Genomic DNA, 576,716 nt, shown 5'->3' with positions numbered 1-576,716 from the left:
AGTACGAGAGAACAGGACACTTTCAATACGCGTAGGTATTGTTTGCCGTAGCTGCAGAATTGGCTAGACGGCTAGAGTGTCCACTTTAATTTTTTATTTACGGACGTGGACAAATTATTAGCAAAACTGACGATTTTTATGGTACAATTATATAAAATTTGACTTTCCAATTTTGACTGCAGTTGACATTTTTACATATTTCTGAGTACTACAATCATAAAAACGTCAACAATAGTCCAAATTTTAAAGTCACATTTTGTAAAAATGTCACAAAAATCGTACATTTTGCTAATAATAATTTGTCCACGTCTGTATTATTTATTTATTCATTTATTCACTTATTTATTTATTTAATTTAATTTAATTTAATTTTATTTTATTTTACGTAACTGTTTTTCTTTGTGTTCCGTTTTCTACAATAATAATAATAATAATAATAATAATAATAATAATAATAATAATAATAATAATAATAATAATAATAATCAGAGATCGAAGCTTTGGCAGAATGCCATTTTAAATGTATTAAATCTATCTTCATTTTGAAAGTAAATCTGTACAAATTATACCTTTGTGATTGAAACGTCACAGTTTTATGTTCCCCTTTTCTGCCCTTCTTAATATAAATGCCTAATTTACAAAATAAATGCTTTTTTTGCCTTTATTTATTTATTTATCTATTATTTATTAATTTATTATTAAGTAAGAATTGCCTACGGGTACATTTTAATTTATTTCTATAACCGCTACAATGAAAGTAACTTCACTGAATGTATATTATTGTCTTTCAGTCAGTTCATATTCTCTGTGCAACAGTGAGTGCTGCCGTGCAAAAATGTACAACAGTAAGCGTTTTAATTATCGCTTGTGTTTATTTGACAAGGCAACAATGAGTGCGGGTCTAACGTTATTTTTAACGGTTATTTTTCTTTCAGTTTTCATTGTGACGTTGTTGTAGCGAGCTAAATATTTCATATCGCAACATATCAGTACAACCAAACACAAAAATGCACTTTCCAAGGCTACTGGGAAGAATATTTCTTTGCTTCCAACAGTAATTGCAACATCGAGTCGAAAATCTCAATTTGCATTCGACTTATGTGAAGCTTTTCCTGCTGCCGAAATCCTTTTGTGGAAAGTGCAAGGTTGTGGGTCTAGTGCAAGATTTTTGTAATTGTCTTTTATTGCGTATTTTAGCTATTTATAATGCCTTTTTGCCTGCCTATTTTAGCTATTTATGATGTATTTTTGCCTCCCTATTTTAATGATTCATAATGCCTAAACTTCCGTATCTGATAATAATATATTTATTTTTATTTACTATTATTTATTGTGCTGTACAACAGCCAGGTCCACACTTGTGGAGTAACGGTTAGCGCGTCTGGCCGCGAAACCAGGTGGCCCGGGTTCGATTCCCGATCGGAAAAGTTACCTGGTTGAGGTTTTTTCCAGAGTTTTCCCTCAACACAATATGAGCAAATGCTGGATAACTTTCGGTGCTGGACCCCGGACCCATTTCACCGGCATTATCACCTGCATCTCAGACGCTAAATAACCTAAGATGTTGATAAAGCGTCGTAAAATAATCTAAAATAAAAGGAAAACAACAGCCAGAGGCCAATAGCAGTTCAGCACAAAACATAATTACAATATTAAAAAATTGATAATGACAAAATAATAAAAAAGTGAACAAGAATAATTATTACACATAAAGACAATTACAGTACAATTAATGACAATAATGACGATGAATGGACAGAATAATGGATGACTTTAAAATACATAATTAAGAATACTATGAGAATAATAGTGATGATACAATGAAATTAAGAAAGAATACATAAAATGATAAATCATTTCCAAGAGCAAACTAAGTCTATACATTGAAAGGATCGAATTCGTAGCCATGCATGTTGGCATTTTTAATGCATCTGGCGACTGGTGAAAGAAATTTCGAATTTCTATTACAGAAAAGTTTGTGGTCTCTCATATCTTTCGTTGGAATGCGTAAGGTAATATTATTTAAGGAGGAGTCACAGAATATATCACCTTTGAGGACCTCACAGAAGAACAGATAATCTAGCTCATGGCGTCTAGCATATAGGTGTAGACAATAATCACATTTTCTCTCGTAACTATATCCGGAATTAATGGGCAGAAATCTGAATGAACATAAAGATATAACATTTGAGGAGAAAAATTCGCTCCGGCACCGGGGATCGAACCCGGGTCTTTGGTTCTGCGTACCAAGCGCTCTGACAACTGAGCTACGCCGAATTCAATCCACAGCACCGATTCGAACTTTCCTCCTTCGATGTTTCCCTTTGTGGCCTGACTCCAAGTTAGGCATATATGTTGACGTATATGTCCAATGTCAACTGCCATTATACTAGGAGCGCACTCAGCTGAGTGACTTGTTGGCCGGGAATCCGCAGTTATTAATGCACTGCTAGCTATGAGAATATTACAGATATATTAATTTGTCCTACAGAATTTATCTGTAATATTGACACTTAATATTGCTGTGGATTTAATTCGGCGTAGCTCAGTGGTCAGAGCGCTTGGTACGTAGAACCAAGGACCCGGGTTCGATCCCCGGCGCCGGAGAGAATTTTTCTCCTCAAATATTAAGTGTCAATATTACAGATAGATTCTGGGGGACAAATTAATATATCTATAGTATAAAGATATAAATTTTCTTTGTATGTTTTCTAATTTAGCCGAATCTGTAGTTGTAATCGAGTTTCAAGCTACAGATGCATATTCGAGTTTCGATCGCACCAATGTATAGTAGAGCATGAAAGAGAATCAGGCGTGGAAAAAGAATAAGTTACTGACAATAATAATAATAATAATAATAATAATAATAATAATAATAACTCCTTGTGGGACAAGTAAATGTGGCGAAGTGCAAGGTAACAATACCAAAAACGAAAATTTGAAACAAGCACAATGCAGTTGGTGAAGTGTTTTGGGTTTTTCTAAAAATGACGTCTGCATGTCTAGTGCCGTTTTTTATCTCAGTGCCTCAGTTGTTATCATTATCATTATTGTAACATTATTAATAATTCTATTGGATCTCTGAAATTTTCTTCGCTATCATTATTTCTTGCTTTCAGCAAACACAATGCGAAAATGCATGGAGAAAACAAACAGGAAAGCATTGCCGTATAAAACGGATAAGCGGGCAAGACTCACAAAAGCTCTATACAGTACAGCCCTAATTGACGCCGTAGATCCACTCATCCACCTATCAGGTTACTGACAATACTAGTTGATATGAAACAGAGCGAAGCAAATTTCGAAAGTAATTATATGTTCAGTGTTACGTTAATTATTTGATCAGTAACGCTTGCTTGCCATGCTCTTGGGGGTGCGGATTAGAGCGTTCCATTGGGGGTTAATGATCGCGTTATGGCATTATGTTCCCGGCCTTTTACATATCCGCACAATGCACGGCTGCCTCACTATTGTTTAACGAGTTTTAATCGTACAGAATCCTGGAGACATCGATTCGACTCCTACCGAGATTGGCATGCTTTTAAAATCAATTCTCCACTCGTCCCTCATAATTAATACTGTAGATTAGATGAAAGCATGTTCAAAGACAGGCCTGCAGAACTGTAGCTCCTGAGAGCACTGCTATACTCCCCTTTCTTACCCCACCCACCTTTTCTATCAGCGCGGTCATGACGTTCTAGTTACGCTCGGCTGCATTAACATTCATTCGCGGCAGCACGTATACAATACGCTATCATGAATTACAAATGAACAGATAATAAAATCCTTAGGAACATACCTTTAGAAAGTAAGAGAAAAATGAATGAGGGAAATAAATAAATTAAAAGACATGTAAAATAAATTTTAAAATGTATGTGTGCTAAATGTAAGAAAGTCTACCTATGTGTATCGTCCTATTACTAATAAAGCCGATTAAATCCACTTTTTGTGTAAGATAAGTTAAGTATAGTCCCTGACATATCTTTCGTGCTCTGTATTCTATTAAAATGAAATAAGTCCAAAATGCTAAGTAAATAAGTAAGAAAGTAAGTAAATAAGTAAATAAACAAGTAAATAAATAAGTAAGTAAAAAAGTAAATAAATACGTACGTAAATAAATAAATGTATAAATAAATAAGTAATTAAGCAAATAAGTAGGCCTAAATAAGTAAATAAGTAGGCTTAAATAAGTAAATAAGTAAGTAAATAAGAAAATAAGTAAATAAGTAAACAAACAAACAAACAAATAATACGCGTACTGCAGTTTAAAGAGAACTGGAACATGGCAAAATCTAAACCCATGAAGGAATACTACTTCCAAAGGAAATAGTAATATGATTATTTTGTTGTTGAAGACGAAAGAATTGCTTGTTTACTGTGTCCCATTCAATTTATTTCCACTCGTCATTTCAATTAAACTACATTTCAACAAAGTCCATATTAAGAATTATGGAATGCACATACTTTTGGGTAAGTTCATTATTACGAACTGTATATTGATTATTTATTTATATACTGTAAAATAATTAAGGACGTTACTCGTTGTGTTCATTTTGAATTGAAATTAATAGTGACTTTCAAGGTTCATTTCTTAAATGCTATATGTTTCCGTAGGTGATGATAGGAGGAAAGCTTTCGAAAATCTAAAACAGGTTAGGTGCAAAGAAATCTCAAAGAAACTACCGACAGGAAATCTAGTATAATTGTAAAACTTGAAACGAGATAACGCATTATAAAAACAATGAATTTATTACAATCCTTTTTGAAAATGACATGCCTCCACTGATGGACCTTGTCGACAAGAGAAGGTAAATAACTCTACGCGGAAGTCGATCATCCCCAATAGAAGTGGACGTCATATTTCCCCTTCTTACGAGTTCTGCAGGCCTGTTCAAAAATAACTTAGCTGTGGGCACTTGAACCCTCTCTTATGTCGACCTAATTCCTAGCTTTCCGCAAGCTTTAAGGAGCTTCCAGATTTTCACAGTGATTGGATTGTGATACAGATTTTGGACCTTCAGTTCTTCAGAAACACTGACAGTGAGAGAAACGAAAAGCAAGTCATTAAGACAACTTAGCCCTACTGTTCGCGTCCCAGCTCTGTGACTGTAGAGAGAATGTGGACGAAATAATAGCATAGCTTTAAAAAGTGAGGTTTAATATTGTAGCTACTATTACAAACGTTTAATGAGACACTATGGTGAAATAATGCTAAGAAATTAAGAAAATCTACCTCTTTAGTGCTTTAAGATCATAATTATATTTGAGACCGTTTTAAGGGTATATGTACGTGAACGACCACAGATATTATCAGAAAATGCAGGCTGTAAATTTCTAAAATTTTACAAGAAAATGAACTCACAATTGGACAGAAATTACAAGGTACCAAAACAAGACTTATTGGAACTTAAATATATGATATAAGTGTAAAAAAAGGTTACTAATAATATTTTTCAAACCAGTTTTATGAAAGTATTAAAAAAAAACAAAAAAATTCTGCTGTTACATCATTTGGTAACCATAACATTCTTATGATCTCTCTGACATTTTAAATATTTTTCCTGCATGTAATAAACACTTACTTTTGAAAAGTAGACTATTCTCAGACATGTAGAGTTGTTTATTTTAATACAATTAATTTTTTACTTGTCCTATATAAGATATATTAAAATTTACATAATGTTTTGTGACCTAATTTTTTTATTTTCAAAGAAATGGGCATTATTGTAGTCTACCTTTTGCATAAATGTATCTTAAATCAGTGTACAAAATTTCAGCATTCTATCTCTAATGGTTGTGGAGTTATGAAATAATATGTGTGAAAATTTTGAAATCTTGGAAAATTTAATTTAAAGTAAAAAGTGAATTCTAAAAAATATTATTATTAATCTTTTTTTATACTTTTATCAGATATTTAAGTTCTAATAAGTCTTGTTGTGGTACATTGTAATTTTTGTCCAATTGTGAGTTCATTTCCTTATCAAATTTTAGAAATTTAGAGCCTGCATTTTTTATAACATTTGTGGTCGTTCACGTACATATTACCCATGATCTAGACATATAATCAAAGTGGCCAAACATACGGTGTGTGAGTGAAATGAGAGACTTTTTTTAATGCTGCTTTCTCGGCTTTATAAAATTGTAAGCAGTTTATTGAACAAAAAAGTTCCTTGCACAACAATTATTATCAGATTAGTCCGCACTTCTAACAGAGGTCAATTAAATGTTGATAAATTACATTTAATTAGCATTTGTATGAAATATTAAGTTCCTTCAGGGCACAGTCATATTGCACTTACATTAAAAAAAACATTTCATTAGCATTTGTATGAAATATTAAGTTCCTTCAGGGCACAGTCATATTGCACTTACATTAAAAAAAACATTTCATTAGCATTTGTATGAAATATTAAGTTCCATCAGGGCATATTCATATTTCACTTATATTACAATATGCTGTAATGGTAAATGTATGAAATTAATATATATATATATATATATATATATATATATATATATATATATATATATATATATATATTGTGACTCTCTATTTAGACTGAGCTCAAAAAGTCAATTATTTTTATTTTCATCACTATTTTCAAGTTTTTGAACAAATAAATATTAACTAAAAATGTTGAAAACTTTGACGCAAGAATCCTTTTTTGGGACGTCAATATAAAATATATTTTAAAAATATAATTTCAAAACTATTAGCCCTAATGACACCAGATTTTGTACAGAAGAGAGTATTTTAGGCTACTTTATGTAGTTTAAATTTCACAGATTTTGATGAAAATTGTGAAAGTTTTAAAAATATATAAGTGCCCTCTTAACTTGCTACAAAGACTTCGTTTCATGTGAAGTAAAGCTGTTGTCATTAGTTTTGAGTTAAATCCATTGATGGTTTTGAGTTATGAGTTTCATGTAAAAACAAAAAATGTACTTCTTGATGGTATAAAGAACATAATAATAAGCACATTTAAATGCCATGGACCTGGCCCGGGATCGAACCCGCAACCTCTGGCATAGAAGGTCAGCGCTATACCAACTGCCCCAACCAGGCCGACTATATTTCTTAATATCGTCTATCATTAGATATCTTCTTGTGCCCCGAACTCTTCTTCCGTTCACCATTCCTTCTAGTGGATCCTTCAGTAGGCAGTTTCTTCTCAGCCAGTGACCTAACTAATTACTTTTTCTCTTTATGATCAGTTTCAGCTTCATTTTTTCTTCACCCACTCTTTCCAACACAGCTTCGTTCTTATTCTGTCTGTCCATTTCACACGCTCCAGTCATCTCCATATCAACATTTCAAATGCTTCTATTCGCTTCTTTTCACTTCGTCGAAATATCCATGTTCCTGCCCCATACAATGTCACACTGCACATAAAGCTTTTCACTAGTCTCTTCCTTAGTTCTTTATTGCAGAAGTCCGCAGAAGATGATCCTTTTTCTATTAAAAGCTTCCTTTGCCATTGCTACCCTTCTTCTGACTTCCTGGCTGCAGCTCATGTTACTGCTTGAAGTGCATCCCAAATATTTGAAGCTGTCCACTTGCTCTACTGCCTTATGTAGAATTCGCAAATTTACTTTCTTTACTTTTCTTCCGACAACCATGGTCTTGGTCCTGTTTGCATTCATCTTCATCTCATACTGCTCACAGCTATCACTTAGCTCCAGTAGCATATTCCTTAGTATCGTCTCTTCTTCTGCTAACAACGCCATATCATCGGAAATTTGTATGCGTTTTATTCTTCTTCCTCCTACTATCACTCCTCCATGTTATGAAACAGATCTTGACCAAATCCTCCAAGTAGATGTTGAGCAGGGTAGATGATAAAGGACATCCTTGTAGTACTCCTCCGCTATTTCACTTCCTTCAGACATTTCTTCTCCTATCCTGACTTTGACTCGTTTTTTCATATGAAGGTTACTGAACAGCCTTCTGTCTTTCCAATCCACAACTATTTTTTTCACGATGTCCATCAATTTTTCCCAATTCACTCTGTCAAACGCCTTTTCTAACTTCACAAATACTAAATACACTTCTTTATTCTTCTCTAGATATCTTTCGCCGATTGTTTGTAGTAGTCCAATTGCATCACTTGTACATTTTTCCTTGCTAAAGCCAAACTGTTATTCTTCCAACTATTCTTCCATTTTAGAATATAAACGTCGATTCAGTATTCGCAGGAGAATCTTCGCCGAGTGCGATATGAGACTGATAGTCCTGAACCTCTTACATTTCTTAGCATTATTGATTAGCATAATAATAATAATAATAATAATAATAATAATAATTATTATTATTATTATTATTATTATTATTATTTTATATTTCCCATCTTACCGTCTTACCCGCTGAACACAGCTTTTCCGAACGCGCTACTCCGTCGGACATGTTGTTAGCCCAATCGCGGGAAATAATAGGATGATAGATGAGATATGATAATATAGGGATAATAAGGGTTGGAAAGGAGTCTGATGGTGGTCTGGTGGAATTGGAATCGATACTATCTAAACGTTCGCCAGGAGGGACTTCGAACACCACGAAAAACACACATCATGCTTCCGGAATCGAATCTTGAACCTCCCAAACGAAAGGTGGGAATGATAACCATTACACTGCCGTGCTTGGTAATAATAACTATTATTATCTATACTAATAATAAATCTTTAGCCGAAATTTTTCTGGTAATTTTCGATTTTCCAAAAATAATTGGTCCTAACATATATAATTAACCACCCTGAAACCGAAAATCGCTTTTTTGAAATTTTTGTTTGTATGTCTGTCTGTCTGTATGTTTGTTATGTTTTCACGCGATAATGGCTGAACGGATTTCGATGAAAATTAAAATATAAATTAAGTTTATTGTAACTTAGCTTTTAGGCTATATGGCATTCAAAATACATTATTTAAAACGGGGGTTATAAGGGGGCCTGAATTAAATAAATCGAAATATCTCGCTTATTATTGATTTTTGTGAAAAATGTTACATAACAAAAAGTTTCTTTAAAAATAATTTGCGATAAGTTTTATTCCTGCAAAAATTTTGATAGGACTGATATTTAATGAGATAAATGAGTTTTAAAATTAAAATAACTGTCATATAAGGCCGTGTAATGAATTAAAAAACAAATGACTTCGTCCATAAGGGGCCTTGGACAGCAACAATCGAAAGCTATGAAAGATAGCCTACAGAGAATGTTTCTGTGTTTGTATGAAGTAATATCGGAAGCTAAATTAACCGATTTGTATAATTAATTATTATTTCACCATTGGAAAGTGTAGTTTCTCTAGATGGACATAATGCTGTAATGTTATTACAGTAACTTCTGATATGATATAATATAATATAATATAATATAATATAATATGTAATATATAATATAATTTAAGTTATTTGAAGGGTTCAGAACCATAGTGGGCCAAGCGCCATTTACTGAATACGTAGAAAACAAGGGTTAAAATTAAGTTATTACCATAATTTCAATGGAAACCTATAACAAGTAAAATAAAATATACACATTAAATCTAAATGATGTCAATCTTCATTAAACTATGGTTGCATGTAATAAAAATTAAGAAACATGTTAAAGGAATTGTCATTGCACCAAATGTGTGTCTCTGGACCAAAATGATCGCATTTTAATTATTTGGATGCAATTTAAATTACGTAACATATGAAACGATTTATCCTTCTATCAAACACGAATGTTCCCTGGATCAAATGTCCTATTTTAATTATGTAATTACTTTATATTTATTTCTAACGGGTGCAGCGGAGCGCACGGGTACAGCTAGTTATTATTATTATTATTATTATTATTATTATTATTATTATTATTATTATTATTAAGCCACCTGCGTTGCTCAGTCGGTTAAGGCGCTTGCCTGCCGATCTGAAGTTGCACTCGGGCGCGGGTTCGATGCCCGCATGGGCTGATTAGGGTAAGGTTGCGTATATCGCACCACTTTAGCATTTATAATTTTTATTGAACAATACAGTTTTTATTTTCTGCATTCCTTTACAGAAATACATTCCCAGAACATTTTCCTTTCATGTAAAAAAGAATCCTTGAATTTGATTTAACATTTTTGAAGTAGAATGACATTTTCGAAACACTTGTCAGTGGTGCCATTTAGGCAACTAGTTTCCTAAATAGCAGCTGCTGTTTCTTAAATCGCACCTCTTTAACTGCAGGGAACAGGATGAAGGAAAGCTTTTAATATTGAACATATTGAATAGTATTTAATATGAATAATGTAATAAATGCAAATCACAAGTTTATTGAAATTAATGAAAGAGAGTAACGCATCTTCAAATGAAATTGAGAAAATAGAGCATAAATTACCTAACATTTAAACTTCATGAATGCGTTTTTTATTGTTACACATTTGCGATGTGCTTCACCAGGCAATCCACACTGTAAACTACGTCACCTTTTCTCCACTATTATCTCGAAGCCACCTAAGAACTGCTTCATGATACAGCTGTCTGAAATAGTTTGAAGATAGAAACATCTAAAGGCTGGGCTTCTGAGTATTACGACGAGAAAGCTGAAATAGGAGCACATTATTTTCCCGAGATAATCTAGCTTCTAAATTTCTGGAATGGTTCGTATAGGTGGACATACAGAAGCAGCACTTTTTTCTATGGCAGGTTTGAGTGGCAAATAAAATGTTTCAGCTATTCGACAAATAGTTCACTGTTGATGTAACCTGAATCAAAGCAAACAAATAACGATCCTGAAAGAACACCAGCTGATAATGTAGGATGCACTGTTTGACGTTTAAAAATTTTCATAGTGACACAAAATATCTGGTGCGCTTGTACAACACACACTTGTTATATTAACGCCCTTTTCACCACTTGATATTGCACCCACCTGATGCATTCCTCGTTCAGTTAACATTTTTTGGCCTTCTTTTGTACGGCTAGAATTGTTACAGTTGCTCATATCGCACCGGTGCGAATTAGGCACCCACAAAGTGGTGCGAATTAAGAAACTACGTCATAAGTTATTATTTCTTTCATTCTAGCCTATAATTACCACATGTTCGAAAATCGTACTAAGTTAAATGTTCTTTAATATTTCTTTTAACCAATAACATCTTAAGATTATGGATTCCTTTGCATACAAATCTGTTATTTAGTTACAAAATGTTAGCTAAATATACATCCACCTAAGCGATTATATTAGATACATTATCACCACGCTGGTGACACAAAGAAGTGGTATAAATCAAGTGGAAGTTCATATGGTAGATTGTAACAATGCCACTAGATGCTACACTACTACAATAACTTGTTTTAAACTAGCAGTGGTGCCATTTAGGAAGCGGTGCGATTTATGCTACTCTACCATACCTGGTCTGGGTGTTGCGAGGTTTTCCCCAACCGTAAGGTGAATGCCAGGTAATCTATGGCGAATCCTTTCCCTCATCTCGCCAAATACCATCTCGCTATCACAAATATCATCGACACTAAATAACCTTGTAGTTGATACAGCGTCGTTAAATAACCAATTAAAATAATAATAATAATAATAATAATAATAATAATAATAATAATAATAATTATTATTATTATTATTATTATTATTATTATTATTATTATTATTATTATTATGTCAGTTAAAAGTCGTTCCTGGAAAGAAACATATCGGTAAAATGAGTATAAAAGAGAACAGGAATTTTGTGTTTTAATAAAGGAGGGAAATGCGTAGCGTAGATTTTTGTCTTCTTATAGTTGACAACTTCTTGAACACTGTCTGTCGTCTTTATTGTACATTAACACAAACAACGGAAGTTTTTATATGATACCCTTTGAGTACTTTTCAAAACTTAGAACTGCTTTTATATGAAACGAACAGAGGAATGGCAGGCATTTCATAAAATATATCAAATCTCTTGAGAGAAATAGTTTACTCAAGTCATTTTCTCAGCAGAATTGTTATTACATTTGCGAGTCGACTTTCATTATGATTACCTTCTTTGAAGCTACAAAGGCATACCTTGTGTCTTGTTTAATGAAAGAGTGTTGTTATTGTTTCACAGTGTTACCTTTACAGAGGAATGAAGACTTCATTTATTGCTCCTTAGCCGAATGTTTTACTTTCCTTACAGGGGTAACCAAACTGTGAACTTAATGAAATCAGATCTCGTCCTCAAGCAATAACGTTTCAGGCTATAAGTCCAACAGATCGTATTCCTTCCCTCGTAGGAAAACTGACTATCATAGTGATTAGTTATTTATCACTTCTCACTTCAATTGTCGAAACTTATTCGGAATATGTATGACAAGACTTTCTTGTGTTTTTTATTTTTTATTTTAGTACTTTTTTACGACGCTTTATCAACATCTTAGGTTATTTAGCGTCTGAAAGAGATGAAGGTGATATTGACGGTGAAATGAGTCCGGGGTCCAGCACCGAAAGTTACCCGCATTTGCTCATTTATTGTGTTAAATTCCAACGTACCTTGTTTACATGTTTCGACCTATTTATGAATCATCTTCAGAACTGGTCGTTGTTGGTCTTGGCGCCTCTTGTTTTGTTTCCTGGAGGGTGTGTTCGTGTGGTATAGTGTAGTGTCAAAGAGTGTGTATGTTCTGAAATTGAGTTGTGTGTTAAGAATTTCGTTGGGGTGTGTTTTCGTATGTCTGTATATTTCGTATTGTTCTAGTGTGTTTAGTTTCTAGACATCACAATAACAAAAGTAGACAACAAACACACATTCAAAGTATACGGAAAACCAACAACAAGAACACACATACACAACACATCCAACCACCCAACAGAACACAAACAAGCTGCATTCCGAACAATGGTACACAGACTACTCAACATACCAATGAACCAACAGGATTACAACGAAGAGCTAAACACAATCAAATACATAGCACAAGAAAACGGATACAACCCTAACATAATAGACAACATAATACGTAAGACAAAACATAATCACAAAAAAAAAACATAAGAATACAACACAAACACAAGAACACAAAAATACATCACGCTAACATACGAAAACAAAAACACAAAATAGAAACCTCATTCAAAAAATTAAATTATAACATCGCATACAGAACAAATAACACTTAACAAAAACATCTCAACACACAAACAACACAAAAAACAAATACAACCACACAGGCGTATACAAACTCAAATGTAACACCTGCAACAATTTCTACATAGGACAGACAGGCAGAACATTTCAAACACGTTACAAAGAAGACATCACAGCCATAACAAAATTACAAAACACCTCCACATATGCAGAACACATCACAAATGCTAACCACACCTACAGAGACATCAACACAGACGTGGAAATACTACACATCCAACCAAAAAGCCAGAAAGTAAACACACTAGAACAATACGAAATATACAGACACACGAAAACACACCCCATTGAAATTCTCAACACACAACTCAATTTCAGAAAACACACACACTCTTTGACACTACACTATACCACACGAACACACCCTCACAGGAAAATTAACAAGAGGCACCAAGACCAACAACAACCAGTTCTGAGGATGACCCATAAATAGGTCGAAACATGTAAACAAGGAACGTTAGAATTTAACACAAGAAAGCCTTATCATACATATTCCGAAGTGATACAGTGTTAAAAGTTGTGTAATCAAGATGCGAAACTTATTATTGCTAGACGCCATGAACTAGATTATTTGTTCTTATACAGTGCGTTTCTAAATTAGATCGACTAACTTTTGGATCGGTAAATAATCTGTTTTCTTCTCTTGTGTCTCAATTTATGACTTACGCGAACAGTAGTGAGTGCGGTTCAGTGTTACTGTGTATTCCGGTGAAATGTAAACTGAAATAGATGCGAGCAATAGTGATGATATATTCATTGTTAAGAGTAGGCCTAAGCCTATCCTTTTTCCAGAAAAAAATGATTGTTAAAGGAGGGAAGTTTTAAATAGAGACATGTTAACATGTACCCTTTTTGATCTAAAGAAACAGAATTTAATAAAACGATAATCATTTTTTGTGTTATAATATATTGTATTGTATTACTAATTATTATTATATAAACGTTAAGGCACACAATTATATTTGTAAACAAGTTGACACATCAGTAACACACTGTTCAATTGGTAATCACTCACTGTCCTACAACTTACTCCCAGAATATTGGAATAATGGGCCATTTTTTAATAATGAATCTCGATACGCGTGAAATACATTTCATTCTATTTAACGACACTGTATCAACTACTGGGTTATTTAGCGTCGATGGAATTGGTGATTGCGAGTCGGTATTTGGAGAGATGATGCCGAGGATCCGCCGTAGATTACCTGACATTCCCCTGTGATTGGAGGAAACCCCAGAAAAAACCCGACCAAGTAATCAGCCCAAGCGGTAATCGAACCCACGCTCGAGCGCAACTCCGGATCAGCAGGCAAACGCTCTACCGCCTGAGCTACGCCGGTGGCTGAAACATTTTGCTAGAAAAAGGAGAAAAGTCATTTGACAAGTACCATTTTACAACTTAACGCTAGAATTTTACAATGTTCCACGAAAGTGACAACTTCCATTTTTACATTAAACTGCGAAGAGTTATTCATAATATGGGAGCACTGTTAACTCAGATACCCCAAAATTGATGACATGTCTCGTTTTTTAACTCAGCGCCTCAATTATAAATACCTACTTACTGCAAATAGCCTACAAATCCAGCAACTTTTGAGATCTGTAATTGGAACAGAAGGGTCATTACAAGGAGAACAAAAACAAACAATAGCCCGAATTTAACATTAGTGAAAAAAAACTATTTACATAATAGATATTGATGTTCAGAATACACATAATATTCGTACAGCATTGGTTGAATGTCTTTATATATAGAAAAAAGAGAATAAAGATATAGAAGTGCTTATCGGGCAGGGCATGAAGTGTCCCTAAGCACTTCAGTCCAAACCCGTAGGTTCTTTTGTAAACCTCTGAGGAAATGATTTACATTGCAATTGTGCTGCCCGTCTAAGCCGGCTCCACCATCCGTCAAATCACGCATCTCTCTCCAACCATCAAATCCATATAAGTAGCTACAATACCTCTGTTGGTTGTTCTTCCGTACCTCACTGATCTACATGAGTCGTCATGTCGTCATTTCTCTTTCAGGGGAATACTCTCGTCATTCCACCATCATTGTTTATAATTTCCCTTTCATTATCATTTCCATCTCGAAAAATAGCACACCACTTATGTTTGCATAGATACTCGCTCACAACACCATATCACACTCTCCATTCCTAAACACAGAACATCCTTCTACTCTTCATCTTTCACCGTCTCTGCAGCTCATCTCTGGAACTCTCTACCACAACATGTCTGGGACTGTTGGACATTGTCTAGTTTAAAAAATAAACTAAAATTGCACTTCTTCAATTCAGATTCCTTTCAATTATAAGCCCTTTTCTCTGCGATAGTTTTGTAAATATATATATATATATATATATATATATATATATATATATATATATATATATATTTCTTTTCCTTCCTTTTCCCTTTTTTTGTTCTCTTAATCACCAGATCAATTCATCATCATACCCTTTTTATTGTGAATTTTATTTAATTTTCGTATTTCTTTTCTTTTTTATTATATTGTATTACATTCCATTTTGTTATATTCTTCCTTACGTTTTCCATATTAACTATTTGTACAAAATGAGTTGTTTTTACTATATTCCAATGTATTTTACTTTCTTTTCCTATTATGGTATTATTTGCATGTTGCTTAGTGTCGATTTTGTTATGCTGTTATTTTTTTTTTTTTTGTAATATGTTAGTATTCTGTTCCTTAACTTTTTGTTAAATTTTCACTGCTTGTATACTATGTGACCTGGTAGAGTGTAAGAGAAGGCCCTATGGCCTTAACTCTGCCAGTATAAATAAATATATTATTATTATTATTAAAATTTCTGTATATTTATAATAATAAAATTGTTTACAATGGTTTACAATGTCCGCGTCAGGCAAGCAAGAACCTGGAGAACTCTTGTGTCTATTACGCAGATCTATGAGTCATCTATAATCCACCATCGCTGTCATTTACCAATTTTGTGACAAACTGTGAACAACATGGCGGACTATGAATTCAAGCAAACATAAGTGTTGTCCAATTTTTCGAGATGGAAATGATAATGAAAGGGGAATTATGAAGAATGTTGGTGGAATGACGAGAGAAAAACGGGAGAACAGCGGGAAAACCTTCGCAACATTAGCTTTGTTCACCAGAAATATATCTCCGCCATCGTCGAGATTTGAACTCGGGTCCGTACCCTGTCAACTGATATACCAATGTAGATTGGAGAAGATAGAACGTTGATGAATTAAGAATAGGCTATTAAAATATCTGGGATCAACAAGAAGTGATGTATCTATAGCAGGCATGCCAAAACCCTGCACATTGTGCAGTAGTCTCTGTGCGATGTGCACTTTCTATTCCCCTACCTGGAGGGAGTGAATCGCATTGGAGGGGAACGCGACAGGGCTATACAGAGCTGCAACTGCATATCAGCTTTTCTTTCAGTAACGAAGTTTCAGTACGGGTACTGATTTGGCTGTGTCTCTGAATGAGTTGTGATAAATAAAGTGAGGAGTTCACAGATAACGAAGAAGAGAAATTACGAATCATATCACATAATTGTTATAATGTTTTCCTCAGTCAATAATAATTATTTTAAAATGAAAGGCTTTCATCAGCCCATGGCGAGGTAATAGTCTTGTGACAGTTTAGATCAGTTTAGTAAAGTTCTCAGAATATATTGCCAGCGCTTATTTCTTAATAAGTACTTTCACGGCAAAACGAACTTGACAACGGCGTTGTTTTGGAGTCTGTACTAACACAGCCATCAAAGATTAGACGACTTACGACTTTCATTTCATAAGCTGGTAAGTGATGAGAATATAGTGAGGAATACATACGAGGCTCTTGAGGTTGTAAGGAGCGAAGGAAGCAACTATTTGCAAGGCGGAAAAATTTTCTGGAAAAATATATAATGGCAAATTTTCCATCTCACATCACTATATTAATTTAATGGTACTTACATTACAGTCTTTAAACCTGACATAAAGAGAATATCGCCGCTTCACAGCTTGTGAATTACACTTTTAATTTCTTTCAGTAACGTTCCCAACTTGTCGATACTTGTTCTCAACGTTTTCCAAATAAACTGTATGTAAATTTAAATTCTAAGCTTAATTTATATCATTTATTAATATTAATGTTAATTTGGTTTGACGTACAGCAAGGAAATTATTTCAGTGTAAAAACTCCACAATGTCATACTGCATGTAATTAATTGGGAGTATAATATTTTCTTCAACATTTGTGTACCAATGGTCCCAATAAATAATAATGCTCGACGAACAATAAAAGAGTAGGGTCTATTACTTTAAAATAATTAGTACCTACTACGTAAAATGAAATAGGCCTACTTGTCGTTTTTTGTTGTTTCGAAATTACTGCAATATTTTTTTTCTTCAAATACTATATAAAAACCATATTAATAAATTATGCTTTACAAACCACTACTTTGTGAAGTATAACTGAGTAAGCCTAAAGTTTCTTGTGTTACAATTGTCAAATATAGACACTGATAATAACTGTGTTTTTTTTCCTTCTGCTAAGTGTATCTATAATGTCCAAATGCCTATTGAATCCAACCCTAGAAGAGCAGAATAGATTATTGTACACCCCTCCAGCTAAGAAAGGGTAAGAGCAACGCTCGAATGATGCAGTCTGCACAAAACTGCACATTAGTCTGATTTCTGGCACGCCTGATCTATAAAGACCGTACTTTGTCCCAGGACGGTAGAGAGTTAAATATTACTGAAATTTTTACTATAGCCGAAGATGTGCGTGCATCCAGCAAACGAAACACTTCTGTATGCTTACGCGACTCTTGTTTGGTCAAGTTGGGCAGAACAAAACATAGATTACTTCAACAATTACACAAATATTTATATTATTTACACCATGTACACTAGAAGACGCTATTTTTACTATTTACACTAACAAGGGAACATTCTCTACCTATGAACTGCGATTTCAATAAAAATTCTCACGATTGCTAAGTTTGAGTCAGTAAATAATCTGGTACTAGTCATTCACCTAGCTCTTCCCTCATTAAATAAATATAACGTATTTAATTACAAGTCTTATACGCCGCTCTTACACGCAACTAATACTGCCGCTGTACTGTCTGCTCACCTGCCTAGCAAAAGAGCGCTACTCGAAAACCTATTACTTGCCACAAACAGTATCGAAATAATTACTACGATTTTAAGAAACGTTGTTTGTTATATACATACACACATCAATATAATAGTATAATAGTATAATTTTATTATCTACACATACCTGAATCATTATCCTCTGTGATAATGTGCCTCTGTTACGAAATGGTCAGGGCAGAGGGTCCGTTTGCTGTACAAACATGTCACAACAGCTGGTTCCTCACATCCAGGTATTTTACAAACACTATTTCCAGTACGCAGAATTGTTCGGAGAACATTTTTGAAATCGTTTATGTCTTTTTTTGTCACATATCCAATGAATTTTGAATCGACTAGATTCTTTAGAATGTCTATGACATTAACTGGATTAATAGATCTCATTTTTAGAAACAAAAATTGTTAAATAAAAACAAATACCTTCAAATACGAATTAGATCTGCGTACAAACATAATAATTCTTACAGACGCTTCCAAACTAAATTTAATGTCTTAACACTTTTATTATTCTTCAAAACTTACATACTATACACCCACTTCATTTCAAAATACCACTTCCACATGATTCATCAGAAGACACTAACATACAACTCACAGTACCACAACTGCAACCCCTTCTCAAATACACAAGGTTACACAAGGTCACATACCGGTTTGTACTGTACGAACGAATTCATAGCATGCTGCGTTGCGTGTAAGAGCGGTGTATAAGACGTGTAATTAAACACCTTATATTTCTTTAATGAGTGAAGAGCTAGGCGAGTGACTATTACCAGATTATTTACCGACTCAAACTTAGCACTTGTGAGAATTTTTATTGAAATCGCAGTTCATAGGTAGAGAATGTTCCATTGTAAGATAAAGAATGTAGACCTACAGTGATCAAACATTATTCTGACTATTATGTACAGTGTTTTGTGTATTGTAATGCAAAGTATCTAATTTCATAAAACTATAGCCTACTTCTTTGTAAACAATGTATAATGGGACTTCAAACAGACTAGTTTCAAAAGCCGATTGTCAAAAATACTGCTTTTCGTCTATAGAATATGATCTTTCTTCAAATATAACTTTTGTAGAATAATATGATTTTTATTTTTCATATATATATTTATTGTCTGTCATTATGAAATATGATTTCTTCGATACAAATTATCTTATTTAACACTACATTGTAATTGTTTAACTCTTGGAATTACATATAAGTAAACATTGTATATTTTGCTATTATTATTATTATTATTATTATTATTATTATTATTATTATTATTATTATTATTATTATTATTATTATTAAGTACTTCGATTAATTAAAATGTGTCTCAGTGAAACGTACAGCAGAGTCCGTATATTGTATAATATGTTTCGTGATGGGAATATTGTACGAAATGGAAATATAAAAATTGGAAATTTATCCCTTGAAGAGGTGGAAAAATTCAAATACCTGGGAGCAACAGTAACAAATATAAATGATAATCTGGAGGAAATTAAACACAGAATAAATATGGGAAATGCCTGTTATTATTCGGTTGAGAAGCTTTTATCATCCAGTCTGCTGTCAAAAAATCTGAAAGTTTTCATTTATAAAACAGTTATATTACCGGTTGTTCTTTATGGTTGTGAAACTTGGACTCTCACTTTGAGAGAGGAACATAGGTTAAGAGTGTTTGAGAATAAGGTGCTTAGAAAAATATTTGAGGCTAAGGGGGATGAAGTTACAGGAGAATGGAGAAAATTACACAACACAGAACTGCACGCATTGTATTCCTCATCTGACATAATTAGGAACATTAAATCCAGACGTTTGAGACGGGCAGGGCATGTAGCACGTATGGGCGAATCCAGAAATGCATATAGAGTGTTAGTTGGGGGGCCGGAGGGAAAAAGATCTTTGGGGAGACCGAGACGTAGATGGGAAGATAATATTAAAATGGATTTGAGGGAAGTGGGATATGATGATAGAGACTGGATTAATCTTGCTCAGGATAGGGACCAATGGCGGGCTTATGTGAGGGCGGCAATGAACCTCAGGGTTCCTTAGAAGCCAGTAAGTAAGTAAGTAAGTAAGTAAGTAAGTAAGTAAGTAAGTAAGTAAGTAAGAAAGTAAGTAAGTATTATTAAGACATGGTCACTAACATCTAAACAGACGAAAGCGATACGATTTTGTCAAAGGAAGATGATACGCAAAATTCTAGGAGTATCCTTAAGCCACAGAATCACCAATGAAGACTGCTTCAAAGGGCATCAACCACAGGCATCGCGCATCTAGCTTTCAAAGGTAAGAAGTGGAGCTGGGGAGGCCACGTCGCAAGAATGAAGGACGACCGATGAACCTACAAGTCCACCATCTGGGACCCCAGAGCAGGCAAGAGGCTTCGAGGCAGACCAAGAGGAATATGAGCAGATATCTTCAAAGAACACGGAGGTCGACAATGGCCCAGGTCAGCAAGAGGAAGAGGAGAATGGAAAAATCTAGGGAACAGCCTGAACAGTGTCCACGATTAAATGTCCCAGAAAATACAAAGTGCAAAACAGACACAGTTCCAATAGTTAGCCACACCAACGCGGAACAGCTCGCCGCGTTAGATAGATAAGATCTATACCTTTAACATAAGGCCATTGCCCTACAGGGACATAAAAGACTTTTTATCTTTATTATTATCATCATAATCATCATTATCATCAAACAAGTGAAGAATATAAGCCCAGTGGCCTTTATACTCAAAACCTTCACACCAAAAAGCACTGTTATTTACGTAGTGTGGTGCCTCTACGTGTTATGTATGATTCGGAACTTCCCCTTTTCTACAGACGAGAGGAATTCGAACACAGGACAAAGTCGAGTTTAGTTGTTTAAAGAAAAAACATATTGCCACTGATCTGAGCGCGAAAAGAACTCCCCACCGACAGAGAGAGAAAAAAACTAGATTTAGTGGGAAAACCACCGTGTTGGCAACACTGCTCCGAACTCTTATCGCGTTCACCATTCCTTTCAGTACATCCTTCAGTAGGCAGTTTCTTCTCAGCCAATGACTCAACCAATTCCGTTTCCTCTTTCTGATCAGTTTCAGTAACATTCTTTCTTCACCCACCCTTTCCAACACAACTTCATTTTCTATTCTGTCTGTCCATTTCACACCCTCCATTCTTCTCCATATCCACATTTCAAATGCTTCTACTCTCTTCTCTGGACTTCGTCGTAATGTTCATGTTTCTGCCCCATATAATGCCACACTCCATACAAAGCACTTCACTAGTCTCTTCCTTAGTTCTTTTTCCAGAGGCCCGCAGAAGATGCTCCTTTTTCTATTAAAAGCTTCCTTTTACATTGCTATCCTCCTTTTTACTTCTTGGCAGTAACTCATGTTATTGCTTATAGTATACTCCAAGTATTTGAAGCTGTCCACTTGGTCTACTGCCTCATATAGAATTCCCAAGTTTATCTTCTGTATTTTTCTTCCTATGACTATGCTCTTCGTCTTATTTGCATTTATCTTCATACCATACTGCTCACAGCTGTCATTTAGCTCTCCAGTAACATAGCTTCTTCTTCTTCTTCTTCTTCTTCTTCTTATTATTATTATTATTATTATTATTACTATTATTATTATTATTATTATTATTATTATTATTATTATTATTATTATTATTATGGCAGCTAAACAAGGAAAACGCTTAACATCACGCACCCTAATGAACTGAACCAAAAATATGTTGGCATAGAATGGAGGAGCTATTCACTGAAACATAGGAGTAAACATTAATCCTTCTCAGTCATCTGAGATTCAAAGTCAGATGTATATGAAGGGTTCAGAGCCATAGTGGGCCAAGCGCCATTTATTAAAATCGGAGAAATCTAGGGTTAAAGTTAAGTGAATACCATAGTTTAATGAAGACTGACATATCATTTAGTTTGAATGTGTATACTTTATATTACTTGCTATATGTTTACATTGAATTATGGTAATAACTTCATGTTAACCCTTATTTTCTACGGTTTTAATAAATGGCGCTTAGCCCACTATGATTCTGAACCCTTCATATAATGTGCATAGTATGTTCTGTACGTATCAACGTATGTATGTGTATGCGTGCGTGTGTGTACGCCTAAGAACTTGTTAAAGTTACAATTGTGTCATTTCCTGTGAATATCTACCATAAAGCATTATAATTTGAGTAATTAATGATATTTGTCGTACTTTAGAAACATTTAAGTGCGATTTGTTCACATTACAAATGAATGCTGTTTACGATGTCCGCCACTCCGTGATTTGGGCGCGGTTAAAGGGGCTAACGAACCCTGGAGCATGGTGGCCTGGTTGGGGTGGTGATGTGTCAACGGCGTGAGGGCTGAGGCCTCCCCTGTATAATAAAAGGGGATTAACATCTTGAAAACTCACGGCTTTCACAAAGCACTGAATTAATAATCACAAACGGTATTGTGAGCAGCATCGTACAATTGGTGATGAGATTGATCCCCCGGGAACAAGATTAGCAATTTATTAACTATGCAGTTCCGCCCTAACACACTCACATACACTACATATTGCTAGAATGTCACGGACGTCCTCTATCATCAAGTGCGCAACGTCACGGTGACCACATGACCAAAGAATCTTCTTATTCTCCTTGTTTCTGATTCTTAAAAATGTACACTAGATTACACTGGACAACAGTGATTTTGTTAAATGTACAATTTCTGCTGTTTCTTATGTAATGTCATCTGCTGATTCCAAAAATGAAGTCAGAATTTTTCTACCACTCACCATTTTTTTTGTAATTATAGGAAAATTGATGTATTTTTATTTGCTCTATACAGTCATTAACATGCTAATGGAAAGAACATGTTTCAAATATTTCATTTTATTGCCTTAACAATATTATTGACCTATAATTTTAGATCACTGTTGCCTGTGAAGTCAGAATTCATCAAAATGAATTTTATTCCTTATAAGACTGTGAGAGTTAGTATTAATTCTCATTTGAGTTGGAAATGACATTCATGAAACAAGTTTCATAACTCGAGTTTTCTTTGCCCTAATTTTAAGTGTGGTAAAAGTGACTTATAAAGTGAAACATTCCTCGAAATACTGTGTAAATCACAAACAATTTTTGTTACGTTTGTGGTTAATTAACTTTGAAAGCACACAGGTGAATTTTACTACACTAGTTAAAAGAGCTTACGAGTTTTCTTTTGATTGCAAAATAGATGAGGACATGAACTGGGCCATTGAAATCTGTTGTGCTGTATGTAATTCTATTAGCGTAATTGGTTGACTGAAAGGATCCCGTCATATGCCTTTTCCAGTTCCAATGAAATGCCGGGAACCTAAGGATCATTCAACGGACTGTTATTTTCTACCAACCACAGATCAGAAGATTACAGAGAACTTGGCAGCGAGCTGATTCAGAACTGTAACGTGATAGGGTGTCATGTATATCTCAAAATAACTTCTTGGATTCTCATCTACTTTTCCTTTCCTCAAAACTTTCGGGTGGTGAGCAACGAACATATGGAGCGTTTTCATCAGGATTTTTCTGAAATGGAAAGGCGCTACCAGGAAATATTCTGTCAAACTACTGTTGGACACTCAAAAGAGATGTTTCTCAAGTGAAGTATAGCTTAAAATCTATTTCACACACATTTTAGGTAAATAAATATGATTTAGGTAAAATGTTACAAGATGTCAATACTAGAAAATTCTGAAGTACATTTCATATAATTACTGAAAAGCCCTGGGTGATAGAAAAATTTTGAAAACAGATCTGAAATCAGCACGAAAAATGCCATAAGAATCACCAATTCTTTATCTTTTAACAAAGCATATGTTTAATTTTGTTGACCAGTGTTATTTTCTTCACTCTTGTTCAGCAGTCAGTTCGTGCCATCAGACATCAGCGCCAGTTCAAGAGATTTCTATGGTTCCTTCCATGTCTTTGAATGCCATTACATTTGTATCCTAATTAAATGATATGGTGTAATACGAATATAAATATTGGAGATTTATCCTTCGAAGAGGTGGAAAAATTCAAATATTTTGGAGCAACAGTAACAAATATAAATGGCACTCGGGAGGAAATTAAACACAGAATAAATATGGGAAATGTCTGTTATTATTCGGTTGAGAAGCTTTTGTCATCTAGTCTTCCGTCAAAAAATCTGAAAGTTAGAATTTATAAAACAGTTATATTACCGGTTGTTCTGTATGGTTGTGAAACTTGGACTCTCACTTTCAGAGAGGAACATAGGTTAAGGGTGTTTGAGAATAAGGTTCTTAGGAAAATATTTGGGACTAAGAGGGATGAAGTTACAGGGGAATGGAGAAAGTTACACAACGCAGAACTGCACGCATTGTATTCTTCACCTGACATAATTAGGAACATTAAATCCAGACATTTGAGATGGGCAGGGCATGTAGCACGTACGGAACGAATCCAGAAATGTATATAGAGTGTTAGTTGGTAAACTGAGGGGGGAAAAATACCTTTGGGGAGGCCGAGATGTAGATGGAAGGATAATATTAAAAAGGATTTGAGAGAAGTGGGATAGGGATCTTGCACAGGAAGGGACCGATGGCGGGCTTATGTGAGGGCGGCAATGAACTTGCAGGTTCCTTAAAAACCATTTGTAAGTAAGATGTAATACGAATAGCTTCCATGTGCTTTCTGTACATGTGGCGAAGAAGAAGGAAAATTATGAAAATATGGTGGAAAGAAAATTTTCCTGATTTACTGAGAACTCCATTTCGATTCGTCCGTGTGTCCCATGTGGTACTCCGATATCTACGGTATGTAGACGTTCGAGTAACAGTTGTTATTTTCAAGTTCCGACTATGGTTCTATATTTTCTTTTTCAACCACGTAAATATTTTGAGCATAGTGAGAATGACTTTCCACTCTCAATGTTACTTACTGTTCTGAGTGTCCTGTCTTGAATCTTTCTCTTCAGTCCAATGGTGGATAATTGCATTATTCACCCAACTATCCCACACCAGGAGTAACGCTTCGTAACTAGATTTTTGCTGTCGTATCTTTGCCCTCGTGCATTATAGGACGCGATCTACATAGCATCGCATGATAGTTAATGGAACAATGATCGTATGTTAGAATACCGATAGCAGACACGAAAGTATCCACCGAAAACGTATCGTCTTAGTCCACTAAAAATTTCACTTGGATATGATGGACATACATGTTTGATGTGAATGTTTGGGGACGCGTTCGAATCCGGACATAGACTGTACGTATGTACTAGAGATGAACAACGATCGAGAAAACGAGACTAACAGAGCCCGCAAAGCCGAAAACCCTCACGACAATGTTGTATTACGTCGCGTCCTTGACGTAAAGACTGATTGTGAGTCTTCCGAGACTCGATATTGATCATCATATTGGGCAGCTAAATTTGTTAAAGGTAAAAGAGAAGATGGAAACGATACGATAAAAGAACTTAAATGGGAAACTTTGGAAAACAGACGTAGTAAAACTAGAATAACATCATTGTATAGAGCACATCTAGGTCAGAAAGCATGGGTAGACATAACGGCTCGGTTAGAAAAGCCAACGTACTATGGTAGGAACGATCATGATTTTAAAATCAAATGTAGGAAACAGAAAACGGATGTAGGTAAATTCTCATTTTTAAATAGAACTGTAAATGATTGGAATGACCTACCTGCAGCGGTCTTTGAGGGCTGTCCTTCCTTAAGGAGATTCAAGAATAACTTAAAAAGTTGTGTATAAAGTGCAAATTAAAATTAAGGTGACATTCAACATTTAATTTTTTAAGGTGACATGTATTTATCTAGCCTGACGAGTTTACTTCCTTGGTTTGAATTGTAAATTATTTAAAAATAGCGTGTAAGAGGGCCTTAGACTAGAAATGTTTAGTTTAAATATAATTCTGTTTATAAGTATGCATAAGGATGTAATTATTTGACTTATTTGAACTGTTGTATCAGTGAAGCGAGGTGAGTCAGTGAAGTTATGGTTTTACAGTCCAGTGAACAGTTCCGATCAGTGATAATTTATAGCGTCAATGAAATGTGTTCTATAGTGTCAGTGAAATGTGTGCTAAAGTGTCAGTGAAATGCATCATAGGCCACTACAGGGAATTAGATGAGAGTAAAGTGAAAGACTATTGAAACTTATGTAGGACCTATACATAATTATGTAGGTTGTATTGTGAAATTAGGTATTTTATTTATGTTTTATTATTATTGTGTTAAATTGTGTTGTGTATTCTTATTGTATTGTGTATAAAATTGTATATGTGTTGTAAAATTGTATTGTGTATTGTAAATTTTATTGTGTATTGCTTATCATTTTATTGTGTATTGTTAATATTGTATATACCACTGCCACCGGGTGCTTGCCCACTTGCAGTGTAAATAAATACGTACATACATACATCTCTCGAAGTCCCGAAGTCAGCATTTGTTTATAGGTACTTGACTGAACTTTTATCTACTTTGGCAACTGTTATATATGTATAAACAATCAAGTAGCCTATTTGAAACATCTTTACCTTTCAGTGTGTAATAATCCGTTCCCCAGTCTTTATTTAATTGCTAGGCCCTTATTAAAAGACTAAGAATTTTCTTTGCATATGGTTAAGATTAAGTGTGCAATCTCAAGTAAAAAGATATTAATGTCATGTTTTATGTTTCTTAGAAATGCAAATTTATTTCAGAATTTTTAAAATTTATTTAACAATAGGTAATATCATATAATAGAACTAGAACATTTTGATAACTAAGATACTGTTCTGTTTTGTCTTTTTGTCTCATTTAAAAATTTATGTTATTTATTTCAATGATGTAGTCTATGTTATTCAAAGTTACGAAATCTTTCCACGCCGACCAAATGCTATTTCGAGAATGACGAGCGAGACTCGAAGTGCATCGAGAATGACGAGCCAAGACTCGAAAGACAAATGCAACGATACAGTGAGCGAGAGCGGCAGTTAGTTTTGTTCATTCCTCGTGTGTGTGTGTGTGTGTGTGTGCGTGCGTGGGTGTGTGTGCGTGTGCGCGTCTGCGTGTGCGTGCGCGTGTGTATGTATGTATGTATTTTTTATTACTTTATTTAACAGCATGTCCCATTACATTTGTTGTAATATTACATCCTTGAATCTTTCTTAAAAACAATATTATTTTGAATGAATACAATGAGCTATATAATACAATATTTTAAACAAGAAGGCACGTAAGAGCATTAATTATATTAAAACATTATTCCTTATGGATTACTAAAATTTGTACTTTCATCAAACAATGTAACTTAAGATTAATTCAATGTGTCACACAATCATATTTGCAGAACACGAAGACACGTAAGTGCATTAATTATACTACGTCTAAAACATTATTCCTTGTGGATTATCAAAATTTATCCTTTTATCAAAACAATATTACTAAGATTAATACAATATTATGTTACATAGTCAAAATTTCAAAATACGAAGACACGCAAGTGCATTAACTGTACTACGTCTATAACATTATTCCTTATGGATTATCAAATTTATCCTTTCATGAAAACAATATTACTTAATATTAATGCAATATGTTACACAATCAAATTTTTAAACACGAAGACACGTAAGTGCATTAATTATACTACGTATAACACATGATTCCTTATGGATTATCACAAGGAATCACGTGGTATGTATGTATGTATGTATGTATGTATGTATGTATGTATGTATGTATGTATGTATGTATGTATGTATGTATGTATGTATGTGTATGTGTGTGTAATATACGTATGTAGTCTATGCATGCACAGTGTTAGTGTGCATGTGTTTATCTATTTATTCATCAACCAACGAAGCTTTCGAATGTATGTTAAAATGAGTTCAATTTCTATGGAATCACAACGGCATTCTTCTCGCACTATGTTGCTTGGCGGATAGCAGAGCAGAGCGTTGCAGCTTTCAGAGCGATCTTCTACCCACGTGCACAGCACCAACTGGATCCTTTCCTGAGCTTGTCACTTGGATGAGCGCAAAGAGTAAAACACCCACCCATCGTGTTGTATCAAACGGGGGAAACAGTTTGTGTACGACCAGAAAACCTTTGTGGTCTCTGTTTATGTATAAAGAGCCCACAAAGTTGTAAAAGAACAGGCGTACACTCTTTTCCTACAAAACGAATCGCATAGATGTATTTCACACTTCACATTTCCACTCGTAGGCATACAAGCAAATTACAGTTTTGTTACAGAATCTGCAGGGATTGCCTTAAACCAGACCCATTCACAGAGAAACTGGTGCTTGACCGTTCCATCACCTTTTAGACGAACTTAATACCTACATTAAAACATTGTTATTCTGAATTAGTTAACAATATCACTGTATCAATCATTGGCGAACGTGCGATGTTTTTAGTTTTATTGAAAATGTTAAATAGGTAAAAAACTATTAGCATACATCACTTAATATGATTAATGAAATTTAGAAAATTTATTTCCTAGGGTATACATGGTCTGTAAAAAACACACTTTTTTAATGATAGTCTACTTTTTTCAACTCTTCTTTCAGTTCTGTGTATTTGTACCTAATTGTTTTTTTTTTCTGATTATGTCACAGTTATGTTAACATATTGCCCCTCTGGTTTATTTTTCGTAACATTTTGTCAGTTAACCAATACAGTTCGAAATTTAGGAATAAATGACATACACAAACCCTTAGGCCTACTTCTACAGCATGTCCGAAGTGAGCTAAATTTACTGCCTAAGTCTGTCATGAAATTGTCTAATACCTGTTACACATTAACTGGACTCATCAGACGAATACCATTTCTGAATATTTTCTTTTCAGTTGAATTTATTGCGGCACACTCCGAGTTTCAAGTAATCCCACAGATAATATTATAAAGGATTGAAATCTGGCGATCTAGGTGGCCATTCAATGCGTCTTCTTCCAATCCATCTTCGAGGAAACGTTGCATTTAGGAAGTTACTCACGCTTCTTCCAAAGTGTACAGGAAACCATCTTCTTGATACCAGATTTCTTCTTAGACAATCCATCCTCACCAGGAAACAAATTTTCGCAAACTGGAATAATACTCTTTTCCAACAAGTGTACGAACATATCATAATTTAAGCTTCCTTCAAATGAAATACGGTAAAATTATGTTATTATAAACCAAAACTGTCACAACATTTCTGTGGATATTGTGTATTATGTTGCGCCATTCAATATGGATTGTTCGGAAACCAACATCTGGCAGTTATGACTATTCATTGCACAATCTATTCCATTAATTCTGTTGCTTTTTTATGTTTGCTTACAGCCAGTACTTCATCCCCCTTCCAATGGAAAGGCAAGTTGTATACAACAAAGCATTCCTATGAGCAGTGGCGTGTTGCTGCGCCTCTGAAATGTTGGCATACATTGCAAATCAGTTTTAATTGTGTAGCTACAGTACTACTCTAACAAGAACACCACTGAAAACCGGAATACAAAATACAAGTGACTCAATCCGCACGTGCAGGAGATAAAAGATACAGTTTCCGTTGTGAGTAAGACTGAGAAACGAGACGACATTAAAGGAATCCAGTGTACTATTAATACAGAAAGTGCCCTCACCTGAAAATATGATTTGCCTTAGCTCCGGGTTTTGGTTTGTCATTTCCATTAGATTTTCACAAAATTCACTTCTTCGACGAAAATCATTAGTAGGCCAATTCCTGTAAACATTGTATTTTATATGAATGCTATTTCAAATTACAAATAAATGTTTGGCTGACACTGTAATTCTTTGCTAGTTGCCTTGTTAGTGTGTGTATGGATCTTCTTGGAGTCCACACCTGTGGAGTAACGGTCAGCGCGTCTGGCTGCGAAACCAGGTGGCCCGGGTTCGAATCCCGGTCGGTGCAAGTTACCTGGTTGAGGTTTTTTCCGGGGTTTTCCCTCAACCCAATACGAGCAAATGCTGGGTAACTTTCGGTGCTGGACCCCGCATTCATTTCACCGGTATTATCACTTTCATATCATACAGACGCTAAATAACCCAATAAAATAAAATAAAATAAAAATCTTCTTGGACAGTTAATAACATATTAAGGTCATTTTCTGCATTTGCACCAAATTTTTACCTTCCGGATTTGTTTTATTCTTCAATCTTCCCGTTTCGTTGAACTTCTTTATAATTTTTGACGTTGTGGATTGCATTATGTTTGTGTTTGGATTCGCCTGATTAAACAAATCATACACATATTGCTGAATGCTCTTCATAGCATCAGAACCAAACATCATTGAGACTTTTAGTCATTCCTTAACAGTAATTTTGCTATGATAATATGCAATGTTCTACACTAGAATGACTAGTTTGTAAGGTAAATGATGAAACCCATTAAATGCATTTTTAGACTATATTGGTAACTGTGATAAGGATTAGGCTTCTGGGTATTCCACCGAGTCTTGGAACTTGACATTTCCGACGATTTGGAGCTACATGCAGGTTCCATCATCAAGGCAAATACAAGGGTCGTTCCAAAAGTAAATTTACAATGTAACTTTCTCAATATTATATAATAGCTTATACATAACACATTATACACTTGGTTTTTCACTTAACATTTTATTTTTCCACATAGTCTCCATGAAGATTGAGGCATTTGTCTGTGAGCCTATGTCTCGTCACCAGTGACAATGTGTTCAAGAAAGTTTTGTCTGTGCCAATGTCCTATTGTTGCAAGAATGATTGGGCCCAAGTCATTCTCTGAATTTTGTAGTCTTCAGAAAGGTTTCGCGGGACACATCGTGCACACACTGTGAAATACCAAAAGCTTAATAATGCACCTGTTTCACGTGAATTAAGAGTAGGAAATTGAGGGGTGTAAAGTGAGAGGAAGAGTTTGAGAGTGAATAGAAGTAAGATACTGCAAATAAATCAAATAGAGTCATTGATAGTGAGTGACAGCATGATATTAAGTCGAATCAGATTAGATGATTGAAAGTAGGTGAGATAAAGAGATTTAGAATGTTTCACAAAAAGCAGATTGAGCGTAAGTGGGATTAAAATTGAGCAGCAACAAGAGAGTGAGTGTGAGTTGGATTAAAAGTGAGTCAGATTGAGAGATGCAAAGTGAGGGAAAGTAAGATAACAATGAAACTAATCAAATTGAGACATTGAATGTGGGTAACAGCATGAGTTTGAGATTGAATCAGATTAATCAATTGACTGTGTCACATAGAAAGATTGAGTGTAAGTGGGATTAAAATTGAGCCACATTAAGAGTGTGAGTGTGAGTTGGATTAAGAGTGAGTCGGGTTAAGAGATTTGAAGTGAGGGAAAGTAAGATAATGAAAGTAAATGAAATTGAGATAATGAAAGTGGGTAACAGCATAAGATTGAGATTCAATCAGATTAAGAGATGAGAGTGAGTCAGATAGAGAGATTTAGAGCGTGTAAGACAATAAGATGCCCACTGTTGTGGCTGAGGGGTTAGCGAGTCTAACTCCGAACTCATCGGGTTCGATTCCCGGTCGGGACGAGTTGCCTGGGTGAATATCAGGTAACTTTATCAGGCGATTGGAACCCCACTTCCATTCCTCCCCTATCATCCTTTCATTCATCATCCTGCTACTTCTTCTGGTTTTCAGATCGCTCTACAGGGATCCCTCCGAAGCTGCTGGCTCTCTCGACCGGCCTCCGTGGATTGTATTCACGTGATGATGGATAGCTTCTGTACTGGGACTCGGGGCAGACCTTCTCGGGGAGGACTTCCGCCTCGGACCGTTAAGGAAGCCTTGGGGAGGGGGGTTGCCGAAGCAGGAGTGGTATATGGACTCTGTTGGCTGTAGGGACCGGTCGTTAAGGGGGTCAAGTGTTTAGGTCGGTGCGCATAGAGGATCGGTGGGCACGAAACTCATCCCATGTAGGGGGGTGTACAATAGACCTCAAGGTCGTAGTGCGTGGGATGTTCCCTCCCTCCTAACAAGAAAGAAAAACTACAGTAAGATTAAGACACTAAGTATGAGTTAGATTTAAGCGATGTACAGTGCCATATTAAGACTTAGAGTAAGTCGGATTAAGAGATTAGAATTGAGTTGTATTACTATTTCCGCCTCGGACCGTTAAGGAAGCTTTGGGGGAGTTGCCGAAGCAGGAGTGGTATATGGACTCTGTTGGCTGTAGGGACCAGTCGTTAAGGGGGTCAAGTGTTTAGGTCGGTGCGCGTAGAGGATCGGTGGGCACGCAACTCAACCCATATAGGGGGTGTACAATAGTCCTCAAGGTCTTAGTGAGTGGGATGTTCCCTCCCTCCCTCCTAACAAGAAAAAATACAATAAGATTAAGACACTAAGTATGAGTTAGATTTAAGCGATATAGAGTACCATGAAGTCGGATTAAGAGATTAGAATTGAGTTGTATTACTGGATTGGGATTGAGACTGATTGAGGGATTGGAAGTGAGTCAGATTAAAGGAAGGGTAAGTCAGATTAAGGAATTGAAAGTGATTCGGACTTAGAAACTGAGAGTAAGATTAGGAGTTTGAGAATTAGTAAGAGTTGGAATTTGAGAATGAGTAAAGATTTAGAGCAGTTCAGATCAAAATACTGAAGATGTCAGGATGATATTGTAAACTTTTATTCCAACTCAACAATGAAATTTTATTCTTCCAACAATAACTCTTCACCTTATATAATTTAATTTCATTCCCGTCAACAATGGGATTTGCTCTCCATACAGTAACACAGCGTTCGTTATTGCACTCCATGAACGACAATGACAATTTACTTGGACTATTACGAACAACAATGAACTGTTAATCTTAACTAATATTCACAAAGCACTATTTACAACACAGAACTGTCAGTTCTCAGTTCACAGCTCGTTTGTCATGGCTAGTTCTTCTAGCTCAGTCACACGCGTTCACAGAATCTCGAACCCCAGACCTTTAGAGACGATCCGCTGCACTTCGAACTCAGGTCTCCCAACTGCGGTCCACTGCACTCGAACTCCGGGCTTCAGGCTCCACAGTTACGGACACAACTCAAGTCGCGCTCTGGTCTCGAAGCTGCTACACAAGACTGTCTGGCTTGCTCTCCACTAACTTTAACAACACTGGCTTACTGACGGGCTGAATAAACTGCTCAAGTTCACTCGCGTTTCTTCTTTTATAACTAAACCATAGTTACGAGAAATTTCTACGGGTGTCCAGAGCTAGCTCTCTCGAATTATCTGGATATCTCCACTTTGACGGATTTCTGGACGATTCGGGAGGGTCCGTCCCCCCTTCACTCCGCACTTAGCAATTTGCTTCCATCCTCACTCGGCAGGTAGCAGATGCGCGCGCAACCTCCCCTCGCCGCGTTGCTGTAATACACCCCCTCTGCCCTCTCAGCATGCAGATGCTCCCTGTACCAGCGTTTCGTCTGCCGCGCGCCCTGTCGGACACGTGTTCGAACCCCGGTGCAGCTGTCACAATATGTTGAAAGTGAGAGAAAAAACAAGTTGATGTTGAGCAAGAAACACGGACCAATGAAAGTGGGAGTACAAGAATAAAATCGAGAGAAAATTCGAGCAACTTTCTTTTAATTTGATACGTAGCATACGTTGAACTGAATGAATACCCAAATTGTTAATAAATACAGGAGGATGAATTGTTAACAACCATTTATTGACTAAGATTTCTGGGTGCAAACGTTCTAACAACACTTTTCGCAAGTTTACATTTTTGAGTTTTCGTCTAGGTAGACTTCTATGTCATGCGTTTCGGCAAGTCAACCGAATTAATATTTTAGGAGAAAAATTCGCTCCGGCGCCGGGGATCGAACCCGGATTCTTGGTTCTACGTACCAAGCGCTCTGACCACTGAGCTACGCCGAATTCAATCCACAGCACCGATTCGAACTTTCCTCCTTCAATGTTTCCCTTTGTAGCCTGACTCCAAGTTAGGCATATATGTTGACGTATATGTCCAATGTCAACTGCCATTATACTAGGAGCGCACTCAGCTGAGTGACTTGTTGGCCGGGAATCCGCAGTTATTATGCACTGCTAGCTGAGAGAATATTATAGATATATTAATTTGTCATACAGAATATCATCTGTAATATTGACAATTAATATTTGTGGCTGTGGCTGTGGCGCTGTGGATTGAATTCGGCGTAGCTCAGTGGTCAGAGCACTTGGTACGTAGAACCAAGGAACCGGGTTCGATCCCCGGCGTCGGATCGAATTTTTCTCCTCAAATATTAATTGTCAATATTACAGATATTATTCTGTATGACAAATTAATAAATCTATAATAAAGTCAACCGAACGTTACGAGTACAATGATAATAAGCAAACATTACCGTCATAAGCGGGACTCGAACCCACACCAGCATCTAAGTTGCGTCTTAGACGTCTTCCATTATAATTGGGAGCTGTTATACTTTTGCTTGTTAAGTGGGTTTATAGTTGAGTTGTAGAGAGCCTGCCAATTACCCTGTGCCGCTGTGGCTAAATATTTGGGCAACAGGAGAGAAGCAGAAGTGACAGTTGATCGCTGGCTCTGTTATTCCGAGACACTCGACAGCTGCTGCTATTGTAGAGAAAAACAACTACGTCACGCCCGACATGTTTCATCACTCGCATGCAACTGGACGCGACTGTTCAGTCAGTTAGCGAGAACAATTACGAATAATGTTAATATCAGAGCGTGATATCGCCTATAAGCAAACATGTCAGGTTCGGAAACTAGTGGTAATCGTAGATCTACTGCACCTCCTGTGTTTATGCCCGTCTGGGAAGTGTAGGGCCATAATTGGTATGATTGTGATTGATATGATTATAATTGGTATGCTTGTGATTGATATGATTATAATTGGTATGCTTGTAATTGATATGATTATAATTGGTATGCTTGTAATTGATATGATTATAATTGGTATGCTTGTAATTGATATGATTATAATTGGTATGCTTGTAATTGATATGATTATAATTGGTATGATTGTGATTGATATGATTATAATTGGTATGCTTGTAATTGATATGATTATAATTGGTATGCTTGTAATTGATATGATCATAATTGGTATGCTTGTAATTGATATGATCATAATTGGTATGCTTGTAATTGATATGATTATAATTGTTATGATTGTAATTAATGTTAAGAGTAACATTGTTGACATTGTAAGACTCACACTCGTGCATACCTGATCGATAATTACTAGACAGTGGATGCGGGATGACTTAAGAAAAAGGAAGTTGTTTCGTATCGGAGTATATGGCACGTGCCGCGTCGTTCGTCTTTTGTGTACCTGGCGAGTACAGCAGCGTACATAACGAAGGAACCTCGGTCCACATTGTGTGCAGTTGTGTTTTCCTGCTCAAGTATTTAGTACGAGTTGAATACTGTAGTGCTGATTCATTCATAATGTCGAAGTCAAAACGTTAAATTCGCTCAGAGATACGAGATGCAATTAAGAAGTATGATAGTGACATTTTATGTATTAACGAATACAATATCGTGTGTAATGTATGTAAAATTGAAATAAAAGCCAGAACAACTCAGGCTATAAAGAAACATTGCAACAGTATATCGCACAGGAAATGCGTTGAAATGAAATCTGAGGAACCATCATCATTATCATCATCATCATCATCATCATCATCATCATCATCATCATCATTTAGTTTTGCGAGTCTAAACGAAACGTCATGCGCAACATGATGCTCAGTGCAAATATTCCTCTAAAGAAATTGAGTGATCCCCATTTTAGAGATTTTCTTCAGAAATTCTCTCGATACAAAAACTGTTTAAGCGATAGGCGAAGACGATTCAGCTTCGACAACTTACGAGAATATATCGTCGTTTACTGCAACGCTAGTAATTCCATCAATGATGACGAGGTATGTGCTACAGTACTGCAGTTTTCTTTTCCATCTAACTGTACGGAGATACAGTAGCATGTTGACGTCTGTCTACGTTTAAAACCTGTTGATCCAATGGTCTGAATGAAACAAAATGTAACATATAGTAAATGTGCACCTACATTCAACGATAAGTCATCCCGCATCCACTGTCTAATAATTACTAATTGAGTCATGTATGTACTGGGATTAATGACTAAGGGCTTATCTTTCAAAGTCCAGAATCAGGTCATTGCACTGGTTAAAGCGTGGGGACGCCAAGCCGAATAGAGGCGATCACGCGGACTTCAAAGATCACCGTAGCGTCACTATGGGCAGGTCATAAAAAGGCGCGGTGATCATTGGAGCAACTCATTCATTTACTTCGGAATATGTCTTGGTCGTGTTAAATTTTATCGTACCCTGTTAACATGTTTCGGCCTGCTATTGGCCTTCTTCGAAACTGGTTCTTGCTGGTCTTGGCTCCTTTTGTTTTGTTTCCTGTGGGGGTGTGTTTGTGTAGTGTAATGTGGAGTCACATCCCACAGGAAACAAAACAAAAGGCGCCAAGACCAGCAAAAACCAGTTCTGAAGACGGCCAATAGCAAGCCGAAACATGTTAACCAGGTACGAAAAAATTTAACACGAGCAAGACATATAATACATATTCCGAAGTGAATAGTGTTAAAAGTTTGCGTAATCAAGATGTATAATTCATTTTATTATTATTATTATTATTATTATTATTATTATTATTATTATTATTATTATTATTATTATTACAGTAGCTCTGCAGTAAGCAGAAACGCGGAGGAGGGCGACGAGTGGCCCACGTGGCTACGAGTAATCATCATCATCATAATCATCATCCTCATTTCATCACTTGTACTACGCCTTGTATTTCAAGATTGATTACTAAACTTAAGTACTGACAGTTCTTGGTTGTTTAAACGGCTTACACTAGGTCTTCTACTAACCCACCTACTAGAGACCTGCAAAACCGCGCACACAACCGGTTTAGATTCGACCGGTCGGAGCTCAACCGGCTACGATGAACATCGGGCCGAATAACTCGGTTGTCGAGCGATTACGCCTGATGTATTGCAGAGTAGACAGAACATCAGGCGCATTTACATGAAAATAACGTTTTTCGAGTACACAACCGGAGTAACAAGAAATTTACGTTGTCTTATCGAAAAAAAGTGTTTGCAAGTATTCTTACAGTTCATTCGACACTATAACACATATATTTTCTTTATTATTCTGAACTTGCAGTAACTTTATAAGTATCATTTATATTTTAAACTTTTAGAGTTTTACTAATTAAAGTTGCTTATAGATATGTTAAACAATGTTATAGTTTTTCACAGAACAAGACGTGCACAAGCCATGTATATTTTTCTTACCAATAAACGCTATATAGCTGGCGTTTTTCTATACAGTGTTAAACAGTATACGTCATAAATTCATCATTTGATTACGTCGTAACTCTTTCTCGTCACATATTGACTGAATCTTGTTCGATTTGTATAACCCAATGATCGATATTACATAAGTTCATGTAAGATCGCGATTTATTTAGAACACAAATCTCACACAGAAAGAAATGGTAAGGAGGAAGAAAATAACACCAGGTACATTTCATCAAGAAATAACTCTTTAACATTCTCTCAGTAGGCTATACAAAGAGAGTAATAATATTGAAGGATATTTATTTTGTTTAATTACAAAAATATGTTTGCTTCAAATAGGAATATAAATAATTTGACACTTTAATACATTTATTTTTGTATTTCGAACTTGCAGTAATTTGAATAGTAACAAATAAATGAACAATGGACACAGTGACATCGAAGGAAATAGACGTAATGTATAATGTGAAATATCATAATGTAAACATATTCAAAAATATAATTACAATTCATTATAAAACTTAATAGGAAATAAGTACATAAGTCCATTATGACGTTTGTACTTTAAACTAAAAAAAAATGTACAGGCCTACCTCTAAAACAATAGTTGCATGCTTTTAATTATTCTAATCAGTTGCAATATTATTTATTAAGAAATAAATTTAAAAAGATAAACAGTAATGTTATTTTCAACAATACGATTACTTTGGCTCCCAATGGTTGCTGTTCTGTACAAAATAAGTATAATTTACACATTTCTAAACTACAAATAACAAAAGAATAGCAAGGTTTAGAAACAAATCATTCTGTATAGAAAAGATCTACTTCAGAGAAAACAAGTGTCATTCAAAGAACTATTTTATTACACACGTGCTAATATCAACTATTTGATGTTCACAGTTATTATTAGGGCCTATTATCATAGACTACATGATCAGAGTGGACTTCTTGTGTTTATGTATTAATAAATCTCTTTTACTAGTCTAAAGTTACGCTCGGTGGAAACACTTATTCATGGAATGACCAATATTCGTTTCACAAGTGTTGCTAGAGAGGCTAGAGTTGTTTGGTGATCTTTCCATCAATTTAGTATATAGAAAATGAAATGAGCATAATGTATAATGTGAGACATAATAAGTAAATAAATCCAAAATAGAATTACAATTAATCACAAAATATAAAATTAAATAATTATTAACTCTAAATGCATTCCTCCAAAACAGTAGCTATTCATATACAGGGTAGAAGTGAAATAACCCTGCAGATTGTACGGGGCGATAAGGTTCACTTAAATGAATGGAAAACCTATATTACGTTTAATTCTCTAGTCATAGTAAACATACTAAAAGCATTGGTTGTAGTAGGTTTCAGAAGATATAAAGTTATTTTTGTTTTAGTTTTACTATTGATCGAGTATATTGTTTTTTAAGTATGCCATTATTGTAATATTATAATTGAGTTTTCTAGTGTAAGCAAAAATTACAACCTTGGTAATTTGTGGATACCGAAAGTTATTTTTCTGCAATTTACGCTTTACAACGTCTGTAGTTTCACGCTGCATGCTGTTTTTTCCTCTTGATGTTCCGCAGCTATAATATCTGGATGGTTCACTGTGATCTTCATTTTATACGCCAGAGCCGTCCACCCACAGAGAGATCGGATCAACTCGAGTACACGTTAAACCGAATACTCAGGCAGTACGCAAGCAGATGTACTTCGCATACTGCCTATAAAGCCAGGCGTTCAGTAGCGCTCTGCAAGTTTGTTCGGCTTTCAACCGGTTTTGCAGGACTCTACCACATACAACGCACTCCAATAGAAGTTAGTCCAACAAACTTCATCACAGAAAAAATGTACTGTGATGAAACAGCTAAATGTCTAGTTTGTGGAAAGGTTCTCCATAGCATTAAAAAGTCCAACTTACAAAGACATTATTCGCATCACGCTAATGAATATGACAAGTTTGAAGGAGAGGAGCGTGTGGCCATAGTAAACATTTTGAAGGAGTGTCAGTCTACAGAAACCGATCAAAACCCTGACAAACCTGACAAAGTATATATTATATTTTATAAACTCACCTTCCTGGATCTTTCGGAAGAAGGATAACTCTGAACTCTTTTTCTTACAATATTTATAGTACCACAAACATCTCCTTGTTCCATATTATTATTCAAATTATTGTATTTTAGCCATTTACAGTTATTACAACCGATAACGAACATTTCACAGTTTACACAACTTTTCACAACAAAGCGAAATACGGCACAGTCAATGCCTTTTCGATCTAGACCAAGCCGTAATGTATGTTCGGGTTTTCTATTTCAGTGAAATATTATATTATAACTTTATTGCTTATCATTGTTAAGCTTTATTTAGTGTAATGTGTCCATAAGTTCCGTTTACTTCTTGTTGCATAATATGTTGCAGAAATAATTACAAAACTGTGTTATTTTAATGTGAAGAGAATTTTACGTTTTAACATAATCTATTCGCATCAACAAGTTTAGAATGGAAGCTATTTTGAGGTTCAATAAAAACGAATTTATATTGTGATTTTAATTTAGCACATCTACCTTCCTTAATTGTAGACACAAAATTTACCATACCACTCCTATGAAATTAGTGTACGTACGATTGTGTTACTTCGTCTCTTAGATAGTAGATAAATACAATAATTCAGTGCTCAATTGTAGTATTAAAATACAGACAAATAGAATGTGGCGGGTGTCATACATAACATTGTTTAATTATAATGTGTAATTGTGAATATAGGAATACAAGTTAAATATAGTACACAAACCTATAATTTCCATATGACACAACATACGTATGTAGTGGCAGGGCATTGGAGACCACTAAAATTAGTCAGAAAGGGGCAACTGGTACAGTAAACATAACCTATAATTTAACATATCTAAGTATCCGTGCGGTGCAACTGAAAATTATTGAATCGTGCATAAATGAATGTACAAGAATTTCGCAATATTTAATCGAAATAAAGGCAGGCATTACACATACGAACAACGTAATTTTCATACCAAAAATTATATTACGTCTTAACTCGCAAGTTAATTATGTCTGAAGTGTCTCATAATCATTGTTTTAAATTTTATTAATGGAATTACACTACATTTTAGAGAAACATATGTTACTGTTTATGCATTCCAATTAATTTATATGGTTGAAATGCCACCCTTCGTGATCGGGTTAAGCGAGTCACATGGTCTGCCTTACGGCCTGTATTAGATCACGATGGCTGTTGCACAGTCTATTTTCCTAGTATTCACAGCGCTCCAAGAGGCTAGCAACTATCGCGAGAATTGCAAAAAATCATCCCAAGCTTCGTGACTGTATATAATAGACTGTGATGTATTTTTGAAATATTCGCGACTCCATATTCGATGGAGGTTGATCGTGCTTCAATTGAATTGCAGTTGGAACTCTTGGCTCGACAATGTGAACGGGAATTGAAGGAGAAATTTGCAACCAAATAGAGTAAACGCTAGAGCAAGTGGACAGCTTCAAATATTTGAGGTATACTATAAGCAGTAATAAGAGCTGCTGCCAGGAAGTAAAAAAGGAGGATAGCAATGGCGAAGGAAGCTCTTAATAGGAAAAGAACATTTTCTGCGAAACTGTGGAAAAATAATTAAGGAAGAAACTAGTGAAGTGCTTTGTGTGGAGTGTGGCATTATATGGGGCAGAAACATGGACATTACGATGAAGTGAAGAAAAACGACTAGAAGTATTTGGAATGTGGATATGGAGAAGAATGGAACGTGTGAAGTGGACAGAGAGAAAATGGAATTGGCTGAGAAGAAACTGCTTCCTGAATGATGCACTGGAAGGAATGGGAACAGGAGGAGAGTTCGGGACAAAAGATGATATCAGATGATAGACGACATTAAGATATATGGATCATATGCGGAGACAAAGGGGAAGGCAGAAAATAGGCGTGACAGACTTGCCCTTGTGCAGAAAACTATTAATGAATGAATGCATACATGTTTGGAACAGATTTTCCTCCACTAGTTCGATTTCAGCAGTTGGTCCAGTAACATGTGACAGACTCGAATAGCTTCTGAAGTTTAAAAGAACCATTAAACAAGAACTACTGTACGCTCAAGTTCCCCTAGCCCATGTGTCCTTTGCATGTTGATCTTTGAAATCTGCGAGCATTTGTTGTGATAGTTTAACGAGCACCCTTCAAGTCACTCCGCTCTGCATTCCGCCCTAATTGCACACGCCATGATGTATCATTGTCTTGCTTGGGTCGAGGGAGTCGAGAGCGATAAGGCCCAAAATAGTGCGTAAAAACATCAGTAATTGGAAAACAAGCTAGTGATGACAAACAACTGGCAGGTACCTGGGTGGCACAAGGGTTGGGACTAATTTGTCGCTTTAGTCGTCGGATAATGTAACATCCTGTTCAGCTGTTTTACAGATCGTGGGGACCCGCGGCAAAATGCCAGACAACTCCCCCGAGTTTCGTTTATGTCTCTTTTGCGAACGCACACGATAATGGCTTTTATAGAATGCGAATAGTAAGAGAAATAAGCTTACATTTCTTACCAAAATTGAGAGCGTAAATACTTTATATATTCCATATACGTGTGACCCTATTACTCTGAAGAGCTTTCCATACTAAATCCTCATTTGTTTTTCTGACCGTAATATACAGTTGCTAATAGTAAGGGTCAATGTAGAGCATCCACCGGCCACTGAACGAATATTGTACACTTTTGTCACTGCCAATGTGGTGCTATAAACTAATTTTAAACACTTTTATTACAACCACAACACATTTAAAATCTTACTGTACCATATAGACTATAGAGAATTATTACTACATTAACATATTTAGTATATCACGAAACATGTAAAATGTAGTTATTATGAAAGTCGTCATTGCTCCTCCTTCAAATTGAAGAGTCCACTGCAAGAATGATGGATGTCACTTTCTTGTCGAAAATGAACCAAGACTGTCAATGCATAGCTTAAGACATATAGAATGTACATTCAGAGTTATATCGCATTAACATTGATAGGCATTGTCCAGTAATGATCGGAAAATCACATTTAAGCTTTGAGCGCTAAGCATTTCAAACTTTCAACACTTCTCCTGCAAAATGTATTCCAAATGACATCCATCATTCTTGTAGTGGACTCTTCAAATAGTAGTATTAGCACAGTCTAGTATATACAGTCACGAAGTTTGAGTTGTAAGGGTGCTAGGAACAATAGACTGTGCCGATACTATTTCGCATTGTCTGTAATGAGGCGATATAAGCGATCCTAATGGTTAGCAACTATCTAAGGATGCATATTTACTACGTATTGAGCTTCGTGACTGTATATACAGGGACATCATTTTATTTTTACTAACATTTTGAATATTAAACTGGTTATACCTTTGAATTAACGGTTGACAACCGGAAACACGTTTGCTACCCCCTTCCACGACTGGAGTTCGATGATACTGGCGTAAAATACAAACAAATCACTTTACTAGGTATAGGAGGGAAGAAAGGTAGTTCATCCATTTACGTAATCTAGGCCGAACTTAAAGAGGACAGTTTGAAAAATATAATTAGGAAAACAGGATTTCGAAAAGACGGATAGATGCAAAAAATGATTAAGAATATTGCAGCCTATAGGAATCGTGGCTGATGTGTGAATTAGCAGTTCCCAGAATTATTAGACTTTTGGGTGCCCTGGAACGTGACATTTCCAACGTTTCGGAACTACATACAGGTTCTATAATCAGGACAGATAGGAAAGATCAAAGGGGTCACCTACTATGTTGGGCTCGTTATGTCTGGCTGCTCCAGACGCCTGAGCATAGTTCATATTATTTCGTTATGTTTTATATAAGAAAACTAATTGCTGGAGTCGAAAGAGAGACTGAAATGACACGAAAAAATAATATAAATATAATTATGTAAAAAAACTATAATAGTACATTATGCAACGAGCCTATAATAGTAGTAATTAAGACGCGAGTATGTTTATGAAACTCGCTTGCGCTCGTTTCATAATTTTCATACGAGCGATCCTCGACTATATTTCTAACTTGAAATTATTCATAAGTATTCATATTATTCTTATCTGACTGGGGAGCGGAAGTGACCTTGTGCAATATATCGTAAATTGTGAGATGTACGCAGATGCGAAAGTATTGATTTTTTTTTTCCGAGTAACAAATGTCATTGACCTTGATATAATCTAGAGAGTAAAATGAACATTAATCTTGATATAACCTGGAAATTGATTTAGACATTGAAAAACGAGATGACAAATTGAATTTATTTGAATATTATTTACAATTAACGCTAATTATTATAGTAACAGAACATAATCTTCTGCGACAGTATTGGATTTCCAGCCTCCGTGACGTTTCGCTAGTTGTCTTTCGATTGCATATCCGAGAATAATCGATACTTGCGCTTTCATATTGCTTTCTGATTGGTGGAACACCTGAACTTTAATGAATAGGTGTACTTTAATGAGGTCCATTAAAGGGCTGCTACCAGGTGTATAATTACTATATTTCGGCATGGTCGAGCATAAATAATATTTATATTCTGGATAGATAAAACTAATAACACCATTATAAGCACATAGAAGAAAAATCCAATCAATAGACCTTTCATTGAAATAACTCGCTTGGGTAATAATTTCCTTGGATACTTAAAAAACGTCTCTCTTTTGTGAAATACACGCAAACATTTTTCTTTAATTTATTATTTTGTCCTTTGATACGTATTTCTTATTATATGTTTAGTGTAACCTCGATGCAATCAGTGGCCACTAGTGCCGTGTCTAGCCAATGTGACGTATGATCACAGTCTACTATATACAGTCACGAAGGTTAAGTTTTGAGGGTGCTAGAAATAATAGACGGTGACGGTACTATTTTGCATTGTCTCTTAATGAGGCGATATTAGCGATCCTAGTGGTGAGCAACTATCTAATGTTTGCATATTTACTACGTATTGAGCTTCGCGACTGTATATACTAGACTGTGGTATGATGTTGATAACTTATGTATCGTGAGGTGATTCAGCAGTATTAACGTTTAGAAATTGTGAACAAGCTAAGTGCTTATGAAATAGTAAAATGTATCGAGTTGTTACATATGAATAATTGTTTGGAATATACAGGGTGTTTCTGGCCTGGTGTTACTAACTTTCAGCGATGATGGGGAAGGGGACATGTATCAATTTGAGATAAGCAACCCTGGTCCGGAAATGACCGAGTCGAAAGTTATAAGCAAAAATAGTTATATGGAAATGGAATTGTAATTTGGCACCACGTGCCCTCCTTCCCTTAACCTTTGGAACAGTCGTTGCAAAGATGGTATGGGCCGGATGTCTTCTATGTGGGTACTGAGCCCGATACAATCTGTGAGCTTGTCTCTGTTCCCATTGGCTCATCCGCATTCGAAAATCAGGTCTGCATATTCCGCTCTCGTGTACTCCTCCATTTCACTAAGACTGATCGACTGGACACTGCAACTTGTACACATAAGACACTGCTGTCTACAGACGTGCATATCAGGGACGACCATATCCGTTACATATTACGCTATCTACATTGCTTTAGTGTAGTTTCCTGTCCCTACCCCTCAGACAGCGCACTGAATGGAATACTGTAAGTAGACAAAGTAAACAACGTCAGATGAATACAGTATGTGTAAGATGTACAGATAAATATACATAAATAAGGTGTACAGAGAAATAAAATTATTTCATTTCCACACAACTATTTTTGCTTGTAACTTTCGACTCAGTCATTTCTGGACCAGGGTTCCTTGTCTCAAATTGATACATGTGCCCTTCCCCATCATCCCTGAAAGTTTGTAACACTACCCCGGAAACATCTTGTAGGCCTATAGGCTATCAAATTTTTCCCATGTATTTTAAGAACATTCACAGCAGTTCCCACTCTATTTACAAACCAAATATTAAACGGTTATTTCAAGTGGATGAACAGACGGTGGATTGCTTTTACGCAAATAGGTACTGCTAATCCGCAAAATTCCATACTTTCTTTTCCGGAAAACGACGGATTGCAAATGCGCAAAATATTTCAAGCCCCTAAATGAATAGATCCTTTGCATATAAATCAGTAGTTCTTCCAGTAATGGAATATGGTGCTGCATGTTGGGATCCTTACAGATTAGAACATATTAAAACACTGGAAAAGATTCAAAAACGGGCTCTCAAGTGTTGTCGTAATAATTCACCATTAAAATGGGACACACTCACGGACCGGAGAACGCGAATTCGATTATGCGCAATGTTCAAAACATACAGAGGTGAGCCTGCCTGGAGAGAAATAAAAAATAGGTTGCAGCCGTCAAATTACTCTTCAAGGAACGACACTCATATAAATTGAGGGAAAGAAGACAGAGGACGGACACTGGAAAGTTTTCTTTTCTCAATCGTACTATCAGGGACTGGAATGCTTTACCTGCAGACTTACTAAAAGCTTTACCAATAACCAAAAATGTATTTAAAAATAGGCTTAAGGACTTTACTAATAGACGGTAGTATATTATACACACTACTTAAAGGGTGTAATTGATATCTTGTTATTTGAAGTGTTCTATCAGTGAGGGAGTGTGTTGTGTCAGTGAAGTGTGTAGTGTCAGTGAAGTGTGTAGTGTCAGTGAAGTCTATTGTGTAAGTGAAGTGTGTTGGTGTCAGTGAAGTGGCTGTGTAATGTATTTGAACAGTGAAATGTCTAGAAGTGTTAGTGAAATCAGGTAGAATCAGTGCAGTGAGTGAGTTGACAGCGAAATAAGTGTAGTGCCGAAAGTTACTTGTGCAGATATGAACCTGTCGCGCTCGTGGGTCTTGGTTCGAGCTTGGGGTTGAGATGCAGATTGGATTTGCTTTGAATGTTGTTTTGAGTGACCGTGATTCATTTAATTTGGGATGCTCCTTGTTATTATTATTATTATTATTATTATTATTATTATTATTATTATTTTATTATTATTACTATTATTATTATTATTATTATTATTAATTATTGTTTTTTATTAGTTGTGTTGATTGTCATTGTTGAGTGTAATTGGTTGCCACTGCCACCGGGTGTGTGTCCGTTTGCGGTGTGGATACATACACATACACATACACATACACATACATAATTAATACATGTACAACAACTTACCTTTAAAGCACACTGTCCAGTGATTGTCCCGACATGCAGTTTGTCTACAGTACGATGGGCTGGAACCGAAATGCAATTCTTTTTTAACGCAGGTAGGCCTACTCCAGTAATGATAATTCATCACTTTGATATTTCCTCCACAGTTCAATTGCAACACGATGATTATCTTGGTCACGTCTGTTTGTTTTTCTGTTATAACGCACTGTGTTGAAAGAAAGATACGTTTCACTCTGCAGTTGCTTTAACACTTCCGTAGAATTATCAATAGAGGATGAGGTTCGTAAAATTGTTGTTTCAAATGACGATGGAACGATTCCGCCCCATTTGTTGTTCTGATTTCATCTGTTTCTACACTGGCTCACAATTTAGGAGAGAATGTAGCATCTTCACTTACAAAGTTTTCAAGTACATAATCTAGGAATCTCGTTAACTGATTGTGATTAGGGGCAATGCTATGCAACTCAACAAACGCATCCCCTACTCTGCATGGGCTATTCCATATGAAATCGATCAGTAAAAAACCTCGCATTTTTTATACTCTAATATTTTCCCTGTTTATACAAGATACTGAGGAGAGTGCATTTGCAAAAATATACTAACGAAAGTCAAATGGTTTTCGTATTGTTGAGCGACAAATTTAGCGTATTTTAGAAAAACAAGCCTCTTTCAGCGCTCAGAACTCTGGAACCATTTACTGCAGAACATTGAACGAGAGCTCACTTTGAAGCTGACATTTGGTAGGTTATGATAAGAAGTAATCCTTATTTTTATTGTATACAGAGAGACAGATAATCTGATTTTACTTAGTTTTAGGCTTTTTGCCCATATGTAAAAATGTAAAAAAATATTGAGAAAAAACCTTACATTATTAAGAAGGATTCGGCATTGTTTGCTTAGTGTCACGGAAATAAGTTTCGGGGGTATTAAATAAATTATTTTCTTACGTCTAGACTTGAAAGGCGCAACACAGCACGGACTGGCCGAGAGATGAAGATAAGCGAGCGCTGGGCGTCATTTTGCTCCTGTGTTTATGAAAACCTGTGATAAAGCTAGCCCAGCTATGCGCTACTAGACGAAACATCACATGTTTATGTCTCCTGGCCTTGTTTGCCTAGGCTAGCTCCCGCCTCACAGTCAGCTGGTTAGTTCACGCGCGTACTATTTAGCCTATTTTCTTTATTTGATTTTTCAATACTTTCTTATTAACGTTGCACCAGTAAAAAATACGTGTTTATTTGTACTTTCAATGCGGAATCTAACCATATATTTTAAAAATACTTTTTCGTGGGCAAAGGTGTCTTAATTAAGAAAAAACTAAATTTCTCCATTACCATAAAAAGTAAGAAAAACTGTTTACATGCCAATATAAACTTTAACTTTTCAGCATCAAAATAAACCATGATGTTGATCATTGGGTGGAAGGGTTTCGGAGCCACAACAGTTTAAAGTTGCTAATTTTATGAAAATACGATAAATTTAAATATTTTTAATTTAAACACTATGAAGTTCTGATGCCTCAAACTTTGCACAAAGCATTGTATCATAGTTGTTTACGGACAGAAAAAGTTTCATTGTATTTAAAAATTGCAAGGTCCATTTTCTCTATATTTCGTTCGATTTGAGATGGAATAGCCCGCATGGAGGTACATATTTTAAACTAAACATATACTTCAGGAACTTTCCTACTTCGGAATTAAGATTGGTATATTCAGAGCGAAGTCTCGGATCGAGTATCTTCCTATACCACGTCTGGCCTAAAAGAAAACTGCAGCATTTAATGGTTATATTAGGAAACACTTTTTTGACTGCACTATGAGCAGCAACTTCAAAATCTAAAATTATGGTTTCAGGGTTAAAATCATCACTACACAAATCACGAATACGTTTCTACATGCATTCGTAAGCTAATAGCAGCTTTCGATAACAGTAAACAGAAAGCGACTTGGACGTACCCCTATATAGTATATGTATGTATTGTATAAACCTGATGAAAATGTTTTGGTGAAACGTAGAATGTTCCATGCGCTAGTATATTATTACGCGCATTACTACACAGAAACTGCAGATTTTGTTCACAAGTAAAAATTACTGCCTTATTTTTGATGTCTACAAAAACAGAACCTTTCGCCTAGATTTGTTAAAATATTTAAACTGTTACCGGTAGCTGTTCTAATGCCTCATTTATATTGCGAGGGTGAGTGGGCATCTGTTTCCTCCGAGCTCTGTGCAATGCAAATCGAAGTTTGATTGTCTCCATTCTCTGAATATTGTAAGTATTGACCTCGATAATTCTGTTCGTATTATTTTACTGGGTTTTAAAGTAATTTCTTCACACGCTTTTATTTTACAATTGCCCGCAAAATATGTGATTCAATAATCCTAGCGCTTTTATTTTCATCGTCATCCAAGTCTCTTATATATACTATTTCACTAACTTCTGCATTAGTCTGTAAAATTGCGGAACATTTCTTTTCCGTGCATCTCCACGAAATATTTCCCGTACTCTATTTACGCTGTTTTCCATATTTGAAATTGTCCTTAACAATGCCACGATTTGTGACCGTTCTTGTAAACGACATTTCACTTCAAATTCACTTCCTTCCAACAGCAACACTTTCTTTCAACTGTGGTTATGGAGACATCGAACCCCCGCCCCTGTTCAGCGCCATCTACACCGAACATCGAACACACATTCATCAGCGCCATCTTCACAAGTACAGAATAAGTTACAATAAATTTGGTATTATCACAGTCTACTATATACAGTCACGAAGCTTGAGTTGTTGAGGGTGCTAGAAACAATAGACTGTGCCGGTACTATTTCGCATTGTCTGTAATGAGGCGATATTAGCGATCCTAGTGCTGAGCAACTATCTATGGATGCATATTTACTACGTATTGAGCTTCGTGACTGTATATACTAGACTGTGGTATTCCGTTATCAGATGAATTGTGCGGAATTGTAAATGTTTTTGCGATATCGAAACAAAATTTTTGACTATAATTTTTGGTATTTTGCGGATTAGCTATCCACCCTGAATAGAGACAACACTGGACAGATTTCCTGGCATGGCTATCGAGACTAAGGAGATAATTATTATTACTCCAACCATAGATGCTAAAATTGCATTCGTCTTGAAAGATAGCATTCCCTCTTTCGTTTTTAGATGGCCTTGTTAACCAAACCATTACGCCGAAAATACGGAGGAGATTTTCTTTCTGTGCTTAACCCTCATTTCTTTTCGCTACAAGTTATGAAACTACTGGAACAGTGAACCACTGGATTATACTGAAAGTTCTTTCTTTGAAATAACTAGCTTGGATAATAATTTCCTTGGATATTTAGAAAACGTCTCTCTTTTGTGAAATACACGCAAACATTTTTCTTTAATTTATTATTTTGTCCTTTGATACGTATTTCTTATTTCTTTCAGTCTAGAGTGCAGCAACTTCCAATTTTCAATATCAAACTGTAATATTCAAAATCACAATACAACGACACAGAGCGCAGACTGTCGCTCTCTTTCAATTTCTCTGCCTGTTTATAAACATGCCAACGTCGCGTTTCAAAGGGTTTACAGCAATTCAAACATTTTGTTTGCGTACAGACTGCAACAAAATGTAATCAGTTGCACTCAAAATAGGAAAAGCTCTACCATACCAATGACACAAAGTATTTCAATTTTATTTAAAAAAAAAATAGAATCACATTAATTTGCGGCGCACTAAAATGTACACTGACGAGTAAACTATGCAGACAAACATTCCTTAAATTTAAAAAAGTTCCGGCTATTCGAGCGTTACTTATTGCTAGCAAACCTTGAAGAAACCAAATAAAAGAATTTAAGTGACACAAACATGGTGTCAGAGAGCAGTAACAGGCTGCAGACGACTGGCACCAAGTGAAATAAAGACACATGTAGGGCTTGAAATGAAGCGATATGAATAGTCATACCGATACTAATCTTCTCTTCCAATTTCAGGCTATAATTTTTATTCAGAAAAGTGAATACCGCTATATTTATAAATAGGGACCGGAGTTTTATGTAATTACATATTATATTCCATTCAACCTAACTGAATATAAATAACAAATCTTTGCGAATCTTGTAATTGCCATTGACATATTAAAATTTGATACTACATATTGTTACATATTTACCCCACATTACATATTATGGCTTGGTATTACATAAATCTACATATTTAGGGGTTTTATTCATTTTTACTTCTCTAAAAGAAAAAAAAATTCTGCTGGGGAAGTTTACAATTTGAAATACAAAGATTTAAAAAGCCTTTTTACCTACCCAAGAAAGGATATATTTCGGGACGAAACATAAACGTCCTTAGTTCCAGAAAGTAATAGAGGCACTCACCCCATACCGCCCACTGTAAATATGAGTGAACAAAAGGCAACCTTTCTCATACAGCTACCTTGTATTGTAAAAATCACTCAGAAAGTAGCGTTGCCTTCATGCGGTGCAGTGGGACGAGGATGACATGATTTGTCTCGAACTATAATTGTTCTGCACACGTCTTAACAAGCCGTTCCCATGCAATTTGCAACCTTACCCACCCTCTTCCTAATCCTTCCAGGGAAAACCCGTGTCAAGTCTGGCATGAGCCACAATAAAGTAGCCGACTTTTGAAAAGAAGCTGAAGTAAAGGAACAAACTGGAAAGATGTTGAAAGATTAAAATAAATAGTTTTTCAGGTTATTGCTTGACCTCTTTAATTTAATCAATTCTTATTAATTATTCTGTAGGACCAAAAAACAATAATCTTTACGTAGATTCTTTACTTTAAATTTAGTAGATCTCTACGGAAATGGGATTTTCTGAGCAATTAGAAAGTATTATTCTCGGCTGGAATAATCCTACCCTTCTGAATGACTATTTGTAAATGCCTATAGCCTAGTTTGAGTTTTTAGTAAGTATTTTGTTTACTACAGGAAGCAGTTAAAATGCATGTGTCCCACATCTCCTCTCATTTTCTCCTAGTCCAGTAAAGCGAAACAGTGCTTGCAGTTCTGTTGTGTCATTCACTTCACTCATTTCTCTAGTTTTAGTACTTACAGTATAAAGTGCAAGTGAGTTTATCTACTGATTTTAACTAACTACAAAAATAAAATCATGGATTGCGATGGACGAAACTTTCACTACAGATGGAAAAATAGTAATGTGTCAAGTGTGCGGTAAAAAAGTCGGGTGCTCTATGAAATCACAACTGGAGAGTATTACCTATCCTGTACCTGTCAGATATTGATATTAAATATTTTCATGATTTTACATATTTTGGTACATATTCAGCTTATTTTTCTTACATAAATATGTACATATTTCACACCTTGATATTACATAAAAATCCGGCCCCTCTTTATAAATACTGCATTACTAAAATTAAAACCTATACAGTAATGTGAGTCAAAATAAGACAATGAATCACAATTGAAGAGGGGGGAAATGAGAGAGAAACAATTGAACTATACGCGATCACCCGTCTTTTGCAAAGTAATTGGGGCTATAAGGAAGAATCTATTTGAGTTCCTAGCATACACGTATTGAGTGGGCCTCATGGCCAAGAAACCCTCCACGTACACCACCTAAAAACGCCTCATTACGGCGACTCAGACTGAGAATTCTCCACATTTCTTCATAGCTTAACATCATACTGAGCTGTATTAATCAACATTTTCTGAACAATCTAAAACGATTGACTACATATTTTAAACACATCATATGTGATTAACATTGTATCACAATTATGATCGATGAAGACTTAACCTATACGTCAAATTAACATGATGTATGTCACTTCAATATTTTATGTCAAGCACACAAGGTTATTATAGTGTTAATGTATTTTAAACATTCATCTAGTTTTAAATAATGTTTGTTAAATTACAACTGAAGATTTCGCTATACAGGTCAAGAATATTCCACGGTCTTCCAACATCATACTGAACAGTTTTAGTCATAAACCATTGAACAATTTTTAAACGAATTCAATTGAGTTTATGTTTCAAACACATTGCATGTGCTTTAATGTTCGTATCGCAAAATGATCTATTGAAGATTTAATCTATACGTCATTTAATGTATGTTACCCACCAATTTATGTCAAGCAAACATGGTTATAAGTGTTCAAATGTATTTAAAACTCACCTAGTTTTTAAATACTGTATGCTAAAAATATCACCTAAAGATGACCTCTATGCAGGTCGAAAATATTCGTGATAACTTTTACCAATTGTACTTTTCAATGTAACAGAATTTTCTGTCATTGATAACTGATAAGTGATTGACTGAATAAAATCTTGATTTTAATATAATCTCATAAAACTTATCTGACATTCAACATGATCTTTAAACTTATTCAGTAGGTAATTACTAGTAGGGCCTACTACTGATCTGTTTGCTTGGAAAAAGGTTTAACAGGCCTATATGTAAAGGAGTAAACTGACCAAAAAATGCCGAAAAATGTAAAAATCACCTATTAGTTCAAAAACGTCAAAAAATGCAACAAATACAATACCAGAAGTTATATTTTTACGTTGATATTAACATAGAAAGGATTTCTAAATCAATAGGCATAGTCATAATGTGAAAAATAAGAAGATGACTTTTCATCAACATCCGCCCCCTACTTATCAATGTTAAAACAATAACAAATAATTACATCATATAAAATTTGCTATTCCGTTGGACGCATTCGTGTCGGCGGAATTTAGATACCATGCAGATACCAAAGATTATAATATACTACATAATTGAAGAGGAAGGGTTGATATCAACTGAAACTCTAACTAATCAACAAGATAGACGACTTGTGTAATAAAATTTGCTAATGTTACGTATAATTTGTGCTATGTTGCAAACGTTTTCGCCAATCAATTGGCATCTTCAGGCATTAACAAAATATCTCAATATACATTACAGAAATGTTCTGAATTAAAAACATATAAATTAGACAAACATGAAAAAAATTATAAATCAACAATAGTTGTGGCAATTATTATATTACACACGATTAAAGTCATCCAGGAAATGAAATACTCAACCCTTACTGGATGACTTTAGCGAGTGAGCTTCGCAAAGAAATAGTTTCCGTGGTTCCATTCCCGACTTAGGCGAAGATTGTGTGTTTGTCCCATTTCTTGTTACTTGTCTTGAGACATCTCCACGGTAACCCTGCATTATCAGGGAAGCCCGTATTGTGGAAAAATATAATGTTGGACATCCGCATTAGATTGCAAATCGGTAAAAAGAGGAAGTTAAATAATAAGACAAAGAAATTTAAAAATATGTTAACAAGAGTTGCAATAACCAGGTAACCAATAGAAGGGTTGGAATGAAATTTCGAGGGGAGGGCACTACGATCCAGCACTGCGACCTTACAAGATCTATTGCGCTAGCCCTCAAGTCAGGCGCATTCCCAAACCCACACCGGCTGACTACACTAAGATTCGCTATGTAGCCTACTCAGGTTTCGAGCAGGCAACCCCACTCGTCAGTAGAACACGCCTCTCCGTGCGTCGCCAGTCGGCGTTCGAGGAATTCTGTGGAATGATGACGGATTGAAGACATATGTTCACAGAATAATGTAGATGCCTAACATGAGGAAACAGGAGAACCCCGAGAAAACCCCAATTGCGATCTTGTCAGCCACAAGTGTGACTATGGATTTTTCTTTATTCTGCATGAAATAGAATGATTACTATTGCTTTTTAAATGCATGAGTAATGGTTTAATATTTAATGGATATCTGTGTGAATATTTACACCCACCAGTATTAAGCCTGGGTAGGCTACATTGGAAAAGACGCTATCAGTTTGAAAGCAGATAAATGTAATTTGTCTTTCGGAAATAAAATAGGGTCCAGTGGATTTGTAGTCATAAACGTTACCATAGGTAAAAAATTGGTTTCACAAACATAGTTATCAAGTTTTAATATGTGACACAGTGAGGAAAGTCGTGGACTTCAAATTGAGGTGGTCAGCGCAACAGTGGTCTAAGTCAGTTTTTAAAGAAATGTATAAAAATCAAGTTAAAGTTATACAGAGTGTTTCAAAAATACGGGGCATAATTTCAGGTATGTATTTCCCACATGTAGACAATCAAAATAGTTCATTACAACATGTGTTCGGAAATGATTTATTTCCAAGTTATGGCCTTCACAACATTGAAATTCACCGGAACGTTTTTCTTTCCGCAGGTCGTTGCCGTCAAAGGAGACATTAAGAGGGCACTCTGACAGTTCATTCCGAGGCGAAGGTTACATTCAATGTTGTGTAGGCGTTAGACTGTGCGACATGTATTCAAATCAAGAGCTGGCAGAGATACACTTCATGTACGGTAAGGCGGACGGCAATGCCGCGCTGGCTCGTCGTTTGTACCAGGAGAGGTACCCACAGCGACAATGTCCAGATCGGAAGACATTTGTACGTCTCCATTACCGTCTGTGCGAGTATGGAAAATTTAACTCTCTTGGTTTGGGAAGGGGACGACCAAGATCTACAACTCCAGAAGTACAGGAGGAGATTCTGGAGGCTGTGAACATGACTCCTTCTATCAGCACACGAAGGGTAGAGTTGCAAGTCAATGTTTCTCATACGACTGTCTGGAGACTGTTGAAAGAGTATAAATTGTATCCTTATCATTTGCAACGTGTACAGGCCTTGTCACCAGCAGATTACCCTGCACGAGTTAGGTTCTGTCAGTGGTTCTTGCAGCAGTGTGGTGTAAATCCGAACTTTCCTGCCTTAGTATTATTTACAGATGAAGCACAGTTCACACGAGATGGCATAACAAATTTCCACAATCAGCATGTATGGGCGTATGAAAACCCACGTGCAACTGTTCCATCTCATCACCAGGTGCGGTTCTCCCTAACATGTGGGCCGGTATCATTGGTGATCGATTAGTTGGACCCCATGTACTTGTAAACAGACTTACAGGGCAGGTGTACACAAACTTCCTGAAAAACACCATACCTCATGTTTTAGAAGACACTCACTCCACTGATCAATCGTCAACACATTCACTTCTTGCATGATGGCGCTCCTGCACACTTCAGTCGTACGGCTGGCTCGCCGGTACTTGGATCGAAGGTTTCCTGATCGATGGATAGGTAGAGATGGCCCAATTGCTTAGCCTCCACGCTCACCCCACAAGTAGAAATCGAGATTTCTACTTGTGGGGCCATTTAAAATCATTGGTTTATTCGTCTCCGGTGCCTGATTTGGAATCCCTTCGGAATCGAATTGTGGTATGTTCTGAGGACATACGCAATACTCGTGGAGTTTGGGATCGTGTTCGCAGGTCAATGAGACATCGATGTGAGGTCTGTATTCAAGCAGGAGGTGGACATTTTGAACATCTTCTGTAATGACAACGACCTGCGGAAAGAAAAATGTTCCAGTGAATTTCAATGTTGTGAAGGCCATAACTCGGAAATGAAGCATTTCCGGACACATGTTGTAATGAAGTATTTTGATTGTCTACATGTGGGAAATACATACCTGAAATTATGCCCCGTATTTTTTAAACTTCCTGTATAATTGGGGTTTTTCCTAGGATTCGAAAAATCAAATTTCGTTGGTAGTGGTGTGTTGTGTGATGCTTAGTCAACGTAACTATTATGTTATATAATCTTTTATTAAGAAGTTTTAGATAGCCTATATTATAGAGTTTATTATGATCCTACAACACTTTTTCTCGGTTAGACCACTGTTACACTGAAATTTGTTCGCGTGTAAGAAAGGACAAGAAATTTGTTGGAATAAATGTTGGGATTTTTACATGTAATGAAACACTGTTTAATGGCTTTTCACATGTAATGAAACACTGTTTAATTCTAACAGTTTCGTGTAAGTTTTACAACGCTTTTCACAATAATTTTCAATGATTGAGGGGCCCAGTGCCAGAGAGATTAATCCCAAATGTAATGCATAGTTTTTATGGCTTTTGGACAGCTCATGCTATATTTTTATCTGCTTTAAAAACTAAAAAAAAGGGGGTATCCCACCTGTCATCTACAGCCAATGAAGTTACAGAAATTCATTCTTCTAGGGTGAAATTATTTTTCTCAGATTTTGTCATTTGTGGGATAGTCCCTTATTATTATTATTATTATTATTATTATTATTATTATCCTATACATAATCAGGTAAGTCAAAGAGGCCTTGTTCATCCTCCACATTTTCTATTTGAGCTTCCCCAGTCCTACTTTCAGAAATCACACTTATACTATAATGGATGACGAACAGCAGAGCATATTTCGAAATGTCACAAATATCCTTAGCTTTATTTGGATTTATTGGCCTTGGTTTGCAATATTTTATGTTTTTTTTAAATGGGTTATTTTACGACGCTATATCAACGTCTAGGTTATTTAGCGTCTGAATGAAATGAAGGTGATAATGCGGTGAAATGAGTCCGGGGTCCAGCACCGTATTGGGTTGAGGGAAAACCCCGGAAAAAACCTCAACCAGGTAACTTGTCCCGACCGGGATTCGAACCCGGGCCACCTGGTTTCGCGGCCAGACGCGCGACCGTTACTCCACAGGTGTGGACAATATTTTTATGTCAAGTTCATATGTTGTAGATCAAGAGTGTGTTTACCTTTTCTCTTTATTCCTTTAACAATATTTACATATTCATGTGGCTTGATACTGACTTCTCATTGACTGTTTGGGGTTGGACCAAGGCTGTACTCAAACACAAAGGATATTCTTTTAGGGGAAAGATTACATGCTTCGTAACAAGCTATATGATGATGAATTGGTCTTTTCCATTTCGTAGGAAGATACGTTAGTTTACGTTAAAATCAACAGATTGCGTCAATATTTAATTTTTCGCATTGGGGAGGGTTAGACTACTGTTGCGCTGACCCCCTCAATTGTACACACAGAACCAATTTCCTTGCGAGTTATTAAACAATTAAGAATGCTTTGTTTATGTCTTTACGCTTCTATATGTTTTACACTGTTAATATAATTAGTTACAGTTGAGAAACAGAGTAATACAGTACAAATAAACAGATAAGAATATCAAACGACAACGTGTACTATAAAGTCATAATTTACAGACGTTCTCTGAACTTAACTAATGTGTACAAGAACCCACATTTAATCACTGTTGGAATATATTGTTCACACAATGGATGCATGGAATTGCGCAGTTTTACAAGTGACACTATAACATAACAATTTTCAACACTTCCTGACATGGTGCTACTCAACTAAGCTTAGAAGCTTTCTTCTGTAAACTTTGGAACTAAACATTCACTGGTTCTTAAGTACGCTTACTTGTCCTCAGGTACCTATATTTATAATGAACACTTTCTACCTTGGTCCATTTAAATGTCCCATTCTCTTCTGCAGAACTAAAGCATCATCTTATTTGGTTCTTAAGTACTTATGCTCTGTTATAACTACAATGAACAATTTCTACCCTGGTTCATTTACTAAATTCTCTTTGCTCTTCTGTCCGAATAATAATAATAATAATAATAATAATAATAATAATAATAATAATAATAATAATAATGATAATAGGCATAATAATAATACTTACTTACTTACTGGCTTTTAAGGAATCCGGAGGTTCACTGCCGCCCTCACATAAGCCCGCCATTGGTCCCTATCCTGAGCAAGATTAATCCAGTTTCTATCATCATATCCCACTTCCCTCAAATCCATTTTAATATTATTTTCCCATCTACGTTTCGGTCTCCCCAAAGGTCTTTTGCCCTCCGACCTCCCAACTAACATTCTATATGCATTTCTGGATTCGCCCATATGTGCTACATGCCCTGCCCATCTCAAACGTCTGGATTTAATGTTCCTAATTATGTCAGGTGAAGAATACAATGCGTGCAGTTCTGTGTTGTGTAACTTTCTCCATTCTCTTAGCCCCAAAATAATAGTAATGATAATAATAATAATTTATTTATTTATTTACTTATATTTAATGTGCTGTACAACAGCCAGAGGCCAATTACAGTTCAGCACAAACAATATAACAAAAACATTAGCAATAATTTACAATAAAAGTACAAAGAAATAATTAAATTAATGGCAATTAATTAAAATGATAATTACAAGTGAAATAATGGAAACATAAATGAAGAATGGCATCATATAAAATAGTATTACAAAGATATACAAGAATATAATATAACGACAATAATGACAATGAATGGACGGGATAAAATGGATGACTAAACTACATAGCATAATGAGATAAAAGTAATTGTAATTGAAAATGAAAGGATAGAATCAAGTAAATTAATAAATAACAAAATGATATAAAAGTTAGCGAGAATAATATTAAAATACATATTTAAACAAAAGATATAAATGAAAACTGATATAAAACTTCAAAATATATACTAGGGCCTACACATTAAATGGATCCAAGGTTGATCCATGCAAATTCGCATATTTTATACATCTGCAGACCGGAGAGAGAGATTTAGAATTTCTATTGTAAAACATTTTATGATATCTTAAACCCTTAGCAGGAATACGAAGACTGATATTGCTTAGGAAAGATTCACAATCAATATCATCCTTAAGAACTTTACAAAAAAATAAGTAATCAAGATCTTGACGTCTGGCAAATAAACTACAGAAATTAAAATATTTACAGTTAATCTCATATTTATAATCATCAGAATTATATAAAAATCTATAAGAACAAAGGGAAATAAATTTTCCTTGAATATTCTCAAGCTTAGCCGAGTCAGTGGAAGTAATAGAGTTCCATACTACAGATGCATATTCAAGCTTGCATCTGACCAATGTATAGTATAAAATTAACAAACACATAGGAGTAGAATAAGTTATAGATCTAATTAGACTAAGCATTCTTAATGAATGGGTATAAATATATTGCACATGATCATGGAAATATAATTTAGAATCAAGTAAGACACCAAGATCTCTAATAGTATCTTTCCTAGTAATTATGACATTATTAAGAGTATAATTAAATTTTTGGGAGGTTGTTTTACGTGTGAAAGAAATAGCAAAAGTTTTGGATTAATTAATTTTCATTCAACAGTCCAAAGTGCAATTGAATTGATATCATTTTGAAGAATTTGACAATCAGCCAAACTACTAATTTTGAGAAAGATTTTGAGATCATCGGCAAATAAAAGAAAGCTAGAACTTATTCTTTTACTTATGTCATTTATAAATAATAAAAATAAGAGAGGCCCCAAAGTAGACCCTTGAGGGACTCCACATAAACTATTAAATGGATCCGAGAGAGAATTACCTAGTCTAACACAAGATTTTCTATCTGTTAAATAGTTTTCAAACCAATTCACGTAGTTCGTGGAGAGACCAAAATTACTTAATTTGTTTAATAAAATTTTGTGAGGAACAACATCAAATGCTTTGCTAAAATCAAAATAAATTGAGTCAATTTGACCTTGAGTTTCGACAACAGGCATAATGAGATTGAGATAGGAAACCAAATTAGTAGTAGTAGATTTCCCTTTAGTAAAACCGTGTTGGGCTGAATTGATCTTATTTTTGACATAAAATGAAATGTGTTTGTGTATAATTTTTTTAAAAATTTTAGAAAAATTGTTCAGGATAGAAATAGGTCTATAATTAGTAACATTGTTTTTATTACCATTTTTATAGACAGGAATAATAGATGCTTCTTTCCATAGTGAAGGATAAATTCCTGTTTTTAAACTAAGATTGAATAAATAAGTTAAAACAGGTATGAGAATATCAGAGCAATCCTTAATTATAAAATTAGGAATGTTGTCAGTAACTTTAGATTTATTAGGCTTCATCTTTTTAATGGCTTTAGTTACATCAGCAATTGTTATTTTAGGTAGGGGCAAACAGTCAGTAATATTAGAAACGTAAGTAATGAAATTAGAGTTATAATTTTGTTGAACAGATTTAAATTGACTAGCAAATGCATTAACAATTTCAATTTGATCCGTGATGTGAACCCCATCTATTAATAATTTTGTAGGATAATTATTAGTTTTACGAAAAGACGCAACGTATTTCCAAAATTTATTTGGTTCATTCTTTAAATTATCATCAATCGATTGTAACCATTTAAATTTTTCCAATTTAATCATAGCTTTGACTTGTTTTCTAAGATTAGAAAAAATTAGATAATGATGATCGGTTTTGTATTTTTTAAATTTCCGATGCGCTTTGTTTTTTTGCTTAATGAGTTGACGTAAATTGTTTGAAAACCATTTAGGATAGTGTGACTTTTTAACAAATGTGACTGGGACGGACAGATATATAGCATTATTTATAACTTGAGACAATGAATTAGTGGCAGCATTTACATCAGTGATCTGATAAATACTGTTCCAATCATAATTTTTCAGAATAGAATAGAGATTCAGGTAATCACCTTGAGAATAATTTAAGCAGGAACTATTATTGCAATTATTATGATAATATGCAGGTAACGATAAATTTAGTTCAAGATCGATTGATATAGACGGGTGATAATTATCCTCAGGAACTAGAGAGTGGTCAGTGAGTTTAACTGATTTATTATAGATATTAGTGAAAACCAAATCAAGTAAATTTTTGCAAGAAACAGTTAAGTTGATTTGAATTAAACCAAGAAGGCAAGACGAGGAATATAAATCCATTGATTTAATTTTAGAGTAATAGTGAATGTCATTAAGATTAAATCCAGTAGACCAGTCCATACCAGGAGCGTTGAAGTCCCCAAGAAAGACGATTCTAAAATTATGGGTGTCAAGGTTTTTCTCAATGAAACTGAGATAAGATTTTAAATGATTATGATCTGTATCAGGTGAGAAGTAATGATTTCCGATTAACAGGTTATAACCATCAGCCATTTTAATTTCAACCCAAACACATTCATTAATAATTTCTAAATCATATCGGCGATATGTAAAAGGCAAATGGTTATTAATCGCTATTAAGACTCCACCACGCCTTGTTTTATTAGTGTCTAAAAACATTCTGTCTGCACGAAACACAGTATAATTGTTTGGAAATAAATTTGTATTTAGAACTGAATCAGATAACCATGTTTCAGTGAGACAGATAATGTCATCATTATTACTCACTATATTCTCGAAAAATTCATTAGTCTTGGTATTCAAACCTCTGACATTTTCATAAAATATTTCAAGATGATTACTTGAATTGCACATTGTAAGATGGTTAAGTCAACTGAGAGGCATTCACCCTAGATTCAACTGGAACACTAGTAGTTGCAGGAGCAAAATGCTGCTCAAGTTTTAATTTTCCAAAGAAGGGTGCAATGAGACACCCAGCTGGCCAGACATTGGTGTTGTTTATTAAGTCAAAATCTCTCTCGTCAACAGATATATGGAAAGAGGAATACGTCTGATATTTAGTTTTTAATTTTGTAACAAGTGACCTTACATTCAGTTGACTCTTTAGTGAATCCTCAATGTTGGACTTATTAACATTAGAACTAAATCTTGAAACGAATAAAGATTTAGTTTTTATTCTCTCGGGAGCCATTTCTAGTTTACTGTTGACCAAAGTTCCAACTCTGTGTTCACGATTTTTATTCCTCTTACGTGTTACAATTTGGAAATCATCAGAATTCTTATTACCAGATGAAACATTGGCCTGAATACCGTTACAATTAATATCTTGCTGAGTCGCCGTACTATTGTGTGGCAACAACCTACTAGACGCTGACCCAGCGGAATTCACAGTGTTTACGTTCTCAGATAACACTTTACTATATGATTTCTTAATGCCAGATTGACTAGACTGCTGTCCCACTTTGGGTTCGTATTGAATTGATTCAGAAGGGACATTTCTCTTATTAGTGAGTAAGTTAGAATTTGTCTTCACCAAAATTTCGGCCATCTGAATTTTCAGAGCCGCATTTTCATTCTTCAGTTCTATCATCTCCTTTTGGAGACTCTCTACGTATTCCAATATGTCACTCCTTGTATCCAGAATGTTCACACTATTTAATCGAACAGTCTCAACCTGAACGGAGAGTGAATCAACTGAAGGCAGGCTCGGCAGGTTGAGCTCCCTTGAAGGTGAAATAACTATTTTTGTAGGCGAAACAGGCTTTCTAGAACTTACCGGAGTATCGTCACCTCGGGAAGTTTTCAATGCACTTACGCAGCACTCGCATTTGTAGGAAGAGATGCCTCCATCCATGAACAAGTTGTACTCCGTCTTACCCAGATTGATGCACTCCAGATGAAATCTTGATCCACAAGATCCCGCACATTTCAAAAATTTCTGCCTACCGAGGAAGGCATCGCGACAAACCGGGCAAAGATCTTTGCTCGCCGGCATACTGAATACTGAATACCGTGTAATACAAGTAGGCCAGATGTCGTAACTGAATCACTGTTAAGCGCAGCTACGAGCAAACACGTCTACCTCGCATGACGGCTAGACTACTACTACTACTACTACTACTACTACTACTACTACTACTACTACTACTACTACTATTACTACTACTACTACTACTACTACTACTACTACTACTACTACTACTACTACTAATAATAATAATAATAATAATCATCATCATCATCATGGGTCCTAAAATTAATTTTGTACGAAACAAGGGCTTTGAAATTGGTACTGTAATAAGATATCTTTTACTGTGAGCTCTTTGCTTGTTTCTTAACGGGTATATAGTATCGTATCGAAATTTCAGTAAAAAATAGGGGATAAGAAAGTGCGAATCCCTAAGACAGAGGGCAGAAGAATGCGTTACAATGAATGAAAATCACATTGACCATCTCCTATGATGTTGATGAAGAAGTAGGCCTACTCATAACTGGAAAAATATTAATTTTAGGACCCGTGTTTATTAAAATTTATTTTCTTGTTTTTGTAAATAAGTAACTACCGCTTCTAAAAGTATTGAATTTCTTTTAAGTTCCTGTACATTGAGATCAGCTTCTGTGGAACCCTGAAACGCTGGACTCAAATTGAGAATGGCGCACATACCCCAACCACTCTCTACGCCAGAACTACACACACACAGCTATTACACCCTTATCATATACAGGGACATCATTTTATTTTTACTTCAATTTTTATTGTACCCGAGTTTTTGAATGTACTTCACTCCTACTCCTTCTACTAATGAAGTTCCAACTGTCCTCCACACAGAACCAAGGCCGCATATAGTAAACAGTACTGAGTTAGTGAGTATAGTACGTTCCAGAAATGTGTTCGCGTTTTCCAGTGACGAAAGAGCTTTCAATATTGAATCATATTTTCACACAGGTACTCTCGTCCGTTTGCCTACGTCGCATCCCGATTTCCCCCACTTAATTCTGCTCGCCCCTCTATAAAGGCTAGTTGCTGGGCTGTCTTAGCTCTTTTCTGAAAACATTCATTTCTGTTAGGAATTAGACGTCTACGTAATAGTATACAACTGTTTAAAATAAATTAAATAAGTTAAATACTTAACTGTTACGTGATTTCCCCCCTTTCTACGATCCTGCGACATAACCACTTGGACGGACAGTAGAAAGCATGTCTGAGTAATTTTATCTGTGCGGGTCGGGCAGAAGTAAAAATTGAATTTGCAGTACTTAAGGTAGCCTACTCTTTTATAAAGTAGGTACAGAATTATTTCAACATGAGTTACAAGTACGAAGGAGTTACTAGTACGAAGGACGAAACTGGTAATTGGAATTAGATACAATAGTCTATAGTGCGATAATATGCACAAAAAAACTGAAGCATGTATCGAAATGAACGATCACCATCTTCAAAAATGTGTTTAAATATCTATATTATGATTATTTTTCAATTTAACTTCATTCTCTAGTGTATGCTAATGTGCTGTAGACAGTATAATATACACTGCATAATGAATACGTCCACATGGAAAGCTCAGTTCGTGAGTAAAAACACTTATTGTTAATACTATCCTTTATTTTGATTAAACAAAAACCTAATGAAAATTTTCAAACTCAAAATTGCGATACTTTCTAGTTTACGTAAATGAATGAACTATTTCTTCTCCCTCCTATACCTAGTAAAGTGATTTGTTTGTATTTTAGGCCAGTATCATCGAACTCCAGTCGTGGAAGGGGGTAGCAAACGGTGTTTCCGGTTCTCAACCGTTAATCCAAAGGTACAGCCAGGTTGATATTAAAAATGTTAGTAAAAATAAAATGATGTCCCTGTACTATGGCTGCAAGCAATGGGGTCAAATGATTTTGAACCCGAGTCAAGTACTGTCAATGGTTCATCCAACGCCGTGCTGCAGTACCGAACTTCCCTCAGTAATCTCCATACAGTATTCTTGGGAGCATGCACTTCATGGGCAAGTTGCGGTGCTTATTGATGGTGCTTCTGCCACACGATCCAACGCTATCTCCTCAAACTCTGGGATGCGAACAGTTCCTTGCTTAACACTCTGGTCAGCTCTCTGTGGCTTGGACGACCCAGTCTCTCTAAGTTTCTCTTCACGGCGAGAAATGTCTTTCAATTCGGATGACGCCTATAGAAAAACTGTCTTTCAGCTTTCCGGGCACTACATCCTGCTGCACCATACATTTTGTAAATGCATGGCTGCAAGTTCCTGTGACGAGTTCCATCTTCAGCAACAAGGCGTATATTGTAAACAGAAATCATTGTCATCGTGGAAACAGAGGCGATTGTCTACAGTCAAATAATTGTTTTGGAACCTAGCTCCATCTAACCTCAATGCAGCAGATAGTTGTTTGCTATGAAAACGAAAACAGTTTACAAAAACTTTCCTCACACGTATTACTTGTTCAAGATCTTGTGGAGCCTGAAATATGCATTTTCGACCTTGGTTCCCACCTCAAAATACTCAGTTTACAGTCCTCTACCATCTCTTCCTGAATTGAAATTAATAAGTATATAATACTATTTATCTTATGTCTACTACGCAATAAAAATATATAAATTTAAATTTACGATTTTTCAATTTTTATAAAATCCAAACATAACTTTTTAAAATTAATACTAGAACTATTAGAATTGACAAAATTAGAATATTTAAATATAAATTTGTTATATATTCTTGGGCCTAAATTACTACTATGATTAAATGCTGTAGCAGTGTTGCATTTTTGTTCAAGCAATCTTAAGGAATTTATATCTTTTATTTCATAACTATGAGATTACAATTCAAAATTATTTCGATTTTTGTGTATGAATTTTATTAATATAATATAATAAATTTGTCTTATTTTAAGAACATTAAAATCTAAAAACAATTTTTGAGATGGAAAATCAATAGGTTAATGAAGACATATTTTAATTATTTATATTGAATTTTCTTACACAAAAAATAACTTCAGCTTAAATTTAAATCAGAAACAGCCGATCATTTCAAACAGAGGAAGCCATCTCGAGGAATGGGCTGGTATCTTTTTGAAATTCTGTCACATATAAGAACTCGGATAGGCCTATGTTTGTGATCAGACATTAAAGTAAAGCGATATCTCACATACGTACAGTACATTAGTGTCTTGCATTTCAAGCTCTATGTTCGGTTCAAGTTTGTCGTGAGTGACAAGAACCGAAGTATGCTTTGAAGAAGCGAGTCTGTCACAGCTCGCTCGGACTTGCCCCTTGTATGATCTATGCCCTTGAAGCTCGCTGGCTTCTCCTAACCTCCCTTCTCATCTCATCATGTTTTTAGCCGATTAAAGATCTTAGAACAATTCTTCTGAAATTTTATTTAGACGTAAACACAGGTAATTTTATTATAAAATATGATTAAACATCGACAGAATTATACTACATATAGATACATCACATTATGTTTTAAAATACATAACAGTTGTTCCTATACCAATTACCGACAGAAAATAGCTATAATTACATTCTTAACATAATATTCAAATTAATCACAGTTACTCGGGCACAATATTTGTGTGACTATACGAATGATTAAAATCTTAGGGTGCTATTCATAGACATTTCGCTAGCCCGGGCTAAGAGCGTGCTAAACAGGATTCATCTCATATCATATCGCTGACACTGGTTTATGAATACGAAAAACGTTAGTTCGCTGATCATCCACCGAAAGCCCGCGCTAAGAATGTCTATGAATACGGCCCCTAGCGACGTGCATTACAAGCGCTATGTTCGGTTCAAGTTAGTCGAGTATGAGGAAATTCGACATTCATCGATGTTCGCTCTGAAAAAGAAGGCCTGTTGTGTTTGTTCCACCTTGTTATAAAAATATTCGCTGTATTCCACTCCCACTCCTTCATATTTTAGCATAGATCTTGCTATTAGTTTTTCATATTAAATACAGCGTAAGACGAAGTTTGTAATGTCTTGGTTGTCTTTGTCATGTTCGAACATTGCAGGACACTATTTTAAACCGCTTAAGGATTTGAGCACATCTTGCGATTAGTGCTGCTTATGATTAGGTTTTCTCCGGAGCGGTTGTTTGCGGGCTTTCAATCGGAGACCTCCGGTTACCTCCGACTGATGCAGCGCAGGTTGTATATGTGCTGTGGCGCAGACGTACACTTTCCGCTAAGCATTTCTTTAATCGGATCAAGTAGTGATTCGAGTCCGCTGACGTCCGCGTATCTTTTAAAATAAGTTCTAATTTGTTGTTGTTTATTCTCTCTTTTATGTTAATCTCTCTCTCTTTCTTCGGCTCTTTTTTGTGTTGCTTAAAGTGCTACGTTAGCTGACAGATTTTTTTCTAGTTTTGAAATTCATAGTATATGTGGAAAGCCGTATTAGTGTTATGTCATTGATCAAATTAATAACATTCAATCTAACTGAAAAACTAACGCAGAAGTAAAGCTTTTCAGTAGCTAATGTAAACATTTAGGGCCGTATTCATAGACATTTTTAGCGCGGGTTTCCGGTGGATGATCAGCGTTTTTCGTATCCATAAACCAGTGTTAGCGATAGGACATGAATTCTGTACAAATATCCAGTGGATAGCCGGGGCTAGCTTAGTACACTTGTAGCGCGTGCTGCGAAATGTCTATGAATAGCACCCTAATACTTTAATTCTCCTAGAAACTCTCGTTTAATCGCAAACAGGGTTTGTCAATTATTATTCTAATCGGTTTAGTTAACGTAAAATATATTAAGGGAGTTTCAGAATGAAACAAAAGAAACGTGGGTTATCAATGGGATAAAGTTTACTGTCCAACATAATTTATTCAGATTCTTCACCGGACAGGATTGTGATTATTGTGTTAAAATGTGTCAGCATTTGAAATGCCTCTTCTAAAACGCGCCACTCTTGCTCTGTAATAAAAATATAAGTGAATACCAATTTAAGGATAATTGTAATTATATTATTACCACATGTTTCTTTAATTTCATTCAGAAATATTTTAATCTAAACAGTAATGTATAACTCAAGTTATCTAAACAGCAAAATATAACTCAAGTCGTCTTATAAATATTTCATATGTTTTTATTGCCTCGAAAGTTATGTTTTAGAGAAATTTCAAGACTTTTCATAGACTGGGAGCCTTTAGGAACAATAGCAGTATAACAATTTAAAAAGAAATCGTATCAAATTTTTTGCGTAATTGTTTTCATCAAGTTCGCGATTGTGCGATCGCTTCAAATGGTCTAACAAATTCGAAGTTCCACCACCCTTAGAGTAAATTCTCCCAAAAAGTTTACAGTGTGCGACTTTATTATTACTTTCAACTAAATTAAAGAATTTCCATGCGACGGATATCCGATTTGGTGCCATTTTATTCCACTCACAACTACCGTCACTCCGTACGTGCCGGTCGTCCTTGAGCTAACTGTCGCTTCGCTCCGAACCCCCGCATCCCTCCTTTGTTCCCTGTTCCACCTACGATAGTACCGGAGATCACCGGTGGAGAGCTTTATTCGTAATCTCCGATTCCTCCGCGGTAGTAGTTACTCCGATGAGCACCACTGCTTGCGATTAGTTTTTCGTATGGAATAAGACGAATTTTGCAATGTCTTGGTGTCCTCTTTCATGTTTGAACATCGCACAATACTAGTCGGTACTTTGAACATAGGCGTTTTTTTAATTATATTTTGTTTCATTTATTCATACGTATATTTTTGTGAATATTTATTCAATTAATAACAAGAAATGTTACCTATACTCATTACTATGCGTAAATTCGCAGGATATGTGCCTGATATTCTTATGCAGAAGAGGAACTAAGGAGAACGGCACCGAACATACGTAAGGAAAGAGGAAGACTGAACAAACACAAAGGGAGCTTCGCTTCTACAGAGACTCGGGAAACATGAACCAAACATAAGGCCTCTTGCCGGTTTTCAATGGACTCGGTTATTTTAGTTTACATGCTTCACTTCCACGTGCTGTTGGGACGCCTATGGAGTAGGGCGAAGTTTGTAGTATCTTGACATCCCCTCACATGTTCGAACATTGCATGACAATGTGTACATACATACATACATACATACATACATACATACATACATACATACATACATACATACATAGGCCTATATATATACTCGTATACATAGGCCTACATACATATACAAATCCATACGTATACATACGCACACACGTACATACGTACATACATACACACATCCACACACATACACACGTACACGCGTACACGCGTACGTACATACGCACATACTGTATGCCGTCCACACCTGTGGAGTTGCGACTAGCGCGTCTGGCCGCGAAACCAGGTGGACCGGGTTCGATTCCCGGTCGGGAGAAGATACTTCAAGGTTTTTTTCCGGTATTTTCCCTCAACCCAATATGAGCAAATACTGAATAACTATCGGTGCTGGACCCCGGACTCATTTCACCGGCATTATCACCTTCATCTTATTCAGACGCTAAATAATCTAAGATGTTGATAAAGCGTCGTAAAATACCCTCCTGAAAACATACATACATACATAAATACATACATACATACATACATACATACATACATACATACATACATACATACATACATACATACATACATACATACATACATACATACATACATACATACATACATACAGTCTACATCTGTGGAATAACGGTGAGCGCGTCTAGCCGGAAAACCAGGTAGGGGCAAGTTACCTGATTGAGGTTTTTTTCCGGAGTTGTCCCTCAACCCAATATGAGCAAATGATGGGTAACTTTCGGTGTTGGACCCCGGACTCATTTCACCGGCATTATCACCTTCATCTCATTCAGACGCTAAATAACCTAAGCTGTTGATAAAGCGTCGTAAAATAATCTACTAAAATAAAAAAATACATAGGCCTACATACATACATACAGTCGACCTGGTTGGCGAGTTGGTATAGCGCTGGCCTTCTATGCCCAAGGTTGCGGGTTCGATCCCGGGCCAGGTCGATGGCATTTAAGTGTGCTTAAATGCGACAGGCTCATGTCAGTAGATTTACTGGCATGTAAAAGAACTCCTGTGGAACAAAATTCCGGCACATCCGGCGGCGCTGATATAACCTCAGCAGTTGCGAGCGTCGTTAAATAAAACATAACCTTTAACTTTTTTACATACATACATAGGCCTAAAGATGGATAAATGAATGGAAGGAGATAGACAGACATAAGAAAAAGGCAAATAAATACCAAAACAGAAACATACATAAGTGAAAACTGTCGACCACCCTGAATCAGACAAAAAATTCAGGGACAGGAGGGAAATGTGGAGTCAGCTTTGTTGGTGTCAAAAACGCTTAAAACGCATATTTGTGTAGACATATGAAAGTGTATTATATTGATTTAAGACAAGTCATTAAGTATCTCAGCATAATGGAGATGTTGCTGTAGACTCATATCGTTAGAATCTCTCTTGAACGCACTGATTTTACAAGATTTTTGTATCTACTGAATGCGTGCGTAAGTTAAAACATCTTCGACATAACACATGAAACACTACAGATGTATAGGGCCACTTTCGCCTAAGTATTCGGCGATGGAAGGCGCCGTTATTTTCATTATTAGTGAGCAACTGTTTGAATAACTTTTTGGCGGGTGTGTCCTCCTCGCCATGTTTACACGCTTCCTTCTCGCTCGGTTTCCACGGGCACAACAATAATATAATACCCGTATCACAATCATTTCTCCGCTCGAGTAAGTTGGCATTCGGGTATTGTAGCGTCACACCGCTAACTTCAATCACAGGGAATGTCAACGTTGATGCAGCAGCAGCACCATGGCAACGCCACAGCTCGTATCTGGGAAGCGCGGGGCCCTACATCAAGTAGCCTCCCCTCAAATAAGCATTCTTCATGCCAGCCTTCGAACACACGCTGTAGCGTCAAAGAAGTGGACTATTGATACGAAAATTAATTCACATTCCGATCAAAATGTCCGTTTGATATCCAATTGTGCAGAATAATAATTAGAAGTTGTCGACACTATCATCATTTTCATCGGTATTGACATCGTTTTTGTAGTCATTGCCATCGTTGTCGCGTCATTGTTGACTTCAATATTGCCAGTGTTGTCGTCATAGTTGTTCTCGTTACTTACGTCGCCTTTCTTTTTAATTATTTGATATTCTCCGTATCATCGTCCTAGTTGTCATCGTTGATGTTCTCATTACCTTCGTCGTCTTTATCATTATTGGTACTTTCTACATCCTGTCTCTGTTGTTATCATCGTTGTTCTCATTACCTTCGTCGTCTTTATAATTATTGATAGTTTCTGCATCCTTGTCTTTGTTGTCATTGTCGTTGTTCTCATCGGCTTCGTCGTCTTTATAATTTATTAATATATTCCACATCCTCGTCTCTGTTATCATCGCCGTTGTTCTCATTACCTTTGTCGTCTTTATAATTATTGATACATTCTGAATCTTCGTCTCCGTTGTCATCGTCGTTATTCTCATTACCTTTGTTGTCTTAATAATTATTGATACTTTCTGCATCCTCGTCTCTGTTGTTCTCATTACCTTCGCCGTCTTTATAATTATTGATATTTTCTATATCCTTGTCTTTGTTGTCATCGTCGTTCTTCTCATTTCCTTTCTTCATCTTTATAATTATTGATACTTTCTGCATCCTCGTCTCTGTTGTTCTCATTACCTTCGCCGTCTTTATAATTATTGATATTTTCTATATCCTTGTCTTTGTTGTCATCGTCGTTCTTCTCATTTCCTTTCTTCATCTTTATAATTATTGATACTTTCTGCATCCTCGTCTCTGTTGTTCTCATTGCCTTCGTCGCCTTTATAATTAGTGATACTTTCTCCATCCTCGTCTCTGTTATCATAATCGTTGTTCTCATTACTTTCTGCATCATTGTCTTTGCTGTCATCATCGTTGTTCTCATTACCTTCGTCGTCTTTATAATTACTGATACTTTCTGCATTCTCGTCTCTGTTGTTTTCATTGTCTTCGTCGTCTTTATACTTATTGATATATTCTGCATCTTCGTCTCTGTTGTTACCATCGTTGTTCTCATTATCTTCGTCGTCTTTATAATTATTGATGTTTTCTGCATCTTTGTCTGTGTTGTCATCGTCGTTGGTCTCATTACCTTCGTCGTCTTTATAATTATTGATACTTCCTGCATCCTCGTCTCTGTTGTTCTCATTGCCTTCGTCGTCTTTATAATTATTGATACATTCTGCATCCTCATCTCTGTTGTCATCATCGTTGTTCTCATTACCTTCGTCATCTTTATAATTATTGATACATTCTGCATCCTCATCTCCGTTGTCATCGTTGTTCTCATTACTTTCTGCATCCTCGTCTTTGTTGTCATCATCATTGTTCTCAGTACCTTCGTCGTCTTTATAATTATTGATACCTTCTGCATCCTCGTCTTTGTTATCATCGTTGTTGCCATTACCTTCCTCGTCTTTATAATTATTGATACTTTCTGCATCCTCGTCTTTGTTGTCATCATCGTTGCTCTCATTATCTTCCTCGTCTTTATAATTATTGATACTTTCTGCATTCTCATCTCTGTTGTTTTCATTGTCTTCGTCGTCTTTACAATTATTGATATATTCTGCATCCTCGTCTCTGTTGTTATCATCGTTATTCTCATTACCTTCGTCGTCTTTATAATTATTGATATTTTCTGCATCCTTGTATGTGTTGTCATAGTCGTTGGTCTCATACCTTCGTCGTCTTTATAATTATTGATACTTTCTGCATCCTCGTCTCTGTTGTTCTGATTACCTTCTTCGACTTTATAATTACTGATACTTTCTGCATCCTCGTCTCTGTTGTTCTCATTACCTTCGTCGTCTTTATAATTATTGCTATTTTCTATATCCTTGTCTTTGTTGTCATCGTCGTTCTTCTCATTTCCTTTCTTCGTCTTTACAATTATTGATACTTTCTGCATCCTCGTCTCTGTTGTTCTCATTGCCTTCGTCGCCTTTATAATTAGTGATACTTTCTCCATCCTCGTCTCTGTTATCATAATCGTTGTTCTCATTACTTTCTGCATCATTGTCTTTGCTGTCATCATCGTTGTTCTCATTACCTTCGTCGTCTTTATAATTACTGACACTTTCTGCATTCTCGTCTCTGTTGTTTTCATTGTCTTCGTCGTCTTTATACTTATTGATATATTCTGCATCTTCGTCTCTGTTGTTACCATCGTTGTTCTCATTATCTTCGTCGTCTTTATAATTATTGATGTTTTCTGCATCTTTGTCTGTGTTGTCATCGTCGTTGGTCTCATTACCTTCGTCGTCTTTATAATTATTGATACTTCCTGCATCCTCGTCTCTGTTGTTCTCATTGCCTTCGTCGTCTTTATAATTATTGATACATTCTGCATCCTCATCTCTGTTGTCATCATCGTTGTTCTCATTACTTTCTGCATCCTCGTCTTTGTTATCATCATCGTTGTTCTCATTACCTTCGTCATCTTTATAATTATTGATACATTCTGCATCCTCATCTCTGTTGTCATCGTTGTTCTCATTACTTTCTGCATCCTCGTCTTTGTTGCCATCATCGTTGTTCTCAGTACCTTCGTCGTCTTTATAATTATTGATACTTTCTGCATCCTCGTCTTTGTTGTCATCATCGTTGTTGCCATTACCTTCCTCGTCTTTATAATTATTGATACTTTCTGCATCCTCGTCTTTGTTGTCATCATCGTTGTTCTCATTACCTTCCTCGTCTTTATAATTATTGATACTTTCTGCATTCTCGTCTCTGTTGTTTTCATTGTCTTCGTCGTCTTTATAATTATTGATATATTCTGCATCCTCGTCTCTGTTGTTATCATCGTTGTTCTCATTACCTTCGTCGTCTTTATAATTATTGATATTTTCTGCATCCTCGTCTCTGTTGCTCTGATTGCCTTCGTCGTCTTTATAATTATTGATACTTTCTGCATCCTCATCTCTGTTGTAATCATCGTTGTTCTCATTACTTTCTGCATCCTCGTCTTTGTTGTCATCACCGTTGTTCTCATTGCCTTCGTCGTCTTTATAATAAATTTAAACATAATTAAAAACCTTTGAGTACGATGCTTACCGGTAAAATCATTTATATAGGATATGGGATAGGAGTCTTTTTGGGTTTTGTTCTCATAATAGTTTATAGCAGACAAGTTGCAAATGCAAGTACAAAATGTAAAGAGCTCACGAATGAAAGGAAAGACATTTTATTCCAAGACCTGTAGGAATTCCCATATGAACAACAAGGTACGTATCTTATGAGCTGTATAGAAAATATTGCCGTTGCACATGGTAGACATGGGCAGTAGAAAGATCAAGCTGATCAGTAAGCGAAAATCAGCAATGCATTATACTGTTCCCACGGGAAATGCACTTGAGCAGATGTGTTCCAAACCATTTAAAGACTTTGTCAGTCTCTCAAACCGAAAACTTTCGACGCTGAATATGGTCATTCGACACATAGCACAAAATAGAATACACAGATGCAGACAGGAATCTTGTGAAGGGACACATACAGTATATTAATTTCTCAGTAGGAGATATTTAAGTTTTGACTTAAATTTTCTGCGTATGTACTGTGTAACACATTCGAAGTTAAATATTCAGAGGCAAAAGTAGAGTAAGTATAGATTTTACCAGTAAGTGTTTCGAAAATGTCTTCCAAAGCTACATTTTTGATTGCCTATAAGAATACAACTGAGTTTCTAACAAAAAAAAATCCAGAAGGTCCTTGGATTGTTACATAAAACCATGAAAGGAGCACAACTTTTTTGAATTAATGTACGAGCATGTTCTATTTTAAGAGATCTAATGCTCTAATGCCCCACGATCACCCACAGAAATATGTTTTATTCAAGACAGTTATCAAATGATCACTTATACACATTAGCGACAATGGTAAAAGTTTTAAGTGAATGTAGCACGAGTGTGGTGCAGGTTGTGGCGGCAATGAAGTTGCTTTCTGTTTTTATAAAAGTCTTGAAATATGGATTCACAGTAAAAGAAAAACTTGAAGTGTGGTGCGATAACTAAGTGGCCGAAGATAAAATAATGATACTGATGGCTGCTATCCACCTCGTTGCACAAGGGTATTTTAATACTATAGAATCTATGGTATAGTATAGATATTAAATACCTCGTTACAGGCAACAGCTCTATGGCGTGTGATAGGGATTTCGGCGTAATCGGAAAAAGGAAAAGGAAGTGTAATGTTTCATGAAGAAATTCAGGAAATGATCAAATAAGCTAGATTTAAAAATTTCTTCACATTCTTTAACTTGCAACGAGAGGATTATTTTTTATATGATTGAAGAATATTTAAGTTAAGTTATATCAACACGTCTTAGCTTCAGCTTACTAAACTATCTTCAATAAAAGTGAGTAATGACTATTGCTATGACTAAGTGACTATTCTGGCAAAGAAAAGCGCCAGTGAAATTGAAGAATTAGAGATTCCTTCACACAAATTTCTCTTGCACTAACATTACACCTCATATCGAAATTATGCGCGAAGGGACGGAAAATAAGTATATTAATAGATGAATCTGCCATACTAAGCAAAAAAAAAAAAAAAAAAAAAAAAAAAAAGAGGAATTAGTTGTGTGTTTTAAAATTTTCTATGTAGGACACTGACAGGAGTCAAACTATCTTTTTAGATCTGATTGAACTCGAGAATGGAACAGCTTCCAGTATTACTACTTCTCTTCTTGAAAAACTTTTTTTTTTTAAATGAGTGACGAATATCTCTTATATGTTATATGTGACGGTGTTTCAACAATATAGACAGAAAGAGTGGTGTAGGGGTGGAAGTTCAATTATTTCCCTCTATCATAACCTAAAAGTAGGAAGAAGAAGAAGAAGAAGAAGAAGAAGAAGAAGAAGAATAAAGTGCATAAGATTTGCTGATGATATGGCGTTGTTGGCAGAAGAGGAGACGACACTAAGGGATATGCTACTGGAGCTAAATGACAGCTGTGAGCAGTACGGGATGAAGATAAATACAAACAAGACGAAGATCATGGCTGTCGGAAGAAAAATAAAGAAGGTGAACTTGCGAATTCTAAATGAGGCAGTACACCAAATGAACAGCGTCATATATTCGGAATGTAATATAAGCAGTAACATGGCCTGTAGCCAAGAAATCAAAAGGTGGATAGCAATGGTCAAGGAATCTTTCAATAGAAAAAGGAACATCTTTTACGGACCTCTGGAAAAAGAACTAAGGAAGAGACTAGTGAAGTGCTTTGTGTGGAGTGTGGCATTGTATGGGGCAGAAACATGGGCATTACGATGAAACGAAGAGAAATGAATAGAAGCATTTGAAATGTGGATATGGAGAAGAATGAAGCGTGTGAAGTTGACAGACAGAATAAGACATGAAGCTGTGTTGGAAAGAGTGGGTGAAAAAAACATGATGCTGAAACTAATCAGAAAGAGAAAAAGGAATTGGTTGGGTTACTGGCAAATGACTTGGAAAATTAAACACAATTAGTGGAAAGATAACTTTTTGTTTTTATTATGTAAATTAATTTATCTGCAAGATAATAAACTTTCATTCAAAATCCATATATGGATAAATAAATATACAGATAATAAATAAATAAATAAATAAATAAATAAATAAATAAATAAATAAATAAATAAATAAATAAAATAGTAAATAAGTAAATAGACAGACAGACAGAGAGATGGATGGATGGATGGATGGATGGATGGAAAGACAGATAGACAGACAGACAGACAGACAGACAGACAGACAGAGAGAGATAGATAGATAGATAGATAGATGGATGGATGGATGGATGGATGGATGGATGGATGGATGGATGGATGGATGGATGGATGGATGGATGGATGGATGGATGGATGGATGGATGGATGGATGGATGGATGGATGGATGGATGGATGGATGGATGGATGGATGGATGGATGGATGGATGGATGGATGGATGGATGGATGGATGGATGGATGGATGGATGGATGGATGGATGGATGGATGGATGGATGGATGGATGGATGGATGGATAGATAGATAGATAGATAGATAGATAGATAGATAGATAGATAGATAGATAGATAGATAGATAGATAGATAGATAGATAGATAGATAGATAGATAGATAGATAGATAGATAGATAGATAGATAGATAGATAAATGAGTAAATGGCTATAATAGCTAAGCCTTCTTTGTGAACTTATGATTCAGGGTTAACCTATAAGTAACCCTTTTATATTTTGCCGGATATATCTTATTAAAAAAGCAAGGAATGCCATCTTATTGATATTACATATGTGCATAAAAATTATGTACCATCACTCCGTAAGCAACGATAATATATTTTTTTAAATAACAGTACAGTATGTAAAGAAATCCATTTATAAAAAATATGTCATTTTTTTACTTTGCATAAAGTGATTATGTTTATTTTTTAGGTCTTCATGTTGCCTATTGTTTGCAATGTATTAGGTTCCGGTACTTTTTACAACTGATAACATTCCCTTTATTAATTGAAGAATGAATTCAATGTAATTGGTTACCTTTGAGCATTATATTTCGCCAGATTACTTATGTCCTGTGATCTAGAAATACCGGTAATATAATTTTCGTTTCTCTAAAACTTAACAACAGGTCTATACTGATTATCACATATTTATTTCACTTAAGAATTTGATTATAATAAGAACTTGCGTAATCAAGATGCATGTATTTTATGATTTGTGATCTAAGAGTATTGTATGTTAATATAATTTTATATTCTCTGAAACCTTCCAATTTGCTGATTATCGTAAAATTGTACATTCTATAATGCGTATTGTGTAGGCCTATTTATGGATGTATGAGCATGTTTTCTATAAATTGCTACGTACGTATTTTCTTCTCTTTAATGCTCTGATGCATATCAATGAAACTTTGAATATGTTTATTTCGTCATAATTTTACGTTAAACGTCGAAAATGGCCATAATATGTCAATTTTATATCATCACAGTGTTAAATTGCGTGATTTACGTACTGCTGTTATGCGTCTGCTCTCCAACAACATGGCGGCAAGCGCAGCGTTCAATTTGCCCCGGTTTCCTCGTTCTGCGCAGCGGAGACTGTAGGGGCTTGGATCTGACAGAAGAAAATTTGAAGATGTTACTAGTTGTGCAGATGTGCACAATGCCAATAGAAAATAAAGCAAAATACTGTATGTACAGCGCGAAAGAAATTGATGATAGTTCATATTTTTAAGTAGTTATTTGGTTATTTAACAACACTGTATCAACTAATATACTACTAAGTTATTTATTTTTAATTATGGTTTATTTAACGACGCTCGCAACTGCAGAGGTTATATCAGCGTCGCCGGTGTACCGAAGTTCTTTTACATGCCAGTAAATCTACTGACATGAGCCTGTCGCATTTAAGCACACTTAAATGACATCGACGTGGGCCGGAATCGAACGCGCAACTTCGAGCAAAGTAGGCCAGCGCTATACCGACTACGCTACTGAGGCCGACACTAAGTTATTTAGCTTCAATGAGATTGGTGACTCATATGGTGGTTTGCAAGATGGGGCCGAGTATTCGTAACGGTTTTGCCGAAATTTCTCTTACAAGTGGGGAAACCTCGGAAAAACCAAGTAGGCCTAATCAGCCCAAGCCAGAAGCGAGACCGAACAGAGCTCCGGACTAGCAGGAAAACGGGCTACTACCTGAGCTGGGTCAGAAATGTTCATATAAAATTTCTACCTAGGTACTAGGAGACATGGCAGCGCACAAATTCTAATCACTAAATTGTTCATCATTATGCCTGGGTTAAATCCCAAATCTCTTCGCAGTGCATATGAAGAGAAGGCATATGTCACTTTTGATAGTGATTCCTCCGTCGAATGGGGACGTTAAAACTGGCAGCCCCCTTGGTGTTATTCGACTACGTTCCGGCACCGGGTTTCCCCTTCTCCCTTCATCATCATTCTCACCCATTCCCTACACTACACTTACACGAATACTTACAAATACACTTATCATAGTAGACAACATAACTCTTCACAGATACACATCATTGTCTTCACCTGTAGAGTAGCGGTTAGCTCGTCTAGCCGCGAAACCAGATGGCCCGGGTTCGAATCCCGGTTGGGGCAAGTTACCTGGTTGAGATTTTTTTCTGGGGGTTTCCCTCAATCCAACATGAGCAAATGCTGGGTAACTATCGATGCTGGACCCCGGACTCATTTCACCGACTTTATCACCTTCATTTAATTCAGACGATAAAAATAACCTGAGATGTTGAAACAGCGTCGTAAAATAACCTACTAAAAATACACATCATGCATAACGTAGCCCGCCGAAGTGATGTGCAACTTGAAAATGGTCACAGTCTTGTTATCTATCCGCAGTATGCGGAACCCGAATCACGCAAGTGAAGTGTGTAGGCATTAGATAAATACACACATAATTAGTAAGTACTACAGGTACTATTACTACTGCAACTACTAATATTACTTTGACTAACTGTACTACTAATACTATTACTCAGGGGAGGATTTATCACTAGACTCTAAAATCAAGGTTAGCCTAAACGTCCACATTTTATAAACTTCCTGGTATGATTATACTACTATTACTACTACTACTATTACTACTACTACTACTACTACTACTACTACTACTACTACTACTACTAATAATAATAATAATAATAATAATAATAATAATAATAATAATAATAATAATAATAATAATCTATACTAATAATAAATCTGTAGCCAAAATTTTTCTGGTAATTTTCGATTTTCCAAAAATAATTGGTGTTAACATGTATAATTAACCATCCTGAAACCGAAAATCGCTTTTTTGAAATTTTTGTTTGTATGTCTGTCTGTCTGTCTGTCTGGATGTTTGTTACCTTTTCACGCGATAATGGCTGAACCGATTTGTATGAAAATTGGAATATAAATTAAGTTCGTTGTAACTTAGATTTTAGGCTGTATTGCATTCAAAATACTTTATTTAAAAGGGGGGTTATAAGGGGGCATGAATTAAACAAATCGAAATATCTCGCTTATTATTGATTATCATGAAAAATATTACATAACAAAAGTTTCTTTAAAAATAATTTCCGATAAGTTTTATTCCTTAAAAAATTTTGATAGGACTGATATTTCATGAGATAAATGAGTTTTAAAATTACAATAACAACGCCATCTAAGGCGCTGTACTGAAATAAAAACAAATAACTTCGTCTATAAGGGGCTTTGGATAACAACAATCGAAAGCTATTAAACATAGCCTAAGAGAATTTTTCTGTGTTTGTATGAAGTAATATCGGAAGCTAATTAATTGTTTAATTATTATTTCACCATTGGAAAGTGTAGTTTCTCTAGATGGACATAATTCTGTAATGTTATTACAGTAACTTCTGAAACATATAGCAAGTAATATAAAGTATACACATTAAAACTAAATGATATGTCAATTTTCATTAAACTATGGTTGCATGTAATAACAATTTTATTAAGAAACATGTTAAAGGAATTGTCATTGCACCAAATGATTGCTCTCTGGACCAAAATGGCCGCATTTTAATTATTTAAATAAAATTTAAATTAAGTAACATATTAAACGATTTATCCTTCTATCAAACACGAATGTTCCCTGGATCAAAAGTCCTATTTAATTAGGTAATTACTTTATATTTATATCTAACAGGTGCAGCGGAGCGCACGGGTACGGCTAGTAATAATAATAAATTCATAATCATCATCATGATAATAAAATCAAGTATTCCAATTGATCTAAAAGATGTAGAAAGCACCGGTGTATTGTTTAGAAGAGATATAAATTGGACTTTTTCTTTTGCTCATAATAAAGGAAGTTACGATGTTTGAAAGATTGGCTTTAATTCGTTCTTCACGTAAGCAAAAATGGGGTAAGAATGGTCTCTTAGTCACTGAAATCATTATAGACAGCTAAATCTACTTCGCTGACCCTTTTCACAAAATGTTTTGTTCACCTGAAGGCAAAGTTACAGCCTGTCTACGAAATGTCGTGACTTTTGTTCTCATTACCAGCACCCCTTATTTAACAGTGCAAGCTTTTTACCCATTTCTTTCTAATTCTTGTAGAGAATTTAAACAACATTATTCGCGGCAGGAAAACTTCCTGACACACGTTCAAATTTTGAAACACGTTAACAATCACGCAGCAAGGGCCAGAGAGACTAATTCTTTAGTTTATTGTTATGATTGTGTTCTGAAAAAGGATTTGGGTTTCTGGAGATATATTCGATTTTCAGGATTGGCCAGTTGTTTGGTATAACCAGGCATAATGCGTCCAACAGAGCAGGGGACTTTTCAAGAATTGAATGATATGATTTTGAAAACGGAAAATCTAGAGGGTTGTTTCCGATCTCTGATAACGAATTTGAATGACATCATGTGCGTCAGGAATCACATCGACAGTTGAATTGCGGCGAGAGGTGACAGACCAGTAGTGAGTGATTTCATAATCAGAGTGCACGGTGTATCACAGTAGCAATGCCCAAGAAAATCGATTCTTTTTGCGACGGGTACATAACAACCCTTTCCGATGCCAAGTACAGTTACGTGAAAATCATAGGAGCCTGCAAAAAACGTGTTTTCGTTATTTCCAAGGAAGGCATTTTGTGTGTACCTAATAAGACTGGCAAAGCTCGGATAGGATTAATTCCAGAGTGGAAAAAAGCAAGCAAATCCACCCCCCGTCACAAGTCGCCGCACCTCACGAGATGATACAAATTAATTCCAATCGAGTTTCACCTATCTTATTATTTTTTTTGTTATTTTACGACGCTTTGTCAACATCTTAGGTTATTTAGCGTCTGAATAAGATGAAGGTGATAATGCCGGTGAAATGAGTCCGGGGTCCAGCACCGAAAGTTACCCACCATTTGCTCATATTGGGTTGAGGGAAAATCCCGGAAAAAAACCTCAACCAGATAACTTGCCCCGACCGGGAATCGAACCCGGGCCACCTGGTTTCGCGGCCAGACGCGCTATCCATTACTCCACAGGTGTGGACCCAATCGTATTAAGTACACAGAAGATGCCTTTCTTGGAAATAACGAAACCTCGTTTATTGCAGGTTGCTTTTATTTTCATTTAATTGTACTTGGCATTGGAAAGGGTTGTAATGTACCCCTTCCAAAAAGGCTCGATTTTCTTCGGAATTTCTACTGTGAGTCGCCGCGCACTCTGACTATGAGATCTTTCACTACTGGTCTGTCACCTCGCGCCACAGTTGAGCTGTCGTGTGACTCCTGACGCACATGATGCCATTCAAATTCGTTATGAGTAGGGACCGGATTTTTATGTAATTACATATTATATTCCTTTCAACCTAACCGTATATAAATAACAAATCTTTGCGAATCTTGTAATTACCATATATTAAAATTTGATACTACATATTTTTACATATTTACCCCCACATTACATATTATGGCTTGGTATTACATAAAACTACATATTTAGGGGTTTCATTCATTTTTACTTCTCTAAAAGGAAAAAAAAAAAACTTCTGCTGAGGAAGTTTACAATTTGAAATACACAGATTTAAAGTCTTTTTACCTACCCAAGAAAGGATATATTTCGGGACGAAACATAACATTCTTAGTTCCAGGAAGTAATAGAGACACTCACCCCATACCACCCACGGTAAATATGAGTGAACAAAAGGCAACCTTTCTCATACAAGTACCTTGTAATGTAAAAATCGCTCAGAAATTAGCGTTGCTTTCATGCAGTGGAGTGGGACGAGGGCGACATGATTTGTCTCGAACTATAGTTGTTCTGCACACATCTTAATAAGCAGTTCCTATGCAATTTGCAACCTTGCCTACCCTCTTCCCAATCCTTCCAGGGGACATCCGTGTCAAGTCTAGCATGAGCCGCAATAAAGTAGCCGACTTTTGATAAGAAGCTGGAAGTAAAGGAACAAACTGGAAAGATGTTGAAAGATTAAAATAAATAGCTTTTCAGGTTATTGCTTGACCTCTTTACTTTGAATTTACTAGACCTATACGGAAATGGGATTTTCTGAGTAATTAGAAAGTATGGTTCTCGGCTGGAATAATCCTACCCTTCTGAAAGAGACAGGAATGTCACTTTTCAAACAACAGTTTGTAAATGCCTATAGTTTGAGGTTTTAGTAGGTACTTTGTTTCTTACAGGGAGCAGCTAAAATGTATATGTCCCACATCTCCTCTTATTTTTTTCCTAATCCAGTAAAGCGAAATATTGCTTGCAGTAGGCCTACTGTTGTGTCATTCATTTCACCCAGTTCTCTAATTTTAGTACTTACAGTAGGTATAAAGTGCAAGTGAGTTTATCTACTGCTTTTAACTAACTAAATGCCCTTTGTATCTTCAACCCTAACGACAAAAATAAAATCATGGATTGCGATGGACGAAGTTTTCACTTCAGATGGAAAAATAGTAATGTGTCAAATGTGCGGTAAAAAAGTCGGGTGCTCTATGAAATCACAACTGAGAGTATTACCTATCCTATACCTGCCAGATATTGATATTAAATATTTTCATGATTTTACATATTTTGGTACATATTCAGCTTATTTTTCTTACATAAATATGTACATATTTCACACCTTGATATTACATAAAAATCTGGTCCCTAGTTATGAGAGATCGGAAACAATCCTGTAAATGGCTCCGAAGATATTAAATCTCAGTACACGGTTGAAAAACTAGAATAATTATTTCCCATTAATGAAACTATGAGCATTGGTTGTTAGTTGTTATATAATACAAACAAAAGAGGTATTTAATTCTGTAATATTTATATTAATATCTTATAAAATTATGCTATAAGAGTACATTTTACATACTTCTATGATACAGGCGGAGGCGTGAGAATTTTTGAGAGTATGGGAACGAGAAGACGGTAATTTTGGAAACATTTGTTTATGACAGTTAAGTGAAACATAAAAGGAATTATCAGAGAATCCACAAAATTCTTGTTTCAGATTATTGGGTTTATTCCTCCTGGTATATATTTTTTCAAGTACTCTAGGCTACATGCTAGTTACATTTGTTACTTCTGTGGTCTCTAAAATAAAATAACAGTCATTGTAGAGTTCTTATAGATGTCGTAAATTATAACCAAACACAGATATCGTTGACTGTTTAATTGCCCTAGTATTATTCCAAATTACACGTCAGGCATAAAGAAAAATATAGCTCTCCTTAAAATGCAACTTTTTGACTGTTTGGTTTTACTTTCTGACAAAATAACCTCATCGAAAGTATTAAGATAATCTTGGGCTTCACAACTGACTGTTTTGAATGTTGTCCAGATACTTCCTTCTTTCGCAACAGTCACTGAAGTGTTAAAGACTGTATTTGTTTCGAAAAATACAGTAACTTATTCTACTCTGTTCCAAGAACGCAGTAATCTTTCCGCTGACACTGACGATAGATATTATTAACCTTTCAGTCTTTCAAGCTGAAATACGGATTACACCAAAAGCTGCAATGACAAGAGCTGAACGCCTAATATTACCGTGGGCAAATGCGGCTTCGTGTCTCACGCGAGAGAAAGCTTCTAATTACTTGATTGCTATCTTCTGCATATATGCAACATTGTAGCATTTTAAACAAGAAAAGTATCCATGCTACAAATTCAGTGGAACTGTGTTCAATTCCCGCTATGAAGTTAGAAACTTGTCGCCTTTCCATAATGAGTACATACGAGTTCCTGTGCTTGCGCATTTGATGTCCCATTACACGAAGTACATGGACGAAGTGTTGTGATGCTGCAAAAAAACTGATTTTTAGACTTTCATGGAAATACACGTTTTCAGCATCACTTGTGCCCTAAAAATGTTTTGGCCATACCGCTACCTGTTTGAGTGTACAGCGATTTCTATTGAAACATTTGACGAATTTTGATCATATTCAGTGATTTGGAGTAAATTTACCCGGGAATGGTGCACATAAATACAATAACAGTAGCACAAATTTAATTCAGCTTTGTTTGAAATAAAAAAAAACGCATAATAGCTATTTATTCCAAATCAATTCATGGATTTTATTTACAGATTTTGCAGTATTGGTATAAGCTAACAAGTGAAATTGTATTGTTTTGATGAAAGAAAACTACACTTCCCAATAATAATAATAATAATAATAATAATAATAATAATAATAATAATAATAATAATAATAATAATAATAGCAATAACAATAATAATAATAATAATTATAATAATAATCTTTCTTTCTTTCCTAACCCGTTTTTACCTCCGCTTTCTCTGACTTACACACCACTCAGTGAAGGGAAGGAAGATATAATAATACTTACTTACTTACTTACTGGCTTTCAAGGAACCCGGAGGTTCATCGCCGCCCTCACATAAGCCCGCGATATGTCCCTATCCTGAGCAAGATTAATCCAGTCTCTATCATCGTATCCCACCTCCCTCAAATCCATTTTAATATTATCTTCCCATCTACGTCTCGGCCTCCCCAAAGGTGTTTTTCCTCCGGCCTCCCAACTAACACTCTATATGCATCAACTGCTTGTCTATGCGGATGACGTGAATATGTTAGGAGAAAATCCACAAACGATTAGGGGAAACACGGAAATTTTACTTGAAGCAAGTAAAGAGATGGGTTTGGAAGTAAATCCCGAAAAGACAATTATGGTGATGTCTCGTGACGAGAATATTTTACGAAATGGAAATATAAAAATTGAAAATTTATCCTTTGAAGAGATGGAAAAATTCAAATACCTGGGAGCAACAATAACAAATATGTCACTCAGAAGGAAATTAAACACAGAAGAAATATGGGAAATGCCTGTTATTATTCGGTTGAGAAGCTTTTATCATCCAGTCTGCTGTCAAAAAATCTGAAAGTTAGAATTTATAAAACAGTTATATTACCAGTTGTTCTTTATGGTTATGAAACTTGGATTCTCACTTTGAGAGAGGAACATAGGTTGAGGGTGTTTGAGAATAAGATGCTTAGGAAAATATTTGGGGCTAAGAGGGCTAAGAGGGATGAAGTTACAGGAGAATGGAGGAAATTACACAACACAGATATAATAATAATAATAATAATAATAATAATAATAATATTAATAATAATATAAAATAATAATAGTAATAATAATATAAAATAATAATAATAGTAATAATAATAATTCTGACCATTGAGACTGGGACTTATCTGCTCTTTTACAATAATCAGAAATTGAAACAATGAAAGAACTTCTACCAATGGTCACACTTAGACCCAGTTTCATCAAGCTTCGTTTAAAATAACGCTAACATCATGTTAACTAAGGTGTTGTTAAAAATTAAACATCCTCTTAGTATAATCGTGTTTCACCAACCTTTTGAAGTACTTTGGTTAAGTAACATTATGTTAAGAGCAATTTAACAGGAATCAAAGTAGCAGTGATTGTATAAAAGTTTACTAAATGTGCCTGTAGTTGTGGTGTAGTCATTCGTTTTAGCGGAAAAGTGTATTTTTACATTATGGAAGTACTATAAACTAATGTAATTATAATGGAAATCGAGAAAAAGAAACCTGTAAGGAGTAGTGATTTCATCTTATTTGAGAAATATAATTAGGCCTATTTTAGAAGATCTAGCAACTAATTAGAGCGTATAAAAATGCAATTTGAATACACACGTAGTTTGATGGAACTTCCATAAGGGAAAAAGAACAAGCATGGGTTTCTTTAACACAAGATTTCAATCGCCATTTAGATGTGAAAACGCGATGAAACAAATCAAAGCTATGAAAGTATTAAGCGAAATTCTAAGAAGGATCATGCAGAAGATACAGTAGAACGTCTGAAAACTGCCGGTGGTAGACACCTAACATATTTTCACACGACATTAGTCATAATTACTGTAAACTGTTAAATCAGTGACGTACAGAAATATCGTTTAGAAAATCTGCAGTTATATCTGAGTAGGCTATTAATACAAAATAATCACATAAATACTTACATTAATAAGCACATATCTTCTCTTTATTGCGGATGCAGTGTTAATATTATTATATATCATATTAGTATTCATGAACATATCTCTAAATAATTAAAACATGCTGAAATAATGATTGCAGCTAATTGTTTTCATTTCAAATATATCTCGATATAATAATGCAGCTTGTAACGTATGTTCTCTGGCAGCCATGATTCATGCTGTAACAGGACGTTAAGGATTTAACTGCGGAAGTATGTTACGTAAATTTTACAGTGAGTTTAGCATGATGTTAGAGGTAACAACAGTTGATGAAACATCTCTTCCGTTAAGTTTAATGTTGAACTGCCTTAACGACATGTAAAATATTTAACAATGGCGGGCTTATGTGAGGGTGGCAATGAACCTCCGGGTTCCTTAAAAGCCAGTAAGTAAGTAAGTAAGTAAATAGTGAAACTTGACCTTAATGTCTGTCATAAAATGAAAACAATTCCTGAATTAATATTATAGAATTTAATTATTTGAGAAACGTGTATCCATGCCGTATAGACGACTAGCTATTCGTAATCAATTACAAATGAAAGAATAGGAATATTAATAACTACCGGTATATTAGGCTATTGTATTTCGCAGACTAGGTATAGGTCTCGCAACCACGGATTACCGACGGAAGGAATGCGAATCAAACACTGCGATAAGGAAGAGCGGGCGAGAGGAAAGGTCACGAGATAACTTGAATGATATTCAAGAGTATAGTCGAAAGAGAAATGACATCGATAGAATCAGTTTTGCGTTGTTATAGTTACATTACGACTTTAGTTTGTTCCATTGCATGTGAATACGTGTCTTGTATCGCACGGTATTATTATTATTTCATTTCGTAAACATATGTTGCGCGTTTAATTAGCTTCGAATTTTTCTCTTGCTACGTTATTTCCACAGCGATGTCCTCATTTGTTCATCTTCTTGGAAGAGACAGTACTTCCATCGGCTCGCACCTCTCCACCCTCGGCGTGCCTACATACACAGGTCAAAACAGACAGCAACGCCACCATTGGTTTTCGGTAATCGTTTCTTGCGCGAGCTATACTAACCTTTTATTGATATCGCTGTACCGGGAGCAACCAACATATGGAAGAAAATTTCCGACGAAAGTTATAAACCATTCCTGACTTTGAAAATAATGAATACTTAAAGAGAGAGAGAGAGAGAAAGAGAGAGACAGACAGAGAGAGAAAATAAACACAAATAGAAAGGAATGAAGAAGGCGCTGACGATACTAGAGAAGAAAAAACGATAGGTTGAAATAAAAAAAATAAAAAAATAGAGTAAATAAGAATAATGAGTATGAAAGAAAGAAAGAAAGAAAAAGATAAAGAAAGAAAAAAGATGGAAGAAAGAAAGGAGGGATGAAAGAAAGGAAGGAAGAAAGAAAGAAAAAAGGAAAAAAGAAGCAAACAAAGAACGAAAGGAAGAAGAAAACGAAGAAAGGGAGAGAAAGAAAAGAGAAAGAAAGGAAGACAGAAAGGATGAAAGGAAAGAAGGAAGAAAGGAAGGAATAAAGAAAGGAAGTAAAGTAGGAAGGAAGGAAAACAAAAAGAAAGGCAGAAAGAAAAAGGAAGGAAGAAATGAAGGAAGGAAAAAGAAGAAAGGTAGAAAGGAAGAAAGAAAGACATGAAGGAAGGAAGGCAGAAAGGAAGTAAGAAAGGAAGAAATAAAGGAAGTAAGGAAGGAAGAAAGGCAGAATATTAGTAAGGAAGGAAGGCAGAAAGGAAGTAAGAAAAAAGAAATAAAGAAAAAAGAAAGGAAGAAAGGAAGGAAGGCAGAAAGGAAGAAAGAAAGAAGAAATGAAAAAAGGAATAGATAGAAAGGAAGGCAGAAAGGAAGTAAGGAAGGAAGAAAGACAGATAGATAGATAGATAGATAGATAGATAGATAGATAGATAGATAGATAGATAGATAGATAGATAGATAGATAGATAGATAGATAGATAGATACATAGATAGATAGATAGATAGATAGATAGATAGATAGATAGATAGAAATAAAGGACTGCAGAAAGGGAGAAAGGAAGAAAAGGAAGGAAGGAAGGCGAAAAGACAGTAAGGAAGGAAGAAAGTAAGGAAGAAAAAAAGAAAGAAAGGAAGAAAGGAAGGAAGGAGAAAAGACAGTAAGGAAGAAAGAAAGTAAGGAAGAAAGAAAGAAAGGAAGAAAGGAAGAAAGAAAGAAAGAAAGAAAGAAAGGACTACAGAACGGAAGAAAAGGAAAGAAGGCGAAAAGAAAGTAAGGAAGAAAGAAAGAAAGGAAGAAAGGACTGCAGAAAGGAAGAAAGGAAGAAAAGGAAGGAAGGCGGAAAGACAGTAAGGAAGAAAGAAAGTAAGCAAGAAAGAAAGAAAGAAAGGACTGCATAAAGGAAAAAAAGGAAGGAAAGGAAGGCGAAAAGAAATTAAGGAAGAAAGAAAGGAAGAAAGGAAGAAAGAAAGAAAGAAAGAAAGGACTGCAGAAAGGAAGAAAGAAAGAAAGTAAGAAAGGCGAAAGGAAAGTAAGGTAGAAAGAAAGTAAGGAAGAAAGAAAGGAAGGAAGAAAAAGAAAGAACTACAGAAAGGAAGAAAGGAAGAAAAGGAAGGAAAGCGAAAAGAAAGTAAGGAAGGCAGAAAAGAAGTCAGGAAGGAAGGAAGAGAGGGAGAAAGAAAGGAAGGAAGGAAAGGAATAAAGAAAAAAGGAAGAAAAGCGAATGAAAAAGAGACGGAAAGAGAGAAGGAAATAAAGAAAAAGAAAGAAAGAAAGAACGAAAGAAAGAAAGAAAGAAGAAAAATAAATAAAGAAAGAGTTGTTCCATAACTGTTTTAAGCAGAATATATATATTAAGCTTGTGTACTAAAATCTCTAGAAGAACCACATGTAAATTCATATCTATATAGGCCTAACTAGTTTGTAACAAAATAATTATTTAGAAACATTTGACGTTGCTGATAAAGTCCTTAAAAATATAAAAACCTGCTTTTACTTCTATATAATTTGTATATACTACGTAAAGTCTGGCTGGGCGGAAGAGAAGGCCTACTGGCCTTAGCTCTACCAGATTAAATAAATAAATTATTAATAAATTATTAAAGAGGTGCTTATCGGGAGGAACATGGCGCATCCTTATGCACTACAGTCTTAAAAAGCTTTTTGTGTACGCGTCATAGAATGAGTTCCGTGATGACTGTACTAGACGGCTAAGCGGGCCCCACCATGTGTTACACTACACATTCAGTCGCCTTGTGGTTGCAATTGAAGAAAAACGACCGGGAAGACTGCATCAAGTGAAACTGCAATACGATAATGTACGCCAGACTGAAGGAGCTAAAGAGGAGCTTGGTAGAAAGGTGATTTTATGTCCCCCATATTTTCTCAATCTTGCGTCCTCAGATTTCCACCTCTTCCATTCTGTATCCAACAATCTTCAAGGGAACTCCTTTGATAACGAAGATGCTTTACAAACTTGACTTGACGATTTCTTTTACTCCAAACCAGTATATTTTTTCAGACGCGGAATCGAAAAAAAAAACAGCATTGGTAAAAAGTCATAGATAATGTAGGGGAATATATTACTGATTAATTCTGTATTCTATTCCTCTCAAATAAAAACTTTCGTCACAGCGAAGAACAACTACTAAATTCTGCCTCAATCCAACATTTCATTTCATGTTACTTTGAACTGTATAATTATTTCTTGCCGGTCATGAAGAAGATTATGGACTTGGAAGGCGTCTCTTGTGGCCTATTTGAGACATTGAGCATATAATGAAAAGTAACTGTGACTAGTATGTATCTCCAGTGGCATCTGAAACTTTATTAATGAAAAATCAATAAACTATACAACGTTTACTCGTTACAATTATGATCAAATATTATAAATTCGTGTTATTTGAAAGTTATCTAATTTTTAGGCGTTAGGGTGCGATAATTTCAACCTAACAAGGTACAGCAGTGGCAAAAAAAAAAAAAAACCGGACCGATCCTTGTAGCTGATTTCAGGACCTTGTTCACTCCAGAGCACGATAGACTGGTAACTAAGATTTTCATGGTTCGAATCCTGCCTGGGAAGGAAACGTTTTTTGTTCCTTATTCAAATTTATTCCCAATACTTTTCGATTGCAGCGATATTTTACTACTAAATTAACTTATTATTCCCAGAATATGAATTTGACCAGCAATAGAAAAGTATTGGCAATAAATATGAATAGGGAACAAAAAAAAGTTTCCTTCCCAGGCAGGATTCGAACCACGAAGGTCTTAGTTACCAGTCTATCGTGCTCTGGAGTGAACAAGGCTCTCAAATCAGCTACAAGGGTCGGTCCGGCTTTTTTTGCCACTACTGTACACAAATGCGGTGGAACTTACTAGACTTGAGTTAGCAAAGCTTTGAGTCTCCACCTAAAACATTAGAAGAAATTACAAATCATACATGGGTATAGTGGCATGATAATAATGATAATGTTGAAGGCAAACGGAAGAATCCTGAGAAAAACCCTTCAGTACCGTATGCTCTTTGTTAAGCAGAAATTCCAGCTTGACTGAGACGTAGACCTATCTTTTTATTTCAAAAAACCTTCTTTACGAAAATGTTTAAGTCATGACTGTTACGTCTACCTTGCTACTATAGAAAGGGGGAAACTTAGCCAAACGGCATCGTTTCTGTTGGGTGGCGCTCTTGTAAAGGCAGTCGCTAGTGCAATGCAAGTTTATGATACAATTTTTTTTTTTTTTTTTTTTTTTTTTCGGTATACCCGCTGACAGAAAAATTGGAGCGCAGGGGTATAGCGAAGTTTTGTTACTATACATATTGATGTCTGTAGGCCGTCTTCCATATTTGAAGTATCAAACTATCAAAGAATATCATATATTACGGTTAAATAAACATAAAACATATTTTATTTAAAACTTTCAGCCATTTGTTATTCATTTTCTGTAAGTTTCTTTACATTAAAAGTAGCTTTTTAATGAGAACAAATGTCGAAACGTAAGTGTGCATGGATGTTTCATTTAAAAGTCTAGATATTGAAGGCTTAGCAGTGATACATTGTATCTTCAAAAATGGTAATTTAGTTTAACTACATTATTATTATGTTCACAAAATTGGAAAGGTAACTAATATTTTGTCCTCGAGTACAAGATCTGGCAAAGCAGAAGCAAATACAAAAAGTTTGTCCATTTTGAGAAAAAATAATTTTTAAAACAACATTTTTATTCCCATGAAAATTTACGGATACGCGGTATCGCTTCTTAACAATCGATACGTAGAAATTATGTTCGTCTGTGTGGTAGTATAACCGAGTTTCAGGCGTCAGTGTCAATTTCAGTGATTCTTGTTTCGTAGGAAGGTCACTAGAGATCAGTGGTGGCTGATTGACTGAGGCAAGTGAGGCCGGGCCTCAGTCACTTGGCTTAACTGAAATAAAAGTTTTTATATAATGTATTAGTTATTTGAATGAAGTATATATCGTTGTAGAAGCATTTGAAAACTTTGTGATGTATATAGACCTGTTTTGCAGTAAAATTTGTTCCTGAGGCCAGGATCCCTCGTGCAGGGTTTGGCTTGTGATGTATATAGACCTGTTTTGCAGGAAAATTTGTTCCTGAGGCCAGGATCGATCGTGCCGGGTCTGGCTTCTGCATTTGGTGTGCTTTCGCGGGCTTTGAGGTTACGCTTAAAACGTTGTAGCTGAGGCACAATTCGTCTGGCCTCGTGGCCTGGTCAGGTTTCACTCCTCCCATCCATGGGCCGGCCTCAAGGGTAGAGTGGAGTGGGAATGGTGACTTGTCTTTCTAAATAGGACATAAATAACAAAAATTCCATCTCTTTGGGAGGCAGAGACCCACACTATTCTCTCCCCTTATGTCTTAGTTTATCACTTAAGCGAGGGTGTTGTACTATTGTACTTCGTAGTACAGTAGTGAATCTGGGCCAATGTTGTTATGTATTTCGGGAAAATATAAACAGAAACAAATGCGAGAAATAATGCTGGTGGAGTTAATTCATTGTTAGAGTGTCCTTATTCGAGAAGAAATAATATTGAAAGAAAGGAAGTTTTAAATAAAGAGAGAGCCTACCGAGATGCCTACGACATCGCTGACAATTTTTCTGACAGATAATCTTAAAACCCGAGTTTCTATTGCATCCTGGTACGGGCAACAAATATGGTTCAGTGGTAATGTGGTGCAAAATAAACTTTTCTGTTGGCCTTGTTTGTTGCTGTCAAAGGAAAAAAAATAAGAAGAAAAAAAAAGAAAGGGGAATTTCAACACATAATATGGGTTTCTTCTACGGATAGATGAGACGGCCTCCATATATGGATGGTAGCTGCGAATATATTGAATAAGCAGTCGTGGACAGCCGATAAGGGGTGATCCTCCAGCTTGGGGATTGGGCGAAGGGCTAACAACCCATCACCGTAAAAAACAGCTTGTTACGAATCCCTACAATAAGCCTCGGTATAGGACTGATTCTCTGGCACGACCACAGCAAAGGAATAAGGTTTTGAGATTTGGCACTTGGAACGTAACTAGTCTTTATAGAACAGGAGGGGTAACATTAGTAGCAAAAGAACTAGCTAGATATAGAATAGACTTCGTGGGAGTACAAGAGGTTAGGTTAGATGGGAATGGCATATCACAAATAGGAGATTACTTGTTGTATTATGGGGAAGGAAACAATAATCACCAATTAGGAACAGGATTCTTTGTTCATAAAAGAATAAAATCAGCAGTAAAAAAGGTCGAATTTATCAGTGACAGGTTATCATATTTAGTACTTAAGGGTAGATGGTGCGACATCATAGTTATAAATGCTCACGCCCCTACAGAAGAGAAAGACGACCATATAAAGGATAGCTTCTATTAAGAATTGGAACATACTTTTGATCAGTTCCCTATATATCACATGAAAATTTTATTGGGGATTTCAACGCTAAAGTAGGACGGGAGGATATTTTTAGACCAACTATTGGAAAAGAGAGCCTACACGCAATTAGTAGTGACAATGGAGTTAGATTAGTCAACTTTGCCACATCGAAAAATTTAATTGTCAAAAGTACAACATTCCCCCATAAGGATATACATAAATATACTTGGACTTCTCCAGATGGATTGACACACAACCAAATAGATCACATCTTGATAGATAAACGGAGACATTCTAGTATAGTAGATATTCGAACTTTCAGGGGTGCAGACTGTAATTCTGACCATTATTTGGTGATTGGAGAATTAAGAGAAAGATTATCAGTAGCCAAGCGAGTAGAGCAACAAGTTAATATTACTAAATTCAATATTTTGAAATTAAAGGACGAGGAAGCTAAGCAAAATTATCAGGTCGAAATTTCAAATAGGTTTGCCACTTTAGAAAGTTCCGACGAAGTTGAAAAAGAATTAGATGTTAATAGCGTGTGGGAAAATATCAGAGATAGTATAAAAATTGCAGCTGAGCAGAGCATAGGTTATTATGAAACTAAGAAAAAGAAACCGTGGTTTGATGAAGATTGTTGCATGATAGTAGAAAGAAGGAAACAGGCAAAATTGAACTTCTTACAGGATCCAGTTGAGGAGAAGAGAGATAATTATTTCAATGAAAGACGGGAAGCAAGTCGTACACTTAGGAATAAAAAGAGAGGTTACTTGAAGGAAAAACTGAATGAAGTAGAAACAAATTATAAGAATAAAAACATTCGTGATTTATATAAGGGTATAAAGGAATTTAAGAACGGATATCAGCCAAGGGTAAACGTGATCAAGGATGAGAATGGTGACTTGCTTGCAGACTCTCCATCAATCCTAAACAGATGGAAAAACTATTTTGCGCAACTAATAAATGTACATAGGCCAAATAGAAATGATCGGGACGAAATTTAAATACAAACTGCTGAACCATTTATACCCGAACCCACGCTTTCAGAAGTCGAAATTGCGATAGAAAATCTGAAAATGTACAAGTCTCCAGGTATCGACCAAAATCCAGCAGAATTAATACAAGAGGGTGGAAGTGCATTATATAGCGAAATTTATAAACTTGTACTTGCTAACTGGGAAAAGGAAATTGTACCAGAACAATGGAAGGAGTCCATAATTGCACCTATTTTTAAAAAGGGGGACAAAACCAACTGTGGTAACTTTCGAGGAATATCACTTTTGTTGACGTCGTACAAAATTTTGTCCAATATTCTTTTGAGAAGATTAACTCCGTACGTAGATGAAATTATTGGGGATCATCAGTGCGGTTTTCGGCGTAATAGATCGACTATTGATCAGATTTTTTGTATTCGACAGATATTGGAGAAAAAAATGGGAGTATAAGGGTACAGTACATCAGTTATTCATAGATTTCAAAAAGGCATATGACTCGGTTAAGTGGGAAGTATTATATGATATTCTTATTGAATTTGGTATTCCCAAGAAACTAGTTCGATTAATTAAAATGTGTCTCAGTGAAACATACAGCAGAGTCCGTATAGGTCAGTTTCTATCTGATGCTTTTCCAATTCACTGTGGGCTAAAGCAGGGAGATGCACTATCACCTTTACTTTTTAACTTCGCGCTAGAATATGCCATTAGGAAAGTTCAGGATAACAGGCAGGGTTTGGAATTGAACGGGTTACATCAGCTTCTTGTCTATGCGGATGACGTGAATATGTTAGGAGAAAATACACAAACGATTAGGGAAAACGGAAATTTTACTTGAAGCAAGTAAAGCGGTCGGTTTGGAAGTAAATCCCGAAAAGACAAAGTATATGATTATGTTTCGTGACGAGAATATTGTACGAAATGGAAATATAAAAATTGGAGATTTATCCTTCGAAGAGGTGGAAAAATTCAAATATCTTGGAGCAACAGTAACAAATATAAATGACACTCGGGAGGAAATTAAACGCAGAATAAATATAGGAAATGCGTGTTATTATTCGGTTGAGAAGCTCTTATCGTCCAGTCTGCTGTCCAAAAATCTGAAAGTTAGAATTTATAAAACAGTTATATTACCGGTTCTTCTATATGGTTGTGAAACTTGGACTCTCACTCTGAGAGAGGAACATAGGTTAAGGGTGTTTGAGAATAAGGTGCTTAGGAAAATATTTGGGGCTAAGCGGGATGAAGTTACAGGAGAATGGAGAAAGTTACACAACACAGAACTGCACGCATTGTATTCTTCACCTCACATAATTAGGAACTTAAAATCCAGACGTTTGAGATGGGCAGGGCGTGTAGTACGTATGGGCGAATCCAGAAATGCATATAGAGTGTTAGTTGGGAGACCGGAGGGAAAAAGACCTGTAGGGAGGCCGAGACGTAGATGGGAGGATAATATTAAAATGGATTTGAGGGAGGTGGGGTATGATGATAGAGACTGGATTAATCTTGCACAGGATAGGGACCGCTGGCGGGCTTATGTGAGGGCGGTAATGAACCTTCGGGTTCCTTAAAAGCCATTTGTAAGTAAGTAAGTAATATGGGTTTCTTCATCACACTGAAGCAATCACTGAAACTCACCGCATAACAGCTTATTTGGTGAGTGAAATTATTATTTTTCATTAATAGTAATAATAATAGACTAATAATAATACAGTAGTAATGATATTAATAATATAATAACAATAATAATTAATATCATAAATAAACAATTTCCTATCGGAGGCACTTAAACTAGTTGCATCTGGCCTCACCGAGAATTTCGATCACCGGCCGCTACTGCTAGAGAGATCTCTTGTAGTTGGTCTCTTGAGAAAACCGATATGTTACAATAGACTTACTTTCCAATTACTAGTGTACAAGTGGCAAAGGTAACAGTGACTTATAAATAAATTATGAAATTGTGAAAGAGATATAGGACTACATTGCTAATCCTGCCTGTATTGTTACAATACTTGCATTTATCAGAACTTGAACTCAGGTCCCTAGCATAGAAATTTTGTCTAGCTATTCGATTGAAGCTGTGCCCTGCATTATTTTACACAGAAATTAATGTATGATGAAAATTTCAAATTAAAGTGGAAAATAAAGATTATGTTCATTTTAAACTTTGTCAGTTTGGGATTTTTGAAATAAAATTTCCTTCAAAGTCACCTCTAATTAGACAGTTTTATGTAATGCAATTAATGTCAGAAAGATTACATTTACCATACACGTGATCTGTGTCATTAACCTCAACTTCTGCTATGCTGGGCATCCTGAATGGATGTAATTAGTGTGGGTGGCTAAAGCCTTCCCTTTGACGAGAACGTTTGCAATTATACGATTCAATTTCAAATGAATACATTTTTATACATTACTTCCTAAAAGATGTACTTACGTTTATTCGCTCAAGTCTTCCATATAAATCTGGCAAATTAAGACAATTAATTTTTTCATTACATTGTAATGTGCACGGTATATTCTGCGTACAACATTGTTCCTTTGAAGAGTTTTGTCGAGTCTCAGATCTCTTTACATTCTACCATCATTCCCCTTCTCTCTCTTAATCTGTTTTAAGCTCAAGTAGCTGGTCAGATATGAAGCCAAATGGTTTTATGTAGGATATGTTATAATGTTAACTCGTATGAGTGGACGAATAATTCGCTGTTCGTAACAAGGCGATGATGAAGATCGAAAAAGAAATGGACGTATCTGGGAAAACTTACCCGAATTCGTTTTACAACAAAGGTTATTCGTGATCGCTGCGATTTGAATCTGGGTTATTTCTCATTACATCAATTATTGTAGAGAAAACAATGTGATACTGAAAAAATACGTTTTCGGATCTTCAAAGTAACACGATTCAAAACCAAAAATCAAGATTTTCAAAATATTATATTTCAGAGAAATTTCAGATGAAAAATTTGGATACAACTCAAAAGGAGAGTAACAATTAAAAGACTTCGACAGTCATTTGGTTAAACTTTATTTGGCCAAAATAATTAGGGCCGTTCGAGACATCTCGACACGCCAAGGAAAAATATTAATTTTGGGACCAATTTATACAAATTTTATTATAATATTTTACCCTAATATGTATGGACACGTTTTCCGTACATTTCACATATCTGGTGCCAATGTGATCATTTTATACCCTGTAATAAAGAAATACAAATTGATGCTGAAATGTCGACTTCTCTCATAATGCGGGAGATTTCGACATAGTATGACAAACATAGAAAACACTTTAATAGCTAAGATTTACAACAAAAATTTTGCTCCTGAAATATAAATAGGTTACACCGGTCAACAGTCATTTTGCGCCAGACTTAAAACTAAAAAATTCTTACTAATTACGACCTACTGAATTAAAAAATAACAAGCGAAAGGTTCCATCAGTTCGGGTTTTCGAGATGCACAATATAATTCATTTTCTATGCACTTTATTTAAAAATCACCATATTTCATGTGTAACTATTTAGTTTTACAAATATGACGATCCATTATGTGAAAGCAATATTAGTATAAGTAGGCTACCATGAAGAGAGAAGAATCCAAAAAGGATAGCTGCCCTTGAAAATGGGGTACCGAGCGGTAACAGCACCTAAATTAATTGTAGATCAACAATATTTTATTTTAAATTGAAATTTTATTTTTATTTTATATTAATTTAATTTATTTTTGGGGGGCAGCTACCTCGACATGAATAATTTATTTTTCATATATAGATGGTTATTTACAATTAACAAGGAATGTCTTAAAACATTAATGGCTATATCGTGAAGTTCCAAAAGATCGATATGGAAACGATGAAAGAAATTGATACAAAATCTTGATATAGTGCCCCTTGAACCAAAGAGCAAGCCAATTACTTCCCAGCGACAAACGGGTAAGCGGTATTTCTCTTCCAGATAAGGAAAGCAGGGTTCATAATGTCTTTTCTTTTCCAGATCTACTTCTTGTGGTTGTAATTCAGCACCCTCAAATCCGATAGTGGGATCGATTATGAAGCTAATCTTTTGATTGTTATCAATTGCTATGATGTCGGCACGTTTGGTGGAGCCAGTGGATGAAATACAATGTACTTCTTCATAAATGTCAAACTTTCCAGACTTCTTGAGACATTCAGCAATTCGGCTTCTAACCCAGTGATGACGATTGTTCCGCAACAGTTCCCCTTTTCTGCAGACACTAAGAACATGAGGAAGGGTTTCGTACTCGTTGCAATGGCGGCAACGGGATTCTTGTCTCCTACCAGGGACACTACGTACTGCGATGACATTGCAATTCATTTTTATAGCGTTAGTCCATTGAGAGATGGAAAGGCCTTTCTTGGTTGATATCCAGGAATTTGATTTTGACCATTCTGAAAAATGTAGCACTTGTAGAAACAAATTATTTTATTGCTCTTTTAAGAGAATATTTGAAGGGGGTGAAACAGGTTCGCGGTATGAATTCGCTTGAGTTTACCTGATTTTACTTGAGATGTGTATTTCTTTTACTGTGAGCTTTAATGACATTACTGTAGTTTATATTTTGCAATAGACCACCCTGTCAAAACCACTTCTAGAAGCGGAAATTGCCCATTTCGGTTCCATTTGGAAGGGGAGAAACAGGTTCGCCATATGAAATCGCTTCAGTTTACCAGAATATTTCCATTGTGTTAGTATTCTGTGTAAGACATGTATTTCTTTAAAATGTGCTTTAATGATATTATTCAAAGTACGAATGGTTTATATGTGCAGACTTTAAGGTTGTAGCATTGCTGCTTTCTGTGCGATTGGAACTGTCGCGCTCGACATAATCATTATAAAATAAAAGTATGGCCAACACAACAATCACTACAGCCAGGGAAGAAAAATATTATACATCAACTCCTTTTACCTCAGAGTAAATAAATTTTACCTCCTTTCCATATTAAGTTAAGGTTAATGAAGAATTTTATTAAAGGGATGAATAATTAAACTGAAGCATTTAAACATATCCAGGAAAAATAAAAGAGGGAGTTTTCAATGGACCACAAATTAGAGAAATAATAAAGGACAATCATTTCGAATCTTTGTTGGAAGAAAAAAAGAGAGCCGACTCGATTGCATTGAAGAAGCCTGTATTAAATTTTCTGGGTAACCGTAGAAGTGAGAACTATGAAGAATTAGTGCAAAACTTATGCCTACTGTTTGCGTATGAAACTATGGATTGTAACATGTCCCTGAAAATTCACTTCTTTCACTCCCATCTTGACTTTTTCCCCGAGAATTGTGGCAATTTCAGTGATGAGCATGGTGAGTGCTTTCGTCAAGAAATTTCAACTATGGAAAAAAGATACCAAGGATAGTGGAGTACCAAGATGCTAGCAGACTATTTTTTGAGTTTAGAACGTGATGTATCTGATGTCCAGTATAAAAAATGAAGAAAGAGAAAGCTGTAATCTTCTGAATAGTGAGTATTTAACCTTATTGCCATTATATAAAGCAGTATTTTGAATAGATATAAATTCGAAAATTTCTCAAAAACCACAACCAACAACTGCTTTTTATACTCATATTCGTATTCAGGAGGTTCAAATTATATATAAAATATGTATCATATGCCCAGCGCAAAAAAAAAAGTTAAAATTGTTTACGCAGTGTTATTTTATAGGCCTAATACTCTTACTCGAGTTGGTCACATGTAAATTTTTCATCGGTGCCATTTTCCACACATGCCTCGTAAAACCATTATTTTTGGCATTCTTCAACATATTGAGCACAAAGTTCTCTGACATTGTCATGTAATAATACTCACTACAAGCCACCAGCATAGCTCTGTCGGCTAAGACGCTTGCCTGCCGATCTGGAGTTGCACTCTGGCTCGCGTTCTATTCCCGCTTAGGCTAATTATCTAGTTGGATTTTTTTCGACCTCATCTCGCCAAATACCATCTCGCTGTCACCAATACCATCAACGCTAAATAATATAGTAGTTGATACAACGTTGTTATTTAACGCACTAACTAAATAAAATACTCACTACACGCAGCACAATAGGATTTTTTTTTGGATTGTCCAGATTGTTTGATGAACTAGCTCCCTCCCCCTACACGAAGAGTATTAGCTGGCTTCCTTCTATTGGAAATACCACAGTCTAGTATATACAGTCACGAAGCTTCAGTTATGAGGGTGCTAGGAACAATAGACTGTACCGGTACTATTTCGCATTGTCTGTTATGAGGCGATAGTAGCGATCCTAGTGGTTAGCAACTATCTATGGATGCATACTTACTACGTATTGTGCTTCGTGACTGTATATACTAGACTGTGGGAAATACTAACTTCTTTTTGTTGTTTAGTCTCCATCAGCTGTTTCCTATAGTTTTTATTTTATTTACTTGATTATTTAACGACGCCGTATCAACTACGAGGTTATTTAGCGTCGATGGAATTGATGATAGCGAGATGAGGCCGAGGATTCGCCATAGAGTCTCTGAGATTTGCCTTATGTTTGGGGAAAACCTCGGAAAACCCAACCTGGTAATCAGCCCAAGCGGGAATCGAACCCGCGCCCGAGCATAACTCCGGATCGACAGGCAAGCGCCTTAGTCGACTGAGCTACAGTTCTCAGACGTTATGAGGCCTGTGTCTGAGTTTTGCAGTTTTCTTACTCTTTTGCCACCAAATGGAAGAATTAGCAAGGAAGTATTAGTAGGTGAGGAATTAGGCAAGCATGAATGTCCTTGTGCATATGGTGTCTGTGGTGTTCTTGAGGTAGTGGCAATGTCTTCTTCAACGTGAATTTTACTTAAATTTTCGGATAGAACCATATCGTACTCAAACATGTTATGCTGCAGTACGTCAGGATGTCAATTCTCTTACGTCGTTAATTGTTAATCAATGTAGACCTAACCTTTAGTATCAAGGCGAAGGATATGCCGAACTAATTGATCTTCCATATTTCAACCGAGAGTTGTGCCTTTTCTATTTGTGCGATATCAATTAAAATTAAAATATAAAGTTTAATTAAGATTGGTTCAAAGAAAGATTAGTAGTAGTTTCATACATGCAGGCAGATACACAGACAGATCGACAAAGTGATAATCTATGAAGGATTGCGAACTCTCGTAAGACTAAACACACAAGAAGTTTGATAGAGACAGCCCTCCAGATCATCTAAGAAGGATCGCAAGCGAAATCAGGGAGAACTCGACACAGGTCGAGATTTCCTCAAAACAGGTTGTCGAAATCTCCTCGAGTTACATCTTCATTCACAAGATGACAACACACATGAAATAAAGATAAATTGTTTTAGGGTAATCACTTTGTCGCCTTTAATAACCTGTAAAAATATAAACAATAATTTCTGCATCTATAAATATCACGCACATCCAGTCACGGTACAATAAACTAAAGATTATTTATATTATATTTCATGACTGAAAAGAAAAGTGTAACTTACATTTATCGTGTTTGTTGCCTTCTGTGAATGTAAAACACAAGTTGAAGCCACGAGATTTACTTAACACAGAGATTACAAACACAGTCAACATAGATCTTATGTAGTTCCGACTTTTTCACTAGGAACAATTCTCGCAAAGAGCTACTTTTCTTAAAAGTGTCGATATCTCACAAAAGTTGAGGTCTCCCATAACGACCCTATACTAAATAATTAAATAATTAGACATTACGATTATAATTACATAATAAATAATAAAATGACATGAACATCTATTGAGAAAAGAACCACAGTGACTCAACTTCAAATATATAACACAGTAAAATGTGCAGTACATTGAGCCGTGTATACCGGCTCAGTCAGCAAGGTCATCCACCTCCATCAACGCCATCTTTTCAACCGGCATTCCTGCCATATCCTTACGGTATAGCAGCATAGATTTATGGGTAAACGAGGAGAGGAGGAAATAGTCTTCATGGATAGCTGAATTGTCACACTCACTTGGAAGTTCTCTAGCATGGGAGACAGATACTTTCAAGTTCGATACCAAGCAAAACAGATATTCGGAAGTGAGTACTCAGTTGGTCATTAAGAATTTTTTAGATTGGGACAGAAATACGAGATACCGTAGCTTGACATTCGTCTAGCGGTAATGTATAGACATTTTGTATGATAAGAATACTCCTCTCGTTTCAATTAATTACTATTGTTATCTTATTGCATATATTTTATTGTATTTATTTCTATTTTCATTTAATCAGTTTTATATATTCAGCCTTGCTTTATTTCTGCTCATTTCCACTGCACAAATCCACAACACTGGTCAACAGCCAAAATGTATTGAAGATGAAATTAGTAATTTCTTACTAATCTTTGGGTGCTAGAAACGAAAATGACCTTCATTTTGTTGGATTAGTTCTGATTTCGATTTTGCATAGCGTTTTTCCTAGAATTTCACGATTTTTCTCGAGATAATATTTATTTACATTTTATATATTATATAGGCCTATGTATGTCGATAAACACATAGTGTAATGACACAGTAAGAAATATATAAATATACAGTGTACACATTTATATCGCTCTAGAATATGCCATTAGCAAAGTTAAGGATAACACAGAGGGTTTAGAATTGAAAATCCACAAACGATTAGGAAAAACGCGGAAATGTTACTTGAAGCAAGTAAAACTATAGGTTTGGAAGTAAATCTCGAAAAGACAAAGTATATGATTATGTCTCGTGACCAGAATATTGTACGAAATGGAAATATAAGAATTGCAGATTTATCCTTCGAAGAGATGGAGAAATTAAGGTATTTTGGAGCAACAGTAACAAATATAAATGACACTCGGGAGGAAATTAAACGCAGAATAAATATGGGAAATGCCTTATATTATTCGGTTGAGAAGCTTTTGTCATTTAGTCTCCTATCAAGAAATCTGAAGGTTAGAATTTATAAAACAGTTATATTACCGGTTGTTCTGTATGGTTTTGAAACTTGGACTCTCACTTTGAGAGAGGAACAGAGATTAAGGATGTTTGAGAATAAGGTTCTTAGGAAAATATTTGGGGCTGAGAGGGATGAAGTTACAGGAGAATGGAGAAAGTTACACAACGCAGAACTGCACGGTTTGCATTCTTCACCAGACATAATTAGGAACATTAAATCCAGACGTTTGAGATGGGCAGGGCATGTAGCACGTATGGGCGAATCCAGAAATGCATATAGAGTGATAGTTGGGAGGCCAGAGGGAAAAATACCTTTGGGGAGGCCGAGGCGTAGATGGGAGTATAATATTTAAATGGATTTCAGGGAGATGGGATATGATGATAGAGACTGAATTAATCTTGCACAGGATAGGGATCAATGGCGGGCTTATGTGAGGGCGGCAATGAACCTCTGGGTTCCTTTGTAAGTAAGTAAACATTTATAAATCAGTTATCACACAATTACAAAATTAAATGATGAACATGGGGAACGTTTGCACAAATATATCACTACTCTAGAAAGAAGATATCAGGGTAAATGGAGCACTATGATGATTGCTGATTATTGCTATCCAGTAATAAGGGATGCCCCAGAAGTAAAATACAGAAAAAAGGCTAAAAAAACACCTCTGTAAGGCATGTACTTAATATGACATAATATTTAAAATTTCTAGAATTTTGGTTTTTATTTAATAACTTTTTTCTGAATATCTTTTGAACTGGACCCGATAGAAAAAATCCAATGACATTTTCGGAATGAGCACATCAATTTCCATAAGAATCAGCTCCCTTCACCTCGGAGGTATGAAAAAAAAAAACATTTACTTGTTATTTGGTGGCGAATGAGAAAATCATTTATAATATATTATAAAGTTCAAAATACACCCCCACCCCTACCATCGACAACTGCACATCGCAGAGTCAAGATCACCAGTGGTTCAAGAGACACTGAAGACGACGACACATAGCGTCGAAACGGGCCGTCTGTCGAAGGTAAATACCTTTTTTAAAAATTTTAACACTTTTAACGTATGACAAAGTAAATTTTATGTTTTTAACAAAGTGTTAACGAGAACTTTAATCAATGTTCAAAATATCTTGAAAACAAGAACGAACTAAGCATTTTCATTATCATTTTCGAATTTAGAAGGTCAAATTACTTACTTTACTTCCGATACATGCAACTTATTAAAATTTGTTGATCAGTGTAATCACCTTTTACATGTAACTCGGTAGACGTAGCCTACTCAATATGCTGTGTGAGGCGTTTCACATGTGGTTTTTAGAGAGTGGTTTTGTATATGTATGCTGTGAACGTCTCAACATAACATTAATTGTGCATAAGACATTCTAAACAGGAACACAAGAAAAGAAACACAACTTTGACTTTACTAGCTGTCAAGTAAATAACGGTTTTATCATTATACGAGGAATAGAAAACTTCCGAATACTAAATTTTATTTTAATTTTTTAAATCAACAGAAATGAGCGCTATTGGAAGATCTAAACTAAAATGGACAGAATCTCAAGTCGGATTAGAGCAAACAAACACCTGGACCAAGTGAAAGAGAAGAATAAAAGAGAACTTAAAATTGAGTTTCGTCATTATTAGGACAGAAATAATATTTATCTGAATATTTACCAGGAATGTTTACTGTTGACGATTAAATACAAGATCAGACCAGACAAAGAATATGTCGAAATAAAGTCCATTACTCTTGAAGGACAAAAATAATTATGGAACTTAGAGCAAAATGTAACCTACTTAGACAAATTGTTTTTTAATGTTATACATGCATGACGACTGTTTCGAATCCTTGATTTATTACCCGTAGAATCAAATAAAAATATTCCAATGTAATCTTCATCTTACGATGTTTGGGTGACGTATATACGTCCGTTGATGTGACATATTAATGAATTAAATACTATTATAGTCACAATCATGCCATGGTATGAAAGAAAAATTTTTCACAACCTCGAGCGGGAATCGAACCTGCGACTTCCTGGTCTCCGATCAGGCGCTCTACTACTGAGCTATCGAAACTTCGATAGCTCAGTGGTAGAGCGCCTGACCGGAGACCAGGAAGTCGCAGGTTCGATTCCCGCTCGAGGTTGTTAAATTATTCTTTCATACCATGGCATGATTGTGACTATAATAGTATTTAATTCATCAAAAATATTCCTTTCGTAAGTGATATTCCAGTATCATTCTTAGTGTATGGGTTCAGTCACGTTTTCTGAGTGTGTATGAATTATCATGTAGAGTATAAAATGATATGAACATACCAGAGGATTCACACTACTTATTGTTTTCTTCAAACAGCCTTTCCATTTTTCAAGTTCTTTGTTTACCTAGCACCTGTGAGATAAGGGAATAAATATATACAAGGGCAATAAAAGAAATGCAGGCGTAATAATTAAATAATAGTGAACGAATACGAAACCAGTAATTGATCATACAGAGACCTCGCAGCAGTAGCAGCAGCAGCAGCAGTAGTAGTACAGGGACATCATTTTATTTTTACTAACATTTTTAATATTAACCTGCCTATACCTTTAGAGAACCGGAAACACCGCTTGCTCCCCCCTCCAAGACTGGAGTTCGATGATACTGGCGTAAAACACAAATCACTCTACTAGGTATAGGATGGAAGAAAAGTAGTTCATCCATTTACGTAAACTAGGAAATATCGCGATTTTGACTTTGATAATTTTCATTAGGTTTTTCTTTAATCAAAGTACAGTACTGTATTAAGAATAAGTGTTTTTACTCACGAAGTGAGTTATCCATGCGAACGTATTCATTATGCAGTGTATACTGTCTACAGCACATTAGAGTACAATATAGAGAAAGAAGTTAAATTGAAAAATAATCATAATATGAATATTTAAGCACAATTTTGAAAATGGTGGCCGTTCATTTCGATACAGGCTTCAGTTCTTTTGTGCATATTATCGCACTATAGACTATTGCATCTAATTCCAATTGCCAGTTTCGTCCTTCGTACTAGTAACTCATGTTGAAATAATTCTGTACCTACTCTACGTACTGTGAATTCAATCTTCACTTCTGCCCGACCCGAAAATATAAAATTACTCAGACATGCTATCTACTGTCCGTCCAAGTGGTTATGCCGCAGGATTGTAGAAAGGGAGGAAATCACGTGACAGTTAATTACTTAACGAGGCCCTTCTATTTAAGTTAAATTAAACAGCTGTATAATATTACGTAAACGTCCAATTCCTAAGAGAAATTAACGTTTTCAGAAAAGAGCTAAGACAGCCCAACTTTTACAGAGGGGCGAGCAGAAGCAGGTCGGGGAAATCGGGATGCGACGTAGGCTAATGGACGACAGTACCTGTGCGAAAATGATTCAATATTGAAAGCTCTTTCGTCACTGGAAAACGCGAACATATTTCTGGAACGTACTATGCCCAGTAACTCAGTATTACTTACTATCTGCGGTCTTGGTTCTGTGTGGAGTTGGAACTTCCTTAGTAGAAGGGGTGGGAGTGAAGTACATTAAAAAACTCAGGTACAATAAAAAATAAAACGATGTCCCAGTAGTAGTAGTGGTAGTGGTGGTGGTGGTGGTAGTGGTGGTGGTAGTAGTAGTAGTACAATTGCAACAGTAATGTTAATAGCAATAGTAGCAAAATAATAATAATAATAATAATAATAATAATAATAATAATAATAATAATAATAATGTTGTTGTTTAGTCAACTGTCCGAAGACAGGTCTGACCTCACAGGTGATACGAAGAAGGCACCACATATGAGGCAACTAGACCAGGAGATAATGGGGTAGGATGGCCAGTTCCTTTCCCCTTCCATTGCATACATCGCCGACTAGCTAAATATTACAATAGTCAGTCTTCAGTTACATACAAACAATTGAAGGGTTCAGAGCCATAGTGGACCAAGCGCCATTTATTAAAAACGGAGAAAGCAAGGGTTAAAGTTAAGTGAATACCATAGTTTAATGAAGATTGACATATCATTTAGTTTGAATGTGTATACTTTATATTACTTGCTATATGTTTCCATTGAATTATGGTAACAACTTCATTTTAACCCTTGTTTTCTACGGTTTTAGAAGTGGCGTGGGCCCACTATGGTTCTGAACCCTTGAATTGTTCTTCCTTTGACACATATCGTCAGGTACGATGAACTGCCTGATAACAGATGTACAGCTGTCAAAAGAAAAAGTGACCGCTCTCCTGGAACAAAGTTCCCTTCGGGTATCTTCGCTATAATTCGGAGACAGGCGATGTTACATGTTGTTGGACCACGTTGCCTGATATCTACAGTTATAATTGAAGTATTCATTCCGTGATTCGATAGGGTAATGGTAGCGTTCAGGCCTCTTATTCATGAGGTCCTGCGTTCGACTACAACCTCGTGCTTTTTATGTTCTTTTTTGTTATGTTTTTGAGAGAGACAAACTATACATAATGGCTCCTTTCTCTTTTACGATTATTTTAGTAATTAACATCAGGTTCATTAATATATTATGCCATGACTTTATCATTATGATATTGTGGCTGCAAATGAAAAGAAAAAAGATTTTATTCTCAATAAAAATATCTTTCGTGGCATAAACATAACAAATTTACTGGCGTCGGCCTTAAAACATTCAAACAATTAAGCGTTCAAAAAACAAAACAAAAAGCCACAATTCAATATTTAGTCTATCTTCCTCTTATCTCGATCATCTTGCAGTCGAGTGGGCATGGAATCGACTAGTCTTTGCAAATAGCGACTGTTCTTAGACACGATATTCCAGGCATTCTGAACATACCCACATACATAAGTGTTCTGTCCATGGGCAGGTCTTTCATTGCAAACCCAGCAATCTCCAATCTTTCCTTGCACACTTGCATTTCCCTATTTCGACTATGCGGACATTTTACTGACAGACCTCTCCAGCGACAACAAAATGAAACTTCAACGTGCTCATAATTTGTGTGTACGTTTTGTAAGCAATGTTCGTAAATATGATCATATTACCCCATCCCTGGAAGCAATAGGTTGGCTTAAACTAGATAAGAAAAGAAATTTACATTCACTTCTCTTTCTCTTCGAAATCTTGAACTCTTCTATTCCTTCGTACCTGTCGTCTCGCTTCACTTACCTTTCTTCCCACCATAATCTGAACACACGCTCTCGTCATGAAACAATACTAACAATACCATCCCATCGCACCTCCTCATACTCATCTTCTTTCACAATAGCCCTGCCAAGACTCTGGAATTCGCTACCTGCTAGCATCAGGGACTGTCGAAATAAAATTGAATTCAAACGAAAACTTACTAGGCACTTGGTCAGTAATTGATTACTTGTAAATAGTTTCTTTAATCTATCACAAAATATTTCAATATTCAGTAATTTCATCACTATACAATTTTGTTATTCTAGATTTAATTTGTAATTCAGTAAATATAAAATATTCTTTGTTTCTCTATGATAAATTATCTAGCTTTAATTATTCAGGTAATCTTTTCGTACTTTGATTTTATTGTAATTGTAAATTTAATACTAATTGTAATATTATTTGTAATTGTAATTGTAAATTTAATACTAATTGTAATTTTATTGTTGATATTGTAGTTGGAATCTCCTGGTAGAGGGGCAGAGAAGGCCTGACGGCCTTATCTCTACCAGGTTAAATAAATAAATACTACTACTAAATACTACTAAATGTCTTCTATTATTCTTTTCAACCACAGACCCAACCAATTCCTTTTTCTCTTTCTAATCAGTTTCAGCATTATTCTTTCTTCACTCACTTTTTCAAACACAATTTTATTTCTTATTCTGTCTGTCCACTTGACACGCACCGTTCTTCACCACATCCACATTTCAAATGCTTCAATTCGTTTCGCTTCATTTCGTCGTAATGTCCATGTTCCTTCCCCATACAATGCCACACTCCACACAAAGCACTTCACTAGTCTCTTCCTTAGTTATTTTTCCAGAGGTCCGCAGAATATCCTTCTTCTTCTATTAAGAGCTTCCTTTGTTTATGTTTGCAGTTTTTCTTGGGAAGGATAGGCCTAAATGCGGTAACATCTCGTTGCTTTCCGCACACCACTATCTCTTTCGCATCTTATTAAATTCCAGGCGACCCAAGCATGGAGATGAGGAGAGTGGATTTGACTAATTGGGCCCTCCGGACTTCACCGAAAGTCACGGCAAGGGTTAAATATTAATTCTATCAGGATGTTTGACCCGATCAGAGACCGGGAAATCTCAATCAGCCTTTGCCCCCCGCATCCTGGACTAGCTTCTACAAATCATCAGAAAATCTTAGAGTGTGATTGGGCCAATTTTTCCGAAAATGTTTCCACACTTTTGCCCTCGTAGCTCAGCGGACGAACGTCGAAATTTAGATGTCAACGTCTCAGGTTCAATTCCTCGTTACTCCTTTTCATTTTATTGTGGTTCAAGATAGTATAATGTAATAATACAAAAATAAAAACTAATACCAATATTATGCAACTGGATTTTTCGAAACCTAATATTAAATTTATGTTATTTATATCGCTAAAGAACGATTACAATATAAATAACTAGAATATTATTTATACAGTATCACTAAAGAACGATAACAGAATATAAATAATAAATATCGGTTTGTTTAATTAATATAAGATATTATATAATACTTATTTAATTATCTAAATAAAATAACCTAATTTACAAAGAAGGATGGTTATTTGTGTTATAATAATTATTTACATAAAATACAGATTATTTATATTGCGAAAGAACAATAACAATATAAATAACTTGAATATTATTTTATAATGCTAATGAAGGAAAACAGAATATAAATGATAACTTGAATATTATCTATATCGCTAAAGAACGATAACAATATAAAAAACGTGAATATTATTCATATCGGAATTTTACAGATTTATTACAGATATATTTAAGAAATTGTAGAAGAATAGTAATTAGTAACAGTGTCCTATTTATTCTTCTTGGAGCCAAATTTGTAACTTTTAAAAGTGTGGTTACTATGTTGAAGTGTATGTGTTTTAACGGATGCTTGATTTGTTATGTATATGAGTCAGTTATGGGATGCTTGATGTCGTCGCAATGTCGTAATTATAGTTTTATTGTGTTTGCATGACTATTGTGTATTAATTTATGATGTATGGTACGGAAGGCTGCGTATTTGTGTTATAGAAGTGTTACGTATGTGTGTTGTTAATGTTTTTGTATGTTTCAAATTGATACCTGATATTTATTTTGCAATCGCAATGCCTAATTTACGGTTTGTTTATGTTTTGTTTACATCGCGTATGCTAATTTAATTTTCTTTTCTATTTTTCTTTATGCTTATCTTTTTTGTGTATGAAACTATAGCCCTAACATACATATGTAAAATAGGGCTAACCACCATTGGAGATACAATAATAAAAATTGTTATTCATATCGTTATAAAACGATAACAGAATACAAATGATGACTTGAATTTTATTCATATCTCTAAAGAACGATAACAAAATATAAATAACGTGATATCCATAAAGAACGATAACTGAAAACAAATGACAATTTGAATAGCATTTACATCGCTAAAGAACGATTAAAAAATAAAATGAAAACTTGAAGAAGGCCCGAACCCAAAACCTTTGAATCACTAAACAAGCACTCTACCGCTGGCCTACGAGGCGCAGACATGGAACACTTTCATAGTTTGGGAACTGCTTGTACAAGCACATGCATCGTGTAACATCGCCGCGACCCGAAGTGGACTTTGAAAATATTCGCTGTTCACGAGTGCGGCCACTTTTTTTTTTGACAGCTGTACGTATCAGTCAGAATCTCAATCAGAGGATTAATAATAATAATAATAATAATAATAATAATAATAATAATAATAATAATAATAAATCAAAAGCTTTCAAGATAAGCAGCATATCCCTAAAATACTATAAATTCCTTCATTTCTTGAAAACAACAAAGCAATCAATTATGGATAATGTTTTGTTATTTAAGAAGAAAACATCTCTCATAGAGGTAGCTGTTATTCCCACTGCTAACTTAGAATTATAGAATTACTAGTGGCTTGTGCAGCAAATGCTGCAAACTAAGTTCATTAGACGTTCAAATAAACATTTTTCAGATTTATTTTCAATGAAGAATACCAGACATTCTGAAAGTTATTTGCTTCCATAATAATGAAAGATACTCTCTCTCTATTTTACTTTATTTTATTTTAAATCCACCACCAACAGAAGCAGGCTTCCAATTACAGATGGCTTACATAGATATATACACAAAATACATAATAAGAGAAAAAAACAACAACAAAACAAACAACACAAACGAAAGAAAGGAAGCACATAATACTGAGCCAATACTGAAGAGAACCACGCATATAAATAGGCTATCTACACCACACCGCCATTAAATATATGAAAAAGACCCAACCCCACTTGATTAATAACTGTAAAAATATTTTATTTTTAATAATATTATTATCTTACGTAAGTTTTATAACTTTCAGTAACATATACTATATAGCCGCCGCTCAGTAAAATATAGAAATCAAAATCCAATTTAAGTTATTCTATACATCTACTTATATAACCCCAAAAGTTTCACTTTCATATCATCAATATAGCATTAATATGTATGATTAATGAAAAATAGTCACATAATGGCATTAACTGCATAATATTTCATTTCTAATGGTACTAATGTCATCAAACCACTTCAAGTTTTGTAGTTTTTAACATCCAATACACAGCAGTACCCAGAAAATTACACAGAACAGAATCGAACCTGTAAATTATTTTTAGTAAGTTAAGTTTTTAATAACCAATTTAATTTGAGCTCTAAATATGTCAGGATTTTTGCAGATCATGGCCTTCGTGTAATATTGTTTACTGTAGTGTGTGTTTTGTTTTATTCTGAAATGCAATTAGGTAGTTCTCAAAACTGACGACAGATGGATTTTGGAAAATAGGAAAATAATGTTGAAAAAAATACATTTCACTGAAAACTACTATTTTTCTGAAAAACTTTGAGTTCCAAGCTTCAAAATGAGGGGTCATTTATTAAATCCGTTCAGCAGTTTTCCCGTAATTTCCATTACCAGTTCAAATTATATATATAGATTGTAGTGTAGTTAAAATTATTTTAATAGCAACAATAATACAAAAATCACCTGACAAATAATTCCCAACTATAAGCACCTTACTTGAAATTAAAACGCAGAAATACTGCAGACAAGTCGTAGACGTGCATCCCTATGCACAGCAACCTAAAAATCTTTTTGCGCAACCGTAATGGAATGAGTTGCGTACCGAGTGTGCTACAAAACTAAGTCGGCTCCGCCACAGCCGCAATAAGCAGTCATACCCATCTTTCTAATCCGTATACAGTAGAACCTCTATTATCCGTGGTAATGAAGGGGGTGGAGTGAACGGTTAATTGAAAAAAATCGGATAATCCGAACCCATATAAGGTTTTCATAAATTAAGTGCATAATACACCTTCATAATTCCTTCCGTGGTCTTCTGTTTTATCACGCTAGATAGCAGATCAGAAGTTCAATAATTTAAATGTGGTTTTCAACGACAAACCGCTTATGACGTCTATCTGTGGAAAGATAGGAATAGTACAGATCTCATGTTGTAGATTTACATAATTTATACACTTTATATTTGTTTTTCATTAAATCGTGGACAGTTGTAATTCCTATTTCGTATTCTGATGCGAGATGAACTACAGTTTCTCTTTTCTCCGGGGGCGGTAAACTGCACACACGTTTGAGGTATATGACCTAAAAGAAGGTAATTTACACACATGTAATCTGCACACACCGATTTTGGATATGTAATCTGCATACGCAAACAACCCAGGTAATAAAAATAGAATATAAATTGCACACAGAGCTACAATGGCATATACTTACTTTCAACATACTCACTATTACAATAGTAAAGTATTAACCAATAATTTATATTAGTAGGTGGTAGTTTGCCCGCTTAGTGAATTCCACTGGGGATATATGCCCCTCATTAAAATCTTTTATATTTCTCTCTCTTCTTTCCTCCTTAAGGAGCACTTATTTTTAATTTTTGTAGCAGTAGATATTCCCTGAATGTTCACATATGTGTCTATTTGAAATTCAAGTAACCTATTTGTAAAAGTATAAATATCTGGATGAGCAGAGTAAAATGTGTTGTATCTAATATGAAAATACGCACAGGCATTAATTGAGCCGTTTAGAGCAGAAGTGGTGTAAGTCAAAAATGGGTAATGAGGGTTAAAGTAAACATTCTGTAAAATAAAGCGCAAAGTAGCAATTAATATTCAATTTATTTAAACTATTAGTAGTCAGTGGATAGCACGAAGGACATATTAATTGCTACTTTGCGCTGTATTTTACAGAATTTTTACTTTAAACCTCATTACCCAATTTTGACTTACACCACTTCTGCTCTAAACGGCTCAATTAGTTATACGCTGCAAGCTTGCTGTTTTAGCTGCCCAGATTGAATGAGGAGAGGTAGCGTCATCGTGTACATAGCTGTCTACTAAATAGTCACAAAAGTTATCTAGCCTTTCATCTTGTGGCTTAATGACCACTAAATCAGATACAAAACAGTCGGAAATCTCATGTGGGTTTAAAAATGATAGACTGAAGACAAGTTTTAACCATCTACCTATTTGAGAATCACGTTTATATTTCTTTATGAAAGCATATTTTTTTTAATCTGACGGAGCCAAACTTGACTTAGATGGAATCTACATGCAATGACATTGGCATGACTCCATACAACGTTTATTGCAGCATGGATATTAGGGTAAACCATACAGTTATTGGCCACCTTACAGTTATTGGCCACTTGAACTTTGATCTGTTATTATAAGACAGGATGTGCAAATAATTAATTAATATTTTGCCAGATGGTAGCAGCATGTTTTCTCATTTGGTAGTTACTTTAATTTTCAACAACAGATAGCACTGTGTGATGAAAAAGGTATTTCTGCAAAACATACGTTCCCAGGCTTTGGTTTCTTGTGAAATTCTTAAGAACTGTGTTGTGGTTGAGTCGTAATAATTGCTGTTTCTTGTAACTGGTATTCATTATTATTCCAATTATGAGGTAAGTACATCTCTATTTTGACTTTACACTTATAAGACGTAATAAAATACAATCCCTAAATTTTGAAAATTTACTGGCTAATAACTGTTTAATTATAACGCATTTTTCAGTTATTAGCCACCCCGGCCAATAACTGTAATTTTAAAATAATTTAAAAAATCAATTATTTTCCTTCATTTAACTTATTACATGCCAATATTTCACTAGTATTTTTATTTTGAGTCCATTAAATGTGTACATAATTATTATCCACGTGGCCAATAACTGTCTTAATGGGTGGCCAATAACTATTCTTATTTATTTTATACCCTGGTTAGGTTATTTTTAAGATTCCAAAATGGGCTGACTGTAAGTCAAAGGCGATGAAGGTAACATTGGAAGAATTGGAAACACACAGGACTTCAGTTAGAGTCGTTGCTAAAAAGCACGGTGTTCCTAAGGCAATCCTAAAAATCAAAATAAAGAATGCTAAAACGAAAAGTTGATTTGAATCTTATAGCTTAGGAGGAAATTGATAATGAGTGTTCTGAAAATGTCATTTCCTATCGAACACTGGATGCAGACAAGTCTACAAGGTTGTTTCCGATCTCTGATAACGAATTTGAATGACATCATGTGCGTCAAGAGTCACAAGACAGCTGAATTGTGGCGCGAGGAGACAAACCAGTTGTGAGTGATCTCATAGTCAGAGTGCACGGCGACTCTCAACAGAAATTCCCAAGAAAATCGAGCCTTTTTGGGAGGGGTACATAACAACCCTTTCCGATGCCAAGTACAGTTAAGTGAAAATAAAAGAAGCTTGCAATAAATGAGGTTTCGTTATTTCCAAGAAAGGCATCTTCTGTACATTTAATAAGATTGGTAAAGCTCGAATGGAATTAATTTGTATCATCTTGTGGGATGTGACGACTTGTGATGGGGGGTGGATTTGCTTGCTTTTCCCACTCTGGAATTAACCTCATCCGAGCTTTGTCAGTCTTATTAAGTATACACATAAAATGTCTTTCTTGGAAATAATGAAACCACGTTTTTTGCAGGCTCCTATGATTTTCACGTAACTGTACTTGATAACGGAAAGTGTTGTTATGTACAACTCCCAGAAAGGTTACATTTTCTTGGGCGTTGCTACTGTGATACACGGTGCGCTCTGATTATGAAATCACTCACTACTGCTCTGTCACCTCTCGCTGCAATTTAGCTGTCGGTGTGATTCTTGACTCACATGACGTCATTCAAATTCGTTATCAGAGATCGGAAACAACCCTGTACTCAACAAGAAGTTTTGGCTGGCAATATTGACAATTACACCTATTATAAAATGCAAGAGATGAACCCCGGAATGTGACTCTCCATGACAACTTTTTGTTTTGCATTTTTTTGTTGGCTATTTAACAACGCTGTATCAACTACTAGGTTATTCAGTGTCGATGTGATTGGTGATAGCGAGATGGTATTTGACGAGATGAAGCCCAGGATTCGCCATAATTTACCTCACAATTTCCTTACAGTTGGGGAAAACCTCGGAAAAACTCAATCAAATGATCATCTCAAGCGGGAATGAACCCACGCCAGGGCACAAGTCTGGATCGGCAGGCAAGTGCCTTAGCCGACTGAACTACGCCAATGGCCGACTCCCCATGACAATACAGTACATCAAAAAGTGTGAATGTAGGTTGCAGTAGTCAACATTCTGGTTGTGGTAACATATGTAAGTGAGAGCCACCGGCGTAGCTCGGTCAATTAAGGCGCTTGCCTGCCAATCTGCATTTGCGTTCGGGCGCGGGTTCGATTCCTGGTTGGGTTTTTTCCGAGGTTTTCCCCAACCGTAAGGGAAATGTCAGGTAATCTATGGCGAATCCTCGGCCTCATCTCGCCAAATATCGCCTCGCTATCACCAATCCCATCGACGCTAAATAACCTCGTAGTTGATAGAGGTCGTTAAATAACCAAGTAAAAAGAACATAAGTGAGAAAATATCTTCCATGCTCAAAAGAGTCCAGAATACATCAATCGGCAAGTTTCTGGTGTGGCCAGAGACACCTAAAAGAGAATGCAAACATGATATAGAAAGATTGTCGTTTTTGATATCACAAACTACCAGGATATGTACAGAAAGAAGCGCGAACGGAAAGTTGTCCAAGAAAAGAAAAAAGAAAGAGAAAACGTAAAGTTGCAAAAGAAAAGAGAAAACGAACACTCTTCAGAGAATTGCAAAATGAATCAAGTCCAATTTGTGACATTTGCAAGAAGCTTTCAGTGAAATTTGATGTGAAGATTGTAAAAAAGTATTTTATGTAAGTTATATTTCACGTAAACACAGACAACACATTCCTGAAAAAGATTGTGATAATATCTCCCTATGTCACTCATTTTTATAAAGGAGAAGATTCACATAACAGTATGAACCTTAAGGGTAGTTTGGAGGATGATGATTACCTTGAAGAACTTGATAAACTAGCAACATATAAATAAGGATCTATACAGTAAAGAGACATGTGGATTTATATTTTACATAAAACTGATATTAGCGCAGTGCAATCCATGTGTTAATAACTAATAGAAATAATAGCAACAGTTTAAAATAATATTTGCAGCCAAAACAAAAATAAATGTCTGTTAGAGTTGATAGTTGTGAAGTGACCAATAACTATGCAGTCAGTGGCCAATAACTGTCAAGAAGTGGCCAATAACTATAATTTCAAACATATTAATTTTATTTGGTCACTAGTATCACACAGTATTACTGATTCCATTTTTGTAACAGTGATTTGAATAAAGAAATAATTGACAATTACAGATGCACAAACAGTTCCTTCTTACGATATAATGCATTGAAATCATCGACTTTCAAACATAAAATTTTCCTTAAGTGGCCAATAACTGTATGGTTTACCCTACTTATAAACTGTGTTCAAGGGCCAATGCTTTAGGTTGAACTGCTGCGTAACTAGGCCTATCCGTCCAAATCAGTCTAACTCATACAGTAGGCCTATCTCTCTAATTCCATTACAAGCTGCGTAAGTCAACTGTGCTTGTCACCCATAACATTGATTGGCATTGGGTTCGATTTGTATGTAATTTATTAAAAACATAATCCGAGTTATGTTGTGTGCAATTTACATACGATCCCTACCACCTAGGTTTTGTTGTGTGTGCAGATTACATACCACAAGTGTATAGCAAAGGTATGGAAAAAAATATACCTGAAAAGTGTGTGTAGTTTACCTCGCCCCTTTTCTCAAACCACTCGATTACTTGCATTTTTTTTTCATAGCACAACACGTTTTCTTTTGACACCTGTGGAAGACATTTTACATAAAAGTTAGACAGTACGACCCCTCGACGAGTAAACCATACCATAAGGTTAAAAAAAAACACTCTGTAGAAAAGAATTCGTACTAATATAATGTACAGTACTTCATATTTTTTCTTCAGTAAAAAAAAAAAGAAAAAAAAAATCGGATAATCCACCAATCGGTTAGTAGAATGACGGAAAATCGGCGTTCTACTGGACTTTACCTCTGATGTTGATTTACCATTCCACATACATTAATACATCTTATAATATGCATTAGTCGTCATATCCCTTTCAGGCATGTCTCTTATACAGATCTATAAGTAGTTTTGAACTAACCACGACTGTCATCTACCAATCTTTGGACAAGATGCGAGGAACATCTACTGCGGCGGACGGAACGAAAATGATTAGGGAACGGATTTCTACTTCCGTACCTATTTTGTTTGCTACGTCCTAAACGGATGTTATTCAAATATCTCTACGTTTCGTGTATACAGAATTCCCCTATTAAAATTCTATAGGACCTAAAACGCCTAAATCAGGCACGCAGAACTCGTAAGAAGGGGAAATATGACGTCCGCCTCACTCCACTTCTATTGGGGATAATCGACTTCCGCGTAGAGTTGTTTACATTCTCTGTCCGTGCAAAGGTCCATCAGTGGCGGCATGTAATTTTCAAAAAGGACTGTAATAAATTCATTGTTTTTATAATGCGTTATCTCGTTTCAAGGTTTACAATTATGCTAGATTTCCTGTCGGTAGTTTCTTTGAGATTTCTTTGCACCTAACCTGCTTTAGATTTTCGAAAACTTTCCTCCTATCATCACCTACGAAAACATAAATTTACAGCAATTAACTAATGAACCTTGAAAATCACTATTAATTTCAATTCAAAATGAACACAACGAGCGACGTCCTTAATTTAACAGTATATAAATAAATAATCAATATACAGTTCGTAATAATGAACTTAACCGAAAGTTTGTGCATTCCATAATTCTTAATATGGACTTTGTTGAAATGTAGTGTAATATTGAAATGACGAGTGGAAATAAATTGGATGGGACACAGTAAACAAGCAATTCTTTCGTCTTCAACAACAAAATAATCATATTACTATTTCCTTTGGAAGTAGTATCCCTTCACCGGTTTAGATTTTGCCATGTTCCAGTTCTCTTTAAACTGCAGTACGCGTATTATTTGTTTGTTTGTTTGTTTACTTATTTTTTTATTTACTTACTTATTTGGGTCTACTTATTTACTTAATTACTTATTTGTTTATATATTTATTTACTTATTTATTTACCTATGTATTTACTTACTTCTTTACTTATTTATTTATTTATTTATTTACGTATTTACCTATTTATTTATTTATTTACTTATTTACTTACTTAATTTCTTACTTTCTTACTTACTTCTTTACTTACGTATTTACTTATTTATTTATATATATTTATTTATATATTTATTTGGCTGGAGTGCGTTACAATGTTGAATGACAGCATTGACATCCGGTCATATAGCTATCACTTACTTATCAACGTACAATTTATTTGTCGTCCTATTATTGGTAAAACCAGTTAAGACCAGTAATACAACTTTTGTAAAAACAGGAATTAAAACTTTATTAATGCACGAAAAATCATAATAAATTCTTCAAATAAAGTAATTGGTTTGTTGCCTGCAAGCAACAGTTCGGACTTATTTCATTTTAGTAGAATACAGAGCAAGGAAAGACATGTCAGGGACTGTACTTAACTTATTTTACACAAAAAGTGGATTTAATCGCCTTTACTAGTAATAGGACGATACACATAGTTAGATTTTCTTACATTATTAGCATACATACATTTTAAAATTTATTTTACATGTCTTTTAAATTATTTATTTCCCTCAAGGATTTTATTATCTGTTCATTTGTAATTCATGATAGCGTATTGTATACCTGCCGCCGCGAATGAATGTTAATGCAGCCGAGCGTAACTAGAACGTCATGACCGCGCTGGTAGAAAAGGTGGGTGGGGTAAGAAAGGGGAGTACAGCAGTGCTCTCAGGAGCTACAGTTCTGCAGGCCTGGTATATACTAATCATTTTCGACAAAAAATCCTGAAGCTCAGGTAATATGCAATGTTGTTCCATTATGTCATAACCTCAAAAATGCCAACATTAATAATAGCAAATATTATTAACCTCTAACATACGATATCAAAACTCTTTGGCAAATAGAATCATAGTCTATTAAGTAATTGCGATAGTTCCAAAATATACAATTGAACACCTAGACATCAAGCTAGCACAGAAAAGGTTACTGTAGAAACTGAAATCAATGAGACTGATTAATGGTATAAGGTCTATCCTGAAGAAAGTATATCGGAAAACATACAGTATTATTGTTTGAAATGATCTGCCCGTCTGTCCTATGGAGAAGTTGTTGCAGGCGTTGCATTTGAGTTTCTATGTGCCTGTGTGGTTGTATTTGTTTGTTTGTGTTGTTTGTGTGTTGAGGTGTTTTTGTAGAATATTATTTGTTCTGTATGCGATGTTGTAATTTACAAACTCAAATGCAACACCTGCAACAACTTCTACATGGGCAGAACATTTCAAACACGTTACATAGATCACATCACAGCCATAACAAAATTACAAAACACTTCCACATATGCAGAACACATCACAAATGCTAATCACACCCGCAGAGACATCAACACAGACATGGAAATTCTACACATCCAGCCAAGAAGCCAGAAACTATAAACACGATAGAACAATACGAAATATACAGACACACAAAAACGCATCCAAATGATATTCTCAACACAGAACTCAATTTCAGACCACACACATTCTTTGACGCCACATTACACTACACAAACACACCCTCACAGTAAACACAAACAAAAGGCGCCAAGACCAACAACAACCAGTTCTGAAGATGGTCAACAGCAGGCTGAAACATGTTAACGAGGTAATGTAACACTTAACACAAGAAAGTCAAATAATACGCTTTCCGAAGTGATATACTGTTAAAAGTAGTATAATCAAGATGTAAAAAGCATATTATTAATATTTTTATTGGAATGGTCGTGTAGTGAATATTGTGTGAGCTTTCAATGAATATTATGATGATTGTGGTGGTGGTGACGCATTAATAATAATAACATTAATAGAAAGTCAGAAATGGAATAGAGAAAAAAGTTACTCTGGCTGAAAAAAGACTGACAAAGGTAACAAACGAATGATAGTGCGTTTTCGCTCTCAGCTATTCAGGTGTAAAGCTTGCAATCGTATCTGCTTTGAAATCTAATTGAGTAGTTGTGAACTGAAACGAAATATAATTGGCCCTATTTGTTGTAGCACACCATCACATGTTATGCTTGGAGTGATCGCAGAGGATGGATTGGATACCTTCCGTCTCAACGACTTCTGCTACTGCTTTGGTTGCTGATGGTGCGGGGAAACCAGGAGGAAAAGGAATGTTGGCAATTTTGATGTTGGAAAACACGACAAGGAGACAGAGAGAGGAGGAGAATAAGGTAAGAGAAAGAGAAGGAAATAACACAAGAGAGTGGAAAACGAATTTGGCTTGGTAACAACGGTGAAAAGCCGCGCGTACACCGCCACGTCGGTAGTGGAATTATTTGAAATCGAGCTAGGGAAAGCGTCCTGCGCCGCCACGGAACAAAGAAACGACACAATTGCCTCCACTCTGTATTTAGACATGGATCGCTTTCAACACAAAAGTTGGGTTACAAAGAAACGTAATCGCTGTTCATTGACGCGTTTTGATTAAGTAATGTGAAAAAAGAGGAGCGGGGGCTACATATCTCCCCTGTTCTAAACACATCCACACGCCACCCACATTTCACTGCATATTGGAAGATCAAAAGAAAACGAAGCAACTTGCTATTTTGATAATATTGCGCAACGACTTTAATATAAATAAAACCATCACAAGAGAAATAACTACTATAAATAAATAAAGAACTCAAGTTTAAGTTGCGATAGTCAAGTGTTCTCTTTACGATATATGTAGTTAAATACAGTATTACAATTCAAATTGCATTGCAGTATGTGTATCCACGTTCTCATCTCCGTATTAATGTAACTATCTACATCAGCCGTGGCGAAAATGCGACTCGGGAGCACATTGTGGCTCGCAATGATAGCTGTGCATTTCTCTTAATTCCTGCCTTCCCTAATCCCCACCCTCTCACTCACTGAAATCAAACTCCGTTCCATTTGCTTATTTGTCTCTGACCTGCGAGTGGCGTATCGTCCAATGTCTACAAAAACGAAAGTTTCAAGGAGGATGAGAGGACGCATTTTTTTGCTGCCAATATGATGAGAATATTAAATGTATGAGTTGTTCACAAGTATTACGAGGAAACGGTTGTATAACATAAAACAGCATTATACCGGGACATCATTTTATTTTTACTTCAATTTTTATTGTACCTGAGTTTTTGAATGTACTTCACTCCCACCCCCTCTACTAGTGAACTTCCAACTATTCTCCTCACAGAACCAAGCGTATACAGTCAAAGTTGCCTTAAGGTCGTAGTAAACACAACCAGTATTGAGTTAGTGAGTATAGTACGTTCCAGAAATATGTTCGCGTTTTCCAGTGACGAAAGATCTTTCAATATTGAATCATATTTTCGCACAGGCACTGTCGTCCGTTTGCCTACGTCGCATCCCGATTTCCCCCACTGTTTAAAATACTTACAACTTACTTACTTACAAATGGCTTTTAAGGAACCCGAAGGTTCATTGCCGCCCTCACATAAGCCCGCCATCGGTCCCTATGGGCAGGGCATGTAGCACGTATGGGCGAATCCAGAAATGCGTATAGAGTGTTAGTTGGGAGACCGGAGGGAAAAAGACCTTTAGGGAGGCCGAGACGTAGATGGGAGGATAATGTTAAAATGGATTTGAGGGAGGTGGGATATGATGATAGAGACTGGATTAATCTTGCACGGGATAGGGACCGATGGCGGGCTTATTTGAGGGCGGCAATGAACCTTCGGGTTCCTTAAAAGCCATTTGTAAGTAAGTAAGAAGCTTCGTTCTTTCGCTTGCTCTGTTGAAGCCATGTTCGCTGCAACTTATGTTTATGAAAAATTATTTTCAACAATGAAAATAGTAAAAACCAAATTTAGATCACGACTGACAGACAAATACCTTCGTGATCAACTACGACTGGCAGTAAGGGACATAATTCCTGATTTTGAAACTCTGTCGCAGAGACATTCTGAAGACAGTTAATTTTAGGTTGTGATAATGTGTCCTATGTTTTCTTGTTCATTTCTTTCTTCGTTACAGGTACTAAACATTAGTTTGTAACCTTATACTGTATAAAATTATTTAAGTGCTTGCCATAAGGAAAATGAAATCCGTTAATAAGTCAGACAGTTGCTTCACTTCCCCTTCGGGTGTCCGCCTCCCTCCATAGGTGCTATGCACGTTGCAGCTTACACAGTGGCTCGGCGCACGATGATATTTTCGCCACGGCTGATCTACATAGAATGGAATGAAATTTTCGGGAGAGGGGCACTATGGTCCAGCACTGCCACATTTTACGATCGAATACGAAAACCCTCAACATAGGCGCATTCCCAAACCCACAAATTGTATCATCATAAATATGGAACTAAAAGATCCGATTTTCTACGACTAGAAGAACCAAAGTGTTTCATAAGCACAGCTCTTAGCCATGGTACCTACTATTCCAAGGTTATATAACAAAATAATTGAAAAATACCCAAATTTGGCAAATTTTAGTATCAGAAATTTAAAAAATAGCGTTAGGAATTTAATTTTTAAAGAATATGTATTGATTTAATATGTATATGTATTTGTATGAGTTAAATTGTTAAAATTGAAATTGTATTTTTTTAAAGTTAATTTATTCCTATAAGTTTTTTTCCTTGACCCGCTTTGTGTCAAATAATTACCTTTGTTTGTGTTAAGTCCCTGAGCACGAGATTTTACTTCTTCAGGGAAGAATTGAGCCGTTCAGAGCAGAAGTGGTGTAAGTCAAAAATGGGTATGTGAGGGTTGAAGAAAACATTCTGTAAAATACAAAGCAGCAATTAGTATTCAGTTTATTTCAACTATTAGTAGTCAGTGGACAGCAAGACGGCCATATTAATTGCTACTTTGCGCTGTATTTTACAGAATTTTTACTTTAAACCTCATTACCCAATTTTGACTTACACCACTTTTGCTCTGAACGGCTCAATTAAGACTGTATCTTTGTACATGTTATTTTACTAACAATAAACAATAAAAACCGGATAACTACACTAAGTTCGCTGCTTACCCAGGTTTCGAGCAGGCAACCTCCCTCGTCCCTAGGCCAGCCCCCTCCGTGCGTTGCCAGCCGGCGATCGGAGAATGCTATGGAATGACGACGAAATGAAGAAATGTTGGCGGAATGACGTAGATGCCTAATATGGAGAAACAGGAGAACTCCGAGAAAACCCCCAACTACGACCTTGCGGCCTGACAGGGACTCGAACATGGACTGCCTGCGAGGCAGACTGGAGGTCTGATCACTCAGCCACAGCAGTGGACCACTATCTACATGACTCCAAATTCAATCGTGTCTATGGCTCAACTGCTAACGCTCGTGTTCCATCTAGGCCAGTCTTGCGATGGGGACTAATAATTGCGAGAGAGAGCTATTTTATGCCCGCTGCGCGCGCGCGGAGCTCTTTTACCTGTAAACATTGCTAAAGGATGTACAGATCTTAGAATACAGCGCATCATGATGGAACAGAAGCGCTTAAAGCTTTCAAGGAAGAGTGGAAGATACAATATTTTTGCTTCGAACATGGTGATGAAGTCCAGTGTTTGTTGTGTAAAAAAATATCACTTGCAAAAAAAAAAAAGCAACATAAAACGGCATTATAAGACGCAACATGAAAAAAATATAGGTATTATTCAGGAGAAGAGAGAAATAAATTCATTTCGGAATTGACATCGAAGGTAAATTAATTTACATTTGGTTCAGTAGATAGTATCCAGATTCCTTTTATTTCTTTATTTTAAATGTATTGAGATGTTTTATTTGTTGCTTGTTTCTAGATATTTACTTTTATTAGACTACGTGTTTCTTTAATTTATAAATAATATTTTATCTTTGATTGCACTTTAACTTATACTATTACTAAGCTCAAAATGCTAATTCACTTTTATTCCAATAACTATTTTCAGGATTTTTAGCAAATATGAACTAAAATTTTGAAAACTTTGATGCAAGGAGCTTTTTTAGTAACGTCAATATAAAATATACTTAAAAATATAATTTCAAAACTATTAGACCTAATTGCACAAAATTTTGTACAGATGATATTGTTATAGATCTGTTGATATAGTTTAAATTTCACAAATTTTGGCCGAAATTGTGGAAGTTTTGAAAGTCATACATATCCCCTTAAATGACTGACCCCAAAAATTACGATGGCTCTCAATATCTTAATTCAATCAATTTTTTTTTTTTTCGTGTTACGTGCATCTCACAAATCACTCTAAGAAAACTCATTACATAATCACGACTGGAGAGTAAGGACTACATTTTCACAATCACACAATCAATATACTCTATTTCAATCAATATTGCCATTATTATTTTTTCAACAAATACTCAAAAGTACTTAAAGATCACACACGTCGAGCAGGTAGACCCTATTAGTTTCTTCTAACCAATGAAGTGAAGTATTTACATAATAAATAATTGCTTTTAACAATAAAATGGTTTACATAAATTAACTTTTCCTATTTCTCTTTTTGTTCCTAAAAAACCCTTCCCTTTGCGATTTGTTTATATTTGTACATGTATATCAATTAATTGAGTAATTAGCCCTATTACATAGCCAGAAATTTAGTAACGCAAGTTATTGTAATAATTGCTGCCTTTATTCGCTGCATGTGGATGTACATCCCTGTTGTCTACGTTACAGTGGATGCGCTATGCGCCCGTGATCAAGGTCGAGCTCTTCTACCATGATTGGGAGCTAATATCGTCTCATCCCTGATCTAGGCGGTCCGTGTTCGATCCTCGACCAGGTCGTGATGGAATTTGTGGTGGACAACAGACATTGCAGAGGCTTTTTTCATTTACCATCTGCAATAGTAAAAATACAAATAGGATGGGGTGAAGTCTCGAGGGTAGTACGGGTTCTTAATGCTGCTATACGATGGGCTAGGACAGTGATGTCAACGAGAGCTCAAGCGTGCCTCATAGCCCGTATGCGCTGTGGGGAGCACGTACGGCACGCAGGTACAAGTCACTGGTGAACCCAAGGGTTGTACATTACACATTGGGGAAGAAGTCGTTCAGTAAGTTTTAGGCTGACTGGACTCCTGACTTTTTATAAGTGAAAGAGACGAAAATGTTCTATGTCTGATAGGCTATATGGAAAGCATTTAGTTACGAAGAGGAGCAATGTGAAAAGCTTGAAATTATTAACTGATGTAGCCTACATAATAATGTATTGAAATTTTGTTGTTTTATTGACATTAAATAGTAATAAATATATGTTTAGATGCACTGTAGAGGTTCTTCCTCGCTTCATTGCATTTAAATTTTACAGAATAAAGTACAAAGGTATGGATGCTAATAGCGTAGACTCGTTATGAATTGTCAAAAAATTGTGAAGATATGTCATCCATAAATTTTCAGTTTGACAATGGTCCTTACCATTGTGATGTTCCTTGGTTAAGCCGAGGAAAAGTTCTCTCCAGGTTCTTTGAAATGCGTGAACAGAGTCAAGTTGGAAGTTCGCTTTCCCGGGTAATATATCCAGGGTACGAATATTTACGGCGCAAATTATTTCTATATTTGGCAGTAAACACGTATGTGAGCAATTTTCCTATCTTATGAACCTCACGAAACCAAGACTAACACCAAGATTATCAGAAGATAATAAGCGTGCTATGCTACGTCATGCTGTAGGAAACATAATTTCGCCGGATATAAGGTTGGTGCCGGGAAAAACAAGAAAAAACACTTCTGTATTAGACGAGAAGTCAGGAATTTAAATTTGTTTGTAGAAATGTGCTGTTCATATAATAAGTACATTATTAAGTGTGCAACAGTTACATAGCAATTAATTAGGTAGGCCTCATTATCTAAAGCGTCTAAGATAAAAAATATATTATGTTTATTATTTGTTGCAATTCTATTATTTCATTTTCATCATATCTTACCTTCTTCAAACCCATTTTAATATTATCCTCCCATCTACGTCTCGGCAACACTATATCACTAAGGAATATAATTGATGGTGATCACTTTCACGAGTTAATAGTGAACTAAGTTTATAAATACCTAGTTGACTAGTTTCAGCTTAGTAGGAGCCATCTTCAAAACTAGTGACGTGCTTGCATCTTCCGGTTTCTTCAGTTGCTTTCTGTGTGTGTATTTGTATTATGTAGTGTGGAGTCAAATCATAGGTTAAGGGTGTTTGAGAATAAAGTGCTTAGGAAAATATTTGGGGCTAAGACGGATGAAGTTACAGGAGAATGGAGAAAGTTACACAACACAGAACTACACGCATTGTATTCTTCACCTGACATAATTAGGAACATTAAATCCAGACGTTTGAGATGAGCAGGGCATGTAGCACGTATGGGCGAATCCAGAAATGCATATAGAGTGTTAGTTGAGAGGCAGGAGGGAAAAAGACCTTTAGGGAGGCAGAGACGTAGATGGGAAGATAATATTAAAATGGATTTGAGGGAGGTGGGATATGATAGAGAATGGATTAATCTTGCTCAGGATAGGGACCAATGGCGGGCTTATGTGAGGGCGGCAATGAACCTCCGGGTTCCTTAAAAGCCATTAAGTAAGTAAGTAAATAAGTAAGTGTGGAGTCAAATAGTGTGTGTGTTCTGAAATTCAGTTGTGGATTGAGGATTTGTTGTGTGTGTGTGTGTTTTTGTGTGACTGTATATTTGGTACTGTTCTAGTATGTTTAGTTTCTGGTTTTTCGGTTGGATATGTAGAATTTCCATGTCTGTGTCTATGTTGCTGTAGCAGTGGTTGGCGTTTGTGATGTGTTCTGCGTATGTGAATGTGTTGTATGATTTGGTTATTTGAAATTATTGAGTGTTTTATTCGATTATTTACCCGAAAATGTATTAACTGTTAAATTATCGAGTTTTTGTAGAATTGGCGGTAGCAAGATAACATTTGGCAAGATAAGACCGAGAATCCTCATGAGATTACCTGATATTCGTCTTACTGTTGGAGAATCAGTTTAAGTGGGATGCGAACCCATATCCGAGAGCAGCTTCTGAACATTATGTCGTGCTCTCTAACATCTGAGTTACTCTGTTAGTTATTTAGTATGTGATCGATGTAATTTTGAAATACCGGTACATGAAAATAAATTGCGACTGCTAGCCGAACGACTAAAAAGTCGAATTTGTATACCGAAGACCTGTGTTTAGATGATGGCGAGGTTTACTCGTATAGCAGACAAGGTTAGATTTGGACAGGATTCCTCGGTGTTTTCCATGTTTCTTTGTCAGATTCTTACCAATTTTCCACTATAATATTATTATATCAGTTACACGAAGTGTGCACTTTATCAATACCGGTAAGTACATAACATGGCAACAGGATATGGATTTTTCTTGGATGTCAACCAGAAAATTAAGAAAAGACAAAGCTCAAAACACCAAGAGACTTTATACCAGTCATGTCAACTGATGCCCATAGGCTCAAGCGCGCTTTAGAGCCCAGGAGAGCCTGAGCGCTTTACAGCGGAAAGGAAAGAGACAGACGAAAGAGGTGGTATATGCCGCTTGGTCGAGCTGTAATATATACAGGGATGGCCAACACTGTTTCAATGGATAAAGGGAAGAGAACTTATTAAAACTGTATCCATGTTAATTTTTAGATTTGTCTCAGAAGTATAGTGGATTATAAGAATGTAGGTTTCAATTTTAATGCTCATTTTTCACGAGTTTTCTTTTTATTCAAATGCAGTATTTTCTCAACTTTTTACAGACAGGTGAAATTTTCAGATATGTTTATTTAGCAGCCTTACAGGTACTGAAACAATGTTTTCGTAAATGTAATATATCGTAAATATGTATTACTGAAGATACGTATTGAAATTTTTGAAAATATTCGCATGGAAAATGTTTGTAAGAAAATGAATGACGAAAGGAACTACTGTTACATCATGAACAAAGATATGTGACCATACGTTGTAAAAACGTCAGCTCTATTGCTTCAGCAGATTTCCAGAAAATAATTTAAAATTCTGATGATAGGAAGTTGAGCATAATGCGATAAGAGTTTTGTTATGTAATATTAGTTACAGTTGAAACACATACCTAGGTAACTTTGCTTTGTACTGTAATATTGTTTTGATTAGTTTATTGATTACTTTTATAAGGCTAAAGATACCATCAATATCAATTCCAACTTACCAAGTCATATTTAATCTCTTTCTTTGGGATATCACTTTCTTTATGAATGATGTTTCATTCACTTAATATAGTATAGTTTTACTACTATGCAATTTATGTGAATATTCCTTCTTAACTCTTTATTATGTTATTAACTGCAATATTAAGAAACTGATGTTAGTACTTTGTTTTACAGACAATATAGACAATATCAAACAGCAAATAGCCATATAAAATAACGACATAAAATTTCACGTTCTGTTTGAAGTTTGTACATCACTGTTTTCTTAATCCAACAGCCTCCTTATTCATATACATAATTCTTGCTCCTTCCATATCTAGTGCTTGATGCCCGCGCACGACGTCAAGGTCAGAAAAAAAAAGTGCTTGCTTTGACATCACTGCTTTATACGAATAACCATCCTTGTAATAGAAGGGAGAAGACACAAAGTAGTATGGGAAACTAAAAAGAACGCCGAATCATAAGATTCTAAAGAAAATGTTACATTGTCAAATGGAAGACAACAGAAGAAAGGAAAGGTAAATGGATCACCAAGTGTAGAGGATTAAACGAACTAAATTACCTTGATCTGAAATACGAAAAGTCTACTGTTAGAGAATTGTGAACAAGTAGCCTAAATTAGTTTCGGGTGAAAGGAAACTAATGCACTGTAGAATTTTATAAAATACATAATATAATTATCACTGAGATATAAGAAAATATCGGACATTTTCTGCTACCGATGTAGCGTATCTCATTGGACATACGTAGTAATTAAGCCTTTATATTTTATTATAGTCTACATTTTGTATCTCATGAGACACAGTAATAATTAAGGACTTCATTTTTATTTGGATCGCATGGGACATAGTAGTTAAGGGCTTTATATTTCATTATACATTTTGGATATTATGGAACATAGTAATTAAGAGATTGGACATAGTAATTATGGGCTTCATATGTTATTAATACATTTTGGATCATGGGACATAGTAATTAAGGGTTTCATATTTTATTAAACATTTTGGATCTCATGGCACATAGTAATTAAGGGCTTCATATGTTATTATACATTTTGGAACTCATGGGACATAGTAATTAAGGGCTTCATATGTTATTATACATTTTGGAACTCATGGCACATAGTAATTAAGGGCTTCATATGTTATTATACATTTTGGAACTCATGGGACATAGTAATTAAGGGCTTCATATGTTATTATACATTTTGGAACTCATGGCACATAGTAATTAAGGGCTTCATATGTTATTATACATTTTGGAACTCATGGGACATAGTAATTAAGGGCTTCATATGTTATTATACATTTTGGAACTCATGGCACATAGTAATTAAGGGCTTCATATGTTATTATACATTTTGGAACTCATGGGACATAGTAATTAAGGGCTTCATATGTTATTATACATTTTGGAACTCATGGCACATAGTAATTAAGGGCTTCATATGTTATTATACATTTTGGAACTCATGGCACATAGTAATTAAGGGCTTCATATGTTATTATACATTTTGGAACTCATGGGACATAGTAATTAAGGGCTTCATATGTTATTATACATTTTGGAACTCATGGGACATAGTAATTAAGGGCTTCATATGTTATTATACATTTTGGAACTCATGGCACATAGTAATTAAGGGCTTCATATGTTATTATACATTTTGGATCTCATGGCACATAGTAATTAAGGGCTTCATATGTTATTATACATTTTGGAACTCATGGGACATAGTAATTAAGAGTTTCATATTTTATTATACATTTTGGATCTCATAGGACATTTAAAGGCTTCATAATTTATTATACATTTTGGATCTCATGGTACATAGTATTTAAGGGTTTCATATTTTATTATACACTAGCTGTACCCGTGCGCTCCGCTGCACCTATTAGAAATAAATATAAAGTAATTACATAATTAAAATAGAACTTTGGGTCCAGGGAACATTCGTGTTTGAAGAATAAATCGTTTAATATGCTAATTAATTTAAATTCTATTTAAATAATTAAAATGCTCTCATTTTGGCCCAGAGAGCACTCATTTGGTGCAAAGATAATTCGTTTAACATTTTTCTAAATTAGTCTTGAATGCATCCTTTAATAAATCACTCCAAATTAATAGAGTTGATTGTGTACGAAGATCATTTTTATGTTAACCTTACTGTGCATCTTTTTTTTTTTTGTTAAGTTTATTTTATTCACGCCTTAACATCTGTGGTCATGTCGCGTGTTTAGAATGTGTGTGTATATTAGCAGGCCGTTTTTACTCTTGTTGAGTACATGTTTCTATTGTGTGTTGTAGATGGCTTGTGTTCATGTAACTGATTATAGACTTTGATTAATGTTCTTGGTATTGGTAATTGAGGCGGTGATGAATAATGGCATGTATATTTCCAAACCGGCATTTGGCTATACAATCTACTGTATATAACTTAATTATATTTCTTTCTTTCGAAAATGTAAGAATTCATGATCTCCTATGCACTACTGCCATAGAATGAATAAATTTGTTTTTTTTTTCCTACTAAAAAATTTAATATTTTGGACATAGAATTTACGGAACAACGACACTATAATCTGAGGCGGCAGTGGAAATGTGTTGTATTGTTATTTTAAAACTCTTGTATATCCTTAAATATGAGTCCTATAAAAATTTTGCCTGGGATAAAACTTATCGAAAATAATTTTTAAAGAAACTTTTGTTATGTAACATTTTTCACAAAAATCAATAATAAGCGAGATATTTCGGTTTATTTAATTCAGGCCCCTTTATAACCTCCCTTTTAAATAAAGTATTTTGAATGTCATATAGCCTAAAATCTAAGTTACAACGAACTTAATTTATGTTCCAATTTTCATCGAAATCCATTCAGCCATTATCGCGTGAAAAGGTAACAAGCATCCAGACAGACAGACAAACAAAAATTTCAAAAAAGCGATTTTCGGTTTCAGGATGATTAATTATACATGTTAACACCAATTATTTTTGGAAAATCGAAAATTACCAGAAAAATTTCGCTTACAGATTTATTATTAGTATAGATTTTGGATCTCATGGGACATAGTAATTAAGGCCTTTGTATTTTATTGTATATTTAGGATCTCATGAGACATTTAAAGGCTTCATAATTTATTATACATTTTGGATCTCATGGGATATAGTAATTAAGGGCTTCGTATTTTATTATATATTTAGGATCTCATGGGACATTTAAGGGCTTCGTAATTTATTTTACATTTTGAATCGCATGGGACATAGTAATTAAGGGATTCATATTTTATTTTACATTTTACATTGAAAATATTTGGGAAAATAAAAAATAAATCAAAATTAAATTCTGAGAAGGAATAATTTTAAGTGAATCTATCTGTGATAGAGAAGAAGGAAAGAAGATAAATTTGAATTCTATCTTATGCCTTTGGCATCCATGCAGGGGATGAATTTTGTTTTCTGGAAGTTGGATGTCTGTTCACAAAGCTCGAATGTAATTTTTATTGAGATCTAACTAAATAGTCGTTCCTTTTGCGGAGCTCGTATACAAACAACGGTAGCTGTTTTTTATCAGAAACTCCAGTCTCTACCTCAATAAAGCTTTGTGGACCAGAGAACAATATAGCATGTAACTATTGAAAATTGGAAATCCCCTCCCACACTCGATCATAAGCATGTCCATAAACATACGAGTCTATATAAGCCTCTTCTCTCTCAGTCAAAATCTATCTGTAATGTTAATAAACTGGCCCCGCCGGCTCTCCTTTGAGTTGTGTACACAGGGCTTCACAAAAGATGCAATAACCCTGTTCATAATAATGGCAGCAGCGAACAGCCCGTCCGTCCCATCCCTCCAAGGCAAACAATTGTTTTAACTCTAAGGGGATTCGAATTGTCTGTCTGCCAGCAACTGCGCAATTCCATTTAGCACGCTCAAATACAAATTATAATTTTGTTGCTTATGCAATAGCCTTTAATAGTAGCTTCGTAAATGCCATCATGTAGCTAATTTTTCATAATTTCTCTTCTAGGGGCGATGACAAAAAAAGGGGGAACCTAAGCAACTGAACTCGATCCTCGTCGTTGAATGGAGTAATACCACAGTTTAGTATATATACAGTTGCGAAGCTTGGGATGATTTTTTGCATTTCTTGCAATAGTTGCTAGCCGCTTGGAACGCTGAGAGTACTAGGAACAACGGGCAATATCAAGCTCCGCAACAAAAATTTAAACCAAGCTCCGTAATAAAAAAGAAAATTGTTAACCTTGTATCAAAGTGCGCAACTATCTCCCCTTATCAGTTACCCCCACTCTTTAACATCAATACTAAGCAAATTCCTTTCACACTTTAGAGTAAACAAATTATTAATGTCAATATTGTGTACTCTGTTCTAGACTTAGGACTGGTAGGATATGCCTTTATGTCGAGCAATGCTGGCGGTTTAAAAATTGATTCTTAAAATGTGTATGGAATGATTCACACGTATTTGTGTTGCTGTCGCTATCTAAAGATTCTGATGTCCATAATGAGGGAGGAAATGCTGAATTTGTAGGGCTGAACAGATTTATCTCCTGATTAATTATTCTGAAGGTCTGTCGAACAAGTCTTCTTCACTGGCCTGGCTTTGCGTTTCTCGGCATTTGTAATCATCTGACGGTGTACAGTTACATCTCTTTCATGGTTGTGGTTTCCTTCTGCATTTAACAGAATGTCACCTTCAATATTTGTCACTATTTTGGCATTACACATTTTCATTATGCCAGCTGTGGAGGAGTGACTGTGCCATAACTTTGCGCGGAGTAATCAGTACTGCGCGCGCATACGGAAAATAGTATCCGAGCTATCACAGTAGGGCAGGGGAAAATGGTGGGGGTAGTTGTTTTGACCGCGAAGCATATTTGCGGAGTTTGAATTTATATATTTGCGGAGCTTGATAACACCGGGAACAATAGACTGTGTCACTGCCATCGTGATCTAATACAGGCCATAAGGCAAAGCATGTCACTCGCTTAACCCGATCATGAAGGGTGGCTTTTCAATCATATAAATTAGTTGGAATTCATAAAGAGTAACATATATTTCTCTAACATGTAGTGTAATTGCATTAATAAATTTAAAACAATGATTAGGAGACACTTTAGACATAATTCACTTGCAAGTTAAGGTGAAATATTATTTTTGGTGTGAAAATTACGTTGTTCGTAGGTGTAATACCTCCCTTTATTTGAATTAAATATTGGGAAATTCTTGTACATTCATTTATGCACGATCCAATAATTTTCAGTTGCACCGCACGGATATTTAGATATGTTGAAATTATAGGTTATGTTTACTGTACCAATACTTCAATATTCGCATTTATACATTGTAATTAAGCATAAAGTTACGTGTGATAACTTATAAATGCAATTTGTCTCTATTTCAGTTGTAATTATTCGTTTCTTACGGTACTCCAACCTGAAGTATGATTAATGTACTATGTTAGTAGGCTAAACTAGCGTAGAGGTAGTTCCTTTGTACTCATATTCCTTGCATATACGGATCTGTGACAGGTTAGGTTTGGTTAGTTTTGGCTTTTATTATGCCTTGCTTATACGATCACCTGCACCTCCACAAAAAATCTCTTATAAATTCAACGATTTTCACTTCAGAAATCGCAGGAACTACCTCAGAGCTAGTTCCACCGCTTTACGAGTGCTGCCTTATTAACCTTCGGACACTTGATTAAAGAACAGCTGCACTGCACTATATTGAAATACGGTAACCTCACAGCTCTATTACTAGAGCAACTAGATTTACAAAGTCTCCAATGCCCTGCCATTACATATGTAGGCCTATATTATGTCATATGGAAATTATAGGTTATTATTTATATTCTTATATTCGCAATTATACATTATAATTAAGCATAATGTCATGTATGATACGCCGCACATTCAATTGGTCTGTATTTAATACTACAATTGAGTACGTACTGAATTATTGTATTTATCTACTTCCTAAGAGACGAAGTAGCACAATCGTACGTACACTAATTTCATATGAGTGGTATGGTAAATTTTCTATCTACAATTAAGGAAGGTCGATGTGCTAAATTAAAATCACAACATAAATTCTTTTTTATTAAACCTCAAAATAGCTTCCATTCTAAACTTAAAATGATGATGCGAATAGATTATGTTAACATGTAAAATTCTCTTCACATGAAAATAACACAGTTTTGTAATTATTTCTGCAACAAATTATGCAATAAGAAATAAACGGAATTTATGGACACATTACACTAAATAAAAATTAGCAATGATACGCAATAAAGTTATAATATAATATTTCACTGAGCTCCATACACTGAAATAGAAAACCCGAACATACATTATGTCTGCTCGGGAAAGGGTCTGTGCTAAGGCGATAGTAGCAATCCTGGTGGTTAGCAACTATCTATGTTTGCATATTTATTAAGTATTGAGCTTCGCAACTGTATATATTAAACTGTGGTAATACATAGACTTGTAGTGGACAAGATCGGAGAATTAGTGCTTTCCAAGGGCGTTCACCGTTCCCGTCCACATTAGGCCTATAAATTTAATTCCACTAACAATAAGCCTATTTCTCCTACTCTCTCCATTCTTGTCAAAAAGAAATATGAGCCTACGAGCTTCGGTGATGACGATTGGAGATGACAGTACAGTATTCTCGATTGTACGGCTCACAGCAAGCATTCTGATGGGGGCAGACAAAAAAGTTATTTTTTTTTTCTTTCACCATGTTAATAATGTCAAAAGAAGTGCTTATACAAATCTTGGTCACTGATTCTCAATTTCGAGGGCCGTAAAAAATAAATTCGTCAGGGGCCGTTAACAGAAAGAAAACACTATTTCATTGGAAAAATTTATTGGAACAGACACAGCAATTGTTGAGCTATTTTTCAACATATTTCTCACCGGAATTGAGACATTTGTCATATGGGATCGCCAGAGAGGTCCAAACGCCTGTCAAACGCTGGTTCCGATTCCAGGCGGCTGATTTCTACCACGCAAGGATGTAGAAATTGATCCCATGGTATGACAAATGTCTCAGTTCCAGTGGGGGATAAGTTGACAAATAGCGCAACAATTGCTGTATCTATTTCAATAAATCTTTCCATGCAATTTTGCTTTTTTCTGTAAAAAACCCCGGGGAAAATCACTTTCTGAACAGCCTCGTAATTGCGATCGAGTGGCCAAAATTTGTATAAGCATTTCTTTTGTCATTATTAACATGGTGGAAGAAAAAAAAAAGCAACTTTTTTGTCTGCCACCATCAGAATGTTTGCCTATGAGCTAGTGAGGGCTAGCGGTAGACGTTGGACGATGCTGTACGACGGTTGCTTTGTGGCGTCCCTCGCTACAATCCAAAGAATGATTCTTCCGGTCGGAATCATCTAGGCAGTCTTCTGCTCCTGTTTGCAGGACGATTTGTTAGATGATGACAGAGACGCCTGAGTCAAATCTGCGGTATCTACGGGACAGAAAAAGCATCCTTAGGGTCACTGAGTAATCTCATCTTTACCACCTGGGAGTTATACGCTTATGCTTATAAGGCCATGCGAAAGGACTTCCCCAGCCTCAGCAATACAAAATTGAATACCTGCCTGGAAGAACGCTTTATGTAGCAATTTGTCAACTTTTCAGGAAACACATACAACAACGGTCCACTATTGACAAATATATTATTTTTATTTTTTCTTTACTTTTTATTAATTAATTAATTTATTTTATCTGGTAGAGATAGGGACCACTGGCGGGCTTATGTGAGGGCGGCAATGAACCTTCGGGTTCCTTAAAAGCCATTTGTAAGTAAGTAAGAGATAAGGTCAACAGGCCTTTCCTTTTCCTCTACCAGAGGATTACAACTACAATATCAAAAATACAATTAAAATTAAAATTACAATCAATATTAAATTTACAGTTACAAATAAAATCAAAGTACCAAAATATTACCTGATTAACAAAAGACACGACAATTCATTGTAAAATTTAAGAACAAAGAAAGTATTATTTCCTGAAGTACAAATTAAACGTAGAATAAATTATCTAGGTACCGTATGAAATTATTGGAGACTGAAGAGGAACGGTTTGTTTCTGTTTGTTCAAACTGGCGAACGTGCCAAATGCTTAATATGGGGATACTCTGTTATAGTAATATATATATATATATATATATATATAATTAGTAGGTTACTTTACGACGCTTTATCAACATCTTAGGTTATTTAGCGTCTGAATGAGATGAAGGTGATAATGCCGGTGAAATGAGTCCGGGGTCCAGCACCGAAAGTTACCCAGCATTTGCTCATATTGGGTTGAGGGAAAACCCCGGGAAAAACCTCAACCAAGTAACTTGCCTCAACCGGGAATCGAACCCGGGCCAACTGGTTTCGCGGCCAGACGCGCTAACCGTTACGCCACAGATGTGGATTATATATATATATATATACATATACCTATATACACATATACACACATAATGTTGAGCCAGACTACAACACAAGGCATGCTCAAACACATAAAAGTACTGTTTCAGATGAGCGTATGCAACTAATAGAAAATTTAAAGCAAACCGTCTTGAATGAAGAAAGCTGTTTTAGGAAAGTAAATTATTGTTTCAGACATTTCCCTGCTTACTGCAAAATACAAAACAAACCACATAAGGAAATACATAAATCATAAACTTCGTTGTGCAGATAACGTAAATACAGTATATTGCAAAAACAACTCTCTAATTTGAAAAGACAAATTGAAATTAAGTAATTAAATATTATTGTCAAAACATAAAAGAAAATGTATAAAGCAAAACATTTTGTATTTTAGGTAATGTAAGTATATTATAAATACAACTCTCTCATTTTAAAAGACACAATATTGAAATAAAGTTATAAAATATCCTATCAATCCCAATAGTATGATGTTTCTCAAAATCCACACCTGTGGAGTAACGGTTAGTGCGTCTGGCCGCGAAACCAAGTGGCCCGGGTTAGCTTCCCGGTCGGGACAAGTTACCTCGTTGAGGTTTTCTCCGTGGTTTTCCCTTAACCCAATATGAGCAAATGCTGGGTAAGTTTCGGTGCTGGACCCCGGACTCATTTCACCGGCATTATCACCTCCATCTCATTCAGACGCTAAATAACTTAAGATGTTGATAAAGCGTCGTAAAATAACCTACTAAAATAATAATAATCATTCTTTATTTATACTGGCAGAGTTAAGGCTATAGGGCCTTCTCTTACAGTCTACCAGGTCACAAATTATACAAGTAGTGAAAATTTAACAAAAAGTTGAAGAACAGAATACTAACATATTTAAAATAATAATAATAAAATGATTCTTAATCTTTTTTGAGTCACGGATCCCTTCGAAAATCTAGTGAAAGCTATGGGCCCACCCTAGAAAAATATAAAAAAGTAAGAAATAATTATACATTTCTGCTTTTACGTTGAAACAATTCAGGGAATGTACAGTTGTAAAAAAAAAAAAAAGTGGCCGCACTCGTGAACAGTGAATATTTTCAAAGTCCACTTCGGGTCGCGGCGATGTTACACGATGCATGTGCTTGTACAAGCAGTTCCGGAACTATGAAAGTGTTCCATATCTGCGCCTCGTAGACCAGCGGTAGAGTGCTGTTTAATGATTCAAAGGTTGTGGGTTCGCGCCTTCTTCAAGTTTTCATTTTACTTTTTAATCGTTCTTTAGCGATGTAAATGATATTCAAATTATAATTTATATCCAGTTATCGTTCTTTACGGATATCACGTTATTTATATTTTGTTATCGTTCTTTAGAGATATGAATAAAATTCAAGTTATCATTTGTATTCTGTTATCGTTTTATAACGATATGAATAATAATTATTATTACTGTATCTCCAATGGAGGTTAGCCCTACTTTACATATGTATGTTAGGGCTATAGTTTCATACACAAAAAAAAATAAGCATAAAGAGAAATGGAAAAGAAAATTAAATTAGCTTACGCGATGTAAACAAAACATAAACAATCCGTAAATTAGGCATTGCGATTGCAAAACAAATATCAGTTATCAATTTGAAACATACAAAAACATTAATAACACACATAGCCTACGTAACACTTCTATAACACAAATATGCAGCTTTCCGTACCATACATCATAAATTAATACACAATAGTCACACAAACACACTCAAACTATAATTACGACATTGCGACGACATCAAGCATCCCATAACTGACTCACATACATAACAAATCAAGAATCCGTTGCAACACATACACTTCAACATAGTAACCACACTTTTAAAAGTTACAAATTTGGCTCCAAGAAGAATAAATAGGACACTGTTACTAATTACTATTCTTCTACAATTTCTTAAATACATCTGTAATAAATCTGTGAAATTCCGATATGAATAATATTCACGTTTTTTATATTGTTATCGTTCTTTAGCGATATAAATAATATTCAAGTTATCATTTATATTCTGTTTTCCTTTATTAGCATTATAAAATAATATTCAAGTTATTTATATTGTTATTGTTCTTTCGCAATATAAATAATCTGTATTTTATGTAAGTAATTATTATAACACAAATAACCATCTTTCTTTGTAAAATAGGTTATTTTATTTAGATAATTAAATACGTATTATATAATATCTTATATTAATTAAACAAACCGATATTTATCATTTATATTCTGTTATCGTTCTTTAGTGATACTGTATAAATAATATTCAAGTTATTTATATTGTAATCATTCTTTAGCGATATAAATAACATAAATTTAATATAACGTTTGGAAAAATCCAGTTGCATAATACTGGTATTAGTTTTTCTTTTTGTATTATTACATTATACTATCTTCAACCACAATAAAATGAAAAGGAGTAACGAGGAATTGAACCTGAAACTTTGACATGTAAATTACGACGTTCGTCCGCTGAGCTACAAGGGCAAAAGTGTGGAAACATTTTCGGAAAAATTGGCCCAATCACACTCTAAGATTTTCTGATGATTCGTAGAAGCTAGTCCAGGATGCGGGGGGCAAAGGCTAATTGAGATTTCCCTGTCTCTGATCGGGTCAAACATCCTGATAGAATTAATATTTAACCCTTGCCGTGACTTTAGGTGAAGTCCGGAGGGCCCAACTAGCCAAATCCACTCTCCTCATCTGCACGCTTGGGTCGCCTGGAATTTAATAAGATGTGAAAGAGATAGTGGTGTGCGGAAAGCAACGAGATGTTACCGCATTTAGACCTATCCTTCCCAAGAAAAACTGCAAACATGAACAAAGGAAGCTTTTAATAGAAGAAGAAGAAGGATCTTCTGCGGACCTCTGGAAAAATAACTAAGGAAGAGACTAGTGAAGTGCTTTGTGTGGAGTGTGGCATTGTATGGGGAAGGAACATGGACATTACGACGAAATGAAGAGAAACGAATTGAAGCATTTGAAATGTGGATGTGGAGAAGAACGGTGCGTGTCAAGTGGACAGACAGAATAAGAAATAAAATTGTGTTTGAAAAAGTGAATGAAGAAAGAATGATGCTGAAACTGATTAGAAAGAGAAAAAGGAATTTGTTGGGTCTCTGGTTGAAAAAAATAATAGACGACATTAGGATATGTGGATCATATGCGGAGACTAAGAGGAAGACAGAAAATAGGAAAGATTGGAGATTGCTGGGTTTCCAATGAAAGACCTGCCCATGGACAGAACACTTATGTAGCTATGTATGTTCAGAATGCCTGGAATATCGTGTCTAAGAACAGTCGCTATTTGCAAAGACTAGTCAATTCCATGCCCACTCGACTGCAAGATGATCGAGATAAGAGGAAGATAGATTAAATATTGAATTGTAGCTTTTTGTTTGTTTTTTGAACGCTTAATTGTTTGAATGTTTTAAGGCCGACGCCAGTAAATTTGTATTGTTTATGCCACGAAAAATATTTTTATTGAGAATAAAATATTTTTTCTTTCCATTTGCAGCCACAATATCATAGTGATAAAGTCATGGCATAATATATTAATGAACCTGATGTTAATTACTAAAATAATCGTAAAAGAGAAAGGAGCCATTATGTATAGTTTGTCTCTCTCAAAAACAGAACAAAAAAGAACATAAAAAGCACGAGGTTGTAGTCGAACGCAGGACCTCAGGAATAAGAGGCTGGAACGCTACCATTACGCTATCGAATAACACACAGTATATTTCAATTATAACTGTAGATATCAGGCAACGTGGTCCAACAACATGTAACATCGCCTGTCTCCGAATTGTAGCGAAGATACCCGAAGGGAACTTTGTTTCAGGAGAGCGGCCACTTTTTCTTTTGACAACTGTACATGTTAATTTTATACGTGACTTTCACGGACCCCCTGAAGTATATCCAAGTACCTCCAAGGAGTCCATGGACTCCAGGCTAAGAACTCCTACACTAAGGGCCGTATTCATAGACATTCTTAGTGCGGGCTTCCAGTAGATGATCAGCGAACTAACGTTTTTCGTATTCATAAACCAGTGTTAGTGATATGTTATGATATGATATGATGTGATATATGATATGATATGATATGATATGATATGATATGATATGATATGATATGATATGATATATGATATGATATGATATGATATGAATCCCGTACAAGTAACCAATCGATAGCCGGGGTTAGTTTAGCATGCTCGTAGCGCGGGCTAGTGAAATGTCTATGAATAGCACCCTAGGAGATTAGCGACTGTGTCGCCGCCACTGAACTCCTCGCTTGCCCAGTATATGTCCATCTCGCCCAGGGCTCACCCGATTCCTGCCCACCGTGGGCACGTCTGCTATAGCAGGAATGAGTACCAGGGACATTTCCTCGGGAGTAAAGGCGGCTGACATGTAGAATTTACTCAGTTTATTAATGTTGATTATTACCTGCACAGAGAGCCTTAACTTCCCGCCACCCTGTTGGCCCCATGGCCTGTGATGGGGATGAAAAAAGTGACCTTATACTTCATTGCAAATTCTTCTATTACTTACTGCAAATAGAAATTCAAACAAGATTGGAATAAAGGAGCGAAAATCAGGCTCCTAAAGTCGTTGAAGGAATTAAGGCTGGTTCACAATAAACTGGAAACGAGAACGGAAAAATTGTTAAAATGTATATATTTAAATGCGAGCATTCACAATTAACGAGAAGCTTGCCGGAGCCCGAGAACGGGAACGTGAGGTTGCCCAAGTGTCAACTTTGCCGTCCCCGTTGCCGATCACAGCCTACTACATTCATTCTGTTGCCATGATAAAGCTATTTGATCGCCGTATATTTAGTAGCAAGGAGATCATGACAATTTCTTCATGCATGGTTTCCAACTAACTCGAAAATTCAGTAGAATCACTTTCAATATATGCTACGTGTGTATGTGATCAGATTACCACGTGAATTTAATTCTTAAATATTCTGTGCCATAAATTCTGAAGTTGATTAATCTGTGTTTATGTTGGCCGATTTGTTCTCATGAGAGAACGTCATTGGTAGATTATACACATATAACATCAGATTGCGTAATATCGACTTTACGTCATACATATCGATATGCATAGCCGTTTGTTCTTGATTTATTGTGAATCAAAAATCTTCACTTTCACGTCCTCTGTTTCCAATTCTCGTTCCCGGTTTATTGTGAACCAGCCTTTACAAGAATCTGAAAAGATGACATTAGACAACATTTAAGTGTTTACAATATAATTTAAAAATAATAAATATAAACAAAAATGACTAGACTATGTAAAATATATGAAAGACGAAAAACTTTCAGAGATTCATTTCAATATAAACGAAGGGAATATACGAATCAACATAACGAGAAAACGGACTAAAACCCAAGGTATTAAAAAGACGAAAAGGAAAATGATGGTGGTGATGAGAAATTCAGTTTACCATATAATTTTTAAATTTCTAAGAAGCATGAATTACGACCCCGACAGAACGCTTAATGGATAAAAAGAACCAAATCAAGCTACGAAACAGGCTTACCGCTGGAATCTTCAGTGATAATGAATGCTAGAAAGGATTGAGAAATTTCTATGATATGGCTAGATTATCCTTGAGAAGTGAAGTATTCAGCACTATCTTTCCTGATTATGGATGACGGTAATTACATACATATTTGTTAAAGTTCTACAGTCCTTGTGGGAACATGACACACTGGCAAAGAAATTCTCTTAACCTAACATAAGATATACCCAATGCAGACCTCTTTGGGGGTGGGACCACAAAATCAGGACCAACCCTAAGTCAGCACAAAACAAACTATGCACACGCAGTCCGTGTACGTATGAAATAGACTTACGAAGTTCGTACCAAAACATTGTTTTCAGATTGAGTGCAGCCAGATCTATAGATCTATTGCACTAGCATGCTATACTCTGTTCATATAAACAACTCACAGTAAATCCGCAACTATGGGTGGATGACTTAGTCGCTACATTACAATAATCTGCACAATAAAGGAGTTTCATTAGGCCAACGTACTGACATAAATCAGATCTTCATCTACCCTCTGTTAGTCTAAGCTGTTTTAAAAAAGGAGTTCGCTATTCATGTATAACAGTCTTCAATGCACTGCCTAATTATCTTAAAGATTTGAAGAACAACGAGAAAAGGTTCAGAAAAGAATTAACCAAATTTCTACATACTCATACCTTCTACACAATTGATGAATTGTTTATGCTTGTGAATTGAATTATTCTACTTAAATGACATGTACAATTTTATATAGCTCAACTAAAATATGTTTTTATATTGACTTAATCTGTTTACTATGTATTGTATTTTTTGTTTAGCATAACTGATGAATTGTATGTACTGTAAATTGAATAGTATACTGTATAGGTCAACTGATGAATTGTTTAAGCTTATAAATTGAATTAATCTACTTCATATGAATTGTATAGCTTAACGAAAATAAGTTTGTAAATTGAACTAATTTGATTGTATATGTTTGTATAGTTTGGCTGATGAATTGTATATGTTCTTAAATGATTACTAGTCAGTGTAGCTCTACTGATGAATTGTATACAGACCTACTGTAAATTGAATGGTAATATGTATAGCTCAACTGATGAATTGTTTATGATTATAAATTGAATTAATCTACTTGATATTAATTGCACAAATTTGTATAGCTTAATGAAAGTATGCTACTTTGTATTGTATATATTTGTATAGATTTGGCCGATGAATTGTATATGCTTTAAATTGAATAGTAATCTATATAGCTCTACTGATAAATTGTTTGTGTTTGTAATTTGAAGTAGTTTGCATGATATGTATTATCAATTTCTGTATATCACAACTGGTTGAATTGTTTATGCCTTAAATTTAATTAAATTGTTTTGTATTATAATATAGTTCAACTTATGAATGATCGTTTGCGTTTGTAAATTTAATAATCTGATTGGCTATGTATTGTATACTTTTAGTAGAGCCATCGATGTTGGTCAGTCGACAGACTCGCTGGGCTGCTGATCCGGAGCTGCGTTCGGGCTTGGGTTGGACCCCCCTTTGGACTTTGGTTTCTTCGGAGGTTTTCCCCAGCCGTGGGACTGAAGCCGGATGGTCTATGGCGAGTCCTTGACATCAACCCCTTTGATTTGATTACCCCCTTTGATTTGATTACCTGGTTGGGTTTTTCCGAGGTTTCCCCCACCGAAAAGGCAAATGCCGGGTAATATTTTGGCGAATCCTCGGACCTCATCTCATCTCACTACATCTCGCCAAAATGTAAAAAAATGTAAAAAAATGTAAAAAAATTGTACAAAATTGTAAAAATTGTAGAAAATTACTAAATTGTAAAACTATAAAAATTTGTAAAAATTGTAATTGTAATATTGTAAAATGTTGACATGTTCCACATCTTAAAGCTTCATTGCTCATGTAAGATCTATGGAATAAAATAAATGAATGAATGAATGAAATGACGTTTGCATTGGGTTGTGCAGTTTAATGAGCGGCTTTTAACGTGACAGAGGTTAAATCCTCAAATCACAAGAAGTTAAATGCAATACTTAAAGAATTTGTTGATTATTATAGCAGCAAATGGAGAAACATTTTATTGAAAATTATGTAATGTGGAAATCTATATAACGAATAGTAACGAATTCAGGGACACTGTCCTATGGGGGGGGGAACATGTGGAGCACCTCTCTTTACTTAGGAAATAAGCAATGGAGAGAAACAGAACCTAAGAACATATACAGGATGTATCTATATATGTGTCCATAACTGTGGGGGCGTATTCCTGACACCAAAACATAAAAGGTTCATATGAACAGGGTCCGCAAACCCTTCGCTAGGGAGTTATGAAAGGAATTTCCTGTAGTGACCCCTGATTATGTAATTCACCTCAAACTCCATGTTTCCCATTTTCTTCATTACAGTTGATCATGATATTTGTTTTGTTTTGTCTGATTGCCTTTTGTTCTGTTTTGTGTTATTCACAGTAACATTCATCACATCACAAGATGTATTCAGTGAGAGAAATGACGGATATGCACTACATTTATGACCTAGTAGATGGGAATACGGTAGCAGCACGTCATTTGATCAAATCCCTAACACCTCAGGACATTTGCACAGAGTACGGCAAAGCATGGAACGCAGGCTCAGGGCATGCATCGAAGCAGGAAGACACTTTGAGCAATTTTTGTAAATGTGTGTTGTGAAATGTATCACATGTACGATTATCAATAAATCCACAACTCCATAACCAAGGGTTTGCGGACCCATGTTCATATTAACTTTTTGTTATGGTTTGGTGTCAGGAATACGCCCCCACATTTATGGACATATATATAGATACATCCTGTCTATAATTCTTTTCTCGATAAATGTACGTTAGTATGCTGCAATATCCCTTCAAACAATTGAACTGCCTGTAGCAATCATTCTGCTGCAGTCCAGATTTGTGAAAATGACTGAAGCCGTGGGATATGTGGAAGAATAATATTGTTCAAGCAGCCTATATATAGGTTACCAATCCGCATAAGACCCAATAGTCATTAAAGGAAATATGAAAAGTGCCCTTCGAAAGAATGATGGGATTTAATCTTGGGTGGGCAACTCGTGCTCTCAAAGTGTCAACACAATCTCAGTGCAGGTAGAACGGACTCTGCACTAGCTGTACTGTCCGTGTGCGGTTCTTTCAAGACACAAGTTCGATCGCGTCTGCAGTAAGTGACGGCTCGTTTTAAGTGCAAAGCAATATAATTCCCAGATCATTTCCCATTAGTTACGAGTAAAAAGAGATTTTTTTATTAAGAAGAGAGGTAAAGCTTCTATTCTATTACACTTTCTTACGCCTGACATTTTATGTTACATATAAACAGTGAAGGTTTTAGTAACGAAATACTGTCTGCATTTGCTTTAGAACAGTTAAAGGTAAAAATGAGATATCAACAAGGTGAGACTGATATCAAATATCATTAGCACGTTGTGTGTGCGAGTTACAGAATTGCACGACATATAATCGACTAGCTAAGAACATTTATGGATAAATTTGAAATATGGTAGTATCATGTAGAACATAGACAACTTCACTTTCTTTGACTATAAACTATCTTGAAAAGGGATAAGAAAATCTTCTTATCAAATATAAGACCCTACTTCAAGACCTACAGCAGAATTCACTGCTAAGTTTGGAGAAACAGTGACAATTGACAAGGAATATAAATTTTTCTGAAATCTTTTTGGCTTACGCCGATAGAAAATCCTGAAAATTTATAGCTTGAATTAATAAATCTACAGAACAGCACGCCACTCAGATTCCAGCAAAATCAGGAATCGAACTGTTCGTAATCTTGCTTAAGTCAGAATTTCCAAATATACTCTTTGCTTCCATATATACTATATGTGCTTGAGGCAGAGTTTAATACAAGAAAGAAGAGTAAAAGCTCTCAAAGTAAAAAAAGAGCTCAGAAATAAGCTTATTTCAACTGCCGTGACATGTAAAAAATACTTCCTTGAATTTGTTATTGTTTGCGAATACAGACTATTACAGTTCTGAGAACAGAGGAATACTCTTTAATATATAAAGAAAGACTTCTAAATTCTAGCGTTCTACGTTTCAAATAAGACATAATAAGAAATATTAACAATAGTATAATAATAAATAAGTGTTGCAGCTATATTTGTTGTATCTTGAAAAGGTTGTATTGAGTTTGTGTTATACAGCTAGAAAATAATTTTGTTATGTGTTCACGTATAGTCTGTCTAAAGTTACTGTAATTATTGTACCATGCGTCATTCTGAAATTCAAATCATGGAATAGATATCACGACCACCTGCATGAGCCGCCAGAGCGCACCGCGGCAGTGAACTGCTTTTGCAGCGAAACTACAAACAACTTGTAACTGCTGCGGCTGGCTCCGTCTGCCTTTCTCTCTTTCAAGGTTGTTTAGCACTTTGGGAGCACGAGTTGCCCATCCATGGGTTTAATATAATGTGCTACATACGAGATATACAGTGACGTCAAAAACGTTTTCCTTACATTTTTATTGTACCTTGTTTTTTGACTATACCATGCAGGGACGTGCCTATAAACCGAGGTAACCGTCGGAACGATCTCGCTGTGCTGTGTGCAGTCTGAAGGGGCACAACATTCAGTTGCTGTGTGTCTGTTGCCGACGTAACATAGAGTGGTATAGTGTGTTTCGAAAACATGGTTGCTTTTTGTGTGAAACAGAGAGCTTTTCTTATTGAAGCATACTTCAAGGATGGAGGTGGAAACTGGAAGTATAATATTGAAGACTGTGAAGAACAGTTTGTTTCTCGTTTTCCTGATTATGTAATCACTGAAAACTTCCACAGAAATCTTAATAATTTGGTTAGTAAATTTAGAGAAGCCGGATGCACAGAACGGAAAAGGTATGTTGGAAAAGCTACAAAACTAACAGAAGATTTAGTTGCAAATTAAAAGAAAAAATGCAGAAGAGTCCTCGTAAGTCCTTAAAGAGGTTGGCTGTAGATTTCATATCCACATGTCGGTTTCAGGCACATAGGTTTTTCAGCTTTTCCAGACTTGTGTTTTTGGATTTTGCTAACATAAAATAAAATGTGTTTTTTTTTATTTCTTAATGACTCACTTATTACTACATTTTTATTCCAATATCAGCGACATACCTTTTGCTCATCCTATACTTTCATCAGATGCACGGCCGCATGCTCTATCTGTACAGACTGTACAGTAGTTCCCATGAATCGTGTGTAGCGCAAGCAGGTGGACAGTGATAAGGAGTGACACTGCATACATAGGTACAATAAGGACATAGTTAAAAATGCAAGAAAAAAGTTTTTGATGTCACTGTACTATTAGATTCACAAAGCTATTGTTCATTTGGTGATATAGTAAGAAATACTGTATTATTTTTCAGACTTGCTTCAGTCACGTCTTGTGAAGCAGAATGAATATGTTCCGCATAGTTTTCCTTTTGTTAAATGAAAATATACATTATTAAGTACTGTAAAAAGTCTAGAGACATATAACTATGTATTTGATTGGTTGTTTTTATACGTATGCGAGAATTACTTTAGACTGAAAATTACAAAGGTTATAACTGACAGTGTCTTTATATATTATTTGCTTGTTTTGTTTCTTGTTCTATGACCATAGACCATTGGCACAAAGACAAGCGGTCACCATACGACTGTACATGTTTGTTGTGCTGGTTTGTTGGCGTTTAGAGCTGCATTACTACTCTTAATTGGATGGAGATATAGTTCCAGCTAACACAACTTAATAGTTTCGGTACCAACTTCCTAGCTGTAGTACGAAGATGTATTTCCACATCACAGTACAGAACGCCTGGTGAAGAAGCGCGTACGCTATCACTGATCCACAACGGCGGACAACGCAAATCATATTTGGATATCTTAATTAACGCATAAAACTGAGCAATATTAAAATCACAACACAATGCATGAACTATTGCCACTAGACCAACAGTGTTTTTAGTGTTTATTTTTTACTCTTATTGAATTATCCTATTTTAAAAGTGAAGTTATGAGGGTAAGTCACTTAGTAATTGGGTATCATTCAATTTCGTTCAGTAGGCTTCCCGTTTCTTTCAACCGTTTATGTCAATGATAAATGTTAATTTCATGTAGCAGATCCTTATTAAACATATGACGATATTCACGTCGGACTAAAATAATCGATCCAAATTTTGTAAGCCACAAGACGTGTTTCAAAATTATAGCACGACTTTCATGTGATTAATACTAAGTAAGTTAAGCATCACTGAGAAATGATCATGGTACACGTCATTTTGATAGTTAAAATTTCAAAGTTTCAAGTAAAAAGTTTTGTAAAATTTATTATTTCTGTTGCCATAGCCGATCACTGTTGAAAAATAGAAACTCCACACCATAAATCATTTCGCATTCTCCAGCTTCCGAAAACAAAGTGAAAAGTTATTTCGTAGATACTTTCCTAATGAGCATCTACCACATCATTCGATTGGAAGCTACCGTCGCTGATCTGGCCCACGCCATTGGCCTCCCAGGTCACCAAACTCGACACTATGGTGACTTTCATTTTTGGGAGTACGTGAAGTTGAACCCAGTTAGTTACAGAAGCATCATAAAAAATGCGTAATAAATTATATCAGTTACACCCTCAGCTATAGTTCCAGAAGCAGCAGTTCAAATTCGTTACAGACTAAATCAGATACCTACATCAGGTCTGGGCACTAATACCTCAATCGAGTCACTTCAAACTACCCCTTAACTCCCCATTCCAACTTTCCTGGTTGAGACAGTGATATTTCTTTCGGTCGGATGCCCGTCGACCTTTAAGGTGTCCAGCTATTCGTCATGGAAATCGAGCACGTGCCAACAACATCAAAATTGGACAGTGGATCAATGAGGACAGGTCCTCTTTACAGATGAATCACGCTTCGGTTTGCACTCAGAAGAGTGCTCATATGGAGGCCACCAGGTGATGCAGAAAGGCTTAGGAACGTACAGGAGATCCACAAATTTCAAGAAGATTCTATCATGGTCTGGGGAGGAATAATGACCAATAGAAAGACGGACCTTGTTCTTGTAAGAGGAACACTGCGAGCAAATGTTTATATTCTATACATTTTGCAACCTTTGGTGCTTCCGATCGCTGAAGAGTATGGGCCTGAATTCCTCTACATGCATGATAATGCCAGACACATGTTGCCGGAGTGGTGTGTCAGTGGTTTCAAACACACAATAGTCAAGTGCTACAGTGGCCTGTGCAATCTCCTGATCTAAACCCCATAGAGACCTTTGGGATAACCTGCAAAGAAACGTTTCGGAGGATCTAGACAACATCCAGTGTCTGGATCAGCTGTACCTCGGCTTAGACATCACTGGGAGATCATTACTCAAGATGAGATTTTCCATCTTATTTCGTCAATGCCAATCGCTTTAAACATTTTAAATGACGACGTTCTTCCAACATTAAAACTATTCTCAACTGTTTGTGACGATTTTACACGGTTTTTAGTTACATATGTCCGCTGTTAAAACACACTAATTTAATTCTTTCCAATGTAACTATACAAAATAACAACGTTGGTTACTATAGTAACCTGGTAGAATGACAAATGACTAGTACTTTAATATTCACTTCCGTTCAATTTTGTAACTTGGACAATTTTCTCAATATTTCTAATTTTTTAGTTCTCCTTAGACAATTTTGATGTGTGTAATATGAACAAACTATAGAAAAAAAAACAATGACATAACGATATCACTTCATCTTGACTTGAGTATTAACAAATCGGCTGATTACTGAAGAATCAACTTCCTCGACTTGTCAGAGAATAAATGCTAAGTAATTAACTCAATAGTGGTTTATGAAATTAAAACTTACCTGCCTGACACAAAAAGCGTAAATTACGAACAATAATGATAGGCAAATTACCAATAATGATAAATAAAAGGAGAGGACTGTAGGAAGTTAGCATATCAGAAAAATTTGAACGTCCATACTGCACGGTATAACGACATTTGTAAATAATACGCTGTAAACACAAAAGGCACAAATCTGTCCCCAAGGAAAGGGAATGCATTTCACTCCCCAGCCAAGAATCGAACCTCAGTAATATGAACTTGTAACAAATTTCACCCTAAACATGTCTTTGCTGAAATTAATAATAAAATTAATACTCTGGTATGCTGGATGATTTTAGTGCCTCGAATGCCAAGGGTTGACGTAACAGAATCCACCCTCACTCAGTATCTCTACTTTGCCGAGACACCACGCAGCTTCAGGAGAGGCTGCAAACTATTGACATAAGTATTTTATGTCGGGGATAAACATTCCATTGACAAAGGCGATTATGTGTACAATGAAGTCTAGTCATACTGTGCAAGTGATGATGTGGACTCCAGCAGCTGGAGAGTCATTCAAGAAGAATAAGGGCTGGCAGCGCGAGCTCAAGACACTCGGTTCATTTATTGTCTGCTGACTTCTTCTAAATCTTTCATTTTATTGTTTCCACAATTGTAAGTATGTGAACATACAATGGCGCCTGAATAATAACCCGAGAGCTGGGGCATGACAAGAGGGACTCTTTATTCTTCGAGAATGAGTGTGGAAAGCGCGAGAACTTTGTAATCCAAACGGTATACATAGTCAGCTCACGTCTTTTCTGCGTCAAGAAAAGAGGTCATATTCATTTGAATGTCGATAGAGCTGTAACAAATGGCTCATCATAAAATTTAATACTATTTTACTTTAAAATAGGTTGAGGAAATATACGTAACACATCACTAATGTAGTAGTAGTAGTAGTAGTAGAATAACATTTCTCTCAACAGAGGCCTCTTTAAAACTGACAATTTAAAATTCCCCGAAAGTTAAATAAAAGAATACTAACCATCTCAGTAACACGAGTATTCAGACACGAAATATTATTTATTTCATAATTCCACACATGGTGATTGTCACCGTTTTACCGAAGTTCATAATAACTAGAAAGCGAAAAAAAAGTCATTCGGATGTGAAGGTAACTACAACGCGAGTAGTTTGTCTCGTCAGAGGGTTGTTGTTTACATAAGCACAGTAGGCATACTAGAGGCGCGTGCAGGTAACTGTTTTCGAATCGATGATTCACAAGGTGCCTGATATTTTGTGTACTTTTATATAACCTCTAAAGTGAGGATTGTCCAACGTTTTGAATGGAATATTGCACTTATCATCATTCGACACAAATCCTGGCAAAAGTCATATTTCATATTTGAGGCGGAATTTGAACTTAACCCTTATTTTATTCTAACATAGAGCAATATTTTTCATGTATTTCTCTGTATTACAGTGATGTTCTATCGATTGTTTCGTTATCTTTTTTAATGCACACATACATAACCGACATTTAATTGTTTCACCAGTATCACTACTAAAAATGTCGACTCCATATTCTTGTGTTAAAGAATACACCCTATGTTTTTTAACATGTCTTCGGCATTATGATCACTGCACTGAACACAAATGAAGAATATGTTTACGTATCTCAATGTTCTCTGTTCACGTATGGACGAGGACTGACTGAGAACGCAGAGTGGCAGTTGTTTTCGGTGTTCGCGTGATGCTCTCTGCGGACGGTACCGTGTTGTAGCTACCTACTTGGGAAGCGTGCACACCTTATGCCATAGCCAATGCGTACAATACTTGTAAACAGTAAACATGACTTTTGACCTTTTTTCCGCTGTCTAATAATAACAGTAGTTCAGCAAATTCCTCTAGATCATAGACCAATAGAGAAACTGCTACAGCCTACACGGCATACGCTATAGTTATGCACTGGAGCACAACACAAGAAACATGAGCATCTACTGGGTGAAAGGGAAAGAAAAGTTTAGTTCTATAGTTGGGAATAGGAAAGGTGAAGTGCAATAAATAGTTGAAATTTCCCTTGAGTGATAGGTCTATATGTGCAAGTTTCAGGCTTTGGTGAGTAACAAAAGCTATTACACGTCAGAATATTTACTTGGATAAATTACCGAAGAGATATATTGACGATGATCAACCAACGAGCTATTATATTAATGTGCATTAGTATTGCGATTGCTGACAATACGTTGAAATGCAGCAGTTTTAATACTTACTTACTTACAAATGGCTTTTAAGGAACCCGAAGGTTCATTGCCGCCCTCACATAAGCCCGCCAGCGGTCCCTATCCTGTGCAAGATTAATCCAGTCTCTATCATCATACCCCACCTCCCTCAGATCCATTTTAATATTATCCTCCCATCTACGTCTCGGCCTCCCTAAAGGTCTTTTTCCCTCCGGTCTCCCAACTAACACTCTATATGCATTTCTGGATTCGCCCATACGTGCTACATGCCCTGCCCATCTCAAACGTCTGGATTTTAAGTTCCTAATTATGTGAGGTGAAGAATACAATGCGTGCAGTTCTGTGTTGTGTAACTTTCTCCATTCTCCTGTAACTTCATCCCGCTTAGCCCCAAATATTTTCCTAAGCACCTTATTCTCAAACACCCTGAACCTATGTTCCTCTCTCAGAGTGAGAGTCCAAGTTTCACAACCATACAGAAGAACCGGTAATATAACTGTTTTATAAATTCTAACTTTCAGATTTTTCGACAGCAGACTGGATGATAAGAGCTTCTCAACCGAATAATAACACGCATTTCCCATATTTATTCTGCGTTTAATTTCCTCCCGAGTGTCATTTATATTTGTTACTGTTGCTCCAAGATATTTGAATTTTTCCACCTCTTCGAAGGATAAATCTCCAATTTTTATATTTCCATTTCGTACAATATTCTGGTCACGAGACATAATCATATACTTTGTCTTTTCGGGATTTACTTCCAAACCGATCGCTCTACTTGCTTCAAGTAAAATTTCCGTGTTTTCCCTAATCGTTTGTGTATTTTCTCCTAACATATTCACGTCATCCGCATAGACAAGAAGCTGATGTAACCCGTTCAATTCCAAACCCTGCCTGTTATCCTGAACTTTCCTAATGGCATATTCTAGAGCGAAGTTAAAAAGTAAAGGTGATAGTGCATCTCCTTGCTTTAGCCCGCAGTGAATTGGAAAAGCATCAGATAGAAACTGACCTATACGGACTCTGCTGTACGTTTCACTGAGACACATTTTAATTAATCGAACTAGTTTCTTGGGAATACCAAATTCAATAAGAATATCATATAATACTTCCCTCTTAACCGAGTCATAAGCCTTTTTGAAATCTATGAATAACTGATGTACTGTACCCTTATACTCCCATTTTTTCTCCATTATCTGTCGAATACAAAAAATCTGATCAATAGTCGATCTATTACGCCGAAAACCGCACTGATGATCCCCAATAATTTCATCTACGTACGGAGTTAATCTTCTCAAAAGAATATTGGACAAAATTTTGTACGACGTCAACAAAAGTGATATTCCTCGAAAGTTACCACAGTTGGTTTTGTCCCCCTTTTTAAAAATAGGTACAATTATGGACTCCTTCCATTGTTTTGGTACAATTTCCTTTTCCCAAATAGCAAGTACAAGTTTATAAATTTCACTATATAATGCACTCCCACCCTCTTGTATTAATTCTGCTGGAATTTGATCGATACCTGGAGACTTGTACTTTTTCAGATTTTCTATCGCAATTTCGACTTCTGTAAGCGTGGGTTCGGGTATAAATGGCTCAGCAGTTTGTATTTCAATTTCGTCCCGATCATTTCTATTTGGCCTATGTACATTTAGTAGTTGCGCAAAATAGTTTTTCCATCTGTTTAGGATTGATGGAGAGTCTGCAAGCAAGTCACCATTCTCATCCTTGATAACGTTTACCCTTGGCTGATATCCGTTCTTAAATTCCTTTATACCCTTATATAAATCTCGAATGTTTTTATTCTTACTATTTGTTTCTACCTCATTCAGTTTTTCCTTCAAGTAACCTCTCTTTTTATTCCTAAGTGTACGACTTGCTTCCCGTCTTTCATTGAAATAATTATCTCTTTTCTCCTCAACTGGATCCTGTAAGAATTTCAATTTTGCCTGTTTCCTTCTTTCTACTACCATGCAACAATCTTCATCAAACCACGGTTTCTTTTTCTTAGTTTCATAATAACCTATGCTCTGCTCAGCTGCAATTTTGATACTATCTCTGATATTTTCCCACACGCTATTAACATCTAATTCTTTCTCAACTTCGTCGGAACTTTCTAAAGTGGCAAACCTATTCGAAATTTCGACCTGATAATTTTGCTTAGCTTCCTCGTCCTTTAATTTCAAAATATTGAATTTAGTAATATTAACTTGTTGCTCTACTCGCTTGGCTACTGATAATCTTTCTCTTAATTCTCCAATCACCAAATAATGGTCAGAATTACAGTCTGCACCCCTGAAAGTTCGAATATCTACTATACTAGTATGTCTCCGTTTATCTATCAAGATGTGATCTATTTGGTTGTGTGTCAATCCATCTGGAGAAGTCCAAGTATATTTATGTATATCCTTATGGGGGAATGTTGTACTTTTGACAATTAAATTTTTCGATGTGGCAAAGTTGACTAATCTAACTCCATTGTCACTACTAATTGCGTGTAGGCTCTCTTTTCCAATAGTTGGTCTAAAAATATCCTCCCGTCCTACTTTAGCATTGAAATCCCCCAATAAAATTTTAATGTGATATCTAGGGAACTGATCAAAAGTATGTTCCAATTCCTCATAGAAGCTATTCTTTATATGGTCGTCTTTCTCTTCTGTAGGGGCGTGAGCATTTATAACTATGATGTCGCACCATCTACCCTTAAGTACTAAATATGATAACCTGTCACTGATAAATTCGACCTTTTTTACTGCTGATTTTATTTTTTTATGAACAAAGAATCCTGTTCCTAATTGGTGATTATTGTTTCCTTCCCCATAATACAACAAGTAATCTCCTATTTGTGATATGCCATTCCCATCTAACCTAACCTCTTGTACTCCTACGAAGTCTATTCTATATCTAGCTAGTTCTTTTGCTACTAATGTTACCCCTCCTGTTCTATAAAGACTAAGTTTTAATGCCACTAATAATTGTACAATGAAGCTATGACTTATAGCCTACAGAATGAGTCAGCCAGGGCTAGACCGGCGTCAGTGGAAAGTCGTATGCGTAGTAACTGCTGCGCCATTGCAGTGATCAACCCTCTTGCTCGCGTACGTTTCGTGTTTAGTTAGGTAAATACGTTCACACAGTGAGGGTGGAGCTGTATACCGTACATTTAGAGTGCAGTAGTGTGTCCATTATGAAATATATAGCTTTGAACAACGAGTTTATTTACAACTTTGTGAAATACAAATCTTGGAGAACAGTTGTAACAAACTAACGTCAGTCATTCTCTGATTCGCCAGAGCCTTCTAAAGCAATGATTTACAATTTAGTGAAGAAATTTCGTACAACTGGATCAATATTGGATCAGAGACGAATATGTGTGAAGCGTGTTCTCACTGAGGAGATGTTAGATGAAATTGGCCACTGACTATAGAGAGGAGTCCTACATCATCCCGCCGTGTAGCTCAGCAGGTAGAGGGTGCCACAGTCTTCAGTGATAAGAGGTACGAAACAATTAAAATTAAAACCTTACAAAATTCGTGTAGTTCAGCGGTTAACGGAAAACGATTATCAGAGCAGACGTAGGTTTTGCATGTGATGTATGATGAACTACTTGACCTCACCTTAATTTTTTATAGTGACGAAGCACGATTCCACCTCAGTGGTTACGTGAACACTCAAAACAATCGTTACTGGGACAGTGAAAATTCACACCGTTTTCACGAACCGCTACATGACATAAAAATAGGGGTATGACGTGCAATGAGTGGACGAAGATCGATTGCGTCCATTTTCTTTGAGAAAACAGTCAACGCACAAAGATAGTCTATACACAGCTCATACTGCGTCCATTTTTTAATGAGCTGAGTGAGGACGAAAAGTTGTTCAGTTATTTAATGGAGGATAATGCCACAGTTCACACTCCTTATGTATCAATGACTTCCATTCAGGAAGTGTTTGATGACAGAGTGGTAAGTCATGGATTATGGCCAGCTCGATAGCAAGATTTAAATCCCTGTGATTTTTATTTATGGTGCCCATTGAAAATTGAAGGTTACGCGAATAACCCACATTCACTTGAGGAACTCGAACAAAATATTCGGCACGAAATTCGAACCATTTCGTAGAACGAACTGCGGCGAGTTTCTGGATATGTCTTTAGGAGATGTGCGGCCTGCAAGGTATCACAAGGACGTTATTTCGTACATGAACCGCGAATTCCTGGTCAGGACGAGTTGTCTGGGTGATGTTTTATTCGGGGGTTTTCCCTCACTCCTATGGCGAGGTAACTTTATCAGGCGATTGGAACCCCATTCATCTTCGCCACTTCCTTTCCTCCTCCATCATGCTTCTTCATCGTTCCGTTTCTGGTTTTTCAGAACACTCTACCGGCGGCCTCCCGAAGCTGCTGACTCTCTCGACCGGCACCCGTGGAATGTAGTACAACGATGTTGGATGGCTTCTGCAATGGCACCCGAGGCGGACCTACTCGGGGGAGGAGTTTCGCCTCGGACCGACAGGGGGCCTTGGGGGAATTTTGACGAAGCAGGAATGGTATATGATTCTGTCGCTGTAGGGACCGGTTGTTTAAGGGAGTCATGTGGTTAGGGCGGTGCGCGTAGGGGATCTGTGATATGCAACTCGTTCCATATCAAGAGTTAGCGCAATAGATCTCAATAGGTCGCAGTGCTGGCCCCCCCCCTCAGTTAAATTCCATTCTATTCCAATCTTATTCTCAGACAAGTCTATTTCTGTGACCTATCTTTTATAATTATTTTAATAAATTATGTAGCTACGTTTTCTTGTATTATAATTTATGTACAATTACGAATGATATTGTTCTGATATTCTAATAATGCATTATTATTATTATTATTATTATTATTATTATTATTATTATTATTATTATTATTATTATTAAATTGTTACAACGTATCTTCGTAAAATAGTATTTTCCTGTGTAACTGTTTTAGGCCTAAGAGAATTAGTACGCTTCTACACCAGAGAGGCGATAATAGAACATATTCTACCAACATTTACGTTTGTCCTTCAGGTGAACGTTTAATTTTTTTCCTGTATTGCAAAAGTCCCATGTAATTGACAAGATATGTGTACGAAGAAAAAGCACTACCTTGCTAGCTGCTTTGTAAACACTACATTATTCTGTGCGTACTTAACTTCAGAGTAAATGTGCTTCATCTTCGAAGTCCAGTAATAATCATTCACACAGTGCAGCATTTCACCAGACACTGCTACAAAATGATTGTTTCTTTAATGTTCCAAGACTGATAAAAATTTTCACTGTGTCAGATTGTTTAATTGTAGTCATTCATGAGTCTTGGAAGATGCAAGGTTCCCTTATCACTGAGGACCGTCTCATCATAAGTCCGATGGTTACAACTGCAAGAGAAATCACATCGCTTCACTTTGTCCGGGGGTTTCATTTCCTGTGACGTATTCTCCATATGGACGAAGATGAAGGCACTTCAGAAAAACATCTCAAACGTTTTTGGTACCTTAAGTGCCGACTAGCATGTTGCACACAATTTTGCGGAATGCGTACAAACGACTGTATTCATTTTAGCGCCTCTTCTCTTAAGGTAGTCGATAACATAACCATAAATAACAAAACATTCATGAACACCAATTGACGTCTTACCTGAAAAAAACTTTCGACATTATAACCATACATAACAAGCACCAATTGATGTCTTACCTGGAGAAGACTTCCGACATTTATATCGAAACTCTAGCTGCACTGTGGTAACTGAGTTTTGTCTTATGAAAATCTAAGCAGCAGATGTTCTGTCATTTTGACGTACCAACGAGAACATCTCTACGTAGCGACAAAACTTTGCAATCCACTGCTAACTTTCATGAAATCTTTTATTTCAAAATAGCTAGGTACCTAAACCCACTACGATTAATAAAACATGATGACTGGATGGAGAAATGAATTGACGGGCAAATGCATTTTTATTTATAGGCCCACATATTATGTAATTGAAAAAAAATTACCAAGTCTATTTCGAATAAAGGGCTTAGAATAATATAAATGTTTTATTATCAATTATAATAGCTTGCAAGGGCAAAGAAAATACATTTTAAGCACCTATGTTCGAGAAACCTACGATTTTAGCTGTAGCGTCTCCTTTTCTACGGTTTTTAGAGGTGTTTTTGTAACTTGTAATATTAATTACTTACAAATGGGTTTTAGAGAACCCAGAGGTTCACTGTCGCGCTCACATAAGCCCGCCATAGTCCCTATCCTGAGCAAGATTAATCCAGCCCCTACCTCCCTCAAATCCATTTTAATATTATCCTCCCATCTATGTCTCAGCCTCCCCAAAGGTATTTTTCCCTCCGGCCTCCCAACTAACACTCTATATGCATTTCTGGATTTGCCCATACATGCTACATGCTCTGCCCATCTCAAACGTCTGGACTTAATGTTCCTAATTATATCAGGTGATGAATACAATGCGTGCAGTTCTGCGATGTGTAACTTTCTCCATTCTCCTGCAATTTGTAATATAAAGAATTTTAAACTCTCAATCTAAAAAAAAAAATATTATCCATGGTTTTTATTGCTCTGAAGTTTTACAAATGATAGTTATTGGTAGAATACGTATTACTGCAGTATCGATTGCTTTTATATCAAGCATTAATGTTGTTTTTTCAGAAAAATAAAATGTAACTTATAGCCTATTAATATTTAATATTTGAAGACAAAAATTCTCTTCGGCGCCGGGGATCGAACCCGGGTCCTTGGTTCTACGTACCAAGCGCTCTGACCACTGAGCTACGCCGAATCCAATCCACAACACAGGACCGAACTCTCCTCTTTCAATGTTTCCCTTTGTGGCCTGTTTAACTTATAGCCTATTTTCTTTTTAGAACACTACTCTGCAAATTAATTAAATTTCATTGTTTATAACATTGATTATTACTAGACATCGGAAATTAAGGCACTAAAAATGGTATTTTAGGCGCCTCGAAAGGCTCTAAAAACAACAAAAATAGGGCAATAAAAGGCATTGAAATTATATTGAATCACCCGTAATTCATAAAGTAAACATCCACAAGACCATAAGTAACTTAACAAAGTACACTGGAAAAGTATTTTCTCTGTTCTATAGACTTGTTTCACTTGTACTTATTCATCCACAACTTTACGTCCATAATTTGAGTTACAATAAACAACAAGCAACTCTTCAAGATTAATGCACAAACTTGTCACTTTATTGGACAAAATCAGTGTGACGATGATTAATGTAACAATAATGAGACGTCGGTAGAGCCGCGAAGTCCTACCAGCAAGGACTGTCTTTGTCCACCACAAATTATAGTAGGACTCAACGGGATTCGAAACCGGGTTATCAGCGTGGAAATCCAACGCTTCATGTATTCGACTAATAACTGATGTTTGTTGTTTAGTCAACCGTACGGAGACAGGTTTGAACCTCACAAGTGACACTAATAAGGCATCACTAATGAGGCAACTAAGCCAGGAATTAATGGGGTAGATCAGTGCTGGAGTCAGGTAGCGGTGAGTAGTCATGTAAAAAAAGGCAAAAAAGTATATATAAAAGAAGAAAAGGGCAAAAAATAGTACATATTAAAGCAAAAAGGCGTAAACGGCAAAAAAAGGCAAGATCAAACTTCATCAGAATGCTTCATTTCTCATGATTCGTGCACATTTATTAAAAGCCTTTAGCCTAAATATGAACATTCAAATAAAATAGGCATTGTCCTAAACCTCCGATGTCTAGTTATTACAAAATTATCCGTTGTTTAACTATGAGAAAAACTGTAATAGGTTTTTATTAGTTGTAATTCGGTTCAAAGAATGAATTTCATTATCTTCTTCATCGTAATCAAGTCTGCTGTACATACTACATATAATTAAGTAACTGATTTCAACGTTTTCCTGCTTGTAACAATTGTATTACTCTTAGGACTTTTTTTGTCAATCTAATTATACAACATTTCGAAAATGGTAATGATAAGAGAAAACGATTTTTTTACATATTCAGAAACGACACACAACATTTAGGTTGTGTATGTACTTTTAAAAGTATTCAAATAATGAATAATGAAGTAAATTTGACTTAAAAATATATATTTTCACATCTCAAGGAAGCGGTACGAATCAAGCCACAATGTTCCGAATATGTTCAGAATCACAGCAATCCGGATTGGGGCCCAAGACTCACTTTATTCTGTCAAGGTAAGGAAGTTGGAATCTCGAAATTCTCGTTTTTATTACAGCATCATAGCGTGCACACGGAATATTTTCCCTCTGGAGTGGAAAAAAAATTATACTCAAGTTAAATGTATGTACATGTAAGTTTCTTATTCCATTTAAGTTCTACATATCGATATATAATATAATTTTAAGAAAAAATGACATTGCTCAAAAGATTTAGTTCATATTGTGCTTTCTTTCTGCAGCTGCTTCATCGATTATCTGCAATGATCTGCACATTGGAGAAACAAATCCTCTAGCTCCTGTTTCTTCAGCCCTCGACCTGAAGCCAGAAGGAAATATTAAAAAACACGTATGTGGAAAAATCATTGGTTGGTTGGTTTTCAAAGTCTGCAGACAGTGACAAATACATTTTCCTGGGGTCTGTCAATCTGACAGTGTCAAATTGCATTTCTGAAATGGGAAAACCTATTTGAAGAGAAACCATTAGTTGCGATAGCATGGTGGCCCAGTAAAATGACTAAAAACAAGAGCGCGATCTTTTAATTTGGCTCAGAGATCTTTTTATCAGTGAGGCGTTTATTTCGTTTACTTCCCATCCGAAAGAATTTTGAGTTGAGGTCTTCTATGTTACACCACCAGAAAAATGAAATAAATTCAGAGAAAAGGAATGCGATAAGCATTGATAAGGAATTTTATCGTTTTCAAGTTGATACATACGAACCTGATCTACTGGAGAGTAAGGTACCCGTTCGACTAACGAGGATGACTGAACATATCAACGGTATAGATATAAATATATAATCAAATTATTCCTAGTAAGGGAGAAGCGCGTTAGTGCCGCGGTTGAGGCGTTGCGCAGGTTATGTTCCTGATGGAGTGATAATGAATTTCTTAGCATTATATCCAATACTTAAAAGCTTCATTCCCCTCAAAACCAAACTTGTACGAGCCATACATGTCCTACGCGTCAGAAATTTGGGCTCAAACCCATCCCCGCCACATCAAGAAACTCGATGCCATCCAAAGAGCTGTGTGCAGAACCATCACAGGTGCTGATTTTTACATTACTAACGCACAACTGTACAGTGACCTGGAAATCATTTTATTCAGTGACTACGTGCAGCACTTACGTAAAAATTATCTTCAGAAACTACAAAAACACCCTAATTCACTTATTACACATAACATTCGGTGAACAATCAAGTAATGTTAACTTTTCTGCAAAAATCATTGCCTCTGAAAGTTTATCTACATATCCAGCTTACCAGTCTCCGTTTCTGATGGAGAAGATGGTCACACTTCATTTACGTACTCATGTTATACTAAGCAATATTCTTGTTAAGGCAAGGGTCCACGTGACCTGGAACTTGTAATGACATGTGTCTTTACTGACGCCACCAAATAAATAAAAATGGATTGTTTTCACCAACGAGTTAGAGATTATAGAGTGGCCATGTTGTCCTGTACAGCGCTCTTTGCGGTGCCACCGCGAAACACGGCAGATATGAAATAAGCGCCTACCGTTGTAAAAATTCGTCTGCTTACAACGTTGTGCATACAGAGGTAAGAGCTACGAAAAAAAAAAAAAACAAAAACAAAAAAAAAAAACAAAAAAAAAAAACAAAAAAAAAAAGCATGCCTGTTGTGTGTGCTGCATATAACTGCAATATCAAAAGGAAAAAGACAATTGATATATCATATTTCAGGTAAGTTTTATGAAGTTAAGTCCATAGTTTTGTTAATTAGCAGAATTTTTTCATGCGTAAATGTGTAAGAAAGCCCGGCATACATACCGTGTGTACTACAGTATTTTTGTTTTCTTGCAGATTCTCTTTAAAACAAAGAGAACTGGTGAAACAGTGGGTAATAAATAATATGAAATGAGACAAATTGTGTCCCTCCGAGCATAGCTTTTTGTGTTCACGACACTTCTTGTGTCCTTCCTTACTGCTTATAGAAGAAGACGATGTGCTATAGCTTATAAAAAGGTAGGCCTATTTCGAAGACAAACGATAAACCAAATAAATGGTTCACTAGTAATGGACTTAAACTAATACGGATAAAACCACTACAATTCCGTTTCAAACTCAGTGAAAAACTAATAACAATAAAATATTAAAATATTGTATTCAGACACTGGCATCCTTTATTTCTGCTCCTTGTGTCCGCACTGCTTATAGAAGAAGACGATGAGCTGTAGCTTATAAAATGTAGGCCTATTTCGAAGACAAACGATAAACCAAATAAATGGTTCACTAGTAATGGACTTAAACTAAATACGGATAAAACCACTATAATTTCGTTTCAAACTCAGTTAAAAACTAATAGCAATAAAATATTAAAATTATGTTTCGACACTCGCATCCAAAATTCCGCAAAACTCTCGGGTAGGCCGTATTGTTGTTAGTATTTTGACTGGAAGGGCATGAAAGAACATAATTAAGCACCCACGTGCAATAATGGGGTAAGTCTGAATGTATTTCGTAACTACTGTTTATACTGCGTGTTCAGTTCAAAGTGTGTCATGGCTGGCTGTATACCGTCATGTGGCTAGTCGTTAAGCCTAGAGAATTCATCTTCCTACACTTCCACAGAGGCGTATTACTTACGTGCCAGAGACGTTGCCTAGCAAGTACGGCGTTCATTCTGAAGGGTACTTGCCGATCCGTACGGTAACGCCTGTATTTGCAGGAATGTGAACTGTTTGGAAACAGGTACTGAGGAGAATTTTTTCTTACTGTCGAGATATGTGGAGAGGATTAAGACGATTACTTACGTACAGTATTTGTTGACACTAACTTCGACGGTCAACATGGACACGGAGCATTTGATTTGTACTGTGGAATGTTGCCGTACGCAACCGATGATAACAAATACCCTGCGTACGACTTGCCCGAGCAGAACACAGTTCGAAAGAGGTTATGGTAGCACACAGACTTTACAGACCGCCATCTGTTGCTACGACGTTCAAGTTATACCGTACACGTTCTCAAGTTCAGATTGAACGCCTTGATTAATAGGCAACTTCTCTGACGTAAAAGCTGAAACTCGCTTCAAATCGCTGACTCACAACAGTGACACACTTTGAAATGAACACCCAGTATTGTGTATACCACTGCCACCGGGTACTTGCCCACTTGCAGTGTAAATAAATACCTACACATTATTGCACGTGAGTGCTCAATTATACACTAATAATAATAATAATAATAATAATAATAATAATAATAATAATAATAATAATAATAATAATAATCTGTGGTGCCACAGCCCTTGAAGGGCCCAGACAGACCAGCCGGCTGTTGGCCTCACGCTCACATTTCGATAATTATACACTACTGTAATAAAAAAAAAAGAACTGAAAGTGCGTTTGGTCATGTTTTACAAGCTTGGAGGTAAAGATTGTTTACTACAGTTAGGGTCTACTTTCATTCTATATCTTATGGTATAACAAATAGTTTTGCAACGTGTAGAGGCTGGGAAAACGACTTAATGAAATCATCCCAATCATACTCGTTCATTTCAGGTCGCATTTTAAAAAAACCTAGGAATATTAACATTTTCTTCAGTATATTTGCTGGAACTCTTGTCATGCGTACATGACAATTTTGCTCAGGTTATTTTTTAAGCTTTCCTTCTAGGAATAGCTGAAGTGTTTTAAATTTAGCGTACATAAGTTCTTTATTTTAGATTACGTTAGGGTACTAGCACTATTTGACGAAACACTAGGTTTTTCCACTTCAGTTTAACTGATTTATGCAAACAAAATTTTGACAGCTTCACGATTCCAACCTTGCTTATCGCCACGCCCACTTTGTTTTGGGCGCTTAAGCTAATGGCGGACGGTCGTTCAATTTTCTTCAAATATATCGGCGCGATGGACACTCTATAATCTCTTTCTAACTCGTTGGTTTTCACTGATTTAATTTTTCCAGCCGCACTATGAAGCTGGAGTATACTCAAGTCTATAACGGAAATGAGTACTCAGGGTATTTCCTTGGGGTAAAGGCGAGAACTTCAGCACTCTATTTGTCAGGCAGTATAAAACTAATTGCGTGAAGTGGAGAGAGCTGGAAATCTTCAATCATTATTACTCTCGTTAAGAGGATGGTAGACCATGTTGGTTACTTACAAAGTTGAATTTTGACAAAGGGCAGGAATACTGGAAAAATTTTGTGTAAGATTTCTCGTTCAATAACATGAATCTCTAAGCGCTGTAAAACCACAGCATGCGACATTCAGATTCATTTTCCTCCTAAAGATAAGTATTTTACTGCCTTATGTGCCACGAAAGACACTCTAACAGTCTATTGGAAGTAAATGATCTACAGGGTTGTTTCCGATCTCTGATAACGAATTTGAATGACATCATGTGCATGAGGAGTCACACAACAGCTGAACTGTGGCGCGAGGTGAGTGATCTCATAGTCAGAGTGCACGACGACTCACAGCAGAATGGAATTAATTTGTATCATCTCGTGGGGTGCGGCGACTTGTGACTGGGAGCAGCTTTGCTTGCTTTTTCCACTCTGGAATTAATCTCATCCGAGGTTTGCCAGTCTTATTAGGTACATGCAAGATGCCTTTCTTGGAAATAACGAAACCACGTTTTCTTGCAGGCTCCTATGATTTTCACGTAACTGTAATTGGCATCGGAAAGCGTTGTTATGTATATCTCCCAAAAAGGCTCGATTTTCTTGGGCATTGCTACTGTGATACACCGTGCACTCTGATTATGAAATCACTCACTACAAGTCTGTCACCTCTGGCCACAATTCATCTGTCGGTGTGATTCTTGACGCACATGACGTCATTCAAATTCGTTATCAGAGATCGGAAACAACCCTGTACTAAAGAACAGTTCAGGAAATCTCACCATTAGTGAGCTGCCACAAAGAACAAAGAGTACATAATTAAAAGTTCAATGAACTATTCATTTTGTTGAGAAAAATGAAACTCCTACAAATACAGAGCTGAAAATACATACTGTGTACATCTTGCTATTTCTTTAAAGTAAGATCTTTCAGAATAGTGTTATTTTTCCAGAATAATATTCATAAATTAATTACACACGGAAGCGCTCGAAGACAAAATCAACCTGATTCTATCGTTGTGGGCTAGCTTAAGAAAAGATGAATCACGCACTATAGAACAAAAGCGTTGTTTCAAATGCTGTACATTCTTCGTAAACCAACATGCCAATGAATCTTCCAGCAGAAAAGAAAGAAGTTGATATCCAAGTTACTTAACAAACTAATTTGATTTTTCAAGGTGGTCACTGTCTTTTGCAATATTACTATTACCAGAATTGATATAGTAAATCAATGGATTAGGCCTATGTTTGAGAAATAAATGTTGTTACCAATGAAAATGAATCTGCAGTTAGGCGCTTCTCCAATATCTGCAGCAATGGATTCAGTATCATACATGTCGTACACTGCTTGCACCAAGAGCGGACGTGGCTCGTTGCTCACAGACACCACGCCCTGGAAAAAAACAAAGCAAAAAACTCAGTAACTGTTGTCCTTGTCCGGAATCTGTAGACCTAGAAGACGAAACAAATCCTCTGCGCAAGTGCAAGTGGCGAGTGGAGGTGACTGGGCCAATGAATGCTCTGACGGGAAAGGTACTGCTTAAAGCAGCCATCATCAGCACAGTGCACTCTCGGGCTAGCGTCTCTTACCCGCGGATAAGACATTGCACTAGCGTGCATCCGTGGCTGCTGGCGGGTATGCTGTCTCCCTCTTCCTGCTGCACGACGAGATGGGGCATATTACGACGCACTGCTTACCCGTTACCCATTTCAGCGAGTGCTGACGACCACTGGCTTAAAGAGAGCGAGCGATGATGTTACCTTCTGGCATGAGCATTTTACTCCTTAGCGATCGCGCGCCAATGCTGTCCGCAACACACTCTCGCACTGCTAGGCTCCGCCCATTTGCTTCTCTCCATCTCCATCCAAATGTGGCGACTAGTTCTACAGATTCCAGAAACGGACTTTAGGGGAAGAGGACACAATTTGTGTACTTAGTAGGGTGGGATTAAAGAGATTAAACAGAATGCAAATGGAATGGGAAAAAGAAATATACAAAGAAATAAAGGAGAATAAAACAATGACAACACCATACAAGAAATAAGAAAAATGAAATAAAGAGATATAATATAAAATCTGAATAGAAAAATATTCGAAAATAAAACACATTAATAAGTCAGAGACTGCATAAATTAACTTTTTTGGTATCAGGTGAAATGTTGCATAGGTATTAATATAGTTCATTGAATTCGAAATTACATATATTTTTATATACATCTAGATTACACAATTTTTAACACTATATCACTTTGGAAAACGTATTATGTGTCTTTCTCGTGTTAAATTTTACATTACCTCGTTAACATGTTTCAGCTTGTTATCGGCCATCTTTAGAATTAGTTGTTGTTGGTCTTGGTGCCTTTTGTTTGTATTTCCTGTGGGGGTGTGTTTGTGTAGTGAAATGTGGAGTTAAAGAGTGTGTGTGTTTTGAAATTGAGTTGTGTGTTGAGAATTTCATTTGGATGTTTTTTTTTCCTCAAATGAAATTCTCAGCGTGAAATTGCTGACTGCCATAAGTATAATTATGAAAAAAGTGGTGAACCGAAAGGAAACAGCTGTTATGATGCACATATCTTGAAACTACATGAAATAAACTTCCAAGTGACATATAACAAGAAACTATAAGATGAAATTTTTTTCACTGCAAAGTGATTCCTTACTGTGGAATGACACATTCATTCATTCATTCATTTAGTGTTCTTCCCAAGGACAGGTCTTTCATTGCAAACTCAGCTTTCTTCAATCTTTCCTATTTTCTGCCTTCCTCTTTGTCTCCTCATGTGATCCATATATCTTAATTGAACATATTGATACACACATTATATGCAGGGAATTTTTTGAAGAATTAAACCAGTTCATATTATAATGTGTGTATATACACCGTGTCCGGCCTATAGGTTTAACAGCTTAAGAGAGTATATATTTTAAAGTAAGCCATACTTAATGAAGAAACTGATATTGTGTGATAGCGAGTCATGTCATTTACGATACATTTCAAGTAATTTCAACATGTGCACCCACAGTGGTCCGGCAGATGTCCAACCTATACTCCACCTCCATCCAGGTATTCAGTAATATTTGTGATGTGACGTTGGCGATGGCTTCATAAATCTTTCTTCACAATAGATCTAAGTTCTCCACGTGAGTGCTGTACATTTGGTCCTTCACGAAACCCCATAGGAAAAAATCCAGTGGGGTCATATTTGGGGAACGTGGAGGCCAAGCGAGTGGTTCAGCCCCTCTTCCAATCCATCAACCGGGGAACTCCCTATCCAAAAATTCTCGCACCTGGACCGTAAAGTGGGGACGGGTCCTGTCTTGCTGGAAAATGGTTCCAAGAGGTAATTGAGGCACAGCGTAATTTTCCAACATATCCAAATAATTTGTTCCTGTCACTGTTTTCTCAGCGAAGAAAGACGGGCTTATTATTCTATTTTTCATTAGTGCACACCACATATTTAATTTTGGTGAGTCTCTTTCGACCTCACGAACCTCACGAGAATTTTCACTACCCCAGATACGACAATTATGTCTGTTAACTTTCCTACACGTGGAAAATTGCTTCATCAGAGAAGCACACTTTATCCAGGAAAGCACCGTCCTCTTCAATTTCATTCAAAACATATGCTGCAAACGTTTGTCGTTTAAATTTGTCATCAGGATAGATTCGTTGATGTAACTGCATCTTGTAGGACCGTAGAGGTAATCTTTTGTGGACTGCATCATGAACCGTGGACCGTGGAATGCCGAGCTCATCACTGGCGTGTCGAATTGACTTCTTCGGACTTCTTACGAAGGCCGTACGAATCCTTTCCACATTTTCCGCAGACACATTCCATTTGCTATGCTTCCTACCATTAGACAAAAGACTACCAGTTTCTCGTAACTGTCTGTCCCATTTCACAATGCTCACGATGGAGCAACGCCCAAGGTTAAATTCACAGCGAAAATTTCGTTGTACATGTTTCACAGATTTCGTTTCAGTCAGTTCAAGAACACAGCAAACTTTTTGTTGTGTTGTTCACATCGCCATCTTTGCACATTCTAATCATGTGATCATTGTTGTCATTGTTGCAAGCACAAATTTCATAAAATTGCAAGAGATCTACTAATCATAGGCCTAATAGACTATATGATAGAATTTTTTTATCGGAATCTGATACAACGAAAGTTTGTAATGTTAAACCTATAAGCCGGACATGTTGTATAAATATTCATGGTAAATAAAATATGTATTATTTGATTAATATTCCGACGTCTTCTTTCGCTCGATCACTTTTCGTTTATCTTCATTCAAATTTCTTCTTCTTTAGAGTTACAGAGGATCTCACATTACAAGTCGCAATATTACATAACTTATATGTCACATTAAAAGGAAGTTCAAGTTAAACTTTAATCTCTCACCAGTAGGATTATTTCTGACCACCATAACTGTTTGCCATTATTGCAATACTGTTTCTTGAGATTAATTAAGCCTGCAATTTTATATTACTTTATTGCTTTAATTGATCACTGTAAATGATTACAATACTGTTTCTTGAGATTAATTAAGCCTGCAATTTTATATTACTTTATTGCTTTAATTGATCGCTGTAAACGATTCGCAAATAGAGTCCGTATTAGTAATGGATCAATACTCAACTTTCCCTACCTTTCACTAGAGGTGTTACTGCATAATGCAGCGGTGGCGAAAATGTAATCGTGCGCTGAGCCACTGTGTAACCTGACCTGCAACGTGCATAGCACCTATGGAGGGAGGCGGACACCGGAAGGGGAAGTGAAGCAACTGTCTGACTTACTAACGGATTTTAATTTTCCTTACGTCGAGCACTTAAATATAATTTTATACAGTACGAAGAAAGAAATGAACAATAAATGAACAATATCACAATCTAAAATTAACTGTATTCAGAATGTCTCTGCGACAAAGTTTCAAAATCAGGAATTATGTCACTTACTGCCAGTCGTAGTTGATCACGAAGTTATTTGTCTGTCAGTCGTGACCTAAATTTGGTTTTTACTATTTTAATTGTTGAAAATAATTTTTCACAAACGTAAGTTGTAGCGAACATGGCTTCAACAGAGCATGCGAAAGAACGAAGCTTCGGATATTTATTTTTTGGCAAAGATTTGAAAGTTCAACATTTGTCAAGTCCTTACATCTAGCTTTCATTTGACATCACATAGTAAATCAGTGAGTTCAAATTGAAGAGCTAACGGCATTATTCGTACATCTGCTGAAAAAGGGTCGACGAGATGATGATGATGATGATGATGATGATGATGATGATAACAACAATAATAACACTTAACCATTTAATGTTTCATCAGTAACGTGTAGTATAATGCCGTTTTATGTTATACAACCGTTTTCCTCGTAATACTCGTGAACAAATCATACATTTAATATTCTCATCATATTGACAGCAAAAAAATGTGTCCTCACATCCTACTTGGAACTTTCGTACATGGTTTCGAGAGAGACATATGCCACTCGCAGGTCAGAGACAAATACAAATAGAACGGAGTTTGACTCCAGTGAGTGAGAGGGTGGGAGTTGGCGGAGGTTAGAAGCAAGCGAAATGCACAGCTATCACTGCGAGCCACAATGTATCGCTGAGTCACGTTCTCGCCACGGCTGGCATAATGTGACGAAAGCGAAGCTAATTGATGCTTTATATATTTGAAAATAAATTTTAAAGTTGTGTATTGGAGCCTAATGAATCAATTGTGGTCTGGCATTATTTTGATATATAGGGTGATTCAGATCACCCGTAACAGTCATTAACTTCGGAAACTAGTCTATTAAAATTTTTTAGACAAAAATATTTATAACTAAATCATAGGCCTATGTGACCTTTCACTTGAGCATGATTTCATCAATCAGCCTTAACAGGAAGTGGCGTATTACTTTAAAATTCCAAATGGGAGTCATGGTCAAATATGGCACCATTTGATAGAGCTCTTCAAAACAAACAACTTTCATAAGAAACGTTTCTATTATTTCCTACTCGTTCAATGAGAAAAGTATGTAAAGACAATGGATGATTCGGACCACCCTTAAGTCATTTGTTTCGGAAATTAGCGCATTAAAATTTTCGAGACAAAAATATTTATACTGAAGCACATGTGAACTTACACTTGAGCTTGATTTTATCAATCAGCCTTAACAGGAAGTAGGGTCAGTGGCGTAGCACTTTAAAATTTCAAATGGGAGTCGGGGTCAAATAGGGTAGGTACCATTTCATAGAGCTCTTCAATACAAACAACTTTCATAGGAAACGTTTTTATCAATTCCTACTCTTTCATTGAGAAAACGTACGAAAAGATGTAATTTATTATTATTATTATTATTATTATTATTATTATTATTATTACTATTATTATTACTATTATTATCATCATCATCATCATCATCATCATCATCATCATCAATAATTGTCTTACTTTTTATACTTTGTATGTCTCATTTATTTTGACCTACGGCTCACATTTTATTATGCTTTTTCCTTCCTTTCTGTATGTTATATATTATGTCTGATTTCTACTTACTTGTTATTCAGTTTTGTGTGTAAAATTGTACTGTACTTTGCAAATTTGTAAGTGTTTTTTCTAACGCAGTTTTACTCCTGGTTGAGTGTTAGAGAAGGCGTACGGCCTTAACTCTTCCAGGTTAAATAAACCACTATTATTATTATTATTATTATTATATTATTATTATTATTATTATTATTATTAATACTGAGAAATGTTACGAGAAGAAAATGTAAACTAGATAAGAAAGAGGCGCATCCAGAAAGTAAGTTTCCCGATTTTTTCCCCTTGAAAGTAAACGTAATTAGCCGTGTCAATTGCGCATGCGTAACAGATCTATGACGTATCAATCATATGCCAGCCGGACAGGTCCCGCCTGATGCCAGTAGCGTGGCAGCAGTGGTCCGAAATGGAAGCTCTTATTCCTTCTCCCGCCGCCTGCGAGTTTCGGTCGGTGATAAAGTTCTTTAATGCACAAAGCATTGCGCCAATTGAAATTCATCGGCAGCTCTGTCAGGTCTATGGGCCGAACATCATGAGTAAGCAGATGGTGCGTCGCTGGTGTAGGCAGTTTTCCGAAGGTCGTCAAAGTGTCCATGATGAAGAGTGCAGTGGGCGACCGTCCCTCATCAATGATGATCGTGTTGAGCTGGTGCGGTAGTGCATCATAGAGAACCGTCGCTTCATGATTACGGAGCTGAGCAGCCATTTTCCGCAGATATCGCGATCCTTGTTGCATGAGATTGTCACTAAGTACCTGCAGTTCAAAAAAGTGTGTGCCAGGTGGGTGGCGAAAAACCTGACACCCGAACACAAAATGCAACGTTTAGGAGCAGCACTGACATTTCTGCAACGGTATCACGATGACGGCGACGAGTTCCTCGACAGGATCGTCACGGGCGATGAGACTTAAGATTTCGTACTTCACCCCGGAAACCAAGCAGCAGTCAATGCATTGGCGGCATAATGGATCTCCGGTCAGGACGAAATTCAAACAGACGCTGTCGGTACGGAAAGTGATGTGCACAGTGTTCTGGGACAGGAAGGGCATTCTGCTAATTGACTTCCTTCCACAAGGTGAAACAGTGAACGCTGACCGTTACTGTGAAACACTGCGAAAATTGCGACGTGCCATTTAAAACAAGAGGCGTGGAATGCTTACTGCAGGTGTTGTGCTCCTCCATGACAATGCTCGTCCACATACGGCTCGGCGCACAGCAGCTGTTTTGACGGAATTGGGCTGGGCGTTGTTTGATCACCCACCCTACAGTCCTGATCTTGCTCCCAGCGCTTTTCACGTTTTCTTGCACCTCAAGAAATTCCTGTCCTCCGGTGAGCGTTTTGGCAACGACGAAGAGCTGAAGACGTCTGTCACACGCTGGTTCCATTCACAGGCGGCAGAGTTCTACGACAGAGGGATACAAAAGTTGATCCCACGATACTACAAGTGTCTCAATTCTGATGGTGGCTATGTTGAAAAATAGCTGAGACATTGCTGTACTTGTTGCCAATAAATGTTTTCCTGAAAGTGTGTGTTCTTTTTTTTTTAAAAATAGGGAAACTTTACTTTCTGGATGCGCCTCGTACATTCAATGTTGACATAATACACACGCATAATTACCTGGCTGAGTGTAAACCTGGTGCCCAGCAGCACTGTCGAGGGGTGAATACAAGTAAACTATCCTTCCCCTTTGCTCGCTCAGCAGTGTCTCCTTTAGTCACCTCAATACAGTATCTACAGTACGTACTGCCAGGTCTACATGTACACTGCACTTAGCCAGGTAATAAACTCAGGTGACCTTGCCCAACAATGTATAATAAGGAAGTGTTTTGTTTTCTCTGTACCTACGTATGTACATTTTCTAGTTTTGCAATTACTTTTGTGAATAATAAAATAAGTACCTAAAAGTTAAGATTGTTTACAAATACCTCCTACATAATACAAACAGATGCGGTCCTGTGGCATGGCAGCACCATCTCCTGACTTGAATCCTTTGAATTTCTATCTTTGGGGACGGTTAAAAAACAATGTCTATCAAGATCGTCTAACAAGAAGAGATGTCACGAAACAGCGAATCCGAGAGACTTTCCAGTCACTTGACCACGCCGAAGTGTTAGGAGTCACTAATAATGTTAGAAGAAGAGTACGGATGTGTGCTAATCAGAACGGCAGACATTTTGAACATTTGTAAAAATCAATGTCATTGTCCAGTCTTTCAGTAATATGTCAACATTAATTGTCTTTTTTTTACATTTTCGTATTGTAACATTTTAAAATATTAATGGCATTGTCTTTTCGTACGTTTTCTCATTGAAAGAATAGGAATGTTTACTATGAAAATTGTTTGTTTTCAAGAGCTCTATCAAATGGTGCCCTATCTTCCTTCCATAAGGACTTGTTTTTGTCGTGTGTTATGTTATTATCTTAGGCCTTGATCTTTGGGTGCATAGGTGCGCGTAAGGGGTAGACCTATCTATTACTTCCCTTTTAGGGGATGGCACGGACTGGGACTATGCTCGCACGATGGCCGCTTGGCTAGGCCCATTGTACTAGTCGGGCTGGAATGGTGTGCATGTCCCAAGGCCCCCCAGCGCGCAGTGGAGCGCAGATCCCACTGCGCGCCGCCCCCATACTCCTCTACAGCCTGCGTGATCCATTTACCATTCCGAGTAGGCATCATCACGGTCCCTCAACCCCGGTCCCACGAGTTACCATGAGCCCAGTGGAGAGCCCACGGTGCGTAGCGCTACCACCAACGAATGACCACATATCCACGGGGTCCAAGTCCGGCGGCAGCTAGCAGCCGACTCTACATCAGAGCTAGCCCGAAACCTAGGAAAGAAACGGAGATGATGGAAGAAGGGAGTGAAATTATGATGGCGAAATGAGTCCGAGGTCTAATGGGAAGTTATCCAGCAATTTTGCTTCGATTGGTTGAGGGCAAACCTCGGAAAAAAGGTCAACTAGGTAACTTGCCCCAAACAGGATTTGAACCCGGGCCTGTTCGTTTCATGATCAGTTGTGCTAACCATTACTCCACAGCAGTGGAGCTACTCATAACTAGAGACCGGATTTTTATGTAATATCAAGGTTTGAAATATGTACATATTTATGTAAGAAAAATAAGCTGAATATGTACCAAAATATGTAAAATCATGAAAATATTTAACATCAATATCTGGCAGGTATAGGATAGATAAGACTCTCCAGTTGGGATTTCATAGAGCACCCGACTTTTTTACCGCACACTTGACACATTATTATTTTTCCATCTGTAGTGAAAGCTTCGTCCATCGCAATAATGTAAGTACTAAAACTAGAGAAGTGAGTGAAATGAATGACATAACAGAACTGCAAGCACTGTTTCGCTTTTCTGGATTAGGAGAAAATAGGCGATGTGGGACACATGCATTTTAGCTGCTCCCTGTAAGAAACAAAGTACCTATCTACTAAAACCTCAAACTATAGGCATTTACAAACTGTTGTTTGAAAAGTGACATTCCAGTCTCATTCAGAAGGATAGGACTATTCCAGCCGAGAACCATACTTTCTAATTGCTCGGAAAATCCCATTTCCGTATAGGTCTACTAAATTTAAAGTAAAGAGGTCAAGCAACAACTCGAAAAGCTATTTATTTTAATCCTTCAACATTTTCCCAGTTTGTTCCTTTACTCCAGCTTCTTTTCGGAAGTCGGCTACTTTATTGCGGCTCATGTCAGACTTGACACGGGTTTTCCCTGGAAGGATTAGGAAGAGGGTGGGTAAGGTTGCAAATTGCATGGGAACGGCTTGTTAAGACGTGTGCAGAACAATTATAGTTTGAGACAAATCATGTCTTCCTCGTCCCACTCCACCGCATGAAGGCAACGCTACTTTTTGAGTGATTTTTACAATACAAGGTAGTTGTATGAGAAAGATTGTCTTTTGTTCACTCATATTTACAGTGGGTGTTATGGGGTGAGTGCCTCTATTAATTTCTGGAACTAAGGACGTTATGGTTCGTCCCGAAATATATCCTTTCTGGGGTAGGTAAAAAGGTTTTATAAATATGTGTATTTCAAACTGTAAACTTCCCCAGCAGTAGTTTTTTTTTCTTTCTAGTAAAGTAAAAATGAATAAAACCCCTAAATATGTAGATTTATGTAATACTAAGCCATAATATGTAATGTGGGGTAAATATGTAAAAATATGTAGTATCAAATTTTAATATATTAATGGTAATTACAAGATTCGGAAAGATTTGTTATTTACATACGGTTAGGTTGAAAGGAATATAATATGTAATTACATAAAAATCCGGTCCCTACTCATAACAGTTGCGGGATTAAATGCCCCTTAGCGGTGAGAAAGTAAATTTGCGTAGGGGTCTATTGTATAAAATACATTCTAAAATTACATTGTTTTCCTATTGCAATTTTATTATTATCTACAGTTTAAGAGGAATTTTAAATGAAAAATTAAATTGCATTGCTTTGCGTGTAGCGTACTGCTTTCTCCGTCTACTGTACATCTCGGACTGCGCCTTCGAGATGCAGGGTCCATTCCGAATCGCAGTCACATATGCTTGAAGACGACGACGTCTAGTTTCTCGCCAGCTTAACTGTACGCTTATCACCTCGTTTCACACCCCTCAACAGGCATTGTGGAGTGAACGCGGGTGTCTGGAATGTTTTAATACTCACAGTCAAATGAGAGGGTTGTTGTTCAGGGGGATGACACGCGCACGGTTGCACCAAATATTAATATAGTGAGGGGAACATTTCCACATCACGTCCTCCAGCGTAGACCAACAACACAATCAACCAGCAGCCAGCCGAGCGAATGAATAAATAGACAAGACTCTTGTGATAATAAAAAACGCGACGAACAGCGTCCACTTACGCTGTAATGGCTTCCCTTACAGATGACCACAGCATGTCTTCATGTCCTTGTTGGTCTAGTTTAGTATTTGTTATGGGAAATAGTTCGGGATGGCTGCCACTGCGCTTTAATTCTAGGCACTGCACTCTAATGTTTTTACTGCCGATGCATTGCAGTGTCAGATAAGTTACTTTCGACGATATCTAATATGCAAAGGATATTTTCCTTTGATTTCATTCGGATTTTTCCTGACAATTTCTTATGGCATTTATTGAAATAACTCCAATATACCGGTGCGTTTACTAATTGTTTTCTGTTGGAATTATACGAGTAAAAAATACAGAACAATATTTTTGCTGTTCCGTTGTCTTTTCTCAAAAATATATAACACTATCTTTTCTATAAATTGGGTCATACGAATTCTGTTCATTAGTTTTCCTTCTTAATCTCTTAGAAAATATTTATATTTTATATTTTTCGCTTAATTCTTGTGCCAACTTTCGTAGCAATTATATGTTTTACTTATTACTAGACTTCGTTGAATTGCCACACGCAGCATGCAATCAGGTTGCCGATGTACGGTAGTATAGAGGAGGTGAGCGACCGTCCGGTCTCGTAGTATAAACAGTTCATGTTAAGAGTTGTCACCGGTCCAAATAGATAGAGCAGCTACAGCTAATGTATACCTATGTAAGCACTTGTTTTTGCATTACTGTGGTTGGAATAGTCAAAGCTTAACATTTGTTCAGTGCAGACAAGAATTCAATCAAACTTGCTACAATGAGAGTGTTGCTGTTCCAAACAATTGCCCCTGAATACCCTTACCCCCGCAGCCAGTCTTGACCCGTTGGGGAACGTGGTTGGATGCTGTTAATTATTATGCAGAACATTACGGCAAAATAATGGAGGTGATTGATGCATTGGATAGCACAGACAGTTCCGCTGTTGCAGCTGTAAAATCACTGCCTTCTGAACAGCTATTGGAAGATGTTCTGTTCATTGATTCTAATTTTAAAATCGTGTCCAAAAGCATCACTCTGTTAGAATCGTCTAAACTACAACTCTCAGAAGCCCTTAATATAGTGGATATAGAATCACAAACCGTTACCCAAAATAACAATTCACTAATTTCAGAAAACGTGAAGTGTATGTTGAGGAACATTATTGCTAAAAATTCTGCCTACTAACAACTTCGTATTATAAATGATGTACCATCAAGACACGACAAGACATCTGAAGTTGGTGTACTAAAAAGTAGTGACTTTCCGTTCTTCAAATATGTACGTATTACATCGTGTGATGTTGAACGTACATTTTCCGAAAATAAAAACTGTTTAAGTGACCATCTGAGGAGGTTGACTTTGCAGTCGCTCAAAATGTACGTAACTCTTCACTGCAATGCACATATTCAAAGAATATGTACCTTACATTAATTTTTAAGAGTTAATATATCTCACTATGAAATAGTGTATTTACATGTTTAGATATTTCCTACTTCAATGATCATTCATTATATTTCTTGAATGCAGGATACAGGTTTTATTGTAACCGCAGTATACTGCTCAGTATTTACATTAGAGGCATACTCCATCCGTTGCACGCTCCCTTCTCATACAGTCTATACCGCGTGCGCAGTAAACCTTGCGATTCTCGTGGCAATTCCACGAAGTCTACTTATTACAAATGATTTGTTTGTCTCTTGTCTTCCGAAGAAAGTGAAACTGTAAAAAAATAAGCAGACTAATAATTTTTGTTATTCTTTCGTCTTTTCCTTAAAATTTATTGTATCGATTCGCCTCAAAACACACTTAAAGTAATTGTCTCTGGCATGATACTTGCAGTGGAATAATCTGAGGATGAAGGTTCTTTTCTTCAGTTTATCCTATTACATCCAGTTCTAAAAAAAAATCACTAACATTTTTCATTTCATCTTACCTTTCCTCTCATTTCCTAGCAGTACATTTAATAAAAGAATATGACAGAATGTGGTAAGAGTTTACGTCATATCAGGTGGTAATTGTGAGCATAGAGTGTTCACCAAGAAACCAGTATCGCTCATTTGTTTTACTGTTACAGATCGAACGCGACTGCCGAGGAAATGGTGTGTACTGCCCGTGTCTCACTTCCTGAGCCGAGAGCTCCCTAGTGCTTATAGCCACGCCTCTTAGGTCTGCTCGGACTGTCACTGTAGTTGCAGTGTGCGGCACGGTAGCATATTACATGTGCTGAAAACATTATCTTATGCCATTCCAGGGATCTTAACTGTTTATAATACTAGATACTCTAATCGTGATTACCACTATCGCTGTTATCTCTAATGGCGATTTCCGAAAATGTATGTCCATACTAGGTCACTCTTCGTTCAGTCTGGACAACTGCTGAAGTACCATAACAGAGCGGTTCTCAAAGTATATTGTCAGGCTCCGTGAGTCTTATATGGTTTTAAATTTTAATTTATACTTAAAAATATATAAAAATTACGAAAATGTGAATCAATAATAACATGAAACATCATCGATAATAATAATAATAATAATAATAATAATAATAATATGCATATTATTAGCGTAACATTATTATTACGATTGTTATTATTATTATTATTATTATTATTATTATTATTATTATTATTATTATTATTAAAGATCTAAAACGGAAAATAATACTTATCAATTTCATCACTGGATTCTCTGCGTATGTGTCCATTAAAACAAAACACCGAAACAGACAAAATGCAGACGTATAAATGAGACTACATCTTTCCGCCATAAAACCAGATTGCAGGCTTAAAAACCAAACACATTCGTCCTACTGAACAGAATAAAATTGAGATACTAGCTTTCACTTGTCTGTTAATTATTACTAATAAAGTACCTATTACAAGGATTCCGCGGTTACACTTAAGGTTAAAAGGGCTTTTGCGGTGGAAAAAGTTTGAGAAAAGAGTTTACGGATGAGTACACATAACAACCGAGATCGTGATTAGGTCGATAATATCTAGTAGAGACTGTAATCTACCACTGATATTAGTGTTTAGAATTGATGAAAAGGACAATTTATTTTGTGAGGGAAAAGCCTATCTATTCGCTTGTCGATGGTTGATTTTGCTCCATAGCTAACGAAAGGAATACTGAAAAGACCGACGTGTTGAACGCAGGGTAGTACTTGTACGACCTCCCACTTTCTCTCTCTGCGTCTCGCCCCGCAAAGAATCAGTTCAGGAAGAGAGACACAGGCAGTACATTTCCCCTCGATCGAGAGTGGGAAAGTTCTGTGTTGCGTAGTAGGGCTTTGCACATATAACACAGGATGAAGGGACGTCAAAGTTAGAAAATTAGTATACAACTGACTTCTATTCGGTGCAGTTCAGTTTAGTTCGCGCAATGAATTACACATTAGAATAGCTAATCCTCATCTATAGCTACTAATAATAAATCTGTAGCCAAAATTTTTCTGGTAATATTCGATTTTCCAAAAATAATTGGTGTTAACATGTATAATTAACCATCTTGAAGCCGAAAATCGCTTTTTTGACATTTTTGTTTGTATGTCTGTCTGTCTATCTGTCTGTCTGTCTGTCTGGATGTTTGTTACCTTTTCGCGCGATAATGGCTGAACCGATTTATATGAAAATTGGAATATAAATTAAGTTCGTTGTAACTTAGATTTCAGGCTATATGACCTTAATCCTGCAAGATTAAATAAATAAATAAATACTACTACTACTACTACTACTACTATTACTACTAATAATAACAATAATAATAATAATAATAATTTTCAGCCCTTTCGTATCAATCAAACAAGATCCAAGTTCACTATAACGTACCTCAACACACTCTAATGCACTTTTTGACTCCTCGCACAAACCTTAATACCTACACTTGTAAATAGGGGAGAAGTGGGTACAGTAAGACAGGGAGAACAGTGAGACATTTTTTATTAGATGGTAAATTTTGATGTTGAGATGTTGGTAACAGTGGAGTTGTATGTTGCATGAGTAAAGTAACAGTATTTTCAAACTCGATTTGATCCTAGTTATAAAGGTGAGTGATGAAAATATAATTCGTAATTTTTCACTCTAGAAGTAAAATTTTGGCTTGTGTTTAATGAAAGTTATATTAGATATACAAATGAGATATAAATATGAATGTTTTGTTACCTAATACTATGGTATTTGAGATTATGTTTGCAAAGTTTCGTCTTTCTTGTTTTAATTTTGAAGTGATGGCGTCATTTTTAAATGAACTATGCGTAAAGGGAACAGTGAGACATGCCATTGAAGGGTACAATGAGACGTCTCACTGTCCCCATGTAGCAATGATTTGGAAAAACCAAACTGCAATTATATTACATTTACCAGCAACTAACATTAAAAATGAACAGACTAGTAACCAATTTAGGAACTGTAGCTTAAAATAATTGGAACTATAAAAATTGGAGATTTATCTTTCGAAGAGGTGGAAAAATTCAAATATCTTGGAGCAACAGTAACAAATATAAATGACACTCAGGAGGAAATTAAACGCAGAATAAATATGGGAAATGCGAGTTATTATTCCGTTGAGAAGCTTTTGTCATCTAGTCTTCTGTCAAAAAATCTGAAAGTTAGAATTTATAAAACAGTTATATTACCGGTTGTTCTGTATGGTTGTGGAACTTGGACTCTCACTTTGAGAGAGGAACAAAGATTAAGGGTGTTTGAGATAAGGTTCTTAGGAAAATATTTGGGGCTAAGAGGGATGAAGTTACAGGAGAATGGAGAAAGTTACACAATGCAGAACTGCACGCATTGTATTCTTCACCTGACATAATTAGGAACATAAAATCCAGACGTTTGAGATGGGCAGGACATGTAGCACGTATGGGCGAATCCAGAAATGCATATAGAGTGTTAGGTGGGAGGCCGGAGGAAAAAAGACCTTTGGGGAGGCCGAGACGTAGGTAGGAAGATAATATTAAAATGGATTTGAGGGAGGTGGGATATGATGATAGAGACTGGATTAATCTTGCTCAGGATAGGGACCAATGGCGGGCTTATGTGAGGGCGGCAATGAACCTCCTGATTCCTTAAAACCAGTAAGTAAGTAAGTAAGCTTAAAATAATGGATACATTACATTTTAATGGTTTCATAAATAAAAAATTATTCACAAAATTTAAGAAAATGTTAAAAATTAATAAAGAATTACATTAAGTTCTTATAATTATAAGCTTTGTTGTCACCAAAAATTCATTTCATTTTTTCGCAAAAGTTTAAAATATCATGGTAAATTCACTTTTCCAAATGTTCCAGTTGTTTCAATGGTTTCGAAGTCAGACATCAAAATGATTCTAAATCATTTCAATGTCCGTCAATAGACACTGTGGTGTCTCACTGTACTCTCCTGAATGGGAACAGTGAGACATTTGCATTTTTTGACAAACACGTGTTGTTCTATAATGTCAGTGAAATGTGTTACAGAGTGTCAGTGAAATGTGTGCTAAAGTGTCAGTGAAATGCGTCATAGTGCCACTACAGGGAATGAGATGAGAGTAAAGTGAAAGACTATTGAAAATTATGTAGGACCTATACATAATCATGTAGGTTGTGTTGTAAAATTAGGTGTTTTATTTTATGTTTTATTATTATTGTGTTAAATTGTATTGTGTATTCTTATTGTATTGTGTATAAAATTGTATATGTGTTGTAAATTTTATTATGTATTGTAAATTTTATTGTGTATTGCTTATCATTTTAACTGTGTATTGTTAATATTGTATATACCACTGCCACCGGGTGCTTGCCCACTTGCAGTGTAAATAAATACATACATACATACATATTATGTCCTTCATCTATTAACATTTTTGTTTATGTATTATTATACCCCATGTTTTAATGTCTATTTCTATTGCACTTGATTTTAAAAATACTTGAATTATCACTTGCATACATATGTCTTAATATTTTGTGTCTCACTGTACCCACTGCTCCCCTACTTCCTCACATTTCTTTCCTTAGCATGTATATAAAATCAAAAGCACCATAACACTTCATAACATACTTTAGTCTATTTCTTTCGTGATGCGACATTGATATCTCTACTACGCACATGTGATTATCACAGTTCCTCCCTCATTATTAGCCTTTTTAAACTTAATACCGGTCTCATATTTTTGTAAATGACCACCGTATTTATACATTTTAGCCTTTACTATATTACCATTTAACTGTTTAATATTAAACAGTCTCCACACTAAATTTATTTAGTCCTTACTTTTCTATAAAACAACACATTATAGCACTGATTTAATCCTTTCATTATAACAAATTCGGTTAATTTATTGAAATCCTCACCAGTCTAAAGATATTATTTACGCCCTAAATACCAGCTCCAAGGTTATAAATTTTCCGATGTTTTCCTTTCCTCCAGCGTTATCAGATTTCCATTAAGTGACGATATCATAAATGTCTCCTTCTCTTTCCCTCGATTCATGATTTCTTCTGTGTACGACCCCCGACATATCATCTGACTTTGTGAGTAATTCAGTTGTTCCATTTTCCGCCAGTTCATTATTTTCCTCTTCTCTCAGTATGTCTGCCCATATACTGCTGAAGCGTCGTAAGTTCTCTGCATTCTCTCCTGTCGTCTCTTTATAATTGCTTACTCTCGTCTCTTGTTGTCTGTTACACATTCCTTTACTTGGTTTTCTTGTCCAAAACTCGGAAATTTTCTTCTACTAAAATCTTGCTCAATTCTAATTTTTGTTCACAATTATTTCTTTTGCTCGCATGCTTATGAATTTTACTAGAATTGGACGATTTCTGCCTTTTCTCAGTTTACATGCTTTTCTATGTAGCCTTCATTAACATCTAAAATGAATATAGCTCCGAACGCATGTTGCAAATTGAATCGTACGTTTCCGCGCCATATTCACGTCAATCTTTTTTGGGCCCAAATTATCATGTACTGTGGTTAAGTTATAAATATATAATTTTATACTTCATTTGATTAGTTTTCTGAAGTAACACATACAATATAAGGTTAACTGCGAAAAGAAAAGTTTAAGAGATTTATTAGCATTTACACAAATCGCAATTTTGTCTCCTGAAATGAACGATTTTCCCATTTGAAATGTGTATGTATTTATTCACACTGCAAATGGGTAAATACCCGGTAGCAGTGGTAAGTAATTACACTCAATAATGATAATTAATAATAAACATAATTAATATTAATAATAATAATAATAATAATAATAATAACAACAACAACAACAACAACAACAAGGAGCATCCTAAATTTAATGAAGCACTATCACTTAAATAACATTTAAAATAAATCTAATTGTATCTTAACCCTAAGTTCGAACTAAAACCCACGAGTATGATAAGTTCATACATGCATAAGTACGTTTCAGCACTACACTCATTTCACTGCCAACTCACTCACTGCTCTGGAACTACGATACATTTCACTGATACTATCCAGATTTCACTAACACTTCAAAAACATTTCAGTGTTCAAATACTTTGTACTACCACTATAAACTATAAAACTTCATTGACACAAACACACTTTACTTACACAACACACTTCATTGACAAAACACACTTCACACTTCACTGACACAACACACTTCTTCACTGATGCAATACTTCAAATAACAAAACATCAATTACACCCTTTACATAGTGTGTAGGCCTATAATATACTACCGTGTATTAGTAAAGTCCTTAAGCCTAGTTTTATATACATTTTTGGTTATTGGTAAAGCCTTTAGTATGTCTGCAGGTAAAGCATATAGAAACATATAAGGACTAAAATCACCGTTAATGACAACATATTAGAACAAATAAATATTTATATATTTTTAAACTATTGCATTTTCAACTTACATTTTAGTAACCCGAAAATTAAACTTCAGAAATTTCTCCGCCTATTAAAAACAATGAAACTCTTTTTTAACAGAATCAGGATCAAAGGTCAAAGAGTAGGAACTGCTGAAATGTGTCGTCTAATATCCTTGGTAGACTACTTGTTGAAGAATAATAAGAGAGGCACTGGCATGAAGAAAACATTTGTATAATATCGTGTTTTACAGAAATAATAAACAGATATAGAAAAGTATGGCATTAGCGCATGATCAGAAATTCTGGAGACAGAATTCCAAAGAAATAACGTAGCTATAGAATAACTCTTCTCGGGTTCTCAGCCAGGTGAGTTGGAGATTAGCTTCCAAGCTTTCGACGGCTAGCTCTGCCATCTTCTTCAGGGACGAAGTTATTCTACATCAAACGCCGGGAAAGCCTCAAGTCATACAACGTAGCTATAGATTGAGAGAGTGAAGAAATGTTATCCCTGCTATGGAGAGGTGGAGAGATCAGCTGTAGTATCGAAACTGTGATCTGCCCGACATTGCTTCATCTATAAAAATATCGGAAAACGTATTGGGAAATAGGGCCTACTGGAAAATTGAGGATTTAACGAACAAATTGAAAATAGGATGGCCAATTAATCACAATTACAATTCAAGAGGTGAATTTCAAAGTGTCCTAAATCCTTTTTTATATTTTAACTTGTTTTATTCACGTTCTAATTTATCCTTGTCAAGCCTATATAGGCCTATAATTGCGTAAGTTTATTTAATAGACTCTCTTAAGTCTTGACTTAATGTCCGCATATTTTTTTTCCAAACGGATCTATGGGCGTCAAATTTATTTGATCAGTTTTTGTCAATTTTCTCATAATTTGTCATTTGGACTTAGGCCAGTTTGGAATACATGTCTTCAATTTTACACACAGAATAAATAGAGAATAGACTTAGATCTAAGATCTCAATACATATATCCGTGGCAAAACACAACGAAAATATTCAAATATTGATTATATTACAGTACGCCTATGTAACAAATAAATCCTTGCCAAATAACTACAGTACACACTGAATTCGGCAGACATAGGTAGCGATGATTCCATATTGTAAGACAAATTTAGACTAATTCATAATAGACAAATTTCAAGATAGAAAAGAAAGAAAAACACAAACTGAAACTTTAGAAAATAGCAGCTCTAGACTATTGCATAAGAAAACGTAAATGGACAAAAAACAAACAAATAAATTTTACAACGAAAATGAAGATGTATGTGAATTACGGGAAAATTTGCAAAATAATATTTTACAAGAATATAAGTTAACTTAATCTGAAATATAAATAGTTTTAAGGACGAATATTGGCAAGAATTTTACAAAGGTATAGAAAAAGATTTTTACAAAATTCGGAAGCGAACATGGAGAATGATTAAAAACGGAAAAGAGAAACAAATGAGTTCATTACAGTCAAAAGGATAAGAACAGACTAATGGATCGAATACGATATTTTACAAAATACACTAATCTTTCAAAGAACACAAATACAGATAAACCAAGACGAATATAATCCGTAAATCAGAGAATACGTTGAAATAGTCGAACAAAAAAATTTGACAGAATCATTAATGTAAAGAAAAATGCGAAATGTGCAGGTCCAAACCAGTTAACGAATGAGCTGCTGAAGTATGATGGTAAGTATATTACAAAGAGTCAACAAAACTTATTAGCCCAAACAATTTTACGCTCCACAAACTACTTCAAAAATGGAGAAGTAGCATATTGATACAAGTGCTCAAGAAAATCATAGTGGACAAAATAATAAAGAAGGCCGAACCAAACTATGGTTATAAAATAACTGAGAAAGATAAATATTTTAGTTACACTACGCACCTAACGAACCAATTTCATGCAAGTTAGAAAGTGGAAAACTAATATTATAGAGCAGATATTAAAATTAATTGCTTACGTACAAACATTGCCATACAAGAAATGATCATAGACGAAACAATCCTCCAGAAGTAAACGCAAACAGAATATTTGGATACTTGAATGACGGTACTAATTCCTTGGGAAACATGTCAAGTGTCCAATATATAACACTTTTCTAAGGCTGTTACTAAGTTATGCCGCAGCAACTAGAAATTATATTAAAAACAAGGAGTTAGTGAAAACGGCAGGAATGTAAATACTGTTCAAAATCTTTGACAAAAATAAAAGACAAGATACGATCAGAAATGGTAACATAAGACATCAATGTCATATGCAACCTGTCAATGTATTGATATTGGAACGTAGGCGGTAAAGGAATAAACGTGCATACAGAATAGGGCAAGGTAGAGTAATAAGGATTAACAGGAATAAATCACTGGTAGGAAAAGAGATATTGAAAGACTTGTCAAACGATGGAAAGATCCTTCTGTTCGATTCGATCACCATAAAGGTGAATCTGAGGAAGTAAACACTGAAAAACACATTTAGGACTATGAACCAACATTACCAGATTATAAAAATAAATAAAACTAACTGAAATGGAGGTCTTTGGATTGATAGTAGACGTACATGGCACTATACCACATCATTTTGTGGAAGCATGGGAACGTGGATAAGCGCAATTATACTGATCCACAAAAAAGCACAAAAGACGATTTAAACAACTATAGATCTATAACTCTTATGGCAAGTCTAAATTATGTAAACTGTTCCTGAAAATAATTACAAACACACTACCAATAACCCTAGATGAAAATCAACCACTTGAACTGCCCCCAAACTGTGAATCAGGTTATGGGAGAAGGACAAGAATGCGATCTTATTATACAGAGTGACTCACGAGGATTTACCGTCCTTTACGGAGCTTATTTCTGAAGACATTTTGAGCAAAAAAATCATATAAACATAGTTCCTATTCTCAATATTTTCAGAGTTACACTAATTTAAAGATGTTTGTAAAATACGTTTTTGCTTTAGTTTGAAGGTAAAATAATAATACAATAGAGAATGAACCATTCAGAAGTATCATTTCTTTAATTGGCAAGTATTATGAAGCTAAAAATGTGCTGTGAACTTCTTAGTTACTTCGTACAGACAACTTTTTCTATTTTTAATTAGAAAATTACATTATTCTTACGCATTTATCACAAAAATTATTACAAATCACACCACTTCCACGGACTTAATTATTTGCAGTTCAATTTTGCATCCTAATTTACAATCTTGGAGAGTTTACAACACATTTTTAAAAAATGTCGCCGTCCGCTTGAGTACACTTAGCCGCACGCTTGTGAACGGCACTCGTCGTTCTACGTAACTGCATACGGCTATCTTTGATTTCCGTAGCGCTCGCGGTGGCTGCTGACTGCACGCTGACCAAGATCACGCGTTCACAGCAATGCGTTCCAATAACGAAACGTAACTGTGTAAATATTGAGAATATAACCCATGTTTATATGGAATTTTTTTGCTCAGAATGTCTTTGGAAATAAGCTCCGTAAAGGACGGTAAATCCTCGTGAATCACTCTGTATATACTGCTTTCGTGGACTACAGCAAGGCTTCGACTCAGTGGAAAATGTGCAAATATTGCAGGCACTGAAGAACCAAAGCATCGAAAATAAATAGACCTATATTAAAATCCTCGGCAAAATATGCGAGCAAAGCTGATCCGATATTAGAACAGACACAGAAGGCGACAAATTCAGACTAGAAATAAGAATCAAGCAAGGGGATCCAATCTTGCCAAAATTATTCACTATACTTCTCGAAGATATACTCCGTAAACTGGATTGGAACAAAAAACTTGGAATTACATAAAAGGAAGAAAATTAACCACTTCCCTGATTAACCCGAGTTAACTCGGGTTGCTAACTTGTGTCAAAATTTATTAACCCGAGTTAACTCGTTTGAGTCCCATTTTCGCTGCTAAGGATTATAACCCAAAATATATACATTTCCATTCTTTCATTAACCTTTTCCTCACTGGATGGCTACAGAAGTTAGTGATATTGCTATATCTGCTGGTGTTTTTTGTACTTCTTCCTTGCGAGTGGAATTCTATGCTCATATAGCAATCACACACAAGTAGTGTGCTAGTTAGTTTTGGCTGTTTATGTTTGTGTTTAGTGTTTTTTGTGCTGTTTTGTGTAAAGATGGATCAAGTTAGTGATTCCGAAACTTTTGATCAGGAATATATTCCTGGTAGAAGATTAGGAAATGAAACATCGGTATCAGAAGACGAAGTTATAGACCAACAAACAAATTCAGATCAGTTATGTCGCGTCTTTTCGACAGTGATTTGAATAGAAGACATCTGGCACCATTTCTTCTGCACTTCCGAGGTCCCCAATCCCTGAAATTTTAACATTGTTTCTGATAACGATAATTCTCAATTTTTTAAATTATTCTTTAATAAGGCAAAGTCAGGAGAGATGCCGCGGCAGTAGAGACGCCGCAGTACTAATATTTCACATAATTGGGGTCAGATGGCACCACCATCTTGTCAGGATGTTTAGTTTCGTGGACAAACACTTTGCCAGAGCAGTTAAGGTCAGTCTGACGGAGAGAAAGCAAGTAGGAGTGAGTCAAGTTTTCTTTTGTGTTCTGGAGAGGGATTATATTTGTATTCAAGGTAAGTTTAAGTTGTATATTAATAAAACAAAGAACTGTAAGGTTCAAGCGTACTTGTTAAATTGATATTTAGGACATTAGGATTGTGCTAGCTTGTATCAAAGACACAGATTAACGCAACCTAATCATTTAAGCCCATGTGGCATCTTACCCTCCTTGTTAGGAGAGATGCCGCATATGGACAAAGGAGAGATGCCACATGCTTATTTAATACTTCACAGTATTGTAGATTATTATCAGACTTCACAGACATAGATTAGTAATTATATTTAACATTAAATACGAGATGAGATTATCATGCAGCCTTACGCAGTCTGTTCACTGTTCCAGAACGGTAGAATAATTAATAATAATGATAATAATTGGTAAGATTTATAAAGTCAAAAATTGCAACAATGTAAATTGTGATGCATAGAAATTTTCACTCAATATTTTCATTGCAGATTAATATTCGCTTTAAACAATGCCGAATATATATGTTAGAAAATCGACTAGAGCCGAGTGGACTGCCGAAACGTTACAGAAAGCTGCTTCCAGAGTACAAGCAGGAGAAATAGGAAAACGCGAAGCGGAAAGGCTCTATGGAATTCCGGCAAGAACGTTGTCCCGCAGGATAGCACTGGGAAATTTTACCAAAAAGGGCTTAGGACCAGAAGGTGTGCTAGGAGCTGAAAATGAAAAGAGGCTTGTTTCCCATATTAAGAATTTAGCAGCAGCGGGTTTTGCCCCTGACCGTCAAGCTGTTCGAGTGCTTGCGTTTAAATTCGCTGAGAAACTGGGCACAAAGCACAGTTTTTCTAGTGAATCACAAATGGCAGGTAACGCTTGGTTCAATGCCTTTTTGAGAAGAAACCCTGAGCTCTCAGTAAGACAAGCACAAGGTCTTTCTGTTAACAGAGCTCAAGGAATGAACCGCGTTGATGCCGATGCATTTTTCCGATTGCTGAGAAATGTGTTGGAGGAACATAATCTAATGGATAAGCCAGGGCACATTTTTAATGTGGATGAAACTGGGTTCCCTCTCAACAACAAGCCTCGAAAGGTCGTGGCTGCCAAAGGAGCGAAAAGTGTGCATTCTGTCACTTCGAAGGAAAAGGGGGAAAACATAACTCTCATTGGATGTTGCAATGCAGAAGGAGTTTTTCTTCCACCCGTCCTAATAATGAAAGGGGTTAATAAGCGACTGGAGTTTGTTGATGGGCTACCGTCGGGATCCGATGTATACATGAACCCCAAATCATCTTACATCAGTTGTGATCTATTCATGAAGTGGTTCAAAGAACAGTTCGTTCCTCGGAAGCCGTCTGGAAAAACACTCCTTATCCTGGATGGACATTCATCTCACGTGAATGCACTGGAGCTTCTAGAGTATGCAGCCGAGAAGGATGTCATCATACTGTGCTTGCCGAGCCACACTACGCAAGCCCTGCAGCCTCTAGATCGATCCTTCTTTGGACCACTTAAGGGATTCTATTACAAGGAAGCTACAAAATGGGTGCAGGAGAAGAAAGAGAGGACCATCACCAGGTACCAAGCTGGAAATCTCATTGGGAAAGCCTGGAAGAAAGCTGCCTGCGTTGGAACTGCAGTTTCAGGGTTCAGTTCTACAGGGATATTTCCTCTTGATCCCGATGCTGTTCCAGACCACTTCTTTTCAATCTCCGATGCTGCCCGCTTGTCTACAACATCAACACCTCCAAGTGAAATTTCAGGAAGCCCTTCCCAATCAGAAAATAGCGCACAGAACTCGACCAAAAACATTGTTGCAACATTTTCAGAAGAATCCATTCCCAGTACTTCAAGGACTCCCTCCAGAATCGTTGCAAACCCACAACCGTCCACAGTGATGCCATCAACTTCTAAAACTATCCCAAAATCCCAAGAATCCCCTTCCAAATTCCTCCATGAAGTCAGCCCTATTCCTGTTATTCCCAATTCGGCGAAAAGATTCAAACAATCTGCCGAAATTCTCAACTCAGCTACCAGAATAGGAAACTTGAGGGACAAAAAGCAACTGAAAAGACAACCACGTGTGTCAAAGCGCCGTATTTTTCCTGATGTCAAACAAAAACAGGAAAACGGTAAGAAATTATCTCCATACAGTGCTGGAACAGGTGATAACAATGAACATGACATTAATAACTGTGTTGAATGTTGGGAAAATTACTTCCGTACTACATCAAAAAGTGACTGGATACAGTGTAAAGAGTGTCTGAAGTGGTTGCATGAAACGTGCACACTCTACGGAGAACTCTGTGTTACATGTGGAAGGGAGAACATGAGAAGAAAAAATGCTGCAAAGCAAAAATAAAAGTGCGGCATCTCTACTCCAGAGTGCGGCAACTCTCCTACACCTTGTCTGAATTCAGAATGTGCACTAGGTTTCCTATTTATTCTGGGAATTCAAGAAAAAGAACAGTAAAACTATCAAATCACATTTTCTTTACTCTTAAGATGTTGTAGTAATTTTTGGATAAATAAATAAGTCTGAAAATACGATTTTCTATTTTTTTTGCAGTCTTTTAAAATATGCGGCATCTCTCCCTGCTTTGCCTTAATGACCTCATCAACATTATATTCGAGGAGACGATTCGGCATGCTAATAAGTGTTCACAGAATGCTGAAAATAATTCATGGCTGCCTACTACAGACTCTGAAATACGTGTACTTTTGGGCATAATGATACTGCAGAACATTATTCACAAACCTGAAGAACAGATGAACTGGTACAAATATTCAATGACTACTACACCATTCTTCCCAAAACGCTCTCATATAGGAGTGCAGATACTACTGTCCGGAATGCATTGTGCCACTGTGCGTAATACCCTGCTTTCGAGTCTATCACACGATAAGCAACATTTAACGCCTTGATAACAGCACTGGTATTGTACCTCATAAATTAATCCATAAAAAAAAACATAAGTTGGTAAATAGTTCAGGAGAAAATCATAGTGGGACAATTACCAGAGCTGGAATCAAGGTGCACGAGATAACTCGGGATAATAATTCAGGTATGAATGTATGTCTATTTCATAGTGATTTATGGTATGTAAGAAAATTAGTGATGTACAGTGATTCTGCAATATTAAATGACCTCTTTAGAGAAAATAAAAAAATATGACACTTTTTTTCACAAAACTGGTAAATATATAGTAAGGGAAGAGGTTAATAAACATAAGATTTTCTGAGGATATCGTGTTTGTGTGCAAAAACGGCTAAGGAGTTAAGAAGATGTTAAATGACCTCTGCATTCTTAGTAAAGAAGTCGCTGTCACTATGAATTCTAACAAAACTAAATTTAACTAACTAACGGACCTTAATCCCTATTTTTGTCAACAACATAGCTATCGAATACACTCAATAATATTTTATATACACTAGCCAACTCATAACCATGCAAGAAATTTCAGACGAAGAGATCAAGAAGAGAATAAAATTGGAATGGAACAAATTCTGGTCCCTTAAATATATTCTTGTCAACAAATTTTTAAGCCGTCGCCTAAAAATTGATGTATGGGAAAGCTGCCATATGGAAGCGAAACTTGGTTGCTGACAAATACCCAGACGATGATATTAAGAATAAAGGCTGGTTCACAATAAACCGGGAACGGAATCGAGAACGCAAATATTGTTAAAATAAATGCGTTTAAAAATGAGCATTCACAATAGCTAATTGTGAATGCTCGCATTTAAATATATTTATTTTAACAATATTCCCGTTCTCGTTTTCGTTGTTGTTTCCGTTCCCGGTTTATTGTGAACCAGCCTTTAGCCAACGTAAGATGAGAAGGAAAATACTGCAAGTCTCCTGGAGGAATAGAATCAGCAAGTAAGAAGTAATGACCCAGACAGGCATGAAGAATATAGCGGCCAAAGTTCTACAACTGAAGTGGACATGGGGCGGTCAAGTGCTGAGACTCAACCAGTCAAGATGGGCCTGTGCATCAACTGTATGGGATCCGAGAATAGGGAAGAGAGGCCAGGACAGACGAAGGCGGCGTTGTTCAGACCTGCTCAGAGAAACAGTAGAAACAGTATGGTCCACAACAGCAACACACCAAAAAGACTGGAGACGTCTAGAAAGAAGAGCGCTTGAAATGAAAACAATACAAATACAAAGGACCGAGTAAACGGCTTAATAGAGCACTCAATTACGAGTCCCTCAATACTTGGATTTGCTTTGTGCTTCATATGGTAAAGCATGTTCATAGTTGATCTACGAGTATGTATAACGTTTATAAAGGTTGACGATAGAATGTAGTGTGAAATTCGAATGCGAAAATGTAGACAAAGAAATTAACTAGAAGCAGGAAGAGCAGACAAAAACTCTCAATTGGACTGGCTCAACAATTGTAATTGGCGTTACAGGAGGCCCTTGCCCTTAAGGGATTTCATGGGCTGTTCTTGTCTTCTTACCTATGGAAACGTCTCAGACAACCGACACCAAAATTAAGAAAACTGTTATCATCGTAATTAGGGGTTCTTGCACATATTAAAAAATCATTTGTATCTAGTACAACAGTTTATATGGGAAAATTGAATTTTATTTGGATTACAATTTGTTATTACTTTTGTTGTATTTTTTTTAAATATTATTTTATAATAAATTTAAATTGTTAGTCTTTTATTACCATTAATGTTGTATATTGTTCTACCTTGTCATTTTGGCAAACTGTAAATTCAGGAGACTGTTTTGTAATAGGCCTAAACCAACTACTGTCAGAAATGTTGTATTTAAAATTAAAGCATATTTCTAGATTATTATCAACCGAAATGGGCTTTTGGCGTCGAGCAGCGGCTTAACCAGGAAAGATAAAATTATTAGAAATAACGTGATTTCTGAAATATCTCACTGATTTTAACATTCGGGGACCAAAATTTATCGATGTCCATTTGTTCACTTTGTTTTAATTTATATATTTATGTAGAAAATTGTTGTATTTTGTGTTGTTTGGCAACCGGAAGAATGTATCAAATATTTTTAAACCGAAAATAGAAATTTAATAGTTAATTTATACAATAAAGAGGTAACAATCAGCAAGTGTCCAAAATTAGTTAGCGCAATCGGGTATGAGTATAATTGTTGGTCATAAAAATGCATACAACAAATATTTAATAGATTAATGAATATTTTTACACCAAAGATAGATATTTGGACTTTTAAATAGAAAATAGAATGGCTTCTTAGTAATAATATCGGTATTAAAGCAACAAAGTTAAGCAATGATTCTTAATTTACATTTTCTTTGTAATGACAATGGTGACGAAAATACCAACACTAAACTATGGATCAGAATAATGGAATCTAACAGCACAGCAAAAGAAAAAAATAGAGTTTGCCACACTGAAACTTTTGAGACGCATAGCGGACTACAATCTTGTGACAAAAAATGAAATGAAGATATTCGGGAAAAGTTTGAAACCCAAAACTACACTGAAACGGCAGATGAGAACAAATTGCAAATCTGTGGAAATAAGCGATCCTACGAGGAGGTGATGTGATCAGTTTTGAATTATATTAAAACTCAATGGAGATGTAGTAGAACTGATTAATTCGTGATATTTATGAATAATAATAATAATAATAATAATAATAATAATAATAATAATAATAATAATAACTGTTGATAGTGATTCATCCGTCGGATGGGGACGTTAAGCCTGGCGGCCCCCTTGGTGCTATTCGACAGGAGTAGGCTACGTGCCGGCACCGGGTTTCCCCTTCTCCCTTCCTCATCTTCATCATCATCACTCATCCCAGACACTTACACTTACACTCACCCTAGTACACGACATAAATCTCCACAGATACACATCATGTACAGTATGGCCCGCTGAAGTGATGTAAAACTAGAAAATGGATCACAATCCTGCCATCTATCCGCAATATGCGGAAGCCAAATCATGTAAAGTGATGTGGATAGACATTGGATGGATACATAATAATAATAATAATAATAATAATAATAATAATAATAATAATAATAATAATAAAGCTGCGGATTTATGCCTACATGCCTATTTCAATCCTTAACCTGAAAGCGGAAGATTTTAGGTTACATATACATTTTAAGATATTGTGAGTATTATATGCGAATTCTATAGTGCCTATAATTGTCTATTTCACTAGTAAATGCCTATCTATATATATAATTTGAACTGGTAATGGAAATTACGGGAAAACGGCTGAACGGATTTTAATAAATGGCCCCTCATTTTGAAGCTTGGAACCCAAAAGTTTTTCGGAAAAGTAGTAGTTTTCAGTGAAATGTCAATTTTCCTACATAATTTTCCTATTTTCCAAAATCCATCTGTTGTCAGTTTTGAGAACTAATTTTATCGAATCACGGCCGACTTGATTGAATTTCATAACAAAAAACACACTACAATAAACAATAGGCTTTTACACGAAGGCCATGACCTGCAGGATTGCCGACATATTTAGAGCTCAATTCAATTTGTTATTAAAAACTGATTCTGCAGTGTATCATAATTTTCTGAGTACAGCTGTGTATTGGATATTCAAATCTACGAAACTTGAGGTGGTTTGGTGACATTATTATCATTAAAAATTAAATATTATTATAGTTAATATCATGATGCATCTATTTTTCATTAATTGTACATAATACTGATGCTATATTGATGACATGAAAGTGAAACGTTTTGAGGTTATGTAAGTAAATATAGAGATTATCTTAATTTAGGTCATCATTTTTATAATTTACTGAGTGGCTGCTATATAAACTACAAAACTTAAGTAAGATAATAATATTGTTATTAAAAATCAAATATTTTTATACTTATTAGCCCAGTGGGGTTGGGTCTTTTTCATATACTTAATGGCGGTGTAGTGTAGATATTGATGTGTATTATTGTCTTCAGTATTGGCTCGACAGAGCGCAAAAATTACAGTTCCTAAGGAAAGATAAAAAGGAATTACTTACTGATAAAATAAGAGGCCTAGAAAATTTTGTAGTCTCCAGATCATTTCAGCAAAATCTCTTCGTAGGAGAAAATGATTTGACGCTCTACATTTCAAGTTCTACATGCAGCAGCTATACGAAAATACTATTGTCCGAAAGCTTATGAAATCTGACATTTTTTAACTTTTCCCTACAATCCACAATGATCTGAAATAGCTACTGCTATCGTCCTGACATTGATACTTGCGTTTTCGCGTTGAAACTCAAAAACTGAAGTTGGATAGGTTCAAGAAAATGTATTTGGCCTAAAAAAAGCCATTCAGAGAGAGTATGTTTCATTATTATGGAAGCAAATAACTATCAAAAAGACAAGTATTCTTCATTGATAATAAATATGAAAAATGTTTATTTGAACGTCTAATGAACTTAGTTTGCAGCAGCATTTGCTGCACAAGCCACTAGTTTCCTTATAAATGCCTAAAAGTTGCCTAAATATCCGTAATTATTATATATTATACTTGAATTTACTAACTATTCTATCGACATTTTTTGAATCTGTAATTTGTTTCTTTTTATATAGCAGAAGGAAGTGATATAGAACTATCGATAATTCTGTGTGTTACGTTTTACTGCCACCAAAGCGCGGAGAAATCGAATAATTTAAAATCAACCAATAAGAAAAAAAAATGTATTTCGAAATCCGCATGAATCATTGTGGTAGTTGACTGGGTAGTTGTTTTAAACTGTATATCTTTTTTGTGAGTTTGTGAATTGAGTATGAAGTTGAGTTTTCTACTGTAATACGTGAAGTATACCGTGGAGATATGCCAAAGCAAAAGTCATCAGAAGCACTGAATGGAAAATACATCGACATTACTGCGTTCCCACTGGTTTGGTCCCCAGCTGAGATTGGATCCCTGAAGTATTGCCTCATCACTTCATGTGAAGTGGGAGTTTCTCCCAATTTACGAGTAAGAGCATTCTTACAGACAATAGACATCAGTTCTCATTACAACATTAGGAGGAATATTTGATTATTCACTGCCATAATGGCATTCCTATAGAAAGTAGTGTATAATGCTACGCTATGGTCGTGTTAGCCATTGAGAATTAAAAATTTGTTAGTGCCTTTTTAAGTGTCTATTTTAGAATTTTGAATGCCTATTTTGCCTGCCTATTTCAACTGTTTTTAGTGCCTAAAAATCCGCTGCTTCATAATATAATAATAATAATAATAATAATAATAATAATAATAATAATAATAATAATAATCGTAAAGAATATGAAATAATGCAATATTTCCAATTGTTTATAACGATAAAGGAATGTGACAAGTTCTATTTTAGTCAAACGTATGAAAATACGATTATATTTTATAAACTTATAAATTAATACCGTCTCCTGGTAGCAATAAAATCATTACTTGAAAACGTTCTTTAACGTCAGAAGCTATTCAGAATCTCTGCCATTGTAAGGTAGTTATAGAACAAGGTGGTTTTTAACGACGTTGTATCAACTACTGGGTTATTTAGCGTCGATGGAAAAAGTCGATAGCAAGATGGTATTTGGCGAGGTGAGGTCGAGAATTCGGCATGAATTACCTAATATTCGCCTTGCAATTAGGGAAAACCTCGGAGGAAAAAAAACCAACCACGCAAGCGGGAATGGAACCCACGTCCGAGCGCAAATACAGTTCAGAGGCAACACGCTACCGCTTGAGCTACGTCGATGGTTCGGAACGATAGTGGAATGAGATGTTAAGAAGAGAAGAATCGAAATAACTGATGACAACCTGCTTCACAAACGATCTATCAGGATCTTTCACAGTTTTCTGAATGACACGACATTCATGGTGGGTGACGATCCAGACATTCCGAGATTATTGTAACGGAAGAATGGCTGTCCTCTGTACATATTGAAGTGCTCGACTGGGGACTTTTCCCCACTAAGACAATATTGATGCGTCTCACCATGTATAATGCGTCCGTCTTTTTTATTTTAGAGCCACAATACCAGGAAAGCGTCAACTGATGAGGAGATCGCACAGATAGAAGACCACCGAGTCACTATGCTGTCTAATCACATAACACCCGTCGGGGAATTAATCACTATATTCCAGATTTACGATGCGGAACATAACTTTCCCTGAATAAGAATATTTCAGGAAAGTAAATTATTAGCCAGCGGAACTGAGTTCATTTCTGGGCAACTTTATGGAGATTTAGAACCTTTCCAGAGGCACTGACTTTACATGCCCTGTACTGCAAACGTTCCCTTTTTCTGAGCAGTGATCTTGTTACGTTCAAGTTAAGTACATAGCAAGTCGGATCCCGGCCACTTAGTCACTCATAACGAGTGCACCTCTGCACATGTGTGGACAATGTGCCACTGTCATACATCTATGACGCAGTGCATGAGGGTAGGCCACTAGAGGGAACACAAGAGGTAGAACTTAAACTGAGAGGATTCGATCCGACATCGGGATGGGAATCCGGTGTGGCTTAGTGGATAGAGCGTCAGCACGTAGAGCTGAAAACCCGGGTTCAAATCCCGGTGCCGGAGAGAAATTTTTCTCCGTTGCACTCATCCTTCATCATATGATGACGCAGAATTTCTGCACGGAAATATCATATGTACTTCGGTACATCGTAATAATACATAGCAAGAAGTCACGTTACTTGCAAGTGTCCGTAAATCCCGTCATTAAACAAGGGGATTGGTTCGCAGAAAAAAAATAATGATACAATAGAGGCTGTTGTTGCCACATAATAAAAAAAATGGATAGGTTGTGTTGTGGTTTAAGCATGAATAAGTCTAGGTCAGACCAACGGCGTTTGTATCGATGCGCACAAATTTAGTTACATTCCTTTGACTCCTGGACTCCACGGTGCTTCTGGCTAAACTTCTTGTACTCCTACGGTCACAACTTTCGTTACCTTCTTGGTTGCGCTGCATCAGTCTTGCGCTCCGCCACATAGGTCAGTTTTTGTCGTTTTCTGATGGATCTCTGTAGCTCGGCCGGTGTCACTCAGACATTTAGAGATTCCAGAGACTCTTCTCTATTCGATTATTGTCGTCACTTGTAATTCTGATAATATTTTCGTTTAATATAATCCAACATTTTTAAGAAGTGAGTCAATTTTTTTTTTATTTTCGTTCAAACCTGAGACAAAACAAGTTACAATTAAATGAAGTAGGTCTACACTGTTTCGGATAGATCTGGACTAGACGAATCCGATGATACGATACCGGATTGGTCGAAGTACGGCCACCCACTGACGAGATATGGGCCCCTGGAACTCGCAGAACGTTGCGCTGCAAGATCATTTTAGCGCAGACGCGCAGTGATCCACAGTGGAGGCGAAGAGTGGGGAGCGATGCATAACAAATTTTAGTTTTTAGCTACATAACCCCGACACTACCTTTCGTTTCGGTTAAGCGGTTTAGCGACAGTGAACTAAACAAATAACTAATAAAATCGTGACATCAGGTTTCACAACATGGCATCCAGTACAAAAGTGATTTTAAAGGCGTATTCATATCGAAATAAACTTCAGATTAACTCACCAAGTTTTAGCGGTGCTTTCCTGCACTCCGTACTCTGGACATGGACAGACCACTGTCCTGAGAAAGATGTCATAAACGAAGCAAATTATATTTGTAGCTTTAATATGAAGAACCTTACGTTTGATACGAATTACTGTCCATGGCGAAATTTAACAATAATATAAAGTAACAAAGTAGTAATAATCTACTATAAAACAAAATAAAGTAAAATACAGCAGACTACATTTTGCTCTGTATCTCATCAACTTTTAAAGCTATCCATTTGAAACTTTTAAGACAGATTAAGGAGACTTTGGTGAATATAAACTGTAAATTTTGATATTAGTGAAGATATAATAATTTTAATAAATATTTTAGAAAAAATCGTGTAAAAAAACGAAGAACACTGAGACATAAGTGTGTATTTCTCTCATAAACTAGAGGAAGGATTTGAATGATTTTTTTTACATCAATCAAACTCCTGTATCTCCTCATGAGGAGCATAGGGCATTCATAAAGTGCCTCCATCGGACCCTATTTGTAGCCAACTTCTTCACTTCGCTCCATGTTTTCCCCTCCCTAGCAATTTCCTCCAAAACTGTTCTCTTCCATGTATTTTTTGACCTTCCTCTTGTTTTACTACCCTGGGGGTTCCAATCCAAAGCCATTCTTTCTCCTGCTCCATCTTCTTTCCTGATTGTGTGCCCTATCCAATTCCACTTTCGTCTTTTGATTTCTATTGTGATTTCTTTCTGATTTGTTATCTTCCATAGTTCTGAGTTTGTGATTATATCTGGCTATCTAATTTTTAAAATTCTTCGTAAACATCTATTAACAAATGTTTGCAGTTTATTCTGCATATTTTTTTTTACATAACCTACCTTTAATTTTGGTAACTAGATTCATTTTCCTACGTTAGTCTGGGAATGAGATATGATTTCTTTTTGTAAATTTCAACAATTACATTAATTTCCAGCCTCTACTGGATATAGTAGACGGAGATGCGTTTTGATCCTCTTTAACATTGAGACACTAACTCCGCTGTTGCCGATGTGGTAGAAATTACCAAAAGGATTCTCAGTAGTTCCGCGATAAATTGAATAGACTATAGTTAATGTTTCCTCATGGAGTCCTTTCTTTTATTCTAAATCAATAAAGACGTTTATAAATTCCACGAGTTTACAACACATTTTCTTCCCAGTTACCCAATATTTTAGGAGAGTAAAAACTATACTTTTTACCCCCTCGCCTCCCAGTTGTTGCGCCACTGTATGGGACCATGACAATTCATACGCTTATACACGCGTTAGAGCTATCGACTCTAACTACAAGAAAAACAGGAGAATTGAAGTAGCAGAGATATAATTTCTGTTACACACTGCTCGACCATCAGATGCAAAGAGAGAGAGAGAGAGAGAGAGAGAGAGAGAGTGAGAGAGAGAGAGAAGAATCGAAAAAGGATAGCTGTCCTTGAAAAAGGGGTACCGAGCGATGACAGCACCTAAATTAATTGTAGATCAACAATATTCTATTTTTAATTGTTATTTTATTTGATTTTTATATATTTTGGGGGGCAGCTATCCTCGACAGGAATAATTTATTTTTCATATATAGAACTGTACAAATGGTTATTTCCAATTAACAAGGAATGTCTTAAAACATTAATGGCTATATCTTGAAGTTCCAAAAGATCAATATGAAAACAATGAAAGAAACTGATACAAAATCTTGATATAGTGTCCCTTGCACCAAAGAGCAACTTCCCAGCGACAAACGGGTATGTGGTATTTCTCTTCCAGATAAGTAAAGCAGGGTTACAATGTCTTTCCTTTTCCAGATCTACTTCTTGTGGTTGTAATTCGGCACCCTCAAATCTGATAGTAGGATCGATTATGAAGCCAATCTTTTGATTGTTATCAATTGCTATGATGTCGGCACGTTTGGTGGAGCCAGTGGATGAAATACAATGTACTTCTTCATAAACGTCAAACTTTCCAGACTTCTTGAGACATTCAGCAATTTGGCTTCTAATCCAGTGATGACGATTGTTCCGCAACAATTCCGCTTTTCTGCAGAAACCAAGAACATGAGAAAGGGTTTCGTACTCGTTGCAGTGGCGGGAACGGGATTCTTGGCTCCTACCAGGGACACTACGTACTGCGATGACATTGCAATTCAGTTTTATAGCGTTAGTCCATTGAGAGGTGGAAAGGCCTTTCTTGGTTGAAATCCAGGAATTTGATTTTGACCATTCTGAAAAATGCGAAATACCTTCAAGATGTTCGCCAACAACTTAATACGCAGAACAAAAATGGTAGGCCTACCCAACCTCCCCTGTACATAACTGGACTCATCCAGCTTGCATCTGCACGGCCGACTATTATCTCATCAGCGTATAACGTCATCATTTCCTTTCATACAAATTACAATTGAAAATTGCCATCTATCGCCTGATGTACTCGTAAAACGAAAGCTTTGGTGATGCATCTATAATAAACTTCAAGATCACATTAGTTACCCCAGTTTTTAAGTCGAATATAGAGTCTTCACGAAAAAAAAAATCCAGCACGTTTAGGGGCTATTCATGTCTCCAATATAATTAATGTATTGGAAATACAATATTTGTAGATTAACTGTTTCCAGAGTTTTAGTTGCACATGTTTACTTTGTTTCGTACTTCACTCATGCCACTATTAAATTGTTTTCTGTTTTAAGAAATGTAGTTCACGGGTGCATTTTAGTTAGTGGGTTTGAAGACCATTACAATGCATATTTTTGAAGGTCATTTGAAGCCGTTGAAGATCAATGATAAACAATACTTTTATCAAAGAACAGATCAAACATTTCGGTAATTGACTTACATCATATTACGTATTGAAAATGATGACTCTCATCATTGATATATTCTGTAAAGCGATTCTGTGTGGACAATACTGCACATCGAATTTCATCTGAACTTAACACAGAGGAAGCTCGTGTTTTACGGCCTTTCAAGTCTTTGAGGCTCGTTAGTACTTCTTGGTACACTTGTTTTAATTTTCTCCACATATGGAAGGCTACTAGTGTTAGGTCTGGTGAACGTGCAGGCTATTTTATGTATCCAATATTAATATGTCCATGGTTTGTAAATGAAACTTCCTCCATAAACAAAACCTTACTAAGGAAAATCATAGCCATATAGCTGCTGATGAAGTGAAATATGGGAAGGGTGGAATTTGTTGAAATGTAATATTCGCACAACACTTCGTTGACTGATCCCACTCTCACATTGAATCTTCTCGTGCTGACATGCGTATTATGTGCAACAGCTGCTAGAAAGTTCAATAGCATTTTCCCCAACGGTTGCTGTCTTGCGTCATTGGCGTCTTGTATTATCCACGTTTCCAGTGTCTTGAAATGTTTTTTATTGTGTTGGCAAAGATAGATCGCGAGGATGAGGCACGATCAGGATATCTTTCAAAATACCATAATACTGATGCTCTAATAACGTGGCGACATTCGCCATAAGTGAAAACCAAATCAACTTTTTTGGTTTTTAATACTCATATAACTCATTGTGAACGTCTGATTAGCTTTAGGAAGAAGTCGTCTGATCGCTACTACAGCATACCACAGACTAATGGTCTTCAAGGAAACAGATGCACAAACGAAACAGACGAGCTGAATGTTCGTTTACATTCGATTTGTAGGCCTACGATTCAAACTATACACTAGTGCATGGATGGGCAACTCGTGCTCACAAAGTGCTAAAAAAAACCTTGAAAGAGAGAAAGACAGACGGAGCCAGCCGCAGTAGTTACAAGTTGTTTGTGGTTTCGCTGCAAAAGCCACGGTACGCTCTGGCGGCTCATGCAGGTGGTCGTGATATCTATTCCATGATTTGAATTTCAGAACGACGCATTGTAATAATAATTATAGTAATTTTAGACAGACTGTACCTTAACACACACAACAAAATTACATTATTTCCTAGCTCTGTAAAATTAGTTTAGTACTGGAAACACAAACTGAATAAAACCTTTTCAAGATACAACAAATATAGCTGCAACACTTATTTATTATTACACTATTTGTTAATATTTCTTATTATATGTCTTATATCAAATATAGAACGCGAGAATTTGCAAGTCTTTATACATTAAAGAGTATTCCTCTGTTCTCAGAAAGGTAATAGTCTGTATTAGCAAACAATCACAAATTCAATGAAGTAATTTTTTACATGTCGTGGAAAATGATATAAACTTACTTCTAAGCTCTTTCTGTACATTGAGAGCTTTTACATTTCTTTTTTGTATTAAACTCTGCCTCAAGTACATACAGTATATATATGGAAGCAAAGAGTAGGCCTATATTTGGACATTCGACTTAGGCAACATTATGAACAGTTCCATTCCTGATTTTGCTGGAATCTGAGTGGCGTGCTGTTCTGTATATTTATCAATTCTAGCTATAAACTTTCAGGATTTTCTATCGGCTGTATGTCAAAAGGATTTCAGAAAAATCTCGATTCCTTGTCAATTGTCACTGTTTCTCCAAACTTACCAGTGAATCCTGTTGAAGGTCTTGAAGTAGGGTCTCATATTTGATAGGATTATTTTCTTATCACTCTTCAAGATAGTTTATAGTCAAAGAAAGTGAAGTAGTCTATGTTCTACATGATGCTGCCACAATTCAAATTTATCCATAAATGTTCTTAGCTAGTTGATCATATGTCGTGCAATTCTGTAACCCGCACGCACAACGTGCTAACGATATTTGATATAAGTCTTACCTTGTTGATATCCCATTTTTATCTTTAGCTGTTCTAAAGCAGATCTAGACAATATTTATTTATTAAAACCTTCACTGTGTTTATTTGTAACATAAAATGTCATGCGTAAAAAAGTGTAATAGAACATAATACAAGCTTTACCTTCCTTCTTAATAAAAAATCTTTCTCTTTCGACTCTAGCTTTAACTCCCTTCTTAATAAAAAAAAATCTTTCTCTTTCGACTCATCACTAAAGAGAAATGATGTGGGGATTATACTGTTTTTCACTTAAAACGGTCGCCACTTACTGCATACGCGAGCGAACTTGCATCTTGCAAGAACCGCGTACAGACACTACAGCTAGTAAAGAGACCTGCACTGAGATTTGTGTTGACACTTTGAGAGTACGAGTTGCCCACCCATGCACTAGTGCAACGAAGTAGTTAATCCGTTTCTTTGAAGTGAACTACTTTTCATAGTCATTGACCTTCATCTATCTTAAATGACCGTCGAAACTCAGACGTTGTATGCGCCTTCAAAGGAACTTTTAAAATGTAAATAGTAAAACATACCAATCCATTTAAAATAACGAAATTGACTTCCATATCTCGTCTACACCTTCACTCAATGAAAAAACTGTCAATATCACATTATGTTCCCCTACAAGCCAAGCAACTTTTGTCTGAAGAGTTTTTTTCTATCACTAAAATGGCCGTGTTATTCAGGTGCCTCACTCGTATTATTGACACGTTAGTGAGATATTAAATAGAGTGTTAAAAACAATAACTATATTCTTCTGAAAATGATAAAGAAGTGCATTCAAAATAATTTTCCATTCGTGTCTGAATAATCCCTGTAGTTGAAAAGTAAAGCAAGATAATTATTACAATTACATATTTACGGTTTATGAAAAAAATTTTAGGTGCAATGAGGCGGTACATAGGCCTAGATAATAACTTAACTGCAATGATCATCTTGTAGTTCTGAATAACTTCTTCTGGAAAGAATATTAAATATAGAGCCACATTACAACTATATGAACGTCTCTGGATAATTCAAAACTTAAAATGCGTATTAACGCAAGGAATTACAATTATCGCCTTCCCGTCCCCGAAAAGATGCCTAGGAATGGTACATAGTTTCGATTACCAAGTGCATATAAATTGTCTTGAAGGGTCCTGCATTTCGTTTCCTGTTATTTGCATCAAGAACTATTTCATAACTTACAATAGCTTGATTTAGGTATGATAATTATGTTCCCCAGATTCTTAACATGTTGAGAACATTTACTATTCCGAACCATTAAAAGGATATGAATAAATGACACTTTCTCAATGGACGTGAACAGAGTGAACAGGAAGTATGGAATATTGGCAATAACTTCTCAAATTTTAATTTAAAAAAAAAAAAAAAAGTTTTGTGCAAAAGCTGTTAGAGATAAATAATACAATACGATACCTGTGTTCGAAAAAAAGTTGTTCAGGCATACAGGGTGTAACAATAAACTTTATTTTTTAAAGGCACTCTATATTAAAATTTACATATTTCGAATCTCCAATAAATTTTACATATTATGTAGAAATTTTACCTGTTCACCCGTTTCATGGCTTTTAACTATTTATTGAACTTATTTCGTGGAGTAACTCTTCCCGAGAAGAGTTACTCTACATCAAACGCCGGGAAAGGCTCAAGTCATACATTATATAGTGGACTTTAAACTTGAGGCAAGTAAGTAGGCCTATGTAAAATCATGTTGAGTAGGCCATAAAATTAAACAAAACACTATCATTAACCAAACGTGACAACAGATGCTCAAAATGAGAACCATTCACGGTCAAACGATGCCCTAAGTCTATCACGAATACAATTCATTGAAGATATGAGATGGAACAGATCAGTCATGTAACTGTGAGAAAGACAATGGACTGTTTTCGTGACAGACTAGGGCATTGTTTGGCTGTGCATGGTTCTCATTTTGAGCATTTTGTTACGTCTGGTTAGTGATAGTGTTTTGTTTAGTTTTATGGCCTACTCAACATGATTTTACATACTTATTTGTCTTCCAATGTGTGTCTTGCTCCTACATCTCGGTATCTTCCAGAGATAGGCAAAATCTCTCTCAGGCTTGCCCATGACTATTTACGTCCGTGAGCGGGCTTACGCTTCGTATCGTTCGCCCGCCTGCAACCTTCCCTCACAAGCAGGCAGGCAATGTGGTTGCACGTGACTCCCAAACAGTCCTAAGAGTGACCTGAAAAGACTGCTGGATTCCGCCGACCTGCGCCGGACTGAGCTGCTTTCAGATGCATGATAAATAAGAACCAAGTCATTCAAACCTGACAAGAAGCCTACAGATATAGACAAACTACTGAAAACTTAATTTGTTGTCCTCTGAAACGTACCGTTAATAAAAAAGAAAACTATTTCTCGTCAACATAATATCCATTAAATGCCAACAGTTATTATAAATCACTTGCATTTTCCTTTTCATAGTAGTAATATAAATTTAATGCAAACCATTAAAACTTTCAGCTTCATAAATAAAAAGAGATCTGTCCCTCAGAAGTTAAATAGCAAATCAATATTCTGAAGAACGAAAACTTTTATAGATTTTATAGTATTGATGAGGCTTTTAATTGTTGATAAGGAAAAAGTTAAAATGAAATATTTTTCTATAATACTTGTCGACATTCATAATAATTGTTACCAATATCTTTTCAACATATTCCCTTCCCTTCCCTTCCCTTCCCTTCCCTTCCCTTCCCTTCCCTTCCCTTCCCTTCCCTTCCCTTCCCTTCCCTTCCCTTCCCTTCCCTTCTCTTCCCTTCCCTTCCCTTCCCTTCCCTTCCCTTCCCTTCCCTTCCCTTCCCTTCAATTCTCAACTAGTCACAAGTTACGAAATGTTACTATTTTGTTGAGTCAGATACACTTTGCAGGAATATGAAATGTATAATATTCTCTTATTATTTTATGAATTCTGTAGCGCAATAAATCGTAAAACTGTGTTTCTTTAATCAAGAATTATCTGCCGTTATTTCTTGAGTCACATACACTTCGTAGAAAAATTAAATTTATAATATTTATCTTATTATTTTATGAAATTCTGGAGCGCAATAAATCGTAAAACTATGTTTCTTTAATCAAGAATTATCTGCCGTTATTTCTTGAGTCAGTTACACTTTGCATAAAAATGAAATGTATAATATTTATCTTATTATTTTATGAAATTCTGTAGTGCAATAAATTGTGAAACTATATTTCTTTAATCAATAATTTTCTGCCGTATTGGACCATAAAATAAAGATTTTTTGAAGTGACTAAATAGCCAACGAACTTAGATTTCAAACTAGTACGTTTCTTCTTAACCAGAGCAGACTGGCTTCCGTGAATGCAAGTCACTCTACCTTATAATACGAGCAAACAGGCAGGCTTTCTTGGGTCCCGCCTGGACTGAACCTATTAAACCCGGGCTGAATGGGTTCAGTCTTAAAAGTTAACTTGCTTTGTAGCGTCACCGGAACCCAAGCCTGACGGTAACCAGTTAGTCCCTATTTACACTTGCTATTTGTCGCGCAACATCAAGCGCTTTCTGTCGGCTATATGTAGTATCACCGTTTACACTTGGCAGATTTTTCGTCCACAAGTCTACGCAAGTTGTTGCGCTCTCTGTCGGCTAAATGTAGTATCACCGTTCACTCTTGGCAGATTTCTCGTCTGCTACTCGAGGCTAGTTGTTGAGCTCGAGCAACGTGTGAATGATGTGGTGAGCCTTTTAAATGAACAGAATGGATTTTAACAATAAAAAGTAGCTGTTTTAGCTTCTGCAGCTTCAAGTGTTTTGTTAGCTTGCACTAATGAGAAGCAAAAAAAAAAAAAAGAGAGAGAGAGAGAGACTGGGAAAGGAGATGAAGGTCCAGAAGGCAGGAGAAAGGGTTATTCCATGTTCTCAGTAAAGATTTCAAAGTGGAACAAAATTGTCCAATAGATATTCATTATATTAAAATGAATTGCAAGTTTAATTTTTTTTCTTGCATATTGACTTCTGATGTTCTTTATTTTTGTTTTAATGTCGGAGGGAATAGTATTGGGACGAACAGACTCCAAATTTTTACAAATAAACTCCAGTGCATTTTCCCTCCGAATCCTATTGTGATAGTCCTTATTTCTGATGTCATAAAAGTATGGAAATTCCTCGTAAAGCTTGATTAATTTCATTACTTGATTTTTGTTCCACTCTGACATGATGCTACAAAGCGCGCGGAAAGAAACAGCTGATTAAAAGTTGTCTGCTACTGCTTTTCCGAACCATGTTCGGGTCCAGTCGCCTCAATTCGGCTGGCCCACCTAGGAAATGTCGCACAGAAATAGAAACAGCTTCTACTCAGCAGATGTCGAAAGGAAAGGAACGAAATCCGTACTGCGCATGCGCCCGCGCTGTAAGTCGAACGGCAAATAGCAAGTGTAAATAAGGACTTACGGGCGTGAGTCTTGTCTGATGATTTGCCGATCTCTAGTACCTTCCTGGAGTGCAACACAGAACTGCTAGATAGAGTCATATCTGAGTAATATCGATGGTGTTGAACAGAAATCTCGTATGAAAAAAAAAAAAAAAAAAAAAAAAAAAAAAAAAAAAATCTCTTGATCCCTAACAAAAAATCCTTCCCGATTCTTCCGAAAACACATCTTCTATCAAGACATGGATACAAACTTTACAAGAAGCCAGATATTTGTTCGTTATCAAGACATTCAAATGGTTTTCGTTCTCCTGTAAAAATTGAATATTTTGACATACGGAGTTACCATCGATATGATGTGCCCAAGAGTCTCAGCAACTGATCGAGCAACAAACACAGCTGCACGATCTGGTAAATTGACTCGATCTAAAGTGGAAACTACTGGGGGGGGGGGGGGGGGGTTAAAATATCTTTAGGTGTCTTGATAGCTGCTGTAGATGTTGATTCCGCTTCGCTTTCACTTTCTGTAGACGGTGACGATATAGGGATAAGTTAATTGAGTATCAATGCATTTATACAATCTTTGTTCATACCCAAATTTTTTCGCACTGCTTTGTTTTTCCACGCGTTGTCTTTATCTGTTTTTTTGTGCAACAAGTTTCAAGTGCACTTCGCCCATACTTCTAAGGAACACACGGTCATATTCACTACAATCCACATATACTTTGTGGTTATATCGGACAACTGTTTAAGTCATCTTTTAATTTTTCTTCATTGTCCCTATTAGATTTTCTGTCTTTGATTCGGTGCTTTTTCAGAAGTATACATATTCTTTGTACAGCTTCAACAGTTTTCTTACACACGAATCTATAGTACGTTGAGTAAGAATTCTAGCATGATTCTACACGCCACTATTTTCTCACATGCTAAAATACAAGACAATAAATTGCAATGGTTTTACTTCTTCCAAATGGTGAAATTGAGAAGTGCATCCAATCTACGTGGCAGCCTTGCTGTAGATAAATGTTCTGTTGGTTTTCCCAACACAGAATGAGTAGATGCAGATCTCAATGTAGAATATGTTTTACTTGTAATTACTAAATAACTCTATGTTTGCTATTGTGCATTATAGAGATGTGATAAAACTATCAAAAGTAAGTCGCATGCGCCATGTACCGTGTATTCTTTGAAATAGCGGTGCTAACCGTGTTATATGGTGCCAAATAGCAAGAAATAAATGCAATATGATTCAACTAGAGCCACCCACAAATAGCACCTTACGAGTAATTTTAAAATAAATGCAGTCGCTGGAGGCGACCTTAAATAATAATAATAATAATAATAATAATAATAATAATAATAATAATAATAATAATAATAATAATAATGATACGTTTTGATAAAAAAATTATAAGTATCAAATATGTGTAGGTTTATTACAGTCAAATTACTTATCAATAGTACACACGTTGAACCATTACAATATTACATGAAATGGTATATAAAAGTTTTTGACAAACGTTTTCGCCATAACCATGGCATCTTCAGGTCATATTAAAAAAGAACACAATAACACATGATGAACACTTTAAAATATGCAGGTTAAAACAATCGTTAAAAGTTTAAACCTGGTGTGGTAGGCAGTTAGAACATATGACATTACACTTTTAACGAATATTTTTAAGTGTTCATCATGCGTCATTGTGTTCTTTTTTAATATGATCTGAAGACGCCATGGTTATGGCGAAAACGTTTGTCAAAAACTTTTATATACCATTTCATGTAATATTGTAATGGTTCAACGTGTGTACTATTGATAAGTAATTTGACTGTAACAAACCTACACATATTTGATACTTATATTATACTTATCGGACCCAACCTGCCTTTAAAAAAAATATAGTTTGTTTTAGATATAATAAAATTAAACCTTCTGGAGATAGGTTACATATTTCCAATTTTTATTTTCACACATACATATGGTGTGTTTCTATTTTATATATATATATATATAAATTGGGGTGAATAGTAATGTAAGATGACGATGTTACTAGAGATGGATGAGTAGATTGTAGCTGAGAACGTTTGTATATAAGAGTAAGGTAGACAGTATTGCATAGTATCCGGGAATGGGATTGAGAGAAGATAAAAAAAGGTGAAGAGTTGAAAATAACTGTACATCTGAAAGTATGGAGGAAGAAGTAGACAGAAATTTGGTTTAACTTTATGTAATGGGGAGTTATGGGGAGATATAGATGATAGGAGAAATATATTAGGATATGTGATTGAATGTATCAAGGGTAATGGTGGACCGTATGCAGAAATGTGAGGGAAACCACTACCTGAAAGCCGTATGATGATAATAAATATGAAATATATATTTAAGACATTACTACAAAAACAGCCCTAGTCATTTTAATTAAACTGAGTTAAGGACACATTTGCTACTATTTCAAATGTTTTCATATCAGGTGCAATAGCCACAAGGATAAAGACCAGTTGTACAGAAACAGATGACATGTGTTGTTCTATTTATTTTTATTGTTCTCCTGAAAAATATCAATTTTGACAAGGGTTGTTTTTGTAATAATGATATATATATATATATATATATATATATATATATATATATATAGCAGTTTAGCAGTTCCCGTACGCTGGATCCCGGCAAGCGATAGCAAAAGAGCCGTATGACCCCAGACTAATAATATGCACTCGCACGGAGAAAATGTACACGAAAAAACATGCAGCTATAAAAGTAGTGGACGTGGTTGTTGGATGCGGTTTTCTCGCCGAATAATGCATGTGATAACAGCTGGGGGACTGATGGTTTATTGCGGGTGAATATTTATTTTGATATCTTAGCCTTAGCGGAATCTGTTTTCGACTAGCATGCAGACCTGGCTTTCGTTTTTCGTAACGCACAGCATACGTGTATTCAGGTTGCAATTAATGGCTTATCGTGTAACTACTGCACAGCGTGTTTTCGTGTGTTGCACGTTCATTAAGAACGAATATGCAGAAAGAGTTAGGAGGAGTGAACAATTTACAGTAATGCAAGTTCCAGCGAGTTCTGGGATTCAGCGTTTCTCAAACTATGGTCCGCGGACCACCAGTGGTCCCCGACGTCTGTCCTTGTGGTCCTTCAAAAAGGACAGAAGAAAAAATAAAATTCAAACGAATTGCATATCACACTATAGCTGAAAATCTCAGAGTTTGGAAATGACACATGACAACCTCCTTTAACTTTTTCTTCCGTTCTGACATCTTATGAAATTTATTACCCTACCTCTCTACGGACTTCCAACTCTACTCTCAGAAACAAAAGAGGGATTTAAAGCACTATGAACGTGGTGTTTCTCGCCATCTTTTCCTTGCATATCAGCTGATGAAAAGTGGCTAAGTACAATGACATATCTTCCAGATGTATTCTCAAAACTAAACGAAGTAAATCTCTCTCTACAATGTATTCTTTGACTGTTCTCAATGCGCATGAGAAAATAGTGTTTGAGAGGAAACTTAGTTTGTAGGTCAGTTCCGTAAAACAGAGGATTTTTTCACTATTTCCAACCCTAGAGTCTTTTTTGGTTGAAAATGATTTCGTTATTGGAAAAGAATTATGCAATGACATATGTTCGCATCTCGAAACTCTGAGGTCACAATTTGAAACCTATTTTCCAAGTAAATAAGACGAATTTTTATGGGTTCGTGATCCCTTTCATTGCGATATTGAAAATAAACTTTCATTAATTGAAAGAGAACAGTTAATTGAACTCTCGAATGACACCGGACTTAAAATGAAATTCCAAGTGGGAAGGTATGGTTAATTTCTGGACCTCATCACAAGTGAAAAGAGAATATAGTGAACTGTACAATGGTGCTTTACAGATTATAATTCAGTTTGCTTTTACGTATCTGTGTGAGAAAGGGATTTCATCACTAACTCTAATAAAAACAAAGTACCGAAATCGACTCGATGTATGTGACTATCTCCGACTTAAGCTTACCAGCATGCATCCAAATATAGAACAACTGTGCAAGAATCGGCAGCCTTATCCATATCATGAATATGAGTGCCAACATTTATTTTGTTTAGTTAATAAGTTAAAGATTATCGAAACTCTAATAGCCTTGATTTATTTAAAAAACGAAAATGAATTTTTTATATTAACATTAACTTAATTAGTTAATACTAGGCCTAATATAAAATTTATTTTAATTACTGAATTCTGTTTTAAAATATAAATAGGCTATACTAGTATTAAAATATGATACAAAAATAATCAATTTGCTTTCGAAGGGAACAAGAGTAAGTTGGTCCGCGGAACTGTTCTGACTTAAAAAAGTGGTCCCCACTTCAAAACAGTTCGAGAAACACTGAGCTAGTGAATAGATTCAAAACAACTAACTGGTTTAGTACCTGCGATCCCTCGATTTGACGGCTTCTGACTTTTATTTCTGAGGCACATTAAAAGGCATGTTGTACAGAGCGAACCCTAACACAATAAATGAGTTGAAAGATTCAACTAGCAGAGAAACTGTAAGAATTCCAGAGAATGAACTACAGAGGATGGATAAAAACACACTACAAATGTACAACACTTGTCCTTCACGCTAATTGAGAAGATTTCGAGCACCTGCTGTAATATGGTAACTCAGATTATTTTTGATTCCATTTATTAATAATAGCTGTTCTTTTGTCTATTTGTGCGCATTATACTATAGTCGGGATTTTTCTCGCCGTGCGAATGTATTGTAGCTATAGGCTCGGTTCTTGTCCTATCGCTTGCAGGGAGCCAGAGGGCGGGAACTATGTGAACAATTACAAGAATCACACTGTACATATTTTGTATCTTGGGGAATATCCATTCCTCAAGTCTTTTCGCATTTGTTTATTTTACGACGCTTTGTCAATTGGTGTAGTTATCTAGCGTCTGAGTGAGAAGATGGTGACAATGCCAGCGAAATGAGTCCAAGGTCCAGAAAAGTTATACAGAATTTGCTATTATTGAGTTGAAAGAAAAACCCAAAAAAACCTCAACCAGGTAACTTGTTATAACCAGGATTCGAACCCGGATCCGCTGTTTCGCAGTCCGATATGCAGATCTCGCATCTCGCAGCTATAGAAAACACTCACTATCTCTCATGTAGTCCGGATTTGTGCGAGGCGGGCCTCGCACCTCGCACGTCCAATGCGTCGGTTCAGAAAAAGCAAGGCTTCTCTGCTCCTCCTCAATGCCGGAAATTGTACGTGAGATTAATTACTTCGACAAGCTTAGAGAGTGATGAGTTATCCAACTGTCACGATTCGCACTGCAGCAGCAAAAGACATCCCAGTGTTTAAATGTTAATTGAATATACTGGGTGAATAGTTAGAGAATTAGCAACGCGGCAATATAGCTCTCGGCCGAACGGCCCGCAGACTCCGCGTATGTAGTCAGATTGATATTCGTGATACGTCGCACAGTATCGGTAATTCGACATCACACATTTGTCGCATTTCCTTTTAGGAAGTGACGCATCACTTCCGATGAAAAAGTGGAGGCTATATTTACCCGAGTGCCTATTTTTTTTTTGTATTTTTTTTTTTTTTATTTATTCCAGGGTATATGAAGATTATTATTGTGCTCTTTATATTTTTGAGTACTTCCTTCAAGTAAAATTTATTATAGCCTAAATGAAAGCTTATTTTTTTTCATCCACGTAAGTCACACATTTAATTAATTTGATGTTACATCCTTTTTTCCGGTTGTCTTCATTTATCAACAAGTATAATAAAATAAATATGTCAGCATTTTTAGATACCTAGTCAGTGAGATGGACTCTCACTTTGAGAGAGGAACAAAGGTTAAGGGTGTTTGAGAATAAGGTGCTTAGGAGAGGGATGAAGTTACAGGAGAATGGAGGAAGTTACACAACACAGAACTGCACGCATTGTATTCTTCACCTGACATAATTAGGAACATTAGGAGAGAGTCGGGTAGTATCGGACATCGGGTAATATCGGACAGTGAGTTTCTTTCATCTACCGCACGATGATAGTACCTGATTGACATGGTTACGTTTCTGTGATGTCGCATAGAGAAACGTAACCATGTCATTCAGGTACTACCATATGGTAGTAGATGAGAGAAACGCACTGTCCGATACTACCCGATGTCCGATACTATCCGACTCTCCCCTAAATCCAGACGTTTGAGATGGGCAGGGCATGTAGCATGTATGAGCGAATCCAGAAATGCATACAGAGTATTAGTTGTGAGACCGGAGGGAAAAAGACCTTTGGGGAGGCCGAGGCGTAGATGGGAGGACAATATTAAAATGGATTTGAGGGAGGTGGGATATGATAATAGAGACTGGATTAATCTTGCTCAGGATAGGGACCAATGGTGGGCTTATGTGAGGGCGGCAATGAACCTCCGGGTTCCTTAAAAGCAAGTAAGTAAGTAAATAAGTAAGTAATTCAGTGAGATGCGTACCCCTTGAGACAACCATATGTACCCCTGAGGGGTACACGTATCATAGATTGAATATCACCGGTATAATGGATTTGAAGGTTAGAGAGGAATGCGTGGTGTGGCGGATGGTGAGGCCGGTTTAGCCAGGCATCACAACTCGTTTTATCATACGTGCAGAAAAAGTCTTTTTGGACTGAAGTCCTTAGGAATGCTCACCCGATAACCACCTCTACACCTCCGAACATTATAAAGTCGTTATATTTTGGTTTCATCGCGTGAGACGAGTCGAAAACTGACCCTAGGATTAGGCAGTGCGTGGCTAGCGTCTGTGCTGCTGGCTGGCAAAATTTATTAAACCAAGCAGCATGCTGATGGGATGCACAGTCAGGCAGCATTCCAGCCCCTGTCTATTTTCACGCGGAGAGATCTCTAACCCCCTCTCCCGTTGTTTGATGAAAATTGTACACATTCACGCCATTCCTGACCGGATCATGCAGCGAATGTTAAGACCTTTTAGAGAAAGACTTCCAAACGATGACGGTCGTCGCATTATTATACCAGTCCAGTGGGTGGCGCGGCGGGTTAAAGATTATGATTTCCTCTCACCCCTACTTTAACAGTACAGTACAGACTCAACTTTAAAGGCTTTATTTGCCCCCACTGGCTACCAATAGTTTCATAACACGCAAACTTCAAAGCAAGAATCTATCGACGTACTGTTACTTATAACTACAAAAATTTTGAGACTAGAAATACACTAGGGCAGCGTTTCTCAAACTTTTTTGAAGTGGGGACCACTTTTTTAAGTCAGAACAGTTCCGCGGACCACCTTACTCTTGTTCCCTCCGAAAGTAAATTTATCATTTTTGTAGCATATTTTAATACTTACTTACTTACTTACAAATGGCTTTTAAGGAACCCGAAGGTTCATTGCCGCCCTCACATAAGCCCGCCATCGGTCCCTATCCTGTGCAAGATTAAGCCAGTCTCTATCATCATACCCAACCTCCCTCAAATCCATTTTAATATTATCCTCCCATCTACGTCTCGGCCTCCCTAAAGGTCTTTTTCCCTCCGGTCTCCCAACTAACACTCTATATGCATTTCTGGATTCGCCCATACGTGCTACATGCCCTGCCCATCTCAAACGTCTGGATTTCAAGTTCCTAATTATGTCAGGTGAAGAATACAATGCGTGCAGTTCTGTGTTGTGTAACTTTCTCCATTCTCCTGTAACTTCATCCCGCTTAGCCCCAAATATTTTCCTAAGCACCTTATTCTCAAAAACCCTTAACCTATGTTCCTCTCTCAGAGTGAGAGTCCAAGTTTCACAGCCATATAGAAGAACCGGTAATATAACTGTTTTATAAATTCTAACTTTCAGATTTTTGGACAGCAGACTGGATGATAAGAGCTTCTCAACCGAATAATAACACGCATTTCCCATATTTATTCTGCGTTTAATTTCCTCCCGAGTGTCATTTATATTTGTTACTGTTGCTCCAAGATATTTGAATTTTTCCACCTCTTCGAAGGATAAATCTCCAATATTTATATTTCCATTTCGTACAATATTCCCGTCACGAGACATAATCATATACTTTGTCTTTTCGGGATTTACTTCCAAACCGATCGCTTTACTTGCTTCAAGTAAAATTTCCGTGTTTTCCCTAACCGTTTGTGTATTTTCTCCTAACATATTCACGTCATCTGCATAGACAAGAAGCTGATGTAGCCCGTTCAATTCCAAACCCTGCCTGTTATCCTGAACTTTCCTAATGGCATATTCTAAAGCGAAGTTAAAAAGTAAAGGTGATAGTGCATCTCCCTGCTTTAGCCCGCAGTGAATTGGAAAAGCATCATATAGAAACTGACCTATACGAACTCTGCTGTATGTTTCACTGAGACACATTTTAATTAATCGAACTAGTTTCTTGGGAATACCAAATTCAATAAGAATATCATATAATACTTCCCTCTTAACCGAGTCATAAGCCTTTTTGAAATCTATGAATAACTGATGTACTGTACCCTTATACTCCCATTTTTTCTCCATTATCTGCCGAATACAAAAAATCTGATCAATAGTCGATCTATTACGCCGAAAACCGCACTGATGATCCCCAATAATTTCATCTACGTACGGAGTTAATCTCCTCAAAAGAATATTGGACAAAATTTTGTACGACGTCAACAAAAGTGATATTCCTCGAAAGTTACCACAGTTGGTTTTGTCCCCCTTTTTAAAAATAGGTACAATTATGGACTCCTTCCATTGTTCTGGTACAATTTCCTTTTCCCAAATAGCAAGTACAAGTTTATAAATTTCGCTATATAATGCACTTCCACCCTCTTGTATTAATTCTGCTGGAATTTGATCGATACCTGGAGACTTGTACTTTTTCAGATTTTCTATCGCAATTTCGACTTCTGAAAGCGTGGGTTCGGGTATAAATGGCTCAGCAGTTTGTATTTCAATTTCGTCCCGATCATTTCTATTTGGCCTATGTACATTTAGTAGTTGCGCAAAATAGTTTTTCCATCTGTTTAGGATTGATGGAGAGTCTGCAAGCAAGTCACCATTCTCATCCTTGATCACGTTTACCCTTGGCTGATATCCGTTCTTAAATTCCTTTATACCCTTATATAAATCTCGAATGTTTTTATTCTTACTATTTGTTTCTACCTCATTCAGTTTTTCCTTCAAGTAACCTCTCTTTTTATTCCTAAGTGTACGACTTGCTTCCCGTCTTTCATTGAAATAATTATCTCTCTTCTCCTCAACTGGATCCTGTAAGAATTTCAATTTTGCCTGTTTCCTTCTTTCTACTACCATGCAACAATCTTCATCAAACCACGGTTTCTTTTTCTTAGTTTCATAATAACCTATGCTCTGCTCAGCTGCAATTTTGATACTATCTCTGATATTTTCCCACACGCTATTAACATCTAATTCTTTCTCAACTTCGTCGGAACTTTCTAAAGTGGCATTTTAATACTAGTATACTTATATTTTAAAATAGAATTAATTAATTAAAATTAATTTAATTCAATAAATTTTATATTAGTATTAGCTAATTAAGTTAATGTTAATAGAAGAAAATTTATTTTCGTTTTTTTTTAATAATTCAAGGCTATTAGAGTTTGGATAATCTTTAACTTATTAACTAAAAAAAAAGTTGGTACATTAGTGAGATGAATGAGCCTGTCGATTCTTACACGTTGTTCTAGACTATATTTGAATGACTAGATATTTCTTTAATGGCACTAGAATCATTGATATTAATATCTTCACACACAGCTTCTGAAATATTAGCAGAGCCTAAATGAAGCGTATCATCACGTTCCTTTCTTTTCAAAGCTCCGGATCGAAGCCAGTTTTTCATTATGTATAATGGGCACTATTTAACAGAGACATAGACAACTACTAGCGTGTACCACATAAGAAAGATTTAAAGTCATAAATACATGAAAAGGTTCGGTACTTTGGTCCTCTGTAATGAATTCGGGTGGTCCCTGGCTGGGTTACAGGTGCAGCACCAGAAGTGCAGAGAAAAGATGGCAAGAAACATCACGTTCATAGTGCTTTAAATCCCACTTTTGTTGCTGAGAGTAGAGTGGGAAGTCAATAGACGGGTAGGGTAATAAATTTAATAAAATGTAAGTACTGGGAGAAAAAGTGAAAGCGATTGCCATGTGTAATTTCCAATCTCTGAGATTTTCAGCTATAATGTAATACGCAATTCGTTTGAATTTTATTTTTTCTTCTGTCTTTTTTGAAGGACCACAAAGGCAGACCTCGAGGACCACAGGTGGTCCGCGGACCATAGTTTGAGAAACGCTGCACTCGGGTACCTTGTTAATATATTATTTTCTTTCAATATTAAGTACCGTTAAATCTCCAATTAGTGCATGATTTATACACGATAAATAGTATGCAATCTACTTGCAAAACCTAATCATTCACTGTGCATCAATTAATCGTCTTCAATAATCCATGTTTGAATGTTAGGGCCTATTGATACATATCGGTACATCTAAAAGTATTGCTGAAGCAGTGTATTTCATACTCGTCTAACACTTTTACTTATTACATTTTCTTCTGCCCGAATTTCCGCTGTATTTATTATTATCAGTTTTAAATTTTAATCGCATAGCGTGTATTTGACTCTTAGACATTCATACATTCAAGCCACTCCGGCTAGAAGTGACGCGACGGAACTGTAGTTCTTTTTACGCCGCTGTAGCGCTGTCGTCAGTGCACCAAGAGAGGTGAACTACATTGTACCAAATACCTATTATTATTATTATTATTATTATTATTATTACTATTATTATTGGTCGTAGGGGAGACGGGAATACTCAACGAAAACGTACCACCAAATACCGTATTTGTCCTTCATAAATTTCACTTGCATCTGCCGGAATTCGAACCCAGTAACGAGAGTCGAATGCCAATTCTCTATTATTATTATCATCACCATCATCATAATCATAATCACCTTATTCTTCTTAATACTGTAATGCATATTTTTCATAACTAGAGACGAGAATTTCATGCACTATAAAATCCCAAAATATGCTTGCATTCATGCACTATCAAACTAAGAAACATGCACGAACAAGCGAAAAATACATTAAAATATGCACTTTCATTTTTTCTTTTCAAAATTTCTTATTTCAATTTTTTTTTCTAAATTGGTTTCTGTGACGTTCCTGCGCTTGATTGTCAATATATTTTTGTAGGCAGAGATTGACCTCTCTACATCGCAAGAAGTTATGGGTGCAAACTTGAGTGAACATTTTCCTTTTATTTACCGGTAGTTTTCTTTTCTTTTCCTTCTTCAATCCTGATTCCTGAAGCTAAAATAAAGGATATAAAAATCGAAAAACTGAGGTGTTCACTCTAAACCATTAAAACATACATTTAAATTGAATATAAAATTGCTTAAATATGCATTATGCATGTTTTTATCCCCAAAAAGGCCAAAACATGCAAATATGCACGGAAAAATGCACATATTTGGAACCGGAAAGTAATTAAATGGATAAGTACTAAGTTTGAGTTATGTCCTATGTTCCTATAAAAACATGTATTTGCATGGAATTCTCGTCTTTATTCATAACATTTTTTTATTAATTGGTGGAGAGAGTTGTAATAGTATTTTATGAAGTAGGCCTATACTTTTATTTATTTCCGTTCACTCTATCGAACACTCCTCAAAAACAATGAAAGAAACATACAGTGTGAGACTCACTTCACCGAAACTGGCCGGAGGAGAACATCACAGGGGAAGCCGGGAGTGGGGATGTAGTTGAACTGATAAGAGGTGTTGACAGGCTAAAGGTCTGACCATTCAGCTACTGCTGGGGTTAATACAGTGATTCGTTAATTTTTTTATGAAGCTTGTAGTAGACGTTATCAATTCGAAAGCTGGTGAATAGATGCGTGGTTTCAAGTAGCTTTGGAGTGAGTATTGACGCATTCCTTTTGCATTCTTCACAGGGACGAAGGTGAGTCAGTATAATATAGTACTTTTTAAAACAACATATTTTTTTTGTGTGAATTTAAATGTTTGGAGATTGAAATTTCCTCATGCGGTATAGGTCTACTTAAAAATGACTTTGGAATCCAACTGAATAAGACCGAGTTTCTGGATGTACGACAGATTACTCTGAATAAGAAAAGAAGAGTTTTTGAAAATAAATGGCATAAGATAACTTTATTGAAGAGTTCGAGACAGACATCAGTTCTGCTGGACAGACCAAGATAGTAGATTATGGAAATCGGACAACGATCTATAAATATAATCATAATCATTATAATTGCATCATCATCATCATCTTCTTCTTCTTCTTCTTCTTCTTCTTCTTCTTCTTCTTCTTCTTCTTCTTCTTCTAGCCTTATCAGCCTGTTGCACCAGAAAGGGAATCGCTCCATCTCTTTTCAGGTCTTCCAGGGCTTTTTCTCCCTCTTGGCACTCCACCTCTTACTCTTCTTACTGTACTAGTCGATTCAGTGACATGCGTTCAACATGCTTAATCCAGTCATCCCTTCTTCTAGCAGTCCACTCCTAAATAGGCTGAATATTGCAGATATCTTTAATTTCTGTATTTCGTACTCTATCTAATTTGGTTTTACCTGTTATATTTCTTAAAACTTTCATTTCTGTTACATTCAACTTTTGTTGTTTTTGTTGTGTCTGATCTAGTTTCCACAGCATAAGTCATGATTGGCCTCACCACTGTTTTATATATTCTGATTTTCGTTTCTCTTCTTAAATATTTATTTTTCCATATGTAACTATTAAGATATCCTGAAACAGCCGCTGCCTTATTAACTTGATCCCTCACGTCTTCCTTTAAACATCCATCACTTGTTATCTTTGCTCCTAGATAGTTAAAACTCATAACCTGCTCCAGTACATGTTGATTTAATTGTAGTTTACATCTTAACGGATATTTATTTACTGTTAAAACCTTTGATTTTGATGCATTTATACTCACTCCATATTTGTCACAAGCCAGTGAAAAACACCTACAATCATAATTGAATAATATCTGCTCATTTATATCTTTTCTATGAATACATTCTTACCCTTTCTTTTTCACGGCGTTTCACTTATCTTCATCTCATAGGATATCGCGTATTTTGCTTAAAAATTTTAAGAACCCGACATATGAGTTCCTTGCAATGATTACTGGGAAAAATACATTTACAGTGAATTCTCCTAAATTCAACTGAACAGAATTGAAAGTTCAGTTCAATAAGGGTAGTGGGTGTGGCAGGTGAAATGAATACAAATTCTTATTGGTTAGCCATCAACGAATACAGTACTGTACTTGCATTTCCTGCCTGCTCCGAGATTTGTGTATGCGCTTCTAGTACCACAGTGGGTTTCGACATTTCCGTCTCAAAAACGGCACAATTCTCAAATAGAGAAAGAAGAGTTCATTAATTTAAAATCGGTGATTAAATATGGATGTCCTAATCAATAACATATTCTGTTTTCCTTTAACAAAAGCATCACTACAAGACACAGAACTACTTCCCATTCAAATGGCAAACCCATTTCTTAGTGCCCGTATAGGGGCGTGCCTAATTCTCATACGTAAGCAGTCGAACTATAGGATGTCGAACTTGTTTTCTGTCGAACTTAAGAGCTTCCATTGTACATTGCCTCTGAAGTACAACCAATGGTAGCTGCGAGAGAAGGGCTCAAGAGCACCACTCTCTCTTTAAGACACTTCTTGTATGAAGTGTCAATTCAAATAAGTATAATAAGTACATGGTTCTCACTATGCTTGGTCATTCTGAATTTCAACTGTATTACTCGATATTTTGATTATTCATAACCCAGACCCAACATAACTAAACTTCACGAGGCATCAGATGGCCGGCCTACCGCGGAAGGTGAGAAATTACATATGAAACGATTGGTAGAAGCCGTTCCACCATAGTTGAAGCATGGGCTAGTCATCTTGCGCAGATTATGTGGGCATGCGGAGTAGACGCATTTTCATCCACAGCGCACTCAAGGTCGTACTTCAACCATCGTGGAACGGCTTCTAAAGAAGAGAGTCGTGGTCATTGTAACTGGTAATATCCCAGCATTTTTCTGAAAGGACTTGGGAACCCACGAAAAACTCGAGTATAGCCGGCTCCTGGGATCGAAACCAGGACCTCCCGAATGTAAGGTGGATGTGTTAACCGTTATACCATCATGAGATTTAAAACCGTCTTCGCACACCACAAATTTCACATCGATCCACCGAGATTTGAATCTGGGTCTACGGCATGCAAAGACGCTTGTGTAGCAGTGCATCTTATGTGTGTGTGTGAGAAAGAGAGGAAGAAAGATAATTGAATTGTTTTAATTCCAGTACATGATCTCATATAATTAAATTAGATTGGCCATTCCCATGTTATGAAATGACAACATAAAAATAGAACAACCAAAAAAAGTCTTTACTGTCGAAAAGGCATTTTTTGGTAACGACCGCTAGAATGGAAGTATAGTTGCAAGCTATTACTCCATGCAATTCCATAATAATTATAAGTAGATATCGGAAGTTAAGGCACTAAAAATGGTATTCTAGGCGCCTCGAAAGGCTCTAAAAACAACAAAATTAGGGCGATAAAAGGCATTTAAATTATACTGAATCACTCATAATTCATAAAGTAAACATCCATAAGACCATAAGTAACTTAACAAAGTACACTGGAAAAGTATTTTCTCTGTTTCCCTTGTACTTATTCATCCACAACTTTACGTGCATAATTTGAGTTACAATAAACAACAAACAACTTTTCAAGATTAACGACACTAACTTCTGTCATGTTTATTGAACAAAATCAGTTTATATGCTGAAAATGATCTCTTAAGGCTATACTAATGTGACTGGAGAATACTTAAACAGTGTCATCTTGGCTACATAATAATCGTTCTATTAGTAGTGAAAACAAGAAATTCTGCTACCCACTGACGATATAAAGAACCTTTCGATGTTTTCAATTTTGGCATTTTTTATTATACAACAGTACTCTCACAAAGACAATCCTAGACTGACTGTGTACTTCGTGTTCTCAACACAGTGCTGGAGTAAGAAGGACAAGGTCGATTCCGGAGTAAGCAAAACAACAATGTTGCATTGCAACAGGGTGTCCCATATCCATGGCTACTATAAGAAGTGCAATTTCCTTAGTTTCGAATGCAAAAATAAATGCAGTATTGTTGAGTGAGTAGTCATATAAAGAAAAAGGCAAAAAAGTACATATAAAAGAAAAAAGGGCAAAAAAGTATAAATTAAAGCAAAAAAAAAAAAAAGAAAAGAAAAGAAAAAAAAAAAAGAAAGGCAACATCAAACTTCACCAGAATGCTTCATTTCTCATGATTCGTGCACATTTACTAAAAGTCTTTAAATTTGAACATTCAAATAAAACAGGCATTTTCCTAAACATCCGATGTCTAGACTTATAACGTAACTTCTTTTACAGAAACTAGATGGCAGCATAGTTAAATTGATAAAAATTTGTGTCTTGAAAGTCCAATAGGCTGATCAATCTGTTATATGTGATCATGGTTCCAGTGTATCAAATTGATAAGAATCGCTCACTGATTATTTAATTGTTACGTATGTCGTCTATTACAGATTTGTGGATACATTACGGAAGTATACAATTTTTCGCATTTGTGTACTTCATTTTATGATCATGAATGGATAAGCTTATATGGCCTTAGAACACAAAGCCTACAAAAGATATCAAACTAGGCTGATCAGACATCCCCGATTTCCGAGGACAGTTCCCGGTTTTGAGTTGATGTCCCTGGGGAGCAAATGTTCCCCTTTCGTCCTCGGAATTTAATTTTGTCCCCAGAAGCTTTGATTTTGTTTCAATAAAATTTTACACATAAATATTTAAGTATCATGGTGGAACTGCTGCGATTCATGCACATTTCTGAATGATTCTCAGTATCAGACAGAAGAACCAGCGAGCACAGTGTGAGATATTCTGTACTCTTTGAGAAGAACATAGCATCTGTATCTTTGGTCATCTTAGCATTCGCGTTACGTGGAAGCGTTAGAACTGCCGCAGCGTCCATTTGTAAGTAGTTCAAAAATGAGAAATTGTGTGACAAACCAGCAGGTGAAAAGCGGTAGAGTATTTTTCAACATTTCAAGAAAAAAATTAATTCAGTTTGAAAATCTTCTCAAAATAGTGTCATTATTCATGTGTCTTCCAGTCAATAATTCATCAGTTGAAAAACTTTTCTCCACAGCGAACTCAATCTGGACTGATAAAAAGTCAGAAAAAAAAAAGTTGAAACAGTTAAAGCTTTGTTAAGTCTACAAGTGAAAAAAAAAAAAAAAAACTTTCATTCCTCATTTGAAGAACTTAGTGTGAAGCTGTATAGGAATGAACTGATCCTTAAAAAGATACATTCTTCAGACAAGTCAGTGCTGCTCATCGGAGTGACTACAACCGCGGAGGAATCGGAGATTACGAATAAAGCTCTCCACCGGTGATCTCCGATACTATCGTAGGAGGAACAGGGAACAAAGGAGGGATGCGGGGGTTCGGAGCGAAGCGACAGTTAGCTCAAGGACGACCGGCGCGTACGGACTGACGGTAGTTGTGAGTGGAATAAAATGGCACCAAATCGGATATCCGTCGCATGGAAATTCTTTAATTTAGTTGAAGGTAATAATAAAGTAGGACACTGTAAACTTTGTGGGAGAATTTACTCTAAGGGTGGTGGAACTTCGAATTTGTCAGACCATTTGAAGCGATCGCACAATCGCGAACTTGATGAAAACAATTACGCAAAACATTTGATACGATTTCTTTTTAAATTGTTTTAGTGCTATTGTTCCAAAGGCTCACAGTCTATGAAAAAGTCTTGAAATTTCTCTAAAACGTAACTTTCGAGGCAATAAAAAACAAATGAAATATTTACAAGACGACTTGAGTTATATTTTACTGTTTAGACAACTTGAGTTATATTTTACTGTTTGGATTAAAATATATCTGAATGAAACTAAAGAAACATCTGGTAATAATATAATTACAATTACCCTTAAGTTGATATCCACTTATATTTTTATTATAGAGCAAGAGTGGCGCGTTTTAGAAGAGGCAGTTCAAATACTGACACCCTTTAACACAATAATCACAATCCTGTCCGGTGAAGAATCTGAATAAATTATGTTGGACAGTAAACTTTATCCCATTGATAGCCCACGTTTCTTTTGTTTCATTCTGAAGCGCCCTTAATATATTTTACGTTAACTAAACCGATTAGAATAATAATTGACAAACCCTGTTTGCGATTAAGCTTTACTTCTGCGTTAGTTTTGCACTTAGATTGAATGTTATTAATTTGATCAATGACATAAAACTAATACGGCTTTCCACATATACTATGAATTTCAAAACTAGAAAAAAAATCTGTCAGCTAACGTAGCACTTTAAGCAACACAAAAAAAAAGAGCCGAAGAAAGAGAGAGAGAGATTAACATAAAAGAGAGATTAAACAACAACAAATTAGAACTTATTTTAAAAGATACGCGGACGTCAGCGGACTCGAATCACTACCTGATCCGATTAAAGGAATGCTCATCGGAAAGTGTATGTCTGCGCCACAGCACTTATACAACCTGCGCGGCATCAACCGGAGGTCTCCGATTGAAAGCGCGAAAACAACCGCTCCGGAGAAAACCTAATCATAAGCAGCACTAAGACAAGTACTTGTAAAATGTGCGTGTTAGAATTCAGTGTGTGCAATGGGCCTATCATGTGGAAGATTTCCATGCAGGCTTCAGTACTGAAATTGAATTCTTAGTAACTATAATTATCTATATACAGGAGTTACGTGTGTTTATGCATATAATTCAACCCTTTAAGATACTCTGTAAATTTAATGTGCAAAGTTCTATCATTGTATCTACTGTTACATGTATTTTCTTTAACATTTCAATGGAGAGTGACTAGGTAAGCATTTGTGGTTTTTCTTGACATTGCCGATGTACCCTGTTGGACAGCCTATAATCAGACGAACGGGAATAGTATAGACATATCAATAAGATGTAATCGTCGTCGGTGGTTTAGTGTTATTCTTTTCCAATGGATCAGAGGGTCACGGGTTCAAGGGATCTTTAAGAACCATAACGAATTTTAGCATGGCTTCCTTTAGAAGGAAAGTAAAGTTGAAAAATCCGAATCGTTGATTTGCCATGAAAGGATTACTTTCATGGGGGCTCTCGGGAAAATTTACCGCCCATTTCTCGAAATTCTAAACCTTAAATTAATCCATCCATCCGACTGTCCGTCCCTCCATTCATCCATTCATTTTAATAATATTGCAGCTAGCTTCACCTACAAACCAATACGTATAAGAGATTTGAAAAGATCCAGGAACAGATTGAGGATCAAATGTAAATCTAATAAATTCTGGACCGAGCGAATTGCTCGGGCGGTAACGTTTGAGACTCGCATTCGGAAGGTCCCGGGTTCAAACTCGTGGTCAACCTATCTGACTGGAGTTTTTTCATGGTGTCCCTCAGTCACAAAGACAAATCCGGATTGAAAATTTACATACCATGATTCATCACCGCCTCAATCACAAATATAAACATTAATCAAAATCTAAAATCAGTTACTTGAACCCAAGTCATCTATAACACACAATAGAAACAGAAACTCAACATTAATGAAAAAGGCCTACTGATATACCCAGAGAGCCTACACACGCGGTGTGACCACAGATGTTAAAGAGTGTATAAAGAAACTTAACATAATAATAATAATAATAATAATAATAATAATAATAATAATAAATTCCAGAGAACCTTAAAATTAATGTACTGTTGATCAGTGATGAACTCAAAATGTGGCCCGAGGGGGGGGGGCATACCTTTAAGTACTGACAAATTTAATATAACTTAGTCTATATATTCTTTATCAGCAATGAATAAACCTGTAACCTTTAAATTTTATAGAATCAATATATGCTGTTTCTGCAATTGTATACTATTTTCAGATTTAGCATAACTATTACTTTACGGGTAATTAGCAATTCAAATTGACAGTTGCATTTCGTGCATTGCAATTTTGTTTCCCTGATAATTTCTACAATTATCAGTATATCTGAGTGATTCTTTTTTTCTGTTTGTTTTTTTAATGTCATATGAATAACATGACGTAGAATCTTTGAAATATCTTCGGTATAAATATTTTCTATATTAATTTGTATTTGTAAGTCAAACTTTTCTAAATTTTATTAGGTCAAAAATATTTTTTTAAAGATAAACTGTAAGTGTTAAACTAATAGTTCTACATAGGTTGGTTCATAAGTATGAAATACGATTAGGCCTACACTCAAAAGTGCACTGAAATATCTTAAAAACTGTTTCAGTTACCAGTGAAATCTCTTGAATAAACAAAAATTACGGATGCAAATTTTTATTTTAATAACGCGTAACGTTAGCATGCCTGACCGTGAATGAGCAGGCCCCGAGATAAAATCCTGGTGGGGACAAGTTACCTGGTTGAAGTTTTTTATGGGGTTTTTCCTCAACCCATTAAGAGCAAGGGCTGGGTAACTTTCGGCGCTGGACTCATTTCGCTGGCCTTATCACCTTCATCTCACTCAGACGCTAGATAAACACAGCAGTTGATAAAGCGTGGTAAAATAACCAATTAAAAATAACCCGTAATGGTAGTAGTTTCACTAAATCTGAAAATAGTATAGCCTACAATTACAAAAGTAGTGTATATTGAGCATATAAAATTTGAAGATTAAAGAATTATATATTGTTGAGAAAAAGAATACTGAATTTCACCAATTTTTCAGTACTTAAAAGTGCATGTCCCCCCATGAAGTGGCTGTACCTACGAATTTTATATTCTACGGATATTTCACTTTATTGTAGCGAACAGAGCTATGGGATTCAGAATTACAAACCAGGTAATAATATAAGATAAGCATAAACGGTATTAGCGTATTAACAGAGTTGAATATCAAAACTTACAACTACAACTGAATACACGCAAGAAACCTAGGATCACCCAGAACGAAATGAGGTGGAATAGATTTATATACTGCACACGATGGTGAAATGAAGCAATAATGATAAGTTGCGCGGGAGTGCAGAGAGAAAACCTGCCTCATAGCCCTCTTTATATACCGGGTCATCACTTTGTTTTTACTAACATTTTTAATATTAACCTGGCTATACTTTTGGATTAACGGTTGAGAACCGCAAACAGTATGTTACCCCTTTCCACGACCGGAGTTTGATGATACTAGTGTAAAATACAAACAAATCACTTTACTAGGTATAGAAGGGAAGAAAAGTAGTGCATCTATTTACGTAAAATAGGAACTATTACGATTTTCAGTTTGATCATTTTCGTTGATTTTTATTTACTCAAAATACGGTACAGTATTAACAATAAGTGTTTTTGCTCATAATGAAAACGTCCGTTTGGACGTAGTCATTATGCAATGTACAATATACTGTCTACAGCACATTAGCATACAATATGGAGAGTGCATTTAAACTGAAAAATAATCAAAGTCTGAATGTTTAAACAAATTGTTGAAAATGATGGTCTTTCATTTCTATACGGGTTTCAGTTCTTTTGTGTACATATTATCGAAATTTTTAAGCATATCTTCTGAAATTGAATGTATTGTTTTTGGAATATAATTCTTTAATTCTTCTATTGTTGTAGGTTATTTAACAAACACAAATGTTTTACAGTAACCCCAAAAGAAATAATGCAAAGCATCAGTCGACATGGGGCATAATCCTGTGCGTCTTGAAATAATAATTCTGTAGCTACTCTATAACAGAGTACCTTACTTACGTATTGTAATCACTTCACTTCTGTTCGATTCGCAAAGATAAATTTACTCAAATTGCTGTTACTGTCCGTCCAAGTAGTTATGTCGCAGGGTCGTAGAAAGGGGGAAATCACGTGACAGTTACTTAACGAGACCTTTTTATTTAAATTATTTTAAACAGTTTATAATATTACGTAGACGTACAATTCCTGACAGCAAATGTTTTCAGAGCTAAGACAGCCCAGCTACTACTTTTTACGGAGGGACCAGTAGAAACTATGTTGGAAACAGGGAAGTGACGTAACCAAACGGATACAGTACCTGTGCGAAAATATGATTAAATAATGAATGCACTTTATTCACAGGATAATACGATATATTTCTGGAACATACTATACTCACTCACTCAGTACTGTATACTGCAGCCGTGGCGAAAATGCGATCGTGCGCCGAGCCAATGTGTAACATGCAACGTGCACAGCACCTATGGAGGGAGGCGGACACCCGAAGGGGAAGTGAAGCAAATGTCTGACTTATTAACGGATTTTCATTTTCCTTACGTCTAGCACTTCAATAAAATTTTATACAGTACAAGGCTACAAACTAATGTTTAGAACGTGTAACGAAGAAAGAACTGAATAAGAAAACATTGGATACAGTATCACAACCTATTAACTGTCTTCAGAATGTCTCTGCGACGGAGTTTCAAAATCAGGAATTATGTCACTTACTGCCAGTCGTAGTTGATCATGAAGGTATTTGTCTGTCAGTCGTAATCTAAATTTGGTTTTTACTATTTTAATTGTTGAAAATAATTTTTCACAAACGTAAGTTGTAGCGAACATGGCTTCAACAGAGCAAGCGAAAGAACGAAGCTTCTGATATTTATTTTTTGGCAAAGATTTGAAAGGTTGAACATTTGTCAAGTCCTTATATCTAGCTTTCATTTAACATCACATTGTAAATCTGCGAGTTTAAATTGAAGATCTAACCGCATTATTCGTACATCTGCTGAAAAAGGATCGACGTACAGAGATGATGATGATTATGATGATGATAATAATAATAATTATAATAATAATAATAATAATAATAATAATAATAATAATAATAATAATAATAATAATAATAACAACAACCCTTAACCTTCTAATGTTTCATCAGTAACATGTAGTAACTTATAATGCCGTTTTATGTTATACAACCGTTTTCCTCGTAATACTTGTGAACAAATCATACATTTAATATTCTCATCATATTGTCAGCAAAAAATGCGTCCTCCCATCCTACTTGAAACTTTCGTTTTTGTAGAGGTATATGTTTTGAGACAGACACTGCGATGATACGCCACTCGAGGGTCAGAGACAAATACAAATGGAACGGAGTTTGACTCCAGTGAGTGAGAGGGTGGGGGGTTGTGGGAGGTAGGAAGCAAGGAATATGCACAATTATCATTGCGAGCCACAATGTACTCGTGAGTTACATTTCCCAGTAGCGGTCGGTGATCGAAATCCTCGGTGAGGCCAGATGCAACTAGTTAAGTGCCTTCGATAGGAAATGTTTATTTATGATATTAATTATTATTGTTATTATATTATTAATATCATTATTACTGTATTATTAGTCTATTATTATTATTATTATTATTATTATTATTATTATTATTATTATTACTATTAATGAAAAATAATAATTTCACTCACCAAATAAGCTGTTATGCGGTGAGTTTCAGTAATTGCTTCAGTGTGATGAAGCAACCCATATTATGTGTTGAAATTCCCATTTCTTTCTTTTCTTTTTATTTTTTTTCCTTTGAAAGCAACAAACAAGACCAACAGAAAAGTTTATTTTGCACCACATTACCACTTAACCATTTATGTTGCCCGTACCAGGATGCAATAGAAACTCGCGTTTTAAGATTATGTCAGAAAAATTGTCAGCGATGTCGTAGGTATCTCGGTAGGCTCTCTCTTTATTTAAAACTTCCTTTCTTTCAATATTATTTCTTCTCGAATAAGGACACTTTAACAATGAATTAACTACACCAGCATTATTTCTCGCATTTGTTTCTGTTTATATTTTCCCGAAATACATAACAACATTGGCCCAGATTCACTACTGTATTACGAAGTACAGTAGTACAACACCCTTGCTTAAGTCATAAACTAAGACATAAGGGGAGAGAATAGTGTGGGTCTCTGCCTGCCAAAGAGATGGAATTTTTGTTATTTATGGCCTATTTAGGAAGACAAGTCACCATTGCTATTCCCACCCCACTCTACCCTTGAGGCCGGCCCATAGTTGGGAGGAGTGAAACCTGATCAGGCCACAAGGCCAGATGAATTGTGCCTCAGCTACAACGTTTTAAGCGCAAGCTCAAAGCCAGCGAAAATACAGGAAATTCAGAAGCCAGACCCGGCACGATCGATCCTGGCCTCAGGAACAAATTTTCCTGCAAAACAGGTCTATATACATCACAAGCCAACCCGGCACGAGCGATCCTCGCCTCAGAAGCAAATTTTACTGCAAAACAGGTCTATATACATCACAAAGCTTTGAAATGCTTCTACAGCGATATATGCTTCATTCAAATAACTAATACATTATATAAAAACACAAAATTTGATTTCAGTTAAGCCAAGTGACTGAGGCCCGGCCTCACTTGCCTCAGTCAATCAGCCGCCACTGACATTTTCGCCACGGCTGGACTATACTGTGACCGTAAGGCGACTTTGACTGCATATGCGGCCTTGGGTGGAAGTTCACTAGTAGAAGGGGTGGGAGTGAAGTACATTAAAAAACTCAAGTACAATAAAAATTGAAGTAAAAATAAAATGATGTCCCTGTACATAAGTGCCACATGTAGGCCCTACTCGACAGGAACCCAAGTTCCTAGCGTGGAAAACGGATGTTCTAGCTGTTCTGCCAAAGATTTCAGATGTGAGCAAATGAAAGGTTTTTTTCGCAACCGAAATCAGACAACTTGCGCTTCGAATTCTTTTCCATTGAGGCGCGGGGAAGTCTCTTGAGCGTGCGATCTTACTTCCAACCCATTAAGCGATATCACACAGATTAATGAGGGGCAGGTGACACAAGCAGTTGACTCATCTCCCAACGTTTAGTAAGAACATTGGAACTTGGCCTATAATACGATCTTTGTTATTGCCTTGCAGGAAGAGACGACACAACATGGGTCTCGGCGTGCCTTCGCGAATCGTGCCGCGGGTTTTATGAGGACGACGCCAAGCCTTGTGACGGTGATTATTACGAAGGGATGAAAGAGAAAGAGGGAAAGACCTTTTGTTGTTCGGCCTTGCGGTCATAGCCAAGGCTTGTATATACCAAGGATTGACCAGAGCCAGATAACTCCCCGTATTATTGGACCCGCGTTTTGCTATGTCATTTCACAGCAGGAATGTCCAGCCTACATCGTGTGTATTATTGAAAGGCGTTGTTTTCACGTGAGATGTGTGCGGAATTGTGAAAAGGGACGAACATGGGTAATCGAAAGAGGGGGTGATTTAATTTCATTACGCGAATTCCGCTCAGAGAATATTTTGTTTTCTGCTTCTCAGAACAAAATATTAAATATTAAATTCATTAAAAAGTATGTACGAATCCTAAAATATTGAGGTACGATCTTCAGCGCTGGTTTAAGGGAAACTATCTACAGATGCTGAAGTAGACTTAATTACGACTGTTCAAAGAGCGTTTTTAACGCTTCCAGGTATGGTAAAACCAATCTTTCCGGTGTCCGTTATCCTGGCGATGTGTGACAAGATACACCGTTACTGTTAATGAAGGGGCTAGACGCAGCCATGGCGAAAATGTGACTCGCGAGACATTGTATGTATGTATTTATTCACACTGCAATGGGTATATACCCGGAGGCAGTGGTAACTAATTACACTCAATAATGACAATAATAAACTTATTAATTAAAAATACAATTAATAATAATACTAATAATTAATACTAACAATAATTAATAATAATAATAATAATAATAACAATAATAATAACAACAACAAAAACAACAACAACAGGGAATATAGTAAATTAAATGAAACGATCACTTAAAATAACATTTGAAATAAATCTAATTTGTATCTTAAAACTAAGATCGAACTAAAACCCACGAGTATGATAGGTTCATATCTGCACAAGTACCTTTCAAATTACACTCATTTCGCTGTCAACTCACTCACTGCAATGGAACTATGACACATTTCACTGATTCTATCCTGATTTCACTAACACTTCAAACACATTTCACTGTTCAAATACTTTGCACTGCCACTATAAACTATAAAGCTTCAGTGACAGGAACACGTTTCACTTACACAGCACACTTCACTGACACGACATACTTCTTCACTGATACAACACACTTCACTGACACAACATAATTCTTCACTGATACAACACTTCAATAACAACATATCATTTACACCCTTTAAATACTGTGTATAATTACCGTCTATTAGTAAGGTCCTTAAGCCTATGTGTCCCATTTTAATGGTGAATTTTTCCGACAACACTCAAGAGCCCGTTTTTGAATCTTTTCCAGTGTCTTAATATGTTTTCTGTTGTGGCTCGCAATGATAACTTATGCATTTCTCTTACTTCTAACCTCTCCCAACCTCCACCCTCTCCCTCACTGGAGTAAAATTTCGTTCCATTTGATGTGTCTCTGACCTGCGAGTGGCATATGTCTCTCTCGAAACCATGTACCTCTACAAAATCGAAAGTTTGAAGTAGCATGGGAGGACGCATTTTTTGCTGTCAATATGATGAGAATATTAAATGTGTGATTTGTTCACGAGTATTACGAGGGAAACGGTTGTATAACATAAAACAGCATTATACTACATGTTACTGATGAAACATTAAAAGTTTGTGTTATTATTATTATTATTATTATTATTATTATTATTATTATTATTATTATCATCATCATCATCATCATCTCTGTACGTCGATCCTTTTTCAGCAGATGTACGAATAATGCGGTTAGCTCTTCAATTCGAACTCACTGATTTACTACGTGATGTCAAATGAAAGCTAGATGTAAGGACTTGACAAATGTTGAACTTTCAAATCTTTGCCAAAAAATAAATATCCAAAGCTTCGTTCTTTCGGTTGCTCTGTTGAAGCCATGTTCGCTACAACTTACATTTGTGAAAAATTATTTTCAACAATGGAAATAGTAAAAACCTAATTTAGATTACGACTGACAGACAAATACCTTCGTGACACCTTCGACTGGCAGTAAGTGACATAATTCCTGATATTGAAATTTTGTCGCAGAGACATTCTGAAGACAGTTAATTTTAGGTTGTGATATTGATCATTTATTGTTCATTTCTTTCTTCGTTACACGTACTAAACATTAGTTTGTAGCCTTATAATAATAATAATAATAATAATAATAATAATAATAATAATAATAATAATAATAATAATAATAATAATAATAATCCGTGGTGCTACATCCCGTGAAGGGCCTAGACCGACCAGCCGGCTGCTGGCCTCACGCCCACATGCCGAAGCAGAGATGGACGATCATCCAACCAGAATGGAGGTATCGTGTGGTTAGCACGATGATCCCCCCAGCCGTTATAGCTGGTATTCGCAACCGTATTTCGCTACCTATCGTAGTTCCCCAAGTGCATCACGATGCTGGGTGGGCACCGGTCCCATACACTGGCCGAAATTTCATGAGAAAATTTCTTTCCCCACGAGGACTCGAACCAGCGCGCATTCCGTAACGCGAGTCCTAGGCAGGATGTCTTAGACCGCGACGCTACGGCGCGGGACTTGTAGCCTTATACTGTATAAAATTAGGCTATATTTAAGTGTTTGACGTAAGCAAAATGAAAATCCGTTAATGTCAGACAGTTGCTTCACTTCCCTTCGGGTGTCCCCCTCCCTCCATAGGTGCTATGCAGTTTGCAGGTTACACTGTGGTTCGGCGCATGATTACATTTTCGCCACGGCTGGGCCAGAGCATCGGTTTTCCACGCCGGAAGCGTGGGTTCAAACACATGCAATTTCAATGGAATTTGTGGTAGGTAAAGACAAACGAGCATGTTTTAGCATGTTTTAAGTTTCTCATGTCAGAATTTCTTAATTTGTTCAATAACCATTATAATATAGGCTATTATTATAATATATCTAAATTTAAAAGAAGGGATCCTCTAAGAAGCAAACTTATATTAAACAATAGAACAATAGAGCAGGTTAATTAATATACTACCTGCGCCGCATTCTGTCTCATAATGAGGCAAAAGATATTCACTTACTTACTTACAAATAGCTTTTAAGGAACCCGCAGGTTCACTGCCGCCCTCACATGAACCCGCCATCGTTCCCTATCCTGTGCAAGATTAATCCAGTCTCTATCATATCCCACCTTCCTCAAAGCCATTTTAATATTATCCCCCATTTACGTCTCGGCCTCCCCAAAGGTCTTTTTCCCTCCGGCCTCCCAGCTAACACTATATGGATTTCTGGATATGCCCATACGTGCTACATGCCCTGCCCATCTCAAACGTCTGGATTTAATGGTCCTAATTATGTCAGGTGAAGAATACAATGCGTGCAGTTCTGCGTTGTGTAACTTTCTCCATTCTCCTGTAACTTCATCCCTCTTAGCCCCAAATATATTTTTAAGACACTTATTCTCAAACCCCCTTAATCTCTGTTCCTTTCTCAAAGTGAGAGTCCAAATTGCACAACCATACAGAACAACCGGTAATATAACTGTTTTATAAATTCTAATTTTCAGATTTTTTGACAGCAGACTGGATGACAAAAGTTTCTCACCCGAATAATAACAGGCATTTCCCATATTTATTATGCGTTTAATTTCCTCCCGAGTGTCATTTATATTTGTTACTGTTCCTCCAAGATATTTGAATTTTTCCACCTCTGCGAAGGATAAATCTCCAGTTTTTATATTTCCATTTCGTAGAATATTCTGGTCACGAGACATAATCATGTACTTCGTCTTTTCGAGGTTTACTTCCAAACCTATCGCTTTACTTGCTTCAAGTAAAATTTCCGTGTTTTCCCTAATCGTTTGTGGCAAAATATATAGGAAATAAATTACATAAATTCCAATCCACTAGTATGTGCAATAAGGAGAACTTTAGTAAAGAGAGTAATTAAGACCAGACACAATAGGCTAATACAATTTTATAAAACCTTGGCTATTCCAACACTGACACATGGATCAGAAACCTGGACTCTCAAATCTAAAAAGCTACAGAGAACAGACACTGTATAAATGAAATTATTACAACCTTTGGCAGGAAAGAGCCTACTAGATCTTAAACTCAGTGAAGACATAAGAAAAGAACTTAATATCCAAAATGTAACTGAAACAATCAGAGATTAGGCCTACAGAGAAAAATAGAACATTTACTACCTATGGAAGAACATGGACAACCTACACGACTATATACATAATTACAGAGTAAAACAAAAAAAAGAATTGGAAGACCAAGGAAACGTTGGAAGGACCAATTCTGAAACATGTGGAGTCGGAAAAGGCCTTAAGGCCTAAACCGAATAGTTTATGATGATAGCGATTATTATAATCATATAGTGCAGCCTAACGTGTATTCATTTCCCATGGTAAACTGAGTAATGTACAATCTTAGAAAAAAGTTTTGTCACATAGATACTTGTGTTAAGTCCCAGAAAGAAGGCAGTGCGCATGATCAGAGGACGAGCGATCTGGTTCACAAGAGAACGACTAGTTGAGGTAATAAAATTAGTTTTGTTTCGTTGTATGTCTGATCATGCGCACTGCCTTCTTTCTGGGACTTACAAAGTATCTGTGAGACAAAACTTTTTTTCTAAGACTGTAGGATACTGTCTGAGCACCAATTCTAGCACGGCACCGTTTGAGGAAGTGGGGAGCGGTGGGACGTGACTAGTCAGAAAACCGTTTTCGACGCCGCGATTTTAGAGCTGACATTCAGACAGCAGATAACAGCAAAATTAACTACAATTTCCACTCTTTGCTCTTACTGAGGGATGCTTAAATCAATGACGAAAATCAAACTATTCGCAGTTTGAGAAAACATAACTATTAGATGGAGGGGCAACTATGAGACAGAATTCGTCATTTCACTATTAGGATGATAATCTCTTCTTGAGCCAATGATTGCGGATTCAAACTCGGCTGGGGTCAATGGATTTTTCAGGACACAAAAATCCGGAGCGCAAGAGCTCCGGAAAGGACTTTAAGCCCTGTGTCCAGTGTCAGAGTTTTCCGGCAAGTTAAAGACCTCCAAGCCTAAACTAGAGCCTCTAGACTAAATCTCTCCTATCTCGCTTCCTAGTAATACCACAGTCTAGTATATACAGTCGCGAAGCTCAATACGTAGTAAATATGCAAACATTAGATAGTTGCTCACCACTAGGATCGCTAATATCGCCTCATTACAGGCAATGCAAAATAGAACCGTCACAGTCTATTGTTTCTAGCATCCTCAAAACTCAAGCTTCGTGACTGTATATAGTAGACTGTGGTAATACCTTGGATGCAGAGGCTTACTAGGTGACGATGGATCGATGAACTTAGCACTTATTCTCTGTCCCCTATCAGCAAATAAGTATAATTAAATTCCTTGTAGGTATTGTAACCTTCGCTAGAGGGAGCACCTACGTTTCGACTCCGAAATATGGGTTAAATAAATAAATAAATAAATAAATGAACAAACGAACGAACAAAGAAAAAAAGAAACAAACATAAATAAATAAATAAATAAATAAATTAATTAATTAATCGCAGGATGACAGGCGCAGATGACTTTCAGTGCTGAATTTTGACAGGCACGAGAAAAGGTAGAAGCGTAACACACTCTTATTCCGGAATAGGCTTCATTTTTTTTTATTTACTGTCTGCATGCTCCATTACTGTGGAGTAATAGTACATGCATTGGTTTATTTTAAACTAAGGCTTCATTTAGATGTCGTAAACGTGTGACATTGGATCCCCAGATTTATATCCCTCTCGAATAAAGCCATATCCTATTATGAAATTACATTATCACGAAATTATGAAATAAGATACATTACAATACTACCTGCACCACTAAGATTAACCTACCACAAAATTATCTTTATCACGAGATTCACAGGGAACACAGAATCTTAAAATTCTGTTGAAGAAGCAAAGAGTAGGATGAAGTTTCTACACAATGAAGTTTATTGAAAACGCAGCCTGATACAATCTTGAGTTGTTTTCGATTAACGGATGTGGCAAATAAAAAATGATTTCTTGCATGGTTGCAACTTGTTGAGTCTGTCATAATCTTACAAATGTGTGACACCAGCTTCTTTGTACACCTGTCTATTGCTATCTATTGTTTTTTTAACTAGTTATTTAACGACGCTGTATCAACTACAAGGCTATTTAGCGTCGATGAGATTAGTGATAGCGAGATGGTATTTGGCGAGATGAGGCCGAGGATTCGCTATAGATTACCTGGCATTCACCTTACGGTTGGGGAAAACCTCGGAAAAACCCAACCAGGTAATCAGCCCAAGCGGGGATCGAACCCGCGCCCGAGCGGAACTTCAGAGAGGCAGGCAAGCGCCTTAACCGACTGGTATCTGTTGTATATTGAGCGTCTGGTGTTCAATAAACCCCAACTACAATTTAAAAGCTTAGGTTAATACTGATGTAATTACTAGAGACCATACTTTGTCCCAGGAGGCTGCAAAATTAAGTGTTACTTGAGTTTTTAAGTGGACGATGCACGTGCATTCAGCAAGCGAAGTACTTGACTGACTACTCACACGACTGTTTCGTAAAGTGAAGTAGAATAAAATATGGACCACCTTAACAATTGCACTAATATTTTAAAATTTACATTATTTACACTATGTACACTAGAATACGTTATTTTTACTATTTACGCTATAATAAAGAATGTAGACCTACATTGACCAAACATTATTATTTAATAGTGTGATTCACCACATTCACACATGTATCCTTTCTGGAGAGAGAATTTTGAAGCATTGATAGTAACTTTTGATTTCCTATGTCAGCTAACAAATTGTGTGAGGATGAACGCTGGTACGAAGTATTTTGAGGGTAAACGATGGGGCACTGTCGGAAAAAATAAGTCTTTTGTGATCTTCCCATTTACACTACCGATCAACAAGTTGTTCCACTGAAGTGCCATTTCCTTTTTAAGTTCCTTCTTGATATAGGAAACAGGAAGACTGGTGTGACTACTTTCCTTGTGTGACTGCGCTGTGGACTTCGCAATTTTGTTGGTCCTTTCATTCCCTGCGGTTCCCACATGACCTGACCCAGGATAGGCAGATGTGGTTTCCCGATTGAGTTCCTTATGGCATTGGTTATAGGGTGAGCGTTATACTTATCGCCAATAGCGTTAGCGTTAATGGTGGCCAGGGAGTCACTGAAAATACATCCACTAGGCCTACAGTAATATTTTTGACACCATGATACTGCTTTTTCAAGAGCAAACAGTTCAACCTAGAATATGGCAAATATACGCGCCAATCTACAGGGTGGAAGGTAACCTTTTACAATCCTTCTGCGATATGATATCTCCAATTTTAACAAACAAGAAAGTCTAATAATATTTTGTTCCCAGATGGGGGGGTTTTCGAAAAAAAAAATGGTATTTTGTAACTTGAAATTATGATTAAGTTTTTCTTCATGAAAATTGCTCTAAATTGGATTTTTATCTCATGTAGGAAGATATAGTAAGCTATGTATGGCCATGTTACAGTAATATTTGTATGGAAAAGAACACAAATTTCGAATAAATCTCGTTAATAGTCGCGTACACATTGCATGGGAACAGGGCTGTAACACGCTGGCAACACTGTTTCTTACGTACGCAAAGCATGTGGTCGAGCTAGGTGTACGGAGCGGACAATACGCTTACATTCACTTCGTCATTAGTTGCAGGCTACGTGCAGTTCGAAGCAGTTGAAACACAACGAGATGCCACAGTTTTCTAATCGTGAGTATCTGGACATGTTATTAATTTATGGCGAAACTGCCATTGCAGCTGCTCGCGTATGCCGTGACAGATAACTGGATCAGGAATGTGAAAGTTGTAGACACGCAACTGGTGGACACTTTGAACAATACCTTTAAAATACACTGTAGTGAATGGTGTACAAAACTTAACAGTGTACCTCACATTAATGTGCATCATTTTCATTTAGTTTCAAAGTTGTTTATTTCTTCCAAACATTGTATTGTAATTGAGTTGGAGTGACATCAACTGTTTCATCCTCAATAATGCTGTATTTAAAGGATTGATTTTGTTTTATGCCTAATTTTTCATTCTACTGTATTATTGATGAAATTGCCTTAAAGTGTAACGGAAACTACGTGTTTGTGCATATTAAATTTAGTGCTGAAACGATACAATAACGAACGTCTCATCATTGATAACGAACAATATAGTTCATGTAATTAACATGTTACGATTACATAAATTTTGATTTGACTGCATTCTCAACTGTTTTTGTTTACAAAACGGTATATGTGCACATCCTCTCAAAACTTCTGCCAAGTAGATGATTGGAGCGGGATTCAGTATGCTGGGATGCAATGATCTCGCGAAGTAAACACTGCTACTATCTACAACGTTGCAACATTGCAACATTCGTTTTCTCGAAATATTACAAAAACTATTGGTCGTATAAAAAAAAAACATTATTTGACAAAACGTTCCCAAATGATATGATCTGTTATGTGTGTGGAGGATTGTAAAAGGCTACCTTCCACCCTGTATATTCCTTGTATGACACCTCGGAGTTGTTAGTGTACACCACGAAAGAACACCAAATCCAGTGTTTGGTTTACACCGTCAACTATATGTGAGTCGTCAGTATAATATGGTAATCGTGATATTCGCTACAGTGAGTTTATAAGTTTCGCCTTTGTTATTGCTGTTAGAAACAGAGGTTCTATTCCAGCAATTATAAGAGCTGCTTCCGTGGAGATGGCGCAATATCCTCTTATTATTCTTATAATGAAAAAGCTTCTTTGAATTTGGCATAGCTCCTTTTGGGTCCAGCGTCTGTGAAGGACATCTTGGAATGCCGATGCGCAGTACAGTAGCCAGGGCCAGCGTTTCTGGCGCGTGTCCTTGAGTAAAAAGCCAGTCAGTGAGCACTTGTTGCCAGTGCAGCTGAGAACGGTATCACTCAACACGTCACGTCAGCAATGTGCGCATTGCGTCAAAGGTAAGGCACTCGCACTTCGCGTTTCTGGGATGTGTCCTTGAGTGCACTGTCCAGTCAATGGTATCTGTGCCACTTCGACTGAGAGTGGCACAGATGTGACGTCAGCAATCTGACAATCACAGTTATCAGCTTTCTCGCTCACATTTTGTGGCAAAGATAAGATACTTGCTCTCAACGTTCCCATTACTTATTTCACACGCCAGAAACGGTGGCACTGTATCAGTGGTTCTATTGCACCGAGGTAGATCATCCTCAGGATCTCAGCATTAATACCCCAAGTTAGTCTCGTGGCAATTGATAATCCCTCATGGAGCTAATTGACTTTGGTTTGAAGATAAATCAAGTAGTCTCTGAATATTATTATTAGGGCTAGGATTTTGATGACCTATAAATCATGAAAAAATGTCCTACAAGAAATGCATTTATGACCTAAAAATCTTTCAAAAATGCCCTTAAAAATGCCCTAAAAATTGATTACATAATTGGCTTAGCAGGAAAAGAGGTTTTGTACTACTTAATATTTAGACTAGTAATAAATTAAATTCTAGTACCAACATTTAAGTTTATTTAATTTTACATAATTTTTTCTAAGTGGTACACTTTAATTAATTATTTTACCTAATGTAGTTTTCATATAGCTCACCACAAGGCCACTCTTATCAGGAATTAGCAGGTATAGAGGAGTCTTTGTTGAAGGGGTGGATGGAGTGTACTACGTTAAAATGGCAATATTTGTGTAGAAAAACGATTGAAATGTTATACAAAATAATGGGTATTAGCCACCGGGATAGCTTTGTCGGTTAAGGCGCTTGCCTGCTGATCCGGAGTTACGCTCGGTCGCGGGTTCGATTCCCGCTTGGGCTGATTATCTGGTTGGGTTTTTCCGAGGTTTTTCTTAACTGTAAGACAAATGTCAGGTAATCTATGGCGAATCCCCGGCCTCATCTCGCCAAATATAATATCACTATCACCAATTCCATCGATGCTAAATAACCTCGTAGTTGATAAGCGTCGTTAAATAACCAAGTAAAAAAATAATGAGTCTTAATGGACAAAATATGTAGACAAAATGTCAAAGGAAATAAACATTGTTTTATATTAATAATGGGAATTTATGGCCAAAATTAAATGAAAATGCCTAAAAAATGTCCACATAAAACAAAAGATGCTCTTATGAGTTGAAACAGGCAAAAAAAATGGAAAAAAATGCCCTAACAAATATGTCTTAAAACACTCAGTTTATCACATAACATATAAATACTAAAGCAGCTATGTTTCTGGCTTACTAGAAAAAAGATGCAATTTCATCAAAATCCTAGCCTTAATTATTATCTTGTTCAATATCACTCCGCCATTATTTACTCTTTGATTCAGTGTCGGTTATTTTCTTTTTTTTATTTTAGTAGGTTATTTTACGTCGCTTTATCAACATCTTAGGTTATTTAGCGTCTGAATGAGATGAAGGTGATAATGCCGGTGAAATGAGTCCGGGTCCAGCACCGAAAGTTACCCAGCATTTGCTCATATTGGGTTGAGAGAAAACCCTAGAAACAACCTCAACCAGGTAACTTGCCCCGACCGGGAATCGAACCCGGGACACCTGGTTTCGCGGCCAGACGCGCTAACCGTTACTCCACAGGTGACGTTATTTTCTTTCGAGTTACTATGATTGAAGAGTTAATTTCACTACATTATTTTGAAAGTAATCGCTTTGATTCCATATTTTATGAAAATTTACTAGTGTATGTGTTATAATTTGAGTTACCAGGCCTAATATGCATAACATCCTAGACAGTCCTTGAAAAAGAGGTAAGATAATTTTAAAAAAGTTTGCGACTTTTTAAGGGTATATGTACGTGAACGACCAAAAATATTATCAGAAAATGCAGGCTCTAAATTTCTAAAATTTTATAAGGAAATGAACTCACAATTGGACAAAAATTACAAGGTACCACAACAAGACTTGTTAGAATTTAAATAGCCTATATGATAAAAGTATAAATAAAGAAGGGTACTAATAATATTTATAGAATATTTTTTTAAATTTAAATTAAATTTTCCACAATTTGAAAATTTTCACACTTTATTTCATAACTCCGCAACCATTAGGGATAGAATTATGAAATTTTGTATACTGATTTGACATGCATTTATGCAAAAGACAGACTACAATAATGCCCATTTCTTTGAACATAGAAAAATTAGGTCACAAAACATTATGTAAATTTTAATATATTTTATATAGAACAAATAAGAAATAATTGTATTAAAATAAACAACTCTACATGTCTGAGAGTAGTCTACTTTTCAGAAATAAGTGTTTATTACATGGAGGAAAAATATTAAAGATGTCGGAGAGGCCATGGTTACCAAATGATGTAACTGCAGAATTTGTTTGTTTGTTTGTTTGTTTTGTTTTGTTTTTTTTTTTTTTTTTTTGTTTTCATACTTTGATAAAATTGATTTGAAAAATATTATTAGTAACCTTTTTAATACTTTTATAAGATATTTTGTTCTAGTAAGTCTTGTTGTGGTACCTTGTAATTTTTGTCCAATTGTGAGTACATTTTCTTATAAAATTTTAGAAATTTAGAGTCTGCATTTTCTGATAATATTTGTGGGCGTTCACGTACATATGGGCTATTCCATCTCAAATCGACCGAAATATAGAGAAAATCGACCTTGCAATTTTTAAATATAATGAAACTTTTTCTGTCCGTTGACAACTGTGATATAATGCTTTGTGCAAAGTTTGAGGCATCAGAACGTCATAGTGTTTAAATTTAAAATATTAAAATTTGTCGTATTTTCATAAAATTAGCAATTTGAAACTGTTGTGGCTCCGAAACCCTTTCACCCAATGATCAAAATCATGGTTTATTTTGATGCTGAGAAATTAAAGTTTATATTGATTTGTAAACAGTTTTTCTTACTTTTTATGGAAATGGAGAAATTTAGATTTTCTTCATTAAGACGCCTTTGACCACGAAAAAATATTTTTAAAATATATGGTTAGATTCCGCATTGAAAGTACAAATAAACACATATTTTTTACTGGTGCACCGTTGATAAGAAAGTGTTGAGAATATCAAATAAAGAAAATAAATAGTACGCGTGTGAACTAACCAGCTGACTTTGAGGTGGGAGCTAGCCGAGACATGCAAGGCCAGGAGACAAACACGTGACGTTTCGTCTAGTAGCGCATAGCTGGGCTAGCTTTATCACAGGTTTTCATAAACACAGGAGTAAAACGACGCCCAACGCTCGCTTATCTTCATCTCTCGGCCAGTGAGTCGGTACTGCGCCGTTCAAGTCCAGGCGTGTGAAAATAATTTATTTAATACCCTCGAAACTTATTGCCGTGACATTAAGCAAACAATGCCGAATCCCTCTTAATAATGCAAGGTTCTTTCTCAATATATATATATATATATATATATATATATATATATATATATATTTTTACATTTTTACAAATGGTCAAAAAGCCTAAAAGTAAGTAAAATCAGATTATCTGTCTCTCTGTATACAATAAAAATAAGGATTACTTCTTAACATAACCTACCAAATGTCAGCTTCAAAATGAGCTCTTGTTCAATGTTCTGCAGTAAATGGTTCCAGAGTTCTGAGTGCTGAAAGAGGCTTGTTTTTCTAAAATACGCTAAATTTGTCGCTCAATAGTACGAAAACCGTTTGACTTTCGATAGTATATTTTTGAAAATGCACTGTCCTCAACACCTTGTATAAATAGGGAAAAAATTACGGTATAAAAAATGCGAGGTTTTTTACTGATCGATTTCATATAGAACAGCCCATATACTCTTAAGACAACCTGCTTAGGAAGGAACAAAATATTAGATGTTTCTGATCTTCTCATTTACACTTGTAAAGGAAAGAAACAATAATTTACTTCCACTCCGTGTGACTTGCAAACCAATATTTCACACGTGTATTAATCTTACGAGTGCTGCGGCTGCAATGTCATGATCAAAGTAAATCGATGTAAAATATCAGGCACTCAAATAATGATTTTAAGTACTGTACAACATTGACCGACGGTTGTTTACAAAACGAGGCGTAACAGGCCATTCATTGTACAGACATTGAGTCTATTAAACATTTATTTACCACTCCCGACGTTTAGAGCTTATACAACAACACTAAATTACGTCAACATAATGGACATGTTTTCACCTCAAATCTCGTAGGATGAACTATGAATGGGGAGTCTACTATACTCTGTATTCATGGGATCCCTTTTTTTTTTATATACACGCCTATTTCTATTGTTAGAGACGGAATATGGACAGCTGCGAATTGAGTATATATATTAAACCATATAAGCACACACGCACGCCTCTGAAGGGAGCTGGGAAAAGAGGGGCGACGGGATGAGGATTTGTTACCCAGAATGGTGGATCGTTGGCAAATAGGAGATCAAGTCGTGTTGACAAACAGTCGTCTATTAAGAATCCCAGGCCATGAAGCGACAATGTGCGTTTCTTGGAGCTAAACCCTAACCTAACACAATAAAACGGTTCAAAGGACGGCGCTTTTCGCGTGTGTCAGGGTAAAAATAATATACACCAGTCTTGAGACAGTGAATGTAACTTTAGATGTGGATCATCATCATCATCATCATCATCATCATCATCATCATCATTATGTCCCACTTTTACGCATATTATCTACCAACATTATTTATTTATTTGTTATTGAATATAACAGGCAAAGCCCAATTACAATGTTCAAGACTGACAAAGTAATTTATAAAACATAAAGACGGAAAAAGAATCATAAGTTACTCTTATTAAAAACTGAAACAAAATAGAAAAAAGAGAAAGGAAAAAAAAAAAAAAAAGAAAGAAAAGAGGGAAATTGAAATTATGTGTGAAAGTAGCTTCAAATTAACTAACAACAATATTTTGTAAAATATGATAACAAATAATTCTGTATTTAGAGAAATTCATATTGAAAATATCAACATTCGGATGAGGATGTAATTTATTGCATAATTGTAACATTTGGAAAACTTTTTTTGTGGGATTCAGTATTTGCCCTTGGCATGAAAAATAAATTTTGAAATTTTGTATTAAGCTTAGGTGCATATAATGTTATATAATAAAATAAACCAATACAGTCCAACTTATTGTTATAGTCTCGTCGCTCTTATTTCCGGCAGCCAATCACGTTCCAGGTCGGCTACATTTAAACGTGTGCGTCTTGTGATTCGCTGATGATGACGTTATGCATTTTCTAAGGATCGATAAATACTTAATATAATCGCCCGCCATTTTTGTTCTTTCGTTGGCGTTCGCAGAAAGCACACTTGGACGTTATTTGCCGCTCAATTATTTGTTCAATTACAGTGCGTTTGATTTATTATCATAGGAGCTACGACATGATAATTTTTAACGGTGCGACAAATAGATTCTTCGTCTGGTATCTCGGCAACGAAAGAACAAAAATGGCGAACGATACTACCTACCTAGATTTTATAGAGCCTTCACTTCCTAAGACGTAAGCAAAGAGGAGTAGTCACGCCGGGAATAACAGCGTCGCGACTATAATAATTTCATAAAGGAAGTTTAAAGATTGACAATTTCGTCTAATTTGCAAACTAGGAAAATGGAAATGTTGAAGCATTGTAGCATAACTCTCGTAAGTACGATAATTATTATAAACTCTATAATATAACCATTTTAGAAATTTATTTTGAGTTTTGACCACACTATCTCATTCTAGTGCCGAGGACATGAAAACACGCTCTACCGCATGGAGTGCAAGGGAATATTTTACCCAATTCGCAAGTAGCGGGATTTTAGAATTACTACATTAGATTTCAGATTAAATATAGGGTAAATGAAGGCTGATGGTCTCAAGTACGTCAGTTTTTTTTTGTTTTGTTTTTTACATAGTCCTCAATGACTAACACTTGTTCTAGTTTGTTTCTTGAAAAAATTCTGGAACCTATAGTCCCGTCGCTCTTATTTCCGGTAGCCAATCACGTTGCAGGTCGGTACATTTAAACGTACGCGTCTTGTGATTCGCTGATGATGACGTTATGCATTTCCTAAGGCTGGATAAATACTTAATATAATCGCCCGCCATTTTGGCTATTTCGTTGGCGTTCGCAGAAAGCACACGAGGACGTTATTTGCCGCTCAATTATTTGCTGAATTACAGTGCGTTTGATTTATTATCATAGGAGCTACGACATGATCATGTTTAACGGTGTGGCAAATAGAGTCCTCGCCTGGTAGCTCGGCAACGATGGAACAAAAATGGCGAACGATGTATACCTACCTAGATTTAACAGCCCCAGTATTCTGTGTGCATTCAAACCACACCAGACACCGATCTTTTCATCACGTAGTGAAACTTCATGCACAAGCCGAGTGTTTTTTGCGCTCCAGTGCCGGATGTTTTGTGAAATGTCGTTGCTCTGTCATTCGAAATATGCTTCGTCCGAAAATATTATTAATCCAGGATCCAATCTCCTATCAGTAACACTCTCTAAGCATCCAGTTAGCTAGCGTGATCGCGCGGTAGTAAATTGTGGACTACTGTAATTTTATAGGGTGCTATTCATAGACATTTCGCTAGCCCGCGCTACGAGCGTGCTAAACTAGCCCCGGCTATCGACTGGTTACTTATACAGGATTCATATCATATCATATCATATCATATCATATCATATCGCTAACACTGGTTTATGAATACGAAAAAGTTAGTTCGCTGATCATCCACCAGAAGCCCGCGCTAAGAATGTCTATGAGTATGGCCCTTAGGCTTTTAATTTAAGCTGTTTAGTGGCAATTATTGCTCTGGATTTTGAAAAGCAGTTTCCTGAGCAAGTCGACAGCAAGAATTTTTTTTAGGAGGAGTATGTTTCAGTCGTTTGCTCATTTCATCAATTTTTTTCTTACGTAAGAACTCTGCGTGTGGTAACAAGGTTTTTGTCGTTAAGAGATCCTGTTTCTCGTAACTTTTTAACAAGTTGACGAACAGTTTTCCTATCTGTAACATGATTGCCAGGATATTTTCTGCGAACCCCCTTGCCACTGTTCTGCACGCATCGTACAAAAACTCTTTGTCTAGACTATGTACCTAATCTGTATCGTGGCACAAAATGATAATTTTAACACACAACTAACCAACACGCCGAGTAACAAATTCTAAACTAAACTCACAATGATACAAAAAATTAACGCAGAACTGGGCAACACGTTAACTCACTAAAAAAACTTCTGAACCATACAGACTATCGTGACTAAGCACCTCTTGGTGTCTATTTCACTCCGTGATTACACCTGAACTCTCACAATAAGGAGCTGCGCTCTGAGGGCCCTGAACGCTACTAACCGCTCTGTAGGCCTATTATTATTATTATTATTATTATTATTATTATTATTATTATTATTATTATTATCATTATTATTATTATAGCAATAATTTAACTATTCTCAAACTTCATAAGGTGATGGCTTTACCTGCTCCATTACACGAAAAAAAAATTTAGAATATTTGCGTACGATGAGAAAGGAAGTGAAGCTGCCGAAATAAGATAAGAACTACAAATACACAGCAACAACCAACAAGAGATTATAAAATAATTGGTGACATACTTACAGTAACAACAATATTAGGTGTATTCCCAGACGTTTTGTTAGAGCCAAGAACAGACAGCAAGAATAGACATGAAGGTTTAAATCATACCGTAATGTAGAATATTATTATTATTATTATTATTATTATTATTATTATTATTATTATTATTATTATTATTATTATTATTATTGCTATACATCTTTTGTCATAGGATAGTTTTTTTTTTCCTTTTCTATATGAAACATTTTTTAATTGTGCTCTTGAGTATGCCATTAGGAAAGTCCAGGATAACAGAGAGGGTCTGGAATTTAACGGGTTACATCAGCTGCTTGTCTATGCGGATGACGTGAATATGTTAGGAGAAAATCCACAAACGATTAAGTAAAATACGGACATTTTACTTGAAGCAACTAAAGAAATAGGCTAGGAAGTAAATCCCGAAAAGACAAAGTATATGATTATGTCTCGTGACGAGAATATTGTACGAAATGGAAATATAAAAATTGGAAATTTATCCTTTGAAGAGGTGGAAATATCAAATACCTGGGAGCAACAGTAACAAATATAAATGATACTCGGGAGGAAATTAAACACAGAATAAATATGGGAAATGGCTGTTATTAATCGGTTGCGAAGCTTTTATCATCCAGTCTGTTGTGAAAAAATCTGAAAGTTAGAATTTATAAAACAGTTATATTACCGGTTGTTCTATATGGTTGTGAAACTTGGACTCTCACTTTGAGAGAGGAACATAGGTTAAGGGTTTTTGAAAATACGGTTCTTAGGAAAATATTTGGGGCAAAAAAAAAGGGATGAAGTTACAGGAGAATGGAGAAAGTTACATAACACAGAACTGCACGCATTGTATTCTTCACCTGACATAATTAGGAACATTAAATCCAGACATTTGAGATGGGCAGGGCATGTAGCACGTATGGGCGAATGCAGAAATGCATATAGAGCGTTAGTTGGGAGGCTGGAGGGAAAAAGACCTTTGGGGAGGCCGAGACGTAGATGGGAAGATAATATTAAAATGGATGTGAGGGAGGTGGGATATGATGATAGAGACTGGATTAATCTTGCTCAGATAGGGATCAATGGCGGGCTTATGTGAGGGCGGCAATGAACCTCTGGGTTCCTTAAAAGCCAGTAAGTAAGTAAGTAAGTAAGTAAGTAGGTATGTAAGTATTTCAAACATTGCTGCACTACATTTCAGACGAAAGCCCTTCCCTTATTAAGTATAGGCCTAATGTAGGCTACACAGTTTTTCATGTAGTGAATTTCTAAGAATTGTTTTGATGTTTTTAAAGACATTTGCAGTACTTTAGACACTATGTCTGTCATGCTTAAGGTTACTAGGGTCAGAAATAAATTTATTTTTACATTCGCTGAATTTCCATAATCTAATACATTCGTGTTTTTTTTGCACGATGTCTTTATTTGAACGCAGTGGTAGCTTACATTTATTAAAAAGAATATTTTACCGTTCTTGTTTTTGTTACATCTTGTTCACACAGGCCTAATAAAACTTCCTGTCTGTGTGAACTCCTTAATTCCACAGAATTATAACAGTTTTATATTTACTTATGCTACAACCACGGTCTAGTATATACAGTCACGAAGCTTGAGTTGTGAGGGTGCTAGGAACAACACACTGTGGAGGTATTATTTCGCATTGTTTGTAATGAGGCGATAGTAGCGATCCTAGTGGTTAGCAACTATCTATGGATGCATATTTACTACGTATTGAGCTTCGTGACTATATATACTAGACTGTGCTACAACTACTACTGTAACACAAGATACTAATCAATAGGACTAGGATTTTGATGAAATTGCATCTTTTTTCTAGTAAGCCAGAAACATTGCTGCTTTAGTATTTATATGTTACATGATGAACTGAGTGTTTTAAGACACATTTGTAAGGGTATTTTTTTTGGATTCTTTGCCTGTTTGAACTCATAAGAGCATCTTTTGTTTTATATGGACATTTTTTAGGCATTTTCATTTAATTTTGGGCATAGATCCCCATTATTAATATAAAATAAAGTTTATTTCCTTTGACATTTTGTCTACATAATTTGTCCATTAATACCCATTATTTATTTACTTGGTTATTTCACAACGCTGATCAACTACGAGGTTATTTAGCATCGATGGAATTGGTGACAGCAATATGATATTTGGCGAGATGAGGCCGAGGATTCGCCATAGATTACCTGACATTTGTCTTACGGTTGGGAAAAACCTGGGAAAAAAAGCCAACCAGATAATCAGTCCCAGCGGGAATCGAACTCGCGCCCGAGCGCAATTCCGGATCGGCAGGCAAGCGCCTTAACCGACCAAGCTATGCTGGTGGCTAGTACCCATTATTTTGTATAATATTTTAATCGTTTTTCTACACAAATATTGCCATGTTAACGTAGTATACTCTAAACACTCCTTCAATATAGACTCCTCTATACCTGCTAATTCCGGATAAGAGTGGCGTTGTGGTGGACTACGTGGAAACTACATCAGATAAAATAATTAATGAAAGTGTACCACTTAGATTAAATAATGTAAAATTAAATAATGTTAAATGTTGGTACTAGAATTTAATTTAATTACTAGTCTAAATATGAAGTAGTACAAAACTTCTTATCCTACTAAGCCAATTATGTGAGAAGAATTTTTAGGGCATTTTAATGGCATTTTTTTTAGATTTTTAGGTCATAAAATCATTGTTTTTAGGACATTTTTTCAATGATTTATAGATCATAAAAATCCTAGCCCTAGTTCCTTTCCGGAAAACAGCCATATGTGTACAAACATAAAAAAGGAAGCGATTTTCTTTCGCATTCTTAAAGGAAGAATGGTACTTCCTGTTGAAATGATTTTCGAGTTTTTGTGAACATCTGTGTGATCTGCTTAAATTGCTTGATTAGATCCGAGAGAAAAATGTTAGAAGAAACATTTGAATAGCAGAAACGAGGGCGAGGTCTGCTCAGCTAGCGTAGGCCACATACAAAACACAGATGCTTCACTGGCTACTTGCAGGCAGATTTAGTGTCGCCGATGTCATGCAACTAGCTTTATTGAGCAAACTCTTCTATTATGAAGGCTGATCTGGGCTCGGCTTAGGGCCAGGAGCTTATAAACCGTATACAGTGGAAGTTTCACAGTCGGTAAACTGTCTATTAAGATCTGAATGGGGAGGAAGTTTGTTGCAACCGAACAATATCCCAAGTCCGTTTAGTTTAAACTGAGGGGAACAAAAACCAGATTTCTAGGGGCAGCTTTTATCCTTAAAGGTGATGTATATTCATTCCCTCTTGGCCTTATGTCCACAATTATCATTGGTACATTCGTGTATTATATACACGAGATTCTTTGTGGTGCAGAATGGCACACATGCTTTTCAATTGGTTAAATACGTGTAGTATAAACGTTTGTACAATATGCAAATTTATTAATGTTTAGCTCTGGGCCGATAGAGGACTTCTGTTGTTATCAAATGTATGCACTGCAGTACGAATACCTGTGGAAATTCCGGACCATGAAAGCGTGCACACATTTTGTTCAGAACAAAAGTGATTCACATTCATTTCATTTGTTTGAATATTTACTCATGAAACGATCACTTTATTGAGGTATAGATTTACAATTACGGTATACCGATAGTTTCAATTGCGCCTATAACCACGTGTCTGCCTACTAGATTCTAGACTCCACTCAGATTATGACGTTAATTACTTAGTATAAATAAAATGGAAAAGTTATAAGTATATTTAAAAATAATTATTTCGCACAGAAATCAACTAATTCACTAGAGATCTGAGTCATAATTTTGTAAATCCCATAATAATTATATCAAAAATAACTTTTATGGAACGTAATGTCTTAAATTCGACAAACTCAATTTAAAATTACAGTCAACTCTGGATATAGTGAACTCGGTTATAGTGAACATTCGGCTATAGTGAACCTAAATCGTTGGTCCCGACCTGCATACATTAAAAAATACATTAATATTTCCGTTTATAGTAAACCCTCGCTTCGGTTATAGTGAATCTTGTATCATGACAAATTCTTATTTGAAGTCAGACCTTCTTGTATAAAATTGAAAGAATGTGTTGAGAACAAACATTCTAAGTTTCTTAGGCTGATATTCATAGTCGACACTTAAGATTAAAGTGTCCTTTGGAAGATGCAAAGTATCACTTTTCCGTTGCACAGTCGACACTTTGGTGCAAAGGAACACTTTGGATGAAAGTGTACTTCCGACCACACTTTGAGCCGAAAGTGTCACTTTGTAGAAAAATGGCGGACATCTTGGAAGTTGTCGAATTATTTATTAGAATGTGCGAAAGAGGTAGCATAATTAGTGGACAATATACGAAAGCGCTACATTAGAGATAGGCCTAAAGACAATCTCATGGAATTTTATAATGATACAGAATTTAAAAAAGCGGTTCCGATTTGATAAAGAAACTGTTATTGCGATTGCTTATCTTTTCGATGACCGGTTGACAAAAACGAATAATAGAGGTTTGCCATTGCCTCCAATAATACAGTTATTGACTGCATTAAAATTCTATGCTACAGATATGTACCATACATTAATATCTATAATATTATAGCTCAGGTATTTCTGTAGTAACATTCGTATATTTATAACCTCAATTCGATGAAGTGATATGTAGGTAGATATGCCTATATAACCTATTTTTTATTACTGAAACTAATTTTTTAACTTAAATAATATTAAACTAACTTCAATCTAATGTAGGCATAACTATCTTAAATTAGCATTGAGAGACCTCACGTGCGTGCCTTCTAAGCAGATTCCATAATTATAATGGGTTTAAAATGATTTTGATTTTTGTTGACTACCTGTATTTTGAGATAAGATTTATCTTGATGTTGTTATAATCATTACTGTTTTGATAATATATATTTTCACGCCGGTAAACAATACATCAGATATGGTTGTTCTGCTGAGATACTGTCTCTAGTTCATGTGCAGTCATAACCTCACTATGAAAAGAGATCTCATACTATTAGGCCTATTTTGTTTTGCATTGTAGAAAAATTTGGCATTCTAAATATTCCTGAAGAGCAGGCAATAATGGAAACGAGAGAGAGAAAATGATAATAATAGTAATAGCAGTAGTAATGTGTTTATTTCATTCTTTTTTTACTTCACGAAAAAGACAAAAATTAAAATAAAGGAAATAAAACGATATATCAATGAAGCAGATACATATAAAACCTAACCTAACGATATAAATTTAATTATATATATAGCCTATATACAAAACTTAACTTACTCAGTCCAACTTAACCTAACTAGGCCTATATAAGCTAATAGAAGATATGTACAAAATCTAATCGGACTATATAAATCAGTGGAACGGATACATACAAAACCTAACTTAGCAACATAAATAAATGAAAAAGACCTAATCTAACTATATAAATTAATGGAGCAGCTATGTACTGTACAAAACCTAACCTAATTTCACCAGCAGTATCACTACCTATTTAATAAAATATTATATATCTGAACTGACTGAAATAATCTAAACTATCGGTAACAAAAACTACGAAACTGAAATAAAACAACTTTAAATATATATATTTTCTTTCTCGCGCGATCAATTAGGCTCCCAATTCAAATCACAAGCATTGTAACTTGTAGGTTACACATTAATTTGTTATTGTTTGTTCACTTGTTTTGAAAGGCATTGTGGGACTTCTGTTACCAACCAAATTGTAACTCTACACTTTGCTGGCGTAAAGTGACTTCAATCGTGTATGAATATCACTAATATGAAAGAGCCACTTTCGTCAAAAGTGTCACTTTGCAAAGTGGTGATATGAAGTGTCGACTATGAATACCAGCCTTACTCCTTTAGTCAAAGGACAAATGCAGAATTAGTGATTCCTAGACAATGAGCTGTACTGTAAATCCAGGCAACGTGTGACAACCTTGCCTCACTCCACCGTCGAAGAGTTGACATTCTGTTCTCAGGCACACTACTCTACTGTTATTTCTAATCCTCCACCGTCAACGGGTTGCCTTTTGTTCTCAGAAACATTTCCATTATGGCAGCATCGAAACAACGGAAAATGAAATTGCCTTCTTTTATTAAAAGGGGACGGTCAGTATATCCAGAGCATGAATGAAGGCAAGATTTCGATCAACCCTCTCCCAGCTTTCATTAAGTGACCCGGGAAATTCCAAGGCTGAGTACGCAGTCACATCATAACAGCGTTTGTCATTTCTACCTGATCTAGTGTACCAAGAGTGAATATAGCCTACTGTATAAAACTGTCGAAGCGTAAAGTGTTTTCTTTCGAAGATAAGGCGAATATTATAAGTGACATTGAACGTGGTCTTTCGCAAGCGGACGTGGGTCGACAGCATAGTTTAAGTAAAGCAACTGTGAGTAACAGTATACAGTGTAATCCATTCCACAAAAATAAAATCACTTATTTTATTTTCTTGTTCACAATTTTATTAATTTGTGTCATTTAAGGTTAGGGGAGAGACATTCGGATATAGTGAACCTCGGATATAGTGAACGAAATATGCAAATCCGCAGAGGTTCACTATAACCAGAGTTGACTGTATATTTATAAAGAACATGCAGTTATTCTAACGCTAATATCCAGCCAAAGAATTCTCTGGTGCATTGTATTCACTCCTTGCAGTCATTTTCGATTGTCTGATCTAATGGTTGCCATGCCTTGTGATCAAACCAGGCCGAAAACAGTGGAGTTTAAGGATGATGAACTCCAGGTTATAGATTTACGACATGTAAAAATACTCTGCCAAATTACAGGTCAAATTTACAGTTAATTCTCATCTATGTCAACATTTTGAGCCAGTCACTCTTCACCTATAACAGGCGTTCTCAACCTGGTGCTCGCGAGCACCATAGTGGTCTTTTAATGACATTTGGTGCGAGTAAAAATGTGCTCGCGACCACGAACGCTCCTGAAGTCATTATTTTCAATTCAAACTTTGTTGTACGAGCTGGAACAAATAATGATCCCATTCATTCATTATAATATTTTGGAGACCTGATAGACCTTCTCTATTTCATGCTGTATAACCCTTTCAATTCAGTGTGGACTTAATCAGAAAAATCAAGATTATTCCAGAGAATAATATGGCTGCTCATGAGGAACTTGAATTGAAAGATCTCCAGTCCTTCTTAGCGCTGAAATTTGTTTTAAAAAGAGAAATTCATAGCCTTTGGGGAGCAGAAGATACATTAAGTTCAAAATACTGCGAAATGTTTCAAATGTCTACGTTCGGGACGATCTAGCTATGCGAAAATATTTCCCACTTATGAAATAACTTACCTCAAGAACAAAGGATCACAATTAACTGTTAACATCTGCAGGACTGCTTACATGTACAGCTCATGCATTTTGTCATGATACTCGCGATGCGCAGTAGGGGAGCAACGTTTGTGTGGTGGGGGTAGGAGTAGAAGGGAGGGTCGGGTATGTGTCTACCGAGTTCAAGGCAAAGACTAACCCATTCCCCTATAATTCGCAAGTAGACTCATCCGATCTCATGCGCAGCTCTGTAGGAAGAGTGGGGAAGTGTCTTGACAAATTGCACGAGTGGGTTCTCCTTAGACATCATTAAATTTCTGAGTAACATTTAAGTTCAAGGATATCATTATCCTTGTGAGTATTTTAAAAATGTATTTATTTACTTATTTTATTTATTTATTTATTTACCTTAATTGTCTATTCATATATTAAACCTATTCAATTTCATGATGCTCGCTCATTTGGTATTACAAGTGGGCGGTGCTCATAATCTTAAAAAGGTTGAGAACCCCTGATCTATAATAACCATTAAGTTTACTACATTATCTAATCCTGAGATATACACATCGATAACTAAACGTCTACAGCATTGGCTTTCTACGTTGAAGACCCGAGTACAAATCGTACATACTTCAAGTAGAATTTTTGGTAAGCAAAGACAATGTTTAGGACACGTTTTAGCGTCGTATTCCCATTTATACTACCAGAATAATTGCACTATTCTTCCATTAATCGCCATTATCCTGAGGTACAGAAGATTTACCAACCACGGTGTACCGAAGGCAATGTCTATGATGGCAGAGACATCCACTATTTCGTCATAACTCCTACAGGAGGACGCCAGAATCAATTATTAAAATAAAAAACAAGGGAAAAAGATTTCCATATTCAGTAGATAAACCGCCATGGTAGCTCAGTGTTAACGCGCTGGGCTCGTAAGCCAGGAGGTCCGCGTTCAAATCCCGGTCGACCTAGCTTGTTGTACAAGCCCATGGTCCTGGCAAAACACGGGTTTTCTCCAGGTACTCTGGTCGTTTGAGACAGTTCTCCATCTTTATCATCACCATTCATTAAGAGCGCAATGTAGCCTAAATCCTCCACCTGTGGTGGACTCTGCATGATCTTCACTATTTTGTTAATTAGTACTCAAACCAATAGACTTATAACAACAGGCCTAATGCAGTGGTCGTCAGCACTCGCTGAAATGGGTAGAGTGCATGGAGGGTAAGGAACTCTGTTCCGTCGTGCACAAGGGTTAGAGAGACAGCATACCCGCCAGCAGCGACGATTGCACGCTAGGGCTGTGTCTTGTCCGCGGGTAAGGGACGCTAGCCCGAGAGTGCAGTGTTTTGATGACCGCTGGCCTAATGAAAACAACTGAATATTAATATATAATCTTAATATAAAACAATAAAATGCATAAAAAAGGATAAAGTAACAGAAGAAACGTATATGAAAACAATTCACGGTAGGTTCTTGAATGAGAGGGATAATTGTCCTGTTTCGGCTTCAAATTGCTGCTTTCATCTTTTCTTCGGTCTTCCCAAGTTTCTTCTTTCTCGTGGTGAATAGTTGTAAGCTGCTTTTGGTAGTCATCCTTGTTAAATATTATTTTCAATTTGTTCTGTATTCCACTATTGTTGTATTTAATTCCTTTACTTTTAGTTGCTGTCTTATTTCAATGTTGTGTATTTTGTCTGTTCTTTGATATCCTGCTATTGGTCTGAGGAATTTCATTTCAGCAGCTTGTATTCTAGCAGAGTGCTGTGCTCTCATTGTCCATGTTTCGGATCCGTAAGTTATAGTAGGAACTGCCATCGTCTTGTATAGTTTCGTTACAGAGTCTTTTCTGGCTTTGTTTTTCAAAGTTCATTTTAGTGTTCCTGTTATATAATTAAACTTATTTAGTTTATTATTTATATCTGTTTCCGTTGTGTATGATATTTCGAAACCTAGAAAGTTATATTTTGTCACTTGTTCTATTGGCTTGTTCTCTAATATTGTCTTTGTCCGAACGAGGTGAGAGCCCTTGAAAGTCAAAATTTAATAAACATTTTGGCTAGAACCCTATCATGTAGGGACAGGATTATTTTAAGTGCCGAAAACATATCCCCGTTTTATGTCTTACTTATCTTGCTATAGACTTTATAGTCTTAGGCCCGGTAAGATCTTCTGGTCTATATGCGCTTACGGCACTACATGATCACACAATGTAATTTTCTATGTTGTAAACTTATGCAGAACGGAATTACTGTACAATTAGTGCAAACATTATACTGATTGTCTATTCATGTGCAAATTGTTGATGAATATTTAATTTCACGATGGAATAATAGTTCAGTATATAAATTGCTGTTTAGCTTGTCAATTTATTTTGAAATTTGCCTGAAATGCTCTACCATTGTCTGTGGAACCTTCTCCCTTTATGTACAATCGAGTTGGACGTTGATGAAATCGTCCACTGCATAATTGCCAATGGGATCAATTTAGAAATAGTTTGGGTCGGTTAAAACTCAATTTGGTGACCAGTGCAGCAAGCTTTGGTTAGTATAAGCTACACGTAATGGGATACTAATCAGCATTAATTGATACGTTTGGCTACACGTTACATACACAAAGTGTACAGAGGCTGTGCCAATGAGCTATGGGTATGTGCGAGCGCCACAAACCTCTAATTTCTGGGATAATTTACAAATTATTTTTTTAAAGAAAAACTTCGATTCGTTTCCCATGTTGATTGTAGTTGTTACCTCAAACGCTTCACCCTTCTGCGGAAAACGTGTTTATTTAATGGTTTCGTTGTACCACATCAATGGCAGGGATACTGGAACCTGCTAAACCCAAGTCGTCATCAATTCTACTTGTTTGTAAACGTGTTGGTATTTTAAAACTAGCGTGTAATAGGAAGGATTTATACCCTAATTAGTTTACGACTCCTATTTACAGCTTTTATAGTCATGATGGATCGTTATTTAACACTTTTAATTGCTGTTGTTTTACCTAAATGAAATATTTTCTTACATTTACTTAGCTTAAACTCCATAATAGTGGTATGATGGCATAACAATTCTATCTGGTCTAAGTTAGAGAGACCTAAGAATTTTGTGAGAGAAATATTGACTGAAGTAGATAGTCGACTTTCTCCGCATGGAGATACGGGTTCAAATTTTCATGAGTTCAAGTGGAATTTGAAGTGGACAAAGGTTTCTAACCGACTTTCGCGGGATCCTGTCATTTCTTGTGCTAGCAGTAGACCACTTCTTTAATAATAATAATAATAATAATAATAATAATAATAATAATAATAATAATAATAATAATAATAATTACAGTTGTCGATCGACTAAAAATTTCGATAGATTTTAAATAGTGTTTGTAAGTTTCAACAACAAAATATCATACATCTCAACACACAAACAACACAAACAAACAAATACAACCACACAGGCGTATTCAAACTCAAATGTAACATCTTCACTGCAACAACTTCTACATAGGACAGGCAGGCAGATCATTTCAAACACGTTACAAAGAACACATCACAGCCATAACAAAATTACAAAACACTTCCACATATGCAGAACACATCACAAATGCTAACCACATCTACAGGGACATCAACACAGACATGGAAATTCTACACATCCAACTAAAATGCCAGAAACTAAACACACTAGAACAATACGAAATATACAGACACAGACTATACAATTCAGTATTGAAAAATAATCCAGACCTAAGCAATCTACACATTCTTCAGTTTAAAAATAAAGTGAAAATGTTTGTATGATATTTGATAAATTTTATTATTATTTTAAGTATTACTAGCATTATATGTTACTAATATTTATTGTATTTATATGATGCATGTAACCTATAAGATAAAACATTGTAATAAATATAAATAGATCATTTTCTTAATTAATAACAGTGCATATCTCTAATAAATGATTTCTTAGCATCGCCACAGATACACTTGATTGTACTTGTCGCTATCTCTGTCACTAGAGAGTTATTGAAATTTATATTTTCCCCGCCATTCATAAAATATTTTGATATGATACCTCTTGCACAAAAGGGGAGATCTATAACTGAAACTTGATTAATATATTTCAGTATTAGTTGTATTTATCCTGGTAATAATGAACAGTTTGGCTCGTAGACATTTTGTTTTTCAGCATTAACTTCCCATGATTGTATGAGAAGATTCGAACAGAACGGCAGTTACGTAGACCTTCGGCTCCCCCCTACTACCAATAATGCACAACACAATGTCAATACGGCGGTTGCTGTCGTCTGCGATACAACGAGCTTTTCTGTTGATTTTCGAGCTCGTCATTTTTTTTTCTGATTATTATATGCTTATTTAAGTTGTGTTAACTCTCGCTGAGTGATTTTATATTTTATTTTATCCGTCTTAGTATTTATTTTATTATTGTAAATATTTTTGTTTTATTACTAATATCATTATTATTATTACTTATTATTATTATTATTATTATTATTATTATTATTATTATTATTATTAATGAATTAATTTGTATTACTATCTTTGTTTCATCTCCGTCGCGGATATTCTATTATTATTATTATTATTATTATTATTATTATTATTATTATTATTATTATTATTATTATTATTATTATTTCTAACATCAACATTTTTATTGATCTCTGTAAAATTTATGTAGACTACTGGACTGTACCCGAGCACGAGCATATGCTCATTTCGGGTATATATTCATATGTATCATTTCAAATGTAAATTGTGAATAAATTTGAATTTGAATTTGACAAAAACACATCCAAATGAAATTCTCAACACAAAACTCAATTTCAGAACACACACACTCTTTGACTCCACATTACACTACACAAGCAATCCCCACAGGAAACAAAACAAAAGGAGCCAAGACCAGCAACAACCAGTTCTGAAGATGGCCAATAGCAGGCCGAACCATGTTAACAAGGTAACATAAAATTTGACACGTGAAAGGCTCTAATACGTTTTCCGAAGGCAAAATATCTGTTTAAAATAACCCGTAATTCCACACTTTTTTAAATATTTTCAATTTTATGTGTCAGTTATCGCAAATATTTATTAAGAAACAATTAACACTAATGATTTATATAAGAATCTGAAAAAAAAAAAAAAAAAAAACAAGTTTCCAGTTTACATTTACAGTCACCAGTTCTGGTTCTATTGTAACTGAACGATTTTCCCCGTTTCTTACAAAACACTGTTGTGTTTGACGCAATAAAGTTTTTGCTCGACCATATTATAATACGCTCATTAACCTACATGTGACGTAACTGTACCTTAATAACATTCATTAACGTACTGCTACTCATTATGTTATTTCAACTATCGATTTCCAACTAAGCATATGCGATATTGATTAATATCGTACGCGCAATAACCCGCGATCCAAAATGGCAGGCACAATCAACAACATGTATTTAAAGTAAAATAAATTCTGTTCACGTTAATTTTAATATTCTAATACACTGAGATCATTTCCTGTGTTTTAATGTGTGTTGCTTTGAGATCAGTCGAAGCCCTGCAAAAAATCAATAAATACGGCGTACAAGCAAAATTGCTCCGTGCCTGCCATCTGTTGCACTACTCGGGAACACGCTGAAAAGACACTCAGGTAAGATATTTGTAAAAACTCAAAACTTAGACATTTAATTATGATCGAACAAAATCAGTCGCTTACGTTCGTTTTATAAACATACTCGCGTCTTAATTACTATCATTATAGGCTCGTTGCATAATATACTAATATATATTAAGCATTAGGCTAATACAATGAATGCAAGAAACGATTATAACGAAGTGGCCTCTTAATTCTGTCAATATTTGATACCAATTCTATGTAAGATCGATTCTTTTGTTTTTATAATACCAAGCAGTATAATTCACAATTGAGGTCTTTACCAATTGCCTATAATTTCACAAGAGACAACAATAAGAATACTCCCCTTATGTGTTAATCGTATTTTTACCCTTCCCCTTCTTTCTCTTCCTGTGTGTGTGTGCGTGCGTGTGTGTGAGACATCTCTAGATCTATTGAGGCCATATTCACAAGTAGGCCTACAATTTCTATAGTCGCTTTAATTGCGAGGTAATATCGCGACAATGTCCATTTGTTTTATTTTAAGGATAATGAAAACTAAGAAAACAAAGGTTTGTACACAAACAAGGCATATTACAAGAAAATAAATTCCAGTAGATGAAATACATTATGGGAATGACTGAGAACAGGCTTTCGAAAAGGATCTTTAATTACAAAGGAAGTCAATAATGTCGGGAAGGCAGCTGAAGAGATAGTACCAGAAAAGGTTAGTTAGTCTAAACTTGACGTACCTGCACAAGGAGAGATTGAAAACAATGTCACTGTATTATAATCGCGACGCTGTTATTCCCGGCGTGACTCCTCCTCTTTGCTTACACCTTAGGAAGTGAAAGCTCTATAAAGTTTACGTACATAGTATCGTTCGCCATTTTTGTTCTTTCGTTGCCGAGCTAACAGACGAGGACACCGTTGAACATTATTATGTCGTACCGTTGAATATTATTATGTCGTAGCTCCTATGATAATAAATCAAACGCACTGTAATTGAGCAAATAATTTAGCGCCAAATAACGTCCTCGTGTGCTTTTTGCGAACGCCGACGAAAGAGCCAAAATGGCGGGCGATTATATTAAATATTTAGCGAGCCTTAGGAAATGCATAACGTCGTCAGGAGCGAATCACAAGACGCATGCGTTTAAATGTAGCCGACCCGCAACATGATTGGCTGCAGGAAATAAGAGCGACGGGACTATAGTCTGCATTTGAAGCAAGTGCGGAAAGCCAATGCTGTAACATTTTGGCTAAATATATTCTGTTAGCGACAGACAAGGATGCGCTATTTCAGTCATTCTTTTACATTAATGATATCATTAAAATGGAAAGCATTTGTTAGATATGGCATAAAATTAAATTAGGAAACAAATTTTAACGTTTTAACACATGCTGACGACGGAGTAATAATACAGAGAAAGACGATCTGATAATTTCTTTGTGTCATCAAAATAAAATAAGCGTGAATAACGATTTTTAAAATATCAAGAGACAAAATTAAAATAATAGCTTCCTGGGAAAATCAATAGTACGGTCAAAAATTCGGCGGTAGCCTGCGTTGCGGAGGCTGGCGTAAGTTTGAAAGTAGAATACATCTTGGGGTTAGGGGTTGACAAATAAAACAGCGATTACATTCAGTGACTACGTTGCCAAAGTTACACAGTCAACATGATTTTGTCGAATACAAGTTTGTAGTATGAAAAGTATGATACAAAGAGCATATAAGCATATGTTAGATCCGTACAAGTGTTTCCTAGACCCTAGAGTAAGTACTGTCCAAATTTCACTAGAGGATCCCTGCGAGGGGAGTATGGTCCTTGCGGGGTAAGAGGAGAGAGTAAGCCAGTAACGCAGCGTTCTTGAAGGAGCAGGTGGAGGGGAGTGGTGTCATTGGCCGGCTGGTACAAACAAGGCTCAGTCATTGGCCGGCCGGTTCCATGTCGGGGTTAGGATATAAGAGTGGGGGAATAACTCGAATTCCTTGCTCGGATCTTCTCGTGAAATGCGGACTGTATACGGTCGCCTTTGAACGCAGCCAAGTTTAAATGTTGGCTGAGATGTTCGAGATCATTGTTGTTGATGATGTCCAAGTTGAAATCGCCATTGAGATGGAGTGAATAAAGAAACTATAGTTACCAAGCAATATAATAATTGTTGCCCAGCTGTAGACACCACACTTGTGTGGCTCCGATACGCAGTTCGTGAGTTACGGGCGCCTAAAAGTTCATACACTGACGCAATTCGGGATAATACTACATTCCTCTCCCAGCGCGCTCCGCACTTAGTTTGCTGTTATCCTCTTTATAATTTTAGATATTTGACTTTCAAATGAGATATCACTTGTTACTGTCCGTTAATTAGATGCTGAGTTATAGCCGTTGTAAATTATCACTAATTTCGTAGCATCCAAACTCCAGAGTGGGATCCCATATGGGACAGATTTCAAATATGTATTATACGTTAAAATACAGGGTTGTTTCCGATCTCTGATAACAAATTTGAATGACATCATTTGCGTCAGGAGCCACACGACAGCTGAACTGTGGCGCGAGGTGACAGACCAGTAGTGAGTGATCTCATAGTCAGAGTGCACGGTGACTCACAGCAGAAATTCCCAATCATTGTTTTTATGAAACTTCAGTTTAGTTCTCCTTCTTGTTTTATTTTTCAACCTTCGATAGATGATACCATTCATCATTTGGATTTTTATATTTTCTTACGTGTATCTTCTTCTGCATTATTATTTGTTTTTAATTCGCAACCTAGATAATACACGTTTCTTATATTTTCAATAGGTAGTCTACCTATATCATCAAGTAATACAGAGGGTTGTTTCCGATCTCTGATAACGAATTTGAATGACGTCATGTGCGTCAGAAATCACACCGACAGCTGAATTGCGGCGAGAGGTGACAGACCAGTAGTGAGTGATTTCATAATCAGAGTGCACGGTGTATCACAGTAGCAATGCTCAAGAAAATCGAGTCTTTTTGGGAGGGGTACATTGCGACCCTTTCTAATGCCAAGTACAGTTAAATAAAAATAAAAGAAGCCTGCAATAAATGAGGTTTCGTTATTGCCAAGAAAGGCATCTTCTGTGTACTCAATAAGATTGGTAAAGCTCGAATTGAATTAATTTGTATCATCTCGTGGGATGCGGCGACTTGTGACGGGGGGTGGATTTACTTGCTTTTTCCACTCTGGAATTAATCCCATCCGAGCTTTGCCAGTCTTATTTGGTACACACAGATGTCTTTCTTGGAAATAACGAAAACCACGTTTTTTGCAGGCTATGATTTTCACGTAACTGTGCTTGGCATCGGAAAGAGTTGTTATGTGCCTCCCAAAAAGGCTCGATTTTCTTGGGCATTGCTACTGCGATACACCGTGCACTCTGATTATGAAATCACTCACCACTGGTCTGTCACCTCTCGCAGCAATTGAGCTGTCAGTGTGATTCCTGACGCACATGACGTCATTCAAATTCGTTATCAGAGATCGGAAAGAACCCTCTTTATTACTTGATGATATAGGTAGACTACCTATTGAAAAGATAAGAAACTTGTACTATCTAGGTTGCGAATTAAAAACAGATAATGATGCAGAAGAAGATACAAGTAAGAAAATATAAAAATCCAAATGATGAGTGCTATCATCCATCGAAGCTTGAAAAATAATACAAGAAGGAGAACTAGACTGAAGTTTTGTAAAACAATGATTGTATCCGCTCTACTCTATGGTTTCGAAACATGGGGATAACACAAGAAATCAAAATACAATAGGTAAGCTTGATATAGGAATGAGATTTATGAGAAGCACAAAAGGATGTACAAGATTAAGTTTATAAAAATGAAGATATAGGAGAGAATTAAACATCTACACCATAAATTATAAAATAAATAACTACTGTGACAATGGGTTACAAGTATACACAGAATGACACATCACACTGCACAAAACAGCATATAACACAGACCTTTTGGAACGAGAGGTATGGGAGACTAAATACTGTAAAAGATGGAGGGGGCAAGAATGATTTAGTAACTATGAAGTAGGAACATACAATATGCTTAATTGGAGGAGAGAAGATTAAGATATTCATAAGTGGAGAAGGAAAAGAAGATATGCTGCCTTTTCCTCTTAAATGAAAGTCTCTTCAGTGATACAGTGAATCCCAGAGTGAGGTAATTGGCTTATGGAACTAAACTCATGTAATTATTTCAAGCAGTATCATGACTGCATAGTACTTCAATTTATTTCATCTGCACTATTAATTAATAATAAAATTCATTAACTGAAAACAAATTAATTTGGTATAACAAGGTTATCGTACCTTTAGTCTGATTATGGAAAGAGATGTCCCACTGGAATCCATGGCGTCGCTCTCCCACAGGAGTTTTTGAAGAAACAGCTCGAGACCGGCACGTGTTATTGCTCGAGGAACTTCGATGGTGACAGTTATCACAGCCTAAAGAAACATAGTAATTTACGTATTATAAAATAATATACAGTATTAAAAAGTCATGATGATCTCAGACTGCTCAAATCATTTTCATATTGTTGTAACTATAAGAAAACAGTAAAATAAAAACGTACGAACGTATTTGCTTTCGTAAAGTTTTGGGGTTTGCTCGTTACTTTTTCTTACTTTACTGCAACACTTTATTAATTTTATAGACATTTAAAAGTTGTTGAATTTTACGGGTATTCATACATTCCTTTATTGTTTGCAATATGGTCTACATATTCCTGTTGCAGCAAAGAAACTGTTCGTAATACGTTTGACAACCGTACAACAAGAAATATTCCCAATTCTGGCCAGCACGTACATCAGATCTCAACCTGAAATATTTTTTTCCTTTAATTTTGGGTATTTTAAATAGCATAGTTTGAAAGTCATTCTACCACTATAAAAGATCTAAAAGATTCAACTTCATTACAAAATGCAGATATCTGATCAGTTATACTAGAAATTTCTGACCATACAACATGGAACGAGTTAAATAAATTTTAACAATATTTTCTTTAAGTCCGTCATAAACTTATCTTATATAATGATGTGATGTTTTTATTTCATTCTACTTGATGAACGTTTTCGGTTTTGTAAACCATCTTCAGATCACTATTACCTCTAACTATTATACTGATGTGCAATGGGTTACGTTAACCATATTGTATTAAAATATAAAATATAAAATGTGAGATAAAACGTTGATGAATGTACATATTTAAAATGATAACATATTAAATTAAATTAGTCTAAGATGAAAGTTTTGCAGCGTATACAGTCCTTTCAGATATGAAACAGTTATTTTCTTATGACCTTTTACATAATAACTATCATGAAACTGCATTTACAAATAGTTATTGCATAATTGTGAATCGTTGAAATTCGTTGGAATACATATGCAGCATCATGCTTGGATTTACGCAGCGCCCAGGAGCGGTCTTGTGGTCTGAAACTACGCGAGTTAAATAAATCCCAATGCTTTATGAATAAAGAAATGTGTTTTCTTCGTATTTCGTTTACATTTACGACTAGAGCAGCCAAAGTGATTCGAAAAAGCCTGCCCGTTAAGACATTCTAGCTTTCACAATATTGCTTAGAACTGTCAGAATCGAACACTAGTGTTTTTGATGACAATTTCTCAGCTATGTCGAATATCAAAGGAATAAGTAGTCTAGTGGAAAGGTAGGCTAGCTTTTATCAGAATGAGAAAAATGTACTCCTCTTATATTTCCTTAAAATTATAAAATTTTCTGTTAATCTCATCGAAAGCATCCGGACACATCTCCTTACAAAAGGACACAGCATCATAGTTTGGAACTGTTTTTCATTGTTCGGGCTGTGCCCCATAGTGCCGGCGGTGGACAAACTTAATGCTGCATCCTATAATGGCATTCTAGACAATTCTGTACAAAGGTAAAGGTGAGTTCTTGGTTTCGACATGAAAAGATGGTATGGTCCGGGAAAGAGCCGATGCTCAATTTGACAGAACTCTGAGTGCACTCCAGAACCGTGCTGGAAGTTATGATACGACAAAATTCTCTCCACCACTAGGCCGCGAACCTGATACCTTTCACCCTGCAGTCCGTTCTACCAACTAAACTACTACGGCTTCAGAGAATTCTGTGCTTCCAACACATGCCAATGCCCCAATACACAGAGAGAGAGAGAGGTCCATATAGACATTGTTCCTTGAGTTGGACATTGAAGATCTGGACTTACCTGCACAGAGCTCTCTCTGATCTCAAGCTCATCGAAAACCTCTGGGATACTATAAAACGCCTATTGCTTGCAGGTAAAATCGCCTGATATAGCTTCCGAACTGTCATGGAAGAATTGTCACAGGCACCTACCAAAATGTATTGGGAAACTTTGACAATAAAGGGTAACACAACTTGATGTCAATGCCTATCGTACTGCACCATGAATGTGCATGAGCAAGTGTTCGCAAGTTTTTAATGTGAATACGTCTTTGTTCAAGGTAAAATTAATGCGAAAAAGTCACAAAAGCGTAAACTATTTCACATGTAAACGTGGGAGCATATCTGGATATGTAAAATAAATATCAGTGTTAATTATGTATATTTATTTGCAAAAGAAGTCCTCAATCATATCCTTAATAACAAAAAAAAATCAAGTACAAAAAATTTTAACAATAAAAGCGAATCCCTAACGATCAAAAGTAGCAATAAAATACAAAATATTAAGACAAACCGTCTGCTACTTTTTATCATGCACTGTACATAGATATACTGATACCCTAGATCACATAATATATAGATTGCTCATTCCTATGTTAAAATCGGTTGCACTTTAAAGAGAACAACCGCCAGGATCGCCACCCGTCCGCCGTAAACGAACACGAGATGGCAGTACAGTCGCTAATGCAATTCAAAGGGAGTTATGACGTAACTCCTTATGTAATAACTAGATGGCAGCATAGTAAACCTAACAAAAGATGTTACCGTCAAAGCCTATAACGCCGAGCAATCTGGGTATTTATGATCTAGGCTTATACTCACCATTGCTTCTTGCATAATAGGACAGGGTTCGATTGCAGTCAATTCCTGAAAGATTTATTGTGGACAAAGAGACTGTTTCTTTTTCCGACCACTTGCGTTTCCGTTGTTACCCATTCTACTATTGTATCTTTATAGTGTTAACATATTTCTATAGACAAGTCAACGTCCTCAGTAATCCGACAGCTTTAAAAAAAATGTGTCAGACATTCGATCCCCGCATTTGTCGGAAAAGCACTGTGAAGGTATTCTAGGGCGATTTCCGTCCTTTCCGTTGCAACTATTATTCCACTATTACCTGAAAAGTGTGATCGTGCTCAGTAACCAGTGGTTTCCATCGGATCCGAAGTTCACGGGTTCAAACATTTTAAAAGGAGATAAAATTGTTAGCATGTCTGTCTTCGGAAAGGGAGAGACAGCACAGTCATGTATCGTAGTTACGGCAGGTAAAAGAATCCTGATCCTGGTCAATGGTTCATGGTGTTACAAAGTTCCCTGCTTTGCGAAGAGACGCCTTTCATGTCCCCATAATCTACAGGGTTATGGTATACCTAAAACGATATCCACCATCATCACCATCAAACATATTTACAATAATTTAGAAAAATATCACAAATCCAATATTACTGAGGATGACAGCTTCATAACAAAGGATTAGAGAGTTCGGTACATGTGTCCGGGAACAACTGAATATAGAGTAAGTCAAAATAAAATAAATAACTTACACGTAGTTACGTGGTAGAATGGTATCCATGTTGTTTTCATTGTACAACAATGAAGAAAATTATATTTAAATAGTTTCAAATAGTATTAAAAACTAATTAGTTAATAATAATTATCTGAATCCATATTTATAAACGTACAGTTGTTAAATATAATTTAGATTGACTGAAATTGTGATTAAAAACAATCTTAAACATTAAAAATTGCTAAGAATTTTAGCCAATTCTGTGTGAAATCCTTCACAGAAAGAGCCCACCATATTCATAAATCAAATATACACCTTTTCTTCTTTTATGGGCTGTAATGTTTTAGGACTAAAAGAGTTCCTAACAAAGTATAGTTTTATTCTGTTCTTAAAGAAAAATAAATAGCATATTACAAACAACTCTGATAAAAGTCGCGTCTGTAGCATAATGACTGGTGGATTTCATACAAGGTTTCTTTATGTTTATATTTTATGTATCTGCCATTAAAATGTTTTAGCTTACCTTGTCCAAGTGTTTGAAATCTCTATGAGCTTCAACATCAGCTTTCAGTTCCTCCAACCTGAGAGAAAAATTAAAATTATAACATATTTATTTTATCATCATTAACTGAAAATGCAACATTACGAGCTTTAATTTGAAGAAAAAATGAAGAAGTACACGGCATAGCCAGTGAGGGTAGTAATCAAAGAATCGACATAATTGGATTTAAACTTCCTTCTCTTGAAGGTTACATCATAGAACTTACTGTGAGAATCTCATGAACATCAGCCAGAAGAAGTACACGAGGAAAAAGGGAATATATATGAACCTTCCATCAATTTTTATAAAGACAAATACCATCTGGAATCCATCATCATTACGGGACTAATTATAGGAGCCTGTGGGACCATACCCCGCTTCCTAGTCGATTTCTGTAAATCTATTGGTCTGCATAAAGATATTTTAAGAGATCTAACAATTGCAACACTCAAAGGATCAATAGTTATTTTCAGGCATCATACATATGGACCATGACTTTAATGCACATCTTCTTGACGTTACTTAGTATATTATTATGTGTTTCAATCTATTTGAGTTTTGTTATTCTTCACTGTAACAACAAAAATATGTTTCATTATATTTATTGTATCATGGTACTCTTTGTCAATGGCAACTTGTAGTGGTTACAGGAAGAAATAAATATTCACAAATATCCACAGAAACAAGAATTAGGCCTACTACAATTCTCCAAAATTCGCCAATATCCACAGAAACAAGAATTACTGTAACTCTGTAAAATTACCATTATCCATAGAAATAAGAATTACAGCAAATCTGTAAAATTCAACATTATCTATAGAAATAAGAACTACTGTAATTCTCTAAAATTCACAATTAGAAGCAAGAACTACTGCAACTCTCTAAAATTCAACATCATCTGAACAAGTACTGCAATTATTTAAAATCCACCATTATCCTTAGAAACAAGAACTGTTGCAATTCTCTAAATTCATCATTATCCATAAAATAAAAACAAGGACTACTGCATCGATGTATCTGAAGTTCGCCTGTTCAATTCAGGATGAGAGATTTTTAAGGAGTGAACAATATCTGCATTATGGTTTCTTTCGACAGGGAAGTAAAGCCTATCACAAAAATAATAATATCACAAAAATAAAGACCATCTGTCCTTTAAATATTAGAGAAGACGAACGAAGTCGAGTCTTTTCTTTTTTCGATATTCTGTTACGCACTTAACACATGTGTATTGTGTACTATTTTTGCACGATCATTAGCCTACGTATATAGAACTGTAAATACTGTACACATTTTACGATACTTTTTATATTGAAAAAGCACTTAGTCAATGTACCCTTATAAATTCAAGGAAGGATTAGTTTGATAAAAAAATTAGTAAAAGTTAGTATTGTTTTGTTTCTGTATCTTGGGACCAATCTAGAAAAATTGATGAAAAACATGGTAAATATGAGTATCAATGGTGCTGAACAGCAACTTGGTATGTCAAAATATACAATTTTACAGGAGAGAGAAAAAACATTTTAAAAGATTGATAATGAACAAATATCTGACATAATAGGATATTTAAATATTTTCTTGCAAAGTTTTTTATCCATGTTTGGACATTAGATGTGTTTGCAGGAGATTAGGAAAAATTTTTAGAGTGCCCTAGATTTGCTTGATGTTACAAACGATGTCGAATGACTGAAATGTCATTTTGTTAATTTTTTTTACATACGAGGTTCCTGTTTGAAATCATCGATATGTTATTGAGGGCAGGATTATACGCATTACATCACATTATAATAATTGTTTTAAAATATGAATTTATTGATTTGACGGCACTGATATGGTTTTATATTGTGTTTAGGAGTTCGTTGAACATATTCTTATCAAATCGTAGAAAATTACTAAATGACCAAGAATCTTCCAATGCCTTCTCTCTGAACAAAGGTTTTCGATTCACTTAGGTTTTTTTTTTCTACGTAGACTCTACTTTCTCATCCATACGTCTTTCTTTTTGCTATGTGTTCTCTCCTCCAGAGCTATCAGTTCTTCGACAACGTTTGCAACAGCAAGCAAATCCAGGGCACTTTAAACAGGCTACTAGGTATCATCGTCCGCCATCTTCATGATGTTCTTTCAATAATTTATTGTAATATTTTAAGTATATGTATTGTAATATTTTAAGGGATTAGGTACAGCTTACAGCAGTAAAATTTTGGAAATATTCAACATTTTCTTCCTCCATTACTGTAGCTTGTACAATAATGAAAATTAGTATGTGTAAAACACTGTCCTTCTGCTATGAAGAAAATATATTTTTACAATTAAAAAAAGAATATATTTACTTTTTTTTTTTTTTTTTTTTTTTTTTCAAAATTCAGTTAACTGTGCAGTGATGAAGCGTTTCCCACATAACTAAAAAACTATCCAACATTCTGTGATGAAATTTTTTGAGCGCATTTATGCCTTTCATATCTAAATATGATACAAGATCACTTCTATACCTTTGATAGATTGTCTGATAAAAATAAATTCGTTTATTAGGTCAAATATCAGTATTTTCTTCTAACACAAAATAACAAAAATATTATTTATTAAGGAATGTAGTTGAAAGAGCATGATATTGTAAACATGAGTTTCAGCAATAAAATAAAAGAGAGAGAACATGAAAAAGTTAAGAAGTTTATGAGTTATGAGAGAAACGCTTCATCACTGCACAGTAAACTGCCACCATTTTTAATTTTGAAAACAAAAAAAAAAAAAATAATTTTTTTTTAAAACCGTAAAAATATTTTTTTTGATGTAGCAGAAGACAGTGTTTTATACATATTACCAATTTTCATTATTGTACAAGATACAGTAATGGAGAAAAAAAAAATGTTAAATATTTCCAAAAAAATTACTGCTGTAAGCTGTACCTAATCCCTTAAATACATTTATTGTAATATTTTAATTACATTCATTTTAATATGTTAATTAAATTTCAAAACTCACCATAAACTCACAAAACTTAGGCAATGGAAACAGTTTGTACACGGATTCGAAATCTGCGCGAAAAAGCCCCCGTTTCTTTCTTTTTAACAGACAAAAGGTTGATTTCTCCGTCAAGCGAAAAAGCTTAAATCATCAATAATAATCATCGTCATCATCATTCAAAACATGTATTAGACCAATAATAATAATAATAATAATAATAATAATAATAATAATAATAATAATAATAATGTGGGGCGACAGCCTATGAAGGGCTAAGGCTGACCAGCCACCTGCAGGTCTCACGTCCAGTGCCTCGGCAGAAGTGAACGAGTACGAGGAGAATGTGTGCTCAACACGATGGTCACCTCAACCATTATAGACGACTTCAGAAAACAGTATTTCGTTACTCACAATAGCTCCTAAATGGATCACGATGTTGGGTGGGCACCGGTTCTATACACTAGGCCTAGTTGAAATTTTATGAGAATTTCTTCACCTTTTAGGACGTCAACTGTACCACTAATCACTTATCTGTGGCACGCTAAGTATACCTCTTCATAGAACAACTTGTTATTCATCATCTTTTACAGTATCCACCTCTCGACAATGGAATTCCTTGTCACTAAGTATTAGGAACTGCAAGACAATAAATATAAAAAAACAGCTTTAAAGGATAACCTTCTTAGCAATTCACTTCATTCATACTGACTTAAACTATCACTGACTAGATTGTTACTTCTTCCTTTATACATACATCATGCTGATAGCGCTGTAACTTATTTTCAAAATTGTCTCATAATAATCTCTTTCTATTATCTAACATTATTTGAAATATATTAACATTCTACGTATTTTAGTTTAATTCTGCTACACAGTTTCTATTTCATTGTTTAATTAATAATTCATAGTATTTTGCTGTTTAATTAATAAATAACTCTTATCTAAATCAAACTGTTGAATTTTTTGTAGCTTGTAAGTTCATACATATGTATGTATACTTTTTACTGGTTGAGTGGAAGAGAAGGCCTTACGGCCTTCACTCTGCCAGCTAAAATAAATCATTATTATTATTATTATTATTATTACAGTGAAACTTTCCAATAACGGACACCATCGGGAGAAAATTAAATATCCGTTATTGAGAAGTGTCCGCTATTTAGAAAATCGTTAGCATGTACTGCATACAGTACATTAAAATTTCTCAGTACATATTCAACACTATATTTTACAGTACAGTAGACAGTGAGATTGTTTACAGTATTCATCCAGAGATAAATCCCAGATAAAGGCATTTGTTTGTTCTAGCACGACAGAACCATTCATATGTTAAATTGTCAATAGCAAGCCCCTCAGCTTTAGGAAAATCTCTTTTTGTGTCCTCATTTGCATTCTCAGTGTATGATTTTAAAATAACATCCTTGTTTTTCAAAATTTCACTAACCTGAGTTTTTCCCACATTAAATTTTGTGGCCAGCTCACGAACACTTAATTTCTCCTTCTCACTATGCTTTACAATATCCACTTTCTCTTTTGATGACAAACGTTTAGTTTTTGTGACATTTTTAATGCGACTGTACTTCCGAACACTCAACTTGACAAACTAAGAAAGTACGGACTGCTCACGTACAATATCACAACTAACAACTGTGCTGCTTACCTTCAATAAAGTATAAGAACGTTCAAATACACGATAATGATTGTTGCAAAGAGTTCCGTTTAATTTACAACCTTCTTTTTCTTTTTTTTTTTTTCTTTCACGCTGTCCGTTATTTGGAAGTTTTAATTGTTGTTGGAGATACATTTCAGTGTCCGCGTCAGTTATTGAAGATGTCCGCTATTTGGAAAAAATTTTATCATAAGGGCCAATGTTATTTTGCAGGGGAATTTTAAAATGTCCGCTATTGAGAGGAGTCCGCTATTGGGAAATGTCCGTTAAGGGAAGTTTCACTGTATTATTATTATTATTATTATTATTATTATTATTATTATTATTATTATTATTATCCATGAATGATGCCTTAGCACTTAGCCCTGTATTAATCTACCTGATGAGAATGAAAAAAGCCCCAAAAGTTGAAGACATCAGTCAGTTTACCTACGTGATGCTGAAAAAGAAGGAAAATAGAATTAAAAATGCATTGTATGCATTGCATATGCATACAATATGTAAATTGATAGCTCATAGCCTTCTTGAATATATGGAAATGATGACGCATAAGTATTTTAATTAATATGAGGCGTGATGCTTGAACAATGAAAGAGGATTCTTGTGGAGGACTCATAAATTAAGTGTAATAGTAACTCTAGGTTGACAAATAACCATGAGGACTTGAATACTGGCGTAAGGCATTATACTAAACAACAAAGCACAACCCCTCCCCAGTAGACATGGATTTATTCATGAGGTATCCAGAGCGATTTAAAGGGGTTTGATGAGACTATATCCACAAAGCACAACCACACATTGATCAAGAGGCCGTGAAAACCTCGAGCCTATAGGAGCCCATCATGTGTTGAGGTTGAATGCAATAGGTAATAAGGATACCCGATGACAATCCCACCATCTGTCCAAATGTACGCAATGGTGACACATTGAGTGTCCACCAACGCGAGAGGGTGGCTTGACACATCGGGCACTTCATGCATTTTCATTGTAAACCCACATGTGGCTTCAATATAATTTTTTCTTCAGTTCATGCAAATACATATTGCAAAAGTACCTTATGCTTCGCATCTTCGATATTTGCGTCGTCTAATGGGCTGCCGGTTGCCGACTTAAAAAATTTCGAAAGAACTCGCTGTGAATACAGTGACAGCATTTCTGGCAGAATCGTTCCTTTACGTCAAGTGGGATTTTTGTTACAAAAAGACTGGAGGCAACTGATTAAACATTTTAGTCTGGCCCTTAAGTAAATGAAACCAATTAAAACAATAAATGCTTATTTTTAAAGCACTGTTGGGTTTTTGAAGATAAATAATGTTCATGTACGCGCGCTACGTGACGGACCATGGCCAGTCAGACATAAACCTTTAACAAGTGATAATATCTTATAGACTCAGTCTATTAACATGATTTTTTTCAACATAAAGTATAATGTATTTAGGCGATTTCATACACTGCAACTACCCACTTATCTTTTCAAGAAAAAAAAAATATCGTTGATTGGTTTTCTACTTCAAAAACATATTTTTCCCACACAACAATAGTATAAAACAAACCTCAATTAAGAAGTCTTACATTTGTTATATTGCGGCGACTCAAACATCTTAGAAATCTGCGAACAATACTCTTCAACATGCTTTTTTTTCCTTATTAGAATCTATTACTTTTTGAGTTGTTATTAAGAATAAAAACGCGAAAAAATTCTATTTCATTGAAAGTCTACGTGAGTAACGCCTTCTCCCGTTATTGGCTGACAATTAAGAAGGAGAGGAATAGTGTATTATGTCACTCTTTAAGATTGACTCATGCGCAGACCAACGGAGTTTTGTAAGTTGTTTCCCTATAGTAACTTCAAACTATAGGCCTACATACATAGAATATTATGTAATGTACAAAATTAAACCTAACTGTAAAATTGTGCAATACCATTAAATATTCATTTAATGTAACTGTACTATGGGGTGGTAAGGTATAAAGTAGGAATAAAGAATGGGACAAGCCCACTCACACTTGAGAGGAGGTAGAGGAGAAGGTGGTAATATGGGCTACCTCGTTTTTTACTATACTGTATATGTTGGTTACCTAGCGAAAAAGCTCTAAAGGTACATCTCGTGTCCATTAGTCTGCGTGCATAAAGAGACAAACCAATTGCCTTTGTGGTGTGGATGTGGTGTGTTCTTCGTGTTTTTCATCAATTTCAAAGCTTTTGCAGGTATGTAGTTTCAATTTTATTGAAAGAAATATATTTGTGTTTAGAAATCACGCTTGATGTGTTCCACTGATTAAGAATAGCTCTATCACATAGCATAAGAGTAATATTTATTTTGGACAACAATTGCCATACATAATTTTAGAAACCTTCATGAGTTGATATGGGCTACCGCTATGTGTCAAATATGGGATAGGTAGTCCATATTACCAGCACGTTAACATGTCCCGTATTTTCACTATCGTGATTTGCGTTATTTGTTACAGAATATTCTCATCGATGTTACACAGGTTTCCTACTTATGTTTCTTTGGTTTTTTCAATTTTATTTTCAAATTTTTGTGGTAGCCCATATTTAGACTCTACTACCTATAGAGGACTAGTTCGTCTTTCTTTCAAAAAGTAATTATATGCAAATATCTATTGCAACTATTGACATGTAAGATTGGAAAAATTGTGTATGAATAATATTACTCTGTATGTCAATAAAGATTTCCAAGCAATATGCCACACTATTTTCCATTATTATGAGGAAAACAAAATGGTAGCCCATATTTCCACCTTCTCCTCCGTAGCCTACACCTTCAAGGATCAAATATGAAATTTTTGAATTTTTGTTTTTTCAAAAAATGCAAAATACTTTTCCATTTCTTGTGCTAAAACAATTCCCAGATATATCTAATAGTGTACGAAATATACCTTCAAGTTTCGCACACGTCACTTCACTGTCCCTTTAAATTTACCATTTGTTTCTCGTTTTCCAAAACATTGGAATATAAATTTGTTTATCTTGAGAACTCAAAACATTTCTGAGATATTTTAATGAAATTATGCACACCCGTGTGTTTTTCACATCTTAACATAAATTATAATCTTAGCTCCAGAATTTCTTATTCATGCCTTTTTTTTTAAAGATAATATGGGTCAAGAAAATGTGAAAATAATGCATTCTACAAAAATTGAACAACAATATTTTTGAAAAAGATAAATTAAAGTTTTAAATTTATGTTGTTCATGCAATTATTACAGAAACGTATTTATTATTTTATAATCTTCCTCAGATCTCTGATTGAGGTTCTGTCTGATATCTACATCAATTATCAGGCAGTACATCTCACTTGACGATATGTGTCAGAGGAGGAACAATTTGTATACATATGAAGTCTGATTAGTGTAACATATAGCTAGTCGTCAATGTCTACAATAAAGGGGGAAAGGAACTGGCCACCCTTCCCCATTATCTCCTGGTCTAGTTGCCTCATAAGTGGTGCATTATTAGTACTTGTGAGGTTGAATCCTGTCTTCGGACAGTTGACTAAACAAACAACAAAAACAACAATCTTCCTCAATTTGGTGAGGTTGCAAAGACAAAGAAAATACCAGGAAATGCATAATGGTTGCACAATTTTAATCAAATATTTAATATAATGCAGCCAGCATTTTGGGAACCTTTCCAGAATCCAATTTTCTGGGTGAAATTTTCTTTATTTGAATATCTGATATGATAATTCTCATTAGTTAATGTAAAGGCGCTCAAAATTTCAGAAGATCTTATATATTATAGTCTCTTATAAATGGCTGTTTAACAACATAGTTTTAAAACTAACCTAATTCTCATAATCCAATATGTTGCTCTGTTCATTACCTTATTTCAAATTCTTAAATTGTTTTCTGTAGTGATAAATAAGAAAGTAACTGTTATATGAAATTTGCTCTTCATAAGACAAGTGATGATTTTATTAATATGTTCTGAATTTAAAAAAAAATTACTGTTAATTAAAAACAGTTCTATAACAATATTAAAAATGGAGAATAAAGCAGAAGAAATGCATTGCAATTTGTCGTCGTCGTCTTCCTAACAAGTATTAGGCCGAGTGGCCTGTTACGGTCTCAAACTAGAATTTTCAGTCCATCTCTTCTTCGGACGACCTAGAGATCTTTTGCCATGCGGATGGTAATGAAACAGTGCTTTTGGAATTCTCCATCGATCCATTCTTTCGAGATGACACTTCCACTGAAGTTGATATTTGCTGATGCACTGCATAATGGGTTCTATTTGAAGTTCTTGCATTATGTCCTCATTTTTTTTATGATCCCAGCGAGTATATCCAGCTGTTGCTCTCCTCATGAACCTCATCTCATTTGCTGTTAGTCTACTGACATCTTTATTCTTCACAGTCCACGCTTCACTACCATAGCTTAATACTGGCTATGCTAAGGTTTTATACAAGCCTATTCTTGTGTTTTTGTACTAGTGAAGGTTTCATGATTTTATTAATGATCCCCAATGTTTTATTATATTAACATATTTTTTCAGCAATATCTACTTCATCATAAGGTGATAGTGTATAGCCAAGGTAAGTGAAAGTGCAATTTGTAAATGTCAAATTTCATTTCACCAGAACTGACTGAGATATTAATGTTTTAAGTACCTATACTTAATTTATAAAATTAGAAAGGTGTACCTGCCTTCTTAAGCGACTGACACTGGTCCAATGTGCTACTTCCAAATTCGACGTAGAGAGAAACGGCCGACAAGTTATGCTTGGAACACACTTTACGGACAGAATTCTTTTACGTGACGTAAATGTGACACAGGACTGCCAGTTTTATTACCTATCAGTTGATATTAAGCATTTTATCATCCTTCAAAATTCAACGCCCTCGACTGGATTTGACTGAGAGACCGCCAAGGACGTGTAAACCTATACATTGACTGTACATTGATGGAGGTTGCAGGTGAATTCTCTCTCTTGATAGCTCAAATGTAACTACCCAAGCTAAATTAAACTAAAATAGACTATAAGCCTACTTACTTACTGGCTTTTAAGGAAACCGGAGGTTCATTGCCGCCCTCACAAGCCCGCCATTGGTCCCTATCCTGAGCAAGATGAATCAAGTCTCTATCATCATATATCAGCTCCCTCAAATCCATTTTAATATTATCTTCCCATCTACGTCCCGTAGACTTACTGGCATGTAAAAGAACTCCTGCGGGACAAAATTCCGGCACATCCGGCGACGCTGATATAACCTCTGCAGTTGCGAGCATCGTTAAATAAAACATAATATATTTTTTTTCTACGTGTCGGTCTCCCCAAAGGTCTTTTTCCCTCCGGCCTCCCAACTAACACTCTATATGCATTTCTGGATTCGCCCATACGTGCTACATGCCCTGCCCATCTCAAACGTCTGGATTTAATGTTCCTAATTATGTCAGCTGAAGAATACAATGCGTGCAGTTCTGTGTTGTGTAACTTTCTCCATTCTCCTGTAACTTCATCCCTCTTAGCTCCAAATATTTTCCTAAGCACCTTATTCTCAAACACCCTTAACCTATGTTCCTCTCTCAAAGTGAGAGTCAAAGTTTCACAACCATAAAGAACAACCGGTAATATAACTGTATGATAAATTCTAACTTTGAGATTTTTTGACAACAGACTGGATGATAAAATCTTCTCAACCGAATAATAACAGGAATTTACCATATTTATTCTGTGTTTAATTTCCTCCCGAATATCATTTATATTTGTTACTGTTGCTCCCAGGTATTTGAATTTTTCCACCTCTTCAAAAGATAAATTTCCAATTTTTATATTTACATTTCGTACTATATTCTCGTCACGAGACATAATCATATACTTTGTCTTTTCGGGATTTACTTCCAAACCTATTTCTTTACTTGCTTCAAGTAAAATTCCCGTACTTTCCCTAATCGTTTGTGGATTTTCTCCTAACATATTCACGTCATCCGCATAGACAAGCAGCTGATGTAACCTGTTCATTTCCAAACCCTCTCTATTATCCTGGACTTTCCTAATGGCATACTCTAGAGCAAAGTTAAAAAGTAAAGGTGATAGTGCATCTCCTTGCTTTAGCCCACAGTGAATTGGAAACGCATCTTACAGAAACTGACCTATACGGACTCTGCTGTACGTTTCACTGAGACACATTTTAATTAATCGAAATAATTTCTTGGGAATACCAAATTCAATAGGAATATCATATAAAACTCCTCTCTCAACCGAGTCATATGCCTTTTTGAAATCCATGAAACTATAAGCCTACACTTGAATAAAAATAAAACTCTTTTTACAAACAAGTAGGGTACAAAGGAAATGGTAAGAATATCGCCGTACAGAAAATATGAATATTCTCTCAGTGAGTACAATTCACCTCATACGTATTTTCTGCTGTTGGGAGTCCGCTGATTGACAACTGTGTTTTAAATAATCTACATACCAAATATTTGTGGGGCGATCCGTGTTCTGAAATATACTCCAAGACTCACTGCCACTAAACTGCAGACGTGGGAGTTGGAACTCCGTATCAAATCCCGTCATTTATATACAAATCAAATTTCCTTTCTGCAAGCTCGGCATTAAACAGACGTCAGGGTGACAAATTAGATGGAATATATTTACTTCCGCCAACTCGAGAAGAGGCATTTGAACGGAAAAATGAAAGACGAGACAGTTCTTATTAGGTTATTAGAATGCTATCTGTGGGGATAAGAATATAAGACGTCTAACGTTAGAATTCCGGAAAAATTGAGATGGAAGGAAATGGCAAAAGAAAAGAAAACGAGACTCGAGTTTTCAAGTATAGCTCGAAGAAAGCAAAGTTGGATGGATTCTGAGTATGATTCACTGTTAACCGAAAATTACCGTAGGCTGTGGGCTTTCTACACCGGAGATCCGGATTCAAACCTTAGAGAATGAAATTTTCCCGCGGACTCGTGTTTGGTCCCTGACGTTGATTGGAATGCTAGGCAAGATCCGAGGATAAGGAGTTTTCCTGTTCTTCCATTCGTCTAATCTTTACCAATTTAATTTCATGAACACTCTGTACAAGTTCTCTACAACAGACTCACGATCATGGACCGGTGCATGTAATATGAGCAAGAAACTTACCGGACTTATCTGTGGGAGTAAAAAACGAAACAAGACCTCTGCGGAAGTGTAAGTGGGAGGACTAGGACCAATGACTGCTCTGGGGGGAGGCATTGCTTGAACGACGCGAGCAATCGCTTGCATGAAGGGATTATTTATCTGAACTCTACTCTACCTTCTACAACGAGCATCTTACCCCTTAGCGGACTCGAGCCGATGCTGCACGCAATACACTCCGGCACAGATAGATTTGCCTCCATATGCGCGAAATAACTCCGCAGATTCCTGGGACGGTTCATAATTGGAAAGATTTGCTGGCATACGGAGATGGTCTATAAAACCTAATGACAGGGATCTGCCTGAGTCATAGACATGATATCTCCGAGCTTCAAATTCACCCATCGTATTCACTGATCTTATCCTTTCTTCCTCAAAGGTTGTACATTGGCGTTCAAAGATATCTGACTTACAATTTGTGACCATGTAGGCCTAAGGGAATTTTATTACTACGGGATAAATCAGGACCAAAGACTATAACGAATGGACAAACCTTGGAATAGTTAAACTAGTTCTCAATTATTATAATAGCCTATACTCATCTATCATCTGAAATTGATAGGTATTCATCTCCAAATCAAATGAAAGAAATAGAATAGATCCTTAAAATAACACTTTTCTGCTTAACTGAAATATTTAAATAGACCCACATAAAATAATATACTTGAAATATTAACGTATAACTGCGTTATTTATTTATTCATAACATAGGCCCAAATTACATTTTCTCCTGCATTCTCTTATGATTACAAAACTTTTCTTACGTCAAAATTTCTGTCAGTTCGACATTTTCATTCCCTTTTAAATGTTCTTATCATTATTATTATTCAAAATTCACAATGGAGATGTAGAGTAAGTAGGCCTAGATATGAATTATTCTCATAGTTGAATTCAGTGATTTTCTGCTATACCTATTTAGTATTTTCTACAATCAGCAAAGTAATATGAAATTCTTCTTTCTATAATGCGATTATATTTACATACTATTGATGACACTGATTATTATCTTAGCCCAGGAGTCGTCATCTCAATGCACTATGGTGCAGGTGCAGTTTGCTCTCTAGCTCAGTTCTATTCCTTAGACATCAATTGTGCAGCAGGAGTTGGGGGGAAGGATTCAGGTGATGGCAGTGGGATCCGTGCACTTGCTTAACCCTTTTAATCAGTCTGTAATAATTATAATGAAAATAAACACAGAAGAAGCATGTACTTAATTTATTTTAAGAGGAACTGTGTAATAAGTAAATCACTTTTCAGTTTAAGACAAGAAACAAGTTGTATTTTCCGTTATGTATTGTAACGGTTTTGAAAGTAAATGGGTTTTTTCTCTCATATTAAAGTAATATTGAGAACTTACAGACCTATAATGCATTTTCATTGTTACAAAATGTATTAAACAAATCGAATCCATTAGCAATATGTAAATCATGTCATCCTGTTTCTTTGTTCAAGTGTCGTCAATAAAATAAAATGAATTATCCATTTTTTATCTGACACTATATATCACAAAATCAATCATTTGTTATTATGTATAACATATGAAACATATTATCGTTTCTGTTACAAGACTGAAGTAGGCCTAAATTATTTTATTACAATGTAAATAACAAATGATAAAATTATTTTCGCTGATCATTAGCATTGGTTTTCCTGCATTTTTTAATTCGTCTTTCCCTCATTAACTATTCAATGTTAGGTGTCAATGCTCGAGTAGAACACATTCGAAGAAGACATTGTAAATTATGGTCAGAAAGTTGGCTTCTGTGATAGGATGCGTTGGCTTGGCTCGACACACTGCACATTACTACCTCCTCAGCCAGCGTCTCGGCGCTCCGAACTAATATGCAGGCCAGTTGACGATAGCTGTCTTAGCCACTTATTTGTAGAAATAATAACTAACGAAGCCACACTTACATGAACTGAGAATCAATCACTATCGATTAGTAGAGATCAGGTATCTTTGAACGCCAGTGTGCGGACAAAATATCAATTTATCGTACTACGCTTCGATCCGCCACTTTATAAGTAAAACGTGCAACATTTAGTGGATATTTGGTTATTTTACGACGCTTAATGGGTTGAGAGAAAACCCCGGAAAGAAACCTCAACCAGGTAACTTGTCCCAACCAGAATTTGAACCCGGGTCCGCTCGTTTCACGGTCAGGCAGGCAGTTTACTCCACAGCGGTGGACCAAAGACGGTGTTCTGCAGATATTCTAGAGATATTACCATTTTGCACACCACCATGTCGCTATTCATCCAGAATCCTACCCAGAAACTATTGCATCTTCCTGTCTCAGTGAGATCATAATAAATTATGACTAATAAAATGCCATCTTCATTAAACACATTGTACAGGCGTACAACTTGTTCATCTTTATAATAATTTTCATTGTTTTGCAGATCTGGTTCGGGACCTCGCAGAGTGAAGGGCGATGTGGGGTGTTATGGAGGAATAGGAGAACCCCGAGAGAAACATCTCAGCGTCTTCTGAGCTCGCCACAAATTCCACCATGACCCGGATCGCCATGATGGAAGTCAGAGCGCCTAATCACTCGGCGACGAGTGATGTGATTAATGGGACACCGTTATTCTAGTGACCAAAGTGTCGGCTTTTCATGTCGGAAATCCAGATTCAAGTCCCGTTTAATCTAGGCGGAATTTGCAGTAGAAGTCGATAGTGCTGGGACGCGTTTTCTTATGCATATTTCCAAGAAAATTGACACGCAGTTACTTAATAAGAACAAATCTATTCCATACAGAAGAGAAGTCTGTATACTGATGGGCAGATAGGATAATTGAATCGTTGATTGAAAAAACACCCTAAGTCACAAAATACACATTTCGTGAAAACTTGAAAAAACATTATATCAAGTTAATGCATTGCTTTACCCAGTTATAAACTTAAATAGTTATAGAATGTCTTGTTCCTGAAAATATCCCAACAGTTGAGATTCAAAATTACATTACAAATGTGTTAAAAAAATTAATTTATGGCTTGGACTTAGGTTGTTTTTGTGAACATTTCAAAGTAATTGGTATGTGATGTGTCAATTGGCTTCAGACACTTTAAATTTTAAACAAACTTTAATTACACCGTTGAAAACAAGTTGGTGAACATTTTCATTGCACTAACTATACTTTGTATATTCTAATATTTTGCACGTTTATGTTATTTACTTTTCTAGCAACTGAACATCGTTGTTGTATAGTCAACTGTCCGAAGATAGGTTTGAACCTCATAAGTGATAGCAATAACGCATCACTCATGAGGTAATTGTGCCAGGAGATACCGGGTTAGAGTGAACATTGGCACATCAGTATTTTTCTGTTCTAAATCCTTAAAATATACATAATACAGCATTGACGTTATGCTTATTATAAATATGTCCCACCATATTCTGTCTTTTAAACAGAGTTTTTTCTATATTCTGAATATGTTTTTATTTATTTTTGGAATACACACCAATGAGCTCCTCCATTGTGAACAGACATACATCTATGCAGCATAAAATTCATTGAAGAGCTTTTCTCCAGTTGAGCTAACAAAACAACTGGAATCCTGCACTTTAGGTGTTTTTACACTCAAAGTAATATTGATGCTTTGTGCTTCACAGTACTTAATTATCATTTCGGTTATTTTTCTGCCTAGACTGATGCATCTATGTGCGATGTAGCCACTATAATGTTCAACTCATTTTCAATCAAAATGTGACTTAGGGTGTTTTTGCAATCAGTGATTCAATTGAAAATCATTCCTCTAGTGTCAGGGATGCTGAAAAGTAAACCTTTAAAATCTTTGTGTGGAGCGTAGCACTGTATGAGGCAGAAACATGGACATTACGACGAATTGAAGAGAAGCGACTAGAAGCATTTGAAATGTGGATATGGAGAAGAATGGAGCGTGTGAAATGGACAGACAGAATAAGAAATGAAGCTGTATTGGAAATAGTGGGTGAAGAAATAATAATACCGAAACTGACAGGAAGAGATACGGGAATTGATTGGGTCACTGGCTGAGAAGAAACTGTCTACTGAATGGTACACTGGAAGGAATAGTGAACGGGAGAAGAGTTAGGAGCAGAAGAAGATATCAGATGATAGACACATTAAGATATATGGATCATATGCGGAGACTAAGAGGAAGGCAGAAAATAAAAAAGACTGGAGAATGTTGGGCTTGCAGTGAAATACCTCCCCTTGGGCAGAACACTGAATAAATGAATATAATGAATATGTATATATATATATATATATATATATATATATATATATATATACACATACAGAGACATCACTTTATTTTTACTAACATTTTTAACATTAACCTAGGTATACTCGGAAACACTGTTACCCCCCCCCCCCCTTCCATTACAAGAGTTTGGAGTTGCTAGTGCAATATGTAAACAAATCATTTTACTAGCTATAGGAGGAGAGAAAAGTAGTGTATCCATTTATGTTACAGGGAAATATAATATTACGATTTTCAGTTTGGTCATTACTTTACAGTATTTTATCAAAAAACAGTAGAATAGTAACAATTTTTTTTTCACAAACTCAAGTCTTCAGGCGGTTATATACATTATGTAATGTCTACTTTATTCAGCATATTACTAACCTAATTTATTCCTGAGAATTTTGTGAGCACTTCCGTAAGAAACCCCAATTTCTACAGCTAACTTCTTGACCGACTTATTACGACCTCGCTGCATCCTTCCTCTAGCATCTTCTGTCACCTTTGTTGGCCATCTTACACTTTTCTTCCTTTCTGTACACTCTGTTGCTCTAAATTTATCTACCAGATTAATGATATTTCTATGAAAATACTCGTAATGATATAATCAGGAAATTGTGAAAAAAAAAAAAAACTGTCGTTCAAATTCGGTTATATTGTAGCTGTAGTTTCCATCATCTTCCTTCATACCTACAAACAGTAAAACAAAACTCTTTTTTAAATAATGCTGTTAAGTACCGTACCATATTATAGGGTACCGTACTTTCGGTAAATCTAATCTTCACTTGTCCACACAGATAAATTCAGATGCTACACACCATACTTGTGTGAAAATGAACTTCAATAATATAAGCTTTTTCTTCTATAGAAAATGCAACATATTTCTGAAACACACTGTACTCTGTACTGTTTATTTCACTGCTAGCAACAACGGCCGTAAGTTTGTGTGACTGACGTTAGCAAGGACATTAGTGAAAGGGATGGGAGTCTAGTACATTCAGAAACGCAGGTACAATAAAAATTGAAGTAAAAATAAAATAATGTCCCTGTACATATACACACAGTGTTCCTCCACAGATGAGGAAAATGCATGATGGAAATTAAGTATAAAAGGTAGAGCTTTCATGACATCGACACTATGAGATGGCGTTATGAGTATTGTTCTCCAACCAGAAGATTAACCGTGAAAGGAATGTGCTTATTATTGCGTCATCTATTGGAGCGAAGTAGATAGATACTATTACCGTTATAACGTCAGTTTAAAACACATGCGCTCTCCTGCATATGTTATTTCCTGTATGGAAGGATTAAAAGACCAGGAGATTAACAGTTGATCTAATTTTGTAACTAAGGTAGTATAAGTATGTGTGTATCAGTGTTATCGTTTGTGGTTTGAGAGTTAGCCAATGGAGATGCGTGTACCCACGTGTGTGACCTTATGACATCTTATGACATCAACATTCATTCACAGCATTACCCCGCTGCGTCTCATTCCCCTGAGACTTTCTCCTGGTTGGAGTACAATACTATACCCTACTCCGTCAGACAGACATATAGGAATCCAACAAACAGACAGACAGACAGACAGACAGAGAGATTGACTGAGTGATAGGGAGGCAGGCGGGAAGCAAAGTTGAACTTTGGAATAGGCGAGCAAAGTCAGGAAATTTTTCGTAAGGGCTCTCTAATTCGGGAACGTAACTCCTTTCTGTGTCGCGGTTCTGCATTCATTTCTCTTAAAAAAGCCTTTACCAATACTTCTTAGCAACATCATCATCACTATCATCATCATAATGGTCGTCTCCATAGATTACGTTAATTCGACTGTTAAACTCCTGACAACAAATAGACATTCCGTCTACTTTGTAAAGCGCCCAATGTTATTCGTAGTTCAGCCCTTCCATAAATTACTATTTCTGAAAGTTGTATTGGTTCTATTCTTGTTATGTGCTTTCTCCATTTAGATCTTTACCTTTACCTTTATGAAGCACTTATATACCAGTATATATTTTGGATTTTAAAGTTTTCTTATTTCATTATTAAATTTGTTATCTAACAATAAATGGACTGGAATAACTGTCATATTTACGCTACTTTCAATACTAGGGCCTATTTGAAGATATTATGTTCATCTACTTTACTCAGCCTAACGACAAATGCTGGAATTATAATTTGCTGTTAAAATTCCAAAACTGTATTTTTTTATCCTTTTTGTGTAGGCTAGAATCCGACTTATTGTGCTACAGATTAATTATTTTCTTCATATTTATTTACTTTTTTAATTTTATGTATTTATTTTATTTATTTATTTATTTATTTATTTATTTATCTATTTATTTATTTATTTATTTAATACTTTACACTTGAGCTACATTAGGTATTGCAGCCCGAAAGAGCAGAAGCTCGTGAATATTAATTTCCTACCCCTCGCTTCAGATTCTAAAAAAAATCAAATTGGATCACTCAATAATTATTTTGCTCCGGTCAATTTTATCGATCTTGATCAAATTCAAACCTGTACATCTCGCACTTAATGACAGGATAAGTAGGAATGAGCCCCAACTTCATTTCAACTCAGTAATTCCACAAGGGTCTGCACTTTGGGGAAACCGTATACAGTATACGAGTATATCCATTATCCGCCACAAGCTGGTAGAATATCTAATGCAATCAGATTCTTAACGTCGTAACATCATAGTCGCCCCATGATGTTTTGTATCAAAGCGAGACTAATAAACCGCACATGCACTGTTATGGGGTGTCCAAAAGTGATTACAACTCCAGTCAGGATTGTTTTAATGAGGAGAATATGATTATATACTCGAGACAGACAAATGTCATAGTTTAATACAAGCATGTCAATTGATGCCCACAGGAGCAAGCGCGCGCTTTAGAGCCCAGGAGAGCCTGAGGCTTTACAACGGAAAGGAAAGAGACAGACGAAAGAGGTGGTATATGCCGCTTGGTCGAGCTATATACAGAGATGGCCAGCTCTGATTCATTAGATAAGGGGAAGAGAACTTATTAAAACTGTATCCATTTTAATTTTTAGATTTGCCTGAAGTATAAGTACATTATAAGAATGTAAGTTTTAATTTTAATGCTCATTTTTCACAAGTTTGAATTTTTAGCCAAAAGAAATATTTTCTCAACTTTTCGTATAGAAAAGTGAAATTTTCAGGTATAGGCCTATTTATTTAGTAGCCTTACAGAATGTTTTCGTAAATCTAATATACCGTATATACGTATTAGTGAAGATAGTGTATTGAAAATTTTGAAAATATTCGCATGGAAATTGTTTGTAAGGAAATGAATTAACAAAGCAACTACTGTTACATCATAAGCAAAAGATACGTGCCCATGTATTGTAAAAATGTCATCTCTATAGCTTCAGCACAATTCGAGAAAATAATTTAATATTCTGATGATAGGAAGTTGCTCACAAATATCACCTTAAACGCATAATGCGATAAGAGTTTTGTTATGTAATATTAGTTATACTTAAAACAAATACAGTACCTAGGTAACTTTGCTTTGTACTGTAATATAGTTTTGATTAGTTTATTGATTACTTTTGTAAGGCTAAAGATACCATCAATATAAATTCCAACTTATCATGTCATACTCAATCTCTTTCTTTGGAATATCACTTTCTTTATGAATGATGTGTTTCATCCACTTAATACAATATAATATTATACTACTATGGAATTTAAGTGAATATTCCTTCTTAACTCTCTAATATGTTATTAAGATTTAAAACACAAGTGCAATATTAAGAAATCAGTGTTAGTACTTTTGTTTTGTTTAGAGACAATATACATAATATTAAACAGAAAGAAGCCATATAAAAATAACGAAATAAAATTTCACGTTCCGTTTGAAGTTTGTGCACCACTGTTTTCTTAATCGAACAGGTTGCTTATTCATATACACAACCCTTCCTCTTTCCATACTTAGCGCTTGCTGCCCGCGCATGACCTCGTCAGAAAAATGCGCTTGTTTTGACATCACTGGCTTAATATAACATGGGCTTAACATAGGAATTTAATAAATGTACCTAGCGTACCACTACATATCTTACTGGCCAAAACCGCAATACAGATATTCAGGATTTAATTTAATGTGCAAAACTACGACATATCGATATTCATGCATAATAAATTTTCATGAAAGTAGTTGCAGTAAAGAAGAAGAAAAAAGAATTCGTTGAAATAATGCCTTAAAACAAATTTGTTTTACAGAAATGAACATTCTCATAAAATATTAAATCTAGGTACAACTATAGGTCTATACAAGATGAAGGGCGTTAATTTAACACAAAATACTTATATTCAAACTTATATGATTAGGAAGTTACTTATGCAAGATGAATTTTTTATTCAGAAAATGCTGAAAAGCAATGCAAAAGTACTTACTTACAAGTGGCTTTTATGGAATCCGCAGGTTCATTGCCGCCCTCACATAAGCCCGCCATCGGTCCCTATCCTGAACAAGATTAATCCAGTCTCTATCATCATATCACACCTCCCTCAAATCCATTTTTATATTATCCTCTCATCTAGGTCTCGGCCTCCCCAAAGGTATTTTTCCCTCCAACTAACACTCTATATGTATTTCTGCATTCGCAACATACGTGCTACATGCCCTGCCCATCTCAAACTTCTGGGTTTAATGTTCCTAATTATATCAAGTGAAGAATACAAAGCGTGCAGCTCTGTGTTGTGTAACTTTCTCCATTCTCCTGTAACTTAATCCCTCTTAGCCCCAAATATTTTCCTAAGAACCTTATTCTTTAAACACCCTTAATCTTCGTTCCTCTCTCAAAGTGAGAGTCCAAGTTTCACAACAATAAAGAACAACCGGTAATATAACTGTTTTATAAATTCTAACTTTCAGATTTTTTGATAGTAGACTAGATGACAAAAGCTTCTCAACCGAATAATAACACGGATTTCCCATATTTATTCTGCGGTTTTCCTCCCGAGTGTCATTTATATTTGTTACTGCTGCTCCAAGATATTTGAATTTTGGTTACGTTATCCTACAGAAAGAAATTACCATTATCACCTATGCAACGGATACTCATAGCCGTCCACACCTGTGGAGTAACGGTCAGCGCGTCTGGCCGCGAAACCAGGTGGCCCGGGTTCGAATCCCGGTCGGGACAAGTTACCTGGTTGAGGTTTTTTCCGGGGTTTTCCCTCCCAGCAAATGCTGGGTAACTTTCGGTGCTGGACCCCTGACTCATTTCACCGGCATTATCACCTTCATTTCATTCAGACGCTAAATAACCTAGATGTTGACACAGCGTCGTAAAATAACCCAATAAAATAAAAATACTCATAGCCCTAAGATTTTATGCTGGGATTTCGAAAGCAACTGCAAGTCGTGTAGTTCATAAAGTTTCTGCTGCTACTGCCGCAATGAGACCACACTACATTATTTTTCTACAGGAGAAGAACGTCGAAATGTAATGAGGGACTTTTATGAATATAGCCCACTTTCCAGGAGTCTTGGGAGCAACTGACTGCACGCATGTAGAAATCCAGTGATATGGTAACCCAGCTTTTTCCACAATGCAGTTTTCTAGAGAGACGGATAATTCCAGTAAGGAAAAGGAGATACCTGTAGACAAAATTTATTATCCCTAAGACAGCATGACAGGAAGTATAGTGTGGCATGGCTTACATACAAGTACAAGTCCACCAAACCACACAAAGCACGTCAGAAAAGTATAATATGAATTCAATGGCTACATAGATGCGAAGCAGTAGGTAAATTTTGTCTTAAGACATCAGTCAGGGATCAAGTTTCTGTATATGCCGCAAATATGAAACGCCTTAAAGCCTGCAGTCCTAGACTAAGCTAGAACCCACGAACTTGAATCCTGTATCAAATCAGCGAGGTGACTGAACGCAATCAAAGTATGATATTGGTAGAGAACGCCGCCAGGAGAAATGTTGTGACTTTACAAAGGACAGTGGAATGAAAAAAAAAAATGTTTACTTTACTTTAATCCAATGGTGGGTATTACGATTCTCATTCTTTCACCCCAATCGTCTCCCTCGACGAGAGTATGCCAAACATTAAAGATTATAGCTCGCGCAAGGAATGATTACTGAAAACCAATGGTGGCGTTGCTGTATGTTTTGACGTGTGTATGTAGGCACGCCGAGGGAGGAGAGGTGCGAGCCGATGGAAGTATCGTCTATTCCAAGAAGATGAACAAATGAGGACATCGCTGTGGAAATAAAGAACGTAGTAAGAGAAAAATTCAAGCTAATTAAACACGCAACATATGTTTACGAATGAAATAATAATACCGTGCGATACAAGACACGTATTCACATGAAATGGAACAAACTAAAGTCGTAATGTAACTATCACAACGCAAGACTGATTATATCGATGTCATTTCTCTTCCGACTGCACTCTTGAATATCATTCAAATTATCTCATGACCTTTCTTGTCGCCCGCTCTTCCTTATCGCATTGTTTCATTCGCATTCCTTCCGTCGGTATTCCCTGCTTGCGAGACCTATATTGGTAGAAAACGCCGCCAGAAGAAATGATGTGACTTTACAAGGACAGTGAACTGGAAAAAAAAAAAAAAAAAAATGTTTACTTTACTTTAATCCAATGGTGGGTGTTACGATTCTCATTCTTTCGCCCCAATCGTCTCCCTCGAGGAGAGCATGCCAAACATTAAATATTACTTAATCATTTATTAAATTTTGTTTTATTTATACTGGTAGAGTTAAGACCATAGGGCCTTCTCTTACACTCTACCAGGTCACAAAGTATACAAGCAGTGAAAATTTAACAAAAAGTCCACCAAAGCACACAGAGCACGACAGAAAAGTATCATCCTTGATGATAAACAAAAAGCTATGGGATTTCAGTAGCAGAAACTGCCATATTCAGCGAAAGTGTGTCTCCAAACAACGTAGCCTATTTGTCCATTACAAATTCCACTTACACATCTGCTCTGTGGTATTTGAACTGGGATCATCGGCGTTGAAAATCAACGTTTTAAGTCTAACGGAGAACCCTATATGAGAGTCGGTAATTTGATAAATTTTGTTAGTAATTTAGAACGTTGAGTATTATACATATGAAAAAGTATGTGTCGTTTAATAACGCCGTACATTTTATTTGTATTGCCATTTTGTGCAGTAGCTAACATTTTGGGACACCCGTATACGATTCGAGAAGTCATAACGATACAGAGGGAGGTGGTGTGTGTGATAGGGGGATTAGGCTATAAACAGAGTTGAATGATGGGTAGTGATGAGAGAAAATAGATCCATGGAGAGGGCAAGAATCCACCCAGGAGATTCACTGGATCCCATCCCTCGCCTCGTTACCCCCATTGTCCGATAAGTAGGAGGGTTGCTCGGAACATTTACAGAAGAGAAGAAGGGGCGGGTATATTTGGGGGCTAATATAATGGCCCCCTCAACTTGTGTTATTAACACGCTGACTATACCCACAGTTCAGCAAGAGGGAAGGATGGACCGGAACAAAAGAACAGTAGCTTACTGTAAAGACACTCGTATAATTTGTTAACTGGAGCGATCATGACCAGCAGTGGACCCAGAAACAGAGAGAGGAAATCTTTTTATCTCAGGAGAGAAACTCTTAGATCACAGGGGCTGTATCTAGTACACTAAACATAATAACAACCCACTTGAGCATAGGTAGGTGTCAACTGAAAATAAAGGGAAACATTCAAGTACGACTATGAATTAAACCAGCATAATGTTTATACGAACTCGTATGGAAATTTTAATAAAATATGACAAAAAATTCATCTCTTATTCGTCAATGTACAGACCATTCGGTTAAATGAACACAAACGAAGTTCGATTCTCAGTAGGAAAGAGGAGATCTAACTCTCTTACAAAAGGAGGCATTGTGTCCCTTGCCATGTGTTTGGCCTCTGCTGTCTTATACTATGGCTTTGCGTCATGCTGATAATACCACCACCTTATTCTATTTGTAAATGTTAAGTGTTGATTGAAGTTGGTCGGTTCATGTTGCCCACATAATTAGAGAATTCTCATATTTGCGAATCTTCAACATTGGTTCAAATTTACCCAATGAACGGAGAATCCTCCTATTTGTGAATATTTAGTGTTTGTTCATGTTGACTATATTGCCAAAGAATCCACATACCTCTGGATGTTCAACATTGACCAAATAACCAGAGAATCCTCATAATTATGAATGTTAAATTTTACTCAATGAACGGAGAATCCTCCTATTTGCGAATATTTAGTGTCTGTTCATGTTGACTATATAGCCAAAGAATCCACATACTTGTGGATGTTCAACATTGACCAAATAACCAGAGAATCCTCATACTTATGAACGTTCAATTTTATTCAATGAACGGAGAATCGTATTTGCGAATATTTAGTGTCTGTTCATATTGACTATATAGCCAAAGAATCCACATACTTGTGGATGTTCAACATTGACCAAATAACCAGAGAATTTTTCATACTTGTGAATATTCAATTTTATTCAATGAACGTAAAATCCTCCTATTTGTGAATATTTAGTGTTTGTTCATGTTGACTATATAGCCAAAGAATGCACAGTACTTGTGGATGTTTAACATTGACCAAATAACCAGAAAATCCTCATACTTGTGAATGTTCAAGTTTACTCAATGAACGGAAAATTCTCCTATTTGTGAATATTTAACGTTTGTTCATCTTGACTATACTGTGTAGCCAAAGAATCCACATACTTGTGGATGTTCAACATTGACCAAATAACCAGAGAATCCTCATACTTGTGAATGTCCACGTTTACTCAAATGGGGATGTTCAACATTGACCAAATAACCAGAGAATCTCATACCTGTGAATGTTCAAGTTTACTCAATGAACGGAAAATTCTATTTGTGAATATTTAGTGTCTGTTCATGTTGACTATATAAGCAAAGAATCCACATACTTGTGGATGTTCAACATTAGTCCAAGTTGACCAAATAACCAAAGAATCCTCATACTTGTGAATGTTCAAGTTTACCCAATGAACAGAAAATTCTCCTATTTTTTATATTTAGTGTTTGTTCATGTTGACTATATAGCCAAAGAATCCCTATACTTGTGAATGTTCAAGTTCATCCAATGAACGGAGACACCGTCTATTTGTGAATATTTAGTATCTGTTCATGTTGATTATATAAACCCAGATCACATATAGATGGCTCATCCCTATGTTAAAATCGGTAGCACTTTGAAGAGAACAACCGCCAGGATCGTCATCCGTAAACGAACACGAGACGGCAGTACAGTCGCTAATGCAATGCAAATGGCTCTCATGACGTGACTCCTTATGTAACAACTAGATGGCAGCATAGTAAACCTGACAAAAGTTGTTACCGTCGAAGCCTATAATGCCGAGAAATCTGGGTATGCATGATATAGGATATAACCAAAGAATCCCCACACTTGTGGATGTTCAACATTGGTTCAAGTTGGCCAAATAACCAGAGAATCCTCATACTTGTGAATATTTAGTGTCGATTCACGATGACCACATAATCATAGAATCCCCATACTTGTAAATGTTCAACATTGGTACAAGTTGACCGAATGAACAGAAAATCTTCCTTCTGGTGGAAATATAGTGTCGGCTTATGTTGAATACATAACCGGAGAATTCAATATTGATTAAAGTTAACTCGATGAACAAAGAATCCTCCTACTTGTGAATAATCAGTATCGATCCATGATGAATACATATATATATATATTATTCAGAGAATCCCCATAGTTCTGAATGTTGAACACTGGTCCAAATTGACTGGAGGAAGAGGGAATCCACCGACTTGTGAATGTTTAGCGTCGGTTCATGATGATTACATAACGAAAGATTTCCCTTCTTACTTCTGTATAATTAACATTAGTTAAATTGATTGGATGACCGGGTAATTCTCCAACTTGTGAAAGGTTAGTGTTGGGTCATGCTGACCATATGACTAAAGAATCTTTATACTTGTGAACGTTCAAATTTGATTAAGTTGTCGGAATGATCAGAGAAACTACCTACTTACGAACATTTATTAGTGTGACCGCTTCAGTGGCTCAGTGCTTAAACGCTGGACTTATAAGTCAGGTAGTCCGGGTTCAATTCCGGCTCAACCTAAATTTACAACTTGTGTTGGCCATGGCCACGCTCCATGTAACACAGGAGTTTTCTCCAGGCACTCCTGTTCTCCTATGACATCGCAACAATTCATCATCATTCATTACGAGTGTAATTTGGAGCCATCTAGCGACTGTGGTGCACTCTGAATAGTCTCTGACGAACTATGTGGTCTACACTTTTCGGCACTAACAACATCTACGAATGAGGCGAATAAGAACAAGTTAAAGGTCTTGCAATTGGAGAAAAAAAATATTTAGTGTTCGCTTATAATCCTCACTCGAATGATAAACATAATGATCATTATTACTACTGGTATTAATTAATCGCTGTGTACGCAACAGCAAAAACACTCAGTTTAACGTTGCATGAAAGCCATAGTCGTGGATTCTGTCTGTTTTCTGTGTGATGGCCTGATTTTATGTGGAGGCCTAACGTCGTGCTTATCATGAGTTCCAGGTACGTTGTAAAAAGCTGAATGTATTAACTTGAGACAACATAATATAATAAAGTTATGGGAAAAGTTCGATAAGTAATTTTCTTCCTCCTGTTCTTCTGATGCTGATGCTAGACTATGCATTACTAAGAATAATAATTTTCATATGGGCGCATCGTTAGAAGGACGGTTAGAGCAAGGGATTTCCACACTGATAGCCGGTGTTCGGTTTCCGGCTGGTGCAACTGGAATTTATCGTGGATAAGGACGGCGCTTGGTGGCAGGTCTCTTCGGGGTACTCCCGTTTCCCCCACCGCCACTGCACCATTACTCCTGTAATATGCTAATGATCATCATATGGCAGTGATGTCAATAAATGCCCATAGGAGCAAGCCCGCGCTTTAGAGCCCAGGAGAGCCTGAGCGCTTCACAGCGGAAAGGAAAGAGACAGACGAAAGAGGTATTATATGTCGCTTGGTCGAGCTATATACAGGGATGGCCAGCACTGATTCAATAGATAAAGGGAAGAGAACTTATTAAAACTGTATCCATATTAATTTTTAGATTTGTCTGAGAAGTATAGGCCTAAGTGCATTATAAGAATGTAAGTTTTAATTTTAATGTTCATTTTTCACAAGTTTGCTTTTTTATTCAAAAGGAATATTTTCTCAACTTCTTTTTACAGAAAAGTGAAATTTTCAGATATGTTTATTCAGTAGCCTTACAGGCACTAAAACAATGTTTTCGTAAATCTAATATATCGTATGTACGTATTACTGAAGGTAGTGTATTAAAATGTTTGAAAATATTCGCATGGAAAATGTTTGTAAGGAAATGAATTAACAAAGCAACTACTGTTACATCACAAACAAAAGATATGTGCCTATGTGTTGGTAAAACGTCAGCTCTATAGCTTCAGCAGATTTCGAGAAAATTTAATATCCTGATAACAGAAAGTTGGGCACCATTATCACCTAAAAGCATAAAGCGATAAGAGTTTTATTATGTAATATTAGTTACAGTTAAATCATATACCTAGACAACTTTGCTTTGTAGCCTACTATAATATTGTTTTGATTACTTTTATAAGGCTAAAGATACCATCAATATCAATTTCAACTTATCATGTCATATTCAGTGTCTTTCTTTGGGATAACACTTTCTTTATGAATGATGTGTTTAATTCACTTAGTACAGTATAGTTGTAGTTATTATGGAATTTGTGTGAATATTTCTTCTTTACTCTTTATTATGTTATTAACGTTTAAAACACAACTGTAATATTAGGCTAAGAAATAGGTGTTAGTACTTTTGTTTTACAGACAATATAGAAACAAACAGAAAGAAGCCATATAAAAATTACGACATAAAATTTCAAGTTCCGTTTGAAGTTTGTGCACCACTGTTTTCTTAATCCAACAGGCTGCTTATTCCTCCTAGCATACCTAGCGCTTAATGCCCGCGGACGACGTCAAGGTTAGAAAAATGCGCTTGCTTTGACATAACTGTCATATGACGTAGTAGGCTTACGTGCTTTGAAAACTGAGTATGTACCGCAGAATTTTGAAGATATTTTTCTATGAAACTTTACTTTGTTAAGAAAGGTTCACTATTCTGCAATGATAGAATTGATGGTAGTTAATCGGCAGAAAAATTGTATAAAGCTCGCAAAACATAACGTGAAGTTCAATATAGAACCTTATAGGTTTGTTAAAAATAATGAAGAGTGAATAACTCAACATTTTCTGGAAAACAGTTTTGAACCAAGAGTTGGTTCCTAACCAATGATGAAAAATGATTTCATTTTTCATTACATCGAAGATCCAGGATTTTATAGCGAAGTAGGAGAAGACATTGGAGTTCATCAGATAATTATTTTCTTGACTTTTTCAAAATTATTGGCTGCTGCAATAAGGAAAGCCAGGTTGTAGATTAGATATGCTTCTTCTGTTGAGTTAGAAATTGAGAAAAGCATGGGGCAGAAGAAGTATTACTTCCTTTCAACCATAGGTGCTACAGATTGCACTCGTTTCTACCATAAAACCCGTTCTAAATGGTGACGAATAATATGTGAATAGAAAAGGTTTGCAGAACATCAACCTACAAGCAACATATAATGCCAGAGAACAATTTACATATTTTGGCGCTTAATGACTGACTCACTTATCTAGAACAATTCACAATTCAGATATATTTAAGATAATGCAATGGAATGGCGATAATACCCTGTTGCTTGGAGATTACGGTTATAGCGTAGCTCCATGGATGATGATCCCCTTCAAAGATAATACCACTCCTGAATAGCAGTCATAAAATCTATTCCATTAATGCCGTCACGTTTTGAAGTTTGTTTACAGCCAGTATTTCATCCCCTACTTCACTGCTAATGCTAATAAGTTGTATAGAACAGACACACAGATAGTCATTTCTACTAGCAGTGGCATATGAAATGTTTGCATACATCGCAAACTAGTCCTAATTGTGTAGTTGCTACTCCAGCATGAACACCACCGGAAACCGGAATAAAAATACAGGCGAGTCAACCCGCACGTGCACAGTAGGAATGGAGGCAGAAGACTTAGCGAAACTCCGGATCTCATTGGCAGGAAAGCGCCTTAGCCAACTAAGCTACGTCGGTGGTTTATTATTATTATTATTATTATTATTATTATTATTATTATTATTATTATTATTATTATTATGAGTATTATAATCGCTATTATTGCACGTTTTATTCTATGATGTCAATTATTTACAGGATTATCTACAAATCCGAAATGATTATCTGTAAAATTCATAATTCTATTTTCAGGAGTAAATTTAACATATTTCCTGAACAGTTCCTTGGATTGACTGATAGATACTGTATCAACAAGAGTCGGTGAAATTTATTGTCAGAGAGGATGCGCCATGAGATTACTTGACATTCATCTTAGGAAAAACTTGGGGAAAACCCAACCAGGTAATCTGCCACAGTGGGATTCGAATCCATATCCCACTGCAGCTTCGGATCACGAGTTCCACCTACTTCAGAGCTACGCCGATAGTCTATAACGCTTGTCCAATGTAGTGTATATTATTCCTGGGAAAGTTGGCTGTAGAGCTGGGGACGGAGCGTGTAGAACTGTTGAGTTACTCGGTTCTATCGGGTTATGTGCTTGGCAGCGGAGCACCGAAGTTACTCGGTTAACCGTAGCCGTTACCGGTCAGTTCAAACATTCAAACAGAGTTCGCGTGTTTTACTTAATTCTAGCAGACACCAACGTAGGTAGACCTACTGTTGTATTTAAATATTTTCTGCTGCAGGACATATTATTTCCTTCTAGTATTGAAGAGGAGTTTATCCTATTATATGACCTGTCAAGTGGACTTAATGAACATTGACAGTCTGAACATATTACTATACATAATAATAATAATAATAATAATAATAATAATAATAATAATAATAATAATATATCATCATATTAGAGTGTTTGATTAATATTAAAATATGTTAAAAAAGAAGTGCATTATATTTTTCTTCTATTTGTGTTTATTGGATTTGTGTTACCTCATCAGTCATAATTTTATTTGTATTTAATTCTACGAATTATGTCACCTAGTTACTTTAATTCATCAATAATATTACTCTTCACCAAAGAGGACATGGTTGTATTAAAGGCTAGTAATGTTATAAAATAAATAAACATTATGTTCTTCAGTTTAAGATTCCACGTTTTATTGATTATTTTATCCACCTTCCATAATAGTAAATAATTGTGTGTGTTGTTTTTAAGTGTTTTAGGCAGCGCTTCATGGAGCCCGTTTCTATCTTCTTTTTTAATTAGCTGCAGCGTTTAACGTTTATATCACATGTTAATTTATTAACTGTTAGTATTGTAAATTATTTTATCAATTTTATTTCGTCTGTCATATATAAGAACACTGAAAGTTAAATAGGCCTCTCATACAAAATCATCATCATCATCATCCTTCACGAATTAGGCCTCTGTAGACCTGTTTCGGCCCCATCTAGCAGTCTTCTTAACGGTCTTCCTGGTCGACGATGTCCTCTAGGTTTATATTGCATCATAATTTTTGGGATTCTTGAATTTTCCATTCTTCTTACATGATCTAGCCAATTGAATTTGTCTCATACAAAATAACTCCGCAAATAGTTGTAATCACGCAAATGAATTTTGCAACCGCCATTTTGCAATGAAGAGAAGCACTTTTTTCTCGTCAATTGGCAAAGCGAAAGCGCTTTACTACAACGCTTTTAAAACACGTTTGGTTTCACTTTCAAAGTACGTTCTAAAATCGACTCAATCTATCTAAATTTTAAATCTGCCGCCACAAATTTGTACTCGGTACTGTACTCGGTTCAACCGAGTAATGACGCCACAGTAACTGCTCCGAACCGCTCCGTCTCCAGCCCTAGTTGGCTGGTTACTTATTGAGGGCCGGGCCAATAACGCCCACAGTAGCCCACTATGCGCTCTATATAGGCTATACGATGATCGTTCCAAGTTGACAGATGGCCTGGGTGGCACTTGTGAATCCAATGCTGACGGCCGGACCATCGTGACCAACCCCAGACACAGCCAGATCCCAAAAAGCCTTAGATTCCCCATCAACAACTACTGCCGCACTACCTACAAGACCTCAACCCAGCCTCAACTACCTACAGAAAAATCATCAAAAGCATTTCCTTTGTTCAACACAAATCTCATCACGACCAGGTCGGGGACCGAACTGGGACGTCTGAATGGAAAAACCAGCACGCTAGTACTGAGCCTCAGACGCGGCTCCTGTGACAGAAAACGATGTTCACACAGACGTCATAGACTTCAGGATATAGGACACAAAGAAATAACGGTAAGCTATACAAAATATAAGACTTTCCGTCAGTCTTCATAATTTCTTCTCAAAATATGTTTGCACTTAAGGAATACAAAATTCCTACAACTGCTTATTTCTTAATGCACGTCAAACGTCTTAGAACAACACTTCAGTACAAAAATATTTGAAATAAGGTTGTAACGTAACTGTAACTCTGAAAAATGGCGTTTGACAGAAACAAGTATAACAAATAAATTGATTGCAGATCTGGCTTTCAATGTGAAGCAGACTTGACCCAGGTTAGCTCAGTCGGTACAGCGTTGGTGCGCTAAGCTAATGGTTCCGGAATCGATAGTGAAATAAATTGATTAGGCCTACCTGTTATTCTGTTGCTCAGTCCCAATGTAGGCTTGTTGGTCCAAAATTTGATCCAGATTTACCCTGAAAAAAGAATCGATGCAAATGTCTTAGTTCCTAAACATTTATATACTGATGATATGCAAAGTAAAAAAAAAATCTTAGTTCAAAATAAATTAAAACAAATAAAGAATATAAAAACGAAAGGAAAAGAAGATAAATATAATCTACAGCCATACATTTTTCTTTAATATCTATCATGGTTATTACATTTTTATACTTCATTTAGCACCGAAATCTGTTGGTAATGGAGAAGATATATGATTCCAAGGAGACACTGCTCATAAAATTGTCTGCAATCATTACGATAATCTTAATTTTAATAATTCTTCCTTTTTCACAGCACATATGTGCGTCAGATACGTATGCAACATCCGACGATATTATCACATATCACCGTCCTTCGCAAGTCTTTCGTGGCTCCGACTTAACCCTGCGCTGGTGACCTGAAAAAATTACATCAGTAGTGACGTGGGGTTTGAGATACCCCATTTCATTTTTTGGCTTTTTACTGAATATGACATGGAACATACTGAAGGAAGTATTGCAAGCAGCTAGACGAATCCCCACGTAACAAACCAGAGTATCTAGTAGCAAACAAAAAACAAAGCAAGGTGGGGTGTGTCAAACCCCACGTCACCAACGCAGGGTTAAAGAATGTAGAATTTTACACCCTTCGTCTTTACTCTTTCGAATTCTGCACACTTCAACATCAAATTACCTTTCGTCTCGTTTCTCTTAGCTATACTCTAATCACGACGTAAATACCAGATCACTTATCTGTGGCGCGTTAAGTATACCTCTTCATAGAACATCTCGTTATTCATAATCTTTTACAGTATCCACCTCGCGACAATGGAATTCCCTGTCACAAAGTATTAGGGGCTGCAAGACAATAAACGCTTTTAAAAACAGCTTAAAAGATAACCTTCTTAGCATTTCACTCCAATCATACTGACTTAAACTATCACTGTCTACATTGTTACTCCTTCCTTTAGACATGCATCCTGATAGTGCTGTATTTTCAAAATTATCTCATAATAATCTCTTTCTATTATATAAAATTATTTGAAATATATTAACATTCTATGTATTTTAGCTTAATTCTGCTACATAGTTTGTATTTCAGTGTTTAATTAATAGTTCATAGTATTTTATTGTTTAATTCGTAAGTAACCCTTGTATACATATAGCTCGTATCTAAATCTAATTGTTGAATTCTTTGTAAGTTCATACATATGTATGTATACTTTTTGCTGGTTGAGTGGAAGAGAAAGCCTTACGGCCTTAACTCTGCCAGCTAAAATAAATCATTATTATTATTATTATTATTATTATTATTATTATTATTATTATTACATGAATACGTCAGAATACGTAAACTGCCCATAACAGATATGTAGATCTAACTTTCATCGTAGGAAACACGGGTAAACGCTACTTGTCTTGTGAAAATAGCACTACTTCAAATACTTTTTCAGTGTACTTCATCTATTGACTTCATTTCTCTGTCCTGGCCAATAGATAACGCTGATATCATATTAAAACAACAGTCCCAAAAGATTGTCAATAAATTAATCATGATATTTTATAGGTGAACTGCTTCCATAATCAAATGCACAATTAAACACTTTCTTCTGTCAAAGTTACAAAGCGCTAATAAGTTGTTTATATTAAAACACAATGAGTCGAAGAAAAAAAAATGAAATTATGAAGAAATGAATTTAAATAATACAGCTTAGTTACTTCTGTAACTAGAGAGATTTTCTTATACATCTGCTGTCAAAATTAAGCTGCACTAACAGGACAAAAAAATATTGTTGCACTACCACTCATGTGATTTTATAAGTGGAATTCAATTGTTTGAAGTTAAGGCTTTCACATTAAATGTTCAGAAGTAGATTTTAGTGTTGTCTATTCCTGGTAAAAATTATATTTTATTGCTTGTAAGCTGCCTTTAAATAATACTTTGTTATTGTTATTAAATCCAAGCGGTATTTCGTACACGAGCATTATTTCTATTGTTCACCGACTTATACACAAGCACACGAATAAACAGATGTAAACACACAGTACTGGAGCGTTTGAGAAGACTGCTGAACTGCATTGCGAACTGTTGACTCGCAACTTGCTCTCCCTACCAAGAGAAGATAGTATGATCGATGTACACTAACATGTATTCAAAGTAAACAAATGCAGGACTCAAGTCATCACTACCAACTACCAGATATAACTATGAGACCTGTCTACTATCTTATTTCGTCCCCTTAAACATGTTTCCAGGTTTCTATTACCTCATAAACGATCAATAGAATTTTTATAATGCTACAAATTTGCAGCAATTCTGATATCAATAAAACGCCGCATCGGTTCTTTAGGACAGGCATGTCAAAAACCTGCACATTGTGCAGTCGCGCACATTGTGCACTGGTCTCTGTGCAATATGCAGTTCCTATTCCCCTACCTGGAGGAAGCGAATCGGCTTGGAGGGGAAAGCGACAGGGCTGTACAGTACCTATAGTAGCAGATCAACTTTTGTTTCAGTAACACAGATCATTGAGCTGTGATTGTGAATGCGTTATGGAAAATAAAGTGAAGAGTCCACGATATAACGAAGAAGAGAAATCACGAATCATATAACATAACTGTTATGATGTTTTCCTCAGCCAACAGTAATTATTTTAAAATCAAAGGCTTTCATCATATAATGTGGACCTAATAGTGATGTTAGAATTTAAATCTATATTAGTAAAGTTCTCAAAATATGATATTCGCCAGCTCTTATTTCTTAATCAGTACTCTCACGGCAAGACAAACATGACAATGATGTTGTTTTGTAGTCTTTACTAACACAGCCATCAATGGTTAGACGACTTACAACTTTTATTTGATAAGCTGATAAGTGATGAGACTATAGTGAGGAATAAATGTGAGGATCTTGAGGTTGTAAGGGAAGGAAGAAAGCAACTATTTGTAAGAAGGAAAAATTTTCTGGAAAAATAATACATAATGGCGAATTTTCCATTTCACATTACTATATTATCTTAATATACTTACGTTAATAAATCTTTAAACCTGACATAAAGAAAATGTCCTCGCTTCACAGCTTGTGAAGTACTCTTTTATCTCAGTTCAGTAACGCTCCCAACTTGCTAATACACTTGCTCTCAACGTTTTCCAAATAAACTATATATACCTTTAAATTCAAGCTTAATTTATCCAATTTATTAATAACAATGTGAATTTATATTAATATACAGCAAGGAAATGATTCCAGTGTAAAAGCCTCACAATGTCCTACTGCATGTAATTATTGGGAGTAAAATATTTTCTTTAACATTTGTGCACCAATGGACCCATAATGCTTGAGGAACAATGAAAGGGTATTACTTTGAAATAATCAGTACCTACTACGTAAAATGAAATATTGTGTTCGTTTTTTGTTGTTTCGAAATTACTGCAATATTTATATTTTCTTCAAATACTGTATACAAATCATGTAAATGAATGATTCTTTACAAACGACTGGATTGTGAATTGTAACTGAGTAGTAAGTCTAGTGTTTCTTGTGTTACAATCTTATTGTCAAATATAGACACTGGCAATAATTGATTTTTCCTTCTGCTAAGTATGTTTATAATGTCCACGTGTCAATTTAATTGAACACTAGAAGCGCAGAATAGATTCTTGTACACCCCTCCCGCTAGGAACTGGTAAGAGCAACACGTGAATGACGCAATCTGCACAGACCGGCGTTCCGCGCACATATACTGCACTTTCAGTGTCTGATTTCTAACATGCCTGCTTTAGGAGTTCATTATTTATTTTCAACTTATGAAATGATATCAAATAAAACGGAAGAAAGGTGTTACTAACCAAAGTGTTTATGCAGCATAATTATTAAGTGAATTTTACAGAACGAAATCTAAAACTTCAGAACAAATTTCTTAATGGTAGCAGGATTTACAAACACATTTAAAACAAAGTAATATCAGTCGTTGAAGAGGTACAAAGTGATGTTGCGTGTCACATAGTTTTCAATAAAACTGAACCAGCCACCAACTCATCTTACATGGCGCTTATAGCTGTTGAAGGACCTTGGGAAGACGTTCGCATGTGGAACACTGACACATTGTAGACGAACAAATTACATGTCTCTCGTGATGTGTGCCAGAATGACGAAGGGATATTACTTAAGAAAAGCCGTTTCTGTATGTGCGTTGGTAGCAATTTAACTTAGCATGTTCACAAGGAAAAATATAAATGGTTTAGGTTTATTTTTTTTATTTTAGTGGGTTATTTTACGACGCTTTATTAACCTCTTAGGTTATTTAGCGTCTGAATGAGATGAAAGTGATAATGCCGGTGAAATGAGTCCGGGGTCCAGCACCGAAAGTTACCCAGCATTTGCTCATATTGGGTTGAGGGAAAACCCCGGAAAAAACCTCAACCAGGTAACTTGCCCCGACCGGCAATCGAACCCGGGCCACCTGGTTTCGCGGCCAGACGCGCAAGCCGATACTCCTCAGGTGTGGACTAAATGGTTTACGAAAGCTCAATAATAATAATAATAATAATAATAATAATAATAATAATAATAATAATAGGCTAATAATAATAATAATAATAATAATAATAATAATAATAATAATAATAAAGGGATAGTGACACATTTCTTATAGCCTTTCCTACCGAAATCCACCCTCACCTGATCGTGGTATACCAGGCTGGTGGTATACCCTCCTCTAAATAAAGAGGTTCTGGGAACAGAGACGCGGCGTTATAGCCGTTACATTTAGTTTGGAGAAAATTCCAAACTCAAACAGAGTCCACAACCTCTAAGTTTGCAAGCCTACCACTGGATACCCAACTGGAGATTTAAAACAACTTGAGATGTTCAAGGACGAGGGGAAAAAGAAGAATTTGATAATATTTAGGAAGAAAATAAAGTTTTAAAGCAAAAAGAAATTAGACACACATAAGGGTTCAATCACAAGTAATCATACGGGTCAACGAAAGGACATCAAGTAAAATATACTATTAATTATAAATTTTAGTCAAGCAGAATAAATTATTGAAATAAAAATAAAAATAGAGGATATTTAAGACTATTATAATTATATACACCAAATGAAGGCAAGGTGGAAATGAAAGAAGAATCTTATGAAAAATCTGTAAAATATTTACGATAAAATTAATAAGAATGATTATATCATAAAATGGGCGATCTAAACGCACGAGTTGGAGAATAATAATACATTTTAAACATAACTGGCACAAGAGGAGAATATGTCTTCAATCATAATTAGTATACTTCTGCACATACAATATACGCATAGTGAATTAATTCTTCAAACATAAGACTACATAAATTCACTTGGTCAACGATAGGGAACAATAATATGTTATTGATTACTGTATTGCAAATGAGATAAGAGCGAAAATAATACAAGATATTAGAGTGTATAGAGGTAAAGGATTAGGTAATGATTATTTTCTGTTATATACTGAAATAGATGTTCCACAAAGATGGCTAAACCATAGACATGGCAAACAAGAATAAAAAAAATGAAGAAAAAAAAAATAGACTATTAAATGACTATAGCATAAAATGACTGTATCAAGGAAGAATGAAGTTTTACTTAAAACCGAATAGGCCTACATAGGAAGTTTTGAAGCACCTAATAGTGACAAAATAAAGAACATACCAACATTCCAAGAAATATGCATGTTTTATTGTTGTCAGACCTGAAATAGTACCACGATACCGTGATACAAGTATCATGAAATCCAGATATTGAAACCGATCCAAAGGCAAATCTTATAATGTAGGCCTATGGCCCGCTTTACAGAAAATTAGCTGATTTTTTTTTTTTTTGTAAAAATGTAATCACGCCATTTTACAAGTGACAGATTCTATTATAAGAATGAGCGTAATATTCACTGGCATTACGAATAAAATGTACTGGATTGACTATGAGGATTAGGAAGAGTGTTTCAATAGTAACTGTGGTGCAATGAGGTGCGGGGAAAACGAAAAACGTCAGTGTCAAAAAATTCATACTAACAGTAAGAAAATAAAGATTGATGTATACTCACCTACACAGTGTAGTTTCTAGGAGTTCTGCAACACCATTTATACATCTGAAACAAAAATTCAAATAAAATTACAGCCGGATAACAACGTAAAGTTTGAAAATACATGTAGTTGCGATTAATTAGCAATGTCGACAATAATATGACATGTGGAACAAAAAACAGAGCGGACTTTGATTCTTATTAATTAATACCAAGCCTCCTCCTATAAGACCAACGCGTCGAAAATATGTAGATCAATTTCATTGGTTCTAAGTTGCACCAGAAAGATAACAGTGATTACTAGAGAGAAATGGAATACTAATAGGTTGAAGTGGAGTATGCCGCCAAAACCTGCTCTAAACATGTCTTTCTGTAACTTTCCTCTTCTTTCCAAATGTTCTGCTAATTGTAGGTACATATTTACCCACGTTATTTACCTATATTTCGATCATTGTAGTCCACATCTGTGGAGTAACGGTCAGCGCGTCTGGCCGAGAAACCAGGTGGCCCGGGTTCGATTTCCGGTCGGGGCAAGTTACCTGGTTGAGGTTTTTTCCGGGGTTTTCCCTCAGCCCAATATGAGCAAATGCTGGGTAACTTTCGGTGTTGGACCCCGGACTCATTTCACCGGGATTATCACCTTCATCTCATTCAGACGTTAAATAACCTAAGATGTTGATAAAGCGTCGTAAAATAACCTACTAAAAAATCGATCATTGTAATGATTTACATGACATTTCGAATAATGGAAATTTGATATTTGCTTGTGTTTTAGAATATTGTTTTAATTTTTGCTGGGACCTTCCTATGAATTGTATTATTTCTGAAATACTGTAATACCTTTAAGATGATTGATAATATTTTATTCTTCTCTATTATATTTATATTATTAGGTGCAGTTTACATTTTGGTGGAGATGGATTACATTTATATTTATTATTGGATTATTATTTGAAATTTTGTTATGAAATTGGATTTAATTGTAATTTTTTTATTTGTGGGCAATCTCATAATTTATTGTATGCTGCTTTTGCAGCGTTTCTTTCCTACCGGATATTAACACTTTTAGATATCCCACAAAATATTTAACATTTTAATGGTTTGGACTCTCGGCATGTCGATTCAGCAAGAAGATAGTAATCTGTTATCACTGAAACATAGAATTATTCGTTATTTTCATATTAAGAATTAAATTTTAACAGAAACGAATATTTCAGTTCATTATTTAGTCCTGATCTTTACAATTCGTCTAAGCACAGTAACACGAAATGTTTTCTAAAGTAACATGGAGACTCCAGTACCGCATACTCTCATGACAGATAGGATATCAATGAATTACTCCTCCGACAAAGAGGTAATAGAGACGAACTTGAGTTACCGGAGCAACTACACAATCGAGAGATTAATAACGGATGGCGTGTCTGAAGGTGCTAAGGGGATTCAATATTTTGCAGGCCGGAAGTGACCACGCGCATCGACAGGCAGCAAAGGCGGAGCAAATTTCACGCCTGTGCCAGTCGGTAGCTATATGGCAAATTCCAAGTGGTATTAGCAATATGTGTCCCACATTAGACGCACCGTCGCCCTCAATGACACCTTTGGTCTTCCTGCAGCCTTTTGTTACCTCGAACATATTGAAGTGTACAGTCACATGAACCAATAAGGACTCGATCATTTGGAAAATACCCCGGAAATAACAATGGCAGGAATTTTGCATCCCTTTTTTTTACGAACGGCGTCTTTATTTGCAGCAGTTCAACATGTGGCAATGTAAGGACAATTTCACATGAAAAAGAGTGGTATGTGTATTGTGAAGATGAAAACAAGCAGTCGAGGTCTGGACTCAAATATTGAGTTTTTAACGCCACTGCCCCCGCTAACGCCTACGCCGCCGTCTCCACCACCAGCAGTAGCAGCAGCAACAGTGCAAGAATGATAAATTGGTCTGTTACGCTTCCAGGCATTTTTCACGGTGTCATAATCTTCTTAATCCTTTTGGTTGGCATGTTTGGGCTATTTTCCAGTAGTGGAGTGTTTTGTATTTGTAACAAGTGACTACATTTCTTAATGATACGCTGTCGATTCTAAGACAATACAATTCTTGTATTATTATGTCTTCTTTTCGTGTCCAATAATTTGTAACGTGGTACATTTCAGCCATTTAAATTTTTGTTAATTACTTCTTCTTTGAAATCCAACTTAATAATAATAATAATAATAATAATAATAATAATAATAATAATAATAATAATCATCATCATCATCATCATCATCTTCACTTCATGGTTTAGGCTTAGTGCCTGTTCCGTCTTCATATTTTATTCAGTTCCACCTCTTCCTAGGACGTCCGACATCTCTTTTGCCTTTAGGTTGGTACTGTTGTATCAGAGCTGGAATTCTTTCATTATCCATTCGAGACAGGTGTTCTTTCCACTTTTCTTTATAATCTTCAACTTTTTCGTTTATGTTGTATATATTTAATTCTTTACGGATATCCTCATTTCCTATCAGATCCCTTCCTGTGCATCCCTTTACTCTGCGAAGAAACCTCATCTCTGCAGCCTGTAATTTACTTTTATCTCGTTCTTTAATTATTCATGATTCGCTTCCATATGTCAACACGGGTACTGCCATAGTTTTATAGAACTTTAGTTTTGTTTCTTTCCTAGTTTTATTTTTTAGTGTTCTATTTATTGTTCCGCATATCCACTGGAATTTGCTTATTTTGTTGTCAATATCTCTATCTACATCATAAGTTATATTACAACCTAAATAATCAAAATGAGATACTTGTTCTATGGGCTTATTATCAACTATTATTTTTTTACGAATTGGAAATTTACCACTGTGGGCCATTACTTTAGTTTTATGAGTTGATATGCTCAAATTATAGTTTTCTTTTCCTAGTAGGTGTAGTTTGTGAATGGCATATTGCAATTCGTCTTCACTGTCTTGTATTAATGTTACATCATCGGCAAACATTAGAACATTTAAAAATGTATCTTTACTAATCTTTACACCTGGATTCACCTCCATTTTCCATTCTTTAATTAAGTCATCTAGATATATGTCGAAGAGACTAGGGTGATAGGCTACAACCTTGTCTGAGTCATTGATTTATTCTTAATTCTCTTGTTTTCGATGTTCCTGTGTTTATTATTATCTTTGTATCTGTGTAGAGGCATTTTATTATTTCTATCAAATGTGGAGGGTAACCTTTATTGTAATAATAATAATAATAATAATAATAATAATAATAATAATAATAATAATAATAATAATAATAATAATAATTTATTTTAGCTGGCAGAGTTAAGGCCGTAAGGCTTTCTCTCCACTCAACCAGTAAAAAGTATACATACATATGTATGAACTTACAAGCTACAAAGAATTCAACAATTTGATTTAGATAAGAGTTATATGTATATAAGAGTTACTTAGAGAGAGAGAAATAAATCGTCCGGCCTTAATTAAGGATGACCACGAGGATCCGGAAATTAATAGCAAATAAAATATAATTAATTAAATATGACTATTGTTATAAAAATAAAATGTAATAATTAAGCACCACTGATTATTTATCAATTATAAAATAAGATCTTAGAAGATGACTTTAAAATTATACTTATAAATAAAAGATTTTATTTAAAATTAGCATATCCTTAATTAAGGCCTTCTGAGTGGTATAAATGAAATTGTATAATCTGCAGGGAATCTTTAAGAATTTGCGAGATGATTTTTTGAATTTCAAAAGATGATATTGATAATTGTTTTAAAAAAATTATATGTAAATTTTGGTAAAGAACTCCGAGCACCAAAACATAAACCTGTCACTAACCAATTGAAGAGAGGGATCTTATACTTGGCACTAAGGTATGGAATACAAGGTTCATTAATGGCCCTCTTTTCATGATCAACCTGATGAGCTTGGTTTAGATCTCTCTCCATGCGTAATACAGCAAAATACAGTGTTACTATAAATGATCTTTCCGATTACAAACTTGAATAATTATCGTTAGGAGACACTTAGAAACATGATATTGGTATCAATGGAAAGAGACACTCAAATATTTTTTATGTTGGTGAACCTGTCGCATATTTATGAACTATTAATTAAACAATGAAATACAAACTGTGTAGCACAATTAAGCTAAAATACATAGAATTTTAATATATTTCAAATAATGTTAGATAATAGAAAGAGATTATTATGAAGCCGTTTTGAAAATACAGCGCTATTTTCGCAGCCATAACGTAAAGGTTGATTAATCGTCGCATTATAAATTTTAATAGTGCTTCTATGCATGCATAAATTAACTTTAGTGTGAGTTTTGGTATCCTGAATGTATTTAAACAAAAACAGCTTTATGAACTGTAGAAGAGAGTTTACAAAATAAAAAAAATTAACCAGCTCAATTGCAGTATGGGCTAATAAATATAATGTACCCAATTTTTGACAAAAGTGGAACGGATAGGGTAAAAGTTGGTAATACTGTGATATAGGTACTGTTGTGATAGTTCGTTTTGAAAATTTATTACAATTTTACTGAGCGAGAGGAACACCGGTGTTTTGTGTCAACGTATTAAGGGAATGTTCGTGGACAAGTTTCTGCACAAAACCGATCCTTCTCTAGCTCAGTAACATTCTAATAAATTCTCAAAAAGAACTATCACAATATTACTCATATCATATTATCAATCTTTACCCTATTTGCATAGATACGATTATGTGGTTTTCACCAGATAATATCACATGTTCTGGAAGTAATGTCATTTGGGTTTAGAAAGTTTTTCGTAGTTATATGACGTTTCCGCTTTAAGCCTAGTTTTCTCAGATGAAGCAACATATCAGTTAAGCGGAAAAGTGAATATCCAAAACGTTCGTATCTGAGGCACAAAAAACCACAAATCATAAAACACGAACGGAATTCACTAAGGGTTCAAATTTTCTTTGTTGTTTCTCAACAAAAGACGTAAGGACCGTTTTTCTCCACAGACGACAGGAAATGGGCTCCCAAATCTTGACATGTTATAAAACTGGTTATTCCCACAGCTTGACGATGATTCCGATGGCTTAATTTTCCATTAACAAGGTGTCTCATCCCATTTTCATAGAGAAGCCCGTAAATTTCTTAATGGAGTTTTTCCGCATCACTGACTTGTACTAAACCGCAGGTCACCTCGATCTCCGGACCTAACACCGTGCGGTATCTTTATGTAGGGCCAAGTGAAATACAGAATCTACATGACATCCCTACCAGTAAATCTCCAAGGAATGGTGAACAGAATCCAAGCAGTATGGGAGGAATAACAGAGAGTGTTGAACGAATTTGATGTCTGCAATGTGACCGGAAGTGCATACATGCAAGTTCTGCGAGACGAAATTTTGACCTCTACAACAATGCAACTCTTACCTATGCAAATTTCCTTGTTATTAATGGCTGTAGTAAGTAAGCTATATTCCTTTTCCTCCTACTAGTAGGCCTACTATTTTTTTTCCAGGAAATGCTACCATCTTAGTTTTCTTTAAGATTATGATTATATTAAATATTTTTCTAGTTTAATTTTAAAAACAGCCTCTTATCATTCAATTTCGGATAAAGAAATATCAGTTGAAAAGTTATGCTTAGATACTGGCACAGAAGATTTCCAGCAAAGATTGGCAACAAATGAAATATTTTATAATCAATAAAAATGCTAGTAATTATTAAAAATGTATGTAGGCTATATAAAACACTAATCATTAATTTAAATCCAATATTAATAATATAGGAACTATAATCCTCCCCCCAAATAATAATAATAATACAGAAAATGAAATACTAAATTCATGAAAAGTGTGAGTATTGTCGTTAATGTATTTATAAAAATCCAACACATCTCATTTTCTACCAAAATTTAATGTACAGGCTTAGCAGGCGGAGAGGTGTCCCTTGCCAGCAGCGGCTTGGTTGCAAAATGTTGCGTAATTTAAAAACGTCGCTATAGGTAGGCAAACAGAGTATTTGTCTCAATAATATTTTTAATTACTTATAAATTACTTGCTATTTAGGAAAAGGAAATTGTACCAGAACAATGGAAGGAGTCCATAATTGTACCTATTTTTAAGAAGGAGGACAAGACTAACTGTACTAACTGTTGTAACTTTCGAGGAATAGGGTAAATTAGGGTCTGTAGGACAGTAGGGCATGTTGGACACTCTGTACTTTAACGTGTTACCTCGCCACTTGTGGGCGCCACATTCTGCTAGAAGTCAATGAGGGAAGTAGCCACGAGTGGGGCTACTTCCGTCATTGACTTTTAGCAGAATGTGGTGCCCACAAGTGACGAGGTAACACGTTAAAGTACAGAGTGTCCAACAGACCCTAGTTTACCCTATCACTTTTGTTGATGTACAAATTTTTGTCCAACACTCTTTTGAGAAGATTAACTCCGTAAGTAGATGAAATTATTGGGGACCATCAGTGTGGTTTTAGGCGTAATAGATCAACTTTTGATCAATTTTTTTATATTCGACAGATATTGGAGCAAAATGGGAGTATAAGGCTACAGTACATCAGTTATTCATATATTTCAAAAAGGCATATGACTCGGTTAAGAGAGAAGTTTTATATAACATTCTTACTTTAATTTGGTATTCCCAAGAAACTAGTTCGATTAATTAAAATGTGTCTCAATTAAACTTACAGCAGAGTCCGTATACACCAGCTTCTGTCTGATGCTTTTCCAATTCACTGCGGGCTAAAGCAAGGAGATGCACTGTCACTATTACTTTTTAACTTTGCTCTAGAGCATGCCATTAGGAAAGTCCAGGATAACAGACAGAGTTTGGAATTGAACGGATTACATCAGCTGCTTGTCTATGCGGATGACGTGAATATGTTAGGAGAAAATCCACAAACGGTTAGGGAAATCACGTAAAATTTACTTGAAGCAAGTAAGGCGATAGGTTTCGAAGTAAACCCCGAAAAGAGGAAGTGTATGATTAACTTATGTCTCGTGACCAGAATATTCTACGCAATGTAAATGTAAAAATTGGAGATTTATCCTTCAAAGAGGTGGAAAAATTCAAATACCTTGGAGCAACAATAACAAATGTAAATGACACTTGGGAGGAAATTAAACGCAGAATAAATACGGAAAATACGTGCTATTATTCGGTTGAGAAGCTTTTGTCATCTAGTTGATTTTTGATAAAATTTACAGTAGTTCCTATTGTGGTTAAGAACACAAGGATCATTATTGTTCCTATTCATTAAATATAGACTCAGTTTTGTAATGCCTGAGATTTAATTCCTTGACTTACTTACTTACTTGCAAATGGTTTTTAAGGAACCCGCAGGTTCATTGCCGCCCTCACATAAGCCCGCCATCGGTCCCTATCCTGAGCAAGATTAATCCAGTCTCTATCATCATATCCCGCCTCCCTCAAATCCATTTTAATATTATCCTCCCATCTACGTCTCGACCTCCCCAAAGGTCTTTTTCCCTCCGATCTCCCAACTAACACTCTATAGGCCTACGCATTTCTGGATTCGCCCATACGTTCTACATGTTCTGCCCGTCTCAAACATCTGGATTTAATGTTCCTAATTATGTCAGGTGAAGAATAAAATGCGTGCAGTTCTGCGTTGTGTAACTTTCTCTATTCTCCTGTAACGTCATCCCTCTTAGCCCCAAATATTTCCTAAGAAACTTATTCTCAAACACCCTTAATTTCTGTTCCTCTGTCAAAGTGAGAGTTCAAGTTTCGCAACCATACAGAACAACCTGTGTGGTTTTAGGCGTAATTGATCGACTGTTCATAAGATATTTTTTATTCTAAAGATATTAGAGAAAGAATGGGAGCATAAGAGTACAGTACATAAGTTATTCATTGATTTCAAAAAGGCATATGACTCGGTTAAGAGAGAAGTTTTATATAATATCCTTATTGAATTTGATATTCCCAAGAAATTGGTTCGATTAATTAAAATGTTCGTACAGCAGAGTCCGTATAGGTCAATTCCTGTATGACGCTTTTCGAATTCACTGCGAGCTAAAGCAAGGAGATGCACTATCACCTTTACTTTTTAACTTTGTTATAGAATATGCCATTAGGAAACTCCAGAATAACAGAGAGGGTTTGGAATTGAACGGGTTATATAGTTTCTTGTTTATGCGGATGATGTGAATATGTAAGGAGAAAATCCACTAACAATTAGGAGAAACGCGCAAATTTTACTTGAATGAAGTAGGGAGATAGGTTTGGAAGTAGCTAAATCCCAAAAAGACAAAGTATAATCATGTCTCGTAACCAGAACATAGTACGAAATGGAAATATAAAAATTGAAAATGTATCCTTTGAAAGGACAGAAGAATTGAAATACCTTGGAGCAACAATAACAAATATAATTACTTTTTCAATACTGTAATAAGTCCAAAATAAGAATTTTTTTTTTCTGAAGCATTGTATTAAGTGGTTATTTCTGCCTTCTGGCCCGAGTCTAAACACTGAAAATTCTATATGGATTCTGAGCAAAAGTAATTGGGAACCACTTTTTAATCCGCCTATTTGTTGGTAGATTTATGTAGGCCTTCTTCGTGGATCTTTAAGTTGCTATTGTGGTATGGTCTTAACAACCATTCTTTTTACTAACAAGGAGAGGACACGTTTTGTATATCACCGAATTAAATCAGATTTTGTGACATGAAAGTACAAGACACACTGTTTAAAGTCATACTGGTATGGGTGGCCAGTGACCCCTCGTTTTGGAAATACTGGCTATTGTTTATGACATACATCCGTTAGGTGCCTAATAGGGAAGCATTAGATTGTGTAACGGCGTAGCTCATGTGGTTGGATGCTGAGTTGTCATCCAGGCAACCCGAGTTCGAATCGTAATGCCTTCTCATTTTTTAAAGCTTGATATTCATATTATTATTATTATTATTATTATTATTATTATTATTAATTATTATTATTATTAGGCCTATTATTATTATTATTATTATTATTATTATTATTATTATTTTAATTCACTTTCAGTTGTCAGTTCCTATATTCAAAGCCATGTTGAAATATGCGTGGTATGCATCAAAATTGATAAACGAACGAGAAGTGTTTGTGAATGTGAAGGATATCTGTTTCGCAGCAGAAGTGCGGAAAAATGTGTGTAACTGTGGACAACCTTCTTTCATTTGTTGTGCATGGTGTAGGAAATAAGTATGTTTTGTGTGTTTTTATGACATCATAATGAATCGGGTACAAAATGAAATAGAATAACTGCTACAGAAATAGAACAAACACTAGTGACACATCTTACCTTCCTACGTGAGCAGTATTTCATTGTTTATCCTTTACAATAAAATGTTAATTAGTAATTTGTTTAAAACATGATGAAGCATTCAATACATTGAGAAATATGATATAGGTATGTAGATAGATAACTGTGATCACAATATTAACCATTATTAAAAGAAAAAAATATGGGACCAGTTAAGATTCGAACTCAGGTTGCCTTGATAACAACTCAGCATCCAACCATATGGGCTACGCTGTTACACAGTCTAATGCTTCCCTATTGAGCACCTAACGGAAGTATGTCACAAACAATAGCCAATATTTTCAAAACGACGGGTCATTGGTCACCCATACCAGGTATGACTTTAAACAGTAAGTTTTGTACTTTCATCTCACATAATCTTATTTCATTCGGTGATATACAGAGCGTGTCCTCTCCTTGTAAGTTAGATCAATTTGTCCCAGGTTGTATTATAAATTAATACAGGCTCAGTATTTTTGCATTAGATTTTATATCTTAATGTCATGATGTGTAAAATAAAATTAATGTTTACATCAAATTGTTCTTAATCAATGTCCATTCACTGTTTCATGATTAAATCCATAATAATAAACTACGGTAGTACATACATGTAATGATAATATAACGCGAATGGTTATAATTATGAGCTGTCTCATTTATAGAGAGGAGAATAGTAACAATACAATACAATGAATGTTTTAATGCAAAAGACGCGAATATTAAAAAGCCTGTGCATCATTACTTTGAGTTTCTATTGTCCATACTGATCGATTGGAACCGACAAGAGAATATTAAATTTTCTTGACTCGTAAATCCTGTTTGTTTGTATATAGTGTATGGAGGATGTGACGCTCTTGTGTAACATCACGTCCGGTTCACTTGATTTCAGTAGATATGAAATATATTTTTCAGCTTTTCACTTATAGTTCTCATCTTTTGCTGGCCTTTTGTGTCCGTCTACCTGTGATGGGGATTCCAAAGCGATAAACTGTTACGCGTATTATTCACGATTGCGAGAACACCAATACATAACACGTATAGTCATGTTGTAATATTAGATCAAGTGCCGTCGTCTGGAACTCATAACATATCTCCAGCTCTCCGGTTCTCGGTTGCAAATGAACTGATGTTGTGTTCTTTTGTTACAAACACAGTGAACGATGTAGCTGAGGAAAGTTGTCTGGGTAGTCAGTGGCTCGAAGACGGAAGGCACCAAGCCATACTATTGCTTTCATGTTTTCAAATCACAGAGAGCTCAACATCATATTCGGAGAACACAGTTCCGTTTCATTGAGGAGTTCTCTCGCCTCCTTCGTCTCTCTTTTCTTTCTCTTCAGTTCTAGTTATATTCTTTGTGCTCAAACGTTTTCAATTACCCATTTATTTTTTAGTAAGAATTTAGCAAAAAATTACCGAAAATAAGATTTTTTGAAAAAAAAAAAAATAACAAACGATGTTTTAGACCAGCGTTTCTCAAACTTTTTTTAAGTGGGAACCACTTTTTTAAGTCAGAACAGTTCCGTGGACCACATTACTCTTGCTCCCTCCGAAAGTAAATTTATAATTTTTGTAGCATATTTTAATATCAGTATACTTATATGTTAAATTAAAATTAATTAATTAAAATTAATTTAATTCAATTAATTTTATATTAGTATTAGCTAATTAAGTTAATGTTAATAGAAGAAAATTCATTTTCGTTTTTTTTTAATAATTCAAGGCTATTAGAGTTTGGATAACATTTAACTTATTAACTAAAAAAAAAAAAATTAAAAAAAATAAATGTTGGTACTCACATTAATGAGATGAATGAGCCTGTCGATTCTTGCACAGTTGTTCTAGGCCTATATTTGAATGACTAGATATTTCTTTAATGGCACTAGAATCATTGATATTAATATCTTCACACACAGCTTCTGAACTATTAGCAGTGCCTAAATGAAACGTATCATCACGTTCCTTTCTTTTCAAAGATCCGGATCGAAGTTTTTCAGTATGTATAATGGGCACTATTTAACAGAGACATAGGCAACTATTAGCGTGTACCACATAAGAAAGATTTAAAGTCATAAATACATGAAAAGGTTCGGTACTTTGGTCTTCCGTAATGAATTCGGGTGGTCCCTGGCTAGGTTACAGGTGCAGCACCAGAAGTGCAGGGAAAAGCTGGCGAGAAACACCACGTTCATAGTCTTTTAAATCCCTCTTTTGTTGCTGAGAGTATAGTGGGAAGTCAATAGTGCATTTCTGGATTCATAAAATGCCAGTACTGGGAGAAAAAGTGAAAGCGATTGCCATGTGTAATTTCCAATCTCTGAGATTTTCAGCTATAATGTAATACGCAATTCGTTTGACTTTTAGTTTTCTTTTGTATTATTTAAAGGACCACTAGGGTACACTTCCAGGACCACAGGTGGTCCGCGGACCATAGTTTGCGTAAAGCTGTTTTAGACGATATCACGTAAGAAATTAAAATTGAAGCAAGTAAAAAGACAGCATAAAGCATTCAGGGATCCAAAAACATGTTTTATGATAGCGTAAATTCAGAAAATAATTCTTATAATAAAAACTAAAAGGCAGAATCAAATAAGGAAGATCGTGAAAACATTAGAAAAATTAAAGAAGAAATTAAATAAGTAACAAAATCTATGCAATGAAATAAAAAACACGAAATAAAATAAATTTAAATGTATGTTATCATCAATTTGTTATGGTCTCAATTACTGTTATTCTAATTATTATATTACTTTATTATTAGTATTATTTATTATTATTATTATTATTATTATTATTATTATTATTATTATTATTATTATTATTATTATTATCATCATTTGTGGGTCCCTATCCCCACGGCATGGAGCGTACTCATGTTTCGGATCGAGGAGACGGTCTCCAGATATGGAGGATAGCTGTGAATATATTGAATAAGCAGTCGCGGACAGCAGATGAGGGGTGGTCCTCCAGCTTGGGGGTTGGGCGAAGGGCTAATAACCCATCACCGTAAAAAACAGCTTGTTACGAAACCTTCAAATAAGCCTCGGAATGGGACTGGACGTGAATATGTTAGGAGAAAATCCACAAACGATTAGGGAAAACACGGGAATTTTACTTGAAGCAAGTAGAGAGATAGGTTTGGAAGTAAATCCCGAAAAGACAAAGTATATGATTATGTCTCGTGACGAGAATATTGTACAAAATACTTACTTACTTACTGGCTTTTAAGGAACGCGGAGGTTCATTGCCGCCCTCACATAAGCCCGCCATTGATCCCTATCCTGAGCAAGATTAATCCAGTCTCTACCATCATATCCCACCTCCCTCAAATCCATTTTAATATTATCTTCCCATCTACGTCTCGGCCTCCCCAAAGGTTTTTTCCCGCCGGCCTCCCAACTAACACTCTATATGCATTTCTGGATTCGCCCATACGTGCTACATGCCCAGCCCATCTCAAACGTCTGGATTTAATGTTCCTAATTATGTCAGGTGAAGAATACAATGCGTGCAGCTCTGCGTTCTGTAACTTTCTCCATTCTCCTGTAACTTCATCCCTCTTAGCCCCAAATATTTTCCTAAGAACCTTATTCTCAAACACCCTTAATCTCTGTTTCTCTCTCAAAGTGAGAGTCCAAGTTTCACAACCATAAAGAACAACCGGTAATATAACTGTTTTATAAATTCTTAACTTTCAGATTTTTTGACAGCAGACTAGATGACAAAAGCTTCTCAACCGAATAATATCACGCATTTCCCATATTTATTCTGCGTTTAATTTCCTCCCGAGTGTCATTTATATTTGTTACTGTTGCTCCAAGATATTTGAAATATTCCACCTCTTCGAAGGAAAAATCTCCAATTTTTATAGTTCCATTTCGTACAATATTCTGGTCACGAGACATAATCATATACTTAGTCTTTTCGGGATTTACTTCCAACCCTATCGCTTTACTTGCTACAAGTAAGATTTCCGTGTTTTCCCTAATCGTTTGTGGATTTTCTGCTAACATATTCACGTCATCCGCATAGACAAGAAGTTGATGTAACCCGTTCAATTCCAAACCCTCTGTGTTATCCTGAACTTTCCTAATGGCATATTCTAGAGCAAAGTTAAAAAGTAGAGGTGACAATGCATCTCCCTGCTTTAGCCCGCAGTGAATTGGAAAAGCATCAGACAGAAACTGGCCTATACGGACTCTGCTGTAAGTTTCACTAAGACACATTTTAATCAATCAAACTAGTTTCTTGGGAATACCAAATTCAACAAGAATATTATATAAAACTTCTCTCTTAACCGAGTCATACGCCTTTTTGAAATCTATAAATAACTGATGTACTGTACCCTTATACTCCCATTTTTCTCCAATATCTGTCGAATACAAAAAATCTGATCAATAGTTGATCTATTACGCCTAAAACCACACTGATGATCCCCAATAATTTCATCTACATATGGAGTTAATCTTCTCAAAAGGATGATTCAACAAAATTTTATATGACGTCAACAAAAGTGATATTCCTCGAAAGTTACTACAGTTAGTCTTGTCCCTCTTCTTAAAAATAGGTACGATTATGGACTCCTTCCATTGCTCTGGTACAATTTCCTTTCCCCAAATTGCAAGTACAAGTTTATAAATTTCGCTAGATAATGCGCTTCCATTCTCTTGTATTAATTCTGCTAGAATTTGATCAATATCTGGAGACTTGTACTTTTTCAGATTTTCTATTGCAATTTCGACTTCAGAAAGTGTGGGTTCCGGTATAAATGGCTCAGCAGTTTGTATTTGAATTTCGTCCCGATCATTTCTATTTGGACTATGTATATTTAGTGGTTGCCCAAAATAGTTTTTCCATCTGTTCAGGATTGAATGAGAGTCTGCAAGCAAGTCACCATTCTCATCCTTAATCACGTTTACCCTTGCCTGATATCCGTTTTTAAATTCCTTTATACCCTTATATAAATCTCGAATGTTTTTATTCTTACTATTTGTTTCTACCTCATTCAGTTTTTCCTTCAAATAATCTATCTTTTTATTCCTAAGTGTACGACTTGCTTCCATTCTTTCACTGAAATAATCATCTCTATTCTCCTCAATTGGATCCTGTAAGAATTTCAATTTTGCCTGTTTCCTTCTATCTACTACAATGGAACAATCTTCATCAAACCATGGTTTTTTTGTTAGTTTCACGATAACCTATGCTCTGCTCAGCTGCAATTTTGATATTATCTCGGATATTGTCCCACATGCTATTAACATCTAACTCTTCCTCAGCTTCGTCGGAAGTTGCTAAAGCAGCAAACCTATTGGAAATTTCAACCTGATAACGTTGCTTAGTTTCGTCGTCCTTTAATTTCAGAATATTGAATCTACTAATATTAGCTTGTTGCTCTACTCGCTTGGCTACTGATAGTCTTTCTCTTAATTCTCCAATTACCAAATAATGGTCAGAATTACAGTCTGCCCCCCTGAAAGTTCGAATGTCTATTATACTAGTATGCCTTCGTTTATCTATCAAGATGTGATCTATCTGGTTGTGTGTCATTCCGTCTGGAGAAGTCCAAGTATATTTATGCATATCCTTATGGGGAAATGTTGTACTCTTGGCAATTAAATTTTTTGATGTGGCAAAGTTGACTAACCTAACTCCACTGTCATTACTACTTATCTGTAGGCTCTCTTTTCCAATTGTTGGTTTAAAAATATCCTCCTGTCCTACTTTAACGAAATCCCCCAATAAAACTTTCATGTGATATCTAGGTAAATGTTCAAAAGTGTGTTCCAATTCCTCATAGAAGCTATCCTTTATATGGTCGTCTTTCTCTTCTGTAGGGGCGTGAGGATTTATAGCTACGATATCGTACAATCTACCCTTAAGTACTAAATACGATAACCTGTCACTGACAAATTCGACCTTCTTTACTGCTGATTTTATTCTTTTATGTACAAAGAATCCTGTTCCTAATTGGTGATTAGAAATATAAACATTTGAAATTTATCCTTTGAAGAGGAGGAAAAATTCAAATATCTGGGAGCAGCAGTAACAAATATAAATGACACTCGGGACGAAATTAAACGCAGAATAAATATGGGAAATGCCTGTTATTATTCGATTGAGAAGCTTTTGTCATCTAGTCTGCTGTCAAAAAATCTCAAAGTTAGCATTTATGAAACAGTTATATTACGGGTCTTCTATATGGTTGTGAAACTTGGACTCTCACTTTGAGAGAGGAACAGAGATTAAGGGTCTTTGAGAATAAGGTGCTTAGGAAAATATATGGGGCTAAGAGTGATGGAGTTACAGGAGAATGGAGAAAGTTACACAACGTAGAACTGCACGCAGTGTATTCTTCACCTGACATTATTAGGAACATTAAATCCAGATGTTTGACATGGGCAGGGCATGTAGCACGTATGGGCGAATCCAGAAATGCATATAGTGTGTTAGGTGGGGGGGCCTGAGGGAAAAAGGCCTTTGGGAAGGCCGAGACGTAGATGGGAGGATAATATTAAAATGGATTTGAGGGAGGTGGGTTATGATGATAGAGACTGGATTAATCTTGCACAGGCTAGGGACCGATGGCGGGCTTATGTGAGGGCGACAATGAACATTCGGGTTCCTTAAAAGCCATCTGTTAGTAAGTAAGTAAGCAGAATTTAGCAAAAAATTACCGAAAATAAGATTTAAAAAATAATAAACGATGTTTTAGACGATATCACGTGAGAAATTAAAATTAAAGCACGTAAAAAGATAGCATAATGTACTCAGGGATGCAAAAACATGTTTTATGATAGCATAAATTCAGAAAATGATTCTTATAATACAAACTAAAAGGCAGAATCAAACAAGGAAGATCGTGAAAACATTAGGAAAATTAAAGGAGAAATTAAATAAATATCAAAATCTATGCAATGAAATAAAAAACACGAAATAAAATAAATTTAAATGTACGTTATCATCAATTTGTTATGGTCTCAATTACTGTTATTCTTATTATTATATTATATTATTATTATTATTATATTATTATTATTATTACTATTATTATTATTATTATTATTATTATTATTATTATTATTATTATTTGGCTTAGGATCCGAGACACTTTAGCAACAAATAAACGCACAACTTGACTATAGAGTTCCTTGAACATTAGACAGACATACTGTGAATGTAAACAACGACATTGATGTGCTGCGTTATATTTTACTGTTAATAGTACAATCTAGTGACGGTGGAAAATGAAGTAAGATACATATCTCACAAGTTTTCATGTCCCCCGGCGACATTGAAGGCGTTAGCGTTACAATAAACAACCATGTACAGTAGTGGCAAAAAAACCAGATCGACCCTTGTAGCTGATTTCAGAGCCTTGTTCATTCCAAAGCACGATAGACTGGTAACTAAGCCTTTCCTGATTCGAATCTTGCCTTGGAAGGAAACTTTCTTTTTTTGTTCCTTATTCAAATTTATTCCCAATACTTTTCGATTGCAGCGATATTTCACTACTTAATTAACTTATTATTCCAGGAATATGAATTTTAACAGCAATCGAAAATGTTAAATTGTTAGTGAAGTTTCCATGCTAACCAACGTGAATTACTTGCATAAACAAAATGTTGAATTGTTAGTCAAGTTTGCATGCTATACAACGTGAATTACTTGCATAAACAAAATGTTACATCGTTAGTCAAGTTTCCATGATATCTAACGTGAATTACTTGTATTAACAAAATGTTAAATTGTTAGTCAAGTTTAAATGCTATCCAACGTGAATTACTTGCATAAACAAAATGTTAAATTGTTAGTCAAGTTCCCATGCTATACAACGTGAATTACTTCCACAAAGAAAATGTTAAATTGTTAGTCAAGTTTACATAATATCCAACGTGAATTACTTGCATAAACAAAATGTTAAATTGTTAGTCAAGTTTCCATGCTATCCAAAGTGAATTACTTCCATAAACAAATGTTAAATTGTTAGTCAAGTTTCCATGCTATCCAACGTGAATTACTTCCATAAACACAATGTTAAATTGTTAGTCAAGTTTCCATGCTATCCAACGTGAATTACGTGCATAAACAAAATGTTAAATTGTTAGTCAAGTTTCCATGCTATCCAACGTGAATTACTTCCATAAACACAATGTTAAATTCTTAGTCACGTTTCCATGGTATCCAAGGTGAATTACGTGCATAAACATAATGTTAAATTGTTACTCAAGTTTCCATGATATTCAGCGTGAATTACCTGCATTAACAAAATGTTAAATTGTTAGTCAAGATTCCATGCTATTCAACGTGAATTACTTGCATAAACAAAATGTTAAATTGTTAATCAAGTTTCCATGATATCCAACGTGAATTACTTGCATTAACAAAATGTTAAATTGTTAGTCAAGTTTAAATGCTATCCAACGTGAATTACTTGCATAAACAAAATGTTAAATTGTTAGTCAAGTTCCCATGCTATACAACGTGAATTACTTCCACAAAGAAAATGTTAAATTGTTAGTCAAGTTTCCATGCTATCCAACGTGAATTACGTGCATAAACAAAATGTTAAATTGTTAGTCAAGTTTCCATGCTATCCAACGTGAATTACTTCCATAAACACAATGTTAAATTCTTAGTCACGTTTCCATGGTATCCAAGGTGAATTACGTGCATAAACATAATGTTAAATTGTTACTCAAGTTTCCATGATATCCAGCGTGAATTACCTGCATTAACAAAATGTTAAATTGTTAGTCAAGATTCCATGCTATTCAACGTGAATTACTTGCATAAACAAAATGTTAAATTGTTAATCAAGTTTCCATGATATCCAACGTGAATTACTTGCATTAACAAAATGTTAAATTGTTAGTCAAGTTTAAATGCTATCCAACGTGAATTACTTGCATAAACAAAATGTTAAATTGTTAGTCAAGTTCCCATGCTATACAACGTGAATTACTTCCACAAAGAAAATGTTAAATTGTTAGTCAAGTTTCCATGCTATCCAACGTGAATTATTTGCATAAACAAATTTTAAATTGTTAGTCAAGTTTCCACGCTATCCAACGTGAATTACTTCCATAAACAAAATGTTAAATTGTTAGTCAAGTTTCCCTGCTATCCAACGTGAATTACTTCCATAAACACAATGTTAAATTGTTAGTCAAGTTTCCATGCTATCCAACGTGAATTATTGCATAAACAAAATGTTAAATTGTTAGTCAAGTTTCCATGCTATCCAACGTGAATTACTTGCATAAACAAAATGGTAAATTGTTAGTCACGTTTCCATGCTATCAAACGTGAATTACTTCTATAACAAAATGTTAAATTATTAGTCAAGTTTCCATGCTATCCAACGTAAATTACTTCCATAAACAAAATGTTAAATTGTTAAGTCAAGTTCCCATGCTATCCAATGTGAATTACTTGCATAAACAAAATGTTAAATTGTTAGTCAAGTTCCCATGCTATCCAACGTGAATTACTTCTATAAACAAAATGTTAAATTGTTAGTCAAGTTTCCATGCTATCCAACGTGAATTACTTGCATAAACAAAATGTTAAATTGTTAAGTCAAGTTCCCATGCTATCCAACGTGAATTACTTGCATTAACAAAATGTTGAATTGTTAGTCAAGTTTGCATGCTATACAACGTGAATTACTTGCACAAACAAAATGTTAAATTGTTAGTCAAGTTTCCATGCTATCGAACGTGAATTACTTCCACAAACACAATGTTAAATTGTTAGTCAAGTTTCCATGCTATCCAACGTGAATTACTTGCATAAACAAAATGTTAAATTGTTAGTCAAGTTTCCATGCTAACCAATGTGAATTACTTGCATAAACAAAATGTTAAATTGTTAGTCAAGTTCCCATGTTATCCAACGTGAATTACTTCTATAAACAAAATGTTAAATTGTTAAGTCAAGTTCCCATGCTATCCAACGTGAATTACTTGCATTAACAAAATGTTGAATTGTTAGTCAAGTTTGCGTGCTATAGAACGTCAATTACTTCCACAAACAAAATGTTAAATTGTTAGTCAAGTTTAGATGCTATCAAACGTGAATTACTTGCACAAACAAAATGTTAAATTGTTAGTCATGTTCACATGCTATCCAACGTGAATTATTTGCATAAAGAAAATGTTAAATTGTTACTCAAGTTCCCATGCTATACAACGTGAATTACGTGCATAAACAAAATGTTAAATTGTTAGTGAAGTTTCCATGCTATCCAGCGTGAATTACGTTCATAAACAAAATGTTAAATTGTAAGTCAAGTATCAATGCTATCCAACGTGAATTACTTGCATAAACAAAATGTTAAATTGTAAGTCAAGTTTCCATGCTATCCAACGTGAATTATTTGCATAAACAAAATGTTAAATTGTTAGTCAAGTTCCCATGCTATCCAACGTGAATTACTTCCATAAACAAAATGTTAAATTGTTAGTCAAGTTCCCATGGTATACAACGTGAATTACTTGCATAAACAAAATGTTAAATTGTTAGTCAAGTTTCCATGTTATCCAGCGTGAATTACTTGCATTAACAAAATGTTAAATTGTTAGTCAAGTTTCCATGTTATCCAACGTGAATTACTTGCATAAACAAAATGTTAAATTGTTATTCAAGTTCCCATAGTATACAACGTGAATTACTTGCATTAACAAAATGTTAAATTGTTATTCAAGTTCCCATGCCATACAACATGAATTACTTCCACAAAGAAAATGTTAAATTGTTAGTCAAGTTTACTTAATATCCACCGTGAATTACTTGCATAAACAAAATGTTAAATTGTTAGTCAAGTTTCCATGCTATCCAACGTGAATTACTTCCATAAACACAATGTTAAATTGTTAGTCAAGTTTCCATGCTATCCAACGTGAATTACGTGCATAAACAAAATGTTAAATTGTTAGTCAAGTTTCCATGCTATCCAACGTGAATTACTTCCATAAACACAATGTTAAATTCTTAGTCAGGTTTCCATGGTATCCAAGGTGAATTACGTGCATAAACATAATGTTAAATTGTTACTCAAGTTTCCATGATATCCAGCGTGAATTACCTGCATTAACAAAATGTTAAATTGTTAGTCAAGATTCCATGCTATCCAACGTGAATTACTTGCATAAACAAAATGTTAAATTGTTAGTCAAGTTTCCATGATATCCAACGTGAATTACTTGCATTAACAAAATGTTAAATTGTTAGTCAAGTTTAAATGCTATCCAACGTGAATTACTTGCATAAACAAAATGTTAAATTGTTATTGAAGTACCCATGCTATACAACGTGAATTACTTCCACAAAGAAAATGTTAAATTGTTAGTCAAGTTTCCATGCAATCCAACGTGAATTATTTGCATAAACAAAATGTTAAATTGTTAGTCAAGTTTCCAAGCTATCCAACGTGAATTACTTCCATAAACAAAATGTTAAATTGTTAGTCAAGTTTCCCTGCTATCCAACGTGAATTACTTCCATAAACACAATGTTAAATTGTTAGTCAAGTTTCCATGCTATCCAACGTGAATTACTTCCATAAACAAAATGTTAAATTGTTAAGTCAAGTTCCCATGCTAACCAATGTGAATTACTTGCATAAACAAAATGTTAAATTGTTAGTCAAGTTCCCATGTTATCCAACGTGAATTACTTCTATAAACAAAATGTTAAATTGTTAAGTCAAGTTCCCATGCTATCCAACGTGAATTACTTGCATTAACAAAATGTTGAATTGTTAGTCAAGTTTGCGTGCTATAGAACGTCAATTACTTCCACAAACAAAATGTTAAATTGTTAGTCAAGTTTAGATGCTATCAAACGTGAATTACTTGCACAAACAAAATGTTAAATTGTTAGTCAAGTTTCCATGCTATCCAACGTGAATTACTTCCACAAACACAATGTTAAATTGATAGTGAAGTTTCCATGCTATCCAACGTGAATTACTTGCATAAACAAAATGTTAAATTGTTAGTCAAGTTTCCATGCTATCCAACGTGAATTACTTGCATAAACAAAATGTTAAATTGTCAGTCAAGTTTCCATGTTATTCAACGTGAATTACTTGCATAAACAAATTGTTAAATTGTTAGTCAAGATCCCATGCTATCCAACGTGAATTACTTCCAAAAACAAAATGTTAAATTGTTAGTCACGTTCCCATGCTATCCAACGTGAATTATTTGCATAAACAAAATGTTGAATTGTTAGTCAAGTTCTCATGCTATACAACGTGAATTACGTGCATAAACAAAATGTTAAATTGTTAGTGAAGTTTCCATGCTATCCAGCGTGAATTACGTGCATAAACAAAACGTTAAATTGTAAGTCAAGTTTCCATGCTATCCAACGTGAATTACTTGCATGAACAAAATGTTAAATTGTAAGTCAAATTTCCATGCTATCCAACGTGAATTATTTGCATAAACAAAATGTTAAATTGTTAGTCAAGTTCCCATGCTATCCAACGTGAATTACTTACATAAACAAAATGTTAAATTGTTAGTCAAGTTTCCATGTTATCCAGCGTGAAATACTTGCATTAACAAAATGTTAAATTGTTAGTCAAGTTTCCACGTTATCCAACGTGAATTACTTGCATACACAAAATGTTAAATTGTTATTCAAGTTCCCATGGTATACAACGTGAATTACTTGCATTAACAAAATTTTAAATTGTTAGTCAAGTTCCCATGCTATACAACATGAATTACTTCCACAAAGAAAATGTTAAATTGTTAGTCAAGTTTACATAATATCCAACGTGAATTACTTGCATAAACAAAATGTTACATTGTTAGTCAAGTTTCCATGCTATCTAACGTGAATTACTTGCATAAACAAAATGTTAAATTGTTAATCAAGTATCCATGCTATCCAACGTGAATTACTTCCATAAACACAATGTTAAATTGTTAGTCAAGTTTCCATGCTATCCAACGTGAATTACGTGCATAAACAAAATGTTAAATTGTTAGTCAAGTTTCCATGCTATCCAACGTGAATTACTTCCATAAACACAATGTTAAATTCTTAGTCAGGTTTCCATGGTATCCAAGGTGAATTACGTGCATAAACATAATGTTAAATTGTTACTCAAGTTTCCATGATATCCAGCGTGAATTACCTGCATTAACAAAATGTTAAATTGTTAGTCAAGATTCCATGCTATCCAACGTGAATTACTTGCATAAACAAAATGTTAAATTGTTAGTCAAGTTTCCATGATATCCAACGTGAATTACTTGCATTAACAAAATGTTAAATTGTTAGTCAAGTTTAAATGCTATCCAACGTGAATTACTTGCATAAACAAAATGTTAAATTGTTATTGAAGTACCCATGCTATACAACGTGAATTACTTCCACAAAGAAAATGTTAAATTGTTAGTCAAGTTTCCATGCAATCCAACGTGAATTATTTGCATAAACAAAATGTTAAATTGTTAGTCAAGTTTCCAAGCTATCCAACGTGAATTACTTCCATAAACAAAATGTTAAATTGTTAGTCAAGTTTCCCTGCTATCCAACGTGAATTACTTCCATAAACACAATGTTAAATTGTTAGTCAAGTTTCCATGCTATCCAACGTGAATTACTTCCATAAACAAAATGTTAAATTGTTAAGTCAAGTTCCCATGCTAACCAATGTGAATTACTTGCATAAACAAAATGTTAAATTGTTAGTCAAGTTCCCATGTTATCCAACGTGAATTACTTCTATAAACAAAATGTTAAATTGTTAAGTCAAGTTCCCATGCTATCCAACGTGAATTACTTGCATTAACAAAATGTTGAATTGTTAGTCAAGTTTGCGTGCTATAGAACGTCAATTACTTCCACAAACAAAATGTTAAATTGTTAGTCAAGTTTAGATGCTATCAAACGTGAATTACTTGCACAAACAAAATGTTAAATTGTTAGTCAAGTTTCCATGCTATCCAACGTGAATTACTTCCACAAACACAATGTTAAATTGATAGTGAAGTTTCCATGCTATCCAACGTGAATTACTTGCATAAACAAAATGTTAAATTGTTAGTCAAGTTTCCATGCTATCCAACGTGAATTACTTGCATAAACAAAATGTTAAATTGTCAGTCAAGTTTCCATGTTATTCAACGTGAATTACTTGCATAAACAAATTGTTAAATTGTTAGTCAAGATCCCATGCTATCCAACGTGAATTACTTCCAAAAACAAAATGTTAAATTGTTAGTCACGTTCCCATGCTATCCAACGTGAATTATTTGCATAAACAAAATGTTGAATTGTTAGTCAAGTTCTCATGCTATACAACGTGAATTACGTGCATAAACAAAATGTTAAATTGTTAGTGAAGTTTCCATGCTATCCAGCGTGAATTACGTGCATAAACAAAACGTTAAATTGTAAGTCAAGTTTCCATGCTATCCAACGTGAATTACTTGCATGAACAAAATGTTAAATTGTAAGTCAAATTTCCATGCTATCCAACGTGAATTATTTGCATAAACAAAATGTTAAATTGTTAGTCAAGTTCCCATGCTATCCAACGTGAATTACTTACATAAACAAAATGTTAAATTGTTAGTCAAGTTTCCATGTTATCCAGCGTGAAATACTTGCATTAACAAAATGTTAAATTGTTAGTCAAGTTTCCACGTTATCCAACGTGAATTACTTGCATACACAAAATGTTAAATTGTTATTCAAGTTCCCATGGTATACAACGTGAATTACTTGCATTAACAAAATTTTAAATTGTTAGTCAAGTTCCCATGCTATACAACATGAATTACTTCCACAAAGAAAATGTTAAATTGTTAGTCAAGTTTACATAATATCCAACGTGAATTACTTGCATAAACAAAATGTTACATTGTTAGTCAAGTTTCCATGCTATCTAACGTGAATTACTTGCATAAACAAAATGTTAAATTGTTAATCAAGTATCCATGCTATCCAACGTGAATTACTTCCATAAACACAATGTTAAATTGTTAGTCAAGTTTCCATGCTATCCAACGTGAATTACGTGCATAAACAAAATGTTAAATTGTTAGTCAAGTTTCCATGCTATCCAACGTGAATTACTTCCATAAACACAATGTTAAATTCTTAGTCAAGTTTCCATGGTACCCAAGGTGAATTACTTGCATAAACATAATGTTAAAATGTTACTCAAGTTTCCATGATATCCAGCGTGAATTACCTGCATTAACAAAATGTTAAATTGTTAGTCAAGATTCCATGCTATCCAACGTGAATTACTGGCATAAACAAAATGTTAAATTGTTAGTCAAGTTTCCATGATATCCAACGTGAATTACTTGCATTAACAAAATGTTAAATTGTTAGTCAAGTTTAAATGCTATCCAACGTGAATTACTTGCATAAACAAAATGTTAAATTGTTAGTCAAGTTCCCATGCTATACAACGTGAATTACTTCCACAAAGAAAATGTTAAATTGTTAGTCAAGTTTCCATGCTATCCAACGTGAATTATTTGCAGAAAACAAATTTTAAATTGTTAGTCAAGTTTCCGTGCTATCCAACGTGAATTACTTCCATAAACAAAATGTTAAATTGTTAGTCAAGTTTCCCTGCTATCCAACGTGAATTACTTCCATAAACACCATGTTAAATTGTTAGTCAAGTTTCCATGCTATCCAACGTGAATTATTTGCATAAACAAAATGTTAAATTGTTAGTCAAGTTTCCATGCTATCCAACGTGAATTACGTGCATAAACAAAATGTTAAATTGTTAGTCAAGTTTCCATGCTATCCAACGTGAATTACTTCCATAAACACAATGTTAAATTCTTAGTCACGTTTCCATGGTATCCAAGGTGAATTACGTGCATAAACATAATGTTAAATTGTTACTCAAGTTTCCATGATATTCAGCGTGAATTACCTGCATTAACAAAATGTTAAATTGTTAGTCAAGATTCCATGCTATTCAACGTGAATTACTTGCATAAACAAAATGTTAAATTGTTAATCAAGTTTCCATGATATCCAACGTGAATTACTTGCATTAACAAAATGTTAAATTGTTAGTCAAGTTTAAATGCTATCCAACGTGAATTACTTGCATAAACAAAATGTTAAATTGTTAGTCAAGTTCCCATGCTATACAACGTGAATTACTTCCACAAAGAAAATGTTAAATTGTTAGTCAAGTTTCCATGCTATCCAACGTGAATTACGTGCATAAACAAAATGTTAAATTGTTAGTCAAGTTTCCATGCTATCCAACGTGAATTACTTCCATAAACACAATGTTAAATTCTTAGTCACGTTTCCATGGTATCCAAGGTGAATTACGTGCATAAACATAATGTTAAATTGTTACTCAAGTTTCCATGATATCCAGCGTGAATTACCTGCATTAACAAAATGTTAAATTGTTAGTCAAGATTCCATGCTATTCAACGTGAATTACTTGCATAAACAAAATGTTAAATTGTTAATCAAGTTTCCATGATATCCAACGTGAATTACTTGCATTAACAAAATGTTAAATTGTTAGTCAAGTTTAAATGCTATCCAACGTGAATTACTTGCATAAACAAAATGTTAAATTGTTAGTCAAGTTCCCATGCTATACAACGTGAATTACTTCCACAAAGAAAATGTTAAATTGTTAGTCAAGTTTCCATGCTATCCAACGTGAATTATTTGCATAAACAAATTTTAAATTGTTAGTCAAGTTTCCACGCTATCCAACGTGAATTACTTCCATAAACAAAATGTTAAATTGTTAGTCAAGTTTCCCTGCTATCCCACGTGAATTACTTCCATAAACACAATGTTAAATTGTTAGTCAAGTTTCCATGCTATCCAACGTGAATTATTGCATAAACAAAATGTTAAATTGTTAGTCAAGTTTCCATGCTATCCAACGTGAATTACTTGCATAAACAAAATGGTAAATTGTTAGTCACGTTTCCATGCTATCAAACGTGAATTACTTCTATAACAAAATGTTAAATTATTAGTCAAGTTTCCATGCTATCCAACGTAAATTACTTCCATAAACAAAATGTTAAATTGTTAAGTCAAGTTCCCATGCTATCCAATGTGAATTACTTGCATAAACAAAATGTTAAATTGTTAGTCAAGTTCCCATGCTATCCAACGTGAATTACTTCTATAAACAAAATGTTAAATTGTTAGTCAAGTTTCCATGCTATCCAACGTGAATTACTTGCATAAACAAAATGTTAAATTGTTAAGTCAAGTTCCCATGCTATCCAACGTGAATTACTTGCATTAACAAAATGTTGAATTGTTAGTCAAGTTTGCATGCTATACAACGTGAATTACTTGCACAAACAAAATGTTAAATTGTTAGTCAAGTTTCCATGCTATCGAACGTGAATTACTTCCACAAACACAATGTTAAATTGTTAGTCAAGTTTCCATGCTATCCAACGTGAATTACTTGCATAAACAAAATGTTAAATTGTTAGTCAAGTTTCCATGCTAACCAATGTGAATTACTTGCATAAACAAAATGTTAAATTGTTAGTCAAGTTCCCATGTTATCCAACGTGAATTACTTCTATAAACAAAATGTTAAATTGTTAAGTCAAGTTCCCATGCTATCCAACGTGAATTACTTGCATTAACAAAATGTTGAATTGTTAGTCAAGTTTGCGTGCTATAGAACGTCAATTACTTCCACAAACAAAATGTTAAATTGTTAGTCAAGTTTAGATGCTATCAAACGTGAATTACTTGCACAAACAAAATGTTAAATTGTTAGTCATGTTCACATGCTATCCAACGTGAATTATTTGCATAAAGAAAATGTTAAATTGTTACTCAAGTTCCCATGCTATACAACGTGAATTACGTGCATAAACAAAATGTTAAATTGTTAGTGAAGTTTCCATGCTATCCAGCGTGAATTACGTTCATAAACAAAATGTTAAATTGTAAGTCAAGTATCAATGCTATCCAACGTGAATTACTTGCATAAACAAAATGTTAAATTGTAAGTCAAGTTTCCATGCTATCCAACGTGAATTATTTGCATAAACAAAATGTTAAATTGTTAGTCAAGTTCCCATGCTATCCAACGTGAATTACTTCCATAAACAAAATGTTAAATTGTTAGTCAAGTTCCCATGGTATACAACGTGAATTACTTGCATAAACAAAATGTTAAATTGTTAGTCAAGTTTCCAAGTTATCCAGCGTGAATTACTTGCATTAACAAAATGTTAAATTGTTAGTCAAGTTTCCATGTTATCCAACGTGAATTACTTGCATAAACAAAATGTTAAATTGTTATTCAAGTTCCCATAGTATACAACGTGAATTACTTGCATTAACAAAATGTTAAATTGTTATTCAAGTTCCCATGCCATACAACATGAATTACTTCCACAAAGAAAATGTTAAATTGTTAGTCAAGTTTACTTAATATCCACCGTGAATTACTTGCATAAACAAAATGTTAAATTGTTAGTCAAGTTTCCATGCTATCCAACGTGAATTACTTCCATAAACACAATGTTAAATTGTTAGTCAAGTTTCCATGCTATCCAACGTGAATTACGTGCATAAACAAAATGTTAAATTGTTAGTCAAGTTTCCATGCTATCCAACGTGAATTACTTCCATAAACACAATGTTAAATTCTTAGTCAGGTTTCCATGGTATCCAAGGTGAATTACGTGCATAAACATAATGTTAAATTGTTACTCAAGTTTCCATGATATCCAGCGTGAATTACCTGCATTAACAAAATGTTAAATTGTTAGTCAAGATTCCATGCTATCCAACGTGAATTACTTGCATAAACAAAATGTTAAATTGTTAGTCAAGTTTCCATGATATCCAACGTGAATTACTTGCATTAACAAAATGTTAAATTGTTAGTCAAGTTTAAATGCTATCCAACGTGAATTACTTGCATAAACAAAATGTTAAATTGTTATTGAAGTACCCATGCTATACAACGTGAATTACTTCCACAAAGAAAATGTTAAATTGTTAGTCAAGTTTCCATGCAATCCAACGTGAATTATTTGCATAAACAAAATGTTAAATTGTTAGTCAAGTTTCCAAGCTATCCAACGTGAATTACTTCCATAAACAACATGTTAAATTGTTAGTCAAGTTTCCCTGCTATCCAACGTGAATTACTTCCATAAACACAATGTTAAATTGTTAGTCAAGTTTCCATGCTATCCAACGTGAATTACTTCCATAAACAAAATGTTAAATTGTTAAGTCAAGTTCCCATGCTAACCAATGTGAATTACTTGCATAAACAAAATGTTAAATTGTTAGTCAAGTTCCCATGTTATCCAACGTGAATTACTTCTATAAACAAAATGTTAAATTGTTAAGTCAAGTTCCCATGCTATCCAACGTGAATTACTTGCATTAACAAAATGTTGAATTGTTAGTCAAGTTTGCGTGCTATAGAACGTCAATTACTTCCACAAACAAAATTGTTAAATTGTTAGTCAAGTTTAGATGCTATCAAACGTGAATTACTTGCACAAACAAAATGTTAAATTGTTAGTCAAGTTTCCATGCTATCCAACGTGAATTACTTCCACAAACACAATGTTAAATTGTTAGTGAAGTTTCCATGCTATCCAACGTGAATTACTTGCATAAACAAAATGTTAAATTGTTAGTCAAGTTTCCATGCTATCCAACGTGAATTACTTGCATAAACAAAATGTTAAATTGTCAGTCAAGTTTCCATGTTATTCAACGTGAATTACTTGCATAAACAAATTGTTAAATTGTTAGTCAAGATCCCATGCTATCCAACGTGAATTACTTCCAAAAACAAAATGTTAAATTGTTAGTCACGTTCCCATGCTATCCAACGTGAATTATTTGCATAAACAAAATGTTGAATTGTTAGTCAAGTTCTCATGCTATACAACGTGAATTACGTGCATAAACAAAATGTTAAATTGTTAGTGAAGTTTCCATGCTATCCAGCGTGAATTACGTGCATAAACAAAACGTTAAATTGTAAGTCAAGTTTCCATGCTATCCAACGTGAATTACTTGCATGAACAAAATGTTAAATTGTAAGTCAAATTTCCATGCTATCCAACGTGAATTATTTGCATAAACAAAATGTTAAATTGTTAGTCAAGTTCCCATGCTATCCAACGTGAATTACTTACATAAACAAAATGTTAAATTGTTAGTCAAGTTTCCATGTTATCCAGCGTGAAATACTTGCATTAACAAAATGTTAAATTGTTAGTCAAGTTTCCACGTTATCCAACGTGAATTACTTGCATACACAAAATGTTAAATTGTTATTCAAGTTCCCATGGTATACAACGTGAATTACTTGCATTAACAAAATTTTAAATTGTTAGTCAAGTTCCCATGCTATACAACATGAATTACTTCCACAAAGAAAATGTTAAATTGTTAGTCAAGTTTACATAATATCCAACGTGAATTACTTGCATAAACAAAATGTTACATTGTTAGTCAAGTTTCCATGCTATCTAACGTGAATTACTTGCATAAACAAAATGTTAAATTGTTAATCAAGTATCCATGCTATCCAACGTGAATTACTTCCATAAACACAATGTTAAATTGTTAGTCAAGTTTCCATGCTATCCAACGTGAATTACGTGCATAAACAAAATGTTAAATTGTTAGTCAAGTTTCCATGCTATCCAACGTGAATTACTTCCATAAACACAATGTTAAATTCTTAGTCAAGTTTCCATGGTACCCAAGGTGAATTACTTGCATAAACATAATGTTAAAATGTTACTCAAGTTTCCATGATATCCAGCGTGAATTACCTGCATTAACAAAATGTTAAATTGTTAGTCAAGATTCCATGCTATCCAACGTGAATTACTGGCATAAACAAAATGTTAAATTGTTAGTCAAGTTTCCATGATATCCAACGTGAATTACTTGCATTAACAAAATGTTAAATTGTTAGTCAAGTTTAAATGCTATCCAACGTGAATTACTTGCATAAACAAAATGTTAAATTGTTAGTCAAGTTCCCATGCTATACAACGTGAATTACTTCCACAAAGAAAATGTTAAATTGTTAGTCAAGTTTCCATGCTATCCAACGTGAATTATTTGCATAAACAAATTTTAAATTGTTAGTCAAGTTTCCGTGCTATCCAACGTGAATTACTTCCATAAACAAAATGTTAAATTGTTAGTCAAGTTTCCCTGCTATCCAACGTGAATTACTTCCATAAACACCATGTTAAATTGTTAGTCAAGTTTCCATGCTATCCAACGTGAATTATTTGCATAAACAAAATGTTAAATTGTTAGTCAAGTTTCCATGCTATCCAACGTGAATTACGTGCATAAACAAAATGTTAAATTGTTAGTCAAGTTTCCATGCTATCCAACGTGAATTACTTCCATAAACACAATGTTAAATTCTTAGTCACGTTTCCATGGTATCCAAGGTGAATTACGTGCATAAACATAATGTTAAATTGTTACTCAAGTTTCCATGATATTCAGCGTGAATTACCTGCATTAACAAAATGTTAAATTGTTAGTCAAGATTCCATGCTATTCAACGTGAATTACTTGCATAAACAAAATGTTAAATTGTTAATCAAGTTTCCATGATATCCAACGTGAATTACTTGCATTAACAAAATGTTAAATTGTTAGTCAAGTTTAAATGCTATCCAACGTGAATTACTTGCATAAACAAAATGTTAAATTGTTAGTCAAGTTCCCATGCTATACAACGTGAATTACTTCCACAAAGAAAATGTTAAATTGTTAGTCAAGTTTCCATGCTATCCAACGTGAATTACGTGCATAAACAAAATGTTAAATTGTTAGTCAAGTTTCCATGCTATCCAACGTGAATTACTTCCATAAACACAATGTTAAATTCTTAGTCACGTTTCCATGGTATCCAAGGTGAATTACGTGCATAAACATAATGTTAAATTGTTACTCAAGTTTCCATGATATCCAGCGTGAATTACCTGCATTAACAAAATGTTAAATTGTTAGTCAAGATTCCATGCTATTCAACGTGAATTACTTGCATAAACAAAATGTTAAATTGTTAATCAAGTTTCCATGATATCCAACGTGAATTACTTGCATTAACAAAATGTTAAATTGTTAGTCAAGTTTAAATGCTATCCAACGTGAATTACTTGCATAAACAAAATGTTAAATTGTTAGTCAAGTTCCCATGCTATACAACGTGAATTACTTCCACAAAGAAAATGTTAAATTGTTAGTCAAGTTTCCATGCTATCCAACGTGAATTATTTGCATAAACAAATTTTAAATTGTTAGTCAAGTTTCCACGCTATCCAACGTGAATTACTTCCATAAACAAAATGTTAAATTGTTAGTCAAGTTTCCCTGCTATCCAACGTGAATTACTTCCATAAACACAATGTTAAATTGTTAGTCAAGTTTCCATGCTATCCAACGTGAATTATTGCATAAACAAAATGTTAAATTGTTAGTCAAGTTTCCATGCTATCCAACGTGAATTACTTGCATAAACAAAATGGTAAATTGTTAGTCACGTTTCCATGCTATCAAACGTGAATTACTTCTATAACAAAATGTTAAATTATTAGTCAAGTTTCCATGCTATCCAACGTAAATTACTTCCATAAACAAAATGTTAAATTGTTAAGTCAAGTTCCCATGCTATCCAATGTGAATTACTTGCATAAACAAAATGTTAAATTGTTAGTCAAGTTCCCATGCTATCCAACGTGAATTACTTCTATAAACAAAATGTTAAATTGTTAGTCAAGTTTCCATGCTATCCAACGTGAATTACTTGCATAAACAAAATGTTAAATTGTTAAGTCAAGTTCCCATGCTATCCAACGTGAATTACTTGCATTAACAAAATGTTGAATTGTTAGTCAAGTTTGCATGCTATACAACGTGAATTACTTGCACAAACAAAATGTTAAATTGTTAGTCAAGTTTCCATGCTATCGAACGTGAATTACTTCCACAAACACAATGTTAAATTGTTAGTCAAGTTTCCATGCTATCCAACGTGAATTACTTGCATAAACAAAATGTTAAATTGTTAGTCAAGTTTCCATGCTAACCAATGTGAATTACTTGCATAAACAAAATGTTAAATTGTTAGTCAAGTTCCCATGTTATCCAACGTGAATTACTTCTATAAACAAAATGTTAAATTGTTAAGTCAAGTTCCCATGCTATCCAACGTGAATTACTTGCATTAACAAAATGTTGAATTGTTAGTCAAGTTTGCGTGCTATAGAACGTCAATTACTTCCACAAACAAAATGTTAAATTGTTAGTCAAGTTTAGATGCTATCAAACGTGAATTACTTGCACAAACAAAATGTTAAATTGTTAGTCATGTTCACATGCTATCCAACGTGAATTATTTGCATAAAGAAAATGTTAAATTGTTACTCAAGTTCCCATGCTATACAACGTGAATTACGTGCATAAACAAAATGTTAAATTGTTAGTGAAGTTTCCATGCTATCCAGCGTGAATTACGTTCATAAACAAAATGTTAAATTGTAAGTCAAGTATCAATGCTATCCAACGTGAATTACTTGCATAAACAAAATGTTAAATTGTAAGTCAAGTTTCCATGCTATCCAACGTGAATTATTTGCATAAACAAAATGTTAAATTGTTAGTCAAGTTCCCATGCTATCCAACGTGAATTACTTCCATAAACAAAATGTTAAATTGTTAGTCAAGTTCCCATGGTATACAACGTGAATTACTTGCATAAACAAAATGTTAAATTGTTAGTCAAGTTTCCATGTTATCCAGCGTGAATTACTTGCATTAACAAAATGTTAAATTGTTAGTCAAGTTTCCATGTTATCCAACGTGAATTACTTGCATAAACAAAATGTTAAATTGTTATTCAAGTTCCCATAGTATACAACGTGAATTACTTGCATTAACAAAATGTTAAATTGTTATTCAAGTTCCCATGCCATACAACATGAATTACTTCCACAAAGAAAATGTTAAATTGTTAGTCAAGTTTACTTAATATCCACCGTGAATTACTTGCATAAACAAAATGTTAAATTGTTAGTCAAGTTTCCATGCTATCCAACGTGAATTACTTCCATAAACACAATGTTAAATTGTTAGTCAAGTTTCCATGCTATCCAACGTGAATTACGTGCATAAACAAAATGTTAAATTGTTAGTCAAGTTTCCATGCTATCCAACGTGAATTACTTCCATAAACACAATGTTAAATTCTTAGTCAGGTTTCCATGGTATCCAAGGTGAATTACGTGCATAAACATAATGTTAAATTGTTACTCAAGTTTCCATGATATCCAGCGTGAATTACCTACATTAACAAAATGTTAAATTGTTAGTCAAGATTCCATGCTATCCAACGTGAATTACTTGCATAAACAAAATGTTAAATTGTTAGTCAAGTTTCCATGATATCCAACGTGAATTACTTGCATTAACAAAATGTTAAATTGTTAGTCAAGTTTAAATGCTATCCAACGTGAATTACTTGCATAAACAAAATGTTAAATTGTTATTGAAGTACCCATGCTATACAACGTGAATTACTTCCACAAAGAAAATGTTAAATTGTTAGTCAAGTTTCCATGCAATCCAACGTGAATTATTTGCATAAACAAAATGTTAAATTGTTAGTCAAGTTTCCAAGCTATCCAACGTGAATTACTTCCATAAACAACATGTTAAATTGTTAGTCAAGTTTCCCTGCTATCCAACGTGAATTACTTCCATAAACACAATGTTAAATTGTTAGTCAAGTTTCCATGCTATCCAACGTGAATTACTTCCATAAACAAAATGTTAAATTGTTAAGTCAAGTTCCCATGCTAACCAATGTGAATTACTTGCATAAACAAAATGTTAAATTGTTAGTCAAGTTCCCATGTTATCCAACGTGAATTACTTCTATAAACAAAATGTTAAATTGTTAAGTCAAGTTCCCATGCTATCCAACGTGAATTACTTGCATTAACAAAATGTTGAATTGTTAGTCAAGTTTGCGTGCTATAGAACGTCAATTACTTCCACAAACAAAATGTTAAATTGTTAGTCAAGTTTAGATGCTATCAAACGTGAATTACTTGCACAAACAAAATGTTAAATTGTTAGTCAAGTTTCCATGCTATCCAACGTGAATTACTTCCACAAACACAATGTTAAATTGTTAGTGAAGTTTCCATGCTATCCAACGTGAATTACTTGCATAAACAAAATGTTAAATTGTTAGTCAAGTTTCCATGCTATCCAACGTGAATTACTTGCATAAACAAAATGTTAAATTGTCAGTCAAGTTTCCATGTTATTCAACGTGAATTACTTGCATAAACAAATTGTTAAATTGTTAGTCAAGATCCCATGCTATCCAACGTGAATTACTTCCAAAAACAAAATGTTAAATTGTTAGTCACGTTCCCATGCTATCCAACGTGAATTATTTGCATAAACAAAATGTTGAATTGTTAGTCAAGTTCTCATGCTATACAACGTGAATTACGTGCATAAACAAAATGTTAAATTGTTAGTGAAGTTTCCATGCTATCCAGCGTGAATTACGTGCATAAACAAAACGTTAAATTGTAAATCAAGTTTCCATGCTATCCAACGTGAATTACTTGCATGAACAAAATGTTAAATTGTAAGTCAAATTTCCATGCTATCCAACGTGAATTATTTGCATAAACAAAATGTTAAATTGTTAGTCAAGTTCCCATGCTATCCAACGGGAATTACTTACATAAACAAAATGTTAAATTGTTAGTCAAGTTTCCATGTTATCCAGCGTGAAATACTTGCATTAACAAAATGTTAAATTGTTAGTCAAGTTTCCACGTTATCCAACGTGAATTACTTGCATACACAAAATGATAAATTGTTATTCAAGTTCCCATGGTATACAACGTGAATTACTTGCATTAACAAAATTTTAAATTGTTAGTCAAGTTCCCATGCTATACAACATGAATTACTTCCACAAAGAAAATGTTAAATTGTTAGTCAAGTTTACATAATATCCAACGTGAATTACTTGCATAAACAAAATGTTACATTATTAGTCAAGTTTCCATGCTATCTAACGTGAATTACTTGCATAAACAAAATGTTAAATTGTTAATCAAGTATCCATGCTATCCAACGTGAATTACTTCCATAAACACAATGTTAAATTGTTAGTCAAGTTTCCATGCTATCCAACGTGAATTACGTGCATAAACAAAATGTTAAATTGTTAGTCAAGTTTCCATGCTATCCAACGTGAATTACTTCCATAAACACAATGTTAAATTCTTAGTCAAGTTTCCATGGTACCCAAGGTGAATTACTTGCATAAACATAATGTTAAAATGTTACTCAAGTTTCCATGATATCCAGCGTGAATTACCTGCATTAACAAAATGTTAAATTGTTAGTCAAGATTCCATGCTATCCAACGTGAATTACTGGCATAAACAAAATGTTAAATTGTTAGTCAAGTTTCCATGATATCCAACGTGAATTACTTGCATTAACAAAATGTTAAATTGTTAGTCAAGTTTAAATGCTATCCAACGTGAATTACTTGCATAAACAAAATGTTAAATTGTTAGTCAAGTTCCCATGCTATACAACGTGAATTACTTCCACAAAGAAAATGTTAAATTGTTAGTCAAGTTTCCATGCTATCCAACGTGAATTATTTGCATAAACAAATTTTAAATTGTTAGTCAAGTTTCCGTGCTATCCAACGTGAATTACTTCCATAAACAAAATGTTAAATTGTTAGTCAAGTTTCCCTGCTATCCAACGTGAATTACTTCCATAAACACCATGTTAAATTGTTAGTCAAGTTTCCATGCTATCCAACGTGAATTATTTGCATAAACAAAATGTTAAATTGTTAGTCAAGTTTCCATGCTATCCAACGTGAATTACTTGCATAAACAAAATGTTAAATTGTTAGTCACGTTTCCATGCTATCCAACGTGAATTACTTCTATAAACAAAATGTTAAATTATTAGTCAAGTTTCCATGCTATCCAACGTGAATTACTTCCATAAACAAAATGTTAAATTGTTAAGTCAAGTTCCCATGCTATCCAATGTGAATTACTTGCATAAACAAAATGTTAAATTGTTAGTCAAGTTCCCATGTTATCCAACGTGAATTACTTCTATAAACAAAATGTTAAATTGTTAAGTCAAGTTTCCATGCTATCCAACGTGAATTACTTGCATTAACAAAATGTTGAATTGTTAGTCAAGTTTGCATGCTGTACAACGTGAATTACTTGCATAAACAAAATGTTAAATTGTTAGTCAAGTTTCCATGCTATCCAACGTGAATTACTTCCACAAACACAATGTTAAATTGTTAGTCAAGTTTCCATGCTATCCAACGTGAATTACTTGCATAAACAAAATGTTAAATTGTTAGTCAAGTTCCCATGCAATCCAACGTGAATTACTTGCATAAACAAAATGTTAAATTGTTAGTCAAGTTTCCATGTTATTCAACGTGAATTACTTGCATAAACAAATTGTTAAATTGTTAGTCAAGTTCCCATGCTATCCAACGTGAATTACTTGCAAAAACAAAATGTTAAATTGTTAGTCATGTTCCCATGCTATCCAACGTGAATTATTTGCATACACAAAATGTTGAATTGTTAGTCAAGTTCCCATGCTATACAACGTGAATTACGTGCATAAACAAAATGTTAAATTGTTAGTGAAGTTTCCATGCTATCCAGCGTGAATTATGTGCATAAACAAAATGTTGAATTGTAAGTCAAGTTTCCATGCTATCCAACGTGAATTATTTGCATAAACAAAATGTTAAATTGTTAGTCAAGTTCCCATGCTATCCAACGTGAATTACTTCCATAAACAAAATGTTAAATTGTTAGTCAAGTTCCCATGGTATACAACGTGAATTACTTGCATAAACAAAATGTTAAATTGTTAGTCAAGTTTCCATGTTATCCAGCGTGAATTACTTGCATTAACAAAATGTTAAATTGTTAGTGAAGTTTCCATGCTATCCAACGTGAATTACTTGCATAAACAAAATGTTAAATTGTAAGTCAAGTTTCCATGCTATCCAACGTGGATTACTTGCATAAACAAAATGTTAAATTGTTACTCGAGTTTCTAGCTATCCAGTTCGGAAATTCATTTCGAGCTCTTCTTGTTGTCTTAATTTCTACTATCATTTCAAACGATACACCAGTGGTCGTCAGCACTCGCTGAAATGTGCAAAGCGTAAGCGGTGCCGTCGCATGTGCACCGTCGTGCAGCAGAAAGAGATAGAGAGCATACCCGTTAGCAGCTACGAGTGCACCATGGTTCACAACGCTTTCCGCGGGTAAGAGACGCTAGGTCCAGTGTGCTCTGTGCTGACGACCCCTGGTGCACACTGAACACACGATGTTTCCGTGTTATGCTTAGTTACTCCTTGCACCCTTACAATCCCAGAGTTTTCTTGTTATCAAAGGCTGTCGACGGTTTTCATCATGTGCATTTTGTCATTCTGTTACCCATTGTTCTCAGCGGCATCCTTTGGTTTTATAATTTTTTGTTGAACTGCTTATATCATCATATAATGGATAGCGTCTTTGTGCATAATGCAGACTTCAATTATTTTACTTTATCCGCTGACAGAAGAATTAGTCCAGTTCACAGAGGCCAATAACACAGAATAAAAAAAAATGAAAAAAAAAAACACTTTCGGAGGATATCTTGGTATCCAACAAGCGTTCTTGGACAACTGAAACATGCCGATTCCAAATATGCAAACCATTCGTCTCTATTACCCACAGTTCTTGAGATATACATCAACCATTATGTTTAACAACTCACAGACAGGAGATTCAGCAGAGCATTTATTGCTACATAGGATACTAGTGAACATGACTCTAGCTAAGAAAATGGTGCAAACGCGCCACATGACACATAAGAATAGTAGTAATATTTGAGTACCACCCTGTAAGTCTTGGAAGTGGCTATCTGCAGTGATCATTCTTATTTGTGGACCTATGAACACACCTTCTTTCACTTTAGAGTAACTCAACTCTGAAAATTTATTACACAGGTACCGAAAAACATCAGAGTCGTTGTCTAGTGTCTTCATGAAATTCTTCATGAGCCCAGCTGTATTGTAACGGTGACATAAGTTTGTCATGCTCAACCCAAGGCACACGAAGAATGTTTTTACTTCCTGACTGCATTCTATCTCTGATCGGCAAATTCTGTTTTATGTAATGATTCTTTCTATCTCTGATGTCTCACTCGCAGATGAAGCAGCAGTACTTGGTGTACCCTGTTTGCATTCCCATGAGAATAGTCATAACGATCACCACAGATCAGAGCCGTGCAGATTGGCCCTGAGCGCAGCACTGTCAGTCCTAATGCATAAGCAGCCCAGACCACTCAAGACCAACACTGCTTGGCGCGGCCGCTTCCTAGCCCGTTGCAGTGGGCTTCGCAGCCCAGCTTAGCCCACCGCACTCCTCAGCACTCGTCTCAGCACTGCAGTGACGTCATCCCACCAGTTGATTGCATTCTACTGTTTTCCTGCTTGCGCGCTAGTTGTGCTTTCGCTTGATGTGTGGCATGAGCACACCGGACACAGTACAAAATTAAAATATTTTCCAATGCTGTCGAACACAGATTTAAAAACTGTCCCTATGGTACTTTTTAAAATTTTCATCCGACTCTGTATTTTTTAACTTTCTTACTGCGATTTTCTCCTTCACTACTTTTTCTCTAGAGAGATTGTATTTTAGAATGTATGTTTTAACGGCCGGTGTCTATGATAAAGTTTTTCCGGCCTGCTATTACACTATCAAAATTTTTTGGCAAAGATCCTTTTATAAAAATTCCTTTGATAAAAGATCTTTTATTAAATGTGAGTGCAGCTTGTTATCTTTGATAAAATATTTCTATACCGTGAAACAAATATGGCGGCACGCAAATATAACTGGACTGTTGCTACCACAAAAATTCTGACATCGGCGTATGAAGCAAATGAAATGTAAATAAATAATTTTTATAATATAATATTAATATTATATGGGCAAATCCAGAAATGCATATAGAGTGTTAGTTGGGAGGCCGGAGGGAAAAAGATCTTTGGGGAGGCCGAGACGTAGATGGGAGGATAATATTAAAATGGATTTGAGGAAAGTGGGATATGATGGTAGAGACTGGATTAATCTTGCACAGGATAGGGACCGATGGCGAGGTTATGTAGGGCGGCAATGAACCTGCGGGTTCGTTAAAAGCAATTTGTAAGTAAATAATATTTTATAACAATTTTTATAACTTTTCAAGTCCTCACATTGTAGCTCTTTCAATAAGTTTAGATGTATACCTCTCTTATCACGTCTTGCAATCCATGGTTTACCCCTGACCGGATATTTATTCATGGTATTATAAACTTAACGCGTAAATAACAGTATAAACAAATTGTAAACTTAACGCGTAAATATTAGTATCAGCAAATCCACGGAACGCGTGTTCATTGTTGTGGAACAAGTGTTAGGAGAGATTTATTCCTAATTTTAGGTCATGTTTGATAAAATCTTCTGAAAAGATTTTATGTAGTGTAATATACCCCAAATCCTATCTTTTATCAAAGATCGTTGATGTAATATTTTATCATAATATTCTTTGTCAAAGAACTTTGATAGTGGAATAGCAGCCTCACAGAGACTGTATTTTCTTCGCGATGCACCATTATTTGGACTCATCTTGAAAAACAGAAATCAAATGTTTGAAACAGTAGCTGATCGTTGATCGAACCGTACATACAAGCACAAACCCGCGCCAACTCAATTCATAAGTAACTGATAGAAGCGGAAGCTTGGGCTCATGCTTTGATACAAACAAGTTCACCGCACTAAACCGCTCCACAAGCAGTCCGCCGCGACCGTGCGGTGGTGCAGGGTGACGGCACGGACTATAGTGGAACACAGACTTCTGAAGTGTTCAAGGTCGTACGTAGTTTCGGCCGCTTACCCACCCTCCTCACGGACTTTTCCCTTTGCAAGTTACACTGCAAAAAATAATCTCGTCAGTCTCCTTGTGCTCACCTCGTCAATTCTTTCTTGATCGTCTCAGTTCCTTTAAGGACTATAGGTTGTTTATAGTTTACTAGTGAGCGTGTCGTCATTTGTGAAAGAAGGCTTATGAAATAGTGTTGTAGTAACTCGAGATAATCAGGAGAAAGTAACTGAGAAGACGATCAGGAGTGATTAAATGATTGGGACGAAAGTGACAAGAGATGATAAAAAAAGATTTAAGGCAATGGGAAGGAAAATAATATCCGGGACTATTGGGTAGAATGGCAGACGAGACGGCGTGAAATAACAGATTGCTGAGAACATTTTAATAGGGAAATAGCTGGAAGGACAATCAGAACTGAAATAATTTGATCAGAGAAAAATTAATGAAGAAACAAGTGTAGGTGAAATGAAGGGAAGAAAAAAAAAAGATTGACGAGATTAATAATAGGCCTAGTAAACTGTTTGGAGGGACGATCAAGAGGAAAATTAGATGATGGACGAGACTATGAAACGGAAAATGAATCATGAGACGGTTAGGAGAACGGAAAGGTGGGCGTGGATCATTTTGTAGGGACTCAATCGCGTCAATACATTTCTTAAAATGTTTAAACTAACACCAAAAGCTGTTCCCATAACTCTGAGTTTTATTGTACATGGAAGAAATAGCGGATGAGTCACTGCTAGAAAGATATTAAAAATATTTGTAAACATAGAAAATGATCTCTTTTTTCTGGCTACTCAAATTTAGACTGTGAAGCATACTTGAAGCATAATAGTATTTATTAAGCACAAGTTATACAACTTTCAGACTTCTTTTTATTTGTTCTGGACTCCTGGCTTAGGATCTCGCAGAGTGACGGTGATTATGGAACATTGGTGGAATGACAATGATGAGGGGAAATGGGAGAATTCCGATAAAAAAAACCCTCGCGCCCACTTTGTTCACTATCCAGACGGGGATGGAACTCGGGTTACCACGGTGCAAGGCAGAGAGACTAATCACTCGGCCACAAGTTATTGAATGCTTGAAAAAGTGTCTACATATATAAAACAGAATAACACAGCTTAAGTTTAGACAACTCTCAGCTATACATATAACACAAAAGAGCACAGCACAAGCTTAGACAGGATACTGAATTTCGGTTTTGTCTTTGCAGTGTAGGAAGTTCAGATTTTTACAGTAGAACGGTCCCCAGCCCATTAGGGTGGCAGGAGGGTGAGTAAGTTTGTAGTAAGAAGAAGGGAAAGTGTGTGACCTTGACAACCATAAATGCTTGTGGACGACTGTAGTTTCGTGCGACACTGCTTAGCCCGTTGCAGTCAGCGGTGGGCAAGCCCGTGGACTTGGACCAATCTGCACGACTCTGCCACAGATCCGCCAATTGTACTCGCGATAGCGTAGGTTTTCAAGAAGTAGCGATATGATTTCGTACATCTCTTTCAGGTGCTTAGAATATGAAACCAGTACAGTACTGATGCATATCTGTTTATTTTTATTTTTTTAGTAGGTTATTTTACTACGCTTTATCAACAGCTTAGGTTATTTAGCGTCTGAATGAGATGAAGGTGATAATGCCGGCGAAATGAGTCCGGGGTCCAGCACCGAAAGTTATCCAGCATTTGCTCATATTGGGTTGAGGGAAAACCCCGGAAAAAACCTCAACCAGGTAACTTGCCCTGACCTGGAATCGAACCCGGGCCACCTGGTTTCGCGGCCAGACGCGCTAACCGTTACTCCACAGGTGTGGACATATCTGTTTATGTTTATAATAATATTATTTAATACCTTCAAACTTGTCTTAGATGCGTCTATGAACAGTCGCCATGCTTCATTGCTATGTTCCATCCCAAGGGTCATAAGATCTTGAACGTCCGTGCAGTAGCAAACAGTGTCACTCATTGCAAAGAACTTCACAAGTTTTGTGCCGAAGTGTGAAGTCGTTATACCCGGTGCAAGGAAATTAAATTCTTTACGACGTGAACCGAGCAGTTCAGCTTGGCCTTTTGTTAGTGCTAGGTCGCATACAAGATCGCAAAGTTCAAATAAATATCTTCTCCAGGTTGGTAGTAGTCAGAGTCTGAGTCATTGGTAGGAGATGAAAGAGAACTTTCTTCTTGCGTTTCTTAATTAACTGTGTATTTTGCTGGTGCTGTTGTATTGGACAAGTGACGGGATCATGTGGAATTGGTTTAGAAACTGAAGGAACATCTGGATATTTTACAGATTCACGAGTTTTGTAGGAGAATTCGATGAAATTTGCCAAAAAGAAATAATAGTCTGTCGTGTGGTTGCTTGACTCACGCATATCATAGGAACTCCAAATTCCAGATGGCTGTTGTTCTTCGCCTTCCTTATCCAACCGCACAAGTTGCATGCATAGATCAAACCAGATGAACTGTGGTGCCCACGACTTACCACTATCCACTTTCGAATCAAAATATAGTTCATATGTTTTTCTAAGAAAGAGCGTAAAAGTCTTCCGATGGAATTTGTCTGTTACATAGCCACACACGTATCAAAACACATTTGGTGAAGTTCTACATAATCTGCAAAAAGGACAAAAAAAAAAAAAAAAAAAAAAAAAATTCGACGAACCGTGTTCCATGTGAAAATAAAATTTCGTCGATAATTTCAAAACCTCACGTGATAGCGCAAAACGGTTTTCAGATTTTAAATCCGCATGAAAAACTACATTACAAACAGTAAACATCGTGTCAGATATCTACCGCTTGTTTATCAGTGTAATGAAAAGAGAACACAACATTTGTTGTCCTTTTGAGAACTCTCTGTAGACACTTCCAGAGGCGGCACCTTTAACTTTTACTACACACTTCTAGATTGTTCGTGATCATATTGTGATCTTAGTCTATAAATTATAAAAAAGGTGGAATGACATAATCGGCTTAAGTTCACAGCATAGTTCCGAAGTATTCAGTAAGAGATTATAATGAGTGATTATGAAGTTAGTAAAGTCCTGTATTAAAAATAAAAGTTGAAGAAGGCAACACGAAGATTTTTCCATAGCAAGTAGGTATGAAGAACTTGGTTTTATTATTATCATCACAAAACTTGAAAATAAAACCTGCGCAAAATGTACATTTTGTGGCTCGATAATTTAAAACATAGGAACACAGCGTATTCAAGCACACAGAAGAGTATGTAACTTATTAATTCACTTCCATGAAAATAATATTATTACACCATGTACAAAATCGTGTAAAAATTAGTTTTTCTATGCGACGCAAATTACGTGTGGTTTACGAAAAAAAATCGTATAATGTAATTCACGCGGTCAAACCTGCTGTTAATAGATCGAATGCGACTGCTAAAGAAGCAGTGTGTAGGTCTACATTTCTTCTGGATCGAGAGTGGGAAGATTTTGTGTTGCGTAGTATGGATAGATAACACAGGCTGAAGGGACGTCAAGATTAGAACATTAGTATACAGCTAACTGTAATTAAGTGCAGTTCAGTTTAATTCGTGAAAATGCAGTAGGGACTACTATGCATTAGAACACAGAATCTTCATTTTCATGACTCAGAGCACACTGTGTTTAGTACAATTTTGGGGTAAATTGTGTTAAGTGCAATATTACTTCTTAGAGACTGTTAGAGGACGCTATTTTTGAATTGCTTTTTGACAACAATCACTGTACCAGTTCACTCTTACATTTAGTTAATGAAATTAGTTGATAAATTGCCGTTTAATTAGGTTATAACGATTAAAAATTAAGGAAATTGTACTTACAACATGTGTACACTAAGCCATCGATTTATGATACGTAAGTTATATTACGAAGAAATAGTACAAAATGTGTCGTGCTATATTTCTACGGAAATCTGCCAGTCAACCATCTGATTTAACAATCCAGAATTTAGTAAAGAAGATGAGATAAACCGGTTTAAATAAAAAAAGAAAGCACATAAATCGCGTTCTAATTGAAGACAACCGTCCACGCCTGTGGAGTAACGGTTAGCACGTCTAGCCGCGAAACCAGTTGGCCCGGGTTCGATTCCCGGTCGGGACAAGTTAACTGGTTGAGGTTTTTTCCGGGGTTTTCCCTCAACCCAATATGAGCAAATGCTGGGTAACTTTCGGTGTTGGACCCCGGACTCATTTCACCGGCATTATCACCTTCAATCTCATTCAGACGCTAAATAACCAAAGCGTCGTAAAATAACCTACTAAAATAAAAAAAAATGAAGACAACCCAAATGACATAGACTATAGACTAGAACAGTCTCTCAAGAAATCTACAAGGAAGTTATCTCTAAAGCAGGTGTATCCAAAGACATCAACTGTGAAAAATACGAAATTATTAAAACTAGAACCTTAAATGCAACAGACCATATGAGTCATTCCATGTCAAATCGAACACCTACGAAACATGACAACTTAATATTTGCTCCATTTTTTTATATATTCTATTGATGAAATGAAATAACCCATGTGTAATTTTTTCCGTAAATTTGGATGCAACGTATTATGAAAATGGTTATACTGAAGATTCTATAAATCGTAGAAATTTTGTATTTATCATTTTAAAGTGCAATAATTGCAGTATTATATACTAATTTTTAGTGTTCAATCAAAACATAAAATGGGCCCCTTTTAGGGGGTTATATTTTTTAAATACGTTTTCACGTATCAGGGACTTCTAAAAAGGGGAAAAAATATAAATATATTCTTTGAAATGTTTTACGTAGAACTGCGTTGGTTTTAGAACTCTATTCGAATCAGAAGTCGCTCTGCAAATAATTTACTGATGGTGTGTTCGGGTCGGAAGGCTCGGATTGAGTGAGACCGCGCGCCGGAGCATGCAGCTGCGACAGCAGCAGTGAGAGTGACTAATACATTATCAGTGGTGCGGTGTTACTTTACGTAAATAAACAGATAACCTTTAGTTCTAAAAGCACGTAATGTCCCTTCAACACTTAGCAGTTTCCCTTTAATTTATCTAACAATAATTCCTAAGTCTTTCGAAGTAGGTATCGTGTTCTGTTGTGTGCATGTCAAATCAAACACCTGTATACGAAACGTGGCCATTTAGTATTTGCTTAAATCTTCTAAAATATGTTGTGCAGATCAAAATAAGAGGTCTGTAATTTTTTCTGGGATCATACTTTAAAATTTTACTATTTATACTCTTTTAATTATATGACAAATTCATCCACGACGCAGTATGAAAATGTTCATTGTTAAGATTCTATGCATCATAGACGTTGAGTGTTGGTGCCATCTGAAATGGGAAGAAATGAACTATTATATTAATTCTTTTAAGTATAAGTTGAAATACAAATGGGGTTGTTTTAGAGGGTCACTTTTTAAACATAATTTAATATTTTTTTTATAACAGCTTACTTTAAAAACGCAAAAAAATATACGTACAATCTATTATATTCTACATAGAACTACGTTGGTTTCAGATTGATTTCGAGTAAGAAATAACTTTAAAAATAATTTTTTGAAGATGTGTTCGCGGTGCGCCAGTGGTGCTACGCATACTGTATCGAGTGACAAGAATCTGACCTTGGACAAAAATATTAGAAAAACATTTCTAATATTGTTTTTAAATTTTTTACCATTAGTGAACACAAAAAACATAGCAATATTTTCTACTCAAGATACCAACAAGCAAAAGTGGTGCTAGGTACCTTACAACTTCATTCTTTTGTTCCACTGACAAAATCTCAGGCCATGATAAAGAACTATTCCCTTCAAAGTGAGAGCAAAGTGGTGGACATTAAATAGAATTAATATTGTTTGTAGTTGATTAGTTTTAAAAGTCCAGTGTTGTGTAAACTGTAGTTATTTTCACAAGTATATATTTTACAAAAACAATATTTAAATACAGTACTGTGTTATGTAAATTACGTAAAAAAGTGATATTCTGATCGTGCAACACTGTAAAGTGGTCACACGACTCTCATCCGGAGCTGCACCAGCACATCATCTTGCAACAGTACTTATGCAGCCCGCGACCTCAAGACGCGCAGCTTGGTGAGTCATTTAATTATTCTTCAACGGCTCGAAGTAGAGTTCTGATTTTTTTTAAGGGCGGTTAAAATAATTTCAAGGTATTTAAGGATTTTTTTCTGTAATTTTAAACTCGCTGCCATTAAAATATATTTTTATACATTTAAATGTTTTTTAAAACAAAGTTAACAAACTTATATTTTTATATTATTATGCGAAGAATAAAGTGTATACTGTCACCTTAAAATTGAGACAAAGAGCAAATCTCTGTGATGATTATTAGTGGAGATAATCACGTTTAACAATAATGATGCGCGACCTATTTCAGAATCTTTGATAACACATATCTACTACAATAATCGATATAGACAGCAATAATAAAACCCTTATTTATTTTTTCAATCCATAGAATGTGTAAAATTTGTTTTATCTAAATCGGAGATATGAAAGTCAATTTCAAGCTAAATTTGTGCGATTTGACGTGGAATGACTCATATACGTAGACCAGTGCTCAGTTCTATCGATGGAATGAATTCCAGCGAGTCTAGAAATCATTTCAAAAGATGTCAAATGTGCATTGAAAGATGGTCGAAAGTTCCAGCACTCATTTATAGGCAGGCCAATATAATTATGTATTACATTTGAAATGTAATGTATAAGGCAAGAGATTTAACTGACAAAATCTGATCGCTCAGCGAGCTGTTACTTGCCTGTGTCACTTTTTGAACGACGCCGTACTAACAATAAGCGAAATCTGTTCCCAGATATACACCAATTATAATGGAACAGGTATCTAAACACTTGTCTTATGAATTTTCTACTTCCTGTTTTATAATTTTTCATTAAATGATCCATCTTTTTTTTTTACTTTTTTTTTTTTTAACATCGCCCATAAGAACATCACATCGCCTGTAAGTTTCTTCTTCCTCACTTTTCTATAATAAAATGCAGATAATAAAAGGATGTTATATTTAAGTACTACGGTATTTACACGTTTGGGCTACTACGTTAAAAGTAATTTCGCCATTTGAAAAGCCTAGTCTAAAACTACTGCATATATAATGGATGTGAATGAATTAGCCTACCTGATCTCAGATTTGAGTTCGTTTAACTGAGCTGCGTCCACCAAGTCCACTTTGTTAACGATAATGATATCTGCCAGGGCCACCTGCCTGCAAAAGACATACACAGAATAACTCAAGTAGACTATAGTCTACCAATATCAAAATAATATTACAACTAAGTAAAATTACTATTTGGCATTAGAATGATGTGAAGATATGATAAGTATAGACAATCATCATAATCATTGCCCACTAAGAATATACTCCCATACTTAATGCGCATATTTCATGTTTCCATAAATAATGTAACTATTCCATGTGACTGGAAATCAGCGATAGTGGTGTCCATACATAAAGGTGGAAATGAGGTAGATGTCGGAAACTGCAGACCGATTAGCCTTACATCTGTCGCATGTAAAATCATGGAAAATTTTTAATATCGGATTATATTCGTCGTGTTCAAAATGCTAACGACTGGTTTTACAACCAGTTACGAAAAGGAGAACATTTGATTGTTTTTAATCCGCCCGGACCCCGGACAAAGGCCTAAAAAGGAGGATATGTCCGGACAAAAGAGGACGTCGGGTCACACTAGGTTGGATGATCGTCCACCTCTGTTTCGGAATGTGGACGTGAGGCCAGCAGCCGGCTGGTCGGTCTTGTCCCTTCATGGACTGTAGCGCCACGGAATTTTTCATCTGTCCGAATAGTATCTTGCGGATTATAAAAACACGAACACGTTACGAGCGTGATACAGCGGAAGAACTAATTACACAGGTCTATACACTACATATTATAAATATTCTTCTATTACAATGGAATGTAAATTATAATAATAAAAATAATAACGTGTTAGAATAACAATACGAGTATGCTTCACGACGAAAGTCTATATAAAATGTATTTTTATCTTTTAAAATTCACGGATTAAATTGTATTACACATTGTAGTTTTATACACAGAGCACATAAAGACTAGTTGCTACATACAAGCTTCTCTGCTGTCAGCTGATCATTTAGAGGAAACAATTTTCCCTCTGTTCCATCCGGTTTGAGATAAAGTCATAATTTTCTCCCCTTTGTACATCTGATAAAAAAAGTTGCCTACTATTGCAATATCTCTGGGGAAAAAAAAGTAACTCCAAATGTTTTGTAGACAACTGCATCATTTGTAATGTTCGTGTTTTTGTGATGTCTGCTTCAGGCTCGACGAAGCAAATCCGTTTATCTGCTTGATGACGATAACAGTGTTCTCCCTCCTCTGGTGTGGGTTTCTGGGCCGAGCAAATGATATGGTAACCGGGTTTCCTCTCTGCTCGGCTCGCCGCGATAGTAAATGTAATCTCGTTATACGGTAAATCACAGTCTGGGACTCTAGATAATACAATCAAGTTCTCCTGTTCCATGGTCCGATAGTACATACAGGCAGATCTTAATCCAATCAAGTTTTCCATACATAGCAGCTAGATTGAACTAGGCTGTATACAATATATCCATTACAAGAATCCCCAGTTGATTGTAGCACGATCTGCTTAAGACCCTTCCGTATCGGTATTCCACTTAGTATAGCATTACGACACGGAACGGGATGCGCATATCGCAACGGAGGGAGATCCTAACATTATTTCTCCAGCGTTTTGTAGCCGTGTTTTCTCCTATGTTCTATAGACAGTTCCATGCGCACAATTCTTGTAGATCAGGGTTGCCATATGTCCCGATTCTCATATAAAAGTCCCGAGTCCCGCTTCGATTCGAGGCGGGACGCAAAAAATCCCTCCAATTTTATCGTTACCTGGTAACTATTTCGTCCTAGGCCTAAATAATTACAAATAATTTAAATTAATTTTTTTTAACAATGTCGATTTTCATATTGAAAAAAAAACTAATATTTTTGGCAAATTTAAGGTTTATAACAGCTAATTCGGTAATAAATATGATATTTCTAAATATTTGAAAAGAGACGTTAATCACAAATGCATGGCACAAAGAATGGAAAAAAGCTTGCTGAAAATGCTGAAGTCCAGTGATAAATATGTAGGAAGCTCTGAAAATGTATACTATACGGTATGTTAAATTATTGGTTTGGAGCAGTAATATGCTAAGTCATAAAATAAATATGAATTCAGGTGTCAGTAAATTTTAAGTCATTGTTATCAATTAATAAACATTGAAATTTAAATATTTTGTCACATCTGCTGCCATTTTTTGGAATTTGTTCCTTACAATTAATAGAAAAACAGCTAGGGAAATCTATTAGACAACTAATTAAGTCATTACGTTAATGATTTGGCATAAGATATTGCCACAAGTCTGCCAGAGAAACGTGATGTAACTTACAGCCAGTTAAATATTATTTTCTACTTGGAAACATAATATATCTACAATATGTTTTTCTTTATTAAAATTTCAATTTTGAGATTCATGTTAGTTTCTTCAACTGTATTTAAAGGGATATTTTTATTACCTTTTTTTGTACAGTCATGAAAATGTCAACTCTGCCCATATTCATATCATTCTTTCTTTAAGACAAGTACTGTATATTATGTTGGAAGAATTAATGTAGATACTGTATAAAATCTGGCAAACCTGTTGTAGAGTCAATAATTTCGTGGAATAAGAATAAGCCTACTACAAAATCGACGTCTTAATTATGTACCTTATGGAATGCCTTTTTAAATGTGTTAAATCTATCTTCATTTTAAAAGTAAATCTGTACGAATTATACCTTTGTGATTGAAACGTCACAGTTTTATGTTGCCCTTTTCTGCCTTTTAATATAAATACCTAATTTACAAAATAAATGCTTTTTTGCCTTTATTTGATTAGTTATCTATTATTTATAATTTATTATTAAAATTTGCCTAATATTCTAATTTATTTCTAAAACCGCTACAATGGAAGTGACTTAACCGAATGTATATTATTGTCTTTCAGTCAGTTCATATTCTCTTTGTAACAATGAGTGCTGTCATGCAAAAATGTGTAACAGTAAGCGTTTTAATTATCGCTTGTGTTTATTTGACAAGGCAACAATGAGTGCTGGTCTAACGTTATTTTTCTTTCAGTTTTCATTGCGACGTTGTTGTATCTAGCTAAATATAACTTCCGGTCTCTGCTTATCATGCATTTCAGGTTCACGAGGCTCAAACCCGATCGACGATAAAATTCTTGGCGTGACTTTTTTTTCCAGAAGTTATGAGGCCTATGCGGCAAAGTAAAAAATATGTTCAAGAAAACATTACTTATCTTCCTCGCTCAAATATCCCTGTTTTGTAGACCTGTGAGAATGCTGCGATCTCTAATGTTTCATTTTTCTTTTTATTTTGCGTAACACAAAAATTATAAATAAAATAATCTCCCGTAATTTGGAGTAAATCGTCACTGTGTGCTTTCATTTCAAATAAAGGACCATTAATATTTTATTAAAATTAATTTTGATGTGTATAATTTCCAGAGTAATTTTGCTTTACACACGGCAAGACCGAAACCCTTGTTTCGTTCGATATCAGAAAGTTTAAGCGTGTACTTTCGTAAAAATCTCGAAATCCATTACTTGAAGCATCACAATACTTTACTTTTATTCTTCGTATAATGAAAAAGTAAATAATAATAATAATAATAATAATAATAATAATAATAATAATAATAATAATAATAATAATAATAATAACATGAGTGTGCTTCAAAAAGTAAGGTAACAAGAGCTATCATGGACAAACTTTTTTTCAAGGCAGGTATACTGATACACAGTAGTAGGGCACTGGTATGATTACTTTTCAACATAGTCACCATGTCTGTCCAACATTGTTCCAACGGCAGACCCAAGGCATAGATGCGCCATACAAGAAATCTGTGTCAAGTCCCTGAAGCCACATCATAATGGCTTGCTGAACGGTCCTATCGGTGTTGAATCGCTTACCGGTACCACCCAGGTGCTTCTTCAACGGTGCGAAGACATGGAAATCACTTGTTTTCAGGTCGGGGCTGTAGGGAGAATAGTTCATTACCTCCTACCGGAAGCGCCATTTCCGTGACATGACATTCGCACCGTACGCAAGTTGACGATGAATTTTTGCTGGTGATGTGCCCTTCAGACGCAAAAACCGGATCACACTAGGTACAGTATTTCCACGTTTGACTATATTTCCGTGCTCGCAGCCATATTACAACTGATATTACGAGGGTCCGACGTAACAAATGCGATCTAATGGCTGTGTTATAAAGCTGTGGTCCGCTGCTGAGGCCCTGGAGGAAAATTAGAACATGAGGGGGAATATGTCAAACGTGAGAGCTCTTGTTACCTTACCTTTTGAATCACCCTCAAATAACATATTGAAATTTTTTCATTTTTAATTGAAAATGTACATGACTTGGTGTTGTCTTTTATTCCAAAAATTGTGAGAACCGAGAAAAAAAATTAAGGTTAATATTCATAATCTTTTTCTGCCATAAGATAAACCGACCAATAAAATGGTACAGACATGTCTCTAAAAATTATTGTCAGAGAGTTGATTTATTATTTACACAATTTTACGTACAATAGAAAACTTATTAAACAAAAAAAATAGGGCACGTAATACACACGCGCGCGCAGGAAAGAGCATTTCTGCAGAGGAATTACAGCAAATGTCCTCACTTTCCACTTCAAAGGATAAAAAGGTTTCTTCAACTTCAAAGGGTAGAAAGAACCAGCCAAGAAGGAAGAAGCTGGAATCTGACAGTGAAAGTGAAGCTGGGGAGTCTGAAATTTCTTATGCCTCTGAGTCCTCTCTGAATATTTCTGAGGAACTAATTGAAGACGTTCCATTGAATGGCCATGACTACATCCCAAAACCAGGTGACTTCGTTAGCAGTAGAATATGAAGGCAAATTTTGGCCGGGAAGAGTCAAGTCAACCAAGAACGATGGAGCATATGTCAGTTGTATGGCACGCTATGGACTGTCTTGGAAGTGGCCAAAGAAAGAAGACTGTATCTTCTACCCAAACAAGGACATTACATTCCCAATAAGTCCTCCATCAAAAATGAGTACAAAGAGGGCTTTATATCGTGTGCAAGAACTAGAAGATAGATGGGGAAAACCATTGAAGTAAAAATATTAGTAAAAACTTTCAAACAATTGTTTTACAATATTTATGATTTCTTATCTATGGTTTTTTAAATCTTGACCAATGTTTTTTCTTTTATGTTCGACTGTGTTTGATAAGTTTCTAAATTGCATTATTTTTCAAGAAAATTTACAATTTGTTTGCATTAAACTGTGTCTTTTTTACTAAGACATGTGAGGATGTCATGTACTTCCAATAGAGTCTCTCAATTGTAGTCCAGTATTGATTTAGTATGGAATTTTCCACTTGCACCAAAGTTGTTAACATCATATACAACAATGGCCCAATGTTTAATAAAGAATATATTAACAAATTCTTACCTTACACTTTTTATGACTTATAGGCTTAAAAATAAACAACCTGCAATACCTAGACACACAAACAAAAGGCCGTTGAAAAAATCCTACTTCAATTAGATAAACTATAAGTTAAAATGTCATAAATGTGGACCATAGTTGCGTAGTTTTACGGTATGTGAAAGTATCTATGCTAAATTATTTTGCTGAAGTAATATAGCAGTAGTCGTTATGAGATTGAAGGAAAGACAAGATGGTTCTGTTTTCCGTAGAAATGTTACTTTTCTATAGGTGACAAGTACCAAATATAGTCAGAAATCCTTCCTCGTCACAAAGAATTAAAAAACCAGACAAGATAGTTTACGCATAATATGCCCCTTATCCTCCTACTGAACGGTTACTTTCAACAGTGCAGCTGAACCAACATATGAACCAACAAAAACATAGCCAATATGTTATTCAATGTTTCTGGGAAACTAGTTATTAGGACAGACTCCACCGCATCATTGTCGACATTATTAAGAACTGTGCACCGAATTTACACTTTAATATATTCCTCTCCGTAAATTATGTAACAGCAAAGTGAGAGATTATCTTTTAAAACAATAACAGTAGTAACCACGAAAAAAAAAAAGTGAATCGATGCTATGTCAAGACCAATACTGACATTCTGCAAAAGAAAGAAGAAAAATATATATATGGGTTTGGAAAAAAAGCATCCATAATGTAACTAATGTAGTGATGGGGACGATTGTAGAGGATGCAATGGGCTTAATTTTTTGATAAACTGCATGTTCTTGAAAAAGTTAAACACTCTGTAATATGAAGGCAAAAGCGAATAGAAGGTACTCAACGACCACGTGCTTATGCTGATGACATTGGGCGCCATAAATAGGAATAACAATATAATAATAATAATAATAATAATAATAATAATAATAATAATAATATTTATTTGAACGATTATAATAATGGTTTCGCACTCCCGATGAACCAAAAGCTTGTGGCCGGGAGTGGAGTTTACATCGAATAATGAAAAAGTAATATCACAAGTTTAAGCCTACACTAAAATAATTATTTAATTGTTTAATTTAAATAATCATATATATGTAAGCAAAAGTAAAGTGATGAATATCAAAATAATAATACAAAAAAGAATAATATAAGAAATACAATGAAATTATATCAAATATATGTAAGCAAAAGAAAGTGATGAATATCAAAATAATAATACAAGAAATACAATGAAATTATATCAGGTAAAACATAGAAGGTTCGGTTAACTAGAAAGGACAAATAATAAAATGAAATGAAAAATATTAAATAATGCAATTGTAAAATAAATGCAAAATATTATGCAATAATATAATGGAGTAATATTTATTATACACATAAATGATATTTTAGTTTTAATTGATTTATTGAATTTTGAAAGATTGAAAAATTCCTAACTTAGAAAAATATATATCTATATTTTTTTTCAAAAATTTCATGTAAAGAAAAAATGAAAAATAACAAAAGTGAATATATACATAATACTAATCAGAATGCCGACGTTTCCTGAAGGCGCTGAATATTCTAAGGATGGTTGACATAAAATGCTCTGCACATGTCTATCACTGAAGTAAGTTTCCAGATGTCGATCAAGTAGATGGAAGTGCGACAAAAGAATTGGTGCGACATGCTGACGCGACTGCTCTCTCTTTTGCAGCTCCTGAAACGTCTTTACCGCCTGCTTCAGTCCTTATCAGATGGGAAACGTGGATCGAAGTATGCAAATACTGCTATGAACACGTCAATGTGGTGAAGACCACAGTCGAATATTTCGACAGAAGTGAGTCCATCAGAGTAGTGCAGGAATAGTTTTCTGATTGTTAAATTTTAGGAAAACTCAATTAATATAGTTGATCAATAAAGACAGAGATTGACGTTTGCAATAAAATCTATAAGTATAACATATTTGAAAGAACAGAATTAGTTCCATTAAATACGGCAGGTGTTAATATCATATTACCTCACATTTGGCTACACTGCAGGTTGGTATGAAGGTTTTTTGTATTTTTCCTATGATATATGACGTGTAAGAAGCGGTACAGAGCAATCAAAATATCTATCAAAACTGCTTCGGAAACAAGGTATGGTGCAGTAACTGAACAGAGATAGCTATGTGGAGGCCTATACTCTCAGTTCCATAAATAAAGAAGCCTGCCCTCACACAACTTCTACATCAGTCATGTCAACTGATGCACATAGGCGCAAGCGCGCGCTTTAGAACTCAGAAGTGCCTGAGATCTTTACAACGGAAAGGAAAGAGACAGACGAAAGAGGTGGTATATACCGCTTGATCAAGCTATATACAGGGATGGCCAGCACTGACTCAATGGATAATAGGAAGAGAACTTATTAAAACTGTAGGCCTATCCATGTTAATTTTTATATTTGTCTGAGAAGTATAAGTGCATTATAAGAATGTAAGTTTTAATTTCAATGCTCATTTTTCACAAGTTTCCTTTTTTATTCAAAATGAATATTTTCTCACTTTCTTACAGAAAAGTGAAATTTTCAGATATGTTTATTTAGTAGCTTTACAGGTACTGAAACAATGTTTTCGTAAATCTAATAAAACTTATCGTAAATACGTAATATTGAAAATAATGTATTCAACATTTTGAAAATATTCGCATGGAAAATGTTTGTAAGGAAATGAATTAACAAAGCAACTACTGTTACATCATAAACAAAAGATATGTGCCCATGTGTTGTAAAAACGTCAGTTCTATAGTTTCAGCAGATTTCGATAAAATAATTTAATAGTCTGATGATAGGAAGTTGCGCACCAATATCACCTTAAAAGCATAATGCGATAATGCAAAATAGTACCGTCACAGTCTATTGTTTCTAGCACCCTCAAAACTCAAGCTTCGTGACTGTATATAGTAGACTGTGACGTTATTGAAAATACTTTTAAGTTATTATTTTTAATTGAGTGGCTCTGTGCCAGACTTGCCTAAACCACAATTACACTGAAAAAGTTAAAGAAGTCTAAACTTAGACGTCGTTTTTTTTTTAAAATACATGCTCTGAATTGGAAATTATTTCTGCTTTACCATCATCTAATATTTATCTTGTACATTTACTTTGGCACACATATAAATTATAATTTATAGTCAATCTTTGCAGAAATCAGAGACTTAAAAATTTGTGGGTTAGGCAACTCTGGCACTAAGCCACTTAATTGTACAACATCGTTTTAAAACATTTTAAAATCACAAATTCATTAACTGAACACAACATCTATAAATGTATGTTCTTATGTTATTAGCCTTAAAATAATAATAATAACAATAATAATAATAATAATAATAATAATAATAATAATAATAATAATAATAATAATACATATTATTATACTGTATGCGTTATTATTATAATCCGCCACGTTAACATGCAATTTACTTTGAAAGATTTTTGTTAAAAACAAAATGTTAAACAGACTACTTTGAAGTTACAATAAAAGGGAAATAAAAGTTGCAAAATGTCACAGGCTAAAACAAAAGTTATTTGTCTAGACAGAGCTGTCCAGGTGCGAAATTCATAAACAGTTTCACATGTATATTATATTACAAAACACAGGACAACAAAGTTTACCTCACACTTTGCAGAGAGTGTAATGAAATTAAATTTTAAAGAAGAATCCGCATGTGCTGTCAATATAGACAATGACTGTACGATGATAAAACGTGGCCCCTGGAGCTGCAATAACGTGGAAACGCAATTAGGCGCGTTGGTCCGTGTGTAGGAGAAGAGATGTTACTGCACAGAGATATTTGTGTGTATTTGTTCTGGCTGGGAGGCATGCAACAACCGCCGCTCATAACGACACACCGCCATGTTGACAGCAGCTAACTCAACAGCTTTCATCACAAGCCAGCTCGCTTAGAAGCGCCACGGGGTAATTCAGTCTCTCATCATTTAGTGTGTTTTCACACATGAAAACTTCCATAACCTAACATATAATTTACATCGTCAGGCCATGTATAGACGAAAGTGGAGATAATGCAGAGAGTTTCATAATAATGAGTTTATGTTGACTGTCAAATAGTTCAGGAATATTAACAACTCTTATCTACACTGCAACAGTACGATTCACCAGATCTTCTCCCTCCATTTCAGGCCTCGAAAATGTATCGTTCCGTTCTGATCTCAGGTGTTCTATTACATACACCACAAGCGATCTGCCAATTTTTCGTTTCAATTTTTGTTTGTATATATATATATATATATATACAGGGACATCGTTTTATTTTTACTAACATTTTTAATATTAACTTGCCTATACCTCTGAATCAACGCCGTTTGCTACCCCTTTCCACGACTGGAGTTCGATGATACTGGCGTAATATACAAACAAACCACTTTACTAGGTATAGGAGGGAAGAAAAGTAGTTCATCCATTTACGTAAACTAGGAAATATGGCGCTTTTGAGTTCGATCATTTTCATTAGGTTTTTGTTTAATCAAAATACAGTACAGTATTAACAATGAGTGTTTTTACTCACGTGGATGTATTCATTATGCAGTGTATATTATACTGTGTACAGCACATTAGCGTACAATATAGAAAATGAAATTAAATTGAAAAATAATCATAATATGGATATTTAAATACATTTTTTAAAATGGTGGCCGTTCATTTCGATACAGGCTTCAGTTCTAATGTGCTTATTATCGCACTATATAATATTGTACGTAATTCCAATTACCAGTTTTGTCCTTCGTATCAGTAACCCATGTTGAAATAATTCTATACCTACTCTATAAAAGAGTACCTTACGTACTGTAAATTCAGTCTTCACTTCTGCCCGATCCGAAAAGATAAAATTACTCAGACATACTATCTACTGTCCGTCCAAGTGGTTTTGTCGTCGGGTCGTAGAAAGGGAGGAAATCACGTGACAGTTAATTACTTAACGAGACCCTTTTATTTATTTTAAACAGTTGCATAATATTACGTAGACGTCCAATTCCTAACAGAAATCAATGTTCTCAGAAAAGAGCTAAGACAGCCCAGCCACTAGCTGGCGAATAAAAGCTGGTGGGGGAAACCAGGATACGACGTAGGCAAATGGACGACAGGAAACTCTTTCGTCACTGGAAAACGCGAACATATTTTTGTAACGTACTGTTCACTATGACTATATGCGGTCTTGAATCTGTGTGGAGGACGGTTGAACTTCATTAGTAAGAATGGGTGGGAGTGAAGTACATTAAAAAACTCAGGTACAATAAAAATTGAAGTAAAAATAAAATGATGTCCCTGTGTGTGTGTGTGTGTGTGTGTGTGTGTGTGTGTGTGTGTGTGTGTGTGTGTGTGTGTGTGTGTATTAGGGTGAAAAAACTTTGCTTGAAAAATGAAGGTGGCTAGTGCGGAAAAGTTGCTATTTGTGGCAGAAAGAACGTAGAAAAAAAGAAAATAGTAATTCGACAATATCCTGTGTCTCCGCATCAGCTCTAAAGTTTTGCGAGCTTAACGCTCTATGTCTGTTTTCAAATTTTGTTTCGTAGTGCAACTCTTCGCCTATTTTTTTTAAATTTACACTCAAAAATAACCCAGGGCTCACTACGAGGAGGTGGTTGCACTTCCAGCCCCATCCCTCTACCCACCCTTAGAAGTAGTATACTCCGGTGTCAAATGTTGATTTACGCTGCAAACTCAGACTTCGTTTCAAAGCTATGCACACTGGAGTGTAATTAGTTACCACTGCCACCGGGTAGTGTGAATACATACATACATACATACATACATACATACATACATACATACATACATACATACATACATACATACATACATACACTAAATTATGTGAAGGGTTACTACAGCTCACATACAAGCGGAGAATCTTATAAGAAGTTGTAAGTCATTGAGATTGAACAACAGGCCCTAGTTTCTTCCTTTCAAGCTCTACCGGATAATGGTCAGAATGAACGGCCTGATAGATCCCCAGAAGATACTCCTGGTCAGTAGGCTTACTAAGATCGAAGTTCCGTTCCACGTTAATTTTGTTGATCCAGGGTACTTCAATAACTTTGAAATTCGCCATGATTTTGTCTCACAATGGAGTAACTCTTCTCCGATATGTCCAGAACGTGTTTCTGGACCTGTAGTGATACCAGCAAGATGTTTCATGAGATAGCGGAGTCGAAGTTCATTTGCATGGAGAAGACAAATTATTCGTAGGATGGCCTGCCGATTTCCTTTTCGATGCACACCATCGATCCGTTCTTTCCTCATGTATTTGTAGGGGCTCCATCATAACCAAGTGCTGCTAGGGGCGATACATCTAATTTACTTGCCTTTAAAAATTGAAGCACGGCTCTTCAAATCTGATGTCCATGTCCAGAGGAAGGGGAGACATGTCGAATATACTTTGAATGTGGTTCTTCTAATAAAGTTATAATTATGCTCCTCTTCTTTTTCTCGGCGATATAATCGGTTGTCATTTTTCGCCTGTGTTAGTGCCTTGTCATTTCGACTATCAAAATATACTGTTTGAATGAACTTATTATTGGGTGTTTCTTCTTTCTGAATTTTATCTCCAATCTTCATTTCTCTCGTGATCATCTATTATAAGACCCTCATTCCTAGTAGATATTATTCTCGCGCTTGTAGCATAGCTGTCGCAATTAGAGCCACATCTCTCCTCGAGGTGCCTATCTGAAGGTTGCTGAAGATAATTTTGGTAGAGGCAAGCGATCCTGAGCACCAGAAGGCTTCGATCCGAAGTCAGAATACACACTCCTTCACTGTTGTTCCGAGTGGTGCGAAGGCGAAGACTCAGAGATTGTAACTAATGTCTGTTTTTCTCTTCCTCGGAATTCAAGTCGCACTTCTTCAGATCGATGGCGAATGGGCCTCTTCGCTTTTATCTCTTTTTATAGTGTCTTCGTCGTCACAATGTCGATATTATCAATAATCATAGTTCGTTAATTTTTCTGATCCATTAGAAAGGATATTCCTATCAATGGAACTTTCCTACTTAACTCACAGAGACTTTCCGGGTCCGGACACTTACAAGTGCATATATCAAACAATTTTGACCTTTATTAATAAAAGCCTATTCATGCGCCCTTGAGGTTAGCCCACTTCCTTAGTGCGATTTCAGAATATTCTGATGTTTACTATGATACTATTTCATCTTTTTCACTACTCTACGATTGCTGATGGTAGGAAGGCTTGCTGTTTTTCAAACCTCGATAAGTCTATCGCCAGTAACATGAGCGATGTATTTCACTGAAAGGTATTTTCCACCTAGTTCGTTTGTCTTTAACTCTCTGATCCAAAGAAAATGTGTTATCACATCTTTATAGGTTGGAAGTTGCAACTCTCTTATCGGTCCTGGTATATCGAACAAAGGACTCAGCAGTACGGCAAGTACGGAATTATTTTTTCCACTCATGACAACACGATGCATAAGAACTATTGCATGTACCACTAAACCACTGATATGATACACGATTTCACAGGAACAACAGCGATACAAACCTGGCCAGCGTAGCCTACGAAATACGACTGCTGGGCAGATTCTACCCTGACTGCCAGCATCCCTCTCTTCTCTCACTTCACAAGAAGATGCTGGTGGCAGATACTTCTCTTCTTGTAATATCTTCGCTAACTTTTAAAAGATCTGGTTAACGAGGGGTAGCTGTATACGTATGCAGACTGTCGGTATAATAATTTTTACAAATATGCGTTATAAATTCGAATCTTCAGTATTGATGCGGAGGCACAAGATATTGATTGAATTTAATTTTCTTTCTCCTGCAGTCTTTCTGCCACAAGTCGCAACTTTTCCTTTACTAGCCATCTTCATTAAATTTTTTTTTTTTTCGATACACCCTAATATATATATGAAATTAGTGAGATATGAAAATAAAATGTACACAAGAAACAGACATAATAACGAACATATTGGACAATGGTGTAATATGTTTTAGTACCAAGTATTAGTAGAAACCAGAAGTCTACATCGGACGTTTTCGCTTGAGCGCCAAGTAGTTCATAGCATAATCCGATAGGTAGCGCACATGCATGATGGGTAAAATTGTCGCGAGCGATAAATCCTCGAACGGTATAAGCCGAGCGTTAGACATTCGTTCTTGTTACAGTGATGAACTGTGTAGTAACATCATAGATGTTTATCATTTCAAAACTTTGCAATGTTTAACTAACCTCCCCATAGTACAACTACAAAACTTGCTTTAAAATGTAATATAAATGTTGTAGGTAAATGATTTTTTTTTTTTTTTTCCATACAGGAGTGATTTTGTTTTTACCGCACCTGATAGATGTTATTGGATGTAAATATAATTATTATAAACGGAGAACACAATTACGATAATGTAAGAACAATATCAAGTTTTCTAGTAATAATAATAATAATAATAATAATCTCTAATAATTATACATTACTAGGCCGACTAAAGAAGAAATCAAAGAAAAACGTATTTAATTAGCTTAGAGTGTAAATCTGCTAACAAAAAAGGAAATTTTACAGGGAAAACAAAAAACTGAATATAAATTAAGTCTGAAACTTTAGGACTAAATCCAAAGTACAGGTAGTGAAGTTTCAGAGTTAATTTATACTCAGTTTTTTGTTTACCCTGTAAAATTTCCTTTTTGTTAGTTAGCAGGTTTACACTCCAAGTCGACGATATGGATTAGAGATTGGGGTAGGGAGAAAAGATACAAGAGAAATCCATCAAATTCTACTGAGAGAACTTCAGTGTGAAGATGTGCAATCCTATGGGTATATACAGTGCCTAAATATTTAATAATGGATGGTGAAACATTTCACGTGATTCATAATGTCATATTCAAAATTTTGTGGTTTCCACAGACCAGGTGTACTTAATGTCCGCCATTTTCTTTCTTCTCAGTCACAGATTTTATCAAAGGTATGATGACCATAACTTTATCACAGAACTATGCTGAATGTGATCAAAGATGATATATTACACTGTAAAAGATTTTATCATATATATTTTATCAAACTTCTGTGACACAGAAATGTGATAGTGTAATATAGGCCTAAGACATCCTGCTTAGGACTCGCGTTACGGAATGCGCGCTGGTTCGAGTCTTCATCGGGGAAGAAATTTTCTCATGAAATTTCGGCCAGTGTATGGGACCGGTGCATCGTGATGCACTTGGGGAGCTACGATAGGTTGCGAAATCCGATTGCGAAAGCTGGGGAATCAATGTGCTAACCACACGATATCTCCATTCTGGTTGGATGATCGTCCACCTCTGCTCCAGCACGTGAACGAGAGGCCAGCAGCCGGCTGGTCGGTATGTTCAAGGGCTGTGGCGCCACGGATTATTATTATTATTATTATTATTATTATTATTATTATTATTATTATTATTATTATTATTATTATTATTATATGGTGGACAAACTTTGGAGAATGTTTCCTTCGCGTGCACCCGTTTCACCTGCTGTCATAAAATTATTTCTCAAAATTTCAGGACAAAAATAAAAATGAAAGTACTGTTTCATTATTCTTTCTCGAGACCAAATCCCTTGTATTAGTAACCACTGATGTCCGTGAAGACGATGCACAAATTCGGATCTTGAGATTATAAGTAGGCCTATATTATATAACATTATAACTATACAAGGTGAGAAGAAAAAACTCCGAATAGAAAAACGAACGGATGGATATATTCGGTGTCAAGGAATACCAAAATTTGTTTCAATCCAAATCTTGAAATCTGTTTTTTACAGCACTGTAATAAGTTTTTCTTACTAATAACACTGATAAAATAAAATACGGAATGTTCTTTTACAAATATAAGGGTGACACACTCTCGAAACTTTCAAAATTTATTTTCTATTTTACAGATTTCAAACAAATTTTCACAGTATGTTTCCATTGGCATTGTAGTGAAATAATGAATACAGTACCGTGATTAGAAATAATTGATTTCGTAGTTTTTGACTAATACATTTTCAACTATCTTTTTTAGTTGTTTGGATATCCTGTACTTTTAGTCAAATTTAATTATAAGATTATAAATAATTTAATACGTCTATGTGGTACAGAACAGTTAGAAAAATAACTCATAGCATAATTTTTCCTATATGTACTCCAATTTTGTAATTAATGCATTCAAAATTTATAATTAGAATATTTTTAATTAAAAAAATAAAAAAATACATATACCGTATTTCGGGACACAAACAAATCTATACAAAATCGATACTTGGAACTGATCTTGGGCATGGTGTCTATGTATCTGTAAACTTTCATAAAGATTGGACAATGTTTATTATAAAATATAGGATCGGAAAAAAAGCTCAAAAAAGGTACAGCAAACGGCAATTTAAAAGCAGACTACTATTTTCATTGTCCTGCCCACACAGACATACAAAAACATTTTACATTATCTTAGAAGCGAAATTAAACAAATTACTTTGGCAGGATGAAATTACACATAGTAATAGTGTTTTAAGTAAGAAAAAAATCCCGAAAATGTTCACATTTTTATCAGAGTGTCCCCTTATACCCCGAAAAGGCAAAGTATATGATTATGTTTCGTGACCAGAATATTGTACGAAATGGAAATATAAAACTGGAAATTTATCCTTTGAAGAGATGGAAAAATTCAAATATCTTGGAGCAACAGTAACAAATATAAATGACACTCGGGAGGAAATTAAACGCAGAATAAATATGGCAAATGCCTGTTATTATTCGGTTGAAAAGCTTTAATCAATCAATCTGCTCTCAAAAAAGCTGAAAATTAGAATTTATAAAACAGTTATATTACCGGTTGTTCTTTATGGTTGTGAAACTTGAACTCTCACTTTGAGAGAGGAACAGAGGTTAAGGGTGTTTGAGAATAAGGTGCTTAGAAAAATACACTATCTACCAAAAAGTAATTGGACACCCAGGATTTTACGTGCTATGTGCCATGTTTCGGCGGCTACTATGCAGTGGTATGCAGACAATAATGTTCACCGGTTGGACTGACCTGCACAGAGTCCTGATCTCAATCACATTGAGCACCTTTGGGCCGAATTGGACCGGCGATTCAGGTTTCGGGAAATGCAGCCAACTTCCATTGTCCAATTGTGTGCCATATTACAAGAGGAATGGCGACGCATTCCAGTGGACATCCTACACAAACTAGTGGAGAGCATGCCTGACAGGGTGGCTGCTGTTATAGCAACAAGAGGTGGTACCACGAGGTTCTAAAGGTGCAAAAACAGTGCCCAGTTACTTTTTGGTAGATAGTGTATTTGCTTGTTACGAATCCCTACAATAAGCCTCGGAATAGGACTGATTCTCTGGCACGACCACAGCAACGCAGAACTGCACGCATTGTATTCTTCACCTGACATAATTAGGAACATTAAATCCAGACGTTTGCGATGGGCAGGGCATGTAGCACGTATGGGCGAATCCAGAAATGCATACAGAGTGTTAGTTGGGAGACCGGAGGGAAAAAGACCTTTGGGGAGGCCGAGACGTAGATGGGAGGATAATATTAAAATGGATTTGAGGGAGGTGGGATATGATGATAGAGACTGGATTAATCTTGTACAGGATAGGGACCGATGGCGGGCTTATGAGAGGGCGGCAATGAACCTTCGGGTTCCCTAAAAGCCATTTGTAAGTAAGTAAGTAAGTAAGTGTATTTGGGGCTAAAAGGGATGAAGTTACAGGAGAATGCAGAAAGTTACACAACGTAGAACTGCACGCATTGTATTCTTCACCTGACATAATTAGGAACATTAAATCCAGACGAAGCACGTATGAGCGAATCCAGAAATGCATATAGAGTGTTAGTTGCGAGGCCGGAGGGAAAAAAGACCTTTGGGGAGGCCGAGACGTAGATGGGAGGATAATATTAAAATGGATTTGAGGGAGGTGGGATATGATTGTAGAGACTAGATTAATGTTGTTCAGGATAGGGACCGATGGCGGGCTTGTGTGAACAATGAATATCCGGGTTCCTTAAAAGCCATAAATAAATCCCCTTATTCGCTTGTGTATAATGATTAAATCGTAACTGTCAGTAGGTATTTGATTTAATTTCATTTTTCACTTTATAATATGTCTGCCAAAGACAGACATGGTTGTTCTCATGGACAGTGACTTGAATTATGGTACACAGAGCAAATACTGGTCTCGGATGAGAGTGGTGTTAAAACTGACAAGTGTCAAAGTCAGCATCTAGTCTGAGACTCAGACAGCGTGCTTGAGTGCACTCAAAATACAGAAGCAGCCAAAGAGGCGTGGAGAACGCCAAGAGAGAACAAATGAAGTTTGCAAGAATTTGACGTCAGCGCTTTTTACCCTTATGTAAGTAATAATTGTATCGGACGTATCGAGTGAGTGGCGATTAGAAACGAAGAAAAGACGATAGGTACAAGGGAACAATAGGGAGTAATGCTGGCACTGAACGAACAACGATATATATAATAAGCCAACCAAGGAGAATACAGAACTTTGTGAAGACATAAAGAACAAAAAATGTAACATTTCATCTATAAGATGGCACGAAAAATATATAGGAAAGAAGGGATATATTAAAGAGAATACAAAGAACTATAACAAAAGGATGAACTGAATTGACTAGAGGAATCGACCTTAACAACACAAGAGTTCGGTGGAGCATCTCTCTATTTTATCACCATTGCGACAAACCGATGACTCAGGCGTCGGCGCCAGCTCGCAGGATTATGGTTACGGATTGACCTAAGAATTTCTTGTAGTTGAGCTCCTGGGAATGTAACATAGAGTATAGCAAGAAAATGTGTATTATCGAATTTATAATTAGGCTATAATTTACTACGAGCCACCGGTGTAGCTCAGTCGGCTAAGGCGCTTGCCTGCCGATCCGGAGTTGCGTTCGAGCGCGGGTTCGATCCCCGCTTGGGCTGATTACATGGTTGGGTTTTTCAGAGGTTTTCCCCAACCGTAAGGCGAATGTCAGGTAATCTATAGCGAATACTCGGCCTCATCTCGTCAAATATCATCTCGCTATCACCAATCCCATCGACGAAAAATAACCTAATAGTTGATACAGTGTCTTTAAATAATCAAGTAAAAAAATACTACGGGGATTAGTACTATGTCCAGCGTCGTAGTTAGGGGAGATCCGGGCAAAACGAATAACCCGGGCAAAGAGAATAATGCCTATTTCTTTCAAACACCAACAGGTAGCGCTTTCTGCTATGTTGGGGAAGAATCCCAACCAGATTTTGCTGCTGGAAGTAACTTGTCATTCTAGCTAGTGAGAGAAGGAGTCAGCGTGCGTTTGAAGAAAATTGACTGTTTTCTTAAAATATTTCAAGGTAAGATAAACGTAAGTACAACATACAACGCTGCAGAAACTTTTTGTTATGTTACAGGCGATACGATTATTTCTAACGTGCTGTACTTACGAAGAAGATTGGTTATTGACGTTTATGTTTGTATAACCTTAAATGAAAAGCGAAATGGCGTCTGCGGGCAAAGAGAATAGGGCAAAGTGGATAACTTATCCGCTTTGCCCTGCCACCTTTATTTGACTACGTAAGTGTTAGCTGTATTTTTATATGTATTTGTCTATTGTAATAAAGCGTGTTAGATCACTTTACATAGTGGAGGCATTAAGTCACAATAATTAAATTATAAATCAGCAACACTGATCTTAATTTTTACTTGAAAAGGTCGTAATGTGTTTTTAGATGGTTTAATTTTTCAAACGGAAGACGGAACAAGCCAAATGGTCAGAAGAAGCCATGAAGAAAGCACTTGAAGAAATAAAATGTTCCAATCAGTGGTTCTCTATCTGGTCATACAACCATAATGTGTTTGTTGATGAAGATTTTGCTCCAGATCAACTTACAGATCGCCCACTTGAGACATAAATCAGCGAAACGACAGTTGGCTGAGATTTAACAAATTCTGCGGTGCCAGCTTCTTCAGCGGCTGAAGAAACAGTTAATGCTCACTCAGAATCAACCACCTCTCTGATGTCGGCATCTTCAGAGATTGAAGAAATATTCAATACATCAATTACACTCAGATTTTCAGTTCCGGTTACACCAAAACCCTCAACATCAACAGGAGAACCCAAGTCACTTCTTTTGATTTAGACCAGTGCCAAAAGTGGAAGCTCGAAAGATACGAGGTAAACGAAGAAAATGTCAGCGCTCTGAAATTTTTACATCTATACCGATTAAAAACGTTGAAAGAGATGCAAATTATAGGCAGGAGCAAAAGCAGAAGAAATCCAAGTATTCAGTGCCAGTGAAACGTCGACTTGTTAAATTTGTATTTTGTACTAATTTAACGTGCTGTAAAGGACTGTAATAACATTTCTTATCGTCTAATATGACTCATTAACATCGTTCTTATGTGTTGATTTAATTTTGTTATCAGTGAATAAAAATTAAATAGAAATGTGAAAATGGTATAGGGATATTCACTTTGCCCGGGTACCCGAGCAAAGAGAATAATTAACTGTATTTTCTTTCTCAAATCATATCACTGTCCGTAGGTACGGGAAACGAATTGCTGTTTTTTAGATATGTGGACAACATGTGTCACAACCAATGTCATGAAGTTTTTAGTTCGGGAGCACCGAAATATAGCCTCTGGCATTATTTATTCTTAACTTATCCGCTTTGCCCGGGTTTCCCCTATATGGAACAAGGCTTCATGCTTTGGTCTAGCATTGCGGAATGAGCGCTAGTTCGAATCTTCATGAAAAAATCATCGTGCTAACCATACGTTACCCTCATATTGTTAGATGATCGTTAACCTCTGCTGAGGCACGTGAACGTTAGGCCAGTAGTCGGCTGATAGGCCTGGCCCTCCATGGGGTGACTCCTAATCGACTTTTTCTTGGTTAGAACTATGTACCTATAGATTTCATGTATACTTATACCAAATGCTACGTTCTTCATAAAGTGAGTCTTTTATGGATCCAAATAGTCTCTAGTCCACACCTGTGGAGTAACGGTTAGCGCGTCTTGCCGGGAAACCATGGCGGGCCCGAGTTCGAATCCCGGTCGGGGCAAGTTGCCTGATTCAGGTTTTTTCCGGGGTTTTCCCTCAACCCAATTTGAGCAAATGCTGGGTAACTTTCGGTGCTGGACTTCGGACTCATTTCACCGGCATTATCACCTTCACTCATTCAGACGCTAAATAACCTGAGATGTTGATACAGCGTCGTAAAATAACCTACTAAAAATAGTCTCCTTAACCCTCCTGCTACCAAAGGGATTAGCCACTGATAATTTTTTAGTACTGTTTCCATTTTTGTTCATATTTATTTTTTAAATTCCTTGTATTTCTCTGTTATATGTCTACTAACATTTAAGAATAATATAAATAATTCGTCTACTTTAAGAAGTAATACGCTTTATTCATGTGGGGTGATCTCGTTATCCCCTTGGTAGTCTGTGTCATGAAAATTCCAGGATATCAAATTCAATCTGTAGGTTAATTTTCTTCATTTATAAGTCTGTCTGGTTCCAAATTATTTCCTTTCGTGTTATTTATATCATCACTCATATCGTTATTTATATCATCATGAACTTTCGTTTCCAATTTTTTTTTATTCCTGCGTGTTGTGGTTACTCTAAAAGCGATTTTGTTAGAAATAATTAATATTAGTGGACCATTTTTTCTAAATGATCCTTAAAGTATTTTTTTTTATTTTAGTGGGTTATTTTACGACGCTTTATCAACATCTTAGGTTATTTAGCGTCTGAATGAGATGAAGGTGATAATGCCGGTGAAATGAGTCCGGGGTCCAAGACCGAGAGTTACCCAGCATTTGCTCATATTGGGTTGAGGGAAAACCTCGGTAAAAACTCAACCAGGTAACTTGCTCCGACCTGGAATCGAACTCGAGCCACCTAGTTTCGCGGCCAGGCGCGCTAACTGTTACTCCACAGGTATGCACCCGTTATAGTAGGCCAATAAGTGATGTTCGAACATCTGAATTTCAACAAAGAACTAAATATTGTTTTATTGGATTTACATTTTTATTTATTAATTTATTTATTTATTTTTAGAACTTGTTATAGATTTTTTACAATTTCATTTAGTTATAAACAAATCTTTTGAAGGTGTCCTTGGTTGTATAAAGTGTATTCCAATATTTCAATTTCAACATATAACTGAAATGATTTCCAATTTATGTTCTAGTGTTGTGACATTCATAGCTTATAGTTGTGTTGTCTATTATGTTAAAACTATTTCTAAGCTTTGAGGAGTTTGTCTTGAAATAGAAGTGAGGAAAGTTTAAATTTACTGTAGGCTATACTGGTATGTTATCTCACAGTGTCACCAGTAACATACCTAAAGTTTTTTTTTTAATTTTGGTATAAGTTTTCAGCAATATGGAACGGGACTTTTGAACCTTCCTGTATTTTTAAAAATATGACGATTATTTTACATTTTTACATTTTCTGGAGGTCTACAGTCAATAATACATAAATTATTAAACATTCTAAATTCTTAACAAAGATTGGTAGGATATGATTTTGATGGGGGTAATACAATTATCCCCCCCCCCCCCTGGTTTTAGTAAGTTGTAATAAACCTAGGTAGCAGGAGAGTTAACATCCTTATCTCAAAATTATAATAATTTATTTAGGTTTTTCTGTCAAGATCCATGTTTGATGCGTAAAAGTGGACAATATAACTGAATTATAAACATGTAAATATATATTATGGGAATAATTTGATCTTGTTTTGAACGTACAACGTTAAAATATTACGTCCTATTTCTATATTTGTTATTTATTTCCTCCATAGTATCAACTTCACGTGGTTATTGTGGTTCTAAAGTAATGAAAGGTGTCATCTTCATTAAACTTGCATGGAAACAATAATAATTACAGTTCGCTATCATATCATTATACTTACTTACTGCCTTTTAAAAAACCCGGAGGTTCAATGCCGCCCTCACATAAGCCCGCCATTGGTCCCTATCCTGAGCAACATTAATCCATTCTCTATCATCATATCCCACCTCCCTCAAATCCATTTTAATATTATCTTCCCATCTACGTCTCGGCCTCTCTAAAGGTCTTTTTCCCTCCGGCCTCCCAACTAACACTCTATATGCATTTCTGGATTCGCCCATACGTGCTACATGCCCTGCCCATCTCAAACGTCTGGATTTAATGTTCCTAATTATGTCAGGTGAAGAATACAATGAGTGCAGTTCTGTGTTGTGTAGCTTTCTCCATTCTCCTGTAACTTCATCCCTCTTAGCCCCAAATATTTTCCTAAGCAACTTATTCTATGTTCCTCTCTCAAAGTGAGAGTCCAAGTTTCACAACCATAAAGAATAACCGGTATTATAACTGTTTTATAAATTCTTTCAGATATTTTGACAGCAGACTGGATGATAAAAGCTTCTCAACCTTCTCATATCATTATACACTGATATTATTTTGACATTCGATTGGAATTCTATACACAAGATACAGGGTGATTCAAAAAGTTGTGCTCACATTGACGGAGTTTACAAAGGAATTGGAGTATAACAAGTTTACAATACGAACTCATGGTCTAATCTAGGAAGTAATCCTGAGTCAGTGTAAGTCTGTAAATGTCACGAACTACATAATGGACAACATACCAATGGAGTAATAGTAATTTATGCAAAAGTAAGCAAAAATACATGAACTTAACGATTAAGTTTGTATCACACCAAAAGTTGTTGGAATTAGCGATCACCATATTCAATGCAGGCACTGCATCGTCAAAGGAAACTCTGGTGCACTCCCAAATACCTCAGGAATCACCAGAACCAATCATATGCTACCAAGTATTCTGGCTAGACGTGTTTCTGAGTCTTCGACAGGAGTCTCGTAAATAGAGCTTTTCATATAACTCCTAAAAAAGCGAGCAAGAGATACAAAATCAGGTGACCGAGCTGGCCATTCACTCGGACCTCCTCTTCCGATCCAACGTCCGAAATATGCAAGATTTAGAAAGTCTCATGATACAACAAGAGTAAAGTTGGTACTGTGCCCTGTCCCATCCACATCTGATGACGCACCATATGTGGTAAGTTTCCTAAAAACTGTGGAAAAATGTTGTTGAAAAAATTTGTAAATATCCTTATTGAAATGAGATGGCAGGAGATGAAATGCAAAGTATGTTTACATCCGCAGTGTAGTACCAGACATTGCGGACTTGTATAGAGTCAGGATCCGGCTGCTTTGGAGACCTATTAAACAACTGTTCCATTAGAACCCTCTATAAGCTTTTTCAGTTTGAATATAATCTTTTCAGGCACCCAATCATCTCATATCCAGGCTTCGGTCCTGGGCACAGAAACGCATGAAGTCCAGAACGCACGGGCATTTAGTGTTGTGTTGGTCGAGTGGAGTGAGAGATGGAGCGCGCCGTTACTTCGTGTCTCAACATGTAAACAGTCCGTCATAGTACGGCACAAAATATATTTCACCCTGTACAGATGCAGTATATACAGTACATTCCTAGTATAGACAATAAATGTCTACCATTAAAGTATTAACGTGAGTTGTAACCTTCAATCAGGTGTCCCTACGCCGAAGCCTGTTACACGTAACGCAGCCAAGCAGCAATACACACAACGGTAATGCACATTATGAACCCACCTGTGCTGTTGCAGTCACCCCACACGGGTCATGACGTCATTTATACTCCGTGGACTCTAAACCTCATACTGGTTACTCTGTGTCCCTAGGCCGAAGCCTGCTCATATCACACAGTGAAAAAGATTTTAAGATTTATTTTCATATTTAACATGTAGTTTCTTAATCGGTATTTAACGACGCTATATCAACTACGCTGTTACGTAGCATCGGTCGACTTAGTGATAGCGAAATTAATCCAAGATTCATCACGGAATTACTTGAAATTCACCTTACAATCGGAAGAAACACTCATGTAATCAACCTAAGCTGGATTCGAACACGCCCCAGCACAGCCTCTGAGCAGGAGTCCCGCTCGTTAAGCGAAATTGCGCCCGAAGCCTTAAATTTAGCTTCGCTAAGCAAAACAATGTCATCAACTGCGTTCAAAATTCACTACTGGGAAGAGGATATTTATCTAGCTCCCATAGAGACTGAGTGTGTGCCTCTTTGTCATGTGTTTGTTCTGTGTTGTTTTTATCGGTGGTCTTGAATCATGCTAGACACATGAAATCAAATGTCTAATGTTTGTTCATAATCATCATATAAGTGTGCACAAAACGTTCTTAATAAAATTATTCTAGAAGGTAGTAATAGTGGTAGTGGTGGTAACATTGATAACGTTTAAATTCAGAAGGTAGGATCATGTACCTTCTAGTTTTACGCCAGAATTAACTTAAATTTCTAACTAAACCATATAAATACATGCAGAATTGTTGACAAGTAATTTCACCATTTAATTTTATGGGGCAGTATACAATTTCACTTGGTATAGACTTCATAATCTTTTTTTCTGCTATCCAAAAATTTTCTGAACTTGGTATAGATATCATTAACTTATGAAATGAATAAAACAGCTTACTTTTGTTCTGGAAACACATCTTTGTAGCATTAATTATGTGTGAAAGTAACAGAAATAAAATTACTATCATGTTTGGGAAGAAAACGAGATGATAATAGCTGCAAAAAAAAAAACTTTAAATCTGTCCATTTTAAATTGATAGCAGACGTAGTGTTCGCTAAAAGGCTAAAGCGCCAGTTTCCACATTCAGATTCGGATTGAAATCCAAATGAGATCCTGTTTACCATGTCATGATTTTACCAATAAAAATAAAATAATTAATTCACTATCGTCCTAAATTAAATATATGAAAATATCGTACTACCATTGTGAAGTGTCCACGACGGCAGACGTAATAATTACTCAATCGACGAGAGATTAATAATAACTCGGTTCAAAGGACCAAGAAAGAAGCCATACATATAGGCTACACGCACTAGTTGACCTGGTTGTGATTTGCCGCAAAAATGCTTTGCTTACCTGACAGCTGCATTCAAGGCGCCTTTTCCGTCTTCTCCGACCGCTTTCGATTGCGATTTTGCTTGAAGTTGCTGAAATGAACGAACACCGTAAGAATGGACACATAACAAGATATGATGGTGTTTGGTCATCAATATAAAAGAAATTCAAAACACGAGAAAACTGGTAGCTACTACTAAAATGTGTTAATTAATTCGTGAACATAAACATACATAATTATACAAAGATTCTACAACGAAAGAGTCGGCCTGGTTGGCGGAGTTGGTAGCGCTGGACTTCTATGCCCGAGGTTGCGGGTTCGATCCCGGGTCAGATCGATGACATTTAAGTGTGCTTAAATGCACAGGCTCATGTCAGTAGATTTACTGGCATGTAAAAGAACTTCTGCGGGTCAAACGTTCAGGCACATCGGCTACGCTGATATAACCTCGGCAGTTGCGAGCGTCGTTAAATAAAACATAACAAAACAACGAAAGATGCAAACACAGAAGTTCTGCTAATAGGTAATATATAATAATTAGAAATTGGTACCAGTAGCCTATCATGTAAATGACACATATTTTCTTATTATACGTTTCACACAGTGCTATTTTACGTAATCTTGTGTCAAATGGACTCTATGCAACCAATATCTAACAGATAGCATTATCTTCATAGAAACTACAATTGAAGCGGTGAGATCAATAACCATTCAAATCCACTTCTGGCCATTCATTTTTTGAAAATTTGAAATAAAATTTTGAGTATTTCCACAAGTGTCACGACTTTAAAAGTTGGCACACTACTTTGTCTTGATCTCTAAAACAACCAGAAATATTACGTGCAAAAATAATAATTAGGTAAGAAATAATAAAAAAAGTTCTTTTGCATTTTTCTCGAAACTTGTGTAAATGGACTTGGTTATTGATCTCACCGCTTCAATTTTCTCCTATCATTTTAACATGACTATGCGAAAATGAACATTTTACTCCTAAGAAATAAAAAAAATGCTAGAGATTCCCTACTTGTACAATACAGTAGGCTACAGTATTTCCATTTGGAATGAGACAATGGAATCCAAATCTAACACGAATTCGACTTTAAAAGTGTTGTTTTCTAAATTATTACAATATGTTACTACTTCAACGATTCTTAAAGGGATTCTAACTTCTGCTTAATTCGGAGAAATAATGTATTTTAGGTATTATGTAAATTTTTAGACACATTAAGGCTAAAGGAAACACAGAAGAAGAGGGGAAGATTGCATTGCGCATTCGTCGACTCTAAAAAGCATTTGATTCAGTATAACGTGAAGCATTGTTGTACTAGCTATGGAAAAAAAGAAAAATAATGTTGTCGAGGATGACCATATCAGCAATATACGAGAAAGTTGAGTTTTATGTAAAGTTCGATGGTGACAGAGTTTCGGAAAATGTGACTACCCGTAGAGGGGTTAGACAAGGGTCCATACTCACCTCTTCCTTTTAATATATTGATGGATGATATACCAAAGATGATCAATAATATCGAATCTGAAGCTCCAATTTCAGACGATATCTGCATACCTGCACTCTTATATGCAGAGAATGACCAAGACAATTACTTTTAAAAATGTGGCTGGGATACATAGCAGGGATGAGACATGGACATACGCTGGACACACATTGGAAAATGTGAAACATTTAATATATTTAGGGGTTACTTTATCAATGAATGCAAGACGGACTAAGCATACTGACATAGCGAAACACAAGTGCAGGGTAAAAAGTGCCGAAGAATTGAAATTTGATCACTAAAGTGCCAGATATTGCTGCAGAAACACTGAAGAGTATACGGAGTTGTGGTAAGGTCATCTATGTTGCATGGGGCGGAAATATGGGGTTGGGAAAATACGGGAAAATAAATAAGATACAAATGGATTTCCAGCTAATTGTTGGACGTTAAAGGAGTTTGGACTTCAAAACGAAGCAATTCACACGAAAGTCAGAGAGGTAAAGTACGGGCTAAGAACTATATTTGGGGACCAATCGTTTTTGCGGGCTATTTGTTACAGAGTTCAAAAAAGAGAGAGGTGGGAAAAAGGATGGACTTATAAACTGCAGAGAGGACTGCATCATATAAAAAAGAACGAGCAAGATGAGGATAAAGTGAGAATACATGTTACACACATGAACATGCGGGAACGGAAAATTGTTAAATAACTGTACACCAACTGTCACTTGACTAGCGTGCAATGGAATTTGCAAGACAGGCAGGTCAATAAATCTTGTTAACACATTAATGGTTTATAATGAGATCCTACGCATAATTCTTCCTTTTGATTTGAAGTTTTGTAAGACCTTGTTGACTCTAAGCATAATCCTTCCTTTTCATTTGAAGTCTTGCAGTACCTTGTTGACTCTAAGCATAATTATTCATTTTCATTTGAAGTTTTGTAAGACTTTGTTAACCTTAAGCATAATTCTTCCTTTTCACTTGAAGTTTTGCAAGATCATGTTGACTCTAAGCATAATTCTTCCTTTTCATTTGAGCTTTTGTTACGCGTCGGTTAATTCCTTTAGAAGCATGAGAGGTTTGCAACTAGCTATCGATAATATTTTAAGGTACAAGAAGGATTTACAACTAGTATCCGAGAATCCTTTGATAAAGGAACTCTCTAGTTTATTATCTGTGCAGTCATCTAGCTGGAGGGGGTAAAACTGAAGTCGCAAAGAAAACATACAAATACGTATTCTCTCCGCTCGCCCACCCGCCCACCCACCCACCCATCCATCCATCCATGGCATTCTTGTTGACTATTTTTGGTTTCATGTTAGAGAGAATTCTGAATCAGCTACAAACGGAAGTCTTTCAAAATTATTTTTAAGATTAGAAAGTAGAATTATAAGTTTTCTGTGCATGTAACAGCAATTAATTTTAGTGGCTGAAATTCTGTACCACCATAATTCTGTTCTGTGTATCCTTTTCAATTAAAATGGACCATTTAGAATGCCTGGTATTTCGATTTTTTTGCGGAAATGAAAACGCGAAGAAAAAAATTGCAATCTGATTTTCCCTGTAAAATGATAAGTTACAGAGTATTTTGGATCTAAAATTTGGAATAAAGGCACACGAATTAGTCAAAATCACCTACTTGTATTTCCGGGCAACTACATTTTTTCAATGTTATTTGGTCCGTGAACTTTCGGCATACAAGCGGTGGATATCGTGAAGTGATACACTGAAAGAGTTTCTCGGTCATTACTTTCTGTACTACTCATCAAGAACGTTATCTCTTGACGGACTGATGGAATGTTGACAAGGGAAATGAGGAGAAATGCCCATCGCTGAGATTTAAACTTCTGACCCCCAAAATTAAAATCAACGATGTAGTTGTTCGGCTAATGACTCATGTGGAAGAACTCAGATGTGAGATCATATCAAGAAATTCTCATAGTTGCTTGCTCCGTGAGTCATTCGCCGTAAAATTCGATAGGAAGATATCTATATTGGAGGAGTTACCACTTGTTTTCTGTACCCCTGACAATGATTATGAATAGATAGTGGATGCGGGATGACTTAAGGAAAAGTGAAGTTGTTTCGTATCAGAGTATATGGCACGTGCCGCACCGTCCGTGTTTTGTGTACCTGGCGAGTACAGCAGCGTACAAAACGAATGAACCCCGATCTGTTCATAGTAACATTGCAACGCAATGTGTGCAGTTGTGTTATCCTGCTCAAGTATTTAGTACACGTTGAATATGTTGTGCTGATCCATTCATAATAGCAAAACAAATTCGCTCAGAGATACGAAATGCAATTAAGAAGTATGAGAGTGACATTTTATGTATTAACGAAGACAATATCGTGTGTAATGCATGTAAAACTGAAATAAAAACCAGAACAACTCAGGCTATAGAGAAACATTGCAACAGTACATCGCACAGGAAATGCGTTGAAATGAAATCTGAGGAACCATCTACATCATCATCATCATCATCATCATCATCATCATCATCATCATCATCATCATCATCATCATCATCATCATCATCACCATTTAGTTGTGCGGGTATAACGACACGTGCAACATGATGCTCAGTACAAATGAGGGGTTTGCCGGAAAAAGGGCGTATACGTCAATATGGCGAATTGAGATACATGCAATCTAAGATTTTAAAACGCACCTGAATAAAATGTTATACACTCACGCAGCCCTGTTCTGCAGGTATGTACAGTACAATGAAAACAAAATTTCGCTACTATAATTAGCGAATCATTCACTACTTTTTAAACTGTGTCCCCGAAGAAGGGCGTACAGGTCTATCCGCCTTTCTTCCGGCAAAGCCCTCAAATATTCCTATAAAGAAATTGAGTGATCCCCATTTTAGAGGTTTTCTTCAGAAATTCTCTCGATACAAAAACTGTTTAAGCGATAGGCGAAGACGATTCAGCTTCGACAACTTACGAGAATATATCGTCGTTTACTGCAACGCTGGTAATTGCATCAATGAAGACGACGACTGAACCTTGCAAGGTATGTACTACAGTACTTATTTTTCTCTTCCTTCTGACTGTACGAAGATACAGTAGCATGTTGACGTCGTCTGTTTACGTTTAAAACCTGTTCAGCCAATGGTCTGAATGAAAAAAATGTAACATATAGTAAATGTGCACTTACTTTCAACGATAACTCATCCCGCATCCACTGTCTATATGAATTTAAAATGATAGGAGAACGAGAGTATCCCACAATAGTCTTTACTTACTACCGATAATGCACTTGCCAGTACTGGAACCCAGATTCCAGGCGTGGGAATGTGACATTCTAATCTGCCGTCTAAACATGTGCAACAAGCATGAATGCAGTATGTTTTTATATTAAGGTGAGAACAGGAATCATCTAAAATATGAATATGTTGAGCGAAATTCATTCTTGCGTGACTTTAAGGTAATGAAATATCTTCCGAGTTTTAAGTATAACAAAGAAAGGAATTTCAATCTTTAACCACACTGAATACCTCTTTAATAATAATGCCATTGTCTATCGCACTTAATGATTCCATTCTTCATCTTTCTATCACAACTCATCTCTCTTTTCTGAAGTTCGTCCTCAATTCGACCAGCTATATGAGAGAGAGAGAGAGAGAGAGAGAGAGTGAGTGAGTGAGACAGAGACTGAGAAGAGACGCTTTATTCATTCGTACAATCGAGGCATAGGAGCTGAGTAGGGAATGAATGAAGAAACCTAAATTAAATACCTCTCAGCTGAGCTTAAGTCTAAGCCAGTCAGCACTTGATTCATAATATTTGGCCGCTGAAGAACAAAAGGCAGATCCTGCAGATGGCTGACTTGATGTGTCATTATCCACACGCTCCTCTTCTTTACCCCAAACCCTTACAATTACTTCCCTTTTCCCAGCAGAAAATAATCTTCTTTTTTATTTTACCACAGACCCAAAATGTCGACACGAGAAGTTTAGCACAAAAGCAAGGCTAAAGTACTACTGAAAGAAATCGATCTTCAGTTTGCAAACACTTCCGGTTGCCACAATCAAACTTGATGAACAACTGATCATCAGGGAAGGCTGTTTGGAACCATTATTATTATTATTATTATTATTATTATTATTATTATTATTATTATTATTGAATATATTATCAGCTTCAAATACAACGACTGATAGCTTATCATCGGGGAAGATTATTTATATGCTAAACAGAATACTCTTTTCTTTCTCTAGGATTGCGACAGAAGGCCTCCACAGCTATCGTCGATCCTTACAAGATATTTTGTTCAATTTTGGTGTTAACCCTTAAATTAACCATTTTTCCTATAGGATACAACAGGTTAATAAGCTATATGCTATAATTTTAATAGAATAGAAAAAAATTGGTAGGAACATTAAAATTTCACAATACTATAATATTATACAACGTATAAAAAAAAACAAAAACAAAAACATTTAGATACGGTCAATAAAATGATCAATTAATATTGGGAGGAGATCTAAATGCAAGAATTGGCCAGTCACCAGTGAAAGATATAATAGGGAATAATGGAGAACAGACATTGAATGAAAATGGCAAAAGTTTAAGAAACTTTGCTGTTTTTAATCATTTAAAAGTCACAAATTCCTTTTTCAGACATAGAGATATTCACAGATACACGTGGACTAGCAGAGGTCAGAAGAGTATAATAGATTACATCTTAGTAAATAAAAGATTATCGTCCCAAGTGCTAGATACAAGGGTTTACCGAAGCTATGATGTTTCTTCAGATCACTTTGTGCTAATGACCAAAATTAAAATTTTGAAAAAAAAATGGCTGAAGTTAAGAACTAAGAAAGAAAATGAAAGTAAGAAACAAACATTTAAGGTACATCTATTAAAAGAAGATAGTATAAGGAGATTATACTGTCAACGTTTGGATAAATACTTGGATCAGCGAGGAATTAGCCTAAACGTTAATACAGAATGGGAAGACCTTAAACAAATCATAATACAAGCTGCAACAGAAGCTCTTGGAAAAAGAAATAAGAAATTAACAAAGAGAGGACTTAGTATATGGAATGATAAAATTGCATCACTAATCAAAAATAAAAAAGAAGCATATTTAAAATATTTAAATTCGAACTCTGAAAGTGATTTAACTGAATATCGGAAACGAAGTGCTCTTGCTAAAAGAGAAACAAGAAAACTACATAGACAGAGTTGGGACAGATATATCAGCAATTTAGAATATGATGCTCGTGGAGCTCAAACATCGGCATATAAGATAATGAGACATTTGAATAAATCGGAAAAGGATACAGTAGAATTAAATAATATCGCTGAAGATGACTGGCTAAAATATTTTAAGGAGCTTTGGACCTACCCTATTGATATCAAGCCACAACAAAAAAGTAACGAATACAATGAAGTAGATAATATTACAATGGAAGAATTAAATGATATATTAAACACATTCAAAGCTAATAAAATTCCAGGCAGCGATGAAATGAATATAGAGTTAATTAAATATGCATCGCCTCGATTAAAAATGCGCTTTCTAGATGTTTTAAATATATGCTGGTCCACTTTGCAAATTCCAAGTGAATGGAAAATAGCTATAATACGGCCAATATTTAAAAAGGGCAAAAGAGACGAATGCAAAAATTATATAGGTATAAGCCTTCTAAATACAAGTTATAAAATTTTTGCTAAAATTATAACAAGACTCTAAATATCATATCGGAAGTTCTATTAAATAACGAACAACATGGATTCCGAAGAGGACGAGCATGTACAGACTGCATATTCATAGTAAAGCAAATAACTCAGAAAAGAAGAGAATTCAATCAAGAGACACACCTGCTATTTATAGACTATATAAAAGCTTTTGATCAGGTACTACGAGAAAAGCTATGGGACATTTTATTACATAAAGGATATCCACAACATCTAGTGGAAATGATAAGGCAAATGTATGAAAGGACGGTCATCAGTATAGATAAAGGAAATCTTAAAAATATTTTAAATGTCAAAAAAGAAATTGTCAATTTAGGAGTAAGACAGGGCTGCCCATTGTCGCCTACACTTTTTAATATTTATTTAGACGCAGCAATAGCCGAATGGCAAGCACAGTTGAAGTATGATTTCAAAGTAGGATCGACGATTTTAAATACTATTCTATTTGCCGATGACCAAGTAGTCTTTGCTGATAAGGAGGACAAACTGCAGCTAGCTCTTTTTCAGCTAAACAAAACAATGTCCAAGTACAATCTAAATGTCTCTCATGAAAAAACGAAGGTCATGGCCTTTAATGGGAAATATCAGATACGTTCCAAAATTATCCTCAACAATATGGTATTAGAACAGGTGCGACATTTTAATTATTTGGGGTGTGATATATCTTTCGATGAGGAGAGAGATCTCAAACAAAAGGTGCATAAATTTCAAAGTATATGTGGCACCATAAAACGAACACTAAAAAACAAAACACGAAGAGACACGGTTTTAAAATTTTATAAAACAATGGCAGTACCAGTATTGGCTTATGGAGCTGAGACTTGGGCCATGAACAGAAGTGATAAAAGAATAATAGAGACAGCTGTTGAGGGCGGCGGTGGTACGATCATCCGCTCCTCCTCTTTATCTTTCTTATATTGGCTGCTTTCGCCAGGTGGACGGCACATTGGAAGAATTGGATGTGCGCAGTGGAAGACTTTTAGAAATGAATAGTGTGAATTTGTAAAACAAATATAATTAACAATAATAAGTAACAATGTACATAAATGGAAAATGAAATAACAATAAATATGACATAGGTGAGTGAAGATAGGACAAACTAATCTGAAATGATATCCCCAGGATATGTAAATCATGTAACACAAGGCTGAGGCCAACACACTTATAAGTGATTAAACCATCAAATGTGGCCGTCTCTCGACAATCAGTGACTAACCTATTAACCATATGTTCATGAACCACTCTATATATATATATATATATATATATATATATATATATATATATATTAACTATCTGAGTATGAATCTGAACACAACACCCAGCCAGCACATTAACTTAATACATGATCCATTCGACCATAGATACCACTCAGTCTAACTAACCAAACTATAAATACACGTACACTCAATAAGAGAGAAACTCTACCCAGCATAAGGCATTACATGACTGATCACTATACATTACCCATTGCACATATTGCCCACATAAACTGTGCACATTGCACTAACACAAATCTCTGCACTTTACAAAATGAACACCCAACGGAGAGAGAGAGAGAGAGATGAAGACAGATACACGTAATAAGTAACGGACGATAATTCCAATCTCAAGGATCGTTTAAATAGCAACAAAACTCGACGCATATAATAACAAAATAGCGTCGAAGGAAACCAATAATCAAATGGAGCAGGGAAAACAATAAAACAATATGTGAGACCGTAACCGCTGCTCTATCACTCTAACCGTCTCGGAACATGAACTCACGTTTCAAATCATCTCCTTACATAATTCCCAATACAATTTACCTCAAACACACACACACATATATATATATATCACAAATATGTTACTCGATGCAAATACTAAAACTTGCCCCCAAGACGTATCACTAGCAAGCGATGTTTCAAACTACGATCCACTAAAATCCCAAACACACACGACGCAATTTAACTACTCCACTGATCTATCTCCAACACGTACAAAGCCCGAGTCACGTTATCTATATCTGCCGCGTACCAAAATGCTAAGTCTTGTTAAATGTTTCTGCCGCGTACGAGAGCTTGAATCTGAGCCAACTGTTTCCGTGTATCTCCCGCGTACGAGAGCCTAAGTCTTGTTAAGTGTATCTGCCGCGTACCGGAACCCGAGTGACGTTCTGTGTATCTCCCTTAAAACAGGTAAGCTCTCTCCCCCTCTATCCTCGTGAGACTTAATGAACCGGCCAATAGGGTTATTTGGAAAGAACAAATGAAGGAAGTGATAGCGCTATCTATACTGTGAAGTCTGAGAGCGCTCTGACGGATGAAGTGACGTACTAGGTGAACGGCCGTGGTCGTGGGCACGGCTCACAGCTGAAATGAGATTCTTAAGATATGTCGCTGGCTGTACTCTTAGAGATCACATTAGAAGTGAAGATATAAGAGCACACCTGAATATTTTTTGTTTGAATAAGAGAATAGAAGAAAATCAAGTTCAGTGGAAGGAATATATATCCCGGATGCCGGATGAAAGATTAGTAAAACAGGTTCTGCAATATCGCCCAACAGGTATGCGTGATATCGGCAGACCTAGGCGTCGTTGGGAAGACAACTTCTGAGACGAAACAGGCCAAATGGCCTATCTTGTTGATGATGATGATGATGATGATATACAAATGTGGACATTGCGATAGTTGTTTTCTTTACGGTCCGACAAGGTTTAATAAACTAGTGCGAGAAATGAAGCTTTGCCAAGTTAAGGGTTAATGGTTACTAGGTGGGATGTTATTCTTGACACAGTCGTGAGGACCAGAGTATTATAGTTTGTAGGAGAAGTTACGCACTACATTACAACTAATGAATGCGATGCCGATATGGTGTCCAATGCGGACCAAAAATCGATTTGAATATGAATCCACGTCACACAGAACATTATCAATGACTGGGGAAAAGACGACTGAAGGTGGTGTGGAATGCATTTCATCTATTATCCACTTCAACACCATTCAGGTGGTTATTTCAATGTCAGGACGCCTTGCAAAGGAATAATACATTTGCAGTAAATGGGCAGCAAAATTTTGCAAACTTGCGTATAGAATATGACTGGAGCAACAGTGGTAAGATCACAGAGCTCCTGGATGCTTAAACTACTGGAACCGCAATTAACGGAAGTGTCGCTTCTGTTGCTGGATTCGTGATCCGGTCAAACCAACGCGAGTGTGCCGACCAAAGTCTTCGGCAAGAGGGATGTAAATTTGAAGACAAAGATTACACCACCTAAAACCACTAAGTACTGGCAACCTCTTGACGTCTATTTCTTTCGCCAGTATAATTTTTGCATTACGCATGGAAGAGTACATGCATTATGATAAGAAGAATACCGTCAACCTGCATGACAGAGTTTTCAATTTTAAGTTGCGTTCTCTTATATACAATCAGTTGAGTGCACCACAGTAACAACCTATGCTCAGTTATACGTAGAAGGCATCTGGATACGTGTCACAGGACACGCCTCTTATGTTCCGTAATGTGTTGGACACAAATTTTGCTGTCTTTGGCATATGCAGTACTTCTGGGTGTGATTCCAGTGTCGCCATTATCTGCTTGTAATGCGGGATTCAACTTTGCTTGGAAGACTTTTACACTATATTACCATGACGTGGAATGAGGTATGTATATGACATTTGTAACTTTATTATGTTGTAAGCCTACATAATCTCTCTCATCATTTAGGCCTACATGTCTCCTAAATCACAAGTAAATCACAAGTGAAAGTACCCTCAATTTCCAATATTAAACGTGTTAGGCCTACTACTCCCAAGCCTTGGTTTAGTTAATGAACTCTTAAGAGAAGTACGGCCAGACAATTATGTGTCTAAAAATCATGCGAAAGCATAAGGCTGAGGATTAGGAAAACCAAATCAAAACTCACTTAAAAAGTCTTGAAAGGTTTAAAGTTAACTAGGCCCCACAGTATGGCACTAACTAAACACAGCAAAATACCAAATGTTCTTTCTTATTTTATGCTCGACCATGCCGAAATGTAGTAATTATACATCTGGTAGTAGCCCTTTAATGCATCTCATTAAATTACACCTATTCATTATAATTCAGTTGTTCAGCCAATGACAAATCACCTTTGTACCATTATAAAACCGCAAGTATCGATTATTCTCGGATATGCAATCGAAAGACAATTAGCGAAAAGTCGCGGAGGCTGGAAATCCAATACTGTCGCAGAAGGTTATGTTCTGTTACTATAATAATTAGCGTTAATTGTAAATAATATTAAAATTAATTCAATTTGTCATCTCGTTTTTCAATTCTAAATCAATTTCCAGGTTATATCAAGACTAATGTTCATCTTATTCTCTATGTTATATCAAGGTCAATGACATTCAGCCTCGGAAAAATCAATACTTTCGCGTCTGCGCACATCTCACAATTCAGGTCAGTTCGCTACTCACTTACATAACCATAACATGAATACTTTTGAATAATTTCAAGCTAGAAATATGGTCGAGCATAAAAAGTCGTATGAAACTTGCCTATAGTGGTAATTAAGACGCTCGTATGAAAATTGTGAAACTCGCTTGCGCTCGGTTTCATAAACATACTCGCGTCTTAATTACTACCATTATAGGCTCATTGCATAATGTACTATTTACTGAAACAATTTATTACAAGCACCGATTACATTTAAAATATCATATTCGGAATTTACGCATTAAAATAACCTAAAATAGCTATTACTTCCCCGGAATTAACAAGCATATTCCCTTCTGTTACAGGGAAGTGAAAGATATGTTTGTATGAATGCTCTTCTGCAAGACTTCCTTTTTTTTTATGGACAGCAGCCTAAACACAAGAATAGGATATATATATATATATATACAAAAAGTTTAATGAAGATTTGCTCGCTAGCTCAAAAGCTGTCAGAAAAACAAGCAAGTATCTTATATAAGTCTTCTTTCGTCTGCAGAAATTCGCGGTAATAAGAATTCATAGTAGGAAAAGAACAGCTTGATGCTCTCAGAGAGTCGTTGGAGTGAACAGATTGGATTGTGGCTGCTCTCTCTACTCCACAGTTGCTGACTGGGCTCGACACAAGTTATATTATAGTTTCGAAATGAGTTTTACATGTTTACTGTAGCCTCAAGGGAAACCCCTGCCCGACCTCAAGCGCACCGCCCTTGTTTGGCAATAAATGTTATTGGAAAAAGGCACCAGGATTGTGCAAAGCGTTCCCCCCAACCACATCATTCGTTCTATCTGTCTCTCTATCTCATACACACAATATACCACTTTCCTTTTCACACTTACATATAGCCACTTTCCATCCTCTTCATACACATCATTTTACCAATGAAATATCTTCTCATCCTAGTCTATATTTTAATTTTATTGTATATAATGAATCTGTTTTGTTCAGAACACCTAACAGCACTTAATGAAAACAAATAGCTAAATAAAATGAAAATTGAATATATAGACTTAAACGAAATCTGCATTGAATTAGATATGTTCCATTACTCGATGGTATTTTTCTGGTGTTTGGTATTATACAGGATAGTATTTATAGATATTCTCTGAAAGAAGATTGGGTTAATTTTTAATGATGAAGTAAGAAATAGAAATCACGACGATTAAAAAAATCTTATGTGCCTCTGATCTCAATCAAATCTAATAACGCAATACAGAGCGAGTCGTAATTACTGTCTTCCTCCGACGAGTTTAGTGCTGGGACCTGTGGTATTCTTGCCATCGGTGCGGGGGGGGGGAGGTGCAGGTAGATTCTTTTGTTGCTACAGCCAAGCCGAGCCGAGCGGAGTGGGAAGTATTAATCGTCCAAAAATATGCAGTCTTCAGTTTGTAGTAGTGTGTGAATATTTCATATACATATTGTTTACCTAGGTCTATATGGTTTTGTTATTAATATATTAAATATATTGTTCCAATTTTTGCTCAAACGTCTCCCTGATGTTAGCTCTGTTAATATTATATGAATTACTCATGTTAAATATTTCACTGTTACAAGTCATTTTTAAGGAAACATGCTGGGGAAAAGTTTTTGGTTTTATTCTATTGGAATTTTAGAATATGTGTGATTGGTATCGTGAAAAACAGATTCCTATAATGGCATGCGAAAATCATTTGATGGTAATATCTTAAAATATAAATCAAGTAGTTTTACTTCTCAAGTGAGTTCAGGAGTACAGTATATTTAAATTGATTACTTTACTGATTTAATTCAATTCTACTAATCACTAAATTTTATAGTATGATTCTTTTCATTTATATTATTGTAGTTGTATTATGATTTTTTTTATTTATTTTATTGTATTTGTATTTCTGGTGGTGTGATGGCCTTAACTTCACCAGAATAAATAAATAAAAATATATATATATATGCATATAATAAAATTTTCTACAATTCTCTATCTCGCCAAAAATAAGTTAGGAAACTAATAGGCATACTGCTCTCGTAAATTGGGCGAATGTTTTCAGTATGATTGTACACTTGTCAAAAAAAAAGTGGCCGCACTCGTGAACAGCGAAAATTTTCTAAGTCCACTTCGGGTCACGGCGATGTTACACGATGCATGTCCTTGTAGAAGCAGTTCCGGAACTATGGAATTATTTCATATCTTCGTCTCATAGACCAGTGGTAGAGTGCTCGCTTAATGATTGAAAGGTTGGAAGTTCGGGCCTTGTTCAAGTTTTCATTTTATTTTTTAATCGTTCTTTAGCGATATAAATAAAATTCAAATTATAATTTGTATTCTGCTACCGTTCTTTCGCGTTATAAATAATATTCAAGTTACAATTAATATTCTGTTATCGTTCTTTCGCGATATTAATACTCTGAATTTATATAAGAAATTATTGTAATATAAACAACCATTTTTCTTTGTAAAATAGGTAATTTTATTTAAATAATTAATTACATATAATATCTTATATTAATTAAAGAAACCGATATTTATCATTTATATTATGATATCGTTCTTTAGTGATCCTGTATAAATAATATTGAAGTTATGTATATTCTGTTGTCGTTGTTAGCGATATAAATAATATTCAATGTATCATTTATATTCTGTTATCGTTTTTAGCGACATAAATAACATAAATTTAATATTAGGTTTGGAACAATACAGTTGCATAATACTGGTGTTAGTTTTTTCTTTTTACATTATTACATTATATTATCTTCAAACACGATAAAATGAAAAAGAGTGACGAGGAATTGAACCTCAGACGTTTACATCAAAATTCCGACGTTCTTCCGACTGAACTACGAGGGCACAAGTAAAGAAACATTTGCGGAAAAATTGGCCCAATTCCCCGGTATCTGATCGGGTCAAAAATCCTGATAGAACTAATATTTAACCCTTGCGGTGAATTTCGGTGAAGTCCGGAGGGCCCAATTAGTCAAATTCACTCTCTTCACCGCCACGCTTGGACCCCCTAGAATCTATTAAGATTCGAAAGGGACAGTGGTGTGCGGAAAGCAATGGGAAGTTAACACATTTATCCTTCCCAAGAAAAACTGGAAACATTAGCAAAGGAAGCTTTTAACAGAAAAAGAAGCATCTTCTGCGATCTTTGGAAAAAGAACTAAGGAACAGACTGTGAAGTGTTTTGTGTGGCACTGTATGGGGAAAAAACATGGACATTACGATGAAATGAAGAGAAACATATAGAACCATTTGAAATGTGGATGTGGAGAAAAATGGAACGTGTGAAGTGAACAGACAGAATAAGAAATGAAGTTGTGTTGGAAAAAGTGGATGAAGAAAGTATGATGGTGAAACTGATTAGAAAGAGAAAAAGGAATTGGTTGGGTCACTGGTTGAGAAGAAACTGCCTACTGAGGGTTGCACTGGAAGGAATGGTGAACGGGAGAAGAGTTCGAGGCAGAAGAAGATATCAAATAATAGACGACATTAAGATATGTGGATCAGTTTGGTTTCCGCAATAATATTTCTACTGATGATGCTCCTATTAATGTTACTGGAAAAATTATCAATGAACTAGATATCGGAAACAAATGTTTGGGTATTTTCTTGGATCTACGGAAAGCTTTTGACACTATCAATCATAATTTACTTTTGGACAAACTACATACTATTGGAGTCAGAGGTATAGTTTTAAAATTATTCCAATCATATTTTAGTAACAGAAGGCAAATGACCAAAATTGAAGATCAATTTAGTGAATACAAATATATTGATATAGGTGTACCGCAAGGAACAATTTTGGGACCTATTTTATTTCTAATATATGTTAATGATCTGCTAAATATAAATTTAGAAACATTTAATGGATCTATATATTCATATGCGGATGATACAGTAGTTATTTTCAGTGGTTTTTCTTGGCAGGAAGCATATAGAAATGCTAATGTAGGTGCTAACATTGTTAAAAAATGGCTTAATTCCAACTTCCTTTCTTTAAATATATCTAAATCAACTTTAGTTCCTTTTTCGTTAACAGCTGCCAGTGTTCAAAATTTAAAATTTAGCGATAAATATCGACTAATAATACACAGTGAAAATTGTTTAGATCCCAAAAGTTGTAAATGTCCACCTTTGAAAGAAGCCACGTATGTAAAATATCTGGGTATCATTATTGATCAGAATTTAAAATGGCCTCATCACATTACTTATCTTTGTAAGAGGCTTCGTAAAACAATTTATAAATTCGTTAATCTTCGCTGCTACTTACCTATTAGAGTTTTACGAAATGTTTATTTGGCCATTATTCAGTCTATCATTCAATATGGTATAATTGTTTGGGGTGGAAGTACAAAAATTAATCTTAGTCCGTTAAATTTACTACAAAAACGAATAATTAAAATTTGTTTGAAGAAACGTTTCGATTATCCAACTAAATTAATTTATTCTGAATTTAATGTATTTAATACTGAACAAATTTATAAGTATACGCTGTTAAAATTTTATCATAAAAATCGTAATAAGTTTGTATTACAGACACACAATTATGACACAAGACGAAATATTAATTCAACATTAGTAGAACCTAAATGTCTCACATCTGCTGGTTTAAAGCATAGCATAAATTTTGGCCCTCGGTTGTACAATGCTTTAACTAAATTACACCCAGAACTTCTAACATGTAACCCACTAACATATAACAAGAAAATTAGAAACGTGTTAATATCTTAAATTTGATTAAATAAATTTATAGCCTATGTGTATGAATTAATCAACCTATATTATATTTGTATTCTATAATTTTGAAATATATATTAATCCTACTTTTCACGTGCGATATTATTCTTCTCTAGTGTTAATATTATAGTATATACTTAATTCCATTGCCGCTGTAATTATATTTTAGTTCCTATTTTATTTTACTTATTTATTTATATTATTATTATTATTTTTTATTTTAATATTATATCTGAACTGCGACCGAGCACGAGCGCTGCTCATTCGGTCTCAAATTTTGTTAATACTACTGTATCTTCTTTTTATATTGCTTGTATTATTTTATTTGTATTTATCTTTGTTTGTTTTTGTAATTATATTTCTTTATTCTGTATGTGCGGAGACTAAGAGGAAGGCAGAAAATAGGAAAGATAGGAGAATGCTGGGCTTGCAGTGAAAGACCTGCCCATGGGCAGAACGCTTATGTATGTCCAGGATGGTTGGATTGTCGTGGCTGAGAATAGTAGTTATTTGAAAAGACTCTAGTCGATTCCATGCTCACTCGACTGCAAGAATGCTGGGTAACTTTCGTTGCTGGACCCCGGACTAATTTCACCAGCATTATTACCTTCATCTCATTCAGACGCTAAATAACCAAGATGTTGATGAAGCGTCGTAAAAATAATCGAATGCAAGATGTGATCGAGATGTGGGAAAGATAGCTTAAATATATTGAATTGTAGCTTTTTGTTTTGTTTTTTGAACGATTAATAGTTTGTATGTTCTAAGGCAGACGCCAGTAAGTTTCTTTTGTTTATGCCACGAAATATATTTTTTGAATAAAATATTTTTTTATTTTCATTTGCAGCCATAATGTCATAATAAGTAATGATAAAGGCATGGCATAATACATTCATGAACCTGATGTTAATTACTGAAATAATTATAAAAGGGAAAGGAGCAATTATGTATATTTTGTATCTCTCTCTTAAAAACAAAACAAAAAAATAACATAAAGAGCACGATGTTGTATTCGCACGCAGGACCTCACGAATAACAGGCCAGAACGCTACCATTACGCTATCAAGTAACACAAATAATACTTTAATTATAACTGTAGATATCAGGCAACGTGATATAACAACATGTAACATCGCCTGGGTCCGAACTGTAGCGAAGATACCCGAAGGGAACTTTGCTTCTGGAGAGCGGCCACTTTTTCTTTTGACAACTGTACTTCCTTCCAGACTGCCGCTGTCATTGTCCCCTCCCACTCCAGTACCGCGCTAGACTAGTCGGAACCGCATTCCTCTCAGCACTAAACTCCTCAGAGGATGACAGTATGTAATGTAAAGTAGTGCGGAGTATTCTATACTAAAAATGAAACATATTTTTTCATATAAACTTATGGTTGTGCCCACTTCATTACGGAGATGATTGGAACAGTTAGAAAAAGACAACATCTACTTTTCTGAGAGTGTTGTTTAATGATGTGGTTATTTACATTGCAAGTTCACAGAAGATGCTCGAAATGTCTACCATTCACTTCACAACACAATTTCCGCCCTCCTCCGCCATGAATGTTTTGCTCTTTGAACAATGCCACGAATTCTGCAGCCACAATTGCATTCAACAGATACTCTCTCGTGGCGTGTCGTTAAAAGTAAACTAGTCCCTTCATGTGACCCCACAACTAGAAGTCACAGGAACTGAGTCTAAACGATCTCGTCGGCCATGCAACAGGTCCATCGCGTTCCATTCCATCTGCCTGGATACCGTTCATTTAAATAACGTTTCAGTGCACGATGGTAATGCGCATATGCTTCATCTTGAAGTAGCCAAGTGTTCAACAATGTTGATAGTGATATTATTTGTTGTGGTAGTTCAGTCTGCAGAAAGCGCAAAGACGCAGTACCTGTTGACTGATTGTAGCGTCTCTCTCTCCAATAACAATAATGTACTTACTATGTAATGTAGAGTGTCGTCTGAACCATTGCTGCATGAATAGCTACGTAATGACAACTCGCGCGTCCCACAGTGATGCCATATCTCACGGCTATATGATTATATGACAAAATCTATTTATACTGGAATACAGAATACTCTACAATACTTTATACTACACAATTACGACTCTTTCTGTATGGGGTTATTCTAAGGTTAAGAAAAATTATTAATTTATTTTCACCGAAAACTTCCGTTTCAATTGTTTCACTATTGTTGCTATGGCAAACGAAATAAATACGCCATTCATGATATTTTTGTCTTCTTTCTTTTTTTCTTTCATATTTATTTATTTACTTCTTAACATATTTATATTTACTGACTTATTTGTTTATTTATTTACTTATTGACTTATTTATTTATCTATATATTTACTTATTGACTTATTTATTTATCTATATATTTACTTATTGACTTATTTACTTACTTATTTCTTTACCTATTTATTATTCATTTATTTACTGACTTTTGACTTATTTATTCATCTACTAGCTGAAAGCACCCGGCGTTGCCCGGGTTTTCCTTTCTGCTTCTATTTTTAATTAAACTGGTTATTAAATTTTCGGAAATCTCGGAAACCTAACTATACACAACCAAAACGAATTGTCTTTACTAAGCTTTCCTCGCCCATAAAGATGAATCTTTACTTAACATCACTTACATGAATTAATGAACTCCTTAGCCAAATGCCTGCCAGGGTTAACTCAATTTAAAGCAGTTGTAAATCAAGCACCGAAAAGAAAACATATTATGTGCCTGACGTTAAACTGTTGTTTTAAATTTATTTATTTACTTGTTATTATTTATTTATTTGTTTTACTTATTTATTTGTTTGTTTGTTTGTTCTGGTGTAGTTAAGGCCATTAGGCCTTCTCTTCCACAGCGCCAGAAATACAAATAAAGTAATAGAAAAATCAAACTATAAACAAAGTAAAACCCAACGAAAATATAATTCCTTCTCCTCTTTCTGATCAGTTTCAGCATCGAATCAATATACACTATATATATATATATATATATATATATATATAATTTAATTTATATTGGAAGATCTTTTTACCTCTTGACCGCTGTACACCCACTTACATCATACCCAGTTCTTTTTTTTTAATATAACTTGAAACTATATCTCATAAATTCAGAACATACTATATTTTTTCTAATTTTATACACAGAATACAGGTATAATATAAACTCGCAATAAGTCATTTTTTAACATACTAATATTCTGAGAAACGTATAGGCCTACCGATATTTTAGAAATTAAGAGATTTTTATTTCCACAACGCTTAACATACTAAATTTGCAACGTGAACAACAATATTTTGAGAATTAATACGTTATTTTCAGTGGGCTTATGTACATTCACATATTACATTAGCAACATGACAAAAGTATCATTGAATTGCTTATTGATATGTGTAAAATATTTTTTTTTTTCACTTCTTTGTATAAAATATAGTTGAGGATGTGAAAAACACGCAGTTTTTAAGTTAACGTCTGCAACTTTGAGCGACTGTCCTTGAGCTTCATTTTAATATGGCCATTACAAATGCTAGTGGCATTGAAATTGCAGTTGCTTAAAATTGAATGAGTATCCTAGCAATACGTGGAATAAAAACATCTCCTTTTATTTTTGCAGTTAATATTGCCAATTCTATTACTTTTCGTAACAGTTTTTCACACCAATTCTTATTCGTGCATAATTTTGGTGGGTCAATATTTCGCAATAGTAATATTGGTTATTCATTATTAAGTAAATTATGTGGTAGCAATCCTTGTAGTTTCAAAGAATTCTAGAATTCAATTGTATAAAACAGTTTGCTCACTATCTACAAAACTGCATCGAGGAATTCATAATACGGTCCTGGACTGCGTAAAGATACTTATTGCATGAATTATCTGGTTTTAGCCTTCGCGATCTGTAACAACAATGCAATTTAATTTCGTGTTAAAATTTCCAAGGCCTCGTGAAAGTCGATGTTGAATACAACAGGCAATAATAAAAGAACAATTGACTGTAGAAGATTTTGTATTTTAATATTATACATGAAGATTTGATCTATTTATTTTTATATTTTATAATTTTAATTAATTTAACTTCCATTTGCACAATTTTAATGTAGCCTATGTTCTTCTCCTGGTTATGAAGGTTAAATGTGCAAACTTTGGCACATATTGGTCAAAGTATATAGATTTGTATGGAGAACATATACACATACATACATATATACATACATACCCACATTCAATTGTATGTATTACGATTTACCTATTGACTTGCTTATTTATTCACTTACTTATTTGTTTACCTATTTATTATTTATTTATTTACTGACTTATTAACTTATTTATTTACTATTTATTTAACTTATTTATTAATTTACTTATTTCAGTATTTATTTCTTTATGCACATATTTATTTATTGACTTATTTATATATTTAGTCCACACCTGTGGAGTAACGGTCAGCGCGTCTGGCTGCGAAACCAGGTGGCCCGGGTTCGATTCCCGGTCGAGGCAAGTTACCTGGTTGAGGTTTTTCCGGGGTTTTCCCTCAACCCAATACGAGCAAATGCTGGGTAACTTTCGGTGCTGGACCCCGGACTCATTTCACCGGCATTATCACCTTCATATCATTCAGACGCTAAATAACCTAGATGTTGATGCAGCGTCGTAAAATAACCCAATAATAATAATAATAATAATAATAATAATAATAATAATAATAATAATAATAATAATAATAATAATAATAATAATTTATCTATTTACCTATTGACTTGTTTTTTTTATTCACTTATTTCTTTACCTATATATTATTTATTTTTTATTTATTATTTATTTCTTTACCTACCTATTTACTTATTGACTTATTTATTTATTCATTTATTTACTCATTTATTTATTTTAGCAAACCCATACTTACTTACTTACTTGCTTACTGGCTGGCTTTTAAGGAACCCGGAGGTTCATTGCCGCCCTCACATAAGCCCGCCATAGGTCCCTATTCTGAGCAAGACCAATCCAGTCTCTATCATCATATCCCACCTCCCTCAAATCCATTTTAATATTATCCTCCCATCTACGTCTCGGCCTCCCTAAAGGTCTTTTTCCCTCCGGCCTCCCAACTAACACTCTATATACATTTCTGGATTCGCCTATATGTGCTACATGCCCTACCCATCTCAAACGTCTGGATTTAATGTTCCTAATTATGTCTGGTGAAGAATAAAATGCGTGCAGTTCTGTGTTGTGTAAGTTTCTCCATTCTCCTGTAACTTCATCCCTCTTAGCCTCAAATATTTTCCTAAGCACCTTATTCTCAAACACCCTTAACCTATGTTCCTCTCTCAAAGTGAGAGTCCAAGTTTCACAACCATAAAGAAGAACCGGTAATATAACTGTTTTATAAATTCTAACTTTCAGATTTTTTGACAGCAGACTGGATGATAAAAGCTTCTCAACCGAATAATAACAGACATTTCCCATTATTTATTCTGTGTTTAATTTCCTCCCGAGTATCATTTATATTAGTTACTGTTGCTCCCAGGTATTTGAATTTTTCCACCTCTTCAAAGGATAAATTTACAATTTATTTTAGCAAACCCATACTAGAAAATAATAGTTTTGTCTCTACAAATGCTAGCTGAACTTATTCACAGCTACTATGAAAGTAATAAAGATTGTTCCAGAGTACTAAGGATATTGAAAGAGCTCTAAACGGACTGAAGTATGGATCCTGCAATTTGTCCTCATTGTGAAAACTAGTAAAAAATTTGAAGATATCCCGCAACATTTTTTTCAGAATGCTGTTCATACCCTAAAAGAGAAGGTACTAACGATAGAGGTGAAAAATGGCGATTCAAATTGGTTTAGGCTTACACCCAAATAAACACCATTCTTTATCCGGCGCTACACATGCGGTATCCGCCAAGTAACGAATATTTGTCTGTAGACGAACTATTTTTGTCAAATAAAACTTGAGAATGTTTGTTCTTCAGACAAGGACACTGAACAATTCACGCCCAAGTTCTCTTGAATACGTTTGCAAGCATTGTGTACTTCGTTTCTGTTCTCATGTAAATCATGAGATGGATTCCACCATCAAAACAGATTCAAATGGAAAAGTAGGCAAAACCATATATTTATTTATTTAAATACAAAAAAAAATTCAAACACTGATGAAAATAATAAAAATTAAATTAAAGACCTACAGAGGGTCAACAGGGTCAAAAGAACATTATAGAGCTCTCATCGAGCTAATACAAGAAAAAAAGAAAGAAAACAAAGATGATGATGATAACAATAATAATAATAATAATAATAATAATAATAATAATAAATACCTTACATATTAACTGTCAATTTTACAACAGCATAGTTACAATACTTACTATAATGCCACGGGTTAAGCGGAAGTTGCGCAATCTGACAGGTGTTCAACAAGCAATTCCATGAACTAGAATGTGATTCTTTAATTTAAATTTGAATTTTGATATTGTCCGACAGTCTCTGACATGGTCAGGGAGAGAATTCCAGAGGCGTGGAATCGATATGCTGAAAGATGATGAGTAGAAGGATGTTCTGTGCAGAGGAATAGAGACAAGGTAGGCCTACACGTTCCGGTTTCGAGGTAATGAAAGGTAAAGAAAACGATATGCTAGGTAAGAGGGTGTGGAGGTGTGGATGATTTTATTTAGTAATAAGAGGGAGTTGAAGAATCTTCCTTCTTTAAGTGGATTCCAAGACAATTCTAGTGACGTGTTACATGATCGAATTTTCTAATGTTACAAACGAAACGAACGCTGATATTGTGAACACGCTGTAGTCTATGGGCAAGATCAGTATTTAGATTCGTGAATAAAGAATCGCAATAATCGAAGTGGGGCATCACTAAATTTTGGATTAGGTTCTTTATAAAGCTGAGAGGTAAAACGTTGGTTAAGTGTTTGAGGGACTGAATTATAGAAAAAGTTTTCTCACATATGTAGGTCACTTGACTTTGAAAATTTGAATTTTAATCTAAATATACTCCTAACTTTTTTACTGTTTTACTATATGTAATTGTGGTATTATTTATTTTTGTATTTGATACAGTGGCTAGATCTATTTTGTTTAATACTCGTTGGTGGCCCAATATTATGGCTTGTGATTTGTCTGAATTTAGTCTCAGTTCAAATTTTTGCGCCCACTGAGCTAAAGATGCTAGATCTTCATTAATTTTGATCACAAGTAATTATTACCTATTACAACATTCAAATGTTTGGACGAACGTGTGAATCATGGTTCTGCACGTGACTAGGACGAATGTTCGCTTACTTTAAGACCGACTCTGAGCGGGAAACGTTTTATGCTCAGAGAAAATTCGGCAAATACGGAATATTTACAACAAACTACCCATCTACACTACTCTGTATTCCTCAAATGGTGAATATGCGTCTTCGGGATTTGGCGAAACCAGGATATGTAGCGCCGGCTTTTCATGAATCTGTATTATCTTTATATAAATTTACTTATTTATTAAAAACTGTCCTGGCTTCTGAATAATCCAAAATAATAAAAAAGGAAGAAAGAGGTATCCTACTCGCTGGAGAGTTACAAATGGCTAAATCTAATAAAATTAGATGATAAATTTTATACGCAACTTTTACTAATTTCACAATTATTCTGTTCCTTTATCACACTGTGAATAGCCTAGTACAGGGACATCTATTTTTACTTCAATTTTTATTGTACCTGAGTTTTTTAATGTACTTCACTCCCACCCCTTCTACTAGTGAACTTCCATCCAAGGCCGCATATGCAGTCAAAGTCGTCCGGTCACAGTATACAGTATTGAGTATAGTATGTTCTAGAAATATGGTCGTATTTTCCAGTGAATAAAGTGCATTCATTATTGGTCATATTTTCGAACAGGTACTGTATCCGTTTGGTTACATCGCTTCCCTGTTTCCACTTGAGAAAGTTTCAGTGTAATATATTTTACTCTGTGGTAGAACTAACTTCATATAGGCTATCAAGAAATTAGATAGGTTTAGCCTACCCTACTTGTGATAATGTTTCCCAGTCACAGCTCAGAGTAGGCCTACACCTTTTCACAAGAAGAACCGGAATTCAATTACCGCAAGATTCTGTAAGACCCTATTGGTAGCCAAAATGGATGTGAGGCATGCTTTCCTTCATGTACCTCAGCTTCAATTACAAGTTTGTACCACTGTCCTCTAGTCTCAGACGTATCCAAGCAGACTGCTTTACGCCAGAGGAACAAACATTCGATTCCACACGATTGTACAGGATTTGTAGTGTAAAAAATAGTCCATAAAACACTTTTCTTGGAGCACTTCTGTTCCTCTCCCATTTCCATATCAAAATTTCGATTTTTGTAAGATGTTACGATAAGATATTGAGTACGTAGTAAAAACAGTTCGGATTTTAAATTTCTCAAAGCTTTTCGGTTTTACCTGCTATTTTATATCCCTGTCTAATGATCTCACACATAATTAGATCAGTTCGATGACGTTTCTCGTTAAACGGACCGGGTTTTGATCCTGTCACATTTATACGTATACTGTATTTCAATGTATTAGAAATAACATTTAGACTTCTGAACACTATCTACAAGGAAGAAACAGTTTCTATATTAAATTTATACAGGTGAAACTATTTGTGAATGTAAATTTTAAATACTGAGGAGACAAAAGAGCTATTACCACGTCCTCGATTCAGAAACGAAAGCAGTGATTATAATCTACTCTGTCACCTACTGGACTGTATATTTTTATTAGAATATTAAAACACAATTCAAGTTAAACATCTACCTATATATATATATATATATATATATAATTTGAACTGGTAATGGAAATTACGGGAAAATGGTTAAACGGATTTTCATGAATGACTCCTCATTTTGAAGCTTGGAACCCAAATATTTTCAGAAAAATAATAGTTTTCAGTGAAATGTCAATTTTCCTACATAATTTTCCTATTTTCTAAAATCCATCTGTCGTCAGTTTTGAGAACTAACGACTTTTCAGAATAAAACAAAACACACACACTACAATAAGCAATATTACACAAGGCCGTGACCTGCAGGATTGCTGGCATATTTAGAGCAAATCAGAGCAAATTCTGTGACATCATAATGGCAACAATAGTCGATCTTCATTTGTGTAATTTTTATAACGTCTCTAGAATTGGTTATTAAAAACTTTCAAGACTTACTAAAAATAATTTACATATCTGATTCTGTGGTGTGTAATTTTCTAAGTACAGCTGTGTATTGGATATTAAAAACTACGAAACTTGAGGTGGTTTTATGATATTATTCGCATTAAAAGTGAAATATTATTATAGTTAATGTCATGATACGAGTATTTGCCAGTAATATACATATTAATGATATAGCCTATTGATGATATGAAACTGAAAGCTTTTGGAGTTACATAAATAGGCGTAGAGAATATCTTAAATTAGATCTTCATTTCTGTAAATTACTGAGTGACGGCTGTATAATATAGCAGTATATATTACTGAAAACTACAAAACTTAGGTAAGTTAAAATTATTGTTATTAAAAATGAAATATTTTATACTTATTAATCAAGTGGTGTGTGTCTTTTACATATATTTAATGGCGGTGTGGTGTGGATATTTATAATGCGTGATTCTCTCCAGTATTGTCTGGAGAGAACGCAAAAATTACAGTTCCTAAGGAAAGACCAAAAGGTTATTTACTTACTGATAAAATAAGAGGCCTACAAGATTTTGTAGTCTCCCGATCATTTCAGCAAGATCTCTTAGCAGGATAAAATTATTCTACTCTCTACATTTCAAGGTAGTTCACGAAACATGCAGCAGCTATACCAAGATGCTATGTTTATTGTTCGAAAGCATAGCAAATATGACATTTTCTTAACTCTCGTATACAATCCATAATGATCTGAAATAGCTACTACTTCTTTACTCCCACATGAAAAATCCACTGATCGTCCTGACATTGTTACTTGCGTTTTCGCTTTTAACTTCAAAATCTGAAGATGGATAGGTTCAAGAGAAAATATTTGGCATAAAAAAACCATTCTAAGAGAGTATGTTTCATTATTATGGAAACAACTTTTAAAATGACTGTTAAGCCTATTCTTCACTGAAAATAATTCTGAAAAATGTTTATTTCATCTTCTAATGAACTTAGTTTGCAGCATTTGGTGCACAAGCCACTAGTATTATATATAACGATACATTTCTCTGCAAATTACTTTAATTGTATGATTCTGTGTATTTTCCAAGGGTTTAACATCTGGCAATATATCCGCATTTCCTTTCGTTCTTTCGTGACACTTATTCGTTATGAAATCCTAGCTTTATCCACAGAGCTAACGTAATCCTCACGGCATCATGGTAAACATATCAGCTGTCAGATGGCAGCAGTAATCAATGCGGAACATCAGCTGAAAGCGAGAAATGGGTGGAGCGTCTTCTGTAGCGGGCGGAGCTTGTCTTCCCGCAAATCGAGAAAATTACAAGGAGCACACAACCGCCAAGAGGTGTCTGAATAGGACACAACAGTTCTAAAGCATAGATACTCAGAATGAGGCGTCAGAAAATATGTAATAATGCATTATTTAAGAATATGCTTCTTGTTAAAATTGTATGGAAATTAATCATTAATAAATGAATTGTTATTTATATCTTGCACACAGAGATAAACAGATATTAGGCCTATACTTTCCTTAAAAAAAATAACTCTGCAATATCACAACTTATCTCTATCTATTTACCTATATACCTTAATACATACATCCCCAACCTCCCACTCATCAATCAATCAATCAATCAATCAATCAATCAATCAATCAATCAATCAATCAATCTACCTACTTACTCATTTATGTATCCATCTATCCATCCATACAACCTTCCATTCAAATATCAAACCCAGTCTATTTATGTACAGGGACATCACTTTATTTTTACTTCAATTTTTATTGTACCTGAGTGTTTTAATGTACTTCACTTCCACCCCCTCTACTTGTAAACTCCCAACCGTTCTACACACCGAACCAAGGCTGCATATGCGGTCATAATAAGCAGTACTGAGTGAGTATAGTACGTTCCAGAAATATGTTCGCGTATTCCAGTGACGAAAGAGCTTTCAATATTGAATCATATTTTCGCACAGGAACTGTCGCCCGTTTGCCTACGTCGCATCCCGGTTTCCCCCACTCGCTTCTGCTCGCCCCTCTGTAAAGGCTAGTGGCTGAGCTGTCTTAGCTCTTTTCTGAAAACATTAATTTCTGTTAGGAATTGCACGTCTACGCAATATTATACAACTGTTTAAAATAACCTACATGAAAGGGCCTCGTTAAGTAATTAACTGTCACGTGATATCCTCCTTTTCTACGACCCTGCTACATAACCACTTGGACGGACAGTAGATAGCATGTCTGAGTAATTTTATCTTTTCGGATCGGGCAGAAGTGAAGATTGGATTTACAGTAGGCCTACGTAAGGTACTCTTTTGTAGAGTAAGTACAGAATTATTTCAACATGAGTTACTAATACGAAGGACGAAAATGGTAATTCGAATTAGGTACAATAGTCTATAGTGCGATAATATGCACAAAAGAACTGAAGCCTGTATCGAAATGAACGGCCACCATTTTCAAAAATGTGTTTAAATATTCATATTATGATTATTTTGTATACTAATGTGCTGTAGACGGTATAATATACACTGCATAATGAATACGTCCGAATGGATAACTCAATGCGTGACTAAAACACTTATTGTTAATACAGTACTGTATTTTGATTAAACAAAAGCCTAATGAAAATTATCAAACTCAAAATCGCGATATTTCCTAGTTTACGTAAATGATTGAACTACTTTTCTTCCCTCCTATACCTAGTAAAGTGATTTATTTGTATTTTACGCCAGTATCTTCGAACTCCAGTCGTGGAAGGAGGTAGCAAACGATATTTCCGGTTGTCAACCGTTAATCCAAAGGTATAGCCATGTTAATTTCAGAAATGTTAATGAAAATAAAATGATGTCCCTGTGGAATGTAGCTATCAATAACAATTAACTCGCATGTAGATGTGTCAGCGTGGCACACCACTGTACTAAGACCCAGTCCAAGCACTGACCTAGTGAGTTGCATCTTGCATGAGTATGAAATTAAGTCCCGAGTCTTTGAACTTCCAGCTTTCGTTAGTAGGTTATTTTACGACGCTTTATCAACAACTTAGGTTATTTAACGTCTGAATGAGATGAAGGTGATAATGCCAGTGAAATGAGTCCGTGGTGCAACAGCGATAATTACCCAGCATTTGCTCATATTGGGTTGAGGGAAAACCCCGGAAAAAAACCTCCGCAAATATATATTCAGACTCCGCAAATATATATTCAGTCTCCGCAAATATGCTTCGCGGTCATAACAATAACAACTACCCCCATCGTTTTCCCCTCCCCTACTGTGATATCTCGGGTACTATTTTCCGCGTGCGCGCGCAGCACTGATTACTCTCCGCAAAGCTACGACACACTCATTCCTCCACAGCTGGCACACTGTTCATTTTGTACGAACCTTGGCCTGCAGCAACTACAAGCAACATAATTAAAATGTACAGTCAAAAAGAAAGGGGAAGGAATTAATTGTAGTTGATGGATATGAATACAGGAAGTACTGGAAGAACAAAGAAGAACAGAAATTGAGGTTCTTGGTTAGTGAAAATGTGTAATGCCAAAATAGTGACATTCTTTTAAATACAGGAAGGAATCACAACCATGAAAAAGATGTAACTGTACACCGTCATATGATTACAAATGCCGTGAAACGCAAAGCCAGTGAAGAAGACGTGTTCGACAGACCTTCAAAATTAATCAGGAGAGAAATATGCTCAGCCCCACAAGAAATAAGCGAGAAAATACGACCAGGGATATAAATGTAACAAGAAGGAACTTATACACGCAAAGAAGAAAACTTCATCCGAGACTACCTAAAACTAGCATGAGGTTCATGAAGCTCTACAAGTAGTCCTAAGCCTAGAACAGAGTGCACAATATTGACATTACTAATTTATTTACTCTGAAGTGTGAGGAAAATTTGTTTAGTATTGATGTGAAAGAGTGGGGGTAACTGGTGAGGGGAGATGGTTGCGCACTTTGATACAAGGTTGACGAAGGTTTTCTTTTTTGTTGCGGAGCTTGATATTGCCCAAAACCTCAATCAGGTAACTTGGCCCGACCGGGAATCGAACCCGGGCCACCTGGTTTCGCGGCCAGACGCTCCAACTTTCGTCACAAAGATCAAAATACTAGCAGCCATAAGAGCCAAAGATAGATTTGAAAAATACTATGCAACATTTGGAGAGAAAGTATATCCCTAGTTCATTGTTTTCGGGTTCATTCCGACAAGTGAATACACATGAAGAGTGCTACCTTAGATCCACCCAACTGGTTGCACGTTTTGGCTTGATTGATATGTTTTCATTTATAAATTGGAATCATGAGACAGAAAACAGAGGGCATAAAGCCAAAGAACACCTTAAATTCCTTTCTTAAGCTCCATACACACAAGCATGCAGAAGTGCTCGTGGAAAAAAAACACGCACGCACGCGCACACACACACACGTGCTGTACAGCTTCGAGTTTCGTGTCCCTAACAAATGACATTTAGGTTCATATTCATATTTCATTGCAATCTAAAGAGCAGGATATAGGGCCAACAGTCTACCTCTTATTTCTTGATAGAAAACAACAGAGTGGATTCTAGAAAAGATAGAAAATAATTATTGGGACAACGCCCTTAGTCTCCCCCCCCCCCGAGGTTTTATCAAGTCACAAGTGTACAAAACCAAAGTGAAAGAGATGAAAAATTGTATTCGAGAAGCATCTGCAGTGACTTTGGGCGAATGTCTTTAGGGATACATTCGAACTTTGGACACAGTGCTTTGAAATCGATGGTGACCATGTTGAGTTACGTTGAATTACATATATATATACCATTACAATACTCCTATGTACAGTTCATGTCCGAATAAACATTATTTCATGAAATGGATCGAGACTTTATGTTAATCCTGTATTTCATTCCATATACAAATAGAAATATACATCTTGATTACACAACTTTTAACACTGTATCACTTCGGAATATGTATGATATATATGATACGTTACAAAAACACATCACAGCCATAACAAAATTACAAAACACCTCCACATATGCAGAACACATCACAAATGCTAACCACACCTACAGAGACATCAACACAGATATGGAAATACTGCACATCCAACCAAAAAGCCAGAAACTCAACACACTCTAACAATATGAAATATGCAGACACGAAAACACACCCCAACGATATTCTCAACACACAACTCAATTTCAAAACACAAACACTCTTTGACTCTACACTACGAACGCACCCTCACAGGAAACAAAGAGGCGCCAAGACCAACAACCACTTCTGAAGATGACCCAAAATAGGTCGAAACATGTTAACAAGGTACAGTACGTTAAAATTTAACACAAGAAAGTTCTTATCATACATATTCCATATAGAAATATAAAGTTCATTTCCTTGTTTGGTTGCATATTAATTGGTATAATTTACACGTATATGACTTTCAATAAGTTAAGTATAGACTATAATATCGTATGCAGCATGAGGAAGGGACTGAACTGTTACGAAACGCGTTAAAATTATGTTGAAGTAAGCTTATGTCAGGTTCCAACCTGTCTTCGGACAATTGACTGAACAACAATATGCTCATGTAACAATCGCGATGCAAGTGTATTTGCTGCATTTCCAAATAGCAGGGCTCTCTGATCTTGTGGTCAGTATGGAGCGAAGAAGTCGCTTAAAATAACAGAGTGATTAAGAGAAGTGAGCTCTGTGCATATCCTAATAGGGTCCTTAAATATCAGCCCTTTCTACCACGTATTTTTTTATAAATAAAAAGTTATTTTTACAAAATACTAATATTTCCATGTCCATACATCTTGCGTAAAGTAGTTTGTACGAATGCCAATAAGCACACAGATATTTATTGCAGACATCTGAACATAACTTTTCAGGATTACAGAATAAAATCAGGCATAGCTACTACCAAATACATTATGATTGTCTTGCTCGAATCAACGTTTGCAGGAGAAATAAGCGTCTAAGCTATTTTTAAAGTATATCATAATAACTATAGTAATAATAATAGTAATAATAATAATAATAATAATAATAATATAACAAATAAAATAATAATAAAATAATAACAATAAAATAATAATAATAACAATAATAATAATAATAATATTAACTTATTCAAATAAAATAATACATTATAATATAGTGGATCTCAAAGGAGTATTGTTCATGTTTGGGAGTCAGTTCAATACATGCAAACATTTACGATGGCTACAAAACTCAATTGTCAAAACTAAATTTAGAACCATTTTTTTTTTCTCTTGTACGAAGACTGGACCCGAAGGCTTGCACTGCAGTCTGAGGCTTATTGTGCTTACCGTCCCTATTCTGTGAATAAATGATTAGGTAGCCCAGTTATTTATGATTAGTGAGTAATTAAATTAATTGAAACAAAAAGTATTAAAAAGACAATGTAGAATCATTTAGTAATTATTACCTACAATCTGCAAATAATACAAATAATAAACAAAATGGAGCAAAAACAAAGTGCAATCATTTAGAAATTATTCATTATAATTATTAAAGAATAAAAATAAACATAAATTATAAAACTATTATACAAAATGTATGTCATTTTTTTTAAACCTGTATATATTCAGTTTGGAAATATAAGGCAAGTTTTGTAATAAAATATTATACAGTTTTGTACCATAACAAAACTATGATTTGATCCAGATGCTGTATAACATCTTGTAAAGAAGAGGAGGCATTTCGTATTGCATTGTATGAGCGAGGATGAGCCTTATAGGCTAAATAAGATTATGTTTGTGAAAGAAAATATAATGATCAAAATATCATTATTTATAATCGCATTGTTGTAGCTGAGACACAATGCTATGATTTTGATTGCTTTGTAGGTTGCGTTTCCATGGATTCAACAAAACTGAAAATTAACACGAAGAATTATAATTTATTTTGTTCCCAACGCATGAAGAAACGTTATTTTTCAGTGATTTGTGACTATTACGGGTAGACTACATATGTATCATAGAGATGTAGCGGCAAGACATTCCGAGATTGGTAAGATGGTTATTCGTTAGAAAGAGAAGAAGTGGTTGAAGAAGGGCACGCTTTAAAGAAGACAAGCCAGTATGTATTAAAAACGTATTCTAATACTTGATTTATCGTCGTAGACTTCATTATCATATCAATATAAATTAACATAGCATAATTAAAAATGTAATTATTCTAGTTCTTAAGCTCTGTTCCTTCAAGACTCTCACGTTGGTCACACTGTCTCAGCCTCGGCTGTCTATTGACAAATGTGTCTATTTTGGTATTACAATAACAATGATAGAAACGAATTCAGTGTCCATTTTTGGTAAGTATTGTGTCGAAATATCAAATCTTTGAGGATTTTGTCTTTAACTACTTTAATTTTTTTTTCGTATGTTTCATTTTTTACCTAATGCTGAGTCGTAAAATAATCTGTGCCGCTTCCTGTTTTCAACATTTCATTTTTTATAATCCAATGTCCACACCTGTGAAGTAACGGTTAGCGCGTCTGGCCGCGAAATCAGGTGGCAAGTTACCTGGTTGAAGTTTTTTCCGGGGTTTTTCCTCAACCCAATATGAGCAAATGCTGGGTAACTTTGGGTGTTGGAGCCTGGACTCTTTTCACCGGCATTATCACCTTCATCTCATTCAGACGCTAAATAACCTAAGATGTTGATAAAGCATAGTAAAATAACTTACTAAAATAAAAAAAATAATTCAAACTTCTCTCTAACGTCCTTGGTTTTAGTCTACTTTTGTGGTACTTGGTAGAGTTCGACATTTCTAATTTTCATGACTTGCTCAAAACTTCAGAGCTTACCCCTTAATTCTGGCTTACTAGTCAAGAATTCTTACTTTATTTAGTAGTATAAGATAAACGCATGTATTACCCCACGTTTTGCTAAATGCCATGTAACAAACAAACAAACAAACAAACAATTGAAAATCCCTCAGCCATTATAACTGGCTCTTGGAAAAAGATTTCGCTACTCACTCCAGCTGTCCAAACGCATCACGATTCTGGATGTGCACCGGTCCCGTACACTGACCGAAATGTGTGTATTGAAACGGTAACCTACTGTATTACTAGAATAAATTATTGGAAACTTTAATAAATCCTCAACACTTCAGAACATCCAGTATATCAAATTTTATTTCTTTGTCCTTTTTTTTTTACTTAGCAAACACATTCTCCAAACCAACAATGCTCTCAAAACTTCAAAAGAGCTTAGATTAAACCAACTACATAGTGTTTAAAAAAATCGGATAAGCCAAAAGTACAAGACTACGTTTGTTTAAACAACATTAAATTGACAGTGAATATTTGTTTCAACAATAACAATAGGAACAGAATTCAGTCCTTTTACAATTTTTCAACAATTAACTCTATGAAAACAAATCTTAATCTTTACTAATTATTACAGCATACAGACTTACGATGTGGATTCCTTTCAGCCTAGCAAAACCCCAAGTACCATGACCAACCTTCCGATCGTTGATTGAAACATATCATTACCGAGCAAGAACACCAAATCCCCTTTAATATCAACTGATGGCTAGTCAAGTACAGACTAACTGCCACCGCCTGCACCATAGAGTTGACCATCGACGCATGCGCCTAGCAACCAGAAACATCAGAATTTTTACAAATTGAAAGTCCCTTTTCTCTTTTGAAAGCACATGGTCTAAGACAGACCTGCAGACTGTAGCTCCTCAGAGCGACTGCCTTTTTACCCCCTTCTACCCCACCCACCATTTCTACCAGTGTGGTCTTGGCGTTGTAGTTGCGCTCAGCTATATCAACATTCATCCTAGCGGCGGCAGGTACACAATACGCGTACTGCAGTTCGAAGAGAACTGAAACATAGCAAAATCTAAATCCGTAAAGAAATACCACTTCCAAAGGAAATGGGAATATCATTATTTTGTTGTTGAAGAATACGAAAGAATTGTTTGTTTACTGTGTCCCATCCAATTCATTTCTACTAGTCATTTCAATATTAAACGACATTTAAACAAAGTCCATATTAAGAATTATGGAATAGACAAACTTTCGGGTAAGTTCATTATTACGAACTATATGGCATATTTATTGTGCGTTTAATTTCCTCCCGAGTATCGTTTATATTTGTTCCTGTTGCTCCAAGATATTTGAATTTTTTCACCTTTTCAAAAGATAAATTTCCAATTTTTATATTTCCGTTTCGTACAATATTCTGGTCATGAGACAACATCATATACTTTATCTTATCGGGATTTACTTCCAAACCTATCTCTTGTATATTGATTATTTATTTATATATTGTTAAATTAAGGACACCACTCGTTGTGTTCATTTTGTATTGAAATCAATAGGGACATTTATGTTAACTTTCAAAGTTCATTATTTAAATTCTACAAATTTATGTTTCCGTAGGTGATGAAAGGAGAAAAGTTTTGGAACATCTAAAACAGGCTAGGTGCAAAGAAATTTCAAAGAAACTACCGACAGAAAATCTAGCATAATCGTGCGCATTATAAATACAATGACTTTATTACAATATTTTTTTAAAATTACACTGCCGCCACTGATAGACTTTCCCACATGCAAAGAATGTCAACAACTGTAGTACGTAGAAGTCAATCATCCCCAATAGAAGTGGAGTGAGGCTGACGTCATATTTCCCCTAGGCTACTTACGGGTTCTGCAGGCCTGGTCTAAGATGATAACGAAACACCACTCATACATGTGATTACATTCTGCCGGATTACAAGACAAATCACTCAGACATACCGCTACAGTATCCAATGCCTACCCACTCCACTTGCGTGATGCCGATAGACAGGACTGTGACCCATTTTCAAGTTGCGCACCACTTCGGGGGGCAACGCTGTGCATGATGTGTATCTGTCATAAGAAAATTTCTTCCCTCTTCAAGACGCGACCCAGCACTCAATTCACAACGCGAGTCCAAAGCATAACGCCGTAAACCACGATGCTACGGCGCGGGACGATTAGTGCGATAGATTATGTAATGTTATTATGAATTAAAGTACCATATCACAGAAGCGTCTTCATGCGTCTACTGGATATTAGCCTTCAAATTGGAAGGTTTAAAAACTTAGAATTCAAGAAATACGATCCTTAATCGCACGCAATATTAAACAAGTGGCAAGGGCTTAGGGCAGAGGCGGGAAAAATATAAGGAGCAATTGATGCAGCCTGCATGACAACAAAATGAGAAGGTGGGGAGAACAACAAATACATTACACATCTCTACGGTTGGTTGCGGAGGTAGCCTGACTTCACGGCGATCACAGAGTTTGTTTTGTGTTGCAAAACACATTTTGCCCGCCTATGGCTATATGTGAACTGCTTCCCTTAATCATAGCTTAATGAAATCTTGTATTCCCATTAAGTCGCTCATTTTGACCTTGGGAATATAATTTTTGTATTAGTTATGATCTCTGTAATAATGCCTATAGGATGGAAGGGGACCGATGCACCAACATTTAAGAGGTTATTCTACATGTTAAATATAACAACTATTATTACACTTTACCTTCGATGAATCACCGCTAAGCAGGAAAGAAATTGTCTTTGTCCAATGTTTGCAGCGCTCTATTGCGGTAATGGTCCGAGATAAATGGCGGATTGCTACACAAACAGATAGGTAAAAATAATCTGAATAGTTAATGTCTTGAAACTTTTTTTGCAAATTAAACCGTTTAGCCATGAATTTAAATTGAATAATTGCGAAAATCTTGCAACGCAGGGCACTGTCACGTGTCACCGAGTACAGCAAAGGGAGAGCACAAGGTAAGAAGTGCACGCCGCGCCGTGCTGTTGCCAAATGCTTCATAGAAACATAACGATTTCCTCTAAAACGGTGAATGTTAGAGAGAAAATTATTGAGATTTTTCAAATCTCTCCTCATAATCTATTACCAGTTTCATTTCGGCGTAAAGGTTACCATCCATCCTGTATAGCTTCGTATTGTGTTGTTTTCAACATTCTGTGGGAGATTCTGAACTTGTAAATATAACCATGAATATATATACATACATATATATATATATATATATATATATATATAGTTATATTTCAAATTACAGTTTATAAAATTTATATTTTCAGACAGTAATAACCTGGCATGACGCAAATAATATCGTCCTTGTTATACAGTAGAAATATTTTACGTTTATTTCAATTGAATAATCAAAGCTTTCTTCCAGACTTTGAAACTGGGGTTCATATAATTTTTCTTTCTAGCTAGTGCCTTGTATTCTCTAAACAGCATTTTTATTAATTTATTCTTCATTCATTTCCAATTCTTTATGGATCCAAGTAAGAACAAGAGTCAACATTGATTGTTTTCACTTGTTGTTTGAGTTAGAGTAACTTCTATTTCTCCTTCTGCTTTGTATATACAAGAATGTCTTATTCTCAGTGATTTACTTCACTCTCGGAACTCGGGGCTGGCAAATTTCTGTTCGTTATTTTCTACTCGAAGCTTTTTTCAGTAATATTCTGCACACTAAATCACTTCTTTGCAGAAATCGATACAATAGATTTATCTTTAGTATTGTCAATCTTGGCCCATTTAATAAGAAATCTAAACTTCGAGCTTACTATATTTTTCATTTCTGATTTGCCTTAAGTATATTATTGCCAATCTTGTCCCAAAAGTTGGAAACCTGAAGCTTCCAGCTTGCTTTTTTATTTTATTATTATCATTATTATTATTATTATTATTATTATTATTATTATTATTATTATTATTATTATTATTTTGTGATTCATACAAGATTTCATCTCATTTGATCCAAAATTATATGTATTATTAAAATTCGCGCCACAAAACTGTCTGAAATATAACTTCATATTTATTTACTTTTTCAGATCACTTTTCAAGATTAAGACAAAAAATATTTTATAGTAAGATATAAAAACAGGTAAAATAATTATTATGTACTGCAAAAAAACATTTTTCCCATAAATGATATTTAAAAAAATACTGATTACAAGTTTTGCTAACCACACTTTTAATAAGACCCGCAAAAATCATGCATGTATAACAATATTTGGAGCAGGAGTAGTATCTTAATAAAGCAATATGTAAGAAGAATATACTGCAACATTTAGAGGAGAGCAATTGTTTAAAAAGGGCCACCCAGTGTGTGCAACTTTCTAAAAATGGCGGCCCGAAATAGCTGACTGAAGAGGACTATCTGCACGAATATTTGTGGACAGATTCTCTTATCCATATACCGTTTTTTAAAGTTAACAAAGGTAAGTAGAATTTTTAACAAAAATTTACAAAATTTCATTTCAGTGCATCCTTAAGTTAAAAGCTAAAGCTTCCAGCTTATCTTATTTGGGATTTGTCTCAAGGGTACTGTTATCAATCTTGCCTCATTCCTGTTGCTTTATTTTGCTGTTGTGTTTACTTTAAAATATGACAATATGTAGAAATAGTAAGTACAAATATTGTAACAATGATATTATAACATACAGAAGTGATTTGCTAGCAAACAAACAAGTGTTTTATGAGATAAGATTTAATGTTTAACATTAATATAGTACTGTAGTAACATTAGTATACATAAACAAAGGAAATAAAGTGTGAATATAGTGGAAGAAGAAACTAACATGACATCATAAATGTGAACACTCCAGCTGCTCCACTTTAGAAGGCGTCCATGTTCAAAGTAAACTGTGCCGTAGAGATGACATGAACCTCATGATAAGGTTTACGCGTTTCTTAGTGGTTTTGTTCTTTAGCAAACAGCTCAATATTATTTATTATTTAAAATGCAGACATAAATATCATTTTCTGTATATCAAAATAAGAAGATAACTTTCGTTTCCATACAGAATTATATGCGATAGGTAAAGAAAATGTCAAAAAATGTATGAGGGAATTGAGCAGAGACGCAACAATTCAGATGAAGCTACCTGTAGTGATAAAAGTGATATCAAACAGGAAAAGGTTTATGGAGCTTGGTGTTTTCCTAAGAATTTTAGAAATATACAGACATATTTCGAAATCATTGTTTTAAGTAAAAGACCAATGCACATATTTTCTACTGTAGTTTCTACCTTCAGTTGACATGTAATTAAGGTGTCAGCACATAGATCAGCACGTAGTTTTGCAGTGGATGATAGCGGTGTACTCAGAATTAGCTGAAGTAGGCCAGCACGTTCAGTATCGCTCTTCAGGTAATAACATTAATATTAATGGCAATAATAATTATTATAATAGTAATAATTCAAACTAAAGTTTATGCAGTGCCTAACACTTCAAGTTATTAAGGAAGAGTTGTAGACAGCTGGTACATGTGCATACAGGCAAAGAATGTACTGTATACATTTTTGTCCTAGGGCCATATTCATAGACATTCTTAGCGCGGGCTTCCGGTGGATGATCAGCGAATTAACGTTTTTCATATTCATAAACCGTGTTAGTGATATGATATGATATGATATGATATGATATGATATGATATATGACATGATATGATATGAATCCTGTACACGTAATCAGTCGATAGCCGGGGCTAGTTTAGCACTCTCGTAGTGCGGGCTAGCGAAATGTCTATGCATAGCACCCAAGTGTATAAGCATCGCAAGCGAATGTAGTTAACGGTAATCTGTTGAAGTTCTATAAAAGAGTTGTTGATGTGTTCATATCTAAATTTTCCCCTCAGTCACTAAATTCGGATTTTTTAATTTGCCTGTAACACGAATGCATTCACGAAAAATACATACATATTCGCAATCCGACTATAGGTTACGTAGTTCCCGATAGATTACCGGCAGCTCTGCAAAAGAATGTAAACAGTGCTAGTCAACATGGGAGCCTTCTGATACTCACCAGGTCGAAACACTCCTTTGAAAATTGCGTTTTTGTATAATAGGTAATGTACCGTATATTAAATCATAGATAAAAAGTGCAACATGCAATATCAACAGTAACACATTAAGAAAGGTATTACTTTGATGTACCGAAGTACATATGATATTTCAGTGCAGGAATTCTGCATTACCAAATGGTGAAGAATGGGTAGAACGGAGAAAAATTCTCTCCGGCACCGGGATTCGAATCCGGGTTTTCAGCTCTACGTGCTGATGCTTTATCCACTAAGCCGCACCGGATTCAAATTCCGATGCCGGATTGAATTCTCAATTTAAATTTAAGACAGAATAAGAAATGAAGTTGTGCTAGAAAGAGTGGTGAAAAAAGGATGATGCTGAAACTGATCAGGAGGAGAAAAAGGAATTGGTTGGTTAGCTGGCTGAGGAGAAGCTGTCTGTTGAAGGATTCACTGGAAGAAATGGTGAACGGGAGAAGAGTTCGGGTCAGAAAAAATATTAGATAGATGGATAATGCTGGGTTTGTAGCTAATAAAAGATCTGCCTTTACGCAGAAAACTACGAATGAATGAATGAATGAATGAAAATTAGTCGCTCTGGAGAAAGATCAAACGAATCTGTTGGCTTCCTGTTGTAGACGACTAAGAGATTTCTTCAGACTTTATTTCTAATTCCACTTGAATATCCCGAAGTTTATCTCTATTAGAAGTTGTTTTTCCGCTCCCTAGGTTCCGTGAATCAGTTGTACGTCACTTTCTCATCAACTTCCAAACGCAAAATTTGTAGGAATTCTTGTAACAGAAAATTTACGCGTAAATCTCCGAACGCAGTATCTGTAATTGTTTTTCTTTACATAATCTTCCAACAAATAAATTCGCTCTTCACTTTTATACTTTATTGGTTATTGATAATTCAAGACTCAACACAATGTACGTCACAATCAGTACCAATTTCGAACGCAATTGATTTGTAGAGCAGTAAGATCAATGAAGTCATCTTTATCATGGAAATTCAGTCTGTATGGATCTCGTCAATCTCTGTCTTAAGCTAGTGCAAAGTTTTCGCGTAAAATGAGTGCTCTGTATTATTATGCAGTTATTTTATGCGTTGCGTTTTTCAGAAAGAGCGTGTCTCACGTACAAGAGCTTTTGATTAATTGAGTACGTGAAAACAAATTCATTAACTATTGTTCAGCTTGCCTCAGAAGACGGTTTCGCGATACTGCAGGTGAAGATCAAAATCAGTCAACTGCACAGCGAATACAATTTAAACATTGCCATAAAAAGACAAAACCAATGGAAAGTAACTAGTAAGATCGAAAATTCGATGAAAAAGTTGCTAATTTCGATTACTTAAGCTGTGATATAAGTTTCGATGTCGATAAAGATACAGAAAAGGAGATGAATAAATTTCAACAAATACGAGTATGCAGAACTGTAACGAGAAATTTACAGAATAAAACGAGGAAAGAAAAAAAATTGATTTCTACAAGACAATGGCAGTTCCGGTGCTCATGTATGGCAGTGAATCGTAGATAATAAGAAAAGTAAAATGCAGGCAGTAGAAATGAGATTTCTATTGAGAATAACGGGATGTGTTAGACGGGACCATAATAAGAAAAGAGAATATCCGAAAAGAACTACGTTTATTATTCCAATAAACATTTTTCCCTTGAACGGAAAAACTCATTGCATTTCTCTTACATAAACTGATTCCTTCTTGATAGAGAGCTCACTAGTCTTTCAATATCGCGCGGTCGCAGGCTTCCCCTACCCTCGCGCTGGTGAGAACCATTCGGCTACCTTCGGTCAAAGCGGCTACGTCCTTGACAGCGACTCTGCCGCGAGCCTCAGTTCGGCACCCCTGGTCGTCCAACAGGGCGACAGGACATCTCCAGTCGCCCAGCCGGACAACCGACCATGATGCTGGTCTTCAGCTGGTCATCCACCGGGACACCCGAATGTCTGCAGACATCTTCCTTAGTAACAGAGAGTATTATGTAGTTTTAACATTTAAAACTAATTTTCATGTTCTCTTCTTTTCAGATTTGGACAGAGTGGGATAGCCGTGCGACCTCGCATTGAGAAGTCAGCCAGTGCGACTGCCAGTCGGGCAACCGGCTGTGCCTGCGAGTGTTCCTGCAAGGCTACCGGTCAGTCGACGGTCATCCAGCGGGACACCCGAGCATCTAATGTAGGGCCACGTTTAGTAGCTAGTTCTGAGGGCGGACTAGGGGAACCTAGCCTCGAGACCTATGCGTGCGATATGCCGACCGGAGATAACATTCTGTATCATCCGTTCAAAAAAATTACCGCTCCATAGTCTGTACAGAACTTTTATTAAATCTCTGCCTCTGTGCAACGTCAAAGTTTGCGTTGAGAGGGAAGAGAGACAGCAAAATGTTGTAATGTTTTTTTAATACTATACTAAAAAGCATGAGGTTTCTGCGAAAGATATTACAGAATCGAAGACTCATTCAAGAACGATCGAACATTATTGATTGGCGCTGAAGGAATATCATAAAAGTTGAACGCTTTAGAGCAAAGCAAAGACAAATTGTCTCTATGAATCTTCGATAGACACCGATTTGACTTTCCAAAAACGGTGGCGGAGAAGAAGAGATGTTAGAAGGAAACAAGTCCAAAAGGCTTAAAATAGTAGATATAAATTTCTTGATGGTGGTCTTCTCATTTATAAAGGTGGCAATTTTTTAATTTACATTGTTCTTTGTAATATTTAACACAATTTATTTTATAAATGTAGTGTTCGAGTTTGCATATGGATTTACTATAACTGGAAAGAGCATGAAAAATTGTATAAAAAACCGCAGCTATCTAAATTTCGATTGAGATCAGATGTCCGTCTTTGATATTAAGCTACTCATACACACACACACACACACACACACACACATATATATATATATATATATATCCTATCATTCTAATATACTTGTGATGCGGATATAGAACAAATGTTTTTGTACGCTAGTACCAACTACTATTGCGGAATGTTGTGAATACATCTCGCTTATCGCGATTACGTCATAATCAGGATTACGGAGTCCAGCTCGCTACTAGACGCGGCCCTACAATAGCTGGGCGTCCAGCAGGGTGACGCCCAGGTGGTACCGATCACCTCAAAACCCAGCCAAAAATCGATTTTTCAAAATGCGAATAACAGGATGTACCCCACCTACCATTGCTCTATTATATCAGTGGGTCATAAGACTGCAGATGATGACTGCACTTCAACTCTCCTCAGTCAGTGGTGAGAGCTGAAAGTGAGAGTTTGTATGTGTGCCTGGTCCCTTGGCGGTAAGCTTATTTCTGACGCGCGTTTCGAGACACGTTTCTGGCAACTTCATCTTTTGTGATATGGCGAGTAATGTATTTTCTGACTTTGTTTATGTATATATTATTCTGACACAGTGATGTTTTAATCATATTATGTCATTAATCGTTATATTTTAAAGTATTTAATATCGTAGTAAATATGTTCTGCCGGTAATTGAAAAAATGTTCACACAGACCTACAAAAATTTCCAGAAGCTCCCCGATTCTGATTTATGTTGTAAGATATTGTGCGACATTTCTATTTTTAGATTCTAAAAGAAAAAATTGCGCCTTTTGATAATATACCAAGAAATGGATGCTACTGAGGTAATAGGTTAGAACAAAAAAATTCTGATAATTTGATCATTACAATTACAAGTTCCTATTAAATGAAAAATCGAACTGTGGTTTTGTATTACAAATAATTATTATTATTTCAATGTACGGTTATGAAATATCACTACAAATTAGTACTGTATTGTTTAAAAAGCCATCTTATTTAGGATTTCTTTGTTTAATAGTAGGGTGCAAGATGTCGCGAACCACTGGTTGAGAAACAATGGTCTAATGGTTTTGTTTTTTTTTTTGTGACTTACTTCAGTCAATATAGTATAAAAAATGTATACAGTGCACGCTAGTGAGCTTTAAATATTTTTGGCCGGGTTTTGAGGTGATCGGTACCACTGGGCGACGGGGCAACTCCAGTCATCCAGCCGGACAACCGACCATGATGTGGTCTTCAGCTAGTCATGCAGCGGGACACCCGAGCGTCTACCTAGTCGTCCAGCAGGGCGTCGAGGCGATTCCATTCAACCAGTCGGACAACCGACTATGATGCGGCTGGGCGACCGTGCGGCGGTCAGTTTGCCAATCGCAGTCGAGCGACTTGCAGGTCTTCAGCGTGCTGGCTGCACCACTCTGACCACCTTGAGGTAAGCAGCTTTGCAGCCGGTGGCTTCGGCTCTTAATTTTACCTTGCTATAGTTCCTCAAGATGCTCTTCCGCTCTCTGCAGACAGCTTCCTTAGTAACCTGATGAGCGATACTAAACATGTGCCTCTGAAATTTGTTTGCACCGGCAAATCCAGGATAGACTAATCATAATGTTTCTTCGTCTGCGCTACTTTTATTATCTCACTTAGGGTAATCGATATCTGTTCATTGTCGAAGGTACATTCGATACGTACTGTGATCTGTTACTTTTATCAAGGTTTTTCTTAAGTAATGAAGCAGTAAATTGTTTAATTTGTATAGAGCGTTCGGAGTTTAGAAAAATAAATACCATTGGGTATAAAGAGTGAACCGTAAGTAATGTCATACATTTCAGAATGTTATTCTTTGAGATATTTAGAACAAAAATAAAAAATAAAATTAATACAATTTTGTTACTTTTTGCTTCCTTTTTGAGAAAAAAATTATTTTATATGAAACATTTCATACTGTGTTTTGGGAAAGACATTGATTTAATTCCTAATATGCTCAGTCAATTTAAGGAAACAGTATATTATGATAATAAATTATTGAAATAATTTTAGTTTCGTCCTTTAAATGTGCAGAAATTTGATCCGAACAAATTTAATTTTTCGTTCATTTATAACACACTGGTCCCTTAAATAAGCTGTTCATATTTGAAATTAAATCACCATCTTCCCCGAAACAAGCTATGAAATGCTTTATATAAAACAATTTTTTTCTCGAAGCAAAAACGAGCATAATTGTATTAAACTCTTTTGTTTTAAGTATCTCAGAGAATAACCCCTGAAATTAGTGACATTACTTACGGATCATCCTGTATAGGTGTCTTCTTAGCGGACATGTTCCCTCTTTGAAATATAAATAAAATAAGTTGTTTAGATATTTTAACGTGTATAAAATAACAGACGTAAATCTATTCCATTTATTAAATTATTGTGCATAATTTACTCAATGTCTACTTATAAGCAATTTAAAGCGTTTATATTGAAATCAATACATAGTTATAGTATTTAGATTTACTTCTGTTATATTATATATATTAGAAAATACGTACATAATATTTTAACTTATTACCAGGCTTCGAGACTTTGGACCCGATAGAATAACTTTACTGTGCATGTACTATAGGTTGTTGACTCGCTGCAGGTAGTGAACGATAGAGATGTGTTGAGGTAACAACGTTGCTGTTTAGAGTAGAGTACGGTAGTATGGGGAAACAGACACATGTGTACATTCTGAAAGTAAATATACGTTACACAATGACAATGTCAAAAGAATGTGAAAAGCACTTATTCTCCTTTCTTTTATAAGCATTTGTGTTTAATTATAGACAGTGTTAATGGTGGAAATAAACATGACATGTAGCAATTTTAATTTCTTCATTTATCCTATTGATCGTCTTTAGGAAGTGCAGTTACAGTACCGAATTGCAATGTACTACAAGATATATTTTCAGTGTCTCAAACATAAATCTTTTTCGGTTATCTGCCAAATACAGTTTGTATTGTGAAAAGCTGCGCTCTACGTCGCATGACGTGATAGGAGCAAAACGAAAAAACCTAACATCAATGCAGTCTCTAAGAGACAGTCCTTTATTCTCGGGTGACTCTATGTCCACTAATTTGCTGTTTATGTTACACAATGTTCCATATCCGTTATTTTTATATACAATTGATTTCCACTTCTGTTTTACACGTTCAGTAACCGGTGAACTTGGTGTCTCATTAATTCTCTGTGTCATTTCCTCAACTAACTTGAGGGCTTCCGGCATCTCTTGCTCTGACTTTTCTAACCGTGTAATAGTTTCAGACACAGTTTGAAAATAGGTTTGTATGAAAACCAAATAATTATTCGGAGCGTTTTCCTTTGCGTATTTGTTGGCATTCATTCTACAGTACCCCCGCCCTCTGTACGCTTTACCACTATACTCAGTACGCCGTTATGCGGATTTGCCACTGAACTATTCTATCGGATCCGAAGTCTCGTAGCCTGCTCATTACAAAGAGGGGAACGTCCTCTGAGAAGGTGCCTATATACCCAGTAGTATTTTATAAACTCCGAATGCTCTATAGGGGAATATCTTTATTTTATTGTTAATATAGGCCTAAGTTATCTGCTACATTGTGAACAGAATTATTAAACTAGTTTTACTAATCTTAAAATTACGATTTATATCTCATTCAACACTTGTTCGTGTGCTAGCAAATCATTGTACATACTTCGTAAAATAATGTAAATAATTTTACTCATTTCTCTTCATATATCTTTGCATATGTTAGCGTAAATGTTTCTAACGTTGTTTCTTGTGTAGCTATTGAATAGGGTAGAATATTCACACCTTACGTCAGGACGCATGTAGATTTTACGAAGGATCCAGTTAATGTTACGCCGTCTCAGAGTAATCAGCGATCTGTGCAGCCGGAGAAGCGGAAACATCCAGCCTTGCGAGCCATTCAGTCTGGCGTCCGTGGCTTCAACCAGGAAGGTAACATTTCCGTTCTTCAATTTTCATGTAGGTATGTATGCTATTTCACGATCTTCAACTTAGAGCGGTATGTTATGGTTCTTACAAAGTTGTCATGGATGTAGAAAATGTAATGATTCAGTTCCATTATTTATCAGGGAAGGCCTACAAATCGATAGATCTCTCTGCTGGATTTTTAAGGAGTCTTTTTCAGCATTAATTACTTTTATTTTTTGTCTCAGTATGATTAAACCTTGTACACAAGCGATATAAATTCCAACACATACAGGTTAGTGTGAGAGCGAACGTGCTGAATCTTTTTCCCTCCAAGCAAGAACGCGTCAGGTATAGGCTTATAGTTAATATGCCTTTAGACGAGCAATACGTTTGTGGAAATGTATGGTGACAACATACTTGAATGTTGACATCAATATGGAGCAGCATGTCAGGTATACCGGCACATTGCCGACGCTGTTTTCGGGGTAGAGGTGGGGAAAAAATAACGTAAAAGTTATTTTGGAATCTTTCCTTGTTTGGAACTGTTTCAAAAAGTAACAGCACCTTGGAATACTGTGTTCCAAAATAACAGTACGAAATACTTGCGGTTACAAATACTCGTTTCACTTTGGAACTACATTATGACAACGCCTGTTCCACAGAACGGAACATGTTTGGTACTATTGAAAGCAGTGACGCCAACTTTTGGAAAACAGTGGGTGGGCTCAAACATTTGACGAGCCTTAAGTTAAATAAATCTCACAACACGACAAATTATTGGGTGGGCTCGGATTCCACGAGCCTATATAAGTTGGCGCCACTGTTTGAAAGCAGAATTGGGAATCCTTTCGTCGTACTGAGATAAATGTTGGGAACTAAAGTAAAAGATAAATAGTAAAGATACGAAGGCACTGTTACATTACGTACTAGTAGTACGTGGCTCTTCCACTGTTACATTAAATACTCCTGTTATACAAAATACTTGCTGTTACAAAAATACTCGATGTTATGGAACTACATAATGAGTTATGACTCATGAGTTATAACGTTAGTTAGTTCGTAGTAGGTTATTTTACGACGCTTTATCAACAGCTTAGGTTATTTAGCGTCTGAATGAGATGAGGTGATAATGCTGGTGAAATGAGTCCGGGGTCCAGCACCGAAAGTTACCCAGCATTTGCTCATATTTGGTTGAGGGAAAACCCCGGAAAAAACCTCAACCGGGTAACTTGTTCCAACCGGGAATCGAACCCGGGCCACCTGGTTTCGCGGCCAGACACGCTAACCGTTATAACGTAACGGCCTGTTCCAAAACATCACTGTTACATTACATACTAGTAGTACTGTACCTGTTATACAAAATACTTGCTGTTACATGTTACAATATACTCGATGTTATGGAACACGGCCGACTTGATGCTACTTTCGCTTTCAAAGGTGAAGCGAAGCTAGCATCAAGTCGGCCGTGTATGGAACTACATTATGACAACCGTTGCTGCAGTGTTGTCAATTTAGTAGCGACTTTGTTACTAGATCTGGCTAATTTTAACAATTTTCAGGGACAAAATCAATACCAACTTTTAATCCTGAACTGGCGCCGTGCATAAATATAACGTAACTGGTTTCGTGGTGTCAATACTATTAGTATGACTTCTGGAATTTCTCATGGCCCTCGACTTATACTTTTGCCTTTTTTACCCAAATGTTTGCATAAACTACTTTGACTAAAGGGTTTTAACATAAATAAATTGTGTCACACGCTTCACAGAATGACAGAACTGAATTTAGGGACTTGACTCTGGAGCAGTTTCGTTCATTCCTGGTGTGTTTTATTTTGGTGCAGTTTCCAAATTAAATAATGTAAAAATTAATTTCTGATCCTACAGAATTTATCTGTTATGGTAACAACATGGAGTCAGGCCACAAAGGGAAAAACACTGGAGGAGAGGGATTCGATCCGGTGCTGTGGAGCGAACTTCGGCGTAGGCCAGCGGTTCCCAAACTTTTTTAGCCTCGGAGCCCTTTTTGAAGCAAAAGTTTCTCGTGGAGCCCCAAGAAATGTTTAACTTTTAGTTATAACTGGCTATGTTCTATGAAGCATATTACACACGATACATATATGAAAGTATGAATAAGATATATTATATTAATAAAGAAAACAATAGTAAAAATGTACTGGAGATAATGTTATTTAAATCTAAAAAATGATGTAACAAGTAGTTAAGATATTTAAAAACTGTTACAATGTTGCATGTACACTCGAAGTTAATGTGAAGAATGTACCTATTTCTTGCAGCAGAGTTTGTCACTGTCCGTTGTCACAGAAGTGAGTTTGAAGACGTATATCGCCTTCTGCGTCCAAACAAGCTCGATATTTTGTTTTTGTAGCCATGTACTTACCTCGAAAAGACCGAATCATAGAGATACGTAGTACCAAAAGCCAGTAAGATAAATTTAACTTTTGAACAAAATATCAAAACCCTATTCCTAACGAATCTCTACTTGATTACTTTACAAATATACTCGTATGGTTTCACAAAAACATCTCTCTTACATTAAAGACTTCCAACAACAACAACACAACAGATATTATTACTTATGATGAACTCACTGAAGTATATAAACGTTTAAAAAACGGGAAAGCCCCAGGCGAAGATAATTTAAATTTCGAGCTTTTTAAATATGCTGGAGAAGAATTTACCTATAGATTTTTATATTTCTTAAACAATATATGGGCAGGATCACAACCCCCAGAAAGTTGGCAAAAAGCCATTGTAGTACCTATTTATAAGAAAGGAAACAAAAAATTATGTGAAAATTACAGGAGTATAAGTCTTCTCAATTCTGGATATAAGATCTATACAACCATAATCAAAAATAAACTATCACATCTTTACGAAGACAAAATCACTGAAGAACAGAATGGATTCCGAAAAGGAAGATCATGTTGTGACAGCTATTTCACCATGAAGATTTTAATTGAAAAGCACAGAGAATTTAATATTCCAACTCACTTAGCTTTTATTGATTTCATAAAAGCTTTTGATAGAGTTGATAGAAATAAACTTTTAGAGATTTTACGCTATGATAATGTGCCAAACGAAATCATTCTCTCCATTTATAATTTATATCAACAAAATGAAATTGCCATAAGAACTGAACGCGGAACTACTAGCTGGACTTCCATCAACCAAGGTGTTAGACAAGGGTGCGGTCTTTCCCCTCTGTTATTATATATATGAACCATATTTTATACATTTGGAGGCAAAGTCATCATGCTGGAATTCAAATTAATCGAAACACAGTTCTCGATACACTAATGTTTGCCAACGATCAGGTTATTATCGCTCAAACAGAGGAAGCTTTACAAAGAGCCATTTATAATTTGCAAATAATCGCCTCAGATTTCAATATGGAAATCCCAAAAGAGAAAACGAAAGTCATGGCATTTTCGGGAGAGAACCCAATTCCAAGTAAGATCATGATAAATAATACTTTAATTGAACGTGTTAATTCATTTAACTATTTAGGTTATAACCTCTCTTACATCACTGATGAAGATATGTCAAATAAAATATCTAAATTTATAAAAATCACTGGCGCAATTAACACCGTCTTCAAATCATCCCATGTTCAGAAACATACAAGGCTAAAGGCATATAAAACACTAGCTCGACCGGTCCTCACTTACGGTGGCGAGGCATGGACAATCAGAAAAGCTGATGGGCAAAGGCTGACGACAGCTGAAATGAGGTTCATGCAACGAACAGCGGGATGCTCTTTGCTGGAACACCGTAAAAATGTGGACATATTGCAGGAACTAAAAATGGATCCTATAGTTAATTTTGTTCAACAATATCGACTTCAGTGGAAAAAACATGTCGAAAGGATGGATCGCACAAGATGGCCTAAACAGATTCTTACTTATGTACCAAGAGGAAAAAGGAAATTGGGAAGACCACGCAAGCGCTGGAATGAGACCGTAACAGATCCTGTAGGGTCTAATACGTGAGGGATATGATGATGATGATGATGATGATGATGATGACATAATATAAAAAGATCCTCCCTTAACTGAGCCCAAAATTGCGGAAGTGGTTTGCTTTTAAATGATACCTGACAGTGGCTGTCAGAAATCATATTTATAAGGACCTCATATTCTACCGCAGTGAGAGCTGCTGGTTTTGACTTCACTGGAAATGGATCTACAATCCACTCATACTTCTTTCGAATCGATTCCTGAGTGTCCCTTGGCAAGTATGAATTCAAATTTTGAAGCTAATTGCCAAGGTGTTCTTTTATTATTGCTATGAATGAGTCATTCATTGTTGTGTTATTTTCTTCTATAAAGTTTGAAAGCAATTATTTTCGACGCTTTCTATGCAGAACGCTATCATTTTTTTCAGAGCGGTAATTTTTTTCATTGACATCGAATATAATCTTCCGTTTACCTTGTACGGATGTGTTGAATTAGTTAATTTTGAAAAAATGTCTGCCAAGTAACATAATTTGCACAAACATTCCTGATCAATCAAATAATCTGCTAGCAAACTGTTTTGGTCATTCAAAAGTGAAGAAACTTCCGTTCGAAGTTCAAGTAAACGGGACAACGCTTTATCAAGCGGCAACCAACGAACGCACTTCTATGTGTAATAACAATGACTTGTGTAGGCCTATATTTCCCATATCTTCACACAGAATACTGAGTAGCCTACACTGCAAAGGTCGTGCCTTAACAAAGTTGATAATTTTGACGACGTTGCGTACGTAATATTTAGTATTTATTTATTTAACCTGGTAGAGATAAGGCCGTCAGGCCTTCTCTGCCCCTCTACCGGGAGATTCCAACTATAATATGAAGAATAAAATTACAATTAGTATTAAATTTGCAATTACAATTACAAGTAAAATTACAATTAGTATTAAATTTACAATTACAATTACAATAAAAATCAAAGTACGAAAAGATTACCTGACTAATGAAAGCTAGAAAATTTATCGTAGAAAAACAAAGAATATTTTATATTTACTGAATTACAAATTAAACCTAAAATAACAAAATTGTATAATGGTGAAATTACTGGATTTTGAATTATTTTGTGATAGATTATGGAAACTATTTACAAGAAATCAATTACTGACCAAGTGCCTAGTAAGTTTGCGTTTGAATTCAATTTTATTTCGACAGTCCCTGATGCTAGCAGGTAGCGAATTCCAGAGTCTTGGCAGGGCTATTGTGAAAGAGGATGAGTATGAGGAGGTGCGATGGGATGGTATTGTTAGTATTGTTTCATGACGAGAGCGTGTGTTCAGATTGTGGTGGGAAGAAAGGTAAGTGAAGCGAGACGACAGGTACGAAGGAATAGAAGAGTTCAAGATTTCGAAGAGAAAGAGAACAGTACTTGCTTTAATAACGCTCGCATTTTTTTCGTTGCGAGAGCGTGTTGGTGTAGTGCACAATGACTACTTGTGCAGTTTTTTCTTTTTAACTTTCTTGATCCTTGTAACAGCGCCAGAAACAGGACCTACCATGGTAGTCTTTGCACTATCTGTGCACACGTCAATGCAATTGTCCCAAGGTTTTCACGAAATTTCAGTACCGCTTGTGGAGCATGGCAATGGCTTGCAGAACAAAATATCTTCAAGACAGGACCTGAAAACTCGTACCGCACAAACGTCATTAACACAGCTAATCCGGCAACGTCCGTGGATTCGTCAAATTGTAGCGAAAATTTTCATGTAACTTATACGGGAAATTATAGTATTTTTAACATCGTTTGATAGATTCTGTATTCGATTACGCACAGTGTTAATCGATAAGGGCACACTGGAGATCAAGTTTGCAGTTTTTTCGTCGACATGCACTTTACTACCTTCACTAATAGTGGTTTCATAAGAGTCCCAGCAAGAGTGAGGTTTACCAGCAAGAGCCAGGTCATGACTAATCAAGTATGACGCTTCCAGTGCTTTCTCGTTATTTGTTTTTTACATGAGATAAAAATATTGTCTGAACTGCATGGAGTTCGTCAGTTTTTCTTTTAAAACACCTAGTCTGCAGTTTCATTTTTGAAGTCAGGATGAGTTTCGAAATGCCGTTTCTAAGCTTGGCAGGGAACATAGAACTACTGGGCAAAACTTTGTTACATATATCACACTGTGGACGTCCATCAGCAAACTCAGTGAATCCCATGTCCAAATATGAATCACAATATTTTCATTTTTTAATTCCTTTCAGTATTTCTACATTAGGCACCCTAGACTTTGAAGCAGGATTATGTTCAGCATATTCCAAACTCAATCTCAAGGAATTCGCATTATCTTCTTGTAAAGTAAGGTTACAGCTGCAGTTATCCCCCTTTGACTGAGCACTGGTTGGTAGCTGATGATTCTCGGGTATTATGGAGCCCGTCTTAAGCCACAGTTTCAGTTCAACGAAAGTTTAGCAATCAAATTAATATGCAGGTGTACATATATTTTTGAGGCAACATAACAGTAAATAGATTGTAGATTCCACGTATCACAATTAACAAACGCTGCCTGCTTGGTATATAAAACAAAATAAATTTCGAGAATCATTGAGTAGGCCTAATTGGCAAGAAAGAAAGATCGAGATAGTTCCAGTAACGAGTAGATCTATTATTGGTGCTTCCATCTAGAAAGAAAACGCAAACTATTTTCTGAGAAAGTATTTTCGTTTCATGGAAGTAGTTTGCGTTTTTCTCGCCCCAAGGGCTCCGCGGAGCACACTTTGGGAACCGCTGGCGTAGGCTATATGATATATAGTGGTACTGTTATTTTGGAACTGTTATTTGGAACCTAGTATTTTCGTGGAACTGGAACAGTTGGAACTGTTACGAGAAAATAACAACTTTTCCCATCTCTACTGGACTGTTACGAAACGTGTTAAAATTATGTTGAAGTAAGCTTATGTCAGGTTCCAACCTGTCTTTGGACAGTTGACTAAACAACAACAATATGCTCATGTAACAACCGCGATGCAAGTGCATTTGTTGCATTTCCAAAAAGGCAGGGCTCTCTGATCTTGTGGTCAGTATGGAGCGAAGAAGCCGCTTAAAATAACAGAGTGATTAAGAGAAGTGAGCTCTGTGCATATCCTAATAGGGTCCTTAAATATCAGCCCTTTCTACCACATATTGGACAATGCCCCAAAGGCGAGCTGCTGATCAATGCTAGACATCATCGTGTACGACATGCTTTGGCGATATCGTTAAAAACTTTAAATTGGGAAATTCATGAGGAAGTACATTGTGTATCATCAGATGGTTCTTTTAGACGGACAGACATTATTGCTATCAACGGACGCTTAAAACGGGCTCTTGTTCTTGACCCTACTATCCGTTTCGAAAGAAACCTAAATTAGGCCACCGAGGTTGATATTGAGAAGAAGTCCATATATGAACCTTGTCTGCCGTATCTTTCTCAAAAGTACAACGTCCTTCTTAAACAATGGTCCGTCATTGGTTTGCTGTTTGGCAGTAGAGGTTCAATCACAAAATTCACGTGGAATTATCTTAAGGAACTTCACATTCCTTTTGATTCCGTAATGTCTATTCTTATATATATATATATTATCAAGGATTCTCTTCAAATATTACATCATCATCTCTATTTCAACTAATCAACTTATATTTGCCTTCAACAATTAACTTTCTTTTTTCTTTAATGTATCACATCACATTATCATACATGTTTATTGTATTCAGGACCCTTGTGGTCACTCAAAATTCTTTGAGCTGATGTCTATAATTTAGAAATTTATTATTACAAAATACTAATATTTCCATGTCCATACATCTTGCGTGAAGTAGTTTGTACGAATGCCAATAAGCACACAGATATTTATTGCAGATATCTGAACATAACTTTTCAGGATTACAGAATAAAATCAGGCATAGCTACTACCAAATACATTATGATTGTCTTGCTCGAATCAACGTTTGCAGGAGAAATAAGCGTCTAAGCTATTTTTAAAGTATATCATAATAACTATAGTAATAATAATAGTAGTAGTAGTAATAATAATAATAATAATAATAATAATAATAATAATAATAATAATAATAATAATATAACAACAAATAAAATAATAATAAAATAATAGTAATAATAATAAAATAATAACAATAACAATAAAATAATAACTTATTCAAATAAAATAACACATTAAAATATAGTGGATCTCAAAAGAGTATTGTTCATGTTCGGGAGTCAGTTCAATAAGTTACATGCAAACATTTACGATGGCTACAAAACTCAATTGTCAAAACTGAATTTAGAACCATTTTTTTTCTCTTGTACGAAGAATGGACCCGAAGGCTTGCACTGCAGTCTGAGGCTTATTGTGCTTACCACCCCTATTCTGTGAATAAATGATTAGGTAGCCCAATTATTTATGATTAGTGAGTAATTAAATTAATTGAAACAAAAAGTATTACAAAGATAATGTAGAATCATTTAGTATATTACCTATAATCAGTAAATAATACTAATAATAAACAAAATGCAGCAAAAACAAAGTGCAACCATTTAGAAATTATTCATAAAAATAAACATAAATTATAAAACTATTATATAAAATGTATGTCATTTTTTTTTAACCTGTATATATTCAGTTTGGAAATATAAGGCAAGTTTTGTAATAAAATATTATACAGTTTTGTACCATAACAAAACTATGATTTGATCCAGATGCTGTATAACATCTTGTAAAGAAGAGGAGGCATTTCGTATTGCATTGTATGAGCGAGGATGAGCCTTATAGGCTAAATAAGATTATGTTTGTGAAAGAAAACATAATGTTCAAAATATCATTATTTATAATCGCACTGTTGTAGCTGAGACACAATGCTATGATTTTGATTGCTTTGTAGGTTGCGTTTCCATGGATTCAACAAAACTGAAAATTAACACAAAGAATTATAATTTATTTTGTCCCCAACGCATGAAGAAACGTTATTTTTCAGTGATTTGTGACTATTACGGGTACATATGTATCATAGAGATGTAGCGGCAAGACATTCCGAGATTGGTAAGATAGTTATTCGTTAGAAAGAGAAGAAGTGGTTGAAGAAGGGCACGCTTTAAAGAAGACAAGCCAGTATGTATTAAAAACGTATTCTAATACTTGATTTATCGTAGCAGACTTCATTATCATCAATATAAGTTACCATAGCATAATTAAAAATGTAATTGTTCTAGTTCTTAAGCTCTGTTCCTTCAAGACTCTCACGTTGGTCACACTGTCTCAGCCTCGGCTGTCTATAGACAAATGTGTCTATTTTGGTATTACAATAACAATGTTAGAAACGAATTTAGTGTCCATTTTTGGTAAGTATTGTGTCGAAATATCAATTCTTTGATAATTTTGTCTTTAACTACTTCAATTTTTTTTCGTATGTTTCACTTTTTACCTAATGCTGAGTCGTAAAATAATCTGGGCCGCTTCCTGTTTTAAACATTTCGGGCCGTATTCATAGACATTTTTAGCGCGGGCTTCCGGTGGATGACCAGCGTTTTTCGTATTCATAAACCAGTGTTAGCGATAGGATATGATTTGAATTCTGTACAATTAACCTGTGGATAGCCAGGGCTAGCTTAGTACGCTCGTAGCGCGTGCTGCGAAATGTCTATGAATAGCACCCTACATTTTTATAATCCAATGTCCACACCTATGGAGTAACGGTTAGAGCGTCTGGCCGCGAAACCAGGTGGCAAGTTACCTGATTGAGGTTTTTTCCGGGGTTTTCCCCCAACCCAATATGAGCAAATGCTGGGTAACTTTGGGTGTTGGACCCTGGACTCTTTTCACCGGCATTATCACCTTCATCTCATTCAGACGCTAAATAACCTAAGATGTTGATAAATCGTTGTAAAATAACCTACTAAAATAAAAAAAAAATAATTCAAACTTCTCTCTAACGTCCTTGGTTTTAGTCTACTTTTGTGATACTTGGTAGAGTTCGACATTTCTAATTTTCATGACTTTCCCCAAAATTTCAGAGCTTACCCCTTAATTTTGCCTTACTAGTCCAGAATTCTTACTTTACTTAGTAGTACAAGATAAACGCATGTACTACCCCACGTTTTGCTAAATGCCATGAAACAAACAAACAAACAATTGAAAATCCCTCAGCCATTATAACTGGCTCTTGGAAAAAAATTTCGCTAATCACTCTAGCTGTCCAAACGCATCACGAATCTGGATGTGCACCGGTCCCATACACTGACCGAAATGTGTGTATTGAAACAGTAACCTACTGTATTATAGAATAAATTATTGGAAACTTTAATAAATCCTCAACACTTTCGGAACTTCCAGTTATATCAAATTTCATTTCTTTGTCTTTTTTGTTTTTGACTTAGCAAACACATCCTCCAAACCAACAATGCTCTCAAAACTTCAAAAGTTTAGATTAAACCAACCACATAGTATTTTTAAAAAATCGGACAAGCCAAAAGTACAAGACTATGATTGTTTGAACAAAATTAAATTGACAGTGAATATTTGTTTCAACAATAACAATAGGAACAGAATTCAGTCCTTTTACAATTTTTCAACATATATCTAAATACAATTAACTCATTATCTTGATACTCTATTGAAAGAAATTATAACCTTTACTAACCATTACAGCATACAGACTTACAAAGTGGATTCCTTTCAGCCTAGCAAATCCCGAGTACCACGACCAATCTTTCGATCGTTGGTTGAAACATATCATTACCGAGCAAGAACACCAAACCCCCTCTAATATCAACTGATGGCTAGTCAAGTACAGACTAACTGCCACCACCTGCACCATCGAGTTGACCATCGACGCATGCGCATAGAAACCAGAAACATCAGAATTTTTTCCACATCGAAAGTCCCTTTTCTCTTTTGAACGCACATGGTCTAAGATGATAAAGAAACACCACTCATACATGTGATTACATTCTGCCTGATAACAAGACAAACCACTCAGACATACCGTTACAGTATCCAATGACTACCCACTTCACTTACGTGATGCGGGTTCCGCATATTGCGGACAGACGACAGGACTGTGACACATTTTCAAGTTGCACACCACTTCGGCGGGCAACGTTGTGCATAATGTGTCGCCGTAAACCACGATGCTATGGCGCGGGACGATTAGTGCGATAGATTATGTAATGTTATTATGAATTAAAGTACCATATCACAGAAGCGTCTTCATGCGTCTACTGGATATTAGCCTTCAAATTTGGAAGGTTTTAAAAACTTAAGCCGGGTGCACACAGAATCAGACGCGACGCAACACGACGCTACATTTTGCTTTACAACACCTCGCGACAGCTTAAAACGGTCTGCTCACGACGACTGATTTGCTGGCTGTGTGGGTTTGGAAAACTGGCCTAGGCTAGAAAATAGCGTCAATGAAAGAAGACTGCCTATATGATAAATCCTATTGTATTTGGTTATTATTTCCTAAATGACGCTTAATACGCTTAAAATTTATACGATTGAAAGAGTCTTAAAATTAAATATTACTAATGTACTGCACAAACGTCATTTTGTATGTTTATGACTACTTCACGAGTCACAATAAATAAAAATAATATATTAAAATTAAATCAATAATGAATGATAGTATAGTGCAGAGAATTAGACTTACTACAAATTATTATTACTTATTATTCACGTGGTGCTTTCATCTCATTTGCAATTTCTCACATATTTTTTTAGAAACAACATTGTCGTGGTACTGTTTCAAAGATTGTACAGAACGTATCTTTCCTGTACTAAAACAACTAATGTATCCGATCGAGCTCCATTGTGAATAATGTGCATTACGCAACAATAGTATTCGTAGATTGTGAAAGCGTGCAATCATAGTCACTACTAACGCATGCGCAGTACACTGCAGCTATCAGACAGTCTCCTCGCGACGAACTTCAGGCAGTTATTCGATGTTGTCTCTCCGTGTCTGCTCGAGACCGACGCATCGCGTCTGATTTTGTGTGCACCATATCATAAGAAATCAATGGGAGACAAGTACCAACAGACAAAATGTCGCGCCGCGCCGGATCTGATTCTGTGTGCACCCGGCCTTATAATTCAAGAAATACGATCCTTAATCGCACGCGATATTAAAAAAATGGCAAGGGCTTAGGGCAGAGGCGGGAAAAATGTAAGGAACAATTGATGCAGCCTGCATGACAACAAAATGACTATACCTTGACCAAAACTACTTCCGACTTGACAGTTTACAGAGAAGGGAGAGCAGTGTTGTCATGTTGCTCATCTTTCGTGTAGGCGTGCGCGCTGCCGATATAGTGCAGTAATGAACGGCTGACATGAACACATACATTTCTAACCAATTTGTTGAACACTAGGCATTAAAATTTGTGTACATTATTATTATTAGTAGTAGTAGTAGCCTAGTAGTAGTAGTAGTAGTAGTAGTAGTAGTAGTAGTAGTAGTAGTAGTAGTAGTAGTAGTAGGAGTAGGAGTAGTAGTACCGGTATTCTTCAATGCAATACCTTTAAAAAAAGCGTCGAAAGGACTGTAAACTGTAAAAACAGGTTTAAATTTAATACGAAACCTCTACTTTTATGAGTGTCGGTATTCTTGAATGTAATATTGTTAGAAAAACATTGAAAAAATTGTAAACTATAAAAATATTTATGATTAAAAATCTGCACGGCCTTTTTCTTTTCCAATATCGATAACAGTGCTCTTATTAATTTTAACACAAGCAGCAGTTCTCATTACGACTTGAGCCAACGCTAAAAGAGGCCCGCCATTATCTTTTTCTCTCTCAAAATACTCTCTTACATAATACACCATCTCTCACGCTTGACTCTTTAACGGGGCACCTTGTACTCGTACAATATTCTTTGTTCTCCGCCTGGCTTTCCTTCATTCCGACATTGCACAAGTCACCTCTTTAGAAACTCTCGCAGAAACTAGAAAACATACACTAGCCACACACTGCACCAATGGCAATGATTATAATACGTGTAAATATAATTTAAACACAACAATTATCGATATACTAAAACAATAATACAATTAAATAATATTTTTAATTCACACAAAGCATGCGCTAACCAGCCAACTGTCATTCCGGACACTGTATTCATCACTAGGCCATGGTATTCACGTGCAACTTGTAAACATAGACACGGCAACACCGTCCCGTTACCATGGCTACGCGTCTCTCGTGATTGGTTGATTTGAATGGTTGCCATGGTAACATGCTAAAGGCATGGTTTCAGGTCGGAAGTTGTTTTGGACAGACCATAGGTGGGGAGAACAAGAGATACATTACAGGTGTCTACAGTTGGTTGCGGAGGTAGCCTGACTTCACGGCGATCACAGAGTTTGTTTTGTGTTGCAAAACACATTTTGCCCGCCTGTGGCTATATGTGCTCTGCTTTCCTTAATCATAGCCTAATGAAATCTTGTATTCCCATTAAGTCGCTCATTTTGACCTTGGGAATATAATTTTTGTATTAGTTATGATCTCTGGAATAATGCCTACAGGTGGAAGGGGACCGATGCACCAACATTTAAGAGGTTATTCTACATGTTAAATATAACAACTTTTATTACACTTTACCTTCGATGAATCACCGCTAAGCAGGAAAGAAATTGTCTTTACCCAATGTTTGCAGCGCTCTATTGCGGTAATGATCCGAGATAGATGGAGGATTGCTACACAAACAGATAGGTAAAAATAATCTGAATAGTTAATGTCTTGAAACTTTTTTTGCAAATTAAACCGTTTAGCAATGAATTTAAATTGAATAATTGCGAAAATCTTGCAACGCAGGGCACTGTCACGTGTCACCGAGTACAGCAAAGGGAGAGCACAAGGTAAGAAGTGCACGCCGCGCCTGATACAGTTGCCGCGCTGTTGCCAAATACTTCATAGATACATAACGATTTCCTCTAAAACGGTGAATGTTAGAGAAAAACTTATTTACATTTTTCAAATGTCTCCTCATAATCTTTTACCAGTTTCATTTTGGTGTAGAGGTTACCAACCATCCTGTATAGCTTCGTATTGTGTTGTTTTCAACATTCTGTGTGAGACTCTAAACCTGTAAAGACAGGGACATAATTTTATTTTTACTTCAATTTTTATTGTATTTGAGTTTTTGAATGTACTTCACTCCCACCCCTTCCACTAATAAAGTTCAACCCTACTCCACACAGATCCAAGACTGCACATAGTCATAGTAGCCTTACAGTCATAGTAAACAGTACGTTCCAAAAATATGTTCACGTTTTCCAGTGACGAAAGAGCTTTCAATATTGAATCATTTTCGCACAGGTACTGTCGTCCATTTGCCTACGTCGTATCCCGGTTTCCCTCACCAGCTTTTATTCGCCAGCTAGTGGCTGGGCTGTCTTAGCTCTTTTCTGAAAGCATTAATTTCTGTTAGGAATTGGACGTCTACGTAATATTATACAACTGTTTAAAATAACTTAAATAAAAGGGCCTTGTTAAGTAATTAACTGTCACGTGATTTCCTCCCTTTCTACGGCCCTACGACATAACCACTTGGACGGACAGTAGATAGTATGTCTGAGTAATTTTATCTTTTCGGATTGGGCAGAAGTGAAGATTGAATTTACAGTACTTAAGGTACCCTTTTATAGGGTAGGTACAGAATTATTTCAACATGAGTTGCTAGTACGAAGAACGAAGCTGGTAATTGGGATTACGTACAATAGTCTATAGTGCGATAATATGCACATTAGAACTGAAGCCTGTATCGAAATGAACGGTCATCATTTAAAAAAATGTGTTTAAATATCCATATTATGATTGTTTTTCAATTTCACTTCATTCTCTATATTGTATGCTAATGTGCTGTAGACAGTATAATATAGGCCTACACTGCATAATGAATACGTCCACGTGGACAGCTCAGTTCGTGAATAAAAACACGCATTGTTAATACTGTATTGTATTTAGATTAAACAAAAACCTAATGAAAGTGATCAAACTCAAAAGCGCAGTATTTCCTAGTTTACGTAAATGGATGAACTACTTTTCTTCCCTCCTATACCTAGTAAAGTGATTTGTTTATATTTTACATCAGCAACATCGAACTCCATTCGTGGAACAGGGTAGCAAACGGCGTTGATCCAGAGGTATAGGCAAGTTAATATTAAAAATGTTAGTAAAAATAAAATGATGTCCCTGTAGAAATATGTTACGTTTATTTCAATTGAATAATCAAAGCTTTCTTCCAGATTTTGAAACTGGAGTTCATATAATTTTTCTTTTTAGCCAGTGCCTTGTATTCTCTAAACAGCATTTTTATTAATTTATTCTTCATTCATTTTCAATTCTTTATGGATCAAGTAAGAACAAGAGTCAACATTGATTGTTTTCACTTGTTATTTGAGCTAAAACTTCTATTTCTCCTTCTGCTTTGTATATACAAGAATGTCTTATTCTCAGTGATTTACTTCACTCTCGGAACTCGGGGCTGGCAAATTTCTCCGTTCGCTATTTTCTACTCAAAGCTTTTTTCAGTAACATACTGCACACTAAATCACTTCTTTGCAGAAATCGATACAATAGATTTACTTTAGTATTGTCAATCTTGGCCCATTTAATAAGAAATATGAAACTTCGTGCTTACTATATTTTTCATTTCTGGTTTGCCTTAAGTATATTATTGTCAATCTTGTCCCAAAAGTTGGAAACCTGAAGCTTCCGGCTTGCTTTTGTATTATTATTATTATTATTATTATTATTATTATTATTATTATTATTATTATTATTATTATTTTTGTGATTTCTACAAGATTTCATCTCATTTGATCCAAAATTATATGTATTATTAAAATTCGCGCCACAAAACTGTCTGAAATATAACTTCATATTTATTTACTTTTTCAGATTACTTTTCAAGATCAAGAAAAAAATATTTTATATAGTCAGATATAAAAACAGGTAAAATAAATTATGTACTGCAAAAAAACATTTTTCCCATAGATGATATTTAAAAAAATACTGATAAGTTTTGTTAACCACACTTTTAATAAGACCCGCAAAAATCGTGCATATATAACAATATTTGGAGCAGGAATATTATCTTAATAAAGCGATATGTAAGAAGAATATACTGCAACATTTAGAGGAGAGCAATTGTTTAAAAAGGGCCACCCAGAGTGTGCAACTTTTTAAAAATGGTGACCCGAAATAGCTGACTGAAGGAGCCTATCTGCACGAATATTTGTGGACAGATTCTCTTTAACCATATACCGTTTTTTAAAGTTGACAAAGGTAAGTAGAATTTTTAACAAAAATTGACAAAATTTTATTTCAGTGCATCCTTAAGTTAAAAGCTAAAGCTTCCTGCTTATATTATTTGCGATTTGCCTCAAGTGTACTGTTATCAATCTTGCCGCATTTCTGTTGCTTTATTTTTCTGTTGTGTTTACTTTAAAATATGACAATATTATGTAGAAATAGTAAATGCAAATATTGTAACAATGATATTATAACATACAGAAGTGATTTGCTAGCAAACAAACAAGTGTTGTATGAGAAAAGATTTAATGTTTACATTAATATAGTACTGTAGTAACATTAGGATACATAAACAAAGGAAATAAGTGTGAATATAGTGGAAGAAGAAACTAACATATCGTAAATGTAAACACTCCAGCCACTCCACTTCAGAAGGCGTCCATGTTCAAAGTAAACTGTGCCGTAGAGATGACATGGACTTCATTATGAGGTTTACGCGTTTCTTAATGGTTTTGTTCTTTAGCAAAGAGCCCAATACATTCTTCTTTATACCTCACGTAATAATAATAATAATAATAATAATAATAATAATAATAATAATAATAATACATTATTATTATTTATTATTATTTAAAATGCATACATAAATATCATTTTCTGTATATCAAAATAAGAAGTTAGCCTTTGTTTCCACACAGAATTATATTCGATAGGTACAGAAAATGTCAAAAAATGTACGAGGGAATTGAGCAGAGACGCAACAATTCAGATGAAGCTACCTGTAGTGATAAAAGTGATATCAAACAGGATAAGGGTTATGGAGCTTGGTGTTATCCTAAGAATTTTAGAAATATACAAACATATTTCGAAATCACTGTGTTTTAAATAAAAGACTAATGCATATATTTCCTACTGTAGTTTCTACCTTCAGTTGACATGTAATTAAGGTGTCAGCACATAGATCAGCACGTAGTTTTGCAGTGGATGATAGCGGTGTACTCAGAATTAGCTGAAGTATGCCAGGACGTTCAGTATCGCTCTTCAGGTAATAACATTAATATTAATGGCAATAATAATTATTATAACAGTAATAATTCATACGAGAGTTTATGCAGTGCCTAACACTTCAGGTTATTAAGGAAGAGTTGTAGACAGCTGGTACATGTGCATACAGGCAAAGAACGTACTGCATACATTTTTGTCCTAGGGCCATATTCATAGACATTCTTAGCGCGGGCTTCCGGCGGTGGATGATCAGCGAATTAACGTTTTTCATATTCATAAACCAGTGTTAGCGATATGATATGATATGATATGATATGATATGATATGATATATGATATGATATGATATGATATGATATGATATGATATGATATGATATGATATGGTATGATATGATATGATATGGTATGATATGATATATGATATGAATCCTGTACAAGTAATCAGTCGATAGCCGGGAAAGTTTAGCACTCTCGTAGCGCGGGCTAGCGAAATGTCTATGCATAGCACCCGAGTGTATAAGCGCCGCAAGCAAATGCAGTTACGGTAAAGGTTGGTTCACAGTAAACCGGGAACGGAAACGACAACGAGAACGGAAATATTGTTAAAATAAATGTATTTAAATGTGACCATTCACAATTAACTATTGATGCTGGTCTTTAGCTGGTCATCCAGCGTCATCCCGAGCGTCTGCAGACACCTTCCTTAGTAACAGAGAGTATTACGTAGTTTTAAAATTTAAAACTAATTTTCATGTTCTCTTCTTTTCAGATTTGGACAGAGTGGGATAGCCGTGCGACCTCGCATTGAGAAGTCAGCCAGTGCGACTGCCAGTCGGGCAACCGGCTGGGCCTGTGAGTGTTCCTGCAGGGCTACCGGTCAGTCGACGGTCATCCAGCGGGACACCCGAGCATCTAATGTAGGGCCACGTTTAGTAGCTACAGTAGTTTTGAGAGCGGACTAGGGGACGCTAACCTCGCGACCTATGCGTGCGATATGCCGACCTGAGATATAACATTCTGTATCATTCGTTCAAAAACATTACCGCTCCATAGTCTGTACAGATTTTTTATTAAAGCTCTGCCTCTGTGCAACGTCAAAGTTTGCGTTTAGAGGGACGAGAGACAGCAAAATGTTGTGATGTTTTTTAATACTATACTAAAAAGCATGAGGTTTCTGCGAAACATATTACAGAATCGAAGACTCATTCAAGAACGACCGAATATTATTGATTGGCGTTGCAGGAATATCATAAAAGTTAAACGCTTTAGAGCAAAGCAAAAACAAATTGTCTCTATGGATCTTCGATAGACACCGATTTGACTTTCCAAAAATGGTGGCGGAGAAGAAGAGATGTTAGAAGGAAACAAATCCAAAGGGCTTATATTAGTAGATATAAATTTCTTGATGGTGGTCTTCTCATTTATAAAGGTGGCTCAACTACTGGTGACTACCACCAAGAAATGAACTCCGCCAGCTTCGAGAAATGGTTGAGGGAGCGAGTAACTCCAAACTTGCCATTGCCTCTGTAACAGTGCGAGTCTACTATGGATGAAATAATTCGACTAAGTGGAGATGATGGAAGTGTTCGTGCTGATGGCGGTGGTGGTATTGGAATGAATGCAACCGAAGGAGGTCTCTCCGAATATACAAAAGAACCGCCAACACCCTCATCTCTTTATGGCCTGCGTTAGAACACATAGGCTTCTGGACTACTGTATATCATTACACTTCCAGTGTGTTATAGGCCTAGTACTGTGGGCGGTGTGATGTGATTAGTCAGTGTGTCTAAGGAAATATTTTATATTAAAAATGAATGAAATGAAAACCTAATCGACCAACCCTTTTCGAAATTAAAAGAGAAATTGCATGTTAACTTAAGAAATTAGGACGTCCTACACAAAATTTAAATATTGAAATTTCTGGAAAAAGTCTAGGAAATCATGTAGCCTACTAGTCATTTTAATACCGAAATGTGTAATGGAAACGATTGGTTTCTTCCTGCGCTCATGAAAACACATTCTCCCCCACCCGTGTATTCTGTTTAGAGGAGAAAATACATGGACAAACACCGGAGTGAAGGATTTATTTAATTTGACTTAAAAAAACTAGAAAAGCTTATGGGGCACATCTCCACTACGTGACTAGTTGTGGGAGAGGTCTAGCGCATGTATGGTTGGATTACAATTTCGGGTGCACAGTCAACTTCGAGAAGGGCTGTAATTACACGCGTTATCCGATTTAGATGCAATAAACAGCAGGCGTTTGCTATACTTGTTTTTTTGAAAGATGGGACATGGCAGTTAAGCGGCCGAGCTTGGAACTATAGTGCTATGTTGCCAATATGGACTACCATGCTGCCAGCTGATGGAAGCTAGCAATTGACGTCAAGATGGGTGACGTTAAAACATTCATTGACAATTTACGCGAAGGCAAGAAAACAATACAAAAATCGACAGAGAATCAAACACGAAACGTACCAATGCTAACATTATGTGCACAACAGTGGCGGCTCGTGCCGGATAAATTAGGTGAAGGTCAATAGAATTCTAGGTAATTTCCTGGAATTGTCATAAGTTATAGCCGTGGCGTCGCGAATGCTTTTGTAACCTATACGATGGGCATATTGAATTAATGTAATATATTAACCATTTTCTCAAGTTTTATGAAAAGCACAGCATATAAAATAAACAAATTTTCAACATTTTCGGAAGCTACGTCCCCTTAACCCCGAAGAATTCACTGTCCCAACAAAACTTCCACACAATACATACCACAACATAATAAAACAACCACAAGTCTACATAACATAAAAAAGACAAAATCTAACACATTTTATACAACACATCAAATTAAAAGAGTACACAAGAAATATTACCCATAACAAAATTCAAAATCACAATCGTAAACTGTATTCATATTTTAAATCAACTTCGGAACATGCAACTTCCAATATAAGCTTACCTATCCAGTAAAATCAAGTAGCTACTATTAAATCAAAGCAGTATTCTCTTGAATAGAAAACTTACACTTGAACGGAAAAGAAAGGGACATTAGTAATTTCATCTCTTGCAAGTTCATTGATGCATTCAGAAATACAATCAATTATTTCATTCTGAATCGTTTTAGATTTTCCAGAAAAAACAGGCCTAATTTTTTCATAGTGATTTCTAATTCTCAAAGGGCCAATGAAATGAGAGCCAATAATTCTTTGAAATTCCCGTTTTCTGTGACGAAATACTCTCATCATGACCGCGAAAAGCCAACTCCTGCTTGCTTAGAAACAATACCGTATCGATTACGGTGTGCATTACCAGTCTATTTAAACGTACGTTTTCATTAAATTGACTTACGTATAACCTAGTACTTTCCTTTAGTGCATCCGCAATGGTGTTCACGTTCTTCTGCAGTGCCTTTAATTGCAAAATACATTTAATGTGTTCAGCTGAATCTGCATAGCTGTGAAGACCGCGATTGACATTTTTGAAATCGCAAAATCCAGTTCAATTCCAAGCGAGTTTCTTGTTCCCCAGAAGAAGACAAGGCCAACAATATAACTTCTCGTTATAGTGACTCCCACATAACCAGTTGTAATCGGCATATCACGAATCTTGAAACTGAATATTGTATGACCGACCACCAGTTTTCACTTTTTTCATAGTTATATTAATGTGAGGTGTTCTGCGGTATTTTAAAATATCTTGCTTATCTTCTGCACACCAACGAGAGAACGGTGTTTCCAAAAGATTACACACTAAATCGTTTAACGGATTCATGTTTTCATCGCATTAATACACTTAGTAACACCTTCACATTTCGCTCCACTTGTCACAACAAAGAATACGTAGGCCTCAGCAGTGATGTCAATCAGAGCGTATATGCGCTACGAGAACGCTTGCGCTACTGGAGCACGCAGAGCGCGCCAGCTACGAATACGAGCTTCAGTGAGGGGTGTACAATGTACAGTTGGCATTAATCATGCACCCAGCGAAGAGATCGTATAACAAGTTCCAGTTCGAATGAGCACTGCAGTTCCTATGCAAGGAACAGGAAGGAGATAATACAGTGCTTAATATGTGGACAACATACGATTAGTAAGAAAAGCAGCATACAGCGACATTATTCAACATACCATGAACAAACATACACAGATATCGAGGGGGAAGAACGATTACAATTATTACATACATTACAGACTACCGTAAGTGCAAATATCTAGATTATTTACAATGTATAAATTAATTTATTTCTTTATTGAGGGTCCTTACAGGGAGTTATCCTCAATTACAAGTACACCAACATAAAGAAATACAAACAACAAATTAAAAACAAATGATTCATAAACATGTGCTGTAAACACAAAGTTTACAAAAGTTCAGTGTATATACTAATGTCATAAACTTCTAATTTCCAAATACGTAAACTGAATTGACAGATGTATAGGGCTACATAACAAAAAAAATCAAGTACAGTTATTAAAGAGGTATTCAATTGAAGACAGTCCTGTAGGCCTAAATAAATAGTGTTCAAATTTAATGTATGGGCTATTCCATCTCAAATCGACCGAAATATAGAGAAAATTGACCTTGCATTTTTTAAATACAATGAAACTTTTTCTGTCCGTTGACAACTGTGATACAATGCTTTGTGCAAAGTTTGAGGCATCAGAACTTAATACTGTTTAAATTAAAAATATTTTCATTTATCGTATTTTCACAAAATTAGCAACTTTAAACTGTTGTGGTTCCGAAACCCTTTCACCCAATGGTCAAAATCATGGTTTATTTTGATGCTGAGAAATTAAAGTTTATATTGACATGTAAACAGTTTTTCTTACTTTTTATGGAAATGGAGGAATTTAGATTTTTCTTCATTAAGACGCCTTTGCCCACGAAAAAATATTTTTAAATTATATGGTTAGATTCCGTATTGAAAGTACAAATAAACATATTTTTTACTGGTGCACCGTTGAAAAGAAAGTATTGAAAATATCAAATAAAGAAAATAAACAGTACGCGCGTGAACTAACCTAGCAGAGACAAGCAAGGTCAGGAGACAAAACATGCGATGTTTCATCTAATAGCGCATAGCTGGGCTAGCTTTATCACAAGTTTTCATAAACACAGGAGTAAAGTGACGCCCAACGCTCTCTTATCTCCAGTGCGTGCGGTATATACTGCTCCGTTCAAGTCTAGGCGTGTGAAAATAATTCCCTTTGTCCGCCCCTGTGTCTTGCTCTTATCTGTGTTTACGGCATCCCACTCCAGCACTTAAGCACGGGAAGGAATCGAACGTCCGTTATGCGCTCTTTCTTTGACATCACTGCGGCTATAGACTAAAAGCGAAATCGTTGGTCTGCGCGGGTTAAATGTACAACGTAGTTTCAAATGTTATGCCAACTTTCTTCATTACAGGGTATTCAAATTATTTCAAAATCTATACAAAACATAATATTCAAGAGGTGCTAACGTTAAAAAATACAAAAATAGATATGTTATATACTAAATTTAAACAATATTTAACTTCTTTACACAATAATTTATGTTTTCTTATTTAGTTGCAAAATATTACAGTTTGCCACCCTGGTCCAATGTTTGGACGAGAGAGAGATTCTGTCTTTCAAGAACAGAGAAAGAAGATGAATGCCTGCTCGCCAGACCTTCCTAATACCCTTGCAAAAGGGACCGGTAATTCATAGTAAGCAACTCGTTGTCATGGCAACCGGGTGTGTGTACTGAAGGTGAAAAGGAAAGTCTCATTCGGACCTTCAGCTGGTCTGCTAGCCACGTGGCCTGGCTGGTGAGGAGTTCATGTGAAGTGCTGCAGTGAACGTTAACTGAGCGGATTAAGCCGAACAAGATATTAAAAAGTAGAGAAAAATGTGGTTTAGTGAAGAATTCATTTTATTTTAATTTATTGATAAAATATATTTTATTAAAACACGAAAAAAGGGGTGAAGGTGGCCTTCATGTACTTCACTTGAATAACCGCCACTGGTGCACAATAAATGTCGCCAAGAGAGCTATTAAGCACTCACCATGTGGGAATGGTAAGTTTGGCAACTCAATCGTTGTTACCATAGCAACAGGCCCACCACGCTATGTGACATTCAGTTGTTTTTCCGATCGCAACGCTCCTGTCATGCCCCAACTTTCAAAAAAAAAAAAAAAGTATAAATACACTATTTTTCATGTAGAACTGCCAACCTTTGTAACCGCGGGCCGCTACTGGACAACATTAAGATACTTGGATCATATGTGGAGGCAAAGAGGAAGGCAGAAAGTAGTGAAGATTTGGGATTGCTTGGTTTGCATTAAGAGTCCTGTCCTTGACCAGAAAACTATATATATATATATATATATATATATATATATATCCTATAATTCTAATATACTTGTGCTGCAGATATAGAACAAATGTTTTTTGTACGCTAGTACCAACTACTATTGCAGAATGTTGTGAATACATCTCGCTTATCGCGATTACGTCATAATCAGGACTACGGAGTCCAGCTCACTACTAGACGTGGCCCTACAATAGCTGGGCGTCCAGCAGAGTGACGCCCAGTGGTACCGATAACCTCAAAACCCAGCCAAAAATCGATTTTAAAAAATGCGAATAACAGGATGTACCCCACCTACCATTGCAGATGATGACTGTACTTCAACTCTCCTCAGTTAGTGGTGAGAGCTGAAAGTGAGAGTTTGTATGTGTGCCTGGTCCCTTGGCGGTAAGCTTATTTCTGACGAGCGTTTCAAGACACGTTTCTGGCAACTTCATCTTTTGCGATATGGCGAGTAATGTATTTTCTGACTTTGTTTACGTATACATTATTCTGACACAGTGATGTTTTAATCATATTATGTCAGTCGTTATATTTTTAAATATTTAATATCGTAGTAAATATGTTCCGCCGGTAATTGACAAAATGTATACGCAGACCTACAAAAATTTCCCGAAGCTCCTCGATTCTGATTTATGTTGTAAGATATTGTCTGACATTTCTATTTTTAGATTCTAAAAGAAAAAATTGCGCCTTTTGATAATATACCAAGAAATGGATGCTACTGAGGTAATAGGTTAGAACGTAAAAATACTGATAATTTGATAATTACAATTACAAGTTCCTATTAAATGAAAAATCGAACTGTGATTTTGTATTACAAATAATTATTATTATTTCAATGTACGGTTATAAAATATCACTGCAAATTAGTACTGTATTGTTTAAAAAGCCATCTTATTTAGGATTTCTTTGTTTAATAGTAGGGTGCAAGATGTCGCGAACCACTGGTTGAGAAACAATGGTCTAATGGTTTTGTTTTTTTGTGACTTACTTAAGTCAATATAGTATAAAAAATGTATACAGTGCACGCTAGTTAGCTTTAAATATTTTTGGCCGGGGTTTGAGGTGATCGGTACCACTGGGCGACGGGGCAACTCCAGTCATCCAGCCGGACAACCGACCATGATGTGGTCTTCAGCTAGTCATGCAGCGGGACACCCGAGCGTCTACCTAGTCGTCCAGCAGGGCGTCGAGGCAATTACATTCAACCAGTCGGACAACCGACTATGATGCAGCTGGGCGACCGTGCGGCGGTCAGTTTGCCAATCGCAGTCGAGCGACTTGCAGGTCTTCAGCGTGCTGGCTGCACCACTCTGACCACCTTGAGGTAAGCAGCTTTGCAGTCGGTGGCTTCGGCTCTTAATTTTACCTTGATATAGTTCCTCAAGATTCTCTTCAGCTCTCTGCAGACACCTTCCTTAGGACCGTAACACACTGGAACAGTTTTCGCTGGCGAGAAATGTGTTGCGAGAAAGAGGCGAAGAGCCTTCCTCCACACACTTGGCGAGTGCTCGCTATCACAGATCACACCTCGCTATGATCATCTATGCACTACCTTCATGCAGAAAGCATTTATCTGATTATAGTAATGACTCGTTGGGTGAAATATTATGGGTTATATATTTACGTATATTGCCGTACTTTACAAATTACGTACGAACGCTATGTTGAATCTGAGTATTCAGATGATGAGGAAATTGAGTTACATGAACATATTTTGTTCATGAAAAGAAGTAAGCCTAAAATTAAAGCCAGAAATACCTGAAAATCACATTGTAGCTTACGAAAATAAGGGCGAGTTTTGGACACTGGTTTCGATTTGAATGATGATACATTTAGGCGTTATTTCAGGTTCAATGGACCACAGTTTTTTTTGCCATTCATGATATGATAGAGAATTCTTTACTATATTCTGATTAAAATTACGTAAACTGTTAAGACATATAGATACATTATTTCAAATGTTTAATCAATGCTATTAAATCTCATCAAAATAAAATATAACCATATTTATTTTCAGATAATCTGATATTTGTCTCCAGATTTCTTCTTTAAGTTTCGTGTTTTTATAGTTTTCATCCCGTGTATTATATAAATAGGCCTACGGGTGACATTGTACAAGTTCGATAAGTTTCTGACTGCAATTATCAGCATCTTTCCTCGTTTTCAAATAAAAACAATACAATTCATCTCCACCTGTAATATCTTTCTCTACATTCAATCGTCATAAAGAGTATAAATGTCAAATATCTTTGATAAACGTGTCAAGAAAATTCGCTGAGCTACCGATTCCAGCGAGAAACTCGCGCAAGGTTTTTGCCTCGAACGAGAATCTCTTCCAGTGTGTGGACGTCCATGTGAATCCATGTTATCAATTTTTTTAATTTTATCGCAACAAATTTCTCGCTGGTGAAATTCTGCAAGTGTGTTACGCGCCTTAGTAACCTGATGAGCGATACTAAGCATGTGTCTCTGAAATGTGTTTGCACCGGCATATCAAGGATAGACTAATCATAATGTTTCTTCGTCTTCGCTACTTCTATTATCTCACTTAGGGTAATCGATATCTGTTCATTGTCGGAGGTACATTCGATACGTACTGTGCCTTTTACTTTTATCACGGTTTTTCTTAAGGAATGAAGCAGTAAATTGTTTAATTTGTATAGAGCGTTCGGAGTTTAGAAAATACCATTGGATTATACAGAGCGAACCGTAAGTAATGTCATAAATTTCAGAATGTTATTCTTTGAGATATTTAAAACAAAAAGAAAAAAGAAAATTAATACAATTTTGTTACTTTTTGCTTCCTTTTTGGGAAAAAAATTATTTTATATGAAACATTTCATACTGTGTTTTGGGAAAGACATTGATTTAATTCCTAATATGCTCAGTTAATTTAAGGAAACAGTATATTATGATAATAAATTATTGAAATAATTTTAGTTTCGTCCTTTAAATGTGCAGAAATTTGATTCGAACAAATGTAACTTTTCGTTCATTTATTATAACACACTGCTCTCTTAAATAAGCTGTTCATATTTGAAATTAAATCACCATCTTCCCCGAAACAAGCTACGAAATACTTTATATAAAACAATTTTTTCTCGAAAAGGATGCAAAAACGAGCATAATTGTATTAAACTCTTTTGTCTGAAATATCTCAAAGAATAACCCCTGAAGTTAGTGACATTACTTACGATTCATACTGTATAGGTGTCTTCTTAGCGAACATGTTCCCTCTTTGAAATATAAATAAAATAAGTTTTTAGGTATTTTAACGTGTATAAAATAACAGACGTAAATCTATTCCATTTATTAAATTATTGTATATAATGTACTGAATGTCTACGTATAAGCAATTTAAAGCGTTTATATTGAAATAAATGCAGTTTTATTATTTAGATTTACTTCTGTTATTTTATATATACTGTATTAGAAAATACGTACATAATATTTTAGCGACATTACAAAGAGGGGAACGTCCTCTAAGAAGATGCCTATATACCCAGTAGTATTTTATAAACTCCGAATGCTCTATAGGGGTATATCTTTATTTTATTGTTAATATAGGCCTAAGTTACCTGCTACATTATGAATGGAATTATTAAACTAGTTTTACTAATCTTAAAAATACGATTTATATCTCATTCAACACTTGTTCGTGTGCTGGCAAATCATTGTACATACTTCGTAAAATAATGTAAATAATGTTACTCATTTCTCTTCATATATCTTCGCATATGTTAGCGTAAATGTTGCTAACGTTGTTTCTTGTGTAGCTATTGAATAAAGTAGAACATTCACACCTTACGTCAGGACGCATGTAGATTTTACGAGGGATCCAGTTAACGTTACGCCGTCTCAGAGTAATCAGCGATCTGTGCAGCCGGAGAAGCGGAAACATCCAGCCTTGCGAACCATTCAGTCTGGCGTCCGTGGCTTCAACCAGGAAGGTAACATTTCCGTTCTTCAATTTTCATGTAGGTATGTATGCTATTTCATGATCTTCAACTTAGAGCGGTATTTTATGGTTCTTGCGAAGTTGTCATGGATGTAGAAAATTTAATAGTTCAGTTCCATTATTTATAAGGGAAGGCCTATAAATCGATAGATCTCTCTCATGGATTTTTGAAGAGTCTTTTTCAGCTTTGATTACTTTTATTTTTTGTCTCAGTATGACTAAACCTTGTACACAAGCGATATAAATTCCAACACATACAGGTTAGTGTGAGAGCGAACGTGCTGAATCTTTTCCCCTCCAAGCAAGAACGCGTCAGGTATAGGCTTATAGTTAATGTGTCTTTAGACGAGCAATACGTTTGTGGAAATGTGTGGTGACAACATAATTGAATGTTGACATCTATATGGAGCAGCATGTCTGGTATACCGGCACATTGCCGACGCTGTTTTCGGGGTAACCATCACGTTGCTTTAACCATCGCCGAGGGTTGCCGAGTGTTCCAAGTGAGATAGGAAAGTCGATCACTATTGACAAGAAATCGTAATGTGATACAGTAGATTATCGATTATCCGCGGGAATTCTATGCAGAAGAACCACAGTTATTGGAAAACCGTGGATAATCCGCAACTGAGATGATACGGATAAAATTTGAATTATTTAATCATTAAAATACATATGCACTATAGGCTTCAATTATTTTAATTGATGTAATGAATGCTACACTAAAGAGAAAGATCAGCAGCCCTCCAGTGAAGATGATCAGAAGAATCCTGAATACAGAACAGTTATGATTTTTTTTTTCAAGTCTTTAGTTAATAAAAAAAATATATATTTGAAATTGGAATTCGCTTGATGCCAATATGTCATATTGACAAAATTGCCTTTCTTGAAAATATAAATGACTAGTGGCTTGTGCAGCAGATACTGCAAACTAAGTTCATTACTTACTTACTGGCTTTTAAGGAACCCGGAGGTTCATTGCCGCCCTCACATAAGCCCGCCATTGGTCCCTATCCTGAGTAAGATTAATTCAGTCTCCACCATCATATCCCATCTCCCTCAAATCCATTTTAATATTATCCTCCCATCTACGTCTCGGCCTCCCCAAAGGTCTTTTTCCCTCCGGCCTCCCAACAAACACTCTATATGCATTTCTGGATTCGTCCATATGTGCTACATACCCTGCCCATTTCAAAAGTCTGGATTTAATGATCCTAATTATGTCAGGTGAAGAATACAATGCGTGCAGTTCCGTGTTGTGTAACTTTTTCCATTCTCCTGTAACTTCATCCCTCTTAGCCCCAAATATTTTCCTAAGAACCTCATTCTCAAACACTCTTAATCTCTGTTCCTCTCTCAGAGTGAGAGTCCAAGTTTCATAACCATACAGAACAACCGGTAATATAACTGTTTTATAAATTCTAACTTCCAGATTTTTTGACAGCAGACTAGATGGCAGAAGCTTCTCAACCGAATAATAACACGCATTTCCCATATTTATTCTGCGTTTAATTTCCTCCCGAGTGCCATTTATATTTGTTACTGTTGCTCCAAGATACTTGAATTTTTCCACCTCTTCGAAGTATAAAGCTCCAACTGCTATAGTTCCATTTCGTACAATATTCTGGTCACGAGACATAATCATACACTTCGTCTTTTCGGGATTTACTTCCAACCCTATCGTTTTACTTGCTTCAAGTAGAATTTCCGTGTTTTCCATAATCGTTTGTGGATTTTCTCCTAACATATTCACGTCATCCGCAGAGACAAGAAGTTGATGTAACCCGTTCAATTCCAAACCCTCTCTGTTATCCTGAACTTTCCTAATAGCATATTCTAGAGCGAAGTTAAAAAGCAAAGGTGATAGTGCATCTCCTTGCTTTAGCCCGCAGTGAATTGGAAAAGCATCAGATAGAAACTGGACTATACCGACTCTGCTGTAAGCTTCACTAAGACACATTTTAATTAATCGAACTAGTTTCTTGGGAATACCAAATTCAATAAGAATATTATATAAAACTTCTCTCTTAACTGAGTCATACGCCTTTTCAAAATTTTTGAAATTATTTCCAATGAAGAATACCAGACATTTTGGAAGTTATTTGCTTCCACAATAATGAAACATACCCCTCTGAATGCTTTTCGTTATGCTAAATACTTTTTATTCAGTTCCTGAGTTTCAATGCGAAAGCGCAAGTAACAATGTCAGGACGATCAGTCGGTTTTTCATGCGGGAGTGAAGCAGTAGCTATTTCAGGTCATTGCGGATTATAGGTGAGAGTTAAGAAAATATCAGGTTCGCCATGCTTTCCAACAATAGAGATAGCGTCTCGGTATAGCTGCTAGATGTTTCGTGAACTACCGTACTTTGAAATGTAGAAGGCAGAATCATTTTATCCTGCTAAGAGATCTTGCTAAAGTGATCGGGACATTACAACATTTTGTAGGCCTCTTATGGTATTTCCTTAGGTATTACAATTTTTGCGCTTCCTCCAGACAATACTGCCACGTTTTGGGTGCCTGTCCTTTCAGCGAGACACTGTGGAACTCTAGACATCACAGAATCAGGTTCATGATTGCCGAAGCCTTGAAGAAGAAAGGTCTCACTGTACAAGAAGAAGTCCATGGCATCTCTCAAGAGGGATCCTGTCGGCGAATTGACATGCTTGTCATTCCACCAGGCTCTACATCCGCCTACATTATCGACTCGCCAGTCAGGTTCGAGGCACAGGAACAACAGCCCGCTGAAGTCCACGCAGAAAAATGCAGAATTTATGAGCCCACAGTTCCATTCTATTTGGAGAAATATCACCTCACCTCCACTGAAGTAGTTGGGCTCATGGTTGGCGCTAGGGGCACAATACCTCGCCTCTTTGTCAGTTTCTGTAAGAAGTTCCAGCTGAACAACGACTTCATTCGCGATGTTTCCCTTACTGCTATCAGAGGATCACTTGCCATTTTAAAATACCACCTGTACTTTGTTTCCTAGAAAGGAAGAACTTTTGTTTGAATGTCTAATCCGTTTGTTCATTATGTTTAGGCCTGTTATATGTATGCTATTATCCTTCCTGTACTTAATTTCTCTTTTGTGGTCTGTTTTTGTTTTCACTCTGTGTGTTATGCTTTGTCCAATAAGGCAATCCCGTTATTGGGAAAGCTGAAAGAGTGTTTTTCTTATTATATATATCACTTACTTGCAAATGGCTTTTAAGGAATCCGGAGGTTCATTGCCGCCCTCACATAAGCCCATTATCGGTCCCTATCCTGAGCAAGATTAATCCAGTCTCTACCATCATATCCCACCTTCCTCAAATCCATTTTAATATTATCCTCCATCTATGTCTGCCTCCCTCAAGGCCTTTTCCCTTCAGGTCTTCCAACAAACACTCTATCCATTTCTAGATTAACCCATACATGCTACATGCGCTGCCATCTCAAACATATGTTCCTAATTATGTTAGGTGTAAAATACAATGCGTGCAGTTCTGCGTTGTGTAACTTTCTCCATTCTCCTATAACTTCATCCCTCTTAACCCCAAATATTTTCCTAAGCATTTTATTTTCGAACACCCTTAATCTCTCTTCCTCTCTCAAGTCCAAGTTTCACAACCATAAAGACCAACCGGTAGCATAACTGTTTTATAAATTATAATTTTCAGCTTTAAATATCTGCACCACACCGCCATTAAATATATGGAAAAGGCCCATACCACGTGATTAATAACTATAAAAATATTTCATTTTAATAACAATATTGTTATCTTACGTAAGTTTTATATAGAGTACTATATAGCAGTCACTCAGTAAATAGTTCTATTATAGAAATGAAGATCTAACTTCAGATATTCTCTACGCCTATTTATATAACCCCAAAAGGTTTCACTTTCATATCATCAATAAAGCATTAATCTGTAGCTATAATTAGTGACAAATACTCACATCATGGCATTCACTATGATATTTCATTTTTAATGGTAATAATGTCATAAAACATTAAGTTTTGTAGTTTTTAATATCCAATACACAGACAGCTGTACTCAGAAAATTACACACCAGAGAATCTGACCTGTAAATTCTTTTTAGTAAGTCTTGAAGTTTTTAATAACCAATATTACAGAAACGTTCTGAAAAAGTTACAAAAATAAAGATCGACATGTTGGCTGATGTCAGAGAATCTGAGCCATCTGAACTCTAAATATGTCAGCAATCCTGCAGGTTGTAGCCTTCGTGTGATATTGATTATTGTAGTGTGTTTGTGTTTTGTTTTTTTATTCTTAAAAGCCATTATTTCTCAAAACTGACGACAGATGGATTTTGGAAAATAGGAAAATGATGTAGGAAAATTGACATTTCACTGAAAACTACTGTTTTTCTGAAAAACTTTGGGTTCAAAGCTTCAAAATGAGGGGTCATTTATTAAAATCCGTTCAGTCGTTTTCCCGTAATTTCCATTACCAGTTAAAATTATGTAGATAGATTATTATTATCATCCAATCGATTTAATGTAAGATTATTACAATATTTGATATTATACTTAGTTGAAGGATATTATGAATGGTAAGATGGAGTGAAATAACATGTTACTTCAACTTACTATTAACTTCTAATCAGTGAAATGGATAAACTTAACATACAAGTTGCAATATTTTCCGATTTCATTGAAAACCTCTTGCAACGATATAATTATCACTTAAAACCCGTGGTTACAGTATTCCACGACACCAGAAGACGCACTTATTTCGGTTTTTCGCCCCTCTTCACACCATTACTTCACTTTGAGAGCTAGCTGTTAAATCTACCTCGTAGAATGAAGATGGTTTGCAAATATTCACTGCGTGGAATACGGTACCATTAGTTTTACCTTTTTGTTCTGAAATATGCAGAGCTGTTTAACAAATACTCATTGTATGAAGTACCATTAAAATTATTCGTTTATGTTCATACAGGCCGAAAGCAATGCTCCTAAGGAGTGCTTAAGATATTAGCTGGCATTATGTAACAGATTGCCCAGTCTTATAGGTTTTGATGGAAACCACTTTTATATCGATTTCACTATGCTGCCACCTAGCTACTGCATAAAAATTCATGTTATAATTCTCTTCTGAATTGCATGGAGCAACTGTACATCCATCTAGTGGGTGTTACTAATCGACAGTAGCGATCCTGGTGGTTGTTCTCTTCAACATGTTACTGTTTTTAACATGGGGATGGCCAATCTGTTATATATGTGATCTGAGCTGGCAGGCAAAGTAGACTACGTTTAGTCAGTCTTAACATTTATGTAAATAAGAGAAAGTCAAAAAGTTTAAGTATGTAGCAAGTATTTCCAAGAAAAACTACACGTCATTTGCTGTTCAAAAATATAATTAAAAACTACACTATTTTTCGTGTTTATCGCGCAAATTAAGATTTTCGCAAGAAAACACAAAATTCGCGTGAAAAATATTACAGTACATTAACTATATTTAATACTACATGCACACATATCTCTAACCACAACTAAAAAATAATTTTTCGCGTTTATCACTAATACCCCTCCTCCCAAAAAAAACATGGCTCTAGTTACGAATAAGTAAGGTAACACATGTTTCTCGCACTAATAGTATTTATATAAGAAGCACTATACAGAGTGGAAGTAAACCTTTTATAATCATTCACACACATAACAGATCATGTCATTTGGGAACGTTTTGTGAAATAATAGTTTTTCACACGACCAATAGTTTTTGTAATATTTCGAAAAAAAAAAAAACGAATGTTGCAATGTTGCAACGATGTAGACAGTAGCAATGTTTACTTCGCGAGGTCATTGCATTCCAGCATACTGAATGCCGCTCCAATCATCTACTTGGCAGGGGTTTTGAGAGGATGTACACACATACCGTTTTGTAAACAAAAACATATGTTGGGAATGCAGTCAAATCAAAATTTATGTAATCGTAACATGTTAATTCCATGAACTATGTTATTCATTATCTATGATGAAACGTTCGTAATTGTATCGTTTCAGCACTAAATTTAGTACGAACAAACACATAGATTCCATTACATTTTAAGGCAATTTCATCAATATTACAGTAGAATGAGAAATTATGCATAAAACAGAATTAATCCTTCAAATACAGTATTATTTTCCACTGAGGATCACACAGTTGATGTCACTCCAACTCAATTACAATACAATTTTTGGAAGAAATAAACAACTTTGAAACTAAATGAAAATGATACACATTAATGTGAGGTACAATGTTAAATTTTGTACACCATTCTCTACAGTGTTTTAAAGGTATTGTTCAAAGTGTCCACCAGTTGCGTGTCTACAACTTTCACACTCCTGATCCAATTATCTGTCACGGCATAAGCGAGCAGCTGGAGCGACATTGTGACCAGTTTCGTCATAAATTAATAACATTTTCAGATATTTACGATTAGAAAACTGTGGCATCTCGTTGTGTGTCAACTGCTTCGAACTGCACGTAGCCTGCAACTAATGAAGTGAATGTAAGAGTATCGTCCGCTCCGTACACCTTGCTCGGCCACATGGTTTGCGTACGTAAGAAACAGTATTGTCAGCGTGTTACAGCCCTGTTCCCATGCAATGTGTACGCGACTATTAACGCGATTTATTCGAAATCTGTGTTATTTTCCATTCAAGAACTACTGTAACATAGCCATACTCTATCATCCTACATGAGATAAAAATCTAATTTTGAGCAGTTTCATGAAAAACTTAATTATAATTTCAAGTTACAAAAGATCATTTTTTTCGAAAACCGCCCTTCTGGGAACAAAATACTATTAGACTTTCTTGTTATAATTCGAGATATCATATTCCAGAAGGATTGTAAAAGGTTACCTTCCACCCTATATTTCACACTTCCCCAGTCATCTCCAGTCTTCACTGTCTTCTCGATACTATTGAATGTTGCACATGAGCAATGAACACAGAACTCTTAACTGAACAGCAACTGGAAATACTACTTGATATGTCAGTATAAATATATGCATTTCATGTTTTCTCACCTGAAATCCATGTTTGCTGTCTATAACAGTTACAATTCCTGCAACAACAGATTTCAAAAAGTTAAAATAATGATCTTCAGTGTAAACAGAAAGTATGTAAATCGACAGTAAAATCTGCAAAATTAGAGTGTTTACTAAGTTACTAATGACTGAAATTAGCTATTTGAAGAAAACACAATAAAATTAAGAGCATTTCCACACTGAGCAGTTGACTGAGTTACTCAATTTCTTGCCTAAAAACACTGCCAGTCAATGAGTTGGGGTACATAATTATATGTACAGAGTGGAAGTGACATAGCCTTGCAGATTTCCTAAGAAAATAGGCCTAGCTCATGTTGTATGTAACAAAAAGAACTATAATATCATATTGGTGGAAAGTTCTTTTTCAGAAAAAAAAAATGTTTTTTTCCAAAATGTTTAACAATCTCTTATTCGGTAACTATTGCGAGTAAGATCGTGATTTTTGTCCATATCGATAGGTAATCTAATAAAGAATCATTTATCCCTCTGGCATATTTCAAAAGCGTGCACAGTTTTCGTGTAAATTTGATTTAAAAAAACTCTAAATTCAAGCCATTGCACGATGCGAGCAAGTGGCAACGTCTTGGCAGAGAGCAGCTCACCTACAGAGACACGCAGAGTTCGTTGACCTCTTACATCTGTATCGCGAGTACAGTGTGTTAGCGACGATGTTGCCGCACTGCTGAAACTTCAAACTTAAATTCCTAATTAACCCTGCATTTAATCACAAAACGTAAAATAGATTTTCTACTCATTTACGTGTACCCTATCGTCCCTTTCAGTCTGCAAGGTTACTTCACTTCCACCCTGTATATGAAATGTTTGGGGAAAAAGTGAAACTATAATAGATACAATTAATACGAAGTAAAAATTTCCCTGCAACATTTTTCCTACTCCAACGACTTGACCAGTAATTATCATTACATCCTATCAAGTTAGCATGTTTCTCGAAAGAACACAAAGTTTAAACATCTGCAAGATTAAGCTCCCACAGAAAGGAATAGTACCTTTTAGCTTCTGTAGACTTTTAATAAATCAATTCTTCGCTATTCCTTAATCTGAATAAGATAGTATTTTTAGCTAAAACATCGGACTTTTGCAATGCATAAAACATTTCGAGACATGCCAAATGCATAAATAATTTGTACCATATAATGTAAATTATGTATTTTTGTATAATTTTTTACTTGTTTCCAAACGATAAAAGTGTGCTTATCTCAAATACACAATATGATCACTTTATAAACACTTTAAATATAGCATAAAGCTAATGAAGGACTGATTTAATGCAAATAAGCTAGCACTTAATGTTGATAAAATTAATGTAATCAAATTTAGTACACATAATAGTGCTCAATTTTCTTCAATGTTAGATTAAGTGGAAATGATTTTTAAAAAATCTATAAGCACAATCTATAAGAATTGAATAATCACTTGTGCTGGAAAACGCATATAGAATATAATTATTACTAGGGCTAGGTATTTTATGATGTAGCATATATTTTTAGGTAAGACTGATATGTTCCTTAAATATATGAGGAGTTCACAACCAGAGTGGACCAAGACCTTCTGAAATAATTTTCAGAAATTGAGTCTTAAAGTTCCTGGCTCATGCTTAGCAACATTCACCTTTCATAGGAAATGCTGCCCTCTGTGGAGTAACAAATGAGTTATGGACTTGGTTTGTTATGGCAATGAATAAATCTAAGTTTTCTTCATCCGAAATTGTATTAATCGCCAAACTGACCACTGGTGGACTTGGTCCATTCTGGTTGTGAGCCTCTCATATATAAATGCCTGTTATGAAAAAAACTGATTTAAAGTACTTTGTTAACCTATCTGATGGTATTCCCCCCCCCCCCCTTTCTTAACTGTAAATGAGCACAAACGGTACTTAGGTGTAAATTTTTCTAATATTTTGCATATTCGATTCCCTAACCGTTTCAAATGTATATCATTTTACCTCTTAGGTGTGTTTCCAAATTATATCTTAACATTATTGAAACCTGGACGACAGAAAATAAAATGAAAATCAATGTCAGTAAAAGTAAGTCAATATCCTTCTGTAGAACGCATAAAGAAATTTGTCTCGGATATCAGCTGAATGTTACATCAGTGCCACAAGTGAACACTTGTAAATATCTAGGTATATATTTAAGTAGCAAACTGGGTTGGGAGGAACAAGTCACTAATACCACAAGGAAAGCCTGGAAAGCACTACATTTCTCTATGAGTATTCTGAAGAAATCTAACCGAAAGTCAAAAGAATTAGCATACAAAACCCTTGTTCGCCCAATTATGGAATATGGAGCAGTAGATTGGGATCCGTACAGACAAAACCAAATCGATTCAATAGAAAAGGTCCAACGCAAGGCAGCAAAATATGTCAAAATGGGAAAGGGACATGGTGAGGAGATAGTAAAAGACTTAGGGTGGGAACTTCTCAAATCAAGGCGACGAAAAACAAGACTCACCGCATTGTTTAAGGCACAAATGGGACACAAAGCATGGGCCGATATCAATGCTAGATTAGCAACACCATCATACTTAGGAAGGGCTGATCATATTAGGAAGTTTAAATGTAGAAAACAAAGAACGGACATGGCAAAATTTTCTTTTGTTAACCGCACATAGTAGACTGGAACAGCTTACCTGCGGCAATCTTTAGGGTGGTCCTCTTAAAATCAATACATTTAAGGAAAGGTTGAGAAGATTACACTGAAAATGTAATTGGAGGTGCAGTGTAATTATTTAAGTTGTGTCATATACTTAATTGAATTGATATATAATTAATTAAGTTGATATGTAATTATTAAGTTGATAAGTAAAATAATTAAGTTGATATGTAATTAATTAAGATGATATGTAATTTAGTTGATATGTAAATAAATTAAGGTGATATGTAATTATTTAAATTGGTAATAGTTGGGTGAAACAGAAGTACTTATAAGTTATATTTACTTTTGCTTATCGTAGGCGGTATTATAGAATATTTTTAATTATAATCCTAGGTTTATTTTATTTTATTTCATGTAATTGTAATTATTGTATATTATATATCACTGCCACCAGGTGTATACCCAATTGTAGTGTTAATAAATACATACATACATATGTAATACGCTTTGTCAAATCTGGCAACCTTTTCATAAGGGAAGCTAAATTTATTTATTTATTTATTTATTTATGTATGCATATTTGACAATTTCTATGTGACAGAGCATATTTTAGTAATTTAATGGTCATATTCGGCATATTTTCACTCTTTCAAGAGGTAGAGAACTTTTCTCATAGAATTTATTTCTTCCATGTTCATTTGAAATGTTAAATTTCTCAGAATTACATATCGCATTTTGTTTTCTGAAAAATGGTAAAATGCACCTTCTTCCCATATTTCGTTTAAATTCACAATATGGACTTTACCCTTACGTACTAGTGAACAAATATTTGTGTAGGCCTACTGTCTCACGATAAGCAGGAGCCTGTCTTTATAATCTGGGTACCGGACTGCAGACAAGAGTCTCATTGAGTTATTGAATCTTGTTTAAGTCGGAAGTGTGTGTAGAATAGTTCAGGAAAAATGACAAAAGCGAAGCAAAGTATTCAAGTAAAATTAGAACAATTAGTCTCTTGATATGGTGAGAAAGTATTTTTGAGTGATGGGAATATAATGTATTGTAAACTGTGCGAAGTAAGAGTAACCGTGGAGAAAACATTTAACATTGAGCAGCATATGAGAACAGAAAAACACAAACTTGGTGTACAACGAATTAAAAATGGGAAAACACTACAGCAAATGCTCCTAGGGGAATCCCGCCAATCTTATTCACCATTCTGTGAAGAACTTTGTACAGCCTTCCTTTGTGATTCCCCTAAGTAAACTGGATCATACAAAACTTCGTGAATTCTTAGAAAAACACACAGACAAATCTCTTCCCGTTTCTTCCATGACAAGAAAGGACTACATCAGCCAAAGCTACGAAAAAACTATGAAACAGATCAGACAACAGGTTGCAAATAAAAAAAAATGGGTTTCAATTGATGAAACTACAGACTCTATGGAAAGATACATTGCGAATGTTATTGTAGGAACTTTGGAAGAAGATAGGCCAGGTGACAATTTTCTGATAAACTATGAACATTTAGAAAAAGCCAATTTTTCCACCATTAGTAAACTGTTCGAGAGGTCTATGGGTGTCATATTGTCCGAAGGCGTTCAGCATGACAGTGTAACTGCTCTTTGTAATGGATGCTGCGTCTTATATGGTGAAAGCTGCAGATTCACTCAAAGCATTGCAATAGGCACTGCAGTGAGTATGAAACTTTACCACATGTGCTTGGGAGTTGCCCACAGGGAGAAGTACTCAGAATAAAACGTCACAACACCATACGTTCTATGATCACAGATGCACTTCGATCCAAAAATCTAGACGTTCACGAGGAAGTTCATTGTATTGCTGATGGTGGAAGCAATCGTAGGATCGATATCATAGCTATAAATAGGAATAAACAGACAGCCGAAATAATTGATCCTACCATCAGATTTGAAATCTCAGCAACTCAACCATCTGAAGTGAACGAAGAGAAAAAGAAAATCTATGAGCCCACGATTCAGTACCTATCGCCAAAATACAACATAGAAAAAATCACAGTTACCGGTCTTTTCTTCGGAGCGAGAGGCACCATTCCGAAAGCCTTTGTAAAGTGGAGGGAAAAATACAAGCTGACAAGAGATCTTCAAGATGCCATCGTCACCACCATAATAAAATTTTCTGTAGCGATATTTCGTCAGCATCTTTATGGTGTACATTCAATTTAAATTACACTTGGTTCTATTTTTTTTTTTTTTCTTATGTCTTATTCACTTTTGTCTGAAACCTGTTTATATAATTTTTCATTTGAAATTTTATTGTGAGCTATTCTGTGTCACAGGGCAAACCCAAAATATTGGGTCAGACTACTAAATTAAATTAAATAGTAAAATGGTGCATGTGACTTGTTTAGCTCACACCTTACACAGAGTTGCAAGAAAAGATTCAAAGTCAATTCAGTGAGGTTGATAAATTAATTGGGTGTGTCAAAAAGGTCTTTTTGAAAGCCCCTTCACGTATTGCATCATTTAAGTTGATAGCTCCAGACATTTCCTTGCCGTCTTCTTCCATTTTGACAAGATAGGGGTCGTGGATTGATGCCTGCAACCATTACTGTCAGAACTTCAAGGTTGTGGAAAACATCATTGATTCATTTGACAGCAGGGAAGCCGCTTCAATTAGACTAGCCCAAGAATTAATGTCTAATTCCGACATTTCAGGCCAACTTTCATGTATCAAATCCAATTTTGGGTTTCTTTCTGCTGCTATAACTGCTTTGGAGCAATCAGAAGTGCCACTAGTGAAGCAGATAGAACTAGTGAAAAAAACTGCGAATGACTTTGATGTTGTTTATGGTATAGTGGGGGCAAAAAGTTCAAAGAAAATATTTCAATAGATTATCCACAAAACAGTTTTTTTCGATTATCTCAGAACTTTAAAAAGCGGACTTAGTTCCTTTAACAACCGATTCAATTGTTTTATCTTTTTAAGATTTGCTGTTACTAAAGCTTCATTGCAGTATGTAATTACTGTTTTATAACGACATTATAAGTAGTTGTAAGAGTTTTTCTTCAACATCCCCATTTCATGCCAGACAATGTTTTATACGTGATAAATGCCTTTCAGCTTTTCGTGTTATATACAGTATTCTATATGGTTATTCTAAGTAAGCTTAGTATCAAAAATTATCTCTAAATAATTTACTGAATTCGTAGCTGGTAATAGTATTCCATCAAAACGTAGCTCCATTTGTAATGGCTTTTCTTTAATGGGCAGGGGTGAAGGGGGACACTGCAATATAACATTATCATATAAAACTCATTTAGGATACCCAAAACTACAATATGCTTCATACAAAAAATACAAAGATAAAGACACAAAGAGAAACTCACTTAAGATATTTAAAATTACAATAAAAAGAGTCACACTCAATACTAAAATATACAGACAAAACAACACACATTATATATTTATGTCAATTCAATTAGCAAAATGGTTACATGATATTCCAATAGCATACATCACTGTTCTGTTCCACCAGTTGCTACAGGGTTTGGTAATTCTAATACAACATCAGTGTCATAACGCTTCAAACCATGGTGAAGAAATTTATTTATAGATGCTGAGAGCTTCTAGTACTGATCAGTTAGTTCATAACCCTTGACATCAATTATCAATGAAATTAGCAGCACTATTTTACGTGCTAGTCTAGTCTCCCTTGAAAAATTGGTTGGTTGCTAATGCTCGGAATATTGGAGTTCATTCATTTGTCTTCCCTTGGAGAGTGGTTGTTCTTGATTTCAAAGAGAAGATGGTTGATCAATTTCTGATGTATAAATTTCTGACAAGATCTCTTCTCCATATTATGTAGAATTGTTACATATTTCAAGGCTTCTGCAGGTGTTTCGTGAGGCTGGCACAGGTATACTATTCGTCTTTTTGTATATTATGCATGTTCTTTACGCTGATGTAGAACTGCAACTTCTTCAATTGCTCTCCTCTCAGAAGTAATAGTATTCAGCACTGTCCTGGTTTTCCTTCACAACGGTGTGAAACTTCTGGAGTAGCATTTGGATGATGACAGACAGTTTCAGGAGAAAAGCCAACAAATCTGATAGTGCTAACAATTTCACTACTGGTTGATGGTGTACCAGACATAGGAATAGGTATAGGAGTAGTGGTTTAATAAGGGGTTTTTCAGTCACTGATAGTGATAAAAACTCATCCCCAAATATATTTTGGTTAATAGGTTACATACCAAAACTCTGTACTCAGACTGAATATTCACTGGAGTAAATGATAATGGATATGCTTTCCTAACACATTCTCCGGTGTTATATTTGTCATGACTTCTTATTCACTCGTCACACGCAGTGTTGTAGTTCCATTTGTAAGAACCAAAAACAGTTCGATCAAGTGGTTGCAGCTTGTAGCTAGTGTGAGATGGAAAAGTAAGTATAACAATTTCAGAATCCTTAGGTAGGGTGATTACTTCAATTGTAGAATGGCTTTCATGGTTGTCAAATACTAGAATGATAGACTGCTCTTTACTTTTCTTTATGTGGGAAATGAAATGTTTCAAAACTTCTCGCCATTCGATTATTCAGACATATGTACCTGTTCAATGGTCCCAGGTGGTGCACCTTTTAACACTGCACCACGAAAACTGATTCTTGGAAAAATAATCATTAGGGGTATTGAGTTACCAATAGCATTAATGCAGCCAGTAATGTAATGTTGCTTCTTTTTCCCCTGATGTCACTGGATCCACTTACTTCATACCTTTTGGTGTAACAACTCTTCCCGGAACACTTTGGCCTAATGTAGTTATCCCTGAATCATCCACATTATAGATACTCTGAGGTGGGAAGTTCTGCATTACTTCCTGGTACTTTGAGAAAAAAGTTCCTAATGTGGCCCTGTTGAAAGCAGTAGAAACTGGCCAAGCTGGTAGTGTCTGGTTTTCTTAATGACATTTTATATTTGTGCTGGTCCATAAATATTTTGCAGAAATGCTTACCAGCTACCTTATTTACCTATATCCCAGGATAGTGGATGTTTGATATTTCTTACGACTGCAAAACAGAAAGCAAGAGATTTCACTTGTCTTGTTGAGAGAATTCTACATGCATGTATAATGTAAGAAACAAGTAGAAGTCTCTTTTTCATCATTAAAAACCTTCAAACCTTATTTGTTCCTTCATGGACAAATTCTGGCACATCTTCATCTTCTGAATTCGAGTCAGATGTTTTAGCAGCAAGCTTAATCAGATGTGCAGAAGCTGACTTTAATAACTTATAAGGCTGATACTTTTCTTAATGTCATTTCCTTTCTTAAAACAGTGTCAGCTGTCTTGGTCAGAAGCTCAATATCTTCTTTGGTTCTTTTGGACCGTTTCACTCCCAGTCTTAACGTGAGGCATCTAAAATATTAGGACATAACCATGTAACACTAGATATGACAAATAAATTACAAAAGTGATAAAACTTTGTTCATAATGTTTTAAATTCCTCTATAATTGAGCAGATATATTTGTTTCATAGGCTACATAACCTACAAAGTACTAGAAATTGTCCCAAGGTACAAACTAACCAATTTCCCAAGATCCATGACATACAGCATTCTTAGAAAAACAGAATCTTTTCCTGATATCTAATGCTGTTGTTGTTTAGTCATCTATCCGAAGACAGGTTTTAATCTCACAGGTGACACCAAAAAGGCATCACCATGAGGTAACTAAGAGAGAAAATAATGGAGTAGGGTGGCAATGAAGTCAATTGAATTAGATCGTTTTCCAGCAATTAACTGTAATTCATAATATAGGTTATTTGATAATAACACAATATTCTTGGAATTGCAAGTGAACATAAATTAAAATAAGATTCTGTTCTATAACAACAAATAAAGAGCATGCTGTGGGTAAACTGATGCTGATGCCATCCAGTGGTATAAATATGATCTTACATTGTCAACTTTGAAAATATCCCCCTAACAATACCCTAAAATAGCAATGTCCCAAGCTGTTCGTTGGTACAAAGATCTCCCCAAATAATAAAATTAAAAGAAAATATTTCTATGCAGTTTTTATATAAACTTATCCACTGAATAGTGTTGTGTTTATTATGTCAAAAGAAGTGCACTTTAAAGTTCACACAAAATGTATAAAAATAATTTTAGTGCAGTTATTTTTATTTCAGATCAATCTGAAAAAAAATATTTTAGAATCTCTATAGGTACATCAAAGTCATAACTAGGGAGCAGATTTTTATGTAATATCAAGGTGTGAAATATGTACATATTTAGGTAAGAAAAATAAGCTGAATATGTACCAAAATATGTAAAATCATGAAAATATTTAATATCAATATCTGCCAGGTATAGGATAGGTAAAACTCTCCAGTTGTGATTTCATAGAGTACCCGACTGTTTTACTGCACACTTGATACATTACTATTTTTCCATCTGTAGTGAAAGCTTCGTCCATCGTAATCCATGATCTTATTTTTGTCATTAGGGTTGAAGATACAGGGGCCATTTTAGTTAGTTAAAAGCAGTAGATAAACTCACTTGGACTTTATACTGTAAGCACTAAAACTAGAGAATTGAGTGAAATGAATGACACAGCAGTACTGCAAGCACTGTTTCTCTTTACTGGATTAGGAGAAAATAAGAGATGTGGGACACATCCATTTTAGCTGCTCCCTGTAAGAAACAAAGTACCTACTAAAACCTCAAACTATAGGCATTTAGAAACTGTTGTTTGAAAAGTGACATTCCCGTCTCATTCAGAAGGGTAGGATTATTCCAGCCGAGAACCATACTTTCTAATTGCTCAGAAAATCCCACTTCCGTACTAAATTTAAAGTAAAGAGGTCAAGCAATAATAACCTGAAAAGCTATTTATTTTAATCTTTCAACATCTTTCCAGCTTGTTCCTTTTCTCCAGCTTCTTTTCAAAAGTCGGCTACTTTATTGCGACTCATGTCAGACTTGACATCTGTTTTCCCTGGAAGGATTAGAAAGAGAGTGGGTAAGGTTGAAAAATATTGCATGGGAACGAACTTGTTAAGACGTGTGCAGAACAATTATAGTTCGAGACAAATCATGTCGTCCTCGTCCCTGAAGGCAATGCTACTTTCTGATTGATTTTTACCAATACAAGGTAGTTGTATGAAAAAGGTTGCCTTTTGTTCATTCATATTTACAGTGGGCAGTATGGGGTGAATGCCTCTATTACTTTCTGGAACTCTCAGTGCCGCTCATTTTTTTACAGTCAAAAATGCTGGAACGGATTCCCCAAGTGTAGAATCCATGTCCGCTTTAATTTCTGTTGAACTCATTCCCTTTTTACGAAATATTTTAATGACCGCATGAAGCTCGATATTTTCCATTTTTGTCAATCTGTTCAGTGCACTAATTAAAAATCCAACTACACAAAATGTAGTCTACGATATCTCATGCCTGAACTAATGCAAAATGGCCACTAATAATCGCAGCATTGTTGACATATTTTCAATGCTATCTATATGTCAGGTCACAAACTTTTCAAACGCACCTCGTAAAAGAAACATGCATTTGTTAGAGAAAATTTGAAAGAGGTGTCTTTCATGTATTAAAAAAAGTTAGATTTTGGAATAACCTGAACAAATCTCATAGCATACACGTGCTACATATGAAAACATCAAAATTCAAAATGGAAAGAATCATTCAAAGATCCAAAACTAATTCCTGATCTACCTCGAAAATCTGCTGTGGCCATGTTTAGATTGATTACTGGTCATGATTGTCTCAGTAAACACCTCCATCGTATTGGAGTACTGAATTCACCTAAATGCTTACTGTGCACCAGAGAAGAGGACATGGAGATGGAGCACCTGGCTAATTGTGAAACTCTTAGGACATTTGTGGACCTTCCATCAAAATATTGGGAAGCAAGAAGGATGATGACTTCATTGTTAAATCCAGAGCATTACGCGTGCACGCACGCACACGCACGCACGCACACACACACACACGCAAAATGAAAGCCTGCACCATGAGTTTTGAAATTACACCAGAATCAGTTTTATAGTTAAAACACATTGGAGTTTGACATTTTTGTTCCACGAAATATAGTAATTTTTCATACTTTTAAATTAAAAAAACACACAATCTTTGGGCCCAAATACCCTGAAACTTTGTACTTTTTATTTATTCCGTGGGCACATGCAATAAATAAAAAGCCATTAATATCTCAGACTATGAAGTCTAAAGCTCTGGTTTATTTGGCATAGAATAGAGAGGATTACATTGAAGTAATGGTCTGCATTCATGATACCGGTACTTCATTTCCTCTATACACCACACAATTGACCACTTCCATTACATTTATTATTTTTAAATGATGTGCCAAACAACAGCATCTTTACGATCTCAGAAATAGCTACGACATAAATGTCCACCCATTTCTTATCATGACATTTTGTTTAGATTTCTTGCAGATATGATTGGTCTATGTATTTTTGTTTTAATTTCATATATTCTGTGTGTAATGGTTTTGATGGATTATTTTTCAGTGGTATTCTGGAACTTTCCTTTGCAAGAAAATCAGCCATCTCATTACCAAGAAGTACCATTTGAAGAGTGAACGAACCCACTTAAGTAAATAACTTTTTTGACGTAAATACGTCTATATTGAAGGGTCATTAGAAAAATCGAGATCACAGAATCATGGAACAAAAAAAATGTAAGTTTCATGTGTAACATGCCAGATGTCTCGTGGTTTCCTATACAGTTTATCTCACTTTATTCTGTATATAATGTGCCACGTGATTTTCAGTTGGATAGATGTTAAATACGTATCAGTTTGCTTTCTGTCTTGACATTTTCAGTTTCACTTTTATTTTCTTGAATTTGTCAGAGAACTATCAAAATATTTAAGTTGTTAGAAAGTTTGGCTGATATTAAGTAGGGCAGTTTATGGAAAACATTAAGTGTTAGGCCTCAGCCACAGTGCAAGCGGCTAGCGACACGGCGCGTTGTGTGGCAGTTTGGAAGAATGACAAACACATGTTAGCAAATGTGGGTGGCCATAGTATGAGGGGATTAGTTCAAGGACAATGCTCCTCATCGCTGGCCGCTCATTCTTGTTTGAGATTTTAGTGGCTCTGCTCAAAATGACAGGTCGCAAACTGTCAAAAGAAGAGAAGGAGGTTCTCATTTCCGAAGTTCAAACGCATACATTCCTATGGAATGACAGGGAAAAAAATTTCAAAAACCTGTCCATGACGAAGAGAACATGGGAAGAGATTGGAGAAATATTGAATATCTCTGGTAAGTACAATAAATTGCACTCCCAGCAAAATATTGTCGTATGTCGAAAATCACATATTTTCGTAAATTATTTACAATGGTGCTTTAATAGTTGCAGGTATGAAATTTTAATAATAGAATAGTAGCCTAAATTACCAAAGGTTTTGGTACCTATTTATTAAAATATTTTACAGCAGTATTTTACTAGCAAATAGTATATCTTTACGAATCACAATTTTCAAGTTGCGACACTATTTTAGTGGGAGTACAAAATATATTAGCAGATAATTTTTGTGCACAACAACAATGTTCTTTATAATATGCTATGATTATTATAATTGAACATATTTCAAACTTAAACTGAAGGCACTTATTGTACTGTTAAGATGAAACATACTTAATGCAAAGACATATCGTTAAAATTATGGAATTAAAATAATTATTTAGGAACTTATACCAAAATATAGACTTATCACGAAAAACTAGTAGGGCCTATAATTATGAACTACAGTAAAACCTGTTAACCGAAATAAAGAAGGATAACCCTATTTTGAAAAAGCAAAATTTCGGATAAGGTAATTATATATATATATATATAGGTATTTAAAAAAAAAAGTCGATACAAAGCATACAATTGGTACAGTACTGAATGAATGAATGAATGAATGAATGAATGAATGAATGAATGCTAGCCATGATGTCCCATGTTGGGCACAGGCTTCCTGTGATGGGGTTAGAATCCCCTCGACAGGGATAGCTCAAGTGTACTCGCTTGGTGAGCCAATCCAAGCGAGCTTGTCGTGTATACTACTTTTGTGACATGGTTAATAACCCTGTTAAGACTTTAACCAGTCTCAGCACTCTGTTCTTTGTTCATTTTTTTTTTTCACTACCCACATTATACTAACACCAGCACTTTGACAAACACTGATTGCTATTTACACTATTTAACTGATACTTTCTCAACACTGACTTTACTATTTACAAAACTTATCTCACACTTTCACTAATAATGACTTTACTATTTACAATATCTTAACATTGATTACATTACGAAATCTTAATATTGATTCGTCACTATTTCTTTAAGAATAAGTCAGACATTTTAATTTTTTTTTTGTTCATATCTTTTTTTGACAGTGTTGTCACGCCTGCCTACTTAGTGCTAGGGGTGGGTTAATCCGGCTCACGTGAACAATAGAACATGCTGTTGCCCTGGTACACATTCCTCTGACCTGCTTGTCTCCGGAAGTACTTTTATTCTGCCCTTATATTTGCCCATAAAGTGTTACAATTAAAAATAAATATAATATGAGTGTACTTGTATACATCTTAAGTAAATTTTGCATTTCATGAATACAGGATACAACTTTTTAATTTCTTTATGAATATTATACGACTTACAAGTTTTGGTTAAACTGGTTTTCGGTTTAACAGAGGTTTTACTATATAGTTTCATTGCAATTTATGTGTCATTGAAATAATCAGTGAACTTCTCTCTTACTTGTCTGGCAAATTCACTGCAACTATTGTTCAGACTACGATCTAAATTGGCACAAGTTTGAAATGGTTCAGTTCTTGTCAATTGTAGACTCATTTCACGATAGTGCAGATCACTGTCGCCTCCTTTTCTCATATCAGATTATGAAGGATCCAAGCACATTTGATAAATGTACAGGCTTTTTCCACATTTGTGTCAATATTTTTGTCCAGAAATCACCACTTAGTGCGCAATATTCCAAAGGCACATTCCACACATTTCCGTGCACTGGATAACCTTTCATTGAATTTGTCCCTTCTAGGTGTTAGTTCTCTCCCCGAATATGGTCTCATCAGGTTAGGCTTTAGAGGATAGGCTTCATCCCCAATAAGTACCAGAGGCACCTTTACCTGCGAATTAGGTAATTCCTTACCATTGGGCACATTGAATTGGTTGGTTTCCAACAAATTGAAAAGCGTAGAACTTGTGAAAATCCTCCGTCACTCTGTTTTCCTCCTGCCCCCACTTCAATGGTTAAAAATTTCTTGTCTGCATCAGCAACACCTTGTAGTACTACTGAGAAGTACTTGAGGTAATTAAAATAACTGGACCTGGAATTATTAAGGCACTTTACCTGACAATGTTTGCCGTCGATTGCCCTGAAACAATTAGGGAAACCCCAACGTTGATAATAATCTGTGGTCACTTGGTTTAGTTTTTCTGAAGTTGGTTGTGGCATAAATTCTTCAATGAGTTCTTGCCAAATTACCTCACATATTTTTTTCACTATTACACTGACAGTAGATTTTCCTACCCTGATGGAAAATGCTAGTGACCGAAATGATGTTCCTGTAGCTAGAAACCTAGAAGAGAAGAAATTTGTTTCAAATATTTTTTTATTTTAACATTGTAGGTCTAATTATAGAATGGATTAATAATTACAGATTTCTTAAGAATTCATTATTGCATCCAATTTCAGGAGACGTAGCAAAAACCAAGTGGAAGAACTTGAAAGATAAGTTTCGGAAAGAACTACAGAAGATTCCAAAAATGAGGAGAGAGCACCATCACATCGACATGGGCTTTTTTTGAAGCTATGATGTTTGCGAAAGATGTCGTCCTTCCTGGTAGGATAGTGGGAAATCTTTCACTCCAAAAGAGTCCATCCACATCAAGCAGTCCATATTTGGGGGAAAGTGAATAAGTAATTGGCAGCGATGATGACGTAGGCCTACCACTGCAGACCAATGTACTGTGGCAACCGCACTGGAAAGTTCTCGCTGCCTTGGGAGTCGAACACGCGTCCGGCAGAAGGGAGGACGCGCGAGAAGGCAGGCGCGAGGACAGAAGAGAGGAAGCTACGAGATGCTGGCAGCTGTGCGTGGGGAGAGAGGAAGGCCAGCACTGTGGCGCGACAAATGGCGAAGGGAGAGGGGGAGAAAACCGACTGCGACGGACGTAAAGGAAACGTTTGGAGTCCGAGTGATGGGGAGACCGAGAATCGTCCAGAAACAGAAACTTCCAGGATCAAAGGAACGAGAAAGTGTTACTTAGCAATAAATAGAAGAGCGGCGCGGCAGAGTCCAGTCCAGTTTAGTTCAGTCAGTCTTGTGAAGCAGCAGTGAACGAGCATGAAGCCAGCCTTCGAAACCGGAATTCGACGCGAGGACCGCAACTGTAGCAGCCACCAGGCGAGTGCGGCGTACCCAGAAGTCTTGGGTTTGACTTGAGTGGGTCTGCAACTGTGGGAGCGTCCAGACGAGTGCGGCGTATCCAGAGTCTTTGGTTCGACGTGCAGTGGACCACAGTTGGGGGACCTGAGTTCGAAGTTCAGTGGACTGTCTCTGGAAGTCTTGGGTTCGATATACTGTGAACTTGAGTGAATGAGCTAGAAGAACTAGCCAAGGCAAACGAACTGTGAACTGAGAACTGACAGTTTTGTTTTGTAAATAGTGCTTTGTGAACATTAGTTGAGATTAGGATTACATTGTTGTTCTCAATAATCCAAGTGAATTGTCATTGTCTTCTGTGGAGTGCAATAACGAATACTGTGTTGGTCTGTGGAGTGAAATACCCATTGTTGACGGGAGTGTTTAAAATTCAGAAATAGAAAGCTATTATTGTTCACAATAAAAGTAACATTATTGTTTTGAATTAAAGTCACAGTATGTTCGAATGCATCAACGCCAAAACCGAGGGCTCGAAAATGGAAGCTAGATGCATTCGACGAGAAGATGTTGGAGCTTGAAGAGAAGAAGCTCGACATTCTGTCAAGGGAGCAACGGCAGAGTGTAGAGTTCAGTGATCCAGACTACAATTTTTTAATGTCTCTTCTGCCGCATATCAAAAGTTTAAGTGCCATGGAAAAATTAACTTTACACTGTACTTTGTTGTAAGAAGTTTTAAATGTAGTGAAGCTACACGAGTCAAATGAAAAAGAATGAAAACGATTAATTTGTAATGTTCAATTTGGTAAGTAAAATTTGTAAGTATAAACCTAGGGATGTTTTTTCTTGCTATGTAAAAGACAACTTTTGTAATCTACTTGCAATCAATGCAGCTTAATTCCATTTACACAAAAATTTAAGGACACATTTAACTATTCTTATTTTCTTTAATTTAGGGTACATACATTTGCATCATTGCTCAAAGAGTGCACGAAGTTGTGCTTTTATTTTTAAAATCTTCTTACCTTAATGTAATTATGAGCCTTTCTGTAGGGCTGATAGGCCTCTGGAACTTGGTAACTTGCTTCTGTAGTCGCGCCTTAATTTTATTCAGTAAAAAATCGAAGGTTTGAATAGACATACGAGTATACTAAAAAAATCTGTCTGGAAATCTCCGTAATTCTCCATACAAATAATGAAATTCTCCAAAAATTCCACGTTTCCTATTAATTGGATGAACACCAAATTCTCTCCTCTTCCGATTTCGAACTCTTCTTTTAAGATAAGAATTATCTAAAAGCATAGACAAACGAGAAACTTTTGAAACTGCCAGGATCTCATCTGCATGCCGCACAGCACCGCTCCCATCACTGACTGCGCTATGGCCATGCCAATGCTCTCTTCTCCCCACTCCTCTAATTTTTGACAGCGGCAACGTGCCGCTAGCCGCTTGCACTGTGGCCGAGGCCTTACAGCTCGATACAACAATCTTGGCCCTTGTCCTTGCTTGTTTGGTTTGTGAGCAAGCTGTGTGTGTGGTGTCATATGAAAGATATCACACACGTGCATAGGAGGGGAAGAGGAAGAATGAAAACAATATCTATGCTCGCAGCTGAGGGACACTCCATGTCAAGAAAATATAAGTTATGTGAAGACACTGCTTAGTCAACAGACGTAGTGGTTAGTAACAGAATGTGTGGAAGAATATTGCGTTATAGTACGTTTCTGTGAATATAACATTCATTTGTGAGGAGCTAATTAGCCATGCTACCGGTCTTCTTCTTCTGCCTGACAAGTGTTAGGCCACAGGCCTGTTACGGTCTCACATAAAATTTTCATGCCATCTCTTAGCAGGACGACCCACAGATCTTTGGCCATGTGGTACATAATTATGAATTGCCTTTGGGAGTCTACTATTACTCATTCTTTCCAAATGATGTTTCCAATTAGACTGATATTGAACAATGTAACCTAAAACTGGTTGAGTTTTTAGTTCCTTTAAAATTTTACAATTTCTTTTCAGATCCCATTTAGTAGGGGAGTAGTGGGTACAGTGAAACACAAAATATTAAGACATATGTATGCAAGTGATAATTGAAGTATTTTTAAAATCAAGTGCAATAGAAATAGACATTAAAACATGGAGTATAATAATACATAAACAAAAATGTTAATAGATAAAGGACATAATATACAATACGTGCTTGTCAAAAAAAAAATGCAAATGTCTCACTGTTCCCAGTCACGAGGGTACAGTGAGACACCACAGTGTCTATTAACGGACACTGAAATGATTTACATTTATTTCAAAAGAAAACAAAAATTTTCTGTCTCTTTATCTTGACATGTTCTGTAGGCTTATTTAGAATCATTTTGATGTCTGACTTCGAAACCATTGAAACATCTGGAACATTTGGAAAAGCGAATTTTCCATGACATTTCAAACTTTTGTGAAAAAATGAAATGAATTTTTGGTGACAATAAAGCTTATGATTATAAGAATTTAATATAATTCTTTATTATTTTTTAACTTTTCTTAAATTTTGTGAATAATTTTTTATTTATGAAACCATTAAACTGTAATGTATCCATGATTTTAAGCTACAGTTCCGAAATTGGTTACTAGTATGTTCATTTTTAATGTTAGTTACTGGTAAATGGAATATAATTACAGTTTGTTTTTGTAAATCATTGGTACATGGGAACAGTGAGACGTCTCAGTATACCCTTCAATGCAGGGGCGTATTTTGCGGGCTACCAGCGGTAGCCCAAGGAAATTACAAAAGGAAAAGTTTATAATATAACATAATGTAATAATTTTGTATTATTAGTTTTACCATAGTAATTAAAATTAAAGTAATTGTTAGATATATTTTGTGTAATAATAGGGTCAGCGGTAGCCCAAACCCTTTAACCAGTATACGCCTCTGCTTCAATGGCATGTCTCACTGTTCCCTTCACGTATAGTTCATTTAAAAATGACACCATCACTTCAAAATAAAACAAGAAAGACGAAACTTTGCCAAACATAATCTCAAATACCATAGTGTTAGGTAACAAAACATTCATATTTATATCTTATTTGTATATCCAATATAACCTTCATTAAACACAAGCCAAAATTTTACTTCTAGAGTGAAAAGTAATGAATTATTTTTTTCATCACTCACCTTTATAACTAGAATCAAATCGAGTATGAAAATACTGTTACTTTACTCATGCAACATACAACGCCACTGTTACCAACATCTCAACATCAAAATTTACCATCTAATAAAAAATGTCTCACTGTTTTTCCTGTCTTATTGTACCCACTTCTCCCCTATAGCCGCTGTTCTTCGCATGAATTGCATTTGACAAGCCGTTATTCTGCTTTTATCTGCCTTCCTCAGTGTCCATGCTTCGCTGCCATTGGTCATGCCAATGTGTTGTAGAGACGTATGCGGGTGTGTTTCTGAACCAAGGATGGTTTCATCACACTATTTATAATGCCCATAACTCTTGTGTATTTATTAATTTTCTGTGATATGTCCAATTGTTCAAAAATGGAAAGATTGTAACCTAAATATGGGAAACTATTACATCTTTCTCATATTTTATTATCGAGACAAATTTTACTTTGTATTGGGTATTTCCCACAGAATGCCATAATTTTTGTTTTATCTGTTGAAATTTCCATATTGTATATGGCTGCTACTTGCTGCAAATTATATATTGACCTTTGGAGGTCGTCTTCTGAAAGTGCTAATAATACCAAATCATCTCCAAAGAGAATTGAATCCAATTTAAGGTGTCTGTTAATTTGTATATATCCATGGCGAGTTTGCTTCCACTCTTTAATTATTCGGTTCATATAAATAATAAAGAGAATGGGTGATAATCCACATCCTTGTCTTACACCAGTATTGATGGGTGTTCAGGATGATAGCTTACCATCTTGTTTAATTGCTATTTTATTTTGGTTGTATATGTTATGAATGCTACCAGTACAATCTAAATTAGGCTCCCAAACACTGCATAGTCAATGTAGAGAAACTGTTTCGAATATGTATGAATATATAAAGAAAGAAGCCAAAAATAAGGAATTTGTGACATCGGCAGAGCATTTTAAAAGTATACAAAGGGCACAAAACTGAGTGTCCGACACCACTAGGGTATCAGAAAGAATGATAAAAAAAAATCATCCATGAATGCAAGCAAACAAAAGCCAAGGGACATCATTTAGGTCACCAGGCAAAAAACACATTGTCTCGAAACGAATAAGAGATACTGACGATTTTGATAAATGTATGATTAGAAGAACAATAAAAGATTATTATGTATAGGAAAAGGCTGCCCCAAAAATTGAAAAATTGTTGAAAGGTAGTATACATTTTGAGGGGAGTAAATCATCACTTAACAGGATTTTAAATGGAAAAGAACTAAAACAAAAAGATCATTACTACAGTACAACTCCAATTCTATACAAAATCCTTCACAGAAAGAGCCCACCTCTTTTAGTTCATTAAGGTCGCAGCAATGCAGGAGCACTTGCAAAGACCCATAATCATTATAGTACCACAATAAGTTGTTGTTGTTTTCTAATGCCAGGTGTTTGACAATAAAGTCATTTGACCTCTTGCAAGTACCACAATAAGTACGCAGTGTTATACGTATAACATAATGTTTGCTTTAATTCCAAACACAAATTACATCTTCATAAACTTATAGTTTTATTCTGTCCTTAAAGAAAAATAAATAGCATATTACAAACAGCTTTGATAAGAGTCGCGCCTGTAGCATAATGACTGGTGGATTATACATAAGGTTTCTTTATTCAGAAGTCATCCTTTCGACTTCATGTGCAAGTAATTTATTCCAGCATGTCTTCAGAGTTTCAGTGGAAATTTTAGCCCAGCCAGCAGCGACGTTGTAAATTGCGTGAGAACAGTTCTGATTGAAGGTATAGACAGTAAAGGAGATAGTAGTGGCAGTTCGACTGAGGAAGAGCCCACATGAGAAAAAATTGAATGAGGAAGAGACAATATCTGGTGTTGAGCAAGTTGAATAACTTTGGATAATTTAAAAATAACTGAAGTATAATACAGTAATACCGTATAATTAATTATAAGTAAAATCATTTTCATAACAGTATCTGACAATTCGTGTGTAATGTGTAGTGATCTTTAAGATGGAGTGTACCGCAACATAATAACTATCTCAGAAATGAAGTTTGTATTAGCTAAGCATATCAGAAGGCAAAGTAGCTGAATGACAATATTTGTTCAATAATCTATTAAGAGTAAGCCTGCATCTACTTGGTTTTTTTAAATGATTGGTAAAAGGTAAAGTTCACCCTATTACAGACAATGGAGACCCAATAGGTAGCAAAAGGTTAATGTTCCTCCTGTACAGACAATTAGCATTAACGGCAGCAGGAATGTCAGTCCTATGTGCCCACCATCTTTACTCCCAAGGAAATACCATTGGTACTCATTTTTGTTAGTCTTACTCAATATATGAAAAATTAGTTTCGAAATCCGTAAGCAGATCTTGAGAAATAATTAGGTGCATGATCATTAATAAAACTGAAGTGTGTGTTTTTGAGGAAAGAGAAAATGTTAGGGAAAGAGAGTGTATGTAAAAAATTTGTACATACCATCGAGGAAGATGTCACTGCCAAGTTCCTTGTCCAACCAAAATATGGATGCAATGGGACCTGCAATAAAATGCAAAACATTTCACACTTATAGAAAAATAACAATAATAATATTTTAATTTAAGAATTTTGTCGTACTAACAACTTTCTACTGTTAAAGAAAACTACAGTAAGTGGTAAATTACATAGGTGACGACATTCTTGATGAATGGAAACAAGTAGTTTATGGGGGTTTTCGAACTGGACGAAACAAAATACTGAACACATTATGTTTTGCAGATGATATAGTTTTAATTTTTGACAAAGAGGACAGGCTACAAAAAGCAGTTTATCAACTAAACAAAATATGTAAGAATTATAATATGATAATATCAAAATAAAAAATTTCAACATATTTGTGGAACAATAAGACGTTCATTGAGGAATAAAGTAAGAAAAGACACGCAGCTAAGATTTTACACAACGATGGCACTACCAGTGGTGATGTATGGAAGTGAGGCCTGGGTCCTGAAGGAAAAAGAAAAGAGTAAAATTCAGGCAGCTGAAATGAGCTTCCTACGGGCTGTGAAAGGTTATACACGAGAAGAACATATTACAAATGAGAAGATTAGAGAGGAACTAAAAGTACAACCACTTCTACAGCAAATAGAAGAATATAGATATAATTGGCTGGAACATCTAGGGAGAATGACAGAAGACAGAATACCGAAGATGGCAATGACATATAGACCTAGAGGAAGAAGAACAATAGGAAGACCAAAAAAACGCTGGATGAACAGATGAGAGATCAGAACAGGCGAAGACCTAATCCGTGAAAGTAGATGATGATGATGATGATGACTAGTTTCGACTTATTAGTAATCCTCAGAACTAGTGAGGTCCTTGCTTCTTCTGGTTTCTTCAGTTGTTTTGCTGGGAGGGGGGGGGGGGGGGAAGGTGCGCTTGTGAGTGTGCAAAACTGACGAAACCGAAAGAAGCAAGGATCTCACTAGTTCTGAAGATGACTAACACGAAGTCAAAACTAGTCAATTAGGTAATTTAGTACTCAGTTTTCTTTAACACTAGAAAGTTGTTAGTATAACAAAATTCCTAAGCAATACAAAATGTTAAAATTAAAAGTGTACAATCAAGATGAATCTTTTTTTAGAGACTATTATAACGGAAATTAGTAATATGTTGTTGATATCTTTATTCACGTAACTAATGGTATCCAATGACTCTGTCTCCCATATTTCTTGTTTCCACTGTAAACTTAAAATTATCATGTCTTACCATATCCTGACTGAAATTAGATGCTTTTTTTGTTGGTCATACAGTAGCATATTTCAGCCACCTTTTAGACTTTCGTCATATTTCCATAATTTTTATAATCAAGTCATATTTTATTCTTTTTTAATGCATTTGCTTATCAGCCATCTAGCAACAGATTTTGCTCACCCCTGAATTTTTGCTTGTAACTTCTTAGAATTTTCTTCTAAATCAGTAGAGAATAGTTATCTTAACAAAGATAAATTAATTGCATCAGTTTAAAAACTCTTCATCAAAGCTCCACTCAAAGCAGAAATTTAAGGAAATTGCTTCTCGCTCCCCAGCCCATCCTAACACATTGAGAAATGTTGCTTCAAACATAATTCTACTACTGAAACTATAGGGGAATTCAAAATGTACAGACTCAAAAACAAAATTTGGGCCTCAGTAAGCAATCAGCATGCACAGTATGTTATAACTAGAACTTTGAAAATTCAGGTGGCCCATGAGCATATACAGCATGAACTGGAACTTGGAAAATTCAGGTGGCCCATGGGTATGTGCAATATGTTATAACTGGAACTTGGAAAATTCAGGTGGACCATGAGCATGTGCAGTATGTTATAACTGGAACTTGGAAAATTCAGGTGGACCATGGGTATGTGCAGTATGTTATAACTGGAACTTGGAAAATTCAGGTGGACCATGAGCATGTGCAGTATGTTATAACTGGAACTTGGAAAATTCAGGTGGCCCATGAGCATGCACAGTATGTTATAACTGGAACTTGGAAAATTCAGGTGGCCCATGGGTATGTGCAGTATGTTATAACTGGAACTTGGAAAATTCAGGTGGACCATGAGCATGCACAGTATGTTATAACTGGAACTTGGAAAATTCAGGTGGACCATGAGCATGCGCAGTATGTTATAACTGGAACTTGGAAAATTCAGGTGGCCCATGAGCATGTGCAGTATGTTATAACTGGAACTTGGAAAATTCAGGTGGCCCATGAGCATGCACAGTATGTTATAACTGGAACTTGGAAAATTCAGGTGGCCCATGAGCATGCGCAGTATGTTATAACTGGATCGGTAATTTTAGAAACAACGTAACTCCACAAACATAAAATTTTCACAAATGACAAAAAACTAATTTATGAAAATTTGCAGGTAGCTACTTCAGTGGAATTTTTGCACATTTAAAGGAACTGTTAAACAGATTATTTAACCTTTAATGCAAATACAAAATATAATATATAATGTATTAAATTTAAGCCCAAAAGTTCAGGACTTAGCGTATGTTGTTTATTAACTTAACACAAAATATCAGACAAAGTGTTTATCTTATATTGTAGTTTCATTAAATTCCAGTTTATAAATAATAAATAAATCAAAGAACTGTTACAAACGACACTTTTTTACATTGTAACTGTCAATTACTAAACAAAATTATTTGAGATTATTACATATTTGACATGAATGTTCTCATTTTTTTACATAAAGATTTGTGCATGAAAATTAATTCATACAGTTTAGGTTTACATTAGTGTTCAACGTAAAAAAACACACTACTTTTATGAATTATTTTTCAAAATGTCAGTATAAAATGATTTCTGTTTTTCAGGAATATAATGCAAAGATTTTCTTAAGGTCACTCACTTTAGCATCATTTAGTTTCAGTTCATCCCTGTAAGCCCTAGTTTGTGGCAAAGTTACATTCCGTTTACCAGTATCTCGAAAAATGAATGTGCTCAAAAATGGTCCCAATAAACGGTGCTGTTATTACAGGTCCAGAGAACTCTTTTGTGCACTTAAATTATCTGAAAGTACTTATTTGAAATGAAGTATGCTTGTCTCTTGGAAGATGTTCAGTTTCTGAAGAATTAACTATCTTCTTATAAAGATGAGATCACTAATCTTTGAAGTTCATTATAAGGTGAGTGTCCACCATGTCCACCACGGTAACAGAGAACTTTCGGAAGGAACTTGATTTTACTATTATTTCACAAACTTCCTTTGGTCATTGCACAGAAAAGAATGTCCTTGTAATGAAAAAAAATGCTTGATGACATTGAAACGTTCTGTTTCTGTCAATGCATTAAGAATCGAATTACAGTATGGTTCCTATTCTGGCCCCCGCAACTATCTAAAAATAAATGCAGTTCTCTGCCATCTTTGGACAATACATTGTCTATGTAACGTAAGAGGAAAGACATGACTTCATTTGAGTCCTGGCCTTCTTTAGTTTCATCATAGATGTAAAAATGAAGTAAAAGTGCTGCCACTGTTAATAGTAGAAACAACAGAACTACAGTAGTTCCATTGTTTCTAAACTTACCACGATTTTTTACTGGCAGTATATGGAAGATAATAGCCGAAAATTGCGTTCCTTCCATACAGAACTACGCAACTATGTCCAATGAATGCATTAAAATAGAAAACTAATTTTGCGGAAAAGTAAAGTTACATTGTTTCTAAAATTACCGATTCAACTGGAACTTGGAAAATTCAGATGGCCCAAATTTTGTTTTTGAGTCTATATCTTTAGTTAAAGGTTTCAATGGTGGTGAAGCTTCCTCAATCAAAACTGTCAAGGCACTATTTTCAAGTAGCACAATGTACGGGAACCTCATTTATATAGCGATATTTTAACACAATGTCAACAACAATAATTAACTTACACAATTGAAGAAACTGGCGTTAAACTCTGTGCTGGGCTTCAGCTTGTGAAAAGTGAATTAAAAGGTGCACGTGTTGAAGTTGGTGAATGTGTTTACACAAAACTACAGTGTGTGATTGACCGTAATCAAGAGTACTCTACACTCTGCAAGATTGGTGCCATTCTGTGGTAAATCGGCAACATTTGATGAAGATGAGCCTGAATTCAACAGCAATGATTATTTCAGATATGCTCCAATAACATCCTCAGATGTTGAGCGTAGATCTGCCCACAGAAAACATAAGATCATTTTCATTTGAAAGTTTTAAAATGTACGTGATTTGTTAATGAACTTCTGTATGACATTCCATCGTTGTGTAATACATATATCAAAACTGTCTATGGCACATATAATTTTATAGAAAATTCTTTGTGCACCCAAATAAATCATAAATATTGGGTGTACACTACATAAGTGAGCCATTCATTTGCCTGTCCACTAGAGACCATGGTAAGCAGTGTCAGTTTACTGACATTATTACATGATACAGTAAAATCCCTTGTAATCAACATCCAATTAAATAGCAATACCAAAACAATGGCACTTTTGGCTGGGTAAAACAAAAGGATCTTTATATCTGCTACATTACTACAGATACTAAAACAAATGCTTATAGACAACACACCACAAGAACACATCGAAGAAATCAACCAAATTACAGACATCATCACGAAGCAAAACTATTTCACTTACAACAACAAATACTACACCCAAACCGAAGGATTGCCCATGGGATCATCCATTTCTAGCATACTAGCAGAGATATTTTTACACAACCTAGAACAAACATACATACTCAACAACGACAACAACAAATATGCAGACAACATAATATACTGGCACAGATACAAAGAAAACAAACGACAAATACACAAACTACACCAATGTGAATAATTTTTTTTACGTTTCCTTTATCAATAATTTGATTTACTTCCTGTTTAGCTGAAACCAATCGGACTCCTTTTGATTTTGCTGAAGGTGAATTCACATAAACAAAATACACCCAAAACTTCAATACACACTGGAACTTGAAAACAACTCCATAAATTTCCTAGACATCACCATAACAAAAGTTGACAACAAACACACTTTCAAAATATACAGAAAACCAACCAGCACTACCACACACATACACAACACATCCAACCACTCCACACAACACAAACACGCTGCATTCAGGACAATGGTACACAGATTACTCAACATACCCATGGACCAACAACACTACAATGAAGAAGGGAACACAATCAAATACATAGCACAAGAAAACGGTTACAATCCAAACATAATAGAAAACATCATAAGGAAGACAAAACAAAAATTTAACAAACACGAAAACACATAAAATAAACACAAACACATGAACACAAGAAATACTAACACTAACACTAACATACGAAAACAAAAACACACATAAGATCGCATCCTCATTCAGAAAGCAAAAATACAACATAGCATACAGAACAGAAAACACACTACAAAGACACCTCAACACACAAACAACACAAACAAATAAATACAACCACACAGGCGTATACAAACTCACATGTAATACTTGCGATAAATTCTACATTGGACAGACAGGCAGATCATTCCAAACATGATACAAAGAACACATTAAAGCAATAACCAGAGGACACCATACATCTACATATGCCGAACACATAACTAATACTAACCATACATACAATAACATAAATACAGACATGGAAATCCTACACATTCAACCCAAAAACCAAAAACTCAACACACTAGAACAATATGAAATATACAGACACACTAAAACACACCCTAATCAAATTCTCAACACACAGATCAATTTCAGAATACACTCACTATTTGACTCCACATTACAACACACAAATACACTCTTACAACAGGCAGCGATATCAAGATGACACTATGATCCAGTAGGTTCTGACAATGGTGTATATACCAAAACAGGTGTAAGCCCACATGTTTAAATATATAACACTAGTAAGTTGCCCATTTATCAATCTTCTGTATTATTTGTATTGAGTTTTAATAAAAAAATCCACACAGTTTTTATGTGATTAAAAGAAACATGGAATCTCCTGAGTGCTACAACGTGAAAATGAAGCAAAGAATATTTAAGACAGAGGAAAGAGAAATAATCTATGTGGCAACTGAGCCTCTACTGACAGCAACATGATGTCACTTCCTGTTTAGTTGTTTGCTTCATAAAGTGAAAACGAGTAGAGTGCATAAACAAGTGAATAACTGACTTATGTATACCCAATGTTTATGATTTATTTGGGTATACAAGGAATTTTCTATAAAATTTCATCTGTTCCTTAGACAATTTTGATGTGTATATTGCTTTTATTATATAATCAATGGAATGCTATCTTACTTATCTCTAGACTGAAAATTAAATAAATGACCAATTTTAATGATGCAGATAATACTTAAATAAGCGTTGTATTTTTAAAACAATGAGTAAAATTCTATTTTGAACAAAAGATAACATGTTTAAAGAGTCAGAAAATTTTAGAACATATTATGGTCATATTTTCACAGTTTTTAAGGTCATAAGTGCATGCTTTTTTCTAATATTTTTCGGTCATGAACATCAGGGCCCTAGTCACTAACAGCATCCACCAGAGAAGTGTTACAACATGTGGCTTGTTACAGTAAAGTTCTGATCCATTATTTAGCTGCTTGAACAATTTGATCTTCAGTTTCTTGGACAGTAGTCCAGAAGTTATTTTGATATTCTCTCTTCATTAATTTTGTTTCACGTGGTTAGTACAAGTAATTCTTTGTGTTCCTACGTATTTTATAACATATTCCATCTACAGTTCTAGCAATATCACTTTATTTCTTTCATGATTCAATTTTGTACAACATGTTGTTGGTATAAACCTTACAAACGTCATTCATGTTGACGTGAAATGTGATTCATCTCTCTCTTTAGAATTTTAACTAACAATAATCATGATTATGACTTTTGCTGCCTTTCAGGAGTGATATTCATTTGAAATTAAATCTGAAAATTGTCCCTAACAAGCTATAGCAAGTACTGTTACAGAGCTTGTTATATATTATAAAAAAATTTAAATCTATTGGTTACTATAAAAATAAATAATATTTGTAACAAACCAGGATCTGCCAAGCCAGTAGTTTCCAATAATATGTAATCAAACTTTCCACGTTTCGTCATCAAATTTTCAATTGCCTTCACACCATTATCTCTGAAACAAACAGCAAACTTCATATAACCATACAAATTTATACACTTGCAGTGGGTCTCATCATACGACTACAGGACTTCAAGAGAATGGCACTGCAGATTAACTGCAGGAGAGTGGAATGGAGGAGGTAAACAAAATCTACCACTAATATCTAGCAAGTATCCTATAAAAATAAATAAACAAAACACAGAAAACTACGGTATTTTCTGAGACAACTCCCACCCTCGATTAAGCTATACACTTCAATTTTTGGCAAAACTTTTCTCACCACAAAAATATATTTGGGAAAATACAGTATTACACGTTAAAAAAAAATTCATTGCGGTATTTTTGGAACATACAGTGTCATTTACATGAACAGCTATCCAAAAATAACAAAAACAGATTTCTAATTTCGGATTTCAAAATCTAAAGAAACATTATCATCATTAACATATCAATGGCTGAGAACCAGACTGTTCTAAGTCAACTTTTCATAAGAAAGAAATCAGTGTTTCATTGTGTTCTAGTTCTTATCTGCATATATGAATCGAACAATATTGTAAATATTCCTCTCCAGAAGGATGCTATGAAGCTATTTCAAATTGTTTCATGAAGTTTTGAATGTCAGGAGCTTAAAATAGCTCTCCTGAAAAAAAATAAAATAAAATGGACTTGGAACAGCCTGGTTCTGGACCATCGATATGTGAATGAGACATGCATCCCAATTTTGGCATAATTTTCCGAAAAAAGTGTGAGGAATATAAAACGAGAATGCATAGTACTATAATCTATCCAACGTAAGACCTGCAACATAAACAAATATGAATTACACTGTGCACATGCTCAGCTAACCAAACTCCAATGTTTGCATGTAATATTGCAGCTTATTCATTTCAATTTGGAGAATACATTCAAAAATATTTGATTTAAGTAATTTATTAATGGTTTTCCACTTGGAAGATTTTGTAAAACTTGGTCACACACTTTTACAATTGTAAATTTATTCGATAAACAATATTATTCACACCATGTTTGCTATGAGTTGCAATAACTCATTAAATTCTGATTTCACAGTGTAGTTAATTATCCATTATTTATGTGTTAAAGGATTAGCAACATGATAATCTGCAAATGTTTCAAATTATTTTAGCTCTGTGTGTTGAGAATTGTGTGGGATGAAAGGAAGATCTGAAACGCTCGACAAATGCTCTTCTTTGGCAATGATTATGTTGTCCAGGACACAATTGCTCTAATCACTGTCAGCAATTTTTTTCATTTGGGATGCAACAGATATTAGAACGCACTCAAAACCAAGCTTTACGTGTCATCACTGGTGAAATAAAAACTACTCCAATTGAATCACATCTAATAAACCAGTTGTAACAGACCTTGAAACACAAGCCCTTTTAACCTATGAAAAATTAAGAAGGCTTCCAAATTGGGATAAATGGAGTAGATACAAAGATTCTAAATTTACATTGAGGACCCAAAATGGATACATATAAGAGATAGAAAAGCTTCAACAAAATCTAGAAATACCAAGTGAAAAGGAAAACTTGATGTCTCGATATAATCCACTTAACTTCAAAGTAGACTGCTGCCTTGATCTTGATGAAGTCTTCAACAAAAAAGATATAAATCAAACAATTAATAGAAAATGTCCACAAAAGGACTGGTTGTACATTTACACTGATGGATCTCTCATGGATCAAAATGAAGGAGCTGGAGCAGGAGCTACTTGTCAATACTTTTCTTTTTATAAAAATGTTGGCAAGTACACAACAAATTTTGATGGTGAAGTTGAAGCCATTTATACAACACTTCAAAATGTATTTGTTTGGCTAAACCAGTGCAAAAACATAGCCATCCTGTCTGACTCCAAAGCTGCAATCCAGTCCATCAGCTCAACTACATCCCCTAAAATGGAAAAAGTAAAAGAAATTCATTGCATGGTAAAACAAATTCAAATGCTAAATAAAAAAGTGGTCTTCCAATGGATCCCGGCCCACTGTGGACTGAACGGTAATGAGAAAGCAGATATGTTAGCAAAGAAAGGAACTATAATCAACTTAAAAACAAATTTCAAGTTCCCATATGAATCAATAAAACGAGTCATAAAAAGAATAAGTAACAGCAAACACGCAAAACATCAAAATTCAAAACAGAAAGAATCATTCAAAGATCCAAAACTAATTCCTGATCTACCTCGAAAATCTGCCGTGGCCATGTTTAGATTGATTACTGGTCATGATTGCCTCAGTAAACACCTCCATCATATTGGAGTACTGAATTCACCTAAATGCTTACTGTGCACCAGAGAAGAGGACATGGAGATGGAGCACCTGGCTAATTGTGAAACTCTTAGGACATTTGTGGACCTTCCATCAAAATATTGGGAAGCAAGAAGGATGATGACTTCATTGTTAAATCCAGAGCATTAGATACACAAACAATTTTCTTCATTTGCAGAAATCACTCCAGTATACCAAAGGTGCATCTACTGTCTTCCTAGCTCACGATAATTTCGAGTGTACTGAAGCCCAGAATGTGCCTCCATTGCTCTGCTTTGCGTATCCTCCAACATCAATTGAAATCAATCTATAGTTATCATCAACTAGTCCTTGTAGAACTATTTAAAATGTTTCTAGTTAAAAAACATGGAACCTAATATATGCATGAAATCTGTCTAGATGGTGTTTTAGCTCTTCAAATAAGTTTTGCTATTGTCTCAAATCCTATCTTCCTTGATTAATAGGGTGAACACTCCACTGACGGTTCGAACTATTTGAAAGTAGCCACCATTTTGTGCACGAACACATGGAATCACTGTGTTCTTTCTTGCTTCAGTACATGGTTGAAGAATAAATTGTAATCATATAACAGATGTACAAAAACATGGATGAAATTGACAGCTGATCGAGAAAAATACCTTAGCCCACTGAGAGACAGCACAGAACACTGAACAGATAAACCTCTCTGGTATGTTCACCCGTCATCTACTTAGATCGCGATAATCAACCTCTACAGTAATGTAAACCACAACCGCAAGCAGAGATACATCTTCGGTAGTTCTGAAAAACAAGTGACAATACAATTCAAAAGGAGGATGTAACAGTATAATGCAAATTGTTGCTTCTCATATTTTTCAGCTATTTTTATTTGTTGTCTGTAATGAAGTTGTAATGTGTTCATTTTCATTTCTATACAAGTAGTTCATTGATTTATCAATTAAACCTGTTATGTAAGTACCAAATCAATTTAGTGTGCATTAAATGTGTTAGAAGGATAACAGAATTATTTAGCATCTTGAAAGACTGCCTAGTTCTACAACACTTATTGGAGAAAGTACAAAGCACTTCAAGAAAAATTTAAGAGAGTCAAATCAATCAATCAATCAATCAATCAATCAATCAATCAATCAATCAATCAATCAATCAATCTTCTTAATGTATCCAGCTGTTTGCTGACAACATAAAGTTCACTATAGTCCATTGTAGTCTATTCAGTTTTTGTTTTTCACGAGAAGTGAGAGGTATTTTGATCGGTATTCATTATAGATGCCTGTTGCTAGTAGCTAGAGTTGGGGTGTAGTCAATATATACTGCAGGGCTATGTCTTCTGCAACTGGTACTGATGATTTTAATTTACTTCTTTTGTGGTTCATGGATGGACAGTATAGAAGAATGTGTTCCAGATCTTCATCACGATTATTACACCACATACAAATAGGATTATCAGAAATGTGAAATCGGTGTAGATACAATTGTGTGACAATGTGACCTGTTCTGGCTCTTGTTAAAAATGTTTGAACATGTCTGGGCAAGTTTTTGTACATTTCCAGATCATTTGGTTTCTTTTGTACAGACTGTAAAATTTTTCCTTTGTCAGAAGAGAGCCAATTGTTGATCCATAGGTTTGTAAAATGAAACTTTACTGAAGCAAAAGCACTGGATAGAGATATCACTTGAAGAGGTCTTGGTTGCAAATATGTTGCCTGTTTTGCAATATTATCGACTTTCTCATTTCCAGGTATACCACAATGACTATGTATCCATTGAAATGTTATTTCCTTTTGGAGTTCTTTTAGTTTACTTAGTTGTTTCTGAATTGGAATAATTCTATATGCATGTAGGTTTGGTACATATTTAATTATATTAAATATAGTCCCCTTGGAGTCGGGAAGTATGCAAATAGATTTTTCAGAAATTTGAGTAACACACTCAAGAGCAGCATCAATAGCTAGCAATTCAGTGTCAAGACTGGAGGAGGATGAACATGGTATGAAATAACTTTCTTGATATTTTGGAATACAATACTTAAAAGAGTCAAAGATTTATAAGAAAAAAATCACATAAATTAAACAGAAACATGAACTCTATCTCGAACTTGAAATCCTCCCACTACAATGATGTCTACTAAACTACATAGATATACCAGTACAAACTAGCCTCATCAAAAATATATACAAGAAATATAAGAACACAGAAATACAAAGACTTACTACTCTAGGAACAATACATTTCAAATATCCAGAACCAGAACGGCTACACAAATATAAAGATGGATCTTTCATAGAGAAAAATGGGATTGTAGGATCAGGTGTGATACGTCATCTCTTCTCATTTTACATTTCATTAAGCACAATCTCAACACATTATGAAGGAGAATTTGAAGCAGTAAACACAGCAATGAAATGGTTGCTATACCAAATCCAGTGTTTTAAGAAAGCAGTAATTCTGTGTGACTCATTGTCAGCCATTCAAACTATCAAACAGCAGTCTTTAAAACTATGTGAAATTCATTAGTCATTAAACCTATTAACAGAACTACAAAAAACAAACTGCTTTGCAGTGGATACCTGTACACTGTGGGTTGGAAGGAAATGAAAAGACAGATGTCACAGCGAAAAAAGGCTCTGAGCCATGGTACCTACATTGGTCCAAGGTTATACAATAAAATAATTGATAAATAGCCAAATTTGGAAAATTTTAGTATCAGACATTTCAAAAATAGCGTTAGGAATTTAATTTTTAAAGAATATATATTGATTTAATATGTATATATATTTGTATGACTTAAATTGTTAAAATTGAAATTGTATTTTTAAATTTAATTTATTGCTGTAATTTGTCTTTTGCTTGACCCAGTTTGTGTCAAATAATTATCTTTGTTTGTGTTTATCTTTCTGTTTAGATATCTCCCTGAGCACGAGTTTTTACTCCTTCAGGGAAGAACTAAGATTGTATTTTTGTACAAGTTATTTTACTAACAATAAACAACAACTTAAAAAAAAAACACACAACTAGTCATAAAGTTTCCTTCCACTCAGCTAAGAGATTGATTAAAACCAGCATGAAAATCCATTTACAAGAATCTCTATAACTTGCCGGTACATAAATTATGGCAAAATATAGTCAACAACAGTGTCATAATTCCTGAGTTCCCATGCACTGAAGCTGTAGCCTTCTTTCGGTTTCATACAGGATATGATTGGTTAACAACTCACCTGCATAAACTGTCCATATTTACATCTTCACATTGTACCCTATGCAACAGCATGGACACAATCATGGACAATTTTTTTTTTATATTTTACTTGGTTATTTAACGACGCTGTATCAACTACTCGGTTATTTAGCGTTGATGGAAATGGTGATAGTGAGATGGTATTTGGCGAGATGAGGCCGAGGATTCGCCATAGTTACCTGACATTCGCCTTACGGTTGGGGAAAACCTCGGAAAAAACCCAACCAAGTAATCAGCCCAAGCGGGGATCGAACCCGCACCCAAGCGCAACTCTGAATCGGCAGGCAAGCACCTTAGCCGACTGAGCTACGCTGGTGGCTTATCATGGACAAGGACCACATTCCTCTATGTCCTAACATAAGAAAGACAGAAGAATCAATCTTCTTAATGTATCCAGCTGTTTACTGACAACGTAAAGTCCGCTATAGCCTATTCAGTTGTTTTTCACGAGAAATGAGGGGTATTTTGATCGGTGTTCATAATAGATGTCTGTTGCTAGTAGCCAGAGTTGAGGTGTATTCAATATAAACTGCAGGGCTGTGTCTTCTGCAACTGGTCCTGATGATTTTAATTTACTTCTTTTGGGGTTTATGGATGGACAATATAGAAGAATGTGTTCCAGATCTTCATCATGATTATTACATCACATACAAGTAGGATTATCAGAAATGTGAAATCGGTGTAGGTACAATTGTGTGACAATGTGATCTGTTCTTGCTCTTGTTAAAAATGTTTCCTTTGTCAGAAGAAAGCGAATTGTTGATCCATAGGTTTATAAAATGAGACTTTACTGAAGCAAAAGTACTGGATAGAGATATCACTTGAAGAGTTCTTGGTTACAAATATGTTGCCTGTTTTGCAGTATTATCAACTTTCTCATTTCCAGGTATACCACAATGACTAGGTATCCATTGAAATGTTATTTCCTTTTGGAGTTTATTTAGTTTACTTAGTTGTTTCTGAATTGGAATAATTCTATGTGCATATAGGTTTGGTACATATTTAATTATATTAAATATAGCTCCCTTGGAGTTGGTAAGTATACAAATAGATTTTTCAGAAATTTGAGTAACACACTGAAAAGCAGCATCAATAGCTAGCAATTCAGTGTCAAGACTGGAGGAGGATGAACATGGTATGAAATAACTTTCTTGATATTTTGGAATATAATACCCTGCTCCTGATGTCCCATTATTAGGATTTAGAGATCCATCTGTATAAATTTGAAGGTGATCCTTATTTGTACTGTGGATTAGTTCCATGGCATCTAACTTAAGAATGTATGGATGATCATTTTTGGAATGAACCAGTTGTTCTGTATGATTGTGAAACTTGGATTCTCAGTTTGACAGAGAAACAGAGATTAAGGGTGATCGAAAATAAGTTGCTTAGGAAAATATTTGGGGCTAAGAGGGATGAAGTTACAGGAGAATGGAGAAAGTTACACAATGTAGAACTGCACGCATTGTATTCTTCACGTGTCATAATTAGGAATATTAAACCTAGACGTTTGAGATGGGAAGGGCATGTAATACACATGGGCGAATCCAGAAATGCATATAGAGTGTTAGTTGGGAGAAGGCCAATACGTAGATGGGAGACTGAGATGTAGATGGAAGGACAATATAAAAATGGATTTGAGGGAGGTGGGATATGATGATAGAGACTGGATTAATCTTGCTCAGGATAGGAACAATGGTGAACTTACGTGAGGGCGGCAATAAACTTTTAGGTTCCTTAAAAGCCATTTTTAAGTCAGTCCCAGAACCGAGGCCTCAGTGTGGAAAGTTAATGCTCTAGCTGTTTTGCTGCTGATGGGGCATCACATATAAAAGACACATTAAAAACGTAGGGTCTAGCAATATTTTGAAAGAAAAACATTAGTTCTGTTTTGATTGTATCTTAACATAGAGGATCCAATACAGTATGCTTCTCTTATTTGGAGATGTCATTCATGTGTTTCTGTTATCTATGTTTTTGAAGAAGGGCCCAGTAAGAAGCTTCAAAACATTTTCAAAACTCATTTTACAACCCACTTAAAACATCCAATGCTTATTTAACCCAACCACCGCGAAATTCTTTTACATCACGAGCGATATTTATAAATAATACCGAGATATAACATACTTTACAGAGCAGCATAAACATCCATTTCTTAGCTCCAACCATTCTTCATACAGCTCACCAGCTTGTCCTACTGCTACACTTTTCTCTAAGGCACTTCCTGAAACACATTACCGCAATTAAGAGAACAGAAATAGTAGCACGGTAATTGTGAAGGAAAGATCACTCTCCCTTCCTCACCAAACCTAGCCTAAAATAAGCTAAACTAAACCTAATTAAACTAGGTTAGATGAGGTTAGGTTCGTTTATTTTCGGTTTGCTGAAGGAGGAAGAGCGACTTTTCCTTGAAAATTACTGGTAACGCAGTCCAACACTTTTGTGCACTATTAGTTTAATAGCTAAAATGTCTTACTTGTATGCCAAATGCCTGGGTTTAAATCTTTGTCATTGCAAGAGAAATTTGTAGTACACGAAGAATTTTTCTCAAGTTGTTGCTGCTGTTTTCACTTCCTCCAATTCTCATTTCTGATTCTTCAGAATCATCCATATCACCAGTGTAGAAAATAACAAACACTTAACCATATCATCGTACCATAGGACCAACTTTATGGGATTGATATGACGAACATTTAATGCAGATGCGACTATAGCAAATTAAGAGAATATGACAATGAGAAAGGCCTATATTGAAAGTGGTAACATCTTTATTTTTCATTTCGAGGTTCTATTCCAATGGGTGACAATAATAAAATTAGGGGCGTGAGGCAAGGCTGTAGCCTTTCTTCCCTCCTATTTAGGCCTATAAATCATATGGATCATCTCTTCAAGCAATGGAGATAAGATCATTATGGTGTGACATACATACACTGCAAACCCAGCATTCTCCAATCTTTCCTATTTTCTGCCTTCCTCTTAGTGTCTGCATATGGTGCGATATAAGGATACTTTTTTTTTAGATACTCTGATATTTGCTGATGATAACACCTAGGCACATGTCTTGTGTGTAGCTCCATTTCACACCTCCCAATCTCTACATCAGACCAATCTGAGAGAATGATATAAAAATAATACTATCTAACCTAACAAACCAATAAGAAGAAAAGAAGTTGAACAAGTAAAAACACGATGGCACTGAACAGGGACATGACTAAATTATGAAGTAAATAGAAAAAATAAAAGAAAAGAAAATACTTTTAAAACAAGAAAGGTGATTAGATGTTCTATAGGCCACTATGCATGCCGTGTTATAAGACTGCTGAGTGTTGACGTCGCCACTGTCAATGTATATGTTACCATAAATGTACGAAGACCGGTAGCTAAATGTTAGAATTTACCGGTATAACCTAACATTTACCGTTATAGTGCAGTAAAACCCCGAAATATCTTATTAGATCCACACATTTTGAACTTTTACCAAGAAATGTTGGTAAATCTCAGGATTTACCGATGCGAGCTGGTAAAAGCTAGATCGAAGAGTCCAGAACGAAGAATTCTGCCTCCGTTGTGCAGGTTCAGACATAATTCCAAGATCGATAAAGTGAACCGGTTCTGAGAGGCTGCCAAAGAAAGAAAATGAAAGCAGCCGCTTCTAACAAAATTCCACAACTTTCAGTCGGACATAATTTGAGAATTGAAGTACCCAATATAGACCGGGCAAAAATTGATGCAAAATCAATAATAGCAGTGGTCATAAATATTCAAGATGACGAGTTTTGTAAACTTGGTACCAAAGCTGGCAAACTGAAATCATTGTACACTAGGGACCAATTTACATTGTGCAAAGAAAATTTTATCATCATCGAAGACGTAGGAAAAGAAGAAATTAGTGTAAGGGAAGTGGTTGGCAAACTATCTTTTGTTGGAGGACAAAGGTTCAAAAAATGTAATTGTTTAAAAAAAGTGTTGAACAAAAAAGTTTGTGTAAATCATCTTCCATGTTGTGTAATTCTAAATGTCATAACAGCCAACCTTGTTGTAACAAGAATTAACATTCATAATGTCTATTTTACTTTATTTATGGACATGGACTGTTTGAGGGAATGTAAAGCTTTGTTCATTTTTGTACGGAATAATATAACAGACAGTGGTTAAAACTATATTATTTTTCACTATTTTTAATACGGAATATTGTTTATTATAATCACATTGGAATGTAAGAATATTTAAATAACTTCAATTTAAAATAAATATAAATTATTTCAGTCACTACTGAGGATTTTTATTTGTGTTTTTAAATAGATCCTAAAACAACAATAAAGAGATGAATCAGAAATGGATATGTAAAAGTGCGAATAACAGCAAATCTTAGTAAAGATTTTTTTATTAAATTAATAAGATTTTACCACAACTGATCGGTAAATCCTGAGATTTACCAACATCTCTTGGTAAAAGTTCAAAATCTTAGGCTAATAAGATATTTAGGGGTTTTACCGCACCATAACGGTAAATGTTAGGTTTTACCAGTAAATTCTAAGATTTACCGGTCTTTGTACATTTACAGTAACATATATAAGACATTATAGGCGATTATGGAGCACAGGGCATTGAGGAGATCAAAGCATTCGTGATGCGGGGTGATACACACTGCTAGTTCGTGGAATCAACACTGGTCAATTTACAACAGACTGGTAGTAAAAACGAAAGCTGATGACATTTCCACACTTTTTTACAACTCATGCAGCACTGGTATGACATGTACACATCAAAAATCACACATTAGCATAAGGGTCATTCCACTGTCATTCACATTACAATGTAACAACTCTCACCACAGGTTCTTAATTATATAGTTTCTGTTTTTAATTGTGTCTTTCCATTCCATGAGGTATTTCATTGCCCAACAGAAAGGCTGAAAATAGGCATATAGTTATTTGAGATCAATTTATTAACAAGGAGGACATTACAAGACAAGGACATGGATTCTGTATGCATACACAATAATGGCAAACTGAAGGGATATGTTTTTTTTTTTTTTTTCTGTTGGACATCATAATATAATGGTGATATCTGAGTAAGAATATAATTCCTGTAGAACATATTTAAGTTATAAAAAAATTGCTATATTTCTGTCATTATAGTTCTCTGTCACTCACATAACTTGATCAGAATTCCTTGGTACAAAAATTATTTTGAAGTACAATATTAATGCTATGAAGACATTACAATATATCACTAATATATTATAGGCTAAAATGAAATGTAAAGAAAAAAATCCTACAATTTCTACAGTTTAAAAAGCATATACAGTGAAACCTCTCCTTACAGACACCGCCAAGATACGGACACTCCTCAAATACGGACAGATTTTTATGTCCCAACTGAAATAATATAGAAATAATGATAAATTTAACTCTCGTTTACAGACACTCTCAGACATGGACAAGGACAGCTGTTTCATAGTCCCAAAGCTTGCTTTACCTCCTGACTGCAGACGGAACTTGGTTTTCAAGACCTAATATGTTACAAAAATGAAAAATTTAGTTTTGAGAACTGTACAGAAATTCCTTAATATGAAACAAGACAATAAGGGTCTCTTAGGCTACCACTAGCCCAGCCAGCTACCCCTTGTTAGCTGGAAGCGGGTGGATAAACAGAGTCATAAAATTTGATCTGTCTGATGGGTACAAGGTTACCGTGATCATGAAATTGTATTCGACACATGATTGGATTAGTAGGACTATTCTCTTCACTTCAATCAGTTGTTCTGTTTCGAGAGACATGGCACCTGAACGTAAAGGTTAAGTTGAAAACTGTAAATTACACTACTGTATAACTGCAGACCTCGAATAAAATTGCATGGCACAGTACTGTAGTTTTCTTTTTCGGTCTTATCTGCTGTAGTTCAAAGTTGCAAAGAATTTACAGTAGTATACTATATTTAGAATTAAACTACAGTAATACACTTCATTTAAAGCATGAAGGGAAACATAATGCATATTATAAATTTACTGTTAGATTGGGGAGCCTCCCTCCCAATAAAGAACACCTCCCACATGCAGACAGATTGTTATGTCCCTTCGATTCCGTAAATGAGAGGTTTCACTGTAAGTTAGTATAAAGTTACTGATTATATTGTATAACTCAGGACTTTGGTGAAACCAACTCTTAAAAGAGTTTACTTATATCATGATATAAGACAAGAAAATACTGACTTTAAAATCACTTAAATTTGCATGAAAAATCAAGCAGCAATTTTTATTATGATATTTTGAAGCTTATTTTCATAAGGAAAAATTTTCCCCACCAAAATATCTTTTTAAATAGGAAGTATACAGTGTAGGCAATCGCTAAAATAAAAATTTCACCTTGTCTTATAATTTTAAAACTTTGATTAAATGTTCCACTCCTCATGGAATGACCCATAAGATGTTTTTAAATGTGAACTAGACCTTTCTGTTAGAGGATTAAGGCTAACAAAAGAAAACTGCAGAGAAAAGGAAGTGTTTCATAACTCTGCCAAGCAAATGCTATAGAATCGTGCGGTACATATGCCATAGTATCAAATATTATTTTTAGTAGGGATCCGATATAATCTTCGGCAATTCTACAGAAGAACTAGATCAAAGAAGACATCTTTTTTTTTTTATAATTCCGTACTACGAATAACAGTATAGTTTTACTTTCCAGCATCCAATACTTTCAACAGAATAAACTAGAACAGGCATGTCAATTGATGCCCAAGGAGCAAGCGCGCGCTTTAGAGCCCAGGAGAGCCTGAGCGCTTTACAATGGAAAGGAAAGAGACAGACGAAAGAGGTGGTATATGCCGCTTGGCCGAGCTATATTCAGGGATGGCCAGCACTGATTCAATAGATAAAGGGAAGAGAACTTATTAAAACTGTATCCATGACAATTTTTAGATTTGCCTGAGAAGTATAAGTGCATTATAAGAATGTAAGTTTTAATTTTAATGCTCATTTTTCACAAGCTTGATTTTTTTATTCAAAAGAAATATTTTCTCAACTTTTCATATAGAAAAGTGAAATTTTCAGGTATTGGCCTATTTATTTAGTAGCCTTACAGAATGTTTTCGTAAATCTAATATACCGTATATACATATTACTGAAGATAGTGTATTGAAAATTTTGAAAATATTCGCATGGAAATTGTTTGTAAGGAAATGAATTAACAAAGCAACTACTGTTACATCATAAGCAAAAGATACGTGCCCATGTGTTGTAAAAATGTCAGCTCTATAGCTTCAGCAGATTTCGAGAAAATAATTTAATAATATTGTTTTGATCAGTTTACTGATTACTTTTGTAAGGCTAAAGATACCATCAATATAAATTCCAACTTATGTCATAGGCCTACTTTTTTTTTTAGTAGGTTACTTTACGACGCTTTATCAACATCTTTGGTTATTTAGCGTCTGAATGAGATGAAGGTGATAATGCCGGTGAAATGAGTCCGGGATCCAGCACTGAAAGTTACCCAGCATTTGCTCAAATTGGGTTGAGGGAAAACCCCGGAAAAAACCTCAACCAGGTAACTTGTCCCGACCAGGAATCGAACCCGGGCCACCTAGTTTCGCGGCCAGAAGAGCTGACCGTTACTCCACAGGTGTGGACTCATGTCATACTCAATCTCTTTCTTTGGAATATCACTTTCTTTATGAATGATGTGTTTCATCCACTTAATACAGTATAATATTATACTACTATGGAATTTAAGTGAATATGCATTCTTAACTCTCTATTATGTTATTAAGATTTAAAACACAAGTGCAATATTAAGAAATCAGTGTTAGAGTTTTGTTTTACAGACAATATACATAATATTAAACAGAAAGAAGCCATATAAAAATAACGACATAAAATTTCACGTTCCGTTTGAAGTTTGTGCACCACTGTTTTCTTAATCCAACAGGTAGCTTATTCATATACACAACCCTTCCTCTTTCCATACTTAGCGCTTGCTGCCCGTGCACGACGTCAAGGTCAGAAAAATGCGCTTGCTTTGACATCACTGACCTAGAACTATTCACATGCTGTATGCAGTAATGAAAGGATGTATCACAGCCATATTATCCACATTAGACATCACGAGAGAACGGATCACAATTTATATGTAAAACACGATTGTTAATTGCGTCGAAATGCGACAGCCTTCAATAATGGTCTCCACTGACACTAAAAATGCTTTTTTGTAGGTACAGTCCAGACTCCCAAACACCCACTGTCCAGAAATTTGCATCTGAACCTCTCGAGCAGACTTAAATACAATACTTAAATTACAAGTCTCATCAGTAAGTTAATTTTAAAAAGTAGGCCCTACAGTAAATATTTTAAGTAGGCCCCTAAGTCCACACAAAATACAAAAACATAAGGTCGAATCAGTGACAGGTTAGATTAGTTTAAGCTTTTGGTATGCCTTGGAAGAAAGAGTACATTCTTAAACTATTGTGGGTAGGCTAAATGCAAGGTATACCAAAAGCCTAAACTAACATAACCTGTCACTGATGCAACCTTACGAAAACTAGCTTCTTCTCTGTGATCAGCAAGGAAACGCAAGGAAATGAAATGTATGTGTTGTCATTCCCTGCCATCTATTCCTTCCACCTCGATGGAGCAATCCCACTGGCCTGCACTCTCCACCGGCCAACACTTTCACAGTAACTTTCCATCATTTTATTGCGAAATTGGTGTCAGCACTGAATTTTTCTTTTGTTTACGGTACATACGACTCAATGGAAGTCAAGTACTAAAAGCATTTGGTACCTTAAAGTGGTAACGCAATTGTAAATAAGTACTAGAGAAATATCTCATAGACCTAGTAAACATTCAACAAGACAATCAGCAATCACATTTCTTATACCCGAGTTGTCAATGATCATTTTGTAGCCTAAACACTGTGAAGTGCCAAAGGGAACACGCATAGTCCTACTCTGTACAATGAAGGCATTACATAAGAGAAGAACACTTTACTTACTATAAGGGAACTTTATTTGCAAAGAAGAACCGTGGAGTGTCTGAACAAAAGTGAATAACATACCGGTAGGGAGTTGTAAGTAATTTTAGTTGCATGCTCTTAGCATATAAGTTTTATTCGTAAAAAATGAGAAAATGTTAAGGGATTAAGCAACTCCTTTGAATGAGAATTAATGTTCTTTCGGCTTTGATTATACCTTTAGACCCTGACACATATTAGTCTATACAACAAAAGAGTGTAATGTAGTCTAGAGAAAATCGCTAACCAGGACTGGTAAGACATTTACATTCACTTGTGTCCAACTGCAACTTTCTTCAGTCTGTGAATGCATATCATTCCCTGAGGCTTACAAAAAAAAATCGCGACTCCTCAACGAAAGTTTTCTGCTGTTACCCATAACATAACCTTACAAAGTTACACAAACAAATAATGAGATTCACAGTTGACAAAGTGTCAATTTATTTTCACATAATACTAACCTTCTCCAAATTCATTAAGTATAACAGCAATTTTTTTTTCGTGTTGTTCTGTAAGTATATAATTTAATAAAGTAGTTTTTCCAGCTCCAAGATAACCTGTAATTATCGTAACAGGCACAGGCTTGAATATTGCTGGTATCAATTCCGGAGCTTCATCGTCCGAAGAATCCATTTCTTCGTTATTCCGTACACAACGCTCTCAGGTTATCAGTTAATCTTGCATGAACGCCCATTAATATTAATGTTCTGTGATAAATATACTCCACTTTCCTGGTGAATTTTCAAATACGAATCAAGAACACATGTGTATTGCATGAATATAACTTTTCGCCCACAAACGCAAGAAATTTCAGAGAGTATAAGCAGATCCAAAGGTTAACAATAATACACAAGTTTATTATGCTTTTTTGGACAGTTTTTATATGTTGTATTATAAACATGCATACTAATTTCTAAAAACAGGTTAAAAATGTAATTACATTTTAGAACAAAAGAACGTTTACAACGAAAAGATTTGCAATATCATTGCTGCGATATTGCAAAATTTTTTAACGATTTGTCAATAGATGACACTAATGTAGACTTTTACGCATTCCACTGTTCGTCTCTGAGTTCAAACTATCATGGAATATGCGCCATTTTATCTTCTATGACCTCGAAGTGCAAGAGTACATGAGATTGGCGCGTGCGCGTGTGCTGAGTCCCTCTATCGGTAGCTCTAACTAGGTGAACATCACACTGTCAAGCCGGGCGCCGTTTGCGAAACAGCTACAGCTCCTGTACAGCTGTGCTAGTGCAGCGTTTGTCCAACGTTCTGATGTCGGGTCAGAATTACATAGTTAATGATTTCTAATGATAACACATTTATAAACATTATCACTGTGTAATTTTCCTCTGTTTATTGCCGTTAGTTTATTTAATCGTTAGTGAAGTAACTAGATGTTTGTTGTTAAAAATAACATTACAAGTTATAAAAAACGCAAATGGACAAGTGTTAGAAATTCAAGTGTTTTTTTATAACTGTGAAAGTCATTGAAGATTACGGATTGTCTACTGTTTTGAATAGTTTCGTATTCGAAGTATACATCTTAAATTGATTGGGAGTTTTATACACCGCTGTCTCCTATATCTGCTTTAACAGTCTGACAGTCTTTACGGCATTTGACACACATGGAAATGGCACGCTTAGTCGATGTTATTAATCCAACTGGACTATGAAGTGTTTAATTGAGGCGGATTCGGTTGATTTTACGTGTGATTTTGAAGACTATTAAGTTGTTTTGATTTTAACAGCATATGTTCGATCATTAATTTTAGTCAACATATTTTTGTTACACCCATCAGTGTTAGAGCATTGAAGTGGAGTGTCTGTGCAAAAATTGATCATTTTAACAGTCAGTGCGTGTGAAAAGATCAATTTCAACCAGTGAAGACAACGTTGTGTGTGAAAGTGATCGACGAGTGTCATGACAACCACCTGAAGTACACGAAAGGAATAATAAATTACATCTGTTCTGTGTTGAAATTGTGTTACAGCCATTCATAATTGATATTTTGTTGTTAATTGGAGACCTGTACCTTTTCATAGCTACAGCAACTTGAGCTTCGTTTGTTGTGAGTGTTCGTGGATTTAGTGATCTGTCTTTCCTGAACGACAACTTTCACTTTGAAATACAACGTGTGGGAACGAGTGCAACCTATCACCATCTCGTCTTACATCTCATCGTTTTGGTGCTCCAATTTTTTGACACATCTCACGGCTTCATAACTAGGTGGGTCCTTAGGGCTAAAGAAGTATACATTATTTTTAAGTGGCATGTGAATTAATAGTGCAATAAAAAAGTGCGACTTCGTAGTGTTCGACTTGCAGTCCATTCATGCGGTATATTATAATATCACTTAAGTATTCATACAATGCGCCGAAAGTTAGTGAAACTCGGCTGTTTACTTTAGCTTCGTAGTTAGATTTATGTTTGTGTTTGAAATGAAACAAATTAACCTTACGGCGAAGAAAATTTTGGTTATTTATTTATTCTGGTAGAATTAAGGCCATTAGGCCTTCTCTTCCACACTACCAGAAGTGAAATAAAGGTGTGCATTAAAATAATAATCCATTAGAAGTTTCATGTCCTTTGCGCTTTTTTCACTAAACCTCGTTTCAGTGTCACTCCTTTGATATAACGTAGAATAGACACGATACTTGTTCTTCAGATAAATAAACATAAAATATAATATGGACGATGGACCAACACATAGACCTACCCAATACAGGATTCGAACCCACGAAAGTGATCTCCACATAGCGTAAAAGTTTCATGTTGATTATTGCGTATTATTATTATTATTATTATTATTATTATTATTATTATTATTATTCGAATTTTCATGTACCTAACTAGGTTTGTACCAAGTACGTATTCAGTTTTTTTCTTCGATCTGCCTTAAGAATCGGACATACCATGGTGGCTCTTGTGACGTGAAGCCGTTCTTCGAAATAAAGCAACACATGTGATCGTACGGAAAACGGACAAGTGTCCATTTCATAGACGGATTGAAAACCACAGTAGTAGCCTCCACTTGGCATCAAAACTTCACCTTATCGGCTGCGTATCCCATGGTCAGCAGTAGTGAAAATAATGTTAACAATTTTAGGAGTACAGCTATTGTCAAACTTTTTCAGATAGGCAGCCCTACACATTATACAGGTACTTGGTAGGACTTCAGTGACTTAAGTTAACATAACTCCAAGTTTCTAGTTATTTAGTCTGTGGTAATTTCTCCCATTACTTTGACAGCAAACGGATAGGAATATTATTACCCTACAAACTGAATTTGACCCATGTCAATTACTATACTCGTCAAAACTGATTTCTTAACAGTTGCGTATGTTACTTATAATAATAATAATAATAATAATAATAATAATAAAGCTATTTTTATTAGATTTGCGTAGTAATAGTAGTACTAACATTGGGTTTATTGTAATCTTAAGCGTATGGTCAATATGACAATCCTAGTATAAAAAAAACGCAGGGAAAGTTTAAATTTTCAGTGTGTTTTAGCGGGAAAAAAAAGTAAAATCAGTGTTGACAGTGTTCTATAATATAAGATTCTTCCACTTTTGAGTTCAGCAAGATAATTTTACATCGAAATAAAGAGCTCAGTACTTGATTATGACAGTATACAGTAAATTTTTTGCTATCAGAACAGTAGCACGGAATTTATATAATGCAGGCCTATTTATTGTTTTAAATGGGTGTTAAATGAGTTGTTTGTGTATGCGTCTAGTAAAGCTGTTTTAAAATACATTAATAGTGGCTTCAGATCTAGAAGACCGAAGTTTAAGAACTTGCCGTACTTTACCAGAGTTTCTGTCGCCACGTAAAATGTGTTGTTGGGGTAAGGAAAGCGCGCTCTCTCTCTCTCTCGGCTGCCGGAAGATCGCTGTCGTGTTTTCTTCTCTAACGACTTTGTTAGCGAATCAATTTGATTTCGAAACGTCTTCTGTGTAATATAGTTAAAATATAAGCGGTAAGGAAAAAAGTGCGGCATAGAACATGCTGTTTATTACCTACCGCATTTGAAATCTATAGCTGCTTTGCGTATAAAGTTTATTGTGGATTAATTTTATTTTCATCAATAACTTTTCGATTTTCTGAAATGAATACATAAAGGGACATCATTTTATTTTTACTAACATTTTTAATATTAACTTGCCTATACCTCTGGATCAAAGCCGTTTGCTACCCCCTTTCACTACTGGAGTTCGATGATACTGGCGTAATATACAAACAAATCACTTTACTAGGTATAGGAGGGAAGAAAAGTAGTTCATCCATTTACGTAAACTAGGAAATATTGCGCTTTTGAGTTTGATCATTTTCATTAGGTTTTTGTTTAATCAAAATACAGTACAGTATTAACAATGAGTGTTTTTACTCACGAACTGAGCTATCCATTCGAACGTATTCATTATGCAGTGTATATTATACTGTCTAGAGCACATTAGCGTACAATGTAGAGAATGAAGTTAAATTGAAAAATAATCATAATATGGATATTTAAACACATTTTTGAAAATGATGGCCGTTCATTTCGATACAGGCTTCAGTTCTAATGTGCGTATTATCGCACTGTAGACTATTGTACCTAATCTCAGTTACCAGTTTCGTCCTTCGTACTAGTAACTGTTGAAATAATTCTGTACCTACTCTATAAAAGAGTACCTTACGTACTGTAAATTCAATCTTCGCTTCTGTCCGATCCGAAAAGATAAAATTACTCAGACATACTATCTATTGTCCGTCCAAGTGGTTATGTCGTAGGGTCGTAGAAAGGGAGGAAATCACGTGACAGTTAATTACTTAACGAGGCCCTTTTATTTAAGTTATTTTAAACAGTTGTATAATATTACGTAGATATCCAATTCCTAACAGAAATTAATGTTCTCAGAAAAGAGCTAAGACAGCCCAGCCACTAGCTGGCGAATAAAAGCTGGTGGGAGAAACCGGGATACGACGTAGGCAAATGGATGGCAGTACCTGTGCGAAAGTGATTCTATATTGAAAGCTCTTTCGTCATTGGAAAACGCGAACATATTTTTGGAACTTACTGTTTACTGTGACCGTAAGGCTACTATGACTGTATATGCGTTCTTGGATCTGTGTGGAGGACGGTTGAACTTTATTAGTAGAAGGGGTGGGAGTGAAGTACATTAAAAAACTCAGATACAATAAAAATTGAACTAAAAATAAAATGATGCCCCTGTATAATAGTAACCAGTGGTGTCGGCTTGCGTTATGAACTTGTGACGTGAAATTTTAATAAATGTATGTGTTTGAGTCTTGATTTTGACGATATTATTGAAACACAAGCTATTTAAATCAATGAATTAATTACATGGCGATATTAGATCAAGGGTAAAGATAAAGAATCGAATCTAAATGTTCATAGGATCAACGGAAGCCTTTCCATAACCACTTTGCCGACGATCAGTTGTAGTTACGTGGTCAAACGCTAAATAACCTAAGATGTTGATAAAGCGTCCTAAAATAACCTACTTAAATAAAAAAATAGTTACGTGGTTTCTTGAGATCTAATCCCGCTTCCTTCGGATAAATGAGGTAAAACGGGACCCGCTAAATTTGTAGTTTAAACTTACAACTCCTTACGTTCAAATTGCACAAAGCATAGGGAATGTATTGATTAAGAAATTGTTTTCGGGATTCAGGGATACGCATTTTCAACATCGCTGATATCGAAGAAAAGTATTTGACAGAACTTTCTGTCATTCAGGTTTTCTTCTCTCTCAAACAAATACAATTTTTTTTTTTTTTCCGCTACTCATTTCTCTTGAATTTTCAAAATATTCTCATGACCGTCTTGTGAAATGTTTTCTAAGGGTACGTACACGTTGGAGCAACGATAAACGATAAAAGAAACGATCTAGCTACTCTTTGGTATTATCAAAGAATCAAGTGTTCATATCGGAGCAACGAGGACGCGGGAAGCGAACATTTTGATTTATCAGTAGAAGATATTCTATGCATCCATTTAATGAAAGAAGATATGGTAGGAAATATCAGCTGCTAAGTTCAAGGTTAATATAACTTAAATACGTACAAAATTAAACCCGTTTCTCATCCCAAAGATAGTATAAATTCGTTGTGTTGTGATTGGTTCTTGTGATCACATAACATATGACGAATAAATACACAACTAATCAATTTGCCAATATCTACAATAATTAATTTAATATGCCGAAATAATAATAAATCGATTAATATTCGGACACATTGATAACCACCGGTAATTATACAGATTAATATTATCTTAATCAGAGATCATATGAACGACAAGAGCGAAGAAAATGGAACTTTTCTTTTTCGTCGCTTTTATCGTGTATCTTCGCTTTTATCATTACTTCAATATGCACACCTCAATGACAATGCATGCTTCAATTCTCTCTGATATAGCATCGCTGCTTCTTTTATCGTTTATCGTCGCTTCAACGTGTACGTACTCTTAGGCGTACGTGTATATTTTATCAATCGAGATTTATTGCGTTGACTGTCGGAAAAACACTTTGGTACTATAGAAAAAGAGTATTTAATTAGATTGCTTAGTATTATAATTTTTATATTACAACCCGCTGCTCTGAACATTTGGACAACTTAAATAATTGCATTTTCACTTCTTGTTTCCTTTTGCTATAAGCCGACGGTAGCCTGCTAATGGTCTCTGAGTCTCATTTCAACTCATTCTATTCTTCTTCGTTTCTGTCAGCCCCAGAGAGTGAAAATGGGATGTCCATTGTTTTGTAGAGGTAATGAAACTGTAAATACTGTATGTCTTCAAATTGTTCCCATTTAAAGCAATTAAAAACTGTGACTAATAAAAAAAGAATTTTGACGAAAGTTTTAATTACTACCGGTACTTTCTTTACTTGTGAATAGGCCTACGAAGTGTTAAGAGGAAATATTGCAACGCTGAAAAAACCAGTTTCGAAAATTTTATCGAAAATACAAGTTTTCGCTATATCCGATATCCAAACAAGTTAATTTTTGGCATGCCGTGTGCCTGTTTTGCTTGGCGATTTCTCCTAAAATATTGGACAGATTTTAAGTACCTAAGAGTAAATTTTCCTAGGGATAATTTTATTGTACATGGAATATAATGATTTTATATATAAAGGAATGGACCCTTATTTCAAATAGAAAACACACAACGGCTCTCTGCGTTAAGTCAAATAGAAACATTTCCTTCGTGGTCTTTGTATTACACGGGATAAACTGACAAATGAGATGAAGGTAGAAGAAACATTATATTTTTTTATTATAAGTAAAATTAGTTATAGTTTCTGCTGCAATATTACTCATAAGTTGGGTTTTCTGTAGCAAGCGATACTGAAGATTTCTTTTACAAAGAAAATGAAAATATTGTCTAATTTTCGGACGGGAGATAGCTTGAAATGCGCAGAATTCGTCTAGGACGTCAGTTGACTTGAAAACATTAGGAAATAGCTCAGATTTGGAAAGAATTGATCGGTATAGATAATCTAAAGCGATTATTGGTAATTCGGTAGAAAACGTCAATATGGCGGACATCACTAACATTATCGAGGATCAGTGACAGATTAGGTTTGGTTTGTTCAAGCTTTTAGTGTGCTTTGCATATGCGTTTTTTTTTTATAAGCATACCAAAAGCCTGAACAAACCAAACATAATCTGTCGCTTATCCTCGATGATGTCCGATATATTGATCACCATTTTCCACCGAATTACCTGAATATTTAACACGTGAAATAAAGAAGTAGAACACTTCAAAATGAACGCAAATGCTGAAAAAAATATTTTTGCGACGCAACAATTATTAGCGAAACTAACCTAACTCAAGTTGGAAATTTCAGTGTGACGTGCTGTAGGAAAGCTCTTCAGATTTCATCTTCTCCTGTTAGCTTAAACAGCAGTGGAGGATTCCTTCTTCTTGTAGGCCTACCGACCGTTAGTTGTAACCCCTTTACAAAGTGTGACTGAATTTCCATTCAGTCCACACCTGCGGAGCAACGGTCAGCGCATCTGGCCGCGAAACCAGGTGGCCCGGGTTCGAATCCCGGTCGGGGCAAGTTACCTGGTTGAGGTTTTTTTCCGGGGTTTTCCCTCAACCCAATACGAGCAAATGCTGGGTAACTTTCGGTGCTGGACCCCGGAGTCATTTCACCGGCATTACCACCTTCATATCATTCAGACGCTAAATAACCTAGATGTTGATACAGCGTCGTAAAATAACCCAATAAAATAAAAAAAAATCCATTCAGGATGTTGAAAGACAAGGAAGGAATATGCTTAGAATCCCATTATAAAACTTTTGAATGACTATTTCCTTAAATGTAAAAATTGTAAATTATTGCAATATGCGTATAGCTCTTTAATGAATCGTACATGTGCAAAATTATTATATGCATGTACGCACGGCAACGATTAACAATTAGGTAAAAGCGTTATATAATACATATACCTATTTTACTGTTAATTAGGAACGCATTTTGTGTGAAAACCAAGAAACTAAAGTTTTTCTTCTTATTTAAGTGCACATTAAATGATTTCAATCGTGCATGTCTTTAGAGTGATAATAAAAAAAAAAAACTATGAAAGGAAATATTCACAGAATGATGAAAGAATGAACACTTGCTAAACTCTTAAACGTATAGAGAGAGTAGGTAGGTCTCATCTTCGTAACACTTAATTCTTTGTACTTTCTCTTTATACAAACAATAGAGAGGAAGTATCGTGGTGCAGCGAAACATCGATTTCAAGATTTTCGCATGATTACACGTTTTTAGCACCACTTATACCGACTATGATTTCTCAGAAACAATTGGACGGGATTTTTTAATATTCAGCAGGCCTACCGGTATCAATGACTCAGTTCAATCTGGAATAATCAGAAAATGGGTTATATGAAATGAAAAACACATAGGCCCTAATAATTGTTTCTGTTTAGTCTAAACCGACTCAAACATTTTGATGTGAACACGTCTTAAGTTCGGTCCAGTACTAGGGTGGCATCCTATGAACTCGACTGACGTATTTTCAGGCGTCTTGTCGTTCCTATAATTTCTAAACTACGCGACATATTGCAATGAAGTATACGACGATCGACAGACTAAGGATCAATGTAGCTATCCAAAGTGACCTTAAGTTAAAGCCAGGGGCGTATACTGGTTAAAGGGTTTGGGCTACCGCTGACCCTATTATTACACAAAATATATCTAACAATTACTTTAATTTTAATTACTATGGTAAAACTAATAATACAAAATTATTACATTATGTTATATTATAAACTTTTTCTTTTGTAATTTCCTTGGGCTACCGCCGGTAGCCCGCAAAATACACCCCTGGTTAAAGCCCTCGGCGTCATCATGGATCCCTGAAAAACGAGAATACTAGGCCTAATCAAATCTACAGTTACATCATTTTATTTTTACTAACATTTCTAATATTAACCTGGCTATACCTTTGGATTAACGATTGAGAACCGAAAATACCATTTGCTAACCCCTCTTCACGACTGGAGTTCGATGATACTGGCGTAAAAATAAAACAAATCACTTCACTAGGTATAGGAAGGAAGAAAAGTAGTTCATTTACATATAGTAGGAAATTTCGCGATTTTGAGTTTGATAATTTTCATTAGGTTTTTCTGTAATCAAAATACAATACTGTATTACGAACTGAGCTATCCATTCGGACGTATTCATTATGCAGTGTATATTATACTGTCTACAGCACATTAGCATACAATGTAGAGAATGAAATTAAATTGAAAAATAATCATAATATTGATATTTAAACACAATTTTGAAAATAGTGGTCGTTCATTTCGATACAGGCTTCAGTTCTTTTTTTGCATATTATCGCACTATGGACTATTGTACCTAATTCGTCCTTCGTACTAGTAACTCATGTTGAAATAATTCTGTACCTGCTGTATAAAAAATTACCTTAAGTACTTAAATTCAGTCTTCACTTCTGCCCGATCCGAAAAGATAAAATTACTCAGACGTGCTATCTATCCGTCCAAGTGGTTACGTCGCAGGGTCATAGAAAGGGGGGAAATCATGTGACTATTAATTAACGAGGCCCTTTCATTTAAGTTATTTAACACATTTGTATAATATTACGTAGACGTCCAATTCCTAACAGAAATTAATATTTTCAGAAAAGAGCTAAGATAGCCCAGCCACTAGCCTTTATGGAGGGAAGCAGAAGCGGGTGGGGGAAACCGGATGCGACGAAGGCAAATTGAGAATATGATTCAATATTGAAAGTTCTTTCGTCACAGGAAAACGCGAACATATTTCTGGAACGTACTATTCTCACTATTTCAGTACTGTTTGTGTTTACTATGACCGTAAGGCGACTTTGACTGTATACGCTTGGTTCTGTGTTGAGAACGGTTGCAAGTTTACTAGTAGAGGCGGTGGGAGTGAAGTACATTCAAAAACTCAGGTACAATAGAAATTGAAGTAAAAATAAAATGATGTCCCTGTATAATTTTCTATGAACTCAGATAAGAAGATAGACTTTCGTTCCTGGATTGCGTACAAACGCTATCTTTATAGGTCTAATACAAAAGTGAGTCATTTGTTTTCACTAATGAATTGTACGGCTTAAATATATATTTTAATTTTGCACAATTTTTCATTATAAGCTTACATCTATTTGTGTGTAACAATTCATGCTCTGGTTATTATTTTTGTATTACGAAAATGAACATTCAAAAGTAACCGAGTGGTTATATCGCATATCGATTTTACCTACCCGTTTCTGCTGGCCTGTCTGAAAAGACTAGTGGTAGGGATGTTAGGCTCTTTCCTGAAAATATTTGCATTGCAAATTGTATAAAATGAAAAGACAATATAAAGAGGTTCTAAGTCTTATACAGAGTATTTATGATTATAAGATTCTAAAAAATAGCCTGTTCCATATTAGCACCTCAGAGGAAAGGTGCAAGGGCGCCCAAATAAGGGGTGCAGAAAAAAATAAATTTTAACAAAATACTTATAATTCATAATCGTCATATCTTCTTTGATCGTTCGTGTCAGGATTTAGAACTAATATTATAAATGTTCAAGTGGCGGGGCTTCTTGGCCATATGGTGGTCAGAATCGTATAAAGGACTGGATTAAGACAACACAATACGAAGGATAGACACGCCTTTCACACCCCTGCTAAGAATCGAACAATATTTTATGGATTGTTTCGCGCATTCTTTAGAATTTCGTTTATTGTAATTAAGACTTAGGTCATGCCTATAAGAAATATTGCAACATAATATATAACCGTTCGTAATTTAACGTTAAAATTATATGAATGGCTTATAATAAGATACTAAGAATGTTCATTACTTTTAATTCAAAATGTTGTTCACTGGTTCAGAAAGACAGCCTTTAACTAAATGAACTTCCAATATTAGCCTACTTGTTTCTGACTGGAGAGGTAAATATTTGTACGGAGTTAGAAAAGTACGAATAATATTGTGTAATATAATATAGTAATATGCGTTACAAGAGCCGTATGTTGACGTTTTCATGTTCGAGGAAAAGATTGAAAAAGCGAAACGTAGTTGAGCTTTTTTAATTTCCGAGAACATGAAAACAAACATACCGCTCGTGTATCGTACATTATTTTGTGCGAAGATCGTTTATTACATACCTGGAAGAGAAATTTCTAATTAGTTGCAATGAAATCTCCATCTTGGTTTCTGTTCAATGACGGCAACTTTGGAAAACAAATATATCTATCTTCAACGTTGTTCCTATAAAATGTTTTCTGTGTTTACTATACTCCAGCAGGTCGTGATATACGTCTGTCTTTTTTTTTCCCCCAGTCTATAAATGCGAACTTAAAACAAACGGTAAGGTTATATAATGATTTATTTTTCATTTTAATATTTTAACAATATTATTTATATGACATATTGCAGTAATAACATCGGCATCTGGAATCTTGTTGATTTTTTCACGGCTTCCTTAATGTTACTTGCATTACAAATGCAGTAACTTTTGTGGTGTTGTAGAGTTTACTTAATGTTTGCAAATATTTAAAAACAATAATTAACAGTGCAATTTAGGTGAAATTGCAGTGGTAAGTTTCCAATTTATAATTATTACTATGTTAAACTTCTCTAAGAATAATATATTAAAAGCCTAAAGCAGTAAAATGAATATGGCGCTTAAGCGGTAAGAAGAGGGAAATTGTTATGTGTGTTACATTGGGAATACTGAATGTGGTATTTCACACTTACCGCGTATTGGTTTTGTGCGGAAAGCAAGCAAATACGCACGATATCGCACAAAAGTATCTTAGCAAATATAAAACATCGTTACTTATTTCACAAGCAATCGATAGCGTTACTAATTACAAATCCAATGGAGACGAGTTCGTAGATAGCTGCAGTGACTTGACTTCAAACTACAGTACAGCAAAAATATAGATAAACAAAGTACTACGTTATGGAGTACAAAATTTTAATGGTTGTATTGTGGACCATAGTTATAGGAAATGATGGTACGTCACTTTTATTTTCTTGAAATGCATAATTTTGGGTTAATAGGCCTACTAAAATCACTTTTATGAGTAAATACGTGATGAAGCGAAGTACGGTAGTGGTTGTAATAGAATATTCTGTTTAACATTGTGAAGTAATAAAGAAGTAAGGTGGTGTATGAAACAAATATAGTCTATTTCAAGAAGAGAAACAGAATAATCGCATACATAGAATAAATAATTAACAAGAATCCTTATATGTTTTGGAAGACGTCATTCAAGAAGCCGTTGGAAATATGGATGGAAGCTATGATTCTGTTTCACTGCAAAAATAAGTATCACAAAAAGTGCCATGCTTTATTATTAGGCTCTATACCTTTCATGCGTCTCGGAGCAATTCAGCTATTTTATCATGTTACAATAATATTGCCGTTTATAGTTAATTTCCTTGAATAAGTATTCAAATCTTTCTACATAAAAAACAGAAACATATTAGCATACCTACTTATTTTTAGTTAAATGTATATTATAAGACAATAAATGATAACGTATCAGATTTGCTAGTTTAACGGTCTATTTTACTTCTAAAATGTTCTTTGAATGATTGTTTCCTGGACCATCGTTGTGTTCCAGGGCCATAGTTATGGGAAATGACGGTATTTATGAATCATAATTAATTATTTCTACTATTTTATACGCTTGAAAAACTTTAATCAAAATGACAGAAAATAGATGAAAATATTGAAATACTGTATGAGAATTTAATAGTACTACATATTTGACGCGATTCAACCGCGGTTCATATCAAACTTAAGAAAACTAGATAATAAATGAATTCATAATTTTATCGGGAGCTAAATGGGCTATAGTATCCAAAATTATCGGAAGCCAAATATAATTTCTAAAATTAACAAGAGACTCGGATTGATTATTCATGCCACAAGAGACTTAGAAAAAATACAAATTAAAAAAAAAAGTTTTTTAATACCCAATAAGAAGAACAAGTTTAGACAGCTCTCCTATACGATGCAATAACATTGCAAGAAGTGATTTTCGTATAAGTTAATGATTAAAACAAGTTTGTAAGGGCAGACCCGATTGTACTGGATTTTAAAGTCAGTAGCCAACAGTTTGCATAGGTCTAGTTTATAAATTTATGAATATGGTCATTATTATTATTATTATTATTATTATTATTATTATTATTATTATTATTATTATTAAGAAATTGCAATTAGTAACAAAATCAATAGCCATCGGCGTGGCTCAGTCGGTTGGTTGCTTGCTGGTCTGAAGTTGCGCTCGGGCGCGGTTTCGATCCCCGGTTGGGCTGATTACCTGGTTGGGTTTTTTCCGAGGTTTTCCCCAACCGTAAGGTGAATGCCAGGTAATCTATGGCGAATCCTCGGCTTTATCTCACCAAATACCATCTCGTTATCACCAATCTCATTGACGCTAAATAACCTCGTAGTTCATTCACCGTCGTTAAATAACCCATTAAAAAAACAAAATCAAGGAAAGAATATCGAAATTCAATTATATAACGATCAAAGAGTCAATAGCACAGTTATTGAAGATATGATGACGATTGTGAAATATAATTATTTTGTTGAAATTTAATATTTTCTGCACTCCTTGTTTGGGCGCCCTTGCACCTTTCCTCTGAGGTGCTAATACGGAACAGGCTATTTTTAGAATCTTATAATCATAAATTCTCTGTATAAGATTTAGAACTTTTTTATGTTGTCTTTTGATTTTATACAGTTTGCAATGCATTTTTATAAACCCAGCGAAAACCCAACAACCTCTCTAAGCAGCGCATTTCTTTTACTTAAAGTCATTATTAGTTATTGTTTCGTATTGCACTAATAACTTTTGGGAGAATGGCTACTTCTGTAACTAAAACAAAAGTCCTCTTGTAATAGTTCATGTGTAAGTTTGATATTTCTTACGTTAAAATGTCTTCTGTATTATGACGTTTGGTATACTTCTTCTTCTTTTTCTTCTTCTTCTACATCATCATGGAATTAGGCCTTAGACCTGTTTCCACATCAAGAGATCGAGTCTCTCCACCTTGTCATCGGACGCCCAACATTCCTTCTACCTTTAGGTTGATAGTGGAGTAAAATCAGTGGAAGCCTGTAGGGTGGCATTCTTTCTATGTGCTGTAGCCAATTAGATCTTAGACTCTGAATTCTTTCTGTCATGTTAAAAATATCTAATTCTGTTCTGATCTCTTCATTATATTTCTTGTCTAATAATGTATAGCCTGCTACTGAACGTAAGAACTTCATTTCAGCTACCTCTATTCTTCTTTTATTTGATCTGTTAAGTGTCCAATTTTCGCAGGTGTATGTCAGCATTGGTACTGCCATTGTTTTATAAAATTTTAGCTGTGTGGATTTTAGTGTTTTATTTTTCTACGTTCTTCTTATTGTTTCGCACATGTTATAAAATCTATTACATTTTATGTGTTCGCGTAGGCTTCCGCGGCTGGTAGGCTTCCACACACCTACAGTATTTAATTTTATGTTTATATCGTTCTTTTGACAGTAAGATACGTTGAATCCTAGATAATTGAAGTTATTTACCTGCTCTATTAATTTGTTATTAGCCTAATCATTATTTTGCATCTTTTATGATTTGTACCTTGGAAAGCCATTGCTTTGGTTTTCTTCTCAAAAATACTCATATTATATTCACTTGCGAGTTCATTCAGTTTATGAGCAGCAACTTGTAATTCGTCATCAGTGTCACTAAAAATTACTTGATCGTCTGCGAACAGTATAGTGTTCAAAACTTCGTCATCAATTTTGAAATGAGTATTTAGTTGTTCTTGCCATTGTCTAATGACATTGTCAATATATATATATTAAACAGCGCAGGGGACAGTGGACAGGCCCTGTTTAAGTCCTTGGTTAGTTTTTATTTGTTTATTACTGGTGTAGTCTGTTCTTATTTTTATCTGTGTTCCGAAGTATAGACTCTGAATTACTTTTATTAGGTGGTCTGAAAATCCTCTTTTATACATTATTTCCCATAATTTCTTTAGTGACACTTTATCAAAAGCTTTCTCGTAGTCGATGAAAAGCATATACGTTGAAAAATTAAATTCTCGTCTTTTTTTAATAATTTGTTCGTACTATAACTACTCTAAATAATGTATGTGATTATTGTTGCAATTTAATAGACATAACGTTCACATACTCAAAATTAATTTTGCAAATCCTGCATGTTGATAAATTAGTTTACACTAGCGATTGATTCCGTCCCCCAACTGGTCAAGGCGATGGATGGGAAGTTTGTTATTAAACTAGAGTGTTGCGATATGAGGATGTCTCTTGGAGGGTTCAAATGTATTACATGGGCAGAGAATGCGCTTGGCATGTTCCGTGTCATGTTTAATCGCTCGTTAAACTCTGCACAGCACAGAGGTGCTCGGATAATACGTTAGACTGGATAACGAGTGACCCTGTACTCCAATAGCATTCCGTCATTTATTTGAGAAACGTTTATGGAATTGAATTCTGATGGTGGACGTGTGAGGTTTGCCATATGGGCATGCGATTCCCTGTTTGTGAGTTAAATGTAGCAGGAAAATAGAGGCCTCCTGCAGATCGAAGCTGCTGGCCACATCAATGTTAGGACGGCTGTGATTTGTCAGGGCAGGCACATGTCATTGGGACCAAATTCACATAGGTAAAGTGTCATTGTCATACAGCAGGTAGGGAAGTGGAGCTGCACCTCGGCACTAGAAGGATAATTATAATGTGGGCAGAAACACACTCCAGATGTTTTTACCCTGACTATTACACTTTTACTACGTCATACTACTTTAAACCAATAAAACGGTACGAAAGGACGTCTTTCAACCAATCATGGCTGCTTATCGCACAATTTTATCGCGTCCCTAGCATTTGTTTAATTTTATCGCGTCCCTAGCATTTGTTTATTTTTATCACTACCCTAGCATTTGTTTCTTTGTTTGCCAACATTTCAAACTGCACTGGTCTGGACGTCAAAAAAACAGAAAATTACAAACCACTCCAGTCGATCCACAGCACTTTCAAATGTGACTCGCATTGGCATTCAAGAACAAGAATTAATAAAGATCACTGGTCATAGCTGTGCATCTTCCCTGAAATCCTATTTACAAATAAATGAAGAGCACCATTCGGAAATCCTGAATAAGTTGAGGAATACACCATGTACATCAACGAGTTCCACTTTTACGCACACGTCTAATATAATATCAACTGAACCACCAACCACTAAAACATTCAAATTTGAAAATTGTACTTTCAATAATTGTTCCTTTCAAAATTATTCATGTTTATTTTTTATTTGAACATCGTTAATTAAAACTTTTCTTGTTTATTTCATCATCTCTAATTAAAACTTTTCTAACACTTGTTTATATTATTTAGGTTATGTTTGTTATAGCTTCTGCTATATGATATTATGAATAGTCACGTATCAGAGATTGTTTAATACTAAGATTTATTGAAAATCATCTGTCAAGTGACGTTGATTACTGAGATCCGGATAATTGAAGTGGAATGCAATTTTTTAATAAAATTGAAACTGAATCAACTTCTTGACTAGTCCACAGAGTTCAATGAAGATTCCATAGTTTGTGTTCACGCACAACTGATAACAAGAAAACAGCTAAACATAACACACTACTGCCATCCAGCGTAATATTTGTAATTTAGAGATGGTACAATAATACATTTGAAGACAGTTGTATTTTCGTAAGTCAATTAATATTTTATTGTATTGGAGTACTTCGTTACTTCTAATCTTCATATACTTTCTTCTAATAGCGTAATAGTCAATTAAATCCCACTCGAGTTTTGATTTTCTGTAGATAAATCAAAACCTCTAGTGAGATTACTGTTGAGAAGTTCCATTACCCAATTTATTTTAAGCTGAGTGGATCCCGAAGATATAATGAAAGTCATGGCGAGATGAACCAATTTTCAGTTAGGTAAAATGTTTGTGTTTACGCTATGGAGGCTTACAGGAAGGAAAACGGGAGAGCTGCTAATATTTTTGGAGCTCACACCAGTTATAAGCTTAGTTATGTTCCAGCCGCCTTTTAACCTCCGGAAAGATCGGATACTCAATTTTTTTCACAAATTCATAATGGTGGCAGTTTACTGTGCAGTGATGAAGCGTTGCCTTCGTAACTCATAAACTTGTTGACTTTTTCATGTTCTCTCTCCTTTATTTTATTGCTGAAACTCATGTTTATAATATCATGCTCTTTCAACTGCATTTCTTAATAAATAATATTTTTTTAATTTTGTGGTAGAAGAAAATACTGACATTTGACCATTTCTTAAGTGAATTTATTTTCTTATCCGACAATCTATCAAAGGTAGAGAAGTGATCTTGCATCATATTGTAGATATGATATACAGGGACATCATTTTATTTTTACTAACATTTCTAATATTAACCTGGCTATATCTTTGGATCAACGATTAAGAACCGGAAACTCCGTTTGCTACCCCCTTCCACGACTGGAGTTCGATGATACTGGCGTAATATACAAACAAATCACTTTACTAGGTATAGGAGGGAAGAAAAGTAGTTCATCCATTTACGTAAACTAGGAAATATCGCGATTTTGAGTTTGATAATTTTCATTAGGTTTTTGTTTAATCAAAAAACAGTACAGTATTAATAATAAGTATTTTTACTCACGAAATGAGCTTTCCATGTGGACGTATTCATTATGCAGTGTATATTATACAACACATTAGCGTACAATGTAGAGAATGAAGTTAAATTGAAAAATAATCATAATATGGATATTTAAACACATTTTTGAAAATAGTGGCCGTTCATTTCGATACAGACTGCAGTTCTTTTTTTTTTTTTTTTGCATATTATCGCCATATAGGCTATTGTACGTAATTCCAATTACCAGGTTCGTACTTCGTATCAGTAACTTATGTTGAAATAATTCTGTACCTGCTCTACAAAAAATTACCTTACGTACTTAAATTCAGTCTTCACTTCTGCCTGATCCGAAAAGATAAAATTACTCAGACATGCTATCTACTGTCCGTCCAAGTGGTTACGTCGCAGCGCCGTAGAAAGGAAGGAAATCACGTGACAGTTAATTACTTAACGCGGCCCTTTTATTTAAGTTATTTTGAACAATTTTATGGATATAATATTACGTAGACGTCCAATTCCTAACAGAAATTAATGTTCTCAGAAAAGAGCTAAGACAGCCCAGCCACTAGCATTTACAGAGAGGCGAATAGAAGCAGGTGGGGGAAACTGGGATGCGACGTAGGCAAATGGAAAATGATGCAATATTGAAAGCTCTTTCGTCACTGGAAAACGCGAACATATTTTTGGAACGTACTGTGTACTATGACCGTAAGGCTTCTATGACTGTATATGCGGTCTTGAATCTGTGTGGAGGGCGGTTGAACTTCATTACTAGAAGGGGTGGGAGTGAAGTACATTAAAAAACTCAGGTACAATACAAATTGAATTAAAAATAAAATGATGTCCCTGTATATAAATGCACACAAAAAATTTCATCACAGAATGTTGGATACAGTAGTTTTTGAGTTATGTGGGAAACGTTTCATCACTGCACAGTGAACTGAATTCTGAAAAAAAGAATGTCAATTATTTTTTTTAATCGTAAAAATATTTTTTCATATAGCAGAAGGACATTGTTTTACACATAATAATTTTCATTATTGTACAGCTGTCAAAAAAAAAAAAAAGTGGTCGCACTCGTGAACAGCGAATATTTTCAAAGTCCACTTCGCGTCGCGGCGATGTTACACGATGCATGTGCTTGTACAAGCAGTTCCCGAACTATGAAAGTGTTCCATGTCTGCGCCTCGTAGGCCAGCGGTAGAGTGCTTGTTTAATGATTCAAAGGTTGTGGGTTCGGGCCTTCTTCAAGTTTTCATTTTATTTTTTAATCGTTCTTTAGCGATGTAAATGCTATTCAAATTATCATTTATATTCAGTTATCGTTCTTTATGGATATCACGTTATTTATATTTTGTTATCGTTCTTTAGAGATATGAATAAAATTCAAGTCATCATTTGTATTCTGTTATCGTTTTATAACGATATGAATAACAATTATTATTATTGTATCTCCAATGGTGGTTAGCCCTATTTTACATATGTATGTTAGGGCTATAGTTTCATACACAAAAAAGATGAGCATAAAGAGAAATAGAAATGAAAATTAAATTAGCTTACGCGATGTAAACAAAACATAAACAAACCGTAAATTAGGCATTGCGATTGCAAAATAAATATCAGTATCAATTTGAAACATACAAAAACATTAACAACACACATACGTAACACTTTTATAACACAATTACGCAGCCTTCCGTACCATACATCATAAATTAATACACAATAGTCACACAAACACAATCAAACTATAATTACGACATTGCGACGACATCAAGCATCACATAACTGACTCACATACATAACAAATCAAGCATCCGTTACAACACATACACTTCAACATAGTAACCACACTTTTAAAAGTTACAAATTTGGCTCCAAGAAGAATAAATAGGACACTGTTACTAATTACTATTCTTCTACAATTTCTTAAATATATCTGTAATAAATCTGTGAAATTCCGATATGAATCACGTTTTTTTATATTGTTATCGTTCTTTAGCGATATAAATAATATTCAAGTTATCATTTATATTCTGTTTTCCTACATTAGCATTATAAAATAATATTCAAGTTATTTATATTGTTATTGTTCTTTCGCAATATAAATAATCTGTAATTTATGTAAGTAATTATTATAACACAAATAACCATCTTTCTTTGTAAAATAGGTTATTTTATTTAGATAATTAAATACGTATTATATAATATCTTATATTAATTAAACAAACCGATATTTATCATTTATATTCTGTTATCGTTCTTTAGTGATACTGTATAAATAATATTCTAGTTATTTATATTGTAATCGTTCTTTAGCGATATAAATAACATAAATTTAATATTAGGTTTGGAAAAATCCAGTTGCATAATACTGGTATTAGTTTTTCTTTTTGTATTATTACATTATACTATCTTGAACCACAATAAAATGAAAAGGAGTAACGAGGAATTGAACCTGAGACGTTGACATCTAAATTTCGACGTTCGTCCGCTGAGCTACGAGGGCAAAAGTGTGGAAACATTTTCGGAAAAATTGGCCCAATCACACTCTAAGATTTTCTGATGATTCGTAGAAGCTAGTCCAGGATGCGGGGGCAAAGGCTAATTGAGATTTCCCGGTCTCTGATCGGGTCAAACATCCTGATAGAATTAATATTTAACCCTTGCCGTGACTTTCGGTGAAGTCCGGAGGGCCCAATTAGTCAAATCCACTCTCCTCATCTCCGTGCTTGGGTCCCCTGGAATTTAATAAAATGCGAAAGAGATAGTGGTGTGCGGAAAGCAACGGGATGTTACCGCATTTAGGCCTATCCTTCCCAAGAAAAACTGCAAACATGAACAAAGGAAGCTTTTAATAGAAGAAGAAGGATATTCTGCGGACCTCTGGAAAAAGAACTAAGGAAGAGACTAGTGAAGTGTTTTGTGTGGAGTGTGGCATTGTATGGGGAAGGAACATGGACATTACGACGAAATGAAGAGAAACGAATTGAAGCATTTGAAATGTGGATGTGGTGAAGAACGGTGCGTGTGAAGTGGACAGACAGAATAAGAAATAAAATTGTGTTTGAAAAAGTGAGTGAAGAAAGAATGATGCTGAAACTGATTAGAAAGAGAAAAAGGAATTGGTTGGGTCTCTGGTTGAAAAGAATAATAGAAGACATTAGGATATGTGGATCATATGCGGAGACTAAGAGGAAGGCAGAAAATAGGAAAGATTGGAGATTGCTGGGTTTGCAATGAAAGACCTGTCCGTGGACAGAACACTTATGTATGTGGGTATGTTCAGAATGCCTGGAATATCGTGTCTAAGAACAGTCGCTGTTTGCAAAGACTAGTCGATTCCATGCCCACTCGACTGCAAGATGATCGAGATAAGAGGAAGATAGACTAAATATTGAATTGTGGCTTTTTGTTTTGTTTTTTGAACGCTTAATTGTTTGAATGTTTTAAGGCCGACGCCAGTAAATTTGTTTTGTTTATGCCACGAAAGATATTTTTATTGAGAATAAAATCTTTTTTCTTTCCATTTGCAGCCACAATATCATAATGATAAAGTCATGGCATAATATATTAATGAACCTGATCTTAATTACTAAAATAATCGTAAAAGAGAAAGGAGCCATTATGTATAGTTTGTCTCTCTCTCAAAAACAGAACAAAAAAGAACATAACAAGCACGAGGTTGTAGTCGAACGCAGGACCTCATGAATAAGAGGCCTGAACGCTACCATTACGCTATCGAATCACAGAGAGAATACTTCAATTATAACTGTAGATATCAGGCAACGTGGTCCAACAACATGTAACATCGCCTGTCTCCGAATTATAGCGAAGATACCCGAAGGGAACTTTGTTCCAGGAGAGCGGCCACTTTTTCTTTTGACAGCTGTACAAGATACAGTAATGGAGGGAAAAATGTTGAATATTTCCAAAATTTTACTGCTGTAAGCTGTATCTAACCCCTTGACCTCCGGAACGATCAGATACTCAATTGTGTTGAGGCTGAAACCTTCATAACGATATGCAGCGAAGTGAAAAAATGCCTCCTTCATTTGGTTTTTTTTTTTCCATTCCATAGATAAGGTGATAATTACGCTGGCCCGGCGCTAGTAAGCTAATATTAAAACGTGGCTTTTAAGTTGCTTGGGTACTAAGGTTGTGGGTTCGAATTGTAAGGGTCTCGGACATGGATTATGTTCTGTTGTTAAAGTGACGCTCTAAATTGAGATTGAAGTCGAGTGTCAGGTGACTTCCGCCACATGCAAATAAGACCAATTCTTGACTAAGATAGAATACATATAAAGTAATTTTAGCTACAAAATCGACCGACTGAAGATAAGAATATGTAGACTATTGTCAATAGAAAAGAAAACTTCTAAAGTTTCAATATATTTCTGGAAATTGTATTGCATAGGTATCGAATAGTGTTGCGGCCATGTACAATACTGGTCCAGTAGTTTTGGTATAATACGATTATCGGGTATTCTATGTATAAATGGTCTAAGTTGGTAGTATTGATCAAAAAAAAAACTCGAATGCATGTATGGGAATCTAAGTTTTTTAATTGAAGGATAGATAATCAAAGTATAACCAAGAAATGTATTTGTAGAATAGATATGAATAGTAATTTGGATGTATGGTTAAGATATCAAACAGGCTAGAAGTTCGACACGTGTACAAAGAATTTGTGTTACTTCTTTTAAACAATTACATATATTTTCCTATATTATTGTTCCTTTATTGTAAAAAGAGATTTTTTTTGGAATACGATGTTTCTGAAACTCATAAAGATTTGGAAATTAAATGAATTATTGCATATTAAGAGTTCGTATAAGAAAAAAGAACATTGCAGCTTAAATTACAGGAAATAACCTTCAATTTTATTTAACCAGGAAAGTAGTACTTACGACTTCTCGTCCCGAACGGTTCGTCCCAGGTCAGTAACGACCCAGGAATTATTTTGTCACAAACAGTTTTCCTACCAAATTAATGTTCGTACAAAACGACTGGGACCAAAGCGAGATATGTTTGTCCCACATTTCTGTTCGTTCCATTCGTTAGGTACTAAAATAACGACAAGCCTACATGTTATGGTTAGATAATTCTCAGAACTCACACAACATTGTCACTTAAAAATACAGTGCTTGTTGCCATTGCTATAGCATTACAAATTAATAGGTTTCTAAATTGAAAGTGTGAAACATTACAAAATTATCCAAGGAAGAGAAGAAAGATCGTCAGATGCAAAGAGTTGTAAATCGTTATAATGAGTAAAAGGATAAAGGTGAAATTACACAGTATTTACTTTTAAATCATTGGTAATTTATTTGTTTTTTTTTTAATCAGAATTTAATAAAATATACAAATTACCTTAACTTCAGCTTGGGATGTACAGGCGTTTGTGACTAAAAATTGGAACACAAAAAAGAAGGGACTAAGTATCTCTGGGACAAAAAAATTGGGACGAAAGTTACTACCACTTGCTTGGGGCAAATCATCGTACATTCAACCAGAAATGAGATAGGCGTATCAATGTTAAGGATGTAAATTGTTAGAAATTATGTTTTGGCTTGTCATAAAAGTATTCGATTATTTAATTTTTATTGTTAGACTGAGTTTTATTTCATTTTCGATCTAGCTTAAATAATTTTATTTAATGTTCAAATTAATTTTAAGTTACTATAATTTTGAATTTATAGTCCAGTTGATTTATTTACATTTTTGAAGTAATAACTTACGTGTTCATTTGCCACTGCATTATGATAAATCGATACGCAATATTGAATTTGACTTTCTTCTTGTTGATGGTTTTTGTAACGTACATTTTTCATATTCTTCGGACCTAGGACGTAGGCTATTCTCAAAATATTAGTTCATCACTGAGGTATTCCTGCCTACAGAAATCCTTTATGACGTTTACCCTCACTTAACTTCTAGATATTTCCGAGTGAAAGTAATAATAGTCTCTTTAAGGACAAATTGACGGGTCTGAGCGAGACTATCGTAACTAGTAACGCCGATAATAATAGTTACGATAGTATTCCTCTGAACCGTCGATTAGTTTCCATCGAACCCGGGACCTCATGATTTGTAATCATGACCGCTAAACCATGAAGCCGTATGATACAGAATTTGGTAATTGCATCGTTATTTTTCATAGCATCGATATAACATCGCCTGTTGTTTATGCAACTGGCAAAACCTTCATGTATCTAAGGTTGCATTGTATTCTATGAATGCTACTAGGAAAACTATCGTATTCTACAATGAATCGTACACAACCTGTTACGAAAAATTACTATTGAACGCCTGGCGCTATAGTCAGTATGCACAGCTCTTCCATCCCGCGGAGTGTTCGGTTTAACAAATATTTGAGTTGTTTGTCACTCTTTGTGGGTGGACGGCGAAGGCAGACCAAATTGAGCCATGTACGAGTTCTTGTAAGAACGCGATTATCTTCGTGTAGCTCTACATTTAATTCTTCCTCTCTCACTTCAATCAATCAATCAATCATCCATTGATCCATTCATCAATGGGTTCACTGATTGATTAATTGATTGGTTCATTAAATTGATTCATTGATTTATTAATTAATTGATACATTCATTCATCCAGGTATTACAGTTGGTATAGTCGAAAGTAAAACATGCTTCGTAAAAGTACAGGCATCAGATGTTGAAAATACTTTTCTTTATATCTTCTTAAAAATGATTGTATTAATGAAATAATAATGCATCTGCTTAGAGTAATTAAAAGACATTAACAACTACTGTTTTAGAGGTATGCATTTTGAGTTTAAAGTGTACACGTTACAATAGAATGAATGTACTTATTTTCTTTTCTATTTAGCAAGTACAGAAACATATTTTCATCTACATAAGGTAATTTTATAAAATGTTTACTTATTTTAAATTGTTATGTCACAGAGTACATATGTACGTCATTTTAATATGGTTGCACAAAAATTAAGACTAGTTAATATAAATAATAATGTACATCTGATGGAATATTACATTCAAAGAGACGCAGGTCCAATAGATAGTTGTAATATTTAAAAAGATTGTGAACAAAGTTTCTTTGAGTCCCGTTTTCTTCTTCTGATTTGGTTTCCCCATCATTTTATTGCCTCTTAATCTCGGAAGAGCCTCTAAAATTTGAACATGCGTATTAAAAAGAAATTCGTAACATTATTGAATAATAATTCAGGACGGAAAATTATTTTTCCGTAATTGTGTACCAAAAGAATGAGAAACCGACAGAACAACTGACCTTCTTTCTGATAGAAGCTAAAATTCGATACTGAGAATTTAATACAATCAGTGAACAAAAATATATATTTTTCTATGATCACCAATGGAAGTCTGTTAAGACATTTGAATGCTACGAATAGAACCGAATTCATCGTTATACTGAATTTAATTGAATACGAATGACCAGTCTTCTCTTTCGTTTTATTGTTTCAATGTATTATTTCACTTCTGGTAGTGTGGAAGAGAAGGCCTCATGGCCTTAGCTGTATCAGAATAAATAAATTAAATTTATAAATAATGGAAACAGTCCTAATAGAAGACAAGGCCTTTTGTATGCTAGGACTCGTAATTATCATTATATATTGAAATTTCTTTCTTTCTTTCTTTATTAGATTCTGATGATGATGATGATGATAATAATAATAATAATAATAATAATAATAATTATATATATAATAAAAGCTTTATATTTCTTCAGGAAATGAGCCATTTGAACCGCTTCCTACTCAGTCCCATTAGAACCATGAACCAACGTTAGACATTCATAAGTAGCCACAGACTCTGATCATTTAAGAAACACAGCACAAAGACATCGCTTAATAAAACACAAAACAAAACTCCTTATGGAGTAGTAGAGAGACGTCTCCATTTACCGCTCGGGAATCGAACCTGAGTTCACTGGATTTGTAGCCGCATACTTTACATCTTGAACCGCTATGGAATAATAATAATAATAATAATAATAATAATAATAATAATAATAATAATACTAATAATAATAATACATGCAAATGTCCCTGTTTGATGAAACATTCTTACGAGACGAGCAAGTTCAAGATGATGATGATGATGATGATGATGATGGTAATAATATTATCGTAAAATTGACTAGTTTATGACCATTTCTGTCAATTAATTGAATATTTACTAAAGAAACCTTGGTTTTATTCTACGCAAATTATGTGTATTTTTGGAAACTAATGACATTGTACGAAAGTTTTCTCAGAGCAGTACTGTTTCGTCTGTCCTTGTCATGCTAGCATTGCTTCATTATTACCATATTACTATTGCACAGTAGAAGGTAAACATGTTCATTAATGGCATAAGAAGGATATTTTAATGATTCTAGATTAAAAGGGTTGTTAAAATAGGAAACCAGTGATAGTGTGAAAATTCTGTGAGGGTTTAACATTAGTATAGTTGCAAGTTTGCTCAAATGTCAATAATGTTTCCTGTTTAGTGTTTTTCATGTTTTAACAAAACTTATTCAACAAGGAAATTCTACTTTCATGAACATTATGCGCACTTTATGGGAACGTTTTACTGAACAGCAACGACGTATCTTTCACTACCATTTTGTTTGAGTGAGGAATTTATAGACCGGACAAATGCTGCTGTAATATATCTTCGTGCTTTGCTCTCTAATCGAAGCTACGATCTCCACGGCATGATATGGTAGCTAGGTTTCGTAAGCGTGCCGGTGTATAACTTTTGTACCTCCACTACTTCGGAATTCTCTGGCGTGGCACTAAACAAGTCGATAGAATCTTTCATATAGAATTTTAGTTGCATTGTCATTGGATTTGTGAATGGATATCAAGAACTTTTATAATATTGTATGTTTTCTGATATTTCTAACCCTTCACTACCGGTAGGTATATTCTGGACGTCGTGCTACGTTCAGTCTCCTGCCGTGACTCATGTGCTAGCGTTTCCGGTTACAAATACAGCGGACCCTTGTTCGATTTCCGACAAGGAAATGGAGATTTATGCCCCTTCTCTAAGGATGCGTATACTGTATGTGTGTGTATATGCGTGTCATTTGTCTTCTGTTTGTCCTGTGTTATCTAGATCGGTTGCCTCTCGTTCTGCTAACCACATGATGGATACTTTTGTTAGTTTAGAGGTATTGATGGAGAATCTGAACACGCTTGTTTGACAGAAAAAAAGTGTATATAATTTATAAAAATGAAATACTATACTGTTACGAGATAACATGTAGCCTATATTATTATAAATTATTATGATACCATATTTTTTACACGGCCGTGTTTTTTTTTCTACAGCTATTGTTGTTACGCCTTGAAAGTTATAATTCCCACACAGAAACTTGTTGCTAGGGAAACCATTCTTCATATCATAAAACTACAGTATACTGAAATAGTGCACTTATTGTTGCTTAGTTACCATTGCAGTGAATTTTTGCGAAGGCTTTGGAATAATATTGCTTCAAATTTTCGATTCAAAATATAGTGTATTAGTGGCTTGTGCAGCAAATGCTGCAAACTAAGTCCATAAGAAGTTCAAATAAAAATTGTTCAGATTTATTTTAAAAGAAGAATACCAAACATTTTGAAAGTTATTTCCTTCCATAATAGTGAAACATACTCTCTCTGATTTTTTATGCCAAATACTTTTCCTTGAACCTGTCCGTCTTCAGTTCTTGAGTTTCAATGCGAAATCGCAAGTAACAATGTCAGGACGCTCAGCGAGTTTTTCTTGTGGGAGTAATGCAGTAAGATTAGCTATTTCAGGTCATTGCCCATTGTAGGTGAAAGTTAAGAAAATGTAAGGTTTGTCATGCTTTGAACAAAAGACTTTGCATCTTGGTATAGCTGCTGCATGTTTCGTGAACTACCCTGAAATGTAGGGGGCAGAATCACTTTTTCCCACTAAGAGATCTTGCTTAGGTGATCAAGAGACTACAAAATCTTGTAGGCCTCTTATTTTATCAGTAAGTAATGCCTTTTGGTCTTTTCTTAGGAATTGCAATTTTTGCGCTTCCTCCAGACAATACTGATCTACCAAACACTGCTGGATTAATTTGTGTAACAATTAATGTTATCCCGTATATTTTCTGTAATATAGGCTGTTGTGAGGAATCTATTGCTGAGATATGGAAAATGAGGCGAATGATATGTCGGAGTTGTAGAATCTTATATGCGCCCTAAATAAAATTGTCCATCGTAAATCGTTAGCAGTTTCAGTGTTTCATTCGTTGCTGGTTGCGCGAAATAAACTTACTCATCACGGTAGCAAGAAGTGAAATGGCATGCTATTTTCCCTACAACAAAATATGCTTGTCAGCGATCACAAATATAATCGATTAATCCGAAGAAATATGAAATTAATTTTGATGTATTTTAAAGACGCAACTAAAGTAGGAAGCATGACTCAATTACTACCAAGGAAAATTAGAGAATCAGACATATAAATTTCTATCTCACACTGCCATTAAATATATAAAAAAGACCCACACCACTTGATTAATAACTGTAAAAGTATTTCATTTTTAATAACAATATTGTTACCTTACGTAAGTTTTATAGTTTTCAGTAACATATATTTAGCCGGTACTCAGTAAATTATAGAAATGAAGATCTAATATAAAATATTCTTTCTCTGCGTCTACTTACATAAAGCCCCAAAAGGTTTCACTTTCATATCGTCAGTATATCATTATGTGTTGCATTAACTATAATAATATTTCATTTTTAATGGTAATAATGTCATCAAACATTCTTATATTTTCTAGTTCTTAATATCCAATACACAGCTGTACTCGGAAAACTACAGACCAGAGAATCAGACCTGAAAATTATTTTTTATACATTATAAAAAATTACACAAATGAAGATCGACATATTGGCATTATGATGTGAAAGAATCTGAGCCATCTGAACTCTATGTAATTATATCAGCAATCCTGTAGGCCATGGTCTTCGTGTAATGGTCTATTGCTTATTGTAGTGTGTTTTTTGTTTCATTCTGAAGTGCAATTAATTAGTTCTCGAAACTGACGAAAGATGGATTTTGGAAAATAGGAAAATGATGTAGGAAAATTGATATTTCACCGAAAACTACTATTTTTCTGAAAACTTTGGGTTCCAAGCTTCAAAATGAGGGGTCATTTATTAAAATCCGTTTAGTCGTTTTCCCGTAATTTCCATTACCAGTTCAAATTATATATATATATATATAGATTTGCAATTTTAAAAATATTATCGTGCAAAAAATGTTCACAATGCACGTTTATGAAGTACAGTACAAAATCTCGGAAATTGAAAAACTCGCTCTGCCCGTTTCTAAAACTTTTCCTCGATTTTGTAAAAAGCACTTCCCAACCATGTATAGTAGTATCACAATCTAGTATATACAGTCACGAAGCTCAATACGTAGTAAATATGCATCCACAGATAGTTGCTAACCACTAGAATCGCTGCTATCGCCTCATTACAGACAATGCGAAATAGTACCGGCACAGTCTATTGTTCATAGCACCCTCACAACTCAAGCTTTGTGACTGTATATACTAGACTGTGGTAGTATACTATTGTAATTTTCTTAATGAGTTACAAAATCATTGCCACGAAGATGACGCTAATTTTCTCATTGCACTTTTCACGCGTTTAACTACAATTAATTTACTTTATCATATTACGAATGATATTCCCTTTCGTAGTGTTTTTTTGATTATTAAATTATTCAAAACACATACTTGAATACAATCATTTACTACGCATCCAATTTTTTTTTTTTTTTTTTTTATTTATTTATTTATTTAATAATAACATATACATAAAAACGTTACATTAAAATACCCCGAAAGAGCAAAGCTCGTGTTCGGGGACAGTTCCGTTACATAGATACACATGCTTTGTAGACAAAATACTTAAGAAAAAAGCTCACATAAAGATTGTAATAAAATTAGTAAATAATAATACTAATAATAACTGAGTGAAAAAAGAGACGATGTTTAGATTGATGGATTAATATTAAATTATTATTAGTAGTATAATTAGTGTAGGTCATGTTGACATAGTAACCAAGATAAAATAGAAAAATACACTTAGGATAGAAATAAACTTGTTTTACAATACATGGTACATAATATATATACAGGGAAGTCTGTCATATAAATTTTTTAATTCTGGATCTGAAAATTTCATTGCTTAAAGTAGTCAATTCTGGATGAAATTTTATTCTCGAATTATATAGCCGTGGACCATAATTTGTACTGTGTAGTAAAGCAGCAGATGTGAAATATTTAGGTTCAACTAATTTAAGAATTTCATTTCGTCTCGTATTATGAGCATGTGGCTGAGCTACAAATTTCGTTCTATTTTTATGATAGAATTTCATTAAAGAGTATTCATAAATTTGGTCAATTCTAAAAACATTCAATTCAGAATGGATCAAATTTGCTGGATAATCCAGTCGCCTTTTCAAACAAATTTTGATTATACGTTTTTGCAACATAATTAGAGGAAAAAGAGCAGTTTTTGTAATGCCTCCCCATCCAATTATACCATATTGGATAACAGATTCAACTAGAGCCAAATAAACCAAACGTAATACGTGAGTAGGCAAGTAATGGCGAAGGTTTACAAATTTGTAAATTGTTTTACGTATTCTGTTACATAAAAAGGTGATTTGTCTATCCCATTTCAAGTGCTGATCAACAATAATTCCCAGGTATTTCACATCTACAGATTCTTTCAGGCAAGGGCATTTACAGGTTGTAGAGAGTTTACAAAATGAGTTGTGGATTATTAATTTTAAATGAGAAAGTGATTTCAATTTGTTCAATCCAGAGACTGTTAAAGAAAATGGCACCAAAGTAGTTTTAGTTATATTTAGAGATAGCAAATTTGCATCAAGCCAGTTTTTGATAAAATTTATACCTACATTGGCATGTTTATAAGTGTCCTCCCAAGTTAAACCACTGAAAATCACCACCGTATCATCAGCGTAAGAATAACAGGAGCCATTATGTACTTTCAAATCAATGTTTAATAAATCATTAATATATATTAAAAATAGAATAGGACCTAAAATTGTTCCCTGAGGGACACCTATATCAATATTTACATTTTCACTGATATTATCATCAATTTTGGTTACCTGAGTTCTTTTGTTTAAGTATGATTGAAATAACTTATGCGCAATACCCCTGACTCCTATATCAAATAATTTGTCCAGAAGTAAACGATGGTTCACCGTGTCAAAAGCTTTCCTTAAATCTAAGAAAATCCCTAAACATTTAGAACCGTTATCCAACTCCTGCATAATTTTACCAGTGACTTCAATAATTGCGTCATCCGTAGATAATTTATTTCTGAAGCCATACTGATGTTTGGAGAGAATTTCATTTTTCTCTAAGTAATTTACTAATCTGTTTTTTAAACATTTTTCTAATATCTTTGAGAAGCTAGAGAGCAAGGATATAGGTCTATAGTTATTCAGACTTTTTCTTTCCCCTGACTTATGGACCGGTACAACTACAGCATTTTTCAGAGATTCTGGGAAAACTCCTTGGGTGAGACATAGATTGAATACATAAACAAGCGGTTTTAATATATGTTTAATGATAATCTTTAATGTGTTATTTGTAATTTTGTCGATTCCCGGTGAGACATTATTTTTTAAGGATTTAACAATATTATAAATTTCTTCTTCGGTTACTGGTGATAAAAACATGGAGGAAGATGCGTGCTTATTATGGCCACTGCAATAATTTTTCGTGTTAAATGCCGATTTGTTGATGTTCGATGCAATGCTATGTCTTACTTTTGAGAAATATTTATTAAATTCATTAGCTATGTCTTTTTTGTTTTTAAATATTTCTCCCTCTTCATTTAAAATCTCTGATATGATACTATTTTGGTTCACATTTACGTCTGTGGCTTCATTAATAGTTTGCCAAAATTTCCTAGGATTATTTCGATACTTCTGAAATTGAGATTGATAATACTGAGTTTTCATGTTTCTTATAATAAGAGTTAAAGTATTTCTGTATTTTTTGTAATAATTTATTAGATTTATATTATCAGGTTCTTTTCTAATATTTCTGGCTAATTTGTCTCTTATACGGATTGACTTAATGATACCTGTGGTGATCCAGGGTTTTATTTTTCTTAATTTAGAAGATACTTTAAAGTAAGATACATCTGTGCTTATGTCTATATAATTAGATATTAAATTTTGGAATACTTGAAAGCACAATTCAGCATTTTCACAGTTAAGCACGGAATCCCAATTTTCTTTTTCTATAAGCGAAATTAGCTTATTGTAATTTATGTTTCTTTTTATATGGAGAGGATACTGAGATGTATTAGAGTTTTTAATTCCAATTTCGAATAATGCAATAACTGCATAGTGGTCGGTAATAGCACTACACAAAACAGCAGGTACAAATTTCCAGTTACTCTTTGTTTTAAAAAATATGTGATCAAGGCAAGACTTAGAATCAGGCCGAGTGATAGAGTGTAAAAATTTGACAAAACCATATTCGTGTAAGATATTCATGTACCTATTGCCAGTACTGTCTAATTTGTCTTCTAGAAATTGTATGTTAATGTCTCCAACAATGATTTGATTGCTTGTGTCTTTAGAATTAAACAAAAATAGTTCAAAATTGTCTAAAAATTCATTTATACAATTGTTTGGGGATCTATATATCGCCACAATGGAGAATGGAGTATTATTACATATAAAATTAAGATGAATAGAATTACATTGTGGGATATCTACATGTACTATTGTGACATCAATATTATTTTTGCAGTAGACCACTAAACTATCGCATTTATTATATTTATTCGTTTTGACAAACTTTTTATAACCTGGTAAATCATAGCCAGAGTCATGATTTAACCAAGCCTCCGTCAATATAATGAAGTCGAAAGGATTATTAAAATTTTGCATAGTGGCACAGAATTCCAGGAAATGTTTATTTAAGCTGCGTATATTTAAGTGAAATAATTTAAAATCGTGTAAATTGTTACCAATGTAACTGTTGCAAGAGTTAAAGTCTTCCAAAACTGCTGTGCGAGTGTTATTATTAGCGGAATAATAATTTAGCTCATTTATTAGACAATCCATTGTTTAGAAATATTAACATTAAAAAGGATAACAAAAATCAGACAGTAAGACAATTACAATGTAATTAAGTCTTGGAAAGAATTTATCTTATAAGCAGGGCTCGTTTCATCCTTACGAATAAATACCTTGCAATCTCTCGTCCATACAAAACGGTACCCTTTCTGATTAGCTGCCTCTCTTGTTTTGTTTAGTAGGTCACGGGTGGCAATTGTCAAATGTTCACCAGCAGTCAGCCTCCCATCAGGTAGCAAAGGGTTGATCCTTTGTAGCGGAATTCCTGGGCCTTCTGGGTGTTTCCTCGCTTCTAACTTGAATTTCTGGAGCCATGTGTCTCGACTAATTCTTTTGTTGAACCTGACGACAATAGGCTTCGTCTTGCCGGGTTTTGCAGGTAGCCTATGTACAACACTTAAGTCAGCGACAAGCTCCGGTCCTCCGATGACTTCCGAAATATTTTGGACAATCATAGGAACGGATTCTTCCGGAGTTTCCGGAATCCCAAACACCAGTAGATTGTCTCTACGCGTGTACTGCTGTAGTTCATTTATTTGTTTCCACAAGAGTTCATTTTCCTTTTTTAGATCATGCACTTGCCCCTGTGTTGTTTTCAGATCTTCTTTCGTCTTACACAGCTCTTCGCTAAATGCATCAAACTTGTTTGACATGAACTGAACTGATTGCTGTAATGCACTTATCTCCAATTGTATACTTGATTTAAACTCATCAAACATTTGTTTTAGAGTAGATATTACTTTGCTGTCTCCACTCACTTCATTTCCGCTTTCACTTTCCACTTTACGGTTATTTTTTGGTCCCCCCATTGTAAAAGATTTCGCTGGAATACTGGGAGCAGCACAAGAAAACACGTCCACTCTCAACTACGGTCTGACCGGAACTACTCAAATAAGGTACACTTTCGTTTCCTTGGCTACACATAGAAGGCATTACTGTACTGCCTACAATGCCACACTCCATACAAAACACTTCACTAGTCTCTACCTTAGTTCTTAAGTAGAAGATGCTCCTTTTTCTATTAACAGCTTCAACATGTTTTATATAGGCGCCTATAGCCTTTAAGGAGCCCAGCCCTGTATTCGTCAACTCATTACATAATATGGACATATAGAATGATAGGACTCTCTGAAAAGGAGTCAGATTTTCATCTAAATCCTAAGACAACGAAAGACGTTAGATTTACAACTGAGTCCCGCTTTGGAATAGTGTCAGTGTGCCTGACTGTGAAACTAGGGAATCCGTGATCTAATCCTGGTAGGGACAAGTTGTCTGGTTGTTTTTTCCTGGTTTTCTCTCGACTTTAGAACTCATATAGCTGTCATTATCACCCTGAGAGACGTGTAAACATGTAAGAGGTTGAAGTTCTACCATCGAATGGAAAATACTCGTAGTTCATTAACTTGAGATATGATAGGCCTAAATATAGCCCATCAGCGAAATTTAACCATCAGATCTATGACAAACAAGACATTTTACTTCAATATTGCAAAACCACCTACGCAAACTGACTGACTTATTGACTGCTTTCCTGAGTTAAAAACAACCATAAAATGGGGGAAGGTAGAAGAAAGAAAAACTGTGTAGGCCTATTGCAGGAAACATAACTGTAGGCGTAAGTACTTGTAGACAGCGTTATTATTAATGAAAGTTTCAAGTGGATGTGGTTGAGGGAAAATAAAATTTCTAAATTAATACATGGTGGCAGAAATAATAATAATAATAATAATAATAATAATAATAATAATAATAATAACTAGAGGCCGTTAATTACTTTCTTTGTTACATTCACGCTCCTAGATATACCAAAATATCATATTTAAACAAAACAAACTCGCGAAATAACCCAAAATTTGGATCATTGTGCGAAATATGTCATTAACCACGAAAATATACTCTGTCTATTTAAAAAACTACGAAATATGCATCACAATTTTATTCAATAATGCAGTAGAATCTCTCTTAACCGGCACCAAAGGAACCAGGCTAGTTCCGGATACGAGATTGTGCCGGATAATTGAATAAATACCAGTATATACCAAAAAAGTACGTATTTCATGGTGGCAAATGTTGAAATGTTAAGCTTATTTCTCTATCACTTGCTCATAATTGAATAAACTTAAAAACTATGTGGATTTCCCTTATTAAAACATATCACACAAAACAAATAACACAATAATTTTAGATTCGAATATTCACTGGAAATGAAAGTTCGTGCGATCTTCCTAATGCGGCAACACTGATAGCCCGAACATAACTAAATAAAGATAACAGCTGTGTGGATTTTCTTTATTAAGACACATCACACAACACAAATAATACACTAATTTTAGATTCGAATATTCACTGAAAATGAAAGTTCGTGTGGCAAAACTGACGGTCCAGACTGTGGCAGTGTGGCAGATTTTTTTTGGCCTAGCCGAAAGTGCTGTTTTGTTGGTATTGCCGGTTATTTGGGTGGCGGTTACGAGGGATTTTACTGTTTTAAAAAATATGATTGTGACTTTTGTTCGAATTAATTTGTCGCTTGTTGACGCCAATATTTCTGTATTTTGTCTATGGGTATTGTGTATACTTACTTTTACTACATATTTATATGGGTATCGAAAACAGATCAGCCATCGGCGTAGCTCATTCGGCTAAGGCGCTTGCCTGCCGATCCAGAGTTTCGCTCGGGCGCAGGTTCGAGTCCCGCTTGGACTGATTACCTGGTTGCATTTTTCCGAGTTTTCCCCAACCTAAGGTAAATGTCACCAGTTCCGTTGATGCTAAATAACCTCGTAGTTGATACAGCGTCGTGAAATAGCTAATTAAAAAAAGAAAATATTGATTTTTGTGGTCGACTGCAGCGAAGATTGAAAAATGATGTAACAACATTCTTCAATTTTTGCTGCAGAATGTTATGTAACGGAGGCTTTATTTTGATGCAAAGGGGTTTTACGGTGTCTAGTACAGGACCACAGTGAATTTGGTGTGAATTGCTTGCAGGCAGAGTGGTTTCCTATATCTAATGTTGGCAGTGAGAAAGGCTTTTCTGTGTACATGAAAATACTCACAGACGTCGCACAAATCTTCGTGCGGACAGTGTAAAAACCATGCTTAGTTTATATGTGTTTTGGTGATGCTGGTATGTGTTATGTATAAGAGGAAAGAAAAGAAAAGTAACAAAAAGTTTTATATTGAACACACTATCATACATTTAACTATTAACGTATTTCACGAAATACCCACCAAAGTGACAACTGATTTAACGAAATACCCAACGAAATCGTGACGAGTTTAACACCGAAATCATCCATTTTATTTCACCAAAAATACAGTTCATAATAATCCTACATGACAAAATCGAATCATCTCTGCAAAACTAAACGTTCTATTATATTTAATAATATATTGCTCTTTGTTTTTCGTGCGTTCCTCCGAAGGTTAAGTCACAAGAAGTTGGTTCCGGAAATTGAAGTGACAACTGATTTCTGCTTATTACTCTGTCGTCGAAAACATCTCCTACTATCTGCAGCTATGTTATGAATTTTCGTCACATACCTCGAAATATGTAGGGGAGACTGTTGTACCTTTAGCATAGTGTACCTTTGAAAATTTTTTGTTTTTTTTTTTTTTTTATTTTTTCTGCTACCTAGCGGACTCAAACTGAAGTAGATTCTAGAGAAAGCCGCTAAATAGCTCTAGTCGTAGTTTCGGTTTGATTTATTGCAAAGTGTGAGTTCTGTGGACAAAATTTTTTTAGTGCCAAAAGTAAAAATTTCGTTCATTGATATATGTTTTCTAACACAAAACCAGATTGTATTTGTTACTATCTATCAAGTACAATGTGTTCCCTATCGTCTGGTGAATAATAACATATTTTAATGTTCATGATTTGTTCGAATCTCTAGTTTTGGGAGCCATATTTGTTTAAACATGCACCCTCTTGTACCTTTGAACATAAAACATCTTGAACTATGGAACATGTTCCAAGGTACACGATACTATAGGTTTTTGTTTTTCTTTTATTTTAAGATTATGTCACGAAGTAAGTCTGGAGTTAAGAAGTCCCCAATTGATCCGGATGCCTTGAAGAAAGCTGTTCAAGCAGTTATTGCTCCCCCAGGAAATAAAATCTCAATCAGAGAAGCCTGCTCTGTTTAATGATTGTAAATAAATTTTAAATATGATTGCCAGTTTTTACAGCTATATTCCCACCTGTATGTCATATGTTGCAAGGTACAAGAGGGTATGTTCTAAAGTACAAGAACCTGTTGTACATTTGAACACATTAAATATCCCTTCATTTTATTTTTTCCTATCCTTTAATATATCTGTAAAACAGGAAAATACATATAGGAAGTTGTAAAGGAATCTTCAATAGTTATTTCAAGCATTTTTTCATTTAAAAATTTCATTTTCCAAAAAAAAAAATAAATAAATAAAATGTGAAAAGTGTTTAAAGGTACAACAGTCTCCCCTACTCTAAGATCAAGATCTGAAATTACATTAAGAAAACAGGGTAAGCATAGCACAATATTGGACTCGCTATGTCCCTATGTGGAAAGTAAAGTTCACAGTTACGTCTGGCAGTCGGTACGAGGGAAGATTTCTGGTATGCATATTCCTCGGTTTACTGTGCTGCAGTGAGAGTTTGTTTCTCATGTAGGCTATTCACTGACTCTACACAACTGCAAAGAAGGTTTTCAAAGAATTTTCCAAGCGTCAAAGCTCTTAGTCGTCTTACAGTGCATAATCTTGTCGGAAATTGAGAGAGACTGAAGTGTACGAAGCAAAAGCGTAGGAGGCGAAGTATTTTGATCTCGGAAACCCTAATTAAGTATAAAATTTAGGGTAGAACGTTTTCAAATGAAGCTACGTCTTTTATATTTATTTTAATATAATAACAATAGGTAATTATGTCTTTCTTTCGAATGATGGAGGCTTTATAGCAGTTACACACAGTTAACACTTTCCAGTATAGTGGTTGTTCAGAAGAACCACAGTTTTCTTTCTTTCTAAATTTTATTACACAGATATTCCACCAAGGAACCATCCCTTGAGTATACATAGAGGTGCCATCTGTGTTTTGAAATTGTGTGCAGAGTTAAAATATTGAAAAAATTAATCGAAGCTTTGTTATGATGAGACAGTGGATGCGGGATGACTTAAGGAAAAGTGAAGTCGTATCGTATCAGAGTATATGGCACGTGCCGCGCCGTCCGTCTTTTGTGTACCTGGCGAATACAGCAACGTACAGAACGAAGGAACCGCGGTCCTTCGTTTTGTAACATTGCAACGCAATGTGTGCAGTTGTGTTATTTTACTCAAGTATTTAGTACGTGTTGAATATGTTGTGCTGATCCATTCATAGTAGCAAAACGATAAATTCGCTCAGAGATACGAAATGCAATTAAGAAGTATGAGAGTGACATTTTATGTATTAACGAAGACAATATCGTGTGTAAAATTGAAATAAAAACCAGAACAACTCAGGCTATAGAGAAACATTGCAACAGTACATCTCACAGGAAATGCGTTGAAATGAAATCTGAGGAACCATCTACATCATAATCATCATCATCATCATCATCATCATTTAGTTGTGCGGGTCTAACGATACGTGCAACATGATGCTCAGTACAAATATTCCTCTAAAGAAATTGAGTGATCCCCATTTTAGAGGTTATCTTCAGACATTCTCTCGATACAAAAACTGTTTAAGCGATAGGCGAAGACGATTCAGCTTCGACAACTTACGAGAATATATCGTCGTTTACTGCAACGCTGGTAATTGCATCAATGATGACGAGGACTGAACCTTGTAAAGTATGTACTACAGTACGTTATTTTTCTTTTCCTTCTGACTGTACGGAGATACAGTAGCATGTTGACGTCGTCTGTTTACGTTTAAAACCTATTGAGCCAATGGTCCGAATGAAAAAATGTAACATATAGTAAATGTGCACTTACATTCAATGATAACTCATCCCGCATCCACTGTCTACTTATGATCCGTGATATGAAAAACATAAATTAATTTGTGTTACAAAAGGTTAAAAGTTAAAGATAGGGTTTTAGATTGGGCACGCTGATTTTTTTATTTTTGCAGATACTATTACTGCTTGGTTCTTTTCCTCAAAGTTAGTATGCTAGTTTTATCAGTAGATATCGACATATTAAACTCTCTAGTAGCCTTCTTTGGTTTCATTGCTCGCTGCAATATATTTTGAATTTTTGGGTATAAATTCTTGATCGGGCGTATCCAAACTAAATATTATATGGAAGGAGACCGCTGCACCAACATTCAAGAGGTGATTATACATATTATATATAAAAAAATTATTACACTTTTCCTTCGATGAAGCACCGTTAAGCAGGAAAAAAATAGTCTTTGTCCAATGTTTGCAGTGCTGTATTGCGGTAATGGTCCCGCGCCGTGGCGTCGCGGTCTAACGCATCCCGCCTAGGACTCGCGTTACGGAATGCGCGCTGGTTCGAGTCCTCATGGAAGAAATTTTCTCATGAAATTTCGGCCAATGTATGGGACCGGTGCCCATCCAGCATCGTAATGCACTTGGGGAGCTACGATAGGTAGCGAAATCCGGTTGCGAATACCAGCTATAACGGCTGGGGGAATCATTGTGCTAACCACACGATACCTCCATTCTGGTTGGATGATCATCCACCTCTGCTTCGGCATGTGGGCGTGAGGCCAGCAGCCGGCTGGTCAGTCTAGGCCCTTCACGGGCTGTAGCGCCACGGATTATTATTATTATTATTATTATTATTATTATTATTATTATTATTATTATTATTATTATTATTATTATTGCGGTAATGACCTGAGAGAAATAGCTGATTGCTTTACAAGCAGATACGTAAAAATAATCTGAACAGTTAATGTCTTGATATTTTATTTTATTACTATTATTTTTTTCTTTGCAAATTCAACTGTTTATCGATGAATTTAAATTGAATACCTAATTGCTAAATTCGTTAAAATAAATCTTGCAACGCAGGGTACTGTCGCGCGTCACCGGCTGAGTACAGCAGAGGGAGAGGGGAAGGTAAAATGTGCACGGCGCGCTTGCTAGATTAGCTGTGATGTTGTCAAATGCTTCATAGAAACGTAACGATTTCCTCTAAAACTGTGAATGTTAGAGAAAAAGCTTATTTAGATTTTTCAAATCTCTCCTCATGTTCTATTATAGTTTCATTTTGATGCAGAGGTTACCACCCATACTGTATATTGGACTTCCTTTATAGCTTTCTTTATATTCATAAACTAAATCAAACTAGAACAGATACAAGATATGGACGTAGGCCAGCCGTGGCGAAAATGTGATCGTGCGCCGAGCCACTGTATAACCTGCAACGTGCATAGCACCTATGGAGGGAGGCGGACACCCGAAGGGGAAGTGAAGCAACTGTCTGATTTAGACTACTAACGGATTTTCATTTTCCTTGCGTCAAGCACTTAAATATAGTTTACAGTATAATAATAATAATAATAATAATAATAATAATAATAATAATAATAATAATAATAATAATAATGATTTATATATGTATAATAATGATTTATACAGGGACATCATTTTATTTCTACTAACATTTTTAATATTAACCTGGCTATACCTTTGGATTAAAGGTTCAAAACCGGAAACAACGTTTTCTACCCCCTTCCACTGGAGTTCGATGATACTGGCGTAAAATACAAACAAATCACTTTACTACGTATAGGAAGGAAGAAAAGTAGTTCATCCATTTACGTAAAGTAGGAAATATCGCGATTTTGAGTTTGATAATTTTCATTAGGTTTTTCTTTAATCAAATTACAGTACTGCATTAACAATAAGTGTTTTACACCATTCAGACGTATTCATTATGCAATGTAGCCTAAATTATACAGTCTGCAGCACATTAGCGTACAATATAGAGAATGAAGTTAAATTGAAAAATAATCATAATATGGATATTTAAACACACTTTTTAAAATGGTGGCCGTTCACTTAGATACAGGCTTCAGTTCTTTTGTGCATATTATCGCACTATAGACTATCGTACGTAAATCCAATTAACATGTTCATACTTCGTACTAGTAACTCATGTTGAATTAATTCTGTACCTACCCTTTAAAAGAGTACCTTACGTACTGTAAATTCAGTCTTCACTTCTGCCCGATCCGTAAAGATAAAATTACTCAGACATGCTATCTACTGGCCGTCCAAGTGGTTATGTCGTAGGGTCGTAGAAAGGGAGGAAATCACGTGATAGTTAATTACTTAACGAGGCCCTTTTTTAAGTTATTTTAAACAATTGTATGGGTATAATATTACGTAAACGTCCAATCCCTAACAGAAATTAATGTTCTCAGAAAAGAGCTAAAACAGCCCAGCCACTAGCATTACAGAGAGGCGAATAGAAGCAGGTGGGGGAAACCGGGATGCGACGTAGCAAGTGGAAAATGATGCAATATTGAAAGCTCTTTCGTCACTGGAAAACGCGAACATATTTTTGGAACGTACTGTTTATTATGATCGTAAGGCTACAATGACTGTATATGCGGTCTTGGATCTGTGTGGATGACGGTTGAACTTCATTAGTAGAAGGAGTGGGAGTGAAGTACACTCAAAAACTCAGGTACAATAAAAATTGGAGTAAAAATAAAATGATGTCCTGTATATGTATTATATGTATAAGGTTACAAACCAATGTTTAGTACGTGTAACGAAGAAAGAAATGAAAAATAAATGAACAATATCACAACCTAAAATTAAAATTATATCCGGTCCTCAACAAGAAATCATCTCTAAAGCTACAAAATTGCATGCTACTTTACACATCTCTATTACGACCTCTACTGCTTTATGCCTGTCCTGTCTGGGGAGGAGCTGCAATAAGTGAAATTAAACACATCCAGTCATTTCAAAATAAAGTCCTACGAATTTCACTCAATTCTCCTTGGTTTGTCCGTAACAGCCAACTACACAGAGAAACTGGTATTGACACAATCAAACAGTTTATTCATTCACAAGCTAAGACGTTCTATAGCAACCTAGAAAATGTTCCAGGTGCCATCCACTACTCTCTCGGAAGGAAGTCCACATTTCCCATCAGAATCAAGAGCCGACTTCCAATGGACCTCATATTATAATCAAAATTTATCATCACACCAACCTATGTAAATAATTATTTATTAACAATTATTTTTGTTCATTGAGGAGCCCTATGTAGGCTGCCCTCAATTCAATGTCATATATTGCATTTATATTTTTTAGAAATTATCTGTATAGCGCTAAGTTAAAAAAAAAACCTAAAATTAACTGTCGTCAGAATGTCTCTGCGACAGAATTTCAAAATCAGGAATTATGTCACTTACTGCCAGTCGTAGTTGATCACGGAGGTATTTGTCTTTCAGTCGTGATTTAAATTTGGTTTTTACTATTTTCATTGTTCAGAATAATTTTTCACAAAAGTAAGTTGTAGCGAACATGGCTTCAACAAAGCAAGCGAAATAACGAAGGTTCGGGTATTTATTTTTAGCAAGATTTGAAAAGTTTAACATTTGTGAAGTCCTTACATCTACCTTTTAATATCGCATAGTAAATCTGTGAGTTTAAATTGAAGATCTAACCGCATTATTCGTACATCTGCTGAGAAATGGATCGACGTACAGAGATGATGATGATAATAATAATAATAATAATAATAATAATAATAATAATAATACTTAACATTTTAATATTTCATGAGTGAAATGTAGTATAATGCCATTTTATGTTATACAACCGTTTTCCTCGTAATAGTTGTGAACAAATCATACATTTAATATTCTCATCATATTGGCATCAAAAAAATGCATCCCCGTATCCTACTTGAAACTTTCGTCTTTGTAGAGGTACATAGCGATGATACGCCACTCGCAGGTCACAGACAAATACAAATGGAACGGAGTTTGACTCCAGTGAGTGAGAGGGTGAGGGTTGGGGAGGTAGGAAGCAAGAGAAATACATAGCTATAATTGCGAACCACAAAGTGCTCGCGAGTCACATTTTCTCCACGGCTGATGTAGGCCTACGGGTTCGCTGGATTTGTAACTGAAAGCTGTACCACAGAGAAAGATTTAATATTCATACTTACTTACTTGCTTACTTACTGGCTTTTGAGGAACCCGGAGGTTCATTGCCGCCCTCACATAAGCCCGCCATTGGTATCCATCCTGAGCAAGATTAATCCAGTCTCTACAATCATATCCCACCTCCCTCAAATCCATTTTAATATTATCTTCCCACCTACGTCTCGGCCTCCCCAAAGGTCTTTTTCCCTCCGGCCTCCCAACTAACACTCTATATGCATTTCTGGATTCGCCCATACGTGCTACATGTTCTGCCCATCTCAAACGTCTGGATTTTATGTTCCTAATTATGTCAGGTGAAGAATATAATGCGTGCAGCTCTCCGTTGTGTAACTTTCTCCATTCTCCTGTAACTTCATCTCTCTTAGTTCCAAATATTTTCCTAAGAACCTTATTCTCAAACACCCTTAATGTCTGTTCCTCTCTCAAAGTGAGAGTCGAAAGTTTCACAACCATACAGAACAACTGGTAATATAACTGTTTTATAAATTCTAACTTTCAGATTTTTTTGACAGAAGACTAGATGACAAAAGCTTCTCAACCGAATAATAACACGCATTTACCATAATTATTCTGCGTTTAATTTCCTCCCGAGTGTCATTTATATTTTTACTGTTGCTCCAAGATATTTGAATTTTTCCACCTCTTCGAAAGATAAATCTCCAATTTTTATAGTTCCATTTCGTACAATATTCTGGTCACGAGACATAATCATATACTTAGTCTTTTCGAGATTTACTTCCAACCCTATCGCTTTACTTGCTTCAACTAGAATTTCCGCGTTTTCCCTAATCGTTTGTGGATTCTCTCCTAACATATTCACGTCATCCGCATAGACAAGAAGCTGATGTAGCCCATTCAACTCCAAACCCTGTCTATTATCCTGAACTTTCCTAATGGCATATTCTAGAGCGAAGTTAAAAAGTAAAGGTGATTGTGCATCTCCCTGCTTTAGCCCGCAGTAAATTGGAAAAAGCATCAGATAGAGACTGGCCTATAGGGACTCTGCTGTAAGTTTCACTGAGACACATTTTAATTAATCGAACTAGTTCTTGGGAATACCAAATTCACTAAGAATATTATATAAATCTTCTCTCTTAACCGAGTCATACGCCTTTTTGAAATCTATGAATAACTGATGTACTGTACCCTTATACTCCCATTTTTTCTCCAATATCTGTCGAATACAAAAAATCTGATCAATAGTCGATCTATTACGCCTAAAACCACACTGATGAGCCCCAATAATTTTATCTACATATGGAGTTAATCTTCTCAAAAGGATATTCGACAAACTTTTGTACGATGTCAACAAAAGTGATATTCCTCGAAAGTTACTACAGTTAGTCTTGTCCCCCTTCTTAAAAATAGGTACGATTATGGACTCCTTCCATTGTTCTGGTACAATTTCCTTTTCCCAAATTGCAAGTACAAGTTTATAAATTTCTCTAGATAATGCCCTTCCACCCTCTTGTATTAATTCTGCTGGAATTTGATCAGTACATGGGGACTTGTACTTTTTCAGATTTTCTATCGCAATTTCGACTTCAGAAAGTGTGGGTTCCGGTATGAATGGCTCAGCAGTTTGTATTTGAATTTCGTCCTGATCATTTCTATTTGGCCTATGTATATTTAGTAGTTTGCCCAAAATAGTTTTTCCATCTGTTCAGGATTGAATGAGAGTCTGCAAGTAAGTCACCATTCTCACCCTTGATCACGTTTACCCTTGCCTGATATCCGTTTTTAAATTCCTTTATACCCTTATATAAATCTCGAATAGCTGGAATAATACTCTACATTCATGTTTATTGAAATTCAAGTTACTCGTATCATCAACATTCGAACATGGATCACTTTTGTTTCCCAATGAAATCTTGCTTCATACTGTTTGCAAGAAATCAAGCAGAACAATTCATTATACTACACTGCCATGGGTTTAGAATGTTTGTGTAAGAACACAGCTTTGTGGTCTACCCTGCAAATTAATGGCTTGCCGGTCTAGGAAATTAGATTATGTGAACGGAACCAACGCGCAATGGGAGCTTTTTTACGTGGCGGGGAGGAGGGCAGGAGGCGGAAATTCAAGTACCCTCCACCCTTACCGGTTTGTCTCGTGTTCATTAACTCCACATATAGATCAATACCAATATAGATGATCGGATGGGTTGAAAAGGGCTATTTAACATCCGATTGGAGAATGAACATTGCTATGTACATTATGCGGTGTTCTTATTTCGGGGCAGCTATAAAATTAATGTGCTTTCGGTTTCCAGTATACAATTTTAAATCTCTCTTCTAGATGAGAATTGACTTTTTGCTTCGAGGCTGGGGGTTTAAACCCAATGAGTCAAAGTGATGAACAAAGACAGTTTTGGGCATGTTTACTCGGGACATTCGCATTTCTTCTACCGCCATTCCAGTACCCTATTCTTAATTAATATTAGTGATTCGTGCAGGAATTCTGCGTTACCATATGATGAAGGATGGATAGAACAGAGAAACATTCTCTCCGGCACCGGGACTCGAGCCCAGATTTTCAGCTCTACGTGCTGATGCTTTATCCAGTAAGCCACACCGGATTCCAGTTCCGATGCCGGATCGAATCCCCTCAGTTTAAGTTCTACCTTTCTTTCAGTTTTCCCTTTGGTGGCCTACCCTCATGTACTGTCACAGAATATGTGACAGTGACACAATGTTCAACGCACAATGTACAGAGGTGCACTCATTACGAGTGACTAAGTGGCCGGGATCCGACGAGATGAACGTCGTATGTTCATATAATATAATATTAACATAGAGAAGGATAATATCGTACGTGAATAAAGTAGGATAATTTATGAAAAATATATATTCCGAAATTATAGAATAGAAATATAATATATGCTGATTAATTCATATTCATTGGCTATAAATTTATTTAATCAAATTGAAGATATTAACACGCTATTAATTTTCTTGTTATATGTTTGTGGGTTACATGTTAGAAGTTCTGGGTGTAAGTTAGCTAAGGAATTATACAACCGAGGGCCAAAATTATCATCTATCATCTTTAAACATTTATGGATACAATTATGAACTATAGTAGATTGGCAGTACTGCTTCTTATTACGCGGCAAAAACCACCTCAGAGAAAAATATTTTAGCGCGTGGAATTGGTGTATTAGTTATAGAGCCATCTTTAGATGTAGAAGTAACCCCATGGAAGAAAGGTAAGCAACGAAAAGAGAAGAAAACTTACTTACTTACTGCTTTTAAGGAACCTGAGGTTCATTGCCGCCCTCACACAAGCCCGCCATCGGTCCCTATCCTGAGGAAGATTAATCCAGTACCTACCATCATATCCCATCTCCCTCAAATCCATTTTAATATTATCCTCCAATCTACGTCTCTGCTTCCCAAAATGTGTTATTCCCTCCGGCCTCCAACTAACACTCTATATGCATTTCTGGATTCGCTTATACGTGATACATGCCCTGCCCATCTCAAACGAAAGAGAAGAAACAGGATGTAATAATCTAATAAAGAAAAAGAGGATTAAAGGAGAGGCACACTTTAGCCACAACAGAGGATTTTTTTCTTAAAACAACCATTGCCCACAGTTGTCTACATTTACACATGTATTTCTATGAGGAAATTTAAGTTCTAAATGTACTTCAGTTTTCCGAAGTTTCTAAACCACTTTATGAAATGGCATGATGCATTTCATACTTGAAGTGTCAACAACAGCCACGTCAGATAGTTTTTTGTTTCTCCTGAAAATTTATATTTTTGGACTATGGTTTCTTCCAAAAAAAACTTCAATTGATATAACTTATTTAGGACTAGGTCATGCTAAAGGTGCTTAAATAATCACAGGTTGTACATATCATTAGAATGTGTTTTCGAGGAGAGTGGGAAAATTATCTCTATGCTTATGTAGAGAAACGGCCCCAAAGATTTATCCGTTGAAGGCCACCAGCTAGCTCATAGAGGTAGCGTAGTTGCGCTCGGATGTGAGTTCGATTCCAGCTTGGATAGATTACCTGGTTGGCTTTTTTCCGAGTTTTCCTCAACCATAAGGCGAATGTCAGGTAGCCTATAGCGAATCCTCGGCCTCATCTCGCCAAATACCATTTTGCTATCACCAATTCCATCGACGCTAAATCCTGGTCGAGGCAAGTTACCTGGTTGAGGTTTTTCCGGGGCTTTCCCTCAACCTATTACAAGCAAATGCTGGGTAACTTTCGGTGCTGGACCCTGGACTCATTTCACCGGCATTATCACCTTCATTTCATTCAGACGCTAAATAACATGAGATGTTGATACAGCGTCGTAAAATAACCCAATAAAATGAAATTCGACGCTAAATAACCTAGTAGTTGACAGCGTCGTTAAATATCTAACTAAAAGATAATAGTGACTATAGACAATAAAATATTGAGAAACTCACTTGGTAAAGCTATTATATAATTAATAAGATTCGGAGAAAGTAGATGTATCAGGATAGGCTGTATAGCTGTATAGGATAGGGCAGTCCTGCAGAACTCGCAAAGTAGGGGAACTATGACGTCAGCCTCATTCCACTTCTACTGGGGATGATCGGCTTCCGCCCCGAGAATGAATGTTGAGGCAGCCGAGCGCAACTAGAACGCCGTGACCGCACAGGTAGAAAAGGTGGGTGGGGTAAAAGAGGGGAGGAAAGCAGTCGCTCTCAAGAGCTACAGTTCTGTAGGCCTGGGATAGGGCCTTGACTTGCTTCAGACTAATTAAACACTACCCCCTTCCACTAGCTAACACTCTAAATGCTGGGAAGAGCGCTCTCCATCCCCTACCTAAAAAATTAGTGAAAAAAGGTCCATACAGCCGAAAGGAACTGAATATACGCTGCCACTATTGTCGACTGGGGGACATGCGACAGCTAGTTAATGTTTGTAAACAAAACGCACGGGCCAAGGTTGTCTATCCTGATACTGCTACTTTATCCGAACCTTAATAATTAATAATTTTTACGAAGAAATCGTGGAAAACCAGTGAGGAAGGAAATATAAATTCGCTTCATAATATGACATCAAAACCAGCTTTTCTTTATGGTAATGAATATTGTGCTTTGCGTACAAAAAGTAGAGTAAATACGTCTCAGCTTTGTTTTTTTATTCATTCTCTAGCTGGAATAATACAAAGAGAAAGCGTTGAAAGTAAAGAACTGAGCTAAAGAGAAAGTATAGTAAAATGTTTGCTGAAGTCCAGAATTTCCAGGAAAACTGGCTGTACCATGTGCTAAGAATACCGATTAAAACTAACAAGGAGAGGACACGCTCTGTATATCACCGAATTAAATAAGATTTTGTGAGATGAAAGTACAAGACGTACTGTTTAAAGTCATATCTGGTATGGGTGGCCAATGACCCCTCGTTTTGAAAATATTGGCTATTGTTTGTGACATCCGTTAGGGAAGCATTAGACTGTGTAATAGCGTAGCCCATATGGTTGGATGCTGATTTGTTATCCAGGCAACCTGAGTTCGAATCTTAACTGGTCCTATATATTTTTTTTTCTTTTAATAATGATTAATATTGTGATCACAGTTATCTATTTACATGCCTATGTCATATTTCTCAATGTATTGAATGCTTCATCATGTTTTAAACAAATTACTAATTAACCTACATCGTATTGTAAAGGATAAACAATGAAATACTGCTCACGTAGGAAGGTAAGATGTGTCACTGGTGTTTGTTCTATTTGTGTAGCAGCTATTCCATTTCATTTTGTACCCGATTCATTATGATGTCATAAAAACACACAAAACATACATATTTCCTGCACCATGCACAGCAAAAGAAAGAAGGTTGTCCACAGTCACACAAATTTTTCCGCACTTCTGCTGCGAAACAGATATCCTTCACATTCACAAACACTTCTCGTTCGTTTATCAATTTTGATGCGTACCACGCATATTTCAACATGGCTTTGAATATAGGAACTGACAACTGAAAGTGAATTAAAATAACAATAATAATAATAATAATAATAATAATAATAATAATAATAATAATAATAGTGATAATAATAATAATAATAATAATAATAATAATAGTAATGATGATGATGATAATAATAATAATAATAATAATAATAATAATAATAATAATAATAATAATAATAATAATAATAATAATAATAATAATAATAATATCAAGCTTTAAAATATGAGAAGGCATTTGGTTTCGAACTCCAGTTGCCTGGATGACAACTCAGCATCCAACCACATGAGCTACGCCGTTACACAGTCTAACGCTTCCCTATTAGGCACCTAACGGAAGTATGTCATAAACAATTGCCAATATTTCCAAAACGTGGGGTAATTGGCCACCCATACCAGGTATCACTTTAAACAGTGTGTCTTGTACTTTCATGTCACAAAATGTGATTTAATTCAGTGATATACAGAGCGTGTCCTCTCCTTGTAAGACTATTCGTTTTAAGTTTCATTTCTGCGGAAATGTTGGAATAATTCTTTACTGCGTATTAGTTTAAATTCAATACATATTCTGAAAGACAATGAAGACTTATGGCTTAACTTCAACACTTTACGTAATTTTAAGTATGTACAAGCTTAGCAAGCTTAAAATTTTAGGCAATTTAGCCTTCTACGATATCTTTTTCATCCCGATTTAGATTTAACCTATTCGTGACTGAATGAAAATTCTCATTGTCCAAGCTTTACTGTATCTGCATTGTGCTGTTCGATTACAATTCGTGGTATTGTAGATTGATTTTTCCCTAATAAGCAACCTATCAACAGGAACGAAACCAAATTCAACGCTGTCTGCAAATTGTAATTATGTCGATGGCTTACTTGGTTATCGAAATAGTCCGTTCAGGGAATTTGCCTACCTAGCCCCTGGAAATCGCTGCACTGCATAGATAACACGGCCGAAAGCTTTTGTGCGATATTAATAATGGTAATCGATCTTGATGAGCCGGAGCGCTGTAGCTGTCAACCTTTATTACTAAACATTCCATATGACATAAATTTAGCATTTTTTCCTCCCGCAATATGATTTTGAACCTTTTTATATTCTGTGACATATTAAAAATTATTTCGATGCAGAAGTAAGACATTACAAGCACAGTATAGTATATACAGTTACGAAGCTCAATACGTAGGAAGTATGCACCCATAGATAGTTGCTAACCACTAGGATAGCTGCTATCGGCTCATCACAGACAATGCGAAATAGTACCGGCACAGTCTATTGTTCCTAGTACCCTCAACAACTCAAGCTTCGTGACTGTATATACTAGACCAGGGCTGGGCACATTACGTGATTCTGAGAAATGAGCGCTGTGTGCTTTAAAGGGCGGGTCTTGCGAGCGCTGTGACGTATGCATACTGTACGTCATTCAGTATCGGTGCAGTGGTGACTCTGCAGTATGATTGCGAACTTTGAATACGGAGCTTCCGCTCATACACTAAAGTGGCCCGCTACTCCCAATCCTTTTAATGTATCATGGGAGGAGGAGTTCTTTTTCGTAGAGAGCAGTGGATTAGCAAAGTGTTTAATTAAGAAGTTCAATATCCAGCGGCATTATTTTTTACAACATGCTACTGAATATGACAAATATGTTGGTAATGAACGCCATAAATTAATACAACTTAAAGAAAATATTTCTCAGGTACGTTATATTAGAGTATCTATTTGATATTTATATTGCATTATAAGTTATTATACATTTAGTAATATATAATTTTAAATTATAGGCCTACAAGTATTATGATATATCATAGCCTAGTATAGTGTATTACAGTTCATGATATATCATATCATATCATATCATATCATATCATATCATATCATATCATATCATATCATATCATATCATATCATATCATATCATATCATATCATATCATATCATATCATATCATATCATATCATATCATATCATATCATATCATATCATATATTACCAGGTTGACAATAATGCACTTAGTGAATCGGCTATGAGAATTAACTACAAAAATTTGCCACGAAATTTCAAAGAAATTGAAAATATTCAACGAAGGTGAATTCATCAAGCGATGTTTAATTATATTGCCAGATTAACTCTGTCCACAGCAAGTAGGGGAAGTGGAAGCAATACGCCTGTCTCGTAGAACCGTGGTGAGGATTTTGCAGTATGTGCGTATGGGTTATGTAAATAAGCCTAATGATTTGTGTATGTGCATAGAGCGAAGTTTATTTCATCAAATTAATAAGAGTGTTATAAATTTTGTAATGTACAATAGATTGATGTAATATCCTTATAAACTATTATGTACTGACAGACTGAATGATTAGAACAGCTGTGTCTCTTGTTACATTAATGCAGGGAAGATAGCTGTAATGTGAGTCCGCCACTGCGTGAGCGTTCTGCTCTGGCTTGGAATGGAAGTGCCTTGCGGAGCGAGAGCAGCTCTGGCCCGGCCCTGTACTAGACTGTGCTAAAAGTGTAGCCTACTATCAGTTAGGCCTACGCTTGTCGGCACTATGTCTTATGCTGTGGCTCAAGTGTTAGCGTTCATGGCTACAAATCTAATGTATCCGGGTTTGATTGCCAGTAGAGAAATAGGGATTTATCTTCCTTTCTGAGCCTATGTTGACCTGTGTTTTCTAGGAAATGACCCGACCAGGGAATGCAGTTACTTTTGAATATCTTGTGTTGGTTAAGAATCTGAATAAATACATTAAACAACAAAACACATAAATGACCTACAAAACCTTAGTAAAAATGTAATACTACATCATCTCAAAAATATTTTCCTACAAACATCTCTACTCGCCTTTAAAGTGGTAGGGAAGGGACTATTTGTTTATAGGTATCTGTTGTTGGTATTGTTCCGAAACACATTTCAAGAAGCATTGAAGTGCATATCTATTTGCGGTATATAGTGCCCATCATGTTCAGTTTCTTATTGTAAATGTGCTACGATACACTCGCAATTCTTGTGCTTTCGCGTTTCTTGTGGGAAAAAAGGTACGAGTGCAAAATCAGCAGCTGAATAAATATGTGAAATGGAAGATGGTGTGGTCTGTAGTAGGAAGGCATCAAATTGGTTTAAACCTTTAAGCGATTAAATGATGAAAATCTAAACATTAAATATATATATATATATATATATTTATATATAATATTAATATTTAACCAAATAATCTGCTCTCCATGAGGGTGACCATAAAGATCCAGAATAAAAGCATTACAGAATAATTTAGAAAGACAAAAAGATTAAATACAGAAATTGTTTAGTAAAAACTCCAGAGAAATGCAAACCAAATAGAATCATCAATGGCCAAAATATAAATGGTAATGTAATATTTGAATTGAATCCTGAGGTTACATTCACCATACATAATACAGTAGAATCACAGTCTAGTATATACAGTCACGAAGCTTAATACTTACTAAATATGCAAACGTAAACAGTTGAAATATGCATCCATAGATAGTTGCTCACCACCAGAATCGCTACTATAGCCTCATCACAGACTCTTTCCCTAGCAGATCATAAAATGTATTGTACTTTCGATATCGTGTTCTTTTGAAAAAATTAGCACCTTCCTTCCACTATTTAAATATGGAATACATAAGGTTTATATATTATTTTCATAAAATATATATTATATTCTATAAACTCACCTTCCTGGATCTTTCGGAAGGATAACTCTAACCTATTTTCTTACAATTTAAAATACTACAAACGTCTCCTTGTCCCATATTATTATTAAAATTATTGTATTTTAGCCATTTACAGTTATTGCAACCGATAACGAACTTTTCACAAAAATGCGAAATACGGCACAGTCAATGTTTTTTCGACCTAGACCAGGCCGTAATGTTTGTTCGGGTTTTCTATTTCAGTGTATGGAGCTCAGTGAAATATTATAACTTTATTGCTTATCATTGCTAAGCTTTATTTAGTGTAATGTGTTACAAGTTCCGTTTACTTCTTGTTGCATAATATATTGCAGAAATAATTACAAAACTGTGTTATTTTAATGTGAAGAGAATTTTACATGTTAACATAATCTGTTCGTGTCAACATTTCGAGTTTAGAATGGAAGCTATTCTGAGGTTTAATAAAAAAGAATTTATATCGGGATTTTAATTTAGCACATCTACCTTCCTTAATTTTAGACAAAACATTTACCGTACCACTCCTATGAAATTAGTGTACGTACAATTGTGTTACTTCATCTCTTAAGTAGTAGATAAATACAATAATTCAGTACTCAGTTTTAGTATTAAAATACAGACAAATTGAATGTCCGGGGTATCATACATGACATTATGCTTAATTATAATGTATGATTTCGAATTTACGAATATAAGTTAAATATAGTAAACATAATCTATAATTTTCATATGAATGGCAAGGCATTGGAGATCACTAAATTTAGACAGAAAGGGGAAACTGGTACAGTAAACATAGGCCTAACCTATAATTTCAACATATCTAAATATCCGTGCGGTGCAATTGAAAATTATTGAATCGTACATAAATGAATGTACAAGAATTTCGCAATATTTCATCGAAATAAAGGCAGGTATTACACATACGAACAACGTAATTTTCACACCATAAATAATATTACATCTTAACTCGCAAGTAAATTATGTCTGAAGTGTCTCATAATCATTGTTTTAAATTTTATTAATGGAACTAGCCGTACCCGTGCGCTCCGCTGCACCCGTTAGAAATAAATATAAAGTAATTACATAATTAAAATAGGACATTTGATCCAGGGAAGATTCGTGTTTGATAGAAGGATAAATCGTTTAATATGTTACTTAATTTAAATTGTATTTAAATAATTAAAATGCGATCATTTTGGTCCAGAGACCACTCATTTGGTGCAATGACAATTCCTTCAACATGTTTCTTAATTTTTATTACATGCATCCATACTTTAATGAAGACTGACATATCATTTAGATTTAATGTGTATACTTTATTTTACTTGCTATATATTTCCATTGAATTATGATAATAACTAAATTTTAACCCTTGTTTTCTATGTATTCAGTAAATGGCGCTTGGGCCACTATGGTTCTGAACCCTTCAAATAACTTAAATTATATTATATTATATTATATTATATTATATTATATTATATTATATTATATTATATTATATTATATTATATTATATTATGTAAAAATGTGTTGATAACGGATGTACACCGATAAGTAAGTTTTTAATTTGTTATGGGGGCTCTTGAATCTCAGGAGGAACAAATTTTATTTTACAACAGCGCAACATAATCTGCTTGGCTCATTATCCAATTTTTTTGCATTACATTTAATGCATATGTATTTTATGTATTTTAACACGACTCAATTGAGCATAGTTAAAATTTGGATTATAAAATAATGGAATGCTAAGCTAACATATTATTACTGCATACTAAATCAATACACTTTTGTGGTTCGTTAATTCTCTGAGATAAACATTATTTTAAGAAATACAGGAAACGAATACACAGAATAGCCTATCAAGTTGTTTGTGCATAAGAAGCTATTTTAATCTTACCTGTCCTCAATTCACTCCGAAGTTACTGTAATAACATTATAGCATTATGTCCATATAGAGAAACTACACTTTCCAATGGTGAAATAATAATTAATTACACAAATTGGTTAATTTAGCTTCCGATATTACTTCATACAAACACAGAAACATTCTCTGTAGGCTATGATTCATAGCTTTCGATTGTTGTTGACCAAGGCCCCTTATAGACGAATTCATTTGTTTATTTCATTACACCGCCTTAGATGGCAGTTATTTTAATTTTGAAACTCATTTATCTCATTAAATATCAGGCCTATCAAAATTTGTCAAAGAATAATACTCATCGAAAATGATTTTTAAAGAAATGTTTGTTATGTAACATTTTTCACTAAAATCAATAATAAGCGAGATATTTCGATTTATTTAATTTAGACCCCCTTATAACCCCCTTTTAAATAATGTATTTTGAATGCCATATAGCCTAAAATCTAAGTTACAACGAACTTAATTTATATTCCAATTTTCATCGAAATCGGTTCAGCCATTATCGCGTGAAAAGGTAACAAACATACAGACAGACATTCAAACAAAAATTTCAAAAAAGCGATTTTCGGTTTCAGGGTGGTTAATTATATATGTTAGGACCAATTATTTTTGGAAAATCGAAAATTACCAGAAAAATTTCGGCTACAGATTTCTTATTAGTATAGAATACACTAGAGAAACATATGTTACTGTTTATGCATTCCAACTAATTTATATGGTTGAAACGCCGCCCTTCGTGAACGGGTTAAGCGAGTTACATGGTCTGCCTTACGGCATGTATTAGATCACGATGGCTGTGGCACTCACAGCGCTCCAAGCGACTAGCAGCTATCGCGAGATTTGCAAAAAATCACCCCAAGCTTCGTGACTGTATATAGTAGACTGTGGTAGAATCTCTATTATCCGTGGTAATGAAAGGGGTGAATTGAACGGTTAATCGAAAAAATCGGAAAATCCATACCGATACCGAAAAATATTTTCAAAAATTAAGTGCATGATACATACGCTAAATTTTCTCCATGATCTTGTGTTCAACATGCTAGTTAGAACATCAGAAGTTAACTAATTTAGAGGAGAGTTGGGTAGTATCGGACATCGGGTAATATCGGACAGTGCGTTTATTTTATCTACCACCAGATGGTAGTACCTGAATAACATGTTTACGTATCTGTATGCGACATCACAGAAACGTAACCATGTCATTCAGGTAATATCATCTAGTGGTAGATGAAAGAAACTCACTGTCCGATATTACCCGATGTCCGATACTACCCAACTCTCCCCTAAGTCCGGTTTTAAGGGCCAAGGGAACTCCTTGTCATGGTTGTCTACTGTATGAATATATAGGAATAGAGGTCTCGTGTTGTAGATTTACATGGTACTCGTACTTTATACACTTTACTCTCTTTCTTATTAAATCGCGCACAGCTGTAACGCCAATATCATATTCTGATTCGACATGAAATAAAGTTTCTGCTTTCCCAACCCCTAATTAATTATTTGCGCTTTTTTTCTTTTCTTTCGACATCCATGGAAGACATTTCACATAATTTAAATTATACATAACGGCCACTTCAACAGTAGGACAAGGACTGAATGGTACACGGATTTTACAATTGTGTGGAACTTCTTGGGGTCATTACATTGAAGGCAGGTAATGACTAATTTACAAGTTGGGAAAAATACCCCCGCCAACAAGTAACTGTATAGGACTTCACATTTTATTCTGCAGCATGAGAGAGAGAAAGAGAGAGAGAGAGAGGGGGGAGAGAAAGAGAGCATCGGATAATCCGCCATTCGGTTAATAGTGTGTCGGATAATCGGGGTTCTACTGTAATAGTGAATAAGTCAAGAAGTCTTGGTATTTGGGGAGGCCGAGACGTAGATGGGGGGATAATATTAAAATGGATTTGAGGGAGATGGGATATGAAGTTAGAGACTGGATTAATCTTGCACAGGATAGGGACCGATGGCGGGCGGCAATGAAACTGCGGGTTCGTTAAAAGCCATTTGTAAGTTGTAAGTCTTGGTATCTCTGTGGCCAAAGTTTGTGACCACCTCCACCAATTTTGAATTTTTTTAGTAGATTATTTTACGACACTTCATCAACATCTGAGTTTACTTAGCGTCTGAATGAGGTGATAATTCCGGTGAAATTGTGTCTAAACTCTGACGATTAAATCCGTATGAATTGGCCGAAACACAGTTGTAGGAAAAACTTTAGAAGACTTAATAATAATAATAATAATAATAATAATAATAATAATAATAATAAAATGATCCTAGACTGATCGCACAATAACAGCTAATAAGCCAGAAATTGTTCTTTTTTGTTGTTTAGTCAACTTTCCGAAGACAGGTCTGAACCTCATAAGTAACACCAATAAGGCATCACTCAGGAGGCAACTAGGCTAAGAGATAATGGGATAGGGTGACCAGATCCTTTCCCCCTCCAATGCATACATCGCCGATTAGCTACATATTCCACTACCTAATCAGATTTCAGATGCATATAAACAATTGTTCTTCCTCTGACACATAGGCCTATCGTCAAGTGAGATGTACTGCCCGATAATAAATACACATATCAGCCAGAACTTCAATCAGATCAGCAAAATTTAGATAGAGAATATAGAGTTTTCGCATTCAGCTCGTCCGTAATCCTTTAACGTTAGCAGTGACGTATTAATGACGTATGTATATTAACGTATGGTACCGAAGTAAGAGTTTTCGTAATAACGTCTGTAATGTTCCGGAAATTTGTTCTTCACTCTCATTTCTTTCTCTGGCCCATTAGTTTACTGTTATTGTTAAGTCGTCGACATTTTGTAGTATATTCCTCTCTGTACTGTTTCTCTGTGCGCGGTCTAAAAACAATGAAATGTGAGGTTATGATAGTGCAAGACTGATTGTAGGATTACTGTTTCATAAAACTATTATCGAATGTTGTGAGTACGGCTTGGGTAATGTGTTCCTATGCGACTACATGTAACACAGTACTGTATAATATCTGCGTGGTGAAATATGGGGTAAAAACGATAGCTTAACTTAGCGTGGCTTAGCTTTCCGAGTGCTAGACTAGAACTGGAAAGGGACCTTGTACTTCGGCATAAAAACTACAGATGGTCTGATGCTGGCAGCAGTACAGTAGGTTCAAGAGGAATAACTCTTATGTGGAAGATTATTACGTACTTTTTTTCGTACAAATTGAAGTTACGTTTTTGAACTAGTAATAGATTAATCATGATTATCGATTTACCTACTAGTAATTATTTATGTAGTGATGAGTTACAATAGGTTAACCAAACACAATAATTCTCAAATTACGAGTATTGAAAGAAAATCTCTTTTTTTTTTTTGTGTGTGACAAAGATATTTTATACGCAGAATAGGTACTCTCCGCATCTGCTCATAAGGGGTGTATTTCAGGCCTGGCGGGCCCTGACGGCGCTAAGGTACTATTTATCGACGTCGGGCGACACCAGGGCACATTTTTCATTTTAATATTGTGGTCAAATTGTGTATTTATTAAAAAGTCATATTTTATTCACAGTTAAGCAATTTGATAGAGTGATCTACTCTGCAGATCTAGCAATCTCTTTATCTAGATTCGAATCCATGTATTACTTTCTATATATTAATATTAATTTTTTTTAAGCCTACAGAATTCTGTGTCATGGTTATGATTTATTGTTAAGGATTAGGTCCCCAGTGGCGGAGCGAATTTTCCTCCCTTAATATTAAATAACCATGTATTTTCGTCTGACATTCTGAAAGTATTCCTGCAGAAATCATGATGATGATGATGATGATGATGATGATGATAAAGACGGTGACAACAAAAACTATTGCCAGTACTATCGAAAGCCCAGAGCCAGGGTACTTTTATGTTTAGAACAGAAGCATATTAAAATAATATTACAACCAGTACCAGGACTAACTTTAAGCATTACTTTTCTGTGTGTTAGTTATGAAATTTATGATTGATTACACAAATCAATGGTCTTAAAAATATTCACATGAGCTCCACTTATTTGCGAATATTTTCACTATCTCCCTTTTTCCCTAACTGAAGCACCTCTCACTGAATAATTAATTACTTTGTGTACCTTCTATTACATTTTGTTGTATTATTGTCCATTTTGAGCTGTCTTCCTAGGAATTAGTAGCTAATAGCTCTCTCAGAAGGCACAAATCGTCGGTAATATTAAATTTCAAACGAGAAGCCATCGTTTCACCATAGTCCATAATGATAAGATTCGCGTTATTTGCTTTTGAATAGCCGCTCCGCTTATTACAATAGCGTAAGGATCTCGAAACTGATTGGTTCTGCGATTAATGAGGTCATTATAGCATTAAATAATTACGAACGGGTGGAGTGTGAAAATTCTCTGTTGCCAACTGGTTGATGTATCACCACTTAGTCCGTAATTTAAAGACTATAAAACGGCTAAATAATAAAATTATAAGAACGTTCCAATCGAAGTGCGCCGAAATGAGCCATGCATACTTACATATTTTTATACATACATACATACATACATACACATATTTTCATTAATTATTATATATATATATATATATATATATACATAGACCCGCGCCGTGGCGTCGTGGCCTAAGGCATCCTGCGTAGGACTCGCGTTACGGAATGCGCGCTCGTTCGAGTCCTCATGGGGGAAGAGATTTTCTCATGAAATTTCTGCCAGTGTATGGGATCGGTGCGCACCCAGCATCGTGATGCATTTGGGGAGCTGCGATAGGTAGCGAAATCCGGTTGCGAATACCAGCTATAACGGCTGGGGGGATCATCGTGCTAACTACACGATATCTCCATTCTGGTTGGATGATCGTCCACCTCTGCTTAGGCATGTGGGTGTGAGGCTAGCAGCCAGCTTGTCGGTCTAGACCTTTCACGGGCTGTAGAGTCACGGGTGATGATGATGATGATTATTATTATTTTGTTATTATAATTATTATTGTTATTATTATTATTACTATTATTATTATTATTATTATTATTATTATTATTATTATTATTATTATTATTATACACATATCGATCTAGATACTAGTTCAAACATTGATACCTAGTCGCTTACTGTATATGTATACATTTAATCTTTTCACTTAAGTTGAACGGAACTCTGAAGAATTTTGTAATTTTCGTATGTTTTTGTGGTTGCTGAATTTTATAGTTACAATGTTTTAATGTCATTCACTGTTGTTGTTGACCTGGGTAGCGCAGTCATTATAGCGCTGGGCTTGTGTGCTGAAGGTTGCGAGTTTGATCCCGGCCCAGGTCGATGGCACACCGGCGACGCTGATATAAGCTCGGCAGTTGCGAGCGTCGTTAAATAAATCATAATTTAAAATTTTAAATGTTCACTGTTGTTTGCATGGCATTTGCTATATAGCGAATTAACATTTATGAATTCCGGTACTTACTTAGCCATATTAATAACAAAGTTCATGTGTGACAACGTAACATCTAAACTAATATCATTGTGAAATTTATATTGCAGTTTACGTGGTTGTGTGACGTATTGTTTAATTAGAATTCCGAGCAGAATCACAGGAGTCCACTTGATACTAGGAATGTGTGGCACATCCCTTTCCATTCATCTGGGGAATAAGTCTACATGCTCGGCTGGAGCCGCAGTGCGGAAGGAACTGCTCATACCTTTGATTTTTCATACCTCCCGTCCTGTCGTGGCTAGCGTGTCCTATTTTAAATATCCATTCTTGCTCTCATATGGTTTACTTTAGTATCAACGTCCTTTCTATAACAGGATATCGTAAGTTAGCCTATCTGATAGACAACTAGAGTGAGAGATCAAATATGTAGATAAAAACATCAATAAGTTTATATTGTATAATATTTTTGAGACATTAAAGCGGATGACACTTCGAAACGTACGAGAGAAAACAAAATTTTGAAACTATTTAAAGTGATGGAGATTTCAGAATTCATATTTGGTTGTGAAACACGAACAAGAACATAAAAAGATTGGAAGTCGTTAAAAAATATGATTTCTAAGAGTTTTGCAGTGATATATGAAGTATAGTGTATAACAATGATGTCAATGCAAGCGCATTTTTCTGACCTTGACGTCTTGAGCGGGCATTAAGCACTAGGTATGCTAGGAGAACTAAGCAGCCTGTTGGATTAAGAGAACAGTGGTGCACAAACTTCAAACGGAACGTGAAATTTTATGTCGTTATTTGTATATGGCTTCTTTTTGTTCCTTATTTTCTATATTTCCCGTAAAACAAAAGTACTAACACATATTTCTTAGCCTAATATTGCAGTTGCGTTTTAAACGTTAATAACATAATAAAGAGTAAGGAAGGAATATTCACACAAATTCCACAATAACTACAACTATACTGTACTAAGTGAATTAAACACATCATTCATAAAGAAAGTGTTATCCCAAAGAAAGACGCTGAATATGACATGATAAGTTGAAATTGATATTGATGGTATCTTTAGCCTTATAAAAGTAATCAAAACAATATTATAGTACAAAGCAAAGTTGCCTAGATATATGTTTTAACTGTAACTAATATTACATAATAAAACTCTTATCGTATTATGCTTTTAGGTGATATTGGTGCGCAAATTTCTGTTATCAGAATATTAAATTATCTCGAAATCTGCTGAAGCTATAGAGCTGACGTTTTACCAACACATAGCACATATCTTTTGTTTGTGATGTAATAGTATTTCCTTTGTTAATTCATTTCCTTACAAACATTTTCCATGCGAATATTTTCAAACATTTTAATACACTATCTTCAGTAATACTTATTTCCGGTATATTATATTTACGAAACTATTGTTTTAGTATACCTGTAAGGCTACTAAACAAACTTATCTGAAACTTGTGAAAAATGAACAGTAAAATTAAAACTTACATTATTATAATGCACTTATACTTCTCAGACAAATCTAAAAATTAACATGGATACAGTTTTAATACGTGCTCTTCCCTTTATCCACTGAATCAGTGTTGGCCATCCTTGTATATAGTTCGACCAAGCGTTATATACTACCTCTTTCGTTTGTCTCTTTCCTTTCCGCTGTAAAGCGCTCAGGCTCTCCTCGGCTCTAAAGCGCGCGCTTGCTCCTATGGGTATCAGTTGACATCACTGCTGTATAATATAATCAAAGCTGGAACAAATGAGAAGATAGATATTTATATTACTTATTAAAATTACAATGCCATTCTATGGGAAATACCCAATACAAAGTAAAATTTGTGTCGATAATAAAATATTAGAAAGATGTAATAGTTTCCCACATTTAGGTTACAATCTTTCCATTTTTGAAGAATTGGACATATCACAGAAAATTAATAAATACACAAGGGCTATGGGCATTATAAATAGTGTGATGAAACCATCCTTGGTTCAGAAACACACTCACATACGTCTCTACAACACATTGGCACGACCGATGCTCAGCTATGTCAGCGAAGCATGGACACTGAGGAAAGCAGATAAAAGCAGAATAACGGCTTGCGAAATGCGATTCATGCGAAGAACAGCGGGTTATACTAAGTGGGATCTGAAAACAAAATTGTGAAATTTTAAAGGAACTAAAAATTCAACCAGTTTTAGATTACATTGTTCAGTATCAGTCTAATTGGAAACATCATTTGGAAAGAATGAATAATAGTAGACTCCCAAAGGCAATTTATGACTATGTACCACATGGCCAAAGGTCTGTGGGTCGTCCTGCTAAGAGATGGCGTGAAAATTTTATGTGAGACCGTAACAGGCCTTGTGGCCTAACACTTGTCAGGCTGAAGAAGAAGAAGATTAAAATTACAGAACCAAACGTGAATGGAAAGAATGTGACCATCTAAATTTCCTAAATGGTATTTTAATGCTAATTTTATTAACCGACGGAAACAGTACGACTTTCTAGAAGTAGCATATAGTTCTTGTAATTACACTGAATAAATTCATCGTTCAAAATAAACTCTCAGATGAGAGGTGAGTTATATTAGCAACTTGACATTTTATTATTGACTTCGAGAAAATAATGACGAATGTCATATGTCATATCATTTAGTCATACAAGACAATAATAATATTGCTATATGCGGGAGGAAGCAAGATATAAAAAAGTATTATGCGTTAAATATTTGGCTCTAGAATTGCACGCAACAACGATATCACAATAGAAATAAAAGAGAGAATGATTCAGGTAACCGATGTCTTCGAATTGAAGAACTAGTCTGTCCATATTCATTCTAATTATAGATTAGGACTGTAGGACTGTGAAACAGCTGTCCGTGTCCGTGTCTGAGAGTGTCCGTAAACGAGAGTTAAATTTATCATTATTTCTATATTATTCCAGTTGGGACATAAAAATATGTCCGTATATGAGGAGTGTCCGTATCTTGGAGGTGTCCGTACTAGCAAGAGCAACTGATTCTTTAGTATTTTGCGGAACTCACGAATTATAACTGAGGGTTCAGAACGAATATCAGGGATATGCAAGTCTGGGAAATTTGTTAGACTTGTTATCTTTACTTGCCAGTCTTGGTAATGTATTGGATGAACACTTAAACAGTACTTCTGTTTTTAAATATACTTTACACATTATACAAAATTAACTATTAGACAGTATGTATGATGTATACATCAAAGATCTGAAACAGAATATTAATTCTACAGATTTTGTTGTTGTGTAAGCTGACGAAACAACAGACATAATCTGCAAAAGGCGATTTGTTATTATTTTCAGATACATAAAAGGTTGTAAACCTGTGGAAAGATTTCTTTCTTTCAAAGAGGTAAATAACCGCACGGCTGTCTGAGCGAGGTTCGAAAACAAAGTGTACAACCTTTCAATTTAGAAAATAAACTCATAGCTAAAGCATATTATGGTGCTGCAGTAATGAGTGGTAGTTTTAGTTATATTGTGTTGAACTAATTTTTATACAGACACAATTAACTAAAATGAATTTATTTAACGCAGCGTTTCTCAAACTTTTTTGAAGTGAGGACCATTTTTTAAGTCTCAACATTTCCGCGGACCACCTTACTCTTGTTCCCTTCGAAAGCAAATTTATCATTTTTGTAGCATATTTTAATACCAGTAAGTATAGCCTATTTATGTTTTGAAACAAAATCAATTATTTTAAATTGATTTAATTCACTTAATTTTATACTAGTATTAGCTAATTAAGTTAATGTTAATAGAAAAAATTCATTTTCGGTTTTTAATGAATCAAGGCTGTTAGAGTTTGGATAATCTTTAACTTATTAACTAAACAAAATAAAAAAATGTTGATATTCACATTAACGAGATGGATAAATCTGTCGATTCTTGCACAGTTGTTCTGTATTTGGACGTATGCTTGTAAGCTTAAGTCGGAGTTCATCACATATCTTGAGTCGATTTCTGTACTTTGTTTTTATTAGAGTTAGTGATGAAAACCGTTTCTCACACAGATATATGAAAGCAAACTGAACTGTAAAGCACCATTGTACAGTTCACTATATTCTCTCTTCACTTGTGATGAGGTCCAGAAATTAACCATACTTTCCGCTTGGAATTTCATTTTAAGTCCGGTGTCATTCGAGAGTTCAATTAACTGTTATCTTTCACTCAATATCGCAATGAAAGGGATCACGAACCGAAAAAAATTCGTCATATTTACTTGGAGAATAAGTTTCAAATTGTAACCTCAGAGTTTCGAAATGCGAACTTATGTCATTGCATAATTCTCTTCCAATAACGACATCACTTTCAGCCAAAAATGACTAGGTTTGGAAATAGTGAAAAAATCCTCTGTTTTACGGATCTGACTCAAAAACCAAGTTTCCTCTCGAACTCCTTTATTTTCTCATGCGCATTGAGAAGAATCAAGGAATTACCTTGTACAGAGAGATTTAGTTCGTTTAGTTTTGAGAATACATCTGAAAGATATGCCAATGTACTTAGCCACATGTCATCAGCTGATGTGCAGGGAAAAGATGGCGAGAAACACCAAGTTCATAGTGATTTAAACTCCACTTATGTTGCTGAGAGTAGAGTGGGAAGTCGGTAAACAGGTAGGGTAATAAATTTCATAAGATGCCAGTACTGGGAGAAAAAGTAAAAGGTGATTGCCATGTGTCATTTCCAAACTCTGAGATTTTCAGCTATAGTGTGATACGCAGTTCATTTGAATTTTATTTTTTCTTCTGTCCTTTTTGAAGGACCACAAGGGCAGACCTCGAGGACCACAGGTGGTCCGCGGACCATAGTTTGAGAAACGCTGATTTAACGTATACCGCAAAATTTGTGAAATATCTAGCCTCACCAACAAAAATGATCACGAGCCGCCACTGCTAATGGACCTGGACGAAGCAAGCAATCGTTTTCCTGCAGTAAATCTGTTATTATTTGGGAATAATCCTTATCCAATAGAAGCTACACGTAGATATTTTCCCTCTCTTTTCCGCCCCCTTGAATCTACAAGCACGTTAATCATTACATCACCGAAGGTAAAGTTATGTAGGTATAGTTTTGTTCTATTTGTGTTGTAGTCGTCATTTTGTCTCGAAAGTAATAGTACTGAATTTTAATTTCGCTGACGATATAATGTGTTTTGTTCATTGTCAGATATTTTGTGTTGAGTTGTGTGACGGTCACTCGTTTTCGACCGGTGGCTTTCATCCCGCATGGAAATAGATCTATAACAAACAAATACGTAACAAAAAAGAGCGATGTGACAGGTTGAATTTCTGTGACGAGACTGATTGTTTAGTTGTGTCTGAGCATGCATAGAAAGTACAGACTCGTCAACCATTCACTGATCAAAGTGCTGTACCGACGGAGTATGATTGTCCTCGATATACAATGTTCTGCCATATTAAATGGCAAATGATACGTAGAAAAACGACGTAGGGTATGTACAAAATGCGCTTCATTCAATTGAAGAAAGATAAAAAGAGAAAGAAACCAGCACTATTAGTCTTACTCTGTAAACTTCAACATAACTTTAGGTATTAGTAGTCCATCGTCTGTTTATCAACAGTAATCTCACTAGAGGTTTTGATTTATCTAGAGAAAATCAAAACTCGAGTGGGATTTAATTGACTACTACACGAATAGAAGAAAGTATATAAAGATTAGAAGTAACAAAGTACTCCAATACAATTAAATATTAATTGGCTTATGAAAATACAACTGTCTTCAAATTTGTTATTGTACCATCTCAACATTACGCTAGACTGCAGTAGTGTTTTATGATTATGTTTCCTTGTTAGCAGTTGTGCCAACTATGGAATCTTCATTGAACTCTGTGGACGATTACTAGTCAAGAAGGCTTTGTTGATTCAATTTCATTTTTATTAAAACAATTGCAATTGTATTTATGAAAATACAACTGTCTTCAAAAGTATTATTGTACCATCTCAACATTACGCTAGACTGCATTAGTGTTTTATGATTATGTTTTCTTGTTATCAGTTGTGCCAACTATGGAATCTTCATTGAACTCTGTGGACGGTTACTAGTCAAGAAGGCTTTGTTGATTCAATTTCATTTTTATTAAAACAATTGCATTCCACTTCAATTATCCGGATCCCAGTAATCAACGTCACTTTACAGATGATGTTCAATAAATCTTAGTATTAAACAATCTCTGATACGTGACTATCTTTAATATCATATAGCAGAAGCTATAACATAACCTAAATAATATCATATAGCAGAAGCTATAACAAACATAACCTAAATAATATAAACAAGTGTTAGAAAAGTTTTAATTAGGGATGATGAAATAAACAAGAAAAGTTTTAATTAACGATGATGAAATAAAAAAGAAACATGAATAATTTTAAAAGAAACAATTATTGAAAGTACAATTTTCAAATGTGAATGTTTTAGTGGTTGGTGGTTCAGTTGACGTGTGCGTAAAAGAAGTGAACTCGATGATGTAGGCTACATGGTGTATCCCTCAACTTATTCAGGATTTCCGAATGGTGCTCTTCATATATGACCAGTGATCTTTATTAATTCTTATTCTTGAATGCCAATGCGAGTCATATTTGAAAGTGCTGTGCATCGACTGGAGTGGTTTGTAACAGAATAGTTCACTTTGTTCAGAATCTAAAATATTAATATAAATAAAAATTTATCTAACCAAAAATATGGATTACCCAACAAATTTAATTTATACAAATTTTAAAGTATCAACTATTGAGGAAATTTATAAATATAGTTTACTAACTTTCAGTCACAGAAATCAAATAAAACATAAATCTAATCGACATGAATATCGTACTCGAAGATAAAAGTCTACTTTCCCATTAGTTGAGCCTAAATGTCATACAAGCCCAGCTCTTAAACATGGTGCTAGTTTCGGCCCAAGACTTTATAATAAAATTACAAACCATTTTCCAAATTGGAAATATTTTAAAACTGAAGCTTTTAAAAAATAAATTTATAAAATTATTCATGATATATAATATTAACAAATTGTGTATTTTTTATCTTTTATTCCTGTCGACTATATTCAAGTTTTTATTGAATATCACCGGCTTCTGTCTGATTGTCAATTTATATTAAATGTGTTTTCCTCTCTTTTTCTCTATCTTTTTTGCTGTTGTAAGGCCAGTGAAAGGAGTTAATATTAAAAGAAAAAACAATTCAGGACAATGATGAATAAAAATTTTTTCAAAGTAATTTTTTGACAATATTTAATTTGTTTCGCGTCATTTTTTCAGGGTTTCATGTCATATTTTGGTACTTTTTAGGACATAAGTGCATGCACTGTTCCGCAGTTCTTAGGCCATAAAAATCGAACTCTAATAATATTCCACAAAAACAAATGTAGTTACAATAATGCTATTGTTAATACGAAACAGTCACATGATATACCAGCATCGAAGCTTTATTGCTATTGAAGAAAAGCCGCCAACTGACAAATTGAGAGATGGCTTTTTTTCACTAGCACCGAAACCACATTTCCATTTGAAACACTCGATACACGCGAATAACTGACCATGAGTTAAGGTCACAGTGGATCAAGCGAAGGACAAGCAGTCGTGTTGACTAGGACAATTGTTTTATTATGCTTCTAAACGCATTGGTCTGCACTTGCGTGCTTGCTACAGATATGAATTCTGTAAGTGATTTCATTTGACTCGCACGCTTTTACAAAGGTTAGAACGAGAGTTACAATGCAATTCACGACTTTGAATAATGATCTTTAAAAAAATTTATCCATTAGGAACTATAGGAACCTGGCTTGCAGTTTAAGAAATGGCAGATAAGTCATTTCGTCACTTGTCACAGACTTCTAGAAAGTTCACTCTACTTTCACATAGAGTTATAAGCAGGCTTCGAGATTTCGGACTCAATAGAGAAGTTCAGTGGGAAATCCGCATAACGAAGTACTGAATATAGTGGTAAAGCGTACATTGAGCGACGAGGGGGGTATTGTAGTATGAATGCCAACAAGTACGCAAAGACGGTTGCAAAATTCAAGAGACTAGCACTCACTCTTCCTCTACCTCCTGAGCCCATTGTTACTGGGTGGAGTACATGACTTAATGCAGCTACTTATTATGCCAAATACTGCGTACAATTGTGAAAATAATCAACACATTGAGTGACGACTGTTCTGCAATCAGAATAATAAAAGCTCTAGATTTGATGGTTCTGACAAATAATTTGGTTTTCATAAAAACCCATTTTCAAACTGTGTCTGAAACTATTACACGGTTAGAAAAGTCAGAGCAAGAGATGCCGGAAGCCCTCAAATTAATTGAGGAAATGACACAGAGAATTAATGAGACACCAAGTACACCGGTTACTGAACATGTAAAACAAAAGTGGAAAACAATTTTATGTAAAAATAAAGGATATGGAACTTTACATAACATAAATTGCAAATTAGTGGATATAGTCACCCGAGAATAAAGGACTGTCTCTTAGAGACTGCAATGATGTTAGGTTTTTTCGTTTTGCTCCTATCACGTCATGCGACGTAGAGCGGAGCTTTTCACAGTACAATCTTTGTTTAGCAGATAATCGAAAGAAGATTTACGTTTGAGACACTGAGAATGTATCTTGTAGTACATTGCAATTCAGTACTGTACCTGCACTTCCTAAAGACGACCAATAGGATAAATGAAGAAATTAAAATTGCTGCATATTTATTTCCACCATTAACACTGTCTATAATTAAACACAAATGCTATAAAAGACAGGATAATAAGAGCTTTTCACATTCTTTTGACATTGATATTGTGTAACGTATATTTACTTTCATAATGCACGTATGTGTCTGTTTCCCCATACTACCGTACTCTACTCTAAACAGCAGCGTTATTACCTGAACACATCTCTACCTTTCACTAACTGCAGCGAGTCAACAACCTATAGTACATGCACAGTAAACTTATTGTATCAGGTCCCAAGTCTCGAAGCCTAGTTATAAGTTAACTATAGGAAGAAGTTCCTACCAAAACAGTAGATTGCAATTGATTACAGCGAGGAGTATACAGTAGATCTCACCCGCGCCTCGCTCTGCTCCCGCTCGCTACAGACGATAAGCAGTTCACATAAACAACGCATAGTATGATTCTGTGGAGCTATGTACAGTCGTGAATAGTTTGAACAATACTGCTAATTTTATAGCTAGCTAGCGAGTACAAATTAAAATTATAAAACAAAAATGTTTCTAGCCACTACCGTCAGAGCCAAGCTCGTGTACGGTGTGGTCTTAGCCAATAATATAACGTAAAATTTACAAGGACAGTTTCTAAATACAGTAAGTAACTTAATTCAACATTCTTTTGTATTTTGTGTTTTGAAAACTTACTGCTGGCTAATCCATCCAGTTACCTTCAAACTTCATATTTAATCACAACTATTTCAAAGGAAAGGAAATCCAAAACATATCTCGACAGTCTAGTTTAAAAGGGAAAAAGGGAAACAACTCACAATTTAAAATTTTGAGAAACTTTTTAAAGTTTTATCTTGCTGTGAAAAGTCAAAGAATCGTTGAAATGATTGCAAATTCTCTTAATAATGTTTTATATATACTATAAGTTTAAATTAGTGTCTGTTAATAATTGGATTTTCCACAGCAACATGAAGCTTTAAAATTTAAGTTTCTCAACATTTTAAATTTTGAGTTGTTTCCCTTTAGAACTGGGCCGTCGAAATAACCAAACGCGAACAAAATCTATTGTCTTTATTCACACGAAACACGTTAATAATAACTTGGAGAACTGTTAAAAATATTGTCATATGATCAAAAAATATGATTTTCTATCATTTTTGGTCAAATATTACTTGATGCTGAAATAAAGTAAAATATGCATTTACATAATAAATAAAAGCCGTGTCATAGAGTTAAAAAATATCTAGAAATCTGTTAAATTTAACTTAAGTTTGTAAAAAGAGACGAGGATAGAAAGTGAAATGTCGTAGAAATTCTTATCCCTAATAATAATAATAATAATAATAATAATAATAATAATAATTATTATTATTATTATTATTATTATTATTATTATTATTATTATTATTATTATTATTACTATTACTGTTACAAATAGATTGTGGATTTCTCCCAGCATATCAATTTCCATTCATTGTCATATCATTTCGCTATTGTACTTATCGCCGAAAATGTCTCATCGACTTCAAATATTTTCAGAAAGTGAATGCAAAAACCATTGCATTCTCGTACTTGCATAACTATATACATACAGTAGGTACATAGGTGCATACATACTTACACACATTAATCCGTTTATGCTCGACCATGGCGAAATGTAGTAATTATACACCTGGTAGCAGTCCTTTAATGCATGTCATTAAAGTACACCTATTCATTAAAGTTCAGGTTTTCGATTATTCTCGGATTTGCAATCGAAAGACGAGGGAAACGTCACGGAGGCTGGAAATCCAATACTGTCTCAGAAGGTTATGTTCTGTTACTATAATAATTAGCGTTA

The 576,716-nt window shown here is 35.4% G+C and overlaps 1 protein-coding gene and 2 non-coding genes across 3 annotated transcripts; all 3 read right to left on the bottom strand.

The window, feature by feature from the left end:
• Positions 1–34,061: 34,061 nt before the first annotated feature.
• On the bottom strand, positions 34,062–34,134 carry TRNAT-CGU (transfer RNA threonine (anticodon CGU)). Its single transcript has one exon. It is a non-coding gene; the product is annotated as a tRNA-Thr (tRNA).
• Positions 34,135–160,685: 126,551 nt separating this feature from the next.
• Positions 160,686–160,758, bottom strand: TRNAY-GUA (transfer RNA tyrosine (anticodon GUA)). Its single transcript has one exon. It is a non-coding gene; the product is annotated as a tRNA-Tyr (tRNA).
• A 1,518-nt stretch (positions 160,759–162,276) lies between these two features.
• Positions 162,277–506,492, bottom strand: LOC138691230 (zinc-regulated GTPase metalloprotein activator 1-like). The gene is made up of 13 exons (XM_069813038.1): positions 506,143–506,492; positions 498,797–498,893; positions 491,070–491,161; positions 483,977–484,036; positions 463,288–463,325; positions 382,505–382,575; positions 357,099–357,185; positions 309,659–309,703; positions 303,521–303,583; positions 271,683–271,740; positions 267,779–267,913; positions 167,521–167,644; positions 162,277–162,477 (listed from the first exon to the last, which is right to left on the bottom strand). The coding sequence occupies exons 1-13, from the start codon at positions 506,312–506,314 to the stop codon at positions 162,413–162,415; spliced, it is 1,107 nt and encodes a 368-aa protein (XP_069669139.1). The 5' UTR covers positions 506,315–506,492; the 3' UTR covers positions 162,277–162,412.
• Between the last annotated feature and the right edge of the window lie 70,224 nt (positions 506,493–576,716).

Source organism: Periplaneta americana, chromosome 16, assembly GCF_040183065.1.
Source record: "Periplaneta americana isolate PAMFEO1 chromosome 16, P.americana_PAMFEO1_priV1, whole genome shotgun sequence".
Classification (NCBI taxonomy): domain Eukaryota; kingdom Metazoa; phylum Arthropoda; class Insecta; order Blattodea; family Blattidae; genus Periplaneta; species Periplaneta americana.
Note: the sequence above shows the minus strand (reverse complement) of the source record. Positions and strands in the feature narration are given on the sequence as shown.

Bases quoted from the DNA above. Each gene is read 5' to 3' on its own strand.
- LOC138691230 (XM_069813038.1), bottom strand. From the start codon at position 506,314: ATGGATTCTTCGGACGATGAAGCTCCGGAATTGATACCAGCAATATTC. The intron at 484,037-491,069 runs GTTTGTTACAAA...ATTTTATTGCAG, and splicing joins TACTGGCTTGGCAGATCCTG to GTCCCATTGCATCCATATTT. The intron at 162,478-167,520 runs GTAACAACATTT...TTCTGGCTTCAG, and splicing joins CTGCAGATTCATTTTCATTG to GTCGAGGGCTGAAGAAACAG.